This window comes from Homo sapiens, chromosome 7, assembly GCF_000001405.40.
Source record: "Homo sapiens chromosome 7, GRCh38.p14 Primary Assembly".
Lineage (NCBI taxonomy): Eukaryota > Metazoa > Chordata > Mammalia > Primates > Hominidae > Homo > Homo sapiens.
In genome coordinates this window covers 7,545,137-8,096,927 of record NC_000007.14, presented here as the reverse complement: position 1 = coordinate 8,096,927, position 551,791 = coordinate 7,545,137, and the positions used below count along the sequence as shown (strand labels likewise).

The window sequence follows — 551,791 nt, the reverse complement described above, 5'->3', positions numbered from 1 at the left end:
TCAACCCAGAGGGGCACCTGCCCAATGCCAGCCAGAGCTCTCCTGTACGAGGGGTCTCCCAGTTAGTATACACGGGGGTCAGGGACCCACTTGAGGAGGCAGTCTGACCCTTAGCAGAGCTCGAATGCTGTGCTGGGAGGTCTGCTTCTCTCTTCAGAGACTTCAGGCAGGGACGTTTAAGTCTGCTATAAGCCCCTGACTGGGGCTGCTGCCTTTTTCACAGAGATGTCCTGTCTAGAGAGGAGAAATCTGGCAGACTGGCCATAGCAGCCTTGCTGAGCTGCAGTGGGCTCCACCCAGTTTGAACTTCCCAGCAGCTTTGTTTACACTGTAACCTTAAAAACTACCTACTCAAGCCTTAGCAATGGTGGACACCCCTCCTTGCACCAAGCTCAAAAGTCCCAGGTGAATCTCAGATTGCTGCTGTGCTGGCAGTGAGAATTTCAAGCCAGTGGATCTTAGTTTCCTGGGTTCCATGGGGGTGGGACCCGCTGAGGTGCAGACCACTTGGCTCCCTGGCTTCAGCACCCCTTTCCAGGGGAGTGAATAGTTCTGTCTCACTGGCATTCCAGGCGCCACTGGGGTATAGAAAAAAAAAAAAGAGGCTGGGCATGGTGGCTCACGCCTGTGATCCCAGCACTTTGGGAGGCTGATGCGGGTGGATCTCCTGAGGTCAGGAGTTGAAAACGAGCCTGGCCAACATGGCAAAACCCTGTCTCTACTAAAAATACAAAAATTAGCCAGGTGTGGTGGTGGGCACCTGTATTCCCAGCTACTTGGGAGGCTGAGGCAGGAGAATTGCTTGAACCCGGGAGGCAGAGGTTGTAGTGAGCTGAGATCGTGCCATTGTACTCCAGCCTGGGAGACAAGAGCAAGACTCCATCTCAAAAAAAAAAAAGAGCTCCTGCAGCTAGTTCGGTGTCTGCCCAGTTGGCCACCCAGTTTTGTGCTTAAAACCCAGGGCCCTGGTAGTGTAAACACTGGAGGGGATCTCCTGGTTTGTGGGTTGTGAAGACTGTGGGACAGGTGCGGTATCTGTGCCGGAGTTCCTCAGGCTCAGACCCTCATGGCTTCCCTTGGGTAGAAGAGAAAATTCCCCAACCCCTTCTGCTTCCAAGGTGAGGTGACACCTCACCCTGCTTTGGCTCACCTTCCATGGGCTGCACCCACTGTCCAACCAGTCCCTATGAGATGGACTGGGTACCTCAGTTGGAAATGCAGAAATCACCTGCCTTCTGTTGTCGATCTGGCTGGGAGCTGCAGACTGGAGCTGTTCCTATTTGGCCATCTTGAATCTGCCCTCAACCATCTTTAAGTCTTTTTACTTTCTTGAGTATACACCTAGGAATTGAATTGCTTGGTCATATGGTTACTCTACATTTAACCTTTTGCAGAATTGCCAGACAGTTTTCCAAAGCAAGTACACCATTTTACACTTCCACCAGAAATGCACGAGGGCTCCAATTTCTCCACGTCCTCACCAACACTTGTAATTATCTGTCTTTTTGATTATGGCCTTCCTAGTGGGTGTGAAGTGATATCTCATTGTGGTTTTAATTTGCATCTACCTAATGGAAGTACCTATTTGCTATGGACTAAATTGTTTACCCCACCCCACCCCCACCAAATTCATATGTTGAAGCCATAACCCACCCCCAACCCCCCCACCCCCCAGCCCCCCACCCCCCACTGCCGTGTGATTGTATTTGCAAATAGGGCCTTTGGGAGGTAATTAAGGTACAAGGAAGTCATAAAGATGGAGTCCTGATACAAAAGAATTAGTGTCTGTGTGGAAGACACCAGAGAGCTTGCCGACCCTTTCCATTTTATTATTCTAATTAAGGAATGGAATAATTATCTCCATTTTATAAATAAAGACTCCCACGCTCACAGAGCCATCCCTCACCCTTGTCTGATGCCAACGTCTGGACCATTTCTTCTTATGCCACACTGCCTGTGGGTTCCAGAATGTGGGAGGGACATATGTGCGGCCTGCCAGCTGACCAAAATCACAGATGGCACTGTGCTGAGACCTAGTTCTTAGAGACCTAGTGAATAAGGGGCAGAAACTTGCCAAGAAGGAGAAATAAGCAAATGTCTGAATCCCCAAGTTGCTTTCCGTGCCCCTGGCTTATGCCAGCTACAGATGCAAAGATTAATAAAAGGGGCCCAAGGTCTTGTACACTGGTAATTCTCAAAGTATCCTGTGCAGCCTGTTCAATGCTGGTATTCCCAATCTTCCTAATACAAATTCTAAGGTAACCACCTCTATGACCAAAGGATCAATGTCCATCTCACATGTACCTACATTAGGCAATCTCTGTAAAACCAGACCAAACAACCTGCAATAAAAAGTGTGCTTAGAAATATGAATCACAGTCAAGAATGATCTCTTGGCCATTTTCAGGCATCTACAGTTTGCTTGCGGCAAGGAGTCCCTTTTAATTTTCTAGATGAGGCAGTTCAAGAAGCATAAATGAGAGGACAGATTTCTGGACTCCCTGGTGCCCACTTCACAAACCCATCTCAACTGAGTGGAAGGCTGTCAGTATGGGCCACACTCCAGAAAATGCTCTGTCCTTTGAACTAAAACTGCAGCCTTTCCCAAAGACACTTTCAACCCCATTCCAGGCTTACATAATTTAATCCTGCTTACCTTACAGTGTGAGGATGTTGGGACCGTTTTCTTTCTGGGAAGGGAGATAAAGCTTGAAACTATGCCATGTTAGGATTCTCCCACCGAGCCAAAGTTCACTCTACCAAGCCTTCTCTTAAGCCACCTGGATTTTAAGAGATGTCAGTCATTTTCATTAAAACAAAATTGTCTTGCTGCCATTTCCTTTTTTTCCCTCCCTACTTTTTCTGTCCTTTGATATTTAGAGATTAACATGCATGTTCTCTCAAATTACAAGGTTAACGGGTGCTGCTAGAGAATACTTAGAAAACCAGAAAAGCAAATGTTAAAAAATTATCTACCCAGGATAAGCACTTTTTTTTTTTTTTTTTTGAGACACGGTCTCACTCTGTTACCCAAGCTGGAGTGTAGCCTTAAATTCAGCTCAAGCGGTCCTCCTGCCTCCGCCTCCCAAGTAGCTAGAACTCCTGGAGTGAGCTACTGCACTTGGCCCGTAACCACTACTAACACTACTATTTTTGTTTACATTCATCCTTTTTTTCCCCACACATATATGTATTTTTATAAAACAAACGGATCACACTGGTTTGTGACCTGCTGTTTTGTCACTTGGCATAAATGCTGCCCCACTTGTTCAGAAAGCATGTGCCAGCGTATCCTTCTAATAGCAGATGTAAGAGTATATCTCCAGCCTCCTTTAGCACTATTATCCTTCCTTTTTTGTTCTTTGCCAATTTAAAAGCAATAAATTGTTGGTTTTTGTTTGTTTTCTTGAGAGGGAGTCTCACTCTTTTGCTCAGGCTGGAGTGCAATGGCATAATCTCGGCTCACTGCAACCTCCACCTCCCGGGTTCAAGCAGTTCTTCTGCCTTGGCCTCCCGAGTAGCTGGGACTACAGGCGTGAGCCACCACATCCAGCTAATTTTGGTATTCTTAGTAGAGAAGGGGTTTCACCATGTTGGCCAGACTGATCTCGAACTCCTGACCTCAAGTGGTTTGCCCACCTTGGCCTCCCAAAGTGTTGGGATTACAGGCATGAGCCACCGCGCCCTGCCAAATTGTTGTTTTAATTTGCGTTGCTTTGATTACTAGTGAGGTTAAACATTTATTTTCATGTTAATCACTTCCTTTGAATTTCACCTTTCTTTCATATTAGTCATATATAAAGCAGTCAGCTAAGTTGTATCCCCTTTCTGCTGCAAATTTGATGATAAATTGATGGGTAGAAGTTGGAACCAGCAGAGGGAACAGGGCCGTTCACAGTTCTGCAGAATGGTCATGTTGTTTCCTTGTCTTTTACATTGTAATGTTACCAAACATTACAAAAAGAATACATGCTCATTTTAAGAAAAAAAAATCAAATATTTCAAAAGGTGTATGAATATTATGAAAGCTCACCTCAACACTCTACTTCCCTCACTCACCAGTTTCTATTCCTTGATGTCACCATTTTTAGCCTCCTCCTGCTACCTCCTTACTGTCTTCACAGGACTTGCTGCACTGGCCACAGATTTGGAGGAGCAATCAGGAGAAAGGGTTAGGGATTTGAAAAGGAATAGCTTCTTCATACAAAGCTCCCGGGGCTTGCTGCAGAGTGGTCACTGGGAAGGGAAGCAGGAGAGAGAAACCACACCAGGTGTTTGTCTGGAATCAAATGGGCAGGTGAACAGAGAGTCAGCTAAGATTACCCTGTCTGCCTCAGTTCCAGTCCGTATGAAAAATGGCAGGCTGTTTATTGCAGTACATGAGCAGTGTCCTTTGTTAAGTCCTGTCCCTTGAGTGTAACCTGTTTGGTTTACAAAGTGGAAAAGAAAACCTAAGAAAAGGTTTGCTTTTCCAGCATGAACGCTTCTCCTCACTTGGCAGGTCCTTGTGGAGCCCTGTACCCACCTTTATCCATCTTGCTTCCAGACAGTGGTTTGAAATAACATCCATTGCCTGCAGAGTCATGCCCAGTTCTGACTAAAGGAATGTCATCAATGTCATGCTTAAAGCAGATGCCAAGACTTGAGTAGAATTTGTGGTGTGCGAAAGGGGATCTACTCTTTGTTATCAGGAAATCTTTTGGAGGAAAAATGATCTAATTGTTCAAATTCTTAGTGTTAAGAAAATGGCTGTTATGCAGGAGAGAGCCCATCACCAAACTGATCTAAAGCCTTTGGGAAAAAAAATTATTTTTACTCTCCTCTTTGAGAGATGCATATGGAATGAGATAGGTCATTTTAGAACCAGTGGGTTACCAGCCTCCTGTTAACTAAAAGACATATGAGGTGGAGATATTCCTCCTTTTCTTGTGAAATTCTGCCTTTTATTCTTTTCAGCTCTAAAAACTGATCACCTATCCTGCTTCTTCTTGCATCATTTTCCATAGGAAATCCTTTTCTAACATGCAAACTGTTCAAAAAACAAAATTTTGTGTTGAAAAAGCTTTGTCTTAGACCTACTCCAAAAGGGCTTTGCCAAGCCATATCCATTCCAAAAGAGCAAGCTTCATTTTCTGGACCCAGAGGACAGACTTATATGGCAAGGCTCTAGGTGATGGTGGAAATAATGGGATGTGTATGGGGGAAAGAGAGGGCTGTTGTATTAGTTCTCTAACCCTATGTAACAAGTTACCCCAAAACTTGTCACCTTAAAATAACAAAAATTTATTATTTGACACAGTTTCTGAGGGTCAGGTATCCAGGGGCGTTGGAGCAGGTATCCAGTTGATCTGGGTGGTTTCTGGCTCAAGGTGTCTCATGGCTTGGCTGGAGCTGAAGGATCTGCTTCCTTGTGGTTTTTGGCAGGAGGTCGGGGCCTCCATAATCTCACCATAGGGTCCTGCCATAAACTTTCTCAGTATCCTCCCAATATAGCTTCTCCCAAACTAAGTGATCCAACAGAACAAATACCAAGACAAAACCAGTCTTTTTATAACCTGTTCTTAGAAGTGACTTCCCATTACTTCTGCCATATTCTGTTGATAAGAAGCAAATCAACCCACACTTGAGAGGAAAATTAAGCTCTACCTTTTGAAGGGAGGAGTATAAAATAATTTATGGAAAAAATTTTAAAACGTCTACATAGGCCAGGTGCGGTGGCTTATACCTGTAATCCCAGCACTTTGGGAGGCTGAGGTGGGCAGATCACGAGGTCAGGAGTTCGAGACCAGCCTGGCCAACATGGTGAAACCTCGTCTCTACTAAAAATACAAAAAATTAGCCCGGCATGGTGGCAGGTGCCTGTAATCCCAGCTACACGGGAGGCTGAGGCAGGAGAATCATTTGAACCCGGGAGATGGAGGTTGCAGCGAGCCGAGACTGTGCCACTGCACTCCAGCCTGGGCGACAGAGTGAGACTCTGACTAAAACAAAACAAAACAAAACAAAACCCAACTACATATATGATACAAGTTACCTATACCTAGTCTCCAGTCTGCTCTTTGGTGTACAGTAGAGGTCAGCAAAGAACCAGAGAGTAAATATTTTAGGCATTGTGGGCCAGATTCTCTGTTGCAACTATTTAACCGTGCCATTGTGCTGCAAGATAGCCATAGGCACTCCATAAGCAAATGAGTGTGGCTTTGTTCAGGAACACTTTATTTACACAGTCAGCAGGCTGGATTTGGCCCAGGAACAGTTGTTTGGCCCTGGTCTTATAGCTACAGAGGTTAGTGGAAGTCTAACATACGCAGTGACTTTGGTTCCTTGCTATTACAGTCTTCACAGAAATTCATCTAAGTTGTCATGGCTCTCTGATCTGCCACCATTATATGTCGCTGTACCTCAAAATTCAGTGGTGAGATAACAGGAAGACAGAAAAGCAAATCTGAGAGATTTAAGAAACAGTCCTTATCTTTGGAAATAAGAATGTAAAGGAGAGCTGGCTTGGTCCAACAGGGGGTAAGACAGTGTCTTTATTCCACTGAATCACTAAGGTTGAGATAAGGCAAGAAGTCTGAGAGGAGATGTTCTCTCAACAATTGGAACTGTTGGTCTAGACTACAGCAGTGGGATTTTGAATCAACATGTGAATTAGGGGATCCATCTTCATAAGGCTCCTACAGCTCCAAAGAACCATGAGTTCACCAAAAGAGTGAGTGTACAGGGGGAAATCGAGACTTGTGCATATCAGAGAGCAGGGTAGATGTTAGAAGCTTCCCAGAGAGAGGTAGAGAATATATAGGGGACAATGAAACTTCAGAGCTAGATGCGACCTTACACTGTGGGATGGAGGATGAGGGATGGGGGTAACCCCTCAGTTTGCAATATTCATAAATAAACTTCAAGTGATTATTTTTGGTTAGCATAGGGTTACAACACGCAAGTTCTTAGGACTAATATTCCCCTCCTTGTTCCTGAGGTCTGATTTTGCAAATACTGTATTAACTTCTCAGGGCTGTTTATATTACTTATTATATGATCGAGTCAAGAAGAGATGGGGCTAGGAATTCCACTTTCCTTCACATGAATTCACTTGCAATGGAAATTTAAAGTTGTATAAAGTAGAAAATTTCCTGCCTAAATAACATTAACACAGCTGATACATCCCACCATTTAAAAAGTTACGTTTTATTTTTCTCAGCCAAAACCACAGCTACTGGTCACTTCTAAGTTCAATTTAAAGATCAAATCTTATCCCTTTGAGATGCGCTTTGGAAGTGAACAACAGTCTGCTGATAAATTATTTCTCAGAGCGTTTTGTTCTTGCTTTCACGCTACCATATGGCCTACCAGACCATATCCATGTCTGGATAACTGGGCATGATGTCAACCCTCCTTTGTTTTGTAAAGCTTTTCTCCACCTTATTCTGAATCTAAACAAATAAAAAAGTAAAAAATTAAATTTTATTGCTGCAGCTTTGCTTGCAAGAAATATGCAACTTCCTCTGAAATGATTTCATTGAATTTAAACTCATTTCTATAAATTCTGAGGTATAAAGTGATGTGAGAACAATGTTTTCTCTATTTAATGTGATCATACCTGGGAACAGTACCAAGACTTGGAACTTAAGACCTCTAGCTTCTCACCTTGTGATGGAGAGTGTGTAAGTTAAATGCCAAGAGGAAGCCAGGTTGTAGAAATCTGATCCAGTTAGACACCCCACACCTCCAGACATGCAGGCCAGGAACTCAATGAGTACAGAAAACTACCATTAACCTGAGCTGAATTTCTCTCTGTCGGGTAACGAGCCAACAACCCCAGTCTTTCCAAAAACATGTGTGAACTATTTCAGTTTTACTAATAACTTTATTTAAATAAGACACAGGAACTTCTATACTGAAAAAATACAAAACAAAAGCCACACATTTCCTTGTGTAAAGCCATATTATATGGTAACTCAAATACTGTTCAGCGCAATGGCTAGAATTAAACAGTACAATTATATACAAAATTTAAACAATTTCTGACAAATTTCTACAGCTGGATGTAGGATACATTTGAGCTCAACAACTTCTGGGAAATTTACATGGCAAAGCGTAAGCTTTAACACATTTGGTTCAAAACTTTAATATATGCTAAGAACAAATGTACAACACAATTAATATTTAGTATCTCATGAGAAAATAAAAGCACATCACTATAAATATCGTACATGAGATTTCATCACCAAAAAAGCATATTCAGTCCATTTTTCTGAAATTGATATTGATACTATTGCATTTTATTTGGACAAAAGCAGAGTGTAAGATCAACATATTATGTAATGCTAAACCAGACATCAGAAGTCAAATGGAGCTCATATTTATCTTACGGAACTAGTAATTTTCCCCCTTTAACCATAATCTACAAAATATAGTATTTTCATCAAGGCCTGAGATTATTAGGGTTAAAGGTATCTGCTGCTGAAAAGATTGTTTTAAAAGGTTCCCCTGTGAAAATGACGAAAGTAAACTGAGTCCTTTTTTCCATGACAGTCTCCTACAATATAACACTGACTAATTTAAAGGAGCCAGAATGCACCTTCAGGAGAAAATATTACGACAAACTTTGGTGGAAAGAAGAGAATTGAGATCATGACAAAATAATGCACAGAATACACACACACACACACACACACACACACACAAACATATACATATATATATCATTTCTTAAAAAAAAAAATCAATGGTGTTGCTTTCTTCTCTATCACTCATCCTTCTTCAACCTTCTTAGAAAATAAAAGAAAAACCCAGGAATGAATGAAAGGAACTGAAACGTTCCTTTAACTGTAGGCACCTGGTTCCCCTAATTCTTAAGAAAATTGTGCCATACACTTTAGGCGCAGATGAAACAACTCTAGGTTTTATTGAACTGAAAGTAGTGGAATACAAAAACTTAGCTTTTGGATACTCTTTGTACTGAAGAAAACAATGAAAGTTAGGCTCTCCCATTGACCAATCAGGAATGCCTGGGGCTCTCTTCACACTTTGTGGAGAACTTGTGTCAAAAGTCTGCAAGTTCAAGGCTATTTTCTTGAGTTTATGCTCTACCTCACAGGTTGCAAATTTCAAAACTACTCATGATTATGCATTATGAGAGGCTTAAATGAGATAGCTTCAAACTATTGCTCTTGTAAGTCACCAAAAAAACCTGCTTATGTTGCATCAATTCTGAGACCCAAGTATTCTATGTAAATGAAGATCATGCACCTAAACTGCTTGAGGAAGACAATAACAAAAAGTATGTCACTTTTTCACCTGCAAAATAAAGAATTTCCAAGGGAGAAACTAAATATAAATATGTCTTTAGATAAAATGGTAACAGTTATGACCCTGATGGCTAACATAAACAAAAAAATCTCAACCATTCCGTCAAACACTTCACTTATTTTGAAATTAACTCTAGACATTCTTGTCTTTAAATTTCATCACACACAATGTGGAATGTTTATGTACAGTCCAGTACTGAACACTTTATTTGCAACATTGTCACAGTCCTTTACTGAGCAACACCTGAACTTTTAAAAAAGCCACATGTACACATGTTGAAACAGTGAATGCAACAGTTGTTTTACTTGTAACCACATGACAAAGTGATGTCAAACACCACAGATTTTGCTGGTTCTCCTCATGTTCACCCATGTCCAGGATTATCATTCTCCTAGGATTGAATGCACTTCTTATTCTAAGAATGTGGAATGTAATGAGGAAAGGGAAATGCATAAAATAAGGAAAGGCAAAAGAGTGATGTTCCCTCTTTAGCTTTTTAGCTGTGAAATATTTAATATCCCAATATGATATACATTCCAAGTTACCTGAGTTTAGACTTCAACTGAAGTACCTGAAGCTAGGCCATAGGGTGGGCACTGTGCAACTGTTGTGGCCATTTTTTTTTTTTTTTTTTTGCATTGTATGTATTACAGAAGTTAGAAACAAACACCTGGATCAATTGTAAACATAATCCTGAATTACAGTATTTTCCATAGGACAAAACACAGCAAGACATTTTCTATTTAGACAGGCAACTTTTTGATATAGAGCTTATTTATACTGAAGAATCTGGAACAAAACACAGGACACAGTACTAATCTGTCAAATATACTATGAAATGCATAGTCTCCACTTAAAATGCTGAATGACACACACGTTTTGCAAGCATTACTGCTTTCCACAAAAACTGCTGAATAGGAGTTCCGTCCCTGCCAAGATCAGTGTTTAAGAGATACTTTATGATGCTGATAAGTATTATTGGTGGTGGTGGTGTTCAGAAAGTTTGTCACTCATGCAGATGTCTGAAATCTTGTTCCGAATCCATGGAACATAGGGTGGAGGCCAGCTCCCCCTTTTTTAGATGATCACATAGTTCTGAGCAGAGATGTGGTCCTCACCCTGCAGTTCCTGCAGGAGCTGCTGCTGCTGGGATGGCTGCTGGACAGAGGCCTCCATGGAGCCCGCTGTGCTGGTGTCATCAGAAAGAGACGTAAAGGAAACCCGGGATGAGAGCTGCTCAACGGTCAGAGTTGCCAAAGCTGAGCTCTGGCCAGAGTTAGGGGAGTTCTTGAGCATAAGGTCAGAAGCAGGTAAGAGGGGGCCTAGAAGTTTTACAGGACAGAAAGCTGATCCGGTTGGGATGAAATTAACCTTGTTTTTGTCAGGACATGAAAAGAGAGGGGCCGAGATAGGCTGACGAGACCTAAAACCATAAAACAAAATTAGATTTATAATCATGAACACAGAAAAAGTTAAGCATTTTCTGAATTAACTGGAGTTCTCTAAAACAGCTAAAATGTAAATGGCAGGAGATGGGTTAAGTGTATACAGAGGGGTAAACATCTTCCATAGCACAAGTCAGCTGGCAGACTATTCATGCACACAGCACTGAAGTGGTATTTGAGACAAAAGGATTTTCAAAAGAACCAGGAAGGCAAATATTTAGAGATCATTAGTTTGCTTTTAATTATTTAGGAAGGTGGAAAAGTCTTCTACATTATAATTGAAGATTATGCAAAGTTAGAATGACCTTTTCTGTTAAGAAAAAGTATACCAGAGGCAGGGGGCATTCGTCCATCACGTATTTAAACACTTTCTCCTTTTTTCTTTCTAGATAGACTTCCGCTAGCACAGATGGGGGGTGGAGTGGGGAGGGGAGTTTCAGTGGTCTCTCAAAAAGCCAGTCAATTCAACAGAGGTTGGGTCCACAAGCCCTTCCTCTCCTCCCGTTCCCAGGAGCTAAGCCATCAGCTCCTGCAAGATGGGTCCTTCTATGTTGCAAGAGCACTGCACCCTCCACTAGGCACCTGCACTGGAACAAAGGCATGAGGGCATCCAAGAACCACAGTCTTCTTCTGAGCTACTCTGCCCAGTGTTTACAGCAAGAACCTCTTTTTCTAATTTCATTTCTAACTTACACATATTAAAATTTCATGAAGATAACAAACCCCTTGTGAACAGAAAGTCTGAATAAGTAAGCTAGATGAGGCTACAGGGAAGGAGACTAATCTTCTGGCTTGTGGAGTACACTGTCTTTAAGCTAGTCACACACGGATATTAACTTTGCTCCTAAAGTCTCTTTGTTACCATCTAAACTAAGAGTTCCTGAAATGACAATTCTTAATGATTAAAAATAGATTTTTCAGGTAGTAAGAATAAGTTTCCACGTGTCTTTGTACTGGCTTATACATTTCCAACATACAGACTCCAGTTCTCCTTCAGTAAGATCTCTCTTGCCTATTCAATTCTCTTTACATAATTTGCTCTTGAAACACATTATCAGCTGGATAGAGTAGTTGATTCATATGTAATCAACTGGTCTCAGTAAAAAGCTTTACAGCTTTGCAGATCCCAGCTGACAAAAAAGACATTACTTACGCCATTTCCTCAAAGACCTTCACTCGCTCACATCCCTCTGGGGGCTCCCGTTTGAACATGTAGCTGTTGTTTGGTTTGGGAGATGAAGCATACTTGGGTAACGGTGAGCTACTCCCACTGTCTGTAAATTTAAAGCAGTTATATTAACTAGTGATTGAAAGCTCTTTTAAATTTGATTTCCAAACAAACAGCCTTTTGCACAATTTATCCACTACTGCCCCTATGCTTTGACCAGTCTCCTTTATTGCAAAGCTATTTCTTATACCCTGTGTAGCACATTTCTTCTAAATAAAAACTGCAATGCAACAGTCATCTGCCACACCATAGAACATAAAAAGGACATTTTGGTCCAGAAAACTGCATTTTGAATACAACAGAGCTGTAATCCTGAAAACAAATATGTTATTTATTACGTATTTCAAGAATGCAAATGATGGGGCAATGTGCTTAAGTCACACAGAAGAATAAAACAGATTATAATGATACAGGGTTCTCTACATGCCTTCTCACTGCCCAACCAATTTAACGAAAATGAATAATGTTCATTACAAAAGTTCTTAGCAGAAATGTTATTTTTGCTAAATATCATGAATAACACGTACGCAGGGGAAAAAAACAAGTTTATAAAATGTCTCTTTCTACCTACCCAACATAAAAAACAATTTGCTCAGAATTTTACCTTTAAAATGTTTATAATAAAAGGGCTTTTTCAGCAGAATTTGTATTTTTGCTACTAGAAGACATGCAAAATCTCCAAACATCTCTACCTAACACGTTTTCCTCATATTTTTGGCCAAAAAGAAAATGGTCTATTCATGAAAAGCCATAAAACCCATATGCAATTTCTCCCTTTCCTACCTGGCAAGAGATTTTGGAAATTCAAATCCACTAAAATGTGTCATTATTTTTATAAGAGGCCAAGTTGTAAAGTCAGTGACATGTTTGTATACAATAGTCCTATTTAAACAAATTCTGACTTAATGCAAACCTATCCCCACTGCTAAAATACTAAGCACATGATCTATTGAAATGTATTATTTTCATCTATTGGGAAGATAGCAACAGTATCATAATTATGTTCATCACAATTTTGATAAGTTGCTTTAGTTTAGAATATAGAACACAGTCCAATATTTAAAATCTGACTAATAAGAATGTTTTATCATCATTAATGAAGTTATAACACATGCTTAGGAAGAAGACCCTTGATGCACACTAATGCTTGTTAGAGTCTTGTGAATGCAGATTTATGCTTATATTTGAACATGGCTATAACTTTGGCTGGGAAACCACTGTCTGCAAAATAATAACGTTATACTATTGGGAAAGCTAGAAAACCACACAGTTTCTCTATCATTATTATGTATGATCCTACAGAGTAGGCACCAAAGAGCCTCTTGGAAAAAATTAAGTCTTAGAATGAAATTTGGTTTCTTCATATACCATTCAGATTTGAGAATTTTCTTAAGTTTAATATTTATCCTACATCTTGCATGAACAAATGGGAGGAAGGAGGAGGAATAGGATTGTCTCAGGTTGATACAAAGCATAATTAGCCTGATTGGAGGTCTGAATTTGCTGCCCTATTTAAGCTAGGCTAGACAAGACTGGTCCATGAATAAAAACAAACAAACAAACAAAAAACCAAACATCTGATGAGAATAAGGCCTCAAATTTGGTGTAATATAAAAAATATGGCTTGACCTTACCTTACTATGCAAACAGCAACAAACCAGGCAAAGGAAATATATGAGATCAAAAATACAAGTAAGTAGGGAGGATGGACATCCCATTCTTCATGATGTGCATATTTCACACTACATACGTGTATCAAAACATCTCATGTACCCTATAAATATATACACCTATGTATCCACAGAAATTTTTAAAATAAAAATAAAAAAATACAAGTAGATATGGCATGAGATGCCTCCATGGAGATTACTGCTGGACATAACTTAGCCTACACGGCACAAGCAGCATCAGCCTGATACCATTAGCATCAGCTTGATACCATTAGCAGTCATGTCAGTAGTTAAGGATCCACTCTATTATCACGTAAGAAAAGTCATCTTGGCCACAGTCTTCTGTGTTCTTTTTCTTACTACATCATCAGGCCTATCACATTCTTTCAGTATTTTACTGATGGTTTCAAAGGACTTTCTCATAACTGAAGGCTAGATGTGAGTTGGCTAATCTATCTGCAAAACTGATTATCTTCCTGTTAACAATCTAGAATAAGTAATTTTTCTTCTTAAAATATTTCTAATTTCAGAGGCTGTAAGTGCATCTTTTAACAGAGTTTTACCCTCTTAAACATTATTCTGCTTTTTTTGGGGGTATTAATGTTAAGTAAACAAATATACTGCTATCCTAGACAGGCAGGGTTTATATCTTTTCAATAAAAATTTTTTTTAATTGAATATGTATTTAATGTTAGATGGTCTGGAAAGGCAAAGCTTGTAAGAAAAAAATTTTGAGACTATAAACAAATATTTGCTAAATCTGGAGTTTTTTCTTCAGGTTAAGTATGCAATCAGAGAGACTGTAAATAGGGGTCAGGGAATGGAGACATCTAGTCTGTGGCTTTAGCTCTTGTTGTATAGTTCTATGTTACCTGGAGTACAATCATCTCTCTGGATTTCTATATAATTAAAGGAATTGCCATTCATGAACTCTAAAATTCTGTGATTTTTCTTTAATAGTTCTAACATACAAAGAAGACATATTTTACATATATATTTTTTCTTGCCTTACAAAGCAGCACGCTTTAAAAACAACCCATATGACCAACCTATGCTACTCATTCCAGACTTGAATGTACAAACTATTACTATTCATTTAAAACTCTGTGTTGAATTTAATAGCCACATTTCAATAACAACATTATAAATATAAATATGCCTGCTCAGGAGATTCAAGATGAGAAGTCTCATGGTAATCTTAATTGAGTCTCTCTTGTTTACCAGTAATGGTAAGTTTTCTCATTCTGGTATTCCGGAGAATAATATAGGATCATAACTAGAAATACAGTTGAGATTAGGTTAAATGTTACTTTATGACTTTTAACATCATAGCTAATGTCAATAAAATTAAATGCAGTGAATATAGTTATTCACATCTTTCTGTATTCACAAGTCTCATTTTTATATATTTATAACAATCACTCAACTCTGAAAATCAAGAATATGGAAAAATGTGATTGCTGTTTTAAAACAGATCACACATATGCATCTGTACCATATTTACCATTAAAATACGAGTAGCTTCTGAAATACTTTTAAACATATGATAATAAATTAGAGTTTGGAAAAATTAGAGAAGTTATTCAAGTTTGGAATTTCATATAGAAACAATATTCATTAAACTACATGTACTTGTATAGCTTGAGTATTCTGAAATTCTTCTGATTTTTATTATATCTGGTATATTGTGGGGCCCACACTTCTTGTATAAAAAATTATACATTTGAGCATACCATTGAACTTCAGCCTGGGTGACAGTGAGACCCTGTCTCAAAAATATATATATCACATATATAAAGGTTGATTCATTTATGCAGGTAGTATGTAAAATCTCTGCCATGGTTCTATTCTAGCCCTAAGTCTATAGATGGGTTTTATCTCTATCACATTACTTTATTAAATTAAGTAAAATTGATTCTAAAACAAGCAATAATAGAATAGTGGTTCTTAACCAGAGTTTTCTTTCACATTAGACTTATCAGATGTTTTAAAAAGATCAATGTCTAGACCTCATTCCTGAAATATTCTGATTTAATTAGTCTGGGGAGGAGCCAAGCACTGCCTTGGGGTAGGGAGGTGGGGGGTAAAGCTCCCACGTGCACCTGAAGCACAGCCATATCTGAAAACCAATCATGAAATGGTTAAGAACATTGATTTGGAGTGAGGCCACCTGACTTCTTCCTAGGCCTAGGTGCATGGCATAGGGTAAGTCTGATCCCTCTGTTTTTTTATCTATAAAATAGAAAATACCACTGACATGATAGCTGTGAAAAATATATGTAAAAGGATTAGGATAAGCGCTGGGCGAGGTGGCTTACGCCTGTAACCACAACATTTTAGGGAGGCTGAGGCGGGAGGATCACTTGAGGCCAGGAGTTCGAGACCACCTGGCCAACATGGGGAAACCCTCTCTACAAAAAAAAAAAAAAAACCCCAAAACCAAAAAACAAACAAAAAAAGGATTAGGATAGTGCCTGAAACACAGTAAGCGCTGAATATTATTATTATAGTAAAAAGTAACACATCATTTCTAATTTGAAAATTAAAAATGATGAACCATTCAAAAATTAAGTGCCTATTCTGCTCCCTCTTGACAGAAGAGAGTAAAGGAAATGTTTTCAATAGATTTGTGTACTCTACTCCGGTACATACAGATACAATTTTATTTCTGAGAGAGAAGCAGAATAATATCTGGAGTACCAGGTTGTCCAGGTTTATAACTGCCTGACATGAACTCTGTCAGTTCATGATGGCATCCTTTAGTGTAAAGAGATCTATCATCCTGAAATTAAAATCAATGCTTAAAGCATGCAGATTCTATAGACTACTATGCAAAGAAAATACTTTCATAGTATATGCAGCAATAAGCAGTAGAATGTAATTCTTATTCTATCTTTCCCAGGTAGTTAACTGACTAGGAAAGTGAGTACACTGTTCAACCAACACTTTACTCAATGACATACTAAAGCATAAAATTGGCCAAGAGAATTAAATTAGAAATATGATTGACTGAATAGTACTTAAAATTACTACTCTAGTGTTAAAATATACTTATTTTGCTTCAGGAAATGAAATTATCAACTATAATGGGGTTTGAAGGCCTAATGAAATCAGCAGAAACACACAATTGTGTATCATTTCTTGGCAATGAACTTTAAGAATCAGGTTGTATTACCAATTGTATTAAAAAGCCTGTATTTTCAGTTAACTCCAAGACCAACTTGGAAACTTAGAAGTAAGGAGAACATTTGGCTTTTACAAAGAGCCTCTAAGGTTTTTCTAAAATTCAAAGTTAACACCTTGTGAGAATACTAAAGAATTGTAATGAACCAAGACATCAGCTATATGTAAGATCTCCTTTAGATCAGCATTCAGCAAAGAGTACAGGGGAAAAATGACATCAGAACCTTTTATTACTTACATTTATAAACTTTGTTTCAAATCAGATTGATTTTTTAATAACCGGGACTCAACTTACATTCCAAGGCCCATTAATTATATATTTATTATATGTAGGAGGTATTTTATATTTTGTAATCACTTCTCATTCCATAAGTATGAATTAAATTGATGCCAACTTACAAATTAAGCCAAAAAGTTACTCTTTTGTTTTTGTGTAGTCAAAATAAGTACAGTGCTTCTTCCACAACATAATCTTGATATGCAGAACAACAGTGCTAATCATTATTGTTGATATGCTAACTACTCACTCTAAATCTGATATGACAATTAAAAATGAAAACAACTCACTTTTAATCTGATATGACAGTTAAAACTGAAAAGTGTCCTCAAAGCAATTTATAGACTAAAATAATGATTGTAAATCTTAATGGTAAAACTAAACAAAATAAATTGGATTGCACAAAATATTTTGTATCTTGCGCAAAAGTAGGTATCTCAAGAAAATCACTGTAATACAATCTTAATTTTTATATTGTCAAGTTTATTAAATGGCAAAATTTCCAGGAACATCAGTTTTTAAAAAAACAAAAAACAGAACATATTGTTCATGTTAAACTGCTCCTAAGGTATCCTACAATTGTGGTCTCCCAATAAGAGAGGCATGAAACAATCTGCTGACGTGTGGGGAAAAAAAATCAGTGCATTATACATATTTACCTTTTATCTTTAAAAACAAGTAAACTTTACTAACATTTAGGGAAAAAAGAACATTGGAACTTCTAATAAAAATTTCACTACAATTTTAAATATTCACTTAAATATTTACTAAGCATTTACTATGTTCAAAAGAGAAGGCAAAGCAAAATGCTATCAATGTTGTCAGTGCAACATTAGATAAAATTTAGCATTTCCTCTTTTTAAAAAAATTCTTGCTAAAGGAAAATGGTATTATAATGTCTTTAGGCAGAAACCAACATGGAATTTTAATCATTATAGTCACCTTAAAGTCTGTTCCATCTCCAATATTTACTACCTTATTAATGATGGTAATCGTTTCCACATCTCCCATGCTGGAACTTCATAAGAACTTTGCTGTTATCCTGATCTCCTCCTCCTCCCTCACCTCATACATCTAATTGGCCACCAAATGCTGTTGACTCTTCTTCAGCCCCTTTCCTCCAGTTCCTCTGACCTTGCTATGTCTCCTCATCTTTGCCCTATACCTGTGGTCTCCCAGTTAAGAGGCATGAAACAATCTGCTGACATGTAGGAAAAAATAGAGCAATTAAATATATTTATTTCTACATTTATACACACTTTTAATCTTTTAAAACAGGTAAACTTTAACAGTTTGTAGAATGAATTATATACATATATCACCTAGAAATATATAAACTTTTATTAGGGGTACAGATTCAAAATTGCTGACAAGGGTGTGGAATAAATCAAGTTTGAAAATCACAAGACTAGACTATTAACATGGCTACTTATCTTGCCCTCCTACTGCCTCTACTTCTGTGTCAACGTGAGTTATAGTTCTTAAATGTGAAGCTGGTCCTATCCTTTAGCTGACAAAAGATCTTTCCTTGGCTTTTCTTTCTCTTAGCAAAGCTTACAAGGACTCTTATGAAATAGTGGCCTTTTTTTTTTTTTTTTTTTTTTAAGACGGAGTCTCGCACTGTCGCCCAGGCTGGAGTGCAGTGGTGTGATCTCGGTTCATGCCATTCTCCTGCCTCAGCCTCCCGAGTAGCTGGGACTACAGGTGCCCGCCACCACGCCCGGCTCATTTTTTGTATTTTTAGTAGAGACGGGGTTTCACCGTGTTAGCCAGGATGGTCTCGATTTCCTGACCTCGTTATCCGCCTGCCTTGGCCTCCCAAAGTGCTGGGATTACAGGCGTGAGCCACCGCGCCCGGCCTAAATAGTGGACTTTCTAAATCTCCAGTCTCACTGTTTTCTTCTCTCCACCATTCACCCCTATACCCCAACCGTTCAATTTCTTACTGTTCTGTACACACCGGGCCCTTTCACAGCTGAATGCCCATATAAAGACTATTCCTTCTGTAAAGGCAGCAAGATGTAATCAGGTTCCTACAAAATATCTTTGTTGGCATGTAGACGCCATGGAAATTAGCTAGGTTACTTAATTTCTCTAAGCCTCAGATTCTGGCACCTTTAATAATGACAATGTCACCTACCTAAAGGACTGTGGTAATATTGGAAATAATAAAATCACCTGAACACATTTAATCATCATAACAATTCTATGAGGCAGCTATCCCCAATTTATAGGTGAGGAGATACAGATCGATTGAGTAGCTTGTCCAAGGGCACATAATTAAGTGGCAGAGCAGGGCTTCAACCTGGCTGCCCCAGAGTCAATGTTGATTATTGTTATGCTATCTGTTTCACTAAGTTTGGGTCTATCTCAACTCCAGTGTCTTTATTAGAGATGTGAGGAGCTGACTAGATGATCAAGTTCCTTCCAATCTAATATTCTGTTTCTAATTAAAGGCTTATGGCTCAGGCAAGAGCTTCACTGGGTCTGCCTTCTGTCAGTGTCACAAGGAGATAGTGTAAGGAGTGGTCCCTATGAGTTGATACTTCTTCTCAGAGGAACACAAAAGATAATGGGGGAGGAAAACTCCAACAGATTCCCTTTTCCTTGAACCTAGGTGACACCCTATTATTTTCCACCCAGTTACTATCAGAGTTTACTGGTTACCAGCATGACCAACAGCAAGAAGGGGAAGATGAGACAGTTTTAGCAGTTACTTCCTTTCCCCTTATTTCTACAGCAAATTTGAACTTCATGGCCTCTTTCCCACCAAAAGCCTATCACTAAATTTAGCATAATCTTAGTTTAATTATTCTTGGTTTTTATTTTTATGAAGAGTATCACACACTCTTCATAAACATTAAAAGCCTAACATAAAATTTAACAATTCAAAGAAAACACATTTTCAACATAGCTATAAAAATATATCCATTAAAAAATGGGCATATCATGAACAAAGGTCTTAATACTCAAAAAAATCTCCATTAAGCACTACACCATGCTAGGCACTAGTTTATTCACTGAGAGTAAAGCACTGACCAAAATATGGTCATTTACTCTTGTTGGAGCTAACATCATGGTAAATAGACAAACAATTAAGTGAAATATATATGCAGGTATGTTAAAAATTTTTGATTTGCTTATATTCTAAACTGAGCAATAATGGCTAAAACTGAGTTGTATATTTAAGTAGTTTTGAATTATGAATAATAACTCATAGCTATCACAGTATCTGCCATTGTTAAAATTGTTAACATTTTCAGAAAGAAGGGACAATAGCATTTACTGGATACTTATTTTGTGCTGTTAGACACTGGAATGTATGTATCTTAAGATGCTTTCTTGAAAGACAGGTAAAATGACCTTAGGGACATGAATTCTAGAATAGATCAATTTTAACCTATAGACTAACTCCTTTGTTGGAATAATATCTTTATATGCTGTAATTTTACCACCAAAAGGTCCTTCTAGGATAATAAGCGCCCTAGAACCATATAAAGAGAATATTTTGATAAACGCATCCAGATTCAAAAGCAGTGATTTTTCAAGGTGTGGTAGCTCTAAGTAGTATACCCATCATATCTGCTTTTACAATATAAACCCCCAAAAGAAAAGTGCCATAAAATCTTGGCTGATTTATCTAAAAAATAGAGGGTTAAAGCATAGTAAGGGCATAGGTCAAAAAAAGGTCAAGAAATAGAGCCCTAGAGATAAATACAAGTATGTTAAAATATACGTATAAAGGAATAGGAAGATGCCAAAAGCAGTCTGTTTCAAAAGTCTGCCTAGGGTCAACCCTAGACCCTGAAAAGACAAAATTAATACTTTTGATTTTTTTCTCCTAAGACCAAGGGAGGCTCAGTCCTAACACTAAAAGTTTAGCAATACGAATATTTATGAGTTAAATCACAGAATGAGTTAAATAGGCTTACATGCATTGGCTTGGGAAACTCTATCCACATAGTGTACACTGTTCCTTCAGGAAAATATAGCTTAAATTACAAGTAATCAATTTAGGGACTCTTGGAATACAACTCTACTCAGTAGTTGGCCTGAATCAAACGATTCCATTTATTTCATGATTACAATAATCAATGTTTCCACAATATCCTGCAAAATTGCAGAATTTTATAACAACTGCATAAGTGAACTGTGCCAAAGATCAATGATAAGTAGCTGACTGAAGTCTACATTTTGTGGCTTAACCAGCACCAGTTTGGCTACCATCAAGCAACGCTGGCAGAGCTGCTTAAGAAACTAATATTCCGACACTGCCATCTGTATTATATAAATGGCTATTTTTGTTCCTTGAACTTTATTTTGGGTATGATAATGTGGAAGAATGTAAGCTACCTCTTAGGGTACATTCTGATGATGTCAAGATGAGTGCTCTCATTCTGGATCTCTGAATTCTCCACACAGAGAAGAGCAGTAGTAGTTCCTATGGCTATTAGTTAGCCTGGAAACTTTACACATGTGACCAGTGTGACCAAGTTCCCTTCAGTCTTTAGGTCACTGGAAAAATCTAGTAAAAAATCAAAACGAAACGCCAAAAACCCATTCACTTGAAACAAGTCTCTCAATAGCTGAAACTTTCTTGACAGAGTGTTTTTGTCCTGGCATTACAATCCATACAGGCAAAGAAAAAAACCAATGTGCGATGCACATTGATAATACAAAATTATTTTATAGGTCTCAAATTATACATAATTCATAGCGAATAGATGTTAGGAACACACAAAAATGATGTTAGCAAAGTCAGAAAAAGAATACGTATATAAAATGAATACTAGAAAAATAATCAGCTCACCAGCACATCCCTCATTAGGGCAGCTATTCACTGCAGCTATCCCTCTCCCCTCCATGTCTATCCAGGCTCCTACAGATGTCTGAACTAGTTACTCTACCACAGAACAAATCTCTCCACAGCAACTGCAGAACATGTAGGTACTCCAAATCAAATCAATCCTAGTTGACTTCAAAATTATATAATTAATTCTGTTTTCATAATGATGAAAAGCTCTAGGAAAGCTATACAGCTTCCTTTTATGTCTTTAATAAAAAAACACCAATTTATGATTTATTGTAGAAAACATACATTATAGGAAAGAATTAGTATCTTTTTTTTGAGATGGACTCTTGCTCTGTTGCCCAGGCTGGAATGCAGTGACGTGATCTCGGCTTGCTGCAACCTCCACCTCCCAAGTTCAAGTGATCCTCTTGTCTCAGCCTCCTAATTAGCTGAGACTGCAGCTGCATGCCACCATACCTGGCTAACTTTTTGTATTTTTAGTAGAGATGGGGTTTCACTATGTTGGCCAGGCTGGTCTTTAACTCCTGACCTCAAGTGAGCTGCCCGCCTTGACCTCCCAAAATGCTGGGATCACAGAAATAATTAGTATATTTAAAAATAGCAAAACCCAGAGTTTGGGCCTTACATAAAGAAGAAATGAGTCAGAAACTAGCCTACAGTTTGAATGACATATATTAGTTCCAGAAATTGTAAAATTTCTGGACAACTCCCTCCTTTACACTTTTAGTATTCTAAACATCACTGTATAATAGTGTATTTATAATAGTGTATTATTTGTTTACATTCCTAATTACTCCCTACTACACTATAAATTCCTTAAAGACAGATATCACATATTATTCATCTCTATTTCTCCACTCTCCAGTACAATATCTGACATACAATAAATGCTCAATAAGTGTTCCTTAAATAAACTAGAAGTATAACCTCAGTTGAAATACATAAACCTCAACTCCCAATTCTAACACACCCATGTGTGCATAGTTACATATATAAAAGGGATAGGTGCTATTTTAATTTTCTCTTTATAAAGATGGTATTTGATTTGAGAACTAGAAACCTTGTATTGCATAACAGAGAGCTACACAGTTTTCCAGGGAGTAGTAACATCAACTTGATCTTAATCACAAAGTAATGCCTCTCAGCTAAATATGGTAGATATTATGAAACTGATGTCATGGGGCTTTAATTCTCAAACTGAGGTGATCTTGTAGAAAACAGAGAAATGTCTTAAATAATTCTGAAACCCATTCTATATAACTTCTAAAGAGATTTTAAAAAAATCACTATTAAGCAACATTCATCACCACTAATTGTTTGCCATGTGCCAATAAGTTGTGCTAAGCATTTTGCTGTATCTCATGTAACCTCAATGATATGAGGAAGGTATTATTACCCTATTTTACTAAGAAATATTTTTTAACTATTAGGAAAAAAACCTTAGCTTTAGAGATGATCTGAACCAATGTTCTCATTTTACATATTAAAAAAACAAGAGGATGAATATAAAGAAATTAGTGTTATGCAGGCAGATATCTGGTATGTAGGAACAAAAGGGCACAGAGGAAAATATACCAACAAAGGCAAACTTAGGAAAAGGTCTAATCTGTCTAAGAAATGGTCAGAATTCATCTTATTAGATAATTGACACAAACTAGGCTAGGGAAGGAGGTTTTGACTAAGCTGTGTATTAAATAATTGATATTTTTTTCCTGAAAGGATTAGGGAAACTAACAGGTGATAATAAAGGTGACTATTTTTATAGCAGCAGCTACCATTCATTAAATCTTTGAGAATTAATGCAGGTTTTATGTCCAAAACTTCCCAGGATTCAAATGCATTCCTATGGTCCCAAAGCCAGTGCTACTCTTAACTTCTATGTTACAATGTCTCCTGCAAAAGACCCTGGCAGGAGAGTGACATGATTATACTTTCTCATAATAAAATTGATTATACATATTTAGGAAAAAGAGCTATTATATATTAAAGAACATGCACTGTTTGAAACTTATGATGTAAGTGAAGACCTGTGAACTACAGAAACCACTATTCACTGGGAGGCCCTGAAGGCAATCTCACAACCAGTTAACCAAAATGGAACTCATTTACCATCCTCTCAATACATTTTCTTTTTGGTTCAGCATCTCTCAATTATCCACAGTATTAAAGAAAACAGAACTCCAGACTTAACTGTCTAGCTGTACTGCCACCATTATTTCTACTTTTCATTTTTACCCCAGTTACAAGTGTTAAGTAGCAAAAGTGGCCAACCTGAACTGTACTTAATAACAAAGAATATGAGTTTGGAATGAAGACAGACTGGTTTCTCCATTTACCACCTACACAACCTAAAACAAGTTACTATTATTTATCATTTCCATTTACCTTCAAAACAAACACTCCTACTGGAAGCAAGATGTTTTATTGTGAAACATCCACATTAAAAGGTTGTGAGGAAGTGATTAAAGGTGTTTATTCTCACAGGATGCTTCAGTGAAATGAAAATTTCCTAGTCTGACATTTTAAGAAATGGAGACTTCCCACATGAAGCCAAAGACACCTGGTACTATATTCAATATATCCTTAATGAAGGAAGGGGGTCCACAAGGCCTTCAGTAATGAAAGAGTCAACAAGAAAGGGGAGAACTGTTAAGATCTACCCACATAGAAAAGCAGAGGACAAAGTCCAAAGTAGCTTCCATTTAATATCTTAGAAGAGTTAGGTATAATGATAAGTAAAAGAAGTCAGACACAAAGAATATATACCACATTATTCAATTTCTATGAAGTCTAGTAACAGGGGAAATTAAATTATAGTGATGGAAGTCAGCAAAGTGGTTACTTTCAAGTGGAGAGAGGAAGGATACTATTTGGGAAGAGGCGCAAGGGAGCCTTGTGGGATAATAAAAATCTTCTATATCTATACTTGATGTAGGTAGTGGTTTCAGGAGCACACACATATGTAAAAATTCATTTGGCTGAGCACTTATGATCTGGGCATTTTACTTACAACAATACATCAATCATAGGGGATGGGGTCAATTCAGAACAAGGACCATAAAACTCCTGCAAGATTTTATAAACTGTCTAACTTTTTATAGTTTTACAATTTTGTTGCCATTGACCTATTTCTCTATGGTGACAAGCAGTAAATTTGTTATAAACATAAGTTCAGTGTTTCTTTGTAAGTAGCTAGGAAGGAAGAAGCTGGGCAGTCTATATGGCCTTCTGTAGCTAGGTCTTAGGGGGCTAGAAACAGAAAGAACCCAGGAAGTGTTGGTGTACACAAGTAGACACAAGGATAGAAGAACATGGAGAGACAGTTGGGCTTGATAGGAAATAAGAATCCCAGATGTTCTCAACAGTTAATAATTTATCTACATACTGTAATAAAATCCCTGATGTCCTGTAGATACTCACTAAGCTTTATAAACTTGGTTAAAAATACACTCACTTTTTCCAACAGAATTTTTAGAAATTATTTCCTCGCAAATCAATCTGATTATAAAATCTAACTTTAAGCTTGATTTTACCATGGTAAAGCTAACTTTACCATAACCATCATCCGCTCTGGACAATACCAAGGAAAAGACCTATGCATTATATGAAGTTGTACACACTCCATTTTATGGCTTTTATTAGCTGTTAGAACCATGCGCTGTGCTTCTCTGACACATTTATGGAAGATGTTTGTTAGAGTCACAAAAAAGGGGGTATGTGAAACCAATGAACAAAGAAACCTAGATTAACCAATCTTTGACAATGTCACCATTGAACAAAAGAAAAAAAAAAAGATGTAATGGTCTAAGACAAGGTATAATGAGCAAGGCCCATAACAAACCCTCTAAGTGGACAATTCCATTCTTACCTTTATCACGATCATAGAGCAAATCTTCTGTTGAGCAAGGGCTACCATCCTGGGATTCCGGGGGACAAAAAGGGGAGACACAGGGTGAATGACTGCTGCAGCTACTGCTGCGCTCCTGGACAGAAGGAGTCTGAGTGTCAATGCTGCGAGTACTACTGCTCCGGTAATGAGCAGGAAGTGGAGCTCTTCGACCATCTGGTATGTCCAACGGCTGTAAGAGGAATACCATTAAACATCCAAATGCTGGTGCATATATTCATCTACATAGAAAGCACATAGTATTTCCCTTGATTTCATATTCCACCACTACTGACCCAGTTTATTCTTCAAAGGCTAAAGACCAAGCTTGTGTCTTAAGCTAATTTCTGCGTATGTTACCTTTATTGAACTAAACATTTCTTTTAAATCAAATTGTTTGCCTTAAAAATTCCATAGCTCACTGTATGTACCTGTAGGTCAGCACATCCCACAAAACTCTTCAAGGACAGCGGGAGTCCTGTGCCTGGCACTACTCCTGGCACATGGCAGATATTCAGTAAACATTTGCTGAAAGAATTAACAAAGCTAAAAAAAAAATCACTTTGACTTGCTTGTAAGAAAAAGTGAAATCTCATATTCCTCATATTCACAGGTACAGATTTTTCTGTTTGTTCATTCCTTCCTAGTTTAATTTTTAGAGGTTATGAACAGAACCATAGTTTCTATTTCCTTTGCAAATTATCCAAAATTTCTAATAAAGAGGTTTATTCTATTAGTACTCAATAGAGTTTATTAATGTAACTCAAAAGAATTCTAATATTAGAAGAATTTGGATATCAAATTCTACTAACTCAGTATCCAACTAAGTAGGACTACTCATAATCTTCCTTAGTTTGAATACTTTGTTCTCAGTAGCAAAAAGAAGGAAAAAAAGGAAACCATCATCATAGAGCCACATATTTTGGTCTTGAGGGTACCTCAGAGCTCACTGGTCCATTGTTTTGTTTTCACAAATGAGGAACCTATAGTTCAGTGGCACAGCTAATTAAGTGGCATCAGAGATTCTGCTGCAGTGGACTCTTTCTACTTTACTACTCTGCTTCTGTAAAAATAGATCTTACTCCATATTCTTCATTTGTGTGCTAACAAAGTGAGGTTAACAAGTAAAATTCTCTATATTAAGTTATATAATTGAAAATATTTGTTGTTATTAAACACACAGGACTGCAGTGCTAGGGAAAAGAACCAATATGCTGTTAATTTATTTATAATTTATTTTCACTATTTATTGTGTCTACTGCTCTTACTCTGATCATTGTCATTTCAGAGATTTTAGAAAAACTGTCAAGAGGGGAAATGAAGGAAGGTAAAATCAGGTGAAATTCAAAATGTATCAATATTTTCTATACCAAACAAGTGAAGGCCGAAATCTGAAACTATGCAAATGAAAACTTCATTTAGAGTTCTGCCCCTGCTGCCCTTGGAGTAGAGAAGAAACAGAGAGGCCGAGGGCTTTACTTGCACTGCTAGCATGACATACTCACCATACAGAGAGGAGCCCATGTCCTCCCTGTGAGCCCTCGGCACCCCACCTTTCACCCGGTGGGGCTCCCGGCTCAGGCCAGCAGCACAGCTGCCCCACCCCCTGGCTGAACATCCCAGTAGCAACGGATCTGTGTTTCTGCAGTGGAGCTCCCAGAGGCAACCGAAAGCCCCTCTGCCACTGCCACTGCAGTGGTACTGCCCTTGCTACCCTTGTACTAGGAAAGGAGCAAAGACCCAGAGTGCTTTAACCACACCTCCAGCAAGCTGCCACGGCCCTAAGAAGAGGTCAGTCTGTCTCCCCCAGGATCCCCCCAGCTTGAGCCCACAACGCAGCTGTCCTACTCAAAGCCAATCACACCGACTGGCAGCAGTTCTGCTATTTCTCTGGGGTGGACCCCAGAGACAAGGGAAAGGCCCTCTGCCATAGCCACTGCCAAGGTCCCTTCCCCTGCTGCCTCCAAGCTGGGAGAGAACATAAAGCCTTAGCTCACCCCAGGGCTGCAGCCTGGGAGTGCCAAGCCAAGATCTGCAGCCAGCACTTGAGTAGGAGAGGAGCCCACACTTTCAGAGCACTGACAGGGAGCGCAGCTGCAATAGTGAGGAAATACAGAAGAGCCACGTGGCTGAGCAAGAGCTTACCTACTGGCCATTACGCTTAAGAGGCATCAAACTTCAATCAGAGTGCAAACTTCAATACTGAAAATACTTAGTTAATAAACCCTCCTGTGAAACTAAGGACAATAAGTCAGCTACAAATAAAAACCTTGTACAATGCCTCAGACTCTAAAAACATCCCGAAAAGTCAACCGACTGTACAAATTATACCATGGTTGAAGGAACATCAGCCCACACAGGTGAGAAAGAACCAGTGCAAGAACTCTGGCAACTCAGAAAGCCACAGCGTCTTCTTTCCTCCCACTGACCACATTAGTTACCCAACAAAGGTTCTTAAACAGGTTGGAATGGCTGAAATGACAGAAAGAATTCATAATATAGAAATGAAGGTCATCAAGATTCAGAAGAAAGCAAAAACCCAATCCAAGGAATCTAATGATTACCATAAAATAATACAGGAGCTGATTGATGAAATGGCCATTGTAAGAAGGAACCAAACTGATCAGAGAGTTGAAAAACACACTATGAGACTTTCATAATGCAATCCCAAATATTAATAGCAGAATAGACCAAGCTGAGGAAAGAATCTCAGAGCTTGAAGACTGGTTCTCTGAACTAAGACGAAATTTTTTTTTTCTTTTCTGAGATGGAGTTTTGCTCTTGTTGCCAGGATGGAGTGCAATGGCACAATCTCGGCTCACTGCAACCTCCGCCTCCTGGGTTCAAGAGATTCTCCTGCCTCAGCCTCCTGAGTAGCTGGGATTATAGGTGCCCACCACGATGACCGGCTAATGTTTTGTATTTTTAGTAGAGATGGGGTTTCACCACGTTGGCCAGGTTGGTCTTGAACTTCTGACCTCAGGTGATCCTGCCTTGGCCTCCCAAAGTGCTAGGATTATAGGCATGAGCCACCGTGCCTAGCCAAAATTTTTTTTAAAAAGAATAAAAAAGAATGAACAAAGCCTCTGAGAAATACTATGTAAAGAGACTAAATCCACGATGCACTGGCATCCCTAAAAATGATGAGGAGAAAGCAAGCAACTTAGAAACCAGATTTCAGGATACCGTCCATGAAAACTTCCCCACCCACACTAAAGAGGCCAACATTCAAATTCAGGAAATGCAGAGAACCCCTGCAAAATACTACACAAGAGGACCATTCCCAAGATACATAATCATCAGATTCTCCAAGGTTGGAATGAAAGAAAAAATGTTAAAGGCAGCTGGAGAGAATAGGCAGGTCACCCACCTACAAAGGGAACCCCATGAGGCCAACAGAAGACCTTTCAGCAGAAATCTGGCAAGCCAAAAGAGATTGGAGCCTATTCCAAGCGAGAAGTGGCTATCTAGTCAAACTAAGCTACATAAGCACAGGACAAATAAGATCCTTTTCAGACAAGCAAATGGTAAGAGAATTCATTACTACCAGACCTGCCTTACAAGAGGTCCTGAAAGGACTGCTAAATCTGGAAAGGAAAGAACGTTATCAGCCACTACAAAAACACAATTAAGTACACAGAACAGTGACACTATAAAGCAACTACACAATTAAGTCTGCAAAGTAACCAGCTAACAACACAATGAAGGATCATGTACATATCAATATTAACCTTGAATGTAAATGGATTAAATGTCCTAATTAAAAGGTGCAAACTGGCAAGCTGCATAAAGAAGCAAGACTAAACAGTAGGCGTCTTTAAGAGACCAGGCTCACATGCAAAGACACCCATGCGGTCAAAATAAAGGGATGGAGAAAAATCTACCAACCAAATGGAACACTGAAAAAAAGCAAGATTGCTATTCTAATTTCAGACAAAACAGACTTTATACCAACAAATATCAAAAAAGACAAGGTCAGTATATAATGGTAAAGGATTCAATGCAACAGGAAGACCTAACTATCCTAAATATATATGCACCCAACACAGGGGCACCCAGATTCATAAAACAAGTTCTCAGAGACCTACAAAGAGACTTCGATGTCCATAAAATAATAGTGGGAGACTTCAACACCCGACTGCCAGTATTAGCCAGATCACTGAGGTAGAAAATTAATGGAGATGTTCAGGACCTGAACTCAACACTTGACCAAATGAACTGAATAGACATCTACAGAACTCTTCAACCCAAAACAATAGAATATACATTCTTCTCATTACCACATGGCACATAATATAAAAACAACCACACGAATGGACATAAAACAATCCTCTACAAATTCAAAAAAACTGAAATCATGCCAACCACACTCTTGGACCACAGTACAATAAAAATTGAAATCAATACTAAGAAAATTGCTGAAAACCATATAATTACATGGAAATTAAACAACCTGCTCCTGAATGGCATTTGCGTAAACCATGAAATTAAGGCAGAAATCAAGAAATTCTTTGAAACTATGGGACTAAAGATACAACATACTAGATTCTATGGGACACAGCTAAAGCAGTGTTAAGAGGGAAATTTACAAGCTCTAAAGGTCCACATAAAAATCCGATCTCAGATAACAAACTAACATCACATATAGAGGGACTAGAGAAACAAGAGCAAACTAACTCCAAAGCTAGCAGAAGACAAGAAATAACAAAAATAAAATCAGAGCTGACCTGAAAGAAACTGAGATGCAAAAAACCATAAAAGATTAACGAATCCCTGCATTAATTCTTTGAAAGAATGAGAGAGACTGCTAGCTAGACTAATAAAGAAAAAAAGATCCAAATAAACAAAATCAGAAATGACAAAGGGGACAGTACCACTGACTCCACAGAAATATTAAAAAACCCTCAGAGACTACTATGAACACCTCTGTGCATACAAGCTAGAAAATACAGAAAAAAACAGGTAAATTCCTGGAAACATACAAACTCCCAAGACTGAACCAGGAAGAGAGAATCCCTGAATGGAACAATAATGGTTCTGAAATTGAGTCAGTAATAAAAAGCCTACCAACCAGAAAGAGCCCTGAACCACATGGATCCACAGCCAAATTCTACTAGCTGTATAAAGAAGAGCTAGTACCATTCCTACTGAAACTATTCAAAAAAATTGAGGGGGAGGGACTTCTCCTTAACTAATTCTATAAGGATAACATCATCCTGATACTAAAACTTGGCAGAGACATGACGATGACAACAAAAACTTCAGGTGAATATCCTTGATAAAAATAGATGCAAAAATCCTCAACAAAATACTAGCAAACCAAATCCAGCAGCAGATCAAAAAGTGAATCCACCATGACTAAGCAGACTTTATCCCTGGGATGCAATGTTGGTTCAACATATGCATATCAATAAATGTGATTCATCAAATAGAACTAAAAACGGAAACCACATAATTATCTTAATAGATACAGAAAGGGCTTTCAATAAAATCCAACATCCCTTCATGTTAAAAACCTCCAACAAACTAGGCACTGAAGGAACATACTTCAAGATAAGAAGAGCCATCCAAGAAAAACCCACAGCCAACGTCATACTGAATGGGCAAAAACTGGAAGCATTCCCTTGAAAACTGTAATGAAACAAGAATGCCCTCTCACCACTCCTGTTCAACATAGTACTGGAAGTCCTGGCTGGAGCAATGAGGCAAGAGAAAGAAATAAAAGACAGCCACAAATAGGAAGAGTAAAGGCACATGATCCCTGGTTTTAGACAATATGATTCTATACCTAGAAAATCCCATAGTCTCTACCCAAAAGCTCCTTGATCTGATAAACAACTTCAGCAAAGTTTTAAGAAACAAAACATACAAAAATCAGTAGTGTTTCTATATACTAACAATATCGAAGCTGAGAGACAAATACAGAACACAATCACATTCACAATAGCTTAGGAATACAGCTATCCAAGGAAGGGAAAGATCTCTAGAATGAGAATTACAAACCACTGCTCAATGAAATTAGAAATGACAGTATCAGATAGAAAAACATTCCATGCTCATGAATAGGAAGTATAAATATTGTTAAAATGGCCACACTGGCCAGGCGCGGTGGCTCACGCTCATAATCCCAGCACTTTAGGGGGGCCGAGGTGGGCAGATCACGCGGTCAGGAGATCGAGACCATCCTGGCCAACACAGTGAAACCCCGTCTCTACTAAAATACAAAAAAAACCAAAAAATTCGCTGGGCATGGTGGCACACGCTTGTAGTGCCAGCTGCTCGGGAGGCTGTGGCAGGGGAATCATTGGAACCTGGGAAGTGGAGGTTGCAGTGAGCCGAGACCATGCCACTGCACTTCAGCCTGGCGACAGAGCAGCAAGACTCTGTCTCCAAAAAAATAAAAATAAAATAAAAAGCCATACTGTCCAAAGCAATTTCCAGATTCAATGCTGTTCCCATCAAACTTCCAATGATGTTCCTCACAGAATCAGAAAAATCTATTTTAAAATTCATATAGAACCAAAAAGGAGCTTGAACAGCCAAGGTAGTCCTAGGCAAGAAGAACACAGCTAGAGGCATCACATGACCTGACTTCATACTATATTACAAGGACATAGTAACCAAAACATGGTACTGGTACAAAAGCAGACATATAGACCAATGGAACAGAAGAGAGAGCCCAGAAATAATACTGCACACCTGTAACCATCTGTTCTTTGACAAAGTCGAGAAAAATAAGCAATGGGGAAAGTACTCCCTATTCAATAAATGGCACTGGGATAATTCGCTAGCTATATGCAGAAGACTGAAACTGGATACCTTCCTCACACCATATACAAAAATAAATTCAAGATGGATCAAAGACTTAAATATAAAACCTGAAACTATAAAAACACCAGAAGATAACCCAGGAATTACCATTCTGGACACAGGACCTGGCAAAGATTTCATAATAAAGATGCCAAAAGCAACTGCAACAAAAACAAAAATTGACAAATGGGACCTAATTAAACTAAAGAGCTTCTGCACAACAATAGGTTTCAACAACAGAGTACACAGACAACCTACATAATGGGAGAAAATGTTTGCAAACTATGCATCTGACAAAGGTCTAATATCCAGAATCTAAGAAATGAAAACAAATGAACAAGCAAAAACCAAAGAATCCCATTAAAAAGTGGGCAAATGGCCAGGTATGATGTCTCATGCCTGTAATTATAATCCTAGCACTTTGGGAGGCCCAGGCAAGAGGATTCTTGAGCTCTGGAGTTTGAGGCAAGCCTGGGCAAATTAGCAAGACCTTGTGTGTACTAAAATTAAAAAAAAAATCAGCTGGCTGTGGTGGGACAGGACTGTAGTCCCAGCTACTCAGGAGGCTGAGGTGGAAGGATCATTTGGGCCTGAGGGATTGAGGCCACAGTAAGCCATGACTGTGCCGCTATACTCCAGCCTGGGCAATGGAGCAAGACCCTGTCTCAAAAAAAAAAAAAAAAAAAAAGGAAGAAAAGTGGTAGGCAAATCACACGCACAGACACTTTTCAAAAGAAGGATATACACGTGGCCAACAAGCATATGAAAAAATGCTCCACATTACAAAAATGCAAGTCAAAACCACAATGAGATACCATCTCACATCAGTTAGAACGGTTATTAAAAAGTCAAAAAACAGGCTGGGTGCGGTGGCTCACACCTGTAATCCTAGCACTTTGGGAGGCTGAGGTGGGTGGATTGCCTGAGCTCAGGAGTTCAAGACCAGCCTGGCCAACATGATGAAACCCTGTCTCTACTAGAAAAAAAAAATACAAAAAGTTAGTCGGGCATGGCAGCATGCACCTGAAGTCCCAGCCATTTGGGAGGCTGAGGCAGGAGAATCGCTTGGACCTGGGAGGCAGAAGTTGCAGTAAGCCAAGATCACGCCATTGCACTCCAACCTGGGCAACAGAGCGAGACTCCGTTAACAAAAACAAAACAAAAAAGTCAAAAAAACAGATGTTGGCAAGTTTGTGGAGAAAAGGGAATGCTTATACACTGCTGGTGGGAATGTAAGTAAGTTTAGCCACTGTGGAAAGCACTGTGGTGATTTCTCAACTCAAAGCAGAATTACCATTCAACTCAGCAATCCCATTATTGAGTATATACCCAAAGAAATATAAATTGCTCTACCATAAAGACACATGCACGCATATGTTCATGACAGTACTGTTTACAATAACAAACATACAGAATCAACCTAAATGCCCATCAGTGGTAGACTGGATAAAGAAAATGTGGTACATATATACCATGGAATACTATGCAGCCATAAAAAGAGTAAGACCATGTCCTTTGCAGCAACATGGATGGTGCTAAAGGCCATTATCCTAAGTAAACTAACACAGGAACAGAAAACCAAATACTATACATATTGTCACTTACAAATGAAAACTAAACATTGAGTACATACAGATACAAAGAAGGGAACAACAGATATCAGGGCCTACTTGAGGGTTAGAAGATGGGAGTAGGGTGAGGATTGAAAAACTACCTTATCAGGTAGTATGCTTATTACCTGGGTGGTGAAATAATCTGTACACCAAATTCCAGTGACATACAACTTACCTATGTAAGAAACCTGCACGTGTACCCTTGAACCTAAAAGTTAAAAACTTCATTTGTCTACAGTATGCTGCTAAACAAAAACTATACCAACTTCACAGCAATAACTATTCTACTCTAAAGATAATTTTTAATTATCTATCAGTTTGTTTGATAAACAGAAAAAGTGAACAAATTGTCTGGTTAACTATGTTGGAATACTGACATAGTTAACCAGACAATTTTCCTTTTTTGGCTACTGGCCAGTTCATGGTGATATTTTAATTAAAACTTTGAGGTACACTTAATCATAAATCTAAAACTTCTAAAAATTATAAGTTTGTAGGTTATCCCAGAATGATTCTGATATGGCTACAATTGAAGTATGGCTTATTAAAAGCAGAGGTACCTTACCAAGTTTTTTATTTTAGTATAGTTTTGCTTTTTGAGGATGTTTTTAAGGAATCAGCAAATATGTGAATTATCTCATCCTCTAAAAATTAGATCCAAAGTTTACATCTTTACATGACTGTTCTTAAACTTCACTTAATGCATAAAAAAAACACTTTAATGGGCTGGGCGCAGTGGCTCATGCCTGTAATCCAAGCACGTTGGGAGGCCGAGGTGGGCGGATCACTTGAGGTGAGGAGTTCGAGACCAGCCTGGTCAACATGGTAAAACCCTGTCTCCACTAAAAATACAAAAATTAGCTGGGCATGGTGGTGTGTGCCTGTAATCCCAGCTACTCAGGAGGCTGAGGCGGGAGAACCACTTGAACCTGGGAGGAGGAGGTTACAGTGAGCCGAGATGGTGCCACTGCACTCCAGCCTAGGCAACAGAACGAGACCCTGTCTCAAAAAAAAAAAAAAAAAAAAAAAAAAAGAGTTCAATGGTAAACAGAGATGCCATGATGTCCAAAGAGTTCCTTGATGTTGTAATATATATAAAATTATAAACTTAACATGAAATGTTGAAGGAGAGTCAAATAGTACAACCTTTTGGGAGGGTAATTCTGGCAATATTCATCAAGATTTTAAATGTACAAATGCTATGACCTAGCAATTTCACTGCCAATTTTAAAATGGGGCAAAAGATCTAAATAAATATTTCTCCAATGAGGATATACAAATGACCACTAAAGGCTGGGTGCAGTGGCTCACGCCTGTAATCCCAGCACTTTGGGAGGCCGAGGTGGACGGATCACGAGGTCAGGAGATCCAGACCATCCTGGCTAACATGGCAAAACCCCGTCTCTACTAAAAATACAAAAAAATTAGCCGGGTGTGGTGGCGGGCACCTGTAGTCCCAGCTACTCGGGAGGCTGAGGCAGGAGAATGGCGTGAACCCAGGAGGCAGAGCTTGCAGTGAGCCGAGATCACGCCACTGCACTCCAGCCTGGGTGAAAGAGCGAGACTCCACCTCAAAAAAAAAAAAAAAAGATCACTAGCACATGAAAAGATGCTTAACATCTTCAGCCATTACGAAATGCAAATTAACACCACAATGATATATCACTTCACATCCACTAAGATTGCTATAATTAAAAAAGGACAGATAATTACAAGTGTTGGTGAGGATGCAGAGAAACTGGAATTCTTATACACTGGTAGGAATATACAACAATGCAGACACTTTGGAAAAGAGTCTGGCAGTTCCTCAAAAAGTTAAACATAGAGTTACCATGTTAGCATTTCCAACCCTAGGTATATACCCAAGAGAAATGCAAACAGTATGTTCACACAAAACCTTGTATACAAATGTTTATAGAAGCATTATTCACAATAGCCAAAAACTAAAACAATCCAAATTTCCATTAATTGATGACTGAATAAATAAAATCCATATAACTGATTAATATTTGGCCATAAAAAGGAAGTCACTGATAACAGGCTAAACGTGGGTGAACCTTAAAAACACTATGCTAAGTTAAAAAAAATCCAGTTAAGAAGGCCACGTTGTATGATTCCATTGATATGAAACATCTAGAACAACCAGCAAAAAATCCATCAACAGATTAGTGACCGCCTAGGGCCAAGAGTATTACAGGGAAATGAGAGACCACTGTGAAAGGATAAAATGTTTCTTTTTGGGGTGATGAAAATGCTGTAAAATTGATTGTGGTGACAGTTGTATAACTCTGAATCTGTTAAAAACCACTGAATTGTACACTAAATGAGTAAACTGGATGGTATGTGAATTATATCTTAACAAAGCTGTTACCAAGAAAGTACTTTTCAGACAGTTCGTTATATCAGAGAAAAAAAGGATTCAAATATCCCATGTAACCTTACCTTGGATACTTCTTCCTTCCCATTATTTTCTTTAATGAATACCTTTTCTAATTCAGGACTTATTCCTTCTACATTGCAGGGCACACGCGAAACAGATGATTTTGGCACTGATATATTTGACAGTGGCATAGGAACTGACCTTGATCCAGTAGCCTATGAGATAAGATAAAGGTGGTATCAAATTATTTGTGGTCAAAGCAATCAAGAACTAAAGAGTATGGTAAATATTAAAATTGAAACTCAATGAACGGAGTTATTTCTGACCTTTCAAATACAATAAAATTCAGGTGCACATATAGAAATTTAGGTTCTGAAGTAAGAAAGTAAAATGAAAATTACATAGTCAAAATAATCCTTTCAAATCCCTTTATGTAAGTATAAAGGTATACCTGTATAATGTATATACTTGTTCAGTAGAATGGCAGAATCTTCTGCATTATTTACATTGTTTTCCTTTTTCTATTTCACGGGAACAGCATAGTTGAAGTCACGTAACTTAAATGTATCATGTAAGTCTACTGTATAGCTCTGTATGAGTATGTTTACAAGATGTTTGTTTTCTGTATGGTGACAATTACGTTCTAGTATTTGGCATTTCCATCTTGTCAACTATTTCAGAAAATCTGTTGGATTATTAAGTAATGTGGCAACAGTATTATGCTAAGTTCAACAACTCACTTAACAATTTAAAGCCTGTTTTCAAAAGTCCTTGGCAGGAGTTCTCAAAAATTAACTACCACTAATAGTTGTTAAGGAAAAAGTGTAAGACAAGCCTTTTGATACTTAAGGATTTATACAACAAGAAAGAAATAAGAAAAATAAAGATTAATAAGGTAAAAATTAAAACAAATGACCTCTATCTTACACTGAATCCAGTTGACATACATGATCTGTGATAAGGTAGACTGCTAATCATTGGTTAGCACACTAATAATATTTCCCATACAATGGTGTATTCTTGCCAACTGTGAGTTGCTGCTCATCAGTGTCTTTTGTCTCTTATTGATGCATGAACTTTTCTCATATTGAGGTTTTAACTCTTTTTCATATATTACTATCAGTATTTTTTCAAATACTGTTGACCCTCGAACAACATGGGTTTGACCTGTGTGGGTCGACTTACATACAGATTTTCTTCCACCTCTGCCACCCTGAGACAGCAAAACCAACCTCTCCTCTTTTTTCTCTTCCTCAGCCTACTCAAAGTGAACACAATGGGGAGGAAGACCTTTATGATGATTCACTTCCACTTAATGAACACTGAACATATTTTTTCTTCCTTATGCTTTTATTAATGACCATTTCTTTTCTCTAGGTTACTTTATTAAAGAATATAGTATATAATACATGAAACATACAAAATATGTTAAGTGACTATTTTACGTTATCGGCAAGGCTTCTGTGCAACAGTACGCTGTTAGTAGGTTAAGTTTTTGGGAACCCAAAAGTTATAAACAAATTTTCAACTGCATGAGGGTCAATGCCCCAACCCCCATTGTTGTTGAAGAGTTAACTGTATTTTATCAAATAGGTAATCAACTTTTATCAAATATTTTTCTTTCTGGATTTTTACAGTTTTTCACATTTAAATACTTAACCTATCATGATTTACTTTTGTGTATGGTGTAAAGTCTCAGTATTATTTCCCCCACACAGTAATCCAATTGCCCCACCATTTCTTTATGGATTCTGTATTTGATTTCCTGGAGCTACTATCTGATAATCCCTAGGCAGAGTGCCACTTAATTGCTATAATTTTATATTACATTTTCATATCTTGTAGGAAAAGTCTTTTCAAATTTTCTTTTCTATTAATGGGCCCTGCTTTTTCATTGGCCTTTGAAGACAGTTTTTCAAGTAATAAAAACAAGTCCTTTTAAATTTGCACTGGAATGCAAAACAATTTGTACATTAATTTCAGGTAAATTGCTATTTGAAAAATACTGAATCTTCCCATCTATTAATGTGTTAAGACTTCCCATTTATGTGTCTTATATTTCATGTTCTCAAAGATGTATAGTTTACATATTTCTTTTAAGTTTGATTCCAGGCATTTTGTATTTTTCATCATATTTTGAAACATTACTAATATAAGAGGAAACTGAATTTGGGTATGTTTATACTTTATCTAGTCATCTAGTTTCAGTTTTCCCCTTTTCATTATGGAAAATTCCAATCATAAACATAATTCAACAGAGTAACACAATAAACCCCCAGGTACACATAATCCAGCTTCAAAAATTATCAACATTTACCAATTTGTTTCATGTGAACACGTTTTTTTGGTTTTTGGAATATTTTAAAGTACATTCTAGACTTCATATTCCACCTACAAATATTCCAGTATGTATAGCAAAGGATAATAATTTTTAAGAATAACCACATGGTAAAAATTCAATGTAAATTTGAACAATTGTGTAAGCATTCTTTGTTCAGTCAAGTGATCTAGTGTAAGCGCACTGGACTCCTAGAGAAAAACTGCCTGAAACAAACAATATGTTAATTGTATCAGATTAAGAAGAAAAAGGAAGGCATATAAGAATTTTCACTTCAAATGCCTCAGACTTGCCAGTTTGTTTTACAGCTTTAATGAGGTATAATCAGCATACAATAAAATTCTCCCATTTTAAGTATGCAGTTTGTTGAGCTTTGTTAGTATAGTCACTTTTAGAACCCTCTATCATCCAAAAAATTTCCCTAGGGCCTCTCTGTGGTCAATCCGCATCCCTAAAACTTTGTTTCGATAATGTTGCCTTTTTGAGAATTTAATATAACAAATCATACAGTATGTAGCCTTTTGCTCCTGATTTCTTTCACTTAGCATGATGTTTTTGAGATTCAACCATGTTATTCCCTGTATCAGTAGTTCCTTCCATTTTACTGCCTACAGTATTGCATGGATGCATGGATACATGAAGTGTTTATCCACTCACAACTTGACGGATGTTTGTCTATTTCCTTTTTTTTTTTAGTATTATGAATAACGCCTCTGAGAAGATTCATGTACAAGTGTTTGTGTGGACATATGCTTTTATTTCTCATGGATTGATATCAAAGGGCGAAAATTCTAGGTTGAACGGTCAGCATATGTTTAACTTCTTAAGAAAATGACAAAATGTTTGCCAAAGTAGTTGTACCTTTTTGTGTTCCCACCAGCAATGTGTGGCTGTTCTGGTTGTTCCACATCCTCATCAACACTTGGTATTGTCAGTATTTTTCATTTTAGCTATCCTATCATTAGTTTTAATAGTCTAGTTAATTCACTTTGATTTTCTAAATATATAATATCATATGTAAGTAGTGATAATTCTTTATCTTACTGCCCTGTTTCTAGAACATCTAAATCACTAGCAAATAATATCAATAATTATAGACATCCTTGACTTTTTAACAATTATGCTACTAATATTTTATTGTTAGGATCTTACTGTATTTGCAGTTAGTCACATTATGAAATATCCTATTTTTAGTTTAGTAAGAGGTTATTTATTCTTTTAATCACAAGATACTGAGTTTTTATCAAGTGTAATTCAGCATCTAAAAAATCAACTGTCTTTTCTACTTTGGTTTTCTGATGCAATGAACTAAATTAACATATTTCCCAATGTTGAATCATCCTTATCTTTGTGAAACAAACCCTAATTGGGGTTTGTTTTGATATACTGCTTGGGTTTCTTCTGTTACACTACTATTTTGTTCCATGGGATATGTTAGTATTTACTTCTAGGGGAAAATAAAAATGTTAATCCTCAATTTCTTCATATGTAAAATAGGGATAAGATACATAGAGACACAGAGAAAGATGGGTAAAGGAACTGTTAGGAAGATTAAATGAGATAATGTGCATAGTTGCTCAATAAATGAAGGAAGTAAAGATTTCAATCCAGGTCAGTATCATCCTTGACACCACCATCCTCTGTTTTATCTGTTATTAAGAGAAGGCTAACCATTGAGATGGATTCTCGCTCTGTCACCCAGGCTGGAGTGCAGTGGCATGATTTCAGCTCACTGCAACCTCTGCCTCCCGGGTTCAAGTGAGTCTCCTGCCTCAGTCTCCGAATAGCTGGGATTACAGGAACCCACCACCAGTCTGGCTAATTTTTTTGTATTTTTAGTAGAGATGGGGTTTCACTATGTTGGCCAGGCTGGTTTCGAACTCCTGACCTCAAGTGATCCACCTGCCTTGGCCTCCCAAAGTGCTAGGATTACAGGAGTGAGCCACTGCCCCTGGCTGGTTTTTGTTTTTTTTTTTTTTTGAGACGGAGTCTCGCTCTGTCGCCCAGGCTGAAGTGCAGCGGCGCGATCTTGGCTCACTGCAAGCTCCGCCTCCCGGGTTCATACCATTCTGCTGCCTCAGCCTCCCGAGTAGCTGGGACTACAGGCGCCCGGCACGACGCCCGGCTAATTTTTTTTGTGTTTTTTCAGTAGAGACACGGTTTCACCCTGTTAGCCAGGATGGTCTTGATCTCCTGACCTCGTGATCCGCCCGCCTCGGCCTCCCAAAGTGCTGGGATTACAGGCGTGAGCCACCAAGGCCGGCCGCCCGGCTGCTTTCTAACAATCTTTTTATAACAATTTAACAAACTAGTAATTTAGTAGAGCTAAATATTTATGGGTTTTTTTAAATGCTGAAATGATGAATTCCCTTCCTTAATGAACTAAAAGTAATTATTCAAATCTGGACAAGAAGTTAGCCTACCTGAGTGTGACTGATTGTTATATGGTTGCCATGAAGAGGTGACTGGCGATCTTTCTCCTTACTGTGACGACTACTCTGTTTACTGCGTTGTAGTTGCTGCCTCAGTTTGGCGATCTGCTTTGGGGACAGGGAAAGAGAAGTAAGAAGAGAATAAAAGTGAATACCAAATTTTTATATTTATTTCTTCAGTTTTGGGGTACTGATTAAAACATTTTCAAGTTTCTAAGAAGAGACAATATTTCACCACCATGATTTACTCTTGCAAGTTTTTGGGATTATTAAAAATGAGAAGTAAATATATGCTACAAATGCTTCACTTCTACAAATTTGAATAGTGTTATTGGTAAATATGCTAACTACATTTCCCCAGATTATTTCAGATTTTACCTTTGTAACACCAGAAATATCCTTTTTGAAAACCTTTTATAAGATGAAAAATAATATTTCAAATGCCTACTGATTAAAGTTAAACCTGATCTCTAAACATATGCACCACATTAGTTTCTAAGTTCCTGTCCTACATAAACAAAATGGATCTGGTTTACCAATTACTAAACACTTTAAAATTGTAAATCCCATGGTGTTGTGGAGAATCAAAGCTATTTAGTAACTTATTAATATTTAATATATTACTATATATATTACTCTGTAATCATAAAACCTTTAAAAACAAATATAATTTAGGGTATATTCTCCTAAAAGGAAGGGCCACACTTCCCTCGTTTCACAGAAAAGTCATTACTATAATATGACCTGGAATTCATTAAACTACTTACATATTTTAGGTGATGTAAAAGGAAACCATTAACAAATTGGGGGTAGTCATTTAATATTGGTATTATTTTCCTTGTAGAAAAGAGGATGTTAATCAATTAATAATTATTCCCTGAACATCTACAATGAGCCCAGAGAGATACAACAAAGATATAATGTATTCCAAAATTATCTAAATATTTACCTTGAATAACCATGGCAATAGAAAATTAGTATTAAAGCCTATAAATGCTCAAGGGTAAAAGTATATAGGTCGCTGAGAAAACTAATGTTTACCTGTGGTTAATAGAAGAGAAAACAATATAGAAGAAAATAAAGCACCCAAACAAGGAAGAATTTATATCCTTTCTTTTATGGTGAGATCTTTAGATCCTTTTAAGTTTTTTAAAGCTCTATGTAGCTTATGGATCTCTCATAAAATGTGCTTGCAAAAGATACACAAATAAGATTATGTGAATATTTGTGTGCCTTCCTCTCTATTGAACTGACATAATTTTCTTGCAGAGAACATTAATTTTTACAAGAAAATGAATCAAAATTTGTAGGTAATCAATATAACTCAAGACAGATAATTCTCTATGATAAAAAAGAAATAGGATTTCAAATTGTACAATTCATTTAATCAGGACAGAGGTATAAAAGCAAAACTGCAAAGAGCTTATATGAAAGAGCTCAGAATGCCTAGAGATTAATAATATAATCTGTACTTACTCATTTAAAAAAATATTTAAACATAAAATCTTAAAATTGATAAATATTAGTCAATCTATTTTTTCAAGGCCTCTGAGATGTCAAAATAAGCCAGAAAATTTTGTTCTAAGCCAACTTAACAAACCCCTGAAGACAAAAAGCCTACATTATGCTACAAACCTTACTTCACTTAGATTACCAACCTAAATAATATAATCCTATAGCTTTTCACATGTACTGTGAATTCCAAAGACAGACCTTCTTTGGAATATAACATAGTTATGCTCTTGTTTACAATCCCGTGGGAATTAGGGTAAAAGTCCATCTTTCTAAATGTATATTATATACTTGGCATATTTCAAATTCTAGTCAAGAAGTATGTGAGATGCCTAATTTAAACTTGAAACGGGTCCCAACTACACTAGCTCCAAGGTTTTAAAACATTAGTTAGGGAATAAGTCAGCTGGGTGCAGTGGCTCACACCTGTAATCCCAGCACTCTGGGAGGCTGAGGCAGGTGGATCAGCAGTTGAAGACCAGCCTGGCCAACATGGCGAAACCCCATCTCTGCTAAAAAAAAAAAAAAAAATACAAAAATTAGCCAGACGTGGTGGTGTGGGCCTGTAATCCCAGCTACTTGGGAGGCTGAGGCAAAAGAATTGCTTGAACCTGGAGGGGGAGGTTGCAGTGAGCCAAGATCCCACCACTGCACTCCAACCTGGGCGACAGTGCGAGACTGTCTCAAAACAAACAAACAAACAAAAAAAAAAACGAAAACAAAAAAAAACAAAACAAAACCATGAAAAGGTAGGAAATAAGTAAGTGATCCTGGGTCACAAGGAATAAATAATAACTATAGAGAGAGTAATAAGCATAGTCACCAAGAGAAGATTAAAGCATTTATGCAATTAAATGAAGAAAAAACAGAAACTGGCCTTACTTAACATCTGAGAACCAGAAACACATTTTTTGAAAACTTAGTAACATCATCTGTTTACTTGCTATTTTTGTCCTGATTATTTCCCCCACTACTGTTAACATTTGCATAAATAAATAAATAAATAAATAAATAAATAAATAATACAAAACCAAAACCCTTATCCTCAAAAGACTGGTTGTGCACTTTTGCCTCAAGGACTGAAGAAGACAGAAATCTTTCTCAGAATGAATTCTATTCCACCATAGAGCAGGGAAATGGGAAATCTTAACTTAAAGGACTAAGGGATGGCAGTGAGAAAGGAAGCAGGATTTGGGGGCTTTGGGAAGAAAAAAAGAGAAGGAGCAAGCCTAAAACCAGGAAAAATGTTATAGATTATCACTAGCAAGAGACCTGGTGTCCTCAGTTCATCCTTCTTATCCACAGGTACCACTGCACCGCGATACAAGCACAACCATCAGAGGTAGCTGGAAAGTGAAGTAATTCTTATTTCTAATGTTAGGACAATGTGGGAAGTATGCCACTCCTGCCCCAAGGCAGACTGCTGAACAATATTTGCTACAGAAAGACCACCCATTACACACAGTAGTTAAGGTCTCTCTATCCCACTACTATATGTTGGTTTATAACCAAGATTCCACAGAACAGTGTTTCAGTGGGACAAATATATCCTGGGTGTGAGACATCTAACTGATAACTAAACTTTTAAGCCATAACCAACTCAAAACTAGGAAATTAATTTTGGAAGTCAGCTCCCCACAACTTAAGAACAACCTTTTGAAAAAAGAAAATTCAATCCATAAACTGTAATAATTTGTATTCAATAGTTAGAAACTCTGAATATTTAAAGATAACCTGCCCTAGGGTGCCATCTTTGGTTTGCGGTTTGAGTGCTGAGCAAGCATTAAGGCACCAGACTGAGGGGTAAATCCAGGCTAGACCAAGCTCTACTCAGCAAGCTGTAGCCTTAGCAGAATACTCAGGCTACCTGAAAGAAGCCTTTTCCTTCACTGAAAGACACTGCCCTTTAAAAAAAAAAATCTTATGCTAATGGGGCTACATCTACTTAAGAGGGGGTGCTTTTATCTAATTCACACAAAGGTGACCTATAGGGTAGTACCTGCCCAGGACAAGGTGACTAAAGCTAAAATCCTTTTTAACAGGAACCAAAAGTAATAGCTATAATTCTTTTCATCTTTGAAAAAGAAGACAGAGATACCATTAGAATAAAAAGGCACATCATAAACTGGGAAAATATATTTACAACACATATATCCACCAAAGAATTCATATCCACAATATGTAAAGAACACCTACAAAGCAGTAAGAAAAAGTCTAATAGTAGGCAAAAGACTTGAACAGGTACTTAGCCAAAGAGAATATCCAAATGGTCAATATGCATAAAAAAGGTGCTCAACATCATTCTAATGAGGGAAATATAAATTAACACCCATCATAAGGTCTAAACTTAACTTAAAAGATGACAAAACCAAATGATGACTAAGACGTGAAACAACTGGAACTCTCCTTCCACTGCTGGGGGTGAAGGGTGTTCTTTTATTTTAACATAGTAGCCTTCACCACATAAGATTTTCTGGGGGAAGTGCTTATATCCTCAATACTAAGTCACTCAAGGTAACAGCTGAAGAGCAGAAAGCAGTAACCTGACTCAAAAGAGGCAAAAATTCTTAATTCAGTTACCTGGATGCAGAAATGAATGACATGCCCAAGGCTGTAATTAGGTTCTAAGGTTCTTAGTAGGAAATAGTACTAACAGAAGAGGAAATCATGCTGATTATTCAAGAGGGCTGGGGAGCTATGCTTCCTGCCTTGCATGGCAAAGAGGAATGAGCTACCGGAAAATAGAAGACCTCTGCAAATACACAACTATGATGTCTATTTCTGCTAATGACATTTCTAACAACGGACATTAGAACACACCCTCTTTATGTAAAGGGATATTCCTATAATAGAAATTTATGCTTTGCCAAATGCCAGTAATACAATTTTAAACAAATTATAATTCAACATGCTGAAAATGCTCTGATGATGCACATTCTGCCTAATAACATATTCTTTCCAGCAATTATTAAGAGTAATTATAGGCCAGTTTGATGACTGTGTCAATTAACAATAAAAAAGCATCATTAAAATTTGCCTATCTAATTATTTACTGAGTACTAGCATTGTAGAAGGCACTCTGCTACTTGCTTTTATATGAATTATCTCATTTATTTTTCAACAAAAGCACATGAGATAGGTACTATTATTATTATTTTAAAGGTGAAGAAATACAGGTAGAAAGGTTAAAAAAATATATTGCTAAAAGTCACATTGTTAAGTGGTAAACAAGTGTTTGGACTCAGTAAGTGGAATTCCACATTCTGCTCTCTTCATCACCATTCTATACTGACTGAAGAATGAAGTTAACAACTCACAAGGAGATAAATCTTACAAAAATTACAGACAAATGGGAATGGAAAAGGTGACAAAGGCTGAACTGAGATAACTCCTTCCCTAAAACAATCACTGAAGATATTAACTCAAGTACTTTTTCTGAAAATATAGTTTGAAAAATCATGAATCTCAAGCTGTTAATCTCTTCTTTATAAAATGGGAAATATACGACAAACTTTAATGTTTATAAAGATCACATGTCCCAAAAGAAAGGTCTATAGTCTAGTTAAAAGTAAATTTTATATATTATATCCCTCTACATATAAATTTTATATATTATATCCCTCAACAAAAATCTCAAACTTCTAAAAATAAAAATTTTAAACTTCTGCCTTCCTATAAATATGAATAATCACTGTTGTTTTCCTGTTTTTCTTTAAAGTGTCAGTAAGCAAACCCTGATGAACAAACTGCTCTTCATTCAACACATGCACACAAACATGCACAAAGAAAATACATACGTGCAAGCACAATACATATACACAGGGAGGGTCATCTGTAAGCACATCTACCCCTATACATCCATCCACAAACAGACATGCTTGCCTACATGCAGACTTCACATAAACCCACTGATCCCGGAATAGACAGAGATTCCACACACCACGCACCCCCGAACCCCCAGATTCACCTCTACAGATACAGCTAGCTTTGGAAGAATTTTTATACATATAAGTTTTAATATAGAAATGTATTTACAACTATTAATAAACCATATTTGTCAAGAGACATTTTAATACCAGACTAAAATTTAAAAACACTGTTCACAAATCCATCTGATGCCTCAAATTTATACTGCAGATGAGAAAAACTCAAAAACAAAGTACCTTCCCAATGTGAAACAGCTAATAAATGGCAAATCCAGTTCTACAGCTTTCATTTGTAACCTCTATTACCTAGCGATGCTACTGAATACTGTGTGAATGTTCAACTGTAAATAACTACCAATAAATAACTATTGGCTCATAATTTCAACCAACCACTGCATAACTTCCTTTCTTGATGCTGGAGATATTACAAGCCGTGAAACTGAAATAATAATGAACAAAAATTTAATGAAGCGATTAAATGACTGTATATTAACTTACTGGTAAGTTTCTATATTTTTTGATAAACAATTTATGTGACCTTCAAAACTGTTCCTATTGGGTCTGGTTTTTAAAAGATAATGAAAGCATTATAAAACATATTTACGATTCAATTTAATTTAGACAGAGACTTTACTGGATAAATAATATATGTATTTTTAAAAGGTTTATAACATAATTCCTTTGATTTCAAAGAGATAATATAAAATATTCAGACTATTATCTTGTAGGTCCAGAAAAACCATTACTGCAATTGTTCTTCCCTAATATCATTACAAATATGTACTGAAAATACCAAGAATGAACAGAATGTTAGGGCAGACTGTACCCTCTCAGTAAAACTATAGTTTTATTAAAGGGAAGTCTTACTTTAAAAAGGAGACCCTATCAATAATACTCATTAAACACTTTTGACTGGAAGCAAGAAACATCCCTAATCATTTATTTTACTCCTTCAGATGGTTCCATCTAAAAAAAATATAACGTACTAATGAGAGGGCTTGCTGGTGAAATAATGAAGCAACATGTGATTTTATTCTTCTTTCCACTGAGTGCCTTAAAGAATAGTAAATCTATCTTTTTCAATTTTTGTTTATAAAAACCAGAATAGTAAAAACAAAAACAAAAAAAGAAAACAACAATATAACAGTTCTACTTACGTTCCCTCTGGGACAAAGGGTAAATGTGCTTACTGCTTATTGTAAAAGCAGTGGATTACCCAAGCTCAGTGTTCCTCTTCCATAATATGATCTACTGTATGTACAGGATCCATCTGAGTCTTCCTCATTTCCCCATGGGACTTGGGGTCCAGGAGAATTGACATAAATTTGATGTTCTTGACACTTGCTGTGCTGTGAATAATAAAGTCACCTGTCTCTAAATCAGGAGTCTTATACCTTCTGCTAGCATCTATGAAAGAGTAACAGGTTACCTTATGAGGTTCCAAGTAGGATAAAATCAAATCTAATACCTAAGACAGTATACTTCCTGCTTTACCTCAAATGAAAAGAGAGGAGTTTTAATGGAACAACTTGGAAAGACTCATGTATGTTCCCCATAATTAAGGGGACTGGTATTTGACTCACACTCCACACTCTGAAAAGAGTGCGGTAGGATGATATAGATTTACTGCTGCATTAGAATAAATCTAAACTCCCTGTATTAAACAGACCCCCCCACCTCCCCAAAAAAATTGGTGAGAGTTTCTCAGGAGCCATTTGGGAAATCTGAGTGTGTGAACCATCATGAAGGGTTGTTTTAGGTCCTTCTTAAGAGGGCCACCAAGAAGAGGAAATAGAGCTCAGCAGCTGAGAAGCTGAAGGTTATTTCTAGAATTTTAGAGGCTAAGAGAGAGTAAGAGATACACTAACCCAGAAATAACTGTAGGTAAGAGATGTGCAGAACAGGGGATCTCCAAAGACCCATGAAAATGTAAGAGAAAGTCAACTTTAAAAATCTGTTAAGCCCAGAAAAAGTAAAACTCTCTTATGACAGTAGCAGTCAAGTAGGAACATTTCTATTCCATTTCCTTTTCCCTCATTTTTCCAAGCTCCAACTCCACAGAGGTCAGAAATAGAGACTGTTGAGTTAGGGAAAAAATGAGCAAGAAAGAGAAAAGAAGCCCCTGGGATCCCTTCACCCATGATAAGTCACCCAGCAGCAGTACACTCTGGGAGAAGGGAAGTAGCTGTAAACATAAAAAGAGATGTAAGCTTTGATTATCATAAGAGATAAGAAAGCATTTACTCACTTAAAGGGAACACAGGAGTTTAGGAGTGACCAGATTCTAATTTTCTATCATGGGCAGAAGAACTTCTGTCACTGAATAAGGATAGTGGGAGCTAATTTAAAGTCCTTTTGTGATTATCACTTAAAAGTCTTAGTTGTGTTGTCTAATATGTAATTAAGCTCTTAAGCTCTTTAAGAAGTAGACTGTATCTAAAGTTTCTTCTGAAATTGTAGATGCTTTACACAATACTGAGCATACAATCTTACTCATTTGATGTTAATGCACATGTTGACACTATATAAACTAATGCAGTGTCACCAAAGGCTGATAATGAATGCTAAAAAGTTATCTTCAGCATGTACTTGTCTTTGTTTTTACCTCAACTAAATGGGTGCAAATTAACGGTTGTAAAAAGTGGTAAGTATTCATTAAATCCTTATTTCCTTAGCAGACATCTTAAACCCTACTTAATGCTTTATACATTAATTTAAAATTATTGTGTTATTTCAGCAGGGAAACACAAATCTAACCAATGGAAAAGTATACGCGTACAATTGTTTAGAAATTAAACAAGTGTATAATCTAAATAAAGGCTGGGTTAGCAAATCTCTAGTAAATACAATGCACTGGAGGAAAATCAATCTTTTCATAAAGGGAAATGATGTTTCACTTGGATTCATTTCCTTAACATGGTCACAACTTCATTGTATACGAGCATTAACTGTGATTTCTAATAAATGCATTGATAACCTGGTTGTCATTTCTTTGTAAGTAATATGCTTTTCCCTAATTGCTAGAATGTGTGTGTACGTGTGTATTATTGATCTACAGTTCCTTTATGCTATACTTAGAGGTGGTTTTTTTTTTCCCCCTCTCTGTTTCTCCTCATTGAAACTGGTAACTTTTTCAATCTGAAGACACACATCCATCTCCAAATCTAACAAATTTTCAACCTTGGGAAATTTCTCTTCCCTGGCACTATTCTTACATTCTGGAGTTCCTAACTCAGTTATCTCTGTCAACAAAAAAAGTCAAACTCTGTATTTGAAGGTATTTATTCTGAGCCAAATATGAGTGACCATGGCCCATGTCACAGCCCTGAGGAGAACATGTGGCCAAGGTGGTTGGGGCACAGCTTGGTTTTATACATTTTATGGAGACATGAGGCATCAATCAAATACATTTGAGATATACATTGGTTCAGTCCAGAAAGGCAGGACAACTCGAGACAGGGGCTTCTGGGTTATAGGTAGATTTAAAAATTTTCCGATTGGCAAATGGCTGAGTTATTATCAATAGAAAGGAATGTCTGAATTCCGATAAGAAGTTATGGAAACCAAACTTTTATCATGCAGAAGAAGCCTCCAGATAGCAGGCTTCAGAGAGAATAGACTGTAAATGTTTCTTATCAAACTTAAGGTCTGTGTTGATGTTAAATGCTGGTCAGTTTTTCCCAAATTCCAAAAGGGAGGAGGGCATAAAGAGGCATGTCCACCCCTGCTTCCCATAATGGCCTGAACCAGTCTTTCAGGTTAACTTTCAGTTCCTGGACGAGAGGAGGGAGTCCACTCAGATGGTTGAGGGAGGGCTCTGAATTTTATTTTTGGTTTATATCTTCCATGTCTCTTCTCTTTCATGTTTTAAACCTCTTTACCTCTTTGTTCTATGTTCTACGTGACTTGATTCATCCTAACTTTCAATTCCCAGCTGATAGTTCTGATTCATGAATTCTCTCTTCCGTTATGCCAACTTGACTTTAATCCATCCAACAGTTTATTTAATTTTATCAAATTTTGTTACAAGATTTGCAAGTGGCCCCTTTTCATTCCACCTGTTCTTATTTACTTCTATTCTCATAGTGAATTATGACTTCATTTGAACATCTTAAACATTTATAAGGTTTTTTTTTTTTGGAATTGTGGTTCTTACTCTCATTTCCTCAGATGTAAATGAGGCTACTTAATATGTCCGATATCTCTTATGGCAACATGTTTCCTAAGATATTTGTTTGCAGGTTCATCTTATGTGGAAGTTTTATCCTCTGCGAACTCCTGCCTGCTGTGTGGTTGCATGGTTACTCACACCTCTGGAGTTACACAGCTCCAGAGTAGGTCTAACATAAAGAAGACTGGAACTTTGGTCCCTCATAAGTAGAGCTCTAATTCAGGTGCCACATCTACATATATTATAGGGTTACATTCCTATTTTTGCATAACTGCCTCATTGGGTCACAGGAAAATACCAACAGTGTCAGGTGGAATTATTTCGGGTATAGTATTTCAGGTATAGTTGCACTGCCTAAAACACGGTCCCAGTTCCCTACTTTTATACAGAGAGCCCAGTTCCAATCTCCTGCCATTTGCAGAATACTTTTGGTTCTCTTTCCCGTGAAGATTACCTAGGTTTCTGTACAATAGGTCCTTTCATCATATTGTTCATTGAAAACAACCAATTCCAGCTGGGGCCACTGTGTGGAGTTTGCAATCTCTCCCCACGTCTGCATGGCTTTTTTCTGGGTACTCTGGTTTCCTCCCACATCCCAAATATGTTGCCGTATCTAAATGGTCCCAGTCTGAGCGAGTGTGGGTGCATCTGTAAGTGTGCCTTGTGAAGGAATGGCATCCTGTCCAGGGTTGGTTCTCATCCTGTGCACTAACCTTCCAGGATACACTGCAGCCACTCATGACCCTACACTGGAACCGTTGGGTAAATAATATTTTTATTACTCTTTCTTAAATTTACCTCCAGCTCACAGTTGTTTCAGTGTTTAATATTACAAGTTTTTTGGTCTTTATCTAGAAGTCTGGTGATGTTTTTATAACCAGAAATATGCCATAAGGACTTAATTCTTGTTTCTGTCCATTAGCCTACGGTAAAAGTGGTTTCATTATACATCATTTCCTTTAAAGTCATAGTTTCCAAGAATCTACTGACAACATTAAGTGAGGACTTACTGTAAGCATCAACATCCACTCATCACCAAGACTTTTTTTTCTATTTCTATGGTCTGTTGAGATTTTTCTTGTCATAAATGTAGATAAAATGTATTTACTTATGATTAAATTTTTTCACATTGCATTCTTACAGGTTTGGAGCAAAGTAGAGGCAAATTATATACAAGTGCTTTTACTGACATTTTAATCAGAAATCCTGAAGCAAATTATCTGATAGAGAGAGTATACATGTGAATTATGAAGAACAGATGTGCCGGGCACAGTGGCCCACACCTGTAATTTTAGCACTTTGAGAGGCAGAGGCTGGATGATTGCTTGAGCCCAGGAGATTGAGACCAGCCTGGGCAACATGCCGAAAAATTGTCTCTACAAAAAATACAAAAATTAGCCAGGTGTGGTGGCATATGCCTATAGTCCCAGATACTCAGCACACTGAGAGGTAGAAGGATCACTTGAACCCAGGAGGTCGAGGCCGCAGTGAGCCGACATCACACCACTTCACTCCAGCCTGGTGACAGGGCAAGACCCTGTCTCAAAAGAAAAAAAAAAAAAAAGTACAAAAAGGAATGGATATAATACTGTTTAATTCGATCCTATGTCAAGGAAGATGATGATACATTATTTCAAAAAGCACTGAACTTTAGTGGTGTGTAACTTTTAAAAATATTTAGTGCCTTGGCCAGGCACGGTGGCTCATGTCTGTAATCCCAGCACTTTGGGAGGCTGACGCAGGTGGATCGCGAGGTCAGGAAATCAAGACTATCCTGGCTAACATGGTGAAACCCTGTCTCTACTAAAAATATAAAAAAATTAGCCAGGCATGGTGGCAGGCGCCTGTAGTCCCAGCTACTCGGGAGGCTGAGGCAGGAGAATGGTGTGAACCCGGGAGGCGGAGCTTGCAGTGAGCGGAGATCGCGCCACTGCACTCCAGCCTGGGTGACAGAGCGAGACTCCATCTCAAAAAAAAAAAAAAAAATTTAGTGCTTCAACAATAGTTTTGATTTTTCATGACTTTCTCACATTATAATTCTTGACATCTATTACAACTATTCTTCCTATTTTCATGTTCGGTCTTCACCCATGTACTCTCATTTTTATAGCCTGTTATACAGAATTTAGTATCTTCATGAAATATCATGAAAATCACATTAGTCTTTTATACCTATTCCCTTTTTTCAGTTTTATTGAAGTATAATTTACATTCCATTAACTTCATCCATTTTAATAGTAAAATTCATAAGGTTTTAATCAATTTGCAGATTTATACAACAAGAATCACAATCCAATTTTAGGACTTTTTCATCACCCCCCAAATTTCCCTTCATTCTATTTATTGTCAATCATCAGTTTTCTGGTCACAGGCAACCATAATAGGCATTTTTTCCTTTCTATAGATTTGCCTTTTCTGCAATTTTGATAAAACTATAATCATATAACATGTAGTCTTACTCATCTGACTTTACTTAGCAAGGATTGGCAAGCTATGTTCTGCTGGCCATATCTAGCCTGTCATATGTTTTTGCAAATAAACTTTTACTGGAACATAGTCAAACCTACTCTATACTGCCTATGGCTGCTTTTTTTTTTTTTACCACAGCATTGTTGAATGAAGGCATACTTTTAAGATATTGCAGGTTTGATTCCAGACCACCACAAGAAATAAAAAATATAGCAATGAAGTGAGTCACATGAACTTTTTGGTTTCCCAGTGCAAATAAAAGTTATGTTTATATTATACTGTAGTCTAGTAAGTGTGCAATAGTAGTGTCTAAAAACAATATACATACCTTAATTTTAAAATACTTTATTGCTAAAAAATGCTAATGATCATCTGAGTCTTCAGCAAGTTACAATCTTTTTTATGGTGAAGCTCTTGTCTCGTAGATGTTAGCTGACTGATCAGGATGGCGGTTGCTGAAGGCAGAGGCAGTTGTGGTAATTTCTTAAAATAACAGTGAAGTTTGCCAAATTGACTGACTTTTCCTTTCATACCAGATTTCTTTGTAGCATGTGATGCTGTTTGATAGCATTTTACTCGCAGGACTTCTTTTAAAATTGGAGTCAATCCTCTCAAACCCTGCCACTCTTTATCAACTAGGTTTATGTAATATTCTAAATCTTTTGTTATCATTTCAACAATGTTCACAGCTTCTTCATCAGGAGTACATTCCTACTTAAGAAACCACTTACTTTGCTCATCCGTAAGAAGCAATTCCTCATTCATGCAAATTTGATCACCAGATTGCAGCAAATCAGTCACATCTTCAGGTTCCACTTCTATTTTTCAAAGAGACAGGGTCTTGCTATGTTGCCCTGGTCTCAAACTCCTGGGCTTAAGTGATCTCAGCCTCAAAGTGTTGGGATTATAGGCATGAGCCACTGCACCCAGCCCATGTTCCACTTCTAATTCTAGTTCTCTTGCTATTTCCACCACATCTGCAGTGACTTCCTCCACTCTAGTCTTGAACCCCTCAAAGTCATCCATTAAGGGTGGAATCAAGTTCTTCCAAGCTCCTGTTAATGATATTTTGAAATCCTCCAATGAATCACAAATGTTCTTAATGGCATCTAGAATGGTGAATCCTTTCCAGAAGGTTTTCAATTTACTCTGCCCAGATTCATCAAAGGAATCATTATCTATGGTACCTGTAAGCCTTACAAAATGTACTTCTTAAATAATAAGAATTGAAGATTGAAATTACTCCTTGATTCACGGACTGCAGAATGGATGTTGTGTTAGCAGGCATGAAAACATTAATTTTTTTTATATCCCCATCGGAGCTTTTGGGTGACCAGGCAAATTGTCAATAAGCAGTAATATTTTGAAAAGAATCTTTTCCTTTTTTGAGCAGTATGTCCCCATAGTGGGCTTAAAATATTCAGTAAACCATGTTGTAAATAGATGTGCTATATCATCCAGGCTTTGTTCTTCCACTTTATAAAGTACAAGCACAATAGACATAGCATAATTTTTAAGATCCCCAGGATTTTCAGAATGGCAAATGAGCACTGGCTTAAATCATCAGCTGCAGCTGCGTGTGGTGGCTCATACTTGTGATTCCAGCACTTTGGGAGGCTGAGGCGGGAGGACTGCTTGAGCCCAGGAGTTCGAGACCAGTCTGGGCAACATAATGAGACCTTGTCTCTACAAAAATAAAAAACAATTAGCTGGGTGTGGTGGTGTATGCCTGTAGTACCAGCTACTTGGGATACTCAGGTAGGAAGACTGCTTGAGCCCAGCTGCAGCTGCAGTGAGCTACGATCATGCCACTGTACTCCAGCCTGGGTGACAGAGCAAGACCTTGTCTCGAAAAAAAGAAAAAAAGCAAGCTCCTAACAAGAGAGTCAGCCTGTCCTTTAAAGCTTTGAAGCCAGGCATCATCAACTTCTCTCCAGCTATGAAAGTCCTAGACAACATCTTATTCCACAGTACAGCTGTTTTGTCTATAATGAAAACCTGTTAGTGTAGCCACTTTCATCAATGATCTCAGCTAGGTATTCCAGTTCACTTGCTGCAGTTTCTACATCACCACTTAGTACTTCTTCACCTTGCACTTTATAGATATGGCTTCTTTCCTTAAACCTCAGAACCAATGTCTGCTGGCTTCAAACTTTACTTCTGCAGCTTCCTCTTCTCTCTCAGCTGTCACAGAATTGAAGAGAATTAGGGCCCTTCTCTGATTAAGCTTTGGCTTAAGGGAATGTTGTGGCTGGTTTGATCTTTTATCTAGTCCACTCAAATTTTCTCCGTGTCAGCAATAATGCTGTTTTGCTTTGTTATCATTCTTGTGTTTGTTTGAGTAGAATTTTTATTTCCTTCAAGACCTTTCCCTTTGCATCCACAGCTTGGTTATTTGGGTGCAAGAGACCTAGTTTTTGGTCTGTACTGGCTTTTTACTTGCCTTCCTCACTAAGCTTAATCATTCCTAGCTTTTGACTGAATGTGAGAGAGGTATGACTCTCTCATTCATTTGAACACTTAAGAGGTCACTGTAGGAGTATTAGTTGGCCTATTTCACTATTATTGTGTCTCAGGAAATAAGGAAGCCCAAGGAGAGGAAAATGATAGTTGATGAAGCAAAGCACATGCATACATTTACGGATTAAGTTTGAATGATGCTGCGATAAACATTTGTGTATAAGTCTCAATGTAGACATGTGTTTTCATTTTTCTTGTACAGACTTTTAAGAATGAAATTGTTGGGTTGTATGCTAAATTTCTGTTTACCTTTTTGAGAAACTAGCAAAGTGTTTTCCAAAGTGGATGTACCACTTTATATTCCTAAAAATGTCTGAGAGTTCCAGGTCCTCCAAATCCTAACCAATGCTTGCAATTAATCCGTCTTTTAAATAGTCATTGGTGTGTGTGTGTGTGTGTGTGTGTGTGTGTGTGTGTTAATTATATCTCACTATGGTTTTTAAGTTTTTTTTTGAGTCAGGGTCTTGCTCTGCCACCCAGGCTGGAGTGCAGTGGCATGATCATAGATAGTCCACTGCAGTCTCAAACTCCTGGACTTAAGCAATCCACCTGTCTCAACATCCTGAGTAACTCGGACCACAGGCACACACCACCATGCCCAGCTAACTTCTGTATTTTTTGTAGAGATGAACTCTTACTATGTTGCTCAGGCTGGTCTTGAACTCATGAGCTCAAAAGATCCTTCCATCTCAGCCTCCCTAAGTGCTGGGATTATAGTTGTGGGCCATCACACCTCCCTCATTGTGGTTTTAATTTTCATTTCCCTAATGACTAATGAATGATGTTGAACACCTTTTCATGTGGTCATCTGCCATTCATACATTCTCTTTGATGAAATACTTTTTTATTATTTATTTTTATATAGATTTAGGGGGTAAAGTGCAGTTCTGTTACATGGATATATTGTGTAGGGAAGCCTGGGCTTCTTCTTTTTTTTTTTTTTTTTGAGACAGAGTCTTGCTCTGTCACCCGGGCTGGAGTGCAGTGGCATGATCTCGGCTCACTGCAACCTCTGCCTCCTGGGTGCAAGTGGTTCTCCTGCCTCAACCGCCCAAGTAACTGGGATTACAGGAGCCCGCTACCATGCCAAGCTAATTTTTGTATTTTTAGTAGAGACGGGGTTTCACCACGTTGGCCAGGCTGGTCTCAAACCTCTGACCTCAAGTGATCCACCCCGCGTGGCCTCCCAAAGTGCTGGAATTACAGGCGTGGGCCACTGCGCCCGGCTGAAGTCTGGGCTTTTAGTGGAACCATCACCTAAATATTGTAACCATTAGGTAATTTTTCATCCCTCACCCCACTCCAACCCTTCCAAGTCTCCAATGTCTATTATTCTACTCTCTATGTCCATGTATACATATTTTTAAGCTCCCACTTATGAGTAAGAATATGTAATATTTGACTGCTTCTGAGTTATTTCATTTAAGATAATGCCCTCCAGTTCTATCCATGTTGCTACAAAAGACATGATTTCATTCTTCTTTATGAATTAATAGTATTCCGTGGTGTGTGTATATACATATATATACACACACACAGACACACATTTTCTTTATCTGATCAGCCATTGACACTTAATTCCTTATCTTTGCTACCGTGAACTTAATTCCTTATCTTTGCTACCGTGAATAGTGTTGTAATAAACATGTGAGTGGAGGTGTCTCCGATATAATTTCCTTTCTTTTGGGTAGATACCCAGTAGTAGGACTACTGGATTAAATGGCAGTTCTATTTTTAGTTCTGTGAGAAATCTCCATATTTTTGCATAGAGGTTGTAGTAATTTACATTCTCACTAATGGTGTATAAGCATTCCCTTTTCCTCACCAACAACTATTTTTTTTTGACTTTTTAATAGTCATTCTGACTGGTATAAGGTGCTATCTCATTTTGATTTTATTTTGCATTTCTCTGATAATTAGTGATACTGAGCATTTTTCATCTCCTTGTTGGCTATATGCATGTTTTCTTTTGAAAAATGTTTGTTCATGTCCTTTATCCACTTTTTAACAGGGTTACGTATTTTTTTTCTTGTTGCATTGTTTGACTTCCTTGTAGATTCTGTGCATTAGTCCTTTGTCAGATATATAGTTTGCAAATATTTTCTTGCATTCTGTAGGTAGTCTATTTTCTCTGTTATTTATTTTGCTACATAGAGGCTTTTTAGTTTAATTAACTCCCATGTGCCTATTTTTGTTGCATTTGCTTTTGAGATCTTACTCATAAATTTTTTGCTTAGGCCAATGTTCAAGTTTGTCCTAGGTTTTCTAGGTTTGTCCTAGGTTTCCTCCAAAATGTTTATAGGTTCAGGTCTTACATTTAAGTCTCTAATCCATCTTGAGTTAATTTTTGTATATGATAAGAGATATAGGTTCAGTTTCATTCTTCTACATATGGCTACACAATTTTCCCAGGACCATTTATTCAAAAGAGTGTACTTTCCCCAGCATATGTTTTGTCAACTTTGTCAAAAATCAGTTGACTTTATTTCTGGGTTCTCTATTTTGTTCCACTGATTTATGTTTTTGCTATCCTACCAGTAGCATTCTGTTTTGGGTACAATAGCCTTGTAGTATAATTTGAAGGCAGGTAATGTGATGCAATAAACTTTTCTTCTTTTTTTGCTTAAGACTGCTTTCACCATTTGGGCTTTTTTCAATATGAATTTTCAGATTATTTTTTCTAATTCCATGAAAAATGACCTTGGTATTTTGATAGGAATTATACTGAATATGTAGGTGGCAATTTTAACCATATTAATTTAAGCTCTTACAATCCAAGAGCTTAGAATGTTTGTCCATTTGCTTTTGTCATCAGTGACTTCATTGGTGTTCTGTTCCATGCACTAATGAGAAGAATGTATATTCTATGGCTGCTGTGAATATTCTGTAAATTTCTACCAGGTCCATTTGATCTAGAGTCCAATTTAAGTCCAGTGTTTCTTTGCTGACTTTCTGTCTTGATGACCCATTTAGTGCTGTCAGTGGGGGGCTGAAGTCCCCTATCCACTATTATTGTATTACTATCTGTTTTCTTAAGTATAGCAGTATCTGCTTTATGAATCTGGGTGGCCTAGTATTGGGTGCATATATATTTAGAATTGCTATATCTTCTTGTTGAATTGATCCCTTTATCATTATATAATGACCTTATCTTTTTTTCCCTGTTGATTTAAAATCTGTTTTATCTGATGTAAGTATGACTACTCCTGCTCACGTTTTCTTTCCATTTGCAAGGAATGTCTTTTTCCACCCCTTTACCTTGAGTCTTTACGTGTCTTTAGCAGTTAGGTGGATTTCTTGTAAGCAAGATATGATTAGATCCTGCTTTTTAATCAATTCTGCCAAGCTGTATCTTTTAAGTGGAGCATTTAACCCATTTATGTTCAGAATTAATATTGGTATGTGAGGTTTTGTTCCTATCATAATGTTAACTTACCTAGTTGCTTTGTAGTCTCAGTTGTGGAACTGTTTTATAAGATCTGTGAGTTTTATCCTTTCATGTGTTTTTATGATGGTGAGTGTCAACCTTTCATTTCCATGTTTAGAAATCCCTTGAGCATTTCTTGTAGGACCAGTCTAGTGGTGATGAATTCCTTTGGCATTCACGTGTCTGGGAAATACTATTTCCCCTTCACTTACCGAGCTGAGTTTACCAGCATACAAAATTCGTGGCTGACAGTTTTCTTTTTCTTTTAAGAAGTCTGAAATTAGGCACCCAACCTCTTCTGGCTTATAGAGTTTCTGCTGAGCATTCTGCTGTAAGTCTGTTGGGGTTTCCTTTACAGGAGATTAGATGCTTTTCTCTTGCTGATTTTAGGATTCCTTTCCTTCACACTGACTTTGTCTGAAGACTATTTTGGTCGAGTCATCTTGCAATATATCTTTTGGATTTCCTTGAGCCTCTTCTATTTCAACATCTAAATCTCTAGTAAGATGAGAGAATTATTCCTCAATTATCTCCTCACATAGGTTTTCCAAACTTTTTTCTTTTTCTTCTCCCTCAGGAAGAAACCTTCTCCCTATGACAAGGTTTGGAGGTTTTACATAATCTCATACTTCTCAAAGGCTTTATTTTTCAAAATTCTGTTTTCTTTTTCTAGCTGGATTAACTTGCAGGACCTGTCTTCATGCTCTGACATTCTTTCTTCTCATTGGTTTAGTCTACTTGTTAAAACTTTCAACTCTATTTTGTAATTCATTCAATGAATTTTTCATTTCTAAAAGTTCTGGTGGATTTAAAAAAGTATCTCCTAATAAACTGTTCATTTATATCTTAAATTGTTTTTCTGATTTCTTTGTATTGTTTTTGAACTTTCTCTTGGGTATCATTGAACTTTAGTATCAATATTCTGAATTCTTTATCTGGTATTTAAAAGATTTCATTTTCATTAGGATCTATTGCTGGAGAGTTAGTATGATCCTTTGGAGGTGTTGTAATACTCTGTTTTTTCATACTTCCAGAATTGTCTCTCTAGTTCCTTCTCATCTGGATAAACTCTCTCTTCTTATTTTTGAATTTACTTTTGTTTGGACATGATTTTTTTTCCATCTTAAGGATGAGACTATAATATATGTTGTGTATGGCCTTTTGGCTTTTATTCTGGGTGCTTTCCACTGAAAGCAAAGTTTCTATGAGTTACTTGGTTTCAGACATGCTTTGTGTGATGGCTTCTCAAATACTAGTTGTAGAAGTGATGTACTGGGCATGTGAACAAACTCACTGCCTCTTGGGCCAGGATGGTGGAGGTCTCAGGAAGTTTATCTCATTCCCCAGAACTGTGCACTTGTGTTAGCAGATTTTGTATTGGGTTGTGCAATTTAACCTACAGACCAATAGGTGGTGCTTATGTGTAAAGGCCAGCTACAGCAGAAGCAGATGGGTATATGCTTGATCTTTGTTTACTGGAAGGATCTCTCTGTTGCTTCAAATTGGCCAGACTGTGTAATGCACAGTAGCCTGAGATCTCTGCTCAGCCCCTGATGGGGACAAAGCTGGGTAGAGCTAAACCACCAAGCCTGCTCTTCAATACTCCAATGGTGGACACAATCACTAGCCCTGAAGCGGGTGGTGAGAGGAGCTCCTGGTAGAATGTGACAAGCTCTCTATGTGGGGGAGGGAACTGCCTCAGCTCCATACCTAGGCAGGCAGGAACATGATTTGCTTCCCTGTCACACCCCTGTTAGGCACTTGGGACACTCTGACGGGACAGACAACACTGTCTATATCCACACTGCAGTGTAGCCAAGAGCTGTGAAATCTGCCCATCTCACAGCTTACTGCCAAACTATCTTTGGTGTAGAACCTGTCTTCAGCCTAAAACATACATCTTTGTGGTTCTCCTGATTTCTGTTGCAGGAACATAACAACTCCACATATAAGGGGGAGGTGCCCCACCTTTCACACAAGCCTGGGCCCAGCTTGAATAAATTCTTATTTTTTAGATTATCAGTGCGGACACAGCCATACCTAATTGCCCTAGAATGGCTGTCTTGTGATACGCCTGTACCAACCTCCCATAGGAGCAGCCATGGCTGTGTTCGCAGCAGTGGACAAGCTGCAGAGGAGAGATATCCCTTCTCCACATCTGTGCTTAAGCACTGAGGCCACCTGGCTGCTGGGATGGAACCCTGTTCCTCCCTTGAAGAGCCAAGCACAGTGCCCACATCTGCACTGGAAGTAGCAGTCACTCTCAGCCAAGTGGGGAGTTCTCGGGCAAAGGACAGCACACACTTTTGTGCACTGCACTTTCCCTTCCCTTAGGAGCAGCACTCCCTGAGGGAGAGACCACTGAGAATCCTGCAGCTCCCCTGGGTCCAGCCAGCACTATGTGGCTGCTACAATCTGAGTGAGTGCCAGGGAATGTCTGTATGGGATCCAGTGATGTCGAGACACAAGGGCAGGACCTGAGGTTCCTTGGGCAGGACTCAGTCCTTCAACAGGCATGTCCCAAATATATTGGGCCTGCCATCACAGCTCGGGTCCACAGGGAGGGTAAGCAACCCAGCATGAGCTGGTAGTCTGGTGTAATGCCCTCAGTAAGTCCCCAAATCACCACCCACACCAGTGTTTGGGTTCATAAGGGCAGAGGAACTCTTGAATACCAGCAGTTTGCTGCGAGGGGAAGGGGAGCCCAAAACACTTCCACCTATCCTTTCAACAAAATAGCAAGTCCCTTGGGCTTCCTAGCTAATCTCTGCCAGCCTCTTTTTCCTTCTTTTTCTGTGTCCTAGCTTCTTCCTGTGAGTTCTCCACTGGACTCCAGCACTCTCCCCTTGATATTCTATTCAAGTTATGATTATTCACCTGTAACTATGGTTCTTCTTTCTGAGAAGTGGTGTCTGATGTCTCTTGTCAGCCATCCTCTTCTCTGATGAAATACTTCAAGTGTCTTACCAATTTTTAAAGTAGATTATTTATCTTCTTATTGATTTGTAAGAATTCTTTATATATTCTACATAGAAGCCCTTTATCAAATACATGATTTGCTAATATTTCTTCAAGTCTGTGGCTTGTCTTTTTATTCTCTTAGTGGTGTATTTTGAAGTATAAGTGTTAATTTTATTGAAGATCCAATTATCTTTTTTTCTTTTAGGGCTTTTACTCTTGAGATTGTATCTAAGAATGTCTAATTAATATATTCTAGAAGTTTTAGAATTTTAGAGGTTACATTTAGGATTATGATTCACTGAAAGCTGATTTTTCTCTATGGTGAGAGCTAGGACTTAAGGGTATTTTGTACATACAAATATTCAATTATTATAGCACCAATTGTTGAAAAGACTGTCTTTTTCAATTAAATTGTGTTGGCTTCTTTGGCTAAAATAAACTGACCACAAATATAAGGGTTTATTTCTAGATTCACAAATTTTGTTCCATTTACCTATAAATCTTTATGTGTGCCAATACTATACTAACTATATTAATGTAGGTTCACAGGAAACATTGAAATAGTGTAATATAATTCTACCAAATTTTTCGTTTTCAAGATTATTCGGACTTTTCTAGATCCTTTGTATTTCCATACACACTTTAGGATTAGCTTGTCAATTCCTAGTAAAAAACAAACCAAAAAACAAAAGCCCTGGTATTTTCATAGAAATTGCATTGAATCTATATATCAATTTGAGAATTACCATCTTACTATTGATTCTTCCAATCCATGAACAAGTTAAGTCTTTCCATTTATTTAATTTCCATTATTTAAATCCTTATAAATTTCATCCAGTAATATTTTCAGTGTATAAATTCTGGAGTGGTCTCTTAAATTATTTCTAAACACTTTAATCTTTTTTGATGCAACTGTGAATAAATTGTTTTCTTATTTTTTAATTATTCATAGCTACTACCCAGAAATATAATTGATCTCTGTATGTTGATCTCATATCATGTAACCTTGGTAAACTTATTAGTTATAATAATATATTTGTACATTCCATAGGAGTTTTTACATATAGGATTATGTCTTCGGTGAATAAAGGAAGTTGCACTGCTTCCTTTACAATCCGAATGTCTTTTTGTTTTCTTGCCTGACTGCACTGGCTAGAATCTCCTGTACAGTAATGAATAAAAGTGGTGACAAGATGACAGTGGACATCCTTGCCTTGTTCCTTAGGAGAAAAGCATTCTGTTTTATCATTTAATATGAGTAATCTGTAGGTTTTTCATAAATGCAGTTTATCAGATGAAGAAAGTTTTCTTCTGTTCCCAGTTTGTTGATTTTTTTTTTTAATCATGAATGACTGTTGAATATTGTCAAATGTTTCATCTGACTCTACTTAGGTGATTATGTAATTTATGTCCTTTATTCTATTAATATAATTCATGCCATTAACTAATTTTCTGATGTTAAACCATCATTGCATTCCTTGGACAAATCCCACTTACTCAGGGTATATAATCCCTCTTATTTATTGCTGGATTTGGTTTGCTCATATTTTATTAATAATTTTATATTTATATTCAAGATGGATATTCATCTTGTTTTATTTTCTTGAGATGTCTTTGCCTGACTTTGAAAGGACAGTACTTATGACCTGAAAAAATAAATTGGAGAGTGTTCCCTCCTTTTCTATTTTTTAGAAGAAGAGTTTGTAAATAATTAACATTACTTTTTCCTTAAATATTTGATCGAATTCATCAAATGTGACCCCGGGATAGTCTCTGTGGGAAGAATTTAAATTATTTATTCAGCTTCTTTACTTTTTATAAGTTTCTTCACATTTTCTATTTGTTCCTAAGTCAGCTTTGGCACTTTATACCTTTCTACTAATTTGTGTCTTTTAGGAATTTGTCCATTTCATCTCAGTTTTCTACGTTGATGGCATAAAGTTGTTCATAATATTGTTTCATAATATTTTTTAAGTTTGTACAGTTGGTAGTAATGTCACCTCTTTCACTTCTGAAGTTGGTAATTTGGGTCTGCTTTTTTTCTAGTCAGTGTAGCTAAATGTTTTTCAACTTTAGTGATCTCTGCAAACTTTTAGTTACACTGATTTTTCTCTAGTACTTTTCTGTTTCATTGGTTTTGCTTATTCTTTATTTTCTCATTCCTTTGCTTGTTTTTGCTCTGATTTGCTTTTCTTTTTCCAGTTTCTTAAGATGGAAACTTATGTAATTAATGAGAAGTTTTTCTCTGTTTCTGATATGTGGATTTAAAAGTATAAATTTTCCTTGAAGCACTGCTTTAGCTGCATACATAAATTCTAAGTTGAGTTTTCATTTTCACTCAATTGAAAATATTAAAAAATATCCTTGGGTTATTAGAAAAGTGTTCCTTAATTGTCAAATATTTGGGATTTTCTAAGATTTCTTTCTGCTATTCTGCAGTGACTGGGTGTTTTCCATCTATGCATGTCAGTTAGGTCAAGTTGATTGATAATATTGTTAAAGTCTTCTATCACCTTGCTGATTCTCTAATTGGTTTCTCAATAATGGGATGCTGAAATCTCTAATTACTGTCATATAATTATAATTTCTCATTTTACATTTTTTGCTTAATGTATTTTTGAAATGCAGATGTTAGATGCATATATCCTTATGATTGTTTTAAGTTCCTTTTGCACTAACCTTTTTATTATTATGAAACTTTCCTATTTCTCTTCAGTTATCTTTATTGTATTAAAGTCTACATTGCCTGATATTAACATATCTATTCCAGCTCTCTTATTGTTACTGTTTTATCTTTTCCCATCTTTTTGCTTTCAGTCTGTTTGTTTTTTTAAAAATATTTATTTAAAAAAATTTTTTAATTATTGTGGGTACATAGTAGGTATATGTATTTATGGGACACATGAGATATTTTGGCACAGGCATGCAATGCATAATAATCACATGAGAGTAAACTGGGTATCTATCCCCTAGAGCATTTATTCTTTATGTTACTAACAACCCAATTATACCCTTTTAGTACTTTTAAACGAATAATGAATTATTACTGACTATAGTCCCACTGTTGTACTATCAAATACTAGGTCTTACTCATTCTTTCCAACTTTTTCCCCCATTAACCATTCCCACCTCCCCATGGCTCCCCACCCAACACTTTCCAGCCTGTAAGTAACCATCCTTCTATCCTCTAGTTCCACGAGTTCTATTGTTTTGATTTTTATATCCCACAAATGACTGAGAACATGCAATGTTTGTCTTTCTGTGCCTGGCTTATTTCACTTAACGTAATGACATCCATGTTGTTGGATGGAACTGGACGTCATTATGATAGGATCTCATTCTTTTCGTGGCTGAATAGTACTGCTTTGTCTATAAGTACCACATTTTCTTTATCCATTCATCTGTTGACGGACACTTAGGCTGCTTCCAAATCTTGGCTATTGTGAACACTGCTGCAACAAACATAGGAGTGCAGATATCTCTTCAATATCCTGATTTTCTTTCCTTTGGGTATATACCCAGCAGTAGGATTGCTGGATCATATGGTAGCTCTATTTTCAAGATTTTAAAGAAACCTCCAAACTGTTCTCCATAGTGGTTGTACTAATTTACATCCCCATCAACAGTGTACAGAGGGTTCCCATTTCTCCACATTCTCAATAGCATCTGTTATTGCCTGACTTTTGGATAAAAGTCATCTTAACTGGGGTGAGATGATACCTCATTGCAGTTTTGATCTGCATTTCTCTAATAATCAATGATGCTGAGCACCTTTTCGTATGCCTGTTTTCCACGTCTATGTCTTCTTTTGAGAAATGTCTAATCAAATATTTTGCCCATTTTAAAAATCATACTATTAGGTTTATTAATATGGAGTTCTTTGAGCTCCTTATATATTCTGTTTGTTAATCCCTTGTTAGGTGGGTAGTTTGCAAATATTTTCTCCCATTCTGTGGGATGTCTCTTCACACTGTTGATTGTTTGCTGTGCAGAAGCTTTCTAACTTGATGTCATCCCATTTTTCCATTTTTGCTTTGATGGCCTGTGCTTGTGTGGTATTAGTCAAGAAATGTTTGCCCTGACCAATGTCCTGGAGAATTTCCCCAATGGTTTCTTGTAGTAGTTTCATAGTTTGAGGTCTCAGATTTAAGTCTTTAATCCATCTTGATTTTATTTTTGTATAAGGTGAAAAAAAGGAGTCAGGTTTCTTTCTCTGCATAGGCATATCCAGTTTCCCCAGCACCATGGATTGAAGTCTTTTTCCCAATGTGTGTTCTTAGCACCTTTGTCAAAAATGAGCTCATTTTAGGTGTGTGAATTTGTTTCTGGATTCTCTGTTCTGTTCCATTGGTCTACGGGTCTGTTTTTATGCCAGTGCCATGCTGTTTTGGTTACTATAGCTCTTCAGTAGAATTTAAAGTCAGGTCATGTCATTCCTCCGGTTTTGTTCTTTTCGCTTAGGACAGCTTTGGCTATTCTGGGTCTTTTGTCATTCCATACAAATTTTAGTTTTTTTCATTTCTGTGAAGAATTTCATTGGTATTTTGATAGGAATTGCATTGAATCTAAGATTGCTTTGGGTAGAATAGACATTTTAACAATATTGATTCTTCAAATTAATGAACATGAAGTATCCTTCCATTTTTTGGTGTCCTCTTCAATTTCTTTCATCAGTGTTTCATACTTTTCATTGTAGAGATCTTTCACTTCTTTGAATAATTCCAAGGTATTTAATTTTATTTGTGTCTATTGTAAATGGGATGACTTTTTATTTCTTTTTCTATTGTTCACTTTTAGAATATAGAAACACTACTGATTTTTGTATGTTGACTTTGTGTTCTGCAACTTAACTGAATTTATCAGTTTTAATAGCTTTTTGATGGAGTCTGGGTTTTTCCAGATATAAGATTATATCATCTACAAACAAGGATAATTTGACTTCTTCCTTTCCAATTCAAATACCCTTTATTTCTTTCTCTTTTATGATTACTCCAGCTAAGACTTCCAGTACTATGTTGAATAACACTGGTGAAAGTGAACATCCTTCTTTTCTTTTTCCCTATTCAGCACAATAATAGCTGTGGGATATATAGCTTTTATTATGTTGAGGTATATTCCTTCTACAGCCAGTTTTTTCGAGGGTTTTTGACATGAAGAGATGCTGAACTTTATCAAATGTTTTTTCAGCATCAATTGAAATGATCATATGGCTTTTCTTCATTTTGTTGATATGATGCATCACATTGATTTGAGTTTGTTGAACCATCTTTGCATCCCTGGGATAAATCCCACTTGGACAGGATGAATGATCTTTTTAAAGTATTGCTGAATTTGGTTTGCTAGTTATTTTGTTGAGGATTTTTGCATCCATATTCATCAGATAAATTGCCCTATTGTTTTTACTTTTCTGATGTGTCTTTGTCTGGTTTTGGTAGCAGGGTAATACTAGTCTTGTAGAATGAGTTTGAAAGTATTCCATCTCCCTCCATTTTTTGGAAAAGCTTTAGTAGGATTGGTACTAGGTGTTCTTTAAATGTTTGGTAGAATTCAGCGGTGAAGCCATTGGGTCCCAGGCTTTTCTTTACTGGAAGACTTTTTAGTATGGGTTCAATCTCTACTTGTTATTGGCCCATTTGGGCTTTGGATTTCTTCATGATTCTGTCTTGGTAGGTTATATGTATCTGAGAATTTATTCATTTCTTATAGATATTCCAATTTATTGGCATATAGTTGTTCAAAGTAGCCACTAATGATCTTTTGAATTTCTGTGGTATCGGCTGTAAAGTCTTCTTTTTCACCTCTAATTTATTTGGGTATTCTTTTTTTTTCTTGGTTACCTTGGCTACAGGTTTGTCAATTTTATCTTTTCAAAAAACTAACTTTTAATTTCAGTCATCTTTTGTAGTGTTGTCTTCATTTCAAATCCATTTTATTTCAGCTCTGATCTTTATTATTTCTTTTCTTATACTAATTTTCAGTTTGGTTTGCTCTTGCTTTTGCTGCTTTTTAAGATGCATTGTTAGGTTATTTATTTGAAGTTTTTCTTCTTTTTTGATGTAGGCACTTACAGCTATAAATTTCCCTCTTAGTGCTGCTTTTGCTGTATCCCATAGATTTTGGTATGTTGTGCTTCCATTATCATTTGTTTCAAGAAGTTTTTCAATTTCCTTCTTCATTTCTTCATTGACTCATTGGTCATTTAGGAGCATATTGTTTAACTTCCATGTGCTTGTATGGTTTCCAAAATTCCCCTTGTTATTGATTTGTAGTTTTATTCCACTGTGGTCAGAGAGGATTCCTGATATTATTTCAATTTTTCTGAATGTTTTAAGACATGTTTTGTGACCTAATATGTGGTCTGTCTTTGAGAATGATCCATGTGCTGAGGAGGAAAATTTGTATTCTGAGGCTGTTGGATGAAATGTTCTGTAAATATCTATTAGGTCCATTTGTTCTACAGTGCAGATTAAGCCCAATGTTTCCTTGCTGATTTTCTGTCTAGGAGATCTGTCTAATACTGAAAGTAGGGTGTTGAAGTCTCCAGCTATTATTGTATTGGGGTCTATCTTCCTCTTTAGCTCTAATAATATTTGCTTTATACACCTGGGTGCTCCAGTACATATATACTTACAATCATTACATCCTCTTGTTGAATTGACCCTTTTATCATTATACAATGACCCTGTCTTTTCTTACAGTTTTTGTCTCCAAATCTATTTTGCCTGACATAAGCATAGCAACTCCTGCTCTTTTTTGGTTTCCACTGGCATGGAATATCTTTCCATCCTTTTAGTTTAAGTCTATGTTTATCTTTATAGGTGAAGTGTGTTTCTTGTAGGCAATAGATCATTGGGTCTCTTTTTTTTTTTTCATCCATTCAGCCACTCGTTGTCTTTTGTTTGGAGAGTTTAGTCCATTTACATTCCATTTTATTATGGATAAGTAGGAACTTACTCCTGCCATTTTATTATTTGTTTTCTGGTTTTCTCTTCCTTCCTTCTTTCTACCCTTCTTGTCTTCCTTTTGGTGATTTTTTTGTGGTGGTATGCCTTCTTCCTTTTATTTTTGAGATAGGGTTTCACTCTGTTACCCAGGCAGGAGTACAGTGGTGCGATCTTGGCTCACTGCAACCTCCACCTCCCAGGCTCAAGCGATTCTTGCGCCTCAGCCTCCCCAGTAGCTGGGACTACAGGTGTGTGCCACGACAACCAGCTAATTTTTGTATTTTTAGTAGAGACAGAGTTTCACCATGTTGGCCAGGCTGGTCTCAAACTCCTGACCTCAAGGGATCTGCCCGCCTTGGCTTCCCAAGGTGCTGGGATTACAGGCGTGAGTTTCCTCAACATAGCTACTTTGAATTCTTTGTCTGAAAGGTTATATATCTCTGTTTCTCTAGGATTAGTCCCTGGTGCCTGGTTCATTTGGTGAGGTCATGTTTTCCTGGATGGTGCTAATTATCGTAGATGTTCCTCAGTGTCTGGGCATTGAAGAGTTAGGTATTTATTGTAGTCTTCACAGTCTGGGCTTGTTTGTGCCTGTCCTTCTTGGGAAGGCTTTCCAGGTATTCAAAGAGACTTGGGCCCCAAGCCCAATAACACTGTGTTTTTTTCAGATTTGTAGAGTTATACCTACCATCTTGGAGGTCTTGAAAAAGATCTGGGAGAATTCTCTTGATTACCAGACAAAGACTGTTATTCTTTTCCCTTACTTTCTCCTCAGCAAACAGGGGGTGTCTGTCTGTCTTGTCTGTCTCTCTCTTTAAAGCTTGCCAATAAAAAGTTCTGACTGCTGGAATGGTTGATTCTCCTCTGGCTAAGGTTGGTCCAAACGTTCCCTCCATGCACAGGCACTGGCTGAGGCCAGCATGGCTTTATTCTTCACTGTGATATGGCAGTACTGAGTTCAGTGTAAAGTTCCCCAGTCGCTGTGCTCTTCTTCCCCAAAGTGCACAGATTCTGTGCTCCGCACAACTGCTGCCAGGGAATGGAGGGGTAACATCAGCAATTCAAGACTCTCTCTCCTGGCCTACTCAATGCCTCTTTTGGTGCTATGAACTTAAAACTCGGTACTGTGGTTGCTCACTTGATTTTGGGTTCTTGTGAATGGTGTTTTTCCCTGTGCAGATAGTTGTTAAAATTTAGTACTCCATTGGGGGTGGGAGGGATGAATGCTGTAGGCTTCTATTTTTGTGTCACAACTTTTTTTGTTTACCTATTCTTCCTTTCCTGCTTTGTGATATTTTTTAGTATGCCATTTTAATTCCTCTGGTGTTTGTTTTTTTTCTTTTACATTTTTGGAGTTATCTTCTTAGTAACTTAGCAACTGCTCTAGGGATTATAATGTGTCTTAATTTATCACAATCTATATCACAATAATACTTAATATCAGTCAAATAGAAACTATAATTTATGTCCTTTTCCTAACTCCTTTGTGCTATTATCATATATATATTTCATGTACCTGCTATAAATCCAACCAAACAATGTTGAAAACTCCTTTATATTTACCACATATTTACTATTCCCAGCATTCTTCAATTCTTCCTATGGATACAAACTAATATACAGTGTTACTTCCTTTCAGCCTGAAGATTTGCTTTAATATTTCTTATAAGACAGTCTGACAGGGAGAAATTCTCTCAAGTTTTATCTGGGAATGCCATTTTTTCACCTTCACTTTGGAAGACTAGTTTTGCTGGATATAGAATACCTGGTTGACAGTTTTTTGGTTTTTTTTCTTTCAGCACTTTGAATGCATCAGGCCTTATGGTCCCCATCGCTTCTGATTTTAAAGTCAGCTGTTAAAGTTATTAGTGGTCCCCTACATGTGATGACCCATTTTCTTCTTTTTATGGCTCTCTTTGTGTTTTCCTAGTTGTGGTTAGTTAAGCTTCATGAATCTGTAGATTGTTTTTCATCAAATCTGGAAAGTTCTCTGTTAGTATTTCTTTGATTCTTTTTCTCTGCTCTGTCTCTTTTCTCCTATGAGGCTTTTTCAACTTTAATTTTTTTTTCCTCTCTGTTCTTCAGAGTATATAAATTCTATTGACTTATCTTCTAATTCATTGATTCTTCTGCCATCGCAAATCTGTTGTCAAACCCATCTAACATTTTTATATTTAGTTATTGCCCTTTTTAACTCTAGAATTTTGTTTCCTTCTTTTTTAGAATGACTAACTCTTTGTGAAAATTCTTTTATTATTTTTTATTTTTTTTGGGATGGAGTCTCGCTCTGTCACCCAGGCTGCAGTGCAGTGGCGCGATCTTGGCTCACTGCAAGCTCTGCCTCCCTGGTTTTATTTCCAGTAGCCCACTTGAATTTCATCTGCACCTATTCCTAGGCTCTCCTGGCCAAGAACACATCGGTGGCCTGAGCCCACTCTGTTCTCTGATGTGCATGTCCACAGCCTCCACTCAACCTGGGATATGTGGGGAATTTATCAAACTCCCACTACTGTCTTACCTCTCAAAACTTTCTATTAAACTCAACTAGTTCATGAGCCTACTGCTGGCCCCAAATTGGACTACAGTCTTAGACTAATAAAGCTGTTGGCCCTCTCTGTTTACTTGCCACAAAGATCACTATTTTAACCTACAATTCTCCATAGCAAGTGATTTCTCTGCAAAAGTGGAAGCAAAGCTGCTGGTTTTCATCCTGACTGAAATGCTATGCGACAGAGCTAGGGACAAGGAAAAGGAGAAAAGGAGTAGCACCAGATCACGAATTTGTGCTATTCTTACCCTATGTTCATTAGTTTTCATGAATAAAGCTTCTCAGTTTGTTTGGTAAAGTACTCAAACAGTTGTTTTGACAGTTTTGTCCAGCTTTAATGGTTGCCTTCTGTGGAAAACAATCAAATGTTCTCACTGAATCAGTCATTCCTTTTTAAGAGTGTATGTCATATATTACTGAAATCCAGTTATAGTTAAATTATAAATCCAACACAACAGTATTAAAAACTCTTTCATATTTATCCACATATTTACTATTCCCAGCACTCTTCAATTCTTCCTACGGATTCAAATTAATATCTGGCGTTACTTCCTTTCAGCCTAAATCTCGTTGATAACTCTAAGACTGTATTCAACTCTGAGATAAAAATACAAGTTCACTTTTTTGTTATTCATATGCTATACATAGACATGTAGTTATAGTAAGCCAGAGATATTAGACTTAGCTTCATTTATTTTTTGTTGTTGCTGGAGAAAACTGATTTTTTTTGCATACATGTATGGTAGGCAGAAGGAGCTGAGTAGGTCTCTACATCCATACTATAAAGAAGCTGCTAAAATGTAATACAATCATAAGTAAAATCATGCTAATAAACTATATCTATGCAGTCCAGACACCACAGTATATGAGGGACACTGATAACCTATAGTACATAAAAATTATACAAAGAGGCCTGGAAACTGGTATATGAAAAAAAATTTGAGAGAAATGTAGATGTTTACTCTGGAGGAAAAAAATGACTTACTGCTAGCCTTTAAAAGACTTAGACTTACTCAATATTGATCCAGAGGGCAAAGTCAAAACTAAGTTATCTAATTCTAAGTTCAATACATAAGAGAACAGATTTAAAAACTTGAAACAATTAAACCAATTAAACTGGCTCTTTTTGTAAAGTAGTGAGTTTCCATCACTAAGAATGATCATGGCCTGGTGTGGTGGTTCATGCCTGTAATCTCAGCACTTTGGGAGGCCGAGGTGGGCAGATCGCTTAAGGTCAGGAGTTCGAGACTAGCCTGGCCAATATGGCAAAACCCCATCTCTACTAAAAATACAAAAATTAGCTGGACATGGTGGCACATATCTGTAATCCCAGCTACTCGGGTGGCTGAGGCAGGAGAATCGCTTGAACCTGGGAGGTGGAAGCTGCAGTGAGCCAAGACTGTGCCACTGTCCTCCAGCCTGGGTGACAGAGTGAGATTCCACCTCAAAAAAAAAAAAAAAAAAAAAAAAAAAAGAATAACAGAGATTAGATGACCATCTTTTTAAGGAGTATTTATTTAGGAGATTGGCTGGATGACCTTTCAATTCTAAAGTTTCTGTAATTTGTAAAAAGAAATAGAAAAGAATTTAGATGGATAAAAGTATCAGGAAAAATAATCCAAAATATACATAAAGATATGACACCTCAGGTTATTCATAATAAATAAGGAAACGGGTCATAGAAACTAAGTTTCTGAGAAGCATGGATTACTGTTGGGTTCCAAAGGGCAACAATATGCTGGATATCATTAAAAAGCTATTAGATCACGCCTGTAATTCCAGCACTTTGGGAGGCCAAGGCGGGCGGATCACGAGGTCAGGAGATTGAGACCATCCTGGCTAACACAGTGAAACCGTGTATCTACTAAAAATACAAAAAATTAGCCAGGTGTGGTGGTGGGTGCCTGTACTCCCAGCTACTCGGGAGGCTGAGGCAGGAGAATGGCGTGAACCTGGGAGGTGGAGCTTGCAGTAAGCCAAGATTGCGCCACCGCATTCCAGCCTGGGCAACAGAGCGAGACTCCGTCTCAAATAAAAAAGCTATTAGAAACAGAAAACACTATCCTACCATTGTACAAAGCTATAACCTATAGCTCTGGTTGCTACAACTTAAAAACAAGCAAGCTGAAGAGAGAACAAAAGATAACTAAAATGAACAAGATAGAGAGTATTACATAAAATTAGACTTCACTCTGGAAAGGTTAAAGCTGACTGAGTGCATAACAAATATTTATAAAAGACGCAAAATACACAAATAGGGTAAATTTAGACTTGTTCACCAAAATGTAGAATGCAGCCTACCAAACTAGAATCTGTCCTAACCTTACAAAAACCTGCCTAGAATTTATTCTAACCTTACCCTAGAATTTGTCCTAACCTTACTGAAAGAGGTAAGGTTAGGATAAATTTTAAAAGTGTCATTACATTCAGGAAATACTAAGGTAATCTACTAGGACCAAAACAGGTTACAGACGGAAAACAGAAATAACTTACCTCTTTTAGTTGATCAGCACTCCCCCATGACGCAGAACGCTGATGTGACCTCTTTTCTGCACCCTCTTCTGCCCAACAGCTAGGTGTCTTTAAAAAATATATATATAAATAAAATAAGAAATTTTATCTCTACTTCCTAATCTCAAGCAACTGAAACATATTTAAAATTCTTAGCACTTACCAGTTAGAGAGCTATACTAAAATCCTTTAAACGCTAAGAGTTTTGTGACCCCGTGAAATGTTTAAAATATTCTGCCATATTCTGAATTATATATGCTCAAAGATGTCTCTGAGTCACCTTACTTAAAAATTTGATATCTTCACATCAATAACATAAATAACTTAATTATAAAATTCAAAGGGAATAGTAAAGATATGTGTATTGGTGTTTTTAAAGAGAATAGCCAAACTAAATATGAAATGGTATTTCCACTAAATTCAATAGAGGTAAAATGAACAAAAGTATCTCAAAAGCAATAGTATTAAGAATGACCTACATTTCAAATATTTAGCTAGAGGGCTGATTGTACTACTTTTTCTGTGCTTGGGGAAGAGTAAGTATTAGTATCTTTTTTGAAAAATATCAGGCATCTTTATATAAAACACATAAAGTTATTATAAAAGTGAAAAAGATTAAAAACAGTAAAATATAAGCTAAATAAACAGAATATAAACTAAAGTAATACATCTTCTAAAAAACCTGAACCATATGTCAGAAAACAGAATCATTTTTATCTAAAATATCATTTTCAGTTATTTAGCCATTAATAGATACTATCCTCAAATGTAACACAAATCACTAAATCCGAAATAATGCCATACAGTGGTTAAGACCATTTAATAGTTGTATTAAAAAATTAAACAATAGGCTGAGCATGGTGGCTCACACCTGTAATCCCAGCACTTTGGGAGGCCAAGGCGGGTGGATCACCTGAGGTCAGGAGTCCGAGACCAGCCTGACCAACATGGTGAAACCCCGCCTCTAAAAAATTAGCTGGGCCTGGTGGCGAGCACCTGTAATCTCAGCTACTCAGGAGGCTGAGACAGGAGAATCACTTGAACCCGGGAGGCAGAGGCTGCAGTGAGCCAAGATTGTGTCATTGCACTCCAGCCTGGGCGACGAGAGTGAAACTCTGTCTCAAAAAAAAAATAATAATTAAACAATATTAAAATATCATCTTTAATACATGAGAAGACTTGCGTAATGTAAATCAGAAAGGGTCAAAACCACTACTTAAAGGGCAATGATTGTCACAGTAACTATATACAGCTTTAAAAATTATTTTTCAATACATGCTGAAAAAGGTATCATTTATATTAAGGCCATACTTGTGACTACATAATATGTAAGTTCTTATGAAGAAGTCATCAGTTCTATTTTACAGTTCAAAATGCTTGTGGAAAACTTTTAAAATAATCACCACGTCTTAAAAGCAATGATATTCAAAAAAACCGTTAACAACTGAATGCTAGCTGAATAAACACAAAAATAAACTGCTTGAGCAGTTCACTAGTAAAAAGAAGTTTTTAAGTCAATTGACAGAGTAAAATACTTTATTCAATCAGCAAGACCACGGATAAGAGGTATCAATATATTAAATAAGTTGCTTATAAAAAACTATTACTTATTAGAATTTCCTATGTTCCGTCCTAGATAAGATGACGTACTCTGAAAATAATTCAACCCTCCAAATCATTGTATCCTTAATAATGAATTTATTCCAAAATTATTCAATTGTTTAGTCACTTTTATTTTGATAATTTATATAACTTAATGGTTTTACCTGTCTAGCAACTGAGCATTACTCTTATCAAAATGAAAAGATTAAGAATCATAATCTTTATAACTCAAAGTATATTCACAGAAAATGAGTCAAATTTTTAGCATTTTCCACAATTATTCAAAATCAACATTTATAATATGAATTACATTCATTTTGTACAGCCCTTTTTCAAAGGACATTTACATATACTGTATCTCCAACTTACAGATAAATTAATAGCCACAAAAATTCTGCAACTGCTTCAACACTGGCAAGCACGCCAACAGCAAAAGGAACTAAATCTGAGTTCTCTTATCTCACAGATTATCTTCTTTCTTCCTATTATCCTTTTCTTAAAAATGAATATGAAAACTTATTCAGTTATTTCAGAGTGTGTTATTTACACAAAAGAATTACCTACAAAAGAAATCAAGTTAGTAGTATATGTATAGTTATGTGCTGCATAACAATGTTTTGGTCAATGATGGATGGTATACCTAACAGTGGTCCCATAAAATTATAATGAAGCTGAAAAATTCCTATTACCTAGTGATGTCTTGATGATCCTGATCTTGTGTGGGCCTAGGCTAATGTGTATGTTTGTCTTAGCTTTAAAAAAAAGTCTAAAAAGGAAATAAATAAACAAATAAATAAATAAAAGCTTACAGAATAAGAATAGTTTGTTATGGTTGTAAAATATGTTTGTGTTTTAAGCTAAGTGTTATTATGAAAGGCTCAAAAAGCTAAACAAAATTAAGTTTATGAAGTAAAAATGTTATGGTAAGCTAAGGTTAACATTACTGAAGAAAGAAAAGTATTTGTTATAAACTTAGTGTAACCTAAATGTGCAGTGCTTAGAAAGTCTACAGTAGTTTACGGTAATACCCTAAGCCTTCACATTCACTCACCGCTCACTGACCCAATTGGAGCAGGTTCCAGTCCTGCAAACTCCATTCCATGGTACATGCCCTATACAGGTGTATCATTTTCTACCTTTATGTATTATATTTTTACTGTGCCTTTTCTATGTTTATATATACAAATATCACTACGTTACAGTTGCCTACAGTCTGCATTACGGTAACATGCTGTACAGTTTTGTAGCCTAAGAGCAACGGGCTATGCCACATAGCCTCAGTGTGTAGTAGGCTACACCATCTAGGTTTGTGTAAGTACACTCTATGATGTTCGCACAGCGATGAATGCCTAACGATGCATTTCTCAAAACATATCCCCCTCATGAAGTGACAGTGACTGTAGTTTAAAAAAAAGAAAAACGACTGAAAGAGTTCTCTCAATCATGTAACTATAGAATGCATATAATTTAAGGTCATCATAGTATTAACTTTCCAAAAATATCCCCCAAAGAGTAGTTTTAATTCCATCAATTTAAAATAAACAGTATAAAAAAATTCTCATCTACAAATATATTCTATAGATTGAATTGTCCAATACAACAGCTACTAGCCACATGTGCCTATTTAGATTTAAATTAATGAGGACCTAATAAAACTAAACTTCCTTAGTCACACTTAGCACATTTTAAAAGCTCAATAACCACATGTGGCTACCGGCTGTCATATAGGACAACACAAATATAGAACATTTCCAATACTAAAGAAAGTTCAATTGGAGGGCAGTGTTCTATACACTGATCACTGATTTTTAATGAGTTATTTTAGCCAAAACAAAACCAAAAGATGGCTACCAAAATCAAATCTATTTAAAGCTGATGATTAAGAAGTCACAGAAGTGACTAATTTGAATCCAATTTATTAAACCTGTGTATTTGAGAAATGTTTTACCATTTCAATCAGGAAAATAACACAAAGTAGCAAAAGTTCTTTCCTTTCATATCAGCAAGCAGCCCCTTCCAACTGGTCTGTTATTCTGTCCATTAATCTAGACTAGAATTTTTTAAATAGTGCTACATATAACCATGCCTTTGGTGTTAAAAGGAGTAGACAAAAAGGGTTCCACAGTTAAATAAATTTAGGAAAAACTGTAATATCATACCATCATTTAAAAGAAATGAAACTTCTGTACACTTGAACAATGCAGAACTAAAACCTATCTGTAAGACTATTAACAAAAAAGGTAGTTGGAAAAAAAAAGCCTCTATGTAAAAAGGATACCTATAGGTAGAAGGGGTCCTTTTCTATTCTCACTCCCTGGAAGTCTCCAAAGTCCAGACTATGAAATTTCTTTCCAACCTCTAGGGCCATCCTCCCAGCTCCAACCTGTGTGAGAACCACTTTTTCTCTAAGTAAAATACAAAGGGAATAATCCCACTGCACAGGACTAAAGAGGCTTCAAAATGAATACCATTAGAAAAATTATTTTTGGCTAGATCAACCAAAAAGCTTAAATACTGGGTGCTTTTGTTATGTATATCTTTATTCACTAACTAGAAAGGGCCAATATGCTTTTTAGTTTTATCAACTTCAAACCAGCTCAAACTAACTCCTAGCAAAAAACATGCTTTGTCAATGTGCAAAAGTCTAAAGCCACTTAAAAAAAATCCATCAACAAAAACATAACAAAATTCTTTAATCTTATTTAAATATTAAAAAATCTATTTTATGTGGTTCATCACTGGTCTTAAAATTTATTGTAGTTTATAAATCAATTATAGAAATATGAGTACTGACTGCTAATTATTTTATAGTACTTATAGCAATGATAAACCTAGCAAGAAATGAGATGTAATTAGCTGAAAAATCAATGATACCTATATTAAGAATTAATTATGACCACAGACTAATCTTAAATTATAAAAAAGTTTAGAATAGGTAATGACAAACCATTATTTACAAATATTTGTTTTTGTTTACAAAAATTTGTTTTTGACTAATAAAACAATTTTTAACTTCTTTTAAAACTTCTTTAAATATTATTTTGAAAAGTCTATCCTGATGAAGTATTACAAAGCAGCACAAAAGATTGTGGTTCTAGTGTAATTATCCTTTGCCTTTCTGGGAAGAGTGGTAACCAGATATAGTAAATAGCTGCTCTGATTAGCAAAGAGTGTAGAAAAAGGCAGAATTCAGCTCAAACAAAACACTGTGGAAGTTAAGACTGCATTTTTATTTTATGTAAAGTCGGAAGGTTTTTTTTTAAGCTTTAGGAATTCAGCAATAGCAGCACTTACATATTCAAATTTTTTATCAAGCTCCAACTCTATGCTAAGTTTTGTGCTCATTATGTTAGACCAGTTTCAAAGTGCAGTCCCCAAATGAGCAGCAGCATCATCACATGTTAGAAAAGCAAATTCTCAGGCTCAACCTCAGACTACTAGATCTGGAACTCTTAGATAAGGCCCAGAAATATACTTCTTATTTTTTAAGCAACCTTTTCAGATTATTCTGATGGATTCTAAAGTTTGAAAACCAGTGTTAGACTAAAAAATTGAAATCAATAAGATACGGAATCTGCACTCAAGGTGTCATGTTGACCATATACCCACTCATTTTTCTTGCTAGCTTTGAACATGTTATTGTTTTAAAATCTCTTACATCTGACAGAAAATCAGCAACACAGGTGATTACTACATATGGCCAAAAATATTTTTCACACCATTCTAAAAAACACCCACTGAAGTCATAAAAATAGTGCTAAGATGATGGCATGAATATCACCAATAGGATAACTAAGTAATGGAGGAGGGAGTAGCTTTCCTAAGAATGTAAATACGCTCTCCTGCACATGAACCTATAGATTTGAAGTACCATTTCTTATTTGTAAGACAGCAAACACACAATAACTACCTCTGACTGAATGAATCCTGACCTACCAGAAATTGTTTATTGAATTTCACAGCCCTCACATGCTCTGGGGTCACTTGTGTCATTTCTATGCCATTTCCTACCAGTCCAGACCTAATGTTCATAATTGTATAATCAATAGTTGATACTAGTAATAAAGACTTTTCCTGTCCACTTAATTCCATATTATTATATTTAAACCCGGTAACAGTAAAATACTATTGATTCTAATCAAAGGCAACTAATAAGTATCAGTGTCTGTTATGTCATAGATACTGTGCTAGAAGCTTAACATGGATTGTTTCATATAATCCTCATTGCAATAGGCTATGTTGACAATAATAGTTGTCCCCCAAAAGCTGTTAGAATTCCAATAGCATGGAAAAGTTTTCCCTTAGTTTATACTGGTTCCTAACAATATGGTATCTCCCATATCAATCATTCATTTATTCATTCATTTATACAAAACAGTATACCTTAAGAGGCATACTGCTTTCTCATACCATACCGTAAACTATGACCTAATTTTAAACTATAACTCTATGATCTTAATTGGTTTTTTTTGTTTGTTTTTGAGATGGAGTCTCGCTCTGTCGTCCAGGCTGGAGTGCAGTGGTGCGATCTCGGCTCGCTGCAAGCTCCACCTCCCGGGTTCACGCCATTCTCCTGCCTCAGCCTCCCGAGTAGTTGGGACTACAGGCGCCCACCACCACACCCGGCTAATTTTTTGTATTTTTAGTAGAGACGGGGTTTCACCATGTTAGCCAGGATGATCTTGATCTCCTGACCTCATGATCTGCCCACCTCGGTCTCCCAAAGTGCTGGGATTACAGGCGTAAGCCACCGCGCCCGGGCGATCTTAACTGTTAAGGCATAATGTCTCTAACGTAAAAATGTCTTTCTCAGTAAATTCTGTTTAATATTATCACAGGAATTTTTCATAGAAAATTGATACAAGATATAACAGGTTGAGAACCAATGTATAAGTCAATGTACAAAACCAACACAGGTCAGGGGACCAGAGTAAGAGTGTTATTCCAAATAAATACAACCTATTTCACAATTTTACCTAGAGTGTGCTTAGGGGCAAAGGCATGAGAAAGCAATGAAGAAAAACAGGTTAATTTTGTTTCCAGCTAAATGTTTCTCGTAAAGGGAAGAAAACTGAGTATCAGGGTAACGGGGGTATGGGAAAGGCCTTTCGCTGTATACTTTCTACTTTTGAAACAAATGAACACATAACGTATTAAAATTAATAAGTAGAATTTTGACTTTGGTAATTTTAGAGATGGTATTTGAAACTAATGAATAAAATGTTAAATATTTTAGTTATGGGTTAAAATCTTTCATTAATATAACTGAGTATATTCCTTTAGCAACCAAAGAAATTACTCCCTAAACCAGGAACATGACTAATTTGGTGTGAACTATTCAACTCTAGGATTCTACAATCCTCTGTCTCATAATTAGATGATGGCTGAGAGAAAAAGTAAAGGTGATCTCAACAGCCAGTCAGGGGCCAGCTCCATAAAAAATAATTTAGACCCCTAGAATGCAATCTAAGAGGCAAAAACAGTCAAATCTTCAGTCTTGCTTCCATTTCATGAAGAAGTCCCCCAGCCCCTAAAATGTTTCAGCAACTGCTGTTTCTTAAATATATTTCAAAAGCAAGCCCTTTGACAAGGGCACAGGAAACTCAGACAGCTGTATAAAGTGTGACTTTTGGTCAGGAAATGAATTTCTGATCAGAGTGATAAAACTGAAAGTTATTTTTTATATCAGTAAGTATTTGAGGTGCATCATCTGTTCCTTTGACTAAAGTCCTCCCTAACCAAGCTCCTTTCAGGAATGGAGGAAAAGGCTAGGTACTTTAAATATGACGTCAACAGAAAAGAATATATATGTTTTAGTTCAGAGTTAGTTAACTTTATTGAATGTTGCCTAAAGCCAAATGCTAACTACTTAGTCTGGATCTGTTTCTTAAAAACAAATAAAAACAAATAGATTTCTAGGGAAAGATGCTGACATAGAGGCAGGATCATAAAACTCCATAGACTGAAGTCTAATGAGATTAAGAGAAACTGCTTTATGTGCTTTTGGCATGTCTCATGTTTCACAGTTTAACTTTTAAAAATTAATTTAAAACAATAAAATACCAAATATAATAATACCATCACCTGGAGAAAGGGAAGTATCAGTATATGTAATTTTATTTAAGATCTAACCATCCCATCTCTCACCTCTCAGAGAATACAAGTTTTGAAATCTCTCCCTGATATCAACCAAGAGACCAAGTGCCATGGAAGAAATTAAGAAAATTTTCTAAAGTGCTACAATCCAAAAACATACTAGGCTAGTAAGTAAGTTACTTAGGTAAAATCCTTTCAGACCCAAGTGACAGAATTCAGATGATATTTATACTGTGTTATGCTAGAGCACAGAGGAAGGAAATCTTGCAAAACCTGTTTATGAAGCAAGTGTAAAAATACTCTAAGGCTCATGAAAAAAAATTAAGAACTCATTGCTGAATAATAAACAAATATAGAATTAACAAACATATTCACTGATGAAATGGCATTTTCCACATAAATTATTATTCCTGATTAAAACAAGAAAAACCATTAGTAAAATAAGCATGTGTACTCTACGTATAACAAACACACATGCTTCACAGCAAATGTCAGTATACCTTGTCCAGTGAGTAAACTAGATACATTACCATTAGAGTCAAGAAAGAGGCCAAGGCAGCCGGGTACAGTGGCTCACATCTGTCATCTCAGCACTTTGGGAGGCCGAGATGGGTGGATCACCTGAGGTCCACCTGAGGAATTTGAGACCAGCCTGACCAACATGGTGAAACCCCGTCTCTACTAAAAAATTAAAAAATTAGCTGGGCATGGTGGCGGGCGCCTGTAATTCCAGCTACTCGGGAGGCTAAGGCAGGAGAATCACTTGAACCTAGAAGGTGGAGGCTGCAGTGAGCCAAGACAGTGCCATTGCACTCCAGCCTGGGCGACAGAGCAAGACTCCGTCTCAAAAAAAAAAAAAAAAGTCAAGGCCTTCAGTACCATAACTGTTAGTTTACATGGTTCTCGGAGTGGCAACAAATGCAATTCCAAAAGAGGACACATACCAAGAAATAAATAACGAAAAGGATGTAGAATTACTATTTGGATGATCGTACAGCCGAAAAACCAAAGAAAATTACCTAAAAATTACTAGAAACAAGAAAAGTCAAGTTGAAGATGTCCTGTATGTAAATTAGATATTAAATATCCTAATTACAACAGCAACCAAAAAAGACAAAATATTTAGATATAAGTTTAACAAGAAATGTGTTGTTCCAATAAGAAGTTGTAAAATATTCTGAAGGGCAAACATAATACTTGAATGAATAAAAAGATATACCCCTTTCTTGGATAAGATTCAATATGGTAACAATTCCCCTGAATTCATATTTAATTGTAATATAAAACATTTTGAGGAATTGTACAAATTATAAAATTAACTGAGAAAAATAAATACGCAAGACTAGCCATACAAATTATTAAAATGAATTACTAAGCAATACAAATTAAAATCATTCAGTATTAAAAAAGATATTAATGGTATATAGTATAGCATAGAGAAGCCAGAAAGAGATCCAAATAAGAATGGAAATTTATGATATAACAATATCTCAAATCAGCAGGGAAAAGATAAACTCTTTATCAACTGTTAGTCACTTTGAAAAATAAATAAAGCTGGATATCACCTCATGCCTTCCATCAAAATAAACTCCAGAAATATCAAAGACACAAATATGTAAAAAGAAACATAAAACTATTAAAAGAAAATATAGTTTAAATGAAATTTTTTAACTTGGAGTGGAAAAAATCTTTCCCAATTATGGCATAATGCAAAAAGCCACAAGGCACAGACCACTGTGATAAATACAGCAGCCAGAAATAAACCCTAGCATATACGGTAAATTGATTTTTGATAAGGGTGTCGAGGCCATTCAATGGGAAAAGGACAGCCTTTTCAACAACTGGTGCTGGGAGAACTGGATATTCACATCCAAAAGAACGAAGTTGGACTCTTACCTTATACAAAAATGGACTCAAATGGATCAAAGACATAAACTTAAAGGCTAAAATTCTTAGAAGAAAATAAGAAGAAAGCTTCCTGACACTGGATTTGGCAAGGATTTCTTGAATATGCCAACAAAAGTACAGTCAACAAATGGAAAAATAGATAAACTGGACTTTATCAAAATTAAAAACTAGTACACTATCAAAAGAATAAAAAGGCAACCTGGCCAGGCGTGGTGGCTCACGCCTGTAATCCCAGTACTTTGGGAGGCTGAGGCGGGTGGATCACAAGGTCAGGAGATCAAGACCATCCTGGCTAACACGGTGAAACCCCGTCTCTACTAAAAAATACAAAAAATTAGCCGGGCATGGTGGCAGGCGCCTGTAGTCCCAGCTACTCGGGAGGCTGAGGCAGGAGAATGGCATGAACCCAGGAGGTGGAGCTTGCAGTGAGCCGAGATCACACCACTGCACTCCAGCCTGGGTGACAGAGCAAGACTCCATCTCAAAAAAAAAAAAAAAAAAAAAAAAAAAAAAGAATAAAAAGGCAACCCACAGAATGGGAGAAAATATTTGCAAACCATGTATCTGATAAGAGATTTATATCCAGTATATATAAAGAACTCCTAAAACTCAACAACAAAAAACCCAATTCAAAAATAGACAAAGGACTTGAATAGACATTTCTCCAAAAAAGAAATACAGATGGCCAAAAAGCAGATGAAGTGATGCTCAGCATCATTAATCATTTAGGAAATACAAATCGAAAATCAAAGTAAGATACCAGGTTGACTATTATGTTTTAAAAAAGGAAAAAAGAAAATATTGGCAAAGATGTAGAAAAACTGGACCCCTGGCTGGGCACGGTGACTCATGCCTGTAATCCTAGCACTTTGGAAGGCCGAGGCAAGCGGATCACAAGGTCGAGAGATTGAGACCATCCTGGCTAACACAGTGAAACCCCGTCTCTACTAAAAATACAAAAAATTAGCTGGGCGTGGTGGCGTGTGCCTGCAGTGCCAGCTGCTGGGGAGGCTGAGGCAGGAGAATGGCGTGAACCCGGGAGGCAGAGCTTGCAGTGAGCCAAGATAGTGCCACTGCATTCCTGCCTGGGCGACACAGCGAGACTCCATCTCAAAAAACAAACAAAAAAACAAAAAACAACAACAACAACAACAAGAAAAAACAACTGGACCCCTGTGCGTTGCTAATGTGAGTATAAAATACTACAGCCATAGTGGAAGACAGTACATCAGTTCATCAAAAATTTAAACACAGAATTACCCTATGATCTAGCAGTTCTACTTCTGGAAATATATACAAAAGAACTGAAAGCCGAGACTCGAAAAGATACCCACACACTAATGTTGCTAGCAGCATTATTTGCAACTGTCAAAAAGCAGAAACAACCTAAATGTCCACCCATAGACGAATGGATAAAGAAAATGTGGTATGTATATCTAATGGAATATTATTCTGCTTTAAAAAGGAAGGAAATTTTGACACACAGCTACAATGTCAAATCCTGAAATCATTATACTAAGTAAAATAAACCAGACAAAAAAGGAAAATACTGTATGATTTTCTTATATGAGGTTCCTAGAGTATATTCACAGAGACAGAAAATAGAATGATGGCTACCAGAGGCTGGCGTGTGGTGGGGAGGATGGAGAGCTAGTATTTAATAAACACAGAGTTTCAGCTGGAAAAAGTAAAAAAGTATTAGACATGGATGGAGATAATGGTTGTACAATAATGTGAATGCACTTAATGCTATGGAACTGTACATTTAAAAAATGGTTAATTCATTTTCACTCATGGTAAATTTCATTATTTTTTTTTGTGTGGGAGGAGACAGAGTCTCACTCTGTTGCCCAGGCTGGAATGTAGTCACATGATCTCGGCTCACTGCAACCTCCACCTCCCGGGTTCAAGCGATTCTCTTGCCTCAGCCTCCTGAGTAGCTGAGATTACAAGCACAGGCTACCATGCCTCCCTAGCATGTTATATATATTTTACCACAACTTAAAAAATAGAAAAAAAAAATGAGGTAGGGATTTATATGTTATAAGGAGAGATGCCCATGATCCATCAAATGGAAAAAGCAAGTCAGTAATATGATATAAAGTATGATTCCATCTCTGTGTGTATATGTCTAAACAATATATTTCTATAGGTACAGAAAATTTCTCAAAATATGTGTCCCCCAAAAACCTGTTAATAATACTTTTTTTAAGTAGTAGGCCTAGGGAGTTAGTGGCTACTATTCATGTCCTTCTATATTATGGATTATTTTGCCATCAAATATATGATGGATTATTTTACCATCAAAAAGCATTATTTTTAAAACAAAATCAGATAAAACCCAAAAATACATAACCTGAAATATTTACTTCTTTTAATTTAGCTGAATTAAAAACATTCTGGGATAATTATAGAATGTCTATAAATATATCACTAAGCATCCCTGCAAGAACTGAGAAGCACAGAGATTTTATAAGATATTATGACAGGATGCTGACCTTGGCAGGGAGCAGATTCCTAAAGTGGAAATTCGATGTTTAGGCAAGTGACTTTTTTCTTTTACAAGTTATATATAAAAAGCATTAAATCCATCATTTTATTAGAATATAAATCTAATCAAAAGCATTTTAAATCCTCATTTAAAAAGAAGAAAGAAGCAAGAAGGCAGTGGTGGTTTCTCTTGTTAAGACTGAATACATTCACTTGCAGAAAGCTTGTTAATGAAAATTAGCTCTGTAGATTAACACCATCATGTCTTCTAGTTTAATAGACATTTCAAAAGAGGTGACATTTTGAGACTGAGGTAGCCTGTTCCAGGGGCTGTTTTGGATGGACTACTCATACAAAGAAAATCGCATCTAACTGTATCAGAAAAAGTTTAAGGCCTATAAAACTCAAATAAAGGTATAACAGGAAAATAAACCATTAAAGATACAATTTTTAAATGTTTAAATAAGATTAAGAAAACAAGTTAATTAAGCAAATGGCAAAACTCTAAGAAAAAAAAAAACCACTTCCAGTGCTCAGGTTTTTTTTTTTCATTCTATTTTGATACTGATTTTACGTCCACACTGAATCTTTTGAAAAGCTTTTAATTAATAAAAATAACATACTATGCTCTGAAAGGCCTACAAAAATTTGTTTAAAAGGGTTATACTTTGCATATTAGTAAAGACTAGATTATAGGATAGTAACTACACAATCTCCAAATCCAAATGACTTAAAACTGCAAAAGTTAATTTCTTGCTCATACTACATGTATGGGTCATTAAGAAGGCTATGCTTGTCACTGTCAGTGACCCAGATGGACAGAGTAGGAATGAACAGTTACTTCCCTGTCAGAGAGAATGCACCAGTTCTTTAAAGCATCTTCCCAAATCAAGTCTCATGGCCACACTTAACTTCAAGTGGGCAGAGAAGTAGAATCCTATCATGTGCCCAGGAGAGAGAATGCCAATATTTATGAATAGCTCTAATCATTACTATACCTGGGAAGTTGTAGGAAATACCTCTGATTATTGCTGTATATATTATTTTTATTACTTGACCACTTTACAAAGAATATATATTACTTTCGCATTTAAAAACACATTCAAACACAGAATTTAAAATTTGTCCAGAGACTACACCTCAGACTATGGGGTGAAGACTGAGGAAACATTACTGTTTTATTATAGTAACCTTAATTGCAAGTTCAATTTTAAGAGTTGGTAATACATTTTTTGTTTTAAAAAGGTTGTATCTGCAAGGCTACAGTAATAAAATATTAAATTTCACAAATGGATTTTAGTTTTTCTTTCTACAAGGCTAAACAGATGACTCTAAATAACCAGCAGTGATCCATTTCTTCAGAGGCCTTAAAAATGTAAAGCTGTATCTTATAATCCTCAGAATAAACGTGTGAATGTGCAAATCGGGTATTACTAACTTCAATTTACAGAAAAGAAAGCTTAAGACTGGGTCACAAAGCAGTTAAGTCAGTGGGTCATGAATTTTTTTTTAACATTTTACTAATAAAAATTTCAAACAGAACAGTTAAAAAAAAAACTGTTCAGTGAAGGCCCATAAAGCCAATACTGAGCTTCTCTAAATAACATTTTGCTCTATTTACTCCACCAGCTATCTATCTAGGTATCCACCCATCAATTCATCTTATTTTTTATTCATTTCAAAGTTGCAGACAGCAGTATACTTCATCTCTAAACATCTGAGTTCAGTATTTGTTTTCTGTTCATATTCTGTATTTTTAAAGTTAAAGTTATACAGCAAAATGCACAAGTGTACACTTGGGTAAGTTCCGATAAATGAATTCGCCAACATAACCCAAACTTCTATTAAGACATATAACACTGGCCAGGCATGGTGGCTCATGCCTGTAATCCCAACACTCTGGGAGGTCAAGTCTAGTGGATCACTTGAGGCAAGGAGTTCAAGACCAGCCTCTCTACTGGTGAAACTCCACCTCTACTAAAAATACAAAAATTAGCTGGACGTGATGGCAGGGGCCTGTAGTCCCAGCTAATTCCCAGCTACTTGGGAGGCTGAGGCATGAGAATTGCTTGAATCTGAGGGGCAGAGGTTGAAGTGAGCCAAGATCACATCACCGCACTCCAGCCTGGGCAACAGAACAAGACCCTGTCTCAAAAAAAAAAAAAAAAGATATACAACATTTAACTTACAGAAATAGAGAGTAGAATAGTGGTTATCAGAGGCTAGGAGTCCTTGGGAGATGCTGGTCAAAGGACACAAAATTTCAGTTACAAGAAACAACTTCAAGTGATCTACTATACATCATAATGACTACAGTAAAATATATGGTATACTTGAAAATTGCTAAGAGAGTAGATTTTAAGTGTTCTCACCACACATAAAAAAATGAGGTAACGCATATGTTAAATAGATTGATGTAATCATTTCAAATGTGTGTGTGTCTACCATGCTGTACACCATTAATATATAAATAATTTTTACTTAATTAAAATTAACTACTTTTTTAATTAACATTTTCATTATCCCAGAAAGTTCCCTCAGTGGGCCTTGATTTGAATACATGATCTGGTTCCAAAGTCTACAATCTTTTCACAACATTATGCTACTTCTTTTTAATATGTAAACATACTAAACAATATTAATTTTTTTATGTCAAGCTCTCAATAATTAAGGTAGTTGAAACAGAAATATAAAAGGAAGAACACCCTCAAGACACCCTCCACCAAGGCCAAACAGCCCAGGTGTTTAATGTCTGTAGCAAGCTGAGTATACCACCTTCCTTCCACCAATGTCCACTACATAATTCCACTACATAAATAAAACAAGTTCTTCCCACCCTAAGAGTTCAACAGTTAATCCAGGAGAAACGGATGTCGCCATAAAAAGTATCTCATATGTTCATCTCTTGTATCTTCAATTAAACTAATAAATGGTTAGGGAAGGACCATTTCTTATGCTTGTGAGGCAAGAAGTAGGTTAGTAGTTAGTGGTTGCCATAAAAGGCAATAGACAGCTGAAGAAAAAAAAGGAAACGCTTTAGAATCAGCCAGGTCTGGGTTCACTGTCCTCACGCTTAATACGTACTACGTACATATTACATAACGATGTACTACGTACGTAGTACATATTACATAACGATGTAATATGTATGTAGTACATATTAATGTACAGCTATGTAATGATGTACAAATTACTTAACTTCTCTAAGCCTCAGGTTCCTCATCTGTAAAATGAGCCCTATATTTTACCTTCTTTTCAATGTCAAACTTCTCAAATAAATGACCTACATCCAGATAGATGCAAGCCAGACAAGCCCTTATCCTGGACCTCAAAATTCAGGAGAAATTCCTCTGGCCTTCTAGCAGCCATGCCCCTCCCCATGGGATAAGAGACCTTGGGAGCAAAGAGCATGGACGTTATGAGCCCATGCCTGGCTGTAGAATATACTCCAGGTAATCTAAAACCAGGAATTTCCTGAACAAACAGCAGTAGGCTTGGCTTCTAAGGTCTGCAGACCCATTCCCTGGTTCTTGCTTTTTGAGGATGGCACTTGAATGTGAGAACTGGTGGGTCCAAGTGTATGTGTAAAGCCAGCTTAAAGTACAGAATAGATTGTAGGGTAGGAAGAGAATGGGACTTAGGCTCAGACGAGGTGGGCCTAATGGGCCTGGTGGGCCTGCCCCATGTGGACATATACCGGCATGTAACTCTGAAGAATCTGAGAATTCTTAGTTTAAACCTCATCTTCCAGGTCCATATGAAGATTATTTGTCATTGGGTAGTGGGGGGAGGACAAAATGTATTTTACTCAATAATTTGTTCATTTAACTTACGTACATATAGTATATTGGTCTTTATATTTGCTGCAGACCCTGCAAATGTTACAAGCGGGCATGTCTACATATACTACTACTAACTTAAATGTGTATATAGTATTTGCCAAATTTACCTTCAATATTATCATACTTAATCACACAGTAATATTATGGGTTAGGTTTTATTAACCCCACTGCACAGATAAAAAATCAGACATGTGTAAGAAACATATCCAGCGTTCTTTCCTTCTATCTCCACATCACTCTCTTAACTCTCAAATAGTAGGGTCTCCTACTCTGGCATTATCTCCAATACTGCACTCTCCAAGACAATGTGCCTCTGATCCCTAAATGTGGTCCTTAATCACCATGACCTCTCTTTAGCATCTGATACTGTCAACAATTTTTTCCTTTCTTAGAATAGCTTTCTCCTCTGACTTCTAAGGCTTCACTATTCCAGTTTTTCACTTAGCCTTTCGCTCTTTCTCTGGCTTCTCTTCTTTTTCAGAATTTTTGTGAAGAGCGAATAAGATAATATTTCTGGGCCAGGAGTGGTGGCGCATGCCTGTAATCTCAGCACTTTGGGAGGCTAAGACAGGTGGGTCACCTTTGGTCAGGAGTTCGAGACCAGCTTGACTAACATGGTGAAACCCCATCTCTACTAAATACAAAAACTTGGCTGGGCATGGTGGCAGGCACCTGTAATCCCAGCTACTCAGGAAGCTGAGGCAGGAGAATCACTTGAACCTGGGAGGCGGAGGGTGCAGTGAGCTGAGATCACACCATTGCACTCCAGCCTGGGCAACAAGACAGAAACTCCTGTCTCAAAAAAAACAAAACAAACAAACAAAAAAAAAACTAGATAATGTTTCCCTCTCGATAGTGTCAGCACATAGCATTCATTTCATATGTTGGTTTGGTAATCTAAAAAGAATAGCTACCATTTTTTAGTGCAGTGTCACAGCACTAGGTACATACATACATATGTATGTTTGTATTATCCTATAATCCCAGTTCAGTAATAATAAAAATGGAGCTTATATTGGTTAACAGATTAGCCTGTGTTAGAAATCTGGCTCCAACACTTTCTAGCTCTATGCTCCTAAATAAATCATTTAAGTTCCCTGAGTGACTGCTTTTCCATCTGTGTAATGTTGCAATGGTCTTTTGAGAATTAAATGAAACAGGTTATAAAACAAACAGTACACGGTACACAGTTAATAAATATTAACTCCCTCCTCCTCTTGCTGCTTTCAGATGAATATATTAGTTTTTTTCTTGTGTGTGTGCACCCTTCCAAAAACTAAGTCCTCCATCACTTGACCTTCTTCTTTCATACTCTATAAGTACATTTTTTTAAATTTTTTTCTTTTTAAAATTATTTTTAAATTTTATTTTCTATACCTACATTTTATCATATTTGTGAATCTAACTCCTCTAGAAGGATGGTTCTGAATTAATTATCTGTGTCCAGATCTCTAACTGTCCAGGCCCACACCTCTAAGTTTTGCTAGTTATTTCTATTTGGAAATTCCACTGCCTGCCATATTAAACTTATCCTCTTCCTCACTAAATGAAGAATGGAAATCAAAAGAGTAGAGCAGCATAAAACATTACAAGGACAGAACTGATGAGACAGATGATAAAGAAGAAGCCAATTTCACAGTTGCAAGCTTGCCTGAGAAAATGACAAAACCTGAGAAGCAGAGTTTTACAGATCATGTCCAAAACTCTCTCTCTTTTCCTCAGTCTTCGGACATGAAACTCTAATTATTCTATTTCCCTAACCTACAAAGCCCAAAATGTTCTCTTTCCTTTGAATGCCCTCACATTTACATACTCCATTCATCTAACGTCGAATTATACACTGTCTTCTTTTACCAATTTTTATAAATGTGTATCTCATCTACCTAACTGTGCTGCAGGTTTTTTAAAACCAATGACTATCTCTTATATTTTTAGTATTCTTCTTTATGCCAATAAATGCTGATTGACTACTGTTATGAAGATATGGTCAAGAACTCAGATAATCATGAATAAAGATGTTTTCAGATTTTTTTTCTGATGTGGAGGAAAAGCTTTTCAAATCAAAAGCTTGGAGATCCTTCCAAAAACAGGGAAAATGAGACAGTTAATTTCTATTTCCCTCTGAAGGCTTTTAGTCTTGGTTTTAAACAGAAAAAAATAAATTCTCCAACATAGATTTCATTAGGCATTTGTTACTACTTTATAAATTATTTTCAAGAACGGTGCAAACTCTTCTTAAAAAATTATATTTTCTAAAATGGTTACCAGTCATTTTAATTTGTATTGGAAAGCAATTCTTAAAATTACAACGTGTCTACAACCATGTAATATAGACTGATGTGCTATTTAAGTATTAAAGAATTTCAAAACTTCTAAAAGCCAGATGACAAAAAACAATTACTGCAAAGTTTATTTAAAACAATGGATTTTTCCTTTCTTCCTTGGTTGGATGTATTTCAAATTTGGGGAAATTTGATTATATTACATTTTCTTTACTGTGATCAAAACAGAAGAAGTGCAGGGTAATAAGCTGATTTTGATTTCCTGATTTTACCTGAGTAGCTTTGTCTTTCATGCATGAAGGGTAGTGAACATGAGGATCCCGTGGCCACTGTCCTGTGAGGTAAGGTCCTGTTATTGTATCCAAAGAGGAGGTTCGCCTTATTGTACTAGAGGTCCGAACTTGCTGAGATTTTGCCTTGTCCGCTACAGAAAGTGAAAAAAAAGATTAGTCATTAGTGAATAAAATAAAATTTAAAGTTATCTAACTTCATAGTTTGTAGAATGTCATCCTGTCAATTTTTCCTGTGATATATATATTTACACTAATAGCCCTGTTGTATGATCAGATGAAATGTATGAACCATGTCCCAAGGAAAATACATTCATGTTAAATCTCACATACATTTCCAGGGCTCCCACAGACCCTATGAAGCCTATCCATTTTATATAAATCTGCATATCATCTCATTGCCATTATTTTAATTAAGACTCCCATTCATGTCTCACCTGAACTGCCAGTTTTCTAACTGCTATCCCTGTATCCATTTCAACTAAATTTTACAGTGTCATACCCAAATAGAAAACATTTCCATGGTTAGTCATTGTCTTTAATTTAAAGCCTATATTATTTAGTATGACATAATAAGCTTTCACGATTTGGGTGCCATATACCTCAATGCCTAATATCTTACTACTCCATAATCCCATGCTAAGCGTCACATGAATGGCCTGTGTTTTTCCAAAGGTAAAATACATTCTTTCTGCCTCTGTACATTCTACTTCCTGAGCCTAGAACTCTCTTTCTTGTTTACTTGACAAACTCATTTATCTTCAAGACCAGTTCAGATGTCACACTGCCTCTGTGAAAGTTTCCCTAATGCCCTTTCCTCTCGCCTTCCTTCTAAGATATACTTGCCTGTCTCTGCTTTCATGGCACCCTAAGCCTGTTTCTCTCTCCCATCACAACATAAGTTTAAACCCTACAGACTAAATAGGAACCAACATTCAATACTCACTTAATGAATTTATTCAGAGCTATACAAAAATAACATGTATAAATAACTTTATATTTTAATTCAACTTCCTCATTCACAGACGAAGAATTTGAGTCCTAGAGGAATACTGAACAAGAGATGCAAACAAGGGACAGAGGTAAAAAGAACCCAAAATCTACAGACATTATACACAGTTCAATCAATCTGCCATAACAAACTATGATACTTCTCCTTCCCATAGGGGTATCACAAGAATCTCTGTTAAAAATTAATCACACTGAACACCAAATCTACACAGATAACTATAGAGGATTCTCCATATATCTATCCTAAATAATTTACTACTAATGTGCATTCTGTGATAGAATCCAACAGATTTACAGGTTCCCAAGGCTAACTCTTTTCAGAGTCATATCTCACATCAAACAAAATGCCTTCCTCTTTACAGGGGGTGAAGAAACATTTATTATTGAATGCTGTCCTTCACCTTCCTGAAATCAGAATACATAGTTTACCAGAAAAACAGAAGAAAATGCATGTTATCATATTAGGCAGATAATAGCTTAGAACTGCAGTTTTTATTTTTTCCTTTGACCCAAGAATTGATAGAAAAGATCTGAAAATTACCAGATTTCCTCTTTATCTGTATTACTTTAGCTCTAATTGTATTATACTGAAGGCAGAGAATCTAATGGAACCCATTTCTACTCATTGGAATTACCTGAAATTTTCCCTGTGACCAAAAGCATGGTCATTTTTTATAAACGTTTCATGAATTACAGAGAAGATATTTTGTTTTCAGAATATATAGTTCCTTGTCTTATATATCAATTGAATTAAATTATAGAATATAGGAATAATTATCAGTTTTATCTGTTACAGACTTAGAAGAGTACTCTAAAAGCTTTAAACTACTATTGAGTTCTAAAAATTCTCTTTATTTTTTGCACATTTTTGACCTTTATATTTTAGTTCTATATTATTTAGCACATATAGATTCCTTTTTTTTCCTTTTTTTAAAAGTATACTTTAAGTTCTAGGGTACATGTGCACAATGTGCAGATTTGTTACATAGGTATACATGTGCCATGTTGGTTTGCTGCACCCATTAACTTGTCATTTACATTAGGGATTTCTCCTAATGCTATCCCTCTCCCAGCTCCCCACCCTATGAGAGGCCCTGGTGTGTGATGTTCCCCTTCCTGTGTCCAAGTGTTCTCATTGTTCAATTCCCACCTATGAGTGAGGACATGCAGTGTTTGGTCCTTGCGATAATTTGCTCAGAATGATGGTTTCCAGCTTCATCCACATCCTTGCAAAGGTCATGAACTCATTCTTTTTTATGGCTGCATAGTATTCCATGGTGTATATATGCCACATTTTCTTAATCCAGTCTATCACTGATGGACATTTGGGTTGGTTCCAAGTCTTTGCTATTGTGAATAGTGCCGCAATAAACATACGTGTGCATGTGTCTTTATAGTAGCATGATTTATAATCCTTTGGGTATACACCCAGTAATGGGATCGCTGGGTCAAATGGTATTTTTAGTTCTACATCCTTGAGGAATCACCACTGTCTTCCACAATAGTTGAACTAGTTTACACTCAAACCAACAGTGTAAAAGCATTCTTGTTTCTCCACATCCTCTCCAGCATCTGTTGTTTTCTGACTTTTTAATGATTGCCATTCTAACTGGTGTGAGATAGTATCTCATTGTGGTTTTGATTTGCAGCCAGAAGAGAGTGGGGGCCGATATTCAACATTCTTAAAGAAAAGAACTTTCAACCCAGAATTTCATATCCAGCCAAACTAAGCTTCATAAGTGAAGGAGAAATAAAATTCTTTACAGATAAGCAAATGTTGAGAGATGTTGTCACCACCAGGCCTGCCTTACAAGAGCTCCTGAAGGAAGCATTAAACATGGAAAGGAACAACTGGTACCAGCCACTGCAAAAATATGCCAAATTGTAAAGACCACCGATGCTAGGAAGAAACTGCATCAAATAACAGGCAAAATAACCAGCTATCATCATAATGTCAGGATCAAATTCACACATAACAATATTAACCTTAAATGTAAATGGGCTAAATGCCCCAATTAAAAGACACAGACTGGCAAACTGGATTAAGATTCAAGACCCATTAGTGTGCTGTATTCAGGAGACCCATCTCACATGCAGAGACACACATAGGCTCAAAATAAAGGGATGGAGGAAGATATACCAAGCAAATGGAAAGCAAAAAAAAGCAGGGATTGCAATCCTAGTCTCTGATAAAACAGACTTTAAACCAACAAAGATCAAAAGAGACAAAGAAGGCCATTACATAATGGTAAAGGGTACATATAGATTCTTGACATCAACATTACAGCTTATATGCATCATATTATAATTTGTCCCATTAATTATTTTTGAAATTTTATGATACTGAATATTATGACCCCCTTCTGCTTTCTTTCTGTTAATTTACATGGTATGCCCATCCTAAAAGATTTTTTTATGTGTATCATAAAACAAAGTATGTTTTTATACTTTTTGAAAAAAACATTGTAGCGAGCCTTCTGGTTGTAAAAGGTGAGCTTATCCCACTTATATTTATTGTTATAAGAAATTTGGTTTAATTTGTCATGTAATTTTTTCCTATTTTGGAATGTTCCTTGCTAATTGCTTTCTGTTTTATTGTTTGTTTCTTCTCCCTTTATCTTTACCTCCTCCCCACATCATAGGTAACTCTGAAGATACATAAACTGTTTCTAGTTCTATTAATACTACTAGAAGTTATTTATATTAACTTTTTGAATATTTTTCCTGGTTATAAAGGCAATACCTACTAATTTTAGCAACACTGGGAAACAGAAAATTAACATCTCCCATTATCTGATTTATAGTAATTTGTTTAAAATTTTAAAGTTTACTTTAAATTCCTTCCACTGCGAAGAAACACAAGACAACAAACTGTTGAGAGGCAAAGCCGACATTTATCAGTTGACCTCTAAATTTAAAAGGCCTATATAAAGGTCAGCTATAACCAGATAAGGAAACGCCATTCTAAGTGAATAACTTGAGCCTCTACTTAAATTGCTCCAAACAATTTGAAACGCTGTATGTAGTCCATTTAATTATTAAAACTCCTTTTAGTTTAGTAAATAAACAATAGGAACCATTTTAATGGTTTTTTTGAAGGGGTGGTGTTTATTTTATTTGTGTTTTCTACAGACGGTCTAGTTCTGTCACCCAGGGCTAGAGGACAGTGGCATGATCACAGCTCACTGCAGCCTCAAACTCCCAGACTTAAGTGATCCTCCTGCCTCAGTCTCTTGAGTAGCTGGGACCACAGGTGTGCATCACCACACCCAGCTAATTTTTTAAATTTATAGAGATGAGGCCTCACTATGTTGACCAGGCTGGTCTCAAACTCCTGGGCTCAAGCGATCCTCCCACCTTGGCCTCCCAAAATACTAGGAATACAGGTATAAGCCACCACTCCCAGCCTTGTTCTTTTTAGACACAGGGTATTGCTCTGTCACCTGCCCAGGCTGGAGTGTACCGGCGTGATCGTAGCTCACTGCAGCCTGGAACTCCTGGGCTCAAGCTATCCTCCCACGTCAGCTCTACAGTAGTTAGGACTATAGGTGTGCACCACCACATCTGGCTAATTTTTAAATTTTTTATGGGGATGGGGTCTCGCTGTGTTGCTCAAGATGGTTTCAAACTCCTGGCCTCAAGCAATCCTTTCCCCTTAGGCTCCCAAAGCACTGAGATTACAGGCATGAGTCACAATACTCAGCCCATTTTAATGTTTTATAATGAGTTAAATATATAAACAATCTATAAATGAGTCCCTTGGTCTGTATAATAATATTCTAATCTATACTTTTACTTATTTACTCTATATTTACTTAATTTTTCTTTTATTATATTTTTAATCATTGAATCTTTATCTATCTCTTTAAAAAGATCACATGCTCTACACTTAGTGTTCACTTTCTATAACTACTCTGTCAGAACTATGGTCTTCAAATTATTTTTACTAAGTGTCCCTATTGGTAAATATATAGGCATGCAGTAATGTGTAGCTGCTTATTTATGAACTGGATATCTATGATATTGCTAATATTTTATATATTATAAAACAGAAAAATAGAAATGTATATGTAGAAAATAAAAAATAAAAATACAGAAATTATATTTTCTTTCTGTATCTCAAAAAATAAATTTTGGGGGGCAACAACCTATTCAACAACCTATTTAGAGACATTAAAAGCTTGACTATACACTCTAGAAAATATCCTGCTGCAAAAAAGTCAACCAATTCTTTGAAATCTGTAATTAGCAGCTAAACTTTTAGATCTAATAAATTTAAACATGTAGTCAGCTCCTTCAAAAGGTCAGTAGCTATTAATAAATTAAGTTCTGGCCATGGCAATAAGAACCTTAAAACCTAAATACAAAACACTCTAAGGTAGAATGCTTAGGAACACTAGAAAGTAAGAAAGACAAAGTACACTATAGCTTCTTTGGAAAAAGACCCAACCACGCAAACAAGGCATTTTGCATGCAAATAAAAGTTAAAAGTAGTTACAATAAAAGCTACCTCCTGAGCCTGCACGGTGGCTCACACCTGTAATCCCAGCACTCTGGGAGGCCGAGGTGGGTGGATGACCTGAGGTCAGGAGATTGAGACCAGCTTGGCCAAAATGGCGAAACCCTGTCTCTACTAAAAGTACAAAAATTAGCTGGGCGTGGTGGAGGGCGCCTGTAATCCCAGCTACTCAGGAGGCTGAGGCAGGTGAATTGCTTGACCCGAAAGGCGGAGGTTTCAGTGAGCCAAGATCACGCCACTGCACTCCAGCCTGGGTGACAAGAGCGAGACTCCGTCTCAAAAGCAAAACAAAACGAAACAAAACAAAAAACAACAACAACAAAAAAAAAAAAAAACAAAAAAAACTACCTCCTCAAAAATGTAAGTCTGAAAAAAACAAAGTAGGTTCTCTTACAAAATGAAAGTGCCAGAGTAAAATTAAATCAGACTGCTCTAATATATGTTAAATGTAGATTTTAATAATTTAATTTCATTAAATAATTTAACCCTAAGTCTGAAAATTTTTATAAACTAGCTATAATATTCTACAGCTACTTTATTTATTTATTTATTTATTTATTTATTTATTTATTTATTTATTTATTTGAGACAGAGTCTCACTCTGTCACCCAGGCTGGAGTACAGTGGTATGATCTCGGCTCACTGTAACCTCTGCCTCCCAGGTTCAAGTAATTCTCATGTCTCAGGCTCCCGAGTAGCTGGATTACAAGTATGAACCAACATGTCTGGCTAATTTTTGTATTTTTTGTAGAGACAGGGTTTCACTATGTTGGCCAGGCTGGTCTTGAATTCCTGACCTCAGGTGATCTGCCTGCCTCGGCCTCCCAAACTGCTGGGATTACAGGTGTGAGCCACCATGCCCAGCCTCTATAGCTACTTTATAAAACCTTTATTTTAACAGGTAGTCAGTGAGTTTTTCATGATGTTTAACTTCACTTATTCATATTAATTCAATCTTCATTGAAATCAAAATACCAAATTCATCAAGATCAGACTGAATACAAGACATTAAGTTGCTTTTCTTAAACTTCAAAATATCTGGAAATGATATAGTTCTTAATCTACCTGAGATCAAAAATAGCCATAAATAAATACAGGTGTGGAATTTTCCTGCTATTGGTTCACTAAGGCTAAGCATAAATTTCCTAAAGCTCAATTTTATTAGTAGAAATTTACTTCATTAATTCTGTAATGAGAATACCTTGAAAGCTATAGTTTTTAATGTATTATCACTACTAACATTAAGTAATTTTCTCCTTGCCTTGCAGTTATAGACAATGATTTTCAAAATAAATTTAAAAAAAAAGGTAACAAAATAACTGAGAATACAAGATATGGAAAGGTGACTGGTATGTTTTTCTACCCAATCTAATGTACATTAATATTTATCATCCAATAGAATTATTACTAGATTTAGTTTTCCTAAGTTAGCATAATCTAAGCACTTCAACAGCCATTAATAGTCTTCCTCCTTGACATATAAAATGATGAAACATTAGCCAAATACATAGGCCACGTAAAATAAAATCACCAAATTCAAATGAACTTCAGATAAGTGACAGGAAGGACACAAGTTGTGAATATGCTATCTGAAATAAAACCAAAGAGCAAAACTGAAGCTCTCTCAGTGTGGGTAGAATCTGAAATACTCATCAACCAAACCTGGAACCCTACCACAGAAGCAATCTAGAAAACATGCAGAAATGACCATATGGCTGCCCTGCAGAATCTGGAAAGAAACCAATCAAGAAGCTGACAAGAGAAACAAACATGCTTCTGACCAAATGAGGCCTGACAAAACTCTGTAACCTGAGGTCCATCAGGAAAAACAAACAAACCAAAAAATGCAGTCAGGCAGCTATTTGGGCATGATTCTCTAGGTTACAGCTCACCCAATAAACTTATGTCAAATGACACATAAGACATTTAGAAGGAGGCCTTCAGTCTATTTTCAAAGAAAACTCAAGGGAGTATCTTTGCATCAAGGTTGAAAAGAAAACTTCACTAATATGGCTACAAGAAGCCTGGTAACAAGCACTGAAAAAGTACACAACAAATTAAGATGGAGCTCTGATATTTGGAATACTTTTTTTTTTTAATTACATATATGGCAAAAGATTTTTTTAAGTTCGTTTTTTTGGGAGGTGGCAGAATGATAGTCCTTTAACGAACTTTAGCAAAGTAGTAATTAGTAGAAGGAGATTCATCAGCCTTACAAATTTCAAATGAATTCTGTTAATGAAATTCCAAACATCTAAAATCCACTATGACTAATGAGTTCATATACTAAAGAAGTAATCACAAAGTATTAGCAACTACAAAAACAACTAAAATAACTGACCAAAGGTGGAAAGTCATATTGTAAGCAAAAGGAACACAAATATTCCTACTCAGAAAACAATATTTCACAAAATTCTGTGAATTTAACTTCCAGTTAAAGCACCACAGCTTGGAAAATTTTTTATGAAATGAGACAGGCTCACTATTACATCTCAATTTATAAAGAAAAACTGTTTTTAACAAGAGCACAACAACAAAGGTTATAAAATAGGCTCTCTTTTTTTCATTTTTATTTTTTTTAATTGAACTTAAAATTTATTTTATTTTTTTTATTATACTTTAAGTTCTAGGGTATATGTGCACAACGTGCAGGTTTGTTACATATGTATACATGTGCCATGTTGGTGTGCTGCACCCATTAACTCGTCATTTACATTAGTTATATCTCCTAATGCTATCCCTCCCCACTCTCCCCACCCCACGACAGGCCCTGGTGTGTGATGTTCCCCTTCCTGTGTCCAGGTGTTCTCACTGTTCAATTCCCACCTATGAGTGAGAACATGCGGTGTTTGGTTTTTTGTCCTTGCAATAGTTTGCCGAGAATGATGGTTTCCAGCTTCATCCATGTCCTTACAAAGGACATGAACTCATCCTTTTTTATGGCTGCATAGTATTCCATGGTGTATATGTGCCACATTTTCTTAATCCAGTCTATCATTGATGGACATTTGGGTTGCTCTGTCACCCAGACTAGAGTGCAGTGGCACGATCTCGGCTCACTGCAGCCTTGATCTCCCAGGCTCAGATGATCCTCCTGCCTTAGCTTCCCGAGTATTTGGGGCTACAGGCACATGCTACCACGCCCAGCTAATTTTTGTATTTTTTGTAGAGGACGGGGTTTTGCCATATTGCCCAGGACGGTCTGGAACTCCTGGGCTCAAATGATTTGCCTACCTCAGCCTCCTAAAGTGCTAACTAATATTACTGGTCAAACACCTTGATAATTAAAGTAGGGAATAATTTCCTCAATATAATGACACATAGGAAAAAGCATTTTCCCTCAAAATTTGCTTTTTATTTAATAAGAAATAAAGGCAACAAATAGAAAAATATTCACTCTTCTAGTAGAGGATACTACTAAAATTTTTCACTTGCTTTTACTTGGGATTGATGTCCATACATACAGAAATACACAGACATACACAAAACACAAACACATACACTCACATGCTCTCCCTATTTGTCCACGTAACAGTTTCACTTCAAACACTGATACACAAACACAAACACTGTTAGTGTATTAAGTGAAACCATTACCTGGACAAATATGGAGAGTGTGTGAGTGTGTGTGTGTTTGTGTGTATCTCTATGTATATCTATGTAATATATGTAGCATTTTCTGTCCATTAAATAGAGTAATAAGTCAATATTCAAGACTGTTCCTTATATAGAAGTTTTGTCAATGTATTCCAACAATATGAAGATGCTGGCAGAATAGATTTTAACGACAGACAGACAGCAAGGAAGAAAGGTGCTACACTTGAATGTCCCCTCCAAAACTCATCTTGGAATTTAATTGCCACTCTGATGGTATTAAGAGTTGGGACCAATAAGAGGCAATTAGGCCATGAGGGCTCTGCCTTCATGAATGCATTAATGCTATTACAAGAGCAGGTTGTTATTAGAGCTAGGTCAACCCTCTTTTGCTCTCTTGCCTTTCTACCTCTGTCATGGGATGACATAGCATGAAGGCCCTCACCAAATGCTAGTACCTTGATACTGTACTTCCCACTCTCCAGAATTGTGAACAATGAATTTCTTTTTTGTGAAAGTGGCAAAGTAAAATTAAATCAGACTGCTCTAATATGTAAGTTAAATTTAGATTTTAATAGTTTAAATTCATTAAATAATTTAACCCTGAGTCTGAAAATTTTATAAACTAGCTATAATATTCTATAGCTACTTTATTTATTTATTTGAGACAGAGTCTCACTCTGTCACCCAGGCTGGAGTGCAGTGGTGTGATCTCAGCTCACTGTAACCTCTGCCTCCCAGATTCAAGTGATTCTCATGTCTCAGCCTCCCAAGTAGCTGGGATTACAAGCATGAACCAACATGTCTGGCTAATTTTTGTATTTTTTGTAGAGACAGGGTTTCACTATGTTGGCCATGCTGGTCTGTGACACTGTTATAGCAATACGAAACAGATTAAGACAATAGCCAAACAAAAGATTCAAGGACAATACAGATGGTTCCACATTTATGATATTTCAACTTAGAATTTTTTGACTTTATGATGTGTTTATCAGGATATAAACCCATCATACCTAAGTCAAGAAGCATTTGGACTTATGATAGTTTGACTCACAATTTTTTGACTTTACAATGGGTTTACTGGGGTATTAAATGCATATTTGACTTAAAATATTTTCTTTTTTTTTTTCAGGATGTAACCCCCATTGTAAGTCAAGGAGTATTGGCATCTACAACATAATAAAGTCACAAAATATCTCCACAAAACACCAAATATAAATGAGTTGGGAGAAAGCATAAAAAAGTATTGGGCCATAGTGGTATCAGCATCTGTGTGAGAGACAGCAAAGGAATGTACCCAGGCTTCTGATGGTCCAGAGAACACAATTCACTAATGGGTAAATGTAAAGGGCCAATCTAGAATAGTAGCCAAACTGGGAGGGGATTCCACACAATCTGATTTGCAAGTGAAAGCAAGAGGACATCAACTCAATAAAGTCTGAGATACTAGAGCAATATGGCTATGCTCAAATCTAACAAAAAAGAACTGCTTCCAACATGGAATCCAACAGTAAAGAGAAATTACTGAGAGTCTAATCAAAATTGAGCAGACAGAAGCAAAGAAAAGAGAAGGTTGAGAAAAAGTTGGACAACGGAGTCAGGAAGAGAGCAGAATCGAGAATTTTTTTAGAAGTCATTTTACAAAAACAAGAAGAGTGGGAGCACTAGAGCCTTGAAGACAGAAATGGTATCATGAACTATCCACCCTATTTAAAAGTACAAAAAAAATCATTTTACTTAAAAAAAATGAACAACAGAAAATAGCAGATTCTTCCTAAAGTTATTGTAAGGGAATAAAAGCATACAAAGAATAAAAGATGTCCCTATGAATAATGAAAGCATGCCAGAAAGACATGCTCACATAAGATGAAAACTGTGACCTAATATTTCAAAGTAAGCTAAAAATCCTTTTTTAAATGACAACAGTGATGAAAAACCTCATTACTTAAAAAATACTCGGAAATGATGTGTTTGACAGCAAGGAAGATATGAAAATAGAGGTGATCAAACTCAGGAAAAACTTAGAAAAGATATCAAAACTTATTTTAGGGATGAAGACTAAGTTACAAGAAACACAAGAATGAATAAACACAATGGATAATGCCTTAACAGAAATAGGAAATGGTAAGAAAAAAACTACAGAATTAAAAAAATGAGGAGACAAGATTTCAAGAGAAAGTAATATGTAACATAGGCAAAGAAGGTCCAACATGTGTGTGTAACAGGAGTCCCTCAAGAAATGACCAAAGGAACAAAACAAAAAATACTAAAAACTATAATTTTTAAAACTCTCCTAAAATAAAAGATAACTTGAAAGGACATACGGAAAGGACATACTTATATCTGGGGAAAATAATCAACATATCAAATATATCTGATAAAGCTAAAGTGACCTTCAAGTATAAAGGCTACAGATTAAAAAAGCTATATCTGAGTTCTTGCTACATAACTAGCAAGAACTTACGGAATATTGTTCCTATGAGTCTTTCCTGAAAATCTATTAGAGAATGCTCTTCAATCAAAAGCCTGGAAAGGAATTAACATAAGAACTGGTGGAAGGTGTGAGTCATTGAGCCAGCACCTTTGAAGGAGAAGAGAGCAGCAGTATGTTCAGTATCTCTATGGGCAAGTCTTCCACCACTAAATGAAATAAATGACCATAGAAGGATAGTAAAATTACATTGTTTCCCTCTCAACACATTTGAATTTAAGACTATAAATTTCCAGAATGTCTGATAACTAAATGTGAGTTATTAAATTCCTTCTAGAGCCAGATATATATATATATGAGAGAGAGAGAGAGAGAGAGAAACAGACAGAAAGAAAGAAAGAAAGAAAGAAAGAAAGAAAGAAAGAAAGAAAGAAAGAAAGAAAAAATAAATTCTAATATTCCTCCAACGTCATTGAATTGGCTAGCCTTAGAGAGGTAAGTTTTCTCCCTAAGTAACCTAGTAAAGAAATCAGCTCCTGCTCAATCTAGAGGAGAAAGTAACTGAAATTGGAGGATTCACACTAAAACCATCAATAGGTTTTTGCCTATTCTCTCCCTCCAAGCCTGACACTCACAAAGTTCCAAGTGCATCCTATGGAAGTCTATAGCAAGAACCAGGAAAGCATTAAGAAATAGTAGTTCCTTTTATGGAGAAAGATATTTACCATGAGAAATGATGGGATAATGGACTGAGGGGGTTGAAGAAGAGCCATGTAGAAAAGATAGAAGCCTTGAGGAAGATCTTCTCCTTGCAATGGGGTAAATCTAGAAGGGCCTCTTACAGAACAAAGAGAATAACCAGGCTCCTTCCACACTACCTTACCAACTACTGGACATGTCAGTAAAGAACAAAGCATCCCTAAAATTATTTTCAAGGCCAAGAAAAAGCTGATTATGGCTATTAATATTATGGAATCTCTACAAAAGGACAATCAAATTATGCCATGTAAAATGTATTTAGATAGGTGTATGCCTATAATTCCTCTAATTCTGAAAAGTAACATCCTTCCTTGGAAAATTATCTGCATTCTTATTTCCTATTTGAATAAAGAACAGCTAAATATAATACAGAAAACACAACAGTCTCCTAGACAAGTGAATAGCCCTTCTCATGATATCTAAACTGAAAAGTAGAATTCCTAATCCAAATATATTTTAACATACAATTTATAAACAAAAGATTCACACACTTAAACACTTTGCTTATGTAATAACTACAAATTAGCTCGTAACTGTCTAGCAATAGGGTGAAGAGTTAAATCCATGGTTAAATGTAGAAGAGATGAAGGGGAAAGGCCTAGGAAAAAGAGTAACTATTTAACCTGAGTAAGGTATGATTTCCAGCCAAGCTAATCTACTGCTGCAAAGCAAATGATAAATAGAAATCTGTACTGAAATATGTCTGGATACCACTGATTTGCTCAATGCAAAATAATGTAGTAAATTAAATATAGCTCACAAGCTGTATTCTCCCCACCCCCACAATGTGTCCCCAAATCCAGCAATGGTGAATATGTTGTTTACTAGGAAACACAACTAGCTACACTTTTCTAGAGTAAACCCAGAATAAACAGACTCAACAGAATGAAGGCTTCAGAAATACGGAAACACAGACGTTAATTCTAGCATTTACTTTCATATATATTGACACCAAAGAATCAAATATGTAGCTGTAAAGCAGTAGCTTATCCAAAATTGAGTGCTTCATAAAGTCGGAAAGGCCAAAAGCAGCAGAAAATATCCTGAAGGAAAATGTCTTACAGAAATCACACTTTTGTAGAGGCCACGAGTAAAACACAACACAGTAAAACACCAGTCTATGTCTGCATACACAGAACACCTTTCACCTCAACAATTCTACAAATATTGTGCATAAAAGATTGCCAGGAAGTTTTGCCAAGGATTGAGAGCAACTGAAGAAATAAAACAACCAGCAGCATAAACAAGTGTAGGGCAAAGTGTCATAACATATTGGAGGATAGCATTATGCTTTATTTTCTAAAATAGCCACAAAACTGGGCATTATTATCTTTGTCAAAAAGAGTCAATTGATATTACCGATTGAACTGTGCTTCAGTCAAAATGGCACTGTCCAGGCGATACAGACTACAGTCACAAAGTTTTAGTGTTTACTGTATTTAATTTTTTTCTCCTCAACAAACAAAGAGCACTGTTCACCCTAAGTGCCCAAGAAATGAGTGAATTAATCTCAGATGATAGTTTTAGATACAGCCTGAATCATTAACAATACCTAGAATAGCTGGGGCATTTGGAATACAAAACTGAATAATACCTCCAGATGTACTGGACTCATCTCAAAGTAGGAGGAAAACAAAACCACACCAAGCCAGATAGCTCCAGTGGATTTTTTCTCTCCTTTCTCTCTCCCTTCACTTCTGATTACATTTTTAAAATCCTTTCTATGTGTTTAGTATTAACAGGTGACAAGAACTGAACTACGCATGTTCGGAGCATTATAAGTAATGTAGCTCACTTATTTCTCATGGAGATCACACACTTGTATCTGTCTCTCTTTTCACCTATATCTCAGCTATTTTACTTTCACTTTAGAATGAGACAGGAGAGGAAAAAAACTAACAATCAAAATATGTTTACCTTGCACTTAAATGATTAATGCAAGACTTATCTACCAGGAGGTATGTTCCTAAAAGGCAAGAATGTTGTCATATTTTCATTTATCTGACACCTAGTATATCTACTTACAAAACAGTTGTTAAACTTGTGGCTATCACAAGTGGTCTCCTTAGCCTTTACTATGAAATAAATATTCAAAAATTTAAAATCGCCTGGCATGTATTCTAGACCTCTTTACCAAAGCAGACTTTTGGGAAGAGCCTCAAGTAGAATAGCTCCATATTTCTCGTTAATATTCTTTATGTGAGGCTCATCTAAAATCACTGTGAATAAAGTACAAGACAGTGAAAAAAACAACTTGAATTCAGGTCCAATTGTCATTCTATTTTCCTCATTTATATAAAAGACCATGATTTCTATGCTCTGACATTTTACAAACACAAAAATAGAACAGGTTGATGGAGTGTCTCTTGCATTGACAGATGCACTGCCAACACAAATTAACCATACTTGCCAATGTGACAGATTAGATAAGGAAAGAGAGGAACTCCCAAGGTTAATTTTCAAGGTGGCTCCAATAGCATCAGCTAGTGGACTACCTTCTTCAAACTCTAAAGTACAGTAAGGGTGGTAATGCTAGCCGCTACAATTTAAAATTATAGCTTTATTTTTATAAAAAATTAGTGCCTTATCACAATAAAAGCCCAATATGTATTTTCTGACTGACAGATTGCTTTTTACTTGATCATTTAGGGATTCAGACTTCATTCATCTCATGGCTCTACCATTCCATTAGGACCTTGGTCAGAGTCCTTTACTAGATTCTCTGCATCCAGTTGGCAGATGAGGGAAAAGAAAGAATGAGGAGGACCACATAAGAATTTTTAAGTTGAACAAGGATGAAAGTGTTCTTTATCATTTAGCCTTATCTAACTGCAGCAGAGGTCAGCAAAGAAAAAAATACAGAACTGCAAAGGGGGCCAGAAATTACAGCCTAGAAGTAGGCACAAGAGGGAGAGAAAAGAGGATTAGGTGAACATATAGGAGTCTACTATAGAAGACTTTTTGTATTATTAATAACTCTATTTGTCTAAATTACTCTTGGAGACAGTCTGTCCAAATTTTAAAGTGACTCTCATTGCATAAGCATCATCATCTGTCACCATAAATAAGATAATCTAACTTAATCACCTACCTTACTCTCCACATTAGGTTCTTAATGACATTTGGTTATTTTCAAAAGTCGTATCTACCCCTAAAAGACAGATTCACTCCAAGAGTATTCTAAATGAAATTCTCCGAAGACATTAAAAAAAAGTACTTCAAAAAGACTAGAAAACATATATAATTCCTCAATGTGACCTCTTTGAATAGGCTTTTAGAGGAGTGCACTGTTTTCCTTAAAGGATGGTCAGGACTCCCATAACTTATTCGAAAGTTCTTAAGATTTGTCAAAGCAAGGTGGTATGTAATTTCACACTGATGATACTAAGTATCTACTAATAACAATACACCTGATAGTAAAAAACAAAACAAAACAAAACAAAACAAAAAACTCTGCTCATCAGCATTAAAACACGTAACACTAGTTGAACTTTCTGGATCCTTTTAACATAGACTTAACCACAAAAACCTTATTGTAAACTGTAAACTCTTATCAACAGAGACTCCAGTGCTGCCTTAGTTCTAGGTTTTGGGATTTGGGGCCATATGGAGATGAAAGACTATATTCTCATATTCCAAACATCATCTTACTGAAAGACTACTACTTACTCTCCCCAAAAAGCATTATGTCCGTCACTCCCATCTCATCTCCAAGAAGACTCCCATTATCTTGGTACTGTTGTTCTCAATTTAATATCATGAGGAAAATAATCTAATTGAACTAATTCATACAAAGATAGTGAGTTTCAAGGATATCTTTTCAGAGATACGCATTTTAAAAAATAAAATGGTGGCTCACTCCTGCAACCCCAGCTCTTTTAAAGGCCAAAGCGGAAGGATAACTTGAGGCCAGAACAGCCTGAACAACACAGTGGAACCCCATTTCTAAAAAAAATAAAAAATAAAAAATAAATTAGCCAGACATGGCGGCATGCACCTGTAGTCCTAGCTACTCGGGAGGCTCAAGTGGAAGGATCGCTTGAGCCCAGGAGTCTGGGGTTACAGTGAACTATGATTATGCCATTACACTCCAGTCTGGGCAACAGAGCGAGACTCTGTCAATCATCAATCAATAAATGACTGTCAACTCAAAAGGATCTCTAAGTAGTAAAATGTCAGGCAATTTGTTAGAGTGAAATAGAAACATTCAAGTAGAGAAATACATTTGGTGGGCAATGAGATCCTGAACAGTCCAGAATTCCTGCCCTCAAGAAACTGACATTTCAGATGAGATGACAAGTGTCTTAAATAGTGACAGTACGATGTAAAGGTGTAAATACAGTGCTTTGAATATTCAAAGAAAGCCACACTTCTCTTTACCTGGAAACGTCAGGAATATTTTGCAGAGAAGCATGATATTGGAAAGCTGTTTGCAAAGAACGGCTAGGGTTTTCAGGCAAAAATCATGTATATTAGAGGCACAAGTATTCCTGACAGGAAAAATATACCCAAAGAAAGTGAGTTCAGTTTGGCAGGAACACAAGGTACACAGTGGAGGATAGTGAGATGAGTCTTTTACCCCTAATTCACCAAGGAACCAACAGAAATCTTTCATTAAAATCAGTTTTTGTGGGGTTTTTTTGTTTTGTTTTTAAAGAAAGACTGTACTTATAGCAGTATAATGATTACATTAAAGATGCAAGACAACTGGCATGGGAAAAGACTTAAGAGGTGACAATTCCAAAAGTCCAAGCAAGAAGTAATAATTAGGACATGGAAAGAATGCAAAAAAACCCCACCATGTTCAGTAGATAATTCTGAGAAGGTAAGACAAGATATAGTGACCAGAAGGATGGGAGAAATGAGTGAGGAGAAAAAGTCAAAGATTATGCTAGTAGGAAGTAAGAACTCAATCCAATGACACTCTAGGTCTGAATATCTCTTAACCATAAAGGCTGGAACCATCATGCCAATAAGTGAAGAAACCAACTCCATTTCTGTACCAAGTCTCTGAGTGTAAATTTAAATCATTCAATACTCTTACCTTCATAACTATGCTTCTAATCATATATTACATATGAATCTTTAAAACACATGACTCAAACTTGCAATTATATAGAGTAAAATTTGTTGAATTTTATTAGTTTTATTCTCAGTAACACAGAAAAATACACTAGGTCACTTTTTCTTTTTTTTCTTTTTTGAGTCAGAGTCTCGCTCTGTCGCCCAGGCTGGAGTGCAGTGGTGTGATCTCGGCTCACTGCAAGCGCCGCCTAGCAGGTTCATGCCATTCTCCTGCCTCAGCCTCCTGAGTAGCTGGGACTACAGGTGCCTGCCACCCCCCCCTCCCCCTGCTCCCGGCTAATTTTTTGTATTTTTAGTAGAGACAGGGTTTCACCGTGTTAGCCAGGATAGTCTTCATCTCCTGACCTCATGATCCGCCTGCCTCAGCCTCCCAGAGTGCTGGGATTACAGGCAGGAGCCACTGTGCCTGGCCACACTAGGTCACTTTTTCAAAGCATGTAAATTGAATACGAATTCCTGTACTAAGAGAGTATGATATATTCTATTTTGTGAAAAAGAGATTGAATACACTTTAAAACTTTTTATACAGACAGTAACAGGATCAAGAAGAAGATAAAAACCATGAGCAAAATATCCAAAGACAGTTATAATGATACTTTAAAAAATTCAGATTTGTAAACTTGTAGAATGTGTAAGGATCATGTCTGTTTTAACTTGCCATACACAGGTACCAACTATAAAAATACTCATTTCCAGCCAATAGAAATGCAGTAATTATACTTTTCAATGCTTGTTTCAAGTTTGAATTTAAATACCAACATAATCTTCCACTCAAAAATTATAAAGCCAACCCCAGCAGAGAAAATTGATACATTTGTTAAGAAAATTAAACTGCAGATAACAGGATTGCCATTCTAAAACTATATTATATGATTCAGAAGAAAGGATTTATATCTAAACGGATTGATTTTTCTCCAAACCCACACACAACAAACTTACACCTTACCAAATAACTCTGAGGTAAACAGTTCAGTCAAGGTGTTCAGCATTGAATAAATGCTTCCGAGAAGGAAATATAACACTATAAATAGTAAACTTCCCCTGAATCACAAGGAAGACATTCAGGAATATGTCTAGTTGGGTGTTCACTGGTTTTTTTTTAACTTAAAGTTCCAGGATAGATGTGCAGGACGTGCAGGTTTGTTACACAGGTAAATGTGTGCCCATCATTGGTTTTATCTTATACGAAGTGAGCAAATCCTAAGTCACTATCCCTCAGTATATTAAAATTACCTAAAGTATTATGAAAAAGTGATCATGAACCTCTACTCTGTATGGAGAAAATGTCAGGAGCCAGGGATTATCCAGTGATTGCTGAAAAAGGAATGTGAACTTTAGGGTGCGCATGCTATTACTCTCTTTCTCTTTCTCCCTCTCTCTCTCCCTCCTTCCTTCCCTCCCTCTCTCATACACATACATACACACATTTCCCTGGGTCCTTAAGTATATACGAAAACAACAAATTAAAATCAGCCTGTAGAAATATACAAATATACACAAAATCATAATCTACAGCACTAACCATATTTGTAGTCTAATTATGCTTACTTACTGCTCTGTCCCCCTGACAGTGACAAGAGTAGAATGTTTTGTGAAAGTTTTTCTTGGAAGAAGGACAGAAATATGAGGCTGGTTAGGAATAATTTCCTAGGGAACTATAACTAAAGTAATACTTTTTTAAATAAGGACAAAATATTCCAGAAAAAGTCTTGGGATATTTATCCAATATAAGCATATCTTTTCACAGAAATGTGAGAAAATCATTAGCATATATGAGTTCTTTCCCTTTTAGGGGTTATTTGAATACCACATTCCTCAGAATTGTAAAACTCAGACAGAAAGGGAATGGAAAAGATGTATTCATGTTCATTTATAATAGTTTCTTAGGATATTAATTTTGCTAAATCTCAGTAGAACATTTTATTCAGCAATGAGAAATTACACTATTCAGTTAATATGTTTTTACAACCTCAGATGAACCTCAACCTTGTGTAACTGACTTCCTAAAAAGTTTGCGTAAATAACATTTTGTAAATTGGGTCATTTTACCTGCACATAAGTTAGATATTGCGTAGAGCAAATAACCACCTCAAAATCTGCTTTACAGTTTAAAGTTTTTACATTACGATGAAGTTCAAATTAATATATAATTCACATTCTCCTTACTTGGAGCTCAGTATTACCACAGTCTTTAGGAGGGACTATAAAAACATCAGAATTTTTAACTTGAAGAGCCCACCAAATTTTGGGCATGGATGGTTTAGTTTCTCTAAGTATAACAGATTCAGGGTCAGCACTGGTGGCTCTGTAATACCAGCAGTTTGGGAGCCCAAGGTGAGAGGATTCCTTGAGCCCAGGAGTTCAAGACCAGTCTGGGTAACATAGGGAGACCACGTCTCTATAAAAATTAAAAAATTAGCCAGGTGTGGTGGCACATGCCTGTGGTCCTGGATACTCCAGAGGCTAAAATGGGAGGATTGCTGGAGCCCAGGAAGCTGAGGCTGCAGTGAGCCATGATTGCGCCACTGCAATCAGCCTGGGTGACAGAGTGAGACCCTGTCTCAAAAAAAACAAACAAAAATTCAGAAGCTGAGTCCATGGAGCCTCACTAAATCAAAATTCACTTAATAGAACTTTAAATGTAACTTAGAAACTCATTCTGTGGAAATCTATCTTCCATCTTTTAATATGTGGACTATGCTGACATCACCCATCTTTATCCCACCTATCTCTACCAGCAAGAGCACCCAGCTCCTTTTATTTTGTGTGAAAGTCTAAATCAGTGTTTTTCCACCACTACCACTGAATAACAGGCCTTAAATGAAGATAAAAACCATCAGTTACCTAAACTATTAGGCATTTTTACAAAATGGGCAACACAAATATAATCTATTAGTTTTAACCTTTGTCAGATATTCACAGGACTTGCATGCACTAACAATCATTGTTCATGTAGCTGGGTTCAAATCACAGATTTGAACATATATAGCTAAACAGAAATCTCTATATAAACCCTATGTAAGGATTTAAAAAATATTTACTGCAAGGCTGGCTTTCTAAACACCAGAAACCATAGTAGATGCTGGAATACTAAAAATGACATGCTATTATTTGGTGAAGCACAGATATCCACCAAAATTACCTTGAATACAGAGTTATAAAAACATCAAGATAAATGAAAAATCATAACTAAACTATCAAAGCCTCTAGAATCACTACATTAACTATGGAATAATACAGTGGGTCAAATAATCAAAGATTCAGCTACTGCACTATACATTTATTTTATATTTTGAGGCACTTAATTCAATAATAGAATAATATTTTAAAATGAACAAAACAAATATTAATTATAATTCATTTCATTACTTTTCCTATACCTCCCTATTTCCTAAAATTCCTACATACAATTTTATACAGTTTCTTACATGGTTATAGTCAGAGGCCGTAAGATTTTCTTCAGTGTTCTATATGCCCATAAAAAAGAAAATCCACAAAATATGATTCATTTAACATTGTTTGCTTTACCAAGAAGTTAACTACAACACGTACTTCATTAAACAGGAATATCCGCATAAAGACATTATTTTTTGACCACATGTTTAATACAAAGTACAACGGGGCAAGTGTCCTAAAGACTAGCTAACATAACTGAATAGTAATATTAAAGGCTATAATTCTAATATTTTTTATAATTTGGCATTATTTTATACAAATGAAGATACTCATAGCACATGATCAAGCACTATAACTCCTAGACAGACAATGTTCACAGCAGCAGTTTCAGCAGCAAAAACAAAACTAAATAAAACTCAAATGTACATCAACAGAAGAATAAGTATTCATATAATACAATACAGCAATAAAAATGAAAGTCACAAAAGTAAACAAACATTATGCCATTTATACAAAATTGAGAAACATACAAAATTAACATTTCATTTAGAGATACCTATGTACAAAGCAAATGACAAACACAAATTTCCAAATAATTACTTGAGAGGGAGAGGGTTCTTAGGGGACTTCTAAAGTATAGGCAATATTCTAGATCTTAAGCTGGCTGATGAGTATACAGATATTCATATTTATTATCCCTTTGCCTTTATAAACACGTTTATGTATTTTTGTAGCATAAATACTTCATTTTAAAAGAAGAGTAAAAATGTGAAAGACTTCAAAAATGAAGACTACCATTTATGTATAACAATAACATTAGTGTAAAAAAGTATACAAAGAAAATGTTGAGTTCTTTCAGTGCCCTATATAATCAGTATTAATAATCTAAAGGGTGATAATCCTAGTATGAAAAAAATAACAAGCTCTGACACAAAATCTGAACACCTGCTTTCCTGGCACTCTAAGTTAGACAAGGGTGAATATGTTAGCCACTCAATTCTGCCTCTTCATCTTTCATCTGTACTTAGATTTTTCTTTATCTTTGGATTTTTCTTTGGATTTCTGCTTCAGTCTCTTTTTACTCCTTTCTCTTTCATAAAGATGTCTGGTATTTGGATTTGTGACTATTACTATAATGGCCATTCCTCTCTTGCGATCAGCTACGACTTCAGTTCTGAGTTCGGTCTCTCTTTTTACTCTTTCATTTCTCCCAACAGCTTTCTTCTTCTTCGTAGTGACCAAACTCCAAACTTTCTCATACTTATCTGGATTAATATTTTTGATTGGTATGTAGTCTTCATCTTCTTTTACTTCAGAGCAGTGATGGGTTTTCTTCTTGTGATTTTTACTTGTGTGTGAGTGACTTGACTTGGAGTCTTCTGCCTGCTCATCTAGTACAACATTATATTTTGCCTCCTATTTGGGCTTACTTTATCTTTCAGAACCAAATTAGATGGTTTATCCTGTTCCTTTGTATACTCCTTTAAATCACTCTTGGTGTATTTCCCACTTTTTCCTTCCATTTAACCTTTGTAACAGACTGGCTAAAATCCATGTTTTCTTCTGTCATCTATAAGTATATTGTCCATTTTGAAGAAGGCTTTCTCATAATCTTCTTCCTTTTCAAATTCAATAAAAGCATACATCTGTAATCCCAGCACTTTGGGAGGCCAGGGCAAGTGAATCACCTGAGGTCAGGAATTCGAGACCAGCCTGGCCAATATGGCAAAACCCTGTCTTTACTAAAAATACAAAAATTAGCCAGGTGTGGTGGCACACGCCTGTAGTCCCAGCTACTTGGGAGGCTAAGGGAGGAGAATCACTTGAACCCAGGAGGCAGAGGCTGCAGTGAGCCGAGATCGTGCCACTGCACTCCAGCTTAAGCAACAGAGTGAGACTCCATCTCAACAAAAAAAGAAAGAAAGAAAGAGAGACAGAAAGAAAGAGAGAAAGAGGGAGAGAGAAAGAAAGAAAGAAAGAAAAAAAGAGAAAGAAAGAAAGAAAGAAATAACAGAGGATTTCTCCTGTCTTCCAGTCCCAGATAACTTCACAACTTCTTATTGGCCCAAATCTAGAGAGTATTATATCCAGATCCTCATCTGTGGTCACTGGATTCAATTTGCATACACAGATTTTTCCGGAGGTTTAATATCTGCATCAGGTAGGTCTCCCACCATCTCTAAAAGTAAAGCCTGAGTTTTAGCTTCTTTTTCTGCCTTTATTTCTTCTACTTCTTCGGCTGACCTTCGTTTGAAATGATCAATTTCTTCATTTGTGTCAACTCTACCACTCTTTAATTGTTCCCTTGTAGGTTCTGGTGATTGATCAGGGATTAATAAATCAGGAATGTCATCAAAATGGACCATCTAAAATCACTATATAATTTATCCTGATATCCTGATATGGTACAAAGTCCTTGTCAACAAAGGTCTCATTTATTTTCTTAATTATGTCAATGCCTTCTGTCACCTCACCAAATACTGTATGGTACCATCAAGGTAATCTAGATTTTCTCCTGTAGTGATAAGAAACTGAGATCCATGTTGATCACTGTCATTATTCACCATGGACATTGTGCCCTTCTTCTTGTGCTTAATTCTTGGGACGTTTTCTGTCTCAAAAAAGCTTGCTTGATCACCATACAATCCTAGGCCAAAAATAGACTCTCCTCCATGACCAGTCCCTGTAGGATCAACAGTTTGTATGATAAAATACCTTTGTATACTGTGAATAAGGCAATAACTGTAATATTTTATTTTGTAATATCTCAAGAAATTAAAGCAGGCGAGTACCTTCTAGATGCTTGGCACTGCCATCACAAATGCCATTAAACTGTGGTACCTGCTCTCAAAAAGTTCACAGTTGCAAGGCTGCTGCTCAGTGTGCAAATTGACAACCACATTGCCCACAGTAGTCTCCAGTAGAACCGCCATGGCACCCACTTCTCCTCAGCTATAAGCCCTGGTGAGGTCACTAATATTCTTTAAGGCAAAAACTAAAAGTCAATAGAAACTGAAAATAGGTAAAGTCTGATTATAAGAAAGAAAAATAGGGCCAGGTCCAGTGGCTCACACCTATAATCCCAGCATTTTGGGAGGCCAAGGCAGGTGGATCACTTGAGGCCAGGAGTTCGAAACCCCATCTCTACTAAAAATACAAAAAATTAGCCAGGTGTGCTGGCACACTCCCATGGTCCCAGCTATTTGGGAGGCTGAGGCAGGAGGCAGAGGTTACAGTGAGCCAAGATTGTGCCACTGTGCTTCAGCCTGGGTGACACAGCGAGACACTGCCAGAAAGAAAGACAGAAAGACAGAAAGATAAAGAAAAAATAAAAGAAGAGAAAGAAAAATGGGTCACTGCATTCAACCAAAGTTTCAGGTAAATGGTGACATAACACATGAAAAGTTTGTCACTTCCCATTCTAGCTCAGCAATAGCAGATATTTAGACAAAGCCAATTCCTCCTTATCTCAACAGCCTCACAAGGCATCACTGCCCAAGATTACTACACAGTATTATTACTACATATTACTACATTACTACACAAGAAGCCACATTCAACAATACAGTTCAGACTTCTGCACTAATGTATATGTATGCATAGAAAGAAAGGGCCAGTGACATCATCCTAGGCTAAACTATAGTATAATATTATAATAGGTAAAGGCAGCAAGATACGTTAGATGTAAGTATGTTATAGAAACCATAGGATGAACCAATTAATATTTCAAGCTTCATCTAATGAAAGAAAAATACACATAAACAGAGTGGCAACTTCAAAACAGAACACCAGAAAAAGCTCAAGCTAACTTAGAAATAAACAATTCATATATAAAATCTAAAACTCAGTGACAATAGCATATTTCTGAACAAGGATAACTCATTTAAAATCTGCTAAGAATTTGACCCACTATTTGTTACCTAAAAAGATAAAAAGTGAGCAAATGCAATTCCCTGAATGCGTTTTTTTTACAAACTAAGAGGTCACTCTGGCATGTAAAGTATTAATAGACCTTTGAAATACACTTTTTAAGCTCTATGATCGAAATATTGCAGAATACTGTAGCTTTTTTCAAAAATCTAATCTCTGAGCACAGTCTAAATCCTCACTTTTGCAATACTAATGAAACTGCATTTAGCAATGTTTGCCAACACCAGTTTAGTTAAGTCCTAGACACTTAAATGATCTGACATAAAGCAGGAAGAGGACTGTTGATTGATTCTTTTAAGGTCAATGTGTCAGAGTAACTCCAAGAATACTTTAGAAGAAATAAAATGACACTTACAAAACTTCGAAAGATATTATAAATACATTTTGTTTATAATTAGCTAATATAAACCAATCTATATTTTACTATGATATTTTTGTACCTTCATAGAAAGATCACTTCACAAGTTTGTATGAGGAATAGTAAAGTTTCCATATGGCTAGACTTGATGTAACCCTGAGCCACTGAGTCCTACTGTTTTTATTATCTTCTAAGATACCAGCATTACACTTCACTAATTCAATGTACAACTGATATATTTAACTAGAAAAGTAAATATAATTACAGAAGAAATGTTATGAGAAACTTTATCCATCACAAAGACTCTATATAATACTTTTGCTCTCCTAACAATAAACACAATTTCTAATGTTACTTATAAAAGAAAATCGTTTCCACATTAACTACTATGCAGAACTTATAGTAAGCACAAATGACATTGAAAAAATGCCAAAACACCCCAGAAGAAATTATTAAAATAGAGATTAAAATTTATTTTCTATATTACATCAACAAACCTAAAAGAAGTGAAAGAGCCAAGTACATATAAATAATTTTTTTAAGGTAGTGTGCATTGCTTTGCCATGACAGTGTTGTATAAAAAGATACTATGTTAAATGTTGCTAAAATATCAAAGGATGATAAATGTAGAGAATCATAATTATGGGGCTGAAGGTAGCCTTATAATACATTACAAATGGGCAGATTTTTTAAAGTTTACATTGCCAAATATGAATACACAAAAAAGAGACCTTATTCTACCCAGATTTTGAAATTTCATGTGAAAGGAAGTTTTTAAAAATAAAATGCTAAATTCTGTCTAAACAAAGTGATAGGTCCTTTAGGGACCAAAGGGAAGGCCCAATGATGGCATAATTACTGGGGATACTTACAGCTATTTTAAGTTCCATGCACCCTAGCGTCTAGTCCCATTTAGCTTTCTCTTCTTCCCTCACCGCCCCAAAGCTATATTTAGCCTTTCTATGACTTAACTGTATAAGCAGTGGGATAATACATTGTGCATACTTTCCTGCCCCATAACTAACTGGGTTCCAACAACAACTTTCAGCTATCTTGAAGTCAGGACTTAGAGCATTACAAGAGCCCTGTGCATGCTGCCTGACCTTGGGCAAATTACTTAACTTCCCAGGACCTCATTTCCTCATCTGTGAAAAGAGGTTAATAAAAGTACCTTATATTGGATTCTACCAAAGATTATTAGTTGGCATAAAGGCTCAATAAATAAAAATTTTAAGAATCATCTAGTCTAATAAACTTTCTTTTCCTTTAAATAGCTCAATCTTTTCCCTACCCAACCAAAATCTTAAAAAGTCTATCCCCTTCATTTTAAAGACACAGAAGATAAGATGCAGAGTTAGTGGCTTGTCATAAGACAAATGTCAAAACTGAAAAGAGAACTCAGGTTTCTTGACTCCAAATCTAGTATTTCCCAGGATACATTTATGCCTCTACGACATGTCTATGGAACCATTTGGAAAATAATTGCTTTGGCCTTTCATTTGATAATTAGTTCTAGAGAAAACAGCCCGGTTATACTATCAAGGACCAGTTCAGTCAAACATGCTTTGCTCCACCTTCATCAGAAAAACAGGAAATAATCCCAAAAGCAAATTTATAGAATCAGTTATAGCACAAGTCTAGTCAGTCAATACTCATTCAGTCTTATTCTCAATATCATCTATAGTAATCAATTTTATGTATATGTTATCAATAAGTTATTAATAAAGCTAATCAAGCCACAAGGAGTTCGTTTATGTCTTGTTCACTGTGCTTAACAATCAAGTGTGTAATGACGTTAGAAAATGTTTCATCAGAAAGCTAATTTTTTAGTAATGTAAAAGTTAAAATTAGCTATACGGACTATTCACAAAAGTTTTCTTTATGGCTACAGAGAATAAATAAGGAATTATTACTGTCAGTAGTTAATAAGTATTTGATCTTCAGTAACACTAGACAGGAAGTTGTAGCAGTTTTCACCTTTTCATTACGAAACACATCTAGATGGTTGGTGGATTTCTTAACTTTTTTTTTTTTTTTGAGACAACACCCCACTCTAGCACCCAGGCTGGAGTGCAGTAGGGTGATTTCAGCTCACTGTAACCTCTGCCGCCTGGGCTCAAGTGATCCTCCTTGAGGATCACTCAGGAGGATCCTGAGTAGCTGGACTACAGGAGTGTCCCACCATGCCCAGGCTAATTTTTATATTTTGCGCAGAGGCAAGGTCTTGTCATGTTGCTCAGGTTGGTCTTGAAATCCTGAACTCAAGCCATCTGCCTGCCTCAGCTTCCCAAAGTGCTGGGATTACAGGTGTGAGCCACCATGCCCAGCAGGATTTCTTAACAATTCTAATAACCTGGTAGACAATTTTGGACACTGACCTTGCCACACAACCGTGGGTTACTAGTTTTCCTTTCCTTTCTTTTATTTCCTTTTTCCTTTCTCCTTTCCTTTTTCCTTTCCTTTTTTTTTTTTTTTTTTTGAGATGGAGTTTCACTCTTGTTGCCCAAGCTGGAGTGCAATGGCATGATCTCAGCTCACTGCAACCTCCACCTCCCAGGTTCAAGCAACTTTCGTGTCTCAGCCTCCCGAGTAACTGGGATTATAGAGGTGTACCACCATGCCCGGCTAATTTCTGTATTTTTAGTAGAGACAGGGTTTCACCATGTTGGCCAAGCTGGTCTCAAACTCCTGATCTCAAGTAATCTGCCCACCACAGCCTCCCAAAGTGCTGGGATTACAGGCATGAGCCACTGCGCCCAGCCCACTAGCTTCTTTAAATCATCATTCTTTTTGGTGAGCCATCATTAAGGTATACGATGGTGGACTTCATTAAGTTATATACGTACACTGTTCAACCCACAAATTGCAGATTCTTGGAAGCCTGTTGTCTTTTGGGAGGGCTGAATCAACCTAGTGCCAGTTGCTGGGACAATCACTTGAGACCAGTCTCTGTTTAGTGATTCCTGAAGCTTCCATCAGTTTAGCACCATATGTAATTAACTTTTAACATTTATGAAGAGAGAAAAGGGGAGAAAAGCACTTATATTCACTACAAAGTGATTCGAGGACAGTACCGATTCTGAATACACACAAGAAAGCCCAGATACAATCATGTTCCTATCTTCAGAAACAAGAATTTCTCTCTCTATCTCAGAAACAAGGATTTCTCTCTCTCACACACACATTCTCTCTGTCTCTTTCTCCTTATATGCAAGAAAGAAATGGAGAAAAATGGCCAATCCATCTATATTTTATTTTAGTTACATTCAACAAACTAGGTCTCACATTTTTAGACATTCTGAAAATGTCAGACCATACCCCAGCACAGCGTAATAGTGCCATGGAAACAAAAGAAAACCAATTCCTTTGTCATTCTTTTAGCTTAGAAATCACAGCTGATCATCAACATTAGAGTCTTTTTGAGTTAGGAGCAACAGCATAGTCTTATGGAATGAACACTGGATCTGGAATGAGAAGATCCACATCCTAAATCCTTGCTGAATCAAAGTATACATTGCTTGGTATATAGTTAGCACACAAATATATGTTTTCTTCTTTCCTACCTAAAACTAGAGACACAGCATAGTATAGGGGAAGTCACTGAGGTATTCATGAACTTGGTATGTGCCTTAGTAACATTCACTTGGAATAAACAACACTGCTTAAAGGTATCTGCCATGTTTGTTCATGCTACAATGAAATACTTTTCCACAATTTGTTCGTAAGTAAAATCCTTAGATTTTTCAGAATTACTGCTAATCCATTATAATTTGTCTTTCAGAATAAGCACAAAAATTCTTCCAGAATAGCCAAATGATGAGTCAACTTATGGTCACTTTCAAGGGTCCAAATGAAGAGCAGAGGGAAATACAGGTAGTATCTGCCTTCCATCAGTTCCCTAGGCTTTCTATATCAATATATGAGTACTTGTGTTCCCTTTCCTCCACTTACTTTTGGCAGAAACCAGAAGTTAGATATTTTCAACCTCTCGTTAAAATAATTAAACAGTATGTAGCACAAAAAGAGTGTCAGTGATTTAGCTTCTTAGACACTTAATAAAAGAATAAATTATATACTGAAGACAAAAAGCAGTGCCAGACACAGACTAGGACAGGGGCTGCCAGAAAGTCTATCTTAGTGGTGTCTGGAAATGTTAAGTTCTGGAGAAAAGACCAAACTAAAATTAAGAAGAACTAAGTCATTAGACTATACTCTTTGGCAGATTATTAACTACCTGTGAACATTTTAATAAAACAGACTTTTAGAATTTTTTAAAATTTCAGACTAAGGAAAACCCTCTCCGACTAGCCATTTGTTGAACACTGTCATTTATTTCCATTCCACTCACTGCTGTGGAGCCCAGTTACTCCCTTATTTTCTTATTCACATGTAGTCTGACTTATCACAAGTAAAACAAAAATCACAAGGACGCCATTATCCTTCAACATTTCCCCAAAGTACAAATCCTAATTTGCATTAAGTCCTTACAGAAACGTACACGGCAGTCCTTCTGTAAAAAGTACTGTAATTAATAAAATGATTTCCAGTTCGATATATACACACAGAACTTTACATACAGTTAAAAACTGATTAAGATGATTTACACATGCTAGGTATTCAATATTCAATACGCTTACAATAACAGTTATTTGAGAGGAATATAATCTTTGAACATAAGACAATAGATTTTGATTAAATAACTATAAATTCATTTATCTATTTTGCTATTCACTGATTGATCTAGAAATTTTAGGCACCATGAGATAACTGATGGAAAAAAATAGTTCTGTAAATAATGAACACTGCTGCTCTCTAGCATAGTTTTCTGAGAATGAAAACCTTTCCCAAAAGTCAGTATGTGAAACCTGTCTCTTTAGAAAAAGCTAAAACATTAATGTAGAAGAAAGCTTTGAAACAAGTATCTATAAGCACTCAAGGAAAATTAATTAATTTTAAAATGGAAAGGGAGGATCTTAATTTTCAAGAATAGCCTGAGAATAAAACTTTATAGAAAGAGAATATCTGAGTATCTCTTTTAAAAGAGAAAAAGTTATTAAAATTTTTTGTATTCCATTGAGCACAGTATAAAAATGACTTAAAAAGATAAATTTAAGGAAAAGAGAAAAACTGAAAGCAAATGAATGAACACAGGCAAACATATATTACATGGAGTTAACATTATATTTGCATTATCTTTTAGAATAGAATCATAACTTCTTTATGTATAAAACAATGAGGCTCTCAAGATACTCATGAAAAAGTCTAATCAAATTTCACTCTAGAGTTAGCAATCTGGTAGAGTATTAGGCCTAAATAAACCTGATATGTTAAATCAGGAACTAACATATGCTATTTTTCAAAACAGGAGCTATATAAATTACAAGCTCTTCCATGTTTTTGTTATCAGATTTGGTACACTTAAAAATAAGCTGTATTCTCCATCCAGAGTATTCTAAATATGACTGTTTTTACATCTTTTAGAACTTATAATTAATCCTAATGATCTATCTTTACAAAACACACACACACACACACACACACACACGCACACAAAGATTTGCATTTCCTACTTACTATCTTGGACAGTAAAACTGTATTTGTTCTATGTTTAAATCCATGGGTTCTGGTCTGTGAGGTTTCAAAAAGAAGCAACTTTACTATATTTTCTTTTGGTTGTTACTAATGATTTTAGCTTAAAGATCATTAATTTTAACACTAACATCCTGCTTTTTCTCATTTGAGTTGCTCTATTTATCTCAAAGGTAGACTTTATGTATTACCATTACAAAAAAATAACTATTTGCATAATACTTTATGATTTTACGTCTATTACAAACACATCACAGGGAGCCTGAGGATTCATTCAGCAGCCTGTCATTCACCACTGCAATACCCTTCAGAACCAAACAAGAGGGAGGATGACATTTTACTAATGGCAGAAGTACAGGAATGAATGTAAATAACAAACCTTGAAGTTTTAAAAATACAAAAGAAAAAAAACAAGCAAAAAGAGGATGATGCATGAGCACAAACAAAACAGTTTCAATTTGTAAAACTCCATGTCTGCTATATATACAGCAAGGTATTTGGCAATTTACGTATTTCTATTATGGTAACCATTTAAATTATTTAAAACTATACTACAAAAATAAAGGAAATTATCATTTTTTCCTGGGTTGTATAAATTAATATTATAATAATATTAAAATTGACTATTCCTATTTATAGAATTCAGCTTTTCCTCAGCCTTGTGAAACAATCTGAATATCAATTCTCTATTACTCTAGCCTTAGCCCTACAAATATTCACATTAAGAATGCTTAAGACGCAGATAATGATATAATTTATTTAGAAATTGAGTGGTTTCATAATTTTTTGGTAAAAGAATCATAAAAACATTTTTAAGCTTCCATATTTTCTCCTATAATCATCACTCCAGATGAAATGCATGAAACACTGAATGCTCAGTTATGTCACCTTTAGTCGAAATGCCCATAGCCCTTGCAGCTTTTCATAAACAATATGCCTTTATACTATATACCTACCCCTTGAGCCATCAACTACTTAATGCTTTCAAGTGTAGTTTCAAACGCAGTTTTAACACCCTCTTGCGCGCACACACACACACACACACATACACTGAAGTGTGCAGAAAAAGGAGGAGGTGGAGAGCAGAGGAAGAAATGGAGCACGTTGTTGTTTTTCATTCATGCAGTATAGTGATGTCAGTGTCTGCAGCAGCAGTGGCAGCGGCAGGAACCTTGACCAGTGGAGGCTAAAATCCACTCAAGTCAGAACCTTACAGCATTCAAAAGAAATTGAGAAGATAATCATTCGAAAAATTAAATCAACTGTTCAGATCATGGATTTTAAATGGCTAAGGAAACAGAACAGTTTAGTAGGACAGTTTTAATTTGGGTAGTGGGGGTAAAAGGCGGGACATGGAGAAGTAACATAGGAGTAATATAATCACGGAACTGGGGGCACAGAAGCCCGCATTCAAAAATCACTGCAATGTAAGAAACTGACAAAACCACCTGGTGTTTAAAACAGCAGAAAAACATCTTTAGCAAAGAAAGCCCTTGCATTCCCAACACAAGCTCTCTGACACTGCAAATCTGTCTGCTGCACAACCAGACTCAGAAAAGTGTTTTCATCATGATTGCATTAAAATCGCATTAAACTCGTATGTGCCACACTACAACAAAGAGAATAGTTTAAGCCAGATCACAAATTTTATTAAAACTGCTTGATGATGGAGCATGTAATTCCTAGGCCATTAAGCCTTTTGAAGGATGCAGAAAAACAAGTTGTACTATTATCCGTTGTAAGATGTTAGTGTTTATATACAAAAGGGGAGGAGGTACTAGATGGCCATTATGTTGTTGCAGCAATTGCCGAAACTTCTCTTACTCACACCCACCAGACCCTCTGTACACAATCTGCAATGCTTATTTTATGCCTCTTAGTCCCTACAAGAAAATCCCAAAACTCAATTTGTGCACTGTTGAAGCGAAATCACTAAAAAATTTATGTAACTGTTTTCTGTTCGTTCTGTTACTTCTCATTTCATACAGTTCTAGAAAATGTGCAAAGGAGTTGCATATGGCATTAATCTGTTAGAAAATGGTGGCCTTTTCTATAAAATACAGCCAAAGATGTGTGTTCAGTTGTGGTCATTATTAGGGCGATCACGTTGTTTTCATTCATTCATTCAGGATTTGCTGGAGGATGTCAGTTTCTGCAGCAGCTGGCTTGACCTGGGGGAGGAGTGCAGGAGCATATTCCTCCCAATGCATACAGATTACAGGATGTATTTCTTGCTGCTCATGTACTCATCCCACTGCACTACATCCTACACTGGTTCACCATCAAGTGGTCAGAAAACAAGTGCGTTAGCAACATGCTAATTACGGGTCTGAAATATTAAAACAAAAACACCAAGACTGCAATGTATCATAATGCAGACAACCACTTTCTCCAACTCTAACACCTTCATCAAGAAAGCTCCATTAAAAAAAAAAATTCCACATACCACATAAACAATGTACAGACTTTGACAGTGTTTCCCTTCCAAGCAGAGATTTTTCCACCCAGTATGATCTGTTCCCTCCACAATGCAGCAGCAGCATCTGTAGCTCTAGTTCGGTATCTAACAATATTAGCTATTCCACTCTCCCTTATGAGCTTTAAGTCCCTGTTTTGGCTAATCTTCCTTTTCTCCCCCAGGGCTCAACTAAATCATGCACTGTGTCCCTAGACATAAACAAAACCAAAGCAAAACAGAAAACACTAAGGGAAACCCACAGCATCCACCAGCTCACCATTACCTTTGACACCTAACAAAAAAAGAAACTTGAGATCCTTGAACAGCTCAACTGAACTGTTAAGTGTACTTAAAAATGGAAGGAAAAAAACGAACACGTTCCACAAATAAGTTTTCAGAAATTTACCATGAAAATCTCCGGTAGAGCACAAACTGTTTCCAGTGCAGGAGTGCTCTGATGCATGAATATATAAAGGGGAGGGGGAGAAAGAGAGGGAGAGAGAGAGGCGGGGTGGCGGGGGGCTGGGGGAGAGGGAGAGAGGGAGGACTGAGGGAAAAAACCGTATACACTTCAATTGTACATTCAAAACTGTCCCCTCTAGCAGATATCATTACATCCAGCCGATATCCTTACATCGAAACTAATGCCACCAACCCTCTAAAAAATAAAATACTATCCCGGTAGTTACAGGCACGTTAGGAACTTTGCAGAAAAGCACAAAGAGACGGTAGAGATTACAACCGCCACCTTATCCGCTGCTGAAGAGTTTGTGTGCGTGTTAAGTGTTTCGCCCAGCTTCTCCTTCCCCGGCTACAAACGGCAAACACACGAATGAGCTAGCCAGCTCTTAAACTGAAAAACCTCTCGAAGCAGGCGAGTGATGGAAGAGAGACTCTGAGGGGCGGCATGAGGGTCAAATAAAAGTCGCTTTTCAGTTCGCTCCTCCAAGCCCCACAGCGACCGCAGGGGGGTGAGATTCCCAAAGCCACTTTCACACCTTCGATAATGCACTAGCAAAGAGAAGCCCGAAGAGGCTGAAGTTTCCACGGAGGGCACCGTCGGGGAGACGCAGCCCGGGAGGACGGGAGGGTTGGGCTCGCTACCTCTGCACACGGGCGAGCCGGGGCTCCGTCTCTCAGGTGAGCTGCTCCTCCGGTGGCTCTCTGGGGACCGTCTCGGGCGGCCCTTGGCCCGCGGCGCCTGCTCGGCCGGGGCTGCGGCCGCCGGCGGCGTCGGGCTGGACGGGCTGGGGCCGCGGGCCGCGCCGGGCCCCGGGAGGCTGCCCAGCGAGGCGGCGGCAGCGGCGACGGGCGGACGCGTGGGACTGTGCTGGCTGCCCCGCAAGAGCTGGTAGGGCACCGTGGCGCGGATGGGCTGCAGCAGCCGGCCGGCTCCCGCAGCCGGGGCGCAGCCCACGCCGCCGCCGCCGCCCGCACCGTTCCCGCTCCCGGCGGCGGCGACGGCGGGCGGGGACCCCGCGGCGCTGCGCCTCATCCTCTGCGACGGGGGATGAGGGGTCTGAGAGGAACTGGAGGAGGAGGAGGAGGAGGCAGTGGACATGGTGGCTCTGCGGGCCCTGGACGCCGCCGGCCGACACGGAGGCGCGGGGCGGGAGGCGCGCGAGCGTGTGGGAGCCGGCGCGATAGTGCGTGCGAGTGTGTAAGGGGGAGGGGCGGGGGTATCGCTGTGGGGGAGGAGTCTCGGGGCTCCCCCTCCCCAACGCACACCCCCGCCGCCTCGGCGAGGGGGGAGGGGAAGGCTGCGAAAACAAACGTCCAACGGCCGCAACCGCCCGGCTGGGCTCGGTGTGGCGGTCACGGCCGGGGCCGCAAGGAGCCCGGAGCCGCCGCCGCCACCGCTCCAGGCATCGTGCTGACAGGGCAACGGCCCGGATCACGCAGCCCCGAGGGCCGCTCGCAGCCTTCTCCTCAGCCCTCGCAGGGCTGCACGCACGGGAGAACCCGGCAGCTGCAAGGAGGGCCGGGACCCCTGCTTCTGGGGACCAGGGTAGAGAGAAAGGGCCTCGAGGTGCTGGCGCTCCTCGGAGTCCGCGCCACCGCAAACGCCGCCGCCGCCGCCGCCGCTTCTACCCACTCCTCACTCCGAATGGCAACTAATTCGCCCCAGCCGCACCCCGCCCCCGGCACCGCCTCCCAGCGCCCAGGACCCGGCAGCTGCCGCAGCGAGCATTTCCATTGGCTTAGGCGCTCCCCACTAGAACTCGAGTGATTGGTTCTGGAATAGGAGTGAGAGAAGCAGTGTCCAATGACAATGGTGCCTCCTACTTTGAAGGCGGGGCGTGAGGGGTGGCAGCGTGAGGTGGGGGCTGTGCGCGCAGGGAGGAGCGTAAAAGTTGACAGCCTTGAGGTAAGTGCGAGACTAGGAAAGTGGGACTGTGTGTGTCCTGCGCGTGTCCCGACACCCCCAGACACGCAAACGCCCCGCTAGGCAGGTTGCAGGGGCTCCACCCTCCTGGGCCGTCTGTATGACTTGAGACACAGGACACATGAGGCAAACTTTAATTTGCAAGTACACCTGCATCCGGTGGGATGTTTTAGTTAGAACCAGAAGACTGGATCTCTTTTAGTAAGCTGAGTTTTCGTGACCAGTAGCCTTATTAATCAAAAGAACTTCTGGTGATCAGGAGAAATGTCTGGAACCTGCACTGAACAAAGTAAAATACTCTTACAGCCTAACATTTGTAGTTATGCAGTGAAAAGAGATTATCAAGTTCTATGTTCCAAGACAATAACACTGAATAGCAGGGGTCAACAAGGAATTTTATGTCATTACACCATCAGTTAGATATATTAATGAAGGGCGCCCCTGGCTTTTCCGAAGCAGATAGCTTCTTGGGAGGAATAAATACCAGATGTAATGTAATAATCCATTGTGGTAAATTTGTTTTTTATTCTGTAATGAAACTGAAAGCGTACAAAGATTTTGGATGACTATCAAAAACATAAATTTACCCCACAGTAAACCAAGGTTTTAAACCTTAATCGGGAGCAATTAATGTAAGGATCTTCATCAGATAACTTTCATTAATTTTCAAGAGGTTAAAAGAGAAGCACAATGTCAAATTGGTCTGCTCGTGGTGTCTGCCCACACTGACAAGCTTCCTCTGATTTCAGGCACTATATGCAGGGGTCACTTTCACGTACAGGAGCCATCCTTCTTTTCTTCCTTGTGTGTTCAGACGAGAAAGCATACTAGGTTCAGTAAAAAAATTGATGAAACTCAATAAAAATACAAAAATTTCATGCAGTACTTCATCCAAGTAAAACTAGTGATAGTTCCTCAGTTTACCACATATTATAATAAGAGCTAACATTTATTCACCATGTGCCAGCCGCTATTCTAAGAACATTATGTGTGTTAATTCATTCAGTCCTCATATAATCCACAAGGTAGATACTATTATTATCCTTACTGTGGTCTCAGTTGTGGCATAAATAAGCTGTCTTGCCTGAGATCACATAGTTAGTATATGGGGAGCTAAAAATTTCACCCAGACAGACTGGCTCAAGAGTCTGAGGAAGCACTCTGCTATAGTACCTGGCAGCTCAAAGCTGTGGGGTACATAATCTGTAGAGTATTCACAATGGCCCACAAATCTCATCTGTGAGATAAGTTCCCATCAGTTCAAAGGAAATTTTACAAATGAAGACAGACCACTACTTTTTTTTTGTTTTCCAGAATAACATATATTTTAATTATGAATAAAAACTTTACTCTTTCAAATTTTATATAAATGGCCTATCTCATTAATTTAAAAACTGCATTATTTTGTGTGTAAAAAGAATGATAAATGATTTCTTTTCAGTGACTTTTCTCAGAATAGCAAGAACAAAAAATCTGACAGATTAAAAATATGTAAAGCTGGCTAGGTGCGGTGGCTCACGCCTGTAATCCCAGCTCCTTGGGAGGCCAAGGCAGACGGATCACTTGAGCTCAGGATTTTGAAACCAGTCTGGGCAACATGGCAAAACCCCATCTCTACTAAAAATGTAAAAATACTAGCTGGACGCGGTTAGGGAGGCTGAGGTGGGAGGATCACCTGAGCCCAAAAGGCCGGGAGATCAAGGCTGCAGTGAGCCTTGATCACACCACTGCACTCCAGCTTGGGTGACAGAATGACACCCTGTCTCAAAAAAAAAAAAAAAAAAAAAAAAAAGAAGAAGAAGAAGAAAAAAAGTTAAGATTTTTCTTTTACATGCTGGTAAATTTCTGAGTTGTTGCTTTGATTACAGCATAGTTGCATTATAGAAATGTCATCTCTAGCTACTCCTAAATATATTTATGGAACAACTTCAACACATTAGGTTACAATAATTCTAAATTTATTCTAGGTCACAATCACAATGATCAATACCTAATTTGGATCTAAAGCAACATACCTAGTCATATTTTAAGGACTTTCTGTGTTTGTTCAAATCTACCACAGCTGACTTAGACATCTAAAGCAAATCTAAATAACTCACACAGAGAAACAGAGAATTAGTATGATCTTAAAATACTATTTTCAGTTACTAGTAAGTCATTATGACCAATCTAGAAGCTCAGTCGTTTCTCTTTGCTATAGAAACCTTGGTTGTCTCTTAAACCTTTATTCTCACGACGTAAGTACTGATCTTCATATTTAAGGAATACAGGCTTCAAACAAATCAAAGGTGGCCTAAAATAAATTAAACTCAGTGCCTGCTTTCAAATGTCCATTTGTTGAGTTCTTGATAATATTTTATTCTTATTGAGGACAAAGTAAGCTCCAAGGATATATAGAAGCTTTAAGAAAATGTTCTTAGTAAATTGGAAACCCCCTAGAATGAGATGTGGATTGCTAGGCTAGAAGAGCGTTGTTATGCTACTATGCTAGCTATGGGGTAGTTAGGCCTAGTGCCGATTTTCCATACTGGTTGAATGTAAGTGTAACAATCTCTGAAAATCTTATATAAGACTTAATGTTAACAATGACCTCTTACTATGTTGTCCTGTGTAAAGAAGACAAAATTGAAGGCACAATTTGGTGGCATGAGAAATACTTCTGTATCAGTAGCCCCATGCCATGGCTATCTGTGGGACGAGGATCTGCCATTAGCTAATCTGAGGTAGAATTCTGTTCTACTTTCTTCTTAGTGCAAATATGGTAATAGACTACATTTTAGGTTAAATTAAAACTTGGAATCATTGGTTACATGCGATTTATATGCAGCCCTATGTGGAGAGATCATAAGATGAAGAAGCCACAGAGCCCACAGAGCTACCAAAACCTTCCTCTTCTAGCTCCATCTGGGTTTGCCTGGCTGAGCATCCAAGGCCCATCCAAATCTGAGAGGCAGTCCAGGCTGTCAGTATTTGCAATGAGGTCATGGCTGGGAGAGAACACTAAACAGATCTGCACTGATGTTCATCTTAAGCTGATTAAACTCTCTTGTAGATTGATTCCTAATAGCAACAACAACAAAAAAGCCTTGACTGAATTTTTGTCCCTGGCAGATGCTTAAATTAAACTCCTTACTGCTTGTGACAGCCTACGTGCACCTTTGCACTAGGTGTTCCCTCTGCCTGAAAGGTTCTTGCCCAGATATCCACATGGCTTGCTCACTCATTTCCATCAGGTCTTTACTCAAATGTCACCACCTTTATGATGAGAGCTTTCCTGAACACTTTTTTAAAAATTGTAAGCACCCCTCGGCTTTTCCTGCTCTTTATCCTACTCTTTTTGCAGAGTACTTATCAGCAACCAAACCATAATATATTATAATTATTTTTTGTTTTGTCTGTCTAGAATAGAACAGCCATGAAGTGAAGACTTTTTATCAGTTTTATAACTGCTGAATCTCTACAACAGTGCTTAGTATATGGTAGATGATCAATAAATATTTGTTTAATGTTGTTAAGAGTGGCAAATTTTAGCCAGTGTTTATCTTATGAACTAAAACTTGTGCTTTTCCTCAGGAAAAAAAATCTAACAGGTGTATCTCTGCTACAAAAGCCTAGTCGCAGAGTAGAAAAATATCTGATGTGGCTACTGTAAACCACACAGATATTTGTATTGAAGCTGCCATTCAAAAAGATAGAATACCTTGCATTATGGTTGTTAGACCTACTGGCTCCTGGAGGCTCATCAGAGGATGAAAATGGAAAATGGGGGCCAGGCATATTCCCAACTACTGGCAAGGCTGAGGCAGAGGACCGCTTGAGCCCAGTAGTTTGAGGTTACAGTGAGCTATGATTGTGCCACTGCACTACAGCCTGGGTGACAGAGTGGGAACCTATCTCCAAAAGAAGGAAAATAGAATTGGCAATGGAGAAAAGGCATTGAAAAAAAAAGGACAACTGAAATAAACAGAGAAAACTGAAGAGGATCACTTAAGGAGTGACATCTGCTGATTGGTATTTAGTTCTATCTCACTATTAAGAAGAGCTATTCTCAAGAGACCTGTGTAAAGGAACTGAAAATAAATGATAATTAAGTAGACGAGACTATTATATGTAAATAATGAAAACTTTGTTTCTAAAAGAAGTTCAGAAGAAGCAATAGTAATAGATATTTTATTTTTAACTGGTAAGGTCATCCAGAATAAGTGTACAGTTATTTCTCAAAAATAGAAAACAGTAATGAAAACCACTGGTTTTTCAGATTTTCATCGCCATAGCAGCTCCAATTGCCAACTATGATGCCAGTGGCACCTCCAATGCATCTTAAGCTGATGCATAATACTCTCACCATGTAACTAAAAGACTATATTGTATAAAGTCAGCACATTCACAGGTAAAACTTGGGGGCCAAAGGACTATAAATATTCTCTTTCTATGGTGTGACATTCTATTTGTTTTAGTCCCAAATAGAGTGTTCATAATACCTGAAAGCAATAGTAGTCCTATGAAGGGAATATGTTTGATTATCATAATGTTATTTTTTTTTATTGAGAGTTGAAAGTCATTAAAGTATGTCATAGGTTTCTTCCTATGTGGCCAAATCTTATTTTTTGCCACACGAGTAAGTGTGTTGAGGGACTGTTGTTAGGGTGCCGTCAATTCATCAGCAGTGCTGGACTAGAGAAGTTTCTTTTTATTATTTTAAACTTTTTGAAACACAATTTTCAGAGTGCCCTACTCAGCATCTTATTGAAAAGGTCCATATTAATGCCCCTAATAAGGCTAAATGCGGGCTTAGTAGCAACAATACTAGCATCAAGCCATAGCAACTCCTTGTCAGGTTACTTATTGAATGTTTTTGAAGTGTCAGACACTGTTTTACACTCAGTAGGGTTTACCTGTTCTCACACTTTGGTAAAGAGGAGTAAAAAGATATGCCGACAAAGCTAAAGCCATATCTACAGATTTGCCTTATATAAAAAGGATGTAAATAGAGTATTATTGAAGTGAGGGAAAGGAAAGCTCACTTGAGAAAAGGCTTCAGGAAGAAGAGTATGAAGAAGTCATGTAGGTAGGAATGCACAAAACCAGGCAGAAGATGATTGAACAGTTTGCCTTTGGCTGATGGTTAATGGAAGATAAGTCTTAGCCTGTTGATGACGGGTCATGACGGCCCTTGGTTGCCAGGTAAGGTTTGCACTTTATTGGATATGCAGTGAGGAGCTGTTGAAGATTCTTGAATGGGTGGAGAGAACATGAGTGGAGCTGTGCTTTATGAAGATTAATGCAAGAATAGCTTAAAGCATTGAATTAGAGATTGATGGTTGGAAGACGATGTAGAAGGTTTAGAGGATACTCCACATTAGTTTAGGTGGCATGAGTCAGGGGAATGACAAAGGACATGGAGAGTGAAATAAGGTGAAAGTCATGCTCCTTCTCAGCTGATGATCATGTGGACTTTGAAAAGAGAACGCCAGACAGTTCTGAAGATTCAAGCTTGGATGCCTGAGAAGATAGTCATGGCTTTAACACAAACAAGGCAGCTAAGGGAAGGAGGAGGTTTGGTGAAAAGATAATGAGTTCAGCTATAAATAAAATAACCAGAGAATATCCAAATAGAGACAGCTTTTAAACGACAGTGAAGTTGAGAAGACAAGAGATATAGATTTGGGGGCTATCCATGTCCATATGGTAGCTGAAGCCATGGTCACAAAGGAGAAAAGCATAGAAATGAAAAGAAGGTGAAAAACAAAATTGTGAAAATTTATACGTGAGTCATGGAGGGATAAGTAAAAAACAAAACAAAACAACAACAACAAAAAAAAAATGAAAGAAAACAATACTAGAAAAGAAGGCAGGGCAGAAGTACTCCTTAAAATAGAGTTCAGGGTCTCAGAAAATAAGTTTGGTAGCTGCTTCGTGGGTCATCTGACAAACTAATATCCCTCTTCTCTGAGAACCAATCCTCCCCCAACACATAGAGGGTTTGGGCCTGACAGCTATGTATGTCCCAAATAACCTTGCCCCTCTGGCCATGGTTGATTTCACCCGAGTTCAACAACTGACTAAAGCTGGGCCAATTAAATTTTCTCCTTTGGGAATCTGAAATTAAGAAATAAAATATTTTTCTATAAAGAATTGTGCATAGAGTGGCCATTTTCTGTCATGGGCACAGAGAAGCAGAGGAAACCTGCCTTCTGAGAGAAAAGAATGAAGTGACTTACAGAAAGAAGGAGAAATCACACCAGGTGACCAGAAAGAGGGAGAGAGTCTGAGAGGAAGTTCACTTTCCCATGATGATTATTTTGTTTCTTATGCATTTTATTCAATCCTCCAAAACCACCCCAACTCCAGACCCATTCCTGCTGATACATCTCCACTACAGTCCCACCATCAAATCTATGATTTTTTCAACATTTGGATCAATTTCTTTTTCCTTTCTGTACAGGTAATACATGTTCTCCTTTCCTATCGAAAGCCATCTCCTCCACTTCTGATTTAAATTCTGACCCTCTTGTCTCTCAGGGACTTCATTTCTGCAGTTATTATCTCCATCTTCTTCATCATCAAATTATTGATTTTTCCCAGTAATGTTTGAACATGCTGTTATGCCAACATTTACTTTAAAAGGCAAAACAAAGATTCTTCTGCCATCCCTTTCCATCTATGGTCCAAATTCTTTGATCTTGTCACAGCAACAGTTCTTGACAGAGATGTCTACATGTTACTTCTGATATCCTATTTAATCCTATTAATCTACTATTTTCCTGTTTAGTCTATTCCAATCTGGCTTCATGCCACTGAAAACTGCTAATCAATATCAACTGCCTCCATATTGCCAGACCCAGTGGATATTTCTGGGACCTCTTCCTTTTCCAGCTTTTAGCAGTTTTCCACATTGCTGGTCAGGCTCAGTTCTTTAAAAAAATCTCTTCTATAGGAGTCTGGGACACTGTACTCACCTGTTCTGTTTCCTACTTCTCTAACCACTACTGCTCAGTGCTCTTCAGGTTCTTCCTCCTCTAGTTCCCTCTAAAAATTGGCCTCTATTCTCTGCTTGCTTCTGTATAAACTCACCTTCTTGGTAATCTTAGACATTCCCATGGCTTTAAATACTGCAAAATGCTGGCAACTCCTAAATGAAACTCTCCAGCCCAGACATTTCCTCCAAGATTCATATTTGTATATTCAGTTGCCTGCTTGATACGTCAAGTACCCATGAATACTTGAAGTGAATGTGTCTAAAATGGGCCTAAAATCTTAATTTCCATATTCCTGCTTTCTCTTAACCTCTGAGAAAATTGTCCCCATTTTTTCCCCATTTCAGCAAATGGTTTCACCATCTATCCAGTTATTCCAAACAATTAACCTAGACAATATTTTTGATTTCTCATTTTTCTCCCCACCATCGCCCCCTCCAACCCAGCAGCTAGTCCTCTCATTTGTTTTTAATAAATGGATGTCTAATCCATCCACTTCTATCTCTTCTGCTATTACATTAAGTCAAACTACTGTCATCTCTTACCTAATCTATTGCTGCAGCTACTCAACTTGCCTCCCAGCTTCTACTCTTGCCTTCTTTAATTTAGTTTCTACTTATTAGTCAGGGTAAACTTGGAAATATGTTGAGCCACATTTCCTGCTTAAAAATGTTCAGTGTCGGGTGGGCGCGGTGGCTCACGCCTGTAATCCCAGCATTTTGGGAGGCCAAGGCAGGTGGATCACAAGGTCAAGAGATCGAGACCATCCTGGCCAACATGGTGAAACCCCGTCTCTACTAAAAATACAAAAATTAGTTGGGCATGGTGGCACGTGCCTATAGTCCAGCTACTCGGGAGGCTGAGGCAGGAGAATCGCTTGAACCAGGGAGGTGGAGGTTGCAGTGAGCCGAGATCATGCCACTGCCCTCCAGCCTGGCAACAGATTGAGACTTCATCTCAAAAAAAAAAAAAGGTTTGGTGTCTTCCAATAACTTTGCAATGAAATCCAAATTCCTTAAAATAGCTTAAAAGGCCTGACCTGGCCTGACTACTTTTGCTCTACTCTTCTCCTCCCCTTTTCAGTTCCAGCCACAATGCCTCCTTTCACTTCCCCTGAAACGCTCCTGCATGGCCTGCATACAGGTGTCTCCTCAGCCTAAATCACTTCTACCTCCCTGCTCCTCAATTCCCTTGAAATGCCATGTCTTAGAATGTCCTTCCTGAGTCCTCACCCATCACTAATAACCTATAATAATCTATCATTAAGTCAGTTTTTTCCATCTATTTTGCTCATTAAATGTTGTCAATACACATTTGTTTACCTCCTAATGGCAAGTCTTTCCTACTAGATTGTAAAGTCTCTAGAGGCAGCGACCTTGTTTGTCTCTTCTGTTCACTACTTGATCACTTAACACCTATGTAGTTCCTAGGATATACCACGTGTTCAATAATTACTTGTTATAACTTTACTTGTTGCTGATGGCTTCATCATTCATTATTCCAGTCCTTGTACAGTCCTACTATACTTTCTGTGGGAGAGTTTCCTATAGTCTTGTACTCAGATCCCTTTTGTCATGTCAATAATTTGAGTAGGTTTCTGCTGTTATATCAAATGACCACTAATTGATGCAGCTTTTAAAAGGACAAGGTGATCAGCAATGTCACATGCTGCTGAATGGGAAAGCAGGTTAAGAGCTAAGCAAAAAGCACTGGATCTCATCACTGATCATCTTCAAGCCAATAGTGTCCATAAAATATGGCCCAATCGAAGCCAGATTACAACTAAGTTAGCAAGATGGGTACGAAGGTAGATGCATCAATGCAGAATATTCCTTTTAAGAGTGTAACAATTAAAATAAGGCATGATATAAAATGGGATCTTGGGGTTGAGCAGAGCCAAAGAAAGTACATGTTAGTCTAGTTTAAAAGAAAAGACAGGCCAGGTGCGGTGGCTCACGCCTGTAATCCCAACACTTTGGGGGGGCAAGGCGGGCAGATCATCTGAGGTCGGGAGTTTGAGACCAGCCTGACCAACATGGAGAAACCCGATCTCTACTAAAAATACAAAAGTAGCCGGGCGTGGTGGCCCATGCTGTAATCCCAGCTACTTGGGAGGCTGAGTCAGGAGAATCACTTGAACCCGGGAGGCGGAGATTGTGGTTAGCCAAGATCACACCATTGGACTCTGTCTCAAAAAAAAAGAAAAAAGAAAAGAGAAAATATTCCTATCGATATACCCATAAGCCAAAGAAGCCGAAGGAGAAAAACATCAAGAAGCGTTTGAATGGGGAGGAAGATTAATAGATTTAGTTTCCATTAGCATTAAAGGATTTGATCAAGAGCACAACATTGACAAAAAGGCACAATGTTTCCCCTTCTACTACAGGAAGGAAGGAGGATAAGAGGTCAAAAGTAAGACAGAGTTTTGGATCGAGCAAAGGGAGGTTGAGTGTGGCCACTTCAGAAGGTAGCAAAGTCATCTACAAACCAATTGTCAAGGAGAAGATCAGAATCTCTTGAAAGACTTTTCTGAACCATACTTCCAACCCTTCATTCCATCCCTTACCTCCCTGCCCAAGACTTGTTTTCCACTACCACCATAGCAGACACTCACTGCTACAAAAGGCCACAGTGGCTGATGAAGTGTGCCTTACTTCTTAGATGGCGCTATGGTTTGAATGTTTGTCCTTTCCAAAACTCACGTTGAACTTTTTTTTCTTTCTTTCTGCCCCCACCCCCTCATGTTGAAATTTAATTGTCATTGTAATAGTATTAAGAGGTGGCACCTTTAAGTGGTGATTAGGTAATGAGGACTCTGCCCTTATGAATGGATTATTGGCATTATCATGGGAGTGGGTTCACTATTGCAGGTGGGGGTTCACCCCCCTTATTCATTCTCTCTCTCTCTCTCTTTCTTTTTGCTCTTCCAGCATGTGACACCTTCTGCCATGAGATGATGCTACAAGAAGAACCTCACCGACTGCTGGCACCTTGATACTGGACTTCACAGCCTCCAGAATTGTGAGCCAGTAAGTTTCTGTTCATTATAAATTACCCAGTCTGTGGTATCATTATAAATTACCCAGCCCATGGTATTCTGTTACAGCAGCACAAAACAAATTAATACAGGTAGGGTGGAGTAGAAAACAGTGCAATCAGTGGAGAGCAAGATAGTCAGAAGTGAATATAGGGTTGAAGAGCTCTGGCATCATGAGGAATACGAAAAGGAAACAAAACTGTATTTTCCACATGTGTCAGATCATCAGGCATATCTGGGTCCCTTGCTAAAAACACAGATTTCAGTCCCCTTTCCTGGAGAGTCTAATTCAGCTGGTCTGCTGGTGGGAGGGTTAGGACTGTATAATTTTTAACAAGTTCCTCAGGTGATCTTTATGATCAGGCAAATTTGCGCAACAGTAGATATGAAATAAATGAAAGTTTACCAAGTATAATTTCAGGCCCAAAATATTATCTCCATTTTCAGCCAAATACATAGAAACATTGATACCTGACATCAATTCATGGAAATTACCAAAAGAAAACACCTTTTAAAATTCTACCTGTAGAATTTTTTTTAAAAAATCTAAGAGGTCTACTCATTTTACATGATTGGTATCTAATTCTATGGTTCCAAATAATCTACAGTGGTGTTTAAATATATAAGACTAGGTTATAGATTTTTTTTATTATAGCAAATTTCATTGAGGAAAAGGGAAATGGACCTGACTAGCTAACAGTTATTATGTATAATATAATAATGAGTCAGATATTTTAAAGCCTGTTCTGCTTCTGGTTTGCTTAGCTCCCAGATTAATAAACTAACATAGTAAAATATAAGAATGCAACTTGATCTTATCCATTCCTAACATATTTAAACAAAATCTTGAGCACACTAGCAGTACAGCAGCTGAGAATAGATACGGGTCCTTGAAAAATTTATTTCCATTTCCTCCTAGAAAAAGTGATTTGTATTGATACACAATAGTCGCAGCCCAAACTGCTTTCTGGGAACACAAAGCCCCTCTAATTTGTACCAGTTTTTCTCCATTCTAGTTGATCCTGACCATCAGGTATAAATTAGTGCTAAATCAATATTAGCCGATACTTCCCCAGGTGTGGGAAGTGAGGAAACCTGATCACATGAACAAACACAACCCTTCCTGGCTACATTTAAAATAAGGTGGTTATTATTATACCATGCGGGAAAAAGAATTTTTTTGTTGTTTGTTTTTTAATCAATCTTATGCCATCTCAATTTGTATTAACTTGATATAGTGATATCAGTCATCAGTTAGAATCCATTTTTAGTTATAGATTCCCTATCAACCTTCACACTTTTTTTCATTCTTTCATGGGGCCTCCTCTTCCCCTTCCAACTTCTTCTCACCCCCAGCCATGCCATGTATCTTGCCCCACACCCTTTTTCATTTCTAGCACTACTTACTTAAGTGGTTGAGTGGAGGAGCCCAGGGGAGCAGGTTTACATACCTGCTTTAATTGCTCACCTTGGGCGGAGCAGTGTCCTAAATAAACTTTAGTTTTGCCACAGCATCATTACTCAACAAAGTATTTTCACAAGTGTCACTTAATAATACAAAAATAAATAAGGCACTTAAACTTGTTATTGAGGAAAGAAGCTTTAGCTGCCCACTTTCCGTACTCAGGGTCCAATCTTGCTTCACTTGTTCTTAGAAAACTCTTCAGGAGTTTTCTTTAAAGAAAATCAGTTAGAGCATAAGTGCTGTGAGCCAGGTCTAAGTAGCTTTACCCTTGAAAGGATTAGTTCCTTTGTTAATTATCAATAACAAGGAATTTTGTCATTTTTCTCAATACCTTCCAGTCGTAACTATTCATAGTGTAACTATGTACTCAATGGTTTCATAAATATCAAAACATATATGTGTAGTACTTAGTCACAGATGGGAAGAGAAACAAATGTTCCAAATTCCAAGGAAATGATGTGACTCTGCATGATTTTTTCCCAATTTCCTGGGTTTTATAGAAACTTCACAGAACTTTTAAAAGCGCTTTCAGATCTATGACTTTTTTGTATCACCACAACAATTCTGTGACGTTAGAACATGTATGCTGTCTCCATTTGACAGATGGGGAAATGGAGGCCCACAACCTTGGCTGGGGTCACAGATAGCACATGAGAGACTAGAAGTAGAAGCCAGGTCTTCTGATTCCTTCACTATAAAAATTGGGTGACTTTTTTCCCCAGTGTTTTTTCTTCACTATAAAAATTCCCTCTGTAGCAAGAGCCAGGGATGTAATTGAGAGGCATGGTTCTTTTCCACGTTGGTCTCTGAAAGACCTGTGAGCTAATAGTATATGCAAGAGAGGACACTTACTGGCTAAGAGATTGATTACCTACATTCAAGGCAACCCGATGATGCACCCTGATAAGAGAAGGGCCTGTCTAAAGGTCCTAATTTGTTTTAAATATCCAGAGTTCCTGATAGGAAGGCAGGGTGTGGTAATTATATATCTAACTTTTGGCTAATTGTCTCCATATCCTCACCTTCACAGATGTCTTTCAAACATTGATAATTACAGCTTTCAGACCCAAAGCCTACAAATTCATAATCCATACAGATGACATACTAAAATCTACTCAAACTTGTAAGTCTGAAGACAATTTCAGCACTATTGGACTTACATTAGGAGAAAACTGCTTAAAAAGAGGTACCCTTTATTTCTATGTCATAGCTATACTTTACCACATAGATGTGTCATGGTTTCACCTTGATCTAGGGAAGTGCACATAAATTCATTTGCCTCTAAATGTAATCAAAATTAACAAAACAAGTAACAAAAAAGAAAGAGTGTATGGATAACACCATAGAAGTAAAACTGACTCAAATTAATGAAAGCAACTTGAAACAATGAAGGAGCTGCTTCTAAGTAAGATAAAGAATCAGAACCAAGAAATAAGTACAGCACAGAAAAGCAGTCATCCTTGTCATGATGGCCTACAAGTACAACCCGAGTTATTTACTTATATCATAGAACTTACATCATAAGTTCTTTTTAAGAATTCAAGCCAAGCATTGTGGCTCACACCTGTAATCCCAACAACTTGGGAGGCTGAGGCAGGAGGGATCGCTTGAGACAAGAAGTTTGAGACCAGCCTGGGCAACATATTAAGATCCTGTGTCTAAAAAAATAATTTAAAAATCTGCCAAGCATGGTGGTGCATGGCTATAGTCCCAGCTATTTGGGAGCCTGAGGCAGAATGATCACTTGAGTCCAGGAGTTTGAGGCTGCAATGAGCTATGATAGTGCCACTGCACTCCAGCCTGAGTGAGATCCCATGTCTGCAAAAAAACAAAATGAAAAGAAAGAAAGAAAGAAAGAAAGAAAGAAAGAAAGAAAGAAAGAAAGAAAGAAAGAAAAGAAAGAAAGAAAAAGAGAAGTTAAGAGAGAAAGAAAGAAATTAAAATAAGAATCCAGCAAGTTCTTGCTATAGTGGCATCAACATAACAATAAATAAGGTGTACTCTTACAACTTACACCACAATCTCTATCACCACCCAGAGCAATTATAATAAATCCTGCCTAATTTGGGGTCCCACAATTTAATAAAGAATTATGAATGTAGACGCTAGAAAAAGTCAAATGATTTAGCTTTATTTAGTTTGCAGAAGAAGTTCAAGAAGGGGTTAGTCATGGCCTTCAGGTATATTTAGTGCCATAGATATTGGTGTTTGGGGATTTTTCGTCATAGAAAGAATGTAAGGAAATTAGTTAAAGATTTAAGAGGAACAGGGTAAATAAAAGCATATGTTCAGCATTCACACTGCTATGCACTCTATGTATTTTATCTCATGGAATCTTCCCAGATACCCTGCAAGACTGATAGAAACCAAGAATGAGGAGGTAGAAAAGTCAAGGTCAAAGTCAAAGGTCAAAGTCCTTTACCTGGTATTTGGTCTTAGGGTCTGTTTACTTCCAGAGTCTGTGCTACAGGACCAAGTCACTGTAATGCTACATTGGGCAGTGTTATGAAATCTTCTGCTCTCATTAAATTCAAGAATAGTTTCTAGAGACATATATCTAGGATAGTGATATAGTCCTATCTGAAAAATAGAAAAATGGACTATATTCCTCTGAGGCCACCTTCAGCCCTGCAATTTTAGATTAAAATTGAGATCAATAGAGCTTTAGTCCAAGGCTTTTACTGGGCACATTTTTTTAATCATTAAAGATCTGAGGCCTATAGCATGAGTAAGACTTTAGCTATTTATATTTAAAGTTTCCTCCACCTACTTAAATATCCAACATTAAGAAATTAGTCTAATAGAGTATATCCATATAATGGAATTTTGTGTTATTGTTAGAATTATGTGGAAGAAATTTTAATGACATAACAAAATGCCAATGATATATTATCAAGTGAATTTGAAAAACCAGAAAAACCAAACTCAACTGTAAAGTATGTTTCTAATTGAATATAAATATATATTTACATATGCATATATAAAAACAACCAAGAGAACACATGCCAAAACATTAATAGTGGTTCCCTGTGGTTACTGGGATAAAGGGTGACTTATTTTCATCTCTGGGCTTCTTTACATTTTTCTAAACTGAACATGTCTACATATATTACTAGAAAGAATGCTTTGCACATACCACACATGTAAAATAATTTTCTGCAAAGGTTTTAAAATTGAGAATAGAATAACATTGTATTAGGAATGGAATTTTGTATAGAGTGAGGAAAAATTTATTAAATAGCATAGAGCCCATTGTTAGCAGCAAACTGTCACTCTGTCCAACACTAGAAATAAAATTAGCTTTTCTTATAATTTCTTTCTTTTTTTGAGATAGGGTCTCACTCTGTTGCCCATGCTGGAGTGCAGTGTCACAATCATGGCTCATTTCAACCTCTCTCTCTCAGGCTCAGGTGACCCTCCCACCCCAGCCACCTGAGTAGCTGGGACAACAGGCATGCACCACCACACACCTGGCTAACTTTTGTATTTTTTGTAGAGCTGGAATTTTGCCATGTTGCCCAAGCTGGCCTTGAACTCCCGACCTCAGGCAATCCTCCTGACTCAGCCTCCCAAAGTGCTGGGATTACAGGTGTGAGCCACCACATCTGGCCATAATTTCTTATTATGCTAAACTATCATATACAACTACCAGAATTCTTTTAGCTCTTGCCTAAAACCCTCTACTCAGAAGGCACACAGAAGACACACAGCTAAGCACATGATACTATGTGTATAAAATGAAGATAATAATCATACCTGGCTCATGGGGTTCTTAAATCTTAAGATGTAAATAAAATAATACTTTTAAAGCTAGGCCTAGCTCAGTGCCTGGAACATAGTAAGCACTCAATAAATGTTATCTTGGTAGTTATGTTCTTATTGTTAGCTAAAGAACAGAAAAATTCTGCAAAAAAAATGGTTGTTGATCTAAGAATTTCCTATCAGCCACCTGGCACACATACTTCATTTTAAAATAGTCTTGTAGTTAATGTAGATGGCATCTAAAGGAATCTTTGACACATTGTAATTATATAGCTCATTTCATTCTCCATACTTATCAAGGTTTTCTTTATTTATTTATTTATTTTCAAGGTTTTAATGAGTAATGAAAACAGCAAATGAAGCCATAATATAATTCAATTTTTTAAAATCATTTTTCCTATGTTTATATTACCAAAAATGTTTGCAATATCAATAAAATGTTAGAACTTTGTAATTACAATGTTATTTGAATTTTTATTTTTATGTAATTATTTATTGGATTTGTCTCTCTGAAGATAATTTTTTATTTTTATTTGTGATTAAAAGCAGCTTTGAATTTAGCTATGTCCTTTACTATAATGCAAAGAAAAAGCACATCTACGTTCTTTGCAAATATCATTGTCCATTTGGACATGCGCGCGCGCGCACACACACACACACACACACACACACACACACACACACAGACTTGTCTCAATATATTTTATTTTCTATTTTTTTGAGACAGAGTCTCACTCTGTCACCTAGGCTGAAATGCGTTGGCATGATCTTTGCTCATTGCCATTTCCGCCTCCCAGGCTCAGGTGATCCTCCCATCTCAGCCTCCCTAGTAGCTGGGACCACAGATGCACACCACCATACTTGGCTAATTTTTTGTATTTTGGGTAGAGATGGGGTTTTACTATGTCGCCCAGGCTGATCTCAAACTCCTTAGCTCAAGTGATCTGTCTGCCTTGGCCTTCCAAAGTGTTAGGATTACAGGCATGAGCCACAGCACCTGACCTCAACATACTAAATCTACGTTTGGTGAAATTGGAATGGCTAAATGTCCCACGTTTTTTAAGGGAAATCATCTTAGTAGGGGGTCACATTGCTTGCTGAGGACACATTAACCTGATGATTTCAAAGAATATGGTTTGGGTCTGGCATCACATTTCAAGATCAAAAATACAAACCTCAGTTACCTAGTAAGTGTAAGATCTACAATTATAACTGATAAGAAAGTGGTTCAGAAATATGAGTAGGATTTTAAACATTTAAACTTGGACTTGTCTCCCACTCTAAGAAAAGAACTGTTTTTATGGGGGGAGCAAAAAAACCCAGATGACTTAATGGCAAATGTTTTCCTAAACTGCAGAATAAGGGTGTCTTCTGCCAAAAGTAGTCATTTCAGAAATGCTGTTAGGGACTATACCTCACATATCAACTCTGCTCCTTTGTATCTCATTCTTAGACCATCTTCTCAGAAGCCCTTGTATGTTTCCCTCTAGGACCATTCCTAATTAATGCCTTCTGTATTCCACCTCCTTTAAGGCTAGTCAAGCTTTTTCTGCTTTTTCAGGAAAAAGTTTGTTCTGGGTTATGTCAAGCCTTGCCCAGCCTCATTGATATGGTTTGGATCTGTGTCCCCACCAAATCTCATGTCAAACTGTAAATGTCAGAGGTGAGGCCTGGTGGGAGGTGATTGGATAAGGGGGCAATTTCTCATGGTTTAACACCATTCCCCTTGGTGCTGTCATTGTGATAGCGAAGTCTCATAATATTTGGTTGTTTAGAAGTGTGTGGCAGCTGGGCACAGTGGCTCACGCCTGTAATCCCAGGACTTTGGGAGACCAAGGTGGGCGGATCACCTGAGGTCAGGAAATCGAGACCAGCCTGGCCAACATGGTGAAGCCCCATCTCTACTAAAAATTAGCTGGGCGTAGTGGCGAGTGCCTGTAATCCCAGCTACTCAGAAGGCTGAGACAGGAGAATCTCTTAAATCTGGGAGGCAGAGGTTGCAGTGAGCCAAGATCGTCCCATTGCACTCCAGCCTGGGCAACAAGAGCAAAACTCCATCTCAAAAAAAAAAAAAAAAAAGTGTGTGGCACCTCCCCGCTATCTCTCTTTTCCTTCTGCTCTGGCCATGTGAAGTGCTTGCTTGCCCTTTGCTTTCTGCCATGATTGTAAGTTTCCTGAGGCCTCTCCAGAAGCTGAGCAGATGCCAGCATCATGCTTCCTGTACAGCCTGTGAAACTGTGAGCCAATTAAACCTCTTTTCTTTATAAATTACCCGATCTTCAGTTCTTTATAGCAATGCAAGAATGGACTAATACACTCATCTAGCTTGTTTTCCAGCTAACAGGTTTATTTTTGGCCCAAGGAAGCAGGACACTGGGGAAGAGGGGGAGGAGCTCAGAGGTGGCTCAATAAACCATAATCATTTAGTACATAGCTGGGTAAACTGATTCCACCGATGATGATAGGGTCCCATACTTTCTTGCGTAAGCTCAGTGTGATTCTTTAACTTAATCAAAATTTCACATTTTAAACATTTATTTTATGTTTCTTTCTGTTTCTATCACATGCTTTACAGATAATCCACTTTAAAGCAAGAAAACAAGATAATTCAAGGTAAAAATTCAAAGGGGAAAGGATGGGAGTCTATGAAAAGTTGTTGCCTTACCTTCTCCCACTTAGAGCTAATTTATATTTGACCAAGTAGCGGTTCCATGTATATATTCCAGGTAGCAGATTACTCTTGTGGATAAATAGGGGATATCTCTTTCTCTTCCCTAGGGAAAAATGTATGACTCTAAATTTGGAAACCAGACAGGATCTGCTAATACGGGGCAGAATGTTAAAAAGAGGATGAATTTTGATTTCAGAAAATTTAGAAGAAAATGGATTTCTCAGGCAACTGAAAGAACATATTTGGATCTGTTAAGATGAAAGGAGACTTCAAGAGAACTGGACTTTGTGTTGGACAGGCTGTCTGTGACAGGGAAAAAACCCCTTCTGAATGATTAGGGATGAATCAGTTAACTTGCTTGAGTTTCACATTCTTCATCTGTAAAATCTGGTGATTAGACTGGCCCAGCAAAAGATATAATGGGCAAAAGATATAATACACATAAATTGGAATGAATCTGCATTTTCCAAGCCTGATGACTTTATTAAAACTGAATTAAGTCACTAACTGGCAGCCTGAAGATGAAAGGAAAGAACTCAGTCATGCTTCTTAAGGTAAAAGGGCAGTCTAACTGAGAATTTTGTTATCTCTGAGGACAAATTACAAGGAGATAAAGACACTCAAGATCACATGGAAGGCTTCTGCTCCCACTTAGAGACTGCAATGTAAGGTATGGAAACAGAATATTCTCTATAGAAACATACATATTAAAATATGAACATTTTTGTTCTTATTTCAATCCAAAAATAAATAAATGAATTAAATGTCAAAGATATCCATTCTAATTTGGAACTTCTCTGTTCATAACCTATTATGCAGTGGGCGCTAAAAATCTGTTCATGGTATATGACTGAATATTGTCTATGAAATGTGTAGGTGTTAAACAAATGCCACGGTTTATTTATTATAAGAAACTTTTTTACATTTTAACATCTCTGAAATGTGGATAACACTTTATTTTATTTTACTTTATTTATTTTCGAGATGGAGTTTCGCTCTTGTTGCCCAGGCTGGAGTGCAACGGCAAGATCTTGGCTCACTGCAACCTCCGCCTCCCCGATTCAAGCGATTCTCCTGCCTCAGCCTCTCCAGTAGCTGGGATTACAGGCCCCTGCCACCACGCCTGGCTAATTTTTGTATTTTTAGTAGAGATGGGGTTTTTACCATGTTGGCCAGGCTGGTCTCGAACTCCTGACCTCAGGTGATCCACCTGCCTCAGCCTCCCAAAGTGCTGGAATTACAAGTGTGAGCCACTGCGCCCGGCCCTGAAACGTGGATAAAATTTTAAATGAATGGCTTGTTGTTGTTTAATTGGCAGCATCTTTTTTCTTGGCATCACTTAAAATAATGGCACAATTTATGATGGTGTCTTAGATTTGATGAAGTATTTAATCAAATCATGAGGTATTTGATGAACTGTCTTCAATAGGGACATCATAGATGTTTTAATATTTGTGAATTATCTTAGGATAAACTGGAAAATGCTAAAGAAACATTCATTAGAACGTCTGGTCTTGAGAGCAAAAAGGAAAAGCATTGTCAGGAGGAAGTTCTTGGGTAAAGACAGTGAGTTTAATGACATCCATAGTGACTTAGGCTGGCATCTAACTCAGCTATGTCTTTCCTGCCTCACTCCCAAACCTCATAAAGCTGGGTCTAGTCAGTTTCAGTCCCTTGGTATTGTAGAATTCAATGACACACTGCAACCCCTGGAAAAGATTCATTTACCTTAATAATGTCCATAATAACAGATATAATACATTTTCTAGGCATTATATTTATCCAAGGTTTGACTGTAAAAGGTCTTGTACTTTTAAAAAACCTATAGCCTCATAAGATTCATCTAAAGTAAATGCATTTTTTAAAACCTAACTAAAGCATTTTTGTCACCCTATTTATATCAGCCCAAAACAGCATCAGTTCTTCAATAAGGGCTTCAGAGATCTTAAGTTAAAGGACAGAGTAGTCAATTAGTTAGTACTATGGAAGATTTAAACCCAAAACTTACTGTTTTAAAAAGATGAATATATATACACACACATATCATATATAGGTATGTAGATAAGGCTTGGAAGGGTGTGTCAAAAGTTGTTACTTTGGAATGAAAAGTATCTGAGTTTGTTTTTTCCTCTTCTGTGTTTCTAAATTTTGCCGTAGTAAGCATGTATTGCATTTGCAGTAATTTTAAAAAGCAGTAAGTATGATAGCATTTACCCCTCCCCCCCATTTTTACGGTTAAACAGTGGGTACTGTAAGGTACAGCTGGCATAGTTAAGGATGTATCTTCAAAGATGCATTGGCTTCGTTTTTTTCCTAGAAAGTCACAGGCACCATCCAGTCCAGCCACAAAGCTGAATTTAGAGTTAGCCGTACATGAGACAGTGGGGGCCCGCAAGCTAATATATAAGAAATAATTCTTCCCTCCCTATTGATAGACATGGTAACTTCTAAACATTTCTGTGTGTGGACAATATATGCATACACTTGCAATTTGCCTTCTCTGGCCAGGCCACAGAAGAGGGCAATTCACTTAAGTGCATAATTTTATTTTTCTTCTTTGTTTTGCATACAAATATACATAACAGTTTTATTTATAATACCCCTGAACTGGAAAGAAGCCAAATGTCCATCAATATGTGAATGTATAAACAAATTGTGTACTATCCATATAATAAAATACTACTCAGCAATAAAAAGGAATGGACTACTTGTACAGGTAGCAACAAAATGCATAATTTTCTTGACCTGGGTTTTCTTCAGATTGCTGGAGCTGAAGAGTCTTTTATTTATTTGATGTCACTTCAGTTTGTTAAAGGATAAAACCCTTTTAGTACAGGCTTTTCTCCTACCATAACCACATTTATGCCAAGTTTAAAATATTGGTAAGCCTATTTGAAAATCAGTTGTAGAATAAATAAAATGTCCTCTTTTGCTTAGCTATTAACATAATTTTAGGCTGCTGTGCCTCCTTTACCACCATGTATTTGGTAGAAAATTATATTTCTGCTTTTTATATTATTCATAAATAAAAGTCAGTATTTTTCGGTTCTTTGCTTCTTCAAATCATGTTATTAACATTTAATGAAATATAGCTCTTTCTTCTTTTATCTTAGGTGTATAATCTCATCAACTTTGCAGGAAAAACAGATACCCTTAGGGTCTGAATTGGTGTTTGAATAGATAAGCTCACTTTTAGTCCATGCCTAATAATATTACCTTATTGTTTAGGAAGAGATAGCAAGCTATTTCTTAAAATTTGTATATACTCTTTCTGTCATCGTGTAACAACTGAATTATCCTACTGATAATAGGATTCATATAAAACTGTGGATGATGTCTAGCTACTCTATTTTTGCCAAAAGGAGAACACAGATAAACATTATGCCATGGCCAGCATTTCAGTGACTTTAGGAACTTATATGCAGTTAGTGCCTCTTCACATACTGCTCAGAAAGCATGTTCTCCAGTGATTTCAGAGGGAGGACAAGAGGGACTCCAAAGGAGAATTTATGGGATGTTTGTGAAATTTGTGGCAATAGAGCATCTCTAAGTCTCAGTTTGCTCCCTGGTGAAAGAAAGATGGTAATTCCTTCCTCACGGGATGGTTGGAACTACTAAATGGGATGATGCAATTAGACAAAAACAGTTTGTGAAGCACTATGTTGGTATTATTATTATTGCATAAATACGAACAATGAGCACAGTAGGCCAGACCTTATTAAATTCAGTACTTTAGATGGTGTATAAGCACACACAGTAGCCAGGGAGTAGGCTCTGGAGAGGGGTACAGACGGGACAGGCTGAACACTATTAACCCTGGAATTACAAAACCCACTGCCAGAATTTCCCGGTTTGCCGTACCATTCATGTTCATTCAAGGTAAAGGGCACACTCTGCCTCTCTCATAGCAAAGGAATTCCTCCTCTGGCAAAGATGCTGATGTCACTGATGTCACACAATTTAGTATCAGTAAACATAGGCATAGTAATGGAAAGGAGGAGGTTAGCATTCTCTTGAGGGAGTTCAAGGAAGCTTTTCCAACTGGGAAGTGAGGTTGGTGGGGAAATATGACTTAAACAGCTAATGGGCATTAACTAAATACACCACAACAAAGCCTTCCCAGATAAAATATAGATGAACTATCCCTGTCTCCACATGCACACCTAACACCTGTTAACATAGCAATTGTGCACCCCAAGTAAGAGAGTTAAAGATAACTGATTAGATGATTCCATTGTCCTGGGTAGGAAGATACCTGGTAGCTGAAAAGCTCCGCTCTATTTTCTGTTAGCAGAGATTCTACTACCATTATCTTCTTGTTTTGCAGCGACGGAGACAAAGAAGATTTTCCTGAGCAGTGTCAGTAACAAAGAAATGAAGCAAATTATTAAGAAACTGATGGGCATTCATTGAAGAGCAACAAATATGATTCATAAGTCTGAAGGGACAGCCTTCAGAGAGAAGATGAAAGAGACAAGTCTCTCAGCATGACCATGTGGCTCTAACGGGACTGGCTCATGGGCAACAAGTACTTGAAGGGTGTAAATAGTGGGGACAGAGAGAAATTATTTAGTGTGCAAGGGGACAGCAGGAGGAGTGATGGTAAATGAAAGTCAAAACAAAGATGATTTAGGCAGCTGAACGAGTCACAGGCCCTAATGGAGAGATCTATTATAGGCTGTACAGCCTTGGGAAGGGTGGAAACCCCATCACTTGTGCCATTTACAGTTGGAAAAGCCATTAAAAAGTAGATCAGCCTGTTGGAGAGGGAAAAAACACCGCAGGTCCTCAGAGAATCAGTGGGATGACTTAATAGGTCTTTTCCATCTCAAATTACTGTGATGTAGTTTGTACGCATGGGGACCTGAGGTTCTAGAATAATTTTTCCAGCATTTGGGCTTCTTTACTATTACTACAAGGCCTCAGTGAAGAAATGATAACGGGTCATGGAATGCAGTTTCTGCATTGTAAGTGGAAGCCCACAGTGTACTGATGCTTTAGTATGAAGGCAGGACTGACTATGGTAAGTTTCACATTGTGATGTCAGTGTAAATAAATAAAAACACAATACCAATTAAGTCCCAAAACAACATACATATATTGACTGAGACCAAAGGCAGAGGGAAAGGACCTTTGTCACAGTTAGATGGTGGCTGAATAAATGAAAATTCAAGTAGTTTATTCTCTCATCTAGAAAAATACATGTCTAAATACTTAAAAGTCTATCTTTACAAAAAAAAAATAAGAAAAAAAATGGCCTTAAAACTATCAAGAAATATTTACTGTGTAGGAACTTTAGGACCCACATTTTGAATGTGTGCTGTATTTCTGTGCACAGCTGCAGTTGTAATTAGCAACTGACACATTCCGAAACCATGGTGGCCCAGAGGAGCACATATGTGCACAGGCTGTGCCAACCTGGGGCAATAACTGCAACTGAAAGGAACGGGCACAGCTTGGTCAGATGGAAACTGGGGCAGGCAGAGAAGGGCTGGTGTTACTGTGATTACTAGAAGGAGCACAGCTGTGACCATCTCAACCCTTCTCAGCCAGAGGATGACACGGAAGCAGGGGACAAAAATGGTAAGAGGGTGACAGGAGGGAGAGGCAGCAAGAAAGAAAGCAAAAGAATCCAGAGAGGGAAACCCACAGATGCAAGCTCTTTGCAGGTGGAGTATATCACAGATCCTGATAAAAATATTGTATGTGGTTGAGCACAAGTGAAACTTGGCGTTCTAGAAGACTGAAGTTTGCAACAAAAATTCAGGGTTTGACCTACACCTGACAGATATAGGTCAACCCTCATCCTGCTGCTCTCAGCAGCTGTAGCCAATAGGAGACAGTGCTGCCCAGCATGCCGGTTTAAGCTGCTGCTAATAGAGGGAAATCAACGTAACCCCATATTTCCTGCCTCTGCAGTCCTCACTTGTCTATACATGGCCAACTCAGGCGCAGGCAGAGCTGCTGGCTTGCTGTAACTGCTGGATGACTGATAAGTGGAATCTGGTGCTAGCATATATATTCCCACCTCATCTAGCTAAAAAATCTTTTGTAAAGCCTTTTAAGGGAGGACCATTAAAATTCAATTTTCCCTCATTAACCTAAATGCTTTCTTAAATTCATATAACCAGAAGAGACGTACTAATTCTTCACACCAACAGAACTTTAGAGATGTTTAGAGAGAGGAAATTCCGTGACAGAGGCCTATTTTTGAAAGGATACAGCAAAGGTTAAGTGACTTATCCCATGTTACTTAGAGGTGATAGTTAAGGCAGAAAGCGAACTGAGGGAGTGGTCTGAGATAAGTGAGGAAATTATGAAATTAAATCTGAAGAAAGAACATCATCACCAAATCACATTGGGTTAAATATCTATTGGAAATCCCAATTCAGTAACACACATTCCTTTATCCTACATGTTCAGACTAGTGTTAAAAGTGACTTCAGATATTTCCTATGCTCATGTTTTTTAAAAAAAAGTCCAACCATTCTCCTCAATGAACATGACATTAAATCAAGCTAAGTCCAGTCACATGGTCTCAACTTTACTCACTAAAGCTAGCAGGCAAGGGCCTAGTGAGTTGAATTAGAGGTTTAATTAGAAGAACAAGCAATAAATGCTAAATGTTCTGTTGCAACTGTGTAACTTTCTGTGGGATTTTATGCCTTGTATCTTTTTTCCTGAATTCCAGACCAACGGGGCTGCACTAGAACCCCAGAAGCAGAGAATTCCATAACTCAGACTCTTTGATTCAGATATTTTTCTTTTCATCACCTTGAGAGAGCAAATAAATCCCCCAAACTACTTTTCCCACCTCTCAAGCTTCTAGAGGATATTCTTGACTGGAATTTGTCCATGTTCTTAAATAACAGGTTACTTCACGTTCTTTGTGTTTAAATAAATGTAATTAGGCCTGTTTTTAAAAACTATGGAAAATATTAAAAAGAAAATTAAAATCATCTATAAACTTACCACTTAGTGGCAGCCACATGAACATTTTTGTGTTTCCTTATTTCTACACATATGTATACTTTCCAAAATTTGTCATAAATGTTTTAAAGGTGCTTCATATATTGCCAAATTGCCCTCCAGAAAAGTTAAATCAATTTATAATCCATTTTCAGTGAATGGTGTAATTTTAAAAGCCAGCTTTAAATTTGAGTTGAAAAATGATGCCTCACAGCTGTCTTTATTTTCTTCTATCTCCCTCAATCCTAAAGTTGACCATTTCTTTCCTATGGTTATGGCCAATTACAGTGGACATCGTGTTTCACTCCTCAACAACAATGTAGTTTCTGGAATTGACCCCAGCTCTCGGAATGAGTCCTGATTACTATTGAACCAAGCATAGTAATCCAATCTCTTTGGCTAGTGAAAGGTTCAAAATCAAAACATAGCATTCCTGTGACAAGAGATTTAATCCAGGTTGGTCCTAATCTGAGTCAATAAGGCTGAGAAGAAGCACTTGTATTTTGTTGCTAGAAAAGAGATTCTACGGCCTGGTGTGGTGGTTCACACCTGTAATCCCAGCACTTTGGGAGGCCGAGGTGGGTGGATCATTTGAGGTCAGGAGTTTGAGACCAGCCTGCCTCTACCAAAAACACAAAAATTAGCCGAGTGTGGTCGCGGGTGCCTGTAGTTCCAGCTACTCGGGAGGCTGAGGCAGGAGAATCGCTTGAACCCAGGAGGTAGAGGTTGCAGTGAGCCAAGAAAAAAAAAAAAAAAAAGAGAGAGAGAGAGGTTCCACTTCTCCTCTGATGAATGTGAACAGGAAAGCGTATTGTCCCCACGTGCTGCTGGGTGTTATCTTGTGAACCTCAGAGAAGTCAACCTGACTTTCTGGTTACATGCAAAAATATATTATTTCCTTAGTGTTTAGGTTAGTTTGATTTGGGCTTCCAATTTTTACAGTGAGAAGCTGTCAGAACCCTTTCTCTTTATGGGATTTTTGGAGTTTTTTATTTGGTTTTTGCCAATTCCTATTAGGCATTATCAGTGTTTTTATTGTTGATGTGGTAAGAACTCTATTGAGGGTGTAATCTTGTTGTCTATTTATTATGACTATGTCTCCAAGTTTATCACTTGTTCATTATTTGCTATGTAGTCTTATTTAATTCAGAGAAGAATATAGTCTTAATGTAATTAAATATACCAGTATTTTTCTTTGTGATATATTCCATTGCTTTTACTGTTATTCATTCACTAATAGGTGTGTGTGTGTGTGTGTGTCTGTGCGTAGCAACCACAGGGTTCCAGGCTATAATACACAAGCGAGCCAAAAAAGATACAGTCCCTGTCTTATATCCTAGTTTATATCCTAGTGGGGGGACCGAGGGTAAGGCAAACATTAAACTGAAAAGCCACCCAAATAAGTGTGAGCTGCCAGTGGACAGATCCTACAAAGAGAAGGTACACAATATATGAGAGCTCTAATAGGAAAATTAGGACTAACTAAGGAAATCAGGGGAAGCTTCCCTGGGGAAACGGTGATTGAACTATGAATGATGAAAAGGAGTCAGGTAGCTGGGTAAGGGCATTACAGGTAGTAGGAACTATAGGTGCAAAGGTCCTGCTCAGGAACAAGCACAGGAAATAAGAGGGATAAAAGAAAGTAAACGCCACCGGATCCTGAGAGGGTCTTGGTATAAGATGAAGCTGGAAAGGCTGAGAGGTTGGGGGATGGAGCTGGGAGAAGCTGACTATGCAGGGTTAATAAGTCCGTGTTAAAGAGTGCTGCCTCCTTCCTAAAATCCATGGTGTCATCTTTGACAACCATATTACCTTTACCCCCAACATCCAATTCTATCAAACCCCCAAATCCTATTACTTTTGCTTTCTACATATCTCTTTAATCTATCCACTTTAATCTGTCCATTTCTCTTCATATTTACCAACACTGCTTTAGTCCATTCTATCATCATTTCTGCTTGCACTAATGGAACAGCCTCCTCATTGATCTATTTGCTCCTACTCTTGCCCCAGTTTAATCCATTCCATGGTAATGAGAATTCAATCCTGACATTGATAGCATTTGATGACATAAGATAACATTAGAAGATCTAATGTGCAACAGGAGGGCTCCATGAAATAATATTGTATTGTACTTGAGATTTTCCCTAAAAGAGTAGATTTCAGGTGCCACACACAAAAAACAAGTAATTATGTGAGATAATGGATGTGAATTTGCTTGACTATAGTAACCTTTTTACTTTCTATATGTATATCGAAACATCATGTTGTACACCTTAAATATATACAGTAAAATTTTTAAAATAAGAAATGCAAGAAAATAAACTTGTTAACAAAAAAGAAGGAAAACACTGACAAAGAACCAGTTTGGATTTTTGTTAGTTTGTTTTTTGAGAGGAGAGGGTATGCAGCGGGCAGTTTATGAGCTCAATTGTGGACCCGTTGAGTTTGAAATGCTCTTGGGATGTCCTGGAGAAGAAGCCAGGTAGGAGGTGAATGCTAGGTGGATATCTTCTGCTTTCCCACATAGAGCCACTCTCCACCCTTCTCTATTCTGCTGTATCCAGAGAGACTGACCTGTATGAAATGAATCAACATCCCATGTAACCTTAGCACCTGGTTCCCGTGTTCTCTGTCTTCTAGTTAGGTTCAGCCAATGGGAGGTAGAAGCAGAAGACTGAAGGCAGAGCGTGGAGGCTGATTATTTATTCCATATTATCTCCATACTGCATTCTCTCTTCCCCTTCCTTCTCCTGCCCCTCTTCCCCACCTTTTCCTACTTGTACCACTCCTTTGCCACCTCCTCCTCTCTCTCACTCTCATTCAGTAATCATTTCCACCTGCTTCCTTGTTTAGGCCTAAAGCAGTAATGTTCCCTGAGATACTGTACCATTATCCTTTGTTGCCTTCCCTAAACCCTCTGTAAATGATCTCTTAACTAAAGTCTTCTTAATTACCCATTTTGAATGTGCCATACATTTCCTGCATGGATCCTGACTAATACTGAAAAGTTGGAAATGGTTAGGCTGGAGTTTGAGAGTCACCTGACAGGAGGTGGTAACTACAGCCATAGGCATGATGAGAATCCTTGGAAGACAGTGGAGAGAAGGGATGGGCCCAGAGAAACTCAAACATATAATGGTCCCCAGAGGAGGATAATCCTGCAAAGTCACTGGAGAAGTAGTGGCCAAACTGGTAAGAGAAAAATTAGGGAAGTGTTATGAAAGCCAAAGGAAGCAAAGGGAATAAAAAAAGCGTTTGCAGTCAAGACTATCAACTGGTGCTGCAGTCATTGGATTTAGTGACTTAAATGACATCCGGAATCTGTTACATATTTTCTGTGTTCCCTTGTAGTTTATAATGCTTTTAATTTTTTATATTTCTTTAACTTATCTAGAATTTATTTCAGAATACAGTTTAAGGTGAAAATTTATCCTTCTTTAGCCATTATTCCAACATCATTTACTAAATAATTCATCACTTTCTCTGTTACAATTACTTCATCATATACTGTTTTTAAAAGTACAAAGAGATGCCTAAGCACTTTCTATTCGATGTTTAAGAGCTTCCTATTTAACTATCATTGTGGAAAGGGTTGTCACTTTCATACATTTCAATATCGTTTTGAGCAAGTCTAACTTCTTATTTCTTAATTTTCAGAATTATATTATTAATAGTCTATTTATTCTTCCAGATGAGCCTTAGAAACATTTTATCAATTAAAAAAATCCACTGGGATTTTGTTTGGGATTGTTTTAATCCTACAAATTAAATTGGGAAGAGTTTAACTTCATTATATTTAGCCAGAAACTTCACACACACACACACACACACACACACACACACACACATCTACTTATCATCAAGTCTTTTTTTAGCTCTAAGAAGAGAATAAGAAGCATATTTTGTGAAGGTCATTTCCAAATATTTTATATTTACATTCTTCTGTCTGATTTTTCTTAGACATTCTTTGTTATTCTTTCTCTGACATGGTTTTGATATAACAGTAATAATGTCTGTGGTGGAAAACTAGGAGAAATTAAGAAAATAAATTAAATAAATCCTAACATCAACTCCCAGATCCCAACATTGTTAACTTTCCGTTGTACCTACTAAACACTTTTTTTTTTTCCTGAGACAGAGTCTCAGTCTGTTGCCCAGGCTGCAGTGCAGTGGCACAATCATAGTTAACTGCAGCCTTGACCTCCCAGCCTCAAGCAATCCTCCCACCTCGACCTCCCAAGATGCTGGGATTATAGGCGTCACTTTTAATACTCTTATCTATGTGTATTTTTACATGTTCCTTATACAAATGAGATACAATGTTGTTCTATAATCTTCTTCTTTCACCTGCTCTACCAGGAATATCCTTCCTATCAGTACGTACATTTCTAACACATCATCTGTCATTGCTGCATGCTCTTCCATTGTATAGACGCACCTTAATTTATTTAAACAGTCTCTTATGTGACCTTTGCTGTTTCCCAATTTCCAGCGTGAAATAATGCTGTGATAAACCTCTCTTACCTCCTCAACCCCAAAGATCTTTGGAATTTTATTTTTATTAAATATTAAATATATACAAAAATATTTATAAAATGAATGTTTAAGTGTTTTTAAAAACTATACAGTGATCACTTTTGTAGCCACTATCCTAAGAAACACCACATCTAATCCTCTATGCGTCCCTCTCCAATCTCATCCTTCTTTGCTCATCATTCCCTTTATTTTGTTTGTATTTTACCACATGCATATTTTTCCATGAAAGGGCCATATATGCCAAGTGGCCCCCAAATGCCAAAGGAGCCGAGAAACCAAAGAAGGAGGCAAATAAATCCAGCTTGTCAGTATTGGCTGATTTATTAAGAGAACTTACAAACAGAAGCGTGGTCTTGGGTGGCCACAAGACAAGCAGATCTTCGCATTGTTAATCCTCAGAACCACAGCTTTATACCACAGGGAAAAGGTATACGTGCTCCAGCAAGACAATGAAAGGCAACCCTCCAGAACAGGTGAGAATGCTATGTGCGTCACAGCCTATAATTTGTGCGATAACATCAAGGTTGCTTTGATCTAAAAGTAGGAGTACATGTTTTTACACTAAGGACAGTAACTAAAACAGAAATCAGGAGGCATTCATGGGACTGGGGCTAATCAGAAGTCAACATGGTTGATTAGCATCCAAGATGGAGTCACTTTTGTCTCCATACGCACATATGCCTGAACATATATAATATGTGATTTTGCATGGTTTCAAACTATATAAATTGAAATTTTACTGCATAGATCGTTCGGTGACTTGCTTTTTCCACTCAATGTATTCCTGAGATGCATCCATGTTGTTGCCCATAGCTACAGTGTATCCATTTTTACTGTTATATAGTATTCAATTATATGAATATACCATATTTTAAATCTATTCTCCTGTTAATGAATAGATTTTGCTATTACAAGTAATGCTACTATGAACATCCTTGTACCTGTATCACAGTACATTGCGTATAAGAATTTCTCTTGGCCAAATATCAAAAGCGAAATTACTGGATCAAAGGCATGCACATTTTCAACCTTTTAGATAATGGCAAATTTTCTTCCAAAATGGTTGAAAAAATTTACAGTCTCATTAACAGTGTATAAGAACTCAGTGGTTCCACATCTTTTCTCATTCTTGTTATTTGACATTTTAAAACTTTTGTCAAACTAATGGGATTGAAATAATATGCCATTGTGGTTTTAATTTGCATTTCCCTGATTACAAATGAAGTTGAGCATATTTTCGTATGTTTGTTCACCATTTGTGTTTTCTCTTCAGTGACAGGCCCATTTAAATCCTTTTCCCATTTAAAATAAATTAGGCTGTATTTTTTTTATGGGCTTACAGTTTTTATGTAGTCTGGATGCTAATTCTTTGACACAAAGGTATAGCAAATCCCCTCTCCCAGTTTGTGGCTCATCTTTTTCTCTCTTTAGGTATCTCTTTATGTACAGAAGATCTTAACTTTAATGTGGTTGACTTTAATAATTTCCTTTACTATCTGCGCTTTTCAATTTAGCTTCAGAAACCCTTCCCTTCCTTTAATTGAAAAGGGCATTCTCTTATATTATCCTTCAAAAGTTTTAAAGCTCTACCTAAAGTTAAGTCTTTAATCCATCTAGAATAGATTTTTTGGCATGTGGTGTGAGATAGGGGTTCAAATTGAGTTTTCCTATAGGAATAACCAGTTGTTTCAGCATCACCTATTTAAAGCCTATGCTTTCCCAGCTGATTTTCAGCTCTGATCAGCCAGCTCTGATACATTTGACAAGCAACCTGCCAAGTTCCACTATCCACTCTTCAACCCGTCCTCCTTCAAAAAAAAAAAAAAAAAAACCTCGAAAAGAAAAACAAAACAAAACAAAACCAAAAACCCCACTTTGTTGGGATTTGAGTGTAATTGAATTAAATATATGGGCCAATTACAACAAAAGTGAAAACTTTACAATATTGAATCTTCCTATCCATAAACATAGTATTTCTTTCTACTTATTTAAACGTCCTTTAATTTCTGTCAATAATTTTATGATTTTTTTGTGTACAGATCTTATACATATTTTGTTAAATTTATCCCTAGGTATTTAATATGTTTATAGTATTGTAAATGTTACCTGTTTTTATTTGTGGCTATAAATAAATTCATTTTTAAATTATTAACATTATAAGTAGCAATTTTGCTAAAAAGGCTTAATTCTAATTTGTATGCAGATTCTTTTGTATTTTCTATGCAAAAAAAATCATCATCTGCGAATGATGACTATGTAACTTTTCTGCCTATCTAATCCTTACAAATTGTATATAAATTTTGTATCATCTTTCTAGTACCTGACTAAAGTTTTTTGTGGGTGATATTCAGAAGCTTATTATTTGTATTGGGTATCATTCACGGTGCTTTTGTTTCTTGACTGTGGATTCATATTTCTATGGGAATTCTTTGAAGCCTAGATTGAAGGGAGTTCATTTAAAGAGGATTTGCATTTGTTTCTGCCAGATGCCCATGGGTACTACTGAAGGAGGGCCACTTTAAACTAAATTCTCAGCTTGAAGTTTTTCCAGACCACCCAGGTAGTAAAACTCAGGCAGCAAAACTCACACATAAGGGTTGGCTTGTACTTATAAACTTTCGGGGAGATTTTCCTTCTTGTTTACCCAGTGCCAAGTTTTAAGATAAGCAAATTTTCTTGTTGTCTGCTGTGGGGGCAATTTTGTTTCTGGTATACCCTTTCGAGCTTTATGTAGGATGTTGTCTTTTAGACTACCTTCTTTGGGCTGGACCTAGGCTTTGTGACCTATTGTCCACATCTCACAAGGCTGTGAAAACTGGAGCTCAAGATCCCCTGGATCTGTCAAAACTGCTCAGTACAGAAGCCAGCATTAGAGCCTCTGTCATCTTGCTAGGGCCTTGCTTTGAGTTGTTTTGGCCTTACTTTATTACCAGTTCATTGATGCATTTTAAAACATATTTCTATATTTTATTCATTGTTTTTAATTATTCTCAATAGGAGGGTTGGTAAGAGTATCCAGTTTGCCAATGGTCTTCCATCCACCCCACTTCAGCTACCCATTCTCATACCCTAGAACTTTTCATTTCCAAGATCTGTTTCACCTCCTAAATTTCAAATATCTACCCTATGGCCAACATCTCCTGTCCTTGAGTTCCTTTAATTTATCAGTTCTATGTTAAGAGTTATTCAACCCCATTAGGACTGCCAACCCATTCATCCTCATATGTTCATGTTCACTGTCCACCTTCTCAAATTCATCTTAAAATTATTATTATTATTATTATTATTTGAGACAGGGTCTTGCTCTGTCACCCAGGTTGGAGTGCAGTGGCACAGTTACAGCTCACTGCAGCCTCAACTTCCTGGGCTCAAGTGATCCTCCTGCCTGTAGCCTCATGAGTAGCTGAGACTATAGATGTGCACCACCACACCTGGCTAAGTTTTTTATTTTTTGTAGAGATGAGGTCTCACTATGTTTCCCAAGCTGGTCTCGAACTTCTGAGCACAAGTGATTCTCCCACCTCCCAAAGTGCTGGGATTACAAACCTGAGCCACCACGCCTAAACTTAAATTCATTTTTATCCAGATTAGAATCTATGCAGGGTAACTGTGTTGCAAAATGCAATGTGCCTTCTGCAATTGTGCCATGCTGTGGTACTGATCCTGTGTTCCATCATCATAATCACTCCCTTGCACACACCTTCCATGTCCTTATTCCTTTCCCCTTCTAATATTTAATCTGGCAACAACTACTGATTAAACCTACATCTACCCACCTACTCTGTACCTAGTTCTGGAAGGTAACAAGCAACTATGCTGACTGATTTCCTTCGAAATGTATGTGGCTTCAGTATGCTCAGCAATCCTACTCTATTTCTCTATCAGTTCATTCTACCACCTTTCAAAGCAACTGATTCACACCTTCCTCTCTGCAAATCCCTAGCCTTCCCCGAGCGACTCCTTTCTCAATTGGTGGATTCCCTTCTATTCTACTGGGGACAATAGAATCCAACAGTGGAGAGCTTTCTCATTCACCCACCACCAAATCCACTAAACTCCTTGAATCTGTAGTACTGTATATTCTTAGCTTTCCTTCTTGTAACTTTGATGAACTGTCAAAAAAGTGACAAATGCAAAAGTGAAAAACGCTTGAGTGCATGGATCCCACTTTTCCCCTCTACCTATCATTATATATAACTCCCTGTCATTCTGTTTGTCTTTTTGGTCTGAGAATGAGCACATGCTGTCAGATTTTTTTTTTCTTAAAAAACAAAACAGGAGACTTCTGCTTCTGGGAAGATGTAATAGACATACTTTCCCCTATTCCTCCAGCTAAATCAAATGAAAACCTCTTGGCATTACATATAAAAGAAATATTGAAACATTGAAAGGTGGAGAGAAGAAGGCAGACCAGATGGGGGATTTGGAACCTGAGGAACAACATAGTAATAGTTCTCTGTGCTTTTTGTTTGTTTGCCTCATATATCCCAGGCTTTGAGCTGAATAAGCTGGTAAGCCACAATAAGCCACAAACACCAACAGGCAGAAACCAAAAAAAAAAAAAAAAAAAAAAGCCTCAACAAAAGCAAGATCTGTCAAGCCAAAGAACCAGGAAAGGGTCAGCCTAGTAAAACAGAAAACTTTTAGACAATAACCACTCCTAAAATGACAAAAAAAAAAAAAAACTGTGGCCCTATTCCCATCTATGCTAAACAAGTCCTACTAGGAAGCCTAGACTGTAACCCTCTGCTAGGCTACATTGAGGTCCTCCCAACATGCTGTCCAAGGTGCTGTGAAAGAATGCTGAGTAGGGAGCACCAGGCAGTAATGACACACACTTTCCTCCACCATCCCCCTCCCCAGTACCAGTAGAGACCACATAGGGAGTTTGGACTTCCACTCCCACCCCTAACTGGGGTGCCATTAGAGGAGGCCTGGTGGAGCTTCAGGGTTTTCACCATGACCCAGTGGAAATGAGGCCACCTCTTCACCCTGGTATCAGTGGAGGCCTCATGTAGAGGAGTTATGAGGCACTTCTACCCCTCCCTGCCAGGAGGGTATCTGTGGAGGCCCAGTGGGAAGAGGAATTCCCGCCCTGCCCAGCAGTAATGGGGAGCTGTCAAAGAGCATGGACTTTGCCTGCCTGGGTCATCTTGGCAACCTTAGTGCCTGGACACTGCCTGGCATATGATAGGGGCTAGTTGCACAGTGTTGCTCCAATCACTCATTCCTTCTGTACATCAATTTCCTCCTCAGAGGAAAATGAGAATGAACATAATAGTGTCTACCTATAGGTTGTTGTGTGGAGTAACTGAATTTATACGTGTAAAGCTCCAAGTGTCCAACACATGAAGTGTCAGCCATTGCTGCTGCTGGTGTTGTCATTTATTCATTCCTCACTGGTTTACATGCCACTTAAATCTAACTTGTGTCACATCCCATGACTTTTGTAGTGTCCTCATTCTTATTTTCTATATATTCTGTAACTGCAATCATATTTCCCTCTTTATGCCCAAGAGATATGGAGAAGTATATTTTTTTATTTTCAAGTGGGTGGGAAATTTTTGTTGAAATGTTTTGTTCTGATTTGTACTTTTATTTGTAGTTTTATTATTCTGTGGTCAGAGAATATGTCTGTGCACTTCATATTTTAAGAGATTTATTGATGTTTTCTTTATAGTCTAGTATATAAGCTATTTAAAAAAATAATTTCTTCAATTAAAATAATTTCTCCCTTTTTCCTCATTGTGAAGGCTTTTATGCTAGGGATATATCTTATAAACATACTTTCCAACACACCAAACTAGACAGTTAAATGAAATAAAAGCTTCAATCATGTTGAGTTAAAATGCTTTATTCCTATTCAATTTGCAGTAAGCACAGATTGCGAAGTTCCCCAGAGGGAGAGAAATGGGAGTAGGTACACTCAGCCTGCAGGTATGATTTGTTATTGTTCTTCTGCCTCTTTTCTCCCTCTAGTTTTCTTCTTGCAAAGAATTCTTTTAATTCCTAATTGTAGCAAATTGTAATTTCCAAAAGTAGTCACAGCAATATTTCTGGTCTCACATGCTCTTCGAGGATCTTGCTACTTCCCATCAAGAAGTGGCGTCTATCCCCTTGTACTAGGGTGGACCTTTATGATTGCCTCAACAAAAAAGGAATAGAGTGGAAGTCATGCTGTGTGACTTCCAAGATGGGTCAACTAGCAGACATGTGAATGAGCCTTCAAATAATCCCAGCCCTCAGCCTTGGAGCGAAGACCAGGGCCAAGCCAGCGCTACAGTGCCCTGTGCGAAATCTGTAATGCACAGACTCAGTGAGCATACTAAATGGTTGTGTTACATCATTGAGTTATGGGGTAATTTATGACTCAGCTACAGTAGCCAGGTCACTAAGGACACCAACTTATCAGAAGATTTCATGTAGAAGGAGGGTGTTATAATGAGAAAACATTAGACTAGGACCTGAGAGACTTGGGTTGTAACTGGATTAGCTCATAACTGGCTATGGGTCCTTGACTAAATCATGTAACCTTTCTGGGTCTTGATATCCACATCTGTCAAAGAAGGTATCTGAACTTTTTAGTCTTCTTCAACTTCTACCATTAAATATCTCAATATAGAATATTTAATATTGTAAATGTTCTTAAATTGGAAATATTCTGTTTCTTAAGATGCTGAATACCTATTTTTCATCAATGCTAGTCTTGATTTTACAGGGCAATCTTATTTCTGTCGTTTCCACATTATTGGAAATAATTTTCCAAAATATTGGTAGTAGAGAATAGAATCATTTTTATCAGCCCAAATTTAGCTCAAAATAAGTTAGAAAGCTGGGTAGGCATTTGATGGAGAACAGAGGGTTCCCCAGTCTCAGTTCATGGTAATACATTAACCACTACTCTGATTTTTACATTGTTCAGTGATTTCTGCCCACTATTTTGGGTGTTCTTTGTTAGTTACCATGTAACAAGCTGCCAGAATAAGTTTACTGAGATTTTACCGTCTCTGTCTAGATCTAGCAGTTGGAGAATTTTAAGTATACTTTCCAAAGCTAAATCTGCTACAGGATAAGCAAGGCTGGTTTCTCATCAGTTGCAATTCTCTGAAAGTTGCATTGTTAGGAGGATTCAGCTATTATTCCACATACTGTATTCCAGAAGCAGCTACAGCAAGTGCTTAATACATGCTTTCCAACACACAATACTCCAAGGTCCCTAGAGTGGGATGACTTGGTACAGCTGCCCCAGGTCAATATTCAGGGGACCTAGCTGTTCTGGCAGCTTGTCAGTGACTCAAGGAGCACCAGCTGTTGCCTGTAACGTGCTTGTACCACCCTTGCCGACAACAGTCTTAACCTGCTTTCCCTTCCTGGACTCACCAGAATCAGTGAGTCTCTATTCCCTTTGTATCATAATGCTCCCCAACACAGAACAAAATTAGCAGGCTACTCTCTGATAGGAATTATGTGCTCCCTGAGAAGCAGTTCTTATTTCCTAAATCTGTTTATGATAGTTGTATTTTATTATAATAATGATGTGATTTCATTAAATATTATATAAATCAATAAAATGTGAAGGCAAAAGAGCTGTTTCTATGAAAACAAGTTGAAAGCATCACAAAGTGTGAGTAATACAGCTGCAAAAAGATTGTGGAAAAAAATCTAGAAGGATGCTGTGCTCAGATTTCTTCCCATTTCTCTATAAGCTCTCACTCTCCTTTAAAGAAATCCATACTTTAAATCTTAGTTAATATGTAGGAGTTGTGCTTTATTCAAGAGTGATGTTCTGTGATGTCCTGTGCTCAAAGAAAAGGCCTTGCTGGCCAGGTCTGGTTACTCAGGCCTGTAATTCCAGCACTTTGGGAGGCTGAAGCAAGAGAATCACTTAATCCCAGGAGTTTGAGGCCAGTCTGGGCAATATAATGAGCCTCATCTCTACAAAAAATTTTAAAAATTAGTCAGATGTGGTGGCATGTGCCTGTAGTCCCAGCTACTTGGGGGGCTAAGTGGGAGGGTCGCTTGAGCCCTGGAGGTCGAGGCTGCAGAGAACTATGATCACACCACTGCACTCCAGCCTGGGTGACAGAGCGAGACCCTGTCCCTGTCTCAATTAAAAAAAAAAAAAAAGAAAGAAAGAAAAGAAAAGGCCTTGCCCCTATGTCAAAGGATTGGAAAACTGATGACATATACATTTTTTTTTTTTCAGTTAAAATGTTTGTGGAAAATCGCATTTTTTGACTTGTTGCTTTAACCTACTTTTTAACAGACCAACTCCTGGTCCCACTCCTGAGGGATAAGTTGGCTTGGACTATACATAAATTTGGCTCATCTCTATTTGCTGTTTCACCGCAACAAATAAAGAGCTGCAGGGATGGCCCTTTCTTGCAGCCAAGCTACACACTGCCTCTTTGTGACTTTGTTTCCATATTGAGCTTACTCTTGACATGAGCTTTGACTTCATCTCCCCAACCCATTCCCCCATTCACCTCTCAAATTAATTCTAAAGGAATGTGATTTATTCCAGGTTCCACAAACCTCACTGGGATAGCTCCATATAAGCTCATTTACCTTGGGAATTCTCCGCTATCTACCCAAATCTAGGAAAGATCCTCTGCTTCTTGCTCCAAGCAATCATGTAGTACAGCACCTGGTACCTTTCCTTCCTTGATTCAAACAATATGTATTGGACACCTACCATGTGTCAGGCTCAGCACCAGGTACTGGGTATGTAGTGGTGACTACAATAGGCTAATTTCTATTGTCAACAACAGCTATAAGTGTATTATCGACAGAAGAGCAAAGTCTTTTTCTCTTTTTTGTTGATAAATTGGTAAACTGACTAGAGAGAATTTCCATCGCACTTTTGCCTTGGGAAACAAATTCTTTATTTGGTTTATGTGCTTATGCATGCATTTATATACATATGTACTTATTTGGGTTTCCTGGGGGAAATTAAATGGGCAAGGGCACGTAATATTTTAGCTTAATCCAGAGATTGGCGATCTTTTTTTTATAAAGAGCCAGAGAGTAAACATTTTTGTTTTGTGGGCCATAGGTCTCTATCACAACTATTAAACTATGCCCTTGTAGCACAAAAGCAGTCATAAACAATACATAATTGAATGAGGGTGGCTGTCTTCTAATTTTCCTTACAAAAATAGACAGGAGCTCTAGTTTGTACACCCCTAGAATCTATCGAAATACCTCAATGGCTCCCCCACTTGCAATTAAACTTGCTCAAGTCCCTCCCCTAAATAAAAATCAAAGAAGCCCACATCACCGCAAAAAGTTGTTTTGTACTCACCAGCTCTCTTTCTCCACTGCTCATTTACCTTCAACTCTAGATAGTCCGACCTCTGCGCTCACCACCTACTAAAATTGTCCTTATCAAGGTCACCGACGATCTCCATGTTGCTAAATCCCTCAGAGACTCCAGTCTTCTCTTTCTTACTCAATCTCTACACAGCTTTCAACACAGCCAGCCACTCACTCCTCCTTCTGGAAATACTCTCCACTCATCTTCTGAAACCTTTCAAGACTGATTTCCTTCCTTCAGCAGGAATACTTGTCAATCATCAAAGGCTCCTTCTCCTCTTCACAAACTACATGATGGAGTTGCTCAGGACTCTGTCCTGGGTTCTATTGCTTCTCTCCCTAGGGGACTTCATCTACTCTATAGCTTTAAATGATATCTTTATGCTGGAAACTCACAAATTTACTTTTTCAGCCCAGATCATTCCCCCATTTCCTTACTCATATATCCAATTGCCCACTTGATATTGCAAGTCTCTCAGATAGATGTCTTAAATGTAAAGTGCTGAGCAAATATGATTGAATAAATACATACATGAGTTTACCTGGTTTCCCAAGCAGAAACCAGAGCCTAATCATTAACTCCTCCCTTTGGCATTCTTTCGCATTACCAAAACGTAAGCCTTCTGTTTCCTAATCATCTCCTGGATATTTCCCTGGCTCTCTATACCTAATTCTTAGGCTGGTATAGCAGCATCTGTTGCTAAAATACTGAAATATGTCCATATTTGTTTTAAAGAACTGCTGGCCTAAGCTCCTGTTGTGCTGGCTCCACCTCTGGGGTCCACGTGCCCCATCCAGCCTGGTCTAGCAGACACCTGAAGACTCTGCTCTAGTGCTAAGGCTTGCATCCATTCTGATGGATCAATGTTTATGCCAAAATAGCTAAGTATTTTAATATTATCCCTGCCTAATACCACAGTGACTAAAATATTCTAGCACTAGGAAATTATCTTTCACCCAGATTCCTGGAAAAGCTATCTGATATAGTTTGGATGTTTGTCCCCCCCAAATCTCATGCTGAAATGTGATCTCCAATGTTGAAGGTGGGTGTAGTGAAAGGTGTTTGGGTCATGGGAGTAGATCCCTTATGAATGGCTTTATGCTGTCCTCACCATAACAGGTGAGTTCTCACTCTATGAGTTCACACGGGATTTGGCTGTTTAAAAGAGCCTAGCACCTCCTCCTTCTCTCTCTTGCTCCGTCTCTCACTATGTGATATGCCGGCTTCCCCCTTGCCTTCCACCATGATTGTAAGCTTCCTGTGGCTTCACAAGAAGCTGAACAGATGCTGGCACCATGCCTGTATAGCCTGCAGAACTGTGAGCCAAATAAACCTCGTTTCTTTATTAATTACCCAGTCTCAGGCATTCGTTTATAGCAATGAAACAGACAAATACACCATCCAACTTGTTTCCCTACCTCCTGACTTATTCATCTCCAGACTCTGCATAGCAGCCAGGGTGATTTGTCTAAAATGCAAATTGATGACATCTTTCCCCTATTTAAAATCTTTAAACATGCGTAACTCTCAAGATAAAGCCATAGCTCCTTAATAAGGTTCCCCAGACTTTCATGATCTGACTCCTTCTCATTCTTCAAATCTCACCTCCTCAGAGGTATCATCCTGATCCCATTTAAAGTAAGTTCTTGTTATTGTCTCTTAGCAACTTGTTTGTTTTCTTCATTGCATTCATTACAATTTGACATTATTATTGTGATTATTTTTATCTGTTTCCCCAACTAAACAATAAGCTCCCTGAGAGAAAATACCATGTCTATCTTGCACACTGATATTTCCCTAGCTCCTGAATATGGTTAAGTGAATAAATCTGGACCCCTGAATACTGTCTAGCTTCATCTCTTGCTATATTTTTTCTTGGGATTTATGGTTTAGCTATATGCAGTCAACATGTATTCAACAATTATTTGATAATGACTATTCTCGGTTCCCTAAACATTCCACATAGAATACTACCCTCTGCCTGGAATAATTCTGTTTAACCCTCATGCCCTTTCACATGGCAAACTCCTGCTTACCTTCAGGTATCAACACTGTCCTTGCACCTGGACGCCTTGCTTGTTCTTCCATGATAAAATCTTTATACTATAATTTAAATGTCTGTTTCTCTTTCTGCTTTTCTTACCAGATGGTAAGGCAATGGCAATTAAGTCACTACTATGTTTGTCATTTTTCATTGTTGCCTCTGAAGCATCTTGCTCAGTGCCTGACACTCAATAAATAGTATTTAGCAGACAAATTCAATCCTAAAGCAGACATCCCAAAGTTCCGAGAGGGGACCAGTGAACTCATATCCATTGGGGTGGCAAGATTTTTTTTATTTGTAAGTGGCTACAAAGAAAAAGGTGTTTTTGTTCTTGTTTTTTCCCCTAAGAATACATTTTCCTTTAGCTGTTTGCTTCTGCAATACGAAGTGACTCCACCTGCAACTTATTGTTTGGCTTTAAGGGCAGAAACTTGTTCATAAATTGCTAAATTTACTTATAGCCTAAGTGAAAAGTGCAAAGTGTAGATGACAAAAAAGATCTATGATGAGAATGGGTTTTGTAATGTCCCAAAAGGACACAACATGATAGCAAGATCCCTTCCTTAAAATAATTTTTTTAAAATGTATTCATTATGAATTCATGTAATTTAGTTAAAAACAGAACCTCTTTCCTGTACTCATTAATGGCAGTTTTATGGTTTCATTCTGCCGGGCACATAAATATGTTATAATATAAACAAGTCAATGGTGTAATGAATCATTTCAGTCTTATTGTGCATATGTTTTTACTACAAATCTTGGGGAAAAAAGCTATTCACGCTCTGCATTTTTAAATTATGCTAATGTGATTAGTCATTATGGTCCTACTTATTCTTTATGATGGATGCAAGATGTTTAAGCCTCGCATAGTACTTGTGAGGGGCCTGATTAATGCTTGAGACCCAATCAAGAAGCTGTTGATGAAGTTCAAATAACATATTAAAAAGTTATATACAACAGAAGAGTTGATTCTTGCTCATATAAGATTACATAAACTAATAAAATAAGTGTAAATTGTATTAATGTACATTTTTATTCTTCCACAAACATTTTAGCTGCTACCATAACCACGTAATGTATTTTGCCAGGATCTGTCCAGGCCACTGTTTTTGAAACGAAAGTGTAAAAATGACAGAGAAAGCTGCTATTAATGTTAAATATAAAAATGCACACACATCCACACCAGCAAACAAGTGTTTTCAAAACCTAGACTTCAAAACAGTTCACCCATTCTTGCATTTTGATGTTGTCATGATCAAGCAAAATGAAAAACAGAAAAGACATATTTTGGTTGGTTATTATGCTGCCATATCAGATTGTTCCCGTTATTGTCTTGCATAAATCCCAAGCTCAGAAGGAGAAGTGGCGAGCCAGAAGAAGAATATGGATATGTGTGTGAAAAGAGCAAAAGAACAATTTTAGAATTTTAAATGAGTCCAAAAATTGAAGACCTGATTAACAATCTGAGAAATAAATTTCAGGAGAAATAAATGTAATATATACTTTATATTCAGTGTTTTTAAAACTTTTTAAGAAGTAGAACCCAAAGAAATCTTATGAATAATCACAATCCATATACGATGGTGTGTAAGGCCGTTCTCGTGTTGAAATAAAGAAATACCGGAGGCGGGGTTATTTATAAAGAAAAGAGACGTAATTAGCTCATGATTCTGCAAACTGTACAGGAGGCATTGTGATGGCACCTGCCTGGCTTCTGAGGGGGGCCTCAGGGAGCTTTTACTCAAAGCAGAAGGCAAATTGGGAGCAGGCATGTCACATGGTGAAAGCAGGAGCAGAGAGGGAATGGGCCCAGAAAGAACACACTCACTACCACGCAGACAGCACCAAGCCATGAGGGATGTGCCCCCATGACCCAAACAGCTCCCACCAGGCCCCACCTCCAACATTGGGGATTATATTTCAACATGAGATTTGGGCAGCAACAAATATCCAAACTATTAATATATCAGATAGACTATGAGAAATAAATAAGAATATTTCATAAACATTTCATTAGTTTAAATTTATCATATTTATGCATATCAATGAATTGGAAAAGTAAGACTGTTTTGATATTTCTGTGATTTCTTACTAGTTGCATAGTATTGAGATTTTCTTGACAACAAAAATAAGCTGTTGGAAATGGTAAAAATATGAGTTTTTAAACAAGTTGCCTTGTAATATCAGGACACTATTCCATTTATAAGTAATGAGAGGGAACTTCATTTGTTCTGAGAGCCACATTCTAGGTTAGTCTGAGACGAGTTGGCATGTTGTTGGTCTCTATTGTAATAATATTCAGTACATGGCAGGCTTGAATGTGCCTGTTTTAAAAATAGCATTTTGTGGCCAGGTGCAGTGGCCCATGCCTATAATCCCAGCACTTTGGGAGACTGAGGTGGGCGGATCACCTGAGGTCAGGAGTTTGAGACCAGCCTGATCAACATGGAGAAACCCCATCTCTACTAAAAATACAAAATCAGCCAGGCGTGGTGTGGTGGTGCATGCCTGTAACTCCAGCTACTCAGGAGGCTGAGGTTGTGGTGAGCCGAGATCACACCATTGTACTCCAGCCTGGGTGGGCAACGAGAGCGAAACTCCATCTCAAAAAAACAAATAAATAAATCAATAAAAATAAATAGCATTTTTAATAGATAAAAAATTAGCAAAATTCCAATCAAATGTTTCTTGACCCATGATTCTCCTCAGGGACACAATAGGGTGGGGCAGGGTAAGAACACTGTTCTGGTTGGTTCTCTCCAAGCTGTAGTCTTCTCCACTACACAGGCAGGATTTTAACAACCTATCTGCTAGCCTTCCCTGCATGCCACCCCCCATACTGCCCTGCTGTAGACATAAATGATGTATTCCTTTTGCAGTGTTCTTTATTTCAGTTAGTGGTATCACAACCTTAGGAGCTGCAAACCCCTTCAACTTTTCCTTTTCCTCACTCCTAACATTTAATATCTCCCAAAGATCTACTCATATCATCTCCAAACTATCTATGGAATCTGATCTCTCATCTCCCCTTTGTCCCTGCTGCAACTGCCTCCTGACTGCTACCTGCAGACTTCAGCCTCATCCTATCCCTCCCTGCCAGAGCTTCTGTTCTGAGACACACATTTGATTGGATCATTCTCTTGTTTTAAAGCTGGTAACACTGTCTTGCACCTAACTGGTTAAAGTTAAACCCCTCAGCAACTACAAAAGGCCCTCAATAGCCTAACCCCACCAACCTCCAAACTCCTCTCCTGCTGACTCCTTCAACCCAGGCAACTCTGAACTTATCACACTGCATGCACCTTATCCTTTGCATCTGTCTTCTTTGTGCCTGAAGAACTACTCATCCTCCAGGACCCAACTCAAACACTACCCCTTTTTCAATGCATTTATTGATTTTCCCAGGCAAAGCAAGTTGTGATTCTTGAACTTCATTTGTATTACATATCCTTGTAGCATCTGCTCCAATGTTTTGACTGCAATCATCCTCTTGTATGTCTCTCTTTTCTCCCAAATACTATGAACTTTTAGAGTGCAGGTATTGTATCTCATCCATCTTTTTAATCCCAAGCATGTACCATCATGCTTGATATGTGCCTGAAACATGGTATACTTTCAGTGCATATTTTTCAACTCTTTATTACAGCATTTCATGTGGAGTTTGTTCTTGATTCTCAGAGTAATACACAAACAGAAACCACAATGGCATCCTGTAGGCTGCCTGTTGCAAAGAGCACACGGTAAATTGTCAGTTTCTTTCCTCCTTACTCTAATTTCTCCATTACATTGGGCATTTAAATCCTTTATCTTCCTCTGAGTTCATTAACATATTTCAGAATTGAATTTTGAAACATCTCTTCTTTATGGTGTTTTCTTTCCAAAATTTACTTATCCTGTCCCCTCTCAGGTTATATGAAACTTTCCTGGTGTTTAGAACCTCAAACGGAACTAATTTCTCTTCCTAATTTCAGGTCAGATTTTGGGGAATGTGCTCAGTTATCATGCTCCAAGATAGAGATTCCCTTTCATTGTTTTTTTCCTACTACATTCTATCCTTCCCCAAAGAGGTCGTATTGAAGTGATTTGCAAATCTTAGGTCCTCTGCCCCCATAGTCCTTGAACCCTGAAAATGCTAAAGTAAAGCTGGAATTTTAATTATTTTTGTGTATTAATGCTACATGCTACATTCAATAAAAATCAGGAGTAAATTTTTACTGAATCATGGGATAGATTCAATCAAAATCTATCCCATGATATTATTACTTCTTTACAAACTCAGTTACTTATTATTCCTGACCATTTGGATATTTTACAGATTTTATCATTTATTTGCTCCATGATTTTACTTGAAGAGAATTTAATAACACTTACTAGGATGATTGTCCTTCCTCATCCATTCAACCATTCCCACCCCTTTTCAAGGCATAACATTTCCTATTTCCAATCCTCCTCGGGTTTGTAAAAAAAAAAAAAAAAAAAAAAAATCGCTTGGCAATGGTTCACTAAGAATTGCAATTTAATCCTTTGGAATAACAGGCTTTTCATCTGTGCTCCCTGCAATGATCCGACGATCTGCCACACAATCAGTTCCTTAGAAAAGAACAATGCAACTCAAAAGAAAAGAAAGTGCTGGCAACATGGTAAAGAACATGAGGCCTGTTATAAAATTTGTAAATATAAATTAACCTTGGGAGTAAATGGCATCAAAATATGAATTATTGCTCCTTTTCAAAAGAAGAATTAGGACATTTTTGGCAGCAAATGCAAATGAACCTGAGTGTCTGTGCTTTTGATCCGGACTGTGTAAACACAGGCTCATAACTAGGTAGTTTCGTGTTTATATTGGTGGAGTCTCTAAAGTTATGCTTACCGACCCAGGAACAATGCAACACTCAAGAAAGAGCAAACACAACCTTAATTCTTACCTCCCATGGCCCTTGACCTAAGGAGTGTTTATCTAAGTTGTTTTGCATCTTGTATTTTAGGGAGCTGGTTATTATTAAAAAATACAGATACAGTCCTATATATCTAAAATGCTACACACACATTTATTTAAATGGGATTAGTCTGTTATAAAATATCCCCCTTTTAAGGCAATTATAGGCCATCAACAATCTGCATAGCAATTTATCACCTCGTTTTCAGTCATTATCACTGTTAGTCAACCATGTGTTCCACAGCCTAAACATCACTGAGAGTTCACTGGGATTAGTTAGGTGTTTTAAGAGTCATTATCATCACCATTATTACTACAAATCACACCATTTATTTAGCACCAACAATCTGCTGAAGAAAGCAGGTTGGCACAATTTACAGTGGATAAGAAATAGATGCCACCTACAAAAGGAACATGGGAGTGAGCTCCAGCAAGAATGAGTGAGGGAAGATGACTTAGCACCATCTTTAGGAAAGTGTGTGGGGATTAGATACTTTCATATCCGGAATGCGGTCTCCTGGAAAGACAAACACTTTGTAAAAATCCTTATGTTTCTCCAGTGGCCTGATCAATAGAGAACTAAGAGAAGTGACCAGAAGACATATTTAAAATGACAGAATTTAGAAAAACTGCTCATGTCTATGGTACAACATGACTTTTTTTCTGCAAAGCCAATTGAGACTATGGCTCTCTCAAGTCAGTCTGAGCCTAAAGTTGGTGTCTGAGTCCCCTTCTCTACCAGCACAGGCTATTATGTAACATCCAGAGGAGTGAGCCAACTAGTCAACCAAAGCAGGGTACAGAGAGGTTGGCAATCTGAACTCAGCCAACAGATTACCACATAATAAAAAGGATGCATTGCCTTCTGATCATTACAAGAAATTTAAGGCTCTACTCTGCCTCATTTGGAACCTACTAGAAGCCAACTCAAATACTCCTTTTTCTTTCTATAAAATGTAAACATTAAAAGTCAAGTGACTTTAACGTGATTATAAACTTTAACTTGGAAACTAAGTTTTTAAGGACAGAGCAGAGAAAGTTTTTATTTTTTATTTTTTGGGGCTTTCATAGAATTGGCCAAAACTTTGAACAAAGCTTAAGGGTGAAAGGAGCCATTTGGCGAAAATGTCTGAGTTCCTGCTTTATATTTTTATTTAAGGACTGTGAAAATTTGGAGTAAAGCAATAGTTCATATCAATAAAAGTTTAATTTATTTTATGTTTATTGAGAAGGAATTAAGTCCAAAATCATCTAAAATTTGGTGGCTAGTGACATCTGAATAATTAATGAAATTAGTTTTCATGAAAATCACATATTTTCTTTATATGAGATGTGATATGATTTTTGACATTTTAAAAGAGCTGTAGGATAAATAATCTATTATTATTGGGGTCAGATTTGTACACATGATAAATATTTGACCTTTTATATATCTGTAGGACTTCTGGTTACAATACTTAATAAAGGTTAAGGGCACTTAAATTTTGACAAGCCCAGATCTTCTATAATGTCTGAAGATTCACAGTACCTTCATTTTACCCCAATTAGCATCCGTACACATAAATATAACTGAGGAAAAAAGAAAAATTTTCCACCTATTTCAGTTTGGTGTTCTGAGTCTGAGATAAGTGCATATTATAGAAAATGACTGCAGGAGAAAATAAAAAACAGTGGCTGAGAGGATATAGAGTCCAGGAATTCTTAAGTATCTGGGAAGATTTTAAAAGTAAATACAAAAAAGAAATTTTGGTGGGCTTTTCCAGAAAGCAAAGTAAGCCAATACATTTTATTACGTATTTATGGTTTTTGAAAATTTTTGTTTTCTACGAACCTACACCAGCTAGAAAAATAATTGCCAACTCTTCCCACAATGACTGATGCCGTTTGTGATGTTGCTACTGGCAGAAAGATTTTCTCAGAAGACTGAAAAAAAATAAAATATAAATATTGTGGTTTTTTATTGTCTTTATGAAAAACTATATTTTTGGCCCTTGGACCTGAGAGATAATTTACATAGCCAATTACAAAAGCTCTCACAGAATGACTGCACACCTGCATTGGGTGAAACCGAAAGAAAAACTCTCTTGTTCAGTAAAGCACCATATGCAAATTGGGGGAATAAAAGGAGCACAACAGCTGGCATGAAAAGAATAGTTTACAGATTCTTAGGGAGCACTGGTCTGGAGGCATTCAGAAGCGTCATCAGGCTGGCAAAAGTGCACTATGCAACTAGGGTAACCTTCAGTATGAAAAAAAAAACAGCTTTTAAAGAAACAGGTAAATGTTATTATGATCAAAGTCCAAAACTCATTGGCATTGATAACCGAGCATTGAGCAAAATGGAAACAGCCGTTAACAAATTCATTAAGAGCCTCTTTACATTCCCACCATCAATTGAAAACATATGTTTAATCTGTACTCTCTTTAATTTATTTCAATTATTATTGGTAGAAAAAAGGTAACCTGCTTGAATATCATAAAGATATGTCAATGACATACTTCTTGTATTTCCAGGTCAGGTTGTGCACACCTTCAGTCAACATTTATATAAAATGACAGCAACCTTTGAAGGCCTAGTTCTTCCTTGAGCAAAGAAGTGATTATTCATCACAAAGGGACAGCTAAGAGGATCTTAGAGGCAATGTTGCCTATGGAAAGAGCTCTTGACCATTCGTAAGTTCAACTCACTCATCTATTAAACGGGGCTAATAATACCTGTCCTGCACATTTGCACTGTGAACATCAAACCAAATCATAACAGGTGAAAGCATTTTGTGATGTGTAAGATGACAAATAAGTGTAAGGAATTGTGATTCATAAGTGAATTCAATAATAGCTATTCTTAGTTTATAGAAATGACAGAAGTCTCAAGTCCCCAAAGAGTTTAATGCAATTATAATTATTTGATCCTTATACTTATTTTGATTAATAATAATATTCAGCAAGAAAGCTGAATTTCCTTTTCAGGCCACCCTCTGCCAGTATTTAAGCTTGCTTTTTATGTGTTTGTGAAACTCACTGAACTCAGCCAAGATTTTAACAGGGAAGTCCCAATGTTGATTAAAATGGCCTATTTTGGCACTTATGTCCTAAATCTAATCGCCAATGACAAGATAAAACGAAACAAACAAAACCAATGTCTCATTCCATGCAATCCCAGAACCCTAAGCTGTTCTCATTCTTGGTCAACTGACCAAAAGACTACCATTTTAGGCAAGAAATTACACAGATCATTGCTCTTCTATGTAAACCTTATAATAACACATTCATAATACACTGGGAAGCAACATCAAAAATATTCAAGGTTCAACTGTGCTTACAGAGTACATTTTGTTATTGTAGCTTTTATTTTTTTCTTTCTAGAGAAATTTACAATTGAGTATCTGGTCATGAAGTTCCTAAAAGCTGTTAGCCATGCAAGTAAGCTTTGAGGTTAGAGGTGGATAAGCCCAGAATAGAACTTCTTTGCCTCAAGTTTTACATGCTTATCATTTGGTAACTAATTTTGCTTTATGTGTGTAGGTGAGTGTGTGTGTGTGTGTGTATGTGTGCATGTGTGTGTATGTGTTGTCTTTTCCTTTTGAGGGAAGAGGCCCAAGAATTGGTGGGCCTTTTTACAATCAATCTGGATAATAATAATAACCATGTACAATGCTTTCTCCCCCTTTCTGTGGCCACTAGTCTTCAAGTCTTGGGAGTCCCTGACCCCCATTCTGTGTTGTCTTTATGTAAACAGGTTTTCTCACTTTGCAAGCTTAAGGCAAAAGGCCTGGCTGGGCCACTTTAGAGACAATTTTTTCATTTGTAAAATAAGCACTCTTGAGTTAAGGCTTTCAAGGCCCCCTTCAGCTCTGAAACACTCATGGCTTGTTAAGCAACACCTCCAAAGATGACCCAATGTCTTCAGTGTATGAGCTTAATAAACTTGCTCATGAAATTTGAGACCTACTTCCAGCATCTATCACAAAGTTTTCCTATCTTCTTTATTGAGTTTTCATTTCTATTTCTACAATTGACAACCATCTAACAACAACAAAAAAAGCCACAACTAAAATAAAATTTTTGCAAAAGGACATTCAATAAGTCAATCTTATTGGAGCTAATTGTCTACTCTGTGGGAATGAATATGGAGTATTTTTACTGTGAGCAGTTACACTTCAAATGACAAATATTTACTGAGATGATCACTGGAATATCTATTGGTGTCAGAGCAGCAATGCTAATTATTAGCTGGCCACTTAAGCTGGCTAGTATCTACTCTAAACTGTTACTAACTGGCCTAGAATGAACTTCAGTTCCCCTATCTGCAAAGTGAGAACTGGGCCACCGATATAGCTCTTGAAAAGTATTTGTAATCATTTTAAGTCTCAGAGGGTGAATGACCACCTGGGAACATCTGAGATTTTGGGGGACGCATTTACTTTTGGGGCCATTAGAGAAATCATTTAGTACTGCAGCAATGATTTAGTTCTGTTGCCCCAAGGGCCCCAAAGAGTTAATGCACTTCCCATAAAGCTCCTGCCTTCTCTGTAAATCGACAAATTTATCAGATGGTGCTTTTGACAAATCAATTTGCTTGACACAGGTGGGCATTTTACTGCCAACATCTATTATAGAGAGAGTACATTGACTCTTCTTGGCTCATAAAGGAATCAGGGGCCAAACCCCAACAGGCATCTACACAGCACTCTGCATCACAGAGTAGTTTGAAATTATTTATGAAACAGAGTTGTTAACTGCTGGGACCTTTTGCTGCCATTATTGTAGTCTCCGATCTTTAGAAGAACAATGCCAAATGGTGGTGGCAGTTACTTGAGAGAGTTGTGATTTTAACATTTCATTATTAATGATAGCTATAGGATGTGAGCACCTATCCACCACCTGTTCTTACACCTCCTTCCATCTGGATTCAGACAAAGAGGGACATTAAAGAAGGTGAATCCTACCTATGTTCTGGATCTGTTCTTCTTGTCTCCTTAAGCAGCATTTTGATCAAATATTACTACTCCCTCCTGAGTCATCAATTTTTTTTGCTACATTTTTCTTCTAAGCCATGTGAAAAACTCCAATCTTAAATAAATCATGTTCTACCTGGATTTTACGGCCTTCTTTGCTCTCTCCATCTCTTTCTTTCCTTTCTTTGCTATGTCTGGGAAAGAGAAGTTCATACTTAACTGTCTTGGCTCCATCACTCATTCACTCCATGGCCCCTGTAGCCTTCTCTGAATGTGGGTCTATCTGTTTTGTTTATTTTATTTTTGAGACAGAGTCTGGCTCTATTGCCCAGGCTGTAGTGCAGTGGTGTGATCTCGGCTCACTGCAGGCTGTTCTTCCTGGGTTCAAGAGATTCTCCAGACAGCCTCCCGAGTAGCTGGAGTTACAGGCAGCCCCCACTACGCCTGGCTAATTTTTTGTATTCTTAGTAGAGACAAGGTTTCACCATGTTGACCAGACTGGTCTCGAACTCCTGACCTCAAGCGATCTGCCCACCTTGGCCTCCCAAAGTGCTGGGATTAAAGGCATGAGCCACCGTGCCCAGCCTGAATATGGTCACTATTTATGACAGCCTAGGTCCTCCACATTTTCAAGAACCTATAAAATGTTTGAAAAAAAATGTTTAGAAAAACATTTTAGAAAAATTAAAAATTGACTGACTCAAATACAGAAGAAAATAGAACATTTTAATTTGTAATAATTTCAAAGGGAAAAAGGTTAATCTCCTAAATTTTTATGACATAAATTTAATATGGAGTTTGGTGCATTTTAATGTTTGCTGTAATATGTGGTTGGATCCTCAGAAACCACTGTGTTCAGGATCTAGAAGAGTTTTAAATGACCCTGATAAGAGATCTAATTGCCAAATCCAGTGGGCGATTTTTAATCCTTATTAAAAAATGAAGCAGCATTGGATAATGTTGACCATGCCCTCCTTTCTCCTCCCTTGGTTTCTGTCATATCACCATCTCCTAGTTTTTAACCAACTTCTTTGAGTACTCCTGCTCAGTCTACTCTGGGGTTTTCTTCTACACCCGGAATTCCATCTTGGTTGTCTTTTCTTGTTAAATGTTTTCCTTGACAATCTCATCCACATCCAGGTTCCATGCCCATTTATATTCTAAGCTCCATCACCGTCTGCACTGGCAGTTCAACTTCAACGGCCCCTGAAAGTCTGCTCCTCCTTTCATAGATCCTGAGTAAATGGCACACTATTAATTCAATGGCTCAATCCAGAAATTTGGGAGTCATCTTACATTCTTTTTTTTCCCCTCTCATCTTATAGTCAATCAATCACCAATTCCTGTCAATTCGATTCCTGCAATCTCTTACATCTGTCCACTTCTCTTCATCTATTAACAGCACAACTCTGGGCCAAGCATGGTGGCTCACATCTGTAATTCTAGCACTCTGGAAGGTCAAGGCAGGAGGATTGCTTGAGCTCAGGAGTTCAAGACCAGCCTGAGCAACACAGCAAGATATCATCTCTCCAAAAAAATAAAAAAATTAGCCAAGTGCAGTGGCATGCACCTGAAGTCCCAGCTACTTAAGTGGCTGACGCAGGAGGACTGCTTGAGCCCAGGAGATCAAGGCTACAGAGAACTTTAATCATGCCAATGCACTCCAGCATGGGTGGCAGAAAGAGATCCTGTCTCAAAAACAAAAAAATTCACAACTCTGATTTTGTCATACCCATGCTTAATCTCTTCAGTGGCTCTCAATGACCCTGGAATGAAGTCCAAAATCTGACCCTGACCCTCTCCATGAGCTGGCTGCTGCCTCCTTTCCAGTCTCATTTCCACCCATTCTTCCATTAGAGAGTACTTCTTTGAATCTCCAGATCATTTCCACAGCACACCACCACCTGCCACCATTACATTGTCTTTGCACTATGGGCCTCATCTTCTGCAATTCCCCATCACACTTTTAATTACTTGTTTAATGTCCATTTTCCCCAGTAAAAAGAGTGCTTAATATTTGTTGGGTACTTTCTATGTGCCAGGAAGTTTCACACATATTATCTCATTTTAATCACAACAGTAACTATGAGGTAGGTTCTATTATTACTCCAATTTTAAAGATAAGGAAACCGAAGCATTGAGAAATTGAAGGCCACACAGCTAGTATGGAGTAAATTAAAACTAAAACCCAGGCAGTCTACATCCAGGGCCCATATCCTATCCACAATTAATATTGCTTCAGTGGCCAGGCGCCGTGGCTCATGCCTTTAATCCCAGCACTTTGGGAGGCTGAGGCGGGCAGATCACCTGAGGTCGGGAGTTTGAGACCAGCCTGACCAACATGGAGAAACCTCGTCTCTACTAAAAATACAAAATTAGCCGGGCATGGTGGCGCATGCCTGTAATCCCAGCTACTCGGGAGGGTGAGGCAGGAGAATCACTTGAACCCAGGAGGCAGAGGTTGTGGTGAGCCAAGATCACACCATTGCACTCCAGCCTGGGCAACAAGAGCGAAACTCTGTCTCTGAAACAAACAAACAAACAAACAAAATATATATATATATATATATATATATATATATATATATATATATATATATATATATGTAGCTTCAGTGAAACAGTAAGGTCTACAAGGGGAAGGGCTGAATCTTGTGTCTCCAGAGCCTAACACAGGATTGGCACAGAATGGGGGCCAACATGAAATTGCTGAAATAATAAATACAATTCAATTCTTAGATTGGCATATAGGGTCCTCCACAATCTTACCCTGACCTACCTCTCCAGCCTCATATCCCGGTACATCTGTCCCTCCTTCCCCATGCCCTATCTTCTAGCCATATATGCAGTTCCAAGAATAGGCCATAGTGGTTCACACCTCTGACTTTTGTATACTCATAATTCACTCACTCCATGTGTTCACTCACTCACTTATTATTCATTCATTTGCTAAACACCTACTGAATGCCAGGCAGACAGAAAAGTCCTGTGATAGATAGATGCTATAGGAACACAGAATAGGGATATTAAGGGGTTTGGACTAAGGAGTCAAGAACATCTCCCAGGAGAATTAACATTAAAAGTGAATTTCATTTCCCTAGCATGTGCATATCTGCATGGCAAGCCCTTATTCATCTTTTGGACTTCACTCAAATGTCTCTTCCAGGGCTCTCTCCAAGGCAGAACTTGCAGACATTGTATTGCATGTGACCTCCCCCATCACCCCATCAGATTACGAGATCCTCTTAGCCTCTTGGTGCGTATCATGTCAGTACAGTGGGTTCCTGGCACAGAAGAGGTACCCAATAAAGAACTGATGAATGACCAAATAAAATAACGGTCCTTTTTTGTGACAATACTCCATTTTAACTCATTGTAAATATCTTTGCACTTACCTGAAACCATGGAATTGGGGCTTCTGTTCATTTACAGAATAGATATATTTTTAACATATAAATGAGAGAGATTAGGGAACACCTAGCACCACTATATCATTTTATTTTAGACGTGGATATATAAATTATGTAAAATAGCAATGTAAACATACACACACACACACTCACATACTTTTGTCAATTTAGTGACTAATAACTTGAAGAAATAAGAATTCCCACTATAAGGCATATTCTCCTGAAAGCTTTGGGCACTATGGAGAATACTACATGACAGAATGCTAGTATACTTTCTGAAAGACAAGATGATCCTAATGATTTCCTCATCAATGAAAAAGGACTTTTTCATTATTAGAAATGAGCCCCAAAGGTTAGGCTGCTAATGTGTTTTTGTATACGTGTGCAAATAAATGCCATAAATAACACTTTGGACTAACATCAAAGCACACTTCTGTCTCACTGCTCTTCTTTTTGGGGTGGACATTTGAAGAGGTTCTTTGAAAATTATAACGAGATACAAACTTACTCCAGTGTCCCCTTCTCTACTAATACATGAAGGGCAGCTGTGACTGGCTTTCAGTGGACCAAAGCTCTTACAGGAGTTGCTTAGGGAGAAGCCTCACATTCTGCAATCCTGTTTCTATTTGAATGTGGAAACCTGAGCTACCTCTCCCTCCATTCTCTCCTGCCCTCCCCAACTCTCTCCCTCTAGACAGGTTTCTAATCTGTCCAGTGAGTAGCTGGAACTACAGCAGGAGTCAGTAAACTTTTTTGGTAAAGGTCAAGATAGTAAATATTTTCAGCTTTGGACCACATGGTCTGTGTTGCAACTATTTAACTCTGTTATTATAGTGCGAAAGCAGCCACACAGAATATGTAAACAACGGGTACGGCTGTTTCTCAATAAAAATGGGCATGCCTATTTTCCAATAAAATTTTATTTATGAAAACAGGTGGTGGGCCAGATTTGGCCAGTAGATCATAGTTACAGACTCCTGGACTAGAAATATTCTAGGATCCCTGTTAGCTTTTCTCTGCCTTAGTATTCAATTTTCATGAGTCTGTGAGAGTTCACAATTGGGAGACAGCTGGAAAAAAAGAGAAGCATACTTTGAAGAATCATTGGCTGTGTGAAATTACTATATTTGACTTATCTTTTCACTTGGAGTCTTTTAACTTTGTAGCATAATGCCCCTATTATATTTAGCAATTAGAGTGCCATCACAAAGTAAAATGTAAAACCATTATTCCTTGAAAAGAGAAAAGGCTTGTGGTATGAAATGATGCATGCGAGGAGTGTGGGTGATAATTTACTCATATAATCATTTCTATTTCTGTTCTATGGCAAGTATTTCTGGAGATGGCTCAGATGGCAAGGAGATCTTTAAGACGTGCATGCCATAATTAACCTTTTTATGTGTTCTGATAGAAATATCAATAGTTTTTCCTCCTTTAGCACTTTTAACTTTACTTATGGTGTATAGAGATGATTTGAAGAATAATCATTATAAGGGAAAAAACGCCTTTATATCTTGGGTTTAAAATAAAACATGTATATTCTTCCTATTATTTTTACTTTATGGATAAGTTCTAGACACTGAACATCTGCATTTCTTTTTGCCTCCTTGCAAAGGAGGAGCTAGCCCAGCCAATGATTCTGTAGAATGTAGATCCACGATGTACGAAGTGTAGTCCCTGGACTAGCAGCATCAGTATTTGCATCAGCATCTACTAGAAACTTGTTAAAAATGCAAATTCTCCAGTGCCATCCCAGACCTACTAATTAAGAAACTCTAGGAGTGGGCCCAGCAGTCTGTTTTAGCAAGCTCTCCAGGTGATTCTAATGCCTGCTAGAGTTTAAGAACCACTGGTATAGCTTAGATTATTACCTTACAGAAGCACAAGTTAAAGGGAAGACCTGGCCTCATATAATCAGCAGAATGACCTTAGAGCCTGGACATTCAGAAGGCACAGAATACAGGCGATAAGCCTATAACTACATTACAAGAAGAAAAAGGACCTGAGAAAGAAAAACAAAGGGAAGAAGGGAGACATAGAACTTGAATGAGTAGGAGGAACTGGAAAACTCCAGGGTTCCATTTGCAGCTGTGGCTACAATCCTCCATGATTTGATGGGTGAGGACTGTGCTAGGTGAAGGGAAACAGAAATGAAGAGAACAGTCTCTCCATCCGCAAAGAATTCACAGTATTAGAGTGGAAAAAGAAAAAAATGGCTCCCTTGAGAATTTACAATAGACCTAATATTTTAAGTCAAAGGAGGCTGGGCGCAGTGTCTCATTCCTGTAACCACAGCACTTTGGGAGGCCAAGACAGGAGAATCATTTGAGCCTAGAGGAGTTCTGGACCAGCCTGGGCAACAGGGCAGAACAATGTCTCTACAAAAAATAAAAAAATTAGCTGGGCTTAGTGGTGTGTGCCTGTGGTACCAGCTGCTTGGGAGGCTGAGGTGGGAGGATGGCTTGAGTCCAGGAGGTTGAGGTCACAGTAAGCCATCATGTCGTCACTGCACTCCAGCCTGGGTGACAGAGTGAGACCCTGACTCAAAAGAAAAAAGGATCAAAAGAGAGAGGTTGGACATCAGGAGACATAGAGACAAGATGAAGAGAACAAAGAAAATAGAAGATATGAGGATAAACAGAGTATTAAAAAATTTTATTTGTACTAGAACATAGAACATTTAGGAAATTTGTTCTTTTAATTCCTCCAATTACTAAAAGGTGAGCTCTGCTTTGATTTGGAGATAAAAATCCCTGACTCATTGCTTCACTGGACAGAACCACAGGAGAATTGCAACCAAAAGCCTTTCATTTCCTTACGATGCTTATCGCCAGCAAATAGCTATAGTAACACACTGACATAAACCATTAAGCTATGTATGGGTCGGTGCTATTTAAAGAATGTTTGCTTCCCCACCCAACCCCATTCTTATGTTGAAATCCTAACCCACAATGTGATGGTATCAGGAGACATGGCCTTTGAGAGGTGATTAGGCCATGAGGTAAGAGCCCTCATGAAGGGGATTAGTGTCCTTATGAATAAGAGACCCCAGATAATTCATTTGCCCCTTCCACCATGTAAGGGTGAGAATGCAGCTATCTATAAACCAGGGAACAGGCCCTCACCAGACACTGAATCTGCTGGTGCCTTGATGTTGGCCTTCCCAGCCTCCAGAACTGTAAGAAATAAATTTCTGTCGTTTATGGTATTCTGTTATAGCAGCCTTAATGAACTAGAAAAATAAAAAAGAAAACAAAACAAAACAGGAACATGTTCTTATGGTAACACAACCTGGTCATTTTTCAAGTCCTGCCACAGAGTATCAATCTTGGAGCCTCATCATAAAATCATTTTTGGGTGCCTAAGGAGAATGTTATAGGTGAGACAGTGCTATTAAAAAAATAACACCAAATCAAAGATCATAGAGTTTTCTGGAAGATTTTTAGAAGTCATCTTTTCAAAACAGCCTCCAATGTTTTAAAAAATGACTTCACTATTTTAGTAATATATATATATATATATTTTTAAAATTCAAACAATACAGAAAAGCACAAAGAAAGAAGTAAATTACTTCCCAAAGTAAAGATTACTAACATTTGGTGAATAGAATCCATAAATACAAATAGAAAGCTAGACAATTAGGAGCAGTTTCAGAGAGAGAGATTGTATGGTACATGCTATTTTTTAAAACAAAATTTTTATTTTTGAATAATTTTAGGTTTATGGAAAGGTTGCAAAGATAATACAGAGCGTTCTAGAGCTCTCAACCAACTTCCTCTATTGCTAACATCTTACATTACTATGGTACATTTGTTACAACTAAGAAACCAACACTGGTACATTACTATTAACTAAATTCCAGGCTCTTTTTAAATTTCACCAGTTTTTCTACTAATGTCCTCTTTCTGTCCCAAGATCCACATTGCATTTAGTTGTCAGGTATTCTATTAGGACTCTCCAAAGAGACAGAACCAATAGGGTAAATGGGTATATGCAGAGACAGAGAGACAGGAGTTAATTCTAAACCTAAGAGTCATGTGACTATTAGGCATTCCATTTTAGAATAAATTGGAAATAGAGTTACAGCCAGAGCAGCACAAGTAGCTAAGAAAGCTCAGAACACCAAAGTGCCAGTTCAACCCAGGGAAACAACAAATGTCAACAAACAACTGAAACCTACTGCTTCTGTGAAACAGTACAGATGGAAATGTTGGCTCCAAAGGGTCCTTCTCCCATACCTGAGGATGCCTCCGTGAAAGAAGAGAACATCTGCCGAGCTTTTTCTGATGCTTTGCTCTACAAAATTGAGGATATTGATAACAAAGATTGGAATAACCCTCAGCTCTGCAGTGACTATTTAAGGGTATCTATCAGTACCTCAGGCAGCTGGAGATTTTGCAGTTCATAAACCCACATGTCTTAGGTGGATGAGATGTAAATGGACATAAGCATACCATCCTGGTAGACTGGTTGGTGCAAATCCACTCCAAGTTTAGGCTTCTTCAGGAGACTCTGTATGTGTGTGTTGCCATTATGGATTGATCTTTACTGGTTCAGCCAGTTTCCCAGAGGAAGCTTCAACTAGTTTGGATTACTGCTCTGCTCTTGGCTTCCAAGTATGAGGAGATGTTTTCTCCAAATACTGAAGGCTTTGTTTACATCACAGACAATGCTTATACTAGTTTCCAAATCCAAGAAATGGAAACTAATTTTGAAAGAACTGAAATTTGAGGTGGGTGGACCCTTGCCACTACACTTCTTAAGGCAAGCATCAAAAGCCGGGAAGGCTGATGTTGAACAGCACACTTTAGCCAAATATTTGATGGAGCTGACTCTCATTGACTACGATATGATGCATTATCATCCTTCTAAGGCAGCAACAGCTGCTTCCTGCTTGTCTCAGAAGGTTCTGGGCCAAGGAAAATGGAACTTAAAGCAGCAGTGTTATACAGGATACACACAGAATGAAGTATTGGAAGTCATGCAGCACGTGGCCAAAAATGTGCTGAAAGTAAATGAAAACTTAACTAAATTCATCGCCATCAAGAATAAGTATGCAAGCAACAAATTCCTGAAGATCAGCATGATCCCTCAGCTGAACTCAAAAGCCATCAAAGACCTTGCCTTCCCTCTGATGGGAGGGTCCTAGGCTGCAGTGGCCCCTGGGAATGTGTGCTTCATTTTTGCACTTTTTCTTACTGGGTTAGAACTCTTAATTTTATACATAGTTCTCTGGTCTGTTTCATGAAAACTCTTCTCAGACCAATTTTCTAAATATATATCGAGGAAAAATTAAGCTATTGGTTTTTCTTAAGGTAAAAAAAAAAAAAAACAACAATATACCAATTTATCCTACTAGAGAGATCCTAAAAGAGATTTATTATAAGGAATTGGCTCATGCAATTATGGAGGCCAAGAAATCCCAAGATCTGCAGTTGGCAAGCTGGAGACCCAGGGAAGGTGACATGTATTTCCAATCTGAAACTTAGCAGGCTGGAGACTAAAAAAACAGCCAATGTTTCAGTTTCAAGTCCAAAAGCCAGAAAGAAACTGGTGTCCCATCTCAAAGCAGTCAGGCAGGAGGAGTTCCCCCTTACGGAGTCTTTTTGTTTTATTCATGTTGTCTTCAAAGGATAGGATGAGGCCCACCCATATTATGGAAGGCAGTTTGCTTTACTCAGTCTGCCTATTCAAGCATTAACCTCATCAAAAAACACTGTCACAGACACAGAAGATTAACGTTTAACCAAATATCTGGGCACCCCGTGGCCTAGCTAAACTGACACATAAAATTAACCATCCCAAGTATACATACTATTTTCAATCTATTATGTTAATATAATATCTGACTTGCCAGATCATGCCGTGTCACCCTTCACTTTAAATGTGCAAGCAGATAGCTCTTTAGATGCCCTATACTTCTGTCCCCACCAGTTCAGCTGGAAGTTTTCCATGATTCAATTTGGGTGTTTGAACCCAAACTTTTTTTAATTATATAATTTAAATAAATGTTAAGAAAACTGACAAAATATAAATGCAAAAAGAACAAATTTTTGTTTCCATACAAACTAGATTGAGTATGTTAGAAAGACTGGATAAATATAGGGTGATTAAAAATTTGCTTTCGGGGTGGGTGCAGTGGCTCATGCCTATAATCCCAGCATTTTGGGAGGCCAAGGCAGGAGGATTGCTTGAGCCCAGAAGTTTGAGACCAGCCTGGGCAACACAGCGAGAATCCTTCTCAATTTTTTTTTTTTTTAGTTTGCTTTCAAAATAGCTGTGAGCATGATGCATGACACATAGGGGGTTGGGGGAATCTAGGAGGATTCTACACTCAGTTCCTTTCCAAGTGTCTTGTTTCATTTTTTAAAAATTGAAAACTGATAATCTTAGAGAGTGGTAGGTAATTCATGCAAAAAAGATGGTGAGGGGGAATTCCAATCAGGGGACCACTCTCAAAGAAAAGATCTTGGCCCCAAATTAAAAGATTGGCAAATGGCAAATGACTATATATAATTCATGTTAAATATGCCATTGGGGAATGTATTACTCTGTTTTCACACTGCTAATAAAGACATAGCCAAGACTGGGTAATTTACAAAGGAAAGAGGTTTAATTGACTCACAGTTCCACATGACTGGGAAGGCCTCACAATCATGGCGGCAGGCAAAGGAAGAGCTAAGTCATGTCTTACATGGCAGCAGGCAAGAAAGCTTGTGCAGGGGAACTCCCATTTATAAAACCATCAGATCTCATGAGACTTATTCACTACCATGAGAACAGTATGAGGGAACAGCTCCCATGATTCAATTATCTCCACCTGGCCCCGCCCTTGAAACATGGGGTTTATTACAATTCAAGGTGAGATTTGGGTGGGGGACACAGCCAAACCATATCAGGGAAGATGAAAAAGTGCTGGAGATGGAAAGTGGTGATGATTGCACAACAATGTGAATGTAAGTAATCCCATGGAACTGTATACTTTGAAATGGTTAAAATGGTTAAAATGGTAAATTGTGTGTTACACATATATTATCACAATAAAAATACGCAAAGTAACTGTGTATTTTTTCAGATTCCTTGTTTCAACAAATACTTTTTTATTAATGAAAATTGTTGCATTCTATAAACAGGCTTATTCTGTATTAAGTTTATTTTTTATTTTAGTTTAATAGGAGAAAAGGACACCAACATGAAGCTGAACGAATTTCAGGTAAATGATTCCCTTTTGAGATTTTAAGAGATTTTAATTCTCTAACATTGCTCTAAATGTAATAGGACAGATGTGAAAACCTGTAAGAAGTTAGAGCAGTGGTTCTCAATCCATGGCAGTGCCAATTCCCTAGGGTGCATCTAGAAATGCATGGACATGTTTTTGGTTGTCACAATTATGAGGATCCTGGCATTCTCCAGAGATGTCAAACATCTTATTATGTACCTGACAGACCTGACATCAAAACATACCCAACCGAAATGTCAATAGCTCCCCCAGTGACTCTGGGGAAGAGTCAATGTATGTTTTATTTTTATTTTTTCTAATAAAATCCAATCTAGGATTCAAAAGTTTATTAGAATAAAAATATATGTACATTACAGTTATTTCACATAATTCACAGATTTTACCACCATTCATTTTTAAATGATTTTAAAGTTCATACTGTAAATATATGCACATCTATAAACAAATCTTAAATTACAAAATTTGCAACGTATCTATTAGATATTGAATATGAAAATTTAGGATTGGCAACTGATAGTTATATCCTACTGCACTTACTATTTCTATGACATTTTAGAGGGGGAAAAGATTAATTCATTTTAAATGAAAAATATATTTCACAAATTTGTGTATCACCCTGTGTGTGCAGGAGCTATGCTGGTCTTCTCTGTATCATTCCAATTTTAGTATATCTGCTGCAAAACCAATCAACATATTTTAAAAATTATATTTCAATTTTTTACAATATCTGACAACCTCCTTATGAAATTTGATAAAAGAGACATCATTTCACTTTCTTCCTCCTCTCTCCCTCTTCCAAATGCATTTTATTGGTTATATTATTCTTCATAACATCTGGGGTTTTAACATTTACATCTTGTTCTGAAACCGTAATTCAAACCACTGTTTACTCTTCATTTCTATTTTAAATAATTTGGTGTTCATCATCTAACTTCTCTGTGCCTGGCTTCTCCATTTTTATACTCTTTGATTCGTCTACTTAGTTGCCTAGATTTTATTATACAAAAGTTTTAAATTTACTTATTTTTATTCTATAAAAGGCTCATGGATTCTTATTTCTTTACATTCTTTAATGCTTACTATCCATCTGTTGCATTTATCCTTAGGAGGATAATTTGGGCTTAAAATTTTAAAGCCATTCACTGTCTTCCTCATAACTTTGTAGATACTGCTGCATTGTCTTTGGCTTGGAAGATGGTGTGGAGACATCTGGGGTCAATCTTATTTTCTCTTTCATAAGTGACTTGTTTTTTGCTAGTATACCCATACTACTATTATTTTTAAAGCATTTCCCTTTATTATCTCAAATGTAATATATTTGATACCTATACAAGATTAAATATAAAATATGTAAATTATAATCAAAATAAGATTTCAGCTTTTAAATAATTACTCAACTGAAGAACTAAAAGAATCCCCAATAGCACTGCATCTACCTGTGGATTCCTCCTCTGTCCCATGTGCCTCTTCGCCCCCTGAGGCAGCAACTTTCCTGTATGGTTATCCTTCCTTTCAATATCCATATGGTTTTGTCATGTAAGTATGTATTCCTAAAAAATATACAATATTATTTCATTTTGCTTATTTTTAAGTTATACAGAAATGGTATAATACCATATATTGTCTTTTGGAACTTTTTTCATTCAACTTACTATTTAAATTTTTACAGACTCATGTTGCATTGTGTTACTATAGAGTACTCACTTTTAATAGCATTACTGATACATAATTTAAATCATCAAGTTCACCTGTTTCAAGTATCTATTTTAATGGCTTTCAGTGTATATACAGAGTTGTGTATTCATCACCATCTTCTACCTTCAGAGTATTTTCATCACCCCCAAAAGAAATCTTGTGCCAATTGGCAGTCATTCCCAGTATCCCTCTCCCCTCCTTCCCTATCCCCTGGCCTGACTTTCTGTCTTTATTGATTTGCCTCTTTTAGGCATTTCATATAAATGGAATCATTCAATATGTGATTTTCTTTCATTTAAAATAACATTTTGAGGTTCTTCCATGCTGCAGCATGTATCAGTACAATCATGCATCACTTAAGAACAAGGATATGTTCTGAGAAATAAATTGTTAGGCAATTTCATTGTTGTGCAAACATCACAGAGTATACTTACAAAAACCTAGATGGTATAGCCTACTACACATGTAGGCTATATGGTATAGCCTATTTGCTCCTAGGCTACAAACCTGTATAGCATATTACTGTACTGAATATTGTAGGCAACTGTAACACAATGGTAAGTATTTGTGTATCTAAACATAGAAAAGGTACAGTAAAAGTATGGTACTATAATCCTCCCGGACCACTGTTGTATATGTGGTCCATTGTGACAGAAACGTCACTATGTAGCACATGACTGTACTTCATTAGTTTTTATTGCTGAATATGATTCTACTGTATGGCTACACCACATATTGCTTATCCATTCATCAAAAACATTCATTTTTACTACTGTATAATATTCCACCAAGTAAATATTCTACAATTTATTTAGTCTCCTGTCAAAGGATGGAGATTTCAGTCATTTCCAGTTATTTTTTCTTTTGTGAATTGTGCTGCTCTGAACAAGTTCCTAGGTAACCATGGGTAATAGTTTCTCTAGGATATATATCTAGGAGTAAGTTACATTCATTCTCAAATTTATTGGATAAGGCCAAATTGTTTTCTGAAGCAATTATACAAGTTTACCTTCCCGACAAAGGTATATAAGAGATCTTGTTAACCCCCATCCTTTCCAACACTTGACATTGTCCAATTTCTTAATTTTTGCCAATTCTGGGTATAAAAATGGTGCTTCACTTCAGTTTTAATTTGTATTTCCTTTATTACTGATGAGAATGAGCATCCTTTTATATACTGTCCATTCACTTTTCTCCTTTGATATGCCTGTTACCGTGTTTTGATCATTTTCTATTGGTTTTTCTCAACTGATGTGTACATTTTTGTTGTAACTATAAACTTTACCTTTTTTATATTACATTTTAAAACTGTCCATGACCACTGTTTAGAAAAGCAGTTGGGGAATGCACCTTCATTTTACACTGAAGGTTGCATCTCCCTAGTTTGCAAACTGTTCACTGGAATATAGTCTCTTTCTTCCACATTCCTTTTCAGAGAACTCTTGTGCAGGGGCTGTATCTCATATACAATGGTGAGAGAAGACTGCATGTTACAGACTAATACTTATAATTTCTATGAAGTTTAGAAAAATGCAAAACGTTGCAATTAGTATAGGTTGTTTAGCAATGTACATCTCTGTAGCAGAATTTTATAGAAAGTCATGGCGATTAGAAGTATCAGTGTAATGTAGGGGTTACTTCTGGGAAGGGAAGGGGAAGTGGTATCAGGGGAGTGGGATCAGGTATATGCAGGGGGATACAATGGTATCTTTAATATTTTATTCCTTAAACTGGATGATGCACATATGAGTGTTGGTTATATTTCTCTTTCTATATTTTCTGTCTTTTTTTTTTGAGATACAGTCTCACTGTCACCCAGACTGGAGTGCAGTGGCACGATCTCGGCTCACTGCAACCTCCACCTCCCAGGTTCAAGCGATTCTCCTGCCTCAGCTTTCTGAGTGGCTGGGATTACAGGTATGTGCCATCATGCCCGGCTAATTTTTGTATTTTCAGTAGAGACAGGGTTCACCATGCTGGCCAGGCTGATCTTGAACTTCTGACCTCAGATGAACTGACCGCCTTGGCCTCCCAAAGCGCTGGGATTACAGGCAGGAGCTACCATGCCCAGCCTGTATTTTCATTTAGCCAACATGTTGTCTAACATTTTTCTGAAGGGCAGAGATCATTGTCAACTCTTGTCTATCACTCCCACATCCAGTCAGTCACTCTACAAATTTTGCCTCTTAAGTAGTCCCTGGGACTGTCCCCTCCACTCCATCCCTACCGCCCCTTAGTGTGGGCCTTCATCATCTTTACTTGGACTATAGCAACCACCTCCTACCTCCAGCCTGAGCCCCTTCAAATCCAGCCTCTAGACTACTACTGAAGTGGTCTAACTAAAATGCAAACTGTCACCGTCACATATCTCCCCACTTAAAACCTTTCAACAGCTTGCCGCTGCCTGGAGAACAAGGTACAAGTTCCTTTAGTATGGAACATCAGGCCCTTTGTGATCTGGTCCCTGCTTTTCTCCCCAGTCTTGTCTGTCACCACTTCCTGCCCTGCATTTTAAGTTGCAATGACACTGGACTACTTACAGTTCTCCCACAGAGTAACCACCTCCTCCTGGTTTGTGCAGGACTCTTCTGGTCTTAGCACTGACAGTCCTGCATCCTGGGAGCCCCTCAGTCCCAGGCAGACTGGGATAGTCATGGTATTGAACCTGAAAGTCCTGCATCCTATGAAACCCTCAGTACCAAGCAAACTGGGAGAACAGTTTCCCAGTCTCTGTGCTGTTTCTGCAGATGTCTCAGCAACTCAGTATGTCTCCCTGACCTCCTGCTTCCTACTTATTCTGAAACTATTACCCAAAGCAAACAGCAAACAAAATATAAAATAAAACATAACAAACACAAAAATAGGCAACTAATTTCTGTATATGGGTTTTAGGCCTGACACCTTACTAAGTTAATTACTATCACGTTAGTTTTAGATTCTTTGTGATTTTCTTTGTATATTATCATATTATCTGCAAATATTTATGGGTTTGTTTGTTCCTTTCTTTCTTTCTTTTTTTTAAAGCAAACTTGGCATAGAAGAATTATTTGCACCTTTCTAATCATTATGCCTTTATTTATTTTCCTCATGTTATTATCTGGCTAGAAGCTTCGGTTTTAATTGTGATTAAAAACATGATAGTGAGCAAACGTATCCCATTTGTGATTTTACATGGAATGTTTTTAGATTTTCATCAAGAATGATGTTTACTGAGGTTTTGGCTGATAACATCATTCATGTAAAGAGAATTCTCTTTTACTCATACTTTGCTAAGACTTTTTATACTAAATCAGTGGTTAACTTTATCCAAAGTTTTTCTGTTCCTATTGAGATTATATATGGGTTTCCCCTTTTAATCTATTATGTAAATCACAATTCTAGATTTCTAAATGTTAAACTACCCTTGCATTCCTGGGATAAAGCCAAGTTGGTCATGATAAATACACCTTTTTTTGTCTTTAACTCCACTGTATTCCATTTGGTATAATTTATTTAGGGTCTTGAGTGAGATTGGCCTATAATTTATTTTTTTAAACTGTATTTGTCTATTTTTGGTGTCCAGGTTATATGGAATGATTTAGAGAGTATTTGTTCTTTTCCATTTTGCTGTATAAGTTTGTAAAAGATAGAAATTAACTCTTGAATGCTTAGTAATTCCACCTGTAAAATTAAATGGTTTGGTCTTTCCTGTAGGAAATTTTGAACTACTAATTCAGTTGCTTTACTAGTTATAGAATCGGCCGGGAGTGGTGGCTCATGCCTGTAATCCCAGCACTTTGGGAGGCCGAGGCGGGTGGACCATGAGGTCAGGAGTTTGAGACCAGCCTTATCAACGTGGTAAAACCCTGTCTCTACTAAAAATAAAAAATTAGCTGGGCGTGGTGGCATGCATCTGCAATCCCAACTACTCAGGAGGCTGAGGCAGGAGAATCGCTTGAACCCAGGAGGTGGAGGTTGCAGTGAGCTGAGATTGCGCCACTGCACTCCTGCCTGGGTGACAGAGCGAGACTCTGTCTTAAAAAAAAAAAAAAAAGTTATAGAATCATTAAAGTTTCTTAATTCCTAATTCAGCTTTGGTAAATTCTATTTTTCTAAAGATTATTTCACTTCACCTTCAATTTATTGGCTTAACATTGCCCATCGTATTTTCTTTTCAATCTGTGCTATAGCTATATTTATATTCTCTCTTAATCCTTACATTATGTGTACTCTTTTCTCAGTCTTAGCAAAAGATTGTCTATTTTATGAGTCTTTTCAAAAAGCTAAATTTTATCTTCATAATTTTTTCTTTTGTAATATCATTTTCAACTTAGGGGATTCTGCTTCCTTTTTATTTTTTTTATTCTTTTCCAAATACTTATGATGGTGCTTAGTTCATTTTCAGACTTCTTTCTTTCTAATGTATGTATTTATGGTTGATAGACTGCCCTCAAAAATACTGGTTTTGACATGTTACATTTTCATTACAATTTGGCTTTAAGTATTTTTAAAAATTCATTATGATTTCTTAATTGAGCAATGAATAATTAAGTATTCTATTTCCAAAGATGTGAGGACTGTAAAAATATAATTTTGCTATTGACTTTTACCTTAACTGAATTTTTGTCAAAAATATAATCTTTCTTTTTATTTTATTTTTTCTGAGATGGAGTCTCGCTCTTTTTGCCCAGACTGGAGTGCAGTGGTGCGATCTCAGCTCACTGCAACCTCCACCTCCCAAGTTCAAGAGATTCTCCTGCCTCAGCCTCCCGAGTAGCTGGGATTACAGGCATATGCTACCATACCCGGCTAATTTTTGTATTTTTAGTAGAGACAGGGTTTCATCATGTTGGCCAGACTGGTCTTGAACTTCTGACCTCAAGTGATCCACCCGCCTCAGCCTCCCAAAGTGCTGGGATTACAGGCGTGAGCCACTGTGCCCAGCCCCAAAATACCATCTTCCTAAGGAATAACCTTTAGTGTTTGATACAGTTTGGCTGTGTTCCCATCCAAATCTCATCTTGAACTGTAGCTCCTATAATTCCTACATGTCATGGGAGGGACCCAGTGGGAGATAATTGAATCATGGAGGCAGGTTGTTCCTGTGCTTTTCTCATGATAGTGAATAAGTCTCACAAGATCTGATGGTTTTATAAAGGCAGTTCCCCTGCACACATCCTCTTGACTGCTGCCATGTGAGACATGCCTTTGCTCCTCCTTCGCCTTCTGCCATGATTGTGAGGCCTCCCCAGCCACGTGGAACTGCAAGTCCATGAAACCTCTTTTTCTTTATAGAATACTCAGTCTCAGGTATGTCTTTATTAGCAGCATGAGAACAGACTATTAATACAGTGTGAGTCTACCGATGGTAAATTCTCCATTTTTGTTTAACGGCAAATGCCTTTTACTCTCATGATTGATAGATAATAGCTATTTGCTCTCAACACTTTATTATTCCACTGCTTTCTGTTTTCTGGTATCACTGTTGAGCACTCTGCTGCCAATGAAATGATCATTTCTTGGTATGTGATGTGTCTTTACTCTCTGGCTCTTTTAAACATTTTTGCCTTGTTTCTCTAGAGAGCCACCACTATGCCAGCTATTGGTTTTCTTTTTCGTCTTGCTTGGGAATACTGTCCTTTATGAAACTGGGGATTCACAGCTTTCAGCATTTCTGAACACTTCTCCTTGATTAATTTTATTATCACTTCTTGGTTGACTTAATTCTTTTCTTCTGCGACTCTGATTTGACTTATGTTAGACCTTCTTATTTTATCCTCAACATTTTAAATTATTCTAACTTCTTCTGGCCCTTTTTCTTTCAAGATTATATTCTGGTTAATTTATTCACTTCAACCTACAAATTCATTAATTCTCTTTTCATCTGTGGCTAGTCTGCTTTTTAACATGTCTTGTGTTTTCTTTCAATGTTTACGTATTTTATGTAGACATTCCATTGTGTTATTTGTAAGAATTGCCTGATTATTCCTGATAATTTTCTGTTGTTTGCTCACTATTTTGATCCTATATTTTACTTTTTAAGTACTTCATAAACAGCATTTCTATGTCTAACAGTTCTAATATAGATGGCTTATTTCCTCTTGTCGCTTCATGTCTTTGGTTGTGAACTAATACTTATCTGATTATACATTGTGGGAATCTGATGAAATATCCGTAAGATTCTTTCCTATGGTGATTTGGTGTGTTTCTGCAAGTAGGTGGGAGGACTACTAACCTGGGGCCATTTACTACTCTTTGAGGGACCTGGGTTAATGCAAAATCTCAGATTCAGTTCCTTTTCCTTGCTGTTGACCCCAAGCTCAGTATCCCGGTTGCAATTTACAGTGCTTCTATTGGCATTTCCCCTCAATATAATCACAGTTTCTCTCCCTTGCTTCTTGCTCAGGACATTTATCTGCTCATGGCTCTAAGCTCCAACATTGTCTCAATTTGTTCCTTTTTATTTTTTGGAGGGGAGGAGAGGTTGGACTTACAGATGGTTTTACCCACTTCCAGGAAGTCCAGCAGCAAACCAGAATGTTTTATTTCGGATATAATTGGTTTCGAGTACAGAGTGTCTTGTCTGCCATTGCTGCTGTAAGTGAAAGTGCTATTCTTCATCTGTGAAATTCAAGAAATAAAATAAATGTGCTGACCATTCTGCCTGTTTTCTCAGCACATTATCATTTAAAGGGTCAAGTATCTACAATTATTTTTGTATTTTCAATTTAAAAATAAGTACTGGGGCCCAAATAGGCTAAGTGACTCACTCATTTCATAACAAAGGAAGACTGGAAACCATGTTTTATGTCCAATCCGGTAGTTTTTGCAACAAATCCTTCTAATAATCTTTAGACCTGATTTTAAAAGACATGTTATGTTAAATTCCATCTGTAATATTTTAAGTTATGACAAGGTCTACAATTTTATTTTTAAGTCTATGCATTCCCAAATCTAGATACATATATCCATGTACAATCATATACATACATAAACTCAAGCCTATATATAAACTATTATAATTTAATATATAGATAAGTATGACTATAAAGAAGATACCTTGAAAGCACTAAGGGAAACTACAGAATCCTAACCTTCTCTTTTTCTACGAAGCATAGCCTTTAAGATCAAAATAATTGTACACAACACAGAACATTTGTTTTCAATTATGCACAAGAGCAAATAACTTCTGGTAAAGATTATGAGGACCTGGATTAGCTATACACTATGTCTCAAGTAGTCTTTTAAATAATCTCTGCATTGAATTAACTCATGGGTTAGAATTATAAATTACACAAATACGTCAATGAAAAGGAAAAGTGAGATTTCTTGTGGGCAGTATTCATCAGCAGTTCTCTAGGAAATCTGTCAACATACACAGTCACTAACATAGCACAAAGTTAATATAGTTCAGGGAGAACAAGGGGGAAAACTAGAGGCAATCAGTAAAGCAGTCATTTCAATTTAGAGAATCTTGCTATCAGAGAACCTGAGAGGAAAAGATTACAAACACACCGTTGGATATGCCAGCACTCCATGAAGTTATACATAGCCACTAGTAGCGACCTTGGGTTTTCTTAAATACTATCTGGTAATTTCTATTTTATTAGCTTTGCTTAGATATATTTTATTTTGGTTATTTATTTTAACAGGCAAAAATTATATAAATTTATCATGTACAATATAATGTCCTGAAATACATATATACTGCGAATTGGCTACATGGAGCTAATTAACATATGTATTACCTTACATACTTAACATTTTTTTGTGGTGAGAACACTTAAACTTTACAGCTTAAGTCTAGGAAACGTATTTTTAAAGTAATTGGGTTTATGTCCTAAAGTTAATTTTAGATGTTTTGAGGGTTGAGGGTGGAGACAGATGTTTCTTAAAGTTCTTTTCAGGTGACTTGGCCATATACACCCCTTCTTAAAATTCTCCAAGAATGTTTCAGTGTCTTTGTTATTTCCATGTTAACATGCAAGGGAAGATAATGTAGTTACTTTTTTTTCTCCTTTGATTTTCTCTCCTGTTCAGTTTTCATTCTCCATCCCTTTCAGCTCAGCCTCTACTCGTAAAAAACTTCCAGCATGTAGCTCCACTTCTCAAAAGCAGATATTGTTTTAGTCTAATGTAACATTAGTTTGAATATAGTTGTGCTTAAGCATTTGTGAACCTTTAACAAATCTGTCTTTCGGAGATTATTACAGCATGGTCCACATATGCTACTACTCTTGAAAACCACTAACAGATGAAGCTGTTTAGGAATTTTATGGGCGAGGGTCGAAGTGAGCGTTGAGTGGCAGAACCTGTGTCACCCTGTGAAGTGTGGAAGACACTAAGATATGTCAATCTCGGTGGAGGGTAACATGGAAGAGGGTGGTTTCAACAAGTCAAGCCTGTACAATGGCATTCACAAATCAACTTCTAATTTTCCAATAAATGATTATACACTCAAGATATTGCTCAGGACCTTTGTTTTTTCTAACTTTTAGCTTTTATATGATAATGTGTCACATTATACACAATGAATAATTAAATTACTTATATTACATATACCTGTAAATCTACTATACAATTTAAAAGTGAAATTATTGATATATTTCATAGACCCTAGGTGATCTCTGAAATTTTCAACAAACCCACCCCCTAGGAGACTACTCACTGTTTGTGGGTGTGAATGGATACCTGAACATGTTTGCCCCTCTGCAGGGTCGTAAAATATGCATCATCAACTTAAACACCCTCTGTACTCCACAGTGCCTTGCATTGCTATTATGTTTTAATAACAATGACAGTTTTACTTAATAGGGAAATTGGCCAATTCTGAGTGATTTGACAATAAGAGAAGTTGGTGTTTAATAACACAATAGATTGTTTCTTTTTTTTTTTGAGACAGAGTTTCGCTCTTGTCACCCAGGCTGGAGTGCAGTGGCGCTATCTCGGCTCACTGCAACCTCCGCCTCCCGGGTTCAAGTGATTCTCCTGCCTCAGCCTCCCGAGTAACTGGCAATACAGGTGCACAGCACCATGCCCCGCTAATTTTTTGTATTTTTAGTAGAGATGAGGTTTCACCATGTTGGCCAGGCTGATCTCGAACTCCTGACCTCAGGTGATCCACCCGCTTCGGCCTCGCAAAGTGTTAGGATTACAGGTGTGAGCCACCGCGCCCGGCCTTTTTTTTTTTTTTTTTTTTTCTGAGATGGAGTCTTGTTCTGTCTCCCAGGCTGGAGTGCAGTGGCACAATCTTGGCTCACTGCAACCTCTTCTTCCCAGGTTCAACAGATTTTCCTGCCTCAGCCCCCAGGTAGTTGGGACTACAGGTGCACACCACCATGCCCGGCTGATTTGTGTGTGTGTGTGTGTGTGTGTGTGTGTGTGTGTTTGGAAGAGACAGGGTTTCACCATGTTGGCCAAGCTGGTCTCGAACTCCTGACCTCAGGTGATCTGCTCACCTTGGCCTCCCAAAGTGCTGGGATTATAGGCATGAGCCACCGTGCCTGGCCCACAGTAGATTGTTTCTAATTGCTTGAAAAAATGTCCTTCAGAAAAGTCTCCTGACACAGAGTCACAAGTTAGGGCAGGGAGCGAGGCTTGTTAGACCTGGAGCCCAGTGGGAGGCAGCAGGTGACAGCTGGCATTTTCTCAGGAGAGACAGTTTACTCATTATTTTAGTGTTTGTGCTAGTGAACGCCTTCAAAGTGAAAGTTAATTTCCCTTTTGGATTACTTAGGATATTATTTTTAATGCTGAGGTTTTCCACATCCTTGGACAGATTTTTTTCCCAGAATGAGCATTTTTTTTTTTTAGTTATGTGGTTATTTCCAACAACACGTAAAAAATCAATCTGGGGGAGATTTTGTCATTTCCCATGATTTCCTTGTAGACATTCTTAATGACAGTCTTTGAAGAAAGAAAAACACAAAAGCATTTAGTGTTATGGATTAAAATGAAAGTTCAGTATTTTACTGGGTGGCGGGGGGTGGGTGGTAAAGAGAGGAGCGAAGCTCTCCTTAAAACATACAAAGGATGAAATTCCACCTACTCTGTCTAAGAATTCCAAACAATTAAAACGCGAAGTTTGAATAAGAATAAGCTTCAGGATATTAAGACCATTCTGGACCTGTCTAAAGTCATGCCTGTTTATTTTGCATCTGTCATCTCAAATATGGTCTGTTAGAGAATCGCAGGGACAAAAGCCCTTTCTTAATCTATCCAGCTGCCTCCCACCCCTGCCAGAGCATCTCTGGGCTGTGCCTAGGGTAAGAGAGGCAAGCCAGAGGAGCATGAAATCAACCACAGTTTCTGCTTCCTTTTCTCACTGCTCCCCCCAACTCCAGCTCCAATGCCATCAAGACCTCCAATTCTGACTGGCTGGAGCTGCTTCTAATGCCTGTCCATGTCCCTCTCTGCCAGCTATGCACACGGGGCAGCCTCTAGAGAGGAGCACGGTACAAACCAAGAAACACTCAATGTCAACTTCCTCAGAACTAAACTTTTAGGTAACTTTCCAAGCAGGCAACATTTTGGGGAATTTTGCTGTCACTTCCTTTGGAAGGGCTTCCTAGGATAGGTTTTAATGTGCTTACAAGAAGCTGTGTTTAAGAGAGTATGAAGTTATTAGATTACTCCAGTAGATAAAATGTACTATAAGCATGACAATACGCTGTGAAAAAAATCTCATATTTCTACTTTAATACTATGTAATGTTATGACAGAGTGAGTTCTTTGAACTAGTTGAATCTTGAATTATAAGGCAGACTGAATTCAGAGCAGATACAGAAGATGTAGGGATTTTAAAAGTGGCAGGGAATTTCCTCTTTGATTAGGTTTAGTGGTATCACCTTTTTTAGACTTTCTGTATGTTTCAAGTTAGATGAGAGAATAACAACTTTAGGAAAGCAAATATATCTTTAGTCTTGGAATGGCAAATAGGCTTCTTTCCCCTTTTGAATTGAAAACCAGTGGGCAAAGATCATTGTTATTAGAGAGAAATGAAAGGCTTACTAGAAATGTACCCACAGAGCTTCAATTGGACAAGCCCTAGAAAGTTCTATATACAAGTTAGGATCTACTTAAGCCCAGGGAAATATTGGGTTTGGATTACAGTGACTGAGAATGGCTGAATGTTAGTGAGGCATTTAACTACACCTAGACACATGAATGTCTTTAGCTTGAGCTCTATATTGTGTCTTTTAATTACACAGAATGTTCCTTTATGTTTGTATTTATGTGCTTAAATGAAGTTCTATTTTATTGGAGAAAATAATTGTGCTTTGGCTCTGTTGATACATGCCTATAGGAAATCCTAACCAGAACGATCTCACCTAGACCCTAGCATCCACCTCACAGAACCCAAATTGTGTGGTTCTGTCAAATGATATAAGACACGGGACTCAAATAAACACTTTAGGGAACATTTATTAGGACACTCACTTAAAAGACATTTACTGAGCGTCTCTCCATTTATTTTACTGGATACCAAAGGCCAGTACCAGAGATGTAAGAATTCCTTACCATATTTAAGAAATGAAAAGGGATGGATAAATCTGGACAAAGAGTTTTATCCCTGGTTCTAAAGGAAACTAACTTAAATTCCAGGGAATTTCAGAGAGTGTATGTTTTTCTATTTTTCTTCCTCAATATATATCATCTCCAACCTCACCCTGCCTTAGAATAAAGGAGATAAGGTGGAAAGAAAAAAATGAGCCAAATATCCAAAAGTGAAATAAACATTTGAACACAATCATGCAAAGGCCAGGGAACCAGAAACTGTTTCCTTACAAAGGATGGACGATGACTAGTTATGGCACTAACTGGGTACTGAGGTTTGCAGAAAGGGCCATAGTGGGTGCTTATTGACAGGAGAGCCTTAGCCTAGCATTTCATGACTTTTGTGCTTTCCGCTTTATCATCAGACAATTCCCTTCCTATAGTTTAGAGAAAAAAAAGCTGATATATGATAAAATGAATCCTACAACGAATTGGGGGAAGAGGCAAATTTAGTTGATTTGAAGGAAAATGATATTTCAGTAGAGATGAAAATACATATTCAATTATGTTTTTGCGAGGATGGCTAAAAGGTAATGAGACTTTCAGTCAAATATTTGGGACCAGCAACAATTAAGTCAAATGTGGGGAGGCTTTGTCCCAGTCACATCTAAGCAAGAAGAAATTCGTTATGGAATTTGGTACAGTGTCAGAGAAGACAAAAATCCAATGCTTAGCTATGAATATTTCTAAAATTATCCAGTGACTCTTCCTATATTTGAATTAATAACAGTTCCCTAGGCCAAAATGTAGTCTGGACTATGTGCTTTCTAGCAAATACAGTAGTTGCTAGTAGTTGTTACAATGATTTTTAAACCACAACTATCAATATAAGAGTGGCTGCTGTATTCTGTGAGCCATCTGTTTCACAGCCAGATGAAGTCATAGATGTAAAATGCAGCTATGAGTTATATTATTGTATCTCCATAATGTTAGCATCTCACATATATTTTAAAACCTAGGAAAAGTGTCGAAAAGATAGGGTACAGAAAGAATTACATGTCCCCTCTTCCAACCCCCAACTACAGATTTAGTGACTCAAAGAAATCTTAACTAAATAGTACAGTTATTTTCAGATAAGATATTTAAAAAGCAGACACAGTTACTCTCAAAAGTGATCTAGTGTCCATGTCTACTTCATCCTTTATAAAAAGCAAGTATTCTCTGAACATCTCATTCATGAACAGAGAGAATGAAAGTGAATTCACTGGGATGAATAGTGACTTTAACAACAGCTAAAGGGATGCATCTAACGAAAACACCCAGCAGGACTTTGAAAATTCACTCACTGCCAGGCATGGTGGCTCATGCCTATAATCCTAGCACTTTGGGAGGTTGAGGTGGATCACTTGAGCCCAGGAGTTCAAGACCAGCCTAGGGAACATAGTCAGACCCTGTCTCTATAAAAAATAAAAGAAACTACCTGGGCGTGGTGTCATGCGCCTGCAATCCCAGCTACTCAGGAGGTAGGAGGATCACTTGAGCCCAGGAGGTTGAGGCTGCAGTGAGACATGATGGAGCCACTGCACTCCAGCCTGAGTGACAGAGCAAGACCCTGTCTCAGAAAAAAAAAAAAAAAAATCACTCACCATTCATATTCTACAGAACTGTATCATCTCATTTTAGGAAACAGTACTTCTCACCTTCTCTGAAAAATATCCCTTGCTCCACCTTCTTCCTTAGGCTACAAAAGTATTTCTCAATTTTTTTTCATTACTCTTCTCCAAAAAAGAAAAAAGAATTTAATTTAAATACTCTCTTATGAGAGAATTAAATACTAAGGGAAAAGATTTGTTGGGTAGGGATGAGCCTTGGAGGGCCACAAACCATTTAATATTTAAGATATTTTTGGTCTCCCCAAAACCAGTCTTCCCATTGAGAATACTTGGGTTACAGTGACTTGACCCTTGTTCCTCCATCATATACTCTATTCCTTCTAAATTGTAGGAGGTTATTGCTAAATAATAAGCACTCAGGAAAGGCCTGTGGATGGTCAGCCAAGAGATTCGAGGAGAGGATGACCCTGAACCAGTGCCACAGCACCCTCCTAGACTTCTCATTATGTTAGTATACACAACTCCTATTTGTTTAAACATTCCAGATATAGTCAAATTAAAATTAGGTTAGGAATAGAGTTTTGCAAAACTGTTTTTTACTGTGGTATAATATATATAACAAAATTTGCCATTTTAACCATTTTTAAGTGTACAGTTCAGTGGCATTAATTACATTCACAATGTTGTGCAACCATTACCACTATTTCCAAAATTTTTCATCTCCCCAAACGGAAACTGTACCCATTAAGTAATAACTGCCATCCCTCCCACTAAAGTCCTTGGTAATTTATAATCAAATTACCATCTTTATGAGTACACATAGAGATGCAAATTCTAGATATTTCATATAAGTTGAATAACACAATATTTGTCCTTTTATGTCTGGCTTATTTCACTTAGAATAACGTTTTAAAGATTCATCCATGTTGTAGCATGTATTATAACTTTATTCCTTTTTTGTGGCTGAATAATATTCCATTGTATAAACATTTCACATTTTATTTAGCCATTCATCAACTGATATCAGGACAAGGGTTATTTCTACTTTTGGCAATAATAGGGTTTTAAAAGATAAGTAATATATGTAAAGCATTTAGAACAGTGCTTGGTACCTAAGAACTCAGCAAATGTAAGCTAAAAAAACTATTATTACTATTGCTAAATACCAACCCACCACATCCACTTTGTCAACTGTCCTTCATTTCAAGGGGAAATGAAGTAGTATGCGGATACACTGAAAGTGTCATGAAGACCTACCATACAATTTGGAGCAAATGATATGTTCATAGGTCTGTGGCCATCTGTGGTGCAGGTATAATGGATACAACCCCACTTATATCCGTCTGCCCATCCATCCATCCAGATTTTATTGAGTACCTCCTATGGGAAAAATACTATGCTTCAAACCTAAGCTGAAGTGACACATAATTAAATTGTTAAATGACAAAGAAGAAAAGGGGCAGCACTTAACCATTTCTAATGATGATGAAATAGTTCTACAATCAATCGTGAGCTTCAAAACTTTGATTATAAGAGGTGCATCTCTGGGAGAGGATCTGCTTTAGGGGAAGGAGCATATACTAAAGAACACATTTAAACAGGGAGTGGGAAAGAGGTGGGGAGGAGGGAAGGTAATCCCCCTCTAGTGACAGTGGTGATAACACATCTTACTTCGGCATTGAAGACCTTTGACACTAACATAGGCGGTCAATCATTTGAGATCCAACAACTCCAATAATGTTTGGAAGTCAGATATTCATTGAGCACCTGCTGTGTGCAATGTGTTTTATTACATAAAATCATAATCAGCTTGCCCTTACATATCTTACAATGTACTTAGAGAGTTAAGATTCATCACACAATATTGTGAGAAAACAAGTGGAAGAAACAGTGGGAAAATCCGAATGCCAGAGCCAGAGGGGCTCTGAGATGACATGTGTCGGCCATTCCTGGAGAACACATTCATGAGGGGGCTGAAAACGGAGCTGCAGTGAGCGTTAGTATGTGTGCAGGCAGGATATAAGACCAAAAGAGGGAGCAATACCATCAACAGAGGAGTGACATGGCACCAGAAAGGAGATAAGGAATGAGTAGGTGTAAAAGAGGTTGGCTTGACTGGGCCCTGTGGGAAATAAGGTTCAATAGTGAGAATGGGGCCAAAAAGGAGACATGTACTCAATAGTTCATTATTTCCAGGCTAGTGACGAGAATATGGCTTCATGTCTAGGTGCTGCAGCTTTGCATTCTGTTTTATCACCACCACCCCTGTCCATTTGTCCATTCTTTCTATATCTTGTTGCATTATAAATCACACACTCCAGGCAAGGTAATTAAAAAAATAATAAACTAGCCCCAACAAATTTTCTTGGATGCTCTGAATAACCAGTGCTTGGCCTCTGAATCACCTCCTTCCCTGACTTTCATTTAAACTGGCTCACTTACTTGGCATTTCATGATGATCAAACCTGTCTTTGGTGGTCAACTTGATACTGTTACTGCTACCTGTAATATTAGACTCTAGAATGAAAAGTGCTAAGGATACAGAACTTGTCTTTTGTGTATTATGTTTTGTCATGCTTAGGGTACATTTTCTGGCACTCTGTATTTAACAAGCATAAGAAAGCACACCCAGGCTGAAGGATATCACATTTGCTGTACTTCAACACAACAAAAGCAGCAAGCCCAGTGGTCTCGCCCCCTAGAGTGGTTAGAAATTTCACTGGGAAATGAGGCCCTTATCACAATCCACATAAAAAAGAAATCATGCCTCAGGTGTATCTCTACATATACTAGAAAAGCCCCAATGGAAACAAGCCTGAATGGAAATAACCTACACCCAGAAGACAACTGGTTTGCTTAAAGGGGGTTTAATTCCTACAACCACTCTCTGATAGTTAAATATTGCCAAGCGTAGAAACTTAAGAGTTGCTTAAAATTACTCAAGTGGGAAACCTAAGGTGGGTATAGAGAGTTTCAGCAGGTAGTCTTTCAATTTGGAAAAGAAGAAACTATTGACCCCTGACACTAATTTAATCTAGCATTTTAGTCAAAAGGCCGGGCGCGGTGGCTCACGCCTGTAATCCCAGCACTTTGGGAGGCCGAGGCGGGCGGATCACGAGGTCAGGAAATCGAGACCATCCTGGCTAACACGGTGAAACCCCCGTCTCTACTACAAATACAAAAAAAATTTACCTGGCCATGGTGGCGGGCGCCTGTAGTCCCAGCTACTCGGGAGGCTGAGGCAGGAGCATGGCGTGAACCCGGGAGGCGGAGCTTGCAGTGAGCCGAGATTGCGCCACTGCACTCCAGCCTGGGTGCCAGTGCAAGACTCCGTCTCAAGAAAAAAAAAAGAATTTGTTTTTAAGTTCTGGAGGCTATTTTTGCTGAAACTCTTTCTAATGAAAAATTGTATGACTTCTTGATGTTACAAAGTATTTGCAACTTGTTATTTAGGTAACAGAAATGAGAATTTTGTTAACCAACAACAGGGTTTCTTCTCCTCCTCCTCCTCCCCCTCCCCCTCCCCTCCCCCTCCCCCTCCTCCTCCTCCTCCTCCTTCTTCTTCTTGGCTAAATCAAAGTTTTAAGAGATTGGCTACTATTCCCCATTTATTGAAAATGATGTATTGCATACCTGCACTTGCATCTTGGGAGAGAAGGGGACCCATGAAGAGGTTGCAATAACTAATGTGGTAACCACACTAGTTAGAAATTCAGTTAACTAATAGTGCACAAAATCATTATAATCCATTACAGAAATTAAAAAGTTAAATTCAGTCAGTAAACTGGCTATCAAATAAATGGACCAGTTAAAGAATATTTTAGAACCTGTTTTGATTGCATGAAAAATCGAAATTGTGGTTTTCCTTTCTCAAATAATTGTTATTTTTCCTCAAAAGCAAAATGAGCTTATCTTTCAATATGGGCCATCACCAAAAGGGTTAACATTTCCAAATCCTTCAGTAAGGTTAGATTACATAAAAACAAAATGCTACAGCCCATTAAAAAATCAGGTATTCCATTTTATGGTACATATTTAAATCTATTCAAGTCCATGCTTTGAAAAGAGCCATGTAACTTAATTGGCATTAAATAATGTTAATTTAATAGAAGGAGGAAGAAAGGTCTTCCCAGGTAGATATTAAAATAAGCCAAAAAAATAGGCTAGGCACGGTGGCTCACGCCTGTAATCCCAGCACTTTGGGAGGCCGAGGTGGGTGGATCACTTGTCAGGAGTCTGAGACCACCTTGGCCAACTTGGGGAAAGCCCGTCTATGCTAAAAACACACACAAAAAATTAGCTGGGCGCGGTGGCTCACACCTGTAATCCCAGCACTTTGGGAGGCTGAGGTGGGAGAATCACTTGAACCTGGGAAGCAGAGGTTGCAGTAAGCTGAGATTGCACCACTGAACTCTTGCCTGGTCTACAGAGTAAGTGAGACTCCGTTTCAAAAAAATAAAATAAAATAAAAAATAAAGTAAACCAAAAAATAAAACTGAAGTTATAATACATAGATCCAGCCAGCCATGGTGGCTCAATGCCTATAATCCTAGTACTTTGGGAGGCTAAAGCAGGAGGATTGCTTAAAGCCAGGAGTTCATGACCAGCCTGGGCAATAAAGTGAGATCCCATCTCTACAAAAATTAAAATATTAGCCAGGCATGGTGGCAGGTGCCTATAGTCTCAGCCACTGGGGAAGCTGAGGTAGGAGGATCACTTGAGCCCAGGAATTTGGAGTCTGCAGTGAGCTATTATCACACCACTGCACTCCAGCCTGGGAGCAACAGAGCAAGACCCTGTGTCTAAAATAATAATATTAATACATAGATTCATAGTAACTTACATCCCAAAAATTTAATCTGAAGACTTAACACTGTCTGAAAGATTATAATAAATATAAAATGTCTTTATTGTATTAATGCTGATACAGGTCACCAAACAAAAGGGGTAGAAATTTAAAAAGCTAATTTATTTAGAATACAAGATATGTTTGGGAGCATTAAAGAAATGTAGCATATTCTAATAGGGATATCTGAAAGGTTTCCTTAAAGGCTTCCAACACAGACACAAGGGCAACATCTAATAGTCTAATATAGATGGCATATAAACTCATGTATTTCCTTGAATCAATAGTGACTCAATCATTCACCTACTGGACAAATTTTACCGAGCACACGCTGTATGTCAGGCATCATGTTAAGCACAGAAGTCTATATGTTGGTATCAATTCAGAGTTATGAATCAGACAGGGAACAAACAATTACAATACTATGGATCAAGAACCTTCAAAGAGGGGAGCACAGGTTAGCACAAAAACATGGAAAGAGATCAGTGCAGCTCAGCAAAAATAAAGGAAGACTCCTAGAGGAGATGATACAGAAAAAAAAAGTCTTGTAATAGGATTTAGCTGGGTGAAGAAGGGAAGGTCAGGGCATTCCAGGGAAAGGAAATAGAATATAAGGATAATCAAAGAAATTATGGCATGTTAAATGGCGCAGGGCATTGCTCAATAGGGCAAGAACACAGAATATATGAATTGCAATATCATTTGCGGAGGCTGGAGAGGCAGGTGGGGGGCCCTTGTTTGCCTTAAAATGCCTCAATTTTCCAGAGACACCACAGAAGCCCTGAGGAATTTATCTGTATTTCTTAATATATTTCATCTGGCTTTAGAGTAGAGGATGGATGGGAGGGAGGCTTAACTGGATGTAGGGAGATCAGTTGGGTGAAATGATAAAGACCGGGACTGAAGCAGGAGTAGTAGTAGGTCTGGAGTACATATTTGACAGACAAATCTTTTAGATGTATAATTAACAAAAGTTTATCATCAATTGAGTATGGAGGTAAGAAAGAAGAATGGATAGATTCTTAGATTTCTTGCTTGGGTAATCCAGGGCCTCAAATAATATGGTCAAGACTATGAAACATGGAGGGAAGGATGGCTGTCAGTAGTAACCCAGCAAAATAGGTGTTTCTTTCTCCTAAAATCTATGTACTGGTTGATGGATGATACTTGGACTAGGCTAGGTTACGTGTTTATCACCTTGTGGTATAGAAATGGCCATAAGTATCACAGCTCCCAACAGGACTACATAAAGTGGTGCAGAATTCCTCAAAGGAAAGTGGGCAGAGGGGAGAGAGATGAAAAAGAGTGTAGAGCAAATAAAAATAGCAGCTACTGTGATCTGTTATAGAAGCTGAGAACAAGGGTCAAGGGAGATATTTGATAGCAAATTATGTATATGGATATGGAACTTGAGAGAGTTCTGGGCTGAAGATTGATTATGCAGATAAGACATGGATATGATTATGTAGGCAAAAGAAAAGGTAGAGAAGAGAGGCAGAGGCAGAATTCTGAAGAACACCAAAATTTTACAAGTAGAAGTGAAAACAAGTCCCCAAAGGTCTAAAATGGAATGGTTACAGAGATGGAAGGAACACCAGAAAAGGTGTCATAGACATCAAGGGTGGAAGACAATTTCAAGAGAGTAGGATTAATCAATAGTGATTAATTGCCTCAAAGAGAGATAGCCTGGGCATGGTGGCTAATGCCTGTAATCCCAGCACTTTGGGAGGCCAAGGCGAGTCGATCACCGGCGGTCAGGAGCTCGAGACCAGCCTGACCAACATGGTGAAAACCCGTCTCTACTAAATACAAAAAAAAAAAAAAATTAGCCAGGTGTGGTGGCACATGCCTGTAATCCTAACTACTTGGGAGGCTGAGGCAGAAGAATCGCTTGAACCTGGGAGGTGGAGATTGCAGTGAGCTGAGATTGTGCGATTGTGCCATTGCCCTCCAGCCTGGGGGACAGAGTGAAACTTCACCTCAAAAAAAAAAAAGAGAGATAAAGGCATTTGGCAGGCTTTAGAGGTGGGCCGAGTATAAACCAGTTCAGGGGAGGTTCTAATGAGGGACGCAAAATCAGATTGCAGAAGTTGACAATGAATAAAAAGTAAGAAACTGGAGGCACAAATATAGACCACTCTCTCAAGAAGCTCGACTCTAAAGAGAAAGAAAAAAGAGTTGATAGTTGGAGTTAGACAGGAAAGCGCTAAACATGTTTGTATGACGAAGGGATAGAACTGGCTGAGTAGGAAATGTAGGACAGCGATGTAGGAGAGTACTGAAACAAAGGTGCACTACTGCTCCTGGAAAAACCTTTTTTTAAAAAAAAACAAGGTCATTAAAAATACTCAAATGTGCTTGGAGGCAAGCAAATGAAAAAGGAAAACATTTTTCAAGGACAGGTCAGATCGGACTAATAAATTCTGGGACAGGAATACACACTACCATAACCAAGAACACACAAGGGAAACTTGGCAGCTAGATAAAACCTCGGACCAACATACACTGTATTGTCTAGAATCAGCTCTTACTCATCATGAAGACATACGTAGTCATTATGGGCAGAGGAAAACACAACCTGAGAAACATGGAAAATACCCAAAACAGATAAAAGGCACAATTTGTAGAGGCCTGGTGAGCTAAGCATTATTTTCAACTGCACAAACACAGTTCTTCCCAAGGCTGGAGAAATGACAAAAGTTTTTAAATTCTATTCCTTTGCTTTTGGGAAATCTCCTGTATAAATAACTTAATGATTGATTTCATTGGTTCACTCATTCATTCAACAAATCCTGACTGAGGATTTATCATGTGCTAAGCACAAGCCCAGTCAGAGCACTGATTGTTAAGTGAAATAGGGGATGGGGGTTAATCTTTGAAAAAGTGCATTCAATTTACCTATGATCTTTGTAATAGAAAACACAAACTATAACCTGTCAGAAATCTTGGCTGGTGGAATATATAGAGGATACAGTGAAAAAACACTGCAGGTCACATTAGTTTTAAAAGCAGGACAGACATTGGCCCAAGGACTGAAGCATTTCTCTTTAGAAGGGATTCAATATGAACATAAAATATGTAGATTCCTTCCTCCTCCTTGAAGTTCAATTTCTAATTTCAGGATATGGAATAGGCAAAACATGGAAGAAATATCCAATTAATTTGTGGAGCTATAGACCTGTATTTTTTTTCTCTAACCTACTGACCATCTGTTCTTTAAGTTTCTTACCGGGATCATTCCATTCTCTAAATCATCTTCATTTCTTCTACATCTTTAGGGTTGCCTACATCTTTAGGGTTAGGAAACTCAAACAGCTACCTGAGGTAGAAACTTCCAGATTTGCTTTACAGACAGTAGCTAAGTTTCCTGCAAAAAGAAGAGGAAAGTTTAGTGTTCCTGTTTTAAGCTGTGTTAATTGATGGCTACAACTGGTATAGTGTGAGATAGAAGACTACATACAGTCTAGTCTGTTCCAGGCTCAAAAATATGTGTGGATAAACACAAATTCTCCTGAAGATCCAAAAGAAGGATGAGGGGAGAAGCCTACAGGAAGAGAATGAGTATTTAGGTTTCATCTTATACCAACTGCCTGTGTGCGTTTCGGCATCCATTTATTTATTTATTTTTGTCCTGAGAAGGCCTATTCAAATGACTAAGTTAACAATATCACACACAACATGTTAGCGTACAATGTACCCTGTAGGTGTAAAAATTCAGCTTTGTTTTGCCCTTGTTCTTGAACAAAAGCTTCTTCTTTGCTAGCCTCCCGAATGTTCCCAGCCATTATGTAGAAATACATTCATTTTAAAACAAAATTAATTATGTACCTTTTGAAAAAATTAAAAGAAAAACCATACACATAAACACACATATGCACAATGACGTTGACATTACCCTGTTCCTTCTCCAATGTGCCTCAGAGTTATAGCCAACACCTGTGGCCACACAAGGGGCAGATTTGGCAGCTGTAGAACCCAGATGTCAGACACTGGATTGTACATCCCTGGCAGCAGTCCTAAGTTGGAACCTGTCTCCTTAACTGACCTCTGAAATGCTCTGTTGTCTGACTCCCTTTCTGGCCTGGGTAGTGACTTGCAAGCTCTCTGTTGGGGCTGGGCAACTGACGGTTTGTTCTGGATGCAATTATCCTTTGCTTTAGCTTTGATTGTAAGACATTTATTTATTTATTTATTTTTTGTAAGGGTGAAAATTGGGATTGGGTAAATTCTTGACAAGGAATTATATTCAAGTTTCTTGCAAAGACTAAATAAGTTGTTTTTTGTTTTGATTGTGTCTTTCCCAAAGGAAACTGAATGAGATCCACTCATCAAATTTACCTTTTAGCATGCAGTGAGCTTTCGCTAATGAGAAGTAAAATTATGAGATTCTTGGGCACTTTTCCCCTCCAAAAGAAGATTGGTTTCCTTTTATTGCTGCTTCTTCTTTTCTTCTTCTTCTTCCTCTTCTTCTTCTTCCTCTTCCTCTTTTTCTCCTTCTCCTCCTTCTCCTTCTTCCTTCTTCCTTTCTTCTTCTTCCTCTTCTTTCTTCTTCTTTCTTCTTCCTCCTTCTCCTCCTCCTTCTTCTTCTTCCTCTTATTGCTTCCTTCTCCTTCTCCCTTTCTTTTTTTTTGGCAGGGTCTCACTCTGTCAACCAGGCTGGAGTGGCACAATCACGGCTCACTGTATCACTGCAGCCTCGACCTCCCCAGGCTCAGATGATCTCCAACCTCAGCCTCCAGAGTAGCTGGGATTGCAACTACTAAGCCCAGCTAACTTTTTTGTAGAGACGGGGTTTCACCATGCTGCCCAGGCTGACTTCTACTGCTTCTTAAAACTACCTCTTAATGTTGAAAATGAAATCCATCTTTCTGTAGAAGATTAAGGAGGTACAATTTTATTTTTGCTATTACTAAAAAAAAAAGTCCCACCTTTTATAGAGAAGAGCTCTTTGTATCATGAGTTGTCCTGATTATTTAAAGAGGAAATAATGACATTACAATCTCATTTCCATACCATTTGCTGAAGAATGACATTATTTATAAGATGCAACCATCTTTGGAATAAGGTAGGAAAAGGCCAGGTATCTATGAGGCCTCCACTTACAATGCAACACTGTTAGCCCTACAAAGGAAGGTCTGTGGTATATATAGTTATTTGTGGCAAGCTAAGGAGATACATGCCTGACATTAACAGGAAGATAAATTTTGAGGAAACCATAGAATATACTATCGTATCCAACATAAAATGGTATTCATCTGCACCATGTAAAATGTTCCAAATTTTATCGACTTTCATAAAAATGTAAATATGTCTCTTGGATAGCACTGATTAAGACTTGGAAAAAGATTGAAGATTCCTGAGTTCATACTAATATAAATAATTGATAAATAAATTGGGGAAAAGAGACAAATCTCTCATGCAGAAGAATTCCAAATAATTTATGTGATAGTTGCCTTTCAAGGAGGTGGAGTTTAATTACCCACTCGTTGAGTGTGGGCTGTGCTTTGTGATTTAATTCCAAAGAGTATAGAAAGGTTGGGGGGAATAACTTTTGCAGTGGAGAAACCTGAGAAGCACTACTTTGGCCAGGTATTCAAAGTCAGCATCATCAGTAATAAGTCATGTCTATAGCTTATACTACTCTCAATACGATATAATCTCACTGAAGGGGGTATCACCTTTTTAATATTTCTCCAAAAACCGATATCCCTAGTCTAACCATGTGAAAACATCAGATAAACCCCACTTGAGAAATATTCTACAAAATACTTAACCAGTACTCCTCAAAACTGTCAAGGTCATCAAAAATAAAAAGTCTGAGAAACTGTTGAAGCCAAGAGGTGCCTAAGGAGATATGACGACTAAATAAATGTAATGTGCTATCCCAGGTAGGCTGCTGAAGGAGAAAAAGGACATTAGAGGAAAACTATGAAATCTGAACGGGGTGTGCAGTGTAGTTAATTGCAATGTACCGGTGTTGATTCCTCGGTTGTGACAAATGTACTGCAGTTACGTGACATGTCAACAACAGGGGAAACTAAGTGAGGGGTATGTGGGAACTCTCTGTAGTACCTTCATAATTTTTCTGTGAATCTAAAACTATTCCAAAATAAAAAGTTTATTTAAATTTTTAAAAGACTGACATATTGTCACATCGACTGAAACAGAGTTCCCTGCGTCAATCAATACCTCTTTCTCTCTTTCCCACACACGCCTATCTGCCAAACCATATGGCAAAAAGAGTCCTTTTCCTGAAACATAAGAATACTTAATCCTTCAAGCCACTGTAGTATGAATGGAATTGGACTTATTCTGAAAGTTTTAGATTTCCCAATAATACCTAGGTCATGCCCTCAGTAATATGGGACAAATGCTCAAAAGAGAATGTCAATAAACCTGTATTTCCCAAAAACTTTAAAAGATAAACCATCCTTCAACTGCATTTCCAATAAACTTATATTTTGTGTGAGTTATTGACATAATTAATAAGATAACGCACTAATCTCTGAAAGAAACATATTCTTTGCTAGATTACTGAGGGCAGTGTTCACTTATTGATCAATTGTTACCATGGGAGGCACAGAGGTAGTCTGATGTACTACGGTTTCAGAACATGAGTGAGATTCTTTCCTTGCTTCTCCTTATCTGTCATTTAGAATTATGAGAAATGAAATCTCTGGGAATTTTAGAAGAATTTTTTCATACTGTTTTGAATTTACCATTTTTCTTTAAGAGAAGAAAAAAATAAGTGTTGACGTCAATGAATATTTACCTTAAAAAACTATTACGGATTTGATTTGCAATTGTTAATAAAAATTGTGGCTTTGTTAACATTTTAATGGTACAATTTTAAAAGTTCAGTTGATCAAAATTTAATTAGCCAGGATAATAAATTGGTCAGAATCGCCTCTCTCATTCTGTTTTTAGGAAAGAATGCAAATGTCTTTAAAGAAAGCTTGGGAAAAAAATACATGCAAGTTCTTGAATATATTTTAGGGCTAAAAATAAGATTCAAGGCTGGGCACAGTGGCTCATGCCTGTAATCCCAGCAATTTGGGAGGCCTAGGCGGGTGGATCATCTCAGGAGTTCGAGACCAGCCTAGTCAACATGGTGAAGCCCTGTATCTACTAAAAAAAAAAAAAAAAAAAATTAGGCATGGTGGCAGGCACCTGTAATCGCAGCTACTTGGGAGGCTGAGGCAAGAGAATCGCTTGAACCCAGGAGGAGGAGGTTGCAGTGAGCCGAGATCATGCCATTGCATTCCAGCCTGGGTGACAAGAGCAAAACTCTGTCACAAATAAATAAATAAGATTCAGTAAAATCACCTGCACATTCCATATCTATAGTACTTTGCAACAATAACATATATTAGGAAAAAGACTGTAATAACGAGAAAAAGAAAAAAATGTTCACTATGGAATTCTTAGTTAAGGCAGAACAGTCAACTAACATATTTTAGGAATATTTCTCATAGTAAGGTATTTAATATGGAAAAAAATAACTGGGAAGGAGGGGGATCTACAGTTAACGTAGGTAGCTGTTTTATTTATGTTACTCTTCAAGAAGTTCAATTAATATGTATTTTGCATTTCATTATAGTATTGTGTGTGTATGGTCAATAACGAGAATTATAACAATCCCTTTCCCAGAATACCGATGATGTGCAAGGCTTTAGGCTGCCAGGCATTTGACATACACCACCTATAACTTAACACAACGCTACAAGTTATGAACAATTAGTGTTTCACAATTGAGAGAACTGAGGGCACCAGAAGTTAGGGGACTGATTGAAAGCCCCACAGCTTATAAAGGAGGGAGCCATTACAAACTCTGTCTGGCTGCCTCAATTGCCTGAACTCTCTCCCACCATATCATACAGCTTTGTTATCATATATTATAATTACTAACACTATTAAAGTAGGCATTTATTTATCACTAAGTGATTTAAGTCATTTAGTCTTTCTAGGCTTCAATTTTATCTTGGGTAAAATGAAGTTGACGTATTGATTTCTAATGTTTCATAGAAATATTAATTTATATACAGAATAAAAAATTAAATGGTAATTTTCACAATATTTTTGTTTAAAGAAGAAGATCATTAACATTGGCCCTTACTAAATGTTGTGATGATGGTATCAATCTAGAAATGCTCATGTCATCTCTCTCAAATCCCTCCAGTCCTGTTAAGCCAGGACTAGGGATCTTACCATTTTTAATGTTATTCCTTAAAACTTACATGTAAGAGGAAATCGTATATTTTTCCCAGCACTATACAAACTATATACTTAAACTTTTTGGCTCCTAAAGAATTAACAACTTGCATTCAGATATAAATAATGCAATCAAACCCATTTTTCTGGATCTGAAAATAATCAAAAATTTTATTTTAATTCACATTTATTTAAATATAACATTTTTTATAGACACATGAAGGTACTTATGAACATTTATAACATGGTAGGCACAAATATAGATGAAATGTTTAGGTATTTTCGACAAAATTTCACACAAAATTAGACAAACTGACTATGTGCTTGCATTTAATTTCAAGGGTACATTAACACAGATATTTGAAAAGGATGTTCTTTTACAAAACTACTACAAAATGTTCACGTTTGCATCAGTAATAAGTCATATTTCCTAGACTGATGCTTTGTAAGAACTATGTAAAGATCTAATTTAATCATTAACACCATATGGTAACATTATATGTAAATGAAGCATATTTTTGTCAATAGAAATGTTCCTCTAACTTTTAAATAACATAGCATTTGTATTAAAACCATGCCACATTTATTAAACAAACATGCATAATACTTTAAAACTGGAATAATTCATGTACCTTTATGCACAGTGTTTAGTTTCACTATGGCACTCTATCTTTGTGAAAAAATATACTTAAAACTTGGCACAGAGTTAACAAATCATATTGCTGGTAATCAAAATAAATGTGATTTCAATTTCCCATGACATAGAAAATTCTCTATCACAATTTACCTCTTCCCTTTACAGTTTATTGACCAATGGCAGTTCTGTTTTCATTAAAGTAAGTAATGGATATTCAAGAACTAAAAGTCATATCTAGGTGTTCTGCCTATACTCTAATTGGAAATGAGTTGATTTCAGTTTTTCCAGCAGTAAAACATTTCCATCTCTATTGTGGCCAACAAATTTCTAAATAAGGGTGTTATCAGCAATAATATGTATCATCATGAGATGTTTTTCTTCAGGAGGCAGAGGGGTTGAAAGGAAATGTGGATCTCTTCATAAACTGGGAACATATGTGGTAAGGAGAGCAAATGGCAACCGAGGCAGAAGCAGGGAAAGTTCTTTGGAAAGCTGGTCAGAGAGCACACTGAAGTAGCAAAAAGGCAGAGAACAAAGGTGGGAACACAACGATTATTCACGATGGAAAGGGCTGCCATGGGTTTCAGAAAACCGAAATGGGCCACTCCAGAAAGAGCACGCAGAGCAGGTCTAGCATCCTTGTATCAGCAAACTAGCACTGCTGTTTAGGACAAGTTTTAAATTTCCACATCAATGCATCTGAAGAAATTAAGCTAACTGGCAACTTTTTTTCTGAATTCATTCATAAACACTGTGGAAGAAAAAAATGCAGGAATAACACCAATTCAACTTCCTACAAACCAGAGAGGAGACTTCACACCCACTTCTTGCTCAGACTTCGGAGCTGTAGTGACTGAAAAATGCCACAATTCTTTTTCACAGTTCTTCTAAGATAAATTTGAGGTGTTATATTTTGAGAGACCATCTGAAGGAATCGAGTCCTTTCCTAAAACCTTCATAGCCTAATTTGTATATTTATTATATGGGAGAAAGGAAGTAGAACTTAAGTTCAATTTGTATACAAATGTACCTTTTTCTTAAAAATAGAGTAGTGAACATAATGCTATTTTCTTTGCTTTATGATCCTTGCTGAGGACCTTAAACAGTGAAACGGCAAAGAACATCAAACAGGTTAGATAAAATAGGCGAACATATTTTAAAGCTGTTAAGGTGCAAACAGACATAAAGGTTATGAATCACAGAGCACTGAATTTTCAAGAGTGAAATCATACCAAAACCGTGATAAGTTTTCGCTGCCATCATAGGAGAGTAAGTGGTCGGGAAGGTCAGTGATGGTGCCCTGTACTGCCAGCACATGCGGGGCCAGGGTGAACGGCACATCGCTCAGGAGCTCGGCCATTAATGAGCTGTTCTCCAGAGTCTGGCCTGCCTTATTTTCCATCTCAGGGTCTGATACAGTCACACTGGATGAATTTTCTTTGTTGGTCTAAAAATACATACATTTAAAACATTTAGGCCTTGTGAACTTTGAGGTTGAATAACGGTAAATGTGGCATTAATACATCAAAATGATTGAGCAATGTGGGCTATATAAATATTCCCAGATTTGAACGCAGCTCTTTACTTTACTTTAGAATTACATTCATCCAAATCTCTGTTAGGCTTTAAAATGAATCCTAAACTTTAACTCAGACTGACCACCCACAGACCCCTTAAACACAAACTGGCCTTCTTGTTATTTCCCTTGCTCAGATAATGTCTGCAAATTCTGTCTCCGCTTTTCCAAATCCTATGTACGTTTTCAGGCTCTGCTAAATTCTCAGCTGCCCTATAAAATCTTGTATCAATGGAGTACAAAGTGATCTTGCCTATTTCAGAATGCTTATGGGGCAAATTGCCTAAGATGTTATTTGGTGTTGCCTATATGTGTCCTTGCAAATTGCTGTTCCATATGCAAATATATCTTATCTCCAACTAGACTATAGGGTCCTTGAAGGCAAGCAGTCTATCTGGCATATCTTTGTATTTTCAACCTTGCACACTTTACTATTTGACAGTAATATATATGTACTCATAATTTATCTCTAATGTATACCATGAGTACTGATTGTCTGATTGTCATTGGAACTAACCTGTTATGTCATAAAAGTTACGCAATTTTTTAAAAAAGGATATATCTTGTTCAATTTCTTTACAATTAATATGTCTTGCAAATCACCTAAATATCAATCAATAGAAGAATGGATAATAAACTGAAATTTATTTACAGCAATGAAGATGAATGGCCTGCCACTACAAGCACCTGGAACCTAACTCAAACCAGCCTGGGCAAAAAAATGACTCCCCCCTTGACCCTCAATCTCAGGCAGAATGAAACTCCCAAGTCTTTACAGAGGCCTACTAGCTCCTTCGCCATCTGGCTCCAGGTGTGCTTCTGCCCTCATCTCCAGCTCGTGTGCCCTGGCCTATTCCTCTTCAATCCCACTGTCTCCTTGCTAGTGCTCCTTGCAAGTGCTTGCTCGTGCACACCGAGCCTGCTTCTGCCTCAGGGCCTTTGCTTTCCATTCCCTCAGACCAGGACGCTCTTCTCCCAGACATACACAGGGCTACTTCCCTTATCTCCTTCCAAGCGCTAGCCCAGATGCCATCTCAATGAGGCCTTTTCTCACTTATATAAAACTTACTTTTACGTGGTTTTTGTTTGTTATTTTTTTGAGACAGAGTCTCGCTCTGTCACCCAGGCTGGGGCGCAGTGCGTGATCCTGGCTCACTGTATCCTCCCTGTCTCAGCCTCCCAAGTAGCTAGGACTATAGGAGCATGCCACCATGCTTGGCTAATTTTTGTATTTTTTTGTACAGACAGGATTTCACTATGTTGCCCAAGCTGGTTTTGAACTCCTGGACTCAAGCGATCTGCCTGCCTCCCAAAATGCTGGGATTACAGGCATGAGCCACTGCACCCAGCCAAGAAGCTTTTGTAGCTCATGTTCACTGCTGTATTCCACATGCCTAGATCAGTGCCTACTGCTCAATAAAGATTTATTGGGCTTTTTGTGGTTGGCAGGCTATTAATTACTGCCTCAATTTCACAACTTGTTATTGGTCTATTCAGGGATTCGACTTCTTCCTGCTTTAGTGTTGGAAGGGTGTATGTGTCCAGGAATTTATCCATTTCTTCTAGATTTTCTAGCTTATTTGCATAGAGGTGTTTATAGTATTCTCTGATGGTAGTTTGTATTTCTGTGGGATCAGTGGTGATATCCTCTTTATCATTTTTTATTGTGTCTATTTGATTCTTCTCTCTTTTCATCTTTACTAGTCTGGTTAATGGTCCATCTATTTTGTTAATCTTTCAAAAAACCAGCTCCTGGATTCATTGATTTTTTTGAAGGGTTTTTCATGTCTCTATCTCCTTCGCTTCTGCTCTGATCTTAGTTATTTCTTGCCTTCTGCTAGCTTATGAATTTGTTTGCTCTTGCTTCTCTAGTTCTTTTAATTGTTATGTTAGATGTCGATTTTAGATCTTTCCTGCTTTCTCCCGTGGGCATTTAGTGCTATAAATTTCCCTCTACACACTGCTTTAGCTGTGTCCCAGAGATTCTGGTACGTTGTGTCTTTGGTTATAAATGCTAATGGTTATAAATGCTGACAAATTCTTAGACTGTAAGTCTAAAGGAGAAGAATAATTTTCTGGGCCGGGCACGGTGGCTCACGCCTGTAATCCCAGCACTTTGGGAGGTTAAGGTGGGCAGATCACCTGAGGTCGGGAGTTCGAGACCAGCCTGACCAACATGGAGAAACCCCGTCTGTACTAAAAATACAAAATACTTCATAAGGGTGTAACTTGCTAAATTTTTACAAACTGAATACACATGAGCAACCAGCGCCCAGATCAGGAAATAGAAAAGACCAGCCCCCAGAAGCCCTCCTGGTGTTCTCTTGCAGTCACAATCAACCCCCGTCCTGTCAATCACTATCCTTATTTCTAACAACACAGAATTGGTTTTACCTGGTTTTGTTTTTTAATTAATTAATTTATTTATGTATTATTTTGAGACAGAGTTTTGCTCTTGTCACCCAGGCTGGAATGTCCAGCTACTTTTTGTATTTTTAGTAGAAACAGGGTTTCACCATGTTGGCTAGGCTGGTCTCGAACTCTTGAGCTCAGGTGATCCACCCTCCTCAGCCTCCCAAAGTGCTGGGATTACAGGCGTGAGCCACTGTGCCCGGCCTGATTTTGTATTTTAAATGAATGCAATCATACAGTATGAACTCTTGCTTCTGGCTTCTTTTACTCAACATTATGTGGATGAGATTCATCTAAATTGTTGCATGTTAGATGAAAAAAATCTTGAAGAACATATTGTTGGAAAGGTGATATATTCTGACTGATGTTTTAAAATAATCACCCTGGTTGCTGGGTTGACAGCAGATAGTAGAGGTGGGGTGGCCGGGGAAAGAAGTGGGAAGATAGCTGGGAATGACAGATTACTTATGAAGTCGATTAGAGCAGGGATAGCAAAGGTGAGATAAAATGGTTGGATTTTGGATAGACTTTAAGGGTAAAAGGAACACAATTTGCTGATGGAATGGACGGTGGGGATATGAGAACAAGAGCACAGTTAAGGATAAAGCCAAAGCTCTTGGCCTGAGCGATGAGACACATGGAATCACCAATTATAGGGATGGGAAAGAGTACCAGAGAGCAGGAATGGGTGGGAAGATCAAGAGTTGGGTTTTGGAAGTTTCAGTGCCTAGCGGACATCAGGTGGAGCTGTTAGTAGGCAGGGGGATATAATTTGAATCTGCAGCTGGACGAGATCTGGTGGAGAAAGTGGAGAGAAAATTAGAACAGACAGTATTTTCTAGGTGTTACGATGTAAATGAAGAAACATATATGGGCCAGTAGTTAAAAAGGGATGTGTAGTCAAGAAAAGTTTCTTTTGATTTTTGTTTTTCAAGTTGGGAGAAATAATGACAATTTATAAGCTAATAAGAAACAGCTCATAAGAAAGGAAAAAATCCATAGAGAATTTATAGAGAAGGAACTCGTCACAAAGCATCTCCAATACCTAAAACAGAGGCCATCAAGAAATATTTTTTAGTGGATGACCTCGAATTAGTAAAGTTAAAAAGCACATGCCTATAAGAGTGGTCTTATAATTTCATGTGAAAATAACACCAGAGTACTGTTTTAGGACTGCAACTAACAAATGTAATCATACTCTATTATGATAAAGCTTGTTATAAAGATGTACATCTGCAGTGGGCAGATCCTGTCTCCTGAAATCTAATTGGGACTCACCATGCTAATTATCCTCGGGTCAGCCAAGAGTGCAGGTATGAGTAATGACACCACCATTCTATTCTCTTTAAAGGGCTTCTCTATACACTGGTTTATATAGAAAAACTGAAAGGGAAGCAACGTTTGGGTGCACCATAAAACCTCAAGATTCCATATGCACCGGGGCTTTGATCACCTGTGAGCAGGAGAACAAAGTGGTTAGGAGCACAGATTCCAGAACCACGCTGCTTGGTATAAATCCCAGGTCTCTTGTTTATTAATAAGCAAATGGCCTTGGGCAAAATATTTAACTTCTCCGTGCCTCAGTTTCCTTAGCTGTATTATGAGATTGATAACAGTTAGCTATTTCATAGGATTGTTAAATGCAAGGATTAAATAAAGTTATATTTATAAGTAAGCAGAACAGTGCTCGGCACAGGTTAAAGTAAGTGAATAAATAACATTTTAGAAATGCCAGATCCCATTTGGGTTTAGATGAAGTTTAGAATCCATTCATCTCTTTTGACACTCACTGGTAGTTCAAATAATACCTTTCCCTCTCCTTTTATTTCTTGCTTTCTCTCTTAATCTCATGTGTAAATGTTCCCTAGATCTGGTAGTCTCATCCCACTCAAACTTTCTTTTCTTTTTTGGTTGTGTATAGAATGTTCTAGAGTTTCATTAGCGAAATCATCTCCTTTTTTAAACAAAAGCATTCCTGACATCCCACATTCTGCACTAAAGTGGAGGTATAGGCATACATTCTTTTATTGCACTTTGCTTTACGGTACTTCATAGATACTCCATTTTTTACAAATTGAAGGTTTGTGGCAACCCTGCATCAAGTAAGTCTACTGGAGTCATTTATCCAGCAGCATGTGCTCACTTTGTGTGTCTATGTCACATTATTATAATTCCCACAATATTTCAAATTTTTTCGTTATTCTATCTGCTTTGGTGAGGCATGATCAGTGATCTTTGATGCTATTATTGTATTTGTTTTGCAGTGCCACGAACCATGCCCATGTAAGATGACAAATTTAACTGATAAATGTTGTGTGTGTTCTGATTGTTCCACCAACTAGTTGGCCATTCCCCTATCTGCCTCTCCTCAGACTTCCCTGAGACAGCTCAGTATACTTTTAATTAAGACATGTACATTTGTTTAGACATACTGCTATTGCACACTTAATAGATGACAATATAGTGTAAGCATAACTTTTATATGTAGTGGGAAACAAAAAAATTTATGTGGCTCACTTTAATGCAATTTTCACTTTACTGCAGTGATGTAGAACTGAACCCGAAATATCTTCGAGGTATGCCTGTACATTACCTGTAGCATTTTGCTTTCTAAACACACAACTTCTTTTTTTTTTTATTTTTTATTTTTTATTTTTTTATGGCTGAGTAGAGCAGACTTTACTGATGGGACATGAAGGCCCCCTCCTCTTTCGGAGGTCTGCATGGAACTGCGGAGGGGAGATTCTTGATGTGGTGGGAGACTGAGTGTGGCAAGGACTCCCCAGCAGCTGAGGTTCTCTCTCTTCCTCTTGAAACACGCAGTGCCTAAGGCTTAACTCTCCAGCAGCAATATTTATTCCTCATATTTTTATTAATCCTCTTTTTTTTTTTTGACAATTCTCTGTTATTTGTGAGAACGTAATTCCTTGAGGACAAGAATGTATCAAACTATATCTAGTACAGTAAAAAAATTGGGACATGCTTTCTCATTCAAGTTATCCTGATAAAACTGCCATCTGACCTGAAGGGGGTTGCTTTACCCATTTGAGCCTCAACCCACTATTATGTAAAATGAGTGAAGAGGGACAAAAGATGAAGATGATGAAGACAACTAGGATGACAATGATGACAAGACAGCAACTAGCATATACGGAACACTGTGTCAGGCTGTATCTAAGCTGTTTAAATGTATTTGCTCATTTAAGTCTTACAACAGCCTTGTAAGGGTATGTGCTCCTATTAGTCCCGTATTAAAGACAAGAGGAAACTGAGGCACAGAGAGGTTAAGGAAGTTGTCCCAGATTACACAGCTTGTCAGTGGTGAAACTGATAATCAAACCCAATGACCATTAAAGCTCTATATTCCAAGATCCTGCACATTTCAGACATGCTTTGGATAGAATGATTGACTGAATGAACAGTGCTTCAACAATTTTAGGGTACAGCATTAGAAAATATAACAGTTATTAAAGTAGCATATCTTGGCTTAATTTAGGAAGAAAAAAGATGCTAATATTTTGTACCTTAAAGAAGAAAGGACTGAGAAAATCATTAAGGTGACAGATCTTACAGACAGGCTGAAGAAGGATGGAAAAGCAACTCTAGTTTAAGATATATTTATCCCTGGAAATGAATCTACCAGCAGTCTGGATAAGACCATGGGAAAAACACCGTGGACAGTGAAAAATTGTCTGTGAGTTGATAATTATTGAAACAGACATGAAGGTAAGTGGGAATGCACTATAGTATTCTTTCCACCTTTGTATAAGCTTGAAAATTTTTCATAATTAAGTTTTTAAAAATTAGTTTAACAATACGATGGGCAAAGTGTTCCACCAAATGCCTCCTAGGATGATGTGAATTTCAGCTGTGCTGTAAGTATTACTCCAGCATCTATCTCTTAACTGTTGGCTATAGTGCAACATTACAGTCTCCAAGGAGGCTGCCTGCCCTCTTGGCAGCAGGGTGAGTGCCATGATGCAGCTGCTGTTGGCATGCTGAGAGCTGGAAGGGGAGAAATATAAGCCAAAACAAGAGTAAGTCACAAAGAAAATGTGAGTCAAAATTCAAGGACCCTACAGCCTATAAACCTGATCACTAAGTCTGGCAGCCAATGGAAGCAGTGGTGGGGGCTGGGGGTTTAAACAGGTGCATGAGTTCCCCTCCAAAAAAGCAGCTTTCTCTTAGACACAAAGTCTTGTGATTTTTTTCATTTGCATAATAAAATGGGTCTTTAATGGGAAGAATTAGTATGTTAACCACAATAGAGCAAGAAGAAAAGACTCAATTAACCTTTTGGTTAATAGCCAAATTTCAGAAAATTAATTCAAATACTAAGTTCATAAAGCGTATTTGTTATTTTTGTGATGAATCCTGTTCACAGAAATGCTATCATAATGTTTCTGAGTATAGTTTCTTCATAAACCTAGCTTTAATACTTCTTTTTCAAATTATTAGCGGTTGCCCTTACCTAGTTTAAATATGAGCATACCGTGTCAGATTTTTTTAATCTTACAAAGAAAGTTAATATTCTTATTTATATCATTACAACAAATAAAGTTTGCTGTTATAAGCTGTTTTCATATGTTTGTATAAAAACTATTTCTTGTTCATCAGTTAACCTGTTAAAAAATTGACTGGCCAAATTTATTTTCATTCCTTACATTCTATTATCTTTATTTCAAGTAATTCAAAGAGGTTTACAGGCACTGTTCCTCCCTTTCTTGCAGAGGGGTGTAAAAATTCATGAGGTTCAATCTTAAAAATCTTCTCAGAGCTTAGGAAAAAACACACTCCAAGAATACAAGGCATATAACACTTTTCAGCAAAGGGTTGGAAAAATGAAGTCACTTCCCCAGAGCAACAGAAGGTTAGTGGCATCCTTGTGAACCTCGCTCTTGGGTGTTTGAAAGCAAGGAAATTCAGGTTTAAGAACAGACAACTACATTTTTCCTGGCACAAAATTCCAGTAACCACCATGAAGTCTATTAGGAGGCGCCAACTTTGCAGACGCACTAACAATTGGAGACCTCATCTACTTAGCTATATCCAACTAAATTATGAATATTTTATTAATATGAAAGTCATCTATATTTGGCTTCTTTTAAAACCTCCTGCTTTTTTCTGCAACCTATGCCTCAGACAGAGATAAAGTAGTATGCTATAAAAGCAAAATATTGATGCATTAAAATTTAGAAACCAGCCTTAACTAAAACAGCAATAGAACCTATTAAAAGAACATGAAACCAGGTATAAAACACTCTTCCAACACATTCAATTTACATGCAAAGAAGGTAGCTGTATCAAGCATATTTCTAGAAAACAAGTTACAAAAAGAAGAGGTAATATCAAGCTCTGGCTGTCTATGCCTTTAAATTCTAATGTCTATAAATAAAAGACGTGCTTCTTTGAACAATAGCCTGAACAAGCAACACTGTCACTTTATCTCCCTAGATAACTATCCATTCTATTCTGGCTTCAGCTGGTATCTGCTTGCATTACTGTGGGGTGAGGTGGAGGGGCAAATCTGAGTTAGAAGCATCAGGGGACAGAGGTTAGGAGAAGGTGATATAAGCTATGGCACAGTTAAGGCAGTACTCAAGCTTTTTATTTTTTATAAGAAGCTGGTCACTAATAAATGTCTGTCTAGCTATTAAATGCCTGAGAGTTGGTGTCCTGCACCTATGTAATTCCTAAGCAATAGTCTCCTTTCACTTGGGAGAAATCATATTGCAACGGCAAAGATTGTTTCCTCTTTTTCTCCAAGTTCCCAGTACCCAGAACAGCACCTATATATACAAAGTGCTCATTAAATGTTTTTGAATGGCACTAGATCTGGTCCCCTTCTTTTTCAGATACTCTAGGCACTCAGACTTGATTTTAAAATTGAAAGGTTAGGTCAAAGAAAGAAATAAAAACCCAGGATATGTTGTCACTGATACAGAAATTAGGGGGGAGAAGCTGAATTCACAGAAGATTTCTATCTCCATGTGGCCTAGGTGTTAGTTTTGCCTAGAAGTGAGGGCTCCAGTTCAAGAACGCTGTATTTCAGTAGCAAACTAAGAGGCTAGGTTAGAAGGCAGATTATTTTCTCTGTTCCTTTCCTAGTCTCTGACATCATTTTGGTTTACCTTCTGGCTCATGATTTTTTTTTTTTCAGTATTTTTTCCATTTTCTCTTCTTTCTCTTTCCTTCAATATTTCTACCTGCTTGTGCTCCGTGGTTCTCCAATCTTTCTTTTAAAAAGAAAAAAATGTTCTCCCGACTTCCTCTTTTCAGAACTCCAGCTGAACGTACATACAAGTGCAGAAGGGGAAGTAAGCAGGCTGTTACTTGCTTCTGTAATCTGTTCCATGTATTCTTGGAAAAGTGGTTTGTCTGAAGCTGGAAAAATCTTCTCTACTAGCCAACTAGAGTGGGGGCGCGGTGGAAAGAGGAAAGAGAAGCACTTCAGGAAAGGAACCAGGCAAGAAATAGTGCGTTAAATGCAGGATCCTATTTAATACTGGTTTTGAAAACACAAAAGGCTGTTTCAGTGATTTTTTAAAAATTGTTTTAAAGTTGCTTTATAGAAATTCATAAACTCCAACCGTAAGCTGTCCAGGCAGCTCATATTTTCCCAGTAGGCCTTCCCGCCTCATGATTCTCAGCACACATTTCCCCTTTCTCTTCTCTCCTCTAGCCCTATATCACCAGCTTCCTCCTCGCTGCTGGCAGGTGGGCCAGCCTCCTACTTCACAGAGAAAACAGCAACCACCGAGTGAGGATCTCCTCTATCTGCTCTACCCCCCAACAAATGTATCTGCATTTGTATCCAACCCCTTCCCCAGAGCTTCCAGGGCTGCAGATCCACCCAGTGCAAACTCTTCAAGGACATGGCTTCATCAATTAGGGGGAGTCTCCTAATTGCTAATCTTTCCTAGAAGCAATTAACCATTTTTTAAAATTCGACTCAACTCTATATTGCCTATTGGAATATCACCTTCCTAACTCCCATACTATCTTTCTATGTTTTTTTCACAGCGAGGCTGAGACCATTGTTGGCACACACTGTCTGCCATGCCTCCCTCACCCACTGCAACCTGCCTCCTGCCTGCACCCCTCTACTGAGTCTGCTTTCACAAAGGTTACTAATAATCACTCTCTTGCTAAATTCAGAAAATGTTTGGAAGTGCTAATCTGAAATGACCACTTTGTAGCACTTACTGCTACTGACTCTGAATTTTTAGTTCTTGGCTTCGGTACACTTGTTAGTTTTGTTTTCTACATGTCTAGCTGCTTATTCTTTTTGTCTATTTCTCAAGTGATGGTGTTCTTTAGGGTTCCATTTCTGTTCCTTTACTCTTCCTAATCTCAACACACTTCTTCGGATGAGCTTATCTGATATGGAGCATGCCTACTGCTCCACTCTTCCACTCCCCCAAAAGTAATATGTATGTAGATACATGCACATATACCAATCTCAAACTCGGATTTCTCTCTAGAGTTCCTGATCCATATGTTCAACTCCTATTATACATTTCCTTTTGCATATTCCACAGGACATCTTACACTCAACATGTTTTAAACCTGGCTCTTAGCTTAGTCCCTTCCTTACCTTAACCTTACCTCAAACTTAATGCTCTTCCAATCTTCCAATATTTTCTCTATCAGTGAAGAGAACCTATATAGTTGCCCAGCACAGAAACCTGTATCATCTTTGACGTTTCCCTCCCTCTCACTTCCTCCATGCAATAAATCACTGAGTCCTATTGACTTTTCTGCTTTTAATATCTCCCCTAATTCATCCATTTCTCTTCAGGTTCATGTCATTCTCTTCATTCAGGATACTAAGGTCTTCTTCCTGGAATGCTGCAAGAGTTTCCCATGTACAGCTTTACTACCCTACACTACACTCTCCCTACCACTTGTAGCATATAAAACACATTCTCTTCCTTGCTTAACATTCCTCAATGCCTTTGAAAAAAGACCAAACTCCTTATCACGACACACAAGCATGACCTGGCCTTGCTTACCCCTCCAATTTCTTGTACTCTTATTCCTAAACTCTTTACTGCATCCATACCAAGCTATCCGCTGTTAACCAAACCTTTTCATGGTGCCTACTGCTTTCCACTCCCTCAAAAGTAGACATGTATGTAGATTCATGCATGTGTGTGTACACACACTTTCTCTTTAGTTCTGAGCCTTGGCTCATTGAATTACTTAAACCTAAGTTAAGACATCCTCTCTTCTACTCCCTTCATCTTGCCTATTTCAATTTGCCCTTCCAGGTCACACAAGCCTCTTTTAGAAAGACTTCCCCAACTAACTCCCCAAACGTGGGCCAAGTAACCATCCCTGTGTTCCCTTAACAGCTTATGCATACTTCCCTCACAGCACACATCACACTCGACTAGAATTCCCTGTCACCCCCACAAACCTACGGGCTGTTCAAAGCCAGGGACTACAGCTTTCATTCCCATTTCCTTCCCAGCCAGCACAATGTGGGGCTCATAACAGATAATCAATACATGTTTACTGAATGACTGAATAATCTAAATCTCTTCATAAATTTTATATTCACATTTCTTCTAAATAAGTTAGGAATTAGGATGTTGGCCCTCAATTCCTGCATTTGTTTCTTTGTTTTTCTAAGATTTTACCAAACCCATTTTGCCCGTTATCACCAACATGATAAACTATGGATGGTATTAAATGCAGAGATAAACTGGTTTGTGACTCCAGCTACATCCATTTCCTCAAGCATGAGATAAGTTATTCCTTGACTTGCCAAATGAACAGCTTTACAAATACATCTCCTAAAGGAAGTTTAATGGGGTCCTGCCACAATGTAGATGAAATTGTTGGGGAAAGATTTTTCCTACAGACCCATCTTCTCACTGAGCTAGCCTCATCTACTCCAAAGTCCCCTCATCTACTCCAAAGTCCCCTTAACCAACCTGCCTTACACAACTCTTCTCTCCCAGGAATCAGTGTTTCTCTCCAGCTACATGGTATAATCTGGAGGGGCTGTGGTGTAGCCTATGCTTGGGGACAATGGACATGAACAGCAACAGGGTGGCAGGACTAGGTAGGTACTGAAAAGGAAGGAGAGCCTCAGAGATGAGAGCTGCAAAGGAGGGTAGGCAAGGGGATGGGCAGGTGAATTCCATTTATTTAATTGCTGTTCACCTCTGTTAGAGGAAAAGCCTCATATCTACTTCTCTGGTTTCCATAAACAGGGATTTTTTTCTGTAAGGAACTCTGGCCTTCTCCTCCACCCCTTATTCCTCCCCAAGGAGGTAGGCTGAGTTACCTAGTTGGTGGGTCTATATTGTTTTTAGTCACAACACTTATGACACTAAACACATGGGCTTTTTCCTCATACCAACCAATTCTCCAACTCCCCGAATAACAACCGAGTGTTCTACAATTCAATTCAATTCCAACGCTAACTTCCTGGAGGTAGCCCAAACCCCACAGGTTCAGGGATCAGTCTCACAAGGCTGCGCCCATTTCAGATGCCAATCACAAATTCAGGTCACAGGTACTTTTGACTGACGAGCTATAAAGTCAAGGATTCCCACAACCCCCTCCTCCAGGTTGATAATTTGCTAGAGCAGCTTACAAAACCCAGAAAAACAATTTTCTTCACACTATTGGCTTATTACAGAGGATACCCTCATGAACAGTCAAACAGAAGAGATGCATAGGGCAAGATCAGGGGAAGGAGTTTGGGGCTCCCACACCCCTTCCGGGACCTCGCCCTTCTAGCACCTCAATGTGTTCACCAATCCAGAAACTCTTGGAACCCACTATTTAGAGGTTTTTATGGAGGTTTTATTACATAGGCATAAAAATCATTGGCCACTGGTGATTAACTCAATCTCTAGCTCTTCTTCCTTCCCAGAGGTTAAGGAGTGGGTCTGATGGTTCCAACCCTCTAATTACATGGTTGGTTCCTCTGGCAAATGGTCCTTCATTCTGATGCCATCTAGAAACCACCAAGAGCCATCTCATTAGTACAGTGGGTCCTCAGATAACATTGTTTTTATTCAATGTTACAACATGGATAAGAAAAAAAACTCAATTCTTCAAGACGCCACTGTGTGTGTGTGTGTGTGTGTGTGTGTGTGTGTGTGTGTGTGTGTGTGTAGTTTTCATGTTCTCCTCATGTCTAGCTGGGTTTTCTTCAGGTACCCTGGTTTCCTCACACATCCCCAAGCTGTGCATGTTAGAAGAACTGGCGTGTCTGCGTTGTCCCCATCTGCTTGAGTGTGGGTGTGTATGAGTGTGCCCTGTGATGGGATGGTGCCCTGTCCAGCTCTGGGTACCCCCTCACACCCTGAGCTGCTGGGATATGCTCTGGCAAGTCCAAATTCAAATAACTGGGTGAGTAATGTTCTTACTTGTCTTTATTAATATTTCTAAATGTAGAGCTCACATTTATTTCAGTGTTTACTATTAGAAGTGTTTTGATCTTTATTTAGAAGTTTGGTGATTTTTTGTGACCACAAATATACCATAGCAACTTAACTCTTATTTCTATCAATCAACCTACAGTAAAACTGGTTTTGTTATATGTTGTTTTGCTTAAAGTTGTAGCTTCCAAGAACCTATCGAGGATGTCAATAGAGGGTTTACTGCATAAAATCGGGCATGGTTGAAAGGAACTTGTTATGGATAACAAAAGATGCTCCTCTCACCCCTATTACTCAGGAAATTCAAAGTGTTCTAGAAGCTCAGTGTCAGGAACCAGAGACAAAGACCAGATATATATTTCTTCTTATCACAGTGGATGACAGGCGTAAGCCTGTATTTCTAGGTGGGCTAAGCTAAACCCTAATATCCTAAGGCCCAGGGAGAGTCTCTTTCTCCTTATCTCTCTACTTGGACTGGGGAAAAAAAGTGGCCAAAGGGAGAGTCTGTTGTGGTGCCTTAAACTTCCCCACAGATGTAGACATGGGACAGTGGGAGTGCACAAGTCCATCTTAGCTATTACACTATCCACCCACAGCTTTATGTATCTTGTTTCTCTGTTTGGTGGCTCTTTGATCTTATTTCTCCATTGGCTCTTGATGCAAGAAGGAAAAAGAGTGCCCTTTATTAGTACTTAAGACCCCCACCAACTTCTACTGCCCATTTACATAAAAAAGGCACATTAACCACACCAAAACAAAACAAAACACAAAACAAAAACCGAAGTAAAGCAAATGTTAAATGATCTGGAAATTTAAAATATAACAAACTAAGGGTTTAAAACATGTGCATGCCCCATAGTACTATACGAAACAACATACTGGTACAATTTTATCAAAGTTTCATGATAACTCAGTTAGATCTAAGAGATCAGAAAAGTTCTCATCAGAACCTTGGAAAAATAACAAATAACATTTGTATGGTGCTCTATACAGTTTTCAAAGTAGTTTCACATGTATTTAATTTGAACCTCACAACTCACTAAATTTGACAGGGAAGCTATTATTTCATTCTAATCTTCTGAGGCTCAGAGGTTAGTGACTATCACACCACCACTAACTGGCAGAGACTTACACTTTGGGTCTTCTGACTTAAAATCCAATGCTCCCTGTCCCATACTCCAAGTCAATGACAGTCACATATAGACTATAAAACAAGTATGTATCCCCTGTGTCCAGATCGTAACAATGTCGATGCCACCTACATAAGCAATCTCTAACAAGGTAATCCAACTTGGCCAAGCTGATTTCTTTTTTTTTACATTAAATCAGCAATATTTCAATTTTATGTACTATAGTATAATTTCACAAAAAAATGTTTTACTGAAGTTTACCTAGACATTATCATAATTTTCTTTATGAGTCTAAGCAAACTGAATTGGTTAAAGCCTTCCGGTAAATTTCCATCAAGCGAAATAATTTTAAAGGTTACTTGTCTGTAGTTTTTTTGTTTTTTGTTTTGTTTTTAGGTCTCAAGTTTAGCAATTTCTTTATGGACAAGTGTCATCTGGATTGGAAAGTGAAGGTCCAAAAATAAAGACTGTGCCGCTATAGAAACTGAGTTTAAACTAACAGTTAAACTAAGCATCTTATTACTAGGTTAAATCTACCAAGCTGGTTACAACATGTAGTAGCTTAGAAAACTACAGCATCTAACCACAACCAAGGCTGCAAAACAGTTAAGACTTTTGTGCACGAATTCTTCAAGCTTATTATGTATACCACAGGTCTGAAGAACTTGATATCCCTTGTTAGTCACACTGGATTCTATTAATACTTAACTTCCCATTTATATAGCCTTATTTATTGTAAGTATCTATTCAACTTCTTCAGAATGTAATGCAACAAGATCATATTTTTTCCAGATAATTTAAAAGGAAAACAATGAGAAATGATCTTGCCCATCTCCTCAGCATTGCTGAACATTAATTTCACTGAAGGGAATAATACTCATTTCAGTGAAACATAAAGTACTTCAATCATCTACATATACAATAAGAAAGAAAATGGAACACTTTCCATTTTAAACCTGGTAAGAAAATATAAATATATTATACTAATTTGTTTTTATATAAATAAATTGACATCACTTATATGATATCGACTGAATGCAAATAAATGGCATAAGATACAGTCAAAAATACAAGAAGAAAGTAAATCTAAAAATATTAAGTACCAGCTGCATGTTGGATTTTTTGGTGTGTGCTTTGATAGAATGAACATTTGCCATTCTCATAACCTAAGTATGATATATATTTTTAAGAACAAATAATTAAATGTTATGACAAACAACAATGAATACAGTTATTTCATGTTAAGGCTGTTGTCTGAGCACAAAAACTAATCTGTTCTGCTGCTCTTAATATATGCTGAAAATGTATGCTTTGCCACTGTTTCTACAATTATTATACAAAAACATAAATATCTAATACTTAGTATGTACTTAGAATTGCTCATGTTCACCCTATGTATAAACATCTCTCTAATCTCAAAAAGTAAATAATTCTTCAAGAAATGGGAAAATATTGGAGAAGAAAAGCCTTATTTTCTGTGTAATTTGAATTTGATATATAGAGTAATCCACATACTTGGAAACACTATAGTTGGTGAATACACAACTGTGTGTTTTCATATACAGATGAAAGTAAGGAAATGTGTCATACCAAACTGAGTACAGAAATTATGAGGGTAGACTAATTAAATTCCAATGGGCGTATGAGTGATAGTGTTACTCACACTTGCTGCACCTAACCCAGAACTCCACTAGAAAAACAATGTTTGGCAAACTGAAGAGGTGAGCAGAAAGCTGTGTCACTTGACCTTGGCTCTCACTTGCAAAAGGTTATATTTCAAAATAGAAGATGGGGTTGGAAAAGTAAACACAGCTGTGTTTTCTCCACCCCAGTATGAGGATGAAGTGGCCATTCAGAATGGCAGGAGGCTGAGTCCCTTCTTGGTGCACACTCAGAGCTATTATTTCATTTCATGGCTAACTCAGGACAGTAGTTTGTTATTGTGGTAAAATATACAAAAATAAAATTTACCATCTTAACCATTTTTAAGTGTACAATTCAGTGGCCTAAGTAAATTCACAGTGTTGTGCAACCATCACTACTCTCCATCTCTAGAATCCTAAACAGAAACTCTATACCCATTAAACAACTCCCCATCCCTCCTCTCCCCAAGCCCTGGGTAAGCTTTTTGTAAACACTTTTTGTCTCTATATATTTGCCTATTATAGGCACCTTATATAAATGGAACCATACAATGTATATCCTTTTGTGTCTGGTCATTTTACTTAATAAAATGTTTTCAAGGTCCATATATGTTGTAGCATATATCAGAATTTCATTCCTTTTTAAGGCTGAATAAGATTTCATTGTATGTATATGCCACATTTTGTTTATTCATTTATCTACTAATGGACATTTGGTTGTTTCCATCTTTTGTCTAATGTAGGACAATTATTATTATTATTATTTTTTTTGTTATTTTTTTTTTTTTTGAGATGGAGTCTCGCTTTGTCGCCCAGGCTGGAGTGCAGTGGTGCAATCTTGGCTCACTGCAAGCTCCGCCTCCTGGGTTCGCGCCATTCTCCTGCCTCAGCCTCCCGAGTAACTGGGACTACAGGTGCCCGCCACCATGCCTGCTAATTTTTTTTTTTTTTTTTTTTTTGTATTTTTAGTAGACACAGGGTTTCACAGTGTTAGCCAGGATGGTCTCTATCTCCTGACCCCGTGATCCACCTGCCTCGGCCTCCCAAAGTGCTGAGATTACAAGCATAAGCCACCACGCTCGGCCAGGACAATATTTTTAAGTAAAAGGTGGAAAAGTTGAGAAACAAGTCTAACAGATTCATTAGGATTTGATGAATATAGGAATACAGAATATTTAAGTAGATGGAAGACAATTAGCAAGGGCCCGAAGTGAGAGAAACACAAACCATGGTTCCTGCTTATTTTGAATTATAAACTTATTTGGGTAAGATAAATTTGTACATTTTTATAATACACTCTTTGCTTGTCTTTAAAAATCATAATTAAAGTAAATCTGTTCAATTTAATATTTTATAAATTAAAATCTGAATATAATTGACACTATTTCAATCTTGTTTGAAACAGCTCCATAATCCCTAAGACCTTTCACACACACTGGAACTCTACACTACAATACTTTTCTGTGGTTATTATAAGGGTACAAGATGTCCTTACCCGCTCTTGGAGAAAGTCTACCCAATAAAATAGAGTAAATAATACCAAGAAGTGATTAAAAATGAGAAGCCACAATGGTGTCTAAAAATCATAAGAGGAAAATTTAAAGTTCACATAGCTTAATAAATTTCAAAAATTATAATGCTTCAACAAAGTAACAAACTTTACATAAGCAACCTGGAATTTCTTAAAGGAAAATACAGTCTAGTGAAAAAATGCTTTCAGATCAACAACAGAAAAGTTGATTAATGGATAATCAATTCTTAAGGTCATCTTTTTCCAGGATTCCTAGCATTTTTGGGAAAAAGGTAATTATCAGAATATATTCTGTTACTTGTACGTCAAGTTGAAAATTAATCTGCAAGACTTAGTAGAAAGAGCACTGGTCTCAAGTCTCAATGACCCCTGCCTCTACCTAAACCGTGTGACCTTAAGCGAATCATTTAACCTTTCTGGGTTTCAATTTACTCCTCTGAAACATGAGATAATTGAACCAGATGATCCAGCTCTCAAATGCCATGCTTCCAAGTAGACTTAGACCACAAATCTGCAATAGTAAAAATTCTTAAGGAAATAGTACTTAAATCAATATAAATGGTAACAATAGAAAGAAAGTAATTACTGAAAAGATACTCGTAATTCAGAAAGATATTCCAAAGGTTATGTGAAGGACTCATATAATGGAAGAATACCTAACTTCACACTGTTCTTGATTATGGTAAGAAACATAAACACTTAGGAGTCAAATAAGAAAAATACAGATAAGTGCCAATCTTCTCATAAGCACGGCCTAAAAATAATCTTTATAATTATTAAGAAGTCAGAATGTATTTTCTTAGGCTAATGAGTTCACAATAGAGACAAAAATCCTATATGCTTCTAACACACAGATGTAGAAAAATTATTATAATATATGCCTTGAAATCAGGAAAACAATAAATTAGATTAAATTAAAATTTATCCTGAATGCTAGTGCTTGAAAAGGCAATTTAGTTTGGAGGAGCTGAACTCTGGCAAAGGAACTTAGGAACACTTTCAAGATTGCTGGCCTCAGTTTGCTGGGGGGTATTTTCATTAGAAATATCTCTAGGAAATACATGAGTTGTGTTCTTTAAAATTTTTTGTTTTACTCCCATAAACAGCAAGGTGATAAAGTAAAATTTTCCTGAGATTAGTGGCAAAATCTGGAAAGAGAAGGGCATTAAGAAAGATGTACATGTATGAAAGAAAGCCATTAGCTAGAGGTGGAAATGACTGGTTACAAGAAGTGAAAGTGTGAGCATAATCCGTCTGCTAACTGTCAGAAATGGAAAACCGGATGTTATAGGGAAGAACCTCACACACTTCCTTCCTGGCCACCATGTGACTTTTCCATGGGTCAGGCTGGTTTTTCTGATGGCCGAACTAGGGAAGAGAAAAGCCTGGAATGACTGAGAGGAAGAAGCAACATCACACAGCTCTCTAGGACCCAGATGATTACGTATTTCACCAAAGTTTCTAGGTAGTCAACTTTTAAAACCCAGTACCAGATTTTCCTTTAGCCTTCTAGAAATCATTGCTATGGTTTCAACTGCCAAAGTGACCTAAAAGTGAACAGCTATAATTTCCCAAAGTGTTTTTAAGTGTATAGAAACTATGCTTACAGCCCAACAGAGCTTTTGTTTTTCCCTCCTCTGCCCTCTTTGCAGGTGAGTTGATAATCAGAATTCTCTGAAGAAACTAAATAATTTATGGTTCACTCCTGAGGGTAAAAATAAGGTGGTTTAAAATACGAGCCCTGATACATACTAATAAATAAATTATATTAGCTGTTACTGATTTTCGTTTCATTAACTTTACATCAAATCGGTCTTAAGCTTCCGATAGTGTGCCTATTTCTACTACCACCGTTATCAGTTCACACTGAATGAGCACTTACTTGCCAGTCACTGTTTTAAGCTCTCTACCTGAGTCTAATTTAATTTTTCCTTTATGAGGTAGGTACTATTTTAATCTCCACTTAACAGATGGGGAATACTGAAGTACAGAGAAGTCACACCGTCTAACTCTGGAGTCATAAGCTTAACCACTATTTCATGCTGCTTCCCAAATCCAACAGAGTATAAGGACATTTCACTTCATGCCTTTTAAAATGCAAAGCTATTGTTTCTAGAGACCAAAGATTATCTTCTCTTTCAGAAAGGGTTATAGATTCTTTTCTAATGATCATACTTATGTTTTCTCCCAAAACAAACAAACAAAGCAGATGGAATCTGGAGGACACCATTTTTTTGGAGGGGGAAAAACATTGTTGGCTGTTGTATTATGTGTCATTTTTATATCCAGCTCGATATGCTAATTCTATGTGGATCTTAGACACCCTGAAATTACAGGCTGTTTGGACTATTTTAATCCCTAAAAGCACTGTTGTGATCCCTGAATAATACATTTTAAAAATAACTGTTTACCTTACCTAAATGTATTCCAGTGAAATTTAAGAACTCAAAGTCACAACAGAGTGTCCTGTGTTCATGAGGACGACTCTTCCTGAGACAAGTCCTCTGTGGTCAGTTGTCCAGTAACAGGGACTGACTGCATTCAACTGCCCACATTCTCTAGCCCATAGCACTTGGCAAGCAATGGCAAGAAAGTGCCAGATGGTTGGGACCTAGGCTGCAATCTGTTCTCAGGAAATGAAAATATACCTTGCCTTTAACAGGCTGAAACACATGATCTGGGCCCACTTAACATGATTCCTGAACCAATTATGCTAAGAGATTATATCAGAGGCTAGAAAAGAGAATGAGAACATTTCCGGGACTGAATATAGTTGTAAACTCCCGGGTGGACCCTTAACTGTGGAAGAAAAGGGGAAGTACATCATCAGCATTTATGCCCAAAATAGTGCAAAAAAGAGTGGTGCTTTCATGCTCAAAGAGTACAGTTGATTTTTTAAAAGACCCGTGTGTATATTTTACTTCCTATTTATTTAATTGCTTTGAACTAAAACCTAAACAAAAACCGAATAATGTGATATAGTCCAAAATACAATTTTATGGTGGTTGCTTGAAAAATTATTGAAAATACCTGGGATCATCAACTATAAAAAGTAAAGCAAATCACAAGTTGAAAAATTTTTTAAATTCTGAGTAGACGATCAGTGAGAAGGAAACATAAAAACTATTCTGACTTGCACAAAAATGTGCCCAACTGATGCTATTCCTTCAGTTTTCCTTTTATACCCAAAAGTTAATTTGTTTTTGAAAAGAGACCTGTATGGTCAATATATGTAAAGTATATGCTTTTCTGTAGCATGAGCTTTGTATTGTCCCCTAGTATGGCTTACTTGAGTTTAGGGAAGCTCAATTAATGTAATATATCACATCAATAGAATAAAAAATTAAAACCACATGACCATCTCATACGGTCAACTCAATAGGCTCAGAAAAAAACATATGAAAAATATCCAATACCCTTTCATAAAAAGAAAAAAAACACACCCAATGATACGGTTTGGCGGTGTCGCCATCCAAAATCTCATCTTGAATTGTAATCTCCACAATCCCCATATGTTGCGGGAGGGACCTGGTGGGAGGTAATTGAATCATTGGGGTGGTTTTCCCCATGCTGTTCTTGTGATAGTGAGTAAGTTCTCACAAGATCTGAGGGTTTTATAAGCATCTGGCATTTCCCCTGCTGGCACTCATTCTCTCTCTTGCTGCCTTGTGAGGAGGTGCCTTCTACCATGACTGTAAGTTTCCTGAGGCCCTCCCAGCCATGCAGATCTGTGAGTCAATTAAACCTCTTTTCTTTATTAATTACGCAGTCTCGGGTATTTCCTTATAACAATGTGAGAACAAACTAATACAATAAATTGGTATTGAAGTAGTGGGGCATAGCTTAAGATACCTGATAATGTGGAAGCAACTTTGGAATTGGGTAATGGGCAGAGGTTGGAACAGTTTGGAGGACTCAGAAGAAGACTAGAAGACGTAGTAAAGTCTGGAACTTCCTAGAGACTTGTTGAATGGCTTTGACCAAAATGCTGATGGTGATATGGACAATGAAGTCCAGGGTGAGTGGTCTCAGGTGGAGATAAGAAACTTGATGGGAACTGGAGTAAAGGTCATTCCTGCTATGCTTTAGCAAAGAGACTGGCAGCATTTTGTCCTTGCCCTAGAGATCTGTGGAACTTCGAACTTGAGAGACGATGTAGGGTATCTGGCGGAAGATATTTCTAAGCAGCAAAGCATTCAAGAGGTGGCAGAGCATAAAGTTTGAAAAATATGCATCCAGATGATACAGTAGAAAATAAAAACCCATTTTCTGGAGAAAAATTCAAACCCTCTGCAGAAACTTGCATAAGTAATGAGAAGCCAAATGCAAATACCCAACAATGAGGAAAATGTCTTCAGGGCATGTCAGAGAGCTTCGCACCAGCTCCTCCCACCACAGGCCTGGAGGCCTAGGAGGAAAAGACGGTTTCCTGGGCTGGGTCTAGGGCCCCCCCTGCTGTGTGCAGCCTTGGGATTTGGTGCCCTGTATCCTAGCCACTCCGACTATGGCTAAAAGGGGCCAAGGTACAACTCAGGCCGTTCCTTCAGAGGGTGCAAGCCCCAAGCCTTGGCAGCTTCCAGGTGGTGTTGGTCTTGGGGCATGCAGAAGACAAGAATTAATGTCTGGGAACCTTTGCCTAGATTTCAAAGGATGTATGGAAACTCCTGGATGTCCAGACAGAAGTTTGCTGCAGGGGTGGAGCCCTCATGGAGAACCTCTGCTAGGGCAGTGCAGAAGGGAAATGTGGGGTTGGAGCCCTCATGCAGAGTCCACACTGGGGCACTGTCTAGTGGAGTTGTGAGAAGAGAACCACGATCCTCCAGACCCCAAAATGGTAGATTCACTGACAGCTTGCACCATGCACCTGGAAAAGCTGCAGACACTCAATGCCAGCCTTGAAAGCAGCTGGGAGGGGCTGTACCCTGCAAAGCCACAGAGGCAGAACTGCCCAAGGCCTCAGGAGCCCACCTTTTGCATCAGCATAACCTGGATATGAGACATGGAGTCAAAGCAGAGTATTTTGGAACTCTAAGGTTTAATGACTGCCTTACTGGATTTCAAACTTGCATGGGGCCTGTAGCCCCTTTGTTTTGGCCCATTTCTCCCATGTGGGACAAGTATATCTACCCAATGCCTGTACCCCCATTGTATCTAGGAAGCAACTAACCTGCTTTGATTTTACAGGCTCATAGGCAGAAGGGATTTGCCTTGCTTTAGATTAGACTTTGGACTTGGATTTTTGGGTTAATGCTGGAATAATGCTGGGTTAAGACTTTTGGGGACTGTTGGGAGGATATGATTGTGTTTTGAAATGTGAGGACATGAGATCTGGGAGCGGCCAGGGGTGGGATGGTATGGTTTGGCTCTGTGTCCCCACCCAAATCTCATCTTGAATTGTAACCCCCATAACATCCAAGTGTTGTGGGAAGGACACAGTGGGAGGTAATTGAATCATGGGGGTGGTTTCCCCCATGTTGTTAACGTGATAGTGAGTTCTCACAAGATCTGATGGTTTTATATGCGTCCGGCATTTCCCTTGCTGGTACTCATTCTCTCTTCTGCTGCCTCATAAAGAGGTATCTTCTGCCATGATTGTAAGTTTTCTGAGGCCTCCTCAGCTACGTGGAACTGTGAGTCAATTAAATCTCTTATCTTTTTTTTTTTTTTTTTTTTTTTTGAGATGGAGCTTTGCTCTTGTTGCCCAGGCTGGAGTGCAATGGTGCCATCTTGGCTCACCACAACCTCTGCCTCCCGGGTTAAAGCAATTCTCCTGACTCAGCCTCCTGAGTAGCTGGGATTACAGGCATGCACCACCACACCCAGCTAATTCTGTATTTTTAGTAGAGACAGGGTTTCTCCATGTTGGTCAGGCTGATCTCAAACTTCCAGCCTCAGGGGATCTGCTTGCCTTGGCCTCCCAAAGTGCTGGGATTACAGGTGTGAGCCATGGCACCTGGCTAAACCTCTTTTCTTTATAAATTGTCCAATCTCAGGTATTTCCTTATGGCAACGTGAGAACGGACTAATACACCCAACAAAGAAAGAATAGAAGGGCTCTTCAGCAACCTGATAAAGTGTGTCTATAGAAAACCAAAGCTGACAACATTATTAATGGTGAAAGACTAGATGCTTTTCCCCTAAGACCAGGAACAAGACAAGGTATCCATTCTTGCTACTTCTATTCAACATTGTACCAGAGGTTCTAGTCAGGGCAATTAAGCAAGATCTCGATGACAATAATAATAGTTATCTAAATTAGGAAGGAAGAAGGAAAACTATCTCTATGTACAGATGATATGATTTTCTATGTAGAAAATCCTAAGGAATTCATTAAAATACTATTGGAACAAATAAGTTCAGCAGGTTGCAGAGTACAAGATCAATATACAAAAATCAGTTGTATTTCTATATACTTGGAATGAACAATCCAAATATGAAATTAAGATAATTTCATTTACAATACTATCAAAAATAATAACATGATTAGGAATAAATTTAATGAAAGAAGTACAAAACTCATACCCTGAAAACTACAAAGGATAATAGAAAAAAATTAAGACCTAAATAAATGGAAAAAAAAAATCCCACGCTCATGTATCAGAAGACAGTATTGTTAAGATGGCAATACTCTTCAAATTGCGCTACAAAATCAATGCAATCCTTATCAGAATCCCAACTGATTTCATTGTAAAAAAGTGGATCCTAAAATCCATATGGAATTGCCAGGAATCCAGAATTGCCAAAACAATCTTGAAAACGAACAAAGTTGGAGGACTCACTCTCTGATTTCAAAATTTTAGGCAATATTAGTCATGAGACTGTGGTATTGACATAAGCAGAGAGATATAGATCAATGAAATCGATTAAATGTCCTGTGTGATATTATGATATACATATATACTGGTTTTCGTCCACAGTTTCTGGCTCATAACTCCCACAGCATTTGTTATATAATGTCGGGGTGCTTTAGGCCTCAGAAAAAAACTCTCTCTTTCTGACCTTCTCCTGCCCTCTTTTCATGGCCCAAGGCAGGACTCTACTCTGAATGTTGGGCTATACGACCCTCATTCCAGAGAGGGTCCTGCCTCATATCCTGAAGAAAGAAATGCTGCACAGAGAGGCGAGAAGAATGTGAACAAACAGGTCTTGCTGGGTTTCCCCACTCAGTTTATTAATATTAGATCATATCCATTTTGTCCAGTCACATTTCTACATAGTTGTCAATTGTCTATCCAAGGATGTCTGCATAAAAGCCTAGGAGGACAGGGTTCGGGGGGCTTCTACAGAGCTGAATATGTGGAGGCTGACAGGAAGGAACTCATTTACGTGTTGGAAGGTTAGCACGTGCCAGCTCCACAGGAACAGAGTTCCTGTGCTCATGACCCTTCCAGACCTTACCCCGTGTATCTCTTCATCTGGCTGCTTATTTGTATCCTTTAAAATATCCTTTGTAATAATCAGTAAACATGTTTCCCTGAGTTCTGTGAGCCACTCTAGTAAAGTAGTCAAACCCAAAGAGAGGGTTGTGGGAACCCCAACTTAAAGCTGGTCTGTCAGAAGATCCAGGGGCCTGGACTTGTGACTGTTGTCTGAGGTGTGGGGCAATCTTGGGGATTGAGCCCACAATCTGTGGGATCTGACACTATCTCGAAAAAGATGAAGTAAAATTGAACTGGAGGACACCCAGCAGGTGTCTTCTACAGAACTAATTGCCTGCTTGCTGGTAGAGTGATATCCCCACATATTTTGAGGTCACAGAAATCTTCTGTGTTGGCTGCTGTTATGTTGATGTGAGAGTAGAGGAAAAACAGTTTGAGTTTTTCCAAACATCCAGAAATAAAGCCACGTATCTGCGGTCAGCTGATTTTTGATAAGGGTGCCAAGACCATTCAATGTGGAAAGAATAGTCTTTTTAACAAATATTGCTGGGACAACTGGATAGTCACAGCAAAATAATGAAACTGGACCCTTATCTCAAACCATATACAAAAATTAACTCAAAGTTGATCAAAAGCCTATAAAAGCTAACATATAAAACTCTTAGAAGAAAACATAAGGGTAAATCTTCAGGGCCTCACATTTTGAAATGGATTCATACATATGACACCACAAGCATGAGCAACAAAAGAAAAAATAGATAAGACCTCATCAAAAATATAAACTTCTATGCTTCAAAGGACATTATCAAAAAGTAAAATGGCAACCCACAGAATGAGAGGAAATATTTAAAAAGTATATATTTGATAAAGGACTTGCATCTAGAATATATTTTTTAGAAACCTCAACAACTCAAAAGACAATGAATTAAAAAGAATAAGCGAAGGATATGAGTAGACATTTCTCCAAAGCAGATATACAAAAGCCCAATAAGCATATTACTAGTCACCAAGGAAATGCAAATCAAAACCACAATGAAATACCAGTTCTCACCCAGCAGGATGGTTATAATCAAGAAGTCAGATAATAACAACTTCTGGTCAGGATGTGGAGAAACTGGAACACTCCCACACTTCTGGTGGGAGTGCAAATGGTGCAGCTACTTCAGAAAATGTTCTGGCAGCTTCTCAAAAGGTTAAACAGAGTTACATAAGACCCAGTAATTCTACTCCTAGGTATGTATCAAAAAAATTGAAAACAGGCATTCAAACAAATACTTGTACATAAATGTTCAGAATAGTATTATTTACAATAGTCAAAAGGTGAAAACAACTCAAATATTCATAGACTGATGAATAGATAAACAAAATGTGGTATAGCCACGCAATGGAATATTATACAACAATAAAAGGAATGAGAAGGAATGGAGTACTGCTTCAACAAGGATGACCCTTGAAAACGTTACACTAACTGAAAGAAGCCAGTCACAAAAGACCACATATTATATTATTCCATTTGTATGAACCAGTCAGAATAGGTAAATCTATAAGAGACAGAATAGATTAGTTGTGAAAATTTCACTTTTACTTCCAACATATCAAAGCTACATGTTCAAGTAAAAATATATATACTGGTCATAAGTTAGGTTTTATATATCTTTGAACACTTAATTAGACTCATAAAAGAAGTATTTCATTTTTTCCCCAAATATTTTTGGATATCATAAATCCACATTCATTTTAAAATTTATTGCAACCCATCTATAATATTTAGATGAACTTAAAAGAAATGTATATTCTACTTATAAGGTGCTTAAAAATCACTAATACACCTTTGTAAGACCCCCAAATCCTTCACTTCATTTTATCGTTAGCATTATTCTAGTAATAATTGTCCTCAGATATATGAATTAATTGAAAAATATCAAGCTCTTCCATCACATTAAGATATATGTTTCTTAAAAAATTACCTTCATGTTTAATAATTGTCAAAACATGGAATTACTTATATTGTTTTGACTGATTATATACCAGAAATAATTAAAATAATAAGTCAGAAGAAATTTTATAACACTTGGCCTTATGGTCATGGTAAATATACATATATTTTAAATTAACTTATATCAGTTTTCTTTGTTGCCAAGAAATATGATATTGTGATCAATAAAAGACATTCAAGATAAAAGATACAATTCTTTGGGGGGAAGTAGATGGAAATCTGAGTTCAAGGAGAAAAAGGAACGATGCAAAATTTCTGAATTGAGAAAGAGCTTAGCTTGTTCATGTATTTTTTAAATGGATGATGTAATGTATCAAATTGCTGTGGGATCTCAATTCCATTGGATATATTATTAAATATGTTTGAAAGAATGATGTAAGAGTTTCATATTTAAATATCAATATTTGTAATTTGTAAAAAATTCTTATCTTTGTAACTATTAAAGTTATAAAGGAAAAGTTTTATGATAGCTTAAAAATGTCATGGGGATAGATAGTTTTTAAAACTTCTTTTAAGAATAATTGCTCTAGGATTTATATACAAAATTGTATCTTCACAATTACTAGCTATTGCCAAATTGGTCTCTAGAGTAGTTGTACAGACTTATACTGGGCATGAAGGTTTTCCTTTTCCCTACAACATCATCAAAAATGGGTGTTTTCAGACTTTTTAATCTTTGCCAATCTGAATGTGAAAAGGCATCATATTTTAATTTGCCTTTGCTCCACAGTTCTATCTAAAACTCCTTGCTTCCCACTGAGCATATCCTCCTAACTCTTAAAAGTCTCAGCTTAAAACCACTCAGAGAGGCCTGCTCTGTCCACTCCATCTTAAAGTATGTGACCCCATTCACCCCATTCTCTACACTGCTGTTTCAATCCACAGATTATTTCATTTGCTGTACTTACCATGGTCTGATGTAATTTTATTTGTTTGCCTATTTTTATTTTAGTTTAGTTTTTGGTCTGAATCTCCTACTAAATGGTAAACTCCATGAGGCAGGGTCCCTGTCCACTCTGTTGTATGTGCAGTATATGAGAGAATACCTGGTATACAGTAGACACTCAATAAATACTGTTGAATGACCATCGCAGGGTTGGGTCATAGAGTGGTTTCATCCTCTATCCTTCCTTCAGAAGACCTCCCAGAATTCACTAGACCACAGTACCTGTCTTGCTCTTGGCCACACTCCTTAGCTTTACACTGGGTAAACTTCTATGTGCATAACCCTACAACTACTTTTATAGTGAACTGTGTTGAACTGCAGGACACAACATAAATATAGTAGTTAACAGCTCCCCATTTGTGTGACCTTAGAAAAGCTACCTTATGTTTCTGTACCTCAGTCACTTTTTATTCTCAAACACAAGAAAAGCAACTGTGGGAAGTGTTATAAGGAGGAGCAGCACGCAATGAAAAGAAATGGGATGGGCAGTCAAAATGGGAATAAGTGAATCTATTTGTAAGATGTGAGGATTGAATGAGATAATGTTGGCAAAGATCCTCAATACAGAATGCAGAATGCAGTAAGTAATCAATAAATGTTAGTCACTATTACCTCACTCTCTACAATGAAATTTGAACATGTCCATCAAGTCCATCATACTCAGCATTATCCCAAATTTCAACATAAGGGAAATATTTCATTCCAAGAAGTGCACGTAATATAAAATCGAACCATAACTTACATAACAGGTAGAACAATAATACTTTAAGAATGTGGCATATAGAGTTTTTCAAAGAACAAGAGAAATTGTATTGTTATCCTTGCAAATTGAGAAAGTAGTTTAAATAAAGTTGGCAGTAAAATATGAAAAAATTGCCAGCATATGGATAGCTTAAAAAATTCTTTCCTTCAAAAATACTGATAATTGACCTAATAATCCTAAAAGCAGACTTGACTTTCTGGTTGTCTTTTCCTTTAAGTTTGATGACTGAATAATAATTATAATTTTTATAATTATTTACTGGCTTTCAAACCCCTGTGTCACCTTCCAGGCAAGATTTCATAAATCTCTCCCTTTCCCTTCCTTTAACAATGCTCAGAAAAATAACTTTTTCAAGCAAACATTTCAATAATAGTAAGCTTGATTTGGCATATCCTCTATTGTCATTTTTGAGAACACCATAAGTGTTATTTGACTCTACCCTCCTTGGTGGAAGTACTATCTTTGGTATCGAGTATAATTTTAACCAAACTGTGAACACTTTAGACACCAGATCAACTGTTGATATAGAAAGTGAAGACTTCCTGCAGGAAACCAACCAACACTCGTGTAACTTCAGCCCAATTACCAATTTCACAGCAATGTATCAAAAATTGCTAAAATGTGTTTTCTTTCTGAAAACATTAATCATGTGTCATTTTATTTTGAGATGGCAAACTAAAACACAGATTGGCCATAATATATATCTTGAAACATTTAGTAGTACAACAGAGTCTGTTAAAATCAGTTATTTGAGGGAAAAATGAAACAGAGACTAGTAAATTGAAACAGGTTATACTGTAGTTGATTAATAATGTTAACAATGGTTAAAAATTATCATTTTTCAAAATACTATGCCAGGTAATACATCATTAGTTCAAAGGAGCTTCTACAGGTATCTTTCAACAATTCACTTCTTTATTTAATAAGTTTAAAAATTCCTCATTGGCTTAATTCATATTGGTTCGATACATCAAAAGATGACTGTCAACTAAAAATATCTTAAGAATTTTGTAGCTACATGTAGAAAAAACCAAGTGGCTTTGAGAAATTTGGCCAAATGGGTATAGATAATGGTTTCGGTTTTTGCAGTTAAAAAATGTGCATCCTGGGTGCCTCATGCCTGTAATCCCAGCATTTTGACAGGCTGAGGCAGAAGAATTGCTTTGAGCCAGGAGTTCAAAACCAGCCTGGGCAACATAGCAAGGCTTCATTTAGATTTGAGTCCCTATAATGTGCCCGGCACCAGAGTCGGGAAGAGTCATGATGCTGCCTTGGTGAGAATTACAGTCCAGTGTGGAACTTGGGCAAAACACTAGGAAACCAACTGTGGGAAGTGTTATAAGGGGGAGTAACATGCAATGAAATGAGATGGGATGGGCAGTAGGGATGAAGAGGGAAAAAGACAACTCATTTTGACTGCACATTCAGAGAAACGCTCACTGGGGAGGGGAGGTTTCAACTGAAATCTGGAGGAAAGGAGACAATGTCATAAAGAATGGGACCTGAAGCTAATTCAGGTAGCCAGGGTAACTGAGCATGTGGCCTCTCTAATGAAATGGTGATGACAATACTGTCATTCCTATCTCACAGAGATCCAGTGAGAATATATATATATATACACAAAGCTATGTAAACTGTGAAGCATCAGCTAGAGTGAAAACCATCTTGGTTTGCTCAGAACTAAACGGCTTCCTGGAATGCAGAACTTTCAATGCTAAAACTGGACAGTCCCAGGCAAACCATGTTCATTGGTCACCCTAAGCTGTATCACTTTAAAACAATTATTATGATCAAATATATATATATATATATATATATATATATATATATATATATATATATATTTTTTTTTTTTTTTTTTGCATTGCTGTCTTTTTTTTTTTTTTTTTTTTATTATACTCTAAGTTTTAGGGTACATGTGCATATTGTGCAGGTTAGTTACATATGTATACATGTGCCATGCTGGTGCGCTGCACCCACTAATGTGTCATCTAGCATTAGGTATATCTCCCAATGCTATCCCTACCCCCTCCCCCGACCCCACCACAGTCCCCAGAGTGTGATATTCCCCTTCCTGTGTCCATGTGATCTCATTGTTCAATTCCCACCTATGAGTGAGAATATGCGGTGGATCAAATATATTTTTAAAATAGAATGAAAAGTCTTTTAAGTAAACTTATGTGACTCAATTTCCATACTTCCATGTTAAAATATTTGAAATTCTGGAAGAGTTATTATTGAAAAGTATTGGTTTCGACAATCTAACTCTCAGTACACATCAAGTTTTAAAATCCAATTCAATGTTATAATAGCAGTATTTGGAATAGCCATCAAAACATATCAAAATTTTACCATGATTTTGAAAATCCAATTAAAAAATATTACTACTCAGCTGAGCTTTTTAAGATAGTATCATCTGTTTACATTTATTTTATACATGTGATATTTTATGAACATTGTATTTGTAATGAAAGTATCTCCAGCTATTAGTGTTGTATGAATTGTAATATCTCTTGCAGGTAATAATTACAAATTTTTACGTATCTATGGAAAATAAGATGTCACTATGACCAGATTTGACCAAAAACTGTTAGTTCAGTGGTAGAGGATTTCTAGGGAACAGGAGAAGACTAAAGATATTTTAAAGAAAAGAATAAATACTTGATCTTTACCTTTTCTTTGAGATAAAATGGACACTATGAGATATTATGGAATATCATGCTATATATTCTTTACACGTGTCATTGAAATCTGCACAACTACCTTACAGATAAATAGTATTAACCCCAATTTACAGATAGGAAGGTGAGACACAGACACATTAAATAAATGGCCCAAGGTCACAGTTCATACATCACGCAGCACTACTCGACACTGTTCTTAAGAACTGAATTCTGGATTACTTTACTATGATTGAGTAAATCTCTCACTCAAAGATAGACTGTTCTCACAATACTAGCAAAGAGAGTGTTAAAGCTTAGCAAGAGAAAATAAATAGTTGCCTAGTATTAACAATTTACCAAGGAAATACATAGCCTGGAGGCCTTATTCTTACTGGCATCATTTCCCAGTTATATGCTAACATGATAGCTGTTATTGGAAGATACCCAATAAAAATTTGTAATTTATGACATATTTGTATTACAAGTGTGCAAGGAAATTTGAAAACTCTACTACGGTATTAACTAGATCTATTTAAAAAATATTTCTGCTGCCATAACGGTTCTGTATGTAAGGTTTTCATAGGGAAAACCATCGCCATTTTAAGAATAGCTAATAACTGATATTTCAAATTTATGAAACAAACAAAAAGGAACATTTACCTACAGTATAGAGAGACTCTTTGCTTTAAAGAGTTCAGTGAAAAATTCTGAAGAATAGACATTTCCTCTTATAATAAAAGTGTCAGAGTCACAAAAAGCTAGTTTCACTGAGAAGGGCACTAGTCTTAACATTTAAAAGAAATTTCTAGTCTCAAGCTTTACTACTATACTAAAATGCTATGTGACCTAAAGCAAGTCACTTAAATTCTCTAAATTCTATGAGGTTTCCTGAAGTCTAAAATGACAGGGTTAGAAGAGAAGATCTTGATCCCTATAGAGCAGCTTGTTAAATAGAAATTAATAAGAACTACATATGTAATTTAAAATTTCCCAGTAGCCACAGTAAAAAAGGAAAAGGAAATAGCTAAAATTAATTTTAATAATATATTTTATTTAACCCAATATATCTAAAACGTCAGTCCAAAACATAATTGGTATAAAAAATTATTAATGAAAATTTTAAATTCATTTTATGACACTAAGACTTTGAAATCCAGTTCATATTTTACACTTACAGCAAGTTTCAATTCAGACTACCCACATTACAAATGTTCAATAGCCACATGTGACTGTGGCTACCATATTGGACAGTGCAGCCCTAGAAGTCTATTATGTAATAATTTATGTAAATTTTTTTACGTAAAAAAGATTTACCTTGGGTGGGGATTCTTTTGTACTAAACAGAAATTATCTATGTCTTTTCTACTGTTTTAAAGTATAAATTGTAAAAAGATAAGTTCTTAATGCAAACTAAAAATCTTTTTAGAAGCATAAAGGCTGTAAACAGTAAATTAAGGGGTCCCTAATATTTTATGTGAATGTGTTTAACATATTAGATGGATCACTAGCATCTTACATGGCACTGGAGGGTAGGGATGAGAAACCTGTGGATGGTAGATGCCTAAGAAAAAATGTACTTACTTAATGAATCAGCCTTGTGTTCTTAGAGTCTAACTTTATTTCTTACAGTCTAACTTTGAACTAAAATGGAAAAAAGATAAGAAAAATGAATCCAGATAATCATGTGTTAGGTGAAGTCATACAAAAGAAGAGCTGTCATTTTGATCTTAACATCAATGAATGCCAATTCCAACACAGTGATGTTGGGGAAGATACTACCAACGCCAGTCACTGCTATAAAATGCACCTGGGCTCCTTTAAGAGGACCTACTAACAATACAAAATAAAAGTTAATAGCAGAGGCATAACTAGGTAGGACACTTTAAAACAACCAGGACCTATGTGATAGTATTTAAACATTTAGCTCCACCTTGAAAGGAGAAATGGTAAGTCTGCGGCAAAGAGGCTGTTGAAAGCAAAAAGAAAAAAAAAATTCTGGACTGTGTCAGAATTTGTGCCCTCATGTCAACCAGTTTCCACTCTGAGATTCAGATTAAGGTTCTGCAATAATCACATCTGCAAGTGACGGCATACAGGGTATGTGGGAAATGCTGTGCCAGCCTCTTGTTAAGAGAAAGAAGAGGCGACCAGAGTGGTCCTCAAAATAATTTTGGCATACATTTTTATTTAGTCAGGTAGAAGGCGGCTATGAATTTAGGATAAGTATTCAGGCATTACGCAAAAGCATTCCTTCATTCCCACTGGCAAGCCAGAAAGGAACACTTTGTCATAAACCAAGAATTAGTATCTCACTCAGTTTACTCTTGCAAGCAAATGTCAATTTTAAACATATAGCATGGCAGGCAAGGGTGCAGGGGCCAGGGTGTGGGGGTTCCCTGTTAGTTTTTGCAATTATGGGAAGGAATGGCTTTAGGGGATTACAGAACTGACATTACTTGGCCTGGGGCATGTTAGTTGTTCTGTCAGTTTGGTAAATTCTGGAAGTATAATTTTTCCTGGATGGAAAGGATTTTATCTAAGAATCACAAAGTGATAAGGAATCCTCACTGCAGAAAACATAGCAACTCTTTTGTTACAACTCTTTTTTACTGGGTCTTAAGTTTATTTCCAGCCTACTAGGTCCATATTCACGAACAAGTTTGAACTCTATCCAAATAAACAGCACAATAAAATGTTAGGTAATAATAAATAAGACAACTATAGGTAGTATACTTCATCTCCTTTCATATATTATGTGCGTGTTAGAATACGAATATTATTCTTCATTGCCAATCCACTCAAAGACTAGTTCAAATAAACAGGGAGGTACACAAAGCTCTCTAAGCAATCGGAAGAACAGTACTCTAAGTTCTAACAATCTTTCACTTTAAAACAGGTTTACTATTCTTCACAGGAGAATCTACCAGTCTTTAGCAATCATTTTAGTTCTAGAACCACCCAATGAGCAACTGATTCAGCCAAGAAAGAGGTTCAACTTCGCAGTGAATCTCAGAATAGACAAACATGGGCCCTGATAGGGACACCTACATGCTAAAGCAATTGACCTTTCACAAACTTTGCAGTCAAATGCTCAACTTTAAAAAGCAGTGAACTTAAAATGGCATCTTCTGCTTTTCTTTCTTAAAGTGGCAGAGAGACTTTACTTATTTTCTGCAAAATCCACTCACTAACTAGATTCTTAAATTTGTATGTCCAGAAAAATCTCTCTTTGAAGGGCTAAGAGTACTGGATGAACCATCTCAAAAAGAACCATATTATTTAAGAAATGGCAAGAGTATCCACTTGGCCCACAGCGTCCCCCTTCACAGTCACAGGACAGACCCTACTGGGTTTTGTAACTACCTTTGTCCCCTATAGACTGAGAGGTCTGGGAGGGCATGGACACTGTCTACCTTTTTAACAATAACTGTATTCTGTCTTCCTCCCTGAGTACCATGGCTGGCATATCACAGGTGCTTAAATATTTATTGAATGGGGTGAAAAAGAATTTTCTCAGGATAGGCTAAAAGAAACAAGGATGGATCACCAGTGACCAATATTCTGAAGAATACATATTGAGTAAGGGATGTACTCTTTATTTTAATAATAGCTTTCTTCAGATAATAAGCTTTCTTAGTGAAATACCCATATTAGTTTTTTTTTTTTTTAAAAAAAGGTAACTTAATTTGCCTTGCCACATTTTACTCAATACCATCAGGGAACTGCCCACAGGTTATCAGAAAATACAGTAATATTTCTCTTTTAGACCTTAATAAGTCATTCTAAAATTTGACAGATCACAATCACAAGTTGGAAATAAGACATCTTAAGACCTTGTGTCATATTGGTAATGCCAAATCAGGTTTTAAAGCTGTCTAGGTCTCGGTTGTGCTTATCAAAATAAGGTCCACGTTTTGGATTAGAAATACAACAACAAAAAATAAACGATGATAAAAACCATTATGTGTAGAAATTTCTAATTTGCAAAGCATTTCCACAATCATTTGCTTTTAATAATATCATCCCTGCGCAGAAGGCAGAGTTATCCTCATTTTACAGAGAAAGAACTGGGGCTCACAGAACTAAGCCACTCAGTGTCACGTAATAATAAATGAACAGTTGGGAATTTCAAGCTTGAAATGAGGACAAAGATGTTGCTGAAAGTATCAAAAATGATTGGTTTATAAAACATAAACTTTAGTTTGCTGTTATTGCTTACCTAACATACCCGACAGAGACACTGTACAGAAATTACATTGTTTACTGCCTGGTGTCATTGTCCAATGTTGTCATCATTATTTTTGTTTCATACAGGGCCATGGAGAAAAGTGTATGGCATCCCATATCAGATGATAGGTTTTTAAATTAGATCTTTTATTCATTTATAATGCAAGCTGACATGAATTATTATGGAGTGCAAAGACAATTGGAAACAAAATATAGGAGGTATGTCTCTTTATAGCAAGCTAAAATCTGGTTGGATATAAAGAGAGAGATGTATCTCATTACTCTTCAAATTAGAGCGGAACTATTCTGGAATGTTCCAAATGGGGATATTTTCGAATTCTTTCTTTGATATTGTCTTTTCTAAGCTGCTTGCATGCCAGCTTTCCCAGTGATCCAGTGAATGTATATTAAAATATATTTTCGTATGCAATTGTACAAAAATGTGATAATTTGTGAGCCAGGTGTGGTGGTTCACACCTGTAATCCTAGCACTTTGGGAGGCCAAGGTGGGAGGATCACTTGAGCCCAGGAGTTGAAGACCTGCCTGAGCAACATAAGGAGAACCCAACTCTACAAAAAATACAAAAATTAGCCGAGTGTGGAGGTGTGTGCCTGTGGTCCCAGTGTACTTGGGAGGCTGAGGTGGGAGGATCGCTTGAGCCTGAAATCTGAGCCATGATCGTGCCATTGCACTCCAGCCTTGGCGACAGAGCAACACCTGGCCTCAAAAAAAAAAAAAAAAAAGATCACTTGTTATATTGACAGTTCGTAGCTATAATTCCTTGCATTCTTCAGTGGAACCACATCTTCGGGAGTCACTAAAGTACCCACAAGTACACATTAGCTTTAAATAGTACTGTTTACCCGACTCATAATACTCCTTTTGCAGAGAAGGGAGTAAGAGTGTATACATGCACACGAAGTAATTTGGGAATGTAAAATAAAATATTAGAATGTTATATGTTTAATCCCTGTCTCCTCTTCCCAATCCCAACCCTGGCACAGGTACACTGAAACACAACTAAAAGGCTCTAAGGTTCCTATTGGCAGGAAAATAGCAACCAGCTGTCTTAGCCTTTAGGTTTTTGACATAAGAAAAGAAGGTACCCAACTCCTAACCTGCTGGCTTCTGACAAGTGCAGACTGCTAAGCCAGGCTATGATGGAGTACAACTCCTCCAAGCTTCACAACAACTGTAGAACGTCAATTCAGAATATTGCTAACTTCTAGCTTTTTTGCCAAACTTTATTAGGAACTTTCCTTGATGATCATCTAAAACTAGTGCTTTTTAACCTTCTGTGAAGAACCTTTGATAAAACATCTGGAGACTTTCCCCAGGATAATGCTGCTGCTATTGCCACTGTCAATAATAATGATGATGACAATAATAACAAAAATAAAAAGAGCTACCATTAATTGAGTGCACACTATATACAATAAATTGTGCTAAGTGCTGTTCAAGTAGTCGGGGATCCTCTGAATCAATCCTCCTTCCTCCCATAGTCCCCCAGTCTACAACAGTTCTCTCTACTGCTTCTTTTATTGGCTTGGCAATGCCAACATTCACGTAGCTACGTGAACCTAAATGCACGCTACAATCACTCAGGGAGCTCTTTTAAAATATAAATTCCCGAGAAACCACACCCAGAGATCCTGATTTAATTGGTCTGGGGTGGGGCCGGGGCATCAATATTCTATGAAAGTCCCTCAGATTATTCTGATGTGCAGTCGGGGTTGAAGACCACGAGCATATACAACCCATCCAACACTTCATCCTCTCAGTTCCATGTCCTCCAAAATCCTTTTCTTTCAACCGAGCTGGGTATTCCCATGATCATCTTAGACCCTGACACTAACAACTACACTAACCCCAGAACCCTATTTACCTAACAATCTGCCTCACATACTCTGGAAGCTACACTCTGCCAATTTTGTGACCTGCCCTGCCCCCCAAAATGGGGGGTCCATTTTTGCACTGTCTAGGTCACCATCATGTCTATTCTTTCTTCATCCAGCTTGAATTCTCTGTTTCATCATTGTATACACCCCAATTCCATTGCCTGTTTGTTCCGACCATGTTTTCAGCTAGCAAAACCTCAACCTCAGTTAAGCCCAATTTTCTGCCAACTGCAAACCTGCAGGCACTTGAGCAGCTGGATATGAGTTGGAGGAAAGCACAGAATCATGATGACTAGTTTCATTTTAAATTTATGGTCATAAATCTCTAGATGTGATCTTCATCTTCCCACAAACAAACCTACCAACCTACATGCAACTGTAACATATATTCTTCCCCAATCCCCATTAAACTTGTCAACTTGACCCTAAGGCCAAACCACTCATTTGTAGATTGCATTGCTTCTTAAGAACTTTGTTCTTGAAACTACCTTCTCTTCTTCCTTATTATGACTTTTCCCCCTCTCTCCCGGATCATTCCTATTAGCATTCGAACATGCTATTGTAAGTCCTATTTACAAAGAAACCCTTTTACTCCTGTCTCCCTCCAACCTACTGTTCTATTGCTCTGCTCTCGTGTACAGCAAGAGTAAAAAGGCTCAAAAAAAAGTGTTCATCTGGCCGGGTTTGGTGGCCGAGGCAAGAGAAGGGCTTGAGCCCCGGAGTTCAAGATCCGTCTGGGCAACATAGGGGGACCCTATGTGTACAAATAATTTTTTTTTAAATTAGCCTGGCATGATGGCATGTGTCTGTGGTCCCAGCTTGGGGGAGGCTGAGGCAGGAGGACTGGCAGAGCCCAGGAGATTGAGGCAGCAGTGAGCCATGATTATGCACCTGCCTTCCAGAACGGGTGATGACAGAGCAAGACCCAGTCTCAAAAAACAAAAAAAGTGCCCACCCTTGCTGTTTCCATACTTCCTTACTCCATCCCCACTGTGTAATTTATTTCATTTATTAAACAATGACGAGATACTATAATATGTGTAAGGCATAAAGAATAAAATACAACAATCAGCTGTGTTTCACCACCCAATTTAAGGAACAGAACATTACCAGGAACTCTGGAGTCTGCTCTCACTCCCATCTATTCCTTTTCCTCCCCTGCTAGAAAGTAAATGCTAATCTGAATTTTGCGTTTATTCTTGTTTTGCTCTTCTTTATAGCTACATGACAAATATATAGATCAATATATCTATATATTTCTCTCTAAATAATATATCGGATAGCTTTGCATGTTTTGAATTTCATAATTGTATTTATTCTTCTGTGGTTTGCTTTATTCTCTTAAAACTATGTTAAGATTCATCCATACTGCTATGTGAAGCAGTTTTAAATCTATTTTCATATCCTTAAGAGTATTTCATTTGTGAATAAACATTATTTATTTATTCATTCTGTGGATGATGGATATTTGTGTTGTTTCTAGCTTCTTCTACCATGAATAGCACTGTGATCATTCTTGTATGTCTATCAGTGTACAAGAGTTCATCCAGAGCATATGACCAGGAATGAACTTGCTGGATCATGAAAGAATCACGTATTTAATGAAGAAATGCCAGATTATTGCTAAAAGTGGTTTTACTAATTGTATTAGTTGACTGGATAATGTTGATTGTAAGATAATAATCTTTTACCATTTATTGATATTTGCTCTATGGTCCTGTATGCTTCTTATTTTCATAAATCTTCCATGCATCCTTGAGAAGAATGTCTCTTCCATACGTGTATGGTCAATATCAACCTTATTAACTCTGTTGCTCAAATCATGTATTCCCTCACTAATTTTTACTCTCTATTTCAGAGGTCAACAAACTATACCCTGTGGACTCAATCTGTTTAGCCTGTTGTTGTATGGCCCAATGAGCTAAGTATGGTGCAAAGAGGAATACACAAAACAGACTATATGCGCCCTGCAAGGCCTAAAATATTTATCTGGCCTCTCTTTCAGAAAATGTTTGCTGATCCCTGGTTTATTCAATAAATCAATTACTAAAAGAAGTAGATTCCAACCTCCAATTCTGATGACATTTTTTCTTTTTATCCTTGTGTTTCTGTCCATTTTTTACTTTATATAATTTTAGTCTGTTATTGGGGGCATACAACATTAGAAGTGTCATATTTTCCTGGTGAAATGAATCTTTTACCATTATCTTGTGACCCTCTATCTCTGGTAACACCTTTTGCCTTAAAGTTCATTCCACCTATATTTGTAGTTATGTCACCCTATTTCTCAAAACCTTTACGTACCCTTATGTAGGGTTTTCACGTAAACCACAGTACTGTATTTAGATTTTTAAAGCTAGTCTATCTTTTGAATTTAATCTAATAAACTGTGCTTTTTAACAGGAAAATTTAATTTACATATAGTATAGTAACTGATATATTCACATTTGTTCTATCATCTTGTTATGCTTCGTCTCCCTTTCTTTTTCTCTTCTTTTTTTAACTGCTTTTGGGTTGACTAACTTTTTTTGTTCCTTTTTAAATCTCCACTAGTTTAGAGTTATACTATTTCTTTTCTTTAGTGAATACCCTAGAAATGTTAACATGCATACTTAGTCAGTGGCTTTTGTTTTTGTTTTAACCAACTTCCTACATAAAGCAAGGACTTTAGAATGCTTTCACTCTAATCACTTCTCTACGGAGTTGTTGGCTATAAGCCATTACATTATTGTTTCACCAATCAATTTTAGTTTAGATTTATTCTCATATAAACCACTTTCTTAGTTCGTCATTCCCTCTTGTAGGTCACATCTTCCATCTGGGATCATTTTCCTTCAGCCTGACGTACATCACTTAGAATTTCCTTTAGAGAGAGTCTCTTGCTGCATATTCACTCAGGTTTTATATATCTGAAAAAAATTATTTTGCCCTTAATCTTCAAATTTTTGCTGAACATGGACTTCTAGATTGAGTTATATTTTCTCACCACTTTGAAGATATTATTTGACTGCCTTTGGATCCAGTGCTGTTACTGACAAATCAGCTTTAGTTCTGTTAATTCCTTTAAGGCAGTCTTTTAAGGTCATTTTGTTTGTCTTTGGTGTTATACTGAGTCACTATTATATGTCTAATGTGGATTTCTTTCATTTATTCTTCTTTGTGTTTGGGGGGCTTTCTAAATCTGAAGACAGATTTTTTTTTTTTAATAGTTTTGGAAAATTCCTAGCTCCTAATTTTCATATATTGTCCCTGCCCCATTCCCTGACCTTGTCTCTCCATTAAGATGGATGTTAGACACACCTCTTCATTATATCCTTCATGCTACTATTATGCATTTCTATGTCTCTCTGTGTTACATTCTGAGTAATCCTTCAGATCTGTTTTCTAGCCTATAAAATCTCTCTTTGCTTATGTCTAATATACTCTTTAACCTATGCATTGAATAACTGTTTTTAATTTCTAATGTTCTATTTTTTCCCAAATACACTTAATTTTTAATTCTCATGATCATTATAATATTTTAAGTTTGCCTTTTATTTATTTAAATATAGTAAACATATTTAGTTTGTGTTATATGAGATATACCAATATCTGAGACCTTTGCAGATCTGACTCTGTAACCTGTTTTTGCTAACTCTCACTTGGCCTTGAGACACACCTATCTTGATACATAGTAAATTTCTAAACTTCAAAGGTATAAAAAATAAATTATAGCATGAAACAGAAAAGATAAAACATATTCCCTACTAATGAAGAAAAATCAGGTTGGCCAGAAAACCATAGAGTGATCATTTTGAGCAAACCAAAGATTATAACATAAGACTTTTATAGCTAGTAAAATTACTGTTCCTTTGTAAAGACCATAGAAAACCACTTTTAAATATCCAAGAGCTTAAGAATATACTGAAGACATTTATAAAGTAATATGTAAACACGTTTACCACTAAAATTAAGAAATTCAGAAAGGTTAAATTATTGTACACAAATTGACAGTAAGCATTAAAAGCTGTTAAATATGGAAGTCGGTATAATTATTGTAGCTAAGAAAACCTATTAAGTACAGTTAATACAATTAATTAAATGGAATCTTTAAGACTATATTAATAAAGACCATAAAATAGCAAGACCGTGGATGATTAAATTTCTCATGTTACAGGAAGAAAGCAAAAGATATAATTGTTTGATTTGATAAAAAGGCAAAATTTAGATTAGAGAATGTTTTCAGTGAATGTAAAAATATCCACTTATGTAAATAAAAATAACATCATCTTCCAAACCAATTGAGAAGAAAACAAGCAAATAAAGCAAGATATTACTCATAACTAAATGGAACTAAAAACTAAATAGACTACAAACTAAATGGAAACAAAACCTCAGAAAACCTAAAATAAGATAACTGATGTAAGATCATACACATATCAGCTATTTCAGTAAATGTAATTGTTTTAAATCCCTTTATTAACTGACAAATAATCTCCACTGCTACTTAAAGGCCTTTTATCATGATGTTTATCATGTTAGCATACTATTGTGTTTTCTTCATAGCACTTACTACTATTAGAATTATTTTATTTATTGTACAATTTCCCACACTAGAAAATAAACTTCCCAAGAAAGGACCACGGCTGTCCTGCTCACTTCTATATATTGCTAAGAGCTAAAAAAAAAAAAAAAAAAAAAAAAAAAAAAAAAAAAAAGTGCTGTTTCAATGAGTGAATGAATGAATGAAAATCACAGAGCAAGATTTTTTTTTAAAGCAAAAAAAAAAAAAAGAAAGCAGAAGTTACAATGAAAATGTCATATAAAAGTGACAGCAAAATGCTTTTAGAATACATAAAGACATTTTTGCTGTTGATAAAAGATAAAACCTATAATGGAATTTAAGTCACAAATCTTGCTTCAAATAACAAGATCAAGATACACACAAAACAATAAAAAAGCAGAAATACAGACAGAAAATGATAGAATTACAATGATGAGTGACTAATATACTTCTCATAGTCTTTGACAGATTAAGTGAATAAAACATAATAGGATCAATGATATGGTTTGGCTCTGTGTTTCCACCCAAATCTCACCTCGAACTGTAAACCCCATCTATTGAGAGAAGTGATTAGATCACGGGGGCAGTCTCCCCCATGCTGTTCTTGTGATAGTGAGTTCTCAAGAGATCTGATTTTTTTAAAATGTGTGGCTTCCTTTGCTTTCTCTCTCTCTTCTGCTTCACAGTGGGAAGACATGCCTTACTTCCCCTTCGCCTTCTGCCCTGATTGTAAGTGTCCTGAAAAATAATTGGTAGTATCTCCCTGAATTACAAGCTCACTGTCTGCTATGGACTAATTGTGTATCTCTTCCTCTACCCTACACACCCCCACCCATACGTTCAATTCATATGTTGAAGCCCTAACTGCCGATGTGATGGTATTTGAAGATCAGGTGTTTAGGGAGATAATTAGGGTAAGAGAAATTCATAAGGGTAGGGCCCTCATGATGGGATTTGTGGCTTTATAGGAAGAAGAGGGAGAGAGTTCTTTCTCTGCCTGTGAAGACACAGCAAGAAGGTGGCCATCTGCAAGCCATGAAGGGGTTCTTCATCAGGAACCGAATTGGCCAGAATCTTGATCTTAGACTTACCAGCCTCCAGAACCATGAGAAAAATAAATGTCTGTTGTTTAAGTCACCCAGTCTATGGTATTTTGTTACAGCAGCCTGAGCAGACTGAGACAGTGTCCAATGACATGGTGGAGTGCAGTCTAAAAATATAAAAAGCCTGGGAAATAGGATAGGAAATTTATGGATGACAGATCATATCAGGTTATCTAGAAATGTTAGGGATAGGCCAGGCATGGTGGCTCATGCCTATAATCTCAGCACTTTGGGAGGCTGAGGCGGGTGGATCACCTGAGATCAGGAGTTCGAGACCAGCCTGGCCAACATGGTGAAACCCCGCCTCTAATAAAAAATACAAAATTTATCCAGGCGTGGTGGTGGGTGCCTGTAATCCCAGCTACTCAGGAAGCTGAGGCAGGAGAATCACTTGACCCCAGAGGCAGAGTTTGCAGTGAGCTGAGATCACGCCATTGCACTCCAGCCTGGGTGACAGAGCAAGACTCCGTCTCAAAAAAAAAAAAAAAAAAAAAAAAGAAAAGAAAAAGAAAGAAATGTTAGGGATACTTGGGTAGATCTCCACATTCTTGAGACTGATGACATGATAGGTTACCCACGGAATCTCCTTGGAAACCAGTGCTTGACAGAATAAGATGGGAAGCAGACTTTTGTAAGATTAGATAGGAGAATACTGTTCCTCTCTGGCATCTTCATTTCAAGTATTTCAAATAAAACCTGAAAAAGTAACCACCATGTTCTGGCTGCTATTCCATGATTAAAGACATACATAGAACTATGGTTTTGTATATTTAGCATATATGTGTAGTTTTTCTAATTCGTTTTTCACAGTGTAAAGGTTAATAGGCTCCAGTAACTATATTTCCTATCCTGCCATCTTTGCCTATTTGTGTAAATGTGCCATAGTATGGTAATTACCAAGAGTTATTCTCTGAAATCTGCCCGCTTCCTGACAACCTATTTTAATTGAAGGTACTTACCTCTTTCTTCCCAGTCATGTTGACCACCTGCACTCTGTAGAGTACTTACTACAGTCTGCAGACAGAAGCACCTTTCTTATGTCTACAGCTTGTTCTAAATTCCTAAAAGTTAACAACTGTACTTTGCCCATCTCTGAATCCCCCTCGGTGGTCACATGTCAGGATAGTTGCCGATATCAAGAAATACTAACACCACAGTATGCCTCATGTGTGTAGTAACTCTCTTTTTCACTCCCAATGCCAACAGTCCAGAGATGACTCTGGTCTTAATTTCCACAACGTTGCTGAGTGTATCTGTTCTCCTGTAGTCTGTTCCACTGCAGTTCATCTGGCATGGTGAGGCCTGCCCGATTTCACAGCCCAGCTCTAGTCTATCACTCTCCATCAAAACCACGCAGTGCCTCCACAGTGTCAGCTGAATTAAGTAAAAAGTTTCCTGCCAAACTTTCAGGGCCCTCCACACTGTGGTCCCAAGCTGCCTTTCCAGTCTCATCTCCTATCCCTTCCTTTGCAAGATAACTACAACTCTAGCAAGACAAATCACTCTTTTCTGAACCTATGTTCTAGTAGATCCAATCCTCTGCTCAGACAAACACTTTCCCTCATTTCCATCAAACGTTCCCCCCTGTCTATGAAAAGCTGACCGACCCATTAGGTCCTATCTCAAATGCAACTACGAAGAAGCTTCTCCTGATGTTTCCAATCAATGTGATCACCACCTCCACTGAATCCCACCTGCACTCTGTAGAATACTTACTACAGCTTGCAGACAGAAGCACCTTTCTTATGTCAACAGTTTGTTCTAAAATCCTAGAAGTTAACAACTGTACTTTGGCCATCTCTGGATCCCCCTTCGTGGTAGCATGGTACATTATGCAAAGCAGAGTTCAATGATCATCACTGAAGAGCACTGTTAAAGAGTAGCTGTCTTAAAAGAGGCCGTTACTAAACTCACCATTAAAAGCCAAAAACGTTCCCCTTTCACTTAGGAGATTAGTGGAGACAAATGGCTATAACACTATCTTCTGGGTCTCCTCATTTTTCTTCCTACTTTTCCGTATAAGTAGAAGTTACATTGTAGTGATTAAAAGCACCCTGTAAAAATGGTTTCACCAGGCCATATCTGGGAAGAGAGGATCAGTCCTCTTTAGTGAGTAAGGAGGATATAAGATGACATGTTTGAATTGAAGACAGAAAGGAAATGGAATTTTCAAGGGAAAAAAAAATTCCAAAAGAAAAACCTGTTTCACAAAATGCAGTCTGTGGAAAATATTTCCACTGAATGTCAAGATTAAGAAAAACCAATAAAACCTTTGAAACTAGAACCATGTGAGAGGACTTGTAGGCTCAATGGCAAAATACAATGCTATGGTATGAAGAACATAAAATCTTTCTCAAGTAACTGCAAAAGCAATTCTTCAATATTCAGGAGCCTCCATGGCCCCAAAATATGCTTAGCACAAATTGCTTATTACACAGATAGACAGAGTCAACATTCAAAGGGCCAGCGTTTTTCAAAAGAAGTTTTACCAGGGCTGTAATTAGTTGTTCAGGCAAAAACTGCATACACATCTAATTGCACACACAATTGGCTAATTGTATCTTCAAAATAAAGGGTAAAGGGTTAATTGTATCCACATCTGGCCACAAAGAAAGAAGTTGTCCTTTGAAAATATGACACTACATTTAGAAGAAAATTTGCATTAAACAACCATCCCTATTACTAATAATAATTATAATAATACCACATGCTTATAAATTAATACCTTTCATCGTGATCCTGAAAACACTTTACAAACATTAATTAATCTCACAATACTCCCACGAGGTATGAAAGGCAATTATCCCAACGGTGTCAATGAAGAAATACAGCAAAGTTAGGTAATTGTCAAAAAGCCACAAAGGGAATCAGGGCTCCCAGTTCCGGGCTCTCAACGCTGACTCAAGTCACCAGGGAGGTTCAATGGGGAGCTTGGTTCACGTAATCAACAAAAAAGAGCCTAAAAACAACACAAAACTAAGTAATCCAATTTCAGAAGAGTAAAAAGTGGCCTGTGATTTAGAGGCCACTTTGACTTCTTTCATTGACTTCTTTCATTGAAAGGTACCCAGAAAGACAGGCTCCAGAATGGAGCTAACAAATAGAACTTCTTTGTTCCTTAGTTTGATTTTATGATCAAGTATTTCAGATAATTTTTTAAGAGTACAGAGAATTGATATGATGCATCACCAATGAATGGTACTTCCAAAAATATATAACAAGAATAAATTTCTGTAAGATATAGATACTTAGAATATCCTGGCGACAGCAACTTTTAAGATAAGGACATGCTGAACACAAAAATATGGGTTAGAGGCTAAAACAGAGTAAAACTAATGTCACCTTAACTGTAACTCTTGAGGATTTACATCAAATTAATAGTCAGGAGAATCCAATTAATACTAGCCAAGAATATCTAACTTCATACAAATAATTTTCCTTATAAATGCATAAGTATATCATTAGTATTTGTTGTAATATTATCTTCTTTAAGAATCAGAGAAATACAAGCATTGATTTTTATCAATAAAATACATATTTTAAGGACTGGTATATTTTTTATAATTAAAAAATATTCTTGTAGCCACATGAGGAAATGTTTGGGTGATTGGCTTATTCATAAAAACTAATAACAAATTTTTCTATGCAGATACTTAAAAAGATGGGAAGATATAAACAGGCTTCAATTTACATTCACTTCACTTATCCAGTACTGAAAGATACAAGATCGGCAAGTAAAGATTCATAGAACTTAGTCTATGTGTTTATTTATATTGACTCAAAACCCTACTGTATCTCTTCTTACAAAGGTTCTGAGGCAATATCTGACATTAGAATAAAGAAAACCATTGAAATAGAAAGTCTGGGACAAGGAAAATGAACCAAAACATGCTGAAGGTAAGAATCAGTATGACTGTGGTTTCCACACTTTGAAGTTGGCTCACAGTTTTTGGGCACCCAGAGCAAAGAAGAAAAACACGCATGTTAAAAGAAAGAAAAGAAACGAAAAAGGGAAAAGAAAGAGAAAGATACAAAAGAGAGAAACCAAAACATATAATTTTTTACCTAATAGAGGTAAAAAATCAATATAGTATGAACGTGCTTCAAGCAGAGAATGAACTTCTGATGGGAGAACCTGGAAAGGCTCCAGGGCAAACAGTCACATTCTAGGCTGGAAATGAAGGGCAGGGCTAACCTCCAGAGCAGCTGCTACAAAAAAGGTATTCCACACTCAATCTTTAGCAAGCAGACAGAGAGCCGTGTGATTACAACGCATGTTTAGGAAATGGCAAGTTGATTCCAGCACAACGTACAAGGTAGACACAGTCCTAGCAGGGGCTTGGCCAGACCTGCAGGTCCACTGGCAAATGCCTCTTAAGGAACAAATAACATAGTAGATTTTTGAGGGAGAGGTGGGAAAATAATATAACTTTTCTTTTTTAAAGTAGAAAACTCTAGTGCTGTGTAAAGAATAGACCAGAAAGGCAAAAGTCAGAAGGAAGAAGGTTTGTCGGAAGACTCTGTAGTAAATCCAATGAGGGAAGATAAGGGCCTGATCTCTGGTCCTGGCACAGGAAAGGTAAAGGAGAGGACAGGTAGGAGACTCTCTGACAGCTCCTAGTGAATATAATTAAATGTGAGGAAAGAGATGAGTCAGTCACACATGACTTGAGGGTGCCTTGCCTCTTAATCCTATGTGACCAAGGAGATCCAGAAGCTGATACTACATGCTTTTTCTAATGTTTTACTAGGTTTGGTGACAACAAAATTAACATATACCTTTGTGTCATAATATTTTCCATCAAGGAAAGTATACAAAATTGTTTTGTAAAATGCTCGTTCATTACATTTAAAATCATGTCAGAATATGAAACGTATGTTTCTTTAAAATAAAAATATAAAGTGCTATTTCAGCCAGATTCATTATATGAGACCTAAAGCACTGTGGCTATAGTTCTAGCTCAGGTTTCAGCACATTCCTTTTTTTGTCCATTTATATTTACGAAAAGGAAAATGGGCTTTAACTTTTTATCCAGGGATTTATATGATTTGCACTAAGTGTCTTATTATCTACCTCCCACATTGCCAGGGATAACACAAAACTATGATCAAAGTAGATGCTTAAAAATTACATGCTGAATGAATAAATTCAAGAATTAAAGTCAAACAGAAATCACCTGTTCCCCAAACTTGTAGAGAGTTATTGCTCTTAGCACTGGACTAGCTGTTCAGTGCAGGTATGCAAGTGATTGCTGCTGCTCATTCAGTAACAATTTAAAATGTTCATCAGGAAAGATCTATTTCCTAAATAATTTATCCTTATCACCAAATTTGTTGTTATGAAAAATTGCTAGACGCCCTATACAAGGCCAAGTCCTTATTAATGCCAGTGGTAAGAACTGCTAGAAAAAGAACATTGACAAGAAAATGTTTGGGAGCTATTACAACACACTTACATTTCCTTAGACAGTGACATGACTATATGATCAATATTATATAGACATGTTATCCCTTATAATAGTGTTCCATGTTTGCATTTTGAGGAAAACCACTGATTTTTATCTACCTTAATTTAAGATAATATTATTGTCAATGACCTCCTAACCACATACAAAATAGAGTTCAAACTTTTGAATTTGACATTCAAAGACCTAGAAGACCTGGGCCAGTCGATTTTCTTGTCGTAATTCCCTCTGATCTGTTCAGTAATTCCTAAGTAGTGGGGAGAGTACCACTGGTTGTACAAGCATTGAGGAGGAGGAGGAGGAGCACTGGGAAGCTGGAGTTCAGGAGAGCTTCAAAGGCAAAAAGGAGAAGGAAAAATGAAACGCAAGGTTGTGTGCAAGACAGGTCAAGAGCTATCCCCTTTCTTTTTCTGGATCAAAGCCTTTACAGGCAGCCCCTTAGCCCCTGCACAAACTAGCATGCGTGTGTACACACAGAAGTCAGCAGGGATGGGGTCCCTATGGGTTGATATAGCCGCAAGAAGCTCGGGACCAGGGGCTCTGAGAAGAAGCATGAGTCAGAGCTGTATTCCCCAATTTTGATTCAGTGACTTGGCTTAAGTGTTTGGACTGAACCCAACAAATCAGAATTTGAGTTTGTGCCACAGATTAGGTATGTGACCTGAGTATGTCAAACTTTCACCTTTCTGAGCATCAGTTTTCTCAACTCCTCAAATAGGGAGAGCTATATGATATATGTGCATGCACTGTACTCCACACAGTCTCTAACCACAGTAGAACAACAAATAATAGCTTTTATTATTATTACTGAATGCCGGATCTCATTCATCCATTTTAACCAACCAGCGACTATCAAACATCCAAAAACCCTGGCCAGGTTGTAAATTCAAATGAATTCTGTGAAGATATTTTGAAATTGATGAAAGGTTTTCATAAGTATTTTCACAAACAAGATGGTAGTGGTGAATGACAAAGAGTCTCTTTCATTCCACAACTTTTTAAACATTACCCAATAACCTGACATATTCAAAAGAAGAAAAAGACTTTGAAAATGGTCTTATAGTGGCTTCTTGAATAATTGTTTGCCAAACAAAAGTCATCTATAACATTTTGGTTAAAAACTGATTCTATGAACAACCTATAAGAAGAGGGGTTAAACATATTTATATATTTCCAACTTCATGTACATGTGAATTGGAGTTTTTGCTGCTGGTAGTAATTTTCATTAAAAGGCAGAATTGTCTTATTGGAGGTAGAACTTCATCTTTGTCTTAAACCACATGCCATTAAGCCATATATCCCTTTACTACTGACTGATCACAAAATGTTCCATTTTGCCCACTGAAGAACTTAATTTGTTTACTATTAAATAATGAACTAGAAGTTATATCTTACTATTACTTCTAGTTCATTATGCATTTAAAATTTTTAGTATCACTGTATTTTCTCAAAAGTTATCTTTAGTTGGTAAGTAAAATCAGCTTTACGTATATGATATTGGCATAAAATTTCCTCTTCAAATATATGTATTAAAACATGAGTCAATTTTAAAACTGTGGATAAATAATATTTTAAAATACTAAAAATATTTTAAAGAATATATCAGAGATATAGTACGATAAATATCCTAAAATAATAGGTGGCACAAGTTGAATACAGGAGGACTGCCCTCTGCTATTCTCGTTTGCCTGCCAAATCTACTAATCTACCTTTTGCAGACCTTCGTTGGCCACTGCAGCCACAGCAATTACTCTTTGTATCTGGAATTTTTCCTATAGAATTTAGTCTACACTACGTGATTTTATTTTTACTACATGATTAACACAAAATCATATGCTATAATATTCCATTATTTAAATTTTCATGTGATACACACACACACACACACACACACACACACATATATATATATATATATATATATATCCTGGACTGTGAGACTGATAAAACACTTCAGGGGAAAAAGAATTAATCCATCTTCTTTGGCACTGAGCACAGCACTATGCAAATGGGGCATACTATAAATATTTTCTGAATAGTCTTATAATTCCTTATAATTCATTAAAGTAACTGCATCTTATGGAATGTTCTCTAAATATTAATGAAAATAAACTAAATTTTAGTTCTAATTATTTTGAATTGAATGATCCATAAAGGCAAAATTTGAATTGTTATAAGATTAGTAGTTGTGTATTGGTGGACGTTTCTTCTTCTTCTTTAATTACAGGTAAGTATGGTGATGGGGTGGCAATGTGCCTAGCTAACATTTCTGAGCCTTCCTTGCTGATAGATATAGTCAATGAGATGTAAATGAAAGCTGTTATATGGGGCTTTCAGAAAATTACTTAAAGGGGGGTGGGTTTTACCCTAGTCCCCTCCTGCTATGGTTGAAGATGCAGTGACCATCTTGTAATCTAGAGGCAATCTGATATATAAAAATCACACATCTAATAAACAGCATGGGTAGACCAGCTATCCAGGTGAAAAATCAAGAACCATTTTTCTATTCACCAATTGAGGCGAAAGAAATAACAAATGGTGGGAAGTGAGTGGCTAACGCACAGGACCAGTTTAACAGGATGGAATTTACCTAAAGTTTTATCAAGTGGACAGTTGATCCACTCAGGCACTCAAACATTTCTCAAGTGCTTGTCATTTGTGAGACTTAGTACTAGATACTAGAGAATCGAAATAATGATGATTGTGTCCTATCTTCAAAAATTAAAGGTGGTGATGCAGAAAGAGAAAAAGTTGAGGAAACTGTTAGTATCATGGAGCCACTATTATCAGCCCTCAATTGCCTAACGTGAGACATTTCTAGATAAAGAAAAACAAACCCCTGTTTTGTTAAGGCCACCAGTTCAGGAATATCAATTACTTTCAGCCAAATGCAATTTCTGATTCATCCATGTACATACAGTCAGCCCTCTGTATCCTTAGGTTCAATATCCATGGATTCAACCAACTACTGATCAAAATTATTAGAAAAAAACCAATACAACAATAAAGTATAACTTTAAAAACACTACATCATAACAACTATTTATATAGCGTTTACATTATATTAACTTTTACAAGTAATCTAAAGATGACTTATAGTATAGGAAAGGATGTGTGTAAGTTATATGCATATACTGTGCCCATTTTATACCTGAGACTTGAGCACCCTCAGATTTTAGTATCTGCAGAGGTCATGGAACCAATCCCCTATATACTGAGGGACAATTATACACGTTATAGGCACAATCTAGGGAATCCTATTTGAGTGGTGATTAAAAGGTCCTCAGCTTTTTCACAAACACCTTTTTCCTTGGTACTGTAAAGTGCATATTTGTTATAAAATATATCATGCCAATATTATTCATTCTTTGGAAATAGGGTGATATGGTTTGGCTGTGTTCCCACTCAAATCTCATCTTGAATTCCCACATGTTGTGGGAAGAGGCAGGTCTTTCCCATGCTGTTCTCATGATAGTGAATAAGTCTCATGAGATCTGATGGTTTTAAAAATGGGAATTTCCCTGCACAAGCTCTTTCTCTTTGCCTGCTGCCATCCATGTAAGATGTGACTTGCTCCTCCTTGCCTTCCACCATGATTGTGAGGCCTTCCCAACCATGCAGAACTGTAAGTCCTAAAACCTCTTTCTTTTGTAAAATGCCCAGTCTCAGGTATGTTTTTATCAGCAGCATGAAAATGGACTAATACAGATGGATTTAAAGTTTCTGTAAAAATAAAAATGCTATCTGAGAAGAGTTACACTTTAACGTATCAATATAATTGACTATCTCGTTGTGAATGGACTTATTAATTAACTTCAGTGATGGGTAGGCCCTGAGGGGATGGAACACAAGATATTAATAGAAAAGTTTTCCTGTAGGAAGATTACACTCCCCCCTGCGCCCACCTCCTATCCACTCTATTCCCATCTCTAAGATATTGACAGGCAGCCTTAGAGGTCAAGGATATAAAAACTGAAAGGAGAGCTACAAACCTGAATGGAAAGTGTGCCAAAGGCAAACTTACACCTCTGTTACATAATGCTACCCATGACCACCCCTCTATATGGGCCTACTTTATTTATTCTACAAAAACAAAAAAACAAAACCCAGTTAACTAATAAACAGCATAGGTGGACTAGCTATCCTGGTGAAAAATCAAGAGCCATTTTTCTATTCACCAATTGATGTGAAAGAGAGACAAATGGTGGTAAGTGAGCGGCTAATACACAGGACCAGTTTAACAGGATGAAATTTACCTAAAGTTTTACCAAGTGGAAAGCTGATCCACTCAGGCACTCAAACATTTCTCAAGTGCTTGTTATTTGTGGGTTAGTACTAGATAGTAGAGATTCAAAATGATGATGATAGTGTCCTATCTTCAAAAATCTTCCAAACTTCTACTGGTGATTGTCATGTAAATAAACCATGACAAAACACTGTGAAGCATGTGGTACCACAAGTGGATACAAAAGCTCAAGTAGGATAGCAGAATTCATTCTAAGGATGATGAAGAGTGGTCAGAGAAAGCCTCACACAGGGAATGATACCTAAACAGGATTTTCCAGGATGATAGGATTTTGCTATGGAGATGAAAGAGGATATGCATTGCAGTCAGAGGGAAAAATGAACAAAACCTGATGATATGAATGTTTTATGTATGACAAATATTTGTTATTGCTGTAGCATTGAGCACTGAGGAAGAAGTAAAAGAAGGGGGAATTAATTAGAACACAGATCAGGGAGGGTGCTGGATGCCATGCTAATCAACTTGGATTTTATCTGATAAGTAGTTACTGAAGGTGAGCCGGGGTACTTGGAATGGAGTGAGGCTGGAGGAAGGAATATCACCTGGGAAGCCTTAGTAATAATCCAGATGACAAAGGATGAGGACATGCAAGTTACAAGTGGTTCCTCTCTGATTCTGTGGAGCGGAGGGCAAGGTGGGAGGTGCGGGAGGGAAAGGAAAGGAAGGTTAAAAATCATTCAGCTGATGGTAATGTTTGTTGTTTGGAATAGTCACTTTTTATCCACTTGCCCTCAACATTGTTTATAAGGCACCCAGGAAATGCACGTTCTCTATGAATTCACTCTTTCAAAGGTTTTTGTCTGGGATTATACTGCTAGGCATTTAATACTAAATGAACCAAAAATAAAGAGATGTGAGAAGGAGAAGCTGAAGCTTTTTGCTGTAGGTGTCTTCTTAGCTTTACGAATCAATATTATCACTTTACAAGGAAGCATTTTTCACCTAAAGGGAATGGAGAGGGGATGCATTAGATTTCTCATATTGAAATCTGTCTTTAAATCATCCTTATTACCATCTTTAAACATATTATTGTGAAAATTATCCAGAAATATATACGCTAATATGTTTTTCAAAAATAAAAAAGAAAGCATTTTCTCTTTTTTAAAAAATGAAAAGTAGGTAAGATGTGAATAGAGCCTGCCCAATTCCCAATTCCTATCTCCCAAAAGACATGTGGACAAATGAGAAAGCATACCTGAGGCACTTTGGGCTTCAAAAAAATTGGGCAAACGGAGTGCAGGAGGGCCAAACATCACATTTGCCAGACTTGGGAATTCTTTGAGTTAATAAGAGGGCTGAGTTATGGCGGGGGTTGCCAGATCAAATATAGATAACTTTTTTTGGTCTAAGTATAACCCAAATATTGCACAAGACAAACATACTAAAAAATTATTTATTGTTTATCTGAAACACAAATTTAACTGGGCATCCAGTAATTTTATTTGCTAAATCTGGCAATCATAGTTAAGGGAAAAAAGTTGGCTGAATTAATGACCTATTTATCTTTTTGGGGGTGACATTTTGGCTTCCTTTATGTAATAAGGAGTGTTATTAACTACATATTAGGGGATTATGAAGCACAACAATATAAAAGTGTGAGCTTAAATGACTAATTATAAAAACTTTCCCAACAACATTGGGATCTCATCTCTTAAGTACTGTGCTCTGTATAAAACATCAAGGGAGGAGCACTCCTAATCAATAAAACAGAATATTAAAACCTTAAAGAAAGAATAAATAATGTTCATTGACACATATTAGCACTATAACCTCACAGACAAGTATTCTGAAAAGCAAACAGCCCATAAAAATATAGAGGCATGAAAATTTTTCTAAACACATGTCACCTAAAAAAAACTTGTTAACAAAGCATATTTTCATTATAAATGACAGAGAAGACAACCAAAAAAAAAAAGTTTTTCGTCTTCATAGAAGTCTTACTAATATGTCTTCAATTGATTGCTAGAAAAAGAGAATGACAGGGGCATCTCTGGAATCCAAGCAAGGTAGGAAGCCGAACTGTTCAAATCTAGGAATTTTTCTGTATTTACACTAAAGCGTTATGGCTATTTCTGATGCATTTTAAGCTTACTTTTATTACTTCCAGAACCCTTTCCTCATTAAGGCACAGATATAAACTGAGAGCTACTTACAGGGCAGATACCAAGTGGTCTGTGTGCTGGTGGGATATAGACCTCCACCTTGCATGCATATCAGCTGAAGAAAAAGAGCCCTTATTCATCAAATTTAAAAAGCGCTCTCTCATTTCATGCTAATTGTATGGTCCTTTGCATGATATACAAAAGATTGCCCAAGATGAAAGGCATGAAAAACAAAACGACCAGGCTCGGGTTGTTTTTTTTTGGAACAAGATTAACTTACTACCTTTTCAGAGAAACTAGATGACTAATTCAAATATTACATTTATCTTCACAGACTGACCTTACAGATTTCATTATTATCAGCATTTACCCAACTGCCTCTCTCTTTTTCATACAGTGTGACTTCACTGTACTATTCTCAGTGCGCCCAAACCCTTTAAGTTTTTGTCAAACAATACATACATCAAAAATTTTAAATAAAGTACACAAGCTTTTCACAGGTAAATAGCTAAACCCCCCTGGAAAAGAGAGGCTGATTATTAATAAATGCTTGCTTTCCAGTTCCTACCATATGTAGGTTTTGCTTTGGCTGATATCATACAAAAGCACATCAACAACTCATTTTTGTTTACTAATAAGTAATATTAATGTAATATTACAGTAATATGTAATAATATAATAAGTGATAGATTATTACTCAAGGGTTGTAAATAAGATGGTCAGCCATGGTAATTTATGACATAATTTATGGGATATAGTAAAACATGAATTGGGTCTCTGAAAACCAATTTAGATTTATGTTACCATAAACATCAACTGAATACTAACAACCACATAAAAGCCATCAGGGGAAGAGGCAGAAAGGAGAGAAACAGTAGGTACAGTTCACTCATTTGGCTGCACAACCGCAAAGCAGTACTTAGCCTTCCGTATCTATCGATTGCTATTAGTCAACTGAATCAGGACTGGCAATTTCAAAGAACAGCTGCTTCAACCTGGAGCCCTTGAAGAGACCAAAGAATAATTGGGCTTCTCAGATTTCCAAAGAATTGACTGTTCAGAGGTTAAAAACCAAATCATATAAGCTTTTAATATCTGATATTTACTGTACATATTAAGAATTTTTAAATCTATTAGACTGGCATTGTCCAATAAATCAGTGAGGTGAAACACATATAATTTTAAATTTTTTGATAGCCACATTAAGAAAGTTAAACAGGTGAAATTAATTTTAATATTCTTTTTTAAATCCAATATATCAAAAACATTATCATGGCAACATGTAACTAATATAAAATATTCAGATATTTTACAATCCTTTTTTTCATACTAAGTCTTTGAATCCCAGCATGTATTTTACATCTGAATACAGACTAGTCACATTTCAAGTGCTCAATAGCCACAAGCGGCAAGTGGTGACTGCATTAGGCAGTGTGCTTAAAATTTCACAAACTTGGGGGTGGGGGGAAAGCTTTGTTTTAATTACTACCTAATGTTTTCCTGCGAGTCAGATCTCAAGCCACTAGTGAGGTTACTTGTTCTTTTGTGTTCATGAACACAGTAAGCTACAAAATACCAGAAAGCTATACCACTAAAAACAGGAATTGAATCCTAAAAAAGTCACGCTTAATTTTCATTAATAACTAGTACTTAACATATTAAACTACTGTTTTCCTGGTTACTTTTCAGATTCTGCAACAAACTTCAGGAGTTTCAGTTTTTCTCTGAGGATCTAATTATCAGCCAAATCACCCAACATTCAGTGAAATATTCACATCTTTACTATTTGCTAAATATTTGAATAAAATAATATTTCAAAGTAATAAACTATGCAATTCCTAAATCCAAACTGGCTTATGACTAATTGGTAGGAATTGTACATTTTCCTCATGAGAAGAGTTTGAAAAAAAATCAAGAAAAGAATAACTAAAAGCAAATGAGTACCAAAATACACTAAATTCCAGGCTAACAAGCTCTTTGGCCCTTATGAAACTACAAAAGACAGCTTAAAGTCTCGCATGCTAAACTGACACCTGACAGGCCATTTTGAGGAGCTGAAGCATAGATGATCATTAGCAAAACATAAGTGACAGAGAGGTGCCAGTATTCAATCCTCAAATCTGAATATTCAAAATTTAAAAGACATAATATTTTAAAATAAATGTTACTTTTTGTTTCTCATTTATTGTTAGAAAATTTTAATTTCAACTTGAATTGTGAACTGACTGATACTGCCAGGCAATGCATGTAGAAACCAAAAAGTCAGTGGACTTATAGATGCTATAATCAATACCTAAAAAGATCTTGAGATACAAGCTGAGTATTCATCTTAATCACTTCTAATGAGATTAGGTAATTAAGTTAAATACGTCAGAAAATGAAACATTCTCATATTACTATGCTTTAGTCTATAATTTATCTATAATTTAATCAATAATTCTCATACTCTCCTGTATCACCATCTTTCTGTATTAGTAACTCCTTAACCCTTAACTGAATTGAGGAAAAGCAGTGGTTAAAACTGATTCATTTGGTTAATTAATGTTTAGCCCTGTGATGCCCTAAAATTTGCCTGAGTGACAACTACCTCTAAAAGACATAGTTGTAGCCTTCAACCCCAAAGTTAGTCATGGTCAATTGTTTTGCTTGATCTTGATATGATGAGTCTTAGAACTTAACACAATTTTTTTAACCACAAATCTTTGGCAGAGTAATAACCCATACATTTTCAGATATGGAGAACAGAGTTTAACAGAGCCTCATCCAAAATAGGTGTATAAGAAATATTTGGTGAAATAAATGGGATGGTCTGCTATTTCAACAGTGTACCCGGATGAGAAGTTAGAGAACTGTATTAATAATTTATTAACCAAACTGAACAGGTTTTAGTTAGGCAATGATAAAAATGCAAATGCAGATTTACTCATCAGATATTCTGGTGACAAAATCACCTTTTTCAGAATGTGAACCCATTTTTCTTTCAGAGCAAAACTAAAACTATTTTTGTTGAAAGCACGAAACACCGGTTTTGGTTCTCCATGTCAACAGGCGTGGAAAAAACAAGTAATATACACGTAGCTTTATCCAACTCAAAATGGCCCTCCTCTTTCAGATCTGATTCAGTGGCCCTTTTGTGTATGTGTGATTTCTGCAGGCTCCCAGCGTGTGTATAGCATAGCATACCTAAAGAGACCCTGCAGAAATCACATTTATGCAGCTCTCAAGAATCTTATATTCTTCTAGTAATTACCTACAACTTACCAGATACAGCGTAATATAAACAACTGCTGAATGTTATTTGATACATCAAAAATGGGGGCTTAAAATTTTGAGAAGTAATATATTCATGGTTTGAAGAAAATCTTCAGATGCTTGTCATTTACTTATTTTGTCAAATTCCTAATTTTTGTGCAAGAAGGTCCTGTACTATGGGGCTAAAAATCATACACAAATTTACCCTTAGGAATCACTGCTTAAAAATAAGAGGAGAGGGCCGGGCAAGGTGGTTCATGCCTGTAATCCCAGCACTTTGGGAGGCTGAGGTGGGTGGATCACCTGGGGTCAGGAGTTCGAGACCAGCCTAGCCAACATGGTGAAAACCCGTCTCTACTAAAAATACAAAAATTAGCTGGGTGTTGTGGCATGCATCTGCAATCCCAGCTACTTGGGAGGCTGAGGCAGGAGAATCGCTTGGACCTGGGAGGTGGAGACTGCAGTGAGCAGAGACTGTGCTATGGCATTCTAGCCTGGGCAACAGAGCAAGACTCCGTCTCAAAAAAACAGAGGAAAAACTATGGGCAACATAGCAAAACCCTGTCTCTACAAAAAATACAAAAATTAGCATGTTTTCTTTATCCAGCCTTTCACTGATGGGCATGGAGGTTGATTCCATGTCTTTGCTATTGTGAATAGTGCTACAATGAACATAAGTGTGCACGTGTCTTTATAATAGAATGATTTATATTCCTTTGGGTATATACAGTAAAGGTATTGCTGGGTCAAATGGTATTTCTGTCTTTAGGTCTTTGAGGAATCACCACTGTCTTTCACAATGGTTGAACTAATTTACACTCCCACCAACAGTATATAAGCATTCTCTTTTCTCCTTAACCTTGCCAGCATCTGTTATTTTTTGACTTTTTATTAATAGCCATTCTGACTGATGTGAGACGGTATCTCATTGTGGTTTTGATTTGCATTTCACTGATGATCAGTGATGTTGAGCTTTTTTTCATATGATTGTTGGACAGGTGTATGTCTTTTGCAAAGTGTCTGTTCACGTGGTACACATAAACCATGGAATACTATGTAGCCATAAAAAAGAACAAGACCATATCCTTTGCAGGGACATGGATGGAGCTGGAGGCCTTTATCCTTAGCAAACTAATGCAGGAACAGAAAACCAAGTACAGCATGTACTCACTTATAAGAGGGTGTTAAAATGATGAGAACACAGACACATAGAGGGGAACAACTGGGTCTTATCAGAGGGTGGAAGGTGGGAGGAGGGAGAGAAGCAGAAAAAATAACTAAGTACTACTAGGCTTAATACATGGGTGAAATAATCTGTATGGCAAACCCCCATGACACATGTTTACCTATGTAACAAACCTGCACATCCTGTGCATGTACCTCTGAACCTGAAAGTTTAAAAAGAAAATTAGCTGAGCCTGGTGTCACATGCCTATAGTCCCAGTGACTCGAGAGGCTGAGGTGAGAAGATCACATGAGCCCAGAAGGTGCAGGTTGCAGTAAGCTGACATCATGCCACTGCACTCCAGCCCAGGTGACAGAGTGAGACCTTGTCTCAAAGAAAAGGGGGTGGGGGGAACATACTGAAACATCTAAAAGGTAAAAAGTACCATTGAAAATGTGTCTTTAGTCAGGAACGGATGCAAAAACGGATGAGATACAGAAAAGAAAATCCAAAATACAACCAAGTTTTGAGGAAAGTCATAATACATAACAAATAAAAAATCAATGTGGCAGGTTAAATTGGACAAGAGAGGCAAGAGTCACTTTAGGATTTGAGAATTAGAATCATCATTCAGCTGGTATCATGGGAATTATTAAACATAACCTGAAAAACTAACAGAAACTGTTAAGAACCTGGTGAGAATAATTCACTTCGGAGAGATGAAGTAATGTTTCAAATATATTCCCATTACTCTAGCACCGAAAGGTAAGGAGGTTATCCAAAGTTAGAGCTTTTCATGGTTAAGAGTAATACTTAGATAACAAGTTCTTCTGTCTTTTGTCTAGTCTGACTGTTCCTGCACACATCAAACATTAAATATTTATTGAGTGGCTGATGCATGCCACGCACAGGGAACAATGATGAGTCAACCCGAATCCCCACTTCATGGCACTCCTGGTCAGATGTACAAGGTGTTAAGGGACCAGAGGGGAGACTAAATGGCATTGAAGATGAAAGATATTTGAGCAGGGGTTTGAAGGATGAACAGGAATTTGCTCAGTGAACACAAGACGTATGGGATAAAGTTCTTCAGAGAAGTGACAGAAATTGCACAAACTTCAAGAGAAAGGAATATACTCAAGAAATGGTAAGAAACTCTGTATGGTGACACAGAACAGACCTGAACGTTTACACAGAGGAGCAGGACCAGACCACGAAGGACCATATATGCACAGTAGACACAAATTACTGGATTTTATCCTACAGGCAGCTGAAGAGCCTCTGATGCCATCAAGTAAGGCAACTACATGGTCAGATTTGTGGGTGAATGGATTGAATGAAAGTAGGACTGGGCATTAAGGGCTATTACAAAAACTCTTTGTAATAATCCATGTGAAAGATAAGGCCAGAACCACTGTAGTTGCAGTGGGGAGGTAGAGGAAAGGACAGATAAGCAAGGTAGCCAGAGGAGGTAGAAATAAAGTGATTGGTGATCAATTGGGTTGAGAATGAAAGAGGAAGAAGTCAAAGATAATTCCCAGGCTTCTGACTTGAGAAGATACACCTCCATGCCAACTCATTCTATCAGCTTTCCTTTTGGACTTTGGCTCACTCAGATTGGTCACTGCTGCTTTGCCACATTCTCTTTGTCCCAAAGAATGTCCTTGAATGCTACCGACACTGGTGGCATATATCCCAAGGCAGTCATTCCCACCTCTGAGTGGCGGTGATAAGAGAGAAGCACCACTTCTTCCTCTCCCGGCCTCATCTCTACAGCCTTCAGCAACTAACAGCAGCAATCTTTTATAGAACACTCAGTTTAGTTCTGCACACAAATCATTGAAGTCAATATATAGTTATTGTGGACCTCACAGGAGAAGGCACTACGGAAAAGAGAAGCAAAGTGAAACAGCAGGTTTCTGCAGCGTTATTTATATAGTGGAGACAGGAAAACAACACGATGCAAAGCATAGGTTTTGTGGTTAGTCAGGCGCAAGTCTCAATTCCGGTTCCATTAATGTTACTGTTTTTTTTGTGACCTTGGGAAATGGGTATTGTTGAGCCTTGGTTTCCTCCTCTATAAGATATATAGATAATATTGCCTACCTCGTCTGTAAAAATTAATGAGTTAATACATGTAAAGGTCCTACCAGCATTGTGCTTAGCTTATCCAAGATTTTTTTTTAAATTAATGTCCTTCTTTATTTCTTGTCCCACTATGACTACTCAAAGACTTCGTGGCCCTAAATAGAATCCAGGCATCACTAATGAATGCTTCTCTCTATTTGTCCTCCCCCACCTCCACTGATATCTATTGTTGGACAAATGAACCTTCTAAAAGCAAAATAGGTTGATATCTATGTCAGAGACCTCTTGTAGCCTACCCAATATTCATCCTTCCTTTCATCTTTAATAGAATCCTGATTTTTCTGGGGGTAGTAGCAAAGTACCAAGCTAAAGTAGGCTCCTTACCAGGCTCCCGTGCCACTAGGGGTGGCCATATGTTATAATATGGCCAGTAAAACTGTTAGAGATTTTTTGAAAAGTTTCTGGACACAGTTTTATTCTCCCTTTGCTGTCTTCCTCCTTCCTGCTTCCTGGAAAATAGATATGATGGCTGGAGCTGCAATAGCTAACTTGCAACTATGAGGAACTATAGGACTTTGGTCTTAACATTCCTGAGCTCCTGAATCAATACTTTAACTACCTTCTATGAGACTTCTTGTCACATGAGAAAAATTAAGCCCCAAATTAAACCCCTGCCTTTTACTGTAACTCTCAATTGAGCATAATTCCTAAATGATTTAATCAATTCTACTCTACTCTGGCATGATTTTTAAGGCATTAACCATAATTTCCTTCCAATCTAAAAAGAAACTAATACTTACTGAGTATCTAGTATACATCAGATACTGTGTATATAGACATACAAATAAATATTACATATTGACTCACCAAATTCTTATAGTAACCCTGTACAATAAGTGGTAAAGCCAAGATCTGAGCTACAAGTCTGTCTGATACAGTTCACATTCTTACAGCTATCCATACTACAGCAAGGGTTATGAAAATCTGCCACTGTGAGGAACCATCACTCCCGAGACAATCTTTCTCTCTAAGTTAGAAAGGCACTTGTCCTACATCCTCTATACTGATATCAAAAATCCAACTGGTAAGCCATCTAAAAAGCATATCTAGGATTGAAAGTGTATACAGAAGGGAGACCATGAAGTGGCTGATGTGACAAGTAGTGAGACTTGCAAGATGCCTGCGGTACACCCTGCCCGAAAGCAGCTTGGCAAGGTTGATGACCTGGAAAGGAGGCTCCTTTCACCTGCATCTTCAAATCAATAAGGACCCTGAAGAAATCACATCGCACTGGAGGTAAGTGTGTAGCTGACTGCCATACTCCACCTGAGGCATGGGAGAGACAGGTTAAGGAAGGTACTCAATGTCACACACGTTCTCGCAGTCAAACCCCTATGTATGATTTTATCAGAGATTTGAAAGAGGAGCAAAAGATGATTAAAATTAGAGGTTATGTATACCACTTACAACCTATTAAAATAAAAAGTACACTCTAAATATAAATATATTTTGTAGAAGTATTACATAAATATACTTACATATAGGAATATATTTTAACCCTTTCCTCTACAAAATGAATGAGGCAACTAAAAAGACTCACAATAAATTTAAAAATTACGTCCAGGAAAAATATAGAACAGGAGCATCAGGTGAGAGGAAAATAAAGCAAGCAGATGCATATCTCATAAGGTCTTAAATAGTTACTAAAACTGAACTGTAAATTTAGGTCTGAGCTTCCCCCTAGCCAATGGAAAATGGGAAAAAACAAAGTTAGGCACAAAATTTACAATGGCCATGAGAAAAAGAGACTATTACCACCTCAAGAAAAACAAAATATTTTGTTAGTATAAAAGCAATATGACAGTGGCTCACGCCTGTAATCCCAGCACTTCAGGAGGCTGAGGCAGGCGGATCACAAAGTCAAGAGATCAAGACCATCCTGGCCAACATGGTGAAAATACATCTCTACTAAAAATACAAAAAAATTAGCTGGGCGTGGTGTTGGGTGCCTGTAGTCCCAGCTACTTGGGAGGCTGAAGCAGGAGAATCGCTTGAACCTGGGAGGCGGAAGTTGCAGTGAGCCGAGATCACGCCACTGTGCTCCAGCCTGGCAACAGAGCGAGACTCCGTCTCAAAAAAAAAAAATAAATAAAAAGCAATATGAAATTAGAATACCTAAGTAGGACTTCACATGGGAAACTATCTAATGTAGTTGACAATGCCTTAGTAACACCTCCATAATAAATATCAGTAAATTCCACACAGCAGTTTCTCACCAAGTTATTCAATCAAACTGAACAACAGTACAAGGAAGGCAATCTGTGCAGGACTAAGGCAATGAGGTAGAAATATACAGCTCTCCGATGGGTTGGTTTGAGCTAGTCATAAATGCCAGAATATCTCGATGAACAAATAAACAGCATGTTCTTCAAACTATTTTCCAAGAGAAACCATCTTAAAAAGTAGGGTTATACAACCATTTACCAACTTCTCAGCTAAAAAGTTGTGAGAAAGTTTTCATATGCTTTTTTTTAATGTAAATGGTACTTCAGTACACTATCACTGTGCTCTTACGTGTAGCATACACCAATCTTTTCTCCCTCTGCAAGTGGCATAAAAAGGCAGAAAAAGGGGCTGGGCGCAGTCACTCATGCCTGTAATCCCAGCACTTTGGGAGGCCAAGGCAGGCGGATCATGAGGTCAGGAGTTCGAGACCAGCCTGGCCGATACGGTGAAACCCTGTCTCTACTAAAAAATACAAAAATTAGCCAGGCGTGGTGTCGCATGCCTGTAGTCCCAGCTACTTGGGAGGTTGAGGCAGGAGAATCGCCTGAACTCAGGAGGTGGAGGTTGCAGTGAGCCAAGGTTGTCCAGCCTGGGCGACAGAGCGAGACTCCATCTAAAAACAACAACAACAACAACAAAGAAACCTGGCACATAGTAAGGAATGGGGCTGGCTACGCCTGGAGAAAAATGGAAAATCTACGTAAATTGTACTAAGCTAAAGTATAATTTTTTTTCTATGTATTCATGCTGGTGCACTCATGTAGGCATGTTCATAAGAAGACTCCTCAGTAGGTACAAAGTGGAATATTCAGATAATGTCAGTTAGACCAGGTGCATACCTACATGTTACTTTTCCACTGCCTGAAGATTCAGATGAAATTTATCCTTCAAGAAGGAATCTCTAGTGGTCGGAAGACATCATAAAAATGGCTGCACTTAAGCTCTCTATATAGTCTCAAGAAGTTGTAATGGTAATATAAACCAAAGGAGGACAAAATAAGGACCATTTGCCACTAATTAAAAAACAGAATTTGAAAAAAAAAAAAAAGATGGCTGTGTGAAATAGGGAACAGTTGTTCTCCCAACATGGACCTCTCACCCTGCTGATTTTGTGGTTTTTAAAGCTATAAAAGTAGAAACTGGAAACAATGACAACAAGGTGACTACCAAAGTATAAACAGAATATTATATATCGTTTTTTAAATAATAATATCTCAATTGAAGACATAAAACTAGATTTGATAAACAAAAAGCTAGTATTTCCACATTTTGATTCCTCCTTCTAAATATATATAATTAACACATGTGTATCTCCACAAACTGCAGTAACAATGTTCCAGTTCTTAGATTCTAATTGCAATCAATTGTGATCAATCAACAGATGTGTTGGGCACTTAAAGTTACATAACTTTAACAAACAAAGATTGCTAAAGTTAAATAAATATCATTGTGGTCATTTTAAGCTACCTAACTTCATCCAGCAGAGGTACAAAAGCAGCAGGTTAGCGGGTTTCTGGCAGGGAATAATTGGTGCTGAGCAACAGACTGTGTACATGAGCAGAAACATTGCATAAAACTCACATTACTGGCTTACCCACACCATATGTGCAGTTTGGATGGAAACAGGGTTGCTCTCATACACCTCACATGGTTTGGACTCACTGGCTAGGGTGAATGAACATTATGTTTCAGTGTGCTAGTTAACCCCAATGCAAGCCAGAAGAAAGCACCAGAATTATGACCTTTCAATTATAATTTTTCCAGCAAAGGTGAAGTTAGGATACAGATGTTGTGGTAACAAAAATGTACAAATTTGAAGTTACGAAAAAGACCTTCACAAACTTTGAGAAGCAGGCTGTAAGTTTATCTTGGCAGTGTTCTGGGTAAACAACCTGTGCTAATCTTACTGTAAAATAAGTCAAGATTACCTATAGACTAAAAGAAATAACAACGTATTTTTAATTGTTCTCTACCAGTGACCAAATTTATCATTTCCCAAGACAAACACTCTTAGGAAGAGCAAGAATCTTTGAAGTAATTTTTGAAGTCTGACAATTTACCTGCAAGGACCATTGAATTTTCCCCACCCAACAGGCCATAAAGCTTGATTAATCAATGCCTAAAATCTCTTCATTAAGCAGCAGATTCGCATCTCCCTTTCTCCCCTATCAAAGCATTATTTTAAAGGTTGGCATTTTGTGGCAAAACCCCAGTTCGCTTTCCAAAGAGGTAAACAGTCATGACTTCTGGGCAGGGAGGGCGCTCAAACATTGCACCTAATTCATCGACTTCATGGACTAAGAATTGAAGTTGAAGAAATCTCAGCAACATATCCTAGATCATACTTAGTGAGCTAAGGAGTCCAACAAAAGTGCACTTTCTATTTTGTTATATGACCCAGCAATTCAGATGAAAATAAAGGTTGGAGAAATGCATTCTACAAAATCTTCTTACCAAAAGGTATGCTGCATAAGAGGATAAACACATCAAAGAATTAAATTTATCTGTTCAAATGACACAGTGCAATAATCTAACTATGCTTCATATCCAAAGAAATCAGAAATTAGAAAGGGTTTTATATTAGGAAAAACAAAGAATGAACAAAAATCCTGGCAAGTCTTTGATAAAATTATGTTCTCATCAGCTAATTATCATAAAGCTAGAAATTCATATCTTTAAATTAGGAGTCTCAGCATCATAGATAAAAAGAAAGAAGCGAGATGTTTAGACAAATATGTGTCCAAGCCAGTAACCCATACACTTTTGCGGGGGAAAATATGCCTTTATAAGTGATTCAATGACATTGACAGGTTGATTAATGAGAAAAGTTTGGGCCATGTGATTTCCAAAGAGATAGGAAGAATAACCTCCCAAATCACCTCACTCTTCTCCCTGCTGGAAAGGTCCCTGGGTGTCAGGGGACAGATGTTTTGACAAATTGTGGTCAGATGTGGTACTCTGTGATCAACTAATTAAGAGACCTTAAACCTAAATGAGTCAAGGGAGCAAAGTGCCAACATATCTCCTTCATGATCATTCTCAACAGACCGACTGTTTCACTATTTTACTATCACACAAAATAGTTCTTGCAAAAACTATCCTTGAGTGAATACGTTGTTTCCTCATCACCAACATTACTATCATTTAAAATATAAGATACATTCATTATAGACAAATTGGAAGATCAGAACACTGGAAAGAATGATTTAACCTATGTAGCTATCATCCCAAATGCAAGTACTCTTAATGTTTTTATGTATTACATCATCTTTTTCTGCATAGTTTTTATATAGCAGCAATCATACTGTATATACAATTTTGTATATTGCATTTTTAACTAAAATTATAAAATTAAGTACTATATCTGTATATTTTATTGAAAACTCATCATCAGTGTCATTTATAAAAACTGAAAAATATTGCACTGACTGAATATGCCATCTTTTTTAGCATACAACTTGTGGATTTAAAAGACTATTTTCTTAGAACAGAATCCTAAAAGTGGAATTACTGTCAAAGTATATTAACATCTTTATGGCTCTTAATACCTATTGCCAAAATGCTCTCCAAGAATAGTTGTACCAATTTAAACTGCCTTCAATAGCAATATCCATTATATTTGTATTTTGACTATGAATATCTTGTGTGAGTAAAGAGTTTCATAATCATCTTTGTAACCCCCCGATGCTTTAAATTAATATACTTATTATATACCATTTTGTACTAAAAAATTCTTAAAACTGAAATCCTGGCATCCACTAGAAGAACTGTTGCTATTTTTGAAATTGTTCTTGAAAATCTCCCCCTCCAGTCTCCTTTTTTCTATACTTTGAGTCCCCAATTCCTTTCTACACAAAACCCAGTTTTTAATGCAGTAATCTTATTCCATTCTTTGAGGAGTAGTAACCAAAGTCTGTATCACATGGGATTCACAAATCTCAAGGATATTTTCATTCATTTCAATAACTATCTGAAATAAAAGCAACAAGGAAACGCGTCCCTACAGAATCTGAAGGCTCCTATAGCTCTATGAAAGACATAATGGATGTATGAAAACACATCAGAAGAAGAGTGAACATGTTTTATTAAAATGTGCATCTCATACTTTTTTCAGAAAATCAAATTTTAGGCTGAGGGAAGGGAGTGGGTAGGGAAAGGGAAGATGCTGATCAAAAGGGACAAAGTCTCAGTAAGACAGGAAGAATAAGCTTTAGTAATCTAATGCACAGAATGGTGACTTTAATAAATAACAATACACTGTATACTCAAAATTGCTAAAAGAGATTTTAAATGTTTTTACCATGAAAAAAGATAAGCACGTAAGGGGATAGATTTGTTAATTAGCCTGATTTAATCATTTCACATTGTAAGCATGTGTCAAAACATCACACCGTACCCCATAAATACATGCAATTATTACTTGTCCATTAAAAATAAAAGTTTTTAAAAAGAAATGAACAAAAGAATCAACTTTTCCCTAAATTACTGAACTATGAATTCTATAATGCAGCTTCATATACAATGCAGCTTCCATACCTAGCTCAAAAGAACTCAAGCTTTTGTTTACAATTGTACAATATTCCAAAGTGACCGCTGTGTACTAAATTGAGAAGTGTGTTTGAAATTACCTGAATAAACAAAGTCCCTTAAATCCTTCCTTTACCTACTAGAAATATCATGCCCCTAACAATTTTAGCAAAACAGTTTTTATTGTTATTGCTACTACCTTAATTACTATTTCTGCTACTCTATTAAATTTGCTAGTACAAATTGGCCATAAGATTGTTTTACCTCTTCATTAAGAAATTTATATTAAATATGCAATAAGTTACTTTGGTAACAGAAGTTGGGGGAAGGTGTTAGTGCCAGTTTCTTAATATAAATAATTTTTGTGTCTTCTGTCAGTATAACCACAGGAGTATCTCAATACCACCAGCTGATAATAATCTTTATAAATCCTACTTTGCAGCTCTACCATCTGTTAGTTATTATTTTATATGTGTCTCCATATGCATATGTGAATTCGTTATCACTCAAGACAAATACACAAATGGAATTATGGTTTTGTGGGGAGCATTTTATTGGCTTGTTTTTGTATTTTATTATCTTTAAGCCACTAAGTAAATAAAAATAAGTAAATAAAAATATCCCTCAGTCTTTGAGATCAAAAATAAGTTCAAATTTTTAAAAAACTGCAGTTACAAATACAAGAAATTTAAGTTCAACCAACACTTAAAATAAACAACCTAAAAATATCTGCTAAAACTAGATTAAAATTCAGTCACCAAAATTAGACATAGTTATATTAAAAACTAAAACTAACATTCTCGATTCCCAAAATACACCTTAAAGCCAAAAAGAACAGGTCCGCTGGTAAATTATTAGCTAATACGGTTCCAGTTTTCACAATATAAAACACTTTCCAAGACTACAAATTGAAAAAGAATGACGACTTGCTTACATGTAATGTTTATTCTCTTAAGAGATGAGTCATAATGGCAAAAACTCAAAACTGGGCCCCTACAGGTTTATCTCCCTGAGCTGTAAGTTACAGGCTCCAAGACTAGTAGAACACAGTAGAAGTAGATGCAACATCATTACAACTCACTATCAAAATTTACCCAGAAGGGCAAGAAGGAAAAAAGAAGAATGAAAAGGATGTGTCTAATCCTTTAATTGGATAATTAGGTTGAATTGTAACTCTTCCCTCAAATATCAGAGTCTAATGACATTAATTTTAATAAGCCCAAACATGGATTTATACACATTCACTCTCTCCATACCAAAAACATGGTGAACTTTGTTAAAAGTTACAAATGACTCTTAAAACACAGAGTAATGCACAACTTAGTAAAAATCACATTTTGATGATTAGATAGTTCAGTGACGTGTCTCCTAAAGTTACCCTATTTTAGGTGATAATATCTTAGGATGATACATAGGAAACTATGATGTAGATGCAGTATTAATTAATTTATTATTGAGAGAAACCTGAAACTACCTAAACAGGGAGGTGAAGAAGAGACAAACACTACTTCAGGAAGTACTGAAAACTTTCGATTTTTCTGGAGTGAATGCTAAATTATCATCACTTTCATGAACTGCAAAGTCTCTCAAATTACTTAATACAAATACGCTGTTTTCCATAGACAATCATTCGTGTAAATGCGCTAAAATATCCCATAATCTAGCTCTGTAAAAACTAACCTATTTGATGCCCAAACCAGATCTTTTTTAAATTCTATTCCATCTAGATGTTAGAATTTCCATAAGGTCGAGAGATGTACTTGAATGGAGAACACAGTTTTGAAATATACTTGGGCTATGACGTGTAATGAAAAATATCACAGACACTTAACAAATATTTTAACTGTCATTAAAATTACAATGTAGCATAGGCCACGCTACATTCATTTCATTTTTTAACCCCTTATTACCAGCCATTGAGATTCACGTGTGTAAAGCAATTTCACATTAGGATTTGCTTCTGTATTTCTAAAATGTTCTTAATGAAGAATTTCATTTCCCAGGAACTTCTTAATCATAAAAAATTAATCATACAAGTAGACAAAATTATTCATAGTTTAAAGCTCATCTAATGCATGATGCCTTTTTTGACTCCCCCAGACAATATCCTTCTTCCATCGAAATCTCACAGCTACCTTTGTAGTTATGACGCGTAAGGAACTTATTTTATTTCACTTTACAGTACAGTGATTTGCTAAATTTTCCACAAATAGATGGAGAATTCCTGCATCAGTAAGTCAGAGTCACTGGGTCTTAGGTATCTTTGTATCCTCCCTACCACCATGTCTAACACAATCCCTTGAAACTAAGAGGCAATCTATATGTTTATCTGAACTTGCCAAAAGAAACCTCTTTCGGTATACTAAAAGCCACCTTCTCCAAAGGTTCTTAGAAAACTGAGCTATATTTTGGCAACTACAAATGTTATTTTTAAGCTTTATGGAACCCATGCTAATTTACTAATTATGTTCTCGTTATAGAGAATATTTCAACATTGCTTAGTCATTAAAAATTAAAATAATTAGAGGCTTTCCAGTTAGCAAATAGTTATGATTTCTTAATCAGATGTATATATATATTTAAAGCTAACTGAATTTATTAAACTTTTCCCTGCTAATGTAGTAAGAGTGCCAAAAATAATGTAAATTAACAGATTTTTAAATGGATAACTCCAAAGAAATGCAAGAAAATTTTTTTATGGTGAGAAAAGATACAACTGTCTGTTTATTATGTAAAGTAGAAAACAGAATTTAATAAAGATAAGTGGATTATTTATTTTTCATTTATCTACCCAGAAATCATTGACAGGGCATTTATGTTACATCACATATGTCTAACAGTGTGATAGTTGCTGAGGTCATAAAGCTAATTAAGCTATAGCCCCTGCCTTTCAAAAACCTGCACTATAGTGAACTCATAAAAGACAATCTAAGCATTAAGAGGACATTGGGGTTGTCTCTGGCTGGGGGAGCAGAGAAAAGGGTTCACAAAGGAAGTGACATTAGAACAGGGTTCAAGGTTTCAGCTGCATTGTGCAGGTTTCAAGGGATTTTAGAGGGGGGAAGTAAAAAAAAAAAAACCCTGCTGTTCTTTTTTAGAAAGAGATTTGGGGAAGAAACTGCTCATCTAATAATAGTCTAGTGAACAGATGAGGACCTAGTTGGTGTAGGAGAAACCACATTTGGAAGATATTTGATAGGCAGAAACATTAGGCCTTGGTTATAGATTTAATGAGGGAGTGAGAAGAAGGAGTCAAAATGACATTTAGGCCTTTAACCTGGCAGATGGACAAAGACATTAAATAAAATCTAGATGATCAGTTAGCAAGTACTTATTGGGTAACTTCTGTGTACCAGACACTATTCTAGACATACAAAGTTTGTTTTCATTCTAGTCAGGAGAAGCAGATAGCAAATGAATAATCCGACATAGTGATTAAGTGTAATGGAGAAAATAAGACAGAGTTATGTGACAGTGACTGGGGGAAGGACACATTAGCTGAGGTAGTCATGAAAAGTGACACTTGAATGATAAGGAGGAAGCCAAGTGAAGCTCTGGTTTAAAAAATGACTAGCAAATACAAAGCCTGAGATAGGAAAGGGCTTAACATCATCAAGAGACAGAACGGCAGGTGGCTGGTGGATGGGGATGGGGAGAAAAATGAGATTAGAGAGAGTATGGAGTTCCTTGTAGCCCACTGCAAGGAGCTTAGCATTTATTCTAGTTACAGTAGATAGAGCTTTTAAGCCAAGGAGTGATGTGATCTGACATATTTCTGTCTGCTATGTGGAGAATGGGCTGGAGGAGAAAGAATGGGGCCCTAGTAAAAGGGGTGGCTTAGACTGTTCTAACAGTGATGACGTTGAGCAGCAGTCACATTCCGGATATAGAGGGCAAGATGGCAGGACTTGCTGATAGACTGGATGTGCAGTGTGAGGGAAAGACAGGAGCCAAGGGTACCTCAGGGGGAATTGGTTCTAAATCACTATATAGATATAGGGTGGTGATATTAAACAGGAATGATTAAAACTTGGGCACAGAGAGGCTCCAGGGTGGTGGGGCCAGGTATCAATAGTTCTTCTATGGGTTAAGGAAAGGCTGAACTGTGTAGAAATTTGTAAGTGAAATGTTACATAGGCAGTTGGGTACAGAGTCTAGAACTCAGGGGAGAGGTCTAGGTAGAGACATATTTTAGGAGTCATCAACTTCTACACAGAATTTAAATCGAGGAGGCTGGATAAGACTCATTTTTGACTATATCTAGGTAGTATATGAAGGGTAGCGAGCGTTCAGCAGTGTTTTCACTTTTGTTTTGTTTTGTTTTGTTTTGTTTTGTTTTCTTGAGAAGGAGTTCCGCTCTGTCGCCCAGGCTGGAGTGCAGTGGTGTGATCTCGGCTCACTGCAACCCCCGCCTCCCAGGTTCAAGCAATTCTCCTGCCTCAGCCTCCCAAGCAGCTGGGACTACAGGCGCAGGCCACCGTGCCCAGCTAATTTTTTGTATTTTTAGTAGAGACAGGGTTTCACCATGTTAGCCAGAATGGTCTTGATCTCCTGACCTCATGATCCGGCTGCCTCAGCCTCCCAAAGTGTTGGGATTACAGGCGTGAGCCACCGCACCCGGCCTCATTTTTGTATTTTATTTTATTTTTGGAGATGGAGTCTCGCTCTCTTGCTCAGGCTAGGGTGCAGTGGCACAATCTTGGCTCACTGCAACCTCCGCCTCCCAGTTTCAAGCAGTTCTCCTGCCTCAGCCTCCTGAGTAGCTGGGATTACAGGCGCACGGCGCCAAGCCCGGCTAATTTTTTGTATTTTAGTAGAGATGGGGTTTCATCATGTTGCCCAGGCTGGTCTTGAACTCCGGAGCTCAGGCAATCCACCCACCTTGACTTCCCAAAGTGCTGGGATTACAGGTGTGAGCCACCACGCCCAGTCTCATTTTTGTATTTTAAAGGGGAGGAATAACAAATCCCATGTTAGATGCTTACTGTCAAGGTAAATTACTATTTGGCTTTTCTGTGGCAAAACATATATAGCCTCTAGAAGTATTTTATTGTTTTCCTCTTGCATTGCGATTTAACCCTGTGGTCTCATTTATAGTCTCCCACTCCACTTTTCTTTTTTTCTACATTAGTGAGCTGTCTGATAGCAAACACTGTCCTCTCATTGCCCAGCCGGTACTTGCATAGAAGGCACTTTTGAAACATCTGTTACTGCATGAGTATGTACATCCAGCCTTAATGATTAACAACTGACTATATTAATAGAGAGACTAGAAAGTAGCACAATAATGAGCTTGTTTGAAAGCTCTGTGGATTGTAATCTTAAAAGCATCTTTCCTTAAGAATTAGTCTTGGAATTCTTTCTATCAATGAATCAACTTTGAAAAATAGTCAAGTTCTGCAGACATTTCCAATGAATCACATAACTAAGTGCTATGGTCTGAATGCTTTGTGTCCCTCCAAAATTCGTATGTTGAAACCTAATCCCCAAGGCGACTGTATTAGGGGGTGGGAGGGGAGAGCCTGCATTAATGGGATTAGTGCCCTTATAAGGGGCTGAAGAGACTAGAGTTCTCCCTTTATCATGTGAGGACACAGCCAGAGTGCAAACCAAAAAAAAAAAGGGCCCTCACCAGACACAAATCTGCCAGCACCTTGACCTTGGCCTTTCCAGCCTCCAGAACTAAAGAAATAAATTTCTGTTGTTCATAAGGTATCCAATTTATGGTATTTTGCTGTAGCAGCCCATATAAAAGAAGACACTAAGCAACGAAACTCAAGTAATTGTGGATGATTTTTGAACCATCCTGGTGGTTATCTCCCAAATCCCAAACATATCAACTTTTATTTCCTATCAGAGATGCTACTTATGGCCAGCACTCACTAAATGTTTCTGCTGCCCAGGCTGGGAGCCTTGAATTCCCGGGCTCAAGCAATTCTCCCACCTCAGCCTTCTGAGTAGCTGGGACTACAGGCATGTGCCACCACACTCAGCTAATTTTTAAATTTTTTGTAGAGATGAGTCTCTCAATGTTGCCCAGGCCGGTCTCAAACTCCTAGCCTCAAGCAATCCTCTTTCCTTGGCCTCCCAAAGCACAGGGACCACAGGTATGGGCCACTACGCCCAGCCTCACCAAATGTTTGAATAAATGAAAGAGATCAAGTTGCTTCAACATATAAGATGGACATTTTTCTATGTCCTTGTGTCCTATTTTCACCATTATATATTCAGCTCCATGCACAGTATCTTGAGTACGGTCAGTGTAATAAATACTTGTTGCATGCATAAGTGAAAGAATGAATGCACAGTTTCATGAGAAAGATGATTTTCTTCCTCCTCATGAATTTACTTCCTATATCACATCTTTAAATAAGATGTTTTAAATAGGATGATTTTTCCTTGATTGCAAAATATTTGTTCACGGTGAAAAATATAAATATAAAAAATAAAAATATCTCTTAAAAGTATATTAGTCTCTACTTATTACTCATGATTGTACTGACTTATTCATTTAACAAATCTTTTCAACTACCTACTGTGGGCTAGGCATTAGGGAACCATGGTGAATCACACTGGCCAGGTCTCTGACCTCCCTCTAGTTGTATGCAGCAATACCCTCATATGCTACAACTAGAATACAGGTAGAGGTGTGTCACTACGTAGAAAGTTTCACATTTCAAGATAATCCTTCCACCCTAGTACTTAACATTCCCCTTAAGTCTTAAAGATGATTATTTTGGTGATTAAATAATGTTAGTATATTTCTATATAGTTTTCAAAAGTATCCTAACTACATTTTCATGTAAACTCTTAGAGAGCAAATAGTTTTCTCATGTGAAAAAGAATAAATACCCTAGTTTTTCTACAGAATACTTTCAAGGAGTGTACTTTGATGCTGGAACTAGTAAGGCAACGGGATTTTGAATGGATTTTTTTTTTTTTTTTTGAGACGGAGTCTCGCTCTGTCGCCAGGCAGGAGCGCAGAGGCGCGATCTAGGCTCACTGCAACCTCCACCTCCGGGGTTCAAGCGAGTCTCCTGCCTCAGCCTCCCAAGTAGCTGGGATGACAGGCACATGCCACCATGCCCAGCTAATTTTTATATTTTTAGTAGAGATGGGGTTTCACCATGTTGGCCAGGATGGTCTTGATCTCTTGACCTCGTGATCTACCCGCCTAGGCCTCCCAAAGTGCTGGGATTACAGGCGTGAGCCACTGTGCCCGGCTGAATGGATTATTTTTAAGCCTTTCTCTACAAGTTAATATACTGCCTATTTATTGAAATATATTAGTACATAATCACTCAATTAAAAATAGTTTAAATGTTTTAACTTAAGGACTTGATTTCTGTTTTGTTTTGTTTTTAACAGAAAGTTTTCATTTCTAGCACTAAAGGAGTTTAGCACTTGGGAAGGCACTCCCTGTACTGCTCTCCACTGACTTTCAGCAGACCACTTGTTTCCCTGTATTCAGGCACCTATGGCATAGCAAGAGCAGAAGTTACTATTTATCCTCGGAGGCATAAGTAATCATAGTGACTTGTTCAGTTTCACCGAAAAGGACTTACTCTGTTTCACTTACCTCCAAAGGTTGGTTGGCCTCTATGTCCGAAGTTTTGCCTCTTGCTGTCATTCTTTGCTCATCTGTTGTATCTCCTATGAAGTAAAATATATGTCTATTTTTAAAACTTGACCATATTACTGAGGCCAAACTACTTGCTATTTGTTTGAAGTATCTTTTGTTATTATATGTTTCACATCATGGAAGAAACCACTATTTCCCTTGTTTCAAAGTAAACAAGCTAACTTTTTAAGAACAGTAATTATAAACAGGTCTCATATATCATTCATAAATACATACACACACAACCTAAATGTATCCTGTTTTATCTAGATTTACTCTGGAAAAATCAAATAAATTCATATTTTATAAATCAAGTCATATTTCAAACAAACTTGGAAAGCTTATGACTTAAGGCAAATTATGTTGAAATAAAAACTCTTTTATGATATGGATAACTGTCCTCCAAGTTAGTTTTTCATAAGGCTTACTCTTTGTAAGCGTTTGTGGATTTGCCTTGGAGTAGATGTGTATGTTTATATGTAATAATTAACCAGATGACAGATAATCCTTACAGCAGGAAAGAATAATGAACAAATGCATAAACTAGCCTTCACTTAATACTTTGATTCCTAAGGCTAGTGCCTGACTGGGTTACATTACTAAATGAAGTTGGTGAGTAGGCTGGCTTGAAGGACACAGGATAGACACAAACACACTTGGGTAAGTATAAGCAGAATTTCATAATTGGCCCATTTTAATTTATTAATTATCACTAATGGTTTGTGATTAACACATGATAGAGACTACCTATTAGCCTACTTCTTTGAAGCATAATCAGACGCTAATTTAGCCATTTGTAAATTGCTTTTTCTATAAAATTGGGCAATCTTAGGAATGTCCACAGCAGGGAAGATTACCAAAGAAATGGATGATGGCTTAGCTGACACTAATGGTTAGAAATTTGTTAATGTAAGGAAAAGTCATGAGTCTTGACTGGAGATAAAGTATGAAAATCTTGTCTAAGCTTAATTTCTCCATATGCAACACAAAAGTTTAGTTTACTCATGGCTATAATCAAGGAAAAGTCTCATGAAAATTGTGAAGGATTTAATATAAGCCTGTTGATAAGAATGATACATTAGACTTTGGGGACTCAGGGGAAAGGGTGGGAGAGGGTGAGGGATAAAAGACTATACTTTGGGTATAGTGTACACCGCTCAGGTGATGGGTGCACCAAAATCTCAGAAATCACCACTAAAGAACTTACTCATGTACCAAACACCATCTGTTCCCCCAAAACCTATTGCAATAAAAAAAAAGTGATTAAAGTAATAAAAAATATTTATAAGCCTGTTAAATTATAAAATCATGAAACAAGAACTAAATTGGTAGCTTATATATTTAAGATAAATTAACCCACAAAATGTTTACAATGCATATTCCACCCTATTACTTTGTTCTCTGTTTTGTGCAACATTATTATTGTTGGGCAGGGCCCAGCACACAATAGGTGTTCAATAAACATTAGATGAATAAATTAGTGAACTTCTCTTTGTAGTTGATGGTAAAACTGTGACAAGGCCAGGCATGGTGGCTCACACCTGTAATCCCACCACTTTGGGAGGCCAAGGTGGGTGGATCACTTGAGGTCAGGAGATCGAGACCAGCCAGACCAACATGGTGAAACTCCGTCTCTACTAAAAACACAAAATTAGCTGGACATGGTGGCACATGCCTGTAATCCCAGCTACTCAGGAGGCTGAGGCAGGAGAATCACTTGAACCCAGGAGGCGGAGGTTGCAGTGAGCCGAGAACGCGCCATTGCACTCCAGCCTGGGGAACAACAGCGAAACTCCATCTCAGATAAAAACAGTGACAAGATAAGACTTTATGATACATAATAAAAATTATATTTGAGCATACGTGTTTGTAAAAACATATTTGTGAGGCAAAAGAAATCCCCTATGTCTGAAAGTGAGGGATAAGAGAACCTCCAATTTACACTGGAAAAACCAATGCATGAGGAGTTTGGTTTGCTTAGCTACAGGCATGAGACCACAGGAACCTGAGTGGACAAGGTGATACAAATGTCTGTACAACAAGGTCAACGTTGTGTTTAACAATGCACATGCACGATGTTTCTAAGAAAATACGTATAACGCACTATAAAAAGTCCTTTACTCGAAGAAATATTATTTATCTTTTAAAAAGATTACTATTCCATCCATCACACAAACACTATATTTGGTTAAAATCATGCAGCACAAAGTCCTTCCTTCGCCATTTTCTGATTTCGAGGTGTGTATCTACACAAAACTTTCTCCCTGCTGCTTGAAAAACCAGAAAGGTTATCAGCCAGCGTTCTTAACTTCACACAACACATCTGCCTGGAAGCAATTGCAGAATCACTGTTTACTGAAATGCCATGTCTGGCGATGACTCAGATAGGACAATAAATGATTACAAGGAAAATTGCCATCTGCAAGATTGTTTCTCTGTAAACAAAGGCATAAAAATGAAAGCTGAATAAACAACAAACAGAAAAGAATGGGTCACAATGAAATACAATTTTTGAAGTTTTTTTTCCACCCCTTGAAGAATTATTTTATTATGGTAAAAATTCAGTTATTTTCTATATTTTCTCTAATCCATATAAAAGTTAAATACTATAAAAATAAATAAGCAAAAATGGGTATGAGAAATATGAAATAAGGTACTTAAGTTTTCAAATATCAGTTAACTCTAATTTATATCTTGGATAGATAAAAAAATTTCATTTGCAACTCAGACATTTCAACAAAAACAAAAACACTGACAATTTCATAATACCTTACCTTTCATATAGGCTTTTAAAAAACATCAGATTTGATTACTGTTGGGCAAGCACAGTAAGATAACTCTGCCCACCCCCAATTTACAGGAGAGTGAAACCTAAGGGGCAGAGGCACTCAGTGACCTGCCCAAGGTCTCCCACATAGAAAGCAGTCACAATGGGAGCAGAACCCAGTCTCTTGACATCTCTGGGGACTCTGTGGTCTGGTGAACGGTTCCAATGCATGAGGGCCAAGGTGGGAGGAAACTAGACTCTGAGTTAGGGAACAGGGTGTGAAGAGAGGAGCCAAGGGCTCTGATAGGGAGCTCTGAAGGCAGGATCTTGTGCCTTCTGGTCCTGCAGACAGTTTTCATTACTCCTTTTTGCTTCTATAGGCCCCATAGATTATCTGTTTTCTTCCCTTTTCAATGGTGACATCAAATACTTCTGACTGATGCAAGACTTTATTCTTCCTTCTGCTCCTTCAAAGCAAATACACAGTTCCCTTCATATTTTTCAGGAAGTTTTTAAGGCTGGAAACAATTTTACAAGATGTAAAAATTATCCTTATAGTACAGCCATGCGATTTTCTTTGTTTCAAATGTAGTTTTTATTTAGAGTGAGTAAATGATAAAGGCTACATATACATACTAATGAAGCTCTTTCAGAACTTAAAGGACTGATGTGAAACTCATCTATATTTTAGACGAGGGGTTGGCAAATTTTTTTTGTAAAGGGTCAGATAGTAAACATTTTAGTCTTTGCAGGTCATAAGGTCTCTGTCACAACTTCACAACTCTACCATTGTAGTCACAAGCAGTCATAGAAAATATGTAACCTAATGTGTGTGGCTGTGTTCCAATAAAATTTTGTTTACAAAAACAAGTGGCAGCCTGTAGTTTTCCAGTCTGTATTAGAGAAATATATGTCTTCCATCATTTCCGGGATAAAAAGTTGAATGATGGCCAGGCACGGTGGCTCACGCCTATAATCCCAGCACTTTGGGAGGCTCAGGCAGGTGGATCACTTGAGGTCTGGAATTCAAGACCAGCCTGGCCAACATGGTGAAACCATCTCTAACAAAAATACAAAAATTAGCTGGGGGTGGTGGCATGTGCCTGTAACCCTAGCTACTGGGGAGGCTGAGGCAGGAGATTTGCTTGAACCTGGGAGGCAGAGGTTGCAGTCAGCCAAGATCACACCACTGCACTCCAGCCTGGGCAACAGAGTGAGACCTCGTCTCAAAAAAAAAAAAAAATGTTGGATGATGTTTTAGCTATATAAGGATGTGAGAAAGGAATGGTCATTAGAGTATCATCATGATCCCATTCTACTGGGTGAGGATGGTTGAGGGGAGAAATAATGCTGAAGAGTGAGCACTATGTATAAAGGAAATTGGACAGGACAGAAATTTCCAGTGATGGGAGAAGAACCAAATACCTACTTAGGTCACCCAGAGGAGGCTTGTCTGAAGGGGTTGGTGGTAGGTGGGTGATGGGGCAGACACTTGGTTCCCACTCCTTAATGTAACCATAATAGGTTCATTGTTCATGCATGTGGTAAGTCAATACACTGAGTGGTATGATTTGGATGTGTGTCCCCTCCAAAACTCATGTTGAAATGTAACCTCGAATGTTGCAGGTGGGCCTGCTGGGAGGTGTTTGGGTCATGGGGACAGATCCCTCATGAAGTACCCTCCCTGTGGTAATGAGTTCTCACTCTATTAGTCCATGTGAGAGGTGGTTGTTTAAGAGTCTGGCATTTCTCTTGCTTCCACTCTTGCCATGTGACATGCTGGTTTCCCTTCACCTTCTGCCATGATTGTAAGCTTCCTGGGGCCCTGACCAGAAGCAGTTGCCAGCATCATGCTTCCTGTAGAGCCTGCAGAACCCTGAGGCAAAATAAACCTCTTTTCTTTATAAATTACCCTTCTCAGGTATTCCTTTATAGCAACATAAACAGACTAATACACTGAGACACTGGGCTGCAGCAGAAAAAGAACTTTAATCTTAGGGCCACCAAATGAGGAGACATGAAGAAAGCTCAAATCTTTTCCCCAGAGGAGTTTGGGGGTAGGGTTTTTAAGGGTTTTGGAGTGGGCCAAAGTGTGGAGACCACTGATTGGTTGAAAATTGTGGGGTGAAGTCATGGGGCAGGGAGATGAAGAAACGGTATTCTCTTGCTGATTTGGTTCCTCTGTGGGGGTCTTTAAACTGGTTGGTGTTAGTTGTTCCACTAGAATCCAGGATCTGCTTAAGTAATTCTTCACCAAGAGCTTATGATTCTAGTGTCAGGGACACTATCTTGAACGAAAACCAGAATCCTATCTATAGGAACAATGGGGATACAAATGGTCAGTATCTGGTGTTACATAAATTTTGGTTACAAAGAAATGGGTCGGCCGGGCACGGTGGCTCACGCCTGTAATCCCAACACTTTGGGAGGCCGAGGCAGGCGGATCACCTGAGGTTGGGAGTTCGAAACCAGCCTGTCCAACATGGAGAAACTCCGTCTCTAATAAAAATGCAAAATTAGCCGGGTGCGGTAGGGCACGCCTGTAATCCCAGCTACTCGGGAGGCTGAAGCAGGAGAATCACTTGAACCTGGGAGGCGGAGGTTGTGGTGAGCCGAGATTATGCCATTGCACTCCAGCCTGGGCAAGAAGAGCGAAACTCCATCTCAAAAAAAAAAAAAAAAAAAAAAAAGAAAGAAAATAGAAATGGGTCAAAGTACAGCCAGAAGAATGCTTAAGTATATCTATATATTTCTGTTCAGAATTCCTGTTAACCCTGTGAGGTCACTTGCCTTATGCTTCCTTCAACATGGAGGAAATTCCATTAACATTCACTCCAGGCCTCTCTCCACTCTCCTGTCCACTGGTTGTTGCATTTGGGAGGACTTGGCCACAAGTGGTTCTGTCCCCTTGTCAGAGGCCTTTGAACCAGTGACTCTATCTTGAATAGGATCTGGATAAAATGAGGCTTAGACCTGCTGGGCCACATCCCCAGGAGGTTAGACATTCTTAGTCACAGGATGGGATATGAGGTCACAAGATAAACATCACAAACACCCTGCTGATAAATGAAGATGCAGTAAAGAAGGAAGCCAAAACCAAAATGGTGATGAAAGTGGCCTCTGGTCATCCTCAATGTTCATTATATGCCAATTATAATGTATTGGCCTGCTAAACAATACTCCCACCAACGTCATGACTGTTTACACAACATCCAGAAGTTACCCTATAAGGTCTAAAAGGAAGAGAAACCCTCAGCTCTGGGAAATCCCTGCCCCTTTCCTTAAAAACTCATGAATAACCCATCCTTGTTTAGCATATAATCAATAAATAACCATAAAAATAGCCAACCAGCAGCCCTCGCAGCTGCTCTGCCTGTGGGGCAGCCATTCTTTTACTCCTTTACTTGCTTAATAAAGTTTCTTTCTTCACTCTGTGGACTCACCCCAAATTCTTTCTTGCAGGAGATCTAAGAACCCTCCCCAAGATCAGGATTCCTTTCCAGTAACTTCTCCTTCCCTCTCTCTTAAGAATCAAGGAACACAGGCAGCATGTTGCTGTCTGCTCTGATCCTCCACAGAAACATCCTCCCACTTGGGGAAAAGCCTGACCAGCTCAGCATATTCTGTAACTGAGTGGAACTAGCTGACAAAAAAGCCAAGCTCTGTAAAATATTTGGAGAGGTTTATTCGGATCCAATGTGTGTGTCCATGACCCAGGAAACAGTCTCAGGAGGTCCTGAGAAAGTGTGCCTGAGACGGTCAGGTTACAGTTTGGTTTTATATATTTTAGAGAGAAAGAAATTACAGGCAAAGACATAAGTCAATACATGTAAGGTATATATTGGTTCAGCCTAAAAAGTTGGGATATCTCAAAGTAGGGGTTCTTACAAGTCATAGTTGGATTCAAAGATTTTCTGATTGGCAGTTGGTTGAAGGAGTTCAGCTTTGTCTAAAGACTAGAAGTAAATGCTTGAGTTAAGAAAAAGGGCATTGTGGAAGCCAAGGTTCTTGTTAAGTAGATGACGCCTTCAGGTAACAGCCCTATAGAGAATATCCTAAGCGTCTCTCTTCAGACCTTAAAGGTGTCAGCCTTTCATTTCATCTCTCCTAGATCTGGGAAAGATCTAGAAAGGGAAGGAGATTCTCTACGGATGTAATCTCCCCCACAAAAGACAGCTTTGCAGGGCCATTTCAACGTATGTCAAGGAAATATATTCTAGGGTAAAATATTTTTATTTCCTTCAGGGTCTGCTATCTGTCATGAGGTCCTATACCAGTGTCAGGTTGCAATTTGGTATCTTACTGCTACAAAGAGTCTGTTTTGTCAGTCTTATAATCTCTCTTTTAACATTAATGCTAGTCAGTTGCTCCTAAACTCCAAAAGGGAGGGGGTATACCAAGATCTCTCCTGTCATAATGGGGAATTCAGTTTTTGAGGCCCAGAGGGGGTCCGTTCAGTCTGTTGTGGGGGTTTAGGATCTTACTTTTGGTTTACACACTCAACCTAATTCTGGGATTCCGATTAGGACGCCCTTTTGCTCCCTGTTATAAGCCACATTCTTCAACACCAGCTTTATAGGCAATAAAGATGAGAGTTTGGTCTCCATCTGTTCCTTTTTCCTCCCCTCAATTGGCCAGATCTCATCTGGGGAAGAGGGCTGTTATTATTGGCATGCCCTTGAGCCCAACAAGACTGGAAATGGGCTGTTGTGGACTGGGTTGGAGCCTGTCTGCATGCAAAGGGCTGTGAATACAGAAAACTGTTTTTCTTTTTCTTTTCTTTAATTAAAGATGATTTATCTAGAACTCTGTATCTGAGAATGCAATCTATGAAACACTGGTTCCAAGGGGTTCACATGGAAAAAAATATTTCTATGGTCAAAAATATGAGAAAAACCTTCAGAATGCAAGTTCTCTTCCAGTTGATTTCCTAATGCACTTTAGCATCTAAGAAATTCTGCAGTGATGAAACTTAAAAAAAAATTTTTTTTCGAAGTGTATTTGACTGTGGAGCCATTTTATTCATCTGACACCTATTAAACATCTTGCAGAGCTTCATTAACACACCATGGGAAATGCTGATATAACATTTCTAAAGTTAAATTTGGTTATAAAATATATTCTTTTCATCTGACTCTTCGGAAGACTCTCTATATGGCCAAATTTATTTGCTTTTGGACATTCATTTTAGACAATGCTAACCCACACTTTTTTCCTTTCAATGTTTTTTCATGGCTGCCTTTTAATTCATGACTCCCTGTTAATGCATTTGGGGCAGACTAGCAGTATGTGACTGCATTCTGCTACACGATTCTGATTCCAGAATAGTTGATAATCTATAAAGAAGAAAAAGATAGCCAGGCACCTTGAAGACACAGGAGAAAGCCCCAGTACTTAAAAATATCTCCCCCACAAATTCCACCAATTAGAGATTCATTAGGGTTAATGAGCTCGCTTTTAAAATGCAAATACCCTCTGGGAGTGTTTGCCTATTAGTCATTCACCAAGTGAAGTAGTGGAAAGAACAGGGGAATGGCCACACCATTAACTCCTTTTCATTCTTCAGTCACACTCATTATTCTAGGCAGCCTGGCACTGTGGAAAGAGAATGGATTTGAAATCTGACAGAACTCTACCCAAATCCTCTACCAAATCTATGACCTTGTACAAGTTACTTCTCAGTGCCTCAATTTCCTCATCTGAAAAATGGGAATAATGATACATACTAAGGCTGTTATAAAGATTAAATGGGAAAACATATTAGACACTAATTGCAGAGAAGGATGGGAAGCCGGGGTAAGGTCTTGGTTTCGACTGCTATTCTGTCTTTGCGTGTAGCAATTAGCGACACGCTCGTTCAGCATCAGAGAATCTATGGACTGAAAGTGTGTGTCCTCCCCGATCCCTGCAAAATTCGTATATTGAAACCTAATCCCCAGTGTGTTGGTAGTAAGAGGTGGAGCCTTTGGGAGGTCATGAGGTCATGAGGATGGAGCCCTCACGAGTGATTAGTGCCCTTAGAAGGGGTTGAAGAGAGCTGGGCTGTCCCCTTCTGCCATGTGAAAATGAAGCAAGAAGATGCCTTCTACGAACCAAAAAGTGCGCCCTCACCAGACTCCAAACCTGCCAGCATCTTGATCTTGGACTTCTCAACTTCCAGAACTGCGAGAAATAAATTTCTGTTGTTTGTAAGCCACGCGGTTTATGGTATTTTGTTATAGCAGTCCAAACAAACTAAGACAGAGAGGATGGGAGGGGAAGGCCCGTACATGTAATCTTATTAAATGCTCTGGCAGCATTGTGAGGTAGGCTTTATTGCATTCATGTAACAGAGGCAGACCTGGTACTAAAACCCAAGTCTGTTGAAAATGACAAATTATTCCATAATATCATGGTGCTTCCCATTACTTATCAAAGCTTGAGTTAAGTTAACCAATTCAGTTTTAAACACATTACATTTAAATCTCTTCCAATTCAGTTTAGTTTCCCCTCCTACTTTTTCTAATTCTGTCCATTTAATCCCTGTCTGTTTTCCACCATAATGAAGAAAAGAGGAATAGAGAGAAAACAAAAGTACTAATTGGTTAAGACATGGCTTGCCCAGGAGCCTGGTCAGGATTCTGTTGACAACTGTTATAACCTCAAAGGAAAATGAGCCAAGAACAGGAACAGCTAAGCCATAGAGGAAGGAATGCAGTTAGCAAACAAATATAGGAAAGGGTACAAGCTGACTGTGAATTAAAGAAAAGCAAATTAAAATGGCACAGAGCATGTAATAAATTAGCATACCAAAATTATTAACACCCGAAATTGGCAAAGGAAAGAATTGGCACATGCAAAGTGAATGCTCAATAAACATCTGTTGATTTGACTGTAGGTGGGAGAAGGACAGTAAGAAAGAAAATGCTGCATACACACTCACTAAGAGCTAATAAAAAGAATTACAAACGATTGCTAAAATATAAAGAAAGTTTCAAACTAAGAGTTCACCAGAACAGGTAGTCTACGTTAAAATATATTAGTGTGAATTTTCATACATATTTCTATACAACTTTTAGGCACCATGTTAGATTTTAAATGTGATTGCTGTTCGAATCATACAGCTCAAAAACATGCTTACTACTTTAAAAGCATTGGGCCACACTGAATAGTTAAGCATGCTTAATCTGGAAAGTAAGAACACCAACAAATCTAAATGAGGTCATATCCACCGGTCAGTCCTACCGGTCTGCTCTTAATTAACTTGTCTTGGGCTTCACTGATGTCCTTAGTTCTCAGTCTTGTTACTTTGTAGCTATGGGGTAATAATTTTTCTGGAAGATCTTGACGGAACCCCAAAACATCAATTTAGCCGTTTAACACTTTGTTAAAAACAATTCTTACTTCCAGGCTGGAAGACTAGAAACTGAAAAGGCCAAATTAATTTTGTATATGTACATTTGTACAATACTGTATTATGCTGTACAAATCTGCATCTTGAAAGATTTTGTGTTGTTGCTGCTGTTAATATCTTTCCCATGTCAGAGTAAATTTACATACTGCTGGAAGTATAAGTTGGGTCAACCATTCCTCAGCCTGAATCCCAAAATACTGCCAATAGAAAGCTCTACAAAGGGCTGTTCTCAGCATTCCACTGACAACAGGCTCTACAGGCTCTGCTGAGAACAAACAGGACTGCCATAAAAAAATATTTTTGGTGTGTACAGCTTAAAGCCTAAATATGTAAATAGAAAATAAAATATGCTCCAGCTGGGCACAGTGACTCTTGCCTGTAATCCCAGCACTTTGGGAGGCTGAGGCGGGTGCATCACCTGAGGTGGGGAGTTCGAGACCAGCCTGGCCAACATGGTGAAACCCCATGTCTACTAAAAATACAAAAATTAGAGGTGTGGTGGTGTGGGCCTCTGGTCCCAGCTACTTGGGGGCTGAGACAGGAGGAGTGCTTGAGCCCGGGAGGCGGAGGTTGCAGTGAGCCAAGATCGCACCATTGCACCCCAGCCTGGACAGCAGAGCAAGCAAGATTCTGTATCAAAAAAACAAAAAATGAAAAACAGTCACTTGCAAATCACAGATCATGTAATAATCAGAAGCCAAGAACACATGTTAGAGATAGCACAATGTGATAACTAGATGAAGACAGAGTTCAGTTTCAGAATGCAGAAGCTGGTTGGTTTTATTAAAGATGTCACACATGTCATTCAGCTATACAAGATGAACGTGAGAAATTACTGCCTTAATTAGGATCACAATTTGCTATGCCATACTTAAAGTGTTCGTATCAGGAAAGAGATTTGGTCCCTTTAAGAACTCAGGTAAGCCTAAACACTACAAGGCCAGAGGGAGGAAGTTCTAACCTGTTCACTGGCCCACTGATCAGAAGCAGACACAGCAATAGTGAATCACCATTAGGAGCCTGAGAAGAAGGGCCTGAATGGGCCTGAATCCAAGTTTAGGGTTATGAACTCAGGGCTGCCCTCCTTTACTACATTTATGAGACTTTTAGTTGGGCTACAATACGCAGACAGAATAAAGTGAAAATCATAGGCTGGCATGGGATGGATGTGCCCCCCAAAAGCAAGGTGCTATTAGTAGCAGGGAACAGAGTTTTCATCCGCATAAACACAGATAAATCCTGGGATGTCTAGTTACCAGTAGGGCAATGCATCTCACATTCCGGTGTACACAAGAATCCCCTGGGGTGCAAATTCCTGAGTCTCACAAGAGAGTCTGACTTGAAAAGTCTGGTGAAAGGCCTAAGAATCAAAATATCCCAGATATTCTAATGCAAGTGGTACATGGACAACACTTTGAGAAACACTGAAGCAGACAGAGAGCCTTAAACAATGGACAGACTATTATCTGCCTACTTTTTACAGTCACTATCGCCTCCTTCCCTTCATCAATTCCGCCCACATTCTAATACGTAAAAAATAAATAACTCTGTAAGAAGATTGGGGCTCACTAAGTAAATGTTCCCAAAGGAACCGAAAGCAGAGTCTCAAAGAAATATCTGAACATACACCCATGTTCACAGTAGCACCATGCACGATGGCCAATGGTGGAAGCAACCCTAGTCTTCACTGACAGATGAATGAATTAAAAAAATGTAGTATAAACATACAGTAGAATATTATTTAGCTTTAAGGGGAAATTGATACATGCTACAACATGGATGAAACTTGAAGACATTGCTAAGTAAAATAAGCCAGTCACAAGACAAATACTGTATGATGCTACTTATATGACATACCTAAAGTAGTCACATTCATACAGACAGAAAACAGAATGGTGGTTTCCAGGGTCTGTGGGGAGGGGAGAAGGGGTATTTTGTTTAACGAGTACAGAGTTTCAGTTTTAGTTCTAGAGATCTGTTGTACAACAATGAGAATGTACTTACCACAAATAAACTATATACTCAAAAATAGTTTAAGATGGCAAATATTACATTGGTTTTATTACTAGTAATTAAAAAATTAAAGAAATAAGATGTTTTTCTCTATTTAAAACAATAAATTGGTACTTTTTCAATTTTAGTTTTGTTCTAACAATTGTTTTCATACAGATGTTATAATAAGTCTCTACTCCATATTCACATTGTTATTTTAATAAATAGGTATTTAAAGGGAAAAGGAAAGTCATGCGAGGGAAATGTGTTTTTTTTCTCTCAGCCATAGAATTGGTTACGGCTCAATAAAAAGCCTTACTACCTGGCTACAAGAAATAGTTTGACCACCTGCCCAGCTACTATGCCTTGCAGCAAAAAAATAATAACCAGTGTCAGAGGAACACACTTTGACCACTTTGTACTAGTACAATAATGTTGTTTTTGTTGATATATATCTGCAAGTTTGCTTGTATGTATATCACCAGTACTGACAATGTTAGTGATACTGCATATCAATATGCTTGACTCTAAAAAAATGTAAACTGCTAGTTACAAAAATAGAAATTTTTAAGTAAATGAAGAAATTTAAAATATAAAGTATTAGGCAACAGATGAAGCACAGTTACAGATTATGGAGAATTTCAGGGCGAATATGTGTAACCTTTAATGATCTAGAGCAAAATACCTAGATTTCCTCTGAAGATGGGACATTTTTCAATCTTCTTAAGTCTTGATGTCACTAGAATGGGAAGAAGAGGTTGCTGAAAATGAAATTCAAGTGTTTGGTGGGGAGAGGTTTGATATCAACAAATATTCTAAGTCCCCACCCCCACCAACTCCCCAACCCCTTTACCTGACTGCTGGCTTTGCTTCCTGCAGAAATCACAGAAAATCTGAGGAGTTGAGAGAAGGAAAAGGAGAGTCACCAGGTAGGAAGCAGTGGACAAATCAGACACTGAGAGCCTGCTACTGGTAGATCCTAATCTAACAGCTTGAAAACTCTGACCTCAGGAATTCCAAAATAGGATGATACTATAAAATCAGAAATATAGAAAGGTATAAAAGCAAGAGCTCATTAAGAAAGAAGAAGCACTGGGTGACAGTGAGCAAGTGGCACGGCTAAATAGTATGAGAATAAATAGTATGAGAACCTGCTTGATTACAGAGTAAAATGTGATGATAGAGAAGGGACCACTCTTAGCCTAAAATATTCCCCAACCCAGATTTCAACCAGCTAACAATATGTACTCAATCTTCATGCTTCAGCTTCAACACAACTACCTCAAGACTACCCCAATAAAACGCATGTCTGCTTTACAAGTCATACGTTCTCCTTCTTCTCCAAACCACTTCACACATATGCAATCACTTAATTACACGCACTACCTTGTTTAATAGTTGTTGTTCCCACCAGACTATCAGTTCCATGAGGACAATAATGTGTTTATTTGCCACAGTATTCTCAGCATCTGGTAAAGTGACTGGCACCAAGTAGGCTCTGACTAAACGGCTGTTTCCCGACTGGTGCATTGCGGCAAACATGGTATGATCAAGAGAGGGTGGCAATAGTCTCAGAAAAATTTAAGTTTCTGATGAAGCTATAGGTTAGGTGAAGGAAATTTAAGATGATACACTTTGGTAATAGGAAATAAGCTTATTAATAGCACTTTGACCTGGGTGAAAGGCAGAAGCTGAACAAAAGGCTTAAGGAGAGATCTACAATCATAACCCTAATGTGAAATTTGGATGGGATTTCTACAATAAGGACAGGGTAGCTCAGCTATAAGATACTTGGAAATACTTCCCAGAAGTTTGCAAGGGTAGAAGAAACAGGGCAAGGAGTCAATAGTGCCTTTGAAGCTGCATTAGGAAAACTGATAGGTCTCTGGTATTCTGTAGACAAGACAATATGGGAGAAAGGAGAAAGAAAAGAGATTTTACTGGGTTCTGCATAGTTACAATGGAGTTTGAGGTAAATAACATGAAATATAAAAGTTGGCTGAGACTCCAAAGGAGTTTTGATAAAGTAATTTTATTTATCATATTGTATTCAATGCTGTATTTTAAAGGTTGCTAATATGTATTTGATTAATTTTAAACACCTATATTTTCAAAGCAGTACTATACTAGAAACACATGGCAGCAAACTTGCAATATATTTTTTAATTCCTCTAAAAACAACAGTACTGTTTCAAAAAATCTGGAGTCATTTCAGTTTGTAAAGAAGGAATCACTAATATCAAGACTGGTTAAAGAGTAAAAACATTTACTCCTTTAAAGTTATGAAAATCATATATGGTTTATATACTTTAAACCTGTATTTCTAATTACCAACAAATTCCACAGTACTGCTTGGTTTCATAAATTAGATATTCTTGAAATTAGACCTACTTCATTAAATCCCCATCATATATTTATATCATCATGACTCAGTGTTTTCAAATAAGTTCAGCAGTTTTCTAGGGGGCAGGTTTAGTGAAATTAGAATTCAACTGGACACGTGCCTTATTGCAAAACAGATTTTAAAAATTCTAATCTCTAATAAGTTGTTTTAAGGCTTGGAGGACTAGCATGGAATAAAAGAGAAACATATTAACTAACCAGCTGTTTTACGCAAAGTTGTCTAAGAGTAGCGGCTTCACTCAAATCAACTTGTCTCAGTCAAATCCCTTCTCTTCTCCCACTCCCATGCTTTAACCACATCCGGACTTAAAGTGAGGCAAACCTTCCTCCTCCTATGGCTGTCAGGTTCTCTCTTCACTCTGTGAGAAAGCACATCAATCCCAGTGAGAGCAAGGCATCTGGAAACCAGAGCACAGTGGCAACAGGGAGAGCCTTTCAATCTAAGGCAAGAGCAAAGTATTTCTCTTCTGCACTAAACTGATAATAAATTCAGTGGGCAATAATCCAAATTATAATAACAGTAAAGACTACAGTTATTATGTAAAAAATATTTCTCTGAACAAGGCTTACGGGGGGTGGGAGGGAATTCTGAATGTTTACTCTTCTGTAAACCATCAGCTGATCTGTACACTACGCATCTACCTCCCCATCTCATAGCAAAATTAGTAAATGATGATGGTTGACATTTTCAGTAATGTAACGAACAGGAGCTGTGCACCACCTGATAGACTGCAATGAAAAGAACACATAATTATTGTGATATTCCTAGCAAAAATTCCTGAATCATAACCTGCATCTAATTGCAAAACATGTCAGACAAACTCAAATTGAGGGATATTTTACAAAATAATTAGCTTGTGATTTTCAAAAATGTCTAGATATTGAAGGTCATGGAAACACTGAGGAACCATTCAAGATGGAGGGAAATTAAAGAGACATCCCGAGTAAATGCAACATGTGATTCTAGACTGGATCCTTTTGCTGTAAAGGACATCACTGGGACAAAACGTAAATGTAGGAGATGCCCTTGCTTTTATGAAATGCACACTCAGGTATTGGAAAGTAATGAGACATCATATTGTCAATTTACTCTCAAAAGATTCCAAAAAAACAAAAAGCACTTTGTACTGTTTTTGTGACCTTTTAAGTTTGAAATTATTTCAAAATAAAAAATAAATGAGAGGAGTAGTTAGGATGATTAGAATACATGAATATGATATACAGATAGGTACACAGATAAATATATTGATAGATACATCTCACAAGTTCCTTTAACCCACCAACTAAAATGGAACTAATCCTTTACCCCTTTCACCTTCTCCTCCTAGGTACTCTTTGTGTCAAGGAAGAAAAAGCATCACCAATTGCCCTGCTTCCTCTTCCTCCCTCACTCCCCACATCATGTCAGTCAGCTAGCTGGCTCTTTTGTATGCTGGCCTCCACGTTCAGCTTTCTAAAGCCACTGACTCTACTCAAGTTTAGGCTACCATGATTTCTGTGATTTCCACAAGCGGCCACGCAATCAATCTCCCTTCCTCTACTTGTTCTCCTTCCTTCAATCCATTCTCCTACTCTTTCTTAACACAGACCTGGCCTTTGCCCCATCCCACAATTATTTTATGGCCCCTATTGTGCTTAGGATAAAGGTCAAATTCCTTTTCATGGCTTGTAAGTCCAGGATGATCGGTCCCCTGACTAACTCTCTCATCCCTTTTCATCCCTTCGGTTCCAACTCTACACTCCAATCATAAAACAACTTTCAGATCCTCAAATCTGCTTCCGTTCAGGTGTGCTACTCTGTGTGTCTTGAACATTCTTCCCCATTCCATGTCACCTCTTTCCACTGAACACACAATCAATATTGAAGAAATATTCAATGAGTAAATGAATGATTGACTTCTTAAAAGTCTTACTGCATTTCTCCCAAACCACTGTTCAGAAAGTTTTCATTCTATCACAACTTTTTACCATACCCAGATTCACTTCTTATACAAAATTCTATGCCTACTTGATTTATTGGTGTCTTTTTCTCTTAACCCGCTAAAATCTGAAGGACTGATACCAGATTCTTTAGACACTTGGAAATGACCATACAGGAAAAGTTCTCCACAAATACTACACATGCCACGAAATCTCCAACACAGTTCAGACAATTAGGGAACCTTTCTAAGAAGGAAGGACACGGTGAAACCCCGTCTCTACTAAAAATACAAAAAATTAGCCGGGCGAGGTGGCGGGCGCCTGTAGTCCCAGCTACTCGGGAGGCTGAGGCAGGAGAATGGCGTGAACCCCAGGGGGCGGAGCCTGCAGCGAGCCGAGATCGCGCCACTGCACTCCAGCCTGGGCGACACAGCAAGACTCCGTCTCAAAAAAAAAAAAAAAAAAAAAAAGAAGGAAGGGCAGAAGCTAATGTAAAACATATTCAGATGATATGGTAATATGTAACTGGGTTGGTCTTGTTTATTTTCTGATATAGCACTTTTCCTCAAAAGATTTTAAGTAGGCCGGGCACGGTGGCTCACGCCTGTAATCCCAGCACTCTGGGACGCCGAGGAGGGCGGATCACGAGGTCAGAAGATCGAGACCATCCTGGCTAACACAGTGAAACCTCATCTCTACTTAAAAAAAAAAAAAATACAAAAAATTAGCCGGGCATGGTGGCAGGTGCCTGTAGCCCCAGCTACTCGGGAGGCTGAGGCAGGAGAAGGGCGTGAACCCGGGAGGCGGAGCTTGCAGTGAGCCAAGGTAGCACCACTGCACTCCAGCCTGGGTGACAGAGCAAGACTCTGTCTCAAAAAAAAAAAAAAAACAGAGATTTTAAGTAGAAAATTTTAAGTCATGGAAATCACAATTTCCTTGAAAATTTCATGAAAGGGGACAAACTCCTTATAATAAGCTCTTTCCAATAACTTTATTAAGTAGGAATGATTTTGCTGATTTAATAAGTGAAGCAAATAACAAAAGAGAGTTTAAAAAGTTCCCAGTGTCACAAAACTCCTAAATAGCAGAGCCATATTTAAACTAAAGTCTGTCTACAGTCAAGATCCACACTTCTTCTAATACAATTATAAAAGGAAACAATTCACTCAAAATTTTCTTCATAAGCAATATCCACCTTCAGAATGGCATACTATCAGTTTGCCATAGGCAAACTGGATCCATTTATCATCTTTAATTTCTTCCTTAATTCTTTAATTTCTTCTTCATCTTTAATTTCATCTCCTTTTGGTGAATGTACTGAATTAGAGTAGACAGCATACCGTGTCAGTCTTTGGTCTTATTTTGCTTAACCAGAAGTACAGTATACTGATCATTTTATAACATTGTACAAAACAAACTGCATTACCGCGTATAACAGGGTGCCTATGAAAACAGTTTTTTGTTGTTAGTTTTTAAGTATTCTGCTGGTGTAATTGTTTCTGGCTTTGGTGCTTTGTTTCTACTTTCTTTTAAGGACTTAGAACCAGTTTTACGCCTCTCTAATGAAAGCACATCAGTTTACCTCTATAATTCCCAATAGTTCGTTTTTAAGCTACAAATCTTGGTAGTTAAGACCTGGAAGCAGCCTTTGAGATTATTTTGGCTAGTGCCCTTCATCCTCATTTCCAAACCCATTTTATAAGTGAAATCTGAATACAGTGTCCTGATTGTCCATTCTGATTCTCACTTCCCAGCCTCGTAGCTCAGCAAACACCCAAAGACACAAACCGTGCAGCATCTGAATTTCTCTTTTAGAAAAAAAAAAAAAAACAACTTCTATTCTATTCTACAAAAGATAGGATTCTCAAGTTGTCATATTCCAATTCTACAGTCATGAGAAATAATTAATTCCTTTGATTTTGATAAGAGAAAAAATGTATTTTAATAACCAACAGCCCTGGCTTACAGACTATTCTGAGGAAGTTACAACTATCTGTAATTGATCTGACCTAGTTTCATTTTACAAACTTAGACAAGATGGGTGCAACCAGCCTGTCTCTTACAAGGATTAAATGAGACCCTAGATAGTCTCTTCCTAAAAATCAGCAAAACCACCATCTCAAAAGAAGACAGTTAATCTCTAGATCAGACTTTGCCAGTGAGTATGTAGGTCCACATAACAGATTATACACTAGGTTGGGCACGATGCCTCATGCCTGTAATCCCAGTGCTTTGGGAGGCTGAGGGAGGCAGATTACCTGAAGTCAGGCGTTCAAGACCAGCCTGGCCAACATGGCAAAACCCTGTCTGTATAAAAAATACAAAAAATATTAGCTGGGTGTGGTGGCGTGCATCTGTAGTCCCAGCTATTTGGGAGGCTGAGGCAGGAGAATCGCTCGAACTCAGAGGTTGCAGTGAGTCAAGATCACGCCACTGCACTCCAACCTGGGTGACAGAAAGAGACTCCGTCTCAAAAAAAAAAAAAAAAAAAAGAGAGAGGTTATACACAAGACATTCTGCTATTGTTTCGGCTTGTAGGCACAGACGGTCAATAACGTGGATTAACTAGGATTAAAGTATTATTTTCTGATTACATTTGTGGTTCAAGTTTACAGGTACTTAAAACTATCTTTAGGATTAAACAAAAAAATAACCCTACAATTTAAAATGAATAAAAAAGAAAATAAAAAAAATTTTAAAAATTGAAAGTAAACTGATAAAAAATTATTTTATTATCTATGCAATAGCATGTAGACACACGACTTAGACACATTTTCTTATCTCTGAGGAAAAAGATGAGATAAGACAACCCCTGACACAAATACTGGTATCTTACATGCACGCATGTATGAAGGCATTCAGATGAATACATGCTGTAAGAAGGAAGAGAATCACTAAAGTGATCCAAAAGAACAGAAAAGTATATGAGAATACGTGAGAAAAAAATCCGAGAGGAAAACTGAAAGATTTTTATTTTTTCCCTTATTTATCCTAAAGTTTATTTTCCATTAGTATTTAAAAAAATTATTCCCAAGCTATTGTATTCTTAAAAAAACAAAACAGAGAAGCAAAATAGAGAACAGATAATAAAAAGAGAAGTTTTTAAAAATAAGAGAATGGAAAAAGTATAGAGTAGTATAATGGGTAAATAATGTGGTTTTCGTAACTACTTTTCCTAACGTAATGATAGATTATTTTTACATTCTACAACTTCATTAGTTTTATGTTTAACTTTGTGACTTGCTGCTTCATTCAAAATACAAAGCTAGAGAAAATAGTTGAGAACTGATAAAAATGAGTACCTCAATGCATTAAAAGAACAGATCAGAATTCTACATTTCTATTTTTTAATTTTTTCAAGGTTACCATTTTTCTATTTCTTTATTCTACATATTAATTTCTCCCTCTCTGAAATTATAAATTAAATGTTCACAGACCCAAAAGTATTATAAGGGAAAAACTGTTAACATTAATAAGAGCTTGCTAAAAAGGATGAATACAAAATTAATATAGAAGATACAATAGCTTTCACATAACGAAATTATAATGGAAACAAAATATCTCATTCCCAGTAGTCACAAAATATAAAATATTCACAAATAAAATTTTTAAATTTTAAGAATAAAGCTATCAAACTTTACTGCAACAATAAACCTATAAAACTTTACTGAAATGCATTTCATAAAAAATAATTAAATAAATGGAGAATCATTTCTGGATAGGATTATAAACATATAAATATGACATTTTTTTCCACATTAATGTAAAGAAAATGCCAGCAATGCAATTTCATAAGATCTCCAGTGATTTTTCCAGAATGCAGCAGTATATTTTAAATTTCCACTAAAAAAAAAAGAAAGAGGAGCAAGAATAACCAGATTATTTTTGAAAAAGAATAAGGTCGGGAGGGGAAGCTGCGCCCTATGTACTATTAAATTGTTTTTAGTATAAATTCATTAAAACAAAAATGAACTGGAAAGAAGGCAGATCAAAGACACAGAAAACTCAGCTTCTAGGATTCTAAGATATAAAAGAATTTAGTTCATCCAGTTCATGTAAACAAAATGTTATTGAATGTTTATGTGTCAGGTACTGTGCCAGCAGGAAAGTAAACAGGTATAAGCTTTCTAGAAGGCAATTTGGCAATATGTATCAAGAACTTTTGAAGAATGTATAAGCTTTTAGCTGGTAAATCCACTTCCAGGATTTATTCTAAGGAATGATCAGAAATTTCTTCAAGTATTTACAGAAAGATGTTTATTATAGTGTTATTTCTAATAGTGAAAACCTGGCAAAAATGATGGGTAATTAATAAGTTAATTAATTATCCCTACAATGGAATATTACATAGGAATTAACATTATGTTTTAAAACATATTAATGCATAAACACACAATATAATATCATATAACAGTGAGAATAACAAACTACAAGTGCATGGAACAATATGGATGAATCTCACAAACATCATAATCTTTAGTGAAAGAAGTGAGACACAGAAAAGGTACACACTATATGATTCTATTTACATACATTTCATATATGTAAAACAATCTGTGCTGTTAGAAGTCAGGATTGCTTTGGAAGTTGGATGAAGTGACTGAAAGGAGTGGGTTGGGAGGAGATTCTAGGATTCTGCAATTTCTTTTCCTTGATTTGGACGCTAACGACATTTTGTGAAAGGTTATCAAACTTATCGTTTGTGCATGTTTCTGCATGTATGCTATTCATCAATAGAAAGTTTTTAAAAATTAATGACTTGGAAAAAGAAAGTCCCTAATATTAAAGTAGGAAAAAAATCAAGCTATAAAATATCTGTGCATAAAATACAGTTCCAGTTTTGTAAATAAAAGAATAGCATAGGAAAATTGCTAGAAGGAAAGGAGGTCACTGGGAGCACAGTCTGTGGGGGTAGTTGGGAGGGACAGAGGAGCCAGCAGGAAATGGGGAAATACCCCTATGGTCTCTCATAGGAATTGTTTATGAGGAGAGCTTAGTTTGAAGAAGAGAGATGGGGGTGGTTAGAGGATGTGTGTAGTAAATGGCAATGGTTGTTAAGACAGGAACACTGGAACCTGTTTAAGTTCTGAAAGCAAAGAGTCAACAGAGAGGGAAATGTACAGGAAATATACAGAAAAAGAACAATAATGCCCCTTGGCAGGCCAGTCAGTGTATAAACAAATAAGCAAACTCAGAAAAGGGACCAGCAAGTTTTGACTACTGTATGTACACAAAGCAGTTCTTGTTTGTAGAGCTTGGCAAATTAATATATTAAGAAACTTGGGCCGGGCACAGTGGCTTATGTCTGTTATCCTGACACTCTGGGAGGCAGAGGCTGGCGGATCGCTTGAGTTCAAGAGTTTGAGACCAGCCTGGGCAACATGGTAAAATCCCGTCTCTACAAAAATACAAAAATTAGCCAGGTGTGGTGGTGTGCACCTGTAGTCCCAGCTATTCTAGAGGCTGAGGTGGGAAGATCCCTTGAGCACAGGAGGTGGAGGTTGCAGTGAGCTGAGATTGTGCCACTGCACTTCAGCCTGGATGGCAGAGTGAGACCCTGTCTCAAAAATAAATAAATAAAGTAAAATAAAGGAAATAAAGGAAAAGAAAATGAAGAGGAAAAAAACGGGGCTGGGCATGGTGGCTCATGCCTGTAATTTCAGTACTTTAAAGTGGAAGGATGGTCTTAGTACTTTGGGAAAACAAAGTGGGAGGATCACTTAAGGCCAAGATTTCGAGACCAGACTGGGGAACATAGTGAGACTCCATCTGTAGAAACTTTTTTTGTTGTTAATTAGCTGGATGTGGTGATGAACACCTGTAGTCCCAGCTACTTGGGGAGGCTGAAAAGGGAGGACTGCTTGAGCCCAGGAAGTCAGCTATGATTGTAGTACTGCACTCTAGCCTGGGTGACAGAGCTAGACTATCTCTTTTTAAAAAAAAGATTTTTCTTCCTGTTTATATCAATTTTTATGTTTTCATGAGGCCTTCACATCATCCTATTATCTGGATTAGGTTAATTCTTTAAAAATTTGAGCCAGAGGATAACCTATCTCTCACTTCAAAATACTTCAGAGGAAAATAAAGACCAGGGCAAATGAAACCTAGGTGAAGTACAGAAATATAGAGATAGAAATGGTGGCAAGTAGCATTTCTACCATATGATAGCTGTGTGACCTTAGGCAAATTATTTAACCTCACTGTGCCTGAGTTTCCCTATCTGAAAAATGATGAAGATAATAATAGACTGATAAGAGGTTTACATGAGATCATCCATATAAAATGCTTAGCCTAACGTGTGGCACAGAGGAAACCCTTAATAAGTATAAATTGCTATTAGCATTTATTCTTATTTTTATTTAGAAGTGGAATTTCTAAGATGTCTTCAAACCTAGAAACACCAAAACAAAACAAAAAAGAACACAATAGGTAACGAAGCAGCAGCCCCTAATTCACAATAAATAATCTCAACAAAGAATATGCTCTCAACTTTTTCTTTTGAAAAACATTAGGCTGAGTGTGGTGGCTCACACCTAAAATCCCAGCACTTTGGGAGGCCAAGGTAGGAGGATCACTTGAGGCCATGAATTTGAAACTACTTTGGGCAACAGAGCGAGACCTCATCTCTACAAAAATATAAAAAATCAGCCAATTGTGGTGGCACACGCCTGTAGCCCTAGCTGCTCAGGAGGCTAAGATTGGATGATCACAGAAGGTTGAAACTGCATTGAGCTGTGATCGCACCCCTGCACTCCAGCATGGGTGACAAGACCTGCCTTTAAAAAAAAAAGAAAAGAAAGAAAGAAAAAAAAGAAAAACTTTAAATCTACAGAAAATTTGAAAGAACAGTACCATGAACACTCTAGACTGTTCACCTTTACCTATATTCATCAGTTGTTAAACTTTGCCATATTTACGCTCTCTCTCTGTCTCTCTCTCTCTCTCTCTCTCACACACACACACACACACACACACACACACACACACACACACACACACAAAACCAGTTTTGGAGAAGCCAAGATGACGGCTGGTTGGCTCACTGTGTAGAAGAGCATACTCCACCTATTTGTCATATGTACAAAAAGCCTTTTTCAGAGAACCTAATATTGCATAAGACATACAATGTCATAATATTAAAGTTGCAATAATTGTGATGATCAATAGAGAGTAACACTGATAGCGAATAAGAAGATATTTTTCTGCAATGCCCCACTTGGGAAGGATAAACAGTCTCAGAGTTTTATGTTCAGGCCTTTTAATAAGGGGAGAGCAAAGGCTTTCACTAGCAGGCAAGGAAGCCTAACACAGCTAGATCAGGGTTAGAGTTAGATATGTTACTGAATGAAGTTACTGGTAAAGGATTTCCAGAAATAGCCCTGTGTACATGGGTATTTCCCCCTTAACTATATTGAAAAGGAGCTTTTAAATAAAGGTTCCCCACTCCCTTTTACAAATTTTAAACATCCAGACTATCACGAGTATCTGGAAGTAGATCAGAAAATCAAAAGGATGCTAAATATTTTGTCTCAAAGAATTACATATGTGAACATTTACTCTACAGATATTAGACTGAACAACATAAATTTTTTTCTAGGTTAAAAAGCCAAATACTGGCAATTACATATATATATATATATATATATATATATTTGCTCATGTATGAAATGACATAAATATAAGAATATTAACTGTAGTTTTTCTTTTTTTTTTTTTTTTTTGAGATGGAGTCTCACACTGTCTCCCAGGCTGGAGTGCGGTGGTTCAATCTCAGCTCACTGCAACCACCACCTCCCGGGTTCAGGCGATTCTCCTGCCTCATCCTCCCGAGTAGCTGGGATTACAGGCACCCACCACCACGCCCAGCTAATTTTTTGTATTTTTAGTAGAGATAGGGTTTCACCATGTTGGCCAGGCTGGTCTTGAACTCCTGGCCTTGTGATTTGCCCGCCTCAGCCACCCAAAGTACTGGGATTACAGGGATGAGCCGCCACGCCCAGCCTGTAGTATTGTTTTTACAAGCGGAAGTCTGGAAATGATCTAAATGGCTAGACAGGAGATCAGTAAATAAAGTATGGTACAGTCATATAATACAATACTAACTGTCAAAAGAAAAAATTAAAAAGCTGCATACCACCTTGAAAATGTCTTAAGATACATTGTTATGTGAAAAAAGTATGGCGCAAAACGAGTTGGTATAGTAAGCTACCTTTTGCATACAAGCATGGAGGAGGGTAAAAAGATACACCTGCATTTGCTCGTGTAGACATAAACTCTGAAAGAATACATAAAAGATGAACAGTAGTAGTTTACTTTTGGAGGAGGAAGAACTGTGTGGATCGATGACAGATGTTGGAGGAAGGCTTTTCAGTGTATTACTTTTCATATATTTTTTAGCCATTTATATGTATTATCTAGTCAAAACGAATTTAAGATTTTGAACATTTAGATAGGGTGATCAGAAATTGGAAAATGATTCTTCCTGTGCCTTCTGTCTACAACAATACAATGTTAAATTGTAATCATCTCTATGAAATTTAGTTTCAAGTGTTTGCAGAGTAACCGTTATTATAGATTTAATTATAAAGATTGATTATTTTTTGGCATGCTGTCTTTGTTTCACATTAGAGAATACAATATCTAAAAGGCCTTTTCAAAAGAAACTTTTTGTGATACAGATTCTTTAGTCATATAATTGCAAAAACAACACTGAAAATTCCTGTGTGCCCGTCACCTAGTTTTCCCCATGGTTTACTATCCCTAAACCTGGCTACCACTAATCTGCTCTCTATCTGTATAACCCTGTCACTTGAGAATACTATATAAATGGATTTACAAAGTATGCAATATTTTGAGATTAGCGTTTAACAATTACTTTTTGCACTCTCATTCCCCATATTGATTGCATTTTCATATTTTTATTTCTTTTCTAGAGATGGGGTCTTGCCATGTTGCCCAAGCTGCTTTCGAATTCCTGGGCTCAACTGATCATTCTGCCTTAGCCTCTCAAGTAGCTGGAACTACAAGTGCATACCACTGTGCCTGGTTCCATATGTCTTGTTTTGTTTTGTTTTTTAAGTCAGGTTTATTGAGGGATAATTTACATACTATAAAACTCACCCTTTTCAGTGTGCAGTTCTATGATTTTTTAAAATAGTTTTGTTTTGGTATAGTGTATAACAAATTACACATTTTCAAGTATCAAATTTGATGAGTTTATATATATTTGTGAAGGCATCATCACAACCTACATAACGATCCATCACCCCTGAAAAGTTTCCTTGTATTACTTTGTAATCCATTTTTCCAACATTATACACTCATTCCCAGGCAACCACTTTGCTATCCATTACTATAGGTTCACATTTTCTAGATTTTTATTTAAATGGAATCACATAGTATATTTTTTCATTTCTCCTGAGTAAATACCTAGAAGTAGAATAGCTGCATCATATAGTAGGTATATGTTTACCTCCTTTACAAACAGCCAAACTTCCAAAATGACTGTAACATTTTATATTCCCACCAGCAATATGTGCAATTCCAATTTCTCCATATCCTCATCAACATTTGGTATGGTCAGTCTTTGTAATTTTAGCCTTTCTAGTGGGTGTAGTAGTGTATTAGTCCATTCTCATGCTGCTATGAAGAAATACCTGAGACTGGGTAATTTATAGAGGTTTAATTGACTCACAGTTCTGCATGGCTGGGGAGGGCTTGAAACTTACAATCATGGCGGAAGGCACCTCTTCAAAGGGTGGCAGGAAAGAGAATGAGAGACAGCAGGGAAAATGCCAGACACTTATAAAACCATCAAATCTCATGAGAACTCACTCACTATCATGAGAACAGCATGGTGGAAACTGCCCCCATGATTCAATTACCTCCCACTGGGTCCCTCCCAGGACACATATGATTATGGGGATTACAGTTCAAGATGAGATTTGGGTAGAGACACAGCCAAACCATATCAAGTAGTATCTCATTGCAGTATTAATTTACATTTCCCTAATAACTACCGATGCTGAGCATCTTTTCATGTGCTTATTTGAACAGACAGAAGCCATACTGAAATGGACCAAAAGAAAGCATGAATGGTGAAGAAAGAATGAGCTCAAATCAGTCTTTGGAAAATTTTGGCAGTGAAAATGGAAGAAACACATATGACAGTGAACTTAAAGAGGGTTTCTTGGCTATGAGGAAGGACCGGTAGAGGAGATTAAAAGAACAAGAGAAAGACATGAAATAATTGATGAAGAAAGGTTAGAGAAGAAATGGGATGAGAATGTGATAAGGATACAGGTTACCTTTGCGAGGAAGAGACAGAAAGTGAGATGGAAATTAAGTGAAGAAATACATTTTGAGATGGTGGCCAGGGAAACTCAAGGGCTTTGCTCAACCTTCCTGGCAAAATTGGGGAAGAACTTATCTACTGAGACTAAAATAGAAGGAACTGGGCCTGGGGCTTGAGAAGGATGACAAGAGTTGAAATTGGTGTTATGAGAAAGCAGTGGGTTGGGAATCAAACAGAGATAAGTAGTGGGATTATCAAACAGCTTTAAGAGCACTCACAAAGAATCTATGTTAGTAAAATTTAATATTTCTTGTATTCTCTTTCCTTGGTTGTCAAGAGTTCCCAAAAAAAGGACATAAATGGGTCAAACAGTTCCATAACTATACTACCTCACAACACTTTCACATTCTCAAGCTCTCTCTCTTTCTTTTTTGAGACTTACAACTTGTTTGGTATGTAGAACAGGTTCCACTCTATACATGAAGAAACAGAAAGTGAGGGAATGGCTTTCCCACAACGCTAGGCTAGCTGGAACTTTAATCCAGATTTTTTGATTCTGATTCTAGTAATTAGCATGTCCCATAATTCTATTGCTGCATCCTGCTGCTATCTACCTTCAATGCTCTTCATTATTGTTCTGACCTTAAAAACTGCCTCAGTTTCTTAATTGTTACTCTACCTTTCTAATCCACCCCACACTCTGCTCCATTCTTTCCTAAACAACATTGCTCATGTTCTACAGAAGCAGAAGTCTGTCGAGAAGTCAGAGTAGCATCTAAGCCTGAGAAGCTGCTCAGAGAAAGGGGAAGAAGATTTTGGTGCACCTGAGGACTCAGTTTGCAAACAGAAAAAGCACCAGCTATCAAGCTGCAGCCATGGTTTGCCATTTAGAATGGATGGCCTGATTCTCAGTGTTTTCTTAGGGTCTGTGGTGAGGAGAGACAAAAGAAATCAGTAGAGAGCCGCCATCAGTGAGCCAGAGAGAAACAGCAGCCAGGGTTCTTCTCTAAACCAACCAATCTAATATAGACTCGTCCTCCTTATAATACCTCCCAGGGCAGGGCTGCAAGGCTGGAAATGGTAAGAGCATTTGGGCTGTAACTCCTCACTCACCTCCTCCCTTCAACCAGCCTTCCAAATTCCCCTAACTGAAATAAAGCCTAAGAGTCTCCTCCAGAAAATCAACATATAAAAATGTTTTAAAGCAAACCTGAAACTGGCACCTTTACTTTGCTTAGGATGAAAAGTTTGGTTTCTAGTGTGTTGGGCAATCTGTATAAAAAGTTATAAAGGTTAAGTGTCTAGTACAAATAAATCTTGGTTATTTGTGAACACAATAGGTTCCTGTTTGGTTTTGTTATTGTGTTTTTTTTTAGAAATTAAGCTCCCTCTGACCTTGAAAGTCATTTTGCTACTGTAGACTGTGATGCAAATTAAGGCATTTCTATTCTTATTTCAAAGTCTGCTGCATAAAGTAAGTGTATGCTCTTCAAAGTAAATTGACAGCCTAATGTTGCACATTTAGCTACATCAACACTTCAACAGCTTATTTCATTATTATTTGACTAACTCATTTTAAAATTTATCAAGAAAAGTATAATTTTCTCCTCTCATGGTTTCTGGTCTTAAAAAGCTAATACCCTAACAGTTTTTAAAGATCCCCTAATGTTGCAACTTGTGTACAAAGCAGGTCTAAAAAGCAGCCTCACAACTTTATTATAAAAGTAGGTCACTTTTTAAAATGCATTAAAGTTAATGTAAATATAACTGTGCAATTCTTTATTTTAAGCTTTGTTTTGAAGGCAAATCTCTCACAAACTAAATCATCTTTAAAACCTGTAGTTTTTAGTTTGCACTTGTTACAAAAACAAGCAATTATTCTATAGCAGAGCATCTCATGTTTCCTAGAGCTAAATGATATCCTGAAGTAGCAAAAATCTTGTGGACCAGAATGATAGCAGTATTTCTCCTTTGAACCATTAAAGAAAAAAATGAATAAATTTAAGGGGAAACCCCTCTTTAAAAAAAAATAAAAAAGGCTTCTTGTGTTATATCTAATCCACTTTCACACAGTTTTTCTTAATTACACTACAGCTGTCTGGTAAGGCACAACTGACCACTTCCATCATGAAAACAAACTGTACCCTACCATCTAAAGTTCTCGATTAAAAAGCAAATGTTTTTGTGAGCCCAGAGAAAACGGGCGCAGCTGCTCCATTTCACGAGGCAGGCACCTCTACTCCATTCATCTGTGAAGAATGGCAATGACTGTAAATTGTTCTTCCTGATCGGTTCCACAATAAAAACAAACCACACTACTTTCAATTTTTCAAAGCCAATTTTTTCAAGCCTCCAGTACACTGGAAACAAGAGTTGTGTTCTTCTGATTCATGGCCTTTGATTTCTACATAAACATCCCTGTATGCATGTAAAAACAGGTCCCTGCAGGATACTCAGAGACTGTATATATTAACTTACCAGATGTACCAGAAGATAGAAATGCCATCCGCCTACCTTTCAAAGCAAGATACTATTTAACAGCTTAAACTGCCTGTGACTAAAGAATGACTGCAAAGAACATACCGTATGTGGAGAGGCATTAGTTAGTTCATGAGAAAACTTCAGCATATTCACAAAAAGTACAACAAACGGTTTTCAACTTGTGTTTTAAGGCTCTCCATTAAAATCCATAGTAAGGAATTAAGGTCAAGAAACACATCTGCATTTTGCAACTAAAACACAAAGGTTTAGCTATTACTGGAAATCTAATAATAGCTAAAATGATTGACACAAGTTTGTTAAGAAACTTCTAAATATTCCCAGTTAATTTACAATGCTCAAACAGTAATCACAATTTAATCTTGAGGTCTCCAAAGTATTTTTTTTTAATCAAACACACACTTGTCAATTTCAAAATGTTAGAGCATGCTTCTGCCATATTTATGTAAATCATATATATATAGATATATATACCTACAAGCATGGAGCACTATACTAATATCTAATGCACATTTTTAAACATATACAAAAATAGTTGTTAAGAATAGGATAAAATTGCTTATAAATAGAAGTTTTAAGACTTTGCACACCTCCTATGGGTAACCTTGCACAGCTCCTGAGGCACCAGCCCCTCCACTCTCACCCCCACCCATGGAGACCCTAAGTGGGCCATAGCTAATGTGAGGCCAAACCATGCCCTCAGTGGCTTTGGATGAATTATTTGATTGCTCTAATTTCTATCCCTGCCCTTAAGAAGATTGTTTGTAGAAACATAAGAATATAATCTAGTTTAGAACAGCTTTTAATTCTGACTCATCACTGGAGGGTTGCAATGGAATTCAAATGTGATAAAACATTATGGAGATTTAAAGTACAAGAAAATGTTCAGATCTGTGAACCCCCAACTTCAGTGGCAAAACTGCTAGCAGCCAATGATTATTCTCTCACACCTGACAGCAATCAAAATCACCTCAATCAGCAAAGAGGTTTATACTGAAAATAACATCCTGTGGCTGCCGCAGCGATGGCACCCCCTAACCATCAGCTTTGCCATATAGCTCCAATATATTGATATTTTACCTTTCCAAACTGTCTCATTTACAACCTCATTCCTTCCAAAAACCCTAGCTATATGTGATTTCAGGCAAAGGAAGTTCTCAACAAGTGATGAGACTTTATTTTAATTAAGCCCTGTCAATAATGCAATGTAATACATAGTTATTGGGTATATACAACTTAGGCTGGTTTTGCTAGAAGCTGTCAATACAATTATCCTTGTCCTCAAAGCGTTCCAAGAAAAAAAAAAAAACTAACAAAAACCTCCATCTAACAAAAATTTACCTCATATTTGCCCTCTTTCTTTCTGCCATTTGTTCTCAGGCTCCTTTACAGGGTCCTCTTCCTCCACCTCCTGTGTTACTCTCTAGGGTTGCTCTCTTCTCACTCCATCTCTAGGGGATCTTATCCAAGACTAACTCAAGATACACCAAGACATCTTTAATTACCAAAGCCATTTCTAAATAACGAATATTTTTCTTAAGTTATACATCATATGCCCCATACTTTCAACTGCTTACCTGATTTCTCCAACTAGATGTCCAAGAGCAGTTCACCTCAACACTTCCAGACGATCGTGAACTCATGATCGTCTCCATAAAACCTGCTCCTCATTTTTTTTATTATACTTTAAGTTTTAGGGTACATGTGCACCTCCTCATTCTGTACTTTCTCAATTCACAAGAATCATCATTCTTTCAACTCTCATAATCACTGAATGTCAAATTGTAATTAATCCTACCTCCTAGATGCCTTTCAAACTTGTCTCCTCTCCATCACCATCACCTTAATTCGACACCCTCCTAACTGGTCTTTTCTCTCTAATTTCTGCCTTCCCTGACTCACCCCTCAACATCACAGCCAATGTTCCTACATACTCAGACCATCTACCTCTCTTGCTTAAACAAGGGGAAGCAAGCAGTATCTTGAGAACAGTGGTGTTTTTATGCCAACGGGGATTGGGAAATGTTTATAAGATGGAAGGAAAGGGACTGTGGTAAGAAAGGAATGAGAGTCAATGATAAACAGAGCAAGGTCCCAGAGCATTAGGCAGGCTAGGCAGGCTCCAGAGCCCTGGAGGAGGGGATGGCTTCATAGATGCACTTGCCTCTGGGGGAGAAAGAAAGACGGTAAGGATGAATGTGATGAAGGTAAGTTTGAATACGGAGGGGAGGCAAGCCGAGGGAGTATGTGCCAGATATTATCTATTTCCTTAGAAATATGAGAAGGGAGGTAAATTATTACTTTAAAATGAGGGGATAAGTAGGGCTGACTGCCTGAGAACAGCGGTTCCAGTTTGGAACAGTCACTACTAATAATGAAGAAAGCAGCTGATTAGAAATAAGTCTGAAAGAATAAAAAAGGGAAAGAAAAGTCATCCTGAGCACTGAGCTGAGGCTGGAAATCATAAATCTGTACCAGAGACAATCAGCACAGTGAGAGGAAAGTTGGTTGCAAAGGTGGTGAGCAGGAGAAGCGGGAAGAGTGTGATCATGGTGCTGATGGGCTATAAATCACCAACAGCTCTCAATGCCTACTTTTATCCATTTAGCTCAATTTCCCCAGGGCCAGTGCAATTTAGTCCCTCTTCCTCTCCTAGAATGTGTGTTCCAACCATAATGAACATACTGTACCATTTCCAGAACATGCCACACTATCAGGACTCCGTCGTAGGACATGCTGCTTCCTCTACATAAATGCACTTCCCCCTACTCCCCTCTCCTTCCCTCTGTCTTCCTTCACTCCAAAAAGAAACATTCCACAATAAATTTGATTGGCCTGGGTAGGCAGCCCACCAAACCAATAAGCTGGGTACACAGCAAGCACTCGACGAGCATTTCACTGGGGAAGGAATCATATGATATGCAGCAAACGCCCATCCTGTCAGTGGGGGAGGCTCTCTAAGGCGCATGAAGAAAAGGGGATAATGGGTATCATCAAGCATCCCCTCCACCCCATCATGTTTAATAAACTTGTATATCATTCCTCAGGTCCTTGTTTCCCTAATCTAAATTCAAAACATAATCCTCTAAAGTTCTCCAAAACTTAAAAAAAAGAACATTAAAGGGCAATTATTTTTGAGATTTTTATGGAAGTTAAAGCTACTTAGTCTCCCTAATTGACAGAAGCAGATTTATTGAGTTTTCACTGAGAGCTCCTATCTCTACAACTATTTCCCTAACCATGTTACCCTAAAAGACAAATGAGTATCTGGAGCTCAGCTTGACTGGTATGCCCAAATGTGCAAATTGCAGCCAAACAAAAGCTAAATTTCTGGACAGATGAATGAAAAGGGACATCTGGTCTTGGTGTTTCTGCTCCTCCTTTCTTGATTCAGACTTCAGAAATTCACAATGCACTGGTCCTTTTAGTCACCACTCATTCTAGCCCCCTCCTTTTAATCATCTCCATCTAATACCACAGAGAGCTATAGGTATTAATTAGTTGCTCACTCATTAATTCAGCAAACAGCTACTGACTTAATTAATATGTTATAGACACTGGAAAACATACAAAGATGAATAACATAAGACGCTTACTGTCTGGGGAAGAAGAGAAAGTACAAAATTATTACATATAATATAGTAAAGTGCGATAATATACTATGCATTCATTTATTTATTTATTCAACAAATACGAAATATCTAATATATACCAGGCACTACTTTCAGTGCTGAGGATTCAGCAGTGAAACAAGTAGGAGGAAAAAAAATAACACTTGTCTTCAAGGAGTTTAATTGATAAACACATGAGCGAATAAAATGAAGCACGACATTGAAGGCAGCAATTCCTCCAGAGCAGGAGGAGTTTTCAGGCCTCCTCAGAGAAGCTGATGGCAGTTTAATCTCGGAGGATGAGCAGAAATGCATAGGCAGAAGAAGAAAGTGATCCAGGAACATGGTCCGAGGAAGCAAACAGCCTAGACATGTAAGAGAACAGTGTGTGGAGTTCAGAACGGCAGAAATACTTGCTCCAGTAAGAAGTCTGAAGTGGGACAAGTAAGCCCAAATAACCTTCTGTTAGACTGCAGTTAAGAAATGAGGAAATCCCTCTCAAAACACACATTTGGCAAAATTATGCTTGTTCTCTTTTTATGGGAAGAATGAAGGCTGCTTTTCTGTTTCCATTTTTTTCCAGAGGTACAGAAAAATAAAATTTTTAGGCAATGAGTTTGACTAAATTTTCATTTTAAATTTGATAAATCTGCCAGGGTATTGGGCATATAAAAACAAATCATAATATTAATTAATTAAAAAGTAAGCAAACACAAGAACCCAAACAAATAAATTTCCAGGTTCCTATGGGCTAGAAATTTTAAAAAGAAGCCTTTCTAAGATAGGAAAGTCATGAATAAGAAAAAAAAGTCATAATAGAAAAACCAGTATGTTCATGTTCACATTCAGAGTATGACATGTGCTACACAAATTAATATTTACATATCTGAAAGACAGCTAATTCCTAGAATGAAGAAGCAAGAAAGCATATACAGTATTTAAGGATATAAGGCAGTAGAACACAGAGGTGAAGAGCCAGCTTGCTTGGGATCTCATCTCAGCCTTGCCTCTCACTAGCTTTGTAACCTCGGGCAAGTTGCTTAGGCTCAGCTTCTTTATATGTAATACAGAGTTATAATAATGGTATCTACCTCAAAGAATTATTTTGAGGCTTAAACTCATAAATATAAACAAGGCTCTTCAAACCAGTACCTGGCCCCTAACTGTTACTGTTGTGAGTGGTAACGGTTATTGTTGCTATTATGATCCAGAGCTGGCACTTTACTACAAAATCCATATTAAACTACTGATGATCTCGTGAAAAAATATTTATCCTTTTATTAAATTGTGTAAAAATGCTGCTTTCCAGCTACTATTACTCTGGAATTGAAACCTAAAATAAACATGCTTAGCAACGCACATTGTTTAATCCTACTTTTGTTTAAGAGCTTAATTTCTGGCTGGGCGCGGTGGCTCACGCCTGTAATCTCAGCACTTTGGGAGACCGAGGCAGGCGGATCATGAGGTCAGGAGATCGAGACCATCCTGGCTAACATGGTGAAACCCCGTCTCTACTAAAAATACAAAAAATTAGCCGGGTGTGGTGGCAGGTGCCTGTTAGTCCCAGCTACTCAGGAGGCTGAGGCAGGAGAATGGCGTGAACCCGGGAGGCGGAGCTTGCAGTGAGGCGAGATTGTGCCACTGCACTCCAGCCTGGGTGACAGAGTGAGAGTCCGTCTCAAAAAAAAAAAAAAGAGCTTAATTTCTTGAAATGCTCACTATTCACAATAAACAGTAATGATCATCTCTGAAGCAATACACTCATGCCATCTTTTTTTTGGGTGAAAGGACCTTAAAAGACAGAACTTGAAACTGTTGCTTATATTATACCTGTCTAGAGGATTTATGAAAGCAGAATAGGCAAGAATGCCTATAGAATCCACCAAAATATAAATTCCACCAGACAGTAAGTTTCCATAAAGGCAAGGATTTTTGCTGAGTTCACCAATGTGCAGTCAGTATCTGGATCTGTGCCTGGAACATGGCAGGATCTTAATATTTCAAAATAAATGAATAATATGGTTTAAAATGAATTGTCCAAATCTTAGATAAACAAGTACACATTTGTAGGAAATTACATATATATTTAAATGAAAAAATGAATACTAGGTAAGTTTTTAAAACAATCACAGGTTTGAACTTTAAATGAAGTGCTATCTTCAACATTAACCAGCTCACAATATAAGAAGGAAAAAAATTAAACACTTTGGAGAAACTGTAGATTGCCTAAAGAGGGCTGTAAGTTTTAAACCAAAGCAGCACCTGTATGATTGAGAAGAAGAAATTCAACAAGAAGCAGTTATGAATATATAAATTATAAGGCTTTGGGAGTTCTTTTATTATGTGAGTAACAGCAAGTATTTTCTGGACTTGCAGCTGGTATACTATTTCTAAACTACACGAGGACCTATTTTATTCACTACGGAGTTTGAAACCTGAGGCAATATCAGTTTATTAATCAGATGAACTTCAATTTTAAACAGTAGAAGTTTTATTTCCTAATATAAACTGTGGATCTGCAAAAAGAAGTAATAAATAGCATGTCATTGGGCATGCCTGGAATAAGCAATAACTTGTAGTAAAATATATTTTTAAAAATTGATTAACTACACATGTACTCTGGGAGAAAAACAGACAAGTAAATTTTGCTGCTATTGACAAGGCTGCTCTATTATAATCTTATGTGTTAGCACAATCACTGTTAACATTAAAAGAAGGAAACTGCTACATTTCGGTTCTATCTGCCATATCTGGATTCTAACAGAAGATCCATCCCAAACAAATGACCAGAAGGCTAATTCTGATTACAATTCTTATTCCACTATTACAACGATATGTAACTGAGGAGAACTGTTCTACCATTTGTTATATATACAAGGACTACTTTGTTGACTAAGAAATTAATAAGTATTCAAAAAAAACTCAGATACTAAATAGAGGGAAAAAATTATTTCCAAAATTTTGAGTAGAACATTCTATTTATAAAACCAGATAGATATATGCTTACTAAACAAGCCTGTAGGAATCCCAGTTTCCCCTCTTGCTTAGCATACTGTATCCCCAGTGCCTAACAGAGAGTTTGAAGCTCAATAAATATTGACTGAACATATTAATGATTTCTCAGTCAACAAAAGTATTGCTCATAACAAGAATGTGAGCTTCTTAAGGCCAAAGACCACACCTCATTCATAACCCTCAGGGCAGGCCTACCTCAATCCCTGACACAGAGACAAAACTCAAGAAATGACTAATGGGTCAGTAAAAGTATACAAAGTCAATGACCTAAACAGTTTCAATTTTAAAAAGCAAATTTTAGAATTGTAATATTAAGCTACCAAAATTATTAAATTTGTTTAATATGATAAATTTACTTTTCATAAAATTTTAAATAAGAGTAGCCAAAAATCAAAATTTAATCAGAATTAGAACTTTTTACAAGTCATCAATGGTTTCTGAAGCTATGGTATGATTGATTAAATATTATTGTTTTTAAGCACTGGAGTACTGCACTCGAAGCCAAAGGAGTATTTTGAAAGAAAGATCTCAAGGCGAGGTTAAAAATTTGGCTACTGGAAGAAAAAGGACAGACACAGAAGAGACAGATACATAGAGTAAACTGATGAGAGGCAAGATATGAGTGAAGGAACTTGAGATTTTTGATCAGTGAGATGTTGTCCTCACTGACATAAGTAGAAAGCTATATATTTGTCAGATTTGGGAAGGGAAGACTAAAAACAGGACTTCAAGAATTTAAGTGTGTCAACACTTAAAGACAACAAGACAATACCTGATTTTCTATGTCCTTTAAAAAAAAAAAAAGAATGATATTAAGAATAGAGCAGAGCAGAGGTGTCACCAGTAGTAGGCAGTGACAGCTGAAGTACAAACATGATCAGAGCTAAGATACAGCAGGTACATACAGGGAAGGAAGTGCTTCAAAAGAAACAGCAGGCCAGTTTTGGAGATCAGAAGTAAAGCAGTCAAAGAAATTCTAGAAGCCAAGATCAAAAAGGGTGCTTAGAGAAAGGGCAGGGTACCTTGCCAAGACATAAGAATGGTTCTTGAGTATATGCACTGAATCACATATTGTAAACAAGGGGCAGAGTAATTGGACCAGTATAGACAACATTAAAAATATGACCTCATTGTTAAAACACACTGCTTCCAATCAATTCCGGCACTGTTACCTAATGGAGTTCCTCATACAGTCCAAACTTACCTCAAGTGATCCAGCTCCCATCACTGCCTTAAGATGTTATTTCACTATCTGCATAATTGGCCTAGGTATTGAGAACTGCCTATGAACAAGTTCACACTACTCTCACCTTCCACAGTCTCAGCTTCATCTAAACAAATTTGTCTTCCAACAAGTTGCTTATATCCACTGTATAACTTCATATTGCCTTACTACTTAACCGAAGCAAAGATATTTTATTTTTTAAAATTATTTTTATTACATTAAATTCTCCCCTATTCTAAGAACTGCAGCTTCTATTCTTTCAGCACTCAATATATTGATAGCTATGGGTCTGGACATTCTTAAGTTGATATAAGACAAATGTGGTCTTAACACTGACATTTGTAAGAGATTTCTGCTTCCCTGCTTTATTGTAATGAGCTTGCAAGATGACCCCCCAGATGGCAACAGCTCTGTGACTGCCGTATCACACCGCAACCTCATATCTGCTTTGCTGTCTGATAGCACCTGACTCCCTTTCACTACTACTAAGCATTGTCTCTCATTAAATATCTATTTCAGATTATTTGCTCTTACATGTATTAGCTTGCATTTTCTTAGGCTGAATCTCACTATTTCCTGTGATATTTCTAAACCTTTTTGGTATCTTCTTTTCTACTGCTATTTGAGATGCTTCCCAATTTACTATCATTTCTAAAACTAGTTGACATACTTCATTTCCAATTTTAGATTTTTAATGAAAATGCAAAGGAAAACCAGATAATGTATCTTCCTAGAGGCTGTATTATTTCATCTCAGAATGAATTTAAGTAAAAGCTGTAAATCATTATGCTATTAAGTCAAGTAAACCTGAACTGTTTACTTATTACATAAATCACTCTACTATTTTTGTAACTAATTTTGCAGTTTTAGTAGAGATGGGGTTTCTCCATGTTGGTCAGGCTGGTCTCAAACTCCTGACCTCAGGTGATCTGCCAGCCTCAGCCTCCCAAAGTGCTGGGATTACAGGCGTAAGCCACCACGCCCGGCCTAAATTTCAATCTTAAATATATTTAAATTTTTAAAATTCAAACGTCTTTGTTACTCCAATGACTGGAAAAATGTCATTGGCTTTGCATGTTCTCATTTATAAATGAGAGCTAAACATTGAGCACACATGGACATAAACACAGGAATGACAGACACTGTGGTCTACTGGGGGTGGAGGAGGGAGGAGAATGTGGGCTGAAGAACCACTTATTGAGTACTAGGGTCACTACCCAGGTGATGGGATCCATACCCCAAACCTTAGCATTATGCAATAGTCCCATATAACAAACTTGCGCATGCACCCCTTGTATCTAAAATACAGGCTAAAATTTAATTGAAGAAAAATTAATAAAGAAATAATTTTAAAATGTCATTGGCTTTAATTAAATAAAAAGCACTTCAATTAAATATCAATTATCCATATTTAATATTTTAAATACTACCTATGTTTATGACAGTAATATACATTTTTCCCTACTAGGCTGTTTATAACTTGTATCCTATGCTCAAAACATTTAAAAATATAATTTGGCTAGAGAATTTCAGGATATTTATTTCCTAAATACTAGGTTTCCATAAACATAAAACTCCTGTTTTATATCATTGTTTATTTAATATCACTCTGATATTCTCTATTTTCGTTTAAGAGTGCCGGCTTAAAAGCATTTAAAACAATCAAACCTGCTAAAATTAATGTTATTCAATGCATTTTAAATTAAATCCATTAAATCTTACATATATGTAATGTGCTTTCAACTCATGAAGCCTTCGACGAAAACAAATTCTAATCCAGCCCAGGAAAGTGAAGAGTTAAGTGTGCAATTTAGGAAAGAAATATGGCAAGTCCATATATGTGACTCAGTCTTCGAGTGATGTTTATATCACTCTAAGACAGGGAATCCTGTCTCTGTCTGCACTATATTATGATCCTTGTCATCGCCTGCCCTGGAGCAGTTGCATATGCATCTACTTCTCCCACTAAGCAAGTCTCTCTTGAAGGGCAGAAGCAAACGAAACCTTTGTAATTTCCATGAGGCATCCCATAGCAATTTGCACAAAGCAGTCACACAATCAATGTTAAGTTATCAGAAGAGCAAAGTTCTTGACTTTGCCTTAACACACAAGACCCACGAAAAATGAAAGGAAAAGTAACTTACACACATGGGGTGGGGTTAGTGGTAGTGGTGGTAAGAATGTTAGCAAGAAACCTCGAATGAAAATATTAAAATGTGTTGTGACTTAATCAGTCACTGATGTACTTAAACAAGAGTCAAGATTTTTTTTTAAGTAACTTTTCATACTTCCCAAGTTAGAAGCTGGGGAAGCTTCATTATTTTGTTTGAAAGTTCTCCGAATTAGACACACCCATATGACACAGCCAATGTAAATAATTTGTTCTCCTGGTGTTGCCACTGCTGAACAATGATGAACGGATCAACAGTACAGATATTCCCCAAGGAAGAGTGACCTACTGTGTAAAAAATACATCCCGAAACAAGGAACTGTATTTAGGATAGGTTTCTACTTTCTGAATTCTGGCACGCCCTTAGTCCCTAACTGCCTATGAATCAGTCTCCTGAAAAACCTGCAACTGATCTTTCAAAAGCAATGCAATTCAATTAAACAAACATTTATTGAGCGCCCACTGTATAAAAAAGCACAAGAATGGAAACTGAGGGAAAAGGGCCTGCAAAGGAGACGGATAAGAAGCAACGTTCAGAATAGAAAGAAAAGATACAGAAGAGAGGGGTGTATGGAATACAAAAGAGGAACTGGTCAACATTCTCAGATGTCACAAGGGGGGAGAGCTGAGATTCTAGAAGAAAAGGTATCAAAATTCTTACTAAGTAAATGCAAACAATTGGGATCAATAAATAATAAGATGAGTGTCTTTCCATGTAAAGAATGATTCTGCCTTATAAATCTATTCCCCAATAATAAGTTCTAGTTCTATTAATGTCACTACTAACCTCCCTACCATCCAAACTTGAGATTTCTTCCTTTTCCTTTTAATAAGAAATGTGATCCGTTACCAAGTCCTATTACTCGCACCCACAAAATTTGTGTACTGCACAAGGATGTGAAAAGGAGAGGAGCATTGAAACCAAAGACATATCTTTAATAATTTTCCAGCAGATGGCAGTCAAGTGTCTTATTCTAATAAACATATTACAACAATTTTCTAACAGATGGAAGTAAAATGTCTTAAAGAAGTGGTACTTTTTTTTTTTTAGTTAGGTCTCACTTTTATCACCCAGGATGGAGTACAGTGACACGATCACAGCTCACTGTATCCTTGACCTCCTGGACTCTGGTGAGTCTCCTAAATCAGCCTCCCGAGTAGCTGGGACCACAGGCACATACCACCATATTGGCTAATTTTTTGTATATTTTGTAGAGACAGGGTTTTACCGTGTTGTCTGAGCTGAACTTGAATTCCTGGGCTCAAGCAATCTGCCCACCTTGGCCTCCCAAAGTACTAGGATTACAGGCGTCAGCCACCGTGCCCAGCTGGGGTGACCTTTTCATAATTCACAAAATGCACTAAGCAGGTCAGTGGTGGTCCTGCCCACAGTATTTCCTATCTATTTTCCAGCCTTCATTCTGGCTGCAGCTACCACAGATCTGATTCACATAGTATCTTGCAATAGCTTCCAAAATGATCCCCTAATTTCTCCATACTTCAGTCCATCCCACAAGCATTTGAAAAAATTCCCAAAAGTGCTGTTTTGCTAGTAAAACTTTTCAAAAAATCTTCAGTGGTACTGTTATTTTCTTCAATCTCACATTCAAGGCCCTTCATAGCATGTCCTTAACCTTCTCTTTTAGTCTATTCTTTCACTGTGCCCAGGAGGTGCCCTACTCCTAGCTGAACCTAATTACTCTCTACCTTACATATGTCCTGTCCTTCCCTGCCTTGCTATCTTTGTTCATGTCATTTCCTCTGCCTTGAATGCTATCCAAACTCAGTCTTCCTGCCATAAGTGCTAAATTACATTCAGTAGTATATTCTGGGGAGAGGTTTTTGGATGACTTAATATTGTCTTCAGCAAGCATCTAAAGAAAAATCCCCTCACTTTGGCTTTGGTTGGTATTCCAGTTATCTATTGGTGTATAATAAACTACTTATAACTCAAGACAATTATTATTATTATTATTATTATTATTATTATTATTATTATTTTGTATTTTTTTGTATTTTTAGTAGAGACAGGGTTTCACCGTGTTAGCCAGGATGGTTATTTGTATTATATCTCACAGCTCTGTGAGTCAAAAATTCGGGCAGAGCTTGAGCATTTCTTCTGTTCTGTGTAGTGATGTTAGAGGTTGCTCTAGGGTACTGGTAGTCAGAAAACAGTTGAAGGACAACTTCACTCACATTTGGTAGAATGGCTAGAAAGTTGGGTTCAGCTGGGAACGTCAACCAGATCATCTATACACATGCCTCTACAGCATGATGGCCTCAAGCTGGTTGGACTTCTTAAATGGTGGCTCCGGGCTCCAAGAGCAAGTGTTCCAGAAAACAAAGCAGAAGTCACATGGCCTTTTGCAACTGACCCTTGTAAGCCAGGGTCTCTTTGGCCATATTCTATTGACTGAGGCAGTCATCAGCTCGTCTAGATTCAAGAGGAGGGGGCGTCGACACAACTTTTCAATGGGAGAGTGTCAAAGAATATGCAGCCATGTTTTAACACTGCCTAAGTTAGGGAAGAAGGGGGATAATATGGCAGACTGTCTCCCAGAAAGTCTGAGCCACTTCTCTTACTGTTCCCTGAATATGTCATGGTCTTATACTTTTTCCCCTCGTATATCTTTCCTCTGCCTGGAAAGCATCTCCATTCCTCCTTCTTCCCTACAAGCATGTCTAATTGTCATACACCTTTAAGGTCTTCATCCCTAAAGGACCAGCTTAAATTTCCCTTCCTCCAAGACTCCTTCCTAGATCCTTTCAGTCAGTTTTAATCTCGTTTCAGGTTCCCTGGTACTTTTTTCTTCATGATAGTACTTTTCCCATTTACAATTTTACATTAGATTTTCATTTATGTACGAAGCAAAAAAGAGAGAAAGGCAAAAAGAAAAATAGAATGCTGTAAGCCCCGTGGCCTTGTAAATTCTCAGTCAAGTTTAAAGAGGGCGCAAAATGCTCGATGTAACCGGACTCTTATGGAATCAAGTAGAGGGCCTGAGTCCTCTGTCCAGGCTGATGCCGGATGAAGGTGACCCAGCACATGTAGACAACATACTTTAAAATATATTATTTATATGTTTATTCTAAATTAATAGCAGTTGTAATTCCTGTAGAGTCCAGGAAAGATAAACAAACTTGGGGAGAAGGAAGGTTTAGTGTCCTGTGTCCTGCTTAATGATAGTTTCTAACACTACATACACTTTTGTCCTCAAAAATGTTGCAAATGGAAGTTTCTCATGTCAGAGTAAAATCCATATCCGGCATAATCTACTGAAGAGATATACTAATGGGCCTGTGAGGTAACACAAACAACAAAAGCCAGTAATTCAAGCTATCCAGTTTAAATAACCATGTAAGAAGTGCAATTTTGAGCTAGAAAAGATCTAGTTCAATCTTATGATGAAAAATCTGAGGCCCACAGAATTTGACTAGTCCCCAAAGAACTCATTTTCTGTATAAAAACAAACACAACAAAACCAAAGCTACAAAGATCCGTGAAGCAAGATATGTACAAAAACTTGTGTGGCAGTATTGTCTCTAACAGGGTGGGGAGAGAGAGAGTGTCCACAAATGCCCACCACTCGGAGAAAGGATAAACTGTGGTACCTTCATACAAAGAAACATTACGCAGGAGTCAAAATTAATGAACTAGAGCTACAAACATCAACATGTATAAATCTGAAAAATGCAACATTGAATAAGAAGGTAAATTGCAGAATACAAAGAAAATGACAAGACTTATATAAAATGTTTAAATAAGTAAAACGGTACTTTAAATAGGTTGGAACTACACACCATATATGGTAAAAGTATAAGAAAATGGCATGGGAATGAATGGCTTCTTCAATGGAGGCTGAAGGTGCAGAGGCAGCTTCCACAGTATCCACCCACTATGTTTTCTTTCTAAAGCTGGATGGTAGGTATGTGGATGTTGGTTGTATTATACTTTATAACTTTTATAAAGCTTAATTATTATATAAAAAAATTTAAAGATAAAAAGATGGGTAAAAACAGCTTTTACACTTTCTTAAGATCTTCGCTATAAAAATTCAGCATAAACAGAGGGAAATAAAGATTAGGCAGTCTACATAGGGAATGATTCAAGACCACTGGGATAGGCTACGTGAGAAAAAGGGAAAGCAAAGACGACTCTAGTTCTCAAAATAAGGTAAGAAAAACAAACCAAAAATCCAGCCAAGGCCAAACGCGGTGGCTCATGCCCGTAACCATAGCACACTGGGAGGCTTGGCAGAACGACTGCTTGAGCCCAGGAGTTCAAGACCAGCCTGGTCAACATAGGGAGAACCCTGTCTCTAATTAAAAATAATAATAATAATGTAAAAATAATTTTAAAAAAACCCAAACAAGCAAGCACATTTTAAAAATCTTAAATAAACCACATCCCAGATTCCTCCCTCTACTTTTGCATTTCTGTTTTATGAGTGACCCCTACCCCAAAACTTCCACTCTAGACAAACCATAAGAAGATAGGATCAAACACAACACAACACAGAACCCTGCTGCGGCCTCTGGAATGGTGGCGGGAGTGGAACCAACAGCATAACTAAGACTTAGTGGGCATATATTACGTACCAGGCATTGAAAGCTTTGAGCTTTTTCTGCATTCTCTGCATTCTCTACTTAATCCACACAACATCCCTAAACGTGGGAATTGCTACCATGTTCATTTCAGAGAAGCTAAAGAAATTGTCAAGTCCCCACAGCTAGCAAGTGGTTGAACAGGAGTCTAGCCAGATCCAGATAATAATCAACATGGCTTTCTGTTTATCTAAAATGAGAATGACCAAATATCTGTAAACTAACTCTTCAAAAAAGTTACCTCATTTACATCTGGCTCCAAAGCATGTTTAATTAGATTAAAGTAGCTTTACTTTGGTAGCTTAAGTATTTCTCCTTCTGCAACACAGCACAAAGAACTTTACTTTATAGATCACTCTCTTAAAAAAAACACCTGTACTACGTTCACATGGTTGTCAAGGTTTAAAAATGAATACAAATAATAACAGAAGCAATTCCAAGGGGAATGTTTCTTTTGAGAGAGAGGATTAGACGGAAACATTCTAAAAAATGAGAAAAGGAAAGCCATCTGGAATAATTTTATTTTCTCACATCTTGGATACCTCATAGTGTGAAAAAATGTGAAAATAAAGGATCAGGGAGTCTTGAAGTTGAAGAGTCTCAACATCTCAGAATCCAAGATGACACCTTGAATACATAATATAATTGATAGTTGCTTATGAATGGATACTCTCTCTGGATTTTTCTCCTTTTACTAACAACTAACACATTTACATCATTCATCTGTTAATAAAAGTAGTAACTCATGTCTCAAAGAAAGGCAAAATCCCATTCATTTAAAACAAAGAAGGAGCATATTAGTTTACCACAAAACAGATCAATGTGTAGCTATTCTGTCAAACTGGTACTTCCCTCTCAGGCAAGCAGGTACCACACACTGTAGCAGTGCCAAAGACTCCCAGGAAAACTCAGCAACATCAAAGCCTGAGGTCTTCAACCCTGGCTGCCCAGTAGAATCACCCAGACTTTAAGGAATTCTGAGCAGACTGTAACTCTACATATGATTGGTAAAACAGTATAAGTGTCTAGCAGATTACGTAAGGGAATATTTTCTTGATCATGGGGGAGGCAAAGATTACTTGCACAGCAGAAAGTGCTAACCAAACGGGAAACAGATTGAGAAACTTAACGCTAAAATTAAAAACTTTTTAACAAGAGACATCTAGTAAAAAGCAACCCATGATGTGGGAGACAATAGTGACCAGCACATTCATGAAAGAACAGAGTAAGGGGCTTGGAGCTGCTGTAGCCATCTTGCCACCAGAAAGGGGCGGCTGGTCTAAGATGAGGCTTTCACACAAAGAATAAGATCCTGGGCCATCTTTGGAACCTTAAATCAAGATATGCCCAAAGTGAGTCCAACCCATGGACTGTTTGGTTATATGTGTCAACAGATGCCCTTTTTCATTTAAGCCAGGATAAGCTAGATTTTCTGTCACTTTCTTCATAAATAATTGCAAACAATACTCAGTTCAGAACCACTCACACTTTAATTCTCAACTCTCTGAGCACATTAACAAGCTCTTTTTTGGTCAATTCACCAGGTGTAAATCCACATGTCCTCAAGTCTGATTTCATGATAACTCCAAACTGGGGTGGTTACTTGCCTGATCTTCCACAGAAAAGGCTATCTTCATTTTCCAACAACCGTCTTTACCCTTTGGGGTCCAACTTCACACTATGCCTAGTTTTAGCATTTACTCTGATATCACTTCATAGTCCTTTCTTTCTGATTAAGTCTCCCTATTTCTTGAGTCCCCCGCTCCCAGGGCTCAAAGCTCTAACAAACACTACTTATTCCAAGCAATGTGGTTTACTTGTTTACTCATTTGTTCATGTAAAACATTTATTTAGTGATAAGTGTGTGTCAGTCCATATATTTATAACCATCACCATATCTTGTATAAGAATCCCTTGAGATTTCAAATAATCATTAAAACTTCTAAAATTCTACCTTCTTAACTTTTATGTTTAAATGGCTCATGGGAGTCTGCCTTGCACTAGTGGCACTGGGATGCTAACATTACATACGTACTTAGCCAGCATGTTTTTGGTAGTCATTGCTTAATTTTAAAAATGGTTTCTTAACTTGTAACCACTCGGATTTTTTTTAATCTTAAATTTTTCTGCAAAACTCTCCTTGACTTTTAATGCACTTGGAAACCATTTTGGAGTGTCTTTGCCAATACAAAAGCCTTTTCTTTAAGCCTGGCATAGGCTGGACTGTAGTGAGTGGCATAAAGAGGAAGCAGAGAGATTTTTCTCCTTTTTGCACACTGATTTTTTAAAAAGTGCCACCAGATGTGAAAGAGAAAATTTAGACTCTGAATTCTGAAATTCAATCTAGCAAGAAAGAGGCAACAAATTCTTAAGACACAGTATACTTCAGCTATCTGCCATAACACCATTTCCTCTTGTAAATGAGCTCTTGATTAGAGAAAGTCTGCATCATTTTTTACTACAGTTAACAAGGTTTATATTACTTCAGTGAGTGCTATTGGGAAGGAAAAATGGGGTGTCTTTAAAAGGAACTGGTGGTGGTAAAATAAATGAGACACTAAACAAGACCTTAAATTTTGTACGTGGAAAGTCTCTGCTTTACTAAATAACATTTCTGATGGATTTTTTAAAGAATAAAATATTTGTGTCTAATCCCCATATTAAAATAGCAGTGAGAAAACAGATCAAGGCAGGCATTCGATGTGGAGTGAAGACTTGGAATTTGGTTTTGAGATAGATTTGAAGCCACCGAAGGGTTGTGAACAAAGGAGTGACATGATCTCACTTACACTTAAATTAAAAAGAATCACCCCAGCAGCTGTATGAAAAAAGACTATAAAAACAGAAGAGAATATTATACTGCTAATAACTAAATGAAATAAATCTGTAAGTTGCTGCGAAAAGATGTGCAATCATACGGTTAAGTTGAAAAGCTAAGATGCAGAGTATGATCTCGTTTGTGGAAAAAAATATGTATATACACAGACACACCACATGTACACATACTGCAGTGATGTCCTTTGGATTTTAGAAAATTTACAGCTGAAAAAAATAAATCCACAAACCCAAGTTGTTTTAAATATACTTAGAAGTTTTCCAATAATGAAATTATTCATTTAAAATGTAAACTGAATTAAAATTAAACCTTGGTGAAATGAAAATTTAAAAATCAGTATATTTGTTACACTTCAAGTTCTCCATAGCTACATGTGGCTGGTTAGTGCACACCACCCTACTGAACAAAGCAGATCTGAACAACTGTAAAACATACATAAGGAAAGCTACCCATTTGATGCGGGATTAATAACCAGTATATATAAGGAGTTCAAACAACTCTGTAGGAAATAAAACTAATAATCCGATTAAAAAATGGGCAAACAATTTGATTAGACATTTCTCAAAAGAAGACATGCAAATGGCAAGCAGGCACATAAAAAGGTACTCAACATCACTGATCACCAGAGAAATGCAACAAAAATTACAATAAGATATCATGTCACCTGAGTTAAAATGGCTTATATTCACAAGACAGGCAATTACAAATGCTAGAGAGGATGTGGAGAAAAGGGAACCCCTGTACACTGTTTTTTTTGTTTTGCTTTGTTTTTTTTCTTTCTTTTTTGAGACGGAGTCTTGCTCTTGTCACCCAGGCTGGAGTGCAATGGCGCAATCTTGGCTCACTGCAACCTCCGCCTCCCAGGTTCAAGCGATTCTCCTGCCCCAGCCTCCTGAGTAGCTGTGATTACAGGCGCCCGCCACCACGCTCAGCTAATTTTTTGTATTTTTAGTAGAGACAGGGTTTCACCATGTTGGTCAGGCTGGTCTCGAACTCCCGACCTCAGGTGATCCACCCGTCTCGGCCTCCCAAAATGCTGGGATTACAGGAATGAGCCACCACACCGGGCCCGTACACTGTTGGTGGGAATGTGAATTAGTACAACCACTATGGAGAACCGTTTGGAGGTACCTCAAAAAACTAAAAATAGAGCTACCATATGATCCAGCAATCTGACCGCTGGGTATATACCCAAAGGAAAGAAAATCAGTATATTGAAGAGATATCTGCACTCCCATGTTTGTTACAGCGCTGTTCACAAGAGCCAAGATGTGGAAGCAACCTAAGCACCCCAACAACAGATGAACGGATAGAGAAAACGTGGTATTTATACACAATGGAGTATGATTCAGCCACAAGAAAGAATGACACCCAGTTATTTGTGACTACATGGATAGAACTGGAAGTCATTATGTTAAGTGAAATAAGCCAGGCATAGAAAGACAAACATCACATGCTCTCACTTATTCGTGGGATCTCAAAATCAAAACAATTGAACTTATGGAAATAGAGAGTAGAAGAATGGTTACCAGAGGCAAGGAAGAGTAGTGGGGAGTTGGGGGGATTGATGGGGATGGTTAATGGGTGCCAAAAATAATAGAATCAATATGACCAAATATTTGACAACACAAGAGTGACTATAGTGAACAATAATTTAATTGTAAATTTTAAAATAACTAAAGAGTTATTGAATTGTTCGTAACACAAAGGATAAATGCTTGAGAGGATGGATACCTCATTTTCTGTGATGTGATTATTACACAATGTATGCCTGTATCAAAACATCTCATGTACTCCATAAATATATACACCTACTATGTAACCACAAAAATTAAAATAAATAAAAAGATGATGTGACAACAATTTTAAAAAATACATAAAGAAGGTCAAGTATTTTCTTTTTGGGCTTACAAATGAGAGTGGAGGAGGGGTCTTTTACTTCTCACTTTATGCCTTCTGGAATATGTATGCTACATAATAAATATATTTTTTCATGTTTAAAACCATTAACTACAGACCAGGGTGGATCCAGGTTGTAGGGTAACTGAATCTTATGCAACTTTTCTAGACCTTTTAAAGAAAAAGAATACAAAATTATGAATACAAAATTAGAAGAGAAAGTGGAAGTATATTTAGAACAGAAAAATTACAAATTTTAAATAGCTGAAAATAAACATCATGAAATTCAGAAAAATACCATCTTATTTTTATTTATCCAACAAACCTCTATAATGCTTTTTTCTAAAATTTTTGATTATACATATTTTGACAAATGACAATTTTATAACACAATTTTCCACATACGAAATTAAAAAATAATTTGGCATCTCTTCTAATTATGCTATAAAAAGAATTTTTAGAAATATGTGTTAAGGAAAGATTCTTTTCAGTTCACAACTCATGTCGGGTTTTTAGGATCACTGTAAAATTTGGGAAAACTTTCATAAAATTTTTTTCTTTTATGAGTTGCAAAATTTCAGGGTATTTCAAAGTTTCATATGTGGCAACTAATATATATACTCTTTGACCTGAAGATACTCATTAATTATAAAGCTCATTATAGTTACATATTATGACATTTTATGTTGTCTTTCTCGATACGTATTTTGTGGTTAAATCAAGAGAAACTTAAGTGTTTCCCCAGTGTATTCATATGATTCACTCTTTTTTATTAACTAAGTTTTCAAGTAGTCTATCAAGCCTATTTATTATCTCTATTAGAAACTTTTCTTTTCAATGCATTACTGCTTTTGTTATAATCTATTTTTTTACAACATGCTTTTTGATATCAAATAATTTCTACTTATTTCATCATTCATCTTTGTTGCTTTAGTTTTATGTTCCATTATCTAAATTATCTCAGTTCTTTAAAAAATAAGTGCAAAAATGAGAAAATAATGAACCCTATGTACCTAAATTAGGAGTCTATAATTTCTCCCTTGTCTTATTGAAATGTTTCAAAATATCTTTCAAACTATAGTTTAAAGTTGTATATTCTCAACTCAATTTCCCTTTAGCCAGATCTGATAAATGCCTGTGATCATTCCAAAGCAATCCTGTGTGAGGAAATGTGATAGAAGGACCGTCAGAGTAGAAAAGAGATAGCAGTCTTAACTAATTATGCTTAAATACCTTTAAATTCCTCAAATTTTGCAAAACCATATGATCACGTGAACACATTGCTAGAGGTCCTCGCAGAGCCTTGGAGGAGGTCTGTGCAAGTCAGAGGTCCTGAAACCTAAATCCCAGTAAATTTACTCCTGGTAAATTTGCCTCTGATTACAGGTAAACAGGGCAGTTACAAGATCCAACTGAAGCCAAAGGTCCTTGGCTCAAGCCCAGGAGGAGCTGGGTGTTTGTCCCCACCTGTCCCTCCACCCTCATATACAACATTCAATATCAGGGTGACATATGCTTATAGGAAGTGTTAGTGCAAAGTCTAATTTAGTTTCCCTGACTTTTCCACATTGCAAAGCTAGAATTGCTTACATTCCTCATTTCTGCCAAAATTGAGATTCACACAGGTTGAAATCTTAGTTAACCAAAAATCTCTAACTTATCAGAAATTTCTTCAGTTTCAGTTTCACCAATCCATTGTTTGCATTGGCACATCTAGTCTCTCTCTCTCTACAATTCTTGAAACTTTAACTTTAGCCCTATTTTAACATACCAACTCTAAAAGTTTTATTTGCCCCACACATTCATTAAAATTATCTCTCATTTATAAAATATGGGCTAAAATCATGATACATATAATTGGGGAGAGATATAGTCAACGACAGAGCTCAATACTGTACTTCATAATCTGAAGTAATGTAACTAGTGGTATAACACAGAAAACAATAATGACAGCATTATATTCACATTGCTCAGCTATATACACAAAGAGAAGCCTGCATAATATCAAATGGATAAATAAAGTAGAAGTCTCAACTGGCTTTTAACACAGTTAAAGCTGGTTTTCAGTTTCTCTTTACAATTCATCTTGTATTTTTAATATAGGGAATTTCAAAGTATTATGGGGGTCATTACTTCTTATTAAATACTTTATTGACACTGTTTGCTATCTCTATTTACCCTTTCCTACTTTTAAATCCAGCAATAGGATTAGAACAATTATTGCTTTCACCAAATTCTGAAACATCTGAAAAATACATACAGTTAAGAGCACTCTGCAGCCAAACTGACTGGGTTTATATCTCAGCTCCGCCATGTTCTAGCTGTGTGATTTTGAGCAAGTTACTTAACCTCTCTGTGCCTCATTTATCTTATTTGTAAAATGGGGATAAAATAATGCCTACCTCATAAGTATACTGGTGAGGATTACATGAATTCATGTTTGTAACTACTTAGAACAGTGCCTTACACACAGTAGTGTTGTATATGTGTTTGTTAAATATAAGAAAAATATGAAACCGTGTATAATATAAAATGGGCCGTCATTAAAGAAGCTATAATCAAGAAATCAGGTAGTTATTCTAATTGGAGTGGAGTTTTATTATTTTCCATCAAGTATTGTACATTTCAAACTGCCAAAGACAATTAGTTCAAATTTAAAAGCACAAACACATTTCTGGGCCAAATAAACAATTTGTACATTATCAATACCATATCTATCTCTGATAATGAGGAAGTCAAAGACTGACAAGCAGCTTAGTAGAGCCTGACAGATGTGAAATGGACTCTAGCTGGGCAGTTTTAAGGAATTTATTTAATTTTTTGGAAACTCCGTTTCCAGATTTGGGCAAATGGGTATAAATACTACCTAGACTTCTTAAGATATTAGTTAAAATTACATTATATAAGACATATATAAAGAGCTAATATGTAGTAGAAGATACTTAATGCATAGAAGTTATTATAATTGCAATTGACCATAATTCTATTTTGCTAATATTCCTCCTTACATTATAGACCACTGCTTCTCACCATTCTAGCAGTATAATTAAGAATATTTATCTTCCCTATTCACTTTTGTTAAGATGTCAAACATAATCAATGTCTGACCTTGTCTTGGACTGAGACTGAATAACATTGGTGAAAGAGATCCTTCATGGATATTTATGAATGCAAATGTGACACATAACGTCCTTTCATTAGTAGTTACTTACATTATTAAAAGTTTTACAGAACTTAGATAAACTATCCTGGAAAATAATACTCTTATCTTAGACGTTTTCTGTGTAATAAATGTTTCAATTTATAGCACCTTTTATGAGAACATACAAAAATCTCAATATATGCTATTTTATAAATCTTTTCATCATATCTACATATTAGATCACAGCAAATATCAACGCCCAGTTTTATTTTAGAAAAATATGAGAGTAAAGATTCATGACTTGCCCTCCTAAGCATGCCAAGAGGGGAATTCACATAATTTCTCACTTTTCTGAAGGAAGCCTTTGCCACCAGTACTGAGAACACTATAAAATTAAGTACTGGAAGCTAAAATTGCTAAATATTCTATAAGCCATGAAAAAAACGCTTACCCACTCCCATTCCTGGAAAAGGCATTAACTAATGTTCCTCAAATATTTTTCCTTGGATTAGGCAGAAACAGTTCAAACCCACAGAAGACACATAGCTTTCACGTGGAATACGGGCTATTAAAGTGTGCACTGCTGGAAAGTAATTAAACCATACTGTACTCTCACTGAGGTGAGATTATAAAAACCTAGAAAAGAGTCCTTCAAGGAAAATGTGTCAAAACCATTTAAATTAATTTAGCACATCAAATTTCACTCTATTTATTGTGGAATTGTTGCAGTTATTTTAACATTAAAAAGAAGTAACTGATAAATTGAATTTGTTATGGAATCCCCCACAAACCTGTCCTCAAATCTATTATAAAACACCAATACCAAGTATGGAAAGGCTCATGCTAGAAAGTTTAAAAACATTATCAAGGGAAATTTTTTTTAAGCAAATACAGAAATCAATGCAAAGCAATCACACTGATCTGGGCGAAGAAGAGCCCAGAGTAAAAGAAAATCATGTGTAATAGGATATCTCTAGCACAGCCAGAAAAGGAGGGATAAAAGAGGGAATTAGGAGTGTGAGAAGTTTGGCAGTTCTTAGATTTACTGATGACCCTGCCTGGCTGATAGAGCTAAATCCTAAAGTATCCTTCTGATAAATATTACATTATTTTCCCCAAATTTTTGCTCCTAAAAATAAAAGAATTTTTTAAATTTTTATATATACAAATATATAAATATACACATATACTTATATGTCTATAAATGTACTACTCATCCCCAAAGAACAACATGATAGGTTGTATTTTAACAGGAATGAAGGTAATAGATGGGAATTTGGTAAATGTGTAAATCGGCATTATGATTATATTATTAATATTAATGTGCCACCACAGGAAAATGTTGATAACCTTGCTGTAAATGTAAATCTAAGCCAAAAATAAGTCCTTCCTCACTTGATCCCCTCAAAAAATTACAGCAGCTCTAACAATGAGACATTGATTAATTTATATTCCAATCTGGAAATGGTTATCTAGTTCTGTGGCAGAAGTAGATTTCAAAATATCACTGTTAGTCTACCATATGTCTAGAAATCTTTATTTTATAAATGCATATTGAATTCATATGTTATAATTTATGGAATATAATTTGGTTTAAGGAATTATTATATTATAATTTTATGACATAAACAATTACATAACAAAAAGTAAATAATAAAACATATAACTTTATAAAATAAAACATATAGGCCGGGCACGGTGGCTCACGCCTGTAATCCCAGGACTTTGGGAGGCCGAGGCGGGCGGATCATGATGTCAAGAGATCAAGACCATCCTGGCCAACATGGTGAAACCCCGTCTCTACTGAAAATACAAAAAAAAAAAAAATTAGCTGGGCGTGGTGGCAGGCCCCTGTAGTCCCAGCTACTCAGGAGGCTGAGGCAGGAGAATCGTTTGAACCCAGGAGGCGGAGGTTGCAGTGAGCCGAGATCACGCCACTGTAAACAAAACAAAACAAGAAACATATATAATCATAAAACATATACTTTATTAGATGATTATGCATTGTTTTCCTACTTTTTTGGCTCAGAAATGGCACATCATCTAATAATTCAATGATTTAGATTTAATTTCTATACATTTTCCCCAAAATACAGGCAAAACTTTCTTTTCCTCTAAGGAAAATTATTTGTTAAACTGAAAATAATGAAGACTAAGTTTTCCATTAAATGGAGAAATAAGGCAACCTAGCAGGTAACAATGAAGATTTCCCATTTCCTGAAACCCTGACCTAGTGGACTCAATGCTAGAGATGAAAGGACCAAAAACCTCCATGTTTGTTCTGTTTTGAGTTACTCCTCTGGCAGCCTTCTCGGCAGTTTCAATTGCCTAAAAGGCTTATTATTTCTTGGAAAAAATATACTTCATAATTACTAAGTGTCATGATAACCTAAGATTTGACGCTTTCTGACTGTCACTGTAATGGAAAGAGAGCCATCCTCTACTACTCTGTGACCTTGACCAAGTCACTGCATATCTTTGAGTCTTGGTTTTCCTCATCCATGAACCAAGATGGAAACATTTGCCCTGCCTTGTTCTAGGGATTTCTGAAAGGACCAAATAAAGTAGCACGTATGAAATGCTCTATGATATAGCAAGTGTTAAACAAATGAGGTGCCATTAATAGTTGCAAGAATAATACTGATTACCTAATTAAATTAAATATACTTAACTGTAGTGGGGCCTTTTGAAACTCTCTCGTTTAAACAATTTCTGTTCTCCTGTAGCAACTCCAAAACAATACTAGGATTTATTCCTTCCCTATTATTTAGGTAAAAGTCTTCATGGCCTAATGGCTAAAGTATCTCATTACTATTTCTCACCATGCACTCGAAGGCAACTTTGCCTACTTAACAATAAACATCATTTCTAATTAGATATATGAAGTGCCTAAAATAAACATGGCAATAACTTCCAATAACAGTTCACACACATACACACAGACACACACACACACACACACACACACACACACAAACATGCACTCCACTTAAAAGAAATATAAACATTTTTTTAAAATCTCTTAAATCTATAGGGCCTTAATACCAGAAGATAGCAATAAGAAACAGGATTGTATGTGTAAACTGTGTCAAAGCCAATAATAAGGCATTCTCAAGTTGTGTTTGAAATTCTTTAAATAAGGTGGCCTTTTTAGCGAATTAAGATAAAGGTGTGAAACATCTGAGGGACAGGGCATTTGGCTGGCATTCTGCCACATTCTGCACCAGATAATTTCAGTTGCTGCTATTTGTCTCATATGTTTTTTATTCTTCCTCTAGGGAAGTCAAAGCCTTTTCACTTGCAGGCCAATTTTACTGTAGCTCTGGTAACTACTTTACAAGGTGATAAGCATTCACAAGAGGCTTTTATTAGGCCAGTAGCTAAGGCAAAAACTACATGCACATATTTAAGCAACGTGTGTGAAATGAAAGACTTTAAACGTATGTGAGTTCCAAGTTAGCACACGAAAACTGCTTATCTAATGAAAAGGCTGGGGATAAGAGAAAGGAGCATTTTTAAATAGTCTAAAATGCAATTATAAAATTGTATATTTTCTTTGCCTTCAACTCAACATATCAGGTTGTTTAATTAACTATATCATTTTCTGCATTTGCTAACCCATTGCTCTATTTTGCCCATTTGCCCCAAGTGCTTCCCTCTATCATTTTCCCAACTGATGTTGCAAAGTGAGAACAGTACACTGTGCTTTTACCATGTTTCTTCTACTCAGCTCCACACACAGTGCACCAAAGAAGGAAACAGTACAAACTCTACGGTGCATGCAAACCACGAGAGCAACTAAGCATTCAAACACGAGAATATTAATCAAGACGCAAGGTTTAACAGTACTATGCTAATGGGAGAGGAAAAGAAGACCTTCAGAAAGGCACCAATTGGCTGAGTGTGGTGCCACATGCCTGTAGTCCTAGCTACTCAGGGGGCTGAGGTGGGAGGATCTCTTGAGCCCAGAAGTTTGAGGGTGCAGTGAGCCATGAGAAGGTAAGTCTCGGTCCCAGACAGACTTGGATAAGGAAAGAGAAAAGAAACAGCCCAGGAAAAGACAAGAATAAGGAATCAATGTAAACTTTCAGGGCCCAGAGAGACTGAGCAAAGAGCTCCAATGAGGGGGAATGGAAAGAAAATGTGGGGAAACAGGCCATTTGTCATCGTACTAGACTACTTTTTACAGACCACGAAGTAAAATATACTCAGTGATATTCAAGTCTCCTTCTATGATCTGCAAGTTAATATCATAAATCTAATAAAATAAACTCTCCTTGGTTTATAAAGACAGTGATTTTCCTGACAACTCAGCTTTCCCTGACCTGTTCGCTAGACTATAAGCTTACTGAGAATGGCTTCCATCTTATATTTATTCCCAAAAGTTGGTCACAGTGTCTAGTACATTAGCAGATACCAAAATAAATGCTTCCTGAATTCTACAGCACAGAGCCAAGGGGTAAGAAATGGATTTGGCCAGCACAGAGGCCTTTCTCAGCTTATCAATGATAGGCACACCCCGTAAGGAGTTCAGAGTTTCCCAAAATAAAGTCGTGATATAATTAGAAATCAGAGAGAAGCAACAGTAGAATCTCAAAAAGAAAGTACAGCTGACCCTTGAACAACACAGGTTTGAACTGCAGGTGTACACTATACGTGTATTTTCTTCCCCCTCTGCCACTCCTGAGACAGCAAGGCCAACCTCCCCTCTTCCTCCTCCTCTTCACCCTACTCACAGCGAAGACAACAAGAATGAAGACCTTTATGATGATCCACTTCCACTTAATGAATAGTAAGAATAGTTCCTCTTCTCTATGTTTTTCTTAATAACATCTTTTTTTCTCTAGCTTGCTTTATGGTAAGAATATAGTATATAAAACATATATAAAGTATGTGCTAATAGACTGTTTACGTTATCAGTAAGACTTCCAGTCAACAGTAGGCTATTAGTAGTTTAAGCTTTGGGGGAGTCAAAACTTATACACAGATTTCCGACTGTGCACAGGGGTCAGTGCCCCTAACTCCCATGTTGTAAGGGTCAACTGTATTATGAAAAGACAACCTACAGAATGGGAAAAAATATTTGCAAATCATATATATCTGGTAATAGGCTTGTATCTAGACTATATAAAGAACTCTTAGAATTCAATAATAAAAAGACAAATAATATGACTTAAAAATAAACAAAATATCTGAATAGACATTTATCCAGTGAAGATATAAATGGCCAATAAGCACACGAAAACATCATTAGCCATCAGGTCAATGTAAATCAAAACCACAATGAACTACTATATCACACTCACTAGGATGACTATAATAAAAAAAAAAAAAAAACAGTAACAATTAGTGTTACCAGGACGTGGAGAAATGAGAACCCTTGTACACAGCTGGTTGGGACTATGAAATGGAGCAAATCCCTTTGAAAAATTGTCTGGCAATTCCTCGAATGGTTAAACATAGGACTGCCATATAACCTAGCAATTCTACTCCTAGGTATACACTCAATGAAATGAAAATACATGTCTACACAAAAGCCTGTACACAAATGTTCACAGCAGCATTATTCATTATATCCAAAAAGCAAAAACAACATAAATGTCCATCAATCAGTGAATAGATAAATAAAATGTGGGATAGCCGTACAATGGGATATTATTCAACAATAAAAATGAATGAAGTAATGATATCTGCTCCAACATAGAGAGGTCTTGAAAACAAAAAAGAAGCCAGTCACAAAAACCTACCTATTTTAAAATTTCATTTATATGAAACACCCAGAACAGGCAAATCTATAGAGATAGAAAGTAGATTCCTGAGTGACTAGGGTTAGGGGAAAGAGGATTTGGGGGAAATAGTGAGTAACTGCTAATGGATACAGAGGTTTCTTTTGGGGTGATGAAAATGTTCTAAAATTAACTATGGTAATGGTTATACAATTGTGTGGATATGTTAAAAGCCATTGAATCGTACACTTTACGTTAATGTTATGGTATATTAATTATATCTCAATAAAGATTTTATTTTAAAAATAGTTTCTCTGGGGTGATGGAAAAGCTTTAGAAATAGACAGTGGTGATGGTTTCACAACATCATAAATATAATTAACGCTACTAAATTGTACACTTGTAAATGGTTACAATGGAAAATTTTGTTATATATATTTTAAAACAATATTTTTTTAAAAGTGCAGAATGGAAAATATATATGTATATGTATAATATATATTATACATATACATATACACATATATGTATATTAGCTTACTTTCCCCTGCTTTAATAATGAATAGATTCTTTCTCCAATAGACTCACTTTGTCCAGAGTAGGAAAATCTCACATCTAAAACGTGTTATAAGTCCAAACATACATAAGGGGAAAGTATTAACATGATTTTGGAAAATTTATTGAAATAAATCAATCAGTTAAAAAAATCTGTAAAAGATATCAAAACATCTTTAAACACTACTGAACATTCTGTTTTCAATGTTATAATTTATAAATTTTGTATCTGTAGTTCTTTAACCTGCCTTAATACTGTTTTTGACAAATGATGTTTGTTAATTGTTTTGCTATTTCACGTTGTGAGGAAATTAATTGACTGTTACAATTCAGGTTTTAACAAATTGCATTTCTACTATCCCTTGCTAATTATGCTGTGCTTAGATTTTGCATAACAATTCACACTACATTTTATCCCCTACTTTAATTTTAAAGCAACTTACTTGTAAGTATGTAAATGTATATAAATTTCATCCTGCACCACCAGACCAAAACTGATTGTGTTGTTTCTAAACCAATTTTAGATACATACTTACACAGAAATTCACATTCATGTGAATAAACTAAAAGTAACATTTAAATACACACCACCTTCTTCAGATTTCAACAGGAATGTAAACACATATATACACAGAGACCAAACAAAAACAACCTAGTGCATGGAGTGTAAAACGCACGTGCTTTACAATAAATATTTCTATACAAATCTTTTCTAATACACTGAAAATTATTACCTTAACATGATGATATTTTGAACATACAGCACTTTGATGGGGTTAGTTTAAAGCAAGTCTATTATGACAGAAAGAATAGTAAATATTCTATCACAGTGCCATTTTATACAAAATAAAGCATCAATATCAGAAACTGGAAAAATTAAAATGTCAAGCAATAGTAACTTTCTCATCAATCAAGCTGATTTTAGAGAAATAAATACAGAATTTCAAATGTTTGATTATTCATATTTATTTTATTCTTAGTTGGCAATCATGAAGAATCACTTGAAAATTATGGTTCTTTTCGGCTTATTACTAAACAGCATTCATCCTTTAATCCTTCTAGAAATTGTCCTGACCCTTTTCACAAGATGGCGCCGAAAGCGAAGAAGGAAGCTCCTGCCCCTCCTACAGCTGAAGCCAAAGTGAAGGCTTCGAAGGCCAAGAAGGCAGTGTTGAAAGGTGTCCACAACCACAAAAAAAGAAAAAGAAAAAAAGAAAGATCTGCCCGTCACCCACCTTCCAGCAGCCCAAGACACTGCGACTCCGGAGGCAGCCCAGATATCCTCGGAAGAGCGCCCCCAGGAGAAACAAGCTTAACCACTACACTATCAAATTTCCGCTGACCACTGAGTCGGCCATGAAGAAGACAGAAGACAACAGCACGCTTGTGTTCACTGTGGATGTTAAAGCCAACAAGCACCAGATCAAACAGGCTGTGAAGAAGCTCTGTGACATCGATGTGGCCAAGGTCAACACCTGATTCGGCCTGATGGAGAGAAGGCATATATTCAACTGCCTCCTGATTACGATGCTTTGGATGTTGCCAAACTTTCATCATATCAACAAGCGTTTACTAAACATCTATGATGTACCAAGCCCTGTGCTGTACAATGGAACTGTCTCACATCAGTATTCATTTAAAAATAGTATTTATGAAAATTTTTCAGAGGCAGTTGGTAAGAAATATTTTTTCAACACTATAACTATAAAACGATTGATTTTATTACGCTAAAAATAAAAATATTTTTTGTTTAGTAGTAAAAAATGACTTTATTTTTTCATTTTACAAAGGTGTTCTATTTTTAATAAGTTGACTTAAAGCCTTTTACTTAAGTTTTACAAGGATGAAGAAATGCAGGTTTTTCTCTGCTCTTATCATACTAATTGTAGTTAACTGAAAAGTCTACAGTTGTTTTTAGCAAATCAGTGGTTTAAGTTTGTTTAAGTTATTGTTGGTTCAATAAGCAGGGAGGACCTCAACTGTCATTCTAATCATGTTTCAACTAATTACATTACAGTGTTTTTTTATTATTTTTATTATTATTATTATTATTATTATTATTATTATTATTTTGAGACGTTGTCTCGCTCTGTAGCCCAGGCTGGAGTGCAGTGATGTGATCTCGGCTCACTGCAAACTCCGCCTCCTGGGTTCACGCCATTCTCCTGCCTCAGCCTCCCGGGTGGCTGGGACTACGACTACAGGCGCACGCCACCACGCCCAGCTAATTTTTTGTATTTTCAGTAGAGATGGGGTTTCACTGTGTTAGCCAGGATGGTCTGGATCTCCTGACCTCGTGATCCTCCCGCCTCAGCCTCCCAAAGTGCTGGGATTACAGGCGTGAGCCACCGCGCCAGGCCACAGTCTTTTTTTTTTTGAGACTATTTTTTCCTTGCTCTTTAAAGGAATCCAAAGTTCTCCTAGTAAGTTGAGCACCTAGAGAAACTTTATAAAGACTTACTCCCTGAATTACTGCCACATCATACAAAATAGAAGCTTTATAACCTGAAGAAGTTTATGTAACTGCACAACTGCTCACTGCCATGCTATTAGCTACGTTAATGGTTTTGTCAAATAAATGGAATGTAAAATTTTAAAAAAAGTCTAAAAGTCAGGCTTTGCAAGAATTTAAAGAAAAAATGAATTCCTAATTTCAACATTAACAGAAGAAAACTTTAAACTTATTCCCACAAAGGGCAGACATGAATTCTCACAATACATCCTTGGAGGTGACTGCAAACATTATATAGGTTTGGACCCAAATACTGGAATTCTTTACTCATTAAAATTTGCAATTGATAAAACAGATTTGGGTTAAAAGAGAAAAGGAGAAAGGAAGAAACAAAGAAAAGCCAGTTTTCAAATTGTCTTCAATTCTGGTATCTACATGTCAAGACATAAACAGATGCTGGATAAGGTCCAAAGAAACTAAAGTGATCACAAAATCATTGATTGCTGTATGAGGTAAATTACAACCGAGGGTTATGACTTCTCAGTAGGGAAAGGGCAATGCAAAAGGCAGATTAAAAGAGTATATAGTGTTACGAACAGTATGAAGGGTGTGTCCTACTTGAATTTGTTCACTAAATTTCAAAATTCTAGAAGAAAAGCAATACCAACTTATACTTGAAATAATTTAGGGCAAATAAAAGAATGTTTTAAGAGTTGATAGAAAACTTGTCAATCTTACCATAAAAAGTAGCATAAAGCTAAAATTATAACAGTTTGAAGAAGGATTTAGTTGTTTTTTAAGGATTTATAGACAAAGTAATCTTGCAATTCCATTTGGGTGGGGAGAGAAAACAGATAACTTTTTTTAAGGTTATCGCAAAGGATAGACGTGATTGCTCACAATACATCCTTGGAGGTGCTTGTAAACATTTTATAGGTTTGGACCCAAATACTGAAATTCTTTACTCTTATTAAACTTTGTGATTGATAAGTTAGATTTTGGTTAAAAGAGAAAGGGGGAAAGGAAGAAACAAAGAAAGAGAAGCCAGTTTTCAAATGAAAGTGATAGCTTGCTGCCCAGAATTTCAAATCTGTCTCATGCCTTGAAAGCAGTAGCAATCCAGGGTTTCAAGAACTTTTAACAATCATGCTTCTATCTGAAGGGGAAAAAGGGTTCACTGTATAGTAATTAGATGCTTAACAGTCTTGACTTATTTAAGCTGCCTTCCTATTTTCCCCATTGACACAGGTAGCAAGGATGCTGACTCAGATTTCTCTTCAGGCCTGCCTGGTTAATCTTCCTGTGCTCTCCTTTGTATAGACAAATAAGCAGAATCTGAATGTCTTCTTCACAAGTTTCTCTAACTACTAAATAGCCAGCTGAGCCATTTCTTCTACTCTTCATGAATCTGTCATCATTACAAAGTGAAAAATCAAAGATCTCATAATTTCTCTGCAAAAAATAACTCGATTAGTATAAACTTACAGTTTCCATTTTTAACATAATATCAGGAAATATTAAGTGCTTTTTGACCCTAATATAAATATCCAGATTTTCTAAAGCTTTTGCTTGATTGATTTGTTACGTCACTAGGAACATCAAACAGTTTCCTTGAGAAAAATAGATCTTGAAAAATCTATTTTAAGTTTGGAAAATACTTCTGACCATTTTTAGACAGCAAAGGTGCTGAGGTCAAACCACACTGCACAAGAGCAAATAATCAGTTACTTCAAAAAACCACTTGTTAAGCTTGCTACCAAAACAAAACAAAACTATTTTATTTTGTTGAGAGTACCATGAAAAGAGCAGGTGTTAGTAACGAAGAAAAATACCAAATCTCACCTAAGGCTACAGTAACTTACTAAAAATATGATAAATTTCACAGGGACCAGGCAAGGTAATGACAGTGAGCTATATTATTGACTGCATGATTAAACCTCAAATGCCTGCTGATGCAGCAGTTCATTACTAAGTATTTACGTGTACTCATCTGTGGTCTGTCGAATTAAAATCTTTTAACAAACTATGCTAATTTCCTACATTAAAATACATTAATCTAAGCTACTTAAAGTATACTTAGGTAACAATTAAGTGACACTTGAAATGCTTTAAGTTTATAATTTGTTGTCCAGATTTTGTGCCTGAATAATGGTGCTGAAAAGTAAAAATAATTTCTCATCCTTTTTCCTGAAATTTCTCCCTGTTCTTTCAAGAATCCAAACAACAGGATTTCATTCCCTGTGCTGAGCCTCCTTTCAGTTTCCTCTTCCTACCTATGTCTCAGCTGAAAACTTAAGACCACTCACCCTACAGCCAATGGTTCCACCTTCTGCAGCTGTCGTCTAAATTCCAAATGCAGCCATGTCAAGGCACCTGCACATGGCAGCTGTAAAAGAAACACTGGCACTTTACTGCTGAGAGGAAAGGTAGTGCCATTTTTTGAGCATCGGTTCCCTCCCAGAGAGGATGACAGCTGGCAACTCTGTCCTACAGAAAATAGGAAAGCAAGAGAAACATATACAGAAATGCCTACATATGATGTCACTCGGTAGCCACAGCCCTAAAAGTATCCCAGAAAGAGGGCAAATTAGCTGTAAAGCTAAAGCAAAAAATTTTCCTGAACAGTATTTGGTTACAAGGACAAATAAAGTTCATTTATATTCATTGCTTAGTGGAAGATTTCTTTTACAACCATGTTATTTTGCAAAACTTTTATATTAATGCAACAACTTAGTCCAACAACTTTGAACAATAGTCCATTAAACATCACCAGGTCCTGCTTGAACCAGTGGTTAGTATCAAATACCGCAGCAAGTTATCCAACTCAAATAGAGATGATTTAAATTTTATGACTTGATGAATACAGCAATGATTTATGTTTTGGCACTAAGGGCATAGGCAGAACAAGCCTCTGTTTTGTTTGCTTCATTTTCAGGTTCAGAGAGTCAGATCCCATGCTGGAAAAAATTTTACAAAATATACTAAATTCTTCCAATGCCTACACTAGTGGTTGGTCACACTAAACTTCTTTAAGAAATGGAATTAATTCTTTTAATAACTACTGTTTAATATTCTACAGACCCTTTTATCAATTCAAAAAAAATATACCCGTTTATGTATTAAAGTGACATTCTTCAGTTAGCTTGACTTTAGAATCCATTTTCTCAATTGATAACATGAAAAACTAGGTTATGCTGTCTGTTTTAAGGTGACTAGCAGGACAAAGTTTTAGTGACACTAAATTTTCCACTGCAGAATAATGACTAATATTTATTGACTTAGTGTATGCAAGTGCTGGGCTAGGCCTCTGGCATGTACTATCTCATTTAATCTTCACAACAATCTAATAAAAGTTTAACTACCATAGATTATGCTGTCTGCCCACATTCCACATTCTTAAGTTACTATACACAAAAAGACAATATACCCAGCTTCAAGGAGACCAAATTTAGCAAAAACTTAGGTAGGTAAATCAAGCAAAAACAATCATTTTTTGATGGGTGAAAATATAAGCACAATTAACACTTTATAAATCTCAATGTACACTTTAAAATAATAGTACAACCACTGCTGTCCCCCAAAATACATAAACTGTCATAGGTGAAATGAATCAAATAATACTGAGTTTTTCCCAGTGGTTAAGTTCTTCATTCATGCTGTGGCAGTAGTTTGTTTTCTCCAGGCTTTTAATCCTACAACATGACTAAATGTTATGTGTTCTTGTGATTGAATAATGCACAAGATAAAAACAAAATCCAAAGGTAAGAACTGGTGGTAGGTAGAAACCTGAGGTTTCTGCTGGAGAGAAGGGGAAACTTCTATTGACTGAGCACCCACTGGGCTGGTATTTTAGTTTACATAAGTTATTAGATCTAAACGTCACAACAGCCCTACTGAGTCCATGTCATCATCCTTGTTTCACGGCTGAGAAAACTGAAGCCCAGAGAGGTTAATTAACTCACCAAAGTTTCAGCTGGCAAGTGGCAGAGCTGAGATTCAGCTCCAAGGGACTGACTTAGTAGACAATGGGGTTTTCCCCTCAATTAATATACAGAAATTATATATAATTTGTAAGCTTAACTCCTTTCTCTCCAAAAGACGACAGATTCGCAAAATGTAGCTTTAGAGAACCTACTGGACAGGGGCATGGCCCACGCCAAAGAAGGAAAACCCCTCTCAGAGCAAGGTGGCCATGGCAGCTTCTGGAGAAGCAGTGGGGTCTTCAGGAAAACCAGAGGCCTGGTGACCTCTGGTGACCCAGGTTGTTTTCAGATTGTTTCCCACCACTGGAGAATGAAAAGCAGCCAGCTCAGCAGGAGGCCGCTGGAAGCCAGGCTACAGCTGTCAGAGATGCATTGGTAAAGGATGTGACATCTGTCTTCTGAATTGTGGAAAAGCTCAGAGGAGAGATACAGTGACTCCCATCTCAACATGGACCAATGAGTCTGTTGCTTCTTATTTTCTCAGTCACTGGATATGAAGACATCAAGAAAGGGCTTTAGGATTCAGAGAGAGAATTCTTTCTTAAAGAAAAGAATCAGACTTTGGAAGAAACATTTTTAGTAAATAAGATGAAGAAAAACATGTTCTGTGAAATGAAAACCAGTAAATAAGGGCTATCATGCACATCAGGAGGCCTGCATTGATGGAGATCATTTGAAGAGCACACTGGAATCAAATAAATAAAGACGACTGAATCTCTGAAAGTAGTGCGTGAATAAATGTAATCTAAATAAGAAGAATTCCTCCTCCTATGCACAGAAGTAGAAACTCGGCAGGTGAAGAGTCATTTAAACCCACCTTCATCAAATTGGGAGGTGGAAAATTGAACTGTGATCTGAAGATCCATGTTTTAGAATGACAGCTGGTACTTATAAGGAAGAAACGTGCAATTTCAAAATAGAGCTGCAAAAATCCAAAGGGATCCATCTCAGGAAGAAGGCCTGACCAGCAGACACTTTCAAAAACTAAGTTTTTCAAGTCATAATATGCAACATTTATATTGGGAACTGAAGAGAGAAATGACTACTAAGAACACTGAAAATTCTTACTACAACCAGGAAGGCCTTTGTCCCAAGAGAATGTGTTGAAGACATTGGGGAGGACAACATGAAACTGCATTTCATGCATTTCACTGCAACATTCAAAAGACATCTCTCTTTCTCACCAAATGGTAAAGCTCTTTCTAAGAAATACCACAGCTTCTCCTTTACCAGGGGATCTAAATATTTCATCAGGGAAAGCAATTCTCTAATCATGGACAAACAATGTAGATCCATTCCTATGGATGTGCCTAATGATGGCACAAACTTTTAGAAACACAATTCCTATAGCAAAAAACCTGTGGAAGATACTTTCTGGGTGTTTCCAAGTCCTCCTAAATTCAGTGAGGCTGACTTCGGGGAAACTAAAACTATTGGGTCAAAATAATCAAAACTGCCTTGATAGAAATTAACTCTGAAGAAATTCATATTTAACATAACAATGTGGCCGGGCGTGGTGGCTGACGCCTGTAATCCCACCACTTTGGGAGGCCAAGGTGGGTGGATCACCTGAGGTCAGGAGTTCGAGACCAGCCTGGCCAACATGGCGAAACCCCATCTCCACTAAAAATACAAACATTAGCTGGGTATGGTGGTGGGCCCCTGTAATTCCAGCTACTCGGGAGGCTGAGGCAGGAGAATCACTTGAACCCGGGAGGCGGAGGTTGCAGTGAGCGGAGATCACGTCATTGCACTCCAGCCTGGGCAACAAGTGTGAAACTCTGTCTCAAAAAAAAAAAAAGGTGAGGATGTGGGATTTACCCCAGTGGTTTTCCAAGAAATGTCTACAACACATTAAAATTAAGCTTGGATTAAAAGTCTGCAGAAGTCTTTAGAGTATGTGTGTATCTGCACATATTGTACCTTTAGAATTACCTTTAAATTATTACTAACTTTCCTTCTAATTTGATCCCGTAATGGGTTATTTTTTTGCCAAAATGTCTGTATCCTCAAGAGTGGTGTGTTACCAATGTCAACTTTTTGACCTTGCAACAATATTAATTTAAGGCATAATCACTCTTCATGGACAAATCATTGTTTATTAAACTGTAACTTATTTGATGTGTTCTTGAAATTTTTTTTACACTATTGGTTTTGTGAGGCATAAGTATTTCATGACAGAAACTACTAAAATAATACCCTGTTCACACTATATTTATTAAATATAATTTTAGGACTATAAAATACAATTTTATATTTACTATGTAAAAATAGAATTCAAATTCAATCTGCTTTTTGGTATAGTAGTCTTAGATATTTCCTGAGCATTGCAGGAAATTGCAAAGCATTGTTAATACACTTGGGGTTAAACACATTGTTTTATGTATGAAAAAAATAAAGTTAGCTAGCATATCATTTTCCTTTAAAGACCACAAGATATGATAAGGTGGTTAATGCAAATTAATGGAAATGATAGGTAACTATTTTAAGGGAAGAATGGAAAACAAGAGAGATCAAAAAAGCCTTTGAGGATAGGCATTTAGTTTCAGCATGATATGGCGAAGGGCTTTATTTTAACAAAATTCCTTGTGATCTTGAGTATTTATGATGAAACTTCAAATGTACAGTAAAATTTATATACTTTTGAATATAATGAAGAATAACATCTTTCAAATTTACTTGGGTGAACACTGAATAGGGAGAGAGGTTTAGCTCTGAAAGTAAAAGCACCAAAATACAGCTTAATTAAATAGAAAAGATAATTTCAAAAGTATTAAGCTTCTTATTATCATGAAATTCTTAAGGTTTCAAACCTAAAGACCTTAATTAAAATTTAAAAATCTTAATAATAAATAAAGGTTAGCTACAACACCAAGGCACAGGAACCAAAGAATTTCTGGGAACTAAGAGAAGATTCACGTCCACACTAGGGTAAATATAACAGTCTAATTTGACCTGGCACACCCAAAATCATACCACAGGGGGCTCAAAGCTCTGAGATGTCATGAGCTAACAAAGTCTCCTACGATTACAAAACTAGGAACAATATCTCAAAAAGAACTTAAGCCTATAGCCCTGCAGTAACTCTGAAAGAACTTTGATAATAATGACATTGATCAAAAACATCAAAAGTTTAAAAAAAGGGTTGGTTGCGGGGGGGAGAATAACCTTATACATACCTTGTAATTAAAGCACACACTGTTAATCCTTAACTATTTATAACAAAAAAATGAAAAGAGATTACATTCCTTTGAAAATCCAAGGAAATTAAAATCTCATGATTATCTGAAAGAACCTGAAATTACACTCATATTTTCTTCTCTAAAGAGAGATGTTCATATTATGTGTGACAGAAGTCTATAATCAATTTTAAAAATATGTGGGAAATCTGTCTTGGTGTATGCTATCTAGATTCAAGATAGCTCAAAGCTACTAATACAAATGGACTATTTTAGACCCATACAACGCACAACTATAAAAAGTCATATATTATTATAAATAAAGAAAAGTTTAGTGACAGAGCTGAAAATAATATTTTGGGAGAATATCTAACTTCAATTGACATGACTGGCTAGTATTAAAAACTGGCCTGGGATAATTCTGTACAATGTCTGGTGACATACTAGATGGCAAAGTCATAACTACCATATATTGCTAATGTTTTCTGTGTATCACTCATTTCATGTCATCATATTAATTCAAAACATGAGCAACATCTATTCTAACAAGGGACCACAATTATAATGTACGGAATTGCAGGAGGAATTCCTTCAATCAGGAATATGAAGTTTAGATTGTTTGGCCTTGCTTTCTAAGATAGCAACTGTCATGTCATTGAAGATATTCTCACTAAACCAATAAATAAGATCAGCAAAGGAAATGCATCAGTGAAGCACCCAAAATGTCAGGCTTCAGGGCATACTTAAAGCCTAGTGGTATCTTTGAAACTATACACCAAGACCACTGATGTCTTTCTGAGGTTTAAATTGGCATTCAGCTGACTACCCAGAGATTCTGGAGTTTCCATCCAAATAAAGGACAAACATACCAACTGGGTATCGTGTGCTACTTGCTGCTGTTTGAAAAAACAATACGAGATTACAACACTCTTTGTCCACAAAAATGCCTGACATTTCTGGCTTAAGACTTTTTGGGCCTAATAAATAACTCCATTACTTATGACAGAGGTTTCTTTCATTGACGGGTTTATTAAATAAATAAGTAGTTCATCAGTTTCCAGAATGTGTTGTTTCACACAATTTAATATGAAACAACTAGCAGGTGGTACTATTAAGAACCATCAGTAGTAGGAATTGTTTCATAGATGACCAACTTAATCTACCTTTGGAACACTGCCACCCTTTATAAGGTTTTTCCATATAACACATTCAAAGTTTTAGTGCCCATCTACTCAGGGTGTTTATGAAATCCTTGTGCAACTTTAAACTTGACCTATCCCACTGAACTATATTTTATGGGACTGTGTTAAAACTGTTGTGTATTCATCCAGACCACATTCTTTAAGAGAACTTCCAGCCAGGATCATGAATGCAATTTATGAAATCACTCGGCAGCAGCTGTAGAATGTTTTCAATGAGGTGGAAAATCAGACTGAATGTTGGATCACCAAAAACTGGTGGTTATGTTGAAGTCTATAAATTTAAACTGCAATGTTAAAGTCTTAGGCACACTGATTTAAGTCATTTTTAATTTTTTTCTGTCATAAATACAACAAAGATTAAGGTTTAAAGTTAACATGGAAATTTTTAAAACACCCCAAATGGCTATGATGTTATACACATCTATTAGAAACTTTATTATTTATCCCAGGTTAGAAGACTAATAGCAACTCATTAGAAAATGTTTGCCTTTTCACCTTACTGTTCTCCCTACTTCTTTCACTTCACAGAATTTATTGATTATAGAAGTTAAGGACAATTAGTAAATTTCAAGAAAAAACACTCAACTGGAACTTCATGGGAGGATCTACTCTTTTACGTTTAACAAAAACATATCAGTTGGCTAATATTCAGCCAATGAATATTTTCTTAAAAGGAACAGGAATTACTCATTGCATTTGCTTACTAAATAACAAGAATAATTTAGTGAATCTCAATGGCTAGAGCAAGTAATCCAAGCAGAAGATGTAAGAATATCTATCTAAAATTGACTATATAAAACAAAATAATGGTCATTAATATTTATCTCAGATATTTTTCACAATCCTCTAAGGTGGACCCTCTTACTGTCTCCATTGTACAGATAAGGAAAATGAATCATAGCACTGTTAAACAATTTGCTCAAGGTCATCAGGTCAGTTAAGGCAGGAAATAAACTTCAAAGCCAGTCTGTGTCCACAGTCCAAGCCCTTAGCTACTACACTTCTCCTGATTATGGTATTTTTATACTTAAGGCTTCTTTTACACATTTTAATGGATCATTATAAAGATTCTGAGTCACTGATCAAACAGCTTATTTCAAATTTGCTCTAGCGTTACACTCCATAGAAGAGATTTCTATTCTTTAAAAAAAATTTTTCTGAAAACTCTCTTTTATTGCGGCAGCTTATAAACAAATAGGCAATTTAGCAGTCTTTTGGGTTAATTACCATAAGCGAATTAACTTAAATGCCTATGAGTCTTTGGCATAATTCTCCAGAATGCAAAATGAGCCAATCTTATTGATTCTAGTTTTAACAATACCTCTAGAAGTGTTTTTTTTTTGGGGGGGGGTTGTTTGTTTGCTTTTCCTTTTCCTTTTCCTTTTTCTTCCTCACTGCTATCACTTTAGTCCAGGACATCATCATTTCTTGCTTAAACCGCTGAACACTGCTTCCAAATGTCCTCTAACCTGTTTCCTTTACAGACCATGCCCTGCACTACTACAATAGTTCCATCCTTAAAACACATATTTGAGGCCGGGTGCAGTGGCTGACGGCTGTAATCCCAGCACTTTGGGAGGCCTAGGCAGGTGGATCACGAGGTCAAGAGATCAAAACCATCCTGGCCAACATGGTGGAACCCCCCCCTCTCTACTGAAAATACAAAAATTAGCTGGGCGTGGTGGCACGCACTTGTAGTCCTAGCTACTCAGGAGGCTGAGGCAGGAGAATTGCTGGAACCCGGGAGGCGGAGGTTGCAATGAGCCGAGATTGGTGCCACTGCACTCCAGCCTGGTGACAGAGCAAGACACCATGTCAAACAAACAAACAAACAAAAAACATACTTGATCATTTTACTCCTTTCCCCCAGGAGGAACTTTCAACACATTTAAAACTCAAAGTTCAACAACTTTAGTGTAATATACAAAGCCCCACCACCATTCCCGCCACTGCTTCCACTCCGACTACTGCCCCTATCCAGCCCCAACCATCTATTAAATACCACATATCTCAGTATATTTCATCAAATATTATTTGCTTTGAAAATTGTCATCTTTCTGCTTAATATTGCTTAGATTTAGGTTTGGCAGATTTTGAGGGTTTTTTTTCCCCCAGGTTTTTGTTTTGTTTTGTTTTTAAGAGAAATGCATGCTTATTAGTACATGCCTATTATTTAAACCTAGCCACTAAGCTCATCTGGCTCAGATCAGGAGCAGAGAGGGTGAGACAGACACCTAGTGTACCTTTTGAAGGGCTTATACGTGAGGATGTAGGCAATTGTTTTTCTCTAGATTAAGAATGAACTAGGCAAGTATGAATGCAATCAGAGGTAAGTTTAAAGGTAGAAAAAGGACGAGAACTGGATGAGACAAGATCAATTGCTTAAAATGAGGACTAGCAGAGAGTGCAAGAAGCAGCAAACATGTCCATCAGTCTCTGTGGGCACATTAGCACGTGGTTCTCCATCTTAGCTGCATGTTAGAATCACCTGGGGAGTGTCTAAAACGTCCCTGCCAGGTGTTCTTCAGGCCAATTACATCAAAATCTCTAGGAGTAAATCGCAGACATTGGTATTTTTTAGAGCACCCCACGTGATTCCAAAGTACAGCCAAGGTTGAAATTCACCCAGTTAAGACAAAAGTGATGAGAAAAGACCACAGAAGAGAGCTGACAGCTCACATAACTGGAAAGCAAAGATACATTATCGTGCCCATATGACAGTTGTGATTTTTTCCAGGAATGCTTAATAGTGTAGGAGCAAGGGCAGAAAAAGGGAAAAGTCGAGTTTATCCAGAGTTGAAAAGTGGCAGGGTCCTAAATAATAGAGACCTGATCTTAGAACACTGCAACTATTGACCATAGGCTCCAGACTGGGTGAGAGAAGTCAGACAGTGATGAGAGACTGAGCAAACAGCTGTCAATGAATTCAGTGAACGAGTGGGAATAGTGGCAGGAAAGAGGGACAACTTGACACGAGAGGGTAGGATTTCTGGGTTTAAAATTTACGTTTTTCAAGGTAGCACTGCTCTGTGTGATTATATAATCTGGAGCAAGACCACAGCAGAGAATGACTGGGGTAGAAAAGAGAATGGCTGGCTCCACTGACAAAGTCTTTGGAGACTGAGGTTAGCGTGTTCACCAGGGCATCCTGAATTTTAGAGTTGTCCAGGCTAACTATAGGATCTAGGAAGGGAAAGAAATCAAGTCAAAGGGCTCTATGAAGTCTGGGGAACAATCCAGAGTGAGTAGAGGATAACAATGGGCAAATGCAAGCTCAGAAGATGGCAGCCTTATCAATGAGGTAGCAAAGAAATAGCCTGAAGTGGCAGAATGACTGCAAGAGACTGGCACCCTAATCACAGAAGCCAAGTACCACGTGTGTGACAGAATGGAGAGCATCTGTCTGAGAGAACAAAGTCCTCTCAAAGGATGAAAACGAAACATCATTTCAAACCCATAATTGTCCAGCTCATTCCCATCTTCAGCTTAATGTTCAACATTGGCTTCCATGGCTCTTAAGATGAAGACACAGCCAGTGCCTACAAGGTCTAGCATGACCAGGGTCTGCCTAACTCCCGAGCCTCATCATGTTCCATGCTCCATCCTGGCTCTCTGCACATCAGTGGAAGGGCCTTTTCCCACTCACCAAATGTGCTATGTTCCCTCCCACCAAACAGCCATTAAACATTGCTGTTCCCTCAGTCTCAAACTCACCTCTCCCTTCTCCATCCAGTTAACTCATTCACGTTTCCATTTCCGACACAAATACATTATGTACTTATGGAAGCCTTACTCAATCTTCCACATTTGGTCAGCTGCTCTCATACCACTTATGAACATTGTAGTTTTACACTTATTTAGGTTGTCGTATATGTAATGTCTGTCTCTACAACTGGACTGTCAGTTCTATGAGGGCACAGGCTGTATCCATCATATTCACCATACATTCCTAATGCCCAGCAAAGTCACTGACATACGGTAGGCCCACTATAAATATTGTTGAATAAATGAATGAAAACATGGATACACCACAAATGAGAAGGAACATAGTGAAAAGACTACTGGAATCTTAATACTATTCATATAGCAGCAAGAGATACCACTTCTTGAGTGCTTCCTGTGTAGCAGATATGGCTACTTATTTAATCCATGGATCAACCTCTGAGATAGGTGTTTTTTTTTTTTTTCTTAAGATGGAGTCTCACTCTGTCACCCAGTCTGGAGTGCACTGGTGTGATCTCATCTCACTGCAACCTCCGCCTCCCGGGTTCAAGTGATTCTCCTGCCTTAGCCTCCTGAGTAGCTCGGACTACAGGTGCACGCCACCACGCCTGGCTGATTTTTGTATTTTTAGCAGAGACGGGGTTTCACCATGTTGGTCAGGCTGGTCTCAACCTCCTGACCTCATGATCCGCCCACCTTGGCCTCCCAAAGTGCTGGGATTACAGGTGTGAGCCACTGTGCCCGGCCTGAGATAGGTTTTATCATCTCAATTTTGTAAATGAGAAAACTGAACACTCAAAGAGATTAAATCACTTGCCTGCTGGCCGCCAGCTGTGAACAGCGAGAACCAGGATTTTCCCAGGTAGAGGTACCCTAGATCTTTATGTCAAGTTGACTATAAAGATTCCTACAGTTAAAGCCAAATTATCCTCAAAAAAGCAACTCTAGATGTGCACACATGTACACACATATCTGAACATGTACCAGTTTGGCTTCAAGCTGGTACTCTGAATGGGGCATTTTACCACAGAATGGAGGTCCCAAGAGTTAAAAATAGGGCCAACAGAAGAAAATAGGTTTGGATGGTGTATTAGTCAGGGTTCTCTAGAGGGACAAAACTAATGGAATAGATATATATATATAAAGAGTTTATTAAGGAGTATTAAATCACACAATCGTATATAAAAAAAGTTTATTAAGGAGCATTAAATCACACAATCATATATAAAGAGAGTTTATTAAGGAGTATTAAACTCACACAAAGGTCCCACAATAAGCCATCTACAAACTGAGGAGCAAGGAAGCCAGTTCAAGTCCCAAAGCTGAAGAACTTGAAGTCTGATGTTTGAGGACAGGAAGCATCCAGCACGGGAGAAAGATGTAGGCTGGGAGGCTAAGCCTGTCTAGCCTTTTCACGTTTTCCTGCCTGCTTTATATCCTGGCCAAGCAAACAGTTGATTAGAGGGTGTTCACCCAGATTAAGGGTGGGTCTGCCTTTCCCAGCCCACTGACTCAAATGTTATTCTCCTTTGGAAACATGCTCACAGACACACCCAGGATTATTACTCTGCATGCTTCAATCCAATCAAGTTGACACTCAGTATCAACCATCCCAAATCCACTCCTTGTCAACTTGAACTCATACACATTTCCTGAGATCATATATAATTTTCAAATAAAGACAATAATAAGGTCATAATTATGCCTAACATAATTCAACTATGCTATGTACAACCGAAAACACACCAATCCCCAACCCAAATGCTATTACATAAAGTTAACAATACTTAAGGGTTGATATGAAGCCAATAAATCTTATGTCTCATGATAAAGTAAAAAGGAAAATGAAGGCATTTTCTTAACACAGTGTATACATGAACAAGCATGTTTTTAACAAAAAGAGGAAGAAATACTCATTGAGAATTACAGTCCTCATTTCTGCAACTGGTCATGTGGTTGTAGCTGGTATTGATGACTACCTTTTTATCCTACCCATTCTGTATTCCCTTTGCCTTCAGCACACACCTCAACAGGTCATGGGTTTTTTTCCAGATGGAGTGACCCAAACTTTCATTATTGAAGGGTCTTGGCCATTTGTAGTCCTGCCTGGAGTGGGCTGTTGTAGTTTCCCGCTGACCTGAACCACAGGGCAGGGTAATACTAACAGACACCCTATGGATCTCCTCTATTCCATGCATACTCTTCCTTATCTCTGTTGTGAAGTATTAGGCTGATTTCATCTTGATAGTCCAGGTCAATCACCCCAGCCAACACTGTATCTCCCTCCTTAGACTGTTGACTTAAAGGTGGGAGGTGCCCAAAGGGTACAGCTGGCAATCTTAACTTCCAGTTTAATGGAATCGTTGTTGTGTCTCCTGGCAGCATTTCTCCCTCTGGAACTAACATCTCTATCTGGAACTAACAGCTCTAGGCCAGCAGAACGTAATGTCACAGGAAAAGGAAGCAAAATTTTGCTAGTGGGTCACTAGGGGTGAGGGTGAATGGTGCCATTTCCACTTCCACCCCTTGATTCCTGGACCTGTGAATCCTGGCTATGGGAGAAACAGTACCATATATTGGACACTGATTCAGAGCATACACGGCCTTCTGGAGAACTTTGCGTCAGCCCTGTAAAGTGTTGTCACCTAATTGGCGTTGTAATTATGCCTTCAAAAGGCCATTCCATTATTCTATCAATCCAGCTACTTCAGGATGATGGGGAACATGGTAAGACCAGTGAATTCCATGAGCATGAGCTCACTGCTGCACTTCTTTAGCTGTAAAGTGAGTGCCTTGGTCAGAGGCAATGCTGTGTGGAATACCATGATGGTGGATAAGGTATTCCATGAGTCCATGGATGATAGTCTTGGCAGAAGCATTGCTGAGGTCACCCGTTAGTGAGCACTCACATGGGATACAAATATCTTCACAGTTTTTGACCAGACAGGTCCATCCACATATCTCTTCCCCAATTTTCTTTGTCACCAATTTTCCAATCATGCTTCTTCCAAGTCCCTGACCATCCAGCCAAACCACTGGCTACAGCCCATGAATCAGTACATAATCATACATTTGGCCATCTCTCCTTCCATGCAAAGTGCACAACCAGGTGCAATGCTCAAAGTTCTGCCCATTGGGAAGATTTCCCTTCACCACTGTCCTTCAGGGATGTCCTAAGAAGAGGCTGTAGTACTGCAGCTGTCCACTTTCAGGTGGTGCCTGCATATCATGCAGAACCATCTGTGAACCAGACCCTAGTCTTCTCTTCCTACGTCAACTGATCATAGGGAACTCCCCAAAAGGCCATTGGTGCAGTCTGGGGAAGAGAAGGCAGGGTGGCAGGAGTGGAGACCATGGGCATTTGAGCCACTTCCTCATGTAACTTGTGCCTTCACCTGCTCAAGCCCGATCACATATATACCACTTCCATTTGATGATGGAATGCTGCTGTGCATGACCCACTTTATGGCTAGATGGGTCAGAAAGCACCCAGTTCATGATAGGCAGTTCAGGTCATATGGTGACTTGATGATCCATAGTCAAACGTTCAGTTTCCACCAAAGCCCAGTAACAGGCCAAGAGCTGTCTCTCAAAAGGAGAGTAGTTATCTGCAAAAGATGGCATGGCCTTGCTCCAAAATCTTAGAGGCCTCCACTGTGATTCACTTATGGGGGCCTGCCAAAGGCTCCAAATAGCATCCCTATCTGCCACCGATACATTAAGCACAATTGGATCTGCTGGGTCATATGGCCCAAGTGGCAAAGCAGCTTACACAGCAGCCTGGACCTGTTGCAGAGCCTTCTCCTGTTCTGGACCCCACTCAAACTGGCAGCCTTTCGGATCACTCGATAAATGGGCTGGTGTAAAACACCCAAATGAGGAATGTGCTGCCTCCAAAATCCAAACAGGCCCACCATGTGTTGTACCTCTTCCTTGGTTGTAGGAGGAGCCAAATGCAGCAATTTATCCTTCACCTTAGAAGGAATATCTCAACAGGCCCCACACCACTGGACGCCTAGAAATTTTACTGAGGTGGAAGGTTCCTGAATTTTAGTCAGATTTTTTTCCATTCTCTGGCATGCAAATGTCTCACCAGTAAGTCCAGTTTGTTTTCTACTTCTTGCACACTGGATCCAATCAGCATAATGTCATCAATGTAATGGACCAGTGTGGTATCTCGTGGAAGTGAAAAGCAATCAAGTTCTCTCCAAATAACATTATGACACAAAGCCAGAGAGTTGATATACCCCTGAGGTAGAACAGGAAGCTGAAAGCAAATTGCTTCTGGTGGACCTTATGGACAGGAATGGAGAAAAGGGCATTTGCCAAGTCAATGGCTGCATACCAGGTATCAGGAGATGTATTAATTTGCTCAAGCAATGAAACCACATCTGGTATAGCAGCTGCAATTGCAGTCACCACTTGGTTAAGCTTACAATAATCCACTGTCATTCTCCAAGATCCATCTGCCTTCTGCATAGGCCAAACAGGAGAGCTGAGTGGGGATGTGGTGGGAATCACCACCCCTGCATCTTTCAAGTCCTTAATGGTGGCACTACTCCCTGCAATCCTTCCAGGGATGTGATACTGTTTTTGATTTACTATTTTTCTAGGTAGAGGCATCTCTAATAGCTTCCATTTCCCACCATAATAGCCCTCACCCTACTGTCAGGGAGCCAATGTGGGGGTTCTGCCAGCTACTAAGTGTGTCTATGCCAATTATGCATTCTGGCCCTGGGGAAATGACCACAGGATGAGTCTGGGGACCCACTGGACACACTGTAAGTCAGACTTGAGCTAAAACTCCATTAATTACCTGACCTCCATAAGGCCCTATTTTAACTGGAAGACCACATTGGGTCCCCCGGAATCAACATCACCTCAGATCAACCGTGCATTGGAGAAAGGGAAATGATGAGGCATTTCAGGGACTATCTGAAATGACATTATCAGTTACCCTGATAAAAGGCTGGAGGTCTCCTTGGGGGAGGATGGGAGAAAGATTAACAGCATAAATTGTCGGTAGTATAATGGGATCCTTCCTCAAGGGGACCCGGCCTCCCCTTCATTCAAGGGGTTCTGGGTCTGTAAACTGGCTCAATTCTGGAAATTGATTGAGGAGCCATGATTCTGTTTTTATAATTCAAATTAGTCTTTTGTCCATTCGATCTGAAAATTTTCTTCTCATATAAATTAAGTAGGTATGCAGTAGGCTTCCTATCAATTTCACTTCTAGGAACACCGTGATTAATTAGCCAATGGCAGAGCTCTACACGAGTCAGACTATTCTGATTGTTGCTTTGCCTCTGCTGTCCATTACAGTAGCTATGCCTACCTTGCCTTTGACGGCTGAGTGCCACCACTTGGCCCCTGCCACCTCAGGATCCAGTTATTCCCATCATATTTAAATTTTGTAGTTGAGTGACTATGGTTGCCACTGTTAGTTCTGACATACAGAGAAGAGCAATTATCGGGCTCTTGAAAGATACAGGTGCTGCCCTCACAAATCTATTTTGCAAAGCACTGGTCAAAAGTATATCTTCTGGACCCTCCCAGCTGGGAAGAGTAGGTCTAAAGTGACTAATCCACTCCACCATCCCAATCTCCCTAAGCCTTTGGATCCCTTCCTCTACATTAAACCAAGGGAGATTAGGCATTTCCAGCTCGCTCATAGTGGGCCATATTTTAATCCACATTTCAGCTAATCAAGCAAATAAACTACATTAGAACATTTTTTAACTCCCTGAGCTGTAACATTAAATGCAGAATCCCTACTTAGTGGGCCCAAATCAATAAATTCAGCTTGATCTAACTCTATGTTCCTTCCACCATTATCCCACACCCTTAATATCAATTCCCACGCCTGTTCTCCAGATTTCTGCTTATGTAAACTGAAAAATTTAAGCAGTTCTTCTCAAGTGTAGCACACCTCCTCATGGGTCACACTCTGAACCTTGCCTCTAGGGGCCCACCAGGACTTTAGTCTAGTTATAGCTCTAGAAGCAAACAGGGATGTTGGCAGTGGCTCCTGAGGAGAATCAACATTATCTTGCCTGGCAACTGCTCAGGGGAGGCCATCACTGTTGCCTCAGGCAGTGCAGGGTTTATCTCCTCAGACAAAGGTGGAAAGGCTGATGGCAGCATCGGTTGGAGAGGGAATGTTGCCAATACTGGGGATGGAGAAGCTGTTTCTTCTGGCAAAAAAGATTGATCAGGGTTTACAAGCTCAGTGTCCCCAGCTTCATCAGGGTCCTCCCACACGTCCCCATTCCAAGTTGCAGGGTCCCATTCTTTTCCAATCAATGCCTTCACTTTAACAGTAGACACCTGGTGAGGCTGTGCATGCACCTTCCATTACAGGTCAGCCACCCACATGATAAGAGCTTGTGTCTGTTTTGCCACAATTTCAGCTCTTTCTCTACAGGAGGTAAGACTCTCACTGAGGGCAGTCTTAGGAGATTTAAGGCTCAGTATATGCTTCTGTAGCCAGGAGTCAGAATCCCTGAATTCATCATTTTCCTTCATCACTTTGTCCAGTGAACTTAGGAGCAACCAACCAACTTCATTACATTCCTTAGTTCTCCACATACAGCCTAAGGTATTATGTACAGAGTCACTAAACCCCTTGTCTCACATGGGCGGTAAATCAGGAGTGTCAAATGCATTTATTTTGCATAACTGTCTAAACAGTTCATGCCAAGGACTATCAGTGTTCTCTATACCATTAGAAGTAGAGTCCTTCGCATTATTGGGTCTAATCATATTAAGCAGCCAACTCCAGAATCCCCAAAACCAACGAAGGAACTCCATCCTTAATATTCTGTTCCTCTAGAACCACTCCTCGTACCAAAATCTATATTAGTCAGGGTTCACTGGAGGGACAGAACTAATAGTATATATCTATATATCTATATAGATATATAGATATACATATATATACATATATATATATAGAGAGAGAGAGAGAGTTTATTAAGGAGTATTAAACTCACATGATCACAAGACCCACAATAGGCCGTCTGCAGGCTGAGGAGCAAGGAAGCCAGTCCAAGTCCCAAAGCCGAAGAACTTACAGTCCAATGTTCAAGGACAGGAAGCATCCAGCATGGGAAAAGATGTAGGCTAGGAGGCTAAGCCAGTCTAGCCTTTTCACGTTTTCCTGCCTGCTTTATATCCCAGCCAAGCGGGCAGCTGATTAGATAGTGCCCATCCAGATTAAGGGTGGGTCTGCCTTTCCCAACCCACTGACTCAAATATTAATCTCCTTTGAAAACACCCACACAGACACACCCAGGATCAATACTTTGCATCCTTCAATCCAATCAAGTTGACACTCAGTATTAACCATCACAGATGGGGAGTTCAGTAAAATCCCTGAGAGGGCAGGTAGCAAAATCCTCATGGACAATCACAAAAAAGATCAAGGAGGAGGAAGAGGCAGCACAGAGATTGATTCACTGCCTCTGCAGAGATCTTTCCTGGGGTGGAAGTGAGTTTTCATTCCAGTAGAAGATCATAAAAGTGACAGTTCCTGCTGATGACAAAAGTCTCCTCCATATTTTATGAAACATAACTCTGCCATCACCATTTACTACTTATTCAAATGCATGAGCTTCCTTTTAAGGAAAAATGGCTCCTAATGGCAGTATCCCCTACGGCTCACAATTATGCAGCAGTAGTGTGGTTTTCACGCAGGTGCCTTAACATTTAAAGTAGAATTCAAATTTGACCACAATGACAGGTCCAGAGCTCATGAACCTCTGCACACATATGGAATATGTGAGAAAAGAAACTTGTCAAAAATCCAAATGACAGAAAAAGAGATTCACATACTGTATTAGTTTCCTAAAGCTGCCATAGCAAAATGGTACAAACGTGGTGGCTTAACACAACAGAAATTTATTCTGTCACATTTCTGGAGACTAGAAATCGTCAATCAAGTTGTCAGTAGGGCTAAGCTCTCTCTGAAGTCTCTAGGGCAGAATCCTTCCTTGCCTCTTCCTAGCTCTGGTGGTTTCTTGCAATCCTTGGTGTCCCTTGGCTTGTGGTGGCATCATTTCGATCTCTGCCTCTCTCACATGGCCATTTCTCCTCTGTGTCTCCCTGTGTCCAAATTTCCCTCTTCTTATAAGGACATCAGTCAGTGAAGGAGGAGGGCCCACTCCAATGAGTATGACCTCATCTTAACTTGATTCCATCTGCAAACAGATTATATTTCAAAATAAGGTCACATTCATAGGTACTGGGGGTGAAGTCTTAAATATACCTTTTTGGGGGGACAGAATTCAACCCATAACTCATACTAACCACCTAGTCTGGATTACTAGAAGGCAGCACACCTGCACTTAGCCTTCACTGAAGGCTCTTAATTCTTCAGTAAAATGCCCCTTGTTTTAATAAAAATGTTTAAATAAAAATACACAAAAAAACAAATTGGCTTCTTCTACAAAATCACTATTGAAGATGCTTTTTTTTCTCAAAAAGTCTTTTTATAATTACCATGAAGAAAGTTTATTTCTTTTGATGACAGTGAAAATTTTTCTTTTGTTTGGCAATTAGGAAGCTTACTAGTCAGCACTATAGTACTGTACTAATACTCAGTAGTCTATAGTACCATAATACTACAGTAGTCTGGGTGTTTCTCAAGTTTAGATGGGGAGAGTAAGTTAGGGGGGGAAATGATTAAAAACACAGATGCCTGGGACACACTCCAAACCTATAAAATCAGAAGTGATGGGGAAGAGGCCCAGGGTTATTCGCTTCTGACAAGCAGCCAAAGTCATTCTGCTGTATACCAACTGTGAGTGCCACCAGCCTAGGGTTTTTACATCCCATTTCCCCCTTTATTCTCAGAGATGTATAGTTTGTGACTTTTATATTTTAATGCTCTTGTGTCCTTTATTGCAAGCTATATTTTTTTTAGCTATTTACAATTAAGATTAACAAGCAATTTCTAAGTATTCTACTTCTGAACTATACATTTGAAATAATACTTGTGACTGTATTTTAGGTTCTGTAGCACTTTTCCAAAAATGACATACATTTTCAAACAGATGGCTTTATTCATGCTTACCAAGTCCCTCTGAGGTACACTGGAAGAAGAAACTTTATTCCCTTCAAAAATAAAGGCTCAAGTCCAAGTCAAACTGAGTACTTATTAAACACCTTTAATGTTCAAGACCCAGGGAGGTACTTCTCTGAATATGGAAAGGTTAGTGTACCACTTAAACACAGTACACTGATTTACCATCTCTTGTTTGTACAGAATTAAATAGTCTAGACAATTTAATTATTTTAATTGATCAGTGTAAGTTGTTGTGAACAATTCAGAATAAAAGCTCCAAGTACAAGTACTTTCTTTCCACATTATTCTTCTCATCTTCAGTTCACATATGAAAACTAAAGCCTCCTAAACTTAAGATTATAAAGTACTGCAAAGTACAGTAGTCACTAACGTGAAAAAAAAAACTACTACTTTCCATGGCTGTCTATAGCTCAACTCTCTGAAAAATATACAGTCGGTTTGAAGTCTTTTGTGAAATCCCTTGTGAGACTCTACTGTTGACTGTGGTTAGAATACATTCAAAAGTATAATCAGATTGCATCATCACCATCACCTGCTCAGAGGCAAGTTGAAGAAACATGTGCTCATGAGGCTGAAGCTGGCTTATTGTACTACACTCTCATGTGGGCTTGCCAGAGAGATTAGTCACCATTTTGCAGCTGGTTTCAAATTCAGTTGCTGCGATACAAGTGCAGATGCAATGGCTTACCCTAATTATATTGCTCCAGTTTAATCTTTCCATTTGTAGCATACTATATACTGGATCAAATTCAAGACTCTGGATTGGTTTCAAATAGAAGAGATTTCAAAATCACACATTTGTTATCCTCTCCTAAAGCTTGCTGATCATATTTCATCATTGTATCTGCTAGATCTTCTGAATTCACCCTAAAGGTGTTTTTAGCTCTCTAAACCATCACTAAATCTTGATAATTAATAAAAATGCAGAAAAAAACAGTTCTTAAAGCTTTTTTTAACACAATAAAAGGAAAGTTATGTCATCTCCAAAAATACTCATATGTTTTTTAAAATTTCAATTTTCTTCCTCTTTGGAATTAAATATATGAGCAAATTCTAAGGAAATTAATTGTAATCAGTGGTTTCTAAACTTAACTGATGGTCAAAATCACTTGGGAAGCTTTAAAACACACATACATTTCCCCCACTTCACCCTGTACCTGTTGAGTCATAATTTAAAGAGGTTTCTTTTTAAATTAATCTAGAAGTTAAATAAAGCTAATGCTGGTATTGCTTCTGAGAGTCAGAAAGAAAAAAGAAAGGTTCCTGCCTATCTCATGCAGGTCTTTTTAACTGCCTGCTACTGTCCATATTTAATAAATGCCATCTGTCAAGAATGATGTCTATACAAAGAGATGATGTAATCAGAAGAACTTTAAAATAAAAGAAAAAATAAAATCCTAGCATCATCAGATCCACAGAAGCTACTCAGATAAGAGGCTCCAAGAGGACATTTTTGGATGTGAAAAACAATGAGAAGGAGGACAACACACATTTACAATCGTCTTAATTTTGTAAGTATCTGTTTGAATTTGTTGGATACATAGTTTTTTCCTTCAAAATAACTTAAAGGTATTATTTTGAAGACACACATAGTCAAGTTTAGATTATGCATTTTTACTCCGTTCTTATTCATTTGTTCCATGCTAGTGCTGGGAATATGGTGGTAAGAACAGACAACCCATGCCCTCACTATGCATACAGTATCATCGATGGCATTATAAAAATATCAAAATAGTTTTATGGTTAAAATAAACTATAAGAAATTCACATAAGTATATTTCAAAATACCCTTGGGGATAAAAATAACACATTCAAGTTACAGCTGACACATTATTTGGAAAAATCACTCAAGTTCTGCAATTTCTTCTTCCCAAATTAATACCAGTTTTACTTTCTTATCTGATCTAAAATTTATAACTTATTATACAACAATGTGAAGTTAATAAGTGAATGGTATATCACAGGTTATTCAACACACTGCTAAAATTAAAAATCATTGTGTCAATTCTAAAAACTAGATTTCCCTAAACTCTAAAAGCTACACAACTATGACAAACAGAATCTACAGCACTCTGTGACTCTTAATATTACAATTAAACATCAAGTTTATTAATAGAAAAGTTTGGTAAACAGATTTTCACATGACATAATGTGTCAATTTGATAATTATGGCCAATCATAAACTTAAGCATAAAAGGTGATGGTAAGATAAAAACAAAATCTTGAGGACAAAATTTCAAACTCATGCTCTCATCCAGGCCAGAGTTCCTGAACTATACAATGACAAACTAACTTCTTTGTTAAACTGCATTTTACTCTTTACAAATACAAGTAGTTTTCCAAATACTCCATGCTGTTGATGCCCCAAAGTGGGAAAAACAGATGAATTAAATAAATAGAGGCCATGTTAGCCAATGTGATTGAGACCATTTCTTCATTTAATAAAAAAATCAGTTAAAGTGGGAAATCATAAAAAATACATGCATACCTTAAACATTTTACTTCAAAACAATAAATCATATTCATTTAATAAAGTAAATACTTCTGAAGTAGCAGAGTTGTCTGAGGTAAATACCTGAGGTTATCGTCTCACGCCAAAGAAACTGAAGGACGAGGACACACAAGGAGTGAGTTTAAGAGTGGAGTTTTAATAGATGAAAGAAACAGGAGGCTGGGCGAGGTGGCTTATGCCTGTAATTCCAGCACTTTGGGATGCTGAGGCAGGCGGATCACTTGGGGTCAGGAGTTCGAGACCAGCCAGGCCAACGTGGTGAAACCCAGTCTCTACCAAAAATACGAAAATTAGCTGGGCGTGGTGGCGCATACCGGTAGTCCCAGCTACGCGGGAGGCAGAGGTGAGAGAATCGCTTGAACCCGGGAGACGGAGGTTGCAGTGAGCCAAGATCATGCCATTGCACTCCAGCCTGGGCAACAGACCAAGACTCCGTCTCAAAAAAAAAAAAAAGAAAAAAAGAAAGAAAGAAAAAGGAAAAAGAAAGAGGAAAGCTCCCTCGTGCAGAGGAAGGGGTCCCGAACGGGTTTCCGGGTTCAGGGCAAGAAGAGGTTGGTTTTATAGGAGGCGGTGTCTGATTTACATAGGGCACGAGAGATTGATCAGACCAGGTGTGCCATTTACATAGCATGCTCCGCCTCCCAGGTTCACGCCATTCTCCTGCCTCAGGCTCCCGAGTAGCTGGGATTATGGGCGCCCGCCACCATGCCCGCCTAATTTTTTTGTGCTTTTAGTAGAGACGGGGTTTCACCGTGTTAGCCAGGATGGTCTCGATCTCCTGACCTCGTGATCCGCCTGCCTCGGCCTCCCAAAGTGCTGGGATGACAGGCGTGAGCCACCGCGCCGGCCGCGCCGGCCTCCACCCTAATCTTTTACTAGGCAGATGGGTTTGCTACCTGGCCAGCACCATGTTGCCTGCCTCTTTACTGTGCACGTGGTGACAAAGAAAAGGGAAGGTGGAGCCTCCATGTTGAACATACCTGGCTTCCAAGTGGCCCTTTACTATTGGCACAGCTACCAGCATTCACCTGTGCAAGCTTCCAGCTTGCTTATCTATGTCTGCAGCTCGATCTTTCAGGCTGCTCTTTTGTTAGAAAAGAAATGATTTGGGGGCTGCTTTTTATTTAAAAGGAAACCTTGCCAAGGACTCTCTTAGCCTCACTAACTGCCTAAATTTCTTTCGAGCTCCTGTATCACTTTGAAGTTATAAGAATAAATACAATTTTTCTTGGCATTGTTCCTTCCCATGTTGTAATAATATCGAATCCTGATTCAAGCTGTTATTCAATACAACATAGAACTATTTCTAGGGCATCTAAAACTACCTATGGCATGAGTAATTTTTGCAGCTGGATTGCTCTTATCTCCTCCTCCTCTTCATATTTAGATCCATCCTTTTCTGCCACAGCTTGTTTGCTTTCTGCATCCATAATTTCATTTTCAAAAAAAATTTTAACTGTAGCCATATGCCTGACATATATTAGTTTCTAATTTAAAAAATTATTCGATTTGTCTGAGATACTTAAAAACAAATATACAACAGCAACAAACTATGTTTTATACTATCTCCTTGTAATTAAGGATTTTTTAAGTGATAGTTTTCACCAAAGTTTAGTAAATGGTTAAAATGTAAATTTTGCTCTATGCTATCACGATACTATTTTTTAAATGTTTGATGCTATTCTATTTTATATGACTGCTACTACTGTCTTATACTTCTTTTCCCAAATTAAAACTCAAAACTCTTTCTTACATCTTTTACATCTCTTTACATACTCTGATTCATGGATTACAGGAAGGATATTACATTCAATGGTAAAACTATGACTTTTAGGTCATTTTTTTCTGGAAATTTGTGGATCTTTATTTTCATTTTTAAAAATAATTGCTATTGAAAAACTTTATCCTCATTTGAATGAAAACAGAGCTCTTCTTTGTATTGTTCATAATGGCATACCCAACACCCAGCACAGCACCTAGCACACAGAAATATTCAGATATTGTCGGAATGCATGAATGTTTATATAATTTCATGGAAGCATTAATTATTGAAATAAGAGTGCACTTCCCTAAGTTACTTATCAGGGAACTAGCTTTGGTTATCAGTAGCTTTGAGTTTCAGATTTGGGAAAAAATTCATTAAATTAGCTATTCTAACAGCTAGCTATAAGGTCTATGGTCAACTCTTCTGCTACTACTATTCACCAAGATCATTGATGAAACTGTATTCATAAATCTGGTGAAAACTTTTCAGTTCTTATCCTACTTGTAGTTCACTTTGTCTCAGGTACTCAGAAAAAGGATGTGAAGACAATGCACAGGGAATACAATAGTTTCAGGTAAGTTTATTTTCTTTAACTGTTTCTATGCTGAAGGTGCATATTAATGGTGAGATATTCTATAATTCAGAGTTCATCTCGTAAAACACTAAAAAAAAGTATTTTTTTTAAGTTCTAAGATTTGTGGATTTGCCTACAACAAAAAACTGCAGTTGGTTAGTTCTAGTTTCATTGCTGCCTATGGCAACTGTAATTCCTCTGTAGTTTTTTGTTGTTGTTGTTGTTGTTGTTTAATTCTAGTGCCCCTGTTCTGCTTAGTTCAACCACATGGTACAACAGGTCTGCAAGTGTTACTATCAACTAAAAAAAAAAAAAAAAAAAGAAAAATTTTTGAACAACCAGTTCATGAGGAAATAAAAAAATTACTCTACACAAGTGCCCAACACCCTAAATCCTGACTTTCTCCCAGCTTCCAACCTGTTACTTGCTTTAACCTTCCCCCAGGAAGGTTTTCAGCTGAGGCCTTTATTTGCAGTTAGGGACACCTGATGGAGTTCTAAGTCTTTCTTATGTAAGTCCAACATATAATACATTGTACACAACCTCCAACTGTTTTAAAGCAAATGAGAATTTAAAGATATTTACAAATCAATCTACCACTGATTCCTAGATCCTAAGTCATCTCACCCACACCTAAATTGACAGCTCCTTTTTTATTTTAGCAATTAAACTATATAGATTATTTCTAAAGCATTTAACAAAGTTTCGTAGCTATAAGTACTCCCTCTTTATTCATGTTTAAGTACAACCTCTTAATTCATATTTTAATTAAATCATGCAATTATAATAAACAAGTACATACATTTAGGAGCAAACAGCTTGACACTTCAGCAGCACTCTGCTGGAGCAGCCAAAGAAAGTCTGCTCATCAGAGAATAAACTAGATGCTGTCAACATCCAAGGATTTATAGAAAAGTTGGAAATGCTGGTCAATATGCAAAGTCATATAAGTGGAGGTCAGTTAAGACTGATATGCTTTTCTTTGAGAAAAGGCCATGAATCAAGTCTCAACACATTTCAGGAATTTCTATCATTTGTACCACCCTCTCTGACCACAGGACATTAAATTAAAAATCTTCATCAAAAAGATAACACACAAAAAAACTCAATTTTTGGAAATCTTAAAACATTTAAAAATAACTCAACAAAGAAGTATTGACGATGAAAAACGTGTGGGGCAGGTGTGGTGGCACATGCCTGTAGTCCCAGCTACTCAGGAGGCCAAGGCAGGAAGATCACTTGAGACTAGGAGGTCGAGGCTGCAGTGAGCTGTCTGTGGTCACACCACTGCACTCCAGCCTGGGTGACAGAGTGAGACCCTGCCTCTAGAAAAAATTTTTTTAATTTTTTGAAAAGAGAAAAATGTGCAAAATGACAAACGAATGGAAATAATACAAATTAAAATTTGGAAGCTGCTCAATAGCATTTAAAGGGAAATACAGGGCATTATTAATGAACATATTAGAATTTTTAAAAGCTTAAAAATGATGATCCAAGGACAAACAACCAACTTAAAAAGTCAAAATGAAACTAACAAAATAAACTCCAAAGAAAATGAAAAAGGAAATAATTAAGGTAAGAGCAAGAAATGATGAAACAGAAAATAAAATGCAAAAGAGGAACAATACATCCTAAAACTGGTCTTTTGAAAACACTAAGAAAATAAATAGTAAAGCAATAAATAAACAATATTGCCATGGGGGGGAGGAGCAGAACATAATGAAAATCCCAGAGATTAAAAAATGGTAAGAAGATATCATTTAAAAAAAAAAAAAACTCTGTCTATAAACTTAGATTTGTTTGTTTGTTTGTTTTTGTTTTGTTTTGTTTTGAGATGGAGTCTCACTCTGTCACCCAGGCTGGAGTGCAGTGGCGCAATCTCAGCTCACCACAACCTCCGCCTCCTGGGTTCAAGTGATTCTCCTGCCTCAGCCTCCTGAGTAGCTGGGACTACAGGTGCACGCCACCATGCCCAGCTAATTTTTTTTTTTTGTATTTTTAGTAGAAACAGGGTTTCACCATGTTGGTCAGGCTGGTCTCAATCTCCTGACCTTGTGATCTGCCTGCCTTAGCCTCCCAATGTGCTGGGATTATAGGTGTGAGCCACCGCGCGCGGCCCTAGAATATTTTTTGAATGAGCAATCACCTAGAAAAATATCTTACCAAATTGACACAATAGGCTAGTCTGCAATTATCAACAAATTCATTCGGTACATAAAAGCTACCCACTAAAGAAACACGAGGCCAAGATAATTTTTACAGGTGAATTCTATTAAAATCAAATCTTATACCAATTCTAACAACACTCTATGCCTATTATGTTTCTACAATAAGCCTTTAGCCAACCAGGAGCAACCCAAAAAAACAAAATGTATTGTATGTAGTAGTTCACAATTGCAAACATTATAAGCATTCTTTTTACAATCAAAAGTGGGGAAAAGATGTTTTCTTTGACACTTCTCTTCAACATACTAGAGGTCCTAGACCATGCAGTAAGACCAAAAGATAAAATGAAACCACAAGGATTTGAATGAAACAAAACTCACTATTCACAGAGGTTATAATTACGTACTTAGAAAATTCAAAAGAATCTAAAGATGAATTATGGGAAGTAAATATTTTATCAAGATGGTTGCTACAAGTATCAGCTACATGTTTCTATGCTGGCAACAAACAGAAAATACAACTTTAAAAATATTTACTATAATAATAAAACAAAAAAGCACTCTAAGAATAAATCTGACAAAAGCAGAAATGTGATTTTTATGAAAAATGCATGGCAATTTTACAAAAATGTATTAAGGAAACCTAAGCAAATGGACAGAAATATATTTCTGAAGAAGACTAAATATTGTAAATATAGCAATTCTCCCCTAAATTAATCTATATGTTCAATAAAATTTCAACAAAAATCACATCAGAGTGGGTAGGTTTGAGTGATTATCCATCTGTTATTCATTTTTTATTTATTTGGCATAAGATCAACTGATGCTTCATTATATAGAAAAGCAGAGAACAAAGGAAGGTTGAGATGGTTTTAAAGGATGGTAATATAATGAGCTTTATGACATTGGCTAAGAGAGAGAAAAATAGCCTCATAAAGTAGGAGAACCAAAGATACTATATATGTAAGAGTAAGCTTGGAAGATACGTGAAGAAAAGAAGATGAATTAATCCAAAATAGTACTAAGAAAATAGGTTATCCCTACAAAAAAAAATTAAAATCGGATCGCTATACCACACTATAACCAAAGTTAACCATAGAGCTATAAGAAGATGCTATAGGAAGATGACTTTCTGATCTCCAAGAAGGGACTTTTTAAATCAGACTGAAATATGAAAGTTAAGGAAAAGTTTTATATATTTTAAAACTGTCACATCAAAATGTCTCTTCATTAACAGATAAAAAGAAAAACATAAGTCATTAAAATGCAACAAAATTTGTAACTAGATCCCCTTAGAATCAACTTTTTAAATGACAGACAATACAGCAGGGAAAAGAGATCAATAGTGATTTTACTGAGCAAAAAAACCACATATGACTATTAAACATAAATAAAAATGTCCAATTCCATTATAAACAAGAAAATGTAAATTAAAAACACAAGATACCATTTTCTAACCAACAGACTGATAAAAATTTAAGTCTCACAGTATTACATGTTAAAAAGGATAGAGTATAATATCCTTGAAGTACAATATCCTTAAAAAGGATAGAGTATAATATGAAAAGGATAGAATTTTCATATACCACTTGGGAAAAAAATTTGCCATGATTTACTAAAGTTAACATGTGCATAGCCTGTAATTCCTCCCGGAAATAAAATCTAGAGGAAAGCTCACATATGTGCACCAGGAGACATGTACAAGGATGTTTGTAACAGCATCATGTTGTCTTTTAATTGAACTTTTTCAGATAATTCTAGATTCACAGGCAGATTGGAGAAATTATATGGAAATATCCCATGTAGCTTCTACCTGGTTTACCACAATGGCAACATCTTGCAAAACTATAGTTCAATACCACAACCAGGATATTTCATTCACACAGACCAGATACAGAACATCTCCATAACCACCAGAATCCCCAGTGTTATCCTTCTATAGCCACACACACTTGCCTCTAACTTTCACCCCATCCTTACCCACCGGCGACCAATGATTTCTCTATTTTTTGTGTACAGTTTGGTCATTTCAAGAATGCTACATAAATGAAGTCATACAGTACGTTACCTTTAGGGATTGGCTCTTTTCACTCAGCATAATTCTCTGGAGATTCATCCAGGTTGTTGTATATATCAACAGTTTGTTACTTCTTCTTGCTGAGTATTATTCCATGATATAGATATACCATAGATTTAACCATTCACCTGTTGAAGGATATTTGGTGTGTATCCAGTTTGGGTCTATTATGAATAAAATTGCTATAAATACTCAGTTTTATGCACATATACGTCTTCAATTTCTCTGGGATAAATGCCCAAAGTGTAATTGCTGAGTCGTATAGTAACTGCATATTCAGCTTTTCAGAAACTGTCTATTTTCCAGAGTAATTGTACCATTTTACATTCCTATCATCAATAAGTGATCCAGATTCTCTTCATCCTTACCAGCATTTGGTGTTATTACTATTTATTTTAGCTATTCTGATACAGGTTTGTAGAGACCTATCATTATGGTTTTAATTTGCATTATGGCTAATGACACTTATTCATGTGCTTATTTGCCATATGTATATCCTCTTCAGTGAAATGTCTCTTCATGTCTTTTGCCCATTTTCTAATTTGGTTTTATGTTTTTTTGTTTTTTGTTTTTTACTGCTGAGTTTTGCAAGTACTTATTCTAGGGACTAGTCCTTTCATTTTGGGCAATTTTTGCATAAAGTGTGAGACACAGATCAAGGTGTTTTGTTTTTTCTTCTGCCTACTAATGTTCAGTAACAGCACTGTTTTTAGGAAAACAAAACAAAACCCCAAATGTTCATCATCAGAACAGATATATAAATTGTGGTATATTCATCAATGGAATGTCAAATAAAAATGAAAGAACTAAAGATACATAGAGCAATATAGATGAGACCAGATACATGATACTGAGTGAGAGAGGCAAATTGCTGAAGAACATATTGTACATACATTGTGAGTGACTCGATTTATATATGGTTGTAAAACATACAAAACTACACATATGAAAAATATGTTAACACTATTTAAAAAGAGACCCCAAAAAAGCAGAATTTAAAGAGTGGAATTTACCTCTGAGGTGGGAGTAAGGAGAAGACTTAGAGAACTTCAAGGTTAACAAGAAATTATATTTCTTAAACCAATTGGTGGGTACACAGGTGTTCATCACATTGTCATTCTGAATATGTTCTCATTATTTAAAAAAAAAAACTTTAAAAGGTTATTTTTCAAATTGAGATTTGCATAAGCAAGAGCTAAGAATAATAGCTGGTAAGATGTCACTTTAAAGATCTTACCCTCAGCAGGTAAAAAAACAGTTATTATAAATTGTAATACAGGAACATACCAAACAGACCCTTGTTAGGGAAAGATGACTTCTGAGCAAACAGGTGACTTCTGACAAACCATTCTTATCCCACAAGCCTCATTTTGCCCTTGCAGGCTCAGCGCCTGACTTTTCTTTCAACTTCAAGTCCCCCAGTCATTCACCTTCTCTCCACACAGTTCCTTCTGCTTTGTTTTACAGCATTCTGCCCTCCTCGGGTGGCAATGCTTTAAGTCAACACCAACATCTGACCTCTCCAGCTTATCCACAGGACTTATCTTCTTAAGAGATGGTGTGAGGACAAAGGGTGAGCCTTCCTGACTTGAATTAATGACGACCCACAATTGAACAAGTTTCTAATGTTCATATTTACAAAGAATATAGTCTAGAATCTCAGTTAAATCCATATTAAAAGTAACCCCATGCATAACATTATTCACACATATAATTGAGATAAATCTCAGCACACAGATAGGAAAACAAAGACAGTCAATTTCAAACAACTAATAAAATTATTTAACCATTACAAAATCCCTTAACCATGCCGAATTTTGCAAAATATCTAAGAAATTATTATGCAAGACACTGAAAGATGTGTTATTAAGTAGTTAATTGGTATTTTTAATAGTTAGGACTGTTTTCCTCTTCTGTCTTCTCCTCCTCTCCTCTTTTCCTCCCACACTTTCTCCCTTCCTCTCCCTTTCTCTCTCTCTCCCTCTCTCTCTCTCACACACACACAGACACACAAACACAAACACACACCCCTTGCTGGTTAAAAACTTCTTAAAAACATACAACTGCCTGTATTTGTATATATACATATGCATTTGGTGTCTTGTTATAACTTCCCTTTAAACCACATATTAATGGGCAAAAAAAGTCCTAACATTCTATCTGTTGAAAAGCTGGGTCTGTCTCCAATAAACATAGTTGCTCGTTTCAGTCAAATCAGCTTATTTACTAATTATAAAATATAATTTTAAGATGGCCAAAACGAAGTAGTAGGAAAAGTATATTACTACTTTAATGGAATTTGCTTCTATTTTTGAGGTCTGTCCCAAAAGGACAAATATGTTGACTTATTTTTAAAGGTTTCCTTTCAATGTTTCAAGTTATAAAGCACTGCTGCTTTTGTAAAAGATCCTATTAATTTCTTAACAGAGTGTTAGACCTGATCCCCTTATATCCAAAATGGTAAATGCTGTCTAATAAATACATGGGTGATTGAATAAGGGTCACTGACACTTGGGTAACTGTTTAATACAGAAACAATTTATAATATATATCTCTCTACAAAACTAAAGCTGAGCAATCAATAATTTTGTCTTCCTTCGTCTACAAGTAGCTTATTCAACATTAACTAGTAAACCAAGGGTGAAAGGGAGGGTTGTAAATCACGAAGAAAAGATTCATTTTATTCTTAATTCCCACTTGAATCTATGTAAAATGTTAAGTTACAGACAGTTAAGGAGAAGCTGTTGTGTTTGAATATGTAATTGCTATTTAGATGATAATGGCGTGGATGTCGCAGCAGAACCATGATCCAAATTTGAATAAGGTCTTAATGAAGGAGGCTAAGAGAAGAATGACGACTGAAATACAACAGTGTCAGCAACAGACCTTAATGAAGCAAATTACTTTCAGTACCTTTGTGATTCAGGAGGAGCCGCATTAAAAAAGTGACAACTAAAGGATCAAAAGCAGGACCTTTGCAAACTAAACATGCTTAAAACATGACATCACTGTCTGGGCAACAAGGCATTGTGGAAAGCAGCCTCAATGTTTGGGTTTTACAGCTCACATAGCAAAATAACTACATTAAAAGATCTGGCTAGGCAAACCAGTTTCCTTAGAAAGCATCTTTATATTTCAAGTTAATGACATTTCTGAACAGAAAAGGACTACAAATGCCCAAAGATACCTTGGCCGATTTTTAAAAAGCATTATATATTAACACTAAGAATAGCTTTAAGGCAAAATTAAGCCAGATTTTGGATCACAGAAAACTAAAGAGGTCTTTTTTAAATTCCAAAATATCATTTAGTCTTTTATTATTTGTTAGCTTTATGAAGTATACAATGCATTCTACTTAATAAGTAGTGAAATCACTTTATATATTCATATTTTAAAATCAATTTCACTTTTACAAAATCACACTGAAGCAATTTGAGAGCATATGGCATTCCCACTGCCAAATGGAACATACGTTCAACATGTTTAAATGATTTACCCAAGGTAACATTGCTGATGGTGCTAGAAACTGAACACAAGGCTTCTGGCTTCCAGGGAAAGTCATTCAAGGCAAGCAAAAAGTACCGTAGTTACAAATTTAATTTGATACCTAGAGGATATTTTCTGAAGTCTTCTGAGTTACAGTAACTTGGTGATAACATTCATTCCATATTAATATTGTAGGCAGACAAGGAGTTTATAACCATAATGAATATAATCTTTGCTGTACAGACCAGTATTCACACAGGGTTGTAAAAACTGATTTTGCCTGTTTATTCCATCTCCTCAAATAATGTGCACAAACAGCAATCCTACCAACCAGGGAATGGTAGTACAATAGTTATATATTTATAATCAGAAAACAACTCCTCAATGCTAATTAATTAGTGTCCTGACACAGTCATGTTTCTGTTTCTAGAGACTGACTAAAAATGTTTTGACTTCAAAGACAAGAATGAGACAAGAATATAAGCCTGGCATTAGGAAAGATTTGCTGTCATCTCCCTGGGCCTCTGTTAGGATCTTAGCCACCCCTGCAAATGTTTGTGCTGCAATGGATTTTATTTTAAATCTAAGTAAGTCAAGATGCTCTATCCAAAAAATAACAAAACCAACAGATAGGATGTAGAACATACGGATTAAGAGCACAGACTCAGACAATCTAGTTTAAAATCCCAGCTGTCACTTACTAACCACGCACTCTTACGCAAGTTAGTCAACCTCATCGACACTTTGTTTTCCCATCTGTGAGTTAGAAATAATAGTACTAAGTTCTTAGAGTTCTTATGTAAATGAGTTATTATTAGTTATCTTCATTATTACCTACTAGTATGTGCCTTTGGATGGGTTACTTAAGTTTTGTATTCCTCATTTTTTCCAATTTTAAAAAATGATATCTAACATTTTCAGGCACAATTTAAATGAGGCTTTGGAAACTCTGGAAATATTACATATATTGTTAGCATTGTTATATAGGTTTCATTTTTGGTTTTGGAATCACTGAACCTAGTACAGTTCCCATGCTCTGTTGGTATTTCCTGAACTTCTCTCTCTCTCTTCCAATCATACATGCTCTAACCAGCAAACCCAGACTAGGGTGATAACATGAGCAGCCTCACTACTTCCACCTCTTCTAGATTTTCCCAAAATCTGTACCAACAGATAATTTTTAGACTCTTTTTGATGATTTTTTTCATCTCAGAAGGTGATTATCCGTTTTGTTCTGACTCAACATGGACTTCACATATTTTCACTAATTACTCTCTCTTCCCCAAATCAGTCAACATACACAACACTATTGAGATAATCTACTTTCTTTGTAGCATCCTGACTCCATCATAACTTTGAATGGTGACTTCCATAATTTATTCTAGGGAATAATGACTTCATCCTGTATTTTTCCATGTAAAAATAGCAACAAAGATTTCTAATAAAAGATTATAGAGTACACATACCTTTTTAAAGCAGAGGTTATTTTTTAGAGCAGTTTTAGGTTCATAGCAAAATTGAACAGAAGGTACAGAGAATTCCCATATAACTCCTGCCCCTACACATGCACACCCTCCCCCATTTACAACCTCCCCACCAGAAAGGAATGTTTATTACAATTGATGAACATACACTGACACATCGCTATCACCAAAGTCCATATTTTACATTAGGGTTCAGTCTTTTTATTTTATATTCTATGAGTTTGGACAAATTTATAATGACATGTACCCACCAATATATTAACATAAGAGTAGTTTCACTACCCTAAAAATCCTAAAAACATTCAGTTCTCTGTTTATAAATAAGTTCGACTGTTTCATCTTGAACTCTAATTCATTATCCCTATAATAGAAATACTAATATGATTATGAAAACAATGGATTACACAAGCATAGTACTTAGAGCCAGATGATTACATACAATATGTATTAAGCATTTTGTAATAACACACTGAATATAAACACTGGGTGCAGGCTGTACAGAGCAGTGACCCAAACCAATTACATTAACTTAAACCTACATAGTTATTTTATCGTGCTTACATTTTTAGAACATGTAAAATTACTTTTTAAACTCCAAAGCACTCTAATAATGTAGGTGGTTATTATGATTAAACATTTTTAAGATTCTATTTTTTTATAAGTCAGATATTTTTCCAAAACAGAATCTTAATGACAAAACTAAATCACAGTGCATCAACTATACGAACTTCGTTACAATCATCTTGGAAGTTTATATGCCACTTCCTATTCCATGCATGTCAACAAGATTCCTAAGTTGAGATCTCTTCTCATCATTGCATAAAAAGTTCAAAAACAAAGACTGGTTTACAACATGTCAGAACAGGAGCTCCCTTCAATTCAGAATAATAACAATGCCAGAAAGAATGTCAGTAGTCCTGTGTTACAGATGCCAAGAAGCACCATGGTTCACAATCAGCGCCCTTCCTCTTCTGTATCTGTAAAGGCATGCTGAGTTTATCCAGAATCTTCTTTTCATTCAGATGATGAATACTGTTTAGAATCTGCCCATCTTCTAGGCCTATTTTACTTTACCCAAATAAAACACATCGTTTTTTTTCAATTGATGACCCTTTTGTGATTAAAGACAATCTATAAGTTAAACTGGCATTTAAGTACAGAAGCAAGTCTTTTTTTTTTTTTTTTTTTTTTTTTTTGAGATGGAGTCTCGCTCTGTCACCCAGGCTGGAGTACAGTGGTGCGATCTCAGCTCACTGCAACCTCCACCCCCTGGGTTCAAGTGATTCTCACCCTCAGCTTTCTGAATGGCTGGGACTACAGACGTGCATGACCATGCCCAGCTAATTTTTTTTTTTTTTTTTTTTCTATTTTAGTAGAGACAGGGTTTCACCATATTGGCCAGGCTAGTCTTGAACTCCTGACTTTGTGATCCGCCCACCTCGGCTTCCCAAAGTGCTGGGATTACAGGCATGAGCCACCGCGCCCGGCCCAGAAGCAATTCTTTATGGCAGCAGTTGTTAAACTCTGTGATCTCCAAGACCTCTTTATGCTCTCAAAAATTACTGAGGACCCAAAGGACTCTTACGTCAGTTATATCTGTTAATATTTTTCATATTAGAAATCAAAACTTCAAAACAAATTTTAAATATATTTATTAAGTTAACTGTTTTACATATTTACATGAATGTTTCTATGAAAAATGACTATATTTTCCAAAACAAAAAGAAAGGTAGTAAAAAGAGTAGCCTTATAATTTTACAAATATCCTTAATTTCTAGCTCAACAGAAAACAGTTGGCCTTTCTCTTCTGCATTCAGACTATCATGATGTGTTGTTTAGTTGAAATACAATAAAGAAAACACAGCCTCACACACAGATACTTAGTTGGAAAAGGAAGATGTCTGGGATTCCATCAAAGTATCTCCTTGAGAACTGTTGCTCTAAGGTATGTCTATGTTTCTTTTCTTTTCTTTCCTTCCTTCCCTTCCCTCCTTCCCTTCCTTCCTTCTTTCTTTCCTTTGTTAAGAGACAGGTTATCTGTCGCCCAGGCTTCACTGCAGTGACACAGTCATGGCTCACTGCAACCTCAACCTCCCAGGCTCAAGCAATCCTCCTACCTCAGCCTCCCAAATAGCTGGGACTACAGGGGCACGCCACCACATTACCTGGCTAATTTTGCATTATTTGTAGAAACGGGGTTTCGCCACGTTGCCCAGGCTGATCTCAAACTCCTGGGCTCAAGCGATCTGCCAGTCTCGGCTTCCCAAAGTGCTGAGATGTCTGCGTTTCATAATTAAAACATCCTATTGGCCAGAGAAGAAGGAACTGAACTTTGGCCCTGAACTGATTAGGACAAATTGTTGTTAGCACCTGTGTTGTAAGTGCCTGTATTTTGAGCTTGTCTGAAACCTGAGTCAGGACCTCTGGGATTCAATATAGGTTACAAAAAGATGTTTATAAAATTATGTGTATGTGCTATATCCACACAATGAATAAAATTTAGTTTTCTTTTTATTTAATAAATAAGAAATTAGAGCACTCACAAAATGGTACTTCATACTAAAAAGTTAAAAATTCTATAGGTAAATAAATTAGATGGAAAATCTCTTCTTCAGTCTAAATTTTGATAAAAGATCAATTTAAACTGCAACCTTAAATGAGAACACACGAATTCCATAATTCAGGAAACTACATTATTTTTATTATAGAAGCCTCACTGTAAGCACATTTTTAAAATCTCAGCAAAAAAGAGTACAAACATCAAGTGGATTTTAATCACCATTTTAGTGGGCACCAGTAATTATTTTCGGCAAATAAAATAAACTACAGCTGTATTCAATTATATGAAGAGTCATTCAGTGAAGGTTTGGCAAGGAAGTTCTAAAAAGCAGGCAGTAAACTCAGTGTAGTACTAACTAGAAGACTAGCTGAAGGCATTCTCCTGAAATTCTGCTCTGCCTGCTCGCATGGCTTCAAGGAGCACATGATAAGTTTACACGACAACAGGACTGGAGAATGACGCAAGTGAAAAATAAATGATTTTCCCCTGTAGCTAGGACAATGAAGTTGTACAGGTGGGTGAAGCAATAACTGTTCATCAGCAAACAAACTGGTTGACTTGTCTCTAAGCATTTTTTACAAAAGGCAAACCAAAAACAACAACAACAACAACAACAAAAACCCAGGCCACTGGCAGATGGAGTGGCTTGTCAAATTTTACTCACCGGAGCACATTTCAGAAATCATCATAGATGTCAGTGGAAAAGTAAGATTCAATTTAAAGAAAGTCACTTAATATACACAAAAGCATTTAAGACATTAAGAAACTTTTGCTTTTTATTTTCATCTTTGAGGGCTGTTCATTTGAAAATAAAACAATGTTTAAAAGTATCAGGAAAAGTACAGAAAATGACATGAAAATGAAAATAGCTATTTCAAGTATTAGAGAAAAAGAACACCTGAATTTTATATAAAAGCTATTGGAGTGTACTTGAAAGCCAGGTTTCCTGCCTCCCCAACCAGAATTTTCGTATTATAGTCCATAGACTCCTTCATAAAATATCAATTTAAAAAATAAGAGATAATAAAATATGTCATATTAAAACTGCACTGAATATAGTCTCATCTTTCCTTAAAAGTCAGTTTAGGAAGCATAGGAACTCTAGTCCCTGAAGAAGAATATCAATAATTACTAACTTGTGAAATAATTATTTAATAAAGATTTAGTTTTAAAATGTGAAATAGCCTTTTACTGTTCTGATATTATCACATACCAAACTTTTAAAGACAAGCTATGACTATCATATAAAATCCTCCTTGCAATCACAAACACAATAGAAAACATCTACATAGTAATCACTTCCCTACCTTGACATCCCTTACATTAAATTCAACTATATGTGAATATATTTCTGTATACCTTCTCTATCTGAATTTCAATATGAATTTCAGTTCTACTTTTTACAAATCATGAGCCACTCTTATTTGGAAAATTCGTTAAGAAGAGAAAAGAGGTCAGAAACAGAAAAGGGAGGTATAGCTGATGGCAGAGAGATGGCAGAAATGGTTGCAGTGAATTATTAGGAAAGATAAATGGAGACTGAAGAAAGCAAATACACCCAGGCATCCTCAGAGGGCAGACAGTCATCCGAGACATGGGTAAATGGCTTGTCATGAAATAACCATGGGAGGACCCACAGCTGCAGAAACCTGAATAGAATGAAGGGGAACTGATAAACAGATAGGAGGCAAACATAAGTAAATACCCTGTCATTCTCTTAATCATCCTAATCAGCCTCCTAATCATATTTCACTATGAAATATAGGACCTTATAAGCAAGACCCATAAGGTCAACTCTGAATCAGAAAAGCACAGACACAGAGCATTTAAATAGAGGGGAAGGTTCAGAAAAATACTACTTCATACATCTCTCATCTTCACAAAGCAGCACAGATTTACAAGCATGTAAGAGTGAGCACTGAGAAAGTCTCTAGCAAACAACGGATGGCAAATGAAGTTGAGCAGGACAGTTCCAGTATTACTAATTTAAGATATATAAAATGTCACATAGATTGTCTGTAGTGTGCTTTGTTTTCTTCTAGCAAATGCAAAAACTGTCACATACCTTCAATTTAAGGTCCCCTAACCTAGTTTCCCCTTAAAATTTTAACTTTCTCAGCCACAAATTTATCTTTACATGAGGTTTTAGGGCTCTAAGCCCCACAGTTAGAGAGGAAATGATACAGTTCATTCCTTAAATAGGTATGATAGATTCCATTCCTCCTCACACATCTTCCTCTACAAGAATACAGAACATGTTTATTAAATGTCTAATACACAACTGGAATATTAACCAAATGGCGATAGAGATCCAAGTGTGAATTATACTTGTATGACTTTTTCTTTTTCTTAAGAGACAAGGTCTCCCTCTGTTGCCCATGCTGGAGTGTAGTACCGTGATCATAGCTCACTGTAGCCTCAAACTCCTGGGCTCAAGCAATTCTCTTGCCTCAGTCTTCCATGTAGGTGGGACTACAGGTATGCACCACCATGCCTGGCATTTTGTTTTTTTTTAAGATGGAGTCTCGCTCTTGTTACCCAGGCCAGAGTTCAGTGGCACATTCTCAGCTCACTGCAACCTCCACTTCCTGGGCTCAAGTGATTCTACTGCCTCAGCCTCCCGAGTAGCTTTGATTACAGGCACCCACCACCATGCCTGGCTAATTTTTATATTTTTAGTAGAGACAGGGTTTTGCCATGTTGGCCAGGCTGGTCTTGAACTCCTGACCTTGGGTGATCTGCTCACCTAGGCCTCCCAAAGTACTAGGATTACAGGCGTGAGCCACCGCGCCCGGCCCTTTGGTGTTTTTGTTTGTTTGTTTGTTTGTTGTTTTTATTTTGTAGAGATGGGGGTCTCACTATGTTACCCAGTATGGTCTAGAACTTATGGCCTCAAGCGATCTTCCCACATTGGCCTCCCACAAACTGGGATTACAGGCATGAGCCACTGCACCCAGCCTGACTTTTTCTTAATATAAATTTTTGGACTTCAGGTGTTTTCTCTACACTGAATATTTGTGTTCCCTCAAAATTCATGAAATGAAATCCTACCCCTCATAGTGATGGTATTAGGAGACCTTTGGGAGGTACTTTGGTATTGAGGGTGAAGTACACATGAATGGAATAAAATAATCCTCAGAAAGCCACCCTGACCCTTCCAACATGTGGGGAGCAGGGAGAAAGTGCCATCTATGAACAGAAAGAAGGCCCTCACCAGACTGCCTATTTGCCAATGCCTTGATCTTGGACTTCCCAGTCTCCAGAACTCTGAGAAATACATTTCTATTGTTTACAAGCCACCAATCTATGACACTTTGTTAAAGGAGCCCAGACTGACTAAGACACCCTCCACAGAAGTAGTTATTTACTGAGCATCTCTAAATATTTGAATAACTTGTAAGTATCACCACACTTACTTCATGAGAAGAAAACATTAATTTTTACTTTCACTTCAGGAATTTATTTTTAAGTGTAGTTTTCTGGCTATAATCTATGAATAAACAAAACACGTATTTCCACTTATATAAACAGTATTACTTATAACCCAGAGCTCAGTTTAGAGTTCTTACCATGCCAATTCATCTACTCATTCTCCCCCAACAAATATTTACTAAAAACTTAATATGTGTAAGGCATTATATGAGCACTAAGATTACAGAACCTTACAAGTTGTGGTGCACCAGCAGTTGTGGAATTGAAAAATATATCTGCCCTCACTCAATATAGCTTTAGGGATAAATGTGAAAAGCCTGGAGGAAGGAAGTAGTCTTTTCTGGTCCTAAACTTAGAACTAAATCTATTTCCAAGATGACCTTACAGATTGGACCATCACATCCAGGGACCACCCTAGGGATTCAGTTCTCTAGCAGTTTCTAAAGTGAAACTTTCCACTGCTCCTGTTTAGTTCAGTCTGGTGCCACTATTTTTAAACAGCTTAATGATTTTCCTATTTTAGTGTAAGTAAAAACTAAACAAAATTGTACTTCTAATTCAAAAATTCTTACAAAATTCTAAGGAACTAAGGATATTAAATTTTTAACTTGAGGTCCAAGTTTATGAGTGATTAAAGCATAAATATATTTAAATTTTAAATCAGTTGGATAAAGAGTCAATGAAAACTAAAAATTAAATCTGTTATATTATTAAAATGAGTCTGATAAGAAGGAAAAACACAAATGCATTCTCAGAATTCTGTTCTGGCATTCCCATAATCAGTCAACTCAGCACCCCTTGAGAGTTGGGGGAACCCAGCCAGGCACGGTGGCTCACACCTATAATGCTAGCACTTTGGAAGCCAAGGCAGGCAAAGATCAGCCTGGGCAACATAGCAAACCTGGTATCTACCCCCCCCCCACACACACACACACAAACTATATAAAAATTAACTGGGCATGATGGTGCACTCCTGTAGTCCCAGATACTTGGGGGGCTGAAGTGGGAGAATCACTGAGCCCAGGGAAGTCGAGACTTCAGTGAGCTGTTATCAGACCTGGGCAACAGGGTGAGACTGTCTCAAAAAAAAAAAAAAAAAAGACAAGAGGGTGAGTTGGTGGAAACGAAATCCACAGCCAGAAATGTCATGGTCTGGTTTTTGGCTCCAAATCACTTTGAGATGAATTCATCTTAAGACAAGATTCCTATTTACCTTACCACTAAATAGTCATTAAAGAAGTGGAGCAGGTAATTATTAAGAGCTGGAGAAAGAAGGTTGAAAGGATGCTCCAAACCAAATTTAAGAAGCTGAGGCTGTAGCACCCACATTACAACTGGGTTACTTGATAGTCAAAACTGTGGAATCAACTGCCTAAACAGGATCTCCAGTTCTACGAAATACTACAAAAAAAAAGAAAAGAAAAAAACATTTAGACAGAATAAAGCCTGCAATGATTCAACCTCAAACACATTTTGTTAAATCAGGTGGATCTGGTTCTAGAAGTGACTTCTAAGGAAAAGGCTAAGCTGTAAAAACACTGAAAGTCAACTTACAGCTACTTCTCAATCAAAACTTCTACCAGTTTGGTTGAAATTGATGGCAGAGATGCAGCAGGAAACGCACCATTATATAAACCTTATTTTAAAAAGCACTAAAAAAATTTTCTCTAGTTACTTCAAGAATGGGAACTGTTATATTTTGCAATCTTCTCACAGAAATAAATCTGCCCTGTCTATATCTTACTAAATTTCATCCAAAAACACTAATGAAGCATATAGCAATTCAAAATAAATAATATCACATCAGATATAGAACTACCTGTTTATTCTTAGTGCCTGTCAGCACAGTGTCTAACTCATGGGCATTTAGTAAGTATTTGATTCAGATAACATATTGTCTAGCCAGAACGTGAAGTGCAGAAATTCTCTATTTCTAATTAAAAGAAATGCACATTCTAACAATCAAATGAGTAGTGGGGTCAGCTTGCTAAGGAATCCAATCCAGGCAACTCCCCAAAGTTTTTATTTCACAGCCCTCATGAAGGTGAGCTGAGGGAATATCAAAATTTTCCTCTGAAAACACTTCTGGTCTCAAACAGAGAGTCATTTAAGCAACTGAAAAACTCTGATTTATACGTCTCAAATTGGAAGATGGATACCCAAGAGTACATGCACCATGTGAAAAGAGGCATAATGACAAGGAAAAAATACAGTAAATCTCATATCCTCCAGTTTACTACCTGATGATCCATAATTTAAAGCATTTTATGTTAAAATAACCACAGCTCTATTACACACTGGGTGCCAATGTCACATGAATGTGATAATATCAGCTTAAAAAAATAAAAATATCTTTAAAGTTAGGTGCCCACCCCAAGGGCTTTAGCAGGTACATATTCGTGCTTCTTCCTTCCTGAGATACTTGGAAAATTTTGAGCAGGACTGCCACAAAAGGAAGCCACAATCATATTTCAAAATGAATTTTACATTAGCCATTTTTTAAAGTTTCCAGTATGTACCCATAAGATACCTGTTTTAAGAAAATAACTTACAGGAAATGAAATAAAATGGATAATTTATCTGTTTCATAGGTGTTTTAGAAGAAAACAAATTAAATGCTGCAACTTGTCTGGCAGAATAGAGGATTCTGATATTAAAGCAATAAACACTAAGCAGTTATTTGGGAAAATAATTAGATAGAAGATATCATTCCTAGATAATAAGGAATCTGTTCAGAAAGCCAATCAGGACTGTTGCAAAGTGTATCAAAGTGTCAGGTACACATTCCATCAAGAAGTGGATTATGATCATCAAGACTTTAAAGGGTGAAAAAATAATTTTTTAAATAAAAAGAAAAGCAAAACAATCTGACTTATCCTGACTGAAAATCATCTCATCTACCACAAGACCGTTCCTGCTGACTGCTTGGCATGTGTACTAAGACAGAAGTTATACAGACCTTGGAGCAAAGAGAGGGTGTTTACTGAGCTTGCTAAGCTTAGGTCATAGCTGGTTCCACTTCACATAGTCAAATGCCCAGGAAAAATCAATAAATCTGTGACTAGTCTTATGTTATTCTTAACAGATTTCAGAAGGAATGTCTGAAAAGGGCAGCCTTTAAAAAAAAAAAGAAGAAGAAAGAAAAAGAGAGAACATCTACATGTTAGTGTGGTTTCACAGGGCCCTACCTATAGAGTTAATAAGGGTAAACCAGTTGGCAAGAATCAGTGCCCACTATTGAGAGCTGACTTTGAGCAGTTCTAGAGGCAGAAAAATCTTTACGGAGTGCTTTATTTAGCTTGAGCATGTGAGTCATTTGTTCTGTATGAGGGAGAGCTACTGGCAACAAATGAGGAAGAGCCTTCGGATCAATAAATTTCAGACAGTTGACACTGGTTAATAGCTGGGGAGAAATACACTTCCCTGGGATCAAATGACATCTGAATTTCTACAATTTTACTAACTAAATTCATATAACAGGTTACCTCTTCCCAAATCAGGTCTTGTGGCCAGTTCCAGTGGCTAAGCTCAGGACTTCTAAGAAGTATTTTTTTATAGAAAATTAGAATTTTATACTAAGATCTAATATGATTTCACAGTTTTTACAAATTGTCTTTATCGTGATACTTCACCATCAGACCACATTTGTTTTGGGGTGTTTTTTTTTTTAATCTACCTAATAATTCTTACCAACTTTGGCTAAAAGAGTGAGTCTTGTATGAGTTCAAGGAGAAAACAAATTACACTGGTAGCCTGGGCAACATGGCAAAACCCCCATCTCTACAAAAAATAAAAAAATTAGCTGGGCATGGTGGTGCATGCCTGTAGTCCCAGCTACTCAGGAGGCTGCAATGGGAGGATCGCTTGAACCCAGGAGGTAGAGGCTGCAGTGAGCTGTGATCACACCACTGTAATCCAGCCTGGGCAACAGAGACTCCATCTCAAAAAAAAATTACACTGGTAAGTTTATCAGAAAAAAAAAAAAAAAACGGAGATATACACAGTAGGGTTTAAAAGAGCCTCCTATAGACAAAGGTCAATGATCCATCTCACTGTTTCACACTCCTGCCATGGTTGGATACTAAATCCAACCATTAGTGCATAAGATGTAGTGTGCACACTGCTGCTTAACTTATAATCAGCATTTATGACCACAGAAGACAGATGTAGAAAAATAAAGAACCTAAAGGTGACACATTGACAGATAATTCCCAACATACATAGATATTAAAGATGCTAGGTCTACATAGGACACAAGTTGTTGAGGATCCTTGCTGAGTTGCATATGCTCAGAAGCAATGTCTTTTTTAATTCAGGGCCATGGTGTGAGGGGTCAGATCCTGTGAGTAGAAATTCCACTGCCAGAAATTCAATGTGTTACGGCTGCTAGTGCCAAAGAACATGAAAAGCTTGAGTGTTCTTGCTCTGAGACTAAACATTTAGGAAGTTCTATGCCTGAAAGTAACAAGGAAAGACCATGGTTGAGAAACATGTAATAAAAATTAAATGGACAGAATCAGAGTAAAAAAAATCAACGTATTATGTCTAGAAAAGACAGAAAGACAAGGTTAGGAGATTTTTCTCTCTCTACAGCCTTTCTTATCTAATATAACATAATCATTCTGTGTTACAAATGAAATCTTAAAGTTGGCTGGGCTTGAGAATTCTCTATGAGATAAACTGTGGTGGGGAAAATGTTGACAGCAAGTAAACAAATTATTGCACGGCTACTTGGTTGGCAGCAACAGTGATTTTCTCTACTTGGAAACAGCGAGCTTCTCAAAAGAAGACGTACAAATGGCAAACAGGTATATGAAAAGGTGCTCAACATTACTGATCATCAGAGAAAGCAAATCATAATTACAACAAGATATCATCTCACCCCAGTTAAAATGGCTTTTATCCAAAAGAAAGGTAATGACAAACACTGGCAAGGATATGGCAAAAGGGGAACTCTCAAACACTGTTGGTGGGAATGTAAATTAGTACAACCACTATGGAGAACAGTAGGGAGGTTCCTCAAAAAACTAAAAATAGAACTACCGTATGATCCAACAATCCCACTGCTAGGTGTATCCCCAAAAGGAAGGAAATCAGGATAACAAAGATATAGCTGTACTCACATGTTTATTGCAGCACTATTCACAATAGCTAAGATTTGGAATCAACCTAAGTATCTATCAAAAGATGAATGGATGAAGAAAACGTGGTACGTATGCACAATGGAGTACTATTCAGCCATAAAGAAGAATGAGATCCTGTCATTTACAACAACATAGATGGAAAAAAGATATTATGTTAAGTGAAATAAGTCAGGCAGAGAGAGATAAACTTCACATATTCTCACTCATTTGTGGGAACTAAAAATTAAAATAATTGAACTCAGAGAGATAGAGAGTAGAATGATGGTTACCAGAGTCTGGGAAGGACAGTGGTGGGGGTGGGGTGGGGAATGGAGATGGTTAATGGGTACAAAAATACATAGTTTGATACAATAAGTAAGATCTGGCATTTGATAGCACAACAGGGTGACTACAGTCTGCAATAATTTGTTATACATTTTAGAATAACTGAGGGGGTACAATTGGAGTGCCTGTATCACAAAAAAATGATAAATGCTTGACGTGATGGATATCCCATTTACCCTGATGTGATTATTATATGTGTATGCCTGTATCAAAATCTCATATAACCCATAAATATATATACCTACTATATACTCATAAAAATTAAAAATAAAAAGTTACCAATAAGTACAAGAAAAGATACTCAATTATCACTAGTCATGAGGAGAAAAAGAAAACATGCTTCATTCCTTCTTTGGAATGCTCAAATATGACTCACACAGACAAATTTCCAACTACTTCATAGTGCCCCTCTATAGGTATGGAGAAAAATCTAAAGCTTTGCTCTTGTTCAAGTGTCTAATGACTCAGTTGAAAAAAACTCAGTTGCCTTATATCAACAAAGCATTAGTATTCCAGAACAACTGACAATAATGGCAACAAAAAGAGAGATCTCAGTCCTCAGAGGGAAAGCTCTTCTTTTTAATAATTGCCATTTTAAGATAATATGAAATATAACTTTATTAACAATATAAAAACCCACCACAGAGGAAAAATTATTACATACACTCATGGTAAGTAGTGTTAATATGATTAGAGTTTATAAGTTTAAACTTAAAATATCACATAAACATCTTACAAAATATTTAAAGAAGGATATAAAACTTCACGTTCATATAATATTGCTAAATTATTAAAATTGTAATAAAGTCATTATAAAATAAACAAGGCATAAATTTGTGCAATCCACTAAAAGTTATAGAATTTAAATAAACAATTTTTAAAATATAGTAGAATTTCACCTTAAAATAGACCTTAATGTTTAAAGGATGCCTCCTGATACACTGGAAGTTCTAGTTTCATGAAGCTCTTTTGAGAATAAAAGAACTATCGACATCCAGGAAAACATGAGAGAGAAACCCAAATAAAAATTTGGTTAACTTCTTCCCCCAAAACATCTTTTCCCCTTGGAAAGTCTATACATTACTAAGCTATTGCAGAATGAAGGGAAAGTTTCAGATGAGATTTTCCTATATTATACATTGGCCTTAAGTCTACCGAAATAATGTAGATAGATAGATAGATAGATAGATAGATAGATAGATAGATAAAGATATTTTAAGAGTAACTATTCATATTTACTTAGTAAATGTTTGGTGAATTGTATACTGGAAACAAGAAGCACAGTACAATTTCAGTAGTAATAGTAAAATGTACTTCTGCTTTTAGAAGAACTACAGCTCCCTGAGAGATTCAAGAATTCAGGGACATATATATACCTTTGGGGTTCCTTTTGACTTTGGAGTTATACAAGTAATACTTGTTCATTACAGAATAATGAAGTAGATATAAGTAATCAACAGGAAGAAAAAAGATTAAATTACCTGTAATCATATGGTCCTTAGGTAAATGTTTTTCCTCCTACAGCTATTTTAGACACATAAAATATACATAACAAAAAGGTTCACATGAAATATACCATTTTAAAAGCCACATTTTGGCCAGGCACGGTGGCTCATGCCTGTAATCCCAGCCCTGTGGGAAGCCGAGGCAGGCAGATCACGAGGTCAAGAGATCAAGACCATCCTGACCAACATGGTGAACCCCGTCTCTACTAAAAATACGAAAATTAGCTGGGCATGGTGGCGCAGGCCTGTAGTCCCAACTACTCGGGAGGCTGAGGCAGGAGAATCACTTGAACCCAGGAGGTGGAGGTTGCAGTGAGCTGAGATCACGCTACTGCACTCCAGCCTGGCAACACAGCAAGACTCCATCTCAAACAAACAAACAAACAAAAAATGCATTTGCTTGTGTTTTGATGATAAATTACTAAAAGTGGAATTTCTAAGGCAAAGGGAATCGATCTACCTTGTTAAAGCTTCTGATACATATTGACAATTTGTCTTCCACAAAGACTGTATGAATATAAATTTCCACCAGCTTAGAGGCAGGTGGGTGCCCATAGCATTCAATCCATTTGCCTATTTTCTCTGGGCTTTCATTCAGTGTCATTCTTCTCTCTTGGAATGTCTTTCTCCTCCTATTTCTACCACGTGGTCTGCAGGAGTACAAGAAAAAAGTTATAATTCTCCTCATGACTACTAGCAGCACCAATTTTTGTCTCTATTCCTGCCCACATTATTTTCCTGGTGAGGACTAGACTATACCTCCCCATCACCCTCCACCACCACCACCACCAGTCCCTTCTCTACCTGCTGACTAGCTGCTTTCCAGAGTAAGGGAAGATGGTGATATGTGTGCGAGAGTGCAGAAAAAGGGGGCGAAGTACTCTGTTTCATTTACAGAATGGAACCCCAGGGGTAAAGAGGAATAGCTGTTAATAACTGCAGTTATCAACATACTGTACTATGTGTAGAAGCTTAGTTTTTTCTCAATCTAACTTCACCTCAGTTTCTAGCATTAAACTGTCATTCCTAAGTTTTGGAACAGTTATAAAATTTTTCCTTCCACATTTGCATGAGTATTTTAATACAAGATTAGTCAAGGCTAAACTGAGCTACTAGCCAGATAAAATTTTAACTAAAAAATCTTCATGACTTTTGTTTGGCAGCTGGTGAACCACCTTTTTCCCTCCTGAGAAAGAACTCCATGTATCAGAAAACACTTCAATACCATCAAATTTTAATTCGATAAAGATTAGAATAAATTAGGGATTTGTCAGTCTCTTTAAATACATAGAACAAAAAAGGGTCACTAAAATGTAAAGCTCTTTCTAAGAAAACTTTAGAGATAAAAATCCAATTTACTTCCTCAGTCACTGGATAGAGAATCTATGCCCCAGCAAAATGATCTGAAATGCGTAAGATGAGAAAGAAAATAAGCAGCAGAGTTCCCATCTTCTCCTTCGAAATGTAATCTCTTCATATAGTGAATGTCATGCAAGGCTTGAAGTCAAAATGCTCTTTGCAGGACAGTAGTAAATACTGATATTTTAAATTCTATCATACAAACTATCATTTTAGATGAAATTATGTATTTAGTAATTCTAAGTTTAAATTGCTATTAATGTTTGGTTTATTTTAATTGAATATAAAATAATGATGACGACTACAAATATCTAAAGAACAGTTATAAAAGTAGATATTATCAGTTGTTTACAAGTTTTTTTCCTTGAATAACCATTTTTTCCTCATACATACATTTTACCTGCCTAATACTTGCTTGAAAATTAATGGTGGCTCTTTCTAGAATTTAAGGAAAATTTTGGAATGAAAAACCTAAAATTCCATCAGCTTTTTTCCCCTACAAACTGTGAAAAGACCACCATTATTCAATGTTGGCAGCATAACACTTCTGCTCAGTTCCAGGAAGGGTCACATGGAGCACAAATTGAAAAATACAGGTTTGTACCATGCTGAGCTCTACATGCTTCAAGGTCCTGTAACTTTGGAGACCTAGAAGGAGCAGAAAGAAACTGCACTCCTTTAGGGGATAAAAAACATTTAAATATATCTGGACCTAAAACATTAAAATATATTTGATGTATTTACATATTTTCATAACAGGTATAAGTCATAATTGAATTTCTGTGGTGAAAATTTAACCCAACTTTAGCAATGAAAAGATGCCTACAGGCTAGAAAAGCATTTATATGTGAAGGGAATGCTTTCACTATAATTGGTTCATACCATAATTTGGCAACTCATATAAGGTAGCTCAATACTATATTTACCTTCCTTTCTCTCCTTAGCAAAAACAAAAGAATTTAGATATATTAAAGTATTCTCAATATATAACTATCAAACAGAAATATTTACATATGTGGCTGTTTAGAATTATCCCTAAGATGTCCTTTTAGCTCTAAAACTTAGGTGCGGCATCACCCCCACCTTATAATTGCAAAATATTAAAAAACTGCAGCTCAATTTATAATAAAAAAGTAAACATTTAAAAATAAGATTAATACAATATTTTTCATTACCTTTAAAACTCTTCTTTCACATCTGACATACTGGGCATGATTAATGTTCAACTCCAGTAAAAACATAATATATACTTGGTTTTAAACTTTATAAAGTGATTTTGTAACTAGAAATTTGGGATGGTAAAAGGAAACATATACACTTCAATTTTTCTCCTGAACTTCCATGCTTAAAAAAAAAATTATGGTTTCATTTATTGCCTTCAGCGTTTTGGAAATACATTTCCAAATATGTAACATTTAAAATATGTGAGGGATACAGGTGAGTTGCTAGTTAAAGACTACATTATCATCAGCAGAATTGCTGACTTAATAACATAGCTGGTCCAGATTAGTAAAGGAATCCCTGCCTAATATCAGTAATACGTTCCTGAAAATCAAATGGGTGGGAAAATATAATGGCAAGCTTATTTCCCATCACTTTAGATGGGAAAAATTACAATGTGGAATATATCATCTAAAACCCTCAACCAATTTCTTAAGACATAACTAAAACACAGTAAAAACACCTATATATAAGTAGCAAACTATTATGTGAGCATGTTTAACTTGTTTCCTGATCACCAATTACTATGGTTGTTAATCACTAGCTGCTTTGTAGCAGTAATATGGTCTCCCTTGGTACCAGCAATATCCAAAATGCACAACATTTCTGATGGCAGTGAGTATACCATTCAAAATGTTTACTTATGACTCTGACAATCTATTAATTTCATTTAAAATTGAACTCCAGACTATTTCCAATTGTTTTGAGTTTAGAAAGACATAAATATAAATGTCTTCTATATAGACACAGACTGAAGAGCTTTACTGAGATATACATATAAATACATTTCCATGAAGTCTGGGCATGAAAAACAGGGGCTCTACCAAGAAAAGATTATCCAGGGAGATAGCATTATAAGCACATCTGTCAAACATCGGTGCAGACATTTTCAGCTGCAAGTAACATAAACCTAGCTAAAAGTGGCTTAAACTTTAATGCGGGAATTTATTATCTCACCTAAAAAGTCCAGAGGTAAACAGCTCCCAAATTAGTGAATATGTCAGTTCAACAATGTCATCATGGTTGCTTCCTCCTTTTACTCTGCCATCTTCGACATGTGACCTCTGTCTCAAGCTAGCTCTCCTAAGCAAAGTTGGCAATGATAGATAAAACATCATCAGCCATTTCATCCAGATCAAATAACTGCCACGAGAAGAGGTGGCAGTCTCTTCTGTCTGTATCTGCCCATGAGTCTCTCAGTTGATCTTCCTTCATGTCGCAGTCAGAAATGTGATGGGTGCCCATTCCTAAGCCAATCACTGGCAAGGTGAATTAGACTACCGTGACTGGCTTAGGCAAATGAGCACTGACTTTCTGGGGCTGGGAATAAGGTTGGCTCTCCTAAAACGCATGGTCAAGCAGAGGTAGGGAAGTAAAGGAAGCCCCTCCTCCCCAGAGTAAGGCAGGCTTAGTCTGAATGCTTACTAATTTGCATTTATATAACTAAATAAAGTAAGTATAATTTAAATCCAAGTAATAGATAAGTTAACAAAGACTTATTTTCATTGGAGAAAATACCTTAATAGAAGATATTACCAAGTTTTCTAACCAAATATTAAATGGTTTACAAGTCATTACAAAAGCTATTAACAATATACAGACTGAGGATCAGCTTTTTGATAGTCATGTGCTTACAATTTTATAAAATACGCAGCGGGTTAGATGTCCTTTAGGAGGTTACAACATAATTGGCAAGACATACAAAAATAAAGGCGTAAATAACATTACAAAACAATAATATAGGAGCTGCTACAAAATACCATGTGATTAAGAAGCAAATAAATGATAGAAGATTTACAACATGAGATCAAAAAGAGAGCTATCTAGAAACTGAGGAAGCCTCGAGACAGATTTCATCTGAGATCTTGACACTGAACACGACACAGACAAAATGAAACAAGCTGGGCACTCTGCATGAGGAAACACGGGGCTGAGGGCAAGGCAGCAGAAAAACACCTTGGATTCGGATAATCAGTGAAAAGGCAAACCATGAGCAAATAATCACTACTAATTATAAGTAAGTTTTCCTTTTTAAGATAACAAGTAAAAAGGTTCTCACATTCTACTTTCTGACGCCAAACTAGTAAAGGTACCCAATGAGATATGCCCCACCTGACAACAACTCTCCCACCTTTACCATTAAGATAAAAATATCCTAAGAAATCACAGCCCAAGGAGCTAGTAAACCAAAGCAACATCTAAAAAAGTAATTCTTAATATTTTGGGGGTTACAGATCTTTGAGAATCTGATGTAATGCAGGGAATGTTCTCCCCCCAAAAATACAAACCTAAAATTTTACATGTAGTGTCAGAAGTTTCCAGACCACTGCATGCAGCCCTCCAAACTCAACATGGGTTAAGAACCCCTAACATAGCAACAGCAACAGGGACAATGGCTGCTTATCTCAGTTATCAACTTCTTCAAGCCATCCATCAACAAGCTATTTCAGGGGTTACAGTTTTCCTTTGGTGCTGCCAAGCATATTTTCAGCTGGTGCATCAGGAAATGATGGATGCCAGAAATAAAAATAAGTCGTTCCATAAATTTACAGCTTAGTTATTTGACTTAGAATACTTAAAATTTTCAGAGCAATTACTCCTTTAAATCAGTAACACTATAGTGTAAACCTTGAATATCATGTATTTAATACTTATCATTAAAAATATGTGTGTGTATGTATAGTCATAAAAGTACATATCATTTTTGATGGAAATACCGGTTGTAGGAAGTGAATCCTTTTCAAATTTAACTGACAACCAGAGTTTGGCAGCAATTCTCTTTAATAATGTTCTGCTAGTTAATGCACACTTTAAACACTTCAGCTTTTAGTGGGTGTGAATAGACTTTCTGGTGGACTGATCATATAAGCATAGATCGGCCTTCCAGTCTGAGTTGAGGGAAGGCCTATATGTGGCCCTGGCAGGGTGCACACCATTCCTTTGCCTACAACATACATCATTAGTGATCCCCAAATTCTCTCCAGCTAAACTAAGTGCTACCTCAGAATCATTCTCCCAAGCATTTCACTGAACTGCCCAGGGTCAGCAAAAGAATTACAAGTTCTTTGTACTCCCTTTTGTCAGTGCAGATCTGTGTACAGTTTCCTTTTGCTTCATCTCCTGCAACAATGTAATGAAGACACCATGATATCATTAACATTTCACACAAAAGGAAAATGAGGCTGAAATGGTAAGTAGCCTGCTCAAAATCACACAGCAAGTAAATGACAGAACTTAAATAGAATCCAAATACTATTATTTCCAGTTCAGTACCTGTATTACTTAGGGCTTGGTTCATCCGCAAATCACATAATAAAATAGTTGCTCAAACAGAACAGAACTTTGTGTCTCACATAAAGGAAGTTCAAAGGAAAGTTCAAAGGACTGGTATGGCAACTTCACAACTCTTTGACTTCACTCTTCAGCTATCCTTACAACGTACCCTAGTTCTCATGGTCTTAGATGCTGGCTAGAATTCTACATAATCATCATATCCACATTCCAGGATAAGGGAAGTGGGGGCAGGGGAGAGGAGTAAGGAAGGTACACAGCAGTGTGTTTTTAAAAGATTTCCTAGAATCTGCAACACAACATTTCTTCTTATATCCCATTGGCCAGAAACTTCATCATAATCTTCACACCTAACTGGAAAACGGCCACATGGAAAGATAAAGGGGGAAACAGATATTGAGGGACTAGTAGTGTCTGCCCCATATCACAGTGAAGCTAAAGAAGATTTAAAAGGTTAAATTATCAGGTGTTCAGAAAAATAACTTTGCAGCATGATGGTTCTGGAAAGTTTATTAATTTGTTGTTGTGGTTTCTCTGACTTACTCTGTCAACCTCGTATGAGTATACGTGCATGCCTTCTCAGTAATGCATTCAGGACATGATGCTGCAATTAGTTTTTTCATTAAAAGATAATTCTCAATCTTGCTGAAACTATAAAAATTATCTACATTTTTAAAAAATTGTCAATAAATTTCTGATAAAAAATACAAAAAAACAAAACCCATAACTTTACTGCTTTAAAATGGTCTGATAGTTCCTTACTGCCAATGGGATAACATTCTAACATTTGAGAAGGCCACACAAGGCCCACAAACCATGTTTCTGGACACACTTCCCAATAGTGGCCCTGATACACCCTCTCTATTCAGCCAAGAATACTGGCCCTGCCTATGTATCAGATTCTTCTGAAGCTATATAACTTTACACAATCTGCCCCACCACCTAGAATAGTTTTGCTCCTCTACCATACCTTATAAAAATAATTATTCCAGCAATTCTCAGACATCAGTATGCATAAAAATACTGTAGAGTAAAACAGTCAACTCTTCCCAAGTAGCTATACTAAATGCATTGCTTGCTTAAAATGCTGATTCTCTGGCTATAGCTCCCAAAATTCTGTTTCACTAGGTGTGGGCAAGGCCCAGGAATCTGGAGCATCCCTAACCAAGCAGGAGAGCACCTGGGATAGAGAAAGTGCTCAAGAATGTTCACTTACTGATTACTACAATCAAAAAAAGATACGACACTAATTTACCACATTCTTCTTACTTATTTTATGAGATACTATTCTTCCAAGGTAAGACCATAATTCTATCATGATATAATGAAGGAAGAAAACACTTAAATTTTTTTCTTTTTCAGATCAGGAGTGAAAGTTTATTAAAAAGCTTTAGAATAGTACGGAAAGGAAAGAAAAGAAGAAAAGTACAACTTCGAAGAGGGTCAGGCAGGCAACTTGAGAAACCAAGTGGGCCAACACTTAAATTTTTTAGAAATTCACATTTATAAAGATTAATGTGGCCGGGCACGGTGGCTCACGCCTATAATCCCAGCACTTTGGGATTACAGGGGCGGGCGGATCACGAGGTCAGGATATGGAGACCATCCTGGCCAAAGTGGTGAAACTCCTTCTCTACTAAAAATACAAAACTTGGTGGGCGTGGTGGCGCACACCTGTAGTCCCAGCTACTCGGAAGGCTGAGGCAGGAGAATCGCTTGAACCCATGAGGCAGAGGTTGCAGTGAGCTGAGATGGCACCACTGCACTCCAGCCTGGAGACAGAGCAAGACTCCGTCTCAAAAAAAAAAAAAAGATCAATGTGTAAACCCAATAATAATTCTTCCCTTCATAATATGCATTGGTTGCATGCAATGAATAAAAAAAACAGATGCTCAATATGATAATTACTTAAGTATAAAAGAATATTGTAGTACTAAGATTACCAGAAAGACATTCAGGTCTTCCAACCCTATATGAATTACTCATACAAGGTAGAATATTCATACTGTACATTTTACTTAGAGTCTCATCCTCATTATCTATATCTTTAATATAATGAAATAATAAAGTTTAAATAAATATGAAAGCCACTCATCATAATTTTTGAGTTAAATCTGACAAAATGTGAAGTTACAGCATTAGTAAAGCCTGTAAGGAAACAGTAGGAGAAATTCCATGTACATAACATGGTATGCATACTTACAATGTTTTCCCTACAGATGTTGTATGGAATAAGCACCCTTCAAGGAAATAGTACCATAGTGAAACAGTCAACTACCCCCAAATAGTTGTATTAAAACATGGCTGCTTGAATGCGTTAGTCTGATTTTTAAAAGGTACCTCAGATGTTGGTTTGAAAAGTTTACGGGTGTTAATCTGTCAAATAATTTCACATAAATTCATAGTTGTACTATGGCTAAAGCCAGAAAGAGTCATAGATCAGTTGGAATTCACATTGTATAATTAATTTAATAAAATGCTTCCCAGTTGTTCCACTGATTTTTCAAAAAACATCTAAGGTTTCAAAAACTGTCAGCCCTCCGTATCCATGAGTTCCTCATGGGTGGATTCAACCAACAGTGGATCAAAATTATTCAGAAAAAAAAATTGCTTGTGGTTGCCAAGCGTGGTGGCTCAGGCCAGTAATCCCAACACTTTGGGAGGCCGAAAGGGGTGGATCACTCAAGGCCAGAAGTTCAAGACCAGCCTGGCCAACATGGTGAAACCCCATTTCTACTAAAAATACAAAAAAAAAAAATTAGCCGGGAATGGTGGCACACGCCTGTAATCCCAATTACTTGGGACTCTGAGGCATGAGAATTGCTTGAACGCGGGAGGCAGAGGTTGGAGTGAGTCAAGATTGTGCCACTGCCACCAGCCTGGGTGATGGAGTGAGACACTGTCTCAAAAAAAAAAAAAATTGCATCTGTGCTAAACATGTACAGGCTTCTTTTCTTGTCATTATTCCTCAAACAATACAGTAAAACAACTGTTTACATAGCATTTACATTGCATTAGGTATTTTAGTAATCTAGGGATGATTTAAAGTATATGGGAGGATGTATGTAGGTCACATGCAAAAACTATGCTCTTTTATATCAGAGCGTTGAGCGTCAATGGATTTTGGTATGAGCGGGGGTCTTGGAACCAATTTCCCACAGATACCAAGGGAAAACTGTATATTACTCATAGAAAATGAATTTTGGCTGGAAGCAGTGGCTCACGCCTATAATCCCAGCTGTTTGGGAGGCCAAGGCAGGCGGATCACCTGAGGTCAGGAGTTTGAGACCGGCCTGGCCAACATGGTGAAACCCTGTCTCTATCCAAAATACAAAAATTAGGCAGGTGTGGTGGTGCATGCCTGTAATCCCAGCTACTTGGGAGGCTGAGGCAGGAGAATCACTTGAACCCAGGAGGCGGAGATTGCAGTGAACAGAGACCATGCCACTGCACTCCAGCCTGGGCAACAAGAGCAAAAACTCCGTCTAAAAAAAAGAAAAGGAAAAGAAAACAAATTTCATTTCATAGGATCATGTATGAAGCTTTCTGCTCTTTTTCTATTTAATGATTTAATATATTGAAGGAAATGTAATTACCCAGAAATTCTGTGGTTTTATTTGCTTTTTGTTTATGGCTCAACTAAAAAAGAAACTGTAACTTTATATTTTATGAAGTCTTTTTCAAAGTGTCTCAACACATTATTTGATGACATACAATTATTAGAGAGTGAACTGTAGTGCTTCTCAGCCTTGCATGAACTCTAGAATCATCTGGAGAACTCTGGGGGGAAAAAATCAATTCCTGGGCCTAATCCCAGGACCTTTTAATCAGAATCTAGGAATGGGTCCCAGCACCAGTATTTTTTTCTAAGTATCCCCTAATGCACAGAAGGGTTAGAATCACAGAGAGATAGATCCCTAATTTACGTTTGAGTCAACTAAATCCACTGAGTCCCCGAAAAAAATGAATGACTTTCCCACAATTAACTGTGCCAAACAGAAGGCTCAGTTCTGCCTCTGAGTACAGTTGGCACCTCTCCTCTTCCTTCATGCAATTGCCTTTCACTGTACATTCAAGGAGTTAAGGAAGGGTGGTGTACCCCACACGGGGATGGCCTAACCTAACTTTTTCACCTCCGAAAAACTGAAACTGAAACGCTGCTAGATTAACAGGTAAACCAGAATCAGGTAACAGTGACTGAAAATACTGTTAATTCTATCCATTAGACACACAACTCCACATTTCTTAATAGAAAAACAAGCATCTACATCATGAAGTTAGTTGAAAAATCCTGGCATACTTGCTTTGCAATTTAAAGGTCAAAAGTAAAAACACAAAAACTGCTAAGTAAATTAAATGTAAATCGAGTTTTTCTGGATATCCCGATACGTGGGTAAGGAGACAGCGATAGGGTAAGTTACTTTTTAATCCATAAACACTCTAATTTTTTAAAGATCTGGTATACATTTTTTGTAAGAACAGGCAATAAAAATAGGAAGCACATGTTGAAAACCTGTTTAGTTTTTGTCACTGTTTTAATTAAAGCCTTCAACCCTAGACAGAATCAAAGTGACTTACTGTCCCTCATTCCTTAGAATGTAAATTTTTATGTATACAGCTAAATTTCCACTTTTAAATAAAGGAAACAACACAGCGATGAAGAGACTACCTTTAAAAGTTCCATATAAAAATATGATAGTTTAAATGAAGTATGTATATGTGGTTTGGTTCCCAGAATGAGGAATTCCATAGGAGATAATCTTAAAAATAACTCACTTATTTTCAATATCTGACTGATCATTGAGACTGGAAAACAGAAGGTGAGACTAAATTACATATTTCAATGTGTTTTAAGTATTTTAAAAGGTGAAATCCAAGCTGCTGTGAATTATTAAATTCTGGTTCTAAATTCAGCAAGTGTTACAAAATAATTAGCTTAATGGAAACTAGAAGTTCTTATGCCCTACTTGAAGAAGCACCTGCATATTCTGAAAACCATGATGCATTTCCCTTGTACTGTAACCCAATTCCTTTAATCTCTACAATAGTGTTTGCCCAATTTCATTCTGCCTGCTTCAAAGTTATATTCAATATTTGGTCAACAATATTAGTGAACCAACAACAATATCTAAATTGTTCCTTTTCATTTATATCCTATTACTTTTTGTTGTTATTTTTCCTTCTTTTTGCTATAACATAATAAGCTAATTCATGCTTTTGTCTTAGTTTTGGAAGGAATTATATCCTAACATTTACGCAATATCCCTTTTCCTAACTTAAAATAACTATGAGCTTGCCACTACACTAGTAAATTTGTAATCAACTTAAAGATAATGTCTTAAAAGTACAATTAAACATGTCATAACAGGAGAAAACCCTGGTAATTACGAATAGTGCCATGCTTGCTGGATTTTTAAATAGTAGTATAAGGCTATGAAAAATCGCCACCCAGTGATGCAAATGAAAACTGCAATTTGTTTTTGTGTAAAATGAGTACCCTGGAGGATTACTTCAACTTCATTACTGAATGAAGGAATAGCTATTACCTTCTTACGTGAATAGGAACTGGTTACAAGGGAAAGGATGTTTTTCTACAAGAACTTTTTTCCCTTATTCTTATTCGGCACCACTAGACATTTTACAGAGGCTAAAAGCTTTCGAAATCTTAATGCGGAGAAAGGTTTTCTGTCCAAATGTGAGCTAACTGTATATGAACAGCCCAGATATTCCTATTACCAAAACAAGTGTCTAGACTCTGCCCAGACCTGAATTTCAAGTCATGATGTGTTGATTCCATCAACTCTGCAATGCCATCTAATAATTGTGACCTAAAACCTATTTGTGTTAAGCAGAAATGCTTGCCTAGGGGAAAAGGTATTCTCAAGTGGAAAAAAATAGATAATTTATAGCTTAAACAACATAATTTACTCTGACCTTTCTAGAAATGGGTTATAAAGGCCACATAAGGAGATAATCTAACAAATTCTGTGGTGTCCATATTGATAAAAAGTTGTTGCTACAAATATAATCATGTTTATAAGTTTTTACTTAGCTTTATCATTTAGACATCAACAAACACACAAACCAACAAAATATATTTATTTTTCTGTAATGTACGTATTGCACACGATGCCACAAAAAAAGTTATGTGGATATATGCTAACCATGATACATGTGTATGCAACTAAAAAAACTATCAGAACTAATAAATAAATTCAGTAAGGTTACGGCATACAAAATCAACATACAAAAATCAATAGCATTTTTATATGCCAACAGCAAACAATTTGAAAAAGAAACCAAGAAAGTAATCCCATTTATAAAGCTACCAGTAAAATAAAATACTTAGGAATAAATATAACCAAAGTGAAAGATCTCTAAAATAAAAATTATAAAATACTGATGAAAGCAACCAAAGAGAACACACATAAAAAAAAATGGAAAGATATTCCAAATTTATGGATTGGAAGAATCAGTATTGTTAAAATGTCCATACTACCCAAAACAATCTACAGATTCAATGCAATCACTATCAAAATACCAAAGACATTCTTCACAGAAATGGAAAAAATAATCCTAACATTTATATAGAATCACAAAAGACCCAGAGAAGCCAAAACTGTTCTAAGCAAAAACAACAAAATTAGACGAATCACACTACCTGACTTCAAATTATACTAAAAAGCTATAGTAACTAAAATAGCACAGTACCGGCATAAAAACAGACACATGGACGAATGGAACCAAATACAGAACCCAGGAATAAATTCACACATTTACAATGAACTCATTTTCAACAAGGGTGCCAAGGATATACATTGGGAAAAGGAAGTCTTGAATCAGTGGTGCTGGGAAAACTGGATATCTATATGCAGAAGAATAAAACTAGACCCCTATCTCTCGCCACATACAAAAATCAAATCAAAATGGATAAAATACGTAAATCTAAGACCTGAAACTACGAAACTACTAGAAGAAAGCATTGGGCAAATGCTACAGGACAGTAATCTGAACAAAGATTTCTTGAGTAATACCCCACAAGCACAGGCAACCAAAGCAAAAATGGACAAATGGGATTACATCAAGTTAAAAGGCTTCTGCACAACAAAAGAAATGATTAATCAACAGTAAAGAGACAACCCACAGAATGGGAGAAAATATTTGCAAACTACTCATCTGACAATGGATGAACAATCAGTATATATAAGGAACTCAAACAACTCAACAGGAAAAAATAAAATAATCCAATTTTAAAATGGGCAGGCCAGGCATAGCAGCTCACGCCTGTAATCCCAGCACTTTGGGAGGCAGAGGCAGGAAGATGGCTTGAGCCTAAGAGTTCGAAAGTGGCCTGAGTAACATAGTGAGTTATTGCCTCTTAATATGTGTGTGTGTATATATATATATATATATATTTATCTATAAATTAAATATATAAATATATATTTATCTATAAATTAAATATATAAATATATATTTATCTATAAATTAAATATATAAATATATATTTATCTATAAATTAAATATATAAATATATATTTATCTATAAATTAAATATATAAATATATATTTATCTATAAATTAAATATATAAATATATATTTATCTATAAATTAAATATATAAATATATATTTATCTATAAATTAAATATAAATATATATTTATCTATAAATTAAATATATAAATATATATTTATCTATAAATTAAATATATAAATATATATTATCTATAAATTAAATATATAAATATATATTATCTATAAACTAAATATATAAATATATATTATCTATAAACTAAATATATAAATATATATTTATCTATAAACTAAATATATAAATATATATTTATCTATAAACTAAATATATAAATATATATTTATCTATAAACTAAATATATAAATATATATTTATCTATAAACTAAATATATAAATATATATTTATCTATAAACTAAATATATAAATATATATTTATCTATAAACTAAATATATAAATATATATTTATCTATAAACTAAATATATAAATATATGTTTATAAACTAAATATATAAATATATGTTTATAAACTAAATATATAAATATATGTTTATAAACTAAATATATAAATATATGTTTATAAACTAAATATATAAATATATGTTTATAAACTAAATATATAAATATATGTTTATAAACTAAATATATAAATATATGTTTATAAACTAAATATATAAATATATGTTTATAAACTAAATATATAAATATATGTTTATAAACTAAATATATAAATATATGTTTATAAACTAAATATATAAATATATGTTTATAAACTAAATATATAAATATATTTATAAACTAAATATATAAATATATTTATAAACTAAATATATAAATATATATTTATAAACTAAATATATAAATATATATTTATAAACTAAATATATAAATATATATTTATAAACTAAATATATAAATATATATTTATAAACTAAATATATAAATATATATTTATCTATAAATTAAGTATATAAATATATATTTATCTATAAATTAAGTATATAAATATATATTTATCTATAAATTAAGTATATAAATATATATTTATCTATAAATTAAGTATATAAATATATTTATCTATATTAAATATATAAATATATATTATCTATAAATTAAATATATAAATATATATTTATTATATAAAATTAAATATATATTAAATAATATATAAATATATTTTTTTATATATCTGAATAGCTATTTCTCAAGACATACAAAATGACCAATAGGCATATTAAAAAAACGTTCAATATTGTTGATCATCAGAGAAATGCAAATCAAAATCAAAATGAGATATCATCTCAACCCAGTTAAAATGGCTTTAATCCAAAAGATAAGCAATAACAAATGCTGGCAAGGATGTGTAGAAAAGGGACCTCATACCCTGGTGGCAGGAATGTAAATTAGTACAGCCAGTATGAAGACCAGTATGGAGATTCCTCAAAAAAACTAAAAACAGAACTACTATATGATACAGCAATTCTATTGCTGGGTACATACCCAAAAGAAGAAATCAGCATATCAAAGAGACGTCCACATTCCCATGTTTATTGCAGTACTATTCACAATAGCCAACATATAGAATCAACCTAAGTGTCTCCATCAACAGATGAATAGATAGGCCGGGCGCGGTGGCTCACGCCTGTAATCCCAGCACTTTGGGAGGCCGAGGCGGGCGGATCACGAGGTCAGGAGATCGAGACCATCCCGGCTAAAACGGTGAAACCCCGTCTCTACTAAAAATACAAAAAATTAGCCGGGCGTAGTGGCGGGCGCCTGTAGTCCCAGCTACTTGGGAGGCTGAGGCAGGAGAATGGCGTGAACCTGGGAGGCAGAGCTTGCAGTGAGCCGAGATCCCGCCACTGCACTCCAGCCTGGGCGACAGAGCGAGACTCCGTCTCAAAAAAAAAAAAAAAAAAAAAAAAAAACAAAAAAACAGATGAATAGATAAAGAAAATGTGGTACATATACACAATGGAATACTATTTAGCCATAAAAAAAGAATGAAATCCTGTCCTTTGCAACAACATAGATGGTACTAGAGGAGATCATGTAAAGTGAAATAAAGCAGGCACAAAAAGACAAATTTCACATTTTCTCACTCATATGAGGGAGCTCAGTTTTTTTCAAATTGAACTCATGGAGATAGAGAATAGAATGATGGTTACCAAAGGCAAGGAAGGGTAGCAGAAAGAGGGAAATAAAATGGGGATGGATGATGGGTACAAAAATACAGTTAGATAGAAGGAATAAGATCTAGTATTTGGTAGCACAATAGGGTGACTATAGTTAACAATAATTTATTGTATATTTTTAAATAACTAAAAGAGTGGAAATTGAATGTTGCTAACACAAAGAAATAATTGCTTGAAGTGATAGATATCCTAATTACCCTGATTTGATCACTACACATTATATGCCTGTGTCAAAACATCACATGTACCCTGTAAATATATACAACTATTACGGACCCATAATGATTAAAAATAAAAAATTTAAAACAAAACAGATGTGTGCAAGTATGTGTCCATGTTAATAAAAGCATTAAAAGCATTTTCTATTTACCATTTGATCTACTTGACTTTTTCCAGAATATTTTATACAGTATGCTCTGAGACTAAAGTAGATATTATATATGTCAGTATAGAATGATATAATAAAAAGAGAAACCTAGCAGAGCAAATCAATTTTTTAAAAAAGAGTTTACCTGATAATTAACTATAACTTTAAAGACAATTAACTATATTCCTAATAATCTGTCAAGATCTTTATCTGTCAATTCAGTTAAGTTCTTCACCACTGAAGGATGTTTTCACTAATTAAACCATATATACCAACTTCCAATTTCAACTTCATCAAGGAGTTTTCTGAAATATTTTAAAATATTTTAAAAACATTTAAACTATTAAATAGTAAAAAGTTTGGGTTAGCCAAAATAAAAGCCAAACTTTATGAACAGTATTACAACCACCAACCTTCTTTTATTAAAACAAATAAAAAACAGCACTTTCTCTTTTCAATTGTAGAGAATACAACTTTTTTTAAAAAACAAAGAGGTTAGGATGTCAATAATGTCTTAGAATTAAAACTGATGATATAACTTTTTTTACAAAAAGATGGATAGTTCAGTGGTTTAGAGGATAGGTTCTGAAGTCAGATTGCCTGGGCTAATTCCAGATCTGCTACATACTAACTGGAGAAACTTGGAAACATTAAATCCTAGCCTGTGTATGGTGATATAATAGTACTACCTCACTCACAGGGTTTTTCTAAACATTTTACACACATTAACTCATTTATTCCCCTCAATAACTTCATGGGGTAGGTACCGATATCGTGCTCATTTCCTAGATATGCTAAGTGGTACTGGGAAGGGTAACTAACCTGCCAAGGGTAGAGAGTAAGTCGTGGAGCCACGAAGCCAACCCAAAGGGTCTGACCCAGGGTCAGCACTTTTAACAGCACGTCACTGGAGAGCCTCTGAGATGCTTCTGCGGAAGAAGGAAGAGGGGATGAATGATGAAAAGAGAACGAAGACAGAGGAAGTAAGAGCTGAGACATGATGCTGACTGATACCATCAAAACTTCAGGAGAGTAATGGTACCCACAGAAGACTATGTACAGAGGATTTTATGAAAATGGTGAAGGGGTGGAGCTTTGCACCTGGGGGGAAATGAGGCTAAACAGAGACAAGCATCAGCAGACAGAGGAGCTGAAGGGCAACGAGGCCTCAGCCAACATCTGGCGGACCTGATTTGTTTGGGTCATTTGAACCAGGTACAGCACCAGCTGCACTGCAAATTAAACTGCTATCCTGGAACTACGACGGAAGTGATTCCTCACCATGACTGTTCAACTGCTAGACATATGGTGCTGGGTACGACACCAATTATGCTAGTCCAAGATGGTCCTGGGAAAATTCCCTCAGATGGAGCAGCTGGTACTGAGAGCATATTAGAGTAATTAGGTCCCGGAAATTCCTTCTTAAAATACGAAATTTGGAAGTTTGTGTGCCTTCTGAGGCTCAGTTAAAGAAAGACTACTTCTTAAACTAGTCTTTCCTGGAAAGGGAAAGGAGATCCATAGTAGATAATACTCGGAGGCAGAAGGCCCTGGAAACTGGGCTTCTACTGAGATAGCTACAAGACATGCAATGGAATGTCTCATCAGGACTACATGCTACCAGAAATTGGAGGAGATCTTAGCAGCACCAGGAGCCACTGCAGTGGTGGTTAAAATTTGTCTCAGAAATCCTACAAAGTGGCAGAGAAGTAGGGATAAAGTAGATGAATAAAAAGTTTAAGGTCCAGCATTAGGAATTCTATGTGCTTTCAAAGATGCCAGTACACCCAACTTACAGCCTCTAAATGGCTATTTGATAACAAAAAGAATAATGTCAATTTCTAATCATAAAGACAACAGAAAAGAGGCTGGACGTGGTGGCTCATGCCTGTAATCCCAACACTTTGGGGGGCCGAGGCAGGAAGATTGCTTGAGGCCAGGAGTTCAAGACCAACCTGGGCAACATGGCAAGACCCCATCTCTATTTTCTTTAAAAATAATTTTAAAAAAAATTTTAAATACATATATAATAAAAACAACAGAAAAAAGCAGAGTTCCCTGTATATGTGTTAAGACTTCAGAGGTATTTTAAAATCAGGAATATATAACAGAGTGGAAAACAAGAGTTTTTTGGAAAAAATTCTGAGAGAAGAATTTATTGTGAAACTCCTGAAAAAGAGAAACTTCACAGGAGGCCTGATGTACCCCTGAAGTTTTCTGTTAGCGAGGCTAATTCAAGAAGTGTGAAAAAAGTAACACTGGCAGCTTTCAAGGAACTAAAATCGGAGTTAACAGAGTCAGTTCTGACTTGGAAGCCAAGGCATAAATTCCTGACACACTATGAAGGAAGGGTCATATTAGCAATTAAGTCCACTGCACCCTACCTTATCCCAGTCAGAAGGCTACCCAGAAAAATCATCAGCCCTGGTCAAAGACTAAGCCCCACTATTTTTACCTCAGGTATAAGGGATCTGGTCTGAAGAAAACAATTCTGAGCAACCTCCCAGCTACTGCTCCTGTCCCTGGACATACAAGACAGGTTCTCAAAAACAACAGGCCTGCCAGAACATGGCTGTAGAAATGATGGAAAATTCTATAGTAAAGTTTATCCACGAGAAAAACTCTATTCTGGTCTCACAGAGATTACCCTTAAATCTAAGGGAAACATCCCTTATTTCTCAAAGCCTACAGAGCATTGGCTGATGCTAGCAGATGCCAGTCTGATGGGGCCAAGATAAAGGAAGTAAGAGGTAGGAAACCAGTATCTGGAAAAGGAGACCCAGAGAAACATTCCAGGGAGTGAAGACCATATGAGTTAATGCAAATCTTCTCAGAGAAGGAGTAGGAATTTGGTGGGAGGAGGTCCAGCATGGAAAAGGATGAGAACCACAAGGAAACACTGGGTTTGACTACCCCACACCATACTTTGGAAAGAGAATTTCTGGGAAGAGCATACAAAGATGTTGTGCAAAACTTTTCCTCAGGGGAAGAAATGTGACATGACATGGAGGAAATTTTACTTTTCAGAACTCCCCTGGTGAAGAACACTGTATTTGATTGTAAGAAATATTTTTTAAAGACACTAAAACCTTTAAAATTTGCAGGTATTAATTTTATAATAGAAAATAGTCTTAAACAGGAAACACTATTTAACATATTTAGATTTTAAAGTCTACTTCATTCAGCAAATATTTATTGGATGCCTAATTTAATTTCAGATGCTAATTTATGAAACAAGGTTAGTACTATTTATAAGACAGAACTTGAATTCATCAAGGATTCTTGAAGACTTTAGATTTTCCACAGTTAAAAAAAAAAAGGGGGGGAAAAAGAAGTGATTTTACACATTTAACTTGGAGAACACAGCCAAATCAACACGGAAGAAAAGTCTCACTTGATGACACTATTCCAAGTAATTGATGACTTTCATCTTTACAGATTTTACGCTTTAAAAATTAAACACATAAATTAATTCTGAAATTATAAGAAATAATTTAAAATCAATCATATAATTTTCAAGTAATTTTTTAAAGAGAACATAATTCATCTAATTATTTTGTTTCTTAAAAAGACTCACCTAAAAGGACGAATCCATCTGCTTCTGTCTCTGGTACTGAGGGCTTTTTAGATTCCGGAGGCTTTCTGAAGAAGTGAAACATTGCTGCTGCTGCTGCTGCTGCTGCTGCTGCTGCTGCTGCTGCTGCTGCTGCTGCTGCTGCTACCTGAAATAGAAACATTACACAATGTCAAATTCAGATGCAACTGTAAAACTCTTACCCTTTTTAGCAAAAAGTTCAGCATAACGATATAACAATAGTTACTCTTAGGAATTCTATGGCCACATGTAAAACCATGAGCCTTCTCTAGATGTCAGCCGACAAAGCTAGAAAATGATCTTCCAATTTAAACTCCTGTATCCTTTGAAGTTCACAGTGCAACCTCTCTCAAGTTCTGAAGATTCAGAAAATAACCCAGGAAATCCCTACATACAAAACTCAAATCAACAGATAACACGAGAATCTGGAAGGATCTTGCTAACCATAAAACAGACACTGGTTTGGGTGATAGGAAAAAATAAAATAAACAGACCTGTCCAGGTTTCTTGTCATGTTGTGACTACCTTAAGCCTCATAAGACTAAGGCCACTGGAGAAAAGAAAACACATCAAACATCCCCTACTGATGGTTACCTAATTGAGACACTCAAGCACTGTACCTGTATTAGTCCATTCTCACACTGCTATGAAGAAATATCCTCGACTGAGTGATTTATAAAGAAAGGAGATTTAATTGACTCACAGTTTCACATGGCTGGGGAGGCCTCAGGAAACTTAAAAGCATAGGGGAAGTCACCTCCTCACAGGACGACAGGGAGAGAATGAGTGCCAAGCCCCTTATAAAACCATCAGATCTCATGAGAACTCACTCACTATCACGAGAACAACATGAAATGGCTCCCATGATTTAATTATCTACACCTGGTCCTGCCCTCGACACATGGGCATTAATACAATTCAAAGTGAGATTTGGGTGGGGACAAAGAACCAAACCATATCAGTACCCATTATAAAATTGCAGCCAACTTTAAATTCCCATCAGTGCAAATCCTTGCGTTGGTGAGATTATTGTGACCATCCCTCATACACACATGCTCACACGCACACAAATACAAGCACACATACACAACCCTCTTTTCCTACTATTCCCATTGTTATACATTCAAGTAGGCCAACAATTTCTAGAAAACAACTGGGGAGAAAGTTGAAGGGTACTTGCAAGGACACATAGGATTCTGAGGACAGTTCCTTACAAGCCAAAAAAATAAAAGAGAAAGCAAAGAATAATCCTGGTGGCAGCAAGTGCTCCAAGTTTTAGTTTTCATATATTTCACCCATAGCAGAAAACCAAGAAGGGAGGGTGAGGATTTAATGTGAGTGAAAGCCTTCTAGCAACTGAAAATTATACTGGGATTTGTGCTGGTTGGCCTGACCTGAGTTGTAGATCAGAGAAGGATATGAACCCCAACATAAGTGAATGGTAAAAGGAATCTATTGGTTGCTAGAAAACATATCTGGCAGATTTCACTTTTAAAAAAGGAATTCAAAATGGAGAAGAAAAACACAAGTCATGTGAAGAAGAAAACATTCTAATTAGAAAAAAGGAACAGCTTCTGAAATCCTTAAAGAAAGTGCTTACTGGATATAGTAATAGATACAAAAGAAAAGTTTGAAAACAGTTTGGCACTCTCTATAGAGAGCAAGGAGAGATGGCCTCTAATGAAACTGGTGAAAAACAAGATTAGATGAAAAAGCAAAAGAAAAGGATGAAAAGACAAGGAATCAAATGAAAAAAAGTAACTGAATAAGATAAAGGGAAACCCCCACAAGGAAAAAATGAGGTCAGAAAAGAATTGGTTTGCAAGCAGAAATGTAAGACAATAGATTTCAAATTAAACGACTTACACAATTGGAAAAGGCAACTACTTTTCAACCTCGAACAGTTAAAAACAAAACTGAGAAGGCCTTTAAGGAACAACAGCTAATTAAAACTCAGCCTCAGCTAAGGATCAAATAAAGGGTATATAGCTGATATTAAAACCTCAGTGTAGACTAATGTGGCACTCAGTAAATTCTTTCTCTTGGGATAAAACGGTTCAGAAAAAAGAGACTAAGGGTGTGGGTCTCCAACTGAAGCCTTGTGGAGCCAAGATATCCTCAAATAAATAAAGAGAAGAGGGGGGCATGCACAGAGGTGAAAAAGATAAGAAATACAGGAAATCTAAGAATTACATCTAGCAAAAATTTTAGGTCTGGCTATTGACACACGAAGCTGACTAAAGTTAAGTAGATAAGAAACCAACAAAATTTTTGAGAGTTGTACTGCAAAAATAATCTGGTCTCAATTCAAAGAGTAATATGATTATTGAATGCTTAAAACAACCCTTAGACACCAATTTTCTACAGATAAGAAGCTGCCAGAGAAAACTGTTCAGCCCCCAAGGAGGCCCAGTGCCCATTTCCGTTGTAGCCAAGGAAGTTACCGAAAAGGAAAAAATTCCAACAGGGTGAAGCCAATGGCATGGAAGACAATGGATGGAGGAGCCTCTCCCAGGAAGCAGAATCTGGACATAATTAAGGAACATTCTTGGGCCCAAGATAGGGGTCCCCCAAAATTCTACTGTGGAATTGCAGAATTGCTACAACTTTTGACTGTTCTCTCTCTCCCTTTGTTCGCCTTTGTAAATGGGAGTGGTTTTGGCAATTATGCTTACCAGTTCCACCAGGGTGTAAGGGTAAAGGAGGGGCAGATTACTTGTCTTTTTAGTTCATGAAGTCTCCAGACCAAGAGTACCACATCTGAACATGATGAACAGACTCTTGTGTATCAGCCAGAGGCACTGAACTTTGAGCATGATGCTATATCTGAATGGGGCAATGAGACAGACTGCCTTGGGGAGGGGTGAGTTACTTTGCCTATAGTAGTAGAGAGACAGATCTGAATATATGGTGAACACAAATGAGAACCACCGAATCGTTAGGGCTGTTTACCAGCTCTGTTTTATGGAGACATAATAGGACAGTTTTCTCTTCCCTCCCTGGAGTTAGATGTGGCCATGTGACTTGCCTTGTTCACTGTGCCACATGCCATTAGAGTGCTACAAGAACTTTTGTATATATAGAGAGACCCTTTACGAAGTGGCTCCTCTTCTAACATATGAATAACAGTCTTTTAACAGAAGGACTCAAATTTCCAATGCCTTTTGATGTCTGGCCACAAGTCAGAAATGGAACAAACACGGATATCACAAAAGTAGTTTTAATAAGTCATTCTCCAACCCCAAAAGTTTAAGTTGTTATAAAAGCCAGACTAAACTCAAGTGTAGTATAAGAAAACAAACAACCTGTTTTTAACCCAAGTATTGTGTATGGAATTTATAACAAGTAATTAAGTGAAACGTTAAAATTTTTAATGACCTAAAACATCAAATTTAAACACACTGGCTGCAGCAGTCTGTTACATAGCATGACTTACTGGCAAAGCATAACATTATAATCTGTCACTTCCAAACATCAGAACATTATAATATCCCAAATATATTATAGAAGGAGGGATAATTTAGGCTCCAAAAGTCAAGAAACGTGTAGGCATGGAAAAAAACAGGTCAGGAATAAGGCAAAGGAGGCAGAGACTATAGAAAAGAACTGAGAATGGCAACAAAGATTTGCTTTGGATAATTTCAGACAGTTCCGAAATTATTACAAAGGCATCAGTCACCCTCGTGTCTATCACTCCACCAATCTGACCACCAACTTAACTCCTTCCCCTACTACAGTCCACCTCAAGATGTTGTTCTGTGGGAACATGCTTCCTAGTTTACAATAAGAGTCTTGGGATTCCCTTGTATGATCAATACTGCTGCTGATGCTAAAGACTCATGCCACTAGGTACCTAAGGTCAGTCTAACCATGTATCTTGAGTAATCCCCTCCATGCCTGAAAAGAACATATGCTAAAGCACTAAAATCTGCCATCAGCTTATCTTAATCCCATGATATTCTTTTCATATCACTCAAAAACACACAGTGGTATAAAAACGTAACCTACAGTGGAGAAAAGGACTGGCAAATACCATTCTTAGATCTCCCCTCTATGAGGGGTACAGCAAGATTTAGTTACCCTGCCTAAGACTAGTAACTGGAAAGGCGAAGGGGAATAACTACAAATGCCACTAACATTTACTGAGTTCCTACAGTGTGTCAGACCCTATATCAAAATACCGTATACAATCGTTTCCTCCTTATCCATGGGGGACATGTTCCAAGATCCCAAGTAGACACCTGAAACCAACAATAGTACTAAACCCTATATACAGTATGTTTTTTCCTATACAAAAGGTTCCCCCAAGTAATGTTGCTTCATTTTAATACTGATGAGAAAAAAAAAAAAACTTGATTCCCAGCTGGGGCCACTGTCTATATATGTGTAGAGTTGGCCCATTCTCCCTACGTCTGTGTGGGTTTTCTCCCCAGTACTCCAGTTTCTTCCCACATCCCAAAGCTATGTCCATTAGGTGGACTGGCATGTCTACATGGTTCCTTTCTGAGTGAGTGTGGGTGGGTGTGTGAGTGCCCTGCAATAGAGTGGTTTCCTGTCCAGAGCTGGTTCCTCCTGAGGCCTTGAGGGCTTAAGCTGCCAGAAGAGCCTCTGGCCAGCTGTAGCACTTAACTAGAATAATTGGGTAAATAATTATCTTACTTGTTTTATTAATATTTCTTAAATGTATGTATCACTAACATTCATTTCAATGTTTAACATTAGAAAAGTTTTTATCTTTATTTAGAAGTTGGTGATGTTTTTAGGACCAGAAATATGCCATAAGAAATGAACTCTTGCTTATATCAATTAGCCTATGGTAAAACTGGTTTCATTACATGTTGTTTCACTTAAAGTCAGTTTCTAAGAACCCATCCATGATGCTAAGTGAGAACTTACTGTATGTACACATCTATGATAAAGTTTAATTTATAAATTAGGCACACTAAGAGATTAGCAATAACTAATAATAAAATAGAACTATAACAATATATAGTAATAAAAGTTATGTGAATATGGTCCCCCTCTCTCTCCCTCTCTTAAAACCTTATAGTACTGTACTCATAAATTTTTTTACTTAGTTGCCATAAGTAACTGAAACAGTAAAAAAATCAAAACCATAGATAAGAAGGGGGACTACTGTATGCTCTATCTCCTATAATCCTTACAGTAGCCCCACAGGTATACACAATTATTCACATTGTGTAAGTAAAAGAAGTAAAGTAGGACCAGGCATGGTGGCTTACACCTGTAATCCCAGCACTTTGGGAGACCGAGGCAGGCAAATTGCTTGAGCCCAAGAGTTGAGACCAGCCTGGGCAACATGACGAAATCGTGTCTCTACAAAAAAAAAAATTAGCCAGCTGTGGTGGTGTGTGCCTGTGGTCCCAGCTAATCGGGAGGCTGAGGTTGGAGGACTGCTTGAGCCCAGAAGGCGGGGGTGAAAGTGAGCCACTGCACTGCAGCCTGGGTGACAGAGCAAGACCCTGTGTTAAATGAACAAAAAAGAACTGAAGTGAAAAACTAGGTTAAGTATTGGTCCAAGTTTACATAGCTAGTAGAGTAGAGCACAATCTTAAACCAAATTCTATTGGCACCAAAACTGAATGCTTTTCATCAGTAAAGCAGCAGAGACCAGAAACACTTAACACTTAGGACGTCTGTGTTGGACTTTCTTTAATATAATATTTCTCAATGTTAGTCAAATACATTTGATTAATTCCATTTCTGTCTTTGTCAGTCCCTACTTTCCCAAGCCTTGCTCAGCTCTATGCTGTGAAGACATTTACTACCTGCACAACATCTATGAAGACCTTCACTTACTTCATACTTTTATAATATAAACATTCATTAAGTGGATAGGCCAGACAATGATCCAAAACTGTAGGTGTAGCAGTGAACTTACATTTAGGGAAAAAAAACTGCAACCTCTGCCCATCATATTTCTGAGGCAATCCTTAGCAGAATTAAGAGTAATTTAAGTGGAAGGGACCTGTATAATCCTGCTGCCCCAAGCCTAGTATGCGGTAAGCTCTAAGCACTCTTGCTTCTGATATGCATGGCCTTGACAGCTGGACTTCCGCCTGGAGTTCCCAAGAATACTCCAGTCTCATTTCCTTCTCTGTAGTTTTCAGTATTTTTTTCAATTGTCTACAATGAGCAAATTTTACATTTATAAACAGGAAACATACCAAATTTTATTCTCAAAAACCCATTATTAGCTAGTGGCAACTTACCTATCTGAGCTAGAACCCAACCTATAATGCATCTTAATACTCAGGGATCCTGGAGCTACCTCTATACAGGTGGGGGATAAAGAATTCACCTGTCAGCCGGGCGCAGTGGCTGACGCCTGTAATCCCAGCACTTTGCGGGGCCAAGGCGGGTGGATCACCTGAGGTTAGGAGTTAGAGACCTGGCCTAGCCAACAAGGTGAAACCCCATCTCTACTAATAATATAAAAATTAGCTGGATGTGGTGGCGCACGCCTGCAATCCCAGCTACTCAGGAGGCTGAGAGGCAGGAGAATTACTTGAACTTGGGAGGCGGAGGTTGCAGTGAGCTGAGACCCCACCATTGCACTCCAGCCTGGGCAACAAGAGTGAAACTTCGTCTCAAACAATAAATAAATAAATAAATTCATCTGTCCAAACCACAAAAATGGGAGAAAATTCCTGGAAATCACATATTTGATAAATAATGTATATAAAGGATATATAAAGAACTCTTAAAACTCAATAATGAAAAAACAGCTCAATAAAAACCGGGCAAAAAATATGAACAGCCACTTCACCTAGCAAGATACATGAACAGCAAACCACCACAAGGAAAATGACCCATATCATCAGTCAACAAGGAAAAGTAAATTAGAATCTCAATGAGATACCATTATATACCTATTAAAATATTTAAAATTAAAAAGATTTGCCCCGGTCAGGTACAGGGGCTCACATCTGTAATTCCAGTACTTTGGGAGGCTGAGGTAGGCAGATCACTTGAGGCCAGGAGCTCATGACCAGCCTGGGCAACGTGGCAAAACCCCATCTCTACTACAAAAAAATACAAAAATCAGCCAGGTGTGGTGGCGTGTGCCTGAGGTCCCAGCTATTCGGCAGGCTGAAATGGGAGGATTGCTTGAGACCAGGATGTCGAGCATGCAATGAGGCAAGATCATGCCACTGCACTCCAGCCTGGGTGACAGGGCTATGAGACCCTATCTACAAAAACAAACAAACAAACAAACAAACAAACAAAAAACACTTTCCCAAGTGTTGGCAAAGGGCAAAGATATGGAGCAACTGGAACTCTTGTACACTTGTGGTAGAAGGGTAATATGGTACAGCCACTGTGGACAACAGTTTGGCAGTTTCTTAAAAACATAAACATATATCCACCATATAACTTAGCCCTTAGGAAATGAAAACGTAGGTCCACACTTGTATACAAATGTTGTAACAACTTTTTTTTTAATAACCAAAAAATGGAAACAACCCAAATGTCCAATAACAGGTAAATGGATTTTTAAAAACTGCCATATGCATCCCATTCGGTAGTAAAAGGGAAACAAAATAGTGATACATGCTACAACATGCAACGATCTCAAAAAAAAAAAAAGCTGATGGAAAGAAGCCAGACAATATAAAAGTTCATACTATATGATTCCATTTATATAAGCTTCTCAAAAATACAAACTAGTGTACAGTGAAAGAAAGTATATCAGAGGTTGCCTGGGGAGGGGAGGAACACAGAGGGAACAAAGGAAGGAGGGATGACAAGGGAGTAGCAGGAAACTCTTGGAAGTGATGGGTATGTTCATTATCTTGACAGCAGTGACTGTTTCAGCAGTATAAGCACACATCAAAACTCATCAAATTGTATATTTTCAATGTGTTACTGATCCAATCTCAATAAAGTTCTTTAAAAATTTATTGACACAATTAGATGTCACATGTAAGTTTTAGTTCACAATTATTGGGAAAATTGTCTCAAATCTCTTAACCCACTTTGTGTTACAGGGACAGTCTTTATATAAAAAGCAAAATGTTTCTTTTCTGCATGCATCACACAAAACTAGAAAATAAAAGGACACTGTATTGACTTTTAATGGTATACACAGACTGCGTATAAAAGGGCCTGCCTAATTGCTTAGCAGGGCAGATCCTATTGTTCAGAATAGAGGTAGGAGAGCACTAGAATATATTTCTTTTTTCCTATTACTCCAAGGCTTCCCTTTTAAGTAATATTATCCATGACAAAAGGATTAGGCAACATGGTTTTCTCAATTTGATTATCTCCTTTGAATTTCAACAGACTACTAGTTAATGTAAATATATCAAATAGACTAAAATTCCTGTGTGATTGATGCAGCTACTGTCTATAGACAGAATAATGTAAATACATGTGTATGAATGTGTGTGTGTGTGTATATATATATATCTATATATCACCCACACACATTTTATTCCAAATACAATAAATATGTAAATTTCACAGTGCTGAAAAATTAAAATCCTGAACGATGTTTAACCTTCCTCCTTTTGTACAGTGAAATGCATGATTATGCAAATATAAAAATTTAGACAACAAGTTTACTAATTTCTCCTCAGAGATACCAATACAGTACAGAGGAAGGTAGGCCATGCTTTTGGTAGCTTTAATCTTGAGTGATAAGAATACACAACCTAAAACAACGCTAGAAAGCATAAAACATTCCAGAAAGATCAATGTGAATTAGAACTCTGGTAGGCTGCGCAGACTAGGTAGCCTTGAGTTTAACTTCATCTGATGTGTATAAACAAAGAAGAGAAGGAAGGCCTTTCCTGTAGGAAGGATCAACATGAACAAAAAGCATAGTGGGTATAGAGGAAAGCAAAGAGATTAACCTCACTAGAGGAAGGAACCATGTAGATAAGCAACAGAAATCAAGACTGCAAAAGAAGGGAAGAAATAAATTACTGAAGAGTTGTAAGCGTCAGGAAAGTGTCAGCATATTCAGAGTGGCAAAACAGGATTTGTTGGACATTACTGGGCAGTCTGGAGTCTTGAGCAAAGTATTTAAGAGAGATTAAATGTAAAATAGCATGCTAGAGAGACTGAGAAGAGCCTGGAGCCAAGAAGTTAAGACAGTTGTACTGAAACGGGACTGGATTAAGATGGGTGAAGTTTGAATGAGAAAAGAAGGGATGTACAGAAATGATATGGAAAAGTGGTATTATGAATAAGAAAAGGAAAAGTAGGGGACTTTATCTTAAGAGAAGAAAATAATAGTAAATTCCATTTCAATCTGATTTTCCAAGACAAACTGGAAATCCAGCTATTATGTAAAAATCTAGGTTTTAAATAATAGCAAGAAATTCACGATGTTTACAAATACTGTGCAGATGGTAGAAATCCTCTAAAACTGGACTTGGCCTTCAGGTGGCAAAGTGTTTTAGACCTAGGTTAGGAATTAATAGCCTAAATCTAATCAGTAGAAGGAAAAATTGTTTAATACTTTAGAATTCAGTAGATTTCCTGGCTAGCTCACCCATTCAGGTTATTCCCACCTTTGCTTGTTTTGACTAGGCTATTTTATAAATCTGTAGGAATAGGAGATCAGTTGTATAAAACTGATAGTCATGCATGTAATTCCTATCCATAAAAATGCTTCTGGTAAAATGCATTCGTTATTGCCCCGGGGATACTAACCAATTTTGCATCCATTTATAAATTTTACATTCCTTATTTGCCTATCAGTGTGTGATGAGGCTTTGAGTTCTCTTTTGAACCAGTTGCAGTATCTCACTAGTTCTCTCCTTAATTAACAAGTTCAGTATTTAACAGATTTTAGATTCATAGTAGAGACCTGATTTAATCCTCTTTTAAAATTTATCCTTTAGTATCAGTTAGACTACTAATTAGTATTACATAAAGACTCTCCCCCTGTTTTTCCGTCCCACCTAGGTTTTTTATTTTGTAGTTTTTGATATTGGTGTAATGGGGAAGAGGTACAGATGCCTGAGAGGATAAGCAAGAGAAGACATTTAAACTGATGTCACTTTTCAGCTCCACAGAACAGCTTGGAAACTAATTAATTAAATTGATTAACATAAATTTTACTTCCACCTCTCTTATTTATGCTCAGACTTTTAAAAAATGAAAGAAAAACAAAGAAAGAAAAAACTATCTTAGATTTAGGTGTTTGCTTCAAACTGCAAGTTCCAACCCTTGAGTGGAAGTAAACAATTTAGCAGGTCAAGACCAGACTTTTTTTTTTTAATGGAATGAAATAGGAAGAAAAAAAAAGTAGGGGAAGAGGGAAAGAAGGCAAAAAGATTGAGAGCATTATACATGGTAACTAATGCTTTATAAACTTTCGCATTTGGGTGCCTGTGCTGGGTTATAATAAGAAATCTATTTTCTAGTTTGGGCTACAGGCAAAAAAGGCTTTTTCAAAGCACTCACACACTTCTTTAAATTTTTTTGAGAAAATTATGTACTTTTTAATTTCACATCTAAAACTTTCCATTGAAAATTATAAAGGACATAGTTTCTAGCATACTATAAATATTTACATGTTGAAACAAAATCATTATATCTTTCTTTTAAATTTATTCAACAAAATCTAAACACCACAACATTTTAACACTCACCATTAACCATTTTAAAAATACATGAAGAGGGGTTGCTGGCAAGATGGCCGAATAGCAACAGCTCCATCTGCAGTTCCCAGTGAGATCAACACAGAAGGCGGGAGATTTCTGAATTTCCAACTGAGGTACCCGGCTCATCTCATTGGGACTGGTTAGACAGTGGGTGCAGCCCAAGGAGGGCGAACAGAAACAGGGTGGGGTGTCGCCTCACCCAGGAGGCATAAGGGGTTGGGAAACTCCCTCCCCTAGCCAAGGGAAGCCTTGAGGGACTGTGCGGTGAGGAACAGTGCACTCCGGTCCGGATACTACGCTTTTCCCACGGTCTTCGCAACCCACAGACCAGGAGATTCCCGCCGGTGCCTATGCCACCACGGACCTGGGTTTTAAGCACAAAACTGGGCGGCCATTTAGGCAGACATCGAGCTAGCTGCAGGAGTGTTTTCTTTTTTCATACCCCACTGGCCCCTAGAACGCCAGCAAAACAGAACCATTCACTGCCCTGGAAAGGGGGCTGAAGCCAGGGAGCCAAGTGGTCTAGCTCAGTGGATCCCAACCCCATGGAGCTCAGCAAGCTAAGATCCACTGGCTTGAAATTATCGCTGCCAGCACAGCAACCTGAAGCTGACCTGGGACACTCGAGCTTGGTGGGGGGAAGGGCATCTGCCATTACTGAGGCTTGAGTGGGCCGTTTTCCCCTCACAGTGTAAACAAAGATGCCGGGAAAGATCCAACTGGGCACAGCCCTCCACAGCTCAGCAAAGCCGCTGTAGCCAGACTGCCTCTCTAGATTCCTCCTCTCTGTGTAGGGCATCTCTGAAAGAAAGGCAGCAGCCCCAGTCAGGGGCTTATAAACAAAACTCCCATCTCCCAGGGACAGAGCACCTCGGGGGAAGGGGCAGCTGTGGGTGCAGCTTCAGCAGAATTAAACGTCCCTGCCTGCCAGCTCTGAAGAAAGCAGTACATCTCCCAGCACAGCATTCAAACTCTGCTAAGGGTCAGACTGCCTCCTCAAGTGGGTCCCTGACACCCATGTCTCCTGACTGGGAGACACCTCCCAGCAGGGGCCGACAGACACCTCATAGAGGAGAGCTCTGGCTGGCATCTGGTGGGTGCCCCTCTGGGACAAAGCTTCCAGAGGAAGGAACGGGCAACAATCTTTGCTGTTCTGCAGCCTCTGCTGATGATCCCTAGGCAAACAGGGTCTCGACTGGACCTCCAGCAAACTTCAGCAGACCTGCAGCACACGGGCCTGTCAGAAGGAAAACTAACAAACAGAAAGGAGGAGCATCAACATCAACAAAATGATGTCCACTCAGAAACCCCACTGAAAGGTCACCAGCATCAAAGGCCAAAGGTAGATGAATCCACAAAGATAGGGACAAACCAGCGCAAAAAGGCGGAAAATTCCAAAAACCAGAATGCCCCTTCTCCTCCAAAGGATCATAACTCCTCAGCAGCAAGGGAACAAAAATGGTGAGTTTGACAAATTGAAAGAAGGAGGCTTCAGAGATGGGTAATAACAAACTCCTCTGAGCTAAAGGAGCATGTTCTAACCCAACGCAAGGAAGCTAAGAACCTTGGAAAAAAAGGTTAGATGAATTGCTAACTAGAATTACCAGTTTAGAGAAGAACATAAATGACCTGCTGGAGCTGAAAAACACAGCACAAGAACTTCCTGAAGCATACACAAGTATCAATAGCCGAATCAATCAAGTGGAAGAAAGGATATCAGAGATTAAAGATCAACTTAATGAAATAAAGCATGAAGACAAGATTAGAAAACAAAACAAAAAAAAAACAATCAAAAGGAATGAACAAAGCCTCCAAGAAATATGGGACTATGTGAAAAGACCAAATCTACATTTGATTGGCGTACCCGAAAGTGACAGGGAGAATAGAACCAAGTTGGAAAACACTCTTCAGGATATTATCCAGGAGAACTTCTCCAACCTAGCAAGACAGGCCAACATTCAAATTCAGGAAATACAGAGAACACCACAAAGATAATCCTCGATAAGAGCAACCTCAAGACACATAATTGCCAGATTCACCAAGGTTGAAATGAAGGAAAAAATGTTAAGGGCAGCCAGAGAGAAAGGCTGGGTTACCCACAAAGGGAAGTCCATCAGACTAACAGTGGATCTCTCTGCAGAAACCCTACAGGCCAGAAGAGAGTGGGGCCAATAGTCAACATTCTTAAAGAAAAGAAGTTTCAACACAGAATTTCATATCCAGCCAAACTAAGCTTCATAAGCAAATGAGAAATAAAATCCTTTACAAACAAGCAAATGCTGAGAGATTTTGTCACCATGAGGCCTGCCTTACAAGAACTCCTGAAGGAAACACTAAACATGGAAAGGAACAACAGGTACCAGCCACTGCAAAAACATACCAAATTGTAAAGACCATCAACACTATGAAGAAACTGCATCAACTAACTGGAAAAATAACCAGCTGGCATAATAATGGCAGGATCAAATTCACACATAACATTATTAACCTGAAATGTAAATGGGCTAAATGCCCCCAATTAAAAGACACAGACTGGCAAATTGGATAAAGAGTCAAGATCCATCAGTATGTTGTATTCAGGAGACCCATCTCATGTGCAAAGACACACATAGGCTCAAAATAAAGGGATGAAAGAATATTTACCAAGCAAATGGAAAGCAAAAAACAGCAGGGTTTGCAATCGTAGTCTCTGATAAAACAGACTTTAAACCAACAAAGATCAAAAGAGACAAAAAGAGCATTACATAATGGTAAAGGGATCAATGCAACAAGAAGAGCTAACTATCCTAAATATATATGCCTCCAATACAGGATCACCCAGATTCATACAGCAAGTTCTTAGAGACTTACAAAGAGACTTAGACTCCAACACAATAATAGTGGGAGACTTTGACAACTCACAGTCAATATTAGATACATCAACGAGACAGAAAATTAACAAGGATATTCAGGACTTGAACTTGGCTCTGGACCAAGCAGACCTAATAAACATCTACAGAACACTCCACCCCAAATTAACAGAATATGCATTCTTCTCAGCACCACATCATACTTATTCTAAAATTGACCACATAATTGGAAGTAAAACACTCCTCAGGAAATGCAAAAGAACGGAAATCATAACAGTCTCTCAGACCACAGTGCAATCAAATGAGAGCACAGGATTAAGAAACTCACTCAAAACTGCACAACTACATGGAAACTGAACAACCTGCTCCTGTATGACTACTGGGTAAATAACGAAATTAAGGCAGAAATAAAGATGTTCTTTGAAACCAATGAGAACAAAAATATAAGGTACCAGAATCCCTGGGACACATCTAAAGCAGTGTTTAGAGGAAAATTTATAGCACTAAATGCCAACAAGAGAAAGTGGGAAAGATCTAAAATCGACACCCTAACGTCATAATTAAAAGAACTAGAGAAGCAAGAGCAAACAAATTCAAAAGCTAGCAGAAGACAAGAAATAACTAAGATCAGAGCAAAAATGAAGGAGATAGAGACATGAAAAACCCTTCGAAAAATCAATGAATCCAGGAGCTGGCTTTTTTAAAAGATCAACAAAATAAAAAGACTGCTAGCAAGACCAATAAAGAAGAAAAGAGAGAAGAATCAAATAGATGCAATAAAAAATGATAAAGGGGATATCACCATTGATCCCACAGCAATACAAACTACCATCAGAGAATACTATAAACAAGCTACGCAAATAAACTAGAAAATCTAGAAGAAATGGATAAATTCCTGGACACATACACCTTCCCAAGTCTAAACCAGGAAGAAGTCGAATCCCTGAATAGACCAATAACAAGTTCTGAAATTGAGGCAGTAATTAATAGCCTACCAACCAAAAAAAGTCCAGGAACAGATGGATTCACAGCCAAATTCTACCAGAGGTACAAACAGGAGCTGGTACCATTCCTTCTGAAACTATTCCAAACAATAGAAAAAAAGGGGCTCCTCCCTAACTCATTTTATGAGGCCAGCATCATCCCGACACCAGGCAGAGATACAACAAAAAAAGAAAATTTCAGGCCAACATTCCTGATGAATATCGATGCAAAAATACTCAATAAGATACTGGCAAACTGAATCCAACAGCACATCAAATAGCTTATCCACCACAATCAAATCAGCTTCATCAATGGGATGCAAGGCTGGTTCAACATACACAAATCAATAAACGTAATCCAGCATATAAACAGAGTCAATGACAAAAACCACATGACTATCTCAATAGATGCAGAAAAGGCCTTCGATAAAATTCAACAGCCCTTCATACTAAAAACTCTCAAAAAACTAGGTATTGATGGAATGTATCTCAAAATAATAAGAGCTATTTATGACAAACCCACAGCCAATATCATACTGAATGGGCAAAAACTGGAAGCATTCCCTTTGAAAACTGGCACAAGGCAAGGATGCCCTCTCTCACCACTCCTATTCAACACAGTATTAGAAGTTCTGGCCAGGGCCATCAGGCAAGAGAAAGAAATAAGGGGTATTCGAATAGGAAAAGAGGAAGCCAAATTGTCTCTGTTTGCAGATGACATGATTGTATATTTAGAAAACCCCATCGTCTCAGCCCAAAATCTCCTTAAGCTGATAAGCAACTTCAGCAAATTCTCAGGATACAAAATCAATGTGCAAAAATCACAAGCATTCCTATACACCAATAATAGACAAACAGAGAGCCAAAGCATGAGTGAACTCCCATTCACAATTGCTACAGAGAATAAAATACCTAGGAATCCAACTTACAAGGGACATGAAGGACCTCTTCAAGAAGAATTATAAACCACTGCTCAAGGAAATAGGAGAGGACACAAACAAATGGAAAAACATTCCATGCTCATGGATAGGAAGAATCAATATCATGAAAATGGCCATACTGCCCAAAGTAATTTACAGATTCAATGCTATCCCCATCAAGCTACCATTGACTTTCTTCACAGAATTAGAAAAAACTACTTTAAATTTCACATAGAACCAAAATAGAGCCCACATAGCCAAGATAATCATAAGCAAAAAGAACAAAGCTGGAGGCATCACACTACCTGACTTCAAACTATACTACAAGACTACAGTAACCAAAACAGCATGGTATGGGTACCAAAACAGAGATATACACCAATGGAACAGAACAGAGCCCTCAGAAATAATACCACACATCTACAACCATCTGATCTTTGACATACCTGAAAAAAACAAGCATGGGGAAGGGACTCCCTATGTAATAAATGCTGTTGGGAAAACTGACTAGCCATATACAGAAAACTGAAACTGGACTGCTCCCTTACACCTTATACAAAAATTAACTCAAGATGGATTAAAGACCTAAACGTAAGACGTAAAATCATAAAAACCCTAGAAGAAAACCTAGGCAATACCATTCAGGACATAGGCATGGGCAAAGACTTCATGACTAAAACACCAAAAGCAACGGCAACAAAAGCCAAAATTGACAAATGGGATCTAATTAAGCTAAAGAGCTTCTGCACAGCAAAAGAAACTATCATCAGAGTGAACTGGCAACCTACAGAAAGGGAGAAAATTTTTGTGATCTATCCATCTGACAAAGGGCTAATACCCAGACTCTAGAAAGAATTTAAACAAATTTACAAGAAAAAAACAACCCCATCAAAAAGTGGGCAGAAGATATGAACTGACACTTCTCAAAAGAAGACATTTATGCAGACAACAAACATATGAAAAAAAGCTCATCATCACTGGTCATTAGAGAAATGCAAATCAAAACCACAATGAGATACATTCTCACGCCAGTTAGAATGGTGATCATTAAAAAGTCAGGAAACAACAGATGCTGGAGAGGATGTGTAGAAATAGGAAGGCTTTTAACACTGTTGGTGGAAGTGTAAATTAGTTCAACCATTGTGGAAGTCAGTGTGGTGATTCCTCAAGGATCTAGAAACAGAAATACCATTTGACCCAGCAATCCCATTACTGGGTATATACCCAAAGGATTATAAATCATTCTACCATAAAGACACATGCGCACGTATGTTTATTGCAGCACTGTTCACAACAGCAGACTTGGAACCAAACCAAATGCCGATCAATGATAGACTGGATAAAGAAAATGTGGCACATATACACCATGGAATAGTATACAGCCATAAAAAAGAATGAGTTCATATCCTTTGCAGGGACATGGATGAAGCTGGAAACCATCATTCTCAGCAAACAAACACAAGAACAGAAAACCAAACACCACATGTTTTCACTTATAAGTGGGAGTTGAGCAATGAGAACACATGGACACAGGGAGGGGAACATCACACACTGGGGCCTGTCATGGGGTGGAAGGCTAGGGGAGGAATAGCATTAGAAGAAATACCTAATGTAGATGACAGATTGATGGATGCAGCAAACCACCATGGCACGTGTATACCTATGAAACAAACCTGCACGTTCTGTACATGTACTCCAGAACTTTAAGTATAATAAAACAAAAAAAAAATTTTTTTAAATACATGAACAAGTTCTTTACTAACAGCAAGAGACTTTACATTGTTCTTTTTTCTCCTTCAACTCGTATTTCCACTCCACTTCCACCCTCAGAACCACGCAGCTTTTACAATGGTGTATACAGAAGAATAAAAGTAGTGGCGGTAACCTCACTTTTAAGAGAGCCTGTCCTGGCCAGGCGCAGTGGCTCATGCCTGTAATCTCAGTACTTTGGGAGGCAGAGGCAGGCGGATCACCTGAGGTTGAGAGTTTGAGACCAGCCTGACCAACATGGAGAAACCCCGTCTCTACTAAAAATACAAAATTAGCCAGGCATGATGGCGCATGCCTGTAATCCCAGCTACTCGGAAGGCTGAGGCAGGAGAATCGCTGGAACCCAGGAGGTGGAGGTTGCAGTGAGCCAAGATCACACCATGGCATTCCAGCCTGGGGAACAAGAGCGAAACTCTGTCTCAAAAACAAAAACAAAGAGAGAGAGAGAGAGAGACTGTCCTAAATATATACACTTACTATATACCTACAAAAATATTTTTTAAATTAAAATACATAAAAAAGAGCCTGTCCTCTAATTTAACACTCCTAATCTTTTCATTCGTCCCCTAAATGTAATGTCACATCATACACATATATAGCATCCATTAAAAAGGGAAGTTATATGAGTTAATAAAACTTCTCTAATATAACCTTATAGATGCTTTCAGCCAACTGAGAATTTAAATGTTATTACTTTTAGCCAAAACAGCACAGCTAAAATACTTAGGAAGTTGGAAGATGGTGAGCTACAAATCAATTATAGAGCATCAAGCCAGGGAGGACTCTGGAGGAATGCAGAGGGTTCCAGAGAACTTCACTGTATAGGGTTCAACAGGAGCCAAACTGAAACTTTTCATTTAATTTATTTTATTTTTTCTTGATCCTCATAATTTCAATCATTTTCTTATTTTACTTTATACTAAATTAAAGGCAGGAAAAGCTTTTTCCAAATGAGACACGTGGATTTCAAACATGAAATCCTTAAACGCAATACAGGAAATCCTAGGTGAAAAGAGTACTGGGGGAAGGGGCAGTCTAGTTTATTCCCACGACTGGATGACTTTTAATGGCTGGCTCTGTCTGCCATGGAGAGCAGGCCAGAGGCATCATTTGATAATCTCAACTGCCAGCTACTCATCATTAGCATGTAAGATATCTACTACCAGGAACTGTCTGGAATCATTGCTGTTACTATAACAGTAAATCCTGCTAGCATAGCAAGCATTACATAATCCAGAATTACTAATTTTCTAGAATAGAGTGGGCCCACCAGATCCATAGGTCCTGCAATCCTACTATGAAGCAAAAATAGTCAAAAAAATAAAAAACAGTACAACAATTAAAAATATCACAAATTTTTTTTTTTTTTTTGAGACAGAGTCTTACTCTGTCACTCAGGCTGGGTTACAGGGGCACAATCTTGGCTCACTGCAATCTCTGCCTCCAGGTTCAAGCGATTCTCCTGCCTCAGCCTCCAGAGTAGCTGGGATTACAGGCACCCGCCACCACACCTGGCTAATTTTTGTATTTTTTAGTAGAGATGGGGTTTCACCATATTGGCCAGGCTGGTCTCGAACTCCTAGCCTCAAGTGATCAGCCCACCTTGTGCTCCCAAAGTGCTGGGATTACAAGCATGAGCCACCGCACCCAGCCCAAATTTTAAAATATAACTATTTACACAGAGTTAGATATTCTAAGGAATTTAGGGATAAAGCATATGGGAGGATGTACAAAGGCTATATACAAATACTATACCATTTAATAAAAGGCACTTGAGCATCTGTGGATTTGGGTATCAGCAGGAAGTCCTGGAACCAATCCCCTAGGGATACCGAAGGATAACTGTACTGTCTCTACAGAATCACTTCCCATATCCATATGATAAAGTCATCTTGAAAACTAACAACTTCACCTAAGAAAATTTTAGAACAGAACCTCCCCTCTTGTCAGATCCTATTTCCATCACTGAATACAGATGGCCTCACTTGGGTAAAACAGACGTCAAACAATTTTACTCTCCTCCATTACTTTGTAAATAAATTTGAGCCTCAAAGTATCTACTAGAGAATAGTCAGGGAAGGTTTTGGTTTTGTTGTTGATGGATTTAAGGATCTGTGTTTGTTTTCTTTTTAATTGAATGCCCTATGGTCCTATGGTTTTCAGAATCAAGAAGGGTAGCCTAGCAGTGATAAGAAATGACTGCTTTTTTCTCTACTGCTTCTTATTCACAATATGAAAAACAGAACGGAATAATAAAGTCTCCCCTCAATCTACTAATTTAGGGGGGAAATCTCATATTACATTGGACCAAGGTTTCTCAATCTCTCCACTCTAAGCATTTGGGATCAGGTAATTCTTTGTTGTGGGAGGCTGTCCTTAGCACTGTATCATGTTTAGCACCATCTCTGGCTTTAACCCACTAAGTGCCTTCCTATCCCCCAGCTGTGACAACCAAAAATGCCTGCAGACATTGCAAAATGTCTCCTAGGGGACAAAACCGCCCCTGGTGGAGAACCAAGACATTACAAGAAAGGGACTTCTTTTTCAACATTAACCACTCAGCAGCACTCTCTAGGTAAAGACATTCCCCTAGGTCTGGGAGCGTCAGACTTCACCTGAGAACTCTCAGAATACTGCCCTTTTCTTCAGTGTGAACAATGACAGTGAATAATAAAAAATGTGTTGTAACTCCTCTGTGAATGGGTATGATCACCTAGTGCGTGATGCACTTCAGTCAGAAAACATCTTAATTTCAAGAGGTTTTTTTTGTAATGCTATACATGTGAAAACCACAGTTTTTTTCCTAAAGAAGGATGCTAACTAGCATCCTTAGAAGATAAGGTTTAGAAGATAAGATTACTGCCTTTTTGAGAGCTTATAAACAAACTGCACTAAGAATTTATCATTTGGATCTCAATCACTGACAAAGAAGGCAATTTACAGCCTTTAGTGTCATCTTGAGTCATCTAAATTAATGATACAGTGACACATTTATATGTTTTAGGAAAGTTACAAATATAACTGCATAACTGCCACAAACCATTTTGATTTGAGTGTAAATAACACTACTGTACAAGAAGAATTTCTGAAGCAACTTCATTTGGTGTTGCATTTTGAAAATGAAAAAACACCCTGCAAAAGAATTCAGACAACTCTAACAAAAAGCATCTCTCCACATAAAACAAATATCATAAAACACATCTAAATAATGTCCTAAGGGAGAATTAAGTCATGGGATGTGAGGTCACACCTCTTTACAACTCTCTAGAGCACTGGGGAGCAAGAATAAATGTAAAAATAAATAAAACATTATTCAGTATGGGTCTTTAAAATATTCTATTTGCTCGCTCATTTTAATGTTTACACAAAATAGAAGCCATCACATTCAACATCCAGAAAGAATCACTCCCTAAACTGCCAACTAAAAATTATTTGACTTTCAATATAGCCTGACTGCATCATCAGAAGGCTTACTACTTCCTCCCCATTGAAGAACAAACTTCTTTTAACACTCAGTCATTTGTTTGTTCACTATTTAATTCATTCAACCAACATCTTTTGAGGGCCCAAAATTGGCCAGGCACTGTGGTAGGCCCTAGACAAACAAAATTAGACAAGTCACTTTCTCCAAATTCACGGAATTAACCAATCTACTTCCTGCCTCTTTATCCTACTTCTCTACCACCTCTCACAATGTCAATGGGCACAAAGCAAGGTGCTAAGTCCTGTATAAAACCAGCATCAACCATGCATTAACCATGCAAAATGTTACTCACATTCTAGTCTAGTCAAAAATATTGCTAGCTGTCTAATGACTTGCTTCAGACTGCTGAGTAAACAAGACAGCCAGCTGTTTTACAACAAAATGTATGTAAAGAAACACACTAAAAAAATTGGTAATAACTATATCAACTGAAAATCAGAGACCATATCTCAAAGTCTGAGTCAAACTTCCACGAACTGCATGATCAATGGGTATTGACCAAGAAGTACAATCGACCAAGAGTATACTGCTTTACTCGGAAATCCTATCAAAGGAATGAATAAATGGCCAAGTGAGCAAACGAGCAATGTAAAACAGGAGCATGAACCACAAAGAAGATGTGGAAAATACTTTGTCCATCCCCACTGCCTGAGCTTAATTATAAAATACAAGAGCTATATCTACCAGAAAAAAAGACTGCCAGACATCCCACTGCATGGAGACCCCAAAGTCTTACAGGACTAGATTTCCTCCCTTCCTTCTACCCCTCCCTGACAAGATCTTCTCCCACTTCCATTCAGAAGTCACAGCTCTTGCAAGGGGAGAGAGGGAGGAGTCAGGAGGGCAGTGGTTTGAATGGTGTGTAACTGCCCAAGGAGGACTCTGTAAAACAGAGTACAAGACAGGAAAAACTCTGAGCAGAAGAAAGAAAGAAGGTTGAATTTCAAGTTCAAAGAACTGTAAACTGCTCCTAATTCTTCAACTCACTCACAGACCTTTTAAAATCTGAGTCTCGGAAGACCCAATTTCCACCCAGCAGAGTCACATATGATGAATGCCTGTTAGCCTTTGGGAATTGAGTGAACCAGGAAATGTGTACATCCCTCTGACTTTCAGGACCAGACTCAGAAACAAGAAGCTGCCAGCAATAAAAAGTTAAGTGAGGGAGACTAAAGTAATCTGACACAGTCTCTCCTTCAATTAGAGATCACCAGAATGAGATCAACATGAGGATGGAAAAATACGTACCCAAAGCAATGGCCATAGGGAAAATAATATGGACAGGAGGCAGGAAAATACGAGACAGAAGAGGACAGTTCCCTGGCAAAGGCCCCAGCCTCAAGCCTGAAAACCTACAGCCCTAAATGGGAACAGGCATTCCTGTTTCCATACCCAAATGTTGCCTTTTGGCCTGCCACACCCTCCATCCTGTACCCTTATAAACCCCAAACCCCAGCCAAAAGACAAGCCAAGCCCACCCTTGTCACAAGTCCTGCAAGGAGGTTCAGGGAACTCTCCAACATTAGCTCTAGTACTAACATATACTTTTGTGGATTTGTAGATCCTTGTCCTTTCTGGTTTCTATGTAATTTTTGAAATCTTTTATTGATTTAGCCATATATTTTTAAAAATATTTAATCCAACTTTTTTAGATGGACTGTACAGGGAGTGATTTCTCTGAATGTCTGATTTGCTATATTACCAGAAAAATGTGCTCTGGTATTGCTTTGGGCTTTCTCTTTGGCTACAGAGGGGTTGCTCAAAGGTCATGCACCTGGCTTTTTGTACCACAAATGCTCTTTTAAGAGAGCAAATATGGGGATTCTGCTGGTTCCTGAGTACAACAAATCTGACTATACATTAACCAAGATCTCAGTGAAGGTTATAATAAAGTGTTGGGGAGGGACAGCATTAAAGGTAAAGGTAAGCCATGGCCAGAACCTGGAATGTCTTTCTTATATGCCATGCCAAGGAGTTTGGACTTAACAGTGATGCCGGAGGAAATCACTGGATGGAGAGTGATCAGTCTGATATTTTAGGTGGACCATTCTGGGTTCAGGATGCAGAATGGCTGGATTAGTAAATCAAGGTGCGTTTGGCACAAGTAACATTGCCACTTTAACCAGCTTAAACTTTGTTTTACTTATTAACTGTGGTAATAAACATACTACATAAAATTTATCATTTAAACAATTTTTAAGTGTACGGTTTAGTGGCATTAGGTACATTCACACTGTCCTGCAGCCATCACTACCATCCTGTTACAACTGAGGATCAAGCAAATAATGAGACATGTAAGCCTACAGCAAAATCACAATTTAAAACAAAGCAGACATTACAAGAGTAAAATATTATCATTACATTAGTTTTGGAAGAAATTAACCATCCACTTAGAATTCTATACCACAGAAAGATAATAAAACTATGCTTTGAGAACTCGAATGAAATAAACACTCAGAAAAACAAACATGAACTGATGAAGCTGTAAAAATATTAAGTAAAGAAAATGATAAATATATGGGTAATTTCAAGCAAATATTAACTGCATAAAGCAATAATAATGTCTAGGCAGAGTTACAAGAACGTAAATTGTGGGATTACAAGAAATCAAAACAGAACTAAATCTCTAGACAACAGCATAAAAATTGGGAAAAGGTAAATGGAATTACAGGTTCTGTCTTGACCCAAAGTAACTTTCGACTTCAAGATTAATATGCATGCTTCTTAATCTGTCCATGCTGCTATAACAAAATACCATGAATTAGGTAACTTATAAACAGAAATTTACTTCTCACAGTCCTAGAGGCTGGAAAGTGTAAGATCAAAGCTCCAGTATATTCAGTGTCTGATGAATGCCCACTTTCTGGTTCACAGACAGCCATCTTTTCACTATAATTTCATATGGTTGAAGGAGCAAGGGATCTCTCTGACTCTTTTATAAGGGCATGAATCCAATTCATGTGCCCTCTCAAAGGCCTTACCTCCTAATACTATATGCCATCACCTTAGGGGTTAGGATTTCAGCATATGAATTGGGTGGGGGGAGAGAGACAAACATTCGGACCATGGCAGCAGGTTAAAATTTGTAGGGTGGGCCCCCCCACCAACAAGAATACAGAATGTATAACATTCAAATTAACACAGACTGATAACATTAAAGAAGAAAAAAGTAACAAAAAAATCAATGCAAAAGAAGGCAAGAAAGGAAAAAATAACAACAAAACAGAACACATAGGAAGCAAAAAACTGACGTGGAAATTAATCCTGCTGTGGTTTGAATATGTTCCCCAAAGTTCATGTGTTAGAAACTTAATTGCCAATGCAACAGTGTTGAGAGCTGGGACCTATAAAAGGTAACCAGGTTATGAGAGCTCTGACCTCATAAATGGATTAATGCCATTATTGCTAGAGTGGGTTAAGTTATTGGGGGAGTAGTTTCCTGAAAAAAAGCATTAGTTAGTCCCCTTCCCTTACATTTCTCTCATGGTCTCTTGCCTTTCTGTCTTCCTCATAACAAGCCCCTGCCAGATGTGGGTCCCTGGACCTTGGACATCCAAGCCTCTAGAACTATAAGACATCATTTCCTTTCCTTTTTTATTCTTTTCTTTTCTTTTTTTTTTTTTTTTTTTTTGAGATGGAGTCTCGCTCTTGTCGCACGGGCTGGAGTGCAGTGGCACAATCTTGGCTTACTGCAATCTCCACTTCCTGGGTTCAAGCGATTCTCCTGCCTCAGCCTCCTGAGTAGCTGGGATTACAGGCATCCGCCACCATGCCTGGCTAATTTTTGTACTTTTAGTAGAGACAGGGTTTTGCCATGTTGGCCAGGCTGGTCTCAACTCCTGACCTCAGGTGATCCACCCACCTCGGCCTCCCAAAGTGCTGGGATTACAAGTGTGAGCGACCGCGCCCGGCCTTTTTTTTTCTTTCTTTCTTTTTTGAGACAGGGTCTCACTCTGTCGCCCAGGCTGGAACACAGTGACACGATCTTAGCTCACTGCAACCTCCACCTCCTGAACTCAAGCCATCCTCCCACCTCAGCCTCCCAAGTAGCTAGGACCACAGGCACACACACCACCATGGCCAGCTAATTTTTGTATTTTTTGTAGAGATGGGCTTTCACCATGTTGCCCAGGCTTGTCTCGAACTCCTGAATTCAAGGGATCTACCTGCCTCGGCCTCCCAAAGTGCTGGGATTACAGGAGTGAGCCAATTCCCCTGCCAATTTTATTTTCTTTATAAATTACCCAGTCTGTGGTATTCTGTAATAGCAACACTACATAGACTAAGACAAATCATAATACATCAGTAGCCACAATCAATATAAATGGACAAAAGAGAGAAAAAATGAATCGCCAGCTATATGCACTATTTACAAGACAGACACACCTGGAACATAAGAATACAAAAAAAGTTAAAGCTGTCAGGCCAACACAAACACAAATAACAGAAGGGCCACACAGTATAAAGTCTATGGTTTACTGGAGAAAACTTAAGCGGAGAAAACTTAAGCAGAGAAACAGCAAATCACTCATGATCTGTCAAACGCTAGTGCTCTCTTAGAAAGGAATCCATCCCCCATACATCTAGGCAATTAAGTCCTAATGGAAATCTCCTGATTTAGAACGAAATGACTTCTTTAAGAAGAAGGAGGCCACTGGAGCCCACTGGCTGGTATCAGCCTGTTTTTACCTTCAGCTGAGACCTCCCAGGCCAGCTGTCAGCTAAGCTACAAAAGAAATGAGAAAATGAGCATTCAAGCCCATGGGTCTTGTCTCCCCTAGGTGAGATATAGGATGGAAAACGATAAGACAAATAAATTCTAACCAAAACACAGCTGGCACGTCTATAATAGTAGCAAACAACAACAACAAAAACTTTAAAGCCAAGCCAGGCACAGTGACTCACACCTGTAATCCTAGCACTCTGAGAGGCCAAGGAGGGAGGCTTGCTTGAGCCTAGCAGTTATGGACCAGCCTGGGCAACAAAGAAAGAACCCGTCTCTACAAAAGAAAGATTTTATTTTAAATTAGCTGGGTGTGATGGCACGTGCCTGCAGTCCCAGCTACTCAGAAAGCTGAGCCTTGAGCTCAGGAGTTCAAGGCTGCATTGCACCACAATCACGCCACTGCAGTCCAGCCTCAGCAACAGAGGAAGACCCTGTCTCTTAAAGAAATGTATATATATAGCAAAAGTCATCAGGGCTTCAAGGAGAAATTTGACAATGCTACCATCTATAGGCTATGTCACATATTTATCGATAATTGAGATATTAAGCAGACAAAAAGAAAACAGAATTATGTGAACAGTGCAATTTACACACTGGATCCAACAACTGGAAAATACATTTTTTTGCCAAGCACACATGAAAAATTGTCCATGTTCCTAATAAGCCTTAAAGCAAGCCTCACATAATTTCAAAGAATTAGTCTCATATAATTGCAAAGAATTAGACAAACCATACCCTCAGATTATAATGCAGTTTCACTGGGAATTATCAAAATAACTTTAATAAAACCTATACATTTTGAAACAAAAATAATGCATGGGTCAAAAAAGAAATATGCTGAAAACTAGAAAATACCTAGAACTTAATGTACACCTGCTTATAAAAACTTGTGGGAAATGTCTAAAGCTCTAGTCAAAGATAACTATAGTGATCTAAAAGGTTTTATAGGTGAACACTACCAAACACTCAATAGATAATTTCAGTTTTATGTACAATCTTGGAGAATAAATAAAAGAAACACTCCACACTAATTTCACAAAACTAGTGTAACTGATACGGACAAGCGGCAGAAGGGTGGGGTCCCTGGCGAGGGCTCCACCCTTAAGCCTGGACCCATAGCCCTAAATGTGAACAGGCTGTTTTTGCACCCAAATGTTGCCTTTTGGCCCAATATGTCACCCCTATTCTGTGCCCATATAAACCCCAAACCCCAGGCTCCATGAGCAGAAGAGTGGCAGAGCAGCAGAATGGTGCAGCAGAGGAGAGAAGAGAGGAAGCATCTGAGTGTCGAGGGGAGTTTGGCTGGGGACGGTCAGAGAGGAGATTGGCCATGGGACAGCCGAACTCCAAGGGAAGATCATCTTCCCACTCCATCCCCTCTCCAGCTCCCCATCTGTATTAGTTCATTTTCATACTGCTGATAAAGACACCCCTGAGACTGGGTAATTTATAAAGAAAAAGGGGTTTAATGGACTCACAGTTCCACGTGGCTGGGGAGACCTCACAATCATGGCGGAAAGCAAAAGGTACGTCTTACATGGTGTCAGACGAGAGAATTAAAAAAAAAAAAAAAAAAAAAAAAATCCAGCGAAAGGGGTTTCCCCTTATAAAGCCATCAGATCTCGTGAGACTTATTCACTACCACGAGAACAGTATGGGGGAAACTGTCCCCATGATTCAGTTATCTCTCATCGGGTCCCTCCCACAACACATGGGAATTATGGGAGCTACAATTCAAGATGAGATTTGAGTGGGGCACAGCCAAACCGTATCACCATCCCACTGAGAGCCACCTCCATCACTCAATAAAATGCCCACATTCACCATCTTTCAAGCCCATGTAACCTGATTCCTCCTCGATGCTAGACAAGAATTCAGGATGCACTGGGTGTGGGAACCCAAAAAGGCTGTCACACTGACTCTACTGAGCTATTTAACACTTAAGCCATTCCCAGACGGCAGGGCTAAAAGAGCACTGTAACGCCCCTAGACACTGCCATGGGGCTGGAGGCCCAAATCACTCACCCCAACTCCTGCACCTGCTCACCTGCATGCTCCCTCTCCCGTAAGGGGTTTGAGTACACGGCAGCCGAGCAAACGAGCCACACCCTGGTTCCAAGTCCCACAAAGGGGTCCAGGGAATTCTCCTGTCTTATAACCATAATGCCAAATTTTGACAAGGACTATACAAAAAAGGAAAATTACAGACCAATCTCACTCATGAACATAGATTAAAAAAAAAAAAATCCTAAACAAAAACAACAGCAAATCAAATCCAGGAATATATATAAAAGACAATATATCATAACCAAGCTTCCAAGAATGTGAGCTTGGTTCAAACACTGAAAAATACATACTCATTTCAATCATCTCAATTAAGGCAAAAAATGCATTTGATCAAATTCCGTAACAATTCAATTAAAATGCTTATCAAACTAGGAATAGAAGGAAAATTCCTTAATCTAATAAACAGAAATTCAAGTTGGGAAGGACTTCGGGGAATACTCCTTAAAGGAAGCTGAATGCGGGTCCACTTCTCTGCCACATAGAACGTGGATTTACTTGATAGCTGAAGCTCCATCACTTACCTGGCCTATGAGATAACCATAAATATGGAACTAGATATTGAATGTAGAACTACAGAAAGACAGAAAGAACCTGGGGCCCTGAGTCTTAGTGCACTACCACATAAGTACTAAGTTGCACAGCTGTGGACTTCTTTCACATGTGAGAATAAGCGTTTGTGCATTAAAGATACTTTTGTTTATGCAGCTAAACCCCATCTTGACTTAAACACTATTTCTATTCAAAATGGTACTGAAGGCTCTATCCTAGGCAAAAGGTAAGAAAGATAAATAAAATATGTAAGAATTCTTAAGAAACAAAACTATAATTATTCAAATATGAATAGAAAATTCCAAAAAAAACTGATAGAAAATTCTTAAAATGGCATTTCTATATACCAAAACAATCAGTTAAAATCTTTAATTTAAAAAATGATACCATTCATAATAGCAACAAAAACAAGGTATCTAGGAATAAATCTAAGCTAAAAGTCAAAACTTTTATGTAGAAAAGTATGAGACCTTTTGGAAAGATTTTAAGAGGACCAAAATGGCTCAAGGATAGTAAGAGTTGACATTCAGGTGTTACTTTTCCTGAAATACATCCAAGGATACAGTGCAATTTTGATCAAAATTCCAACACAGTTTTTCCTGGAAATTCATAAGCTACATTCTATACAGAAGAGCAAAGAGACAAAAATAACCAAGACATTCCCGAGAACACAGCCCCAGACATCAAAAGTTATGATAAGCTACACTATTAAAGAAAATAGGTAGTGGTTCAGGGATAGAAAAATAGATCCATAGAATAGAATTGACTCCACACATATCTGTAAACTTAAGGTGACAAGTGAAGGTGGCAAAAAGGTGATACAGTCAAATCACATTAGGACAACTGAAATTAAAACAAAACAGAGATTGGAGACTTATCTGACAACATACATGAAGAGTGAATTCTAGATGACGGACTATTAAATATGAAAGGCAAAACTCTAAACATTTTAGGAAAAATAGAATACCTTTAAGAGTACGATGTATCAAAGAATTCATAAATGAGATTTTAATGGACTTTTCTCCTACATTAAACTTAAGGGGGAAAATGTTTAACTATATTAAAAGAGGTCTTCCTAATAAAAAAAAAAAAAGGATGGAATGAAGGAAGGAAACGGAAAGATAGGCCAAAAACAGACAACACTTGTACCATTACAATATCTCACTAATAAAAAGCTCTTAAAAGTCAGTAAGAAAAAGAAAAATCAAGGAAAAAAAGATAAACATAAATAACCAATAAAAATCTGAAAAAATGTTCAAACTTTTCAGTAATCAGGGAGTGCAAATTAGGGTCACGACAAAAAAACACTTCATATCCATCAAATTGGGGGAAAAAACTCCAAGAGTTGCCAAGAATATACAATAACTGTAAACTGTCTTATACTCCAGGTAAGAGAGTAAACTGGTACCACCATTTGGGGAAATCATTTTTTTACTAGTGGCAGAGATCCAAGTTACCCCAAGTTACCGGTGGCCTATCCTCACGGGTCAGTAGCAACTTCAGTCCTTGCCTCCTCAGACGAAAAAATTTGACTGAGGGGCATAAAGCAGAAACAGAGACCCAGGCAAGTTCCAGAGCAGGAATGGAAGTTTACTTTAAAAGGCCTTAAAACAGGAAGAAAGGAAGGTGTGCTTGTTAGAGACCCAAGCGGGAATGTGAAGGTTAAAGAGAGTAGGTCAAGTGTCCGATTTAACCGTTGATCCTTTTTTTTTCGTTTGTTTGTTTTTTTTTTTTTTGAGAGGGAGTCTCGCTCTGTGGCCCAGGTTGGAGTGAAGTGGCGCGATCTCGGCTCACTGCAAGCTCCGCCTCTCGGGTTCACGCCATTCTCCTGCCTCAGCCTCCCGAGTAGCTGGGACTACAGGCCCCCGCCATCGCGCCTGGATACTTTTTTGTATATTTAGTAGAGACAGGGTTTCACCATGTTGACCAGGGTGGTCTTGAACTTCTGATCTGAGGTGATCCACCCGCTTCAGCCTCCCAAAGTGCTGGGATTACAGGCGTGAGCCACCGCGCCCGGCCCTGATCCTAGGACTTTTACAAGCTTGTCTATTTCCCATGATTCTTTCCTTAGGATAGGCTGCCGGCAGGCACAGAGCCCTCCTTAGCCTTGGGAAGTGTTTTTAGGGAGTTACATGCACGCCCATCTGAGGCTTCCTTCCTTTTTCCGGTGGAGTGTACCTGGAAGATCATACTTTACCATTTTTGTCTCTTAATATGCATGCCCAGGAAGCTGTTTCTCCCTCGGGTCTACATTCAATTAACATTTTGATAACAGGTGTGGACCATCAGGAAATGGCCTCTCCCTGGCGCTGCAGAATTATCATTTTTAGAGAAGCAAATTCGGTAATTGCCAAACCATCCCCCAACATTTCTAGTGGGTTGGGGGAGAGCCCACTACTGTCCCACTCATGCCTACCTGTAACAGAAAAAAAAATATGATCTACGTACATTCGTCAACATAGATGAATCTCAAAAACAAACAAAAGAAGTCAGAAGATACATACGTTTCTGTTTATATAAAGGTCAAAGACTGGCAATATTAAACAACATACCATTTAGCAACGCCTGCATGTGTGATAAAACCACCTAGAAAAGCTTAGGAAGCTTAACACAAATTTCAAGATAGTGTTTACTTATGGCTGTAGCAAGGAGGGCTTCATTGGGGAAGTGCAAACTGGTAAAATTTACTGGTAACTGGTAAAGTTCCATTTCTTCAGCTGAATGACAGGCCCCATGGATTCATTTCATTTCTCTCAAAACTATGCAAATCGGCTAGCTATACTTTTTTCTGTACATCATGTATTTTATAATATTTTAAGTGACTCAAAAATACACGAAAAAGCTGTTTTAAATTATCTTCCTGCTCATCTCCCTGTTTTAAAAGAAAGCCTTTGCTTAAAAGTGGTCTTTCTAACTGCAGGTAAACAACGACATTAACATCTGGTACTCACAGGAGTGCTCTTTAAAAAAAAAAAAAATCACTATTACAGGGTACGCACCAAGGCTCACACCTGTAATTCCAGTACTTTGGGAGGGAGACGGGGGAGGGAGGGATCGCCTGAGCCCAGGAGTTTGAGATAAGCCTGGTCAACATGGCGAGGCCCCATCTGAACAAAAAAAAACAAACAACAAAAAAAAAATCTTTATTAGCTGGGTGTGGTGGTATGTGCTTATAGTCCCAGCTACTTGGCAGGCTGAGGTGAGAGGATCGCTTAAGCCTACGAGTTAAAGGCTGCAGTGAGCTATGTGCATGCTACTGCACTCCAGTCTGGGTGACAGAGAGAGATCTTGCCTCAAAAAAAAATGCTATTAAAGACATTGATGTGTGTACTCTCCCCTATATAATGCACATCAACTTGCTTTGCAAAACAATGCTAAAGTACAAAAGACTTAAAGCTGTAATATAAAATAGACTTTACTGACTTGCACCAATACAACCACAACTTTTTTATACACCACTGACACACATTCTACATCTGTTTAATGAAATCCTTTAAAGTACCGTTAGTGAGTAAAACTAAGACAAACCTATTAAGTGCTAAGGAAACACTAAGGGAGACTATCATTTAATTATCGTACATGAGATTCCAATCTTAAATTGCCACGTGAAGTCTCAAATCGGATCTTTTTTGCTTAAGGGAATTTGAACGATGACAATTCTGTAGCTTTGGGCCAATTCACAGACTCAGTTTCCACAACGTTATAATACCCAATTAAAACTTCTGTCCAATTTCCACCGTACCGTTTGAAGGTATTTTTATGTGCACTCATTCTAGAATACTCCTGGCAAGGCCGCCGGCTTCGGGTCACAAGATGAGCCAGGGACAGATTGGAGACTACCCCCAAATCTCCCAGGAATCGGTTATCTTCCAGACCTCCAGATCGCCCTCCAGAGTCTCGCAGTGTGGAGGGCAACGACAGAAAGACTGCTGAGGGGGTTTAAACTGTTGAGTCAAACATATGGCCAAAAGTCAGAGTCAACTGGGACCTTGCAAATCATTCCGCCTAACCCTTCGTTTTGCAGATGGGGAAAACACGCCTCAGAAGGGAGAACCCTAGCTCGGGGAACCCTAGCTCGGGGTCTAACAACGATTTAAGCTTGTCTCCCCTAGTACTGGCCAGTGGTTCTTCCCCGTTACCCATCCTTAAGTGCTTCTATTGGCTGCCAACACGGAGGGGTTAGCGGGGTGAAAGAACCGGCGCCTCCGCAGTGTGGCCAGGTTGGGCTAAAAAACGTCTTAGAAGTAATCGGATCAATCTCTCTTCTTACAGGTGGAGAAAGTGGAGAAAGTAGAGTGACGCAGCTAAGGGAGTAAATCGACCCTCAGCCAACAAGTGGCAAAAGCCTGAAGAAAGTGATCAAGATCACTGATGACCCCGCTGCCCATCTCCAAGGGGGCGGGTATCACAACCCCGACGCCACACCACGTATCATTCCGCAAAACTCCCGCGCCTCCCACGCAGAACTGGCAAGAGGGAAGGCGAGACAGCAGTGAACAGCTGGTACGCAGCACCCACAGCACCGCGGCAGCAGCTAGTGCCGACTCCCGCCTAGCTCTTTTGACTCTGTTCGCGGGAAGAATGGGGAAACAGTAAGGTTGCGGCGCCTCCCGCGAGACGAGGTACCTGAGGCTGGCCCCGCAGTCCCCCGCCGCACCAGCACCGGAGCTTCACACCCCACTTCCGGGGTCAAGTCACCGCCGGGAATCCTGTGATCGCAGAAAGGTAGTCTCAGGTTCCGCCCCTATCCAAGTCCCGCCTCCACTGCCTCTCGCCCTGTATCTGTCAACTTCCGGGACGCCGCGCGTCACTAAGCAGCCAATCTCCACTTCCGGACTCATCCAGCCCCTTCTCCACCCCTTTCAGAGACAGCGCGATTGCGATTTAGGTTTCCGCGCATTTAATTGGCGAAGCTGGAGCGCTAGTCTTCGCTGATTGGTGCCGAGAAATCTGCCCCATAGACACCCGCGGGGCGCACAGTTTCAGTCGTCCGTGGGTTTCCCGCCAGCCGCAGTCTTGGACCATAATCATGGTGGACATGATGGACTTGCCCAGGTCGCGCATCAACGCCGGCATGCTAGCTCAATTCATCGACAAGCCTGTCTGCTTCGTAGGGAGGCTGGAAAAGGTGTGCGGGTTCGCAATCATGGGCTCCCAAGTCCGTAGCTGGAGGGAGGGACCCCGCCTGGATAACGGGGGATGAAAAAGGACGGAAAGCCTCCGATCACTGCGCCCCCGACTCCTTTATTTTGCACAAGGAACTTTTTGGAAATTCTTTAGCCGTTGTAGCCCCATTTTGGCGCTCTTTTATGGCACGGAAACAAAGTGTTTTCAAATGCTGAGTTCTAAATTCCAGTGCCCGTCGCCTCCGTTCTAGCCGTGCTTACGTAAGGGAAATTATAAACACCACTCCCACATCTACCTTCAGATTTCTTAGTTTACTCAGACGTGACGGACGCAGACAAAACTAATCTGCTGGTTTCCTTCTCTTCTGAAATTACTTATTTTTGCAAACCTCGTTTCCTCGTTGTGATCGCTTCTCTGTAAAACATGCCTTGGTTGTCCGCTTTGGGTCCCGTAGTAACGAGTTATTTAACCCCAGTATTAAAGTGAAGTTCCCTCATTCTACAGGCGAGAAACAGGCCCAAAGTCTTGGAATCAGTGACCTGAAAAGCTGAGGAAAAGAAAACTATTATATAAAGACTTATTTAGTAGCTCATTTCATCCACACATCCTCTTCCTTAAATGAGTGTTGCTCTGACTTCCCAAGTAGGGAAACTGAGTAGGAGTGGTAGGTGGTTGACTAAAATGCTCAGAAACTCGGCAAATGGCAAAGCTGGCATTCAAACGCAATCTGACAGCGCTCTTTACAGCTGCTTCCCAGGAGTAGGACCCAGATATTCTAGCAACCAGTTCTCCTTTTACTTCATCATGCCTGTTTTTTAAAACATACCCTCCGTGGGATATGTACTGTCTAAATCATGAGTGCCAGCAGATTTCACTTTTAGGGTGGGCATCCTTTAATTTGTTATCAGAATAGGGTTGCCATATTTAGCAAATACAGAACCTACTTAACACTACAAAAAAAATCCTTGTTTATCTGAAATTCAGAAATTAACTGTGTGTTCCATGAACAGATTTGATAACATAAGATTATAATTTGATCCAATAAGTTGAATAAACTGAATGAATAAACTGTTCAAGAAACAGTTGATTTGTGCTCAACTAAGGATCAATGTACTCATCTTTAGTCAAACTTTGTTGTTGTTTTAGTGAGATTTTAATTATATGTTTCGTTTTTAGATTCATCCCACCGGAAAAATGTTTATTCTTTCAGATGGAGAAGGAAAAAATGGAACCATCGAGTTGATGGAACCCGTATGTTTAAGTGTTAATAAGTCTCTTATATATTATAGTTAATTCTTCATCTTGATTTGGTTTGTTGCCGATGTTTCTAATTTTTGCAATGGATTTAAAAAGGATGAGCTGGTAAAACGTCCCTGGCTGTAAAATTTAATTCTTGTACTATTCTCTCATTATATTTCCTTTTACATTTTTAACCAATGATTTTTTGGGCGTCATGATTTTTGAACATATCCCATAAATGTTGGATAACAATTCTCATTCCTTATGAAAGACCATAAAATCACATAAGAAAAATTTACGTTGCTTTTTTCTTCCTCAAGAGGTTTTTTGTTTCGTTTTTGTTTTTTTGTTTTGAGACAGGGTCTCACTCTGTTACCCCGGGTGGAATGCAGTGGCACCATCATGGCGCACTGCAGCCTTAGCCTCCCAAGATCAAGTTGCTCCCATGTCAGCCTCCCCAGTAGCTGGGACTACAGGCATGCTTAACCATGCCTGGCTAATTTTTGTTTTGTTTTGTTTTGTTTTGTTTTGTTTTGTTTTTTGTAAAGATGGCATCTCCCTATGTTCCTCAGGCTGGTCTTGAACTCTCGGTCTCAAGCAATCCTCCTGCCTCGACCAGCCCCTCAAGAGTTTTCGATTTTATTTTATTTTCTATTTTTGTTCATATATTTCCAGTTTTTACTTATTTATGTTTGCATTTTATGTTTAACATACTTAAAACTTTTTTTGGTATTTTGTGAAGACAAATCCATATGCTGTTTGGTTAATGTATACAGAACACATTGTGAAATACAGATTATAGAAGATTCCTCTCATAGGATATTACTGCTTATAGAAATGCTGGACGTTTTCAATAGTGATTTTGTCTTTAACTTGAATTGTAGCTTTGGACTTGAAGCTACTGCTAAAGGTAGCAGGAATTTTAACATGCTGACAGTTAAGTACTCAAACATTTGTTAACAAGTTACATTTTAACTTTTACACTGGTAATTCTTAAAATTACTTTGTTACTTGAAGTGATAGATTAGTAACCTGTATAACAGTTTTCCAAAATAATTGTCAACTGAAAATGTGATATCACCAAATCGATGTCTTGTTCTGTGTCTTAGCTTGATGAAGAAATCTCTGGAATTGTGGAAGTGGTTGGAAGAGTAACCGCCAAGGCCACCATCTTGTGTACATCTTATGTCCAGTTTAAAGAAGATAGCCATCCTTTTGGTAAATAAAGCATTCTAGTATTGACTGGTTTTATGTAATTACATAACATACAGTTTTATATAACTGTATGTAATTACATAACATACAGTTTTATATAACTGTATGTAATTACATAACATACAGTTTTATATAACTGTATGTAATTACATAACATACAGTTTTATATAACTGTATGTAATTACATAACATACAGTTTTATATAACTATGTTTTAACATACATTTTGTATTACATACAAAATTGTATGTATTACATACAATTACATAACATAAACATACAGGAAAACAGTTTTATTTTTAGTTTGATATATATTGGTCTAGAGTTTTAGTACTGCCACATTTTCAATTTCTATAGAATTTTGTGATCGTAAAGGCAAATGGGGGTACATTTTGTTTTGGCCTGCTTTTAAGTAGTGCTTATATATGTAAGAAACTCAGTAAAGATTAATTAATGTTTGTTGAAAGATAATTTTTTTAAATATAACAAAAATAGTATTAGTTTTTTTGTTGTAATATCTGAATTGAAGGAATTGAATAATGCATAACACCCAAAACACTACCAGGCAGAAACTGCCTGTATAATGAACATCAAAATGGATGGTACTCCCATGTCTTTTTTTTGGTGCCACAGTTAAATACAAGAATCCATAATCCATATCTCCATTTTTAGAAACTCACTTCCAAAAGGGTGAGAAAAAGGAAATAGGTAAAAATATCTTAGATAATAATTGATGTTACAACTTTCCATTGTAGATTAAATGTTTGCTTAAATGTTTCTTTCAGATCTTGGACTTTACAATGAAGCTGTGAAAATTATCCATGACTTCCCTCAGTTTTATCCTTTAGGGATTGTGCAACATGATTGATCTTGATGGATTTTCATACGATTGTAAATGAGCTATATTAAAGTCTATTAAAGGAAGCCCTTCTTGTTTGAGGGAGAGATTTCTGTGCTTTCTCATATTTAATTTGCTGTTTTTAAGATATTCCAACCTAGAGTTTTTGATGGAACTGATATATTGACAGTTCTCACCGAAGTCCTTTTATAAAGAATTGCTACTCCAATATATGGTCAGATTAGATGCAAGAATAAAGCAGTTGTCCGAGTCTAAGTTTCTATTTTATTAATAAAAACTAAAATGGTACGTACTATCGGTCATTTCATTTTCATTCTTTTAATCATGTATTCAAGCACAAACTTGAAATTTCATAGCCATAAGGTCAAGATTTAGACCTACCAAATAAAACCTTGGGCCAGCTGTGTTAAGGATTTGCTCACCTTTTCCCAAACTATACCTTGATAATTATTTCCTTGATACCCTACTTACAAAATGAAGTAGATGACATTAAAAAGGCAAACAGAGACTGGCCACGCTGGCTTACTCCTGTAATCCCAGCACCTTGTGAGGCCGAGGCGGGTGGATCACCTAAGGTCAGGAGTTCGAGACCAGCCTCACCAATATGATGAAACCCTGTCTCTACTAAAAATACAAAAATTAGCCGGGCGTGGTGACATGCGCCTGTAATATCAGCTACTCAGGAGGCTGAGACAGGAGAATCACTTGAACCTGGGAGGCGGAGGTTGCGGTGAGCCAAGATTGCACCATTGCACTCCAGCCTAGGCAACAAGAGTGAAGCTCTGTCTCAAAAAAAGGCAAACAGAATCTTACATCTTCTGTAATCTGTGAAGTATCTCTTTTTCTGGCTTGGTTTGGTTTTGTTTTTGTAGAGACAGGATCTCACTCTATTGCCCAGGCTGGAATACGGTTGTGCAATCATAGCTCACTGCAGCCTTGAACCTCTGGGCTCAGTCTCCCAAGTAGCTCAGACTACAGGTGGGCACTACCACGCCCAGCTAGATTTTCCTAAATTTCCGTGTAGAGATGGGGTCTCACTGTGTTTCCCAGGCTGGACTCAAACACCTAGCCTCAAGCAATCCTACCGCCTTAGCCTCCCAAAGTGTTGGGATTACAGGTGTGTAACAACCATGCCCAGCCTTCCTGGGTTTTAAAATAGCATTTACTAAATTCCAAACAAGGAATATATGATCATTGAAAGAGTTGGTGGAATCATTTGACTTTCTTTTTATTCTTTTCACCTGTCTAATCTTTAGTATGGAATCTCTCTCTAGCACCATGTTGGGGGTGAGCAGGGAAGATGTGGCAGATTTGGAATAAGGTAGTATAGAATAACCGATGACCTACGTGGCCAGTTAAGTTTTATGGCTTGACCCATTCCCTTGAATAAGGAAATAATTCTAAATCCATATAGGTTATTGTAAATTATACCAAAAATACTTAGTTTTAATTAGTGTAATCTTAAATTTCAACTTCTGTCATCCAAAAATACTCTGCTCATTACTTGAGGGGCATTGCCATAGCCATTTACGGTAAAGCATTCTGTTACATGAAATGAAGACAACTGTACAGTTTATACGCTGTATAATGACTTTGGTCAATGACAGACTGCATATATGATGGTGGTCCCATAAGATCATAATGGAACTGAAAAATTCCTGTCTAAAGACAAAGGCATCGTAACATCTTAGCACAATGCATTACTCACATGTTTGTGGTGATGATGGTGTAAACAAGCCGCACAGTAGGCTGCATGTAGAAGTATGACACATAGAATTATGTATGGTACATGATACTTGATAATAAAATACCATGTTACTGGCTATGTGTTTACTATTTATCATTATTTTAAACTGTACCCCTACTTACAGGAAAAAAGGTAACTGTAAACAGCCTCAGGAGAGTCCTTCAGGAGGTCTTCCCAAAGAAGACCTTGTTATAGGAGATGACAGTTCCCTGCATGTTATGGCCCTTGAAGAACTTCCACTGGGACAAGATATGGAGGTAGAAGACAGTGATATTGATGATCCTGTATAGGCCTAGGCTAGTGTGTGTGCTTGTGTTTTAGTTTTTAACAAAAAAGTTAAAATGTAAAAAGAAAATTTAATTTTGGAAATAGAAAAAAGTTCATAAGAATACAAAGAAAAATATTTTTGTTCAGCTGTACAGCGTGTTTTAAGCTAAGTGTTATTCAAAAAGAGTGAAATGTTTTTAAAAAATTTACTGTACCTTTTTTATTTATTTACTTATTTTTTTGAGATGGAGGCTCGCTCTGTCACCTGGGCTGGAGTGCAGTGGCATGATCTCAGCTAACTGCAACCTCTGCCTCCCGGGTTCAAGGAATTCTCCTGCCTCAGCCTCCCGAGTAGCTGGGACTACAGGCGTGTGTCACTATGCCCCGCTAATTTTTGTATTTTTAGTAGAGACAGGGTTTCACCATGTTGGTTGGGCAGGATGGTCTCAATCTCTTGACCTCGTGATCTGCCTGTCTTGGCCTCCCAAAGTGCTGGGATTACAGGAATGAGCCACCGCACCTGCCCTACTGTACCTTTTTTGTGTTCTATGTGTGGTGGTGCATGCCTATAGCCCCAGCTACTTGGGAGGCTGAAGTGGCAGGATAGCTCAAGCCCAGGAGCTCGAAGCTGCAGTGAGCAACAATCATGCTGCTGTACTTCAGCCTGCGCAACACAGCAAGACCCCATCCAAAAAAGAAAAGTTAAAACAAATTTAAAAGTGCATAAATTAAAAAAGCTACAATAAGCAAGAGTTAATTTATTATTGAAGAAAGAAAAATATATTTTTATAAATTTAGTGTGGCCTAAGTATGTAAAGTCTACAGTAGGGTTCAATAATGTCCTAGGCCCTCACATTACTCACCACTCACTCACTGACACCTGGAAGCAACTTTCAGTCTGCAAGCACAAGTTATGGTAAGTGCCCTATACAGGTGTATCTTTTTTTTTTTTCTTTTAAAGACAGGGTCTTGCTCTGTTGCTCAGACAGGAGTGCGTCTCCCACCTCAGCCTCCTGAGAAGCTAGGACTACAGGTACACACCACTACATCCAGTGAATTTTTGTATTTTTTGGTAGAGATGGGGTCTCACTATGTTACCCGGTCTGGTCTTGAACTCATTTTTTAATCTTCTATACTGTAATTTTTTTTTTTTTTTTTTTTGAGATGGAGCCTTGCTCTGTCACCCAGACTGGAGTACAGTGGCATGATCTTGGCTCATTGCAACCTCTGCCTCCCAGGTTTAAGAGATTCTCTTGCCTTAGCCTCCTGAGTAGCAGGGATTACAGTCGACCACCATTGAGCCTGGCTAATTTTTGAATTTTTAGTAGAGATGGGGTTTCGTCATGTTGGCCAGGCTGGTATCAAATCCCTGACCTCAAGTAATGTGCCCACCTCGGCCTCCCAAAATGCTAGGATTACAGGCATGAGCCACTGTGCCTGGGCTATACCATATTTTTACTGTATCTTTTCTACGTTTAGATATACAAATACTGACCATTCTTTTAAAACTGCACAAAGTCTTCGGTACAACAACATGCTGTACAGGTTTGAGCCCAGGAGCAATAGCATATATCATCTAAGTTTGTGTAAGTATGTTCTGTGAGGTTCACACGATAATGAATTTGTCTAATGGTTCATTTCTCAGAATGTATTCTCATTCAGAGACTAGTTGAAAATGAGGAGAGACATCAGTCAGTCTCAATAACAGTGTTGTCTTGAATGCCAGAGGAGTCTACATTAATCCATTTTCACACTACTATAAAGATGATCCCCGAGAATGGGTAATTTGTAAACAAAGGAGGCTTAATTGACTCACAATTCCACATGGCTGGGGAGGCCTCAGGAAACTTACAGTCATGGTGGAAGGGGAAGCAGGCACCTTCACAAGGCAGCAGGAGAGAGAGAGAGAGCAAGAGCAGGGAAAACTGCCTTATAAAACCATCAGATCAGCTGAGCACAGTGGCTCACTCCTATAATCCTAGCACTTTGGGAGGCCGAGGTGGATGGATCATTTGTGGTCAGACGTTCAAGACCAGCCTTCCCAACATGGCAAAACCTCATCTCTACAAAAAAATACAAAAAGCTGGGCATGGTGGTGCGTGCAGCTACTCAGGAGGCTGAGGAAGGAAAATCGCTTTAACCCAGGAGGCAGAGGTTACAGTAAGCTGAGATCCCGCTTACTGACAGAGCAAGAATCCATCTCAAAACAAACAAAGAAAAAAACCCAGCAGATCTCATTGTGAACTCACTCACTATCATGAGAACAGCATGGGAGGACCGCTCTATGATATAGTTAGTTACCTCCACCTGGTCTCTCTCCCTTGACAAATGGGGATAATGGGTATTACAATTCAAGATGAGATTTGGTTGGGGATACAGAGCAAGCCGTATCATTCTGCCCCTGGCCTCTCTCAAATTTCATGTCTTTTCACATTTCAAAACCAATCATGCCTTCCCTCCCAACAGCCCCCCATGCCTTAACTCATTTCAGCATTAACTCAAAAGTCCACAGTCCAAAGTCTTATCTGAGGTAAGGCAAGTGCAATCCCTTCCACCTATGAGCCTGTACAATCAAAAGGAAGTTAGTTACTTTCTAAATACAATGGTGGTACAGGTATCAGATAAATGCTCCCATTCCAAATGGGACAAATTGACCAAAACCCCATAGCCCCATGCAAGTCCAAAATCCAGCAGGGCAGTCGTTAACTATTAAAGCTCCAAAATAATCTCCTTTGACTTCATGTCTCACATCGTGGGCATGCTGATGTAAGGGGGTGGGCTCCCATGGCCTTGGGCAGCTCCTTCACAGGCTGACACTGAGTGTCCTTGGCTTTTCCAGGCACAAGGTGCAAGCTATCAGTGGAGCTACCATTCTGGGGTCTGGAGGATGGTAGCCCTCATCTCACAGCTCCACTAGGCGTGCCCCAGTGGATACTCTTTGTGGGGGCTCCAATCCCACATTTTCCTAATGCAATACCCTAGCAGAGGTTCTCCATGAGGGCTCTGCCCCTGCAGCAGACTTCTGCATGGACATCCAGGTATTTCCATACATCCTGTGAAATCTAGGTGGCGGTTCCCAAACCTCAACTCTTGAATTCTGTGCACCTGCAGGCCCAACACCATGTGGAAGCTGCCAAGGCTTTGGGCTTGCACCCTTGGAAGCAACAGCCCAAGCTATACCTTGGCCCCTTTTAGCTGTGTCTGGGGCTGGAAAGTCTGGGATGCAGGGCACCAAGTTCTGAGGCTGCACATAGCAGCGGGCACCTGGCCCTGCACAGGAAACCATTTTTTTCCTCTTAGGTCTCCAGGCCTGTGATAGGAGGGGTTGCCACCAAGATTTCTGACATGCCCTGGAGATATTTTCCACATTGTCTTGGCAATTAACATTTGGCTCCTCATTACTTATGCAAATTTCTGCAGCTTGCTAGAATTTCATCCCAGAAAATGGGTTTTCTTTTCCATCTCTTAGTCACACTGCAAATTTTCCAAACCTTATGCTCTGCTTCCCTTTTAAACATAAGTTCCAATTTCAGATTATCTCTCTCAAGTTCAAAGTTCCACAGATTTCTAAAGCAGGGGCAAAATGCTGCCAGTCTCTTTGCTAAAGCATGGTAAGACTGACCTTTGCTCCAGTTCCCAATAAGTTTCTCATCTCCATCTGAGACCACCTCCGCCTGGACTTCATTGTCCATATCACTATCAGCATTTTGGTCAAAACCATTCAACAAGTCTCTAGGAAGTTCTAAACATTTCCACATCTTCCTTTCTTCTTCTGAGCCCTCCAACTATTTCAAACTCTGCCCATTACCCAGTTCCAAAGTCACTTCCATATTTTCTATATCTTTATAGCAGTACCCCACTTCTGGTACCAGTTAACTGTATGAGTCCATTTTCACACTGCTATAAAGATATTATACTACCCAAGAATGGGTAATTTATAAACAAGGGAGGTTTAACTGACTTACAGTACCACATGGCTGGATAGGTCTCAGGAAGCTTATAATCATGGCAGAAGGAGAAGCAGACACCTTCACAAGGCAGCAGGAGAGAGAGAGCAAGCAAGAGCAGGGAAAACTGCCTTATAAAACCATCAGATCTCTTGAGAACTCACTTGTTAGCATGAGAACAGCATGGGGGAAACCACCCCCATGATTCAATCACCTCTGTCCTCAACACATGGAGATTACAGTTTGAGATGAGATTTGAGTGGGGAGACAGAGCCAAACCATATCAGAGTCAGTCCTCAGTTCTGTGTTAACCCCTGAAAATTCAGTGCTATTAAATGTTGAAGTTGCCCTGCTTGAAACCTTCCCTTCAGCTACTATATTTAGTAAATTGGACTAAATGAATTACCTTGTTTTCTACTGAGTGAATCCTTTATGCTAATGATTTGTGGTGCCATATCTCTAGCCCCAACCTAAGTTTTCAGCTGCTCCACCTGGGTGTCCCACCAGCACTTTGATTTGAATGAGTGTAGTTTGAACAAGTATGGTTCCCCTGCCATGTGTTACAGATTTTTTTGGTAATAATTTCATTGAGATGTAATTTACATATCATACAATTTACGAAATTCAAGTGTACAATTCTATGGCTTTTAGTGTATTCAGGGTTGTATAACCATCACCATAATCAATTTGAAAACATTTTCATCACCCCAAAAGGAAACCTCATACCATTTGCCCTGTCATAGCCTGATCCCTCCACCATCCACCCACTCCCCCAGTGCTAAGCAACTATTAATCTACTTTCTGTCTCTAGATTTGTCTCCATTCTGGACATGTCATACAAATGGAATCATAATATGTGGTCTTTTGTGATTGGCTTCTTTCACTTAGCATAGCATTTTCAAAGTTCATCTGTGTTGTAACATAGCATGTTAGTGTTTCCACCCTTTTTATGGCTGAATAAGATATACCACATTTTGTTCATTCATCAATTGATGGACATTTGGGTAGTTTCTGCCATTTGGTTATAATGAGTAATGCCATTATGAAGATGCGCGTATACATTTTTATGTGTACCTGTGTTTCTATTTCTCAAGTATGTACCTAAAAGTGGAATTGCTGCATCAAATAGTAAAATGTTCAATTTTTTGAGTAACTGCCTGACTGTTTTCCAAAGTGGCCACACCATTTTACATTCCCATCAGCAGTGTATATGGATTCTAATTTTTCTGCATCCTCACCATCACTTCTTATTATCTGACTTTTTATTATAACTTTCCTAATGGGTATAAAGTGGTATCTCACTGTGGTTTTGACTTACCCTGTTTCTCTTAAAGCTACCGTAAGCCACCCAGTTGCCCAGAAACACTTGAATATCTCCAATCCATTTTACTATCTACTATAGCCACTAGAAGTCCAAGTGCTTGTCCTCTGTCACTTGAATTATTACGACAACCTTAGCTATGTAACTGACCTTCTTTTTTCCACCCTCTTCCCATCATCCAGCCAAAAAAATCGCATTAAACACTGCTTGTAATATAATGTAAAGCTTAAAAGCCTGAGAAGCATGGAAAGGAAAAGCTTTCTGGGAAGCTTACAGTGGAAAAACCTAGCAAACATCCTAAATGAAGTGATCAAGGTTAACATCAGCAGTGATGTGTCCTCTAAAATAATGTGATAAAAATACCTGTGTGATATTTTTTCTAAAACCCGTACCTCCAGTCTAATAATGAGAAAATGTCAGACAAACCCAAATTGAGGGATATTCGACAAACTTTCTGATCAGTACCCCTCAAAACTGTCAAGTTCATGAAAAACAAGGAAAGACTGAGAAGAGAAACTCAGAGTGAGGAGATTACAGAGACCAAGACAACTAAATGTTATGTGGGATCCTCTACTGGCTCCTGGAAAAGAAAAAGCACACTAATGGAAAAACCGGTGAAATCTGAATGAAGACTGGCATTCAGGTAATAATAATTTACCAATGTTGGTTTCTTAGTTTTGACAAATATACCGTGATAACGTAAGATAACATTAAGGGAGACAAACTGGTTGAGGGCTTATATGATAACTCTCTGTACTATCTTTGTAACTTTTCTGCAAATCTAAAATTACTCCAAAATAAAAAAAAAGTATTTTATTTAAAAATCAACAACCTCCAGAGGCTCTCCACTGACTAGAGCAGGTCCATATTACCAAAAGTTGAAACCCTTCACTGACTTATTTTTATTATAACTGCACTAATGGCTCTGAAGTAGCATCTCACTGTGGTTTTGATTAGCCCTGTTTCTTTTAAAGCTACCATAAGCCACCCAGTTGCCCAGAAACACTTGACTATCTCCAGTCCTTTTCACTATCTTCCATATCTAACATCAGTGTCAAATCTGGTTTCCCCTTGAAGCTACTCTCCAGCACCCAATCTGCTGTTCCCAGACACACTGTACCCTTTAAGAAATGAGTACCACCGAATCTGCTGTTTGCTCTGATTGGAATGTCTGTTGCTGTACTCAAAGGAAAGCATTTTCTAAGATTTTCATAACTTAGCCTGAGTTAGTTACTTTGTGCTATATTTCCACCTTTTTTTTCTTTTAAGACAAGAGCCTCACTCTGTTGCCCAGGCTGGAGTGCAGTGGCATGATCTCAGCTCACTGCAGTCTTGACCTCTTGGGGTCAGGCGATCCTCTCACTTCAGTCCCCCAAGTATCTGGGACCACAGGTGTGCTCCACCATGCCTGGCTAATATTTCGTATTTTTGGTAGAGACAGGGTTTTGTTATTTTTGCCCAGGCTGGTCTTGAACTCCTGAACTCAAGCAATCTGCCCGCCTTGCCCTACCAAAGTGCTGGGATTACAGGCGCGAGCCACTGTGCCCGGCCACTTCGTGTTATATTCCTTTCTTCATTATATTTATTTATTCATATCTCTCATCACATTTAATTTGATAATCCCTTTTCAGATTAAAATACATATTCTTTTAAAACTTACAACACTAAAAAAGGAAAAATCAGAAAATAAAGTCCACATTGTCTTTCCAGAGACAGTGCTGTCAGTGGTGAACTACAATATGGTTGTCTTTAGTTGTAATTTTACAGATGTTCTTCAAATGGTCACTTTTATTTTCATCTAGAAGTGACAAAATTAAACACAACTCTGAAAGCATCTCTTCATAAGGTGAGGTAAATACTCTGAGTGATCAACTAGTATTATTACAAAATTTATAGAAGTTTGAAGTTGTCTTTTGTTTTTTCTAGAGTGAAGTTGTCTTTTAAAGGTATTAATTTAATATGCATGTTTTTGTATATAGCTTTCCAGGACTTTCTCTATATAGGCAAACTATGTGTTCATAGGACCTCAATACACTATTCTGCAATGTGCAATTTTTTTTTTTTTTTTTTTTTTTGAGACAGAGTCTCGCTCTGTCGCCCAGGCTGGAGTGCAGTGGCACGATCTTGGCTCACTGCAAGCTCCGCCTCCCGGGTTCACGCCATTCTCCTGCCTCAGCCTCCTAAGTAGCTGGGACTACAGGTGCCCACCACCACACCCAGCTAATTTTTTTGTATTTTTAGTAGAGACGGGGTTTCACCGTGTTAGCCAGGATGGTCTCAATCTCCTGACCTCGTGAACCACCCGCCTCAGCCTCCCAAAGTGCTGGGATTACAGGCGTGAGCCACCACGCCCGGACGCGTTTTTTCTTAATATGTCTTGGCAACTGACATATAGAATAATCTCATTGTCTTTAATGGTTGCAAAATAGCCCATTGTACCAAACGTTCCCTAATTTATTTAATCCTTTAATTAGCCTTCCCCACTAAGAAGAGGTCCCTATAAATGGGGAACCTGAAGTTAAGCCTGCCTTATTGGTATTTGCCAATGTCTAACATAGTGCATGAATAAATTAGCCTATCTAGCCTAGTTTGAGAAGTCACAAAACTGAGAGGAGAGGTAATGAAGGCCTGCACCATTGTCAGAACTGTGACAATTGTTGCGGGAGGTCAGGGACCCCAAACGGAGGGACCGGCTGAAGCCATGGCAGAAGAACATGGATTGTGAAGATTTCATGGACATTTATTAGTTCCCCAAATTAATACTTTTATAATTTCTTATGCCTGTCTTTACTGCAATCTCTAAACGTAAATTGTGAAGATTTCATGGACACTTATCACTTCCCCAACCAATACCCTTGTGATTTCCTATGCCTGTCTTTACTTTAATCTCTTAATCCTGTCAGCTGAGGAAGATGTATGTTGCCTCAAGACCATGTGATAATTGCATTAACTGCACAAATTGTAGAGCATGTGTGTTTGAGCAATATGAAATCTGGGCACCTTGAAAAAAGAACAGGATAACAGCAATTGTTCAGGGAATAAGAGAGATAACCCTAAACTCTGACCACCTGTGAGCTGGGCTGAACAGAGCCATATTTCTCTTCTTTCAAAAGCAAATGGGAGAAGTATCGCTGAATTCTTTTTCTCAGCAAGGAACATGCCTGGGAAAGAGAATATGCGCCTGGGGGTATAGGCCTATAAACGGCCACCCTAGGTGTGCCCGTCTCTTATGGTCGAGGCTGTAGGGGTGAAATAGACCCCAGTCTCCCATAGTGCTCCCAGGCTTATTAGGAAGAGGAAATTCCTGCCTAATAAATTTTTGGTCAGACCAGTTGCTCTCAAAACCCTGTCTCCTGATAAGATGTTGTCAATGACAATGGTGCCTGAAACTTCATTAGCAATTTTAATTTCACCCCGGTCCTGTGGTCCTGTGATCTCACCCTGCCTCCACTTGCCTTGCGATATTCTGTTACCTTGTAAAGTACTTGATGTCTGTGACCCACACCTATTCACACACTCCCTCCCCTTTTGAAAATCCCTAATAAAAACTTGCTGGTTTTTGCGGCTTGGGGGGCATCATGGAACCTACCAACATGTGATGTCTCCCCTGGACGCCCGGCTTTAAAATTTCTCTTTTGTACTCGGTCCCTTTATTTCTCAAGCTGGCCGAAGCTTAGGGAAAATAGAAAAGAACCTACGTGAATATTGGGGCGGGTGATAGGAGGCAAGGAGTTCAAGAACTATTATGATGGATTCCATAGGATTCAGTGATGATGCTAAAGAGTTAAACAGAATGACAACCAAGAAAGAGATCAGTGGGTTAGAAGGCAATACATTTGCTTTGGTACAAATTAAAGTATTTGATAGGTCCTTTTGTAAAGATGTCTAGAAGGTATTTGGAAATGTAGGACCAGACAGATTCGAGACAAAATTTGCTTAATATATTTAAAGTAGGAAAAGTTTAAGAGGTAAATCATCCCTTATCTGCAATCTCAAAATCGAAAATGGTTTGAAAAGCAAAAGCATTTTCTAAGACAGAACTCATTTAGCCGCAACACCTGGTAAGAATTGTAGTGAGGCTGAGGCGGGCAGATGACCTGAGGTTAGGAGTTCGAGACCAGCCTGGCCAATATAGTGAAATCCCATCTCTACCAAAAATACAAAAATTAGCCGGGCATGGTGGTGGGCACCTGTAATCCCAGCTACTCAGGAGGCTGATGCAGGAGAATTGCTTGAACCCCATAGACGGAGATTGCAGTGAGCCGAGATTGTGCCGCTGTACTCCAGCCTGGGTGACAGAGTGAGATCCTGTATCAAAAAAAAAAAAAAAATGCAGTGAGGGTTATAGTCTATATATACTACTATAGTAGTCATAGTCCCTATCTCGGTTTGTGTAAACATTCATATATTTCATTGCAGAAATATTAATATATTTGATTAAAGAGTGCTGCCCCTCTCTGTGTAAAGTGTTACAAAATATATGGTTGTTACAATCTATGACTTTGCTAAAATCCAAAAATTCAGAATTTTGAAGCATATGTGGCTTCAAAAGTTTCAAGTAAGGGATTGTGTTCCTAAATCAAGGCACAGAGTGCAGAATTGAGAACATCATAAAATAAATGACAGAACCTTGGTGGACCTGCACCATATATGGGGCAGAACTGAGAGTAAGTGGGATGAGGAAGAGGATCATTGAATTGGGAGAGGAATCACAACAGTGCCTGACAACAATTAAGTATTCAATAAATATTTGTTGACTGAAAGAATATAGTGAAAGGCAAGGAAGAGAGAGTTTCAGCTGGTGTGGTGGGTCACACCTGTAATCCCAGCACTTTGAAAGGCTAAGGCAGTTGGATCACTTGAGTCCAGGAGTTTGAGATCAGCCTGGGCAACATGGAGAAACCCTGCCTCTACTAAAAATGCAAAAAATTAGGTGGGCATGGTGGTGCACACCTATAATCCCAGCTATTCGGGAGGCTGAGGCATGAGAATTCATTGAACTCGGGAGACGGAGGCTGCAGTGAGCCGAGATTGTGCCACTGCACACCAGCCTGGGCAACAGAGCAAAACTCTGTCTCAAAAAAAAAAAAAAAAAGTTTCAAGGAGTAGTGAACAATGTGTTTTGAAAGCTCAAAAACAAACAATTGAAAAATGAGGATTAAGAATAAAAAACTGACATTAATTCATAATATACAGCACACATTTCTAAAAAGGATTAAACTATAAAAATAAAAAGGGAAACATTGAAAAAAGGAAATGGTAACTACAAAAACACCCAAACTAATATAGAAAATATAATTAGGCATTGAATTTAGCCCCGAGTCTTCCTGGGAAGCTAAGAAAGGAAAAGAACAATAGGTTATAGAGTTTTAATATCATTAAATTCACTAGGACAATCAAACTTTTTACTAACATTGAATTTTTGAAGAAATATCAAGCACAATCTAATGTAGGGAATGAATGATGAACTACAATATGGTTGTCTTTAGCTGTAATTTTACAAATGTTCTTCCAGTGTTCACTTTTATTTTCATCTGAAAGTGACAAAATTGAACACAACTCCGAAAGCACCTCTTCATAAGGTGAGTTAAGTGCTCTGAATGATCACCTAGTATTATTACTAAATTTATAGAATTTTGAGGTTGTCTTTTGTTTTTCTAGAGTGAGGTTGTCTTTTTAAGGTATTAATTTAATATGCATTATATTATTTAACAAGCACTTTGAGTAAAAATCCTGGGCTAACTACTGGAGATACAAATAAGGTCTAAAATCTGCCCTATGAAATCTCAGTCGACAGCTGTCTAGTATAATCTCTAGAAATGTCTCCACTCTTACTAGCTATTTAATATTTAACTAGTCTAAGGTTTCAAAGAAATCCACCAGCATTAACAACAAGCAAATTCTGTAGGTTCTATTTAGTGAAACTCCAATTTGGTTTCTTATTTAATTTGCATAGAATTTGATTCTGATAGGTTGCTAAAAAAATTAATAATTCTGGAACCACAGGTTATCTTTCCTAAGAAGATGATGTTAAATCTAAAATACCAACAAAGCATGTGTTTTAAGTTACTTTCTAATAGTGATGTTGGTTTGAGGTAAGCCACTTATGTTCTTTATGACCCCATTTGACCTACAGCATGACATTTTGAGATGGCTAATGAAGGCCAGAAGTGTAGGCCATAAACAATTTGTAGTGTAATACATTCATATTGATTGCAAGGATAAAACTGTAGTTTGCATACTATTGTTTCCTTACATATTACAGAATGTAAATTTTAGACAAATACTGTGGCTTTTGCATATTAAAAAATGCAATTTCAACATGATTGTCTCTTCGGTGGGCAGATAAAGAACAACAGTGAGGTATTCAAGATGCAAAATTCAGAAAACTTCCAAACAGTTATCAGAAAATAGCGAGGCCTGTAAGTTGAAGGAAAATATGTGAGCAGAGTGACAGTTTTGGGCAATGCCGTAAATGACACTATGACTTAATTAGCCCCCTTTTCTAAGCAACTATTCATTTTTCACAGGAGTTTGAAATATTACCCAGGAAAACAAGCCAATGATTTTGACTGTGAGAATTTCATACCATAAAATGTTAAGGTAATATAGTCTGTTTAATAATGGGCTTAAATGAATGGTTTTGTTAAAAGATCTTAGTATCTTTTCATCTGAATCTTGAAAGATAATTAGCAGGGAGAAATCTTCTGTTGAATAATTACTAATTAAAAAACTAGATAATTTAGCATTATTTTTACCTTAGCTACTCAATTAGGAAATATTTATTATTTAGATGGTGACATTTATTTTCATTAATTTAATTCTGCTTAACACGACATGATCATTTAAAGTTAAATTGTGTCAAGTAAATTTATCATAACCTTACAGAAAATCAGAAACAGTGCCACATTTCACTCAAATGTTTTCATATTTTTATTTAGCATTTGAGAGCTTTAAATGTTATGAAAATATTGGAACTGATGAGAGAATACATTTTCTTTTTAAGAGACGCATCTATTCTTTTAAGTGATCAGGGTCCCATTTAGTCAATTATTTTTTCCATATGGCTCAGAAATGTATGTCTTTGTTGGTCATATATTTGATTGACCTGTTATGAAAGGCAGACAGTTGACCACGAGTTGCCTCATTTTAGAATCTCCTTGGAAATGACTAAATGTTTTCCAGATGAACATACGGTGGACCAAGTGGGGAGCTAGGAATTAGAAATCATTGCCTCTAAACCAGGGGAATTTGTGGACTATTTCTGTTGGGACTCGGTGACCTCAAGGAATTGACCCACTGAGCAATTTCCTTCACTCTCCACAGTGTAAGTAAGTCATGAAAACAACTCAAGGTAACACATATATATTTATGGCTGCGCACAGTGGCTGACGCCTGTAATCCCAGCACTTTGGGATGCCACGGCAGGTGAATCACCTGAGGTCAGGAGTTCAAGACCAGCCTGGCTAACATGGTGAAACCTCGTCTCTACTAAAACTACAAAAATTAGCTGGGCGTGGTGGCATGCACCTGTAATCCCAGCTACTTGGGAGGCTGAGGCAGGAGAATCTCTTGAAGCCAGAAGGTGGAGGTTGTAGTGAGCTGAGATCACGCCACTGTGCTCCAGCCTGGGTGACAGAGTGAGACTGTGACTCAAAAAAAAAAATTATATATATATGCAACACTTGTTTCCACAGCAGAATTTAAGGCAGCTGCAAAGGCTTCTATCTTCTTTGCCCAATGTAAACTTCAGTTAGCAGTGGAGATATAAGGGGACAATCAATTTATTACTGTGTTATTTGTCACCAGACCACTCACCTGCCAAAATTGGCACTAATATCCCACTTTATCCCTTTTCAAGGAAAATAAAAATAACATTTCAATAGCAATAAAATATGTTCTATGTTGCTTTTCCTACTTTCTCTTCATCTCATAACCTAAACCTATTTAACATAATTTTTTTTTTTTTTTGAGACGGAGTCTCACTCTGTCACCCAGGCTGGAGTGCAGTGGTGCGATCTCGATTCACTGCAACCTCCACCTCCTGAGTTCAAGCGATTCTCCTGCCTCAGCCTCCCAAGTAGCTGGGACTACAGGCAAGCGCCACCACACCCGGCTAATGTTTTGTATTTTTAGTAGAGACGGGGTTTCACATATTGGCCAGGCTGGTCTCGAACTCCTGACCTTGTGATCCATCTGCCTCGGCCTCCCAAAGTGCTGGGATTACAGGTGTGAGCCACCGCGCCTGACCCAACATACAAATTTAAGAATACATTTTAAGCAGTACAGGGAAAATAAATGATGAGTATATACAAACTCTAAAATTCTACCTAAGATAATTTATTTTTCAAAAAAATAATGCTCCACTGTATAATCTGTTATTCAAAGTTGAATGGTTGGTACTTTTTAAAAGGAAAAATAGGCCCCCGCAAAAGGGCCAAAATACATTTGCGACGTTCGCCTAAAATAATTGGAAAATATACCAGTTATATACACATTTATGTTTTCTTAATCAAAAGAGTAGAAAGAAGTATAAGGCACAAAATGCTTCTAGGTATGACTCCCTAAACAATCTGGAACACAACATTTAGCTTCCATAATTTTAAAACACAGGAACTAGAGATAAATTGTCTGATAGATTGTCTTATTGGAAATTAGGTTAGGGGATTGCAGGGATTTGGAGAAAGAAACTAATGCATAATGACACCCATTTGCAACAAAAGAACACTTCAAGGGATTTATCTAAAATACATTTCAGAAATGGATGATTTGGGTTGATGCATTTGAATCTTTAAAAATTTTATTAGTTAAAATCATTAAGTCAGTGACATTTAGAAACACTGCTGCTGCCTTCTGTGTTCTCAACAGATTCTAAATTCAGCTACATGTATCTTGTGATTACAAGATATGCTTACAAATAGCAATAATTGTTGCAAAACAAATTACAGAGTGGCACAGGAAAACATTCTCCCTCCAACAGAGAGGGAGAGTGGATTACCTCACTCATATAGCCTGCAGGTTATATAATGAAGATTGCAGACTTTAAAATGAAAAAGAAATGTATGCCAAAATAGAAAAGTGATTTCATGAAAAATAAAGACAGATTCTTTTGTTTAGGGGAAAACACCTAAAGAATTGATGAGAAAATTCAGGCGCAAATATTTAAGTGTTTATGACTCTGTAAACTGTTTCTAAAAAGCTTATTTATTCATTTCCATAACTATTCATAGGATACAGTCATGCAAATAACAGCTTTTTCATATAGGGCTTGAAAATATTACAATTATATTGCACAATATTTCACAACAAATGTACATTTGTACATATACACAATATATTACATTTTTACATTGTATACATATAATTGTATTATAACAATGTTACATTTATATACAATACATTACAACTTAGAAATGAGTAATTTCTACTTAGTTGGATTCAGTATCCAGACAAAAGTATTACTGTTAATTTTAACCCATACATTTTAGTAAGAAGTGGACAGGGCATTAGCATGACACATATGAATTACTTCAGGGTACATTTTTAATAAGTAACCTCCAGGAAGTTGCCACACACATAGCAATTATCGCAATAGAGATTCCAAGATGTAGGACAAGGGACCACTTTATTTTTCTCTGTGGCAGTTAATTCCTTTAACTCATTCTCCATCTTTTTAAACCCTTCATTGATAAATATTAAAATCTCATGATTGAAGCTTCCCAGCTCAGCATTCTGTAACACCCTCCTCCCAGAACCCAGAAACGTAGTAAAAAATTACTGATAATGAGAAGACTGAATGTACCTTATTATAATTTCTTGGTGGTCTACCTGTTCAATATACTACAAACTCCATGAGGATAGGGTGGGGAAACTGGAAGATAATGGATGGGGATGAAAAAAAAACCTTTTCACTTTGTTTTCTTTATACTTCTTGACTTTTGAGCCACGTTGTGGTGGTTAATTGTATGTGTCAACCTGGCTGGGCTAACGGATGCCCAGATAGTTGGTAAGACATTATTTCTGGGTGTGTCTGTGAGGATGTTTCCAGAAGAGATTCACATTTGAATCAGTAGACTGAGTAAAGATAATCCAGCCTCACCTATGTGAGTGGACATCATCCAGTCTATTGAGTGCCAGGATAAAACAGAAAGGTGGATGAAGAATGAATTTTTCTATTCTTGAGCCTGAACATCCATCTTCTCCTGTTTTTGGACATCAAAGCTCTTGGTTCTTGGACCTTTGGACTCCAGGACTTGCACCCCCCAACGCACACACAGACACAGACACACGCACACACACATGTTCTCATGCCTTCAGCTGAGAGATATATCATTGGCTACCCTGGTTCTCAGGACCTCGGAATTGGACTGAATTGCACCACTGGCTGTCCTCATTCTTCAGCTTGCAGATGGCGCATCCTGGGACTTCTCAGCCTCTATAGTCATGAAGTCAGTTCCCATAATCCCCGTGTGTGTGTGTGTGTGTGTGTGTGTGTGTGTGTGTGTGTGTGTATGTGTGTATCCTACTGGTTCTGCTTCTCTGGAGAACCTAATACACACGTGAATACATTTCCTATTTGAAAATTAAACTAAAAAGTCTTCATGATAAACAGTTGTTCCTGAATGGTTAGCCCTCAGGTAAACCAGGTTCATTTTTCAATAGGATTCATTGTAACTGAATTGGCCAAGTCCAGTCACTTTGGTCTGTTAGTATATGAAGGTATCCTGAAAACAGGGTATCAGACATTTTGTTATTCTCGAAAATATGATTCTTTCTATAGTAGAAATGACTGAGAAACAAGATGAATACCAAGGACACACAGTTACTGACAAGAAGATTATAAAGCATAATGGGCTAAGCAATGTTGTAACAAAAATTATCTCTGAAACAAGACCATCAGGGGCCTTTGGCAGTACTATTAGTCCTCCTCACCCTAATTGCTGTCAAGGTGTGGAGAATCTGGTTAAACATTGAAAGAGAAATGATTATCATAAAAGAAACAAGGCACTGGGTGCAGTGGCATGCACCTGTACTCCCAGCGGCTAAGGAGGCTGAGACAGGAGTTCAAAGCTGTAGTGCACTAGGATCACACCTGTGAATAGCCACTGCACTCCAGCCTGGGCAATATAGCAAGACCCTGTCAAGGAAGGAAGGAAGAAAGGAAAGGAGGAAGGGAGGAAGGGAGGAGAGGGAGGAGAGGGAGGAAAGAAACAGTGACAGTGAAAAAACTGACCAAAGCTAACTTTCAAATTATAGCAGAAAAGGTGTAGAAAGAGGGAATTACATATAATTCAGGGCTTTTCCATATAGGTGTTTTTTTTTCCTCAAAGTAAACACCATTAAAATTGAGCATGGAAATGAACAAGCAGTGCATTGTAAATAAATACAAACAGTGAATAGTCATATAAAATCTATGTTTAACCTCATTCAGAATTGAATATATGTAAATTAAAATATTTTCAATATTTTCATCTACTACATGGCTATAAGTAGAAATTTTATAATGCTTAGCGTTGAAGGTGTTGGGAAAACAGGCACTTTCCTATGCTGTTTAGTTTATAGGGAGATAATTAGTTCAACTTTTGGAGGGCTATTTGTCAATATCTATCAAAATGTAAAATACACATAACTTTTGGCTCATAATTCCACCTAATTTATCTGAGAAATTAACTCACTCACAAGTACCCAAAGATTTATACTCAAAGATGCTCACTGCAGTATCATTTGTAAAAACGAATGGAAATACCCTACATTTCTATCAATGGGAGATATAGACATCTAATCACACACCATTCAGTCAGTTTTTAAAAATTAGATATATATAGGCTAATAAGGGAAACTCTTCAAAATACATATTTTAGATAGGAAAAAACCATTAGAGGAGAGTTTATGCAGTATGATCTTATCCAGGCAAAGAGAGAGAGGCAAAGATGAACGCAGACAAACACAGCCAGATGTGGTTTATGTAAAGAACATTTCCTTACATGTGTACAGACTTTAAAGCAGCTTTTCCTAGAAAGTGAGAGTTGGCGTTTAGGGAGGTGACACATAGAGCAGGAAGATAATGGGGCAAACTGCTAAGAAGATATTTACTTCCACTTTATACTTTATGTAATTTTTTTTTCTTGTGATAAGCCTGCATTTTTTCCCAATTTTTTATTGTGGCAAAATACGTATAATATAAAATTTACCAACTTAACCTTTTTTAAGCATACAATTCAATGATATTAAATACATTCATAATTATGTGCAACTATCACCACCATCCATCTCCAAAACTCATTTCATTGTGTAAAACTGAAACTCAGTATCCATTAAACAGTAACTCCCCATTCCCTCCCCTCTAGTCTCTGGCTACCACCTTTCTATTTTCTCTTTCTATGATTTTGACCAATCTAAGTACCTTATACAGGTGGAATCATAAAGTATTTGTCTTTTTGGTTAGATTATTTTGCTTAGCATAATATCCTCAAAATTTATTCATGTTTCAGCATATCAGAATTTCCTTTTTTTTTTTTGTCAGGGTCTTAATCTGTCACTCAGGCTGTATTGCAGTGGTGTGATCATAGCTCACTGCAGCTTTCACCTCTCAGGTTCAAGCAATCCTTCCACCTCAGCCTCCCGAGTAGCTAAGACTACAGGCATGTGCCACCATGTCTGGCCCAGTTTTGTATTTTGTGTAGACATGGGATCTCACCATGTTGCCCAGGCTCTTCTTGAACTCCCAGCCTCAAGCAATCCTCCTACCTCAGCCACCCAAAGTGTCGGGATTTCAGGCGTGAGCCACCATATCCAGCTCCTTTCTTTATAAGGCTGAATAATATTGCTTTGAATATGTATACCACATTTTCCTTATTCATCTGTCCAGGACACTTGAGTTGCTTTCACATTTTAACTATCGTGAATAATGCTGCTATAAATATTGGTACACAAATAACTCTTTGAGACCATTTCAAAAGATTGCTTTCAATTATTTTAAGTATATACCCAGAAGTGCAATTGCTGGATCATATGGTAATTCCTTTTTCTTTCTTTTTTTTTCTTTTTTTTTGAGACAGGGTCTCACTCTATCACGCAGGCTGGAGTGCATTGGCACAAGCATGGCTTGTTGAAGCCTTGAACTCCTGGGCTCAAGTGATCCTTCTGCTTCAGCCGAGACTACAGGTATGCTCCACCATGCCCAACTAATTTTTGGAATTTGTTTTTGTAGAGTTGGGACCTCGCTGTGTTGCCCAGGCTGGTCTTGAACTCCTAGGCTCAAGCAATCCTCCCACCATGGCCTCTCCAAGTGCTGGGATTACAGGTGTGAGCCACCACATCTGCCTGGTAATTTTATTTTTAATTTTTTGAAGAAACACCATACTGTTTCCCACAGTGACTTTACCATGAGCCTGTATCATTTTTATAATAAAAAGTTAGCTTTAAAATTATTGGAAGTTCATATGATATACATCATACTAACAGAAGAATTCATCTGGTCCAGTTCATTGTCTATGAAATATAAGAGTACTAGACTTCAGTGAAGAGACTTGAGATCTAATTTCAGCTTTACCATCCGGTTCGAATACCTCTCCAATTGTCCAAATTGGTAGTTAAGCTGAAAATGACAAACAGGTGAACACTGGCCAGTTGGCAGTTGGTGCCTAGAATACTACGCTGAAAAAGGATCTGAGGGAAAGTGGGAGATTGATGAACCACTTGTGCCAAAGGTAAAGAAGTGTGTGGTCATTCACCACTAGGTCAAGCACAACTTGGCCTAACCTGTCCATCTCATGGTGTCTGAAACGAGTTGCTGTATTTCTCATTGGAGAATTTTAACACATAGAGGAAGTTTGCTATTGGCTCACATGTAGAAATCTTGTTACTATGTGTTTTTCTTATCACCCAGTGCTTCTTACCATGACCATTTTCTTCCCATTTTTCAAAATACAAGTAAGTCTCAGCTATCTACATTAATCAATGTTAGGTAAAAATGTCCTCTACTTAGCAGTCCTCAAAGCAGCCTTTGTTAGCTTCTTCTTAAAATTTCACAAAGACAGAAATGAAAAGTCACAATACCACTACCAACAGATTGTGGAAAGAATATTAATCAAGTATAGGACAGAGCAGCTGGATTGAGGACCTATGATAGCTCCATTTTGTTGTATAATCAATGCGTCTCAGCTCTGAAGAAAATGCACATGCACTTCAATTGGGTGACCAATACAATGTAGTAAAGGTAGTGTCTTAATTCAGAGGCAGATAAAACCAAAACCAACTGTTTATATTTGAATTTGAAATTCAACAGGGGAAGAGAGAGGAAACAATGAGGAAATAGGAGAAAGCCATGCTGGAAGATGAACATAGATGAGGAAGGAGTTTAAGCTCAGTAATATTGAGAACTTGAGGAACTTGGTCCCAGGAGCAGAAAGAGATGCTAAAATACCTATTCCAAGTACCATTCATTTTCCTTGATGTATCATTTTACCAAAACTACAATCTGTCACTTTTTTGTAGGACTATGGAGACCCACATTATCTGCCATCTGTTTTAGAAATGCAGCCCACATCATCCCGACATCTAAATGATGATGTTCTTTTCACTTCATTCTCACATCTGCCTGCTGAAATATAAGAAAAACTTTATTTTGCTGTATCTCAGTATCATTTGTAAATCTCCTTCCTCTAACTTCCCCCTTTCTGGATAAATTCTGACCTTTCAAAAATGCCTAACTCTATCCTTTGACTTTTTGTCTGAAGGAAATAATTTGGCAACTTCATTGGTCACTATTGAATGCAAATTGTAGCATTTCATAAATCTGCATTTCAAGGAACATGACAGTGATTAATAAAAAGTTTGGAAATCTTAGAGGGTTGTTCTTGAAACAAAAACAATCCTTCCATGCTTCCTTCCTCAATCTAAGGTTTTGTGATGCTGTCTGATGAGCAAAAAAACAAAATCACCTTACCAGGTCTGACAGAGTGACTCAGAAGGGATTATTTTTTTGTTATTTTTAATGCCATAACTTTTTAATTTAAATGCTAATTGATGATCCTAGCACAACCCTCTAGTGGCAGAATCAATTTCAGTAATGATGTTGATGGCTGCAATATGATCAACTGAAGCCTCCACCACTTGGTACAAAAGGAGTGGAAATGATAGGCAGCTCATTAATCATTTATTCCAGAGATGAATGTGTTCAGTTGCTGATAGGGTGCTGTAGGTGAATGCTGCCAAAATGAGAAATGTCAATTGTCAGGCCTCATGCATAATAACTGTGGAGCTATTTTTAAGCTTCTTTGAAGATTAAAGTTATGCCCTTTTTCCCTACAGTTCCGTCACGTATGCTTGGCAATTTTGGTCTCTGAGAATTGATTTTCACTATGCGCAGATGTCTCTGCTTGAGAAAAAATATACAGCTCAAAATCTAGCATATTTGAAAAGTTATCTAGAATCTGCAGAGGTCCACACACTGGAAGAGGACTCTAAATGAATACATAAGAAGTAGAAGATGCAAACCTGGAGATATACTGAGTAACTAACTGTTTTGGCCAATTTTTCCCATGAGATATGTTTTATCAGGATGATACACGTTTTTAATTTCCCAGGTCCCCACAGGGAACATACATTTTCTGTATTCATATAACATTTTCTGAAGACAGAAGTAACAAAATTCAATAAAATATATTAAAAAACAATACAATGTTTCTAAAAGAGTAGTTGTTCCCAGATGACCTTGAAAATCTGTCCTCAGCTTACTTGTCTCTAAATTGTGTCTGGTTCTTCCAGTAGAAAAAGAGAAAAAATGTACCCTGTCTGGAGTATTCTCTTTTGGAAGCCAACAGTATCTTAGCATTCATTCAAAGAGTTACACTCAATTTTCCAAAAAGCATTTAATGTATTTCAGAAAGCCGTCTATGTTTAAAAATGCTAATCTGTACTAAGAGTGACAAGTGACCATACATTCCATTTTTGAAGAATGGAAGAAAAAGATCAGAAGATTTGAAATGATAAAACATATTAATTTTTAAAGAAGTATTACTTTATCAAGAGATACTTCTCTCACATTTGTCACATCGCTGAATATGTTTGCTTCATAAATACACATCTTCATCTATTTTGGGAACATTTATGTACCATAAAGATACACATCCATAGTTGTTCAAATATTAAGTATACCTACTTAATGCATAATAAAAGTTTTCAAATTGACGATGAAAATATTTTTTTGACATAACACCACAGGAATATTGTAACATTCCAATTTTTACTATGAAATAATACATGGTGCTAAAAAGGATACTTAGCTTTACATTTTACAGTAGCAACTTCTTATTTAACTATCATCAGCAAAATATGTGGCTGCAATGTGATATAAATCTGGATAAGCATGAATTTGGACAACTATTATTTCAAACTCCAGGCTTTCTTATGTGTAGATGGAGCTAAAATTCTTTAAATAAAAAGATGTAAGATAAATAGTTTGCATGAATTCTTACATATATGTTTCAAGCTGTGAGACATTAATCCCTTCAAATGCTCCTCCAGACTTGTCTTTGTGACTTTATATTTTAAGAGACTAATTTGATTCCTGCATCTAAATTTCCAGTTAAGAAATTATGTTAAGGCAATATGCTTTTCATAAATTGAATGATGAAAGTCTCTACTGAATTATTATTGCTGCTGTTTCTAACATTACATAAATTATCCTTTAATCCTAAAGCTGCCTTTTTAGCAAAGCATTTTAAAACACTGTGCCATTAGTAGATGAGTAAGAAAATTACATTTTTGAAAAACGTTATGGAAATCTCTATTTCCTCAAATTATTTTTAATTGGAAAATAATTTTTAAAGTCCAAAATGAGAAAATCAAATAGACATTTTCTGGCTTGCAGAGATGCTAAAATGATACTCATTTTATGCAAATGCTATAGCAGTTGTAAATATTAAGCTTAATAGATTTGAATCTGCTGAAAACTATGCCTGGATCTGCCTCTTCCATTAGACATACAACTCCTCCAAGGCAACTATGGTGCCATCAATCCTTTAACATCAGAACCTTTAACACTGTCCAGCACACGTAGGTATGGTTCTGTGTTTTGGTGAAGCAAAGACACACAGGCATGTTCAGAATTCATCACTTAAACCTAAATAACCTGCTATTATTGGAAATGAATTGAGCAAAGTGCATGCCAGATTAGACTGGACAATAATCACATAAATTCAGTACATAGAGGAGGACAGCTTTCCCACCACAGACCCAGAGCCAAAAAAGAGGAGTCAGGAAATCTCATGACGAAGATATAGGAGAAAAAATATTGAAATGAAGTTATTAATCATGTACCACTAAGCTCAGGGAAATCAGAATTATTTTACATATTCATTTCCCAATACGCTAAGTGGAGAACATAATGCACTACTTCCAAATGTAATGAAGAATTGAGAGGACTATATCTTGTTATTCTTGTATATTACTAGTGTAGAGTAAGAAATCTAGAAAATGCTTTCTGAACAATTAGATCTCAATCCAAATTTTCATAACATCTTGTAGCCTGTTTTTTCACCGCATAGAATAAATCCTAACATATGATTGTTTCACTGTGTTTAATAACAAGATACAAGGTCATGGATAACTTTTCTAAAAGCCAGTATATACATATATGGTGTGTATGTGTGTGTGTGCGCGAGAGACAGAGTGAGACAGAGAGATGCATGTACATTTATATATTCATTATTATTGGGAAAAATGAAAGATAGATATGAAGAAAATGTTACTCAAAATTCCACTCTTTAAAGATGGCCACTGTTAAAGTTTCTGTATTAACCATATCCCAAACAAATATATTTATATGCTAGATATACTATCCTAAAACTTCCCTTTCACTTACCAATATATTAAGAAACCTTTGTCAATGAAAATATCTATACTAATTGAATCATTTCTTAGTAACCCACTGTATGTATATACAATAATTTATTCTTTTCTATTATTGGACATTTAGGTTTCCAAGTTTTTATTATAAACAATACTGTGTAGAACCGTATCATAAAAATATACATCTTTGTGCACTTATGCAATCAATCCCTCAGAAAATATTCCCAGCATACTATGTCAAAGGGTATGAAACTCTTTACGGCTTCTGATTAATACAGTTTACCTGTCCTCAAGACTTAAACTCTCATAAGCTGTTATCTCAGAATGTTTCCTTCCCACATCCATGAAAATGCCTATTATTTTAAATCTATGCAGTCAGGCGAACAGTATTCTACTTTTTAATCAGCATGTTACTGATTTAGCATTTATTTGTCAGCAGTTCTATTTTGCTTGCACAAGTCTTTGATTGATATTATCTACTGATTGTTTTTTCCTCGGCTTTGAAAATGTCCTTTCTGAATTAAGGCAATTTGTCATAAATGTTGTAGTTTATCAATTTGTTTGCCTTGTAACTATGATTTTTGCCATATCAAATTTTGATGACTTGGAAAAGAAGCAAAGGTGTGCCTTTCGCTTTCTTCTTTTTCATTGCCATGTGCAGAACCAGTGACAACAGCATCCACTTCTTATTCCTGTCTATAGTGAGAAGGATTCTAGTATTTCTCTAATAGGCATCATGATGTATGAGACAGTAAAACAGGAGGGGAGAAAATGGAGAGAAAACATTTCCTTTGCATAAAAACTGACCTCAAAAACAAATTAAGAGATCAATTTTTGAATTTTATCAAGCTCTTTGTGGTTCTTCTCTTTTGGTATATTAATACTAAATATAATTAAAATATTACCCAGTACTTAATTCTTGGAATAAACCCTTCTTTGTCGTAGTGAATCATTCTCTTACGTATATAACCTACAAAGTAGTACACAGAAGCAGAAAACAGAAATTAAAAGGGCAGATTAGCAGGTCAAGACTACTGGAATCTAAGTCTTGGCTGTATTTGCTACTCATGTAACCTAGGACAAGTGACCTGATGTCCCTATGCCTGAGTTGCCTCCTTTACAGAACGGGGACAATAATGGCATAACTGCCTCATAGGTTTATGGCGAAAACAGGATAATGCGCTTGGCACCTGGCACATAAAAGGCATTAACAGTAATTTATATACTGCTGCATTTGATGCTAATTTTACTTGTGACTTTATCATGTTAAAGTTGTGTTAATTTGATATCTGGGTTGTTAGCTTTTAAAAACCTTGGGAAGCTTTCCTTCTGTCGCTGTACTCTGGGAAAAGTAGTATTTTATAAAAATTAATATATTTGTAAAGTGCTACTTGTTATAATCAACAAAGTAACCTACAACATTTTCAGGTAGGAGAGAAAACTGGCAGATGATGTAATGGAAGGAGTGAGTAGTGGACAGGGGAGCTGCTATCTAACAAGGCCTGTTTCTGTCATTGTGATGTGGGTCACTAGACTTGATACAAGATATTGACCCAAATATGTGCCTCCTACCTCTCTGATGCCTGTCTGAGCAGATGTCAGAAATTGTGCCCACTAGCTTTAATTACGGCTATTCCGGGACAGCAAGTCTCACAGTATACTTTTGAAATTATCACTACCACCCCAACATTATAATTTAAATGAACATCAAGTGTAATAGAATGGCAGAAAAAGAAAAAGTACACAGAATAATCCTGGATACTTTCTCCAAGTATCCAGATTAGGGAGTTCAATTTAAACGTAGTTAAATTAAGAGTTTAGACATAAAACTTAAAGTTTTCAATAGTCAGTTGTTAAATTTGCCATAATTTTTTCCTCTGGGTTCATTTTTATATCACATTTAACTCTTAGGAGGTCATTTGGAGGATTTTTGCATGCAGCAAAAACAGTAATACTATAAATTTATCCAAATTATGGCATTTTTCTTTTGAGACAGGACTTAGCTACTTTTGTTTACCCTATATTTGGAGTATAACTATTATTGGGAATTTTCACTCTTTTTAAGAAAATCTATTTCAGCTAACTCACACCAAGGAAATTTTCATTCTTGAGACAAATGTAGATTCGTTAAAATTATAAGTATTCATTATACTTATAATTTTAACTATAATTAAAATTATACTATAAGTATTCATTGAAAAAGTACTGATACATGAGCAATCTATGAAAATGAAGGTAACAATGACTGCTAATCACTACCATTTATAGAGCACCATGTGACAGGGATATGGCACTTCATGTTTATTGCATCACCTAATACTCCCACACTCTGAGGTAGGTATTTCTGTATCTTTCTTTTAACATATGAAGAAACTGAAGCTCAAAAAGGTCAAGTCACTTACCGAAGATCCCGAGGCTAGGATTATAATTTATGTTTCAAAGACCATGCTTTAACTACTTGCAGTCAAATGAATGACTGAAATTGAGTCATCTAATTAAATGAAGAACTACATTCTTTTAAATACTTACTATGTGAAGCATTGACAATGGGAAGCTACTTTTAAAATATACCATTTTAAAGGATAATAACTATTCTGGAAAGTGGGTTGAATTGAAAAACAGAGCCTAAAAGGAATGTTACTTCTAATATTAAGTATGAAGTCTGTCATCAAAAAAAGCACCAATATTACTTCACGTGGATTATTTGTAAAGGAATCATAATTTCTTGATTAGATACAATGACTTCAACCCAGATTTATTCAATCTTTTAAAAATAATAAAAACACTTTTAATAAACACATCTATTGATCATGTTTAGGTAAAGTATCTTGTTGAGTTTATAAACCCAAATACCAGTGACTTAGTGATAAAAATGAGAAAATAATTTGATTGTCCATGCACACTGAAATGCAAAACAGACACCAGAGACATAAACTGCATGTTTGGGCTTCACAGAAAACATTTAAGAGGTTGACACATACATACAATCTTAAAAATGTCACCCTCATATATTAGGATTACAAATAAGCATATTACATAATAGACTTTACATTCATGTTTTATACTGTATTTCCAAAACTTGTAACTATTTGAGATAATTTTACATTTTACTTTAGCTAATGAGAATGAAAATGCATATGAGTCTGACATTACTTAAAGCTGACTTTCATATTTAAGACAGTAAGTTTGAAAGGAACACTTCAAATGAAATATTAAAGGTAAAGGGTATATGTTAATAAAATGAAATCAATTAAGATTTACTCAAATGAAGGCTGGAAAAAGTACCCTTAATAGCAATCTTTAAAAAAAAATTGCAATTACCATGTCTTTCATTTGAAAAGACTGTCATGCAGGTGAGACATTTAGAGTAAATATGTACTACTTCCAATGTTTTCCTAGAAAAGGGTTTTATGTATCAGACACTCAAGGTAAAAAATAAATTTAATCTACTTTTAATATTTAGGTTACACCTCAAACTAATCTGACAAATCTTAGTTTTTATAAGGCAAAACTGCTAATACGAAAGCTCTTAAAATTCTTGTTTTATTTCTCCAAAATCTATAAAATAAGATTTACTCTTTATGAACACAGCTTCAACTACAAAATTCCTAGTTCAGTCCCTCTGCATATGGCAGATGACAGAGAAGCATCTTGTAAATTCTTTGTATTTCTCTTACAACTATCTAGCTATGAAATGAGAAAAAAAAATGTTTTAAATAAAGTACCTGACTTAGCCCCAGTAACACTTACATTTAAAAACTTACATCTAAAATGGTCTCTGAAGTGACCCCATTTCCCCAACACTTCCTAGTCTACCTTGGAAAGAACAAGGTATGGTATTCCAAATCAGGACGGAATTTGACAGCACAGAAACACTGACATAGATTATACTAAATGGCTAGTTACATATAATCTTGCATAGACTTTGTATGCAGTAAAATGTTCTCAGGTGATGAGGATAAGATGACAAATTAATATGGAGAAAAACCTTTGAAGACAAATCAGGACATTGGAAGGCAAAAGGTAGAAAGTGAAAATTTTGTATGTTCACCTGAAATGGTACATGTTTTTCTCTACTGAAGAGAAAAAGTTGTAAGATAGATTCTTCATCTTGGCTTTTCTAGGAAGACGATAATGTTATGCCAAAAGATTGCTTATCTTAAAATCAAAGGAGGGAAAAGGCTCCTTTAAAAAATACATATTTATACATACACACATAAATATACACACACACATAGACACATATATAACAGACAGTAATAAAAAATATTCTCCAGTGTGGGATAGGGGCTCTGCAATTCTAAAAGTAAAAATCTGTAATTTTAAATTAATCTGAAAGAAATCTAAGCACAGCTGAACTTAAAACTATTGTCTGAATCACAGAATTAGTCATTTTATTTTAAAAGTGCACATATTTTATTGAAAGATATCCAGTTTCAGCTTTGAAGATATAGGCTCAAAGTCTGTTCTTGGCTCTTCCAGAAATTCTGCTTCTAGAGTGTTCATAATTTCAACCAAAACTTAGAAAGTTTTTCTAAATCAGACTTTTCAACCTGCTGAACAGAACTCATGTCTATACTTCGATGTTTATTTTGGCAGCATTTGTCTCTGTGAAGCATATCAAAATCACTCAAACATCAAAACTGCTGATCTGATAGAATGATTTATTTTCCCATTACAGGTAAGTCATGAATGGCTTGTTCTGAGGTATGTTTCTGAGCTATGAAGGACACCTACTAGAAAGCTCCACACTTGAAGGGTTCTCTTAAGGTGGTAACATTTTATGGCTGGACAGTCTCTGCAGGTACCAGATTCCCTGTTGTATCCAACTGCATACATTTACACGTGCATGCCGACACAGGGCACTCTGCATGGTCCCTAAAAAAATAGGTCAAATAACAGTTAAAAATCCAAATTAGACAGACATACATTTATTTATTTATTTATTTTTTAAGAGACAGGGTCTCCCTATATTTCCCAGGCTGTACGCACACTTTTGGGCTCAAGTGATCCTCCTGCCTCAGCCTCCTGAGTAGCTGGGACTACAGGTGTGCACCACTGTGCCCACCTGTTTACTTATATCTATCTATAATGCAACTTTTCAAAATGGCATTTGGAAAAATATAGAAACTAAAACCCAGAGAAAAAAAGCATCAAAAGCATCAAATTATAAACTACTGCCAAGCTGAAGTTTAGGGAGAAGTTAAGAAACACATACCTTTTACTTTCTACATATATGGCAAGATATTTCATTTATAGTTGTGAAGGTGACAGGGATGTGCTCAGAGTTTAAATTAGCTAGTAAGACAAACTGGGTATAAATGCTGTATCAACCAGGAGCACAGGGCCACTGGCACCATTCAAAATGAAATTCAAATATGTCTTGACAGTCTTAATTGCGTGACTACATAAAAAGCTTACTTAGAAGAGAACTGAGGCAGAGGTATGATATGCTCTTTTAACATTTCATTAGTAATTCAATTGCATGGTAAATTACAGAATATTCAGTGTAAAAACTGTAAACATATCCTCTCCCCGAATAAAGTTAAATAATGTTATTCAAACATTTAACTCATACAAAACATTTAAATTAGTTCTTACATAAGTATTACCTTTATAGTTTAAGGTTACATAGGATATCTAATCACGACATGTTCACACCACCTTTGTTAACATGAGTGACAGTAAAAAATAAAATTCATACTTTGGCTAAATGCTAATAGATAAACCCAAACTATTTAGAAGCAATCTGTGTTATCCCCCATAACTCCAAGCCTATCAAAGAAGAAATGTGCTGATTACCTGAACCAACTAAGCATATGTCCAGCATGTCCACCGTGCCTGCAATTATGACACCATGTAAACCAGTTGTTAAATTGGGCTAATTTTTTGTCCTTGCTCAAGTCCACTTTTTCATCTGATTTGGTTCCTCCTATGACAAAATAAAATGATCTTCATTAACTATATCATAATATTTTATTTAAAGTTACTTTCAAAAAGCATTTCTAAAACTGTGTTCCAAATATGAATCACACATCATATTGAAATAGCAATTTTGATGGTAGGTTCTAGTTTAGATGAAGCGAAACTGAATGACAGAAGCTCCCCTACATTTTTAATAGCCAATATAAAAATGGAAAAAAAAATCCAAACCCACTAAGAAACAATCTAAATTTAAAACTTTGGAGAGACCAAATCAGTAGTTTAAAATCTTTCCACAAGGAAAATACCAGGCCCAGTTTACAAGTGAATTTTACTTAACATTCAAGGAACAGGTAGGGCTGGGTGTGATGGCTCATGCCTGTAATCCCAGCACTTTGGGAGGCTGAGGCGGGCAGACCACTTGAGGCTAGGAGTTCACGACCAGTCTGGCCAACATGGTGAAACTCCGTCTCTGTTAAAAATACAAAAATTGGCCGGGGGTGGTGACACATGCCTGTAGTCCCACCTACTTGGGAGGCTGAGGCACAAGAATTGCTTAAATCTGGGGATTGGAGGCTGCAGGGAGCCGAGATTGCACTGCTGCACTCCAGGCTGGGTGATGGAGCAAGACTTTGTCTCAAAAAAAAAAAAAAATCTATCAAGGGACAGGTAATTCTCATCTGTACAAGCCCTTTCAAAGAAGAGAAAAAGCAGAAAGTTTCCCAATGCACTTCATGAGACTTGTGTAACTTAAACAATTGCTTAATTAGACTTAATATTTTTACTTAATTGCTATCTATAAAGACATTATGCATCGATAACTATGTTAAAAATTTTGCTTGGACCATTGCAGGTCACGCTTTCATGACCAAAAGGATAATCTTGCAGTCGGGAATAGTTTTAAAAAATATCCGTTTTTGCTAATGATATGAGGTGAAAGGATGTGTAAGTAATTCAATGATTAAAGATGTAAACACACTAGAATTACTCCTGAAAGGGTCACCAACAATTAATAATGAGAGGGCAAAAAGGAAAGGGGGAAGAGATAAATAAAATATAGATCTGATATGTACACTACTTTACACCTTTGTGTAAAGCTCTCATTAGTGCTTGTCACTTTGTTTTTGTAACTTCTAACATAAACAGATAACAGACTGAATCAGAACAAGGCATATCCTTATATTTTTCTGACGAAACTGGAAGTATTAAGGTCTATCTCACTGCCAAGTATAAAGGCTTAAGATCAAATGACTTCAAATTTTAAAAGATTTATAGTGAATTATGAAGACAAGTGCCACAGAACACTTTAGGCGAAACTAGAGTTTCACTTATGCATTAACTCATAATGTAAGAAGAAAATGAAGGAAACCAGTAGATAATCTAACTTTTAAAAAATGTGTCATTGTCCAGAAGTTAAATTCTGTAAGGGCAGCGATTTTTGTCTTCTTTACTGTAACATTTCTAGCACTTGGAACAATAGGTACCAAATAAACATTTGTTGAATAAATAATATTTATAATGTTTATAATGATGTTAGAACTGTTTCAACAGATTTCTAATCTTCAAAGCACAATTGAGTATAAAAATATCAACTCTCAGTTAAATAAGCTTATAGAAATTCCAGCTATTTGAATCACAAAGCATGATGGATGGATGCAATCTCTGATTGCAGGCAAAGCACCAGGGAGGTTTAGATACTCGAGCCACTAGCCAGCACTTTATTTTTTTTTAAATTTTATTATTATTAAAGTTTTAGGGTACATGTGCACAACGTGCAGGTTTGTTATATATGTATACATGTGCCATGTTGGTGTGCTCCACCCATTAACTCGTCATTTAGCATTAGGTATATCTCCTAATGCTATCCCTCCCCCTTCCCCGCACCCCACAACAGTCCCCGATGTGTAATGTTCCCCTTACTGTGTCCATGTGTTCTCAAATTGTTCAATTCCCGCCTGTCAGTGAGAACATGCGGTGTTTGGATTTTTGTCCTTGCGATAGTTTGCTGAGAATGATGGTTTCCAGCTTCATCCATGTCCCTACAAAGGACATGAACTCATCATTTTTTATGGCTGCATAGTATTCCATGGTGTATATGTGCCACATTTTCTTAATCCAGTCTATCATTGTTGGATATCTGGCTTGGTTCCAAGTCTTTGCTATTGTGAATAGTGCTGCAATAAACATACGTGTGCATGTGTCTTTATAGCAGCATGATTTATAATCCTTTGGGTATATACCCAGTAATAGAATGGCTGGGTCAAATGGTATTTCTAGTTCTAGATCCCTGAGGAATCGCCACACTGACTTCCACAATGGTTGAACTAGTTTACAGTCCCACCAACAGTGTAAAAGTGTTCCTATTTCTTCACATCCTCTCCAACACCTGTTGTTTCCTGACTTTTTAATGATCGCCATTCTAACTGGTGTGAGATGGTATCTCATTGTGGTTTTGATTTGCATTTCTCTGATGGCCAGTGATGATGAACATTTTTTCACGTGTTTTTTGGCTGCATAAATGTCTTCTTTTGAGAAGTGTCTGTTCATATCCTTTGCCCAGTTTTTGATGGGGTTGTTTTTTTCTTGTAAATTTGTTTCAGTTCATTGTAGCTTCTGGATATTAGCCCTTTGTCAGATGAGTAGGTTGCAAAAATTTTCTCCCATTTTGTAGGTTGCCTGTTCACTCTGATGGTAGTTTCTTTTGCTGTGCAGAAGCTCTTTAGTTTAATTAGATCCCATTTGTCAATTTTGGCTTTTGTTGCCATTGCTTTTGGTGTTTTAGACATGAAGTCCTTGCCCATGCCTATGTCCTGAATGGTATTGCCTTTCTTCTAGGGTTTTTACGGTTTTAGGTCTAACGTTTAAGTCTTTAATCCATCTTGAATTAATTTTTGTATAAGGTGTAAGGAAGGGATCCAGTTTCAGCTTTCTACATATGGCTAGCCAGTTTTCCCAGCACCATTTATTAAATAGGGAATCCTTTCCCCATTGCTTGTTTTTCTCAGGTTTGTCAAAGATCAGATGGTTGTAGATAGGTGGCATTATTTCTGAGGGCTCTGTTCCGTTCCATTGGTCTATATCTCTGTTTTGGTACCAGTACCATGCTGTTTTGGTTACTGTAGCCTTGTAGTATAGTTTGAAGTCAGGTAGTGTGATGCCTCCGGCTTTGTTCTTTTGGCTTGGGATTGACTTGGCAATGCGGGCTCTTTTTTGGTTCCATATGAACTTTAGTTTTTTTCAATTCTGTGAAGAAAGTCATTGGTAGCTTGATGGGGATGGCACTGAATCTATAAATTACCTTGGGCAGTATGGCCATTTTCATGATATTGATTCTTCCCACCCATGAGCATGGAATGTTCTTCCATTTGTTTGTATCCTCTTTTATTTCCTTGAGCAGTAGTTTGTAGTTCTCCTTGAAGAGGTCCTTCACATCCCTTGTAAGTTGGATTCCTAGGTATTTTATTCTCTTTGAAGCAATTGTGAATGGGAGTTCACTCATGATTTGGCTCTCTGTTTGTCTGTTATTGGTGTATAAGAATGCTTGTGATTTCTGCACATTGATTTTGTATCCTGAGACTTTGCTGAAGTTGCTTATCAGCTTAAGGAGATTTTGGGCTGAGACAATGGGGATTTCTAGGTATACAATCATGTCATCTGCAAACAGGGACAATTTGACTTCCTCTTTTCCTAAATGAATGCCCTTTATTTCCTTCTCCTGTCTGATTGCCCTGGCCAGAACTTCCAACACTATGTTGAATAGGAGTGGTGAGAGAGGGCATCCCTGTCTTGTGCCAGTTTTCAAAGGGAATGCTTCCAGTTTTTTGTCCATTCAGTATGATATTGGCTGTGGGTGTGTCATAGATAGCTCTTATTATTTCGTGATACATCCCATCAATACCTAATTTATTGAGAGTTTTTAGCATGAAGGGTTGTTGAATTTTGTCAAAGGCCTTTTCTGCATCTATTGAGATAATCATGTGGTTTTTGTCTTTGGTTCTGTTTATGTGCTGGATTACATTTATTGATTTTCGTATGTTGAACCAGCCTTGCATCCCAGGGATGAAGCCCACTTGATCATGGTGGATAAGCTTTTTGATGTGTTGCTGGATTTGGTTTGCCAGTATTTTATTGAGGATTTTTGCATCAATGTTCATCAAGGATATTGGCCTAAAATTCTCTTTTTTTGTTGTGTCTCTGCCAGTCTTTGGTATCAGGATGATGCTGGCCTCATAAAATGAGTTGGGGAGGATTCCCTCTTTTTCTATTGATTGGAATAGTTTCAGAAGGAATGGTACCAGCTCCTCCTTGTACCTCTGGTAGAGTTCGGCTGTGAATCCATCTGGTCCTGGACTTTTTTTGGTTGGTAAGCTATTAAGGATTGCCTCAATTTCAGATCCTGTTATTGGTCTATTCAGAGATTCAACTTCTTCCTGGTTTAGTCTTGGGAGGGTGTATGTGTCCAGGAATTTATCCATTTCTTCTAGATTTTCTAGTTTATTTGCATAGAGGTGTTTATGGTATTCTCTGATGGTAGTTTGTATTTCTGTGGGATCGGTGGTGATATCCCCTTTGTCATTTTTTATTGCGTCTATTTGATTTTTCTCTCTTTTCTTCTTTATTAGTCTTGCTAGCAGTCTATCAATTTTGTTGATCTTTTCAAAAAAAAAACCAGCTCCTGGATTCATTGATTTTTTGAAGGGTCTTTTGTGTCTCTATTTCCTTCAGTTCTGCTCTGATCTTAGTTATTTCTTGCCTTTTGCTAGCTTTTCAATGTGTTTGCTCTTGCTTCTCTAGTTCTTTCAATTGTGATGTTAGGGTGTCAATTTTAGATCTTTCCTGCTTACTCTCGTGGGCATTTAGTGCTATAAATTTCCCTCTAAACACTGCTTTGAATGTGTCCCAGAGATTCTGGTATGTTGTGTCTTTGTTCTCGTTGGTTTCAAAGAACATCTTTATTTCTGCCTTCATTTCGTTATGTACCCAGTAGTCATTCAGGAGCACGTTGTTCAGTTTCCATGTAGTTGAGCGGTTTGGAGTGAATGTCTTAATCCTGAGTTCTAGTTTGATTGCACTGTGGTCTGAGAGACAGTTTGTTATAATTTCTGTTCTTTTACATTTGCTGAGGAGTGCTTTACTTCCAACTATGTGGTCAATTTTGGAAAAGGTGTGGTGTGGTGCTGAAAAGAATGTATATGCTGTTGATTTGGGGTGGAGAGTTCTGTAGATGTCTATTAGGTCCGCTTGGTGCAGAGCGGAGTTCAATTCCTGGATATCCTTGTTCACTTTCTGCCTCGTTGATCTGTCTAATGTTGACAGTGGGGTGTTAAAGTCTCCCATTATTATTGTGTGGGAGTCTAAGTCTCTTTGTAGGTCACTAAGGACTTGCTTTATGAATCTGGGTGCTCCTGTATTGGGTGCATATATATTTAGGATAGTTAGTTCTTCGTGTTGAACTGATCCCTTTACCATTATGTAATGGCCTTGTCTCTTTTGATCTTTGTTGGTTTAAACTCTGTTTTATCTGAGATCAGGATTGCAACGCCTGCCTTTTTTTGTTTTCCATTTGCTTGGTAGATCTTCCTCCATCCCTTTATTTTGAGCCTATGTGTGTCTCTGCACGTGAGACGGGTTTCCTGAATACAGCACACTGATGGGTCTTGACTCTTTATCCAATTATCCAGCACTTGATTTCTATTAGATCCTGTTTTACTTTGGAAATGGACTTTTCTGATTTCACATGCCAAAAAAAAATAATTTGCTTCTTTTTCTTTTTTTTAAACTTTTACTTTAGTTTCAGGGGTACATGTGCAGGTTTGTTATACAGGTAAATTGCGTGTCATGGGGGTTTTGGTGTACGGATTATTTCATCATCCAGGTAATAAACATAGTACCCGACAGGTAGTTTTTCGATCCTCCTCCCACCTAGCACCCTCCAGTAAGCCCTGGTGTCTGTTATTCCTTCTTTATGACCATATGTTCTCAATGTTTAGCTCCTACTTATAACATGTGGTATTTGGTTTTCTGTTCCTGTGTTAGTTTGCTTAGGATAATGGCCTCCAGCTCTATCCATGCTGCTGCAAAAGACATGGCTGCATAGTATTCTATGCTGTGTATGTACCACATTTCTTTATCCAGTCCACCACTGATGGGCATTGAAGTTGATTTTATGTCTTTGCTATTATAAAGAGTGATTATTCTCTAACTTAGCTCAGCAATGCCTTTAAAGATCATATTCAGGCTCTCCCTAATTTTCCTACTGTTTCTTATCAGTTCACTTCCTAGGTCCTTTCACAACAATACACTTGCTCTTCCCAAACACCCCCTGTACTTATCATAATACTTACCAATCTCTTCACCCTAGTTCATGTTTTTTACACTTGGTCTGCAACCTGGACGGCTTCCCTGCAATCTTCATATATTAAATCTACCAAACTTTAAAGGACTGGCTTAAATGGTAACTTCCTCCTAAAGCTTTCCAGATATCCTTCAGATAGAAGTAATATTTCCCACTTTCAAAATTCCTAATTCTTTCCTTATATAATAGTCCTAATTCATGTTGGGGGTTTAGATGTGTTTCAGAATCCAGGATGTTTGGGATTTTAGAAAAAAGTAGCAAATATGTACACCTTGAGGGAAGTCTAAAGCACCCTGTAATCAAACTCGTTAGTATTTCTGTAGTGAAAGATGAATATTCACTAATAAATAAGAGAAATAAATATCTTAATAGCCTCACATCAATTCTGAACAGGTTTTGTGGTCAAATGAGATTACCGTAATTTTATTTTTAAAAGGCATTGGATTTTCAGATCTTTTTAGAGACTTTGAAATGACAGATAAGGCATTGTAGACCAGTATTTATTTTCTAGAAAATATCACTTATTTTATATTCGTTAACTATGCTTATTGCACACCAAGAGCTCCAAGAGGTTCTTTGATTTATTCATCTCAGCACATCAGCATTATATTAATGTATCAAGTAAAATCAGTGTTCAAATATGTATTATATATATAAAGAAATTATTTCTGTAGCAAATATGGAAAAAAATTCTATAACAAATATGGAAAAATGTTAATATTTGATAAACCTGAGTGCTATTCGTTATATTAGTCATCATAACAAAGAATTTCAAATGTTTTAAGATTTTTCTTCAAATTCTAGAAAATTATTTTCTTTTCTTACCTATTTCAAAAATAGAAAAGATTGAAAAACTGGTATTCAGCAAAAAGGAAGAGTGCCCAGGTGTAAGAATGCAAATAATCCTTATAGCTTCCTGAGGCTTATGGTCCAAAAGATGTGTTACATTTAATTATTTCTATATATCTCAGTTCATACACATATATGTCTTATTTATGCTATATTTTACCTCGAGCTCTCATTGTTGTAGATATTCCAAATTGTTATTTTCTGTTTATTAGGACCAGAGTTAACATAAAACAGTGATCAGTATGTAATGTATAAAATAAAAATCCTTGATTAAAATTTAAATCAAAACTAAAATGTACATTTAAAACATTACATATTCTCTTCATTTCTTTAAAAAAAGCATCTAGATGGAAAAATAATCGCTAAGCCAATGATACCAGCAAGTCTTTCATAAATGTTAATGTAATGATAAAGCAGACTACTTAAATGAACACGATACAGAATAGAATTATAAAATGTCTGCACTAGAAAGGATCTCCAGTCCAGAGGAAGGTGCAAGTAACTCTCAGTGTCACAGACTGCATGTCACAGAGTTAGAATTAAAACAGACATTCTGACACTCTAACCAGTTCTTTATTCATTACACCTGTGTGCCAAATACCCAAAATGATTTTAATTGAAAATTGTGCCACAGTATCATTTTCAAGTTAGGTAAAGAGCTGGAATAATTCCAGCCACCAGGTATAAGATATTTAATTATCTACTATTCTCAAAATTTTTTCCCATATGTTTACTATAAAGAATAAAAAATAATCTTAATATTTCTAACCATTAAAAAATATAGGCTGGGCATGGTGGCTCATGCCTGTAATCCCAGCACTTTGGGAAGCTGAGGCAGGTGGATCGCTTGAGTTCAGGAGTTCAAGACCAGCCAGGGCAACAGGGTGAAACCCTATGGTCCCAGCTACTTGGGAGGCTGAGGTGGGAGGATCACCTGAGCCCAGGAGGCAGGAGGCAGTAGGCAGAGGTTGCCGTGAGCCGAGATCATGCCACTGCATTCTATCCTGGGTGACAGAGTGAGATCCTGTCTCAAAAAACAAAACAAACAAACAAACAAAAACGAACACTGTGTGTGTGTGTATATGTATATATTCCAAATTGTTATTTTCTGTTTATTAGGACCAGAGTAACATAAAAGAGTGGTCAGTATGCAATGTATAAAATAAAAATCCTTGATTAAAATTTAAATCAAAACTAAAATGTACATTTAAAACATTACGTATTGCCTTCATATATATATATATATATATATATATATATATATATATATATATATATAAATTTACTAGGTAACTGACAAACAGCAGAAGCAGCATCAAAATCTAGAAGTCAAGGGACCTGACTTCTAGGCTAATACTTTCTCTATGTATTTTCTTATTTATTATTATTTTTTAATTAAAAACATTTTTTTTTTTTAAATTTAGGACAGAGTCTTGCTCTGTCGCCCAGGCTGGAGTGCAGTGGCATGATCTTGGCTCACTGCAACCTCTGCCTCCCGGGTTCAAGCAATTCTCCTGCCTCAGCCTCCCAAGCAGCTGGGACTACAGGTGTGTGCCACCACGCCCGGCTAATTTTTTGTATTTTTAGTAGAGACGAGGTTTCACGATGTTTGCCAGGATGGTCTTGATCTTCTGACCTTGTGATCTGCCAGCCTCGGCCACCCAAAGTGTTGGGATTACAGGCGTGAGCCACCATGTCCGGCCAAAAAAATTTTTTATAGAGATGGGGTCTCACTATTTTGCTCAGGCTGGTCTCAAACTCCCAGGCTCAAGTAATCCTTCCACCCTGGCCTCTCAAAGAGCTGGGATTACAGGCATGAGCCACTGCAACTGACCCTTCTCTCATGTATTTTATAGGTAGGTTTTGAAGATGAAGGAAGAAATGTCAAAGTGCTTTAATGATGTCAAAAGATCCTTAGAAATACAAAGTATCTGTTAATAGGTGCGGGTATACTGACTTTTAAATAATCAAATTTGAACGAACTCCTCTTAGTGGAAACAGTGATAAGAAAATGGTAATATATTAAGATTATTTCATATTTAAGTTTTTCTCACAAACTTTAAATTGGTCAGAACTTGTGAAATTACCTGAAGTATCAATAGATATAGATTTTGCTTTTAGTTTTCATAGTTCATAAATTATAGGAACATAAAAGCCTTCAAGCTAGTAAACTGCCCTTTCTTAGAAATAATAACTCTAGCTAGTTTGTATTTTATTTGCAACATTAACTCAATTATGTAAGAATCATTTCAGTTCATAAAAGTATTTTGTAAAATTATGTCATACCAGGACAGCTAGAAACTGGTGTTCCCATATTAATGAGACAAAGCGCACATCGAGGAAGTGGTTTTCGACAGCCAGGACAACTTGTGACTTTAGATTTCGTTGGTGAGCCACTCACACCATACTGACTAAAACCTCTGCCCTGATGAGGCACAGCTGAACAGCTGTAGGAGATTGACTTGCCACAGAAATTGCAACTCACAAAAACCTACAAAACAAATGAAAGAAAAAATAAATGTAATGCAAACCATAATGGAATGCTAAATAACTTAGTGTGCGCCTAACAAATTATTTTTAAATACTTTTAAAAAACTTTATTTTATATTTCAAAATTGATCTGCTAAGGTTGACTAGCTTTCATTTAAAATTTATACCTAGCAATTACATTTTTGGGGTACTTCCTTTTTAATTATATTCTTACTAATACCACTGAAATTGGTGGAAGAACTCAAACTTTAGACTCCAACATTTTAGAAATAACAATGACTTCAGAATTCACACTGGGCCATTACAAAATATCCCAATATGACTTCTAAACCACAGTTCAGTGATATAATCTTCTGAACAAAATTTTCTTATAAAGAAAACGCTGTTCCTAAGACAAAGAGAGTTAACAAACTTATAATGGTAAATAGTTAAATTTTTAGAATAATAGCAATAGAAGCTGTTCATTTTGTTTTTACCGTAAATTGCTAGGCTCTTAATCACTTATCATATAGATTAGTAACATGTACTACCATGTAATGCTATTTTATCAACACTCTGGTTTTAACATAAGCACTTTCTCAAGTTCCTAAAATAAGAAAATAGCACCATCCAGTGCTCATATTGAGGATAACATAATATTTAATATCTGAACTAAGACACAGTGATTTAATGTGGTATACCTTATGTGACAACAATCTCATTTTTTAAACTAATGCTAAAAAAAAATTTCCATGTGTAATTAAACATATAGATATAGGTAATACTGCTAAAGTCTAAAAAACCCAAATCCTGCCTTACTGCACATAAATAATGCTAAAAAACTTAATACACAAGTGGAATTTATAAGATAATGTAATAGTTTAGAATCTGAAAGGGCTGGAAATACACTGGAAAACTTCAGGCCTGCTGTGGTTTGTTCTATCTGCGACTAAAGCTCAAGCCACTGAGATGATTGTTAGCAAGAAGCAGAACCAAAGGACAGGAAGATCAAGGACAAAGTTCAGTCTACAAAAGACAAAGACATCAATGGGAACTCAATATAAGCAAAATAATGAGCTAATAGTAACTTATTAAATTGAACATCAACATGTTACAATTTGATTTTCTCCAAAACAATGTACTTACTTGTGCTAAAGGCTTGGAACTGGGATCCAACTTACTCCTGTGAATATCAAATTCAGCTCGTTTATGCCAAAACCTCCAGGCATCTAATAAATTTCTATAATTCTCAATCCAGTACTGAACCCTTTCATCTTTAAGAACATCTAAAGGTGAACCCTAAAACGAAAACATGAATTATTTCAATTGTTTAAAATCTCCTGGCTAGGCCAGAGACTTCTGGGTAGCATGTAAGTATGAGTAACACAGAAGAAATAGGCCTTTTTTTTTTTTTTTGCCAAAAGCTGGCTCCTAATGAGAATAAAGAAAATTTATGGAAGCTCCATTAATTTATCTCAAGCTGGGTTCCACTAATGACATAAATATGTACTTTATATATCATACCTGCCCAGGGAAGTCTAATTCTCTACCTTTTAGTTAAGTTTAAGAAAATAGAACTTCGTGGTTGAATGTTGTAAACAGTGATACGAATACCCTTTGTCCCAGCAATTAAAAACCTCTGGGTTCACAAACTCTGTTTACTATCAAATCCAAATGTAATACAGGCTGGGCGTGATGGCTCATGCCTGTAATCTCAGCACTTTGGAAGGCCGAGGTAGGCGGATCACTTGACGTCAGGAGTTCGAGACCAGCCTGGCCAACATGGTGAAACCCTGTCTCTAGTAAAAATACAAAAATTAGCCAGGTGTGGTGGCAGGCGCCTATAATCCTAGTTACTTGGGAGGTTGATGCCTGAACCGGGAGGCGGAAGTTGCAGTGAGCTGAGATTGTGCCGTTGCACTGTAGTCTGGGTGACAGAATGAGACTCCATTTAAAAAAAAAAAAAAGTCCAAATGCACACCAAAATTGCTCAGTCACATCTGAACTAACAGTTAGCTTGGTCCTTCCTATCTAGCAATGCACGGTGAACTGAGATGCTGCTTTTATATATCTACTTATCTGTAAGTTAAACCTGTCTATTCTTACTCTTGCCTTCAATTAAAACATACATTTCTTGCCTTAAAAATAATAACAGAACAAGAAAAAGCAAAACCAAACCAAATACCTTCTTAGTTCTTTTGCCCGTAGCCACAGTTAAAAGCAACACCTTGTTTTAGTTAAATTTACTTTAGAGTTCTTCTCATTAAGATCTTCAAGTTCTTGCCAGTAATAATTTTCCTAAAGTTGTATTTTCCCTGGCAGCTGTGACATTCCACATTTCATCTATGCTTGCTTTAGGTTTTCTTTTTTTCTTTTCTTTTTCTTTTTTTTTTTTTTTTGGAGACAGAGTCTCACTCTGTCGGCCAGGCTGGAGCGCAGTGGCACGATCTCGGCTCACTGCAACCTCTGCCTCCCGGGCTCAAGCAATTCTCCTGCTTGAGTAGCTGGGATTACAGGGGTGTGCCACCACCTAATTTTTGTATTTTTAGTAGAGATGGGGTTTCACCATGTTGGCCAGGCTGGTCTTGAACTCCTGACCTCAGGTAATCTGCCCACCTCGGCCTCCCAAAGTGCTGGGATTACACGCATGAGTCACCGTGCCCGGCCGCTTTAGGTTTTCTTAGAAGACTTTCAGCCCTGTCCAGGATATCTTCCTTAACTTTACATAATGGAGAAAGGAGAGAAAGTCTCTACTTCCAATGATGCTTTGGCATCAATCTGAAGGTTAGTTTTCTCAGTCCTACTTGAGGGCCAATAGAAAAGTGAAATTTCAGAGAGAACCTGGCGTATATCTTACTTATAAAAAAAAAGAACAAAAATCTGTAAGAGCTAATATAATCTTTAGACATCCAATCAAAAACTGAAGCAACATATCTTTCATCTATTAAATTCAGTGTTAATTACCAGAGTTAAATTTAGCTAAAAGAACATGTGAAACACATAGCTTACAATTTCATTTCTTAAAAAAGTAGAGGTCTACTCTAGCCCTAATTATGACCAAGTAGGCAGAACTAAGTACCAAAGTAGCATATAATCCCTGGTTTAAAAAGAAAATTCACAGAAAAATAAGATGTTTTCACATCTCATTCTTTCCCCTTATATGGCAAGAAGGGGATAAACTAAGTAAGAATTTGGTCAATACATATACAGTAAGTCTTCTCTAGATCCTCTCCAATAAAGCCTAAAATCAAGCCACAACATGATCTGTAATGAAAATAGTTCAGAGATTGAGTCTGACCAAATCAGAAGGGCTTGGGAAAATAGTGTTTTGATTAGTGAAGAGATAAGGAATCTGAACCGAGAAATGTAAACCAGGGGGCTCCAACCCCCAATATACCCCCAGGTCCACAGCCTGGTACAAACTGGGTCACACAGCAGGAGGTGAGTGACAGGGCAATAAGCAAAGCTTCATCTGTATTTACGGCTGCTCCCCATCCCTCACATTAGTGCCTGAGCTCTGCCTCCTGTCAGATCAGTGGTGGCATTAGATTCTCATAGGACAGTGAACCCTACTGTGAACTGCACATGTGAGGGATCTAGGCTGCATACTCCTTATGAGAATCTAATGCCTGATGATCTGTCAATGTCTCCCATCATCCCCAGATGGGACCATCTAGTTGCAGGAAAATAACCTCAGAGCTCCCACTGATTCTACATTATGGTGAGTTGTAGAATTATTTCATTATGTATTACAGTGCAATAATAATAGAAATAAAGTGCACAATAAATACAATGTGCTGGAATCATCCCTAAACCAACCCCCTGGTGCTAAAAAGTCCCTGGGGCAAAAAGGTTGGGGACTGCTAAAGTAAACTGTAACAAAGTTAAGATTCTGTAACTGAAAAGCACAATAACTGAAATGAACAATTCCCTGGGAAGTTTAACAGCAGACAGAGGTGATGGAATAAGTCAACAGAATCAACAAATCTGGGCCAGGCACAGCGGCTTGCGCCTGTAATCCCAGCACTTTGGGAGGCCGAGGCGGGCAGATCACTTGAGGACAGGCATTTAAGATCAGCATGGCCAACATAGTGAAACCATGTCCTACTAAAAATACAAAAAATTAGCCAGGTGTGGTGGCACATGCCTGTAATCCCAGCTACTCGGGAGGCTGAGGCATGAGAATCACTCGAATGCTTGAACCTGGGAGGTGGAGGTTGCAGTGAGCCAATATTGTGCCACTGCACTCCAGCCTGCGTGACACAGCAAGACTCTGTCTTAAAAAAAAAAAAAATTAACCAATTTGAAGAATAGTGGGAAAAAAAACATGGAAGGAAGAAGAATAGAGCCTCAGGCACCTACGAACACTATGAAGTGGTTTAATACATATGTAATAAGAGTCCTAGAAGAAAAACCGAATAAGATTGAGGCAGAAAAAAATATTTAAAGAAATAATATCCCCGTACTTCCCAAATCTGCTGAAAAACAGACTTCCAGATCCAAGAAGCTCAGTGAACCACAAACAGGATAAAATGAACCACAACCAGGTACATTAAGGTCATACTACTGAAAAATCAAAGGTAAAGGAAAAATCTTGGAAGAAACCCAAAAAGATTATCCTACATATAAATAATAGAAAACATTTTATTGATGGTTGCAAGGAAAACAAATTTACTTAAACATTAAAAATCAGAATTTAGGCTGGGCGTGGTGGCTCATGCCTGTAATCCTAACACTTTCGGAGGCCGGGGCGGGCAGATCACTTGAGGTCAGGAGTTTGAGACCAGCCTGGGCAACATGGTGAAACCCCATTTCTGTCAAAAATACAAAAAATTAGCCAGGAGTGGTGGCGTGAACCTGTGGTCCAGTTCCTTGGGAGGCTGAGGTGGGAGGATTGCTTGAGCCTGGAGGCTGCAATGAGCTGAGATCCACCCCAGCCTGGGTGAGAGAGCGAGACCCTGTCTCAAAAAAAAAAAAAAAACCCAACAAAAAATGAAACATCACAGACAGGGAGACAAGCATAAGAACAGCTGATTCTCATCAGAAACAACAGAGGCCAGAAGACAGTGAAACTACATCTTTAAAGTGTTGAAAGAAAAAATAAGAGTGAAATAGACATTTTCAGTTAAAATTTGAGAGAATCTGTCACCTATATTACAAGGAATGCTATAGGATTTACAGAAGGGAAAAAGAATGCCAGGAATGGTAAATAAGTGAATAAATATAAAAGCCCATGTTTTCTTTTCATAATTTACATAAAAGACAAATGACTGTTAAAAAAACACTGTAAGTTGGAGTATATAATATCTGTAAAAGTAAAATATATGACAATAGGACAAAGGAATGGATGTGTAAATGAAATCACACTGTTGTGACATTTGTGAAGCATGAAGTAAAACCCAGAAAGTGTCAGAGTGACATAAGAAAGGGTAAAGTAGAAAGAAAGCATGATGTGTCAGGTGAGAAATGTGAAGTATGAGGGGGTAAAATGTTGACTTTGATGAGTTGAGGGATGCATATTGTTAGATCTACAGCAACATCTTTTAAAAAAGATAATGAAAAGAGATATAGCTAAAAAGCCAATAGAGGCAATAAAATGAAACATGGAAATATTAACCCAAAATAAGGTAGGAAAGGAACATAGGAACAAAAGGAAAAAGGACAAACAAAACGGAAAACAAACAGCAAGATGGTAGACTTAACCATGACCATATAAATGTAAATGAAGGAAACACTCCAATTAAAGGCAGCAATTATCAGACTGGATTTTAAAAAAGCAAGATCTGTATTGTCTGCATTTTAAATATATTTTATAAATCTTGGTAAGAAGTTACTAACTCATTTGCACTCTGTAGCCATCTACAGCCATATACATACACTTTAATTTAAAAGACATAATTTTATCTCAACAAGAAAAAATGTTATAGAAGGGTACTTTTTCTTCCATGGGCAGTGGCTTGATACATTAGGTAAGTTTACTTTGTGGTCTGTGGGCTAGTGTCTCTATATATGCACAAGAAGGTGCAGTGGGAGAGGGGGCATTTTCCTGTGTTCACCCAGTACACAGTATGCTACCATATTGTGATATGAGGATGAGGGCAGGAAAGAGGAGGGTACCAACATCATGTAAGGATAAGATCAACTGGAGGGCTACAGGAAATCTCAGGAGAATACTCTAAATTTTACCATTATTTCCAGCAAAAGTAAAGTAGACAGCAATCTATGCCTGGAATCTGTTTTTAATCACTGGACAGTAAAAATTGAGAAAATATGGATAAATTGGTTACCCCAAATACCCCCAATGATAATAAAAAGAGAAAATGAAAGCTGAGAGCTGTGGTATAACTAGACTTCAGCACTTCAAGTAAGACTATAGTTGAGATCAGGAAAAGCCAATCTTTCTTGTAGAAGATGCAGTTATGTCAACAATTGGAGAAACTGAAGAGAGTTTCTCTATTCAATTTGAGCTTTACATAAATTCAGATGCAGTCAAGACTGGCCCTTCTCAGACTGAAAGGAAAAACTGGATAACTCAATGAAGAGGCTTAGGGACAGTAAGATAAGGCACAAGTCTTCAGTAGATCAACTGATTAGGTTAAAACTAAATGCCTTCTAAAGATCCTAAGCAAGCAAAAGTGCATATTTACTTTCAACTGAGGAAAGAAAATATAGAATATTGTTACTTTTTTAAAAGCTGCTGTCAAACTGCACTGACCTGTAACATACAGTAACTTGCTGTTTGAACATCTCCAGTTCTATCAACATAACTCTCCATTAAGTCCACTCCATCTTTAGTAAGGCCTGTAAGCAAAATTCCTTCCAAATTTCCAGCCTCTTTCATTTCATTGGTCAACTTTTCGATGTATCTATTTAACTGGAAAATTTAAAGTGATTTTTCTAAAGCAATCTGTTTCACTATGTATTTTGTACTTCAAAACTACATTTTGAACAATTTCATTCCTAATGGAAAACATTTTAAAACAAAAGACTTTACTAAAATATAAATATTTAACTAAGAAGTCTGCATCTATTACAAATTTCAAAGCAATATCCATAATCATTTAAAATATTTTAAAAAGGCATTTATTATGTTGATAATTAATCCATAAAAGAACTATAGATGGTTTATTATTTTAAAGATAATTGTCCTCATTATTCTGCGAAATTTTTGCTGTCTATCATAGTAGTATGTAACAGAATCACAAAATCTGGAGTTGGAAGGGAACTTTAAGATCATCAAGAATAACTTCCTTTAGGTCTTCCCTGACTTCAACCCACCCCAAACTCTTGCCAAGATTCCTCCATCTTTCCCCAGCATTTTTCATTATTATAGTACTTAGCATATAGTATTACTGGTTGTTTACATGCATTTCCCCCTCACTATATACACAGCATAGGCATTTAGCATTGTTTAATGTAGTAAAAATGAGGAACCCTTTCATAGCATCACTAAGAGGTGAGTTTAACATCTTTACCTACTAACTAATCTTACCCTCCAAAGAAGAAATATACTAAAATATTGTCAGTATTCTAAACAAATAAATTTAGTTATGGTAGACATTTTCAAAATATTTTTATCTAATAAATTCTTACCATACTTTTTAGAAGAATTAGCTTATCAATCTCATACATATGTAATTATAAAGACTAGTTTCTTACATAATTGTGACAGTACATATTAATTACTTCAAATGTGGAATTAAATCAGTTTTCACCTGAGTATCACTAAGGAATTTACAAGCAAATGCCACTCTGTCACGTACTGCAACTTTGTTTTCATACTGGAAAGAAGAGAAAAAGCAAGGAGTTACTTCTAGGCGCACTGGTTTTAAATTTTTGCAGAGACTGAATGTTTTATATAAATAAAATGAATATGTTTATTTCCAAATTTATTAATAAGTTATATTTATCTTGCAGAGCCATTAATTGCCTGAGATGCCTTTCTTGATGTAACTCTTAGGAAATTCAGCAATAAGGTTTTGTCCTTGCAAAGTAAAAATTTACCTTTTAAACACTAGCCAAATTCAGTTTTTAAAAATCCAGGTCAGTCTTACATAACATAAAACATAAGCAATGATGCACAGTATATCAAATTTAAGATGCCACATAATCTTTCCATCATAGAAATTAATTTTAGAGAACTAAGGAAATCTTTCCTTGGCTACTAAGTTAATCAGTAAGTCTAAGAAATTTGTGAATTGGCTACACCAGTACACAACTTAGAAGAATACCAATATACGTTTCCAAGTACAAAGTGACAAGTTTTAAAACATAAACAGACACACTCTTGTGGCTAAAGTTGTTATATAGGTGGTTTGTGGCAAAGATTTCAGAGGCATTATAATAACTAAAATTTTTGTAAACTCGTCAATATCATGAAACACTTTTGAAATATATTTACTACAAATGTAGGAAGGTACAATTAATTTTGTAATTTGTAAAAATAATTTAAGGGTGGAAAAAAGATCCAATTTCCACTGAAGTCATCCTATGAAAATTTTACTTTTTTAACCGTAAGATCACTTCAGTTGATACCTATATCTTAGCATATTTTTTCTATGATAAAATATGGTTTTGCCCTAAAGAGAGAACATATTTCATATAACTAGATTTAACTCTTAGATTCAGTTGCATATGTTACAAAATTTTGATCTGGAAAGAGTTATAAACATTATTCTGTCCCATTTTACATCTCGAGAAAGTAATACTCAAAAAAATTAACTGAATGGCTATGGTAAATGGGGCAGAGCAAGGAGTCAGGCCTGTATTTTCCGACTTCCCAATTCAGTACTTTTCACATTACTATTAACATTTTTTAAATAGCAACATTAATTATAATTATTTATACATAAAGTATAACTAAATACATAAATGAAACAGCTTGGAAATATGAACTTCGTACTCAAGATGACTGTTATCTAATAACTCAAATTTATGTATAGCAAAACAAGGATACTGGGGCAGGGCATGGCGGCTCACATCTGTAATCCCAGCACTTTGGGAGGCCAAGTCAGGTGGATCATTCAAGATCAGGAGTTCGAGACCAGAATTGATATTTCTGGCCAACATGAGGAAACCCCGTCTCTACTAAAAATACAAAAATTAGCCGGCATGGTGGTGCATGCCTGCAGTCTCAGCTACTTGGGAGGCTGAGGCACAAGAATCACTTAAACCCAGGAGGTGGAGGTTGCAGTGAGCTGCCATTGCACCACTGCACTCCAGTATGGGTACAGAGCAAGACACTGTCTCAAAAACAACAACAACAACAACAAAAAAAAAAAAAAAAAAAAGGGAAAGAAAAGTACTTATTATGGGTCACTTAACTTAAAATGCAGAAATTTAATATTTAAACAATATACATCTTTTATCAATTCAGAAGTTAACAATCCACTTGTTTATCTAGTCTCTATCATTCTCTAACACTTCGTGAAAGCATTATTTTATCTCTCCAAGATACATTTAAAGTCTTCTGTTTAACAAAAAAGATTAATTACAGTTAAAAAATAAAGTCCTAACATTATACGTATTAATTTGAATTGGTCAGAAAAAGTTCAATAGTAATTTATTAAAAGTAATAAAGTACATAAAGTGCAAAATACACATTTATTAAACATTTCATTAAGCTGCTCCAATAAAATACATATTTTTACAAATTCTTAGGGACTAATCCTTAAATCACTTATTCAAGAAATGTATAATTGATAAGAAATGGTACAGTAGCAAACACAGAAATGAATTTCAGTGTAGAAAGTTCTTCCCACTGCTAGAAAGAAGCCAAGTAGTGCAAAGAAAGTTGTAGTACTATTGTTTAGCTTAAAACCCAATAGCTAAAACTGGTAAGCAAATCTCACTTCATTCTTTCTTTCCCCGTTTTGTGATAAAGAACCTATTTGATTGTGTTATGATCACAGGTGGTTAAAACAGAAGAGAAAAAGAATAACACAAAGACCAAATAAAAAGCTGAAATAGTCCACTGTAAGTACTGTTATCATTCCTAACAGGAACCACAAAGACTAACTGGGACAAGATGTATGGCCACCTCCACCATAACTGATCAATAATCGTGAGTTGTTTTATTTAACTACACACACACACACACACACACACACACACACACACACACGTGCATGTGTGCACAGTGTAAACAGCGAATATATTTTTATGTTTACACAGCTGTAGATTTCTACAGCTCAGTTCTTAAGCTAAAGGATAAAATCTTTATTCCTTCTATATCTGTAAATTATATTAAAACCATAAAAATCAAATCCAGTTTGGTATCAGTTAACTAACTCTAGGACGGGAATCACACTCAAGAAGAGCTGCTCAAAAAAAAAGCCCAAGATGCCTTATTTTAAATAACATATGCATAAAAATATAATATTTTATGCAACAGACATTTGAAAATTTTAATAAAGTTAGATAAAAACTCCTATCTTAATTCAAAGGAAGATCTTAAAAAACAAGTTAGCTTACCAAAACTCCATCGTAAGATCCTGTTTCACTTGTCAGAAATGCAAACATGACACACAAATACGGGTTATTTAGCTGTAATCGCAGTGTGCTACACATTTCTCTCCAAAGGGAGTTCTTCTCATCCGTATAACCCGATAAAGCCATTGCTACCACATTGAGATTCAGATCTCCTGCATATTAAAAACAGCCAGCTAATCAAAGTGATCAAAAGCTTAATATCTCTTCTACATTTCTTAAACCATAAATAGAAATCAGAGGGTGACTTTTACCCTCAGAAAAATGAGCTCAGAGAATAAGGGTTTTGGGCTGCTCTGCCTATGGAGTAGCCATTCTTTTATTCCTTTACTTTCTTAATAAAGTTGCACTTTACTCTTGAAAAAAAAAAAAAAGGGGGGGGTTTGGGTTTTGATTCAGACTGGAAAATTTGGCAAAGACAATAAGCAAAACATTTCTACCCTTATAAAACTCATGCCCATGTGTGCAAACTCTGTGCAGGGAAGCAGATCTTTTACTTTTCAAGTTCTCAATCCAGGCAGGGTCTTATATAAGTTATTCCTGTGTATGTTCCCATATATGTATGTTATTGCTTACTAAATGAAGAAAAGTGAAGTCATCCTACCAGAATCACTGTCAACTTTAACAAGTTTATTAATGTAAAGGTATTTCAAAAACACTTATAGTAAATATTGCATCTCAAGACTGCAATATTCAAAATCATTTTATTTTCCTATTCCTAAATATATAATGCAGACACTTATGTATATAAGTGTCAATGCAAAGTGCAGAAAGTAATATTTCAATACTTTAATTACAGTATTACACTTACAATTTTTCCAGGACAAAATGAACTACAAGAATTACCACAGAACTGCATTTAGACCCATTTGCAAGAAAGCATTTGTTACCAATAGTCTTTTAAACATTTGTTCTTAGCAGTTTAGATGCATGCTGATAAGCTGCTAACTTTGCCTTCAGCAGTATGGCTGCCTAGTCTTCTAACCGAAGTTCAGCTTCAAAAGAAAAAACTGAATTTTCCTTTAACTTTGACTTTTAAGTATTTTCTACACTTATTATATAAGTTTTCTTAATCTATTTCTTGATTCTAATCTTTTTCTTTCTTTTCCAAATAAAGCAGTGTTTCCCACTTTATGTTCTTAACAGCTTTATATTCCTCATTTCTATAAACACTTTCCCAAGTTACTTTGTGCTTGCTTCCTTTGCCTAATACATTAGATTTAAGGTCTTTTAAAATAAAAATAAAAATAGCAAAGAAGTATCTTTGGATTTTGTATAGAACAATTTACTTCTAAATGGAAAAGAATGTTTGACTCAGAGAAGTCTTCTCTTCAGTCCTTAAAATCACTGGAAAGATACATTTTCCCTATTGTTAGTATGGGTGTTTAAATCGACCACCAAATTTCCCAGGTACACAAGATAGGAAAGTATCACCCTTTCAAGTTATAGCAAAATTATAATTAGAAATGGCTTTAAATATCAATTCTTTTTTCCATCATCACCTATTTTCTATTGCACTCTTAAATGAGGGAGACTTTTGTTAGAGCAAAGGTGAAGGAAAAGATGCCAATCTGAGCAAAACATTGACTTTTTTAACTTTTAGACTACAAAAAAAATTACAGTGAATTTCATGTTTTTCTCTATGCTACAGCTAAACTATAATGGTTTCAAAATGGACCAGCAAGTAAGGATTCAGTATTCTGAATATTCAAAAATTATTTTTTAGGTGTACTAAAGACCAATAGCTATATATATTTTAGTTATTTCCAAGCGAAATATTCCTGATAAGAAAAAAACCCCTGAGGTTTTGTATTAGGATTTGTTTTTCCGAGGATCCTCTGGCAAAATGCCAGAGTAAAAAAACCTTATCTCTTTCTTTTTAAAAAATACTAAATGAAAACTGTATTTTAATCACCAGATTCAAGAAGCAATTTGAAGATCAAAGTATGCTTTTTATAACAATTTGTATTAGCCTAAATAAAAGTGTCATTCAGAGTTTCTTAAAGGTCAAACAATAACCATCCCAAAGAAAGTATAAACTAAAACACTCAAATATGGATCGTAAAAATACTTGTAGGCTAAAGTAGCCCTAATCTTTAAGAAAATATATTTTAAAAAATGTTATGTGAACTATCTTTAAGAGAAAACATTGAAAATGGACACACTTGAGCACTCCTTATAATATTATACTAACATTTAAGACACATCTTTGTTTTTACAGCCCTAAACCAAGGCATAAGAGATGAGCTAAGTATTTACTGTTATAGATATACTGCTGTGTTTTCTCCTCCAACAAAAATTAAATTAAAATTTTAAGTGATTAGATATTTGAAAATTATTAGCCTCTTTTCTTTAAAAGATTCCATGAACTGCTAACATCTTAGATTATAACTAATATCTTAGTTTATAACCTAATACCTTTTTCAGAAGATGCCCCTTCATTCAGGATTTGGATTGCTCGGCGAATATCCAAGTTGAACAATGCCACAGCAGCAGCTCTTTCCCATTCCCCTTCTTGTACAAGGGAGTTCAAAAATGGCCCCACGTCTACATCCGTTCCTTTCTTTATCCACCCACAAAGCTGTAAAGCTAAGATTCTCTCTTCATTTAAATTTTGAATATCACTTTGCTTATCCAACCCACTCCAATTATGTCTGCTGCTTTCCACCATTCCTAAAAACAGAAAACATTTTTATATTGTTTTATTTCAAAATATATTTGGAAAGTAAGTCAGTTTTACAGAGAACTATGTTGACACATTTAGAATATTTAACTTCTCGGCCATAATTTTATGATAGTGTAAATATGAACTATGCCACAAATACAACATATTTTGCATGTTTTTAAGTACAGTAGCTCCTTGAGTTAGCAAAGAACTACTGAAATAAGAGCAAATGCTCAGATGGACTAAACTGAGTTACTGCCTGGCCACCTAATCTAAAATAGACATACTTGTTATTATCTAACTCACCACCCATTGTTTCCTCTATTTCCTTTAGCACTTAATATGTGCTCCCATTTATTAATTTATTTTTCAGTCTTATCTCTTCTCCCAGTAGCGCATAAGCTCCAAAAGGGCAGGTGTCTTGTCTGTTTTATTCACAAGGTATCCCTACTGTCTGAAATCCAGTAGAAGTGATCTTGCTTTCTTCCTTCTTTCTCTGTACATTAAAAAACAAGATTACAGACTTCAAAGTACTTTGAAAGTTTAAGGTAAGTAATAATTTTAAAATATAATGGGACTAACTTGAGGGCTATTTTTCCCCTTACTAAATCAGAAAACTTCATTTCTCATTCTTTTTTCAGAACAAACCCTTGCCTTCACATAGCATTATTTATACTGCAATCAAGGCAGTTGATCCTAATGACATGGTAATTTCACTTAGGATGATACTTAGTGCCAAATAAAGTCAAAACGAATAAAGATGACACTTAAGAACTATAATAACAAATTCTTAAATGTTCTAGAAAGTTTTACCACCAAAATTGTCATTATATAATTATGTTTTTTAACAAAAAGGATTTTCAGAATAAACTAAATTATGAATTAGGCAACATGAATGTCCAACATTACCAACTTTTTATTTTTTGTAGTAATTTACCTTTGTAATTTACAGTAATTATATATTTATATATTTACATACAATACTGCAATTATACATTTGTAAATAACTAGATCAACAGCAGACAGTTTCTAGAATTCCTCATTCAACCTGTTGGTTGTAGGCAGAACTGTTAAAAACGGCTGCATTCCTGTCCTGGCCCGCCCTCCCGCCCCGCCAACCACACTCTTGTGTAAACCCCTCCCCTTGCGTACAGGTAGAATCTGTAACTTGTCTCGAGATAACAGAATACAGCAGAGGTGAAAGCATTTTGCAGATATAATTAAGGCCCTTACTCAGTTCACCGAGCGAATCAAGGGAAGATTATCCTGTGTGGGCCTGACCTAATTAAGTAAGTCCTTTGAAAGACAGTCTCGAGGTAAGAGAGAAGCAGCAGGAGACAGATCTCCTGCTGATGATCTTGAAGATGTAAAAGCTGCTGTGCTCTGAGAGGGTCTGTGAGAAGGCCACGTGGCAAGGAACTGTGAATAGCCTCTAAGGAGCTGAGAGCAATTTCTGGCCATTAGCCCTCAAGAAAATGGCTACCTCAGTCCCACAGTTGCAAGGAACTGAATTCTGCCAACAACTCCATGAACTTGGAAGAGCACTCCAACCTCTAGAAATAAATACAATTTGGCTGATACCTTCTGGTTAGCCTTTTTGAGACTCTCAACAGAGGACCCAGCTAAGGTGTGCCCAGACTCCTGACCCATGGAAATGACGAGATAGTAAATGAATGAAAATACACTACCAAAGTTAATTTAGCTACAGTCATTCTGGTCAAGGAATTAAAGGCATAAACAAACACAAGCAAAAATAAGAAAATATTAAAAACTTGTCATTTGCAAGTTAAATTACATATATAAAATTTTTCTTTTCTTTTTTTGAGATGGAGTCTTGCTCTGTCACCCAGGCTGGAGTGCAATGGCACACGATCTCAGCTCACTGCAACCTCCGCCTCCCAGGTTCAAGCGATTCTCCTGCCTCAACAGGTGCACACCACCACACCCGGCTAATTTTTGTATTTTTAGTAGAGACCGGGTTTCGCCATGTTGGCCGGGCTGTTCTCGAAGTCCCGACCTCAGGTGATCCACCCACCTCAGCCTCCCAAAGTGCTGGGATTACAGGCATGAGCCACCGTGCCCGGCCTATTTTTACTCTTTTCAAGTATTCAGACTAAATGATTTTTAAGAAAAATTTTAGGCCAGGCACCGTGGCTCATGCCTGTAATCCCAGCACTTTGGGAGGACGAGGTGGGCGGATCACCTGAGGTCGGGAGTTCGAGAACAGCCCAGCCAACATGGCAAAACCCGGTCTCTACTAAAAATACAAAAATTAGCCGGGTGTGGTGGTGTGCACCTGTAGTCCCAGCTTCTCGGGAGGCTGAGGCAGGAGAATCGCTTAAACCTGGGAGGCGGAGGTTGCAGTGAGCCGAGATCGCACCAGCCTGGGTGACAGAGTGAGATTCTGTCTCTTTAAAAAAAAAAAAAAAAAGGTAAAATAGTACATAGTCAAAGGTCTAAACTCTCTTTTATACCTAATTCATACTTTTAAAAACCTTGTGTGATTATCTGATTTTAGGCTGTGGCAAGTCTAAAATATTATGCATGTTAGTACATATTTTAAATTATATCCGATTGCTTTATGAAAAAGTTTCAAGATGTGTTATTTGTAAAATTTTGGAAATACAAAAATTAGTTAAATAATTCCACTTGAAGTTACGTATTTTTAACCTGACTATTGGAAACTATTGCCAATTCAGGTCAAGGAGTTAAGAGGAAACTTCCAAAAAGTTTTCTTACTTTAACAGCACTTCCTACCCACTAAAAAGAAGGAGCATGCTACTTTATTTGCAACCATGAGGGGAGTCAGCCCAAAGACAAAATCACTTTTAGCTTATGAAAGTGGATTTTTAAGGACTATAATGTGAAAACTTTTAACGATTAATGATAAAAGTTAACAAAACACTTATTAAAAAAATTAAAACATTCATTCTGAATAACAAATTTAAATTGTCAGGGCAGAATGCAGTCATTTAATTTCAGGTAGAGGCTGAGATGTATTATAAGGTGTGTATTTTCATATCTCTCCTATAAATTTTGGATTTAAAGCTGGTATTTAGTGATAATACAATTTTAAAACAGGTGAGCAAAAATCAGCAATTTATTTTTCAAATGGTTCCTTACAGCTTAATAATAATATTCTAATTTCTCAAAGAGTTTTTATTTTATAGAAATCATGTCATGGAACAGAATAGAGAACAATCCAGTCATGAGTTGATTAACAGTAGGGATACATTCTGAGAAATGTGTCATTACGCAATTTCGTTGTTGTATGAACATCACAGTGTACTTACACAAACCTAGATGGCATAGCCCACTACACACCTGGGCTACATGGGCCTGTTGCTCCTAGGCTATAAAGCAAGCTTGTCTAACCCACAGCCCAGGACAGCTCTGAATGCGGCCCAACACAAATTTGTAAACTTTCTTAAAACATTATGAGATTTTGGGGGGATTTTTTAAGAACTTTTTTATTTTTTAGCTCATCAGCTATTCTTAGTGTATTTTATGTGTGGCCCAAGACAATTCTTCCATTGTGGCCCAGGGAAGACAAGATTGGACACCTCTGCTTTATAGCAAGTTACTGTACTGAATACTGCAGGCAACTCTAACACAATGGTAAGTATTTGAGTACCTAAACACAGAAAAGGTAAAGTTAAAATACAGTATTAAATCTTATGGGGCCACCATTATATATGCAGTCGATTGTTAACAGAAACGTCATTGTGCAGTAGATGACTGAAAATGAATTCAAAGAGGTCACTGCTAGGAGGTAGAAATATTAATATGTCCTGCATGTTAAGAACATGGTTATTGTATCACATATTTTTTCTGCTTAGAGATCTTTTTATTGATAACTATGCTACAGTTGATTATCAGAATTATCAAATAAGCAATATGATGTCAGCATGGGTTTTAACTTATGAGTTTTACATATAAATTTTTAATATATCTCTGAAAACGAAGTAAAATATATTTATGCATGTTATGTACCACTAAAGTAACAAAATTTTATCTCCTAAATTTGAGACTGTCCTATACATAAATAACAGAAAACGTTTTACTGATGGCTGCGAGGAAAACAAGTTTATTTAAACATTAAAAATCAGGGTTTAGGCCAGGCACGATGGCTCATGCCTGTAATCCCAGCACTTTGGGAGCCCGAGGCAGGCAGATCACTTGAGGTTAGGAGTTTGAGACCAGCCTGGCCAATGTGGCAAAACCCTGTCTCTACAAAAAATACAAAAATTAGCCAGGTGTAATGGCATGCGCCTGTAATCCCAGCTACTCAGGAGGCTGAGGCACGAAAATCACTTGAACCCAGGAGGTGGAAGTTGCAGTGAGCCAAGATTGTGTCACTGCACTCCAGCCTGGGTGACAGAGAGAGAGACTCTGTCTCCAAAAAAAAAAAAATTAGGATTTAAACATTTCTTTCAAATCAGCAATCAGATACTATGCTCTTTGTAGCTACTAATTTGTTTCATTTTAATATCTATGTAGTAACTAAGCAATACAATTATCCAGTTTATAAGAAATCCTAGCTATTTTGCCCCTTGAAGTCATTTTGCATAGACAAATTCTCAGTTCTCTAGATTAGATTTTACCTTTTTGTTTGTTTGTTTTAAAGAAAAAGAGAGACAGGGTCTCTATGTAACCCAGACTGGTTTCAAACTCCCGGGCCCAAGCGATCCTCCTATCTCAACCTCCTGAGTAGCCGGAACTGTAGAGTTTACTCTTTAAGCATGAAAAATATTATTTTCATGATGGATTAAAGCAGGCCAATATTTTTTATACAACTTTCTGCCATCTTAAAAGGAAGGAATTATACCTACTAATAACACTGTGAACTTGCTATACAGGTCTGTAGAAGAGATTCCCTCAGAGCATGCATTCTTCTCATCCTGGTTGATCTAAGCACTTAGCCCATTCAATAAACTAGCCTCTCAGTTCCTTTGCTTCCTTATCTCCAGTGGTCTACACCTCCAAGACTTTAGCTACTCCTTTCACAGCCACACTTGAAACTGTCCTCCTCCAAAAGACCTACTTTCTAACCACAACCACATAGCCTTCCAAAAATCTCACTTCCTTATATTTTTCACAACCTCGCAGTGTCTTCACCACTATTATTTTTACTTATCAGTCTTATCCTGTCTTCATTTTCATCTCTATCCAAATAAGATCCCAAGGGTCAAGTGAACCACTCTCTTGCCAATATATTTAATTATCTTGCCCTACTGTCCTTTATTCTGCCTTCTGGTAAAATAATGTTACCCAGTAATCCTCCCATATTTCTCAAGACAGCTCTCTCTCCTCTTCTCCATATCCTCTTCCTACGACCTCCCTGCTCCTTCTCAACAGCAGCCATAAAATGGGAAATCCCTCAGCCTCTGGTTATTGAAACTCAAACATCCTGCATACAGCATCCTTTCCCCCTTTCCTCTGGCAAATGTGGAGGTGTGCACCCTTGTATCTAAAGCTAAAGAAACCTGTGCTCTGGATCCCATTCCCTCCCATTTCTAGGAACTTCGCTTCACTCCCTTCTCTCTGCATCTTTAACCTCTATGGGCTTCCTTCAATTAGCATTTAAACATGCTTAAATTAATCCCATGTTGAAAACAGAAATAAAGCAACACAAAGCTCCCGGCTCCAGATTTGTCTCCTCCTACTGCGTATCTTTTTGTCCTCCTTTATATAGTCAAATTCCTTCAAAAAAAGTATTTATAATTGATTACTTCATTTCCTCAACCCACTCTGAATTTCTAATATAACTGCAATTTGCTATCCATACCGCCAGTGAAAGACCTTCTCCTAGTCCTAAATTCAGTGAGTCCTTTTTAGTTCTTATTTGGCTGGATCTGAAGCATGGAGCACCGGACAACTGACCTCTCTTCCACATGAATGTATACTAGGTTGGTACAAAAGTGATTGCGGTTTTTGTCATATAGATCTTTCTCCTACATCTCTCGACAATCTGCCTCAGTCTCCTTTAAGCCATCTCTTTCTTACTCCAAACAATTCCATTTACTCTATCAAATATCATTTATTTCTGACATACATTATATTCCTCCCCTGGGCTTTGAACTGATATCCTATTGCCCAATGGACGTCTCTACCTAAGCATCTTGATTTCAACTTGCTCCAAAATAAACCCAAATACTCTTCCTGTGTTATTCCTAATTAACATACTTAAAATTAACTAGTTTCCCAAACTAAATATATGTGTGCTACCTTTGACTTTTCCATCTTCTCCACCCCTTTATCTAATTAATCATTAAATTTTCTCCTATTCTCTAATGTATCCACATTTCTCTAGCTCCTCTGCTACTAACCTTGGTAAGGATAGCATCACGTCTTGCCTCCTTGCAGCAGGCTTCTATCTGATATCCCTACTATCAATCTTGATCCTTTTAAAACACAAATCTGTCACAAATCCATCTGTTTCCCCGTCTTACAAGATGAATCTCCCTAAATTCTTAACATGATTTCTAAGTCTTTCTTGAGTTAGCCCACTGCTTACCTTTCTAGCCTCCATTCTTTCCTCACTTCCTCTCTCATGCTCTGTTTCAGCCATAATAATGTGCTATGCTCTCTACCCTCTGGGTCCACTGCACATGCTGCTCCCTGTCTGGACCTTGTCTTTAACTGTACCTCCTCTGAGAAACCTCTAATCCCTGCAACCAGATTAGGAGTCCTTCCTGTAATTAACTGTCTGTTCTTCCCTATGTTATAACTGCCAGCTTACTTGTCTATATTCTAAACTAGAATATAAACTCCTCAAGAGCAGGGATGACATTGATCCTGCTCAATCTCCATGAGGGAAGAGATTTATGTATCTTCTTGAGAGTTATGTCTCTAGTTCCTAGGATAACTCCTGGCATATAGCATGCATGTAGGTAATAAATACTTGCTGAATGAATGAGCTTACTTCATATTGTAGTTGTAAAAATTAAAGTAACATGGGAAAAGCAACTAATTCATAGCAAGCACTTATATATATACTATTTGTTACCAAAATTAAAATTTAGCTGTATGCTCTAATAAACTTGTGTATTAGGTTACTGTGGACAAGATGGCTCAATGTGTTGACTTACCATGTGTTGATTATTAGAGATACAATTAGAGGAAAAGGTATGGCCAAATAAAACAGAAGACTGAAATCTAAGAGTGGCATATTTGACAGTATTTCTCTACTTTTCACCTTTGGGTAGTAGAAACAAAAATATCTATACCAAACAAAAAAAAAAAAGCTGAAAACCTAGCAATGAGAGAATGATGAATGAGGAAATCTTTCCAACAGTAGTGTTTCTTTAGTCTGGGTAGAGACTATTTTGACACAGGGGTGGGATACTCAGTTTGTCTCTAGTGCACCAGAAACATAAACATATTACATTTTCCCCTTTTGCTTTTCCTCAGATGCTGGCTTTTCCTTAAAATATATCAAAATACAAAAAACACAATAACCAACCTCTAAATAATTGAGTGCAGTGTGGCCTGATCTACTATATAGCTAAAACACTATAAATTCTATAAACTTGGTGTTTAATTCTTTGTAGCAATAGGCAATGGCTCTAAAATCTTGAACCATGGTACCAGGTTCATTTGTGGGAGTAAAACAGTATGTGTGCCCTTTTACCTATGTTAATAAAAACAGCAGCTTCTAACTAAACTTATTCATTTTACTATTTATAATAAAGGTTACTTTTTTTGGTGGAGGGCTAATACAAAAACAATAAAATCAAACTGATCAGTAAGTAGTCTACTGCATCTTTCAGTAAAGTGAACCAAAGTAATTTGAAAGACGTTAAAAAAACACTATAATGTAACAGTTTAATTAAAACACTTAACCTACTCTAAAATATTTTATTATTTTGTATTTTGTTTGTATGGTACTGATACAAGCTCCGTAAAAAATCAAATTGGATTTACTACTTCTATTACTGCTCTTTGACTAAATAATGTTAACTACTTTTCTAACAGCTTGACTTGGGCCCAAATTTGACTTACCAAAAGTTAGAGAACGAATCCTAGATCACAGAGATACAGGGTGAGCATCCCAAATCTGAAAACTGAAGTCCAAAAGGCTTCAAAATCTGAAACTTTCTAAGTGCTGAGATGATATTCAAAGGAAATGCTCATCGGAGCATTTTGGATTTCAGAATAGGGATGGTCAATCTCTAAGTATATAACGCAAATATTTCAAAATCTGAAAGTATCTGAAACATTTTTGGTCCCAAGCCATTTTGGATAAGGTATACTCAACCTGCAATTCTAATATAACCCATTATTCAATTCCAGTAAAAGAATAGGAACAACTGTTTAAAGCAGTCAGAAAAAAAAAAAAGTTTGGTTTTTGTCACTTTTATTCTTTAATAGTTTACCATACCAATTTTCAATCCTACATTAACTCACACGTTAATTAATTCATTCACTAATTAACCAAGGACTATATCAGGTATAATTCCTCCACGTTAGGCCATATTTCATATCATACTCCTTGCTGTTAGATGGCTCAATGAAAGTATTTGAGGAGCAAAATAAAAAGGGATCTCCTTCAATTAGAGATCTTTTTAGTTTTTAAGAAGCAAAATGTTGCGATAAAACCTGAACTAACAATCAGTAATCTGTAAATTGTCTAGTGTAAAACCTCTCAAAGTGGGTTTTCAAAAAAATAACATTGAATAAACGTGTGGATAGATTTAAGAAGATCAACATCACTTCAGAGAATTAAGACTCCCTGCAAAAAGGGTTTTGGATATAAATACAAGTATGCATTTAACTCAACAATACAATGAAATATCCAATCAGAAAACAAAAAAAATTATGTACATGATCCTGAAATAACTAGATAATTTCTGCCAAATGACAGGGGGCAAAATAAAAGTACAAAAGTTATAAACATATTGGAGAAAATGAAATAGAATTTTCTTACCCAACGATGACTTTACAATTGATTTAATTCCTGCATAAACCAATGATCCTTTGTTGCCTGGAGATTTCTGATCCATATCTTCTGTGTATTGCTTCATAAGTATTTAAATGCATAGGAAATACTAGTGATGCATGACAATATATTTCAAAGCTAAATTTATTTTGATTTGGAGCCAATTCATAATAAGTATCAGTGTAAATAAGGTGGTTCGACTCTATTGCAGAGATACACTTTTCTTCCTCCTACACAATCTACAAAGCAGTATTTCAAGTTCGAAAGTTTAGAACAATTTTACTTTATAATGTTAGTATTATGTAACTTGTATTTGTATATAAAACATTGAGCATATTTACAGACTGACCTTTTGGCAAACTTCAAGAACATTTCTACCTGATTCACCTCACAAAATTCACAATGAAAAGGATATAGTGCAGAGTATACCAGAGTGACTTGAGCTGTGGATCTTCATTTCCAGCTAAAATGTGGTTCCTCCACACCTGCTCTGTATCAAGTCCATACCTTGATAAAGCCCGAAGACGCATCTTCGTTGCTATATCTTTTTCTAAAGAATTATCATTTTCTTCTTCCGTACATTCATATAAATGACGACCACAAGCCCACATTAAAGATGTAATTGGGCTCCAGGCAAGAGATATCCTTTCAAAAACAGTGAAGTCTGACATTGTTCGGTTGGGAGTTACAACTATCATTCGATTTTGACTTGTTGGATGCCACGCAAAGGAAGCAATGTAATTGTCACAAGGTTGCACACTTCTTTCAATTATTGTGGGTTCAGTTTCATCCCCAATGGGAGTGGGTGTATGCTGCATATCATACAATCTAATAATATTACTATCCCTTGTTAAAGTGGCAAGTAGACCAGTCCTAGTGGGACACCATGCTACTTTTGTTAAGGGTTTTGGTTGCTCAGTCAATGTCAAAACTGGCTTCTCAAATTTTCTAAGATCCCATATTGCAACCTGACCTTCATAGAAGGAAGCAACACGATCGTGGAAATATGGGTCTACCGTCACACCCTGAACAGCTTTTGTATTTACGAACATCTTTTGGCTTGTATTCCGAAGATCAAATATAGCTAGGTTACGATGCATACCAGCAAGGAGAAGTTTCTGGTCTCGTGGAAGCCAACAAAGAGACAGACAAGCATCATTCTGTCCTAACTCATAAAGTGGTTTTGTTACTAATAATGTTGTTTCAGTTTCACCTGCTGAAAGTTTCACTTTTTCCATGGGAACTATATCAGGAGTATATTTGCTGCAGATATCCCATATTAGCACTGAAAAGTCAGCTCTGTGCTTATCTAAACCAGCAGCTAGCCAGTTACTATCCAGTGGATTCCAGGCAAGGGTATTACATTGTCGTGCATGTTTTGGAACAAACTCTTTTCCTATCAAATCTTTGAACTTTGAGTTATGATCTTGACCAAGGCTTGTAAGTACAACTCGACCATTTGCTTGTCCAACTGCCAGCAGACATTCAGGATCATAATTAAGATACCAGGCAACACATTTCATATAGGGTGTATCTGAATTTATTGACAGTAATGTAGCTGCAGAGTCTTCAGATAAACGTAAAGATCCAGCTTTGAGTTCTGAATTCACAGTAGATTCCACATGATAAAGACTTAGTTCTGAGTCACACACAACAAATCTATCAACATGGTGTGGTGCCCATAAAATATCAGGTTTGGTACCGCTCATGTTTACTGATGTGATCAAAGGGTCCACTCAGGTCCATTCACTGAAAATGTTTAAAAATAAAAAGTTTTAAAATATCAGCAAAATATAATTCTTACGTTGAATAAACTATTCAGAAAGTCAGAAAATTCTCTATTCAAGAACCCTCTTTTTCAATATATTTGTATTTCTTCTCTCTATCTGCTATGAATTCAAGAAAATATTTATTGAAAAAAAAGGAGAAAGAACAACCACTTCCAATAAAATGAGCTGGTAGGAATCTGAGAATCCCATCCTGGCTATATTTCCCATGATCAATTATCTTAATTGCACTGTTACTAGTACCTTCAGCTTAACTTCAGAGTTATAACAACTTCAGTGTGGTAAGCAAATTAATAAGTATTATCCCTTTGAAGGGGGGAAAACTTATGAATCATATTCCTAAGCAATAGTTTAAAGCAGCACTGCCCAATAAAACTTTCTGCAATGACAGAAATGTTTCATGTTCATGCTGTCCAATATGGTAGCCACTAGCCACATGTAGCTACTGAGCACTAGAAATGTGACTAATTCAAATTTTAAACCTTAATTTTAACAAATTTTAATATAAATAACCATATGTGGTCATCGTAATGAACAATGGAGATTTAAAGTACAATGTCATACTAAGACAGCGGTTTCTTCAACTTTAGTAATAAGCATCAGCCTTGTATGGCAGAATAAACACTGGAATGTACTGAACGAACCTGAGTTCTAGTCCTAGCTCTGCCGTATATTAGTTATATGCCTCAGAAAAGTCATTGTGTGTGGGGAACCCCTTTGTTTTCTCATCTACACAATGTAGGAGCTGGTTTAGATTAGTATTTCCCAAACTTCAGTCATGTAACACCTATGCCATTAATATTTTTCTTTAAACTGACTCATTTTTAAAATCTGAAAATTGACTTTAATCTCTTCATAAGGTCCATGAATCATGGTATGCTATGCTAAATATATTTTTAACCTACACTGAAATATATAACTATTAAAAAGGCTTGATTGTGTTTTATCTACAAAGCATCCTGTTTATGACCAGTGGTACACACATACCACACTCTGAGAAAGTGGATTAAGTGATCATTAGAGGCTCTTTCAGTTTTCGCTTCTACAAACTTTGAATAAGTGTTAAAGTAGAATTTTTGAAAAAAATAAATATTCTAGCAGTAGAAGCACACGAACTAAATATAGCTATAGTTAAAAATGGTGTTTCAATAATTAAGGTTGCCTACAAAAATTTAAATGCCTGTTTCTAACAGAGGCTGGCAAAAGGTAATAGATTCAAAAAGAATGAACATACTTAAAATCTTCATTGCAATTGGCATCTGTACAACTCTGTTGTCAGTTCTCATAAGGTAAAGCTATGGTTCACTTACCTCTCTATCCTTAGTGCCATATATAGAGCCTGGCATAGACTCCTAATAAGGATACACTAAATAGTTCAACTCAAACATAATTGCTTTTCTTTTTGATCTTGCAAAAGTTTCAGTTGGGAATTACCAGTCTAAAACTTCATAGACTCATATAATTTAGACCAGGGGTCCCCAACTCCCAGGGCCGCAGACCAGTTCTGCTCCCTGGCCTGTTAGGAACCAGGCCACACAGCAGGAGGTGAGCAGCAGGCAAGGGAGCTAAGCGTCATCTGTTATTTACAGCCACTCATCTCACACACTGCTGCCTGAGCTCCGCCTCCTGTCAGATCAATAGCAGCATTAGTTTCTCACAGGAGTGCAAACCCTATTGTGAACTGTGCAAGAGAGGGATCTAGGTTGTGCATTCCTTGTGAGAATCTAATGCCTGATGATCTGTCACTGTCTCCTATCACTCCCATATGGGACCATCTAGTTGCAGGAAAACAAGCTCAGGGCTCCCACTGATTCTACATTACGGTGAGTTGTATAATTATTTCATTGTATAGTACAATGTAAATAGAAATAAAGTGCACAATAAATGTAATGCGCTTGAATCATCCTGAAACCACACCCCCACCCCTCATCCGTGAGAAAATTGTCTTCCATGAAACTGGTCCCTGGTGCCAAAAAGGTTGGGGACCACTGATTTAGGAATTCTTATACTGGTTTTATTTCCTTCTTTAGCATTTCTCAAGCCCAAGATCAATCATTTCAATATTCTTACTAGCACCCTCAATGTCTTCATTTCCTTGCCACTTTGGGTTTGCCTTTCCCCAGTCCTAGATCAACCCAATTATTTATCATCTTGTCTCCTCACTCAGGCTTCCAAGTGCTACCACACAGAGGATAGTCTCAAGCCTCTGAAAACTGATTTCAGTAAATTAAGGTATACAACATATCTGGTGTGTGGTGCTGGAGGCTTTTCTTTTATTCATCTTTCCCCTGGTCCTTCAGAAATTTTGCTTTATAGAATACCAGAGTAAAAATCTTTCTACAACACAACCTTGACCAGGCTATCCTTCCTTGCTTAAAACCCTCTAATGGTCTTCAGCTGCTCTTAGTATAACCTACAAAACCCTAAATGCTTTTGGTCTCTGCCTACTGCACCGGCCTTGTGGCACAACATTCTTGCTGTCCTTTTACACTGTCCTTTCCACTTCCTAGAGTATATACCCTCCTCCCTCATCACCATACCTTTGCAAATGATGTTTCCTCTGGTTAGAGCACAGTTCCCTGTCTTCTGGGCCAAGTTAATACCTGCTCAACCTTGACGTCAACCACCCTCCATCCCCTCCCTAGTCGAGGTCTGGTTACTCAGACATACACTGTCATTAAACAGTATTCTTTCCCTTTAATCATCCATCTCTGTCTCTTCTACTGGATTATACACTCCATGAGAGCAGGTGAAGTATTTTTGGTGTTCCATTGTACCTCTAGTCCCCAGTACAGTGCTAGGCACTTAGTAGGAAGTTAATAAACATTTGTTAAATAAATGCATGTGCTGAATGATCCCTCTGACACTTCTCACAACTGCTATCTCCAAGTTTTACCTATTTCCTCATGCTTCCACTTCTACGCTCCCTAGGAGAGGCTGGCTCCGGCCAAGATTTAAATGTCTGCTATTATACTTTCATTTATTCTGTGACTATTGATTGGGCACCTTCTATGTTCTAGGCATGGTTATGAAGCTGGGAACACAGCAGCAAACATGAGCCGATGAAGTCTCTGGTCTAAAAAAAACCTGCACTGTAGTGATAAAATTAAGTCCAACCTTAAAAAGAGTTTCAAAATTTAAGAATGAGGAGGAAGAGGGGCACCTCACGTAACAGGAAGCAGCTACGACAGCAAAGAGGAACAGATACTGCCAAATAAGGGTTCATACTCATACCCCCACAAAGGAAATCTCTTAATTGGAGACATCATGAGATCTGGGCCATTTTCCCATCTCATTGAAAAATCAATGTTTAAATAAACACACTTTTTATCTAGGCTTTCATTCCACAACCCGACTCTTTATACCAATGGTCTATGGTAAGCAATCTTGATGCCACAAAGAAAAATCCATCTTACAAAACATAAAATACGAGTTTTAGCATAAAATTTAAAACTTTGATTTACATGACTCTCAACGGAGAATATCAGCATTTCTTCCCATGTTATGCACCTAAAATACTTCTATTGCCATCCACAAAATCTGATGACAGTAATTCATACAGAATCAAAACTTGAGAGAAAAAGACTAGCTAAATCTTCTAATTTCACAAAGGAGTAAAGTGAAGACCAGATGTTTGGGTGGTTATCCAAGGTCTCTCAACTTCCGTCCTAGATTACTGCAAAGAAAAGGATCAGCTACACGATATGCAGGACGTGGTGCAAAATAACAATGCAGGGCCCCTCATTTAAAAATTATTTACAATGTCCAGACAGTGACAGCAGACTGGCCATTAAACTAAGTGCTAGCCATTCTAAATGCTGGGCTCTGTGCTACTGCACAGGTTGCACATCATAAGAGTAGCCCTGTATAGAGAGGTGCATCTATGTCCACCCTTTTAAGAAGTGTATTTTTTTTCACCATGTAATATACAGGATAAACAGTTCCTTGCTCATGAACATACATCACCAAGAATCTGGTGTAAAGAAAACAATCTAGAGTCAGAAATCCTACAGCCACTCCCCAGCTCAGATCCTAACAAATCTTGTAATACTCCAAAACCATAAAACCGAGATAAAATCTATCCCATTTCCATCTCACAAAGCTGTGACAATCAACTGAAATGAGCTCTTCACATCACACAGATGTTAGTATTACTACCATTCCCTTAATCAGCCCTGAAAGTTAATGTTTTTTCCAAATTTTGGAGACATTAAAAAATTAGGTGTAGAAGGGGTGCGGTCTGCAATAATTACAGCTTGTATTTATATCCTCACCTTTCAAGTTTAACAAGTCTCACTTCCCATCAGTGATTTCTCAGCAAAGGAAAGCCATGCTGATTCTGTGTTCATTCACCAGAATATTTGCAACAGCACTGTCCAAAAGAAATACAGTGTGAGCCATATGATTTAAAAATTTCTAGTAGCCACATTTAAAAAGTAAAATTAGGTGGAATGAAATTTAAAAACACATTTTATTTAGCCAACATATCAACAGCATTATCCTTTCAATATGTAATCAATGCAAAAATTATTGAGGATTTTTACGTTTTTTTGGCACCAACTCTGGGAAATCCGATGTGTATTTTACACTTATAGCACATCTCAATCCCATGTGGCTACTGGACAGTGAAGTCCAACACATTAAAATACTACTCAGTGTACAAAGGATCCAACCACATGCTTTTTGATGTTGTCTTTTACTTTTCTTACCGTGGCAAATTACGAGAGCGGTTTCAAGAAATTTCCACCATCAGCATCTTCGAGGAGATGCACTGCACATATCCAAATTTCCCTTAAAATATACAAAAGGCCTGCAGTCATTTGCTAACCTATTCAGCAAAGTCCACAACATGTGTGAGGTTTCATTCATCCTCTTAATTTTCATTACTCATATGAGAAGAGAACAGAGCTCACCGGGAGACAGGCCGTTTAAGAAGTATAGTATTTAAGAGGGTACAACGGGAACAGGGCACGTTGCTATTCTAGGTAAAGCAGGAATCTGAGTCCGACTCTCCCGCTCCAGGCACCTGGCTGAGCCTCCCGGGAAAGGCTGGGACGCCGCTCCCCACAAGCCCGCCGCGGCGAAGGCTGTAGCGTGTTCCCTGCGCCCCGAGGAGGTCTCCGCAGGTCCCACGGCCGCCCGCAGCCCCCGGTGGCTCCCGCTGAGGCCCGGCCAGGCGGCCGGCCGCCCGGCGCGATTACCCTACAGCGCGGAACGCGCTCCCCGCCGAGACGCCCGGGCCTTTCAACTAGGCTATCTCCGGCCCCTCGCTGCGGCCGCGGCGCTCCCGAGAGTCGAGACGCGAACCGGGTCGCGCTCACTGACCTGAGGTGGCAGCGCGGCCGCCGCACAGCCGCTTCCGGCCGGGACACCGCCCCGCCCGCCGCAGGAGCCCGGACGCGGGCAAGATGGCGGCCGCGGCCGTGCGGCCCGTGACCTGGACCACTGGGCTGGGACCCACGACCCCACCACCACGCCTGGAGGACGCGCAGCGGCGCCTCGGCCTTGGAAGGGGAGTTTCCCAGCGCGAGCCCCGCCCTTCCCCGCCCGGGAGGCGCCTCGGGGCGGGGTCACTGGCCGGGAGGCCCCGCCTTCCGCCCGAAAGCGCCGGTGCACCCCGCAGGCCCTGCCCGTGGGTCCACAGGCCGGATCCCCGGGTTCCTAGGCTGGGACTGCTTCTCAGAACCACTCTGTCGTTTTTAAGCAGGGTCACACACTCTAGCTCACTGGGTCCATTTTAATTTCTATTAAACATTTTTTTTTTTTTGCAAATGATGTAGTAGGAGATCCAAGGTGTTTGGTTAATGATTTATTCACTCATTAGTCATTCCACAAACTTGTCTTGAGCACCTGTTATGTACCCAGCACTGTGCTGGAATGCTGAGGAGACAGGAGTGAAGTAAAAAGACATGGTTCCGGCAGGAAACAGGCAAGGAGAGCCTTGACTTGGTAGGGCTAACACAGTGCTACACAGGAGGGACGCCCGCTCGGTGTCGGGGGTCAGCAAAGCTTCCTTAAGGACCACTAGGTTGAGACAAGAAGGATGAGTATGGGATTAGCCAGGAAAGGGAAAAGGGCAGTGGGAACTGGAAGAGAAGAGCCTTCTAGGACTGGGAAAGAGCAAGTGCCGGGTCAGGAGAGAGGACATAGCAGTGAGGAGGCAGTAGGTATGGATGAATGAGCAGAGGAAGTGGGGAGAGATTAAGGTGCTTTCAGAAACGGGTTGGAAACCAGTTTAGTGAGTTTGGATGGCATTTACCTAAAGGCAATGTTAGAGTCATCGAAAGTTTTTAATCAGGCAAGTGGTATGATCAGTTTTTTGTTTTGTTTTGTTTTTTTTGAGACGGAGTCTGGCTATATCGCCAGGCTGGAATGCAATGGCGCGATCTCTCCTCACTGCAACCTCCGCCTCCCGGGTTCAAGCGATTCTCCTGCCTCAGCACCTCGAGTAGCTGGGACTACAGGCGCGCGCCACCACGCCCAGGTAATTTTTTGTATTTTTAGGAGAGATGGGGTTTCACCATGTTGGCGAGGGTGGTCTCATTTCTTGACCTCGTGATGCGCCCACCTCGGTCTCCCAAAGTGCTGGGATTACAGGCATGAGCCACTGTGCCCGGCCAGTATGATCAGTTTTTGCGCAGAGAGCTGGAGGGATAGAGTATCAGAATGAGGGATGATAGAAACGCAGGTTACCAGTGGCACGGAGAGTGGGCATGGAGAGAAGTGGGGGCCCTGGGGAATACTTAGAAGGCGGGATGAACAGAGCTTGGTGACTGACCAAGTGAATGACGGTGAAAGAGGATTCCAAGTTTTTTGTTCCCAAAACTGAGTGAATGGTGCTGCCTCAGGTGTCACGAGTCTGACCTCGAGGCAGTCTTCAGATGTCTGACAGTCTTTGCTTGTCTGTTCATGATTAAAAGTGGGTGGTCTTGGGCTTGTGGTGGTGATGGCTGTAAACAGCATAATGAGCTTAGTCCTGATGATCTTGGTGGCAGATGGTTTTGATAAGATGATGAGTTTGGGGAAAGTATTGCCTTTCCAATCCTGCCATTAGAAGAATGTAGGCTGAAGAAAGTGCTGTATTACTGAGAGGAGACATGACAGTATTCATCACTTCAAACACTATCTTGCCAATCTTCTCAGTGGTTTTGACCCTGGCCTCAAACCCCCACACAAAACCTCAGATCAATACAAATCTCTTCCTTATCCACTCCTACTATACATAGTTGAGGACAACTTTTCTGCTTGCACTCAGGAGATGACACTGCCTCCTACTTCAGAAAAGAAAATTAAAACTATTAGCTAGAATTTGCACAACCTCCCACTGCTTCCTCCTTCCCTCCTCCAACATCTTGATTCACTACCATTCTTACCTTCTTTTAGGTGACAAAGAGTAAGAGGAGGAACCCCATGTATATCTCCTCTTCTGGGACCTTGCACCATCAATTACTTCACTTCCATGTATCTTTGCCTCTCCATTTCTACTGGTTCTTTACTTTCAACACATACTCAAGTTATTCCCATTTTCTCTTCAAAGGAGAGGATCATATTTGCTCTCTGTAATTCCACTTCCCCCTCTCTCCCTTGAATTCACTCCATTCAGTCCTTCATGCCCACCATGCCACGAAACTGCCACTTGTCAAGGTCACCTGTGAGCTCCATGCTGCCAGTTTCAATGGCCAAAGCTTCACTCTTGCAACTTCTGTTGTTCTTGACTACTTCCTCTCTTGACATGTCTCATTCACTTTGTTGCATATCATCACTTTCTTCTGGTTTGTCTTTTATCCCTGTGACTTCACTGTTCCTTAAACATGACAAGCATGCTCTTGCCTCAGGGCTTCTTCACTAGCTATTCCCTCTGTCTGGAATGCAGAAATCTACATGACTCATACTCTCCCTTTACTCAAGACTGCTCACTTGTCACTGACTACCTATAAATTAGCTCCTTTGTTGTTGTCTTTATGACACCACAACTTCACATACGTCGCCATCTCTTTACTTTCCTATAGTTATCTTCTAGACTGTGTCTTCTCCTTATCTCCAGTTTTCATTCTGTATTTTTTTTCTTTTTAGTAAGAGGAAATAACTCTACATTCAAATTTGAGCAGGGCACTTGGTGACCTACTTAGACATGACATTCCTTGGCCTCCCTTTCAGCAAGGTAAGGCTATATCAAAAAGTTATGTCCTGTAAGATGTGAGTAGAACTGGATCATGTCCCTTAAAAGGAAAGCTGCTTGCTATACACTTTCTCTTCCCTCTTCTTGCTGTCTGGCAAATGGCAAAAAGAAATACAGACTGGAAATGGAAGCCATGTATTAAGGAAGGCAAAGCTGTTCTCACTAGCCTAAGTCCCAAACTAATCTCAGGGAGCTGGGGCACCTCCTCCCTTGGATCAACCACAGACTTCTGGACCATTATGCAAGAGAAAATAAACTTTGTTCTTTAAAAAATCATTGTTTGTTTGGACCTGGTAGAGCAGCTTAGCCAATTCCCTAATTAAAACAGAGGGGCTCTGTCTATTTTATTCTCTGCTTAATCACCAGGATGTAAAACAGTACCTAATAAATGTGGTAAATAAAAATGTATTGAATAAATCCTAAAACAACGTATTTATTCTACATCCTCCTCCAGCTAATGTCCCTTTTTCAACTTTCTTTTCCACTCAAGCTTTGTGAAAGTATATATTTTTTCATATTGCCACTAATTCTTCTAAAGCCCCTCACAGGAATAAGTGACACCTTTCTCAGTCTTTTTGGAAACTGATTCCCCTTCTCTACTAAACCAAGATCCTTGCAGGTAGCAATCTTTTAGCATGGAACTTTGGATTTCCCTTAGCACCTGTTGCATAGGTATCCAAAAAATATTTACTGAGTTGAGTGAGTGCTTTGTATCTTTGGAAACAGTAAACCGTAGCAGAGAACTTGACAGACTGGTCTGAGATTACACTAGTTGCCTTTACTAAACATGCGTTTTACAATAGATCCTAGGGCCACTGTAGTTCAGTCTCGGTATTTTGTTTGTTTTTAATTTAAGCTTTTGTATTCCTAATAGGATTTTTTTATTGTTGTTTTTTTGAGATGGAGCCTCGCTCTGTCGCCCAGGCTGGAGTGCTGTGGTGTAGTCTCAACTCACCACAATCACTGCCTCCCAGGTTCAAGTGATTCTCCTGCCTCAGCCTCCTGAGTAGCTGGGATTACAGGCATGCGCCACCATGCCTGGCTAATTTTTATATTTTCAGTAGAGATGGGATTTCACCATGTTGGCCAGGCTGGTCTCGAACTCCTGACCTCAAGTGATCTGCCTGCCTCATCCTCCCAAAGTGCTGGGATTACAGGCATGAGCCACTGCGCTTGGCCAGGATGTTCTTTTTAAGATTCTTCATTTATGTTGTGGTGATCCAGGAGAGGATTTTTGTTGTGGTTTTAAAACCAGAAGGATTGCAGTTGAAGGACAGCGAATTTCTTTCTTATTTACAGCTGCTCCTGGCAGCAATTCAGTTACTACAGTACTGGAACATTTTGTGAAGTCTGTGACTGGCTAATCCCAATTCTTTTTATTTCCACATGCACAAAATCAGTCTGTACCTGAGAGCAAGTTTTGCTTTTAGATGGAGGCTGGGCAGGTATCAAGCTGAAATGAAGCCCTGTAAACATGTGCCATGGCTTAGGTAATCTTTTCACATAGGTTGAAGATCAGAAGATCAGAGATATCTTAAAATAATGGCCTTCAAAAACTTTTCTAGAATATCCCCAAATAAATTTTTTAAATCAATGCATTTCTTCATGCATTTTGGGATTACACCTAACATTGTCAAAACAAATTTACATAGTTGTCAAGTATATGATTTGTAATATTTTTTAAATCTTTAAATTATAAGCAAAACAGGGCTGGGTGTGGTGGCTCATGCTTGTAATCCCAGCACTTTGAGAGGCCGAGGCAGGTGGATCACCTGAGGTCAGAAGTTCAGGACTAGTCTGGCCAACATGGTGAAAGCCCGTCTCTATTAAAAATACAAAAATTAGCAAGGCATGGTGGTGCGCACTTGTAGTCCCAGCTACTTGGGAGGCTGAGGCAGGAAAATCGCTTGAATGCGGGAGGCAGAGGTTGCAGTGAGTCAAGACTATGCCACTGCACTCCAGCCTGGGCAACAGAGTGAGACTCTGTCTCCAAAAAAAAAAAAAAAAAAAAAAGTTTTTGGAAAAATTTGACAAAGCATATCATGTGAATTCAGATTTACCTCAATACCAAGAATTATGTTTAAATAGGACAAGGAAGATTTTTTAAGTTTTTATTTTAAGTTTAGGGGTACATGTGCAGGTTTGCCATATAGGTAAACTCATGTTATGGGGGTTTGTTATATAGATTATTTAGTTACTCAGGGATTAAGCCTAGTACCTGTTATTTTCCCTGATTCTCTCCCTTGTCTCACCCTCCACCCCTGGTAGGCCCTAATGTCTGTTGTTTCCCTCTATGCGTCCATGTGTTCTCATCTTTTAGCTTCCGCTTATAAATGAGAACATGCGATATTTGGTTTTTTGTTCCTGCATTAGTTTGCTAAGGATAATGGCCTCCAGGTCCATCCATGTTCCTGCAGGGGACATGATCTCATTCTTTTTTACGGCTGCATAGTATTCCATGGTGTATATTTACCACATTTCTTTTAACCAGTCTACCATTGATGGCCACTTAGGTTGATTCCATGTCTTTGTTATTGTGAATAGTGCCACGACAAACAGACATGTGCATGTGTCTTTATAATAGAATGATTTATATTCTTTTGGGTATATACCCAGTAATGGGATTGCTGGGTCAAATGATAGTTCTGTTTTTAGGTCTTTGAGGAGTCGCCACACTGTTTTCCACCATGGGTGAACTAAATTATATTCTCACTAACAGTGTATAAGCATTCTTTTTTCTCTGCAACCTTGCCAGCATCTGTTATTTTTTGACTTTTCAGTAATAGTCATTCTGACTGGGGTGAGATGGTACCTCGTTGTGGTTTTGATTTGCATTTCTCTAATGATCAGTAATGTTGAGCTTTTTTTTTTCATATACTTGTTGGCCACATGTATGTCTTCTCTGGAAAAGTGTCTGTTTATGTCCTTTGCCCACTTTTTAATAGGGTTTTTGTTTTTTGCTTGTAAATTTGTTTAAGTTCCTTATAGACGCTGGATATTAGACTTCCGTCAGTTGCATAGTTTGCAAAATTTTCTCCCATTCTGCAGGTTGTCTGTTTATTATGTTGATAGTTTCTTTTGCTGCACAGAAGCTCTTTAGTTGAATTAGGTCTCATTTGTCAATGTTTGCTTTCATTGCAGTTGTGTTTGGTGTCTTTGTCATGAAATCTTTGTCTATTCCTATGTCCAGAATAGTATTGCCTAGGTTGTCTTCCAGGGGTTTTGGGTTTTACATTTAAGTCTTTAATCCACCTTGAGTTAATTTTTGTATATGATATAAGGAAGGGGTCCAGTTTCAATCTTCTGCATATAGCTAGCCAGTTATCTCAGCACCATTTATTGAATAGGGAGTCCCTTCCCCATTGCTTATTTTTGTCAGCTTTGTTGAAGATCAGATGGTTGTAAGTATGCAGCTATATTTTTGGGCTGTCTGTTCTGTTCCATTTGTCAATGTGTCTGTTTTTGTACCCATACCTTTCTGTTTTGGTTACTGTAGCCCTGTAGTATAGTTTGAAGTCAGGTAGCATGCTGCCTTCAGCTTTGCTCTTGTTGCTCAGGAGTGCTTTGGCTATTCAGGCTCTTTTTTGGTTCCATATGAATTTTAAAATAGTTTTTTTCTAGTTCTGGGAAGAATGTCATTGGTAGTTTGATAGTAATAACATTGAATCTCTAAATTGCTTTGGGCAGTATGGTCATTTTAACAATATTGATTCTTCCTATCCATGAGCAAGGAACATTTTTTTCATTTGTTTGTGTCATCTCTGATTTCTTTGAGCAGTGTTTTGTAGTTCTCCTAGGAAAGATATTTTATTCTTTTTTTTTTGGTAATTGTGAATGAGATTGTGTTTGTGATTTGGCTCTTGGCTTGACTGTTGTTGGTGTATAGAAATGCTATTGATTTTTGTACATTGATTCTGTATCCTGAGACTTTACTGAAGTCATTTATAAGCTGAAGGAACTTTTGTGTAAAGACTATGGGGTTTTCTACATATAGAATCAAGTCATCTGTAAACAGGGATAATTTGACTTCTCTTCCTATTTGGATGCCCTTTCTTTCTTTCTCTTGCCTGATTGCTGTAGCTAGGACTTGCAATACTATGTTGGATAGGAGTGGTGATGGAGGGCATCTTGTCTTGTGCTGATTTTCAAGGGGAGTGCTTCCAGCTTTTGCCCATTCGGTATCATGTTGGCTGTGGGTTTGTCATAGATGGCTCTTATTATTTTGAAGTATGTTCCTTCCATACCTAGTTTATTGAGAGTTTTTTAACATGAAGCAGTGTTGAATTTTAATGAAAGCCTTTTCTGCATCCATTGAGATAATCATGTGGTTTTTGTCTTTAGTTCCATTTATGAGACAAATCACATTTATTGATTTGCGTATGTTGAACCAACCTTGCATTGCAGAGATAAAACCTATTTTATCATGGTAGATAAGCTTTTCAATGTTCTTCTGGATTTGGTTTGCCAGTATTTTGTTGAGGATTTTTGCATCAAGGTTCATCAAGGATATTGACCTGAAGTTTTCTTTTTTTGTTGTGTCTCTATGAGGGTTTGATATCAGGATGATGCTAGCCTCATGGAATGAGTTAGAGAGGAGTTCCTCTGCCTCAGTGTTTTTTAATAGTTTCAAGTAGGAATTGTACCAGCTCTGGTAGAATTCATCTATGAGTCTGTCTGGTCCTGGGCTTTTATTTTTTTATTTTTTTAATTGGTAGTCAGCCACTGATTCCATTTCCGAGCTTGTTATTGGTCTATTCAGGGATTCAATTTCTTCCTGGCTCAGTCTTGGGAGGTTGTACGTGTCCAGGAATTTATGTTTCTTTTAGATTTTCTAGTTTATGTACATAGAGGTGTTCATAATATTCTCTGACGGTTATTTGTATTTCTGTGGAGTCAATGGTAATGCCCCTTTTATTGTTTCTGATTGTGTTTATTTGGATCTTCTCTCTTTTATTTTTATTAGTCTAGCTAGTAGTATATTCTGTTAATTTTTTTAAAAACCAAACTCCTGGATTCATTGATCTTTTGAATGTTTTTTTGTGTCTCAATCTCCTTTAGTTCATCTTTGATTTTGGTTATTTCTTGTCTTCTGTTAGCTTTGGGGTCAGTTTGGTCTTGGTTCTCTAGTTCTTTTAGTTGTAGATGTTAGGCTATTAAATTGAGATCTTTCTAACTTTTTTATGCAGGCATTTAGTGCTATAAATTTTCCTCTTAACACTGCCTTAGCTGTGTCCCAGAGATTCTGGTACATTGTATCTTTCTTCTCACTAGTTTCAAAGAACTTCTTGATTTCTGCCTTAATTTTATTATTTACCCAAAAGTCATTCAGGAGTAGGTTATTCAATTTCCATGTAACTGTATGGTTTTGAGCAAATATCTTAGTCTTTATTTCTAATTTGATTGCACTGTGGTCCAAGAGAGTGGTTGTTATGATTTCAGTTCTTTTGCATTTGCTGAGGAGAGTTTTGTGTCCAATTATGTGGTCAATTTTAGAGTATGCACCATGTGGTGATGAGAAGAATATATATTCTGTTGCTTTTGGATGCAGAGGTCTGTAGATGTCCATCAGGTCCATTTGATCTATTGGTGAGTTCAGGTCCTGAATATCTGTTAATTTTCTGCCTCAATGCTCTGTCTAATACAGTCAGTGGGATGTTGAAGTCTCCCATTATTATTGTGTGGGAGTATAAATCTCTTTGAAGGTCTCTATGGACTTGCTTTATGAATCTGGGTGCTTGTATATTGGGTGCATATATATTTAGCATAGTTAGGTCTTCTTGTTGAATTGAACCCTTTACCATTATGTAATCCCCTTCTTTATCTTTTTTGATCCTTGTTAGTTTAAAGTCTGTTTTGTCTGAAATTGAGATTGCAACCCCTGATTTTTTTCTGTTTTCCATTTGCTTGGTAGATTTTTCTCCATTTCTTAATTTTGAGCCTATGGGTATCATTGCATGTGAGATGGGTCTCTTGAAGACAGCATACCAATAGATCATGTTTCTTTACCCAACTTGCCACTTTGCCTTTTAATTGGGGAACTGAGGCCATTTACATTCAAGGCTAGTATTCGTTCCTATCCATATTCTGAATTCTGTTTCTGTCATTTCAGCCATCTCAGCCTTGTTCAGAACCCTTGCTGGAGAGGTGGTGTGGTCATTTGGAGGAAAGAAGGCACTGTGGTTTTTTGAGTTGTCAGAGTTCTTGGGTTGGTTCTTTCTCATCTCTGTGGGTTGATGTTTCTTCAATCTGTGAGGTTGCTGACCTTTGGGTGTTTTTTTCTTTCTTTCATCTAGTATGATGACCTTGAGGGTTTGGTTGTGGTATAAGATGGATTCAGTCAACTGGCTTTGTTTTTGGAAGATTTTAAGGGGCCAATGCTGAAGCTCTCAACTCTTGGACTGTGTGTTCTCTCTCTGGGGGACTTGTATCGGGCCCTGATCTTGTTGTCTGGATCCTTGAGGTTAGGAATCCACTGTATGGGGGGTTGGGGTGGGGAGCTGAGGTGGTTCGGATTGCTGTTCACTACACTAATGGGTGGTGTTAGCCAAAGCATTTTGTAGTGCAGTAACACTGGGATCCATCCTCGTTCACACATGACAGCAGCAGTGGCAGTGGAAGCATAGTGAGGTATATGCTTGTTTGCTGCAGCAGGGTACAGGTGCTGGGATGCCTGCCTCCATGTGGGCATTCATCACAGCGGCAGAGGCAGCACCGCTGGGTGGGGGTCGGGGGGTCGCTGCTGGCAACTGTGCAGTCAGGCTGGTGGTGGTGTTAGCATGGGGGTGGGGTGCTGGTGGGCACAGGTCTGTGTGTATTCTCTGTGTGCTGCAGGCTAGGGTGGTCCCTCAGGGCAGGGGAGGATCCACTGTTTTCTCTGCCTAGTTTCACTCCCAGGGCAGTGTTGGCACAAGGGCAGGGCACTGGTGGGAGTAGGGCTGGCTGGCTGGCTCTATGCCTGCCAAGGCTCCAACTGCAATGGTGGTGGTGGTGGTGGGGAGGTGGGGTGGAGTGCATTCTCACTGCAGCAGTAGCAGGGCAGGGAGCTTGCACACACTGCACTGGTGGGTAAGGAAGGCAAAACCTGCGCATGCACATGTGCTCTGGGAAAGCAATGTGGGGGCTTGCTGTGAGCCTGGGAGAAACTGCAGTGTAGAAAGGGAGCAGGCAGGCTGGTGCATGGCCATGGGGGCCACCCCTCTGGAGCTGTCTGCCAGCCAGGCATGATCTGCCAGTACAGGAGCTGTGAAGTGGGCCCCCAGGGCACCTGAGGCTGCTCTGCAACCAGGTGTGGGGAGGCTGGGGCCCTGGGAGAGGCCAGCAGACCAAGAGGTGCTCAGGTTGAACTGGCCCCATTTGAAGGGCAAGATCACCTTGCAGAGTTCAGATCTTACAGTTTCCCTAGGGCTAAAGTCTCTTATGGGAGCAAGTTGAGTCTAGGGAGATGGGCTTCCCTGGCTGTGCTCCACTAAAGATGCTCCTGCACCAAACCGTCTAGGCTCTGCCTCAGCTGATGTGCTGCCGCTACCACTTCTCTAAGCAGCCTTTCCTGCTAACTCAAGTGTCTGTGCTGGTCAAGGGGGTCTCCTCCTGCTGGGATTCCAGAGGCCCATGGCAAGAACGGGTTGCTCCTTGCCAGTTCAATTCACCTGTTCCCCTGGTGTCACTGGGGCCAGGAACGAGTCTCAGTGTGTGGTAGCCTCATGCAGGGTTCCCAGCTTCTTCCCCCTTCAGCCCAGGTTCTGTGTCTTCCCTCCATCCACTCTAGGTGACTTCCCTCTGAAGATCTGTTAGACATGCCCCAGTCATCTTGGTTCCTTGGTGGCAGCTGTTCCACCTGGCTGTGTCCAGTCAGCCATCTTGCCCTCCCTCCAGAAATTCAAAAAAAATTTCAGGTAGAAAAATAGTTTGATTGCTTTGAATTTTATGTAGCTTTAGACTTTTAAAATGTCAGAATTTATTCACTTACTAAAAGTGATTTGGAAAATTATGCCTTTGGTTTAATTATTGGTAATTACACTGTCATTCTCTTTCCCTTGTGTATTGAACTAGGTCCAGAATTCAGTTTATGTAGACTCTGAACATGTTATGAGAATCTGATTGATGTTTGTCCCCTGTATTTAAAGATTAGCATTGGATTATTTCATGTTGCATGCCTGTATCAAAAGATTTCATGTATCCCACAAATAGATACACATACTATTTAAAAGAAAAGTACACCTTTTTAAAAAAGATTTTTAAAAATAAATAAATATTAACACTGGAATATTTCAAAGTTGTCAATGTGGATTGTCTCAACCAATAACCACTGCTTGATCTATATAATTAATTTTTTTAACAAAAACTTTATGATTAAGTTATTCTTCAATTGTAGGAAATTTTACATTGTTCTATTTTTTTCTCCTTGAACTTGTATTTCCATTTCACTCTTTCCCACTGGATTATTTGTTTATTTAAGAAAAAATTATATAAATATATAGCATCTACTATGTGTCAGAGATTTTAAATATAGACTCATTTAACATACTATCTCAGGTTAGGTTTCCTGGGAACCAGATTCTAAAATGGAGACTAGGATGTAGCATATTCATTAGGGAGTATTGTTGGGATCAGCACCTAAGGATGGGAGGAGGAAGAAGGGAGATTAGGCAGAGGGGGAGATTGAGCAGCTATGCAATGCCAAAAAAGGCCTCTGCCAGCCCATGGGTAACTCTGGAGTTGGACTGGTCCTTCAGAGTTGTCCTGAGTTGGGGGCTGGGACACAGGCCTTTATACTATTCCATTTATGTGGATGTGTCATTGAATGTGAACTGTCCCTTGGAGGAGGCATGATTTTGAGTGAGGCAATTTCCTCGGGTAAGGCAGTCCCCAAAGAAAGCTGACAGCTGAGGGCTGTCTACTGGCAGCACTTCCCACAGCTGAAGGAAGAAGTCACTAATGACCAAAGGAAAATCTGGAGGCGCATCACAGGGCTCACAACATCTTCATCACAACTTTATGAGGATAACACTTTTATTTTTCCTATTTTGCAGATGAGAAAACTGAGGCACAGAGAGGTGAAATAAGGTAGGCAAGCTCATACATTTCTTAAATGGTTGCGCTAGGATACAAACCCAGACAATCTGGCGCCAGCATTGTGCTTCTAACCACTGGCTCGTGCACTCTCCAAGGGAACTGCCTTTTGATCTAATTATATGCTGTCATTAAAATAATCTTTTAAAGCAGGAGTTAGCAAACTGTTTGTAAAGAGCCAGATAGTAAATATTTCCAGCTCCTCAGGCTGTGCTGCCTTTGTCACAACTATTCGATTTTGCTCTTGTAGTGCAAAGGCAGCCATAGATAGTACATAAACAAATAGCCATGGCTCTGTGCCAACAAAACTTTATTTACAGAAACAGGTGGCAGGCTGGATTAGCTTGTTGACCCGTTTTAGGAAATTATTTAAAGATTGAGAAAGCACTACGGTTTACTGTTACAGGAATGAAATATTACTGGATGAAATAATTATACTGATCCTAGCCTTATTTTAAAAGGGTAAGTTTTAACAGATTTCTCTGTGTGGTAGGTTTAAAAGTGATCATTATTTTCTTCATTATACTTTTCTGTGTTTTCTAAATTTGAATGTAATTGTTATATGCGTTACAATATAAAAATGTTTTTAATAAGAAAAAAATGAATGTTATTTTAAGAGTATAATTGGAGGGATCAGGATGCTAAATTCCATAATAGACACATCATAATCCTATATCCACAAAGTTAAGGTACAAATAAGATTCAAGCAGCATATCAGATGCCTTATTAACTGGAGCAGTTTTAGCATGACAACTGCAACATGGGCAATCCAAACATTTCCTGCCTTGCTCATTGCTTTTTTTGTTAGTAATTTGGCGCGTTTCTTCTAACGGGCACTGAGTCACTAAAGTAGCAGCTATCAAAATTGTTCTCAAATTGGCATCGTTAGTACCAGTAAAACCACAGTCATTTTACTGCCTGATCTCTACCCCTCATTGAACAAGACTTGAGTAAATCACATTTGGGATTTTGAAACAGATGATGTGGCTACATTCTGCCAATGTCTCTGCTCCCACAGCTATTGCCCTGCTTTAGGTCTTAATTACTCCTCAGCCAGACGGTAGTCTCCCCAGTTGGCCTCTGGCTCCCTGGTTCCTGCTCATTTACTCTAATCCTTTTCCTCTGTGAGGCCAGATTGATTACTCTGAAGCATACCTGAAGCGACCCTTTACTTAGAGCCTTTCATTGGTTAACATTCCCTATAGACCAACATCCAGACTCCTCAGACTTGACTTAAATGTCCGTGTTGCAAGTCATAATGGTTGAGAGATGAGAAAAAAAGTTGTATTTTCAATGAATCAGATTAACTTTATAATTAGACCCAAAGCAGTTATATAAACAGTTTTCTGTTGGTAGTAAAATAAGAAAAAGATTTTCAGAACAAGAACTGGGAGGTAGATGTTTATTAGACTATGAAGACAACGCATTGAGGACCAGGGTCATTTTGAGAAAAAGATTAGGTCACAGAAAAATCAAAGCATATGTGATTGGCCTGAGTCAGTAATTTGGACTATTTCAGATGTACCTTACATCTGTAAGGTACACATTGTACCTTACAATGTGTAACTGGAAAACCTTCAGATGGATAACAGAGTTGACTCACATGCTCTAAATCCTGGAACATTAGCAGCTCATTTGAGAAGCTAAGCCTGACTTTCTTGGCTAAGTATAATCATAACCCAAGGAAGCAATGAAAGAGGGAAAAAACCCAGAAGCATAAAGAGAACCAGAATTAGAATCAGGACAGGCATGATGTGGACACAAATTTACTTCCAAAGTTTTAGCCTTTTAATGACTTTTATACTATTCAGTTTTATAATCATTGTTCTATTGGCATATTTTGTCCTCTCTTTGAAAAATATTTCCAAGAGTCTCCTACTTTAAACTTGAGAAGAGGGATTCAGTTTGCAACAGTGCTTAAGAGAAATCTCATTTACTAAATTAATAGATGTTAAATGTGTTGTATAAATGAGGTAAGTATATGATAATTATTTAAAGATTAGTAAATTACATGTAATGGTGAATATTTCTCTCCATGTAACATGGATAAAAACATCTGGAATTTTTTTAAAGGGTTATCAACATGAGGTTGTCCCTACCTACTGTGGCCCAACATATTTTTTCCCACTTGATTTCTTAATTCATACTAGAGCTGTCCCACTGAATTGTTCCCAATTACTTTTCCATAGCACTTTCCTTATAACGTGCTTTTGTTCCTTCCCCCCAGGCCCCCAGAATGCTCTTCTCCAAGACTTAGAAAAATCAAATGCTATCCATCCCTCAAGATACATCCCTCCAGCCCCTCCTTGAAGTCTCCTGCAGCTAGAAGTAGAAGTAGCATCTATCCCCATCTGGACTCCTTAGCACTTTGCTGTACCTGCCTTAGTCCCCATCTCTTTACACACACACACACACACACACACACACACACAGAGTATTATAATACTATTACCTATTATATTACATTATATTATTGTAGTTCTACAGGAACTACAAGGAATTCTACTGTGAATTCCTTAAGGGTGGGATACATTTTACAATCATCACTGTTTCTCTCATTAGTTGTGGAATCAAAAAAATGAGTGCACGATGAAAAATTATTCAAACACATACATGCTTTCATTCCAATTGAAAATGTAAAAATATTACTGTTAAAACAATATTAAAGGACATGTAATACAATTCAAATATTCCTACCATGCACGATTGTTTTCACTTCTTTGTGCCTCTTTCACCATTTATTTGTGTGCATACTCAGCATATTTGTTTGTGTAACAGGATGTTAAAAATAGAATTTGTTGCCTGTAGTTTTTGCTAAAGCTCTACTAGACTGGAACAGAACAATAGGTGGTAAATACTCCATTCCTCAGTGAGATGCTACCTACCTATGCAGAGCTGGAAAAGATTTTGCAACCTGAAAACCCAATCCTTTCTGAGATATAAAAGAACAGAAGAGTCTGGAAGTGATTTCTTCGGAGAAATTCATTTTCTGTGAGTCTCACTCCTAATCCCCTATGAGATATCTGGGGGTGAAGGGCAGGTGCTGTTCCACACAGAGAGCTTGATCCGTGCATCTTGGAAGAGGGAGGTAGGTAGGGAACAGGGTGGGCTGCTTTGGGACCCATGCCTTAAAACTCAGGTACTGGGGCTGGCTGGTTCTAATGGCCAAGAGGTGAGAGGTGCACCTGTGGGGAACAACCTTCACTCTCAGTTTGTCAGGATAGAGGATATGAGTCTTGCCCTGAGGATGGGATGTAGACTACAAGGGCAAGAGAGTCAGCTTAAAGAAATCTGTAGAACTATCTGCCAGGACTGAGGTGACCATAGCAGAGAGATGTTGGAGGTATTCTGTTGGGAACAAGATGGTGTGAGGTAAAGATTGTATTTGATACCTGCTGGAGAAGAGATCTTGCATTAAGGCCAGCATTAAGAGAACTTCAGATGAGAAATCCCTGGTGAAGCAGAGTCTCCAAAGAATGCATAAGAGCTCTGCAGTGAGAAAGAGATCACCTGAATACCTTCCAAAATCAAAGCGTGGCAGTGACCAGCTAAGCAGATCTTTCCTGTCTTCTACCTGGAAGGGCCTGAAACTGCAATTCATGAGTTTGGGGAAGGCAGAGAGGCACAAAGTGGGGAAATGGAAAAGTTGACTATGTCCGCTTTCCTACTGCAGTATTCCAGAGAAGAAACTTCAAGCTCAGAATATTGGCTACTACCTGTGATAAACATTTAAATTATTGGAACGAGAGAGTTTTTATAACTAAATTTGAAAGAAGCAATTTTTTTTATCAAAGACCAACCCGAAGATTCATGACCACTACCTGTGATTTCATCCATGTTGCAAGGAAAATCCTGCCCCACTTCCCCAATAGGAAGAGTGGTGGGGGAATAATAAAGTTGTTTTATGATGCATCCTGTGGACTTCTACTCGACAGAATGGTAACATTCAACTGTAATCAGGATGAGCAAGCCACTTTATTAAACTAAAATTTTAAACTTTAATAAATATAATACAAACTGAAAAATAAAAATAATTTTTCAACTCTACACAAGTATGTTAACTGCATAAACAGTGAGATGTTACACAGGGCTGAGGCCTATACTTCTTCAGTTTGTACATTAAACGTCTCCATGGAGGGTCAATTGCATCCTACCTATTCTGACAGTTATCAGGTAGCGAGAGATTTGAGGAAGAGGCGCTTTTCTAATCTGGGGTAGGAAAAGGAATGATACCATGTATCATGAGAAGTATTTGCACATAGTGTGTCAATTAAGCAAGTGCTCAGACTATTAACAACATTACTATGTGATGAATGTTTATACAGTGGATTCAAAAATAAGCTTCTTTCCAGAAAGCAGCTTAGTTTTCATTAATTATTACCAGCATCTTGGTAATTATTTATTTAATGGTTTAAAAGTTAAAGTTTCAATCTATATTTGTTTTTTTAACATCAGCCAAGGAAATACATGTCTGTTATACTGCATCTTTGGAAGTATGCAATAAGTGTAACTATTGAATCTATATTGAAGAGCCACAAGACACTGAATTTAATTGGACGAGACTATTTTATTTAGGAAGACAATCATCTCCTGTGATCAGCTTAAGGTTTTTGTTTTGTTTTATCTGGAACAAGCTAAGTTCATATTTAGAAAATAAAGTTAGTTTTTTGGGTGCATGAGTTTTAGAGTAAATTAGTAATTTAGTAAACTTTGACATTTCCACTTTGTCTCCAAACACATTTAAATTCTATCTGTCTGACTGAAGTTCTAAGGCATTCTGTGGTTACTTAGAAATGATTCCTTATATTAATGTTTACAAATGCTAAATTGTATTTGTTAAATACATGTCTTATTGCCTAAGAGTTTTCCTTTCTTATAAGTTTAATATAAATGTCTAGGAAATAAGACTCCCATTTAATAGCTTATAAAGAATGCTGATGTATCAGCAGTGGCCTTGACATTATTGGATACAAGTAAGATCTACACTGATGATTAAATCAAATTGGCTAAGATTATTCGTTCTAATAAAAGCACTGACTCCATGAAGTTTTCTTGTGGCTGAAATTAACATTCGTGTTCCTACAAGCTCTTTAAAATCTTAGTTACTGAAAATTATTCCTTTTGACCTAATTTTTTCTTTACTTTGGATGTATTTGACAAGGTAGAGGTTAGGGATTGGAGAGTATGTAAAGAATGAAATAAAATGTAGTCACTTTTAACTATATCCACATATATCCACAGGGAGATGGGGGTTAACACTGATAATTATTCTCAACATTCTTCTGGGTTTGGAGTTAATTGAGAAATACACATAGCGGTCAGAAACATAGGGATCAAAATATCAGCATAGTTTTCCATAAAGCTGAATGTGCCTTGGACCTGCAACTCAAACCAAGCTTCTAAGTACCTGTACCCATGTCTAGATTTGGAGTTTCTCATCGGGGTATTACAGTTGCAAAGGGTGTCACTCGCTGCCTTCCATCCTTGGATTCTGAATAGTAAAAGAGGAAAAGAGGAAATCACAATGCATAGGACTTTTAACATACTAACTCCACTAGTTCAAGAAAAATCAACGAATGGATGTTAGATCAATGCATGTTAGACTATCTCCCCCCATCATAACACTGAGATGGGTCAGTGTTAGGGTTGCTAGATTTAGCATACACAAAAATTATAGGCTGCCAAGTTAAATTAAGTTTCAGATAAGCAATTAGTTTTTTTCTCAGTGTAAGTATGTTCCACATGTTGCATGTGACATACTTATACTAAGTATGAGATACACCTAACTCCTCCTCCTATGGGTAGCAGTGAATTAAGGGATATAGAGATGCCTAAAATTACACACTAACAGAAGTATCATGAAAAAATGAAGGCAGAGGCATAGGGTTCCCATGACATACTTTGAGGAATTTTGCGAGTTTAAGTCATCAAAATCTTGGAAAGATAAAGTTATTTAGAAGACAATCACACAGTGCTACAATATTTAAAATAGTTGTTCATTTTACAACCATTGCTGATGAATGACTGCATACATTGCTACGGGTACTATAAAAGAAGTAGAATTTTTTAAAAAATTCCTGCCTTTAATAAAATATATATTATTTAAGTATTATTATATAACATAAAATATTCACTTCTCAGTACAAAACACAATAAGTATTGTTAGATGAATGGTACCATAAATAACGCTGGAAGAATTCAGAGCAAGGAATGATCTTTGTGGGCTGCATGCCAGTTAAGAAGCATTAAAAAGTAGAAATTTGCCCCATTTTCTATAAGTCTAGAGATAGAATGAGCTTCAAGTACAGGACAGAAAGAAATGGATGATGTCAAATGGTAACTGATGATTTGTTTATGAGTACATATACGATGTCTACTTGGGATTTCTAGGGCTATTTGGAGAGTGAGTATTTTGCAGGGGCTAAGGATTCTAGTTAGTGAAGCGGCGATCTGGTGGAAAATTAAAGTATCCATGAGAAATGCTGAAAATAAGAATTAATGAGATCTGGTGGCCTAAGGAGTAGAGTCCAAAATGGTAAATCTGTGTAACTGGCATGGTATCAACTCTGTTTTAGCTATTGCTTAATAGGTTGAAGAGTTGAAGGGTTTTCAAAGTACTTTTTATTGTGAAAATTTAAAAACATGTATATTAAGGGTAATATGACAAAAATCTGTATACCCACCACCCAGAATTTAAATGTTTCAGGGTTTTAAAAAAATTCTTCTCAGATCATTAGAAATAGAGTTGAAGTCCCCTTTGTATCCAGTCCCAGTCCTATTCCCCTTTCTCTCTCCAGTGACAACCACTGTCAGAAAACTGGTGAGTTTTCTACTATCAAAGTTTGTTATAGATTTACAACATATAGACGTATCTATTTTACAGATGTATCTGTAAAATAGCTAACATTTTGTATGTTTTAAAATGTTATAGAAAATATATCATATTTTTATATCATTACATAGCTTTCTTTTCTATTTAAAATTGTATTTTAAGGATATATAAAGATTACAAGATATATTTGTTGAATAAATAAATGTTGTTACGTCCCAAATTATTTATCCAACCTACTGATCAACATTTAGGTTGTTTCTAACATTTTATTAGAATAAACATTCTTGTCTATGTCTTTTGAACAAATGTGCTAGAATTTCTCCAGGGTATATTCCTGGAAGCGAAAAAAATACACTTTGTTATTTTTAACAAATATTGCCCAGTTGCTCTGTAATGCAGTTTTACCAAATCACCCTCCCACCACATGTCCCATTTCCCAGCATCCTTGCTAACCCTTTATTACACTCTTTAAACTTGTCAATCTAATGAGAAACATATGATATCTCAGTGCTTTTAGTTTGCATTTTCATGAATACTAATGAGAGTAAATATTTTTTCATATGATTGTTAGACATTCTTATTTCCCTTCTAAAAAACTGCCATTTCATATCCTATTTTTTTCTTTTTCTTATATATTCTGGATACTGATCCTATATATTATGAACCTGTTCTAGTGTAGTTTGTCTTTTTTTTTTTTTGACTTTGCTGCCCACCTTTTCTTTTTTTTTTTTTATTATACTTTAAGTTTTAGGGTACATGTGCACATTGTGCAGCTTAGTTACATATGTGTACATGTGCCATGCTGGTGCGCTGCACCCACTAACTCGTCATCTAGCATTAGGTATGTCTCCCAATGCTATCCCTCCCCCCTCCCCCCACCCCACCACAGTCCCCAGAGTGTGATATTCCCCTTCCTGTGTCCATGTGATCTCCTTGTTCAATTCCCACCTATGAGTGAGAATATGCGGTGTTTGGTTTTTTGTTCTTGCGATAGTTTACTGAGAATGTTGCTTTCCAATTTCATCCATGTCCCTACAAAGGACATGAACTCATCATTTTTTATGGCTGCATAGTATTCCATGGTGTATATGTGCCACATTTGCTTAATCCAGTCTATCATTGTTGGGCATTTGGGTTGGTTCCAAGTCTTTGCTATTGTGAATAATGCCGCAATAAACATACGTGTGCAGGTGTCTTTATAGCAGCATGATTTAGAGTTCTTTGGGTATATACCCAGTAATGGGATGGCTGGGTCAAATGGTATTTCTAGTTCTAGATCCCTGAGGAATCGCCACACTGACTTCCACAATGGTTGAACTAGTTTACAGTCCCACCAACAGTGTAAAAGTGTTCCTATTTCTCCACATCCTCTCCAACACCTGTTGTTTCCTGACTTTTTAATGATCGCCATTCTAACTGGTGTGAGATGGTATCTCATTGTGGTTTTGATTTGCATTTCTCTGATGGCCAGTGATGGTGAGCATTTTTTCATGTGTTTTTTGGCTGCATAAATGTCTTCTTTTGAGAAGTGTCTGTTCATGTCCTTTGCCCACTTTTTGATGGGGTTGTTTGTTTTTTTCTTGTAAATCTGTTTGAGTTCATTGTAGATTCTGGATATTAGCCCTTTGTCAGATGAGTAGGTTGTGAAAATTTTCTCCCATTTTGTAGGTTGCCTGTTCACTCTGATGGTAGTTTCTTTTGCTGTGCAGAAGCTCTTTAGTTTAATTAGATTCCATTTGTCAATTTTGGCTTTTGTTGCCATTGCTTTTGGTGTTTTAGACATGAAGTCCTTGCCCATGCCTATGTCCTGAATGGTAATGCCTAGGTTTTCTTCTAGGGTTTTTATGGTTTTAGGTCTAACATTTAAGTCTTTAATCCATCTTGAATTGATTTTTGTATAAGGTGTAAGGAAGGGATCCAGTTTCAGCTTTCTACATACGGCTAGCCAGTTTTCCCAGCACCATTTATTAAATAGGGAATCCTTTCCCCATTGCTTGTTTTTCTCAGGTTTGTTAAAGATCAGATAGTTGTAGATATGCGGCATTATTTCTGAGGGCTCTGTTCTGTTCCATTGATCTATATCTCTGTTTTGGTACCAGTACCATGCTGTTTTGGTTACTGTAGCCTTGTAGTATAGTTTGAAGTCAGGTAGTGTGATGCCTCCAGCTTTGTTCTTTTGGCTTAGGATTGACTTGGCGATGCAGGCTCTTTTTTGGTTCCATATGAACTTTAAAGTAGTTTTTTCCAGTTCTGTGAAGAAAGGCATTGGTAGCTTGATGGGGATGGCATTGAATCTGTAAATTACCTTGGGCAGTATGGCCATTTTCACGATATTGATTCTTCCTACCCATGAGCATGGAATGTTCTTCCATTTGTTTGTATCTTCTTTTATTTCCTTGAGCAGTGGTTTGTAGTTCTCCTTGAAGAGGTCCTTCACGTCCCTTGTAAGCTGGATTCCTAGGTATTTTATTCTCTTTGAAGCAATTGTGAATGGGAGTTCACTCATGATTTGGCTCTCTGTTTGTCTGTTGTTGGTGTATAAGAATGCTTGTGATTTTTGTACATTGATTTTGTATCCTGAGACTTTGCTGAAGTTGCTTATCAGCTTAAGGAGATTTTGGGCTGAGACAATGGGGTTTTCTAGATACACAATCATGTCGTCTGCAAACAGGGACAATTTGACTTCCTCCTTTCCTAATTGAATACCCTTTATTTCCTTCTCCTGCCTAATTGCCCTGGCCAGAACTTCCAACACTATGTTGAATAGGAGTGGTGAGAGAGGGCATCCCTGTCTTGTGCCAGTTTTCAAAGGGAATGCTTCCAGTTTTTGCCCATTCAGTATGATATTGGCTGTGGGTTTGTCATAGATAGCTCTTATTACTTTGAAATACGTCCCATCAATACCTAATTTATTGAGAGTTTTTAGCATGAAGTGTTGTTGAATTTTGTCAAAGGCTTTTTCTGCATCTATTGAGATAATCATGTGGTTTTTGTCTTTGGTTCTGTTTATATGCTGGATTACATTTATTGATTTGCGTATATTGAACCAGCCTTGCATCCCAGAGATGAAGCCCACTTGATCATGGTGGATAAGCTTTTTGATGTGCTGCTGGATTCGTTTTGCCAGTATTTTATTGAGGATTTTTGCATCAATGTTCATCAAGGATATTGGTCTAAAATT

General features: G+C 37.5%; 4 protein-coding genes, 5 long non-coding RNA genes and 5 pseudogenes across 35 annotated transcripts, besides 27 other annotated features; 7 read left to right on the top strand and 7 right to left on the bottom strand.

The window, feature by feature from the left end:
• Positions 1-1,240: 1,240 nt before the first annotated feature.
• LOC105375142 (uncharacterized) lies at positions 1,241-5,724 on the bottom strand. The gene is made up of 3 exons (XR_927015.2): positions 4,060-5,724; positions 2,657-2,780; positions 1,241-1,341 (listed from the first exon to the last, which is right to left on the bottom strand). It is a non-coding gene; the product is annotated as an uncharacterized LOC105375142 (long non-coding RNA).
• On the bottom strand, positions 7,848-128,132 carry GLCCI1 (glucocorticoid induced 1). Its single transcript, NM_138426.4, has 8 exons — positions 127,121-128,132; positions 92,869-93,020; positions 74,359-74,445; positions 41,379-41,495; positions 36,680-36,832; positions 25,797-26,007; positions 11,911-12,031; positions 7,848-10,735 (listed from the first exon to the last, which is right to left on the bottom strand). Exons 1-8 carry the CDS (start codon positions 127,575-127,577, stop codon positions 10,390-10,392), a joined length of 1,644 nt encoding a protein of 547 aa, NP_612435.1. The 5' UTR covers positions 127,578-128,132; the 3' UTR covers positions 7,848-10,389.
• Positions 55,622-55,822: a silencer, noted in NCBI's record as "peak6363 fragment used in MPRA reporter construct". NCBI's record gives its function as "represses an SCP1 promoter by STARR-seq MPRAs in K562 erythroleukemia cells {active_cell/tissue: K562}" and the evidence as "EXISTENCE:reporter gene assay evidence [ECO:0000049][PMID:32103011]".
• On the bottom strand, positions 114,499-116,651 carry LOC100421597 (peptidylprolyl isomerase like 4 pseudogene; annotated as a pseudogene).
• Positions 126,670-126,759: an enhancer, noted in NCBI's record as "active region_25653". NCBI's record gives its function as "activates an Ori minimal core promoter by ATAC-STARR-seq in GM12878 lymphoblastoid cells {active_cell/tissue: GM12878}" and the evidence as "EXISTENCE:reporter gene assay evidence [ECO:0000049][PMID:35858748]".
• Positions 127,240-127,319: a silencer, noted in NCBI's record as "silent region_17969". NCBI's record gives its function as "represses an Ori minimal core promoter by ATAC-STARR-seq in GM12878 lymphoblastoid cells {active_cell/tissue: GM12878}" and the evidence as "EXISTENCE:reporter gene assay evidence [ECO:0000049][PMID:35858748]".
• Positions 127,410-127,469: a silencer, noted in NCBI's record as "silent region_17968". NCBI's record gives its function as "represses an Ori minimal core promoter by ATAC-STARR-seq in GM12878 lymphoblastoid cells {active_cell/tissue: GM12878}" and the evidence as "EXISTENCE:reporter gene assay evidence [ECO:0000049][PMID:35858748]".
• Positions 127,550-127,949: a silencer, noted in NCBI's record as "silent region_17967". NCBI's record gives its function as "represses an Ori minimal core promoter by ATAC-STARR-seq in GM12878 lymphoblastoid cells {active_cell/tissue: GM12878}" and the evidence as "EXISTENCE:reporter gene assay evidence [ECO:0000049][PMID:35858748]".
• Positions 128,160-128,309: a silencer, noted in NCBI's record as "silent region_17966". NCBI's record gives its function as "represses an Ori minimal core promoter by ATAC-STARR-seq in GM12878 lymphoblastoid cells {active_cell/tissue: GM12878}" and the evidence as "EXISTENCE:reporter gene assay evidence [ECO:0000049][PMID:35858748]".
• GLCCI1-DT (GLCCI1 divergent transcript) lies at positions 128,176-147,089 on the top strand. Its single transcript, NR_110018.1, has 5 exons — positions 128,176-128,384; positions 138,310-138,408; positions 140,912-141,067; positions 146,219-146,256; positions 146,422-147,089. It is a non-coding gene; the product is annotated as a GLCCI1 divergent transcript (long non-coding RNA).
• Positions 136,596-136,725: an enhancer, noted in NCBI's record as "active region_25652". NCBI's record gives its function as "activates an Ori minimal core promoter by ATAC-STARR-seq in GM12878 lymphoblastoid cells {active_cell/tissue: GM12878}" and the evidence as "EXISTENCE:reporter gene assay evidence [ECO:0000049][PMID:35858748]".
• Positions 151,665-151,714: a silencer, noted in NCBI's record as "silent region_17965". NCBI's record gives its function as "represses an Ori minimal core promoter by ATAC-STARR-seq in GM12878 lymphoblastoid cells {active_cell/tissue: GM12878}" and the evidence as "EXISTENCE:reporter gene assay evidence [ECO:0000049][PMID:35858748]".
• Positions 151,925-152,134: an enhancer, noted in NCBI's record as "active region_25651". NCBI's record gives its function as "activates an Ori minimal core promoter by ATAC-STARR-seq in GM12878 lymphoblastoid cells {active_cell/tissue: GM12878}" and the evidence as "EXISTENCE:reporter gene assay evidence [ECO:0000049][PMID:35858748]".
• On the top strand, positions 173,707-226,260 carry LOC124901586 (uncharacterized). Of its 2 annotated transcripts, XR_007060206.1 has the most exons (4): positions 173,707-173,822; positions 176,633-176,791; positions 189,651-189,696; positions 225,685-226,260. It is a non-coding gene; the product is annotated as an uncharacterized LOC124901586 (long non-coding RNA). The 2 variants fall into 2 exon arrangements; XR_007060205.1 differs by lacking the exon at positions 173,707-173,822 and having other exon boundaries at positions 175,875-176,791.
• Positions 176,302-176,351: an enhancer, noted in NCBI's record as "active region_25650". NCBI's record gives its function as "activates an Ori minimal core promoter by ATAC-STARR-seq in GM12878 lymphoblastoid cells {active_cell/tissue: GM12878}" and the evidence as "EXISTENCE:reporter gene assay evidence [ECO:0000049][PMID:35858748]".
• CCNB2P1 (cyclin B2 pseudogene 1) lies at positions 186,473-187,801 on the top strand (annotated as a pseudogene).
• Positions 190,304-190,409, bottom strand: RNU6-534P (RNA, U6 small nuclear 534, pseudogene; annotated as a pseudogene).
• On the bottom strand, positions 217,705-456,176 carry UMAD1 (UBAP1-MVB12-associated (UMA) domain containing 1). Of its 3 annotated transcripts, NM_001302350.2 has the most exons (5): positions 456,107-456,176; positions 423,475-423,619; positions 420,720-420,826; positions 295,185-295,258; positions 217,705-219,647 (listed from the first exon to the last, which is right to left on the bottom strand). In NM_001302350.2, exons 4-5 carry the CDS (start codon positions 295,233-295,235, stop codon positions 219,390-219,392), a joined length of 309 nt encoding a protein of 102 aa, NP_001289279.1. In that variant the 5' UTR covers positions 295,236-295,258; positions 420,720-420,826; positions 423,475-423,619; positions 456,107-456,176; the 3' UTR covers positions 217,705-219,389. The 3 variants fall into 3 exon arrangements, with proteins under 3 accessions (NP_001289279.1, NP_001289277.1, NP_001289278.1); NM_001302348.2 differs by lacking the exon at positions 420,720-420,826; NM_001302349.2 differs by lacking the exon at positions 420,720-420,826 and having other exon boundaries at positions 423,475-423,612.
• Positions 236,349-236,518: an enhancer, noted in NCBI's record as "experimental_100048 CRE fragment used in MPRA reporter constructs". NCBI's record gives its function as "activates a minimal promoter by MPRAs in K562 erythroleukemia cells, with activity observed for the non-introgressed 7:7900126 variant allele {active_cell/tissue: K562}" and the evidence as "EXISTENCE:reporter gene assay evidence [ECO:0000049][PMID:34662402]".
• Positions 275,047-275,994: an enhancer, noted in NCBI's record as "OCT4-NANOG hESC enhancer chr7:7860565-7861512 (GRCh37/hg19 assembly coordinates)". NCBI's record gives its function as "activates a minimal SCP1, AML or CMV promoter by ChIP-STARR-seq in naive and primed H9 embryonic stem cells {active_cell/tissue: H9 hESC(naive and primed)}" and the evidence as "EXISTENCE:reporter gene assay evidence [ECO:0000049][PMID:30033119]".
• Positions 279,635-279,724: an enhancer, noted in NCBI's record as "active region_25649". NCBI's record gives its function as "activates an Ori minimal core promoter by ATAC-STARR-seq in GM12878 lymphoblastoid cells {active_cell/tissue: GM12878}" and the evidence as "EXISTENCE:reporter gene assay evidence [ECO:0000049][PMID:35858748]".
• Positions 280,593-280,782: an enhancer, noted in NCBI's record as "active region_25648". NCBI's record gives its function as "activates an Ori minimal core promoter by ATAC-STARR-seq in GM12878 lymphoblastoid cells {active_cell/tissue: GM12878}" and the evidence as "EXISTENCE:reporter gene assay evidence [ECO:0000049][PMID:35858748]".
• LOC105379719 (uncharacterized) lies at positions 299,964-300,480 on the bottom strand. Its single transcript, XR_001745081.1, has 2 exons — positions 300,442-300,480; positions 299,964-300,305 (listed from the first exon to the last, which is right to left on the bottom strand). It is a non-coding gene; the product is annotated as an uncharacterized LOC105379719 (long non-coding RNA).
• Positions 303,773-304,454: an enhancer, noted in NCBI's record as "NANOG-H3K27ac hESC enhancer chr7:7832105-7832786 (GRCh37/hg19 assembly coordinates)". NCBI's record gives its function as "activates a minimal SCP1, AML or CMV promoter by ChIP-STARR-seq in primed H9 embryonic stem cells {active_cell/tissue: H9 hESC(primed)}" and the evidence as "EXISTENCE:reporter gene assay evidence [ECO:0000049][PMID:30033119]".
• On the top strand, positions 354,351-354,841 carry RPL23AP51 (ribosomal protein L23a pseudogene 51; annotated as a pseudogene).
• On the top strand, positions 360,100-361,154 carry LOC100533631 (5-azacytidine induced 2 pseudogene; annotated as a pseudogene).
• RPA3 (replication protein A3) lies at positions 378,321-460,410 on the top strand. Its single transcript, NM_002947.5, has 8 exons — positions 378,321-378,413; positions 381,702-381,753; positions 409,600-409,700; positions 410,930-411,098; positions 455,753-456,608; positions 457,784-457,858; positions 458,956-459,064; positions 459,846-460,410. Exons 5-8 carry the CDS (start codon positions 456,510-456,512, stop codon positions 459,926-459,928), a joined length of 366 nt encoding a protein of 121 aa, NP_002938.1. The 5' UTR covers positions 378,321-378,413; positions 381,702-381,753; positions 409,600-409,700; positions 410,930-411,098; positions 455,753-456,509; the 3' UTR covers positions 459,929-460,410.
• Positions 455,716-455,885: an enhancer, noted in NCBI's record as "active region_25647". NCBI's record gives its function as "activates an Ori minimal core promoter by ATAC-STARR-seq in GM12878 lymphoblastoid cells {active_cell/tissue: GM12878}" and the evidence as "EXISTENCE:reporter gene assay evidence [ECO:0000049][PMID:35858748]".
• Positions 455,966-456,015: an enhancer, noted in NCBI's record as "active region_25646". NCBI's record gives its function as "activates an Ori minimal core promoter by ATAC-STARR-seq in GM12878 lymphoblastoid cells {active_cell/tissue: GM12878}" and the evidence as "EXISTENCE:reporter gene assay evidence [ECO:0000049][PMID:35858748]".
• Positions 456,056-456,255: an enhancer, noted in NCBI's record as "active region_25645". NCBI's record gives its function as "activates an Ori minimal core promoter by ATAC-STARR-seq in GM12878 lymphoblastoid cells {active_cell/tissue: GM12878}" and the evidence as "EXISTENCE:reporter gene assay evidence [ECO:0000049][PMID:35858748]".
• Positions 456,356-456,485: a silencer, noted in NCBI's record as "silent region_17964". NCBI's record gives its function as "represses an Ori minimal core promoter by ATAC-STARR-seq in GM12878 lymphoblastoid cells {active_cell/tissue: GM12878}" and the evidence as "EXISTENCE:reporter gene assay evidence [ECO:0000049][PMID:35858748]".
• Positions 456,526-456,575: an enhancer, noted in NCBI's record as "active region_25644". NCBI's record gives its function as "activates an Ori minimal core promoter by ATAC-STARR-seq in GM12878 lymphoblastoid cells {active_cell/tissue: GM12878}" and the evidence as "EXISTENCE:reporter gene assay evidence [ECO:0000049][PMID:35858748]".
• Positions 456,946-456,995: an enhancer, noted in NCBI's record as "active region_25643". NCBI's record gives its function as "activates an Ori minimal core promoter by ATAC-STARR-seq in GM12878 lymphoblastoid cells {active_cell/tissue: GM12878}" and the evidence as "EXISTENCE:reporter gene assay evidence [ECO:0000049][PMID:35858748]".
• A 27,373-nt stretch (positions 460,411-487,783) lies between the features above and the next one.
• Positions 487,784-530,044, bottom strand: MIOS (meiosis regulator for oocyte development). Of its 24 annotated transcripts, none has more exons than XM_047420508.1 (13): positions 529,444-530,044; positions 529,240-529,321; positions 528,805-528,902; positions 523,159-524,492; positions 522,732-522,830; positions 513,556-513,810; positions 511,123-511,292; positions 508,365-508,430; positions 507,365-507,523; positions 501,796-501,948; positions 500,467-500,671; positions 490,857-490,986; positions 487,784-489,932 (listed from the first exon to the last, which is right to left on the bottom strand). In XM_047420508.1, exons 4-13 carry the CDS (start codon positions 524,450-524,452, stop codon positions 489,836-489,838), a joined length of 2,628 nt encoding a protein of 875 aa, XP_047276464.1. In that variant the 5' UTR covers positions 524,453-524,492; positions 528,805-528,902; positions 529,240-529,321; positions 529,444-530,044; the 3' UTR covers positions 487,784-489,835. The 24 variants fall into 24 exon arrangements, 23 of the variants coding, with proteins under 23 accessions (XP_047276464.1, XP_047276463.1, XP_047276468.1 ...); NM_019005.4 differs by having other exon boundaries at positions 487,996-489,932; positions 529,856-530,044; NR_163250.1 differs by lacking the exons at positions 528,805-528,902; positions 529,240-529,321 and adding an exon at positions 514,109-514,298 and having other exon boundaries at positions 529,856-530,044.
• Positions 518,723-518,923: a silencer, noted in NCBI's record as "peak6360 fragment used in MPRA reporter construct". NCBI's record gives its function as "represses an SCP1 promoter by STARR-seq MPRAs in K562 erythroleukemia cells {active_cell/tissue: K562}" and the evidence as "EXISTENCE:reporter gene assay evidence [ECO:0000049][PMID:32103011]".
• Positions 527,617-527,676: an enhancer, noted in NCBI's record as "active region_25642". NCBI's record gives its function as "activates an Ori minimal core promoter by ATAC-STARR-seq in GM12878 lymphoblastoid cells {active_cell/tissue: GM12878}" and the evidence as "EXISTENCE:reporter gene assay evidence [ECO:0000049][PMID:35858748]".
• Positions 529,254-529,323: an enhancer, noted in NCBI's record as "active region_25641". NCBI's record gives its function as "activates an Ori minimal core promoter by ATAC-STARR-seq in GM12878 lymphoblastoid cells {active_cell/tissue: GM12878}" and the evidence as "EXISTENCE:reporter gene assay evidence [ECO:0000049][PMID:35858748]".
• Positions 529,574-530,223: a silencer, noted in NCBI's record as "silent region_17963". NCBI's record gives its function as "represses an Ori minimal core promoter by ATAC-STARR-seq in GM12878 lymphoblastoid cells {active_cell/tissue: GM12878}" and the evidence as "EXISTENCE:reporter gene assay evidence [ECO:0000049][PMID:35858748]".
• Positions 530,863-546,824, top strand: MIOS-DT (MIOS divergent transcript). The gene is made up of 5 exons (NR_110084.1): positions 530,863-531,014; positions 532,604-532,691; positions 541,739-541,772; positions 544,006-544,769; positions 545,452-546,824. It is a non-coding gene; the product is annotated as an MIOS divergent transcript (long non-coding RNA).
• Positions 539,119-539,618: an enhancer, noted in NCBI's record as "H3K4me1 hESC enhancer chr7:7596941-7597440 (GRCh37/hg19 assembly coordinates)". NCBI's record gives its function as "activates a minimal SCP1, AML or CMV promoter by ChIP-STARR-seq in primed H9 embryonic stem cells {active_cell/tissue: H9 hESC(primed)}" and the evidence as "EXISTENCE:reporter gene assay evidence [ECO:0000049][PMID:30033119]".
• Positions 539,619-540,120: an enhancer, noted in NCBI's record as "H3K4me1 hESC enhancer chr7:7596439-7596940 (GRCh37/hg19 assembly coordinates)". NCBI's record gives its function as "activates a minimal SCP1, AML or CMV promoter by ChIP-STARR-seq in primed H9 embryonic stem cells {active_cell/tissue: H9 hESC(primed)}" and the evidence as "EXISTENCE:reporter gene assay evidence [ECO:0000049][PMID:30033119]".
• Positions 546,825-551,791: the final 4,967 nt, after the last annotated feature.

Bases quoted from the DNA above. Each gene is read 5' to 3' on its own strand.
- GLCCI1 (NM_138426.4), bottom strand. From the start codon at position 127,577: ATGTCCACTGCCTCCTCCTCCTCCTCCTCCAGTTCCTCTCAGACCCCT. The intron at 36,833-41,378 runs GTAGGCTAACTT...CTTATCTCATAG, and splicing joins TAACAATCAGTCACACTCAG to GCTACTGGATCAAGGTCAGT. The intron at 26,008-36,679 runs GTAAGGTTACAT...TTCCTCTTACAG, and splicing joins GGAAGGAAGAAGTATCCAAG to CCGTTGGACATACCAGATGG.
- UMAD1 (NM_001302348.2), bottom strand. From the start codon at position 423,556: ATGTTTCACTTCTTCAGAAAGCCTCCGGAATCTAAAAAGCCCTCAGTA. The intron at 295,259-423,474 runs GTGAGTCTTTTT...TTTACTTCATAG, and splicing joins AGATGGATTCGTCCTTTTAG to GAGATACAACAGATGAGCAA. The intron at 219,648-295,184 runs GTAAGTGAAACA...ATGTATTTTTAG, and splicing joins AGGCCAACCAACCTTTGGAG to ACCAACAAAGAAAATTCATC.
- RPA3 (NM_002947.5), top strand. From the start codon at position 456,510: ATGGTGGACATGATGGACTTGCCCAGGTCGCGCATCAACGCCGGCATG. The intron at 456,609-457,783 runs GTGTGCGGGTTC...TTTCGTTTTTAG, and splicing joins TCGTAGGGAGGCTGGAAAAG to ATTCATCCCACCGGAAAAAT. The intron at 457,859-458,955 runs GTATGTTTAAGT...TCTGTGTCTTAG, and splicing joins CCATCGAGTTGATGGAACCC to CTTGATGAAGAAATCTCTGG.
- MIOS (XM_047420507.1), bottom strand. From the start codon at position 524,452: ATGAGCGGTACCAAACCTGATATTTTATGGGCACCACACCATGTTGAT. The intron at 511,293-513,555 runs GTATTAGGTTAT...TTTAATATGCAG, and splicing joins AGGGGCATCTTCTGAAAAAG to GAGATCTGAATCTCAATGTG. The intron at 507,524-508,364 runs GTGAAAACTGAT...TAAATTTTCCAG, and splicing joins AATTCCTTAGTGATACTCAG to TTAAATAGATACATCGAAAA.